The sequence below is a fragment of the Vulpes vulpes genome, chromosome 8, assembly GCF_048418805.1.
Source record: "Vulpes vulpes isolate BD-2025 chromosome 8, VulVul3, whole genome shotgun sequence".
In the NCBI taxonomy this organism is placed as follows: domain Eukaryota; kingdom Metazoa; phylum Chordata; class Mammalia; order Carnivora; family Canidae; genus Vulpes; species Vulpes vulpes.
In genome coordinates, this window is record NC_132787.1 from 92829002 (window position 1) to 93405717 (window position 576716).

At 38.5% G+C, this 576716-nt stretch overlaps 8 protein-coding genes across 63 annotated transcripts in view; 4 read left to right on the forward strand and 4 right to left on the reverse strand.

Annotated features, from left to right (window-relative positions):
* Nucleotides 1-3348: 3348 nt before the first annotated feature.
* On the reverse strand, nucleotides 3349-245286 carry NCOA1 (nuclear receptor coactivator 1). 22 transcript variants are annotated; one of them, XM_072767535.1, is made up of 25 exons: nucleotides 245151-245255; nucleotides 188542-188676; nucleotides 162018-162123; nucleotides 160645-160697; nucleotides 109451-109607; nucleotides 97047-97152; nucleotides 90277-90443; nucleotides 85009-85106; nucleotides 75902-76079; nucleotides 73454-73633; nucleotides 72061-72156; nucleotides 67495-67635; nucleotides 60021-60168; nucleotides 57369-58689; nucleotides 53921-54101; nucleotides 43099-43216; nucleotides 41118-41286; nucleotides 39757-40071; nucleotides 31810-31911; nucleotides 29242-29644; nucleotides 20043-20214; nucleotides 13902-14085; nucleotides 9535-9624; nucleotides 5776-5832; nucleotides 3349-5690 (listed from the first exon to the last, which is right to left on the reverse strand). In XM_072767535.1, the coding sequence occupies exons 6-24, from the start codon at nucleotides 97133-97135 to the stop codon at nucleotides 5788-5790; spliced, it is 4197 nt and encodes a 1398-aa protein (XP_072623636.1). In that variant the 5' UTR covers nucleotides 97136-97152; nucleotides 109451-109607; nucleotides 160645-160697; nucleotides 162018-162123; nucleotides 188542-188676; nucleotides 245151-245255; the 3' UTR covers nucleotides 3349-5690; nucleotides 5776-5787. The 22 variants fall into 22 exon arrangements, with proteins under 22 accessions (XP_072623636.1, XP_072623640.1, XP_072623633.1 ...); XM_072767539.1 differs by lacking the exon at nucleotides 245151-245255 and adding an exon at nucleotides 244568-244868 and having other exon boundaries at nucleotides 3349-5687; XM_072767532.1 differs by lacking the exon at nucleotides 162018-162123 and having other exon boundaries at nucleotides 245151-245283.
* A 122865-nt stretch (nucleotides 245287-368151) lies between these two features.
* On the forward strand, nucleotides 368152-497074 carry ITSN2 (intersectin 2). 27 transcript variants are annotated; one of them, XR_012003205.1, is made up of 42 exons: nucleotides 368803-369025; nucleotides 395843-395906; nucleotides 398075-398176; nucleotides 403827-403919; nucleotides 405597-405660; nucleotides 406844-407007; nucleotides 408315-408521; nucleotides 408644-408740; nucleotides 409768-409907; nucleotides 413893-413956; nucleotides 414499-414636; nucleotides 415088-415173; nucleotides 415848-416110; nucleotides 416977-417126; nucleotides 419609-419749; nucleotides 420726-420813; nucleotides 424552-424691; nucleotides 425660-425740; nucleotides 435151-435287; nucleotides 438278-438414; nucleotides 439431-439528; nucleotides 442532-442704; nucleotides 443005-443149; nucleotides 446027-446232; nucleotides 448372-448436; nucleotides 450342-450508; nucleotides 453750-453795; nucleotides 453880-454001; nucleotides 455853-455949; nucleotides 456388-456579; nucleotides 480748-480869; nucleotides 484135-484241; nucleotides 485077-485260; nucleotides 488072-488170; nucleotides 490003-490170; nucleotides 490598-490813; nucleotides 491311-491432; nucleotides 492237-492319; nucleotides 493556-493587; nucleotides 495013-495096; nucleotides 495521-495694; nucleotides 496198-497074. XR_012003205.1 is itself a non-coding variant. In XM_072767547.1 (41 exons), the coding sequence occupies exons 2-41, from the start codon at nucleotides 395876-395878 to the stop codon at nucleotides 496353-496355; spliced, it is 5151 nt and encodes a 1716-aa protein (XP_072623648.1). In that variant the 5' UTR covers nucleotides 368326-368562; nucleotides 395843-395875; the 3' UTR covers nucleotides 496356-497074. The 27 variants fall into 27 exon arrangements, 25 of the variants coding, with proteins under 25 accessions (XP_072623654.1, XP_072623657.1, XP_072623665.1 ...); XM_072767547.1 differs by lacking the exons at nucleotides 368803-369025; nucleotides 493556-493587 and adding an exon at nucleotides 368326-368562; XM_072767544.1 differs by lacking the exon at nucleotides 493556-493587.
* A 3546-nt stretch (nucleotides 497075-500620) lies between these two features.
* FAM228A (family with sequence similarity 228 member A) lies at nucleotides 500621-516029 on the reverse strand. The gene is given in 7 exon segments (XM_072718833.1): nucleotides 500621-500756; nucleotides 500893-500988; nucleotides 508432-508583; nucleotides 508963-509034; nucleotides 513966-514034; nucleotides 515730-515851; nucleotides 515996-516029. Coding segments are annotated over 7 exon segments (681 nt in total).
* A 722-nt stretch (nucleotides 516030-516751) lies between these two features.
* Nucleotides 516752-544028, reverse strand: FAM228B (family with sequence similarity 228 member B). Of its 8 annotated transcripts, XM_072767569.1 has the most exons (10): nucleotides 543692-543978; nucleotides 542942-543072; nucleotides 540835-540903; nucleotides 537800-537991; nucleotides 536859-536939; nucleotides 532844-532931; nucleotides 532592-532748; nucleotides 523555-523662; nucleotides 520358-520487; nucleotides 516752-517032 (listed from the first exon to the last, which is right to left on the reverse strand). In XM_072767569.1, exons 2-10 carry the CDS (start codon nucleotides 543038-543040, stop codon nucleotides 517000-517002), a joined length of 957 nt encoding a protein of 318 aa, XP_072623670.1. In that variant the 5' UTR covers nucleotides 543041-543072; nucleotides 543692-543978; the 3' UTR covers nucleotides 516752-516999. The 8 variants fall into 8 exon arrangements, with proteins under 8 accessions (XP_072623670.1, XP_025839726.2, XP_072623672.1 ...); XM_025983941.2 differs by lacking the exon at nucleotides 543692-543978 and having other exon boundaries at nucleotides 542942-543434; XM_025983939.2 differs by lacking the exon at nucleotides 516752-517032 and having other exon boundaries at nucleotides 519925-520487.
* A 118-nt stretch (nucleotides 544029-544146) lies between these two features.
* On the forward strand, nucleotides 544147-551964 carry PFN4 (profilin family member 4). The gene is made up of 4 exons (XM_072767572.1): nucleotides 544147-545006; nucleotides 545591-545728; nucleotides 546474-546579; nucleotides 549864-551964. Exons 1-4 carry the CDS (start codon nucleotides 544890-544892, stop codon nucleotides 549890-549892), a joined length of 390 nt encoding a protein of 129 aa, XP_072623673.1. The 5' UTR covers nucleotides 544147-544889; the 3' UTR covers nucleotides 549893-551964.
* A 4878-nt stretch (nucleotides 551965-556842) lies between these two features.
* TP53I3 (tumor protein p53 inducible protein 3) lies at nucleotides 556843-562791 on the forward strand. Its single transcript, XM_025983934.2, has 6 exons — nucleotides 556843-557026; nucleotides 557353-557506; nucleotides 558782-559049; nucleotides 560270-560482; nucleotides 561545-561741; nucleotides 562492-562791. Exons 2-6 carry the CDS (start codon nucleotides 557369-557371, stop codon nucleotides 562672-562674), a joined length of 999 nt encoding a protein of 332 aa, XP_025839719.1. The 5' UTR covers nucleotides 556843-557026; nucleotides 557353-557368; the 3' UTR covers nucleotides 562675-562791.
* A 343-nt stretch (nucleotides 562792-563134) lies between these two features.
* SF3B6 (splicing factor 3b subunit 6) overlaps nucleotides 563135-576716 on the forward strand; it is a 13826-nt gene continuing 244 nt past the window's right edge. Inside the window, exons 1-4 of the mRNA XM_025983935.2 lie at nucleotides 563135-563458; nucleotides 566612-566730; nucleotides 574215-574353; nucleotides 574516-576716. The exon at nucleotides 574516-576716 is cut by the window's right edge and continues 244 nt beyond it. Coding sequence (XP_025839720.1) covers nucleotides 563429-563458; nucleotides 566612-566730; nucleotides 574215-574353; nucleotides 574516-574605 — 378 coding nt within the window. The 5' untranslated portion in view covers nucleotides 563135-563428 and the 3' untranslated portion in view covers nucleotides 574606-576716. The remainder of the gene's footprint in view (nucleotides 563459-566611; nucleotides 566731-574214; nucleotides 574354-574515) is intronic.
* Nucleotides 575240-576716, reverse strand: part of FKBP1B (FKBP prolyl isomerase 1B) — a 13160-nt gene continuing 11683 nt past the window's right edge. For both annotated transcript variants that reach the window (XM_072767573.1, XM_072767574.1), the window contains one exon: nucleotides 575240-576716. This exon is cut by the window's right edge and continues 2455 nt beyond it. The gene's annotated coding sequence lies outside the window, so the exon portion shown is untranslated.

Sequence of the window (576716 nt, forward strand, 5' to 3'; positions counted from 1 at the left end):
AAATGGAAACCCTTACAGGCTTCTAAGAACACCTGTTAATGCATCAGGATTCCCACAGTTTTTATGTGGCTGTCTAGGTGTCTGTTGTCTAGATGCTGTTGTCTCTAACAGTTGTATGTGTGGTGGAAGCAATGGCAGGTCTCATCACAAAACCCAAGGGTTGACTTTTGTGTCCAGAACTTCCCAGCCACCTCAATTGATCTTCAAAATACTATGAAGCAATTAGAATCTGAAGCTCAGATCAAAGTATACATTGTATGTGAAAGTGCTGTACAAACTAAGAAATTATTAGCATAAGAATATCAGCCTAGCATATTGCCTAGCAGAGTAGAAACGAAAGCTATTTCTTAACAGATGCAGAATCTCCATTATTAGGAAGGAAGCAGCTTCAGGCAACTGCCTCTGTACTTCCCACACTGGCTATCACAGTTGTCTGTACAGCAACAGATCATCAGAAATGGAATATATAAACTTTAGTGTCAGGTTTTGTTTTATTCTGCACCTTAGTCTGGGCATTGGAGTGGGAAGAAAACCTGATGGAATATACATTATTCTTTTGAGGGGTGCCTGGCTGGCTCAGTAGATACAGCCTGTGACTCTTGATTTCGAGGTCATGAGTTCAAGTCCCATGTTGGGTAGAGATTACTTAAAAAAAAAAAAACTCACTTTACAAAAGAAAAAAAAAGAAATTATTACTGTAAACATTTTTGTTCTTCTGTTCTCAAGCCAATGTCTCAGGTCTGCTAGATATCTGTGGGCATTGGTTGGTTCTGCTGGTTGCATAAACTACCAAAGTTCTGAGACAAGCACAAATGATTAGACCAGAGCTAAAATCCAGCACAGGAAAAAGACTCTTTGCAGAAGGCTCCAGAGCAAGAAAAAAGTGAATGCTTGCCTCTGTGATCTGATCCAAGAAACCAAATTTCCTAGGAGCAACCGTAGGGCTCTGCCTCACAAAAGTGATCCTTAGTTACTCATTGCAAAGGGAAGGACGTTGAAGTTTCATGGAACCCCTTGTTTCCAGGTTATGCAGAATAGGATGCCTCTCCCCACACCATGGCGGAACATCTTCCTGACCTGATGCCAAAGCTCATCCCCAGTTAGGTCCCCGAAGGGCAGGCTTTGGATGGCCTCCAGAGAAGGGCCAGTTCCTCTCTTCTCAGCACTTGGGCTCCCACCCCACCCTATCCAGTTTTAAAGGCCTGTTTTTAAAAAGTTATTTCCTAGAAGAAAGCCTTGTGCCTAAGGTCATACAGGCTCTGAAGCAGCCTCCATCATGTAGTCCAGGATGGGGAATCCAGAATTTGGAAACGGACCTGGCTTCAGGTCCTAGTGCCCCTGATGAATGGTTTGTGTTATAATCTTTCAATTTGTTTTCTCTTGACAACTCTCTCAAAGGACCGCAGGGATTGAATGAGACAATGAACCTAAAAGCACCTTAGAAATTGTTATAGCGCAAATGTGGTCTCCCTGAATGCTCCGAGTGCTATGACAGATTACTGTGGCCCATCTGGCAGAGAAAGATAGAAAAGCCTGTGCTTCTGGCTGGATAGGGCTAGTTATGGAAGAGATTTTTGCTACTGGCTGGCACAATTTCCAAGTGGGTCCTGAAGCCTGGTTCATGTTTCTCCTGGAGCCAAAGGCTAATTTGAATTACATTCCAGTTCACCAGCTGACATGATTCTAGTAAGAGGTTTCAGAACTCAGAAACTGGTTAATGATTAAAAAGAAAAAAAAAAAAAAACAGCTCTCTGAAGTCCCTCTTCCTGTCTCCACACCTTGGGATGTGCAGTTCCTCAGAATTTTCACCCTGCCCTGTGAGTTCCCTCCTCTTCATCCGACAAACCACACCTCAAATTCCATTTCTTCTCAAGGAAACCTTCCTTGACTCTCCAGACAAGGTTTCACTCATAAAGCACCTTCTAGCTCTCCTACATACCACTCAGTCCCATTGTGATTATAACTATGGAAGTCCTCCCCATTGGGAATAGAAGTCCCAGGAGGGCAGGGTTCATGTCTCTGGATTCTTCTACATCTTAGCGCCGTGGATACAGACAGTAAAACATGTTGAATGAGGCCACAGCTTTGGGTTTCTTTAATCTTGTTAAGAGCTTTGTGGCAATGAAAATAAAATATATAAAGAAAACTAATTTAGTCCTGGCAGAAAAGGTTCTGGATGGAGGAATGCTTCTTTTGGCAGTTTCCTCCAATAAAAAGAATTTATGGGCTTAATTAAATCATCAAGATCTTTTTCAGAGGTACAGGAATGGCCAAGGATCAAGCTTGCTCTGAATTATTCACTTTTTTCAAGTGGAGCTGCTCTCCTGGGAAGAGTAGTACATGTCAAGGAGGAAATCAGCACTGCTACTTTCGCAAATAGACAACCGTCCTTTCTTTTTCTTTGATTCTCAGGGCCCAGGAGAGTTTCTAGGTGTGAAACTATCTTGGAAAAACCATAAAGAAGATGAAGTTCTTCTATATCAACCTCACTTTTCCCTCAATTGTTTCTATTTGTTTTTCTAATGGCCTTCCCATCCTTGCCTTAAATAAATTTAAATCAATGTTCAGACTCATCTCATAGAAGTATCATTTTTACCTTATCCCAACATTGAGAAAAAAAGGTTTTCTTCTCCCGTATGTAAGCAGGACTTGAGAGAGCAGCCACCAAATCTGTGTGTATTTACACATAGGAATGTGTGTGGAATGCCTTTTACAATCACATTTGCTTATTATCCTCCTTACCATGGCCTACTTAGCCAAGTGTCGGTGGATTTAGGCTGTTTTAAAAACATACAAACAAGAAACAGAGCCTGTGTTTTACAAAATGCAAGGACAAGATGAAGAAGCCTCAAGTAAGAGTCAACGTCTCTGAAATCTGCATACTACTAATAAATGTTAGTATAGAAAAACCAGTGATGGGGGGAAGGGAGAGAGAGAGAGAGAGAGAGAGAGAGAGAGAGAGAGAGAGAGAGAGAGAGATGGTATCTTATAGCTAGCTATGAAGGGCTGCCCCAACTCTAACTCCTGGGTCCAGAAACAGCAGGCCCAGCATATTGAATCATCAGGGAAATGGCCAAAACTACTATTTCCTCATGGCCCATTCTCACAACTTAACTTTGACCCTTTCCAATTTTCACCAGTTCCTATCAGGGTGCCTTCGAAGATCTTTGACTCCAGGGATACTTTCTTTTACGATCTTTTAATGACTCATTAGTCACTGGGGCTTTGGCAGTTTCTGCAGGAAGCAGGTTTCATTTCTTCCCTGAAAATGAAGAGGCAACCCAGGAGGTTGTTAAACAAATTCTATTCAGTAGGTGGAAAAGTGAATTTCCTGTGGAATGACAGGAATTACATAGAAGCAAGCAATTTTATTTTCCTCAAATGTAGCAATAATTTTAATCTGTACATACATAAAACAAACAGTGCAATTATAAAACCTTGAAGGTGACATGCATATTTTAAGGTGCAGCTGGGATGGGGAGGTTGTTATTAGCATCTCCAATTTTCCTTACCGCTTTTTAAAACTAGTTCCTTATGCAAAAGCATTGAGTCAGGAAACTTCATCTGGAATGCTGAAGTTAAAGGTGAACTTCCTGAAGTCTGCACATCTAAGTATCACAAACAAAACAGAAATGACCTCCTAGAGCAGTTTGGTAAGGACTAGAGTAATATGGCTGGGCGTTCAAGCTGGGAATGAATGAAATCAGGGATGCATTTTTCTGAAAAACTAAAAGAGATAATGTTTGTAACTGAGTGTCCTATTTCTGTTTCATAGTTGCTACCCATGTGAGCCCTTCCAGCAATCTTTTTATTCGGTATAGTTTCTGAGTAGATGCTGTTCAATGGAGTTATTGGTAACTAGGGGTGGTGAGATGCACAAAGGAGGACCTGGGAGAATGGCTTCTTCCTTGGTGTCCAAGTCCACGCTCCTCTTCGCTGTTAGTTCTTATGGCCTTTGCTCTGCCGTGGAAGCAGAGGTAGCTGGTGCACGATGTCAGATGCTGTGTCATCATTCACAGGCCCGGGGGGAGGGGGCAGGTAAAGGCGAGTGATGGGGGTCTACCTTTGCTTCTTCCACAAGACCCTTCTCAAGCTTTCCTGGCCTTGCAGTGGAACTTCTAGAACTAGAGGCAGTTCACTGGGTCCTTGACTTAGAGGCCAGGATGAGACAAGACGTGGCAGAGTGACAAGACACAAAGGGAAAATACGTATCAATTAGCCTCAGAGTAGGATAGAGAAATTTCTATTTGCACGGATGAAAATTCAAATCCCCAAAGTCAATCTAAAACAAATGAAAATTTTCTTTGAGTACTAATTTTTTTCTGTACAAGTAGCCTGTGCACTTCTGGTGTTAACTCCTTGCACTGTCTCAAGGTAGGTGATCCCAGGGACACTCTAGGGCAGTATGCTCTAGCTCATCTCGAACAGCTTTTTCTGGCAGTGGCATTTTGATTTGAATCGCAAAGTAAATCCATACATGGCATCACAGTTAGTAAAATAATGAAATATCACTAGTCAAATGTAATTGCAATTCAATCAATGATATATTCACACACAAGTTTAGAAAAATCAAGAGTATGATAATAAAACCATAAAATTAAACAGAAGGAAATCAATTTCTACAAGAAATCAAATATATTTACAGTGAGATTTAAAGGGAAAAATAAGCTACTTGGATCATAAATTTAATTTTATTTTAAATAACTTTAGCTACCTTAGCTGTTAATACAATAAAAGCAGAAAGAACAGGCTGCCTTTTTTTTTCCAGATTTAATCAGAAAATTGTATCTACAATAATTGACAGAACTTGCTTCTTGTCCTTTACCCATCTCATCAAAAATTATTGCATTTTCCCCCAAACTGTATTTTTTGGATTCCTCTGTGAATATACTCATTTCGTCCTCGTTCCTGGAGGCATCTTGGTTTAAATCCATCTTTAAAAAAAGGAGAAGGGGTACATATGGGAGGCAAAATATTCTCTTGAAGCCAACAGATATAGAGTTGCTAGAAGAAGCTGATTGTACACACAAGCTGCCTGGGGTCGGGAAGGGGAGGGCTGTTGATTTAGACACACGTGACAGCCTTTGGTGGACGGGCACAGGCAAAGCCCCACTGGGCCCTTCTTCCTTGTCAGGGTCAGGAGTGAGCCAGCAGAGGCGGAGCTTCATCTTCCCCTTGGAACTTGTCGTTTTGGTTCTCCTCCAAAAGCCTTCATCCAGATAAGAAGCCAATGACTGATTACAAAAATAAGAATAATTAAATTTGGCTCAAGAAATAGATTGTCCAACTGTTCTGCCTTGTTATTTTTTTCCAATATCCAAGGCCTTTACAAAGAAAGAAACAAAAACACCTCTCAATCTTCCAACAAAAGTGAATTCCTTTTTTTTTTTTTTTGCTCCAAATGCTACGACCTGAAGAATGGCTGCAGATTGAGATATCAAAAATCTCAGAAAAATATATAATATATTTGTATATCTCTGTATGTCTATTATTTAAATTTCACATTCCTTTAAAAGTGGTTATTCAGTCAGTAGCTGCTGAAGGAGGCTCTTCTGCTGGGCCTGGGGGGTCTGTGGTCCTGCCGTGGGTTTTTGAGTTCCCAGTGGACCAGGCTGGTTCAGGTAAGGGTCCCCGCCTACCAGATTCACTGTACACTGGACGTCAGCAAACACCTGAACCTGCTGCACCTGCTGGAACACAAATAAAAGATGTGTTTAGACAGAAGGGTCTGCCCCCCCGGCTTATGAGTGGGTACTACTTGAAGTGGAAACTCACTAGAGCATTCCTCTAGTCTGTAGTCACCACAGAGAAGAACTCTTCTGTCTTCTTGTCCTACAAAAAGAAAATCGCTGCACTCATTTTGCTCAGGGTTCTGGAAAGTTCACACTTTAAAAATAAAATCAAAATTGGAATGGTCAAGCCTCCTACAGGGTTGCCATCAATAATGAAAATGAGCGTCACTGCTAATATTGCCAAGATTGGGAAAAGCCCAGTTTCAGAGTCTGGGTGTCTGGTGGTGGGTTTAAAAATATATATATATATGTGTATATATTCTATATAGTATTTGGAAACTGGTTACAAAAGCATTCTATGGATGACTTTAGTAGGATAAAAAAAAAAAAACAACTTTATGATGTTAGAAAATTAAGGGCTTTAACCCAGTATTAGCAAAACAAAAACCACCACAATTCAGTAACAGGACATTAGCATTACTAAAGTCAATGTCCAGAAGATTTGCGTAATATCTAAATATACTATTACATAGCTCTTACATATTGCCTTTAGAATTACAGCAAAATATTAGTAGAACAATTTTATATTTAACTTCTTTTTCCTGATAGACAATTCATTTAAACACATGAGCTAAAAATAACAGTAAATTACTAGCTGAGAACAGTGTGAATTTTCCCTTTAGCTACTTCCAGTAATAATACACGTATTCCTTAAAAATATCTAACGTTGTATAATTCTAGCATTTTCTACTGGGAAAACAAAGCCAGAAGTTAGTTTTTACAACCATCCTTATTAAAAAGTCATTTGTAGAACTGATTCAAGCCAGTATCACACTTGTGAATGTTCCAGACCAAGAATGGAGATGCCTCTCTAAGGCATCCAAGTGCATCTATTAGTGTCTCAATTGTTTGGCAAACTTGTGCTTAGTGTTTCACAGGTTCATGAAGTATTTTAGATTAGTGATGCATTTTTTGGTCATTCATCACTAATTTATGTCAATTACACTCAGCCTTCCTGAAAACCTTTCTATCCTAATTGAATAAAAGTTGTTTTCATCGACCTTTGTTGACCTCATGTCAAAATCTCAACCTCCAGCTGCTGTATCAGTCCAGCCCCCAATGTCTTCCCCTCTTGATCCATCTATACCTCCACTCTAGGCTCACTCAGAGAAGACAGCCTCTGAGCTGAGTCTTCTTAGCCTGCTGGATTAACCTCTAGTTAGATGAGCATCATTTTTCTCCTTATCCTCTTCTTTGCCTGATTTCCCAAGTTTTGCTTCTGGATCCCACAAGATACCATTTGTTTTCTTCTTTCTTTGGGCTTTTTCTTGTGCATCTAATATGCACCAACTCTGAGTCTATCCACTAGCTAGCCCTGTGTCCTCCCCTCTCCTTTGTTTCTAACTTCTTCCTACTCTTTTCCTTCTGGAGCTCCACCCCTGACCTTTCTCTCTCTCCAGGTCAATCATCCCCCTACTAAGCCTTCTTCCTGCTTCTCTAGATTCTCTTCTTTTCTGGTTCTCTTGGTCTTGCCTCTTCCCTGCCTCTGCTCTCCGAATACAGGGAGTCCTAAGTCCTCCTCAAGCCATCCTCTCTTGGTTCTTTTCCTTCTCCTTTTCTGTACACCTGTCTCTGTATTTCTATTAAACTCACTCCCCAGCTTCCGTCTGGCAAATACAAAAGCACTGGAGCAGAGATGGCATGATGGACTAAGATTTTGCCATTGAAACTTGGCATAAGCACAAGCAATAGTGCTTTCAGGCAATGACTGATTAAAAAAAACTGCATGTAAAATTCCACGTTTATGTGTTTCAACATAGGAAGTACTGGGTCAGAGCACAAGGTATTTCTGTCCCCAAACACTTAAAAACATTCGTAATAAAGGCATGACCAAGCGAACTAGAGAGAAAATTTTGCTCCTTTAAAAAGAACGTTTTTAAGATAGTCTATTTTGAAAATTAAAAAAAAAAATGGAAAAGAACCAAACTTCAGTCATTTTGAACTGCTTCCTAAAAACAGGGTGCCTCATGCTAGACCTCACAGGACTTCAGATACGGCCACACTTTCACAGACAGGCAAAGCAAGATGCATATACATCCTACGATTTGCCAGGTGAAAAGAGCGGAGTCTTCAACCTCGCAAAATTTTCTGGCAGAGTTTTTACATCAATTCAAATGCTCTCTCAGAGATCAAGAACTTTAAAACTTGGTTGTTTAGTTTTAATTAATTTGCCGAGCTGCCAGTTATATGTCTCCCTGCAGGAGTAAGACTTTGAAAACCTTCTAATGAAGACTTCATTTCCCCAATCACAAAATCCCCTCTTCACCCTCCTGGGAATCAGATTTGACTATGGAAACAGCTCCTAACTGGTCTTTCTCAGCCTGAGGTGGCTGCCCACTGCATGTCCTGTCCTTTTTCTCCCTCAAGATGAAGCCTGAGCTGGTGCTTATATCACTGCTCCCCCTGAGGGTGACTCAATCTTGTAGAACTCAATCCAAACCCCTGAGTTTAGCATTCAAGGCTCCCAGAAATCTGTCCCAATCTATCTTACCAATTTTAATTCCTATAAAATCTTCTTATAAACCCTTTACCTTCAGTGGATTTGGTTTCCCAGGACCATGCTAAGATATTACTGTTTCCTTGTCTCTGGAGCATCTACTTCTAGTCCCCTACACTTCTAAGCTTGCTCCCTCCTCCAGCCTCTGACACTTTTTCCTTTACCTTGCCTTGCTAACTATTCCCAAGGCCCAGTTCAGCACTTGTGTAAATGTTCTTTCTGACCCTCACAGCATTTTCTCCTTTCTTCTAACACTGATGGTTCTTGTTACCTGTAACATAAATTTGGGTTTGCCTTCTTTTGGTTATGTGACAATTCACATGTGTATGTCTACACGTTTTATCTTTTAATGGGCCCTAAGTGGTATGGCAGAAAGAGCATGAACTTCGGTGTTACAAATACCTGGCTTGAACCTCAGCTCTGCCCCTTTCTAGCTTTGTGAATCGTGTGTGTAGTTAAATCTCTTCAGGTTCTGTTTCTTCATCTGTGAACAAAAGGAATACTATTTCCTTACGAGGGTCATCATGAGGCTTATGTGAGATAAAGTGGACAGTGCTTAGCGCAGTGCCAGACAAATCATAAGCATTTCACAAATGAAACTTCCTTTCCTCACCTCTACCCACAGTTCACCTAAAGGGCAAACATGTCTTGTGTTTCTTTGTATCTCCACCTTACCAAAATGCCTGTACAGTATCTTAAAAATACATATTTACTAAGAGACTAAAGACTAAATCAGTTACTGAACTAAAACATCCAAAATCTCTAACCTTTGGTTAATATAGGAAAGTGGCCATCTTTGCTATTTGTATTGCTTTGAAATGAACTTCGAAAATGAGGCAGACTACACAACAGGCACTCTATTTTGTCTGAATTTACTGAGATCTTTTGAGGTACTTTGACTACATGTGAGTTTTAGAATCGTGCTTATTTACAATGTAACAATCAGTGGCCCACCGTTTGTGATCTTTTTATCCTGTTTAACCACTGGATTAAATCTTCTGAAAACTTATCTCATTTAACCCTCTCAACAATCCTATTAGCAGGTATCTTGTTAGTTCTGTTGGTTAAATAGCAGCTCAGGAAAGTTCCCTAACATGCCCAGGAGGATACCACTAAGAAGAGTAGAGCCAGGACTCATACCCAGGTCTGACTCCCAAGGTCAGGCTCCTATCCATAATGCTAAACAAAGTTTCCTGGTATCTAGAGTAAATTTGGCAGCTCTGGGTTTAGAATTTTCTTACTGACCTGGGTTCCATCTGTTTCTGTTTTGAGAAGGTCAGTGGATGAGAGCTGGTTGCAGTAGAGGCCTGTGTGTCTCAGTGCTGGATCATTTATCTATTAAAGATAAGTATAAGACCAAATTACATCCTAGTTGTTTAAAAGTTGAAGATCAAATTTTTCGATGAAAATAATCTCACTGACAGAAAATAGGGATGCAGCAGAAATAAAAAGCTTAGCAATCTACTATGTTGTTATAAGTCAGGACAGTGGTTCCCTTCAGAGGGGATGAAAAGGGATGATGTGGAAGGGAGCATGAGGAGAACCTTTAGGGTACTGCTGATAATGTTTCTTGATCTGAATGGTAGCTTTAAAGATGTGTTGAGTTTATGAAAATTCATGGAGTTGTATATTTTTCTGTATATTCTTATATGATACCTGAATAAAAAATTAAATTCACAGATATAAAACTTAATCAGCAAATGACTTTTACTTCTTATCCAGGTATAGTAATAGAAATTAGATTTATCCTCTGCCTGAATTGACAAAAAAAACTGGATAAAATGAAGGCACTCAAGACATTGGACAAACCCAGTGAAGAAAAGCCATCCCTAAGGAGCTGGGAAACAACTGAGGTAAGTCCTACACTTGCCTCAGCTACTGTCTACAGAGAATTTCCAGGCTGCAGCCACTGTGTGGACTAGGAACTCAGGCAGAGAGCCCTGTAGGCTCCCTGAGTTGAGATGATGCAGCTGTAAGTCTGAGATGGTCACTGCAGCTGGAATTCACAGGAGAATTCCAGAATATCAGAGAAGAGGGGCAGCTACTCAGAAAGCAAGCTCTGAAGATCTGCAGAGGATCCCCTTGAGTCTGCAGCTTAGTACTGACCTGCTCATGGATTTTAGGGAACAACCCAAAGCAGAGCAAAGAGTCACCAAAAAGATGTTGATGGAATAATTTCCAAAGATTACACAAAGCTGGGAGTAAGTCCTGGTCCCACTGGCCAGAATGGGAAACATCGTAATTCATATAGTATCAGGTAGCATCTTAGAAAGGCTTTGCCTCAGTAGAAAAGTGAAATGAACCTGATACTAAAAGGATCAAACTATTTCAAGTAACCAAACCATTTCCCAGAATAAAGCTCAAGAATGTACGAATATCAACAAGGTAAAATTCACATGTTTGGCACCCAATAAAAGATTACCACTCCATGCACATTAGCAGAAAAATATGATCCATAATGAAAAGTCAATCAATTGAAACCAACCCCAAAATGATGCAGATATTAAGACAGTTATTATAATAACCATATTCCGAATGCTCAAGAAGATAAGGGAAGATTAAATGTGTTAGAGGTATGGAAGATATAAGAGGTCCAAATTGAAATTGTAGAGAGGAAAACAGAATACCTGAGAAGAAAAATACACCGGATGAAATGAACAGATCAGACATTGCAAAAAAAAAAAAAAAAAAAAAAAAAAAAAAAGAAAGAAAGAAAGAAAAAAGGAAGTTAGTGAACCTAAGGCTATAGCAACAGAAACTATCCAAAAAGAAACACACAGAGAAAAAAAGATTGATCTTGTGCCCCTCCCCCAACACCCCCAAACCCAGAGAATCATGGAGCTGGTGGACAAGTTCAAGTGGCCAACTATGTACATGTAATAAAATATGTGGGTGCATGCGCGTGTGTGTACATGCATAATTAGGAGCTTCTGAAGGAAAGGTGGGTGGTAACAGAAAAAAATATCTGAAGAAACAATGGCCAAATATTTTTCAAAATTCGATAAAAATTATACATCCATAAATCAAAAAGCTCACTGAACTCCAAGCACAAGAACCATGAAAACAATCACTAAGGTATGTCATAATCAAATTGCCTAAAACCAGTGACAAAGAGAATAGTCTTTTTTAAAGGCAGCCAGAGGAAGAAAAATCAATCATGTACAGAGGAACGAAGAGAAAATGCCAGCAGATAACTCATCAGAAATACTGCAGCGGAGCAACATCTCTAAAGTACTGAAAGGTAAACTAAAGCTAACTTAGAATTCAGGGGAAAAAAAAATTCCAAAGATGAAGGTGAAACAAAAACTCTTTCAGACATACAAAAGCTGAAATAATTCAGCAGCAGCAGACTACAAGAAATGCTAAATGAAGACCTTCAGGCAGAAGGAAAGTGATACCAAGCTAGAAATTGGGATCTACACAAAGGAATGAAGACCACTGGAAATCACTATATGGGTAAATATAAAAGTTCTTCTTTAAATTAAAAAAAATATATATATATATACACACACATATATAAAATTGTTTAAAGTAAAAGTATGTAGGGTATATGACAAATGTAGACATGATATATATGGTAACAACAGCACAGGAGGGAGAAATGGAAGTGAATAGCTGTGAGGTTCTTCTACACAAGGTGGTATCATCAGAGCACTTCAGGGCACATGAAGATGAGTTAAAGATGTATGCTATAAACTCTGAAGCAACCACTAAAATAACACAATGGAGTTATATATAGTTAATAAGTTAACAAAGGAGATAAATTAAAATGTTCAATTAAATCAAAGGAAGGCAAGAGATGGCACAAGGATAAAACAGAAAAGATGAGACATTTAAATTCAACCATATCAATAATCACATTAAATGGGTGTGGACTGTCAAATTGAATAAGAAAGTAAAACCCAACTATATAAGAAATATGCTTTAAGTGTAATATTCCTTAATTCACTATAATTTTGATTATTTTAACCTACTGGAGATAGTGAAAAATTCTGATAACGGAATAATAAGAACAAGGACAAGAAATAACACTATTTAGTCTTCTATTTTGCTATAAGAAACGAATCACTAGGTTGTTGATTTTTTTCCCTGCTAAACTCCTAAAGGACTTATTATATAATATCTGGGGAATTGAAAGTTTTCCAAAAAAAATTCACACCAAAAAGGCATTCTATAGAAAAGGTAATCAGGGTTTACATTGATTTTTAAGACTTGCTATATGGGATGCCTGGTTGGCTCCGCAGTTGAGCGTCTGCCTATGGTTCAGGTTGTGATCCTGGGGTCCTGGGATCGAGTCCCACATCGGGCTCCCTGCATGGGGCCTGCTTCTCCCTCTGCCTGTCTCTGACTCTCTCTCTCTGTGTCTTATGAATAAATAAATGAAATCTTTCTAAAAAATAAAAGACTTGCTAGAAATTAAGGCTACATAGTCATAGTCTGGTCATCACAGTCCATGTTGTGGTTGCTAAAAATGAGAACAGTAACTATAGGAAGGTACCTCAATGATCTACTTAAGTATCATTTTGAATTTAGTCATTCTATCCTTAAAAATCTTCAGGAGGCTCCAGGATAAACTCTAAAACATTTAGATGGCTTGCAACATTCCCAAAAAGCTTACCACATAAAATTCTGCTTTAAATATAATATAAATGTCCCCTTAACATTCATTAGACTTTTCCACCTCTATCCCTGCCTACGTTATGTTGTAGCAACCAGTCTTGAATGTTCTTTTCTATTCTCTTTTTTTAGACACATCTTCCAAGAACCTTTCCTAATCAGATGATTTTTCCTCTTAACCCTGCAGTAGTTAGTTGGGGGTATCCCCAAACTGATATAAATATGTAAGGTCCTAGGGCAGTCCATCTCTTATATGGCAGTTTTGTCCTATTATTCAACTGATTCTTTGTTTATGCTGGGTCTCCCCAACTTGTTAATATTATCTCCCACAGAGCTATCTTTGTATATAATAAGTACCGAATAAATGTTTGTTGAAATGAAAGGGAAAAGTGAAGAAAACATATTCAGGATATAAAGGAGTAAATTCCAAGCCAATGTATTATCTGTATCATTTTATTTTATTTATTTATTTTTAAGTAGGCTCCATGTCCAGCATGGAGTCCAATGAAAGGCCTGAATTCATGACCCCAAGATCAAGACCTGAGTCGAGATCAAGATCAGATGCTTAACTGAGCTACCCAGGTGCCCCTGTATCATTTTATAATAAATCTAAATAATAAAATCTCTTTTAAAAATATTTTATTTATTTATCTGAGAGAGAGAGAGAGTGTGCACAACCAGTGTGCAGCATAAAAAGAGGGAGAAGCAAGCCACTCAGGTTCCCCAAACAATAAAACTTGAGACTAAAATCTTGCAAGGTCTATCAAAATTTCCATTGTATAGCTTAAGAGGTAGTAATTATCAAAAGATAGTGTGAAATCATAAAGAAGTGCTTCTTTTCCCCCTAATTTTATTGAGAAATATTTGACACACATCACTGTATGGTGTGGTTATTTTTGATAAATAACTGTGAACATACCTGATTTTCCTTGGAATAATGACTTGTGGTGTGGTATGGATGTATGTGTAGCAAGTGTGCCAGCTGTGCCACTTACCTGCTCAGGGCACAGAGTGTTCATTCCTGGCATCTGCAAAGAGCTCATCTGCATCTGGCCCATCATTGGGTTCATGTTCTGAACATTTGTGTTTCCACCTGCCATGGACACGGTGATGCTCATATTGTTGTACACTCCTGGCTGCGCAGGTGTGGGCTGGTTCTGGACAGCTTGACTGAACACACTGTTAACTCAAAAACAATCCCAATTACATCCACGGTTCACAAAGATGGGGATAATGTGACTGGACTCTGCTGCTTAATTATCAGATAAAAATCGAAAGGAAAGATTTTACAGTCTTAAATTATGTGTTAAGACTTTATCTTACTACAACATATAGAAATTGAGTGTAATTGAGATGAATTTTGAACTCTGCCCAAAGGAGTTAATAACTACAAAGAGCTCTTTTTAAGTTACAATTATCTGGCCTAGTATCAGAGTTGTCAATCTCCAATTAGCTGGATAATTAAGAAAGAAAGTTTTCCACATAAGCACACCTTCCAGATAACTGAAATTTACTCATTTAACTATTAAAATCATTCTAAAATTTATTACACCATTTTATCTTCCTAAACAGAGACTATTCTATTTAAGCAAAATGCCTGGGATATATATCAATCCTCAATATATGTTCACTGAATTAATTAACAAAGGAATCAGTAATTCAAAGACGGCATTCTTATATTGTGGTTGCTTATACATCTTAGACTTACACTTAAGGTGAATAGTACTATCTTGTTCTACTCATTCCTCATCTCTAGTAATAAGTGACACATGGCAAACACTCAGTAAATATCTGGCGAATGAGTGACTTATGACATGGGTTATTATTACTCAGTGTTGTCAACTGATGAGGTTTGGACTGCTTCCTATTTATAGATTTTCTGGTATTGACACTAATGTTAGTTTCTAAGTGTAGCTGAGAGACTATCTGAAGAGAATTCCCTGGGACTTGTTGAGAACTGGGACTCTCAGGCCTTACTCCAGCCCCAGTGAATCAGTTTCTGAGGGTGGACACAGAAAGTCTCATTTTTAACCATGCACTTTAAGACTCAAGGGCCTTTATTCAATGTTCTGGAGCTTGCTGTCTCTTCTCAAGGATTCAGCTTCTGGCTGCTTTCACTATGCTATAAACTAAGAGGAATATAACCAGATATTTTTATTTGGCAAACATAATGTTTTTAAAGACTCCAAAGGTCTTCTCAGGCCAGAAGATGGCTTTATGTCTTTTCTACAAGCAAAATGCAAGGGCAATTATGTTTTTCAGAGGGCTTCTTTTACTGATGTCCTTCTTTACAGCCTTGTTCTGAACTGCTGTTATACCAAAATCTTAAATGTTAAACCAATGTCTCTTAGTAGGTAGAATAGTATGGAATAAACTAGAAGTGAATACAACTTGAAACTTTATATTTGAACCCCCAAATTCTAAATGATACAGACTGACATATCTAAAGGAAAATGATGTGAATTATGTCTTTTCCAAGTTCTACAAAACATCAAATGTTTTATGATTATCAGTTGTTAAACATTAAACTGCTGGTAAAATTCCACCTATTTTAATGTTAATTTTGGAGAATTTGATTTCTAAAAATTATTTACCCCATCAATGGCTTATCTATTCCTTGCTAGCTCTTGGGAGGTAAGCAGGATGTACTGACATTTATAGTTTCCAGTAGATTAAGGTAATCATACTAAAATTAACAGGCTGAGAAACAGCCTATTCATCATGTCTGAAGAAAAGTAGCAAATTTTCTCCAAGTAATTATAAAACACAAATGCTCAAAGAAAATTATATTCCTAGGAAATGGTCAATAATACATCTTTGAACCATTAATGTCTGTACAGTGTGTATGCTTGTGAGGCAGTGCCCCACAACTAAAGGTGAGGAAAAGCCTATTAGTTTGCTGCCTATTTTCTAATGAGAACATTTCTGCCCCAGACAATGCTCATTTGTCAATTGATCCATAAATCACCACTGTGGAGGCTCAGCTAAGGGCTATGTAAGTTAATGCATGCAAAAGCTTCAAGGACTGCAATGATGTCATCCTGGTGAAAAAAAGTTCAGGGTTTAATTTCTTTTCACATTTATACTTGAGACTTTTATTAGCTTAAGTTCATTCAAACTGCTCTTGCCAAGAGTTCCATTTCAGTTCCTTCCATTATGGGAAGAAGACAAGCCCTGCTGCAGCATCCATCACTATTCTAGGTCTCTGAAGGGACTGTGGGGTTCACCTGTGCCTTAGACCCAATGTACAAAGAAACCCTCCCTCTCTCTGCTTTCTTAGGCAGCCCCATGGCAGTCACTACAGTTTCTTAGGCTAGCACCAGGTATTTGGAAGCCCCTAAATCATGGGGTGGGGACCGTGGAGGAAGGTAAAAATGAAGAATTTGGCCTGAAGTGGCTTCCATACGTATTACAGATATTATTAACAAGCAAGGAGGTGCTCCAGGTCAAATAAGTCTAAAACCAAAGGGTTAAACAACAGGCCTTCCTAGGCTTTAAAATGCTAATAAGTGCTAGGACTCTCCCTAGTGCCTAGTTTTACACACAAACCTGCACTGTTCCAGGACAAAGAGGCTTAGTTTAACCCTTTATTTTTCTTGCCACCAGAAAGATCATGAAAAAGAATCACATTACAGTCTGAACTCTATTACATCATTCTACTAAATGATTCTTTGTTTCATGTTTTATTTCTCTCCATTTACTCCTGTCACCACCTAGACTCTTGGTAACTTGACAGCAAGGGCAGTTTTCCCCTGTTCCTTGTGGTACCTTGCACTGTGCAAGACAAACAGTGAGTGGTCACAAAATACATGCTGCCTGTGTTGACTAATAAGCTTTTACACATGAAGCAAATAAGCAAGTGTGAATGCTTAAAGACTTGGTGACAACTATTTTCTTTTTTCAATGATTTGGCAAAGTCAAAGTTCACAAAAACTGTGAAAGTACAACAAAAATTCAAGCCCACATTTGACCCTGAATCCAAGAAGTGACTGAGGTAGGACAGGGAATCTTTGTACTCGTTCACAATAGGTGTACATTAAATGCTCACCTGTTCTAAAGGATGGACATACCCAAGTAAACAAAAACAAAGTCTTGCTCTTAGGATGATATTATTCCAGTTGGAGGAGACAGACCATAAACAAACGAACTAACACACAATATGTCAGGTGTTAAGTACTATGAAGAGAAATAGAGAAGGGGAAAAAAGGGACAAGCAGGTGGGAAATGCTGTTGTTTTAGAAATGATGATCTGGTAAGTTTAATATGGTGACATTTAATATCTATGTCTAATAAGGTGACATTTAAGGAGCAACTTGAAGTGTGAGAGAGCAGACCATGTGGCTACTGTGAGAAGAACATTCCAACGGAGGGATTTAAAAATGCAAAGGCTCTGAGTTTGCAATGTACTTGGCACATGTGAAGAACAGAAGAATAAACAGATATCAGTGTGGCAGACTGAGTGATGGGAATAGCAGCTGAGGTCAAAAAGGGACCCAGGAACAAGATTATGTGGGCTTCACAGGCCCTATACTGCATTTTGAGTAAGTTGGTGAGCACTGAGTAAAGAACTGCCATACTGCTCATGTTTGAAATGTATCACTCTGGAGTGCCTGGGTGGCTCAGTCGGTTAAGCATCTGTATTCAGCTCAGATCATGATCCCAGGGTCCTGGGATTGAGCCCAGTATCAGGCTCCTAACTAAGCAGGGAGTCTGCTTCTCCTTCTCTCTGCCCCTCCTTTCCACTTGTGCACGTGCTTGCTCTCTCTCACTCTCTCTCAAATAAATAAATAAATAAATACTTAAAAAAATAAAAATAAAAAGCATCACTCTGTCTACCATCACTATTCTAGGTCTGCCTACCATCACTAGTATCACTATTCTAGGTTTCTTTCTTTTCTTTTTTTTTTAAGATTTTATTTATTTATTCACTCATGAGAGAGAGAGAGAGAGAAAGAGAGGCAGAGACACAGGCAGAGGGAGAAGCAGGCTCCATGCAGTGAGCCTGATGTGGTACTTGACCCCAGGTCTCCAGGATCATATCCTGGGCTGAAGGTGGCGTTAAACCGCTGAGCCACCCGGGCTGCCCTATTCTAGGTTTCTGAAGGAACTGTGGGGTTTACCAGTGCCTTAGACCCAATATACAAAGAAACCCTCCCTCTCTCTGCTTTCTTAGGCAGCCCCATGGCAGTCACTACAGTTTCTTAGGCTAGCACCAGGTATTTGGAAGCCCCTAAATCATGGGGTGGGGGCCATGGAGGAAGGTAAGGATAAAGAATTTGGCCTGAAGTGGCTTCCATAGCATATTCCATATGCTAGCCTAAGAAACTGTAGTGACAGTGGGGTGCTGATTGGGCAGCTGTATGTACAGTATGGCATTCAGGGAAGAAGTTTGGACTGGAGATTTAAATTGATAAGTCATGTACCTAGAGATAGGCATTTACAGCCCTAAGAGTGGACAGCATAACCAAGGGAGAAAGTAGACAGAATGAGCCCAGAGGCCCTCAAATGGAGCTCTGGGAGATGAGGAAGATCCAGCAGAGGACACTGAGAGTTACCTTTCTCAAGAGAGAATGCTGTTCCAGAAACTCAATGAAGAAGGAGCTTTAAGAAGGAATAAATGTCTAAGTATGTCAAATGCTACCAATAATCACTACATCTGGTATTGCAGAGGACACTGATGACCACTGTAGAGGACAAGGATACTTCTGGTAAGTGGTAGGGGTGAAAGCGTACAGGTCAACAAGGCAAGGAGAAGCAGTGTTAGAGTCTTTTAGGGAATTTAACTGTAAAAGGGAGCAGAGCTGTCAGGGGAATTGTGTTTTTTCCAAGATACATTTAAATGCTTAGGTGTAGGTATGAGGCCAGAGTTTAGCTGGATTTCTTTAGGGAGTGTTTTGTTAGCAGGGCCAAGTGCAACAGAGGGAGAGCTGGGCAAGGGATTTGAGAGTGTCTGTAGAGGAATAGCTATAATCACGGAACACAGAATCTAAAGTGAATTTAGGAAGCTGGGATCAGAACATATTAGGAGACTAAATTCTTTTTGCATCTTATATAGACAGTTCCATTTCTAGCTAATTTACACACAGTCCTCACAGAGAGCAACACAATTCTCTAACGGGAAGACTTCCTCTCACCTTTCAGTGAACTTTAGGAAAATGTGGTCTTAAGTTTTTAACTTTAACTGCCTTACTTATTATGTTGTCAGATCAAACAGCTTCCCTGTCATTAGAACCAAGACACAACCTAATTAAAAGCCTTATAAAACTCAAGTGAAGTGTGAAAAGTTCAGCAGCCAGGATCTGGGGGGAAAATGACGTTAGTGAGATAATTCTAAGCAGAATGGGCAAGATGAGGCCACTGAAAATCTAGAAATTCAAAGAGCTGGCTGAGGCAGAATGGCCTGAGAAGCCTCAAAACCTTTGCTGTTGCTATGAAATCTTTCAAACATGCTGAGAGGGGTGAAGCCTGTGTGCCCACTGTTCAGGCTCTAATGAATCCTGATAGCCATTCTTACTTTAGAGTTTTAGGAGTTTTTATCTGTTTTTATAAAGGACCTATTTTTTTTTTTTTTAAGTATCCATTTCTATATCTGTCCCAGGAAAGCTCTGTTACACACAGGAGTTAATCACATTCTTCAGGTATGCTGGTGATGGGATGGAAAGGTTGGGGGGCCACTAGATATATTTTCTGTACTGTAAATGTGTAAATTTGCCTTTAAAATGACTTGAAACTTAAAGGATTTAAAAGTCATTATTTCTCTTTGCGATCACATAAAATTCATTCAGTTCCATGAACTTGCAAATGGCAGCAGCCTTTATTTATTTATTTATTTATTTATTTATTTATTTATTTATTTATCAATCAATCAATCATTCAATCAAGATTTTATTTATTTATTCATGAGAGACACACAGAGAGAGGCAGAGACACAAGCAGAGGGAGAAGCAGGCTCCATGCAGGGATCCTGAAGCAGGACTTGATCCCGGGACTGCATGCTCATGCCCTGAGCCTTAGGCAAACACTCAACTGCTGAGCCACCCAGGTGTCACAATACCCTTCTATTTAGATTGTGAAGGCATGACTGTTCTTATGTACTACAGAGGACCCGGCCTGCTCATATATAAAAACTTACTTACTTGTTTCCCATTGCTCCTGGCTGCCAGGCCTTCATGTCTGGTGACTGGTACCCAGAAGAGGGTGGAGTTGGCTGGAGCAGAGAGCTCTGAGGAGGAGGGATTGGCATCGGCACCATGGAGCTACCAGGGCTTAGAGATGGAGCAAAGTTGGCCTCACCTTGGGGAACCATTCCTGCAAATTGACACAAATTAATTTATGTGAATATACTATAAATTTATTAGCTTCATAAAAGAGAATACCTCCCCCTCCACAAGGATCTGTAACAATATAGTTAGAAATAGCCTATTCAACCAAGTAGGGAAAGCATTTCAATCTCTTCAAAATAAGGCAGGAGGAGATTTCAGTATAAACAGACAAACACATCAAGTTTGGAAGAATGCCTTCTATTCATTAACATATTGATCTTGGTACCGGGATTATGTATAATGTTTTTTTTTTTTCTGTTCTTTTTTGCTTACATGGATTTTTAAGTGTAAAAAACATACATGAACATACATGACAGATTACTTGAATAATCAAAATAAGTTAGAAAGGGGGAAAGGTATGACAAACACATGTGTGAAATGAAAAATGAGCCAAGTTTTGTCCATGCCTCAGTCATCTCTGTGGACTCTTCTTTCTTTCCCTGTCCTTTTTTATTTTTAATTTTTTAAAAGCTTTACTGAGGTGTAATCTAGGCTGCCTTGAATTCACCCACAACTCCATGATTTTTAATCAATTTACAGAGCCCTGCAACCATCACCACAGTGCGGTCTGGACACTGTCATCACCCTCACCATCCCTCTGGACTTGTCTGCAGTCAATTCTGTCTCTTACCTCCAGCCTTAGGCAACCACTGATCTGCTGTCTCTACAGATGTGCCCTTTGGGGGCAATGTCACGTAAATGTAATCATATGAGGTCTTATGGGTCGAGCTTCTTTCAATTTGATAATGTTTCTGAGGTCCAACCATTCTGTAGCATTTATTGGTAGTTTGTCCCTTTCTATGCAGGATTGATGATTAGCAGCTATTGATATAATCATGTTAAAAATTAACTGACTGTAACATTAACAGTTTACTTCTGGATTTTTAGGCTGTTGCAGTGATCTGCATGTCCACACTTGTACTAATACTATATTGTCTTGGCTGATGTGACTTTATGGTAATATTTGAAACTTGACAGTCATCCAACTTGGCTTTTCTTTTTCAAAACTGTCTTGGCTATTCTGGGTACTCTGCATTTCCATATAAATTATAGGAGAAGCTTGTCAATTTCTTCAAAAAGCATACTGACATTTTGATTGCTCTGAATTATAAGATCAATTTGGAGTGAATTTGCCGTCTTTTCAGTCTTTATCTGATTTCACTTTGTACAGCTTCCACTATTATACCTTCAAGTTCACTAATATTTTCTTTTGTAATATCTAATCACCTTCTCATTCCATCTAGTACATTTTTCATCTCAGACATTGTACTTTTTGTCTCCAAAAGTTTGGTTTGGTTTTATTTATATTGTCCTTTACTTAATATGTTCAAGCTTTTCTAGCTTTTTGAACATATGAAATAAATGTATAATTTATAATTGTCTCAATGGCCTGTCTACTCATGTTGTCACTTGTATGATTTCTGGGTTGGTTTTTTTTTTTTTTTTTTTAAAGATTTTATTCATGAGAGACAGAGAGAGAGGCAGAGACACGGGAAGAGGGAGAAGCAGGCTCCCTGTAGGGAGCCTGACATGGGACTCAATCCCGGATCTTCAGGATCAGCTCTGGGCCAAAGGCGGCACTAAACCGCTAAGCCACCGGGCTGCCCTTTGGGTTGGTTTTGATGACAGATTTTTCTCCTCATTATCGGTTTTATTATCCTGCATCTTTGCATTCCTGGTAATTAAAAAGACCGATCCCAGACCTTGTGAATTCTATCTTGTTAGGTGCTGGAATATTACAGAACTTAAAAAATATATATATATATATATACACACACACACACACACACACACATATGTATATGTATATGTATACGTATATGTATATGTATATGTATACACTTCCCCCTTCCCGCCCCAAGAGAGGAAGAGAGAGCAAGTGCACATGACTGGGGGTGGTGGGATTTAAAGAGTCTTAAGCAGGCCCCATGTCCAGCATGGAGCCAGACATGGGGCTCAATGCAGGGCGCCATTTCACGATCCTGAGATCATGACCTGAGCCAAAATTAAGAGTTGAATGCTTAACTGACTGAGCTACCTAGGTGCCCCTAAAAGTCCTTCAAATATTTTCAACCTTTGTCTGGGTTGTAGTTAGGTGACATGGAGACAGTTTAATTCTTTGGGGTCTTGCAATCAAGAGATAAGAGCAGAGTTTATGGTTTATTTTGCCTGCTACTGAGACAAAATCCTTCTGAGTATTTTACTTGACACCCCATGAGTCATGAAGTTTTCTATTCTGACTAGTGGGAAGAGAAGTTGGCCCTGTGTGAACTTTGCAAACCGTTCCCTGTAATTTTTCCAGGTGGTTTTCCCTGGCCTTGGCTTGCACACACATACACACATGCACACAAACATACAAACACACACAAAACCTGAGTGGGACCCTGTGCACATCCCTGCAGTTCTCTCCCTTTATGACTCTCTTTTCTCTGGTCCTATTCCCTGAGACCTCTAGTTGCCTTGGCTTCCCTGGACTCCCAGCTCCATGGGCTCAACTCAGGGAAACCATTAGTTCCTTTTGGACTCCCTCTCCATGCAGCATGGTCTGAATGATTTCTAAAACTGTAGTTCAACATGCTTTTATTTTTTTGTTTGTTTCAGATGAGAATAAATCTGGTTCCTGTTACTCCAACTTAGCCAAAAGTGCAAGTCCATAACATTTTAGAAGTAAAAATGGATTTCTTTTTTATGATTTCTGTTATGCTAACACTTCGTATTTTTTTTTCCTGACAAAATACATTTCATAGTTTAATACTCTTGAAGTACAGAGAGTTATAAAGGTGAGGAGAAAAAGAATACCATAATTTGATTACCCATAATTTAGTATAATTCCTTCAAATCTTACTTTATAAAACCTTGCACAATTTTGTGACCTGCTTCTTTCCCTGATGATTGTATCATAAGCATGTTTCTATGTCCTTAACGTCTCTTTATAAATATAATTGCATATTCTGTGTTCTGCCATTGTTATTACAACTTTTTTTGTGTGTGGTTAATCTGGTAAGAGATGTAGCTAAATTCATTCACTTTCGCTTTTTGGGTAGACAACAATTTTTAAAATATTTTAAATTTTCAATGAAAGTTGACTTTCTATAGTTTTTTCTTTTATTAAATATTTAACTACTTCTTTTCTTGCTAAAGATTATATAAATAGCATCACAAGCCAGATTTCAGGTTGTACTACAAAGCTGTGGTCATCAAGACAGTGTGGTACTGGCACAAAAACAGACACATAGATCAATGGAACAGAATAGAGAATCCAGAAGTGGACCCTCAACTTTATGGTTAACTAATATTCGATAAAGGAGGAAAGACTATCCACTGGAAGAAAGACAGTCTCTTCAATAAATGGTGCTGGGACAATTGGACATGCAGAAGAATGAAACTAGACCTCTCTCTTTCACCATACACAAAGATAAACTCAAAATGGATGAAAGATCTAAATGTGAGACAAGAGTCCATCAAAATCCTAGAGGAGAACACAGGCAACACCCTTTATGAACTTGGCCACAGTAACTTCTTGCAAGATACACCCACAAAGGCAAAAGAAACAAAAGCAAAAATGAACTATTGGGATTTCATCAAGAAGCTTTTGCACAGCAAAGGATACAGTCAACAAAACTAAAAGACAACCTACAGAATGGGAGAGGATATTTGCAAATGATGTATCAGATAAAGGGCTAGTTTCCAAGATCTATAAAGAACTTATTAAACTCAACACCAAAGAAACAATCCAATCATGAAATGGGCAAAAGACATGAAGAGAAATCTCACAGAGGAAGACATGGACATGGCCAACACACACATGAGAAAATGCTTTGCATCACTTGCCATCAGGGAAATACAAATCAAAACCACAATGAGATACCACCTCACACCAGTGAGAATGGGGAAAATTAACAAGGCAGGAAACAACAAATGTTGGAGAGGATGTGGAGAAAAGGGAACCCTCTTACACTGTTGGTGGGAATGTGAGCCACTCTGGAAAACTGTGTGGAGGTTCCTCAAAGAGTTAAAAATAGATCTGCCCTATGAGCCAGCAATTGCACTGTTGCGGATTTACCCCAAAGACACAGATGCAATGAAACGCCGGGACACCTGCACCCCGATGTTTCTAGCAGCAATGTCCACAGTAGCCAAACTGTGGAAGGAGCCTCGGTGTCCATCGAAAGATGAATGGATAAAGAAGATGTGGTTTATGTATACAATTACTCAGCCATTAGAAATGACAAATACCCACCATATGCTTCAACTGGATGGAACTGGAGGGTATTATGCTGAGTGAAATAAGTCAACTGGAGAAGGACAAACATTATATGTTCTCATTTATTTGGGGAATATAAATAATAGTGAAAGGGAATAGAAGGGAAGGGAGAAGAAATGGGTAGGAAATATCAGAAAGGGAGACAGAACATGAGAGACTCCTAACTCTGGGAAATGAACTAGGGGTGGTGGAAGGGGAGGAGGGCGGGGGGTGGGGGTGAATGGGTGACGGGCACTGAGGGGGGCACTTGACGGGATGAGCACTGGGTGTTATTCTGTATGTTGGCAAATTGAACACCAATAAAAATAAATTTATTATAAAAAAAGATAATAAAAATAAAGCTACATATTTTCTTTTTTGCTTCCTCCATCTGTAATTTAATCTCTAATAATTTTGACTTAGAACATATGGAGAAACTAATTTTTTTCATTTAGGACTCTAGAAGATGGGTTTTTTTTCCTCCATCATCTTCATTTATATGTTGACCATCTTTGCATGCACTCTAAATTATAACTGTTTTGGTTGTGATCTTTGAAAAAGTACTTGTCTGTTCCTAATGCATTTTTAGCCTTATTAATGAAGTAATTTCTTTCAGAAAAATATGTGAGGGTAGAAAAGAAAATATATTCTGGACATTATTCTGTGGATTTGAAGTTAAACAATAAATAAGAGATTGCACGTATATCAGCATACTTTTTGACATTTCTTTTTGGATTCATCTCACATTCTAATTGTTTTCCTTATCAGATGACCTACTTTTAGTAGAAAGAACCACCTTGTGAATAATGAATTGCAAGAATCAGAGTTTTGGTCTGGGTTCTGCCACCACATTGGACCTTGGATTTCTTGGACCAATCTAGTCCCTTCCGGTTTAAAATTTCTATAATTCTATCTTTGCCTAGACTATGCTAAGTCTCCCTAATGGGCCATAAATAGCATCACAGCCATTTGGCAGCAGCAACTAGAACCGAGATTCATCCTTCCATTCATTTACTTCTTTGGAGATTCATTGAACATCTACTCTCCCTGCCAGACCACTGTGCTAAGCAATAGAGAAACTAAAAAAGTCACAGTTGGCTCAGTCAAGGAACTTGCTATTTAAAAAGTAAGGCAGCTAGGTAAGCAAGTGTCTGTAAGACAGGGTGGTAAGTGCTTATGATTGGGAGTGGTCAAGGAAGGCTTCCCAGAGGAGACACTTCAGAGAGAAGGAACAGGAATGAGGCAGTTGAACAAAAGATATTGGTTGAGACAGAGGATACAGGATTACAAGGCCTAGTAAGAAAAGAGAGCAAGGTATGTACTCTTTCTTGGAACTTAAGAAGTTTTTACAGCTGGGACAATGAGAACTGGAGAGAAGGGGAAGTGGAATGAGGAGTCTAACTTTGGACAAGTTGCATTGGGGATGCTAGTGGAAAGAAAATTCAAGTATGTCTGTCATGAGGCAGCTGCAAACAAGAACTATATGATCTGGTTAGAGCTACATAAGAGAATCATCAGCATGAAGAGGTCACTGAAGACACAGTAGAAGAGATTACTTAAGAAGAATGGGTAGAGTAGCATGTTTACTGTAGTTCACAGAAGAGGGAGCTACGGATTGGCTTTAAGAAATTCATGAGGGATCCCTGGGTGGCGCAGCGGTTTAGCTCCTGCCTTTGGCCCAGGGCGCGATCCTAGAGACCCGGGATCGAATCCCCTGTCGGGCTCCCAGTGCATGGAGCCTGCTTCTCCCTCTGCCTATGTCTCTGCCTCTCTCTCTCTCTCTCTCTGTGTGTGACTATCATAAATAAATAAAAATTAAAAAAAAAAAAAGAAATTCATGAAATGGGTACAAAATTTTGTAAAAATTTCCATCATATATACTTTAAATATCACCTTGGTATAAAATAAATTTTATTATTATTTTTTTAAAGATTTCATTTATTTCATGAGACATACAGAAAGAGAGGCAGAGACATAGGCAGAGGGAGATGCAGGCCCCATGCAGGGAGCTCAATGCTGGACTCAACCCCGGGACTCCAGGATCACGCCCTGAGCCAAAGGCAGACGTGCTTAACTGCTGAGCCACTCAGGCATCTCTAAAACAAGTTTAAACGTCTAATTCTGTTCATGTGCACTCATCATTATGGCCTGATAATCTAGAAAAAGTTTTGGTCTTCAGAAATAAAAGAAAGCAAACTGCCATTACTATTACCTACATGTTTCATTTACTTTGGGCCTCTACTAAGCTAAAAGATGCCAAAGCAAAGGACTAAAGCTAAGTTAATAAATTCAACCTTTGGTTTTACTATGATCAATTAACACAACAAATTTTTTGTGGAAAGGGCCAGATAGCAATTATTTCTGATTCTGCAGACCATAAGGTTTCTAGTACAACCGAACTCCATGTATGAAGCCAACCTCACATGACAATACATCAACTAATGAGGATGACTGTGTTACAGTAAAACTTCATTTACAAAAGTTGAAACTTCTCCAGAACTTGAATTTGTACTGACAGAAACCTGGTCTTGAGGTTTTCTACCAGGTTGTTGATAATGTTGGAATGAGTTTATAACTTAGATTAATGGAAGAACTTAAAAACACTGCCTCTTTATTTTTATTTTTTAATTTTTTAAAAGACTTTATTTATTTATTCATGAGAGAGACAGAGAGAGAGAGGCAAAGACAGAAGCAGGATCCATGCAGGGAGCCCGACGTGGGACTCGATCCCGGGACCCCAAGATCACACCCTGAGTAGAAGGCAGGTGCCAAACCGCTGAGCCACCCAGGGATCCCCAACACTGCCTCTTTAAATGTTCTTTTGCTCTCCAGAAAAACTGACAACTTCTCCCCCTATTATTTTGATGTAGTTCATGGAAGAACTACAAGCTCTGTCATTTTATTTCAATTTGCAACTGGATGAAACAATTACTCTTTTCATTGCACCCAGCTTCTAGGTTTTGTTTGTAATAGGAATGCTGACTTCATCAATGATGAATTCTTATTTTGTGAAAAGTATTTTCTGTTAATCTAAATTTGGACTAGAAGAAAAATCCAGGTACCAGATCGAGTGCATACTATGGGTAGCAACACATCCAGTTATGCTGCCTAGAGAAGAAGTAAGCTCCACCCACTCATGATCTCAATCATTGTGTACACTGACATGGCAACAGATCAAAGACTAGACCCACAACTCTGAAAGAAATCTTGTCAACTCCACTGGAAATCGGGTTCTGAAGTACTACTTTTCTAGGTGGCTTTGTCAAGAAACAAGCGCAGGACAGGAAATTCTTGGCTCTCCAGAGAAGAGGTGTTGAAGAACATGACTGAAAATGGACAGAAGTATTGTTTTTATTTTTATTTTTTTAAGAGAAAAGAATCCTTGGGCAATTTACTAATGTTTGGCTTACTCACAGCTACTTCTTTTTTGCCAATGAATGAGATAAACCTTTTGATTTAAGCCTCTGTAATCAATATTCTGAATGCTACTAAGATTATATCTGCTGTCTGGGCTAAGTTGCCATTTTGGAAGAGGAACAGAGAACCAGGTAACTAAATAAGTATTCTAATTTTGGAGGAAGTACTTCTGCAGGCTAGAATAAAGTGAAAAAGCCTTGTCAAGTTCTCTGCATACAGAAAATCGTAAGACACATGAAAGTGGCCTTCAAAAGGTTCAGACAATATTATAATTACAATATGGATTTATAACCCTTTTCTTGCCATACAGATAGAGTCAGTGATATAAACCAGCCAAAGATGACTTCATTGTCTTGAGGACAAAGGAACTGATTGACATAATTTTGTGTAAAAGGTCTTAGAGAATTCTGGTGCTGTCTGACACAAGTCTCCCTAGATAACTTAATTTAATAGTCAAAGATTTTAGCACTTGTTGCCACCAGAATGAAAGTCTAAATTGATTTGGCTGTCAAAGTTGATAAGTGTATTGCTATGTAAAAAATCTCTATATAACCTCAACATTTTATTTAAGTCAAATAGCAGGCTTCTCATGGAAATTCGTTTTTAGGCAGTCTTGTAATTTGCTTTTTCTTTGACTTATAAAATGAAGGGATTTATTTCAATTTTCCCCCCAGGAATCAGCCATTAATTTTGCAACAAAATTTGATTAAACATCATGGATTAATCAAATGTACTTTATTATCACTACCCATTAAAATCTGAAAGTGATAGAAGCAAAATTTAAAAGGATATCATCACCTAGGACAAAGAAAATGGAAGAGAGACAACGCAAACAAAAGATTAAAAAGAAAAACAACCTCTGGAAGCCAGAAGTTCCTGATATTGCAGAGGAATAGCTTACAACTTAAGCAGGTAGGAGTGCTGAGACTCTGTAAAGCTGGTTTATCCCTATATTAACTATCGAAAACAAAGTGTCCAACATAATGAAAAAACTGTATGCACATTTTGAGTTAATGTACTTCAACCCATTGTCTGAAGTGGACTTTCATGAGATTCTTATAGGGATCTATGACAGAAAGTAAGAAAGTAAGAGAATATACTCTGTAGATAAAATGCTCAAAACTTTAGAATCAGACAAGTCCTTATAGATTTTCTAATTAATCATCTCAGCTATCAGTGAGTGGTAAGCCTCAGACCACTTACCCATTAACTGGCAAGAGAGGAGTCTGGAGCCCTATCTCCTGACTCCCATGACAGCATCTTTTCTCTTCGGTATATTGCCTCACTGTTAGTGCACTAAGACACACACAAACCTGTATACTTATGATGGAGGACAGAGTGCAATCCTCATACCTGATCCTGGATACTGGAAGACATTTTGCTGCATCTGAGGATTGATTCCAGTGCCAAATTGTCCTCCCATGTTTCCTGCCATGCCTCTGTTCACCATGCTGTTGCGGTTGGCCAAGGTTGACTCAGGATTTGCCGCCAGTTGTGAAAATGGGCTGGTTGAAGCAGGTGGGGTTCCTGGGTTTGTACCATAGCTTGGTGGGTAGGGAAATTGCTGTGGAGCACCCTGAGGAAGACGGGGGTTCCCCATTTGAACTGGCAGTCCAGATGAGGGAGGGAGGTTGTTCCCAAAGCTTTGCTGCCTCATCAGCATGGCTCTTTGCTGCTGAATTAGCTGTCTCTGTCGGTGCTGCTGGCTGTACAACTCCCGCTGGCGTTGTGCCAACATTTGGGCATTCAGGGGTGGCTGCAAAGGAGAAAATAAATCCTCACTTATTAATATTGTTATCATTGCCACCTATTTTGGAAAGCTTACAGGATAAAGCCTAGTAGCTTGGGGCAACAAAATACGTAGCAATTATCACTATGACTTCAATCTTATTGGACATTAGGTTGTTAGGAGACTTTTTTTTCATTTCCCCAAAATTTACTGTTTCTTAGTTTCCCCCTTTTCTCATTGATATCATTGATTCCACTTTACTTAAATGAATAAAATGTGATTATAGTTGATCTTAATTTTCTTCAATATACTTTCCTGCATTTTCCAAATCATTGATAATGAACACGCATTATCTTCACAATTAGAAAACCTACAAATACCATTTAAAAAGGAAGAATCAGAAATCCAGGATCCAATGCCAAACAAATTGTTACTTGAAAAAATAATTATAAACAAAATAATAAACAGAAATAAATGGAACCAGCTATTTTTTTTAAAAAAGATTTATTTTAGAGAGAGAGAGAGCATGAGCAAGGGGACGGGCAGAGGGAGAGGGAAAGAGAGGGAGAGAAGCAGACTCCCTGCTAAGTGCACGGCTAGATACAGGGCTTGATCCCATAACCCTGAGATCATGACCTGAGTCAGATGCTTAAATGACTGAGCTACCCAGGGGCCCCGGAACCATCTATTTTTATATCATTGTTGCAGTAAAGACTACTCCAGGCATTAGAGTATGTGTTTTAATAGCTAAAATACTAGGAATGACAAAAGCGGCAGTAAAATTAGATTACAATCACTTTTTGGTGTAACTTGTAAAGCAACATGGCGTATCAATAAAGCCTTTCTCAGAAAATTTCAATTCAGATTGAGGAACTGATCAAAGTATATAGCTCCTTTAAAATTATACTTGCCAAGTAGATATAGTCCAATCTAAACGAAAATGTGACATATAACTTTTTAATAGAAATCATCTTTATATGAATGACAAAAGTGAGGTCTTGTTTCCTTATGACCTAATTTCCCTTGCATGAGCCAATCACAGAGATTTTTAAGACAGGGAAACCCAAGTATGGATCCATGAAGATGCCAATATCTGCTGCTTAACAGTAGTTTCATTTCGCTTTTTTCTTTTCTTTAGAAAGAGAGAGAGCAAGCGGGAGTGGGGCTAGGAAAGGGAGAGAGAAGCCTAACATGGGGCTCAATCCCAGGACTCCAAGATCATGACCTGAGCTGAAACCAAGAGCTGTATGCTTAACCGATGAGCCACGGAGGTGTCCCATTAACAGTAGTTTCTGTCAATATTTATCCTTTTGGTTACAGTTGGCTTCCTGTATTTGCCTCGAATCCATCTAGGTACATTTTATGGAGAAAAGAAAAGTTTTTTGTGAGTCCTGTCTAAAATTCCTCATCTCTCAAATTTCTGTGTCACCTTAGTTAAGAAAACATGAAAAAGTGGTTGAAGCAAAAATACTGAGCTATGTGTAGAAATTAAGCAGGGAGTGAGTATTAGACAAGTCTTAGAAGGCTACCCAGTTTTTTATGTTTAAAGTTCAAGGGGGGTGGCGCCTGGGTGGCTCAGTGGTTGAACGTCTGCCCTTGGCTCAGGTTGTGGTTCCGGGGCCCTGGAATTGAGTTCCATATTAGGCTCCCCACAGGGAGCCTGCTTCTCCCTCTGCTTATGTCTCTGCCTTTCTCTGTGTGTCTCTCATGAATAAATAAATAAAATCTTAAAAAAAAAAAGTTCCAATGGCCCTGGGTTCATGTACAAGGTTTGTTAAAATATATAAAAAACAGACAATACTGTTGCTCAGACTGAGGAGAGAACACAAGGTAGTTAAGATAACTCAGCAATGTGACTGGGTTTTGATCAGGTTTCAGGTACCATTCACATAGTTTCTTACCTAGGCATCTTATTACTGGTCCTTTTCAGGATAGCAGTAAGAGTATTATACTGATTCACCTGGTATCTAATAGCAATGACAACAATACCAATAAAATGAAAAGGACCCTTGGCTTTAGATCAAATATCAGGAAGGGGTATCACAAGTTGATTATAAATTCATTCTAAAAAAGAGCTGTGTTACTACCTTAGAAGATCAATTCACAGACCATTTTGGAAACTCAAGTCAACACTTTAAGAAACACAACTTGGGTTAGAGAAGTACTAACAATGTCTGGTTTTCTCATATTACCTGAGGTGTAATTTGCTGCTGCATGCCTGATCTCATATTGATGCCAACAGGAGCGTTTGCTGCAAACTGGTTCAAGATAGCTTGGCGATTTTGGTGGATCAACTAAAGAAAAAAGGAAAAATGGGATATCATATTTCTACATATAAACATATACTTTGGCTCTTATAGAGTAACACAAACTTTTTACTAATTATTAACAAGTTTTAGTATTACAGGTTTATTATTTCCCATGTTTATTTGCCAAAAGGTTAGCAGTTCCTAACACTTCTCAAATATTTCCTGCCTACAGAATACGAAATAGGACAGAGCATTTAAAAGCAGAATCCATACACATGTGCATATATATATGTGTGTGTGTGTGTGTGCATATGCATACAGGTATATACACATGTACATACATATATTGTACTTTTATTTTTTATTTTTTTAGGTAGGTTCCACACCAAGCATCAACCCCAACATGGAGCTTGAACCCATGACCCTAAGAATAAGACCTGGGCTGAGATCAAGAATCGGACACTTAACCGACTGAGCCACTCTGGCACCCCCACATATCATACTCTTAAAATCATGTTAATACTCAGTTATTTCAGATAAATACAATAATGGCGAGAAAAGAAACATCAGCCCCACATCTTAAACTATTGTGAATATAAAAGTAAGTACACAATAGGGCACATTCTACAAAGGTCTGGAAGATGAATGGAAAAGTTGAGGTACTTCTCACTTGGAAGCTGTCAGATGAGTACATATTTGGGGAAATCCAACATGATTTTATTCGCTGGAGAGAATTATGTAAGTAACAAATGGTTTGAGAAAATAGGCTATTTATTTAACTAGAAGAAGTAATTACTTCAGACCAGCACTTCCCAAATTGGTGTTCTAAAGAACACTGTTCTGCAGGATATTAATAGATGTGCCAGGAAAATAGCATGCTGTGCTGTATTAAGTATTGGAAATGATGGGTTACACAAGGTGAAACAGATTTCTTTACTGCAGTAATTCTGAGCCTTTAATTGGCCAAAGCACACTGTGGATCTTCAAGAAGGGGATATGCTATGCAACTTGTTTTCATGAGCCCTTTTTTCCTGACATCTAGCCATTAATATTTATCTCCTAGATAAATACAATCTTGTATGGAACACTAGTTTGGAAGATGGTGTCTGTATCAAGCTTAGGGTTCCAGATCATAGGCATGCCTTAACTTCATCAGGTAATAAAACAAACAACGTGAGAAGTGATATTTCCTGATAAACACTCTATAGCTTACAGAATTTCTTGCTCAATAAATTGATGTGAATAAACTGTTCAGAGAGATAATAAAAACAATATCAACACTATTTTGTGTTTATATGGTACTTTATAAGATAAAATGTTAAATACTATCCATATATTTTAACATATTTTATATTTTAGTATATTTAATATATTTTAATATGAGATATAAACTAGAAAGACTGAAAGTTTTATAAGAGAATCCAAACTGCTGTGAACAGTGATTAAATCTTCCATCTCTAAACAGCTCAATTCTTAATTCTGGTTTCATTAATTTTCTGACTCCCGTTAGATCAGAAAGCAAGCAATTTTGGCAGGAAAAGCTCACTGTAATATAAACATAAAAATGAAAAGTTTCAGGCATTTGTGGCATAGGATAAAAACATTTGGAATCACCTTAAAAATGGAGATACAAACATTATAGTTTTAATTTTTATTTTATTTACTTTTTAAAGATTTTACTTATTTATTCATGAGAGAGAGAGAGAGAGAGACAGAGAGAGAGAGAGGCAGGCAGAGACAGGCAGAGGGAGAAGCAGGCTCCATGCAGAGAGCCCGATGTGGACTTGATCCTGGGTCTCCAGGATCACGCCCTGGGCCGAAGGCAGGCGCTAAACCACTGAGCCACCCAGGGATCCCGAACATTATAGTTTTAAAAGTCAAAGGGATTCTTAAGTAAAAAAAATCTACGTACTTCTTAAATTCTACAGACCACAGACAGTAGTTTAAAAAAGCCATTAATTTTACAAAGATTTATCAAAAAATTAAGGGTATGCAAGATACTACATAAAGTTTGAAGGCTACAGAGGTGAGCAAATCTCTGTCCTCTGGGAATTTCTGTTCAGTGTCAGAGGCCAATACAGAAGGGCGCCACCAAGAAGTGTTATACTTGCATTTCCAGAGACATTCACAACCAAGAACACGAGTGTGCTCAATGGGACTTGAAAGGTGAGACTGCCGGGTGGCAAGAAGGATGATAGAGCTAACTTGAGGCAGAAAGTACAGCAAGTCTATAAACAGAAGACAAGGCAATGCAGACAGGGGAAAATACATTAAACATAGCGATAAAGAGAAGTTAACATTGCCAGGGGAGCGGGAGTTGGGTTTCCAAACTTACAACTTTATATATTCTTTAAATTGTGAGATGATGTGTTAATGAAATGGGTGAGGACAGAGGAAAGATGCTTGAGAAGTAGTAAAAATGAGAAAATAACCTTAGGAAATAAATCACAACCTCAGAAAACAAACAAGCTATTTTTAGAAGAAGAAATTATTCTAAATACCAGTAATCTACAAGCACTTTCCATTAAAAAAAATGGATCTATTTATGCTCTTAAAATAATTCTTTTCCTTTTCCTCTCCTCTCACTCTGTGTACAACCTAACACTGTGTACAGTTATCTCATTCTGACCTGCCTCTTTGATTACTAAAATGCTACCCATTATCTAGCAAGCAGATCAAGCTCTATTCTTCCAAGGAAGTCTTCCCAAAAGGATCACTGTATCCTTTAACTCCTTGGAAATCTTGACTTTTGGTCAGTGGGAGAAGAGAGGTCAGGAATCCTCAGAGCTGGGGACAGAAATTCAAAAGTCTATAAGGTCTAGGTCAAAAGGCTTGCATTATAAGAGGAAATGTGGGGCTTGTGTCCAGTGGAACACTAGAAACTCAGCCTACACATATAAAACACACACACTGTGTTTAAGATGGCTGACATTTTGTCTGCTAAATGGATTTTTTTTCAGTGCCAGAAGTGCTTCCACAGGAAACCCAAAAGATAATTATCTAGCCTAGAGGTTCTGAACCAGGGATGATTCTGCCCCACAAGAGAAATTTAGCAATGTCTGAAGCCACTTTTGGCTGTCACAACTTGGAGAAAAGTTGCTACTGGTATCTTATGGGTAAAGGTCAGGGATGTTGTTAAACATTCTTAAATGAATGGGAAAGCCCCCATAACTAGAATTAGTTTCCTAGGGTGTTTTCCTTACCCCGTTCCCCAACTGGGGATTATTCATAACTGTATAATCAAATTTAAAATCTTAGAATCTTGGGCACCTGGGTGGCTCAATGGTTGAGCATCTGCCTTTGGCTCAGGTTGTGATCCTGGGGTCTTGGGATTGAGTCCCACATTGGGCTCCCCGCAGGAAGTCTGCTTCTCCCTCTGCCTATGTCTCTGCCTCTCTCTGGGTGTCTCTCAAGAATAAATAAATAAAATCTTTAAAAGATATCTTAGGATCTTTTTATTTTTTGTGTACCACATTCCAGTCAATGAGATATACCTAAGGTGAAGAAATGTTTTTAAACTGAACTTCTTAAAATCCATTAAAAAGAAAGACTATGATGTAGTTGGTGCCTTTTTTTCAAGTCATCAGCACTGTCCTAAATTCCTGCCTATGAGATGCTTTAGATCTGTGTTTGGCAAGAGGGAAGGAGGAATGAAAGGATATGACCAACAACTAAACAGCTGATACCAATCTAGCAAGGAAAGTTATTACGAACACCATGTTATGAATCTGATGTATTCTGGATAGTTATCCTTTGTCAGTTTTACAGAGTTGCAAATATCTTCCCTGAGTCTATCTATGGTTTGTCTTTTAATCTTGTTTATGGTATCTTTTATCTACTAAGTTTTAAATTTTAAGGCAAACATCAACCTCTTCCCTTATGCCCCTTTTTAAAGGGCCACAGTAATCTTCTCATATTCACATTTAGATCATCAAAATATCTAGAATTTATTTTTGTGTATGGTATGAGATAAGGAATCTAATTTTTTCCTCTGATGGACAGCCAAATGTACTAGTATTTATTATACATGCCATTCTTTCTCCACTGATTGTCACCTCTGTACCTTATTAAGTCTTTATATATGTCTGGGTGTGTCTCTGGGTTCTCTATTATGTTTCAAATGGTCGAATTGTCTAGCCTATGCCAATTCCACATTGTTTTAATTTCTAAGGCTTGGTTTTAAATTTGGGTATCTGATAAGGCAAGTTCATCCTCATTATTCTTTAATATTGTATTCATGCTTTAAAAATAAAGTTAGCATTTATTTGTTAAATTTCATGTTGAGATTCTGATTGGAATTCTACTGAATTTAATTATTTTCAGAACAATTGACATCTTTATGAAAAATCTTTCCATTCACTGGTATCTTTACTTGGATCTTTTTTTGACTTTCAATTATGATTTATAATTTTCTAAGTCTTATAAATTGAGATAACATATTTTGAAATTATATTTCCTAATTGGTTGTTGTTCGTGAAAAGGATTGTTATTAAATTTTATTTCTTATTTTTTCCCCTAGAAACACTGCTGAACTTCTCTATTGATTCTAAGTTCCCTATAGATATTCTTGGATTTTCTACATAAGCATTTGTATTGTCTATATACAATTATTTTGTCATGTTTGCTTACTGTATTTCAAAATCACTTAATTTTTAGTGTGCCAATGATATATTTAAACTTTAATTCCTTTATCAGGTATTGTTATTGCCAGCCTACAGACATTTACCCTCTTCTTTTTCCTCAATGACAGAATAGGATTTTGTTCAGCTGATTGTCCCAAAGCACACATCTCAAGGGGTAACGTATGTACTCTAAGCCAATCCTTGTTAGCAGTTGGTTAAAGGTGTATGTATGATTCTGTTCTGACTAGCCAGATGTGTGAAATTAAAAAAAATTTTTTTGGTCCATTTTCTTTTTTTGGAGCAGTAGGAAGTAGAGAAGGACAAGACCATGGAAATAGTTTCTTAGCTTTTGAGAAAAGATGCGTAGGAAAGACTTTCCCCCTTTCCTGTTAGTTTTGTTTCCATGTGATATTTGTAATCATGAGACCCATTTTTCTAGCTGCCAAGGATTACAGAGTAAAAAGATAGAAAGAACCTAGGTCCCTGATAACATTCCGGAGCCTCTGAGGTAACCATACCTTGACCTCTTTGATTTCTATCTTCTCATTATCTGAGTCAAAATACTTTTTAAAAATGGTTTTACTGGGGCACCTGGGTGGCTTAGTGGTTGAGCATCTGCTTTTGGCTCAGGGTGTGATGCTGGGGTCCTGGGATTAAGTCCCGCATCAGGCTTCCCACAGGGGAGCCTATGCCTATGCCTATGCCTCTGACTCTCTCTTTCTGTGTCTCTCATGAATAAAATCCTTAAAAAACAAAAATAAAAATAAAAATAACATAACATAAAATGGCTTTACTACTTTGAATGGATCTTTTTTCTTTCCTTGTGACTGAAAGCATCTTAACTGAAATACTGACTGACATAAGCTTTGGCCAGACCTTCTCACAGAGTGCCTTTAAGTGAACACACACAGAAGACTCCAAGCATCTGCAAAGCAAGAGCAACTGTGGACTGAGGGCCCCACTGTTAGAAGAACTTACAGTCTAGCACCCAAAAAGTAGGTCCGGACAATGAGACTCTGTCTTACATGGCAGTGTAAGTTGTTTTGTGTACTGACATATTTGGAGGCTTAAACTTTTGTGTTAGTGTGCCTCAAATTTTGTATTTCTCTGACTTGATGGATATTTCAATGTTGGGCTACTAAGGCCACCAAGCTTGGACATGCCTCCATAATATTTACAGGTAGCAACAGGGAACCACACTTACCTATTTGCATCCTTATTACATGTGTATCCTTTGCATTGCTCCTCTGCTTATCAGCTACTTTAGGAAGAAATCAAAGTAAAAGCAATTTTTTCCCAAAATATGTGTGAATGATTATTTCACCCATTCACAAATCTGACCTAGACTGTTGATCTGGCCTTGCTCAATAAATATTTACTGACTCTATCCTGTAAAATGAGAAAATCAACACATCCAGGTTTTCTTTTACTTTTTAGGTTAGCCCTTAATCACTTAGGACTCGCACTGTTATTGAATTTCTCAGGTGTGTATGTTTGAAATACCACAAGCTGACTGTAAATTCTAAGAGTTGCCTGTATGTTTTATTCTTTGTATGGTTCTTAGTATAGTCTCCCTCAATATGTTTTGTAAACACTATGTTTTGTGAACTAGAAGAATTTCTTATTCTCTCTACTGAGAATAATGAATCCCAAGTTATAACGAGTAGTTTACCTTCAACTAATACTCATATTACTATTTCCTTTCTTTGTTTCTCTTTTCTTCCTTCTCTTCCCTTTATTCCTTTCTGAGTTTTTTATTCCACCCCAGCATTTTAGAAATTATTCCTTTCTCTGTTATTCTACCATTAACAATTTTTTCCTATCTTATCTCTCCTTTTCATCTTCTTTTTAAGTGGAATAGAAACTCATTTTATATTATTTATTGAATATAATTTCATAATAATAGGTAGTATTTATTAAGTGTTACTGCATGCCTGGAAGTGCACCAGGATCTTTATATGTCCTATCTTATTCCACACATCACCTGGGAGGTAGAGGAATTATTTATTGAGCTTCTTTTATGGATATGATCAGAAATTAGAGGCTTTAAAAGGGTAAATAATCTGACTGTGAAACCACATAAGGTAAGGTTAGAACTAGGACTTGAAATCAGAGCTCTTATAATGTTATATATATTGCCTTTCTAATATAATTTTGTTCTTTCTCTTCTTTCCTGAATTTGTAACTCTCTATGAAATTGCTTTAAATACTTTATTTTTTTTTAAAGATTTTTTATTTACTTGTTCATGAGAGACACAGAGAGAGTCAGCAACATAGGCAGAGGGAGGAGCAGATTTCCTGCCAGGAGTCTGATGCAGGACTCCATCCCAGGATCCTGGGATCTCAACCTGAGCCAAAGGCAGATGCTCAACCACTGAGCCACCCAGGTGCCCCCCTGCAGAGATAATACTTTTAATCATTCGTTTTTTGGTTCTTGATGCTTATTTCTGTATTTGCTGCATATAAATCTTAAATATTTGTGCCATCATACCCACTCATTACCTGTCATGAGAGAGATTTAAGTCACTCAACTCCCTAGGACCCCCAAACTATCCTTTCCTCCATTCTCCTAATATAATATCACTAAGCATCAATCACTCCAACTTCAAACAACACGAATTTCATTTTCTGTTACAAAAATTATAACAGTATCTCCTGATGCTCTACTTTATAAATTAAGCTATATATTTCTCTTTGTTAATTTAATAATAATATGATGTTCATCCTAAATATTTTTTATCTCAAAAAACAAAATTAAAATGCTTTTAAATTTTGAGTCTCAAGGTACTTTGTTATGAGCTAGCTGTCTTTAACTGAATGAAAGTCTCCTTTAGGGACACCTGGGTGGCTCAGCAGTTGAGCGTGTGCCTTCGGCTTAGGTTGTGATCCTGGGAACCAGGATCGAGCCCCATATTGGGCTCCCTATGAGGATCCTGCTTCTCCCTCTGCCTGTGTCTCTGCCTCTCTCTCAGTCTGTGCCCCTCATGAATGAATAAATAAATCTTTTTAAGAAAGAAAAGAAAGAAAAGAAAAAGAAAGAAAGAAGAAAGAAAGAAAGAAAGAAAGAAAGAAAGAAAGAAAGAAAGAAAGAAAGAAAGAAAGAACTTCTTTATCTTATTCTAGCAGACCAAGGATGATTTGAGTCTTTCATAAAGGTTGTGGGACTTGTTCCTCTTGACACCTTTATTCTAGCCAATGGGCTGTGGTTAGCCCTGTGAGAGTTAGCACAGGTCTTTACAAGTGCCACCTGCTAACCTGGAGGACTCACCTGCTGTTGCCCCTGCAAGCGCTGCTGAAGCTGAAGCCGCAGCTGGTTGGGTGCGGCTGGAGGTCTGTTCAGAGTCTGCCGGGGCTGCATGCCCATGCCAGGTGAAAAAGCGCCTCGGGGAGGTGTCACTTGGACAGGCATAGTCCCCAGTGAAGGTTTTTGCCTGACCATGCCTTGGAAAGGGCTAGAGAGATTGGCAGTAGGTGAAGGAGAAGAATAAGGCTGGGAATAAAGGTTGGGTCTTTCTTCCATCATTAAAGGTGGTGTTGCTTGTTGTGGTGGAAATCTCTCTGATAAGACATCTAATCCACCTCCCTGTTGGGAAATAAGCCAGAATATTTTACAAATAAATTATTGCCAATAAATAACATGCTTCTTATAATCTTGGATCTGAGAACATGTTATCTCTAGAACATTTTATATAAAATACTATGCTGAATTAATGAAGTTCTCTAGGAGTTTGCTACCTAAAGGAATCACTTATGAAAGTTACTTTTGAAATGGAGCAACAGATGAATGGAGATGTCTAAAAAAATCTCAAAATAGAGATTAAAAACATGGTTAAAATACCGGCTAAAAGGTTTGAAAAGAACCACATTGCAAAGCCTAAGAGTCAACAAACTTTATATTTAGTTGTTTACCATGAGAAGTAGATTATTAAAGGGGCGATTAGTTAGGCATTTTTCTATCTCAAATACAGAATTCATGCTGTCCTCTTATTTGAAAAAAATTCATAGCTGGCCTAATAGAATGCCATAGCTATGGCTTTCAAAATTGTTAACTATCATTCATTGTAAAAAAAAAAAAAATCTAATTTAAATTGTGACCTAGTATGTTTGTGTGTGTTTGTGTGTACACATATGTATGTAACAGAAAGGAGAGTTTTATGAAACATAACTTCCCCTTTCTGTGGGCTATGCATTCTGATACCTTTTAGTCTGCTACTTAAAAAAACGGTCATGAGGCACTAAATTGATTTTTCAACCTCACAGCGTGAAAAATACCTGGAAGTTGGGGTATTATGGAATATACAGGTTGAAGTCTAGCATGTATGAAGGATAAATTAAGTCCTAGAATAAGAAGTGATGATATAAATCTGGATTCTATTCTAGGGGGAGCCTCTAAGATTCTGGTCCATAGGAAAGGCTAAGACTTTCTAATTTTAACTATTTCTAATTATAATGACCTTTTTTGTTGTTGTTTAAAAAACTAATTATTTGCTATATTTTGATAACTTTCACAAGAATAAATTATAAAATTACTTAAACACACATAGAACAATATTTAAAAATCTTGTTTAAAAATAATTTTCTAGCCTCTCAGGATTGAATCATTTAAACAATGCCAATTTTAATAAATACCTGGACGAGTTTGTCAATTCCCAGAGCTCTATCTAGTTCAGCTAGTTCAGTTTCATCTTTGCCGCTGAGAAAGGACACTAGCTGTTCAAGAAGAGCCTTCTCATCATTTCTTCCTTCTACCGTTGTTGGTGGACAGAGGAGCTCATCTAATTGTGAACTAATACACTGGCTATAGAATCAAAAGATAACAGAGTTTAAGACTGATATAGCAAATAAATATTCAATCTCAATAATACAAAATTTACATATATGTATATATATGATACACACATATATGCAAATTTTGTTCTAAAAAATTCTCTGATGAGATGTTTTTTTAATCAGTTCTTACACAATGAAATGTTCCATATTATGTGCAGAAATTTATAAATGTTCTGCATGTAACTAGAATATATTCTCACTACTTTGTCAATCACTGAAATTTGCTTCTATATTCTTCCTGTTTGCTTACAGAAATAGCTTGAAAAATTAAACATAGTTAAGAAAGGGAAAAGAATTCTTGATGAAAGTCAAAAATAGGGCAGCCCGGGTGGCTCAGCGGTTTAGCGCCGTGTTCAGCCGAGGGCCTGATCCTGGAGTCCCGGGATCGAGTCCCACGTCGGGCTCCCTGCATGGAGCCTGCTTCTCCCTCTGCCTGTGTCTCTGTCTCCCTCTCTCTCTCTGTCTCATGAGTAAATAAAATCTTTTTTTAAATTTTTATTTATTTATGATTGTCACAGAGAGAGAGAGAGGCAGAGACATAGGCAGAGGGAGAAGCAGGCTCCATGCACCGGGAGCCCGACATGGGATTCAATCCCGGGTCTCCAGGATTGCGCCCTGAGCCAAAGGCAGGCGCTAAACCGCTGCGCCACCCAGGGATCCCGAATAAATAAAATCTTAAAAAAAAAAAAAAGCAAAAAATAAAGCTCAGTCAAAATCTCAAGGAAAAAAACCACCTAGTCTATAGTAAGATTTATTCTATTTATACTTCACTTTCAAAGATGATCAAATTGTACTGATAACATACATCTGATTGCCATTTACAAAAGAAATCAAACTAGGAAAATGAAACATGCTCAGCATTAAGCAACAAAAAAATTGTTGATTACATAGAGGAAATACATAGTTAATCCAAACTGATACCAACTGATGCATATAACTTAGAAATATATAGAAAATAATAATAATACAAATTTAATTATATAATTATAAGGCTTCTTCTTTGGGGAAAGTAAGTGGGAATAGTGTGCATAGTTAAAGCTCCTCGAAACGACACTCGATACTATCTAGTTTGGTTGCTATACATGCGATGTCTCTAATGTTTTGGAATGGGGCTACTTATGTCCTTTAAGAAATTAAATTCTAATCAAGATGAGACACTGAGTAGATGTAAAAAGTACCTTCCCGGGGATCCCTGGGTGGCTCAGCGGTTTAGTGCCTGCCTTTGGCCCAGGGCGCAATCCTGGAGTCCCGGGATCGAGTCCCACATCGGGCTCCCGGCATGGGAGCCTGCTTCTCCCTCCTGTGTCTCTGCCTCTCTCTCTCTCTCTATGTCTATCATAAATAAATAAATCTTAAAAAAAAAAAAAGTACCTTCCCTTCTTATACCATTTTGCTCCAAAGAGAAAATACTGAACACAAAATTATAGAACTAAAAGCTCAAGAGCTTTTATAATAATTGTTATACTGAGCTCAATTCATCTACAGGTCTCAGAAATTTTATAGTAATCAATCACAGTAAAACAAGAGATGAAAAATAAAACCGCCAAACACTATATCAATCTTTTGGTAATTACAATACATATTAGCCTTGCAGTCACACAGTAAATAAATCTGTTTAACTTGGGTGTCTTCCTCCATTCCACCTTTTTTTCATTTAACATTTGCTTCCACTCCTATATCACAAAATACCAATGTAGGTTGGAATTCAGTTTATGAAAATAGTTCTTTGTTGTAGAAGTTAGTATCTGATATTTTATAAAATATGAAATGTATTACTCACTCTTCTGGTTTATTCTGATTTACAGCAGTCACTGTATTATTTGCCCATGGAATCTGATCACCTGTTCCTGGCTGTCCAAACTGATTGTCAATTGCTTCTAATTCCAGCTCTGGTAACCCTGATTACAGAAGAAAAGGTAAGGAGTCAGTATCACAATGGAAGATAAAATGACAGTATTTTACAGAAGTAATATACTGTATGGGAGAATGAAATTTCCCCTATAAAATGTTACAAAGGTCCCTTATCCAGAAACTTAAACTGCCTAGAACGTGGCCACATAATAACCAGTGAGAAAGTAAAGAAACGGTCTCTGAATCAAAGACAATCTGATGTAAAAAAAAGTTTGCACATAAGTTGATGTTACCATAGGGAGAATCATTTGGAACTTTGTCAGAAATTATTTCTTTTAAAGATAATTATAACAATTTTGGTTAGCTGCTTTTTCAATCTATAGGACATTAGAATCTGCTATAGTTAGGAACAATGTTATCATGACACAAGAGTGGCAAACAGAAGATAAAATATGTTCTATAATAGACAGTAACAGAAACTAAAGGGCACAGCAGTCTGGGGTCATTCTGAAAATGGACAAAGTTCTGCAGCTGTCAAAGTGAGAACACAGCTGTATAACAATCAATGCTTCTGATGATGACCCATAAAGAGAGAGGTTGTTATGCTTTATAATGAAAGAAAACAGTATATGCATTTTAGAAGGTTTTTGCTTAGGTATTTTTTTTGGAAAATCTGATTATTTCTGTACTGTTTAGGAAAAATTGTAAATAATCTAAATTCCAGAAATTTAGGCACTGATTAATGAACCATGGTATAGATATTTATAATGTACCATTAAATGAAGAAGAAAAAAACCCATAAACCAAGACATTATGTTCAGAATGATTCTAGTTTTATAAATTATTCTGTGTATATTAGCAGTAATTCTGAAAGAGTGTATATATCTTTGGTTGATTTTAGGTTGTAAGATTAAGGACTTTTCTTTTTTTGACTTTTCTTTTCTTTTAATGCCTCTAATGGTTATCTGTAATTTCTGAAAAGGATATAAATAAGTTAATTGTTGTTAGGGCTGCATTGTATTTCCCCAAAATTCATTGTTGAAGCTCTAACTCCTAGTAGCTAAGAATGTTACTGTATTTGGAGACAGGGTCTTTAGAGATGTGATTAAGTTAAAATAGGGCCATTACGGTGGGTTCTAATTCAACAAGACTGGTATTCTTATAAGAACAGGAGATTAGGATATGACAACATATATAGAGGGATGAACATGAGGCCACGGCAAAGAGGCAGACTCCACAAGCCCATAAAAGGCCTTAGAAGAAACCAAACCCCTTCACCTTGGACTTCTAGCTTCCAGAACTATGAGAAAATTAATTTCAGTTGTTTAAGCCACCTGGTCTGTGGTATTTTATTATGGCAGTCCTAGCAAATTAATACTTTTTAAAAAACAACTAAAAATGCCTTGGGGTTTTCTCTTTTCTTTTCTTTTCTTTCTTTCTCTTTCTCTCTTTCTTTTTTCTGAAAGAGAGAGAGAGCGCGCACAAGCAAGTGCAGGGGTCAGAGGAGAGGGAGAGAGAGAATCTCCACACCCAAGAGCGCGCACAAGCAAGTGCAGGGGTCAGAGGAGAGGGAGAGAGAGAATCTCCACACCCACCACAGAGCCTGACATGGAGCTCAATCTCATGACCCTGACATTATGACCTGTATGACCTGAGCTAAAACAGAGTAGGATACTTAACCAACTTAGCCACCCAGGCACCCTGCCTTGAAATTTTAATAGAAAACATAATTAAGTAGAATTTCTCATTCCAATGAATAGAGAATAAGTAGATTTAAGAATGCCTAAAAAAATGTGTTTAATGGTAGATACTGATCATTATTAACTACAAAAAGTATGTTAGGCTTACTTTTATGTGAAATATACTCAACATTTACTATGAATTAAGTATAGGAGTCCAAGTAAATACATTCATTTCTAAATGCAAAAAATTATAGCTCTCAAACTTATCTTCTCTGTCATGAAAAATGATAGAAAACAAAATTCTGTAGAATTCTGAAAAACAAAGCAAATTAAACCCACCAAACACCAACCACAAATGATAATGGGAAGTAACCACTTAATTCCTATCACCATTTAAATCAAGAAGTTAGTCAAAGATTATCTACAGTTGACCCATTGCTCTATTCCATACATTAATTCCTCAATCCTATTGTTTCAGAAATCTAACCTAGACAAAATTAATTCTATTTAAGAGTCAAAGAAAATTTACAAGGCTGTCTACCATAAGTACTGAATATTATAAGATAATCTATTTGACTCAGTAATAGGATATAGTATCTTTCATTTTACTAGTCTTGATGGGGAAGATGTTAAGAAAATAAGTTGGATGAAATTTCTCAAAATGAGATAAGATTTTTTAAATTTTTTTATTATTATTTATTTATGATAGTCCTCAACAGAGAGAGAGAGAAAGAGGCAAAGACACAGGCAGAGGGAGAGGCAGGCTCCATGCATCGGGAGCCCGACGTGGGACTCGATCCCGGGTCTCCAGGATCGCGTCCTGGGCCAAAGGCAGGCGCCAAACCGCTGTGCCATCCAGGGATCCCCTCAAAATGAGATAAGATTTGTCTGCTAAGTTTGATGACTAGGAAAGAAACAAACCCAAACAAATCAAACTCTGATTCAAGTAAAACTTTTGTTTGCACAGGCTTTATAATAAAAAGAAGTTAGTTTTTATTCTAAAAGTCACCTCAACCTTTTAGGATTTCCTTTAGAAATTTCTGTAAAAATTTGAAGCACTTACTGGAATGTTTTAAGAAATATATGTTCTCTTCTCCTAGTCTGGGAATAAACCTACTATTTTTGGTCATGTTTGTGCCCTATCAAACATGAGTAAGTGTGTATGTAACACAAAACAAGTACAACAATTTGTAAATGGAAACATGGACACATCTCCTAGTCCCTGGGTTGGGTAGGTGCAGATGAAGTGGAGGTAGTAATCTTCCTTATCATTTTTGCAAAGGTTTCAACATAATATTTTCTCCATTTAAAATAGGGGTTCTTGAGTGGTACAGTCTGGTTGAGCACCTGACTCTTGATTTCACCTCAGGTATGATCTCAGGGTTGTGAGAGTTCAAGCCCCCTATGAGGCTCCACATTCAGCACAGAGTCTGCTTGAGTTTTTCTCTCCCTTTCCTCTGCCCCTCCTGCTGCTCACACTCTCCCTTTCTCTCTAAAATAAATAAATAAATCTTTTAAATCTAGTAAAAAGGAAAACTATCCCCATTAGCCACAAAAAAGTTACATTACTAAAAAATTTAAACTCTTATAAATCATATGATAAAAATAGAAAAACCCAATAGATAAATGGTTAGAGAATATGAACAGGTAGGTCACATGCAATCACTGAAAAATGATCTACCTAATTTACAATAAAAATAAACAGATTAAAACTACACTAGGATACTTAAATCAAACCATTGAGTTGGCAAAGATAAGGAAGTGTATAATTCAATGTCTTAGAAAGGATGTATAGAAAGAAGAACATTATCAGTTAGAGTGTAAACTGGCATTGTATCTAAGAAGGGTGATTTGGCAAAATCTATCTTTTGATCAAGCAATTCTATTTATAACATCTATTTCATATATACTCTCATATGTGGTAAATTATCTCTATGTAAGATTATTCATTACAGCTCTGTAATAGCAAAAGATACCTACCAAGAAGCACAACACACTAAAAAGAGGGAAATTAAAATGGATTTTTTAAGTACTGAAAATGCTTTATCTGAAACTCATTATCTTTAGTGTTATGCAATTATTTCAATATACTACAAATTAATGAGATTTAAAAAATAATCATCTCAGAATGTTTACCAAACATAAAATCATCCATGTCACAAGATCACTCACTTACTCTAATGAAACTGTCAATGTTCAAATATTTTTGGAATTCTTCTGGATCTATCTAAAATAGTATAAAGCTCCTTAAAGAAAATATATCTCCTTAAAGTTAGATCCAATTTTGGTTTGGGCTTAAAAAAAATATTATTCTTTTTGGATCAACAAATTTGGCTCCAAATAACTCCAGAAAATTTCAGAAGTCAAATTCACCCTCAGAGGCTAGGGATCTAAAGACAGTCAAAAGGACATAGGAGAAGTTTTGAAGGTACTGCCAAAGAGGCTCATTGTACATATTTTGATCAACAATAGTGTCTTAAGCTGTCTCTTGATGTGTTCTGGTAGCACATTTCTAACAAAATTATTTAAATCACTTGGTCACACTGCATGGGTATGTGGTGTACATATCAACAGGATGTTTTGAAACCAGGCGGGTGGGATCCCTGGGTGGCGCAGCGGTTTGGCGCCGGCCTTTGGCCCAGGGCGCGATCCTGGAGACCCGGGATCGAGTCCCATGTCGGGCTCCCTGCGTGAAGCCTGCTTCTTCCTCTGCCTGTGTCTCTGCCTCTCTCTCTCTCTGTGTCTATCATGAATAAATAAATAAAATCTTAAAAAAAAAAAAAAAAAGGAAACAAACTGAGTTGATGGAGGGGATGTGATAATTCGGTGATGGGCATTAAGGAGGGCATGTGATGTGATGAGCACTGGGCGTTATATGCAACTGATAAATCATTAACACTACATCTGAAACTAAGTATATACTTTATGTTGCCTAATTGAATTTAAATAAAAAATAAATAAATCCTGAATCTGCATGTACTAAATAGAAAACCAGGCAAGTTTTTGTATTTTTTTTTCTTTTCATTCTCTGGACCTTTATTTTCTTGTATGTAAATAGACCTAAGGAAATTTTCTGGTTCAATGTGGCAGATTTATATCCCTTCTATTTTATTTTCCCTCCAAAATTATCTCTGAAATAAAAGAAATAAAAAAGGAAAATAAGTCTCTAGCTGGAGGAAAGGCAAGAGAAATATTATGGCAGCTGAACTCAACTGATGAAGAGTTTCTGAAAGCTAAAACAGAGGAAACAAATGGTAAAACTTCAATGAAAGTAAAAAATCTACAAGACAAAGAGAAGATTCTCCAGAAGCCCAGAACAACTCCAAGCTTAGGGGTCACTGGAACAGGTACAAGAACAGGCCATGGGCATCTGGGCCACTGAACAGCTGCGGCAGGCCCCACCCCCCATGCAGAGGACTCTGGCGTCTGACCCTGGGATTAAAGGGGTAAGAGCATGACTCGAAGTGGGAGTTCTGCCCAGGGAATCTCCCAGAGTGGGTGCTTAGGCTGCCATGAGGATTTCCCCATTACCAAGCCCCACTCTCTCACAACAGCAACATAGAAACAGGGCTTCTATAATCAGAACCTACCTTTGCTGCCAGAGTAAAAAGGGTTTCTCACTTTACTAAATAGATTGTTCATTTCAGGCCTTGGTCAGTATATAGGCAGACAGTGTAAATGCACCAAACATTCCAGAAAAGTCAATGGCAGGAAAGAGAGAGAAGCAAATTTAACAAAGTAAGTAACTTTGGAGGAAAAAAAAGATTCTTACAGAAAAAGGAAGAGGCCTAGAGTAAGTAGAATAAATGTATTGTCACACAGATTACAAAGTTTATCATCATACCCACAGAAACTAATGGGCTTCCATGAGAAGGAAAATTAAAAACCTGATAGCTGCAATTAAAAGAGCTCAATAGATAGAACTGAAAAGCAGAATGGATACAGTTGAAGATTGAGTTTTGATCTGGAAAATGTGGCCCAGAGATTCTCTCAAAATACACTACAAAATCGTAAGGAAAAGGTAAGAGAAAAGATGAGTGCCATGGTAGAAAAACCCAGAAGTTCTAACTGGTGTACCCCAGGTGGTGAAATATGATGGTAACTAAATATGATGTGTCCTATGCCAGGCATTTACACTTGACACTGCTTAGGTTAAGGCTGAAGACTAAAGTGAAGAAAGATGCTTGATTTTCCCAGGTGGGCACAAGGTTAAGATGTGAAATCAGCTATTCAATGACGGATTCTGGTTCCAGTAAAAGGTAGTGATGGCCATCACAGAGGCTAGAGGAGGCAGAGAATTAGAGGCTATTCTCTTCTTTCCTAGGATATGCTAATATATTTTTGTCCTCATCTTCTTTTTCCTTTTCCAATCCTTTACTCTCTTTTCCTTTATCCTTTTTTTTTTTCCTAAAGATTTTATTTATTCATGAGAAACACACAGAGAGAGAGGCAGAGACACGGGCAGAGGGAGAAGCAGGCTCCATGTAGGGAGCCCAACATGGGACTGGATCCCGGGACCCCAGGATCACGCCCTGGGCCGAAGGCAGGCCCAAACCGCTGAGCCACCCAGGGATCTCCTCTTTTCCTTTATTCTGCCCAATTTGTTTCCTTAGCCTTATGCCTCCTAAAATCTTATTTTCTTTCTCCTCTACATTGCAGACTGTCTGCACCATCATCCTCACCCTCCTTTACCATGAGATCTTCCCTTTTATGCTTTTGGCCTTTGCCAACACTATAGCACAAGGTTTAACAGATTCTGGCCTATTTTATATACTTTTATATATGGAGCTATATTTGGGGGAAGAAATCTCAAGAGAGAAGCAAAATTTATTTGCCTCAGGACAGACTATAAAGGAAAAATATTCCAGTTTCACAGGCCTGAAGAGTAGGAAAATACTTTCTATTTTTATTACCTTTACTTTTTATCAAATATATATACATAATTTTTAAAGTCAGGACCAAAAGGTCCATTACAAATAAAAGCAGCTTTAAATCTTACCCCTTCTAATCCCTTGGTTACTTCCCTTCTAATGGAGGCAGCCATTCTCAACTTGTGTAACTGTTTTCTTTGGCATTTGCTTATTTCTATCTTCTTTTTTTAAATTATTTATTTATTTACTCATTCATTTGCTTATTTATTTCTAAATGTGCATATGCTGCTATTCCTTATGTCTCAATTTGAGATTACTGACTTGCCATTTTGATAGATGAGGTCTTAATTTTCTCAGACCTACCTATCTTACTACTTCCCATGTCCCCAATTCCCTAACAGAGTTCACAGTTTTTTTATAATAAAAAGTTAATACTTAGATTCTTATGATTATGCAAATATTACTCATTGCAAAATTACATTGTGCACTATGTTCAAACCTTTCTTGTACCATGCTTCCCTTTTTCTGGAGTTAAAATGCCTTATATTTTTCATTTGCCTGCTTTTCTAGAGAAATCTTTCAGATCTTCAACATTGTTGACATAAACCTATCTGTAATCTTTTCTATAAACTCAAAGAAATCAATTTCATTTCTCTCCCAGAAGCCTCCTTTCCAGAAGATTCAGGCCACCTGTTTCAATATGTATTGGCTATTCCCTAATCTTATTAATCAGCTATGCTTTCAGATCCTCTGTTTTCCCTGGATCTTATATCTTTTTCTCTTCTGGTTTTCTCCCTGTTTTGTTGAAGTACTTCTCTAAGGATCTTTACTAGAAAGGGTGACTATATCATGCAAATATTTGAGCCCTTTTATACCTAAAAATGTCTTTTTACCTATTTTCACAACTACTAGAAATTTGCATGGTTAATTGTAGTTAGAAATTACTCTAATCTAAAAAAAAAAAGAAAAAAAAGAAAAAGAAATTACTCTAATCTCAGATATTCCTGAAGCAAATTTGATTAAAGTCTAATCTACATATAATATACACCCATTTTAAGTGTACAGTTGTAATAAACTCTGAAAAAGATATAAACTCATAACCCTCCTGTCTTAATAAAGAAAACAGAATATTTCTGTCATGTCTAAAAGTTTCCTCAAGCTTCTTGGCTGTCGATCTTCCCTACTTCAACCCCACACTAGCAACCAATGATCCAGACTTTTTTCACTCAGCATGTTTTTGAGAATAAATAATTCATGCCATGAACCACTAGTTTCTTATTTTCCACTGCTGAGCAGTATTTCAGTTTATAAATGTGCCATTTCTTTGTTAATGGACATTTAGATGGTTTCCAGTTTGGGGCTATCATGAATAATGTTGTAGGACCATTTGTAGTCAAGTCTTTTGGATAAGCATGTGCTTTCATTTTCTCTTTGTTAAATACCTATGAGTTGGACTGCTGGGTCATATGGTAATATGTCTCATTTGATGAGATTTTACCATATTATATATCCAATAGCAATGCCAAAGTTCAAGGTGCTCATCTTTGACATCATTGTTTGGTACCATCAGTTTTTAAAATCTGGGGTATTTCAATGGAATAGTAGTAGTATATATAGCAGTACTGCATTATAGTTTTAATGTGCATTTTCTTGATGATTAAAGATATTGACTATCTTTTAATCTTTATTTATGTAGTGTCTTTTAAAATCCTTTGCCTATTTTTTAGATTGGGCTGTTTCTCCTATTATTAACATTTTGCATTTATGTACTACATATGTTAGACTGATGAACTAATATTGATACATTTTCATTAACTAAAGCTCATAGTTCACAGAGTTTACTCTTTGTGTTGTACATTCTATAGGTTCTGACATGTTTATAACAACATGTATGCACCATTACAGTATCATACAGAACAATTTCACTGGTCTAAAAATCCTCCATGCTCTACCCAGTCATCCCTCCCTCTGACAAATACTAACAACGAATCCCTATCAACCACTGATCTTTTTATTGTCCCCATCGTGTTGCCTTTTCCAGAACGCTATATGGTTGGAATCATACAATATGTAAATATGTAGCCTCTTCAGATTGGCTTCTTCCACTCAGCAATATGCATTTAAAGTATCTCCATGTCTTTTCATGGCTTGATAGCTTCCAAGTTTGGGGAAATTATGACTCACTGCATGCAATTCACATCTTTTCTCTGAAAGCTTTTAGAATCTTTCTCTCTGGTGTGTTCCAGAATTACAAATGCTAAGTTTTGGTATAGGTCTTTTTTGTATGTACGTGTTAGCTATGTGTTCAGCCAGTGAAATCTGAAAAATTATACCTTTTGTTTCTTTCTAGAAACATTCTTGATTTTTTGTTGTTGTTTGAAAATATCTTCTCTTCCCCTTTTTCGCCCCCCTTCTCATTGCTTCTTTGACCGATTCTTATCAATCATTACTGGCCCTCCTAGGTCAATCTTAACTTTTTTTCTTCCCAACTTTCTACTTGTCTTTTTGTTCTTTCTTATAGTTTTTCTCAGCCTTGTCTTCTACCATTTCTCTTAAAATTTTAAAATGTTGGATGTTTAACTTCCAAAAATTCTTTCTTCTTCTTTGCCTTTTTTCTTCCCATATGGATAAAATATCTTCTCAAAAATTTTAGGTTTTTTAGTTTAGTTCAGTTTTAGTCCATGTGCTTGTTGTATAGCTCTATTGAACTCTCTTTTTGTTTCTTTTACTCTCTTTCTTTGTTTCTTTTACTCACACTTCCCTCAAAGTCCTGGTGATCTCTGGTTGTGTCTGTTCAGTGTTCTAAAACATGGACTGTGAGAGCGGAGTGTGAAGCTTGTGTCCTCTGGGAGCCTTCTGTTGGACAATTAAATGGCAGGGTGACCTCTGGCTTTAGGGAGCTCCCCTTACACACCCATATCCAGACATCTTTCTGGCCATTCAGTTCTCCTGAGATAAATCCCCCAGGCTCCCATATTGGATGGGGATCCAGAATCAAAACACTCTATAGTCGGACTTCATTTTATTGCCTTTTAGCCTTGTACCTTCTTGTTTCTACAACTGTGCCTACTATCCCAGAGTCTGGAGCCTCTCAGTTTCAATTAGAACAAACTTTTGGAGTCATTTCATTTAATTCTCCTTTTGCAGGTAAAGAGAATAAAGCTCAGGAAATTCATGTGTCTAGAGTAACACTGTTAATAAAAGGAAAATGTGAGACTTGAACCTGGGCTCCAGCTTACACCTAGTGCTCTGGTCAGCTGAAAAACTGCTTCCAAAACTGTCAGAAATGACTCAAAAACCTTTTTTTCCAGCTTCCTGGAAATCTTGGCAAACTTGCAGGAATTGTGTCATGACAGCTAAAAGCTGCAGTAAGACTGAAATAAATGAGTCCCACATTTGATCCTGTCAAAAGAGGGACAAGACTGGGGGGAACACAGGCAGATTTTGAAAGTAAGCTGTTCAGTTTCCTTTGGTTTCAAGGTTACACAATGGAATTATCAATACCGTTTATTTTCAACTTCAAAATTTTACAGATGAATAACACTTGACAGGCCTATCTTTATGAAGTATTATACTACCAAAGTGTCTCTTTAGGCTAGAGTACCAGTGACTCATTTCAACACAGTTGTCTCCTAAATGGTGCTCTATGGGATAACATGTATGACTTGTGAAAAGAATTCCATAATCAAGAAAGTATGGTAAATGCTGGGTTACAGAAATGTAAACTGGTATCTTTAACATAGGGCTTTTAAAAACTAATATACAATGTGGAATTTTAAGAGGAGAATGGTATATGTGCCATGTAGCATTTGCCCAGTGGATTTTAGCACAAAATCCTTTTTTTCCAACTTGTAGGACTAGTGTTCAAGGAAGACACTTTGGGTAATATAATCTGACCAGTACCATATTTTTGAGTCTTGCTATGGAATGTTTGGGTAAGAACACAAAATTGCTCTCCTTAATATCAACTGTTCACTTTAACATTAATTACAGAAAGACAGAAGTTATAATAACTTAAGATACACATGATGAGTGAAATTCATATGTATAAGAATAACTATACATTATTTACAGTGGCATTAATGTAAAAATAGTTCACTCTCAACAAAAAAATGGTCTGTGCAGTAATGATGAGAGATAAAGCACTAATCCACATTATGGTTACATATTTAAAACAAGGTTTTCTCCCAACACATACTATTTAGCCTGGAAGTGGGTCTGGCAGTGGTGGACTGAAGTGAAGCTGGCAGGGTCTCCGATTTGATGGTTACATTGGTGACTGCACCATCCATCCTCTCTGGCTCACATAAGCCTGGCAACTGGGCTGCCTTCTCCAGCGTGGGTAGTAACTGATCAAACTGGTCAAGGTCAGCTGTAAACTAAGAACGGAAACCAAAGTTAGAGGAAACATATTCTATACTTTACCTGAATCAATGTAGAAAAAAAGTTGTTCCTTTATACTCTATGAATTAAGTGTGACTATGAGAGAATGAAGAAGAAATAATTGGAAAGACTGAGGCCTCATTAAAATTATGTGAGCTTCTGGAAAACAGTTTGGATGCTTATGATATTAATATAGTGGAGGGTATGAGATAATGTACACATAATATTTGTCTACTATATTTTGGCATAAAATTTATGCGTTGGAAAGAGATTAGACTGGAAAGAATTCAAGAATATTGTGTTCCACTGATTATGGATGATTTTTTTTTCTTTTTTTTTGGATGATTTTTTTCTATCTTGTAAAATGATTTACTTTATGATGTTAATGAAAAATAAATTTACACTGATGTAACTTTATAATTTAAAAAAGTTTGGGAAACTTCCATATAAATAGTATAACAGCTTCAAAGATCCCAGGAAGGTCACTTCCCACTTGAGGATTTAATTTTTTTTTTAATTTTTATTTATTTATGATAGTCACACAGAGAGAGAGAGAGAGAGAGAGAGGCAGAGACATAGGCAGAGGGAGAAGCAGGCTCCATGCACCGGGAGCCCGACGTGGGATTCGATCCCGGGTCTCCAGGATCGTGCCCTGGGTCAAAGGCAGGCGCCAAACCGCTGCGCCACCCAGGGGTCCCCCCACTTGAGGATTTAATAAAATAAGAAACCTATTTTCTAGATGAGATAGGGTATCCCTACAGTTGTCTGAGGTTATGCATAGGAGAAAACTGGCCTTATTTCACAGTATTATGCTATTACTATTTGAGACAGTTCATCAGTATAAAATGTCTACCTGTTTGGGTTTCACTATTTAATTCAACTAAAATTTATGTTTCTAGACTGTATAAATAGAATTATATAGATGTATTTTTAAAATGTCTGACTCCTTTCACTTAGCTTTATATTTCTGGGGATGCCTGGGTGGCTCAGCAGTTTGGCGCCTGCCTTCAGCCCAGGACATGACCCTGGAGTCCCGGGATTGAGTCCCACATCGGGCTCCCTGCATGGATCCTGCTTCTCCCTCTGCTTGAGTCTCTGCCTCTGTCTCTCATGAATAAATAAATAAAATCTTAAAAAAAAAACATTATATGTCTGAAGTTCAGAGATCTTGTCACATGTAGTAGTAATTTGTTTTCACTATAGAATAGTAACACACTGTATGAACATGCCACAATATATTTATCCATTCTATTGTGATGGATTTGGGACTAATACAAATAAAGCTACTATGAACATTTTTGAACACATCTTTTGTTATACATGTGCAAAAAGTACTAATCATAAAGGAAAATACTGATATATTGGACTAAATGAAGACATTTCATCAAAAGTACCATTAAAAGAAAGAAAAGGCAAGGCAAAGCATAGAGAAGATGTCTGCAAATATACTACTTTATAGGACTCATCCAAAATATGTAAAGAACTCTTATGGGTCCGTAAGAAAAAGACAACATATTGGGAAAATAGGCAAGATACCTGAATAGGCAGTTCACAAAAGAAGATATACAAATGGCTAATAAATATTAGGGAAATGCAAATTAAAACTATGAAGTACCACTACAAAGACCCCAGAATGGCTAAAATTTAAAAGATTGACCTTACTAAGTATTAGCAACAACATGGAACACTAGAGGGAATTCTTTGTACACACTAGGAAAACTCCATTATCTACTAAAGATGAACATACATATATCTTATGATTCTGCAATTCCACTCGTAGGTATAAACTCAGCAGAAATGCATGAATATGCAAACCAAAACATATATCACGACTGTACACAATAGCATTACCTTATAAAGTTGTGACTTTTTAAAGAGAGTTTTAATAAAGTTATTATTTAAAGCTTTTTTTCAGCTTAAAAGCACAGTATTAGTTTACTTGTACCAAGAAACATGAGAGATAGCTTTATATTCAAAAAGCACACACACATAAAAGTAATCAAAATAGTGTTATTACAAATAGTAAATAGAGACAATATGGAGCACTATGAATGCAGAGAGGAAAGAAATGTCTAATGAGGGCTAGTGGGGAAGGCTTTACAGAGGTGATGTCTGAACTGGTTTGTGAAGGATGAGGAGAAGTTCAGCAGACAGAAAGGAGAGCAAGGCAGAAGATGCTTAGAAGAGACATGGCTTATTCCAGGAATGGCAAGGACTTCCATGTGCCTAGAATGCAGTATGCCTGAGGGAAGAGAGAGATTTCTGTGAGATGAGGGTAGAACATAAAGCTGGCTTAAAAAATGAAGGACCTATGTACACTAAGTGTGAATCCTGTTTCAAAATGAAATGTCTCATTGATTAGCTGCTTTGTAAATATATTTTCAGCTATTTCATATTTGTCTATATTCTTTCTAAATAATTTGTAAGCTCCTAGGGGGGAGAGACTACATTTTCTGTTTTTCTTAAATTCCTTCAGGGTCCACAGCAATTACTCCATAAGTGAAGGTGCCTGTTAATTTCACTCCATCCCCACCTCAGCTTAATCGCAGAAGTTCCTAACCTATAACAATTTATGCAAAGGTTTATTTCTGTTTATTTCTGTTTCAGAGTATGTTATGTACCTGCTTCCTAGAATACTCCAAGTCCCTATTCTGATAAGGGCTGAAGGTGATTAGAATCAGATAAGAAGAAAAACAGCCTTAAAAAACGTTTCAAGGGAAACTAAATAGCAAAGCAAGCCAGACCAAGCAGTTTTGCCCACCTCCTCATACTTCTTTCCCATTTCATTTACATCAGAGGTTCCCAAACTTAGCTACACATCATAGTTCTCTGGGGAGCTTCTTAAAAATACAGATTTCTGTGTTCTATATCCAAAGAGTTGGATTCAACAGGTGGAATTGGAAGGAGGGGGCAGGAAAGGTATGTTTAAAAATTTCCAAAGCTGTGAACTGATTTTATGGAAAGAAGCAAATATCCATTTGCTTAGAATGCTGCATTAAAACTATAGCCCTAAAAAAACAACAACAACAACAAAAAGCTATAGCCCTCCAAAGTTCCAAGGAGGGCATCCTGTGATTTTTCAACCATTTCCTCTGAGGGCATCCCGTGATGTTTCAACCATTGATACTAACCTTTTAATATATGCCCAATGGGTAGGACAAAACATAGCCTGAATCCAAATCTGGTTTATGGTTTGGAGTAAAATACATGAAAAGGAAAAAATAACTATGACTATTTATTCTATGACGCGAGGGATTACCTACCTGGCTCTGGGACTCCAGTTTAATTTCCTCAGGAGCAGGTTTGGTCATCGGGGTTGGATTTGTGGTACAAGGATCCATCTGTTCTTTCTTTTCTACTTTCACCTTTACATCATCCAGGCTCAGGTTCGGAGTTGATCTTAAATCTTTCTCATCTTTATCTAAAAGATACCGTAGGAGCTGATGGTCTTTTGATTCTTTTTTCTTTGAAGCATCCAGTTCTAGTTTTACACTCGAGTTCCCTTGTACCTGTCCAGTCACTGATACAGAAGTAGATGCACCGTCCTTTTTATCAGGCTCAACAGACAAAGTGGTGATATCCGAGGGGCTACCCTCCTGTAGGAGCCGGTGCAAAATTTTGTGCCGCTCCGTCAGCGAGCTATGAGAGGAGGGGCAAGAACCGCTTGAAGAGTTAGCAGAGGCAGAGTTGGAAGTGCCTGAGCAAGACAGTACTTCTTTGCAACTTGTGTCTATATCAGCATGCCGTAACTGCTGCTCTGCAGTTGTTGTCAAAAGCTGCACTAGTTTGTGACTGGTTTGAGAGTACTTATTGTCTCCTTCTGAGAGTCTGTCATTGTTATGCAGAAGCCCAGAATCCAGAGGTTTGCCATCAGTAGAGCTGTTGTCAGACTGAATCATTTCATTTAAAATGGATGCAATCTCTTTGTTATCTTTGGACTCAGCTTTTGCTGGTTGTATATTTAATCTGCTAGGTGAATTCTGTGAGCTCATCTGCCTGAGGACTGGAGAACTGGCAGAGAAGCCAACAGAGTTATTGGGTCCTTCATTCATGCTCTGTAAAGATGTTACTGGGATGTTTGAATAGGATCGGTTACTATTATTACAGGCAGTACCTGTCATGCTAACGGGGGAGCTTAATGTTGGAATATTAGGAGGGAACGAATTGTTTGGCATCCTGGGCCTTGGTGCTAATCCAGAACTAACTTGTCTCCTTGGAGACATGAACTGTGCGAGAGATATTCCTGTACCTTCCATAGGAGAATTATTGAGGTTTAAAGAGGGGTTAGTGCTCTGGGAACTGGCCTGTCCCTGGTTTAAGGCAACACTGGCTACAATCTGATTTCCAGGTGAGCATCCAAAACTCCCTTGGCTGTTGCTAGAATTACTATGACTGCTGCTATGGAGGTCTGAGCTCTGTTGGCGGTTTACTCTGGGGGACACCATGTTGTTGCTGGATGGTGGCAATGTGGATGAACGGGCCACACCATGAGCTGGCGAGATACTAGAATTGACGGAGGGGTTTACTCGGGGAATTGACATTCCAGAATTAGTGTCATCTTGAGGAGAAAGACCACTGTGTTCCCTGGGGGGAGGGGGGAAAAAGACATTATTATTCAAACATCTTCACTGCTTTCCATTAAAATATCTTTATGATGCATATTATAAACCAAGACCATTAACCCCATTAATATTGCAAGCCATCAAGTAAAAAGCTTCTGTATCACTTTAAATTAAGGAAAAACAGTGGACTGTTAGTGCTACTGTGAAATATTAGCACCACTTAATAGGCAATAGTGCTCATGGTCCCATAAATTTGATAACGGTTTCAGTTATATGGGAAAGAAATCTTTCTTGGCCTTGGAAAAAATCCAATATATGTACTTTTAAGCTTTTTGAAATTTAATACAAATACTTAACATTACAATAATATTTTTGATTGAAAGAGAAACTTCCCACACCTCTGTTTACAAAGTCTTTATTCATGACTCCCTTTTACAGCTTTTAAGTATTTCAACTCCAAAGAGGAAGACTGGGTAAGGAAAATACTGTGTCACTGATGTAAAAATTAAAAAGGGTGATATGCAGACATAGCAGATGTTTTGAAAGAGAAATCACAATATGAAAAAAAGAACTGTGCTAATTCCACTCACAAGCATAAATTAAACTAAAATTAGAAAAAACAGAATACTGAATTCAGATTTTCATCGAGCTCTTTACTCAAATCCATAATTATGACAACAGATTTGTGACTGGTATTACCATGTTCCAATAAGCAAATATATCAGATGAGGAAAAGATGAAGTGAGGGGAAATGTCTTTGTTTTTGTTTAATGCTACATTTTAAATAGTTGCAAATGTAGGGTTTTGAATAATTCATAGGATAAAAGAATGGTTCCATGAATTTACCATATATACCAATGTAAAATGTACTTAGAGAGGAGAACAAATTAGAGGCAATGACATTCAAAACTCTCAAGTTGATAGTTTAATGACCTGTAGTTTGAGAAACTGTCAACTTGAACTCAGGAGCCATCAAGTTTGCTCTAATAAGAATACAGCACTTTTAAAAATAAAAATAACAATATTAACAAGTTCTGAAATCTTTTTTAAGACCAAAGTTCACATATGGAAAGTAGGCTATTTTTAGCCACCTTCTTGGTTTCTACCTCTCAAACACATATTTTCAACCTAACCCTTCCTGTGTGTTTGTGTTTTTTTGAACAATAAGGTTATTGTTAGGCAAAAAAACCTATAAAACCCAATATGGATATATTGAATATATACTCATCACACTAGCTTAATGCCTAATTTAGAATTTTTGTTTTCTAGCCATCAAGAGAATAAAAAAATTTTCTCTAAGAAGAGATATGTGAACTGATTTATTTCATATGAAGCTCTCCAAATAAGTAGTACCTGTCGATGATATGAATTCCCATGATGAAAGGTTGCATGTCTGGACTTTGAGGGTAGCAAAGTTTACACTTGGTGTGGGCGCTAAGCATTGTCCCATCATTCAATATGAATCTATAGGATGGGCTGGAGGCAGTGCCACGAGTCATCACTGTTTCAAACAAAAGAAAAACCTAGTTAAAATTCTGACACTTGCACTTTGGGCAGAGGAGAGTTACCAAGCCTTATTTCTACCTTGAGCCTCATTTTAAATGACCTCTCAACAGCTGCCTGCTCAAACTCAAAATAAAGAATAGTTTAGACAAAGCAGATATCTGAAGGGGGAGAAGGACTCTGGCTGAAATAGACACTTGATGACAAGTTTTAACTTAGTACTACTTGAATGAGTGCCTCCTCACATAAGTTAAAATAATGAAGAAACTTCAAACCAGGAAAAAAAAAATCAACTTTAATTTCTCCATAATGGGACAGTTCTTCAAATTTATTAAGTGTCCATTAAAAATACCAGCAAGTAATCGTCTCCCTTTCGGAATTATCTCTAACAAGATTGTTTTTTTCCTTTTGCTGGCTGATTTTTTAAAAAATATTTTATTTATTTATTCATGAGAGACAGAGAGAGAGAGGCAGAGACACAGGCAGAGGGAGAAGCAGGCTCCATGCAGGGAGCCTGATGTGGGGACTTGATCCCGAGTCTCCAGGATCATGCCCTGGGCTGAAGGCGGCACTAAACCGCTGTGCCACCGGGGCTGCCCTGCTGGCTGATTTTTTAATAACAGCTTTACTGAGATCATTCATACACCATAATATTCATCCTTTATGTTTTTATTAGTTTGCAGAGTCACTGAACTGAAATTCAAACTTAATTTTTCACTCAGGAATGTGAATCACTAAGGTCTCATCTGTCAAATTTGTGTATTTACATATATATATTATTTTTGATGTTAGTGTAGTAAAAAATTAAGATAAAGGCAACTGTTACTAATATAAAAAACAAAAACTAGATTAAGGCATTCATATCACTATATAAACAACATAGTTTACTTCTGTCTTAAAGGTTTATTAATAGCAGGCAAAATTCTAACCATATTGTTAAGTATTTATTAAATATGTAAGGGCTATACCAAACTACTAAGTAAGAAAATGTCACTGATGTTTTAGCAATATGATACAATTCTATTTTAAGAAAGATTTAATAGGTAGATTCAGCTATAGGTTAAAAATCATAGTCATGGAAACACAAGAATTACTACCACAAATGACTATTACAATTTAGCCTGTAATAAATGTTAGTACTATTTTTCATAGACATTTCAGAAAGCCCTTCTATTACATTTTAAAGACACATTAAAGAGATTTAAAATGACCAATTAATAATAAATATCTTTTGAAACTACATATTACTTAAGAGAAGACACTCTCTTTTACTGCTTTGGGTATACCTCATATGCTAAAGAGGGTATAAACTGTTGTAAACCTATACCATACAAAAATAAGCCTAAATACTAAAATTAAGACACAGACTTAATTGAAAGGATTAAGACTGATGTCCAATCAACCACATTCCTTACCCATCTGGCAATTTCAGCCAGAAATCACTGGTACATTTACCAAATATAACATAGGGAGAAACTTAGTACCTAATGAAATAATAAATGATGAAAGAGTCTTAAATGAAATGGATAATTTTTCTATTTAAGGATATAAATAAATGTTTTGCTATAACAAAACCCTAAAAATGTAATGATTCCAAATTGTCAAAATCTTTTTAACAGTATATTTTAGAAAACACATCTATAACAAAAAAGTAGCATTTCAAGATAAATTATTAATTTGGGAGAAAAATAAAGCTTTATTATATAAAGGGCCAGGCAATATATTTCATGTTATTTTGTTTATACCATTTTATCTCTCTCTTCATCAGTTTATTGTATTTTAGGATCTCCCCATTCTCCTGAAAAACACCGGCTCTTCACTACTGAACTGTACTGTCACCAGCCACATGTGGCTATTTAAACTTAAAATTAAATAAAATTTTAAGTTCAGTTCCTCAGCCACACTAGCCACATTTCAACTACTCGGTAGTGACATGTAACTACTGTCTCCCATACTCAACAGTGTGTGTATGTGTATGTATATATATGTATATACATACACATACACACAATCCGACTTTACTTTCATTCCAATCTTATTTTTCATTACTTCCTAAATATTTCCTCTGTCACTTTAAATAAGAGGTAGATAACTTTACACACACTTATCTTTCTTCAGAAACTAAAATAAACATAAGGGCTAGTACTGTGTCCCATTCTTATTTTCCACTCTCCTTGAATCTCATGTAAACAGATTAATACTGACTTGTGATCAACTACCATAACACTTCTTTAAAGGAGAGATTTTAGATTTTAGCTGTGTTCTCTAATGCTTTTCTCAATTTATGTTCTTGCTCTAGTAGGAATCTGGACTTAACTTTTGTAATGAAAATTAACAGAAGTTTCTTGATTTGTTTATTAGCCCTATAAAGTGAGAAAGAACTAGAAACCAGACTAGCATAGAAACCTTTAAATGCTTAATGTGGATTACAGAACCATCACTGGTCCTTTTGGTAACTATGCTGTCTTAATTTGGGACTCTATCTATCCAAAACAGTAAAAATTCCAAAATTGGGGAACTCCTATTAACTTTATATAAGGAAATTACCACACTTTAATTTTTAAAGTTAGATTATTTATTTTGGATGATAATGTGTGGAAAAAGACTTAATACACATCATTATTCACAGTCATTTTTTGAAAAGGAAAAAAGATAATATAAGCTATAGTAAAACTTTAGTTATTAGAATTAAGGCTATCCAATTAACTAAAATTCTTTTGATGCTCAGTTTTTCAGATGGAAAGGTAAACAGGAAGGTAGCATGGATCAATGAAAAGAACAAGACCCTAGAAGTCAGATTCAGGCTTGAACTCTGACTTTGTCATTTACAACTTTAGGACTTCATAATGCAAATTAACCTTCTCCCATCATCACTAAAATGGAGCCAGTAATGCTGTAAGATAATATCTAGTATGGAGCTTAGTATATAGTAGGTACTAAATGAATATTTCCTGAATAAACATCAAAGACGGAAGAAGCAAACACAAAGTACCTATGTCCTGAGTACAGACACATTCAGCCAATCCCTAGATACCATTCACACCAATAGCTTTGATCATATGTAACAATCATGAATATTTTGAATTAAGACATGAGTAAGGGAGCCATAGTTCTTTATAGAGCTGGCTGGATAAATGTTTGCTCTGCACATGAAATTTTCCCTATAAAGGGTTTCAAGGTTACAACAAGTCAAAACTATCTGGAATGTCATTTTGATCACAGGTCCTGGCCTTGTTTTCCAATCTAGTATTGCCAGGTATATAGCTAGCTGGTATTGTGATTCTTGACTCGTGTCCATTTCTAAAATTTTTAGAACACTTAGTGGGGAGGAACACCACTGATGAGGTAGTTCTGACACCCCCAGAAACTCTTCTAGGAACCTTTTAAAATAACAACTGTTTTGTTTTGTTTTCCCCTCCAGAATAGGCCTCAACAGAGCTATGAAGTAAAGGAAACCATTTCCTCTGGTCATAGCAGCTGTAAAAGTAGAGCTATTTGGGTTTTTGATTCCACCCAATTTGGTGCCAAGATAACCTTAACAAGCATGCTTTACTGATATTAACTAAATGGATAGGTATAAAATGTATGGTAGGGTACTACAGGTCAATGCTGGTAGAGGCTTCTTTTTCCTTTTGGTATTTCCCTAGATATATGCAGAAAATGCAATTTTAAAAACAGTTATCAACAGTTATTAAAAACAGTTTGCAATATCAAACAGTTATTTAATGGAAAAATAATTACCCCATATGCTCGGAGATTTTCAATTATCAATGGGTTAATCCTATTCAGTATATGAAATTTCTTAAAAATGGAAATAAATTCATATTTTAAGTTTTTTCAACAAGCCTGACAAAAAAAGATTTTCAGCTAACTCTGTTATATGGACCATGGAATTAATCACAGTACACCAGTCTCAAAGAACATTCTAGTTAATCATTCATAGGGGAACTTAGGTTTTATAGCAATGCTTCCAAACTTCTTGGTACTATAAATTCCTTATAATTGCCTTGTGATTTTTTAAATTAAAATAATTTTATTTTGTGATTATAAAATTAAGATAACTGAGAAGTGACCAAAGAATAAGATAAAGTCATTTGTAATCCCATCACTCAGAGTCACCACTGTCCACATTTTGTAAACCCTCTAGAATTGGATAAACATCCAAGCATGAAATCATACTACATACGCTGTGTTTTCACAGCCTATTTTTCAATATAACAATATATCATGGACATCTTTCAAAGAAAAGAAATGATGATCCATTACATCACTGATAATAGGTAAGCAGAACTTTTATAAAACTTTCCTAGGCTATGTTAACATTCCCATGACTGCTACTCTCCCCAAGTGCTGATAGATGTGCTATAGGAATAAGTATTCTGAGGAAAAAGAAGTCTGGATAACAAAGTCAAACAGGTACTTTTACCTCCCAGAAACTTACTTTATATGTCTTATGAATTCCCAAGAGTGAGAAACTGAAACATTCCCCAAACTTAATTCAGCATGAAACATCATTCTTTAGTTACAGCTATTAATATCTTGTGGAATGTAGGTTTATGTTTTCCAAATTTCTCTGTTAGAAAACATCTTAGACTATAGACTGATTCTGTAGTGTGGGTGGAGTCCAGAAATCTGGTTTAACAACTGCCCTGGATAAATGTTATCAAGGACCCTTGGGAAGCATTTAACCTAAAACTTTCTTAAAGGAATGGTTCTCAATCCAACTGAACCTGGAAAACTTTTCCAAACCATACACACCTAACACAGACCTCCTCATAGTTTAAAAAGTTCCTCAGGTGATCCTGATATCCCTTCTCCCCTAAACTCAGTGAAGAACCACTGCTATAACCTAGTTCATGATGAATGCCCACATATTCTTAGGCTGAAATGTGGGGCTTCTTTCCAAATTTGATTCTGGAAAATAAAATAGTAAACTCCCTTTAAAAGCAGTCCATGAGCATCTCTGACAAAAACAGCTAAAAAACTAAGCTAAGAACTAACTTAAAGTTTAATACATATTAGGATTTTCTACCAGTCACTGCCTTCAAAGAGTAAGTTAATGGGCAGGAAAATTAAAAAAAAAAAGACTCAAAAACTATAGTTTTACAAACTTTTAACATTTTTAAAGTTTCACACAAAATCAAGTTTTACACAGTGACATAATTTCACTCTTTTCATCCAGACCCTTATGTGAAGAGGGAGTAATGAAACTGCAAATACAAACTTATACCTCCCCAACTCTTGACAGACCAATGGATCTCACACTTGATGTACTTAAGCACTGCCTTTGGAGCTTCTGATACCTGGGCCCTCACAGGAAGCTGTAATTCAGCAAGCCAATATCTTCAACAGATGATCCCCATGTAAGAGTTTCATGGGGCACAGTTTTCTTACCAGGTTAGATACTGCTGAATATGAAATACCAGAAAAAGATCTGTTCAATCCATGCACACTTTTAGGCAAATTGACCAGATTCTCCAAAACTATATAATAAGAGTCATGTGAACTCTGGACAACAGTGCTGAGAAAAACACAAGTTCTCTCTGTTGAGGAATGTTTTCTTCTCAAAGAAGTGGAAGAAAAGGACATGAAGAAATGACTAATGGGGAAGAGGTGTTGAATTATATTATCTTACATTTTACTCTAAATTGTTTTACTTCATATATTAATGAGGTACTTGTTATACTTTAATCAGTATTTTTATAGAGAATTCTAATGATTTAGAAACATATCAACTGTGGTTCAGTCACATCCATAGGGAATCTAATCATTTAGAGAATAAGACAGTAATTTAGATCTGTTTTGCCTAGGTGGAAGTATATGTAAATTATAGGAAAATAAAATTAATTAAAAGTCTTCCAAATAAAGTCTTGGGAGGCCCAACTTAAAAAGTTAAGGTGAAAACCAAACAGTGTAATATACTTCAGCATTTTGGCAGTGAATGAAGATAGTGCTCTGAGTCTCAAACTTATGCAAAAGTCAAGTGCCATTCTTGGTAGAGGGAATCATGAAGTTTGTAACCAATAAATGGCATTAGTGGCTTATTGCAATGGTTTCCAAACCTGACTGCACCAGGATGGCCGGGGAACTTGAAAAAAAATGTAGGTTCTTGGTCCTATCCACTGAAATACCATCTTTGGGGAAGGTATCAGTCTAGTAAGAGGCCCAATGGAGAACTATGAGTCTGTAGGAAGTTGTTCCAGAAGCAATCAGACTAATGAGATTCAGAATAGATGGCTTCCAGGAAAAAACAAAACAAAACAAAACAAGCTGCTTCCTCTCCACATACCACCTGAAAGCAGTTGACCTAAAATGTAATAAATGGAAAAATCATCTATAAAGTTAGGAAACGTAATATTACAGGAAATATTAAAATTAAGAAGGCTGATGGAACACTGAAAAATATTTTTTTAAACTATTTTTCAGGAAGAGCCATACAAAGAGACTCTTCAAAGAAACTATTAGAGAATAGAGAATAAATTATACAGGGAATGGAGTACTAGGCTAACATAATTATGTAACAATATTTTTAAAGTATATCAAAACCCTCACTTCTGAAACTCTATGAACTTTCTCAAATAATTTTCCCTGTGTTTCCTGTAATATGATTAAATTCCTTAAGGGCAGGGAATAGACTTACTTTATCTCTTAGAGTACTATGACATAGCATATACACAGTTCTTAATTTAATATGACATATTTTTAACTCCAAACTTCATCTTGAGTCTGGTGATACAGGTACCATAACAGTAATCAAGTAAACCTGTGAGATACAGATTTCTGTATTATCTAGAAGTCCTTTCACATGCCTGTTCTGCTGGGAATGATCTTCAAAAGTCAGACGACATTATTACTTCATTTCTGAAGCCATCCCTGATTCTCCAAGCCAGAATCAGTTTTTTTTTCTTCTTTGGTTATACCTCTGGGTATAAGCTCATATGACACTGATATTTAAAGTCATTTATTGTCCAAATATATTTTGAGCTCCTTGAGGGCAAAACCCTGCTTCTTAGCCATCGCTGTATCTCTGCCACCTGACATAGTGGTCTATGTATGTGAGGAACTTGATACATGTCTGCTGAATGAATGAATGAATGAATGAGTGAGTGAGTGACCACCACATGATACCCTGTTCTTTAAAATGTGCATCCCAAATTCAGGATCCACTCATGAATTACTTTGCTTACCCATTTCTTCCTTTCCTAAAACTGATTATTGCAAAAACTGTAATTTGGAGAAAATACTTATCAAGCCATAAGTTCTATACAATTTACTTCATATTAATAAAAAGGTCAATGAAAATAATCAAGAGAAAAAACTTTACCTTCTTGAAATAGTTGTCTGGCATAAGACGGTTCTCTGCCCTGAGGTTGGAAAAAAGCATAAATGCACTTCCTCACTAAATCTTCCCAGCCAGTTCTGCCAGCAGCTCTCAGGGAGCTAGTATCAATAGAGATGATTTTACCTACATGAAAAACAGAAGTTTACATTTGTGATAGCCTCTTGATGTAAGTCACCTATATATCAAAATCAACAACTATATCTAAGAAATTTGCTGCTGCCCCTAAATGCTTAATGGACAAAACCATTAATAAACACCATTAATTTTTATTACATATGGTAACAGTGTATATAACACTTACATGATAAAATCTGCTTTGGTCTTGGAGTGTGTAATATATTTATCATATTCTAAAATTCGATTCCAGTCAAGTATTACAGTTGTACTATTAAGACCTGAAGCTGCACTGACTAATGAAAATCCAACTCCTCTGGTTTGCTCTTTGGATTCTACTCTCTATATACTAAATGACTAGATTACTTATTGGGAAAGGAGAGACAGAGATGAAATATATTTTGGTTTAAATTCATTTCCAATAACAAAGTGAAGAGAATATGAGAAAGTAAGCAAGACTTTCCTTTTCTACTTCCTCTTGGGCCATAGGCAATATTGCATTTAAGAGTAAACAAAGACTGAAGACAATAAAAGTTAAATCAGAAAAAGATAACAAGTGAGAGCACTGAGACTGGCTAGACATTCTGCACAAAGAACATATGCTTTATAAAATGTAGTGGTGATTTGCTACTGTTAGCATATTTGAACAAATTTCCTAAATGGCTATGGAAGAATTCAGGAAAATTATTCCTTAGTTAGCCAGGGCCAATTCATTTAGTTTGGGATTACCTAGATTTGTTTTATTTCTTTATGCAATCTTTTATTAACATAACATATGTAAGATATATATATGAATTAGATTAATAAAATGAAAATCTGCAAACCTACCATCCAATTTCAGAACTTGAACATAACCTATACCATTCCATTATGTGTGTATCCTCACCTGTCATATCCCTCTGTTTTTATACTTTCCTATCAAGGGACACCTAAATCGTATTGCTTTTTGTTATTACAATCAATGCTGCTGCAAACACTGTCTACATTTTCATGGTAGCATGTGTTTGAGAGTTTCTCTAGGGCACATATGTAGGAACAGAACAGCTGAATCATAGGTTATGTGAATGTCCAACTTTATAACATTAAACTGTTTCCCAGAAACTTATATAAGAGTTACTATTAATCCAACATCATCTCCATCACTTGAGGTACTGTCAGGCTTCTTTACTTTTTACAATTAGTAGGTCAAAAATGTTTATGATCTAAATTTGTACTTCCTAACTCATGAGGTTAAGTATTTTTCATGTTTCCTCTTCTGTGAATCACTGACTTATCTTCTTATCTTCCTTCTTCTTACAATCAACTCAAACCTATTGTACTTTTTGTGCATCCTCATTTTAACTAACCCCTTCTTTATATATTTCACTTGGTTTGTTTGGAAATAAATTTATTAGGCCTCTTTAACTCAGAGTCTTGAATCTGATATATCTGAGTCTGTCTGATAAGGCTGTCACCCAAGTTTTGGTAAGAATGTAAATGGTAGAAAGGAAAGAAATTCACACTTAATTAAAGGAATTTTGTTATTTAAGAATAGTTTGTGGAAGGCCTGGTGAACACTTAATTGCAACTATAGACAATTACAGATTTTCTAAGAATTACAATTTTTTATTCTTTGCCTCTTATTACATCAGAGGTCAAGAGTTGGTTATAGCAGAGAATTAACTGTCACATGGATCTTCACATGCAACAATGCTTCTCAGGGCCAATGACTAAGGGTGGGGTGTGTGTGTGTTCATGTTTATGTATTCATGTCAGTACTAATCGGAGGGGAGAAAGTGATCAAACTATTAGTAATGGTAACAAATAATTAGGTAATGCAGTGACTATCTTAGAAAATCATGAACAGGCTGATTTGAAAGTTTAACCAACCAACCAAACCAACCGGTAAGCCACTGTACAACATTTCTTGGTAGACTTTCTTTTAAAAGGACATGAACCACCCCATATAGAATTAAAACTACTACTAAAATTTAAGGAATTAAATATCTAATACTGCAACTAGTTTATTAATTTTTATCTATATCAGTTTGATGATACTATAATAAAATGTTCTTTACATTTTAAGAACACTGTATTTCTTTGGCACCTTTCTATTTTCCTTATATTTTACATTTCCTCTGGTATCTTTTATGTAATAAGTGTGTACAGTACAGTCATGTCCTTGTAATAGTGCTCTGGCAATGCAATATAAAGCAAAAGGGCTTAAGGATATCTGTTCTCAGCAATTAGCTGTATGGTTTTGGAAAAGTCACCATTCTATCATTTGTTAAATGAGTGGGCTAGAATCTGTGATCTCTGAGGTTCCTTCTAGATTTATAATTATTTTATGATTCAGAGCTTAATTTTAAAATTTGTATACATTTACCTCAAAATCAGGTATATCTAAGATTTTAATCCTGGTTCTTTGGTCAGGAATAAAACTATCAGTTATAACATTGTTCCTGTGGAAAAATACAGTCTTCTTTAATCCAGAATAAGGGGTGCCTGGATGGCTCAGTCAGTTAAGCATCTAGCTCTTGATTTTGGCTCAGGTCATGATCTTACAGTCTTGAGATCAAGCCCTATGGCAGGATCTGTGCTCAGCAGGGAGTCTGCTTCTCTCCCTCTGCCCCTCCCCCCACTTGTGCACACTCTCCCTCTCTCAAATTTTTAAAAATTTATAAAAATAATCCAATTTAAGATTCAATGTATAGAAATGCAATACAAGAAAAAGCTGTAATATACTGTACCTAAATTATCCTCATAATTTTTAGGCCTCCTTTGTCTCCATTTATTCTGTAGCCTGACTACCACCCTTTCTACCAAGCTTTTATTCTGCTCATAAGCCCTTACTTGGTTTTAGTGACCCAAAAGACCAATTACATTTTCAGTGGACCCTATTTTTTCTCCATGCATTAGTATTTTTGGTTTTCAATAAAGGTTATTAAATTTTTCCAGAGCTGTTCATTGGTGGAAAATGGAAAAGGACATGTAGATGGAAGACTCAAAGAAGGAATGAAGAAAGTTATGGTGAGGGATAATTATTATGTACGGATGCCGTATCTCTAAGTCCTAGACATTTTCTTTACTATACTCTGTTATTAGTGCTAATTTATCCCCACCTACTCTTCAGTAAGAGCAGCTGGGAGCTTATCTTTAAAAACACAAGAATAAAGCACACAACAGGAATATTAGATTTCTGGGACTAAAAAATTATTAAATATTGTAACAAATACTAATAAATGTTATAAATAATGGCAAAAGTCAAAAAGTACATTAAAACTAAACTTTCACAAAGAATAAATATAGTAGAAATAATTTTTTAAATGTTGGTCTGCTAAAAAAGATCTCGCAGTATCTATCCCTATTTTAAAATGAGAGGTGATATATAAGTAACTCTGATGTAAAAATATGAAACTTGATGTGTTAAAGTGAAGATAAGATTACATAACATATAAAAAATACTATAGAAAATTGTTAAGAATGGTAACAATTTGTGTGGCTGAAAATTAAACCTAAAGTAGGCCCTTACAAAGAAGGCCTGACTTCCTGGCACTCTTACCATGACTTACTTTGGGCTCTATTGCCCTTCTTTTGGTTTCTCTAAAGCACTAGACTGTTTTCTCATGGGCCTTTGCAGCTGGCTCTCCTTCCTCAATCAGGAGTGTTCATGCTGCATCATGACCCTTCCTTGCCACCCCTTCCACACTTTGCAGAGTTGGCACGACCTCATTCTTTGGAGCTTAGCTCAATATCAGCTCCTCAGTAGGCATTAGTTAACCAGTGAATTTAAAAATAGGTTCTCCCTATTAGTCTCACTTTTATTATCTCATACCTTTTCCATCATAAAACATACCACAATTTGTAATTACATTGTTGATTTCTGCTCAGTCATGTACACCCTGAGCAGTCACACACAGTGACAGGCACTTCTAGGCATTTAATCAATATGTCTTGAATATATATTTTTTTAAAGGGGGGAAGGGAAAAGAAATAGTCAGATACATTGAAGCATAATTTTAAAAACATCATTTATAAATAAATATACTTACATCTACATTGCCAAATTTCTTTAAAAATTTTATTCCATGATTACGAAAAATAATTTATAACCAAAACAATATGTGAATAGCTATAATGTTCTCCCCACAACCCTGCCAATGGCAATGATTACAGCATCTAAAATGCACAAGATGAATGGAGCACCTGGCTGGCTTGGTCAGTAGGGTGTGTAATTCTTGATCTCGGGGTTGTGAGTTCAAGCCCCATGTTGGGTGTGGAGATTGCTTAAAAGAAAAATCTTTAAAAGTTAATAAAATAAAAAAAAATAAAATACACAATATCAAGACCATCATTTAAAATACTTTTTGTATAAGATCAGTGAACAGAAGCTAAATAGCAGACAACAAAAGGACACGAAATTTTGGATGTAAATCTAAACTTTGCAGTTAATACCTGTAGTATCTTGCTTGGTCATAAAGGATTCTACACCTGTAATGGCTGGAGGCCGAGGTAATCGCCGTGCAATACAAATCAAACATGACTGGAAATCTGCCCAAGACAAGATAAGGGGAAGTTGAAGAAAAGAAGGCAGAAAACAGTTCACATCTATCATTTACCATTAATGGTTTTCATAAAAACAACACATGTTATAGGATCTGACATAATACTGGAGTTACTCTGATCTAATAATATAATATTGGAGATAAAATTGCTGGTAACCAAAAACTGGCAGCTCCGGGTAGAGATCTAGTTAGCATAAATTATCCCTTCCCATTGAATGTTCTGACAGAGACCAGAGGAGACAGATGTATCTCATGTACTTGGATGATAGCAACCTGAAGAAGTGGTTGTCACTAGATTAAAGGGACACAGTGATTTTTTAAATACAGTTTTTAGTCAATTTCCTATGCTTATCAATACTTAATGGCTACAAAGACTATTCTTACAACCGCTATGCAGATAATAATTACCATATGAGAAAAACACTTAACTCTTTCTGAAGAAGCATTATTTTGGCCTTGATGGAGGATTTTATGTTTTAGGATCTATAATTTTTTTGAAGTCCCATTTCCATTTTTGAGTGCTACACAGAATGTCACACAGCTAAACATGAACTTCAACCATAGAAGACAGACTGGCACTGGCATGTGTATCTTGTAAAAAGTCCTCACTTGACTGTGGCACCCATTTGCAGATGAAAGCTGCTACATGCATGGCCTTTTTTTGTATCCGATTAATTTCTCACCTATTACCTCCCCTAGTCCTTCCTTCAGTTTCTAATCTGTGGTGTCTTGACCTTAGTTCAGGCTAGCTCACATGGAAAACTCATCCACTGGCACATATTTGACTAATGCCCTGTTGGTACCATGTTCCTATTAGAGCGTCAGCTGTGTTTTCATCTGTTCATAAGTTTTCTCCTTATAAATTACCTTGTATGGCCTCAAAAATGCTAACTCCATTCTCCAACGTTCCCCACACTCTAAACTTGAAACTTTCTAAAAATCAGAGCTGTTCAACAGCCTGCTGCATCTGGTACATTTCCAACTGGCAGCAGTTAGCTACGTCTCTTATTTCTAGGCAGCAAGTTGGTTTGAATTTGACATTTTAGTGGGAATGCCAGCTTAAAACTGAGAGTGTGGGGGCATATGAAAGGGGTGATTCTAGGTGCTGGCAATTTTTTTCTTAAGTATTAAGAAATAACGTAGTAAGTTGAATAGCCACTATGATACATAATATAGTGACAAAAAATACTCTCTGAAAAATACTGTTTATAATCAGTTACTCTCATGATCTTTAAAGCCATGGAAAAAGCGATCAAACACCTTAAAATCACCCTTTGTTTTACCTTCTCCATCCTCTTGAATTGATTTTGGCTGTGACACGGTGAAACACTGCATGACTTCGTACCGCTGGCAAGCTTCTTGGTTCTCAGTGCCTGGCTCATCTGGAGGGTGAATTAGCATCCTGCAGTTAAAGGTATGGCTATTTCGTCGTGTTGCCTCCTGAGGCCAAGGAACTCCATTTACTGTGGGAGAAAAATTGATTATATGTCCGCCAATAGGGTGAAAAACTCTGAAGATACAAAAGACATACATTTAGCCATCTGCTTTATTAGATATTCAGATGAAAAGACAGATCTCTTCACACCTAACATTATCCTGAGGCAACAGGATACTTGTATTTCTTACCAAATGTCTAACAATTACAAAACTAAAATTTTTAAGAGATTGTGCAGGATTTCTCCCCTCAAAAATAAGGCCTTACAAATTCATAACAGTCTTCATAAACAGTTAAGGGCAGAAATTAAAAAGTAACAGCTTACTACTCTTTTGCTCAGATTTTTATAGCAGTTAATTAATACACTTTTCCATTTGTAACTGGAAATGAAAAAATGATTGGAAGCCACAAATCCAATGTAAAGCAGGAGTTTTAACCTGGCAGGCATGTATTCTTAAGGATGAGCTTGTAAAAATGTGCACTTTTTTGGGGAGAGGATTCAAAGTTTCTCAGAGGAGACTGTGAGTCAAAAAATATTTATAATATACAGAGACCAACCTTGGCTTCTTATAACCATTTTTTCTCATACTTTATATGCAACAATGCCTCAAATATAGTGGATAATCAATAAGTTATTACATAAAAATTGGGGTACCTGGTTGGCTCAGTCGGTTAAGCATCTATCTGACTTTTGATTTTGGCTGAGGTCATGATCTCAGGGTTGTGAGACTGCGCCTTGAGTTGGGCTCTATGCTGGTTGTGGAGCCTGCTTAAGATGATTTCTCTCTCTCTGTCCCTCCCCTCACTACCTCCCTCTCTAAAAAGTTTAAAAATAAAAAATGTAAAGCTTTATTTTATGTAATACATAAAAATGACTGTTAAAACATAAATGTTGCCTGATTTGATATAAGAAAATGGAATTCAGTTATAGAAAAGATGTCTGTATATTTCTTTTTTTTTTTTTAAGATTTCATTTATTTACTCATGAGAGACAGAAAGAGAGAGAGAGAGGCAGAGACACAGGCAGAGGGAGAAGCAGGCTCCATGCAGGGAGCCCAACGTGGGACTCCATCCCGAGTCTCCAGGATCACACCCTGGGCTGAAGGCAGATGCTCAACCAATGAGCCACCCGGACTGCCCCAGATGTCTGTATATTTCAAGTGATCATCACTGTGTGATGGGTCACTATATCCCAGTTACAATGTTATGTTCAAACCATGGTGACAGAGGGTTTTTAAAAAGGCTCTCCTCTCACCATTCCCAATAGTTTTCTTACTTTATCCTCCTCACTGACCCTCCTTCCTTTTAACCATTTCATCAGCCTGTAACTGTTAGAGAAAATCATGGAAACAAACCTATACTGGAGGAAGGAGTCTTGGTTTTGCTATGAGCTAGCTATGAGGTTTGGGTTAATTACTTTATCTCTGCACCATCTTTAAAATAAAGGAATGCGCTATGTTATCTCTAAAGTAATTTATACTCTAAAATTCTATAACAAAACACCAAAGACCCCTTGATAATTCAAATATCAAACTAGTGATTTTAATAGAAATAACCATTTCAGGCCCCTAGGTACTATAAACACACAGTACTCTTTTCAAAGAAGAAATAAAGCTTCTATCCTATTGAGTGAATAACATAGAAAATAAAGAGGTACAGATTAACATTTTATTTGCATGTGTGGTTTAGTTATATAGAATTTCTAGCCAACACCCTCCCCTTACTTTTAGAGCACACATAGGCTAAGGAATAGGCACAGGGTTTAGCAAATGAACAGAGGCTAGAAATCAGACTCCATCCATCCTCTCAGCTAGACTCTTTTGTCAGCAATCTGTCCAACCATATTTGGAACTTCTGAGTTGAAACTACTGATCTCCAAAAATGTTCATTTTAATACATATATAACATGATAGTATTTTTTCACTCCCTTTTTTTTTCCTTTTGAGCAGGGTGGTGGGAAGGATATACATTTGTCACTTTCTTGGACATAATCACAATTAAAAACAGGTAATTTCAAGCAGAAGCTTCTGGTGGCAAGGCAGATGACTGCTCTGCTTCTCATTACTGTCGCATGATTAGGGCATAACAAGAGGAACAGGATAAAAGGAATGCTATCACTTGTTTGATGATACCCTCCCTTCATATTTACATATTGGGCTGAAATTAAATTTAAAAATATTTTTAACATAACATATTTCAGAATAATACTATGTATTATAAATATAATTACTGTATAATGGAAGAATAATAGCTATACAGAGTTCATATTTTTTTAAAAAAACACATTGCTTTGTACCTAGTGATTTTGGTAGCAGATTTTTCACAAATTCTGCATGATCCCCTACATGCAGTATGCTGTAGACACTGGTATTCATTAATTCCTCCTGATTGTAACCCAAGTAGCTGGTCACATTCTCTGACACAAATACAATTCTCCCTTCACAGTTCACAACAAAGAAAAATCCATCCAAAGCCTGCAAAGTCAAAAAAAAAAAAAAAATTAAGAGATTGAAAGGTTAAAAATATAAAAGAAAAATAAACATAACACATTTCTCTATTGAAAAAGAGATAAAAAATATGGCAAGTTAAAAAAAAGATTTAATAGAAGATTTAATACTTAATAGATTTAATACTGCATGTTCTCTGTAGAAGGGATATGATTTTGAAACAGACTATACAGTAATATACAGCAGACATGAATGAGTGTATCAACCCTCTGAGAGAGACACACTATGGTAGCAGATGTGAAGCAAATAATTGATATGCATACAGTCATAAGTATCTCTCAACTATAGGTTAAGACCTGGTTTCTACCCTCAAAGAACCTATGGTACAGTACTACAGAGATATAAATATAATAAAATACCAGTAATGCAGTGTCGGAAACATACACCAAATATTCTATGAGCACAAAGATAAACACCTAACTTGAGGTTGGGGTGGGAAACAAAGAAAGGCTGTTTGCAGACCCCTACCTGAGTTCTACAGGACATAGGAGGAGAGGAAGAGGAATGAGGGAAAAACAGTCTAGGCAAAGGGGAGAGTGTGGCACATTAAGAAACAAAAAAGCCGTTTAGAGTTGCTGGAGTACATGGTATAAGATAGGCTCATGGCAGGAAATAAATCTGGAGAGGCGGATAAGAGCCAAATCACAGAGGGCCCTTCTATGCTCTTGATACAGAGCTAGGGGTCTCCTAAAGGATATATATACCCTAAGGGGAGCATTAAATCCAGAGGTGCAGGGAAAAAGTTAGAATCTCTATTTATAGTATAATCTAAAATACAAAGAAGAAATTAAGATTAATAAATCATGCTGACACCCTGATACCTCAACTCAGTCCAGACAGACATATCGCAAACCATGGATTCCTGACAGAAGATCCAGAATGTAGAGGTTGATGACTGCACCCTACTTATATATAACCTTTCCATTTATTGTTATATACTACAGTTTACTTGCTATAGAATATGCATAAGCAGTAGAAACAAGACCTTTGGAAAACAGTACATTTCTAGGATTTTGTAACAAGATGTAAAATGACCATGAAAATCCTTCATGTCTCACATAAGTGTGCTAGTTATCTGTGGTAAAAATTCTTAAAAGAGCTAATAATGTCATGGCTTATTCATTTTTCTTTTTTAAAAAGGCAAGTGTTCCAAATTTGCTGACCTTTTCTATGATGACAAGTGGTTATGATAATAAGTTACCTAGCAGATGTTTTCCAAATAACAAACACACTTAATTTTGTCTATCCAGGGTAAAGATGAAATTTAAACAATGAAAAAGTAAACTGCCTTTCAAAAAGACACTTACGCTAGAGACAGAACATGAAAATGCATGTTTTGAAATGTTACCTTAGTTGTGACTTTGTCGCCAAAATGATGAGAATTACCTGTAAGAATTTTCTTCTCTGTGTAAAATGTTAAAAACAGGACTTTTTACCTGCTCAAAAATCTTCCAGTTTCAGTAGGCTTTAAACTAATTTTCTTTTTTTAAATGTGGAAATGCAACACCTTTTGATTACTTTGGAAGAATCACCAAGATAAAAAAACATGGAATTTCAATAAAAACCTAGGGATATAATTAATGATCTAAAAAACTCACCATCAGATAAACCCTTTGCTAACCTATTTCATGATTACAAGAACACAGATAGGAAAGCACCCTCATTTCTAACTAATCATTTTGTTTGGGTTTTTAAAAATTAAATTGGCTATCAATTTCATAGCAGATGATCAATACATATTATTTGCCTTATGGCTTTTGTGAAAATAGAAACAATGGAAATACAGCTGTATCAATTATTTAAAAGTAGATCCAAAATTATTTAAATTGTTTTTAGCTATTAATTGAATCTGTATAAATATAATTTCACTTATATTATTTTTAGTCTCTTAAAGTTTAATAAAGAACAGTGTGGGTATAACTGTGTCATAGTTTAGAGCAAGAAACAGTATTTTTTAAAAAGATTTATTCATTCATTCATTCATTCATTCATTCATGAGAGACACACACACACACACACACAGAGAGAGAGAGAGAGAGAAAGAGAGAGAGAGGCAGAGACACAGGCAGAGGGAGAAGCAGGCTCCATGCAGGGAGCCCAACGTGGGACTCGATCCCAGGTCTCCAGGATCACACACCCTGGGCTGAAGGTGGCGCTAAACCGCTGAGCCACCAGGGCTGCCCCAAGAAACAGTATTGACATCAAAAGATAGGCAAGCAAAGTCTGGTTGTTCCATGGTGAGCCAACTGCAAGGGCCACACTACCCAGCCTCTATAATCAGCTAGTTTTCAGTGCCTCCTTCTTGGTTCCTCCCTCTCTACCTCCCTGGTGACCCTGTCTATCCTCAAAGCCACAGTCTCTCCTTTGCTTTCTTCACTTTCTATGTCTGTCTCTGGAAGTCGCTTATTATCTGCAGAGGGAATGGGAGAGAACAAGACCCACTTCTGGGATCATCTCTGCCCAGTCTGAAGACCAGCCAACAGTGGGCTCAGTATCCAGCACCTATGGATTCACCCGGACTATTTGGTGTAATTATTTTTAAAGTATCTGCAAAATCAAAGGACTCCAAAGTTCTCCTTTATTATAGTAGGCCTGGAGTACCTGTAGTATCCTTTCCACAGACCCACTGGGGCTTCTCCAAGTTCTCCTCCTATTGACTGTACCTCACTTTACTGCCAGGCTGGGCGGTTATTCTAGTAACTGGCTTTTGGAAAAATGCAGCTGATCCGCCTTACAGGGAGTGAAGAACTTTCACCAGGTCTCTCTCTGCTTGGCCTCAGTTACATGGACTTGTTGTTTCCTCTGGGAAGTCTGGGGCATCATATTTCTTTTGAGCTTCCCCAGAAAAGGCTGGCTTGGAAAACAGGTCTACAAAGGTTCCCTCGTGGTTGCAGAGTTGTCCTGCTAACCCTACTTCTGGGATGCAGACAGCCTGTCTCTTGCTGGAAATGCCTTTTTTTTTCTAATTACAGTTGATATATATATATACTTATAAAAACTGCTTAAGTAGAAAAATGAAATAGTAGAAAATCGGCCAAAATCTCACCCCCAAAAGACTGGTAACATTTCAGGGAATATTCTTTGAGACTATTCCTATGAATATACAAACATCTCTAATTTCTTGAAGTATGACTAATATAATCTGCTGATAATCTCTTATTCTACAAGTTTCCCTTGTATGTTGTGCATATAATTAACTTCCAAGGTGCTTCTGGGAAGGAATCTTTCTGTTTCTCCATGCCCTGGCAGTCAGTCTTCCACCAAGCTGCACACAGATGGTAACAAACATCCATTCATTCAGCACATTAGCAAACAGAGGGGTTTCTCTCCTGACCCCCCAGTGTTTCATGGCAGGGTCCACACTGGCCAAGGCTTTTCACAGGGCTTTGGCTTTATATCACTCCATAAGTTTCACTATCACCTACGTGCTAGTTAACATACAAAAATTCTGAGATAAAACACACAATTCTCAACAATTTTATGGTCTCTGAAGGGAAAAAGACAAGTACGCATAGCTATAATATAGTACAAAGAGGAATTCAAAAAGGTTAAGCACAGAGTGAAGCACTCAAAATGGGTAAAGGAGCTACTGTTGTTGGTATGGACTACTGGGAGGAGGCCACACTACACCCAAGAGAAGTCTTAAAGGACACGGAATAGTAACTCAGGTGGATAAGGGATGGAAAGGACATTCGTAACAGAGGAAACAGACCAGAATTCAAAAAACAAAATCACCTTGTATGCACTTGTTATTATCTGTGTTATATATAACAGCAAAATGCGTTTTTTTTTTAAATCTTGCACAAAAACAAAAAAATAAGAAACTTATTTTAAAGGCAATGGGCATTTTTTTGAAGGCAACGGTTTTAAGCACAAGAGTGACATGATCTGCTTTTGTAAAGATCGTTCTGGCAGTAGGTTTGGCGTGTAGACTGGAAGCAAGAACAGTTGCAATGCTATTGTGATACTCCAGTTCAAATGAGAGCCTGCATTAAGGCAACAGCAGTGGAAGTGATAGAAGAGAATTTGACACACGCAGAACAAATAGCGTTTGGTGACCTCTTGCAGCTGTGGAAATGAGCATTTAGGGAGATCCTTCACTAATGATGTAAGAGTCCTGGTAGATAAGTGCCTTTTTCCGAATCTACTCTTTTTTATTTTATTTTATTTTATTTTATTTTATTTTATTTTATTTTATTTTATTTTATTTTATTATTTTATTTTATTTATTTATTTTTACTTTTTTCCCCTCATATTTTTAAGCCAGAGGTAAAGGGACACATTGTAAATTTAGTTTTAGAAATGTTATATTTAAAAAAAAAAAAAAAAAAAAAAAGAAATGTTATATTTGAGGGGCACCTGGGTGGACTGCATCTGACTCTTGATTTTGGCTCAGGTCACGATCTCAGAATTGTGAGACTGAGCCCCGAGTCAGGCTCATTCTGGACAGGGAGTCTGCTGCTTAAGATTTTCTTTCTCTCTTTCTCTCTGCCCCTCCTGTGCCTGCTCTTTCTCTCTCTCTCTCTCTCAAAAAAAAAAATATATATATATATATAATATATGAAATGACTAAGGAACATTCAAATGGGGATGTTCAAAAGGTAGCAAGATAGAGTAAAATTCTGAAAAGAGATCTGAGCTAAAGATAGACATTTGCAATTTACAGGTACATATGGAATCATCTGGTTTTCTGTTTATTTGTTCTTAACTATAATCATCTTTTTTCCTTCCACAGAATATCTGATTTCCTTTGGAGACTTACTTTCTACTTATTTCCCATTAAATAAAGTCTCAGGAGATTCTTAATCAGGCCAATGGGAGACTTCCAATCTGAATGGGGACCTTGAGGAAAATTACAGAAAGAACAAACATGGCAGGAATGCATTCATCCTAGCAGCAGGGTACTCCTGATGGGTCTTTCTAGGAGACTGTTCATATCCTATCTGCTCTATAGCTTCCTTAAGAGTAAGAGGCTGGTTTTATCTTATTTCCAATTATGGTTCAGTGATATCCAAATAGCACTCCAATAAATTCACATTTGCTTAATTTAGTCAGAATTGGTGTCTGCTGCTTGAAAACCAAGAACCCTAAATGATAATTTATACATACCTACATGCACACACATGTACACAAATATATCACAGGACACAGACACAGACGTAGACAAAAGTACCCAGTACCCAAAATGTGCATGGGATAACAAAAAGGAAAAGAGCAAAGGCCAGAACCCTGAAGGATGCGGACATTTAACAAGGCAGGTGAAGAAAGGGAAATTTGAGGGAGGGGCTGAGAAGTAGCTGGAGAGGAGATAGTTTTGTCAAGGATACAACACAAAGAGTCTTAATAAAGAGGGACTGGGTGGTGAACGGTGGTCAAGAGGCAGGCACACTGTAATGCAGGGAATGGCACAAAGTGAGGTTAGGAGGCCTGAATGCTGAGGAAGGTACTGGGAAACCTCCATGATTAAAACAGAATTTTTCTTGGGAAGCAGTGGGAGATAAGAAGCTAGAGTCAGACAACGCAGAGTTTTGAATAAGAGGTAGGGAAATTCAGACAGTAGAAACAATGGACAATGAGGACGATAAAAAATGCAGGAGTACTTACTATGTGTCAAGCAACAAATATTTGTTGAATAAAGTCTAACTCCACTCTCCTTTTAAATATGAGGAAATCACCTCCAGTATCTTCATTCTTAACTCATACTACTTTATGTTTAAAAGGGGGAGGGGCACCTTGGGGCTCAGTCAGTTAAGCCTCTGCCTTCAGCTCTGGTCATGATCCCAGGAATCTGGGATCGACCCCCCTGTTGTCAGGTTTCCTCCTCAGAGGGGAATATGCTTCTCTCTCTCCCTTTGCCCCTCCCCCTCCACTTGTGCTCTCTCTGATAAATAAATAAAAAATTTTAAACAACAAATAAAAGGGGGGAATAACTGGAAAACTATATGGTGAGAATTCCTCATAGGATGGTTGATAATTGGTTACTTTTGAGATGTGCACATCTTCTATCTAAGCAAGTCCCTCTAGATCAATGCTGCCAAAGAGAACTTGCTGTCATTGCAAAAAGTTCTGTAACTGTGTGTCCAATACAGTAGTCATTAACCACATGTGGGCATTGAGCATGTTACATGTGCCTGGTGAGGATGAAGTACTGAATTTTAAATTTTATTTAACTTTGAATAGACATGTGTAGCTAGTGGCTATCTTCCTGATCTTCCTGAGTAGTGAAGCTCTAGACTGCCTGAATGAATCCAAGGGCACTGTCATGATGGCTTTTCACCACTTCTCCTAGCTGCCCTGGATTAGATTATATAAAGTTTAAGGCAATGAGGACAAGATTGGGGGATGCAGAAGAAGGCAGAGAAAAAGCTGCTGATGGAGGCAGCGTTCAAGTCTGTAAAAGTTAGTGATTCTATTCTGAAGTCTGTTTCACATATCTATAGCTAATGAAAATACTGTTAGCTCCTTGAAGTCAAGAACCTAAATATATTTCTATTCTGAGGTTTCAGAATTTCTAACTTGATGTACTTTTTCATATTTGAATTTGCTTGCCTGATGGCCTCTAAATCATGTGTGATACTATGTTACAGCTTTTCCTTGATTCACAGTGGTTTTCAGGTAATAATTTCATCAGCTAAAAGTAATAATTCCTACTTTGTTTTCTTTTTATAGTAGCTTTGAATGGACATTTTCCTGTCATTTCCTCTTCATGTTAAAGTGTTGTGGACTTGTCTCACACAGCAATAATGAATGTTTACATAAATTAAAGCAGCAGTAATATTCTCTATCTCCAGGTGTGATGTGTTCGGTTTGTTGGTAATCTACTTGCTTTCCATGTTGATCTCTGAAGTTTCTGAAGAATGTATGATGAAGCTAGGATTTAAGTGATCACCATTTTCCTACAGGAACCCCCCAAATCTCAACAACTTATAATATAAGTATACTTATACTATACTTCTTAGTATCTTATACTTCTTAGTATCTCTTTTTTTTTTTACTTCTTAGTATCTCAAAAGACATTATATGCAGAAAATAAACTCAATAAAATATTTAATGAATCCAAAGGAGTCCTGAGCCTAGCTTTAAACTTGGCACTGAGAAGGCAGACAGAACCAACACACGAAAACTGGGCAATATGCAAGAATTAGTCTACTAACATCCTGTGGGGTAGAAGAGATAGGCAGTAAATGCTGGGGAAGAGCAGGTCTCCAGGAAGCGCCAAGGGTACTCAAGGAGGGGGCCGGTGACAGGTGCCAGACCAGGCAAGGAGATGTGGTAGAAGTTGGAAATAAACCAAAAGTTACTTTTCTTTCTTTAACGTATTTTCCTCTAATAGCTTCCATTTTAAAATTTCAAAATATAGCAAATTTGAAAGAATTCTGTAGTGAACATCCGTACATTCACCACATAGATTCTACCATAAACATTTTTACCTTACTTGTTACAACACTGTTTCCAAAATATGGTCATGTGTCACACACTCAATTCAGTAGGTTATGAAGAGGATATAATAAAAATCGTCGGACTCGATCAGGTATGATTAGCATCCCCTCTCGATCCTGTATGCATACACACTCTCAGATAGCAGTCATTTCTATTCAGTTTCAATGACCTATGTCTTTATATATTTTTTACTATCTACAAAATATGTGCATTTCCTTAGTAAAAATCATTAAAACTGACAGTGTAAGTAATACAGTGGTTGTGTCACATGAAGGGAAAATGAAGAATTTAGATTCTGAGGGCAAACTGCTACTAGGAGAGTAAAAAATATTTAGCAGCCTGTTAAAAATAAAGGAACAGAGTATGTGAAGGGTTAGAACAAGAAGTACATATTTAGGTGTCATCTCCTAAAGCACACAAGGAATTTCTGGGGCTAGAAAAGCCAAAAACTGAATTTTCAGAATATTCTCACATTAGCAGTATTGGCGGAGAGAATTATGGATAATAAAAAAAAGAGCAATTAGTTGGGGTAATAGAGGAAAAGGTATACGGGAGCTAGAACATAAAGAGACCCATACAAGTCTGAGTTGTCAGAAAGACTTCACCAAAAAGGAGGGCCTTCAAGCAGGACAAGAAAAGGAGAATTTATTATTTATACAAAATATATTAAAAATATATAAAATATGTGTATATGTGTGTATATATATATATGTATGTATATGTATACATGTAAGTGTACAAATGAAACTAGGCCTAGAGACAGAAAGGCATACTCTGCAGGGAATGAGTGTGTCCACACACATGTTCGTAAACATTCATGTATGAGAGGGGGCACTTGAGGTGATGAGCTTGCTCGGAAATAAAACATCTGCATTGAGAACAGAGGGAGTGAGGATTAGACAGGAAAAGCTGGGGAGAAAATGACAATAATTACAAGATTATTCGAGTTTCAAGGTTCTTCACTTTAAAAAGTTTAGGAGAGGGTTGTTAAAATATTAAGTTCCCTTATAGTATTTACATAAACAATTAAAAATTTTAATCAGGAAACTTTTTAGGAAAACATCTACTCTGATAAAGTGTGGCATCCCTTACTCAAAAGTGAAATTCTACCATAGATATACATAGATAGCACTAGCAAACTAAATTATAATGTTTTATGCTCCCAAAGAGTCCCAACCACTCCAGGAATAAACGGCAGAGCCGTGCAGCAGGCTTCAGTTTTCCATCTGACTACATAGAATGCCTTTATGAAAAGTTCTCATATTCATTATTCACATTTAATTCTGAAATAGCCATAACTGTCAAAATAGATTATAAAATAATTATTAAAGGTTTTTGAAAACTTACTGTGTTTTAAAATTTATTAATTAGAAGTAAAACATAAAAGATAAAGAAAAAACCAAATTGGCTTAGATCAAAGATTTTGATAATTTTGTGACTAAGTGAGAACAGCTACCTCCAACAGGAGAGGTCCCAGGGACTCCTTTTCTATCACTCCCTGACTGCTCGATGAGATGTCTGATTTCTGTACTTCATCATCAGTTGTGGATTTCTCTATAATAAAGAAACAAAAAGTCACACATCCAAAAAGGGTACATTTCTCTATAATAGCAAGTTTGTGAAGACAAGATTCACCTAATTTAAGATTCAAATAACATCTATAATCTAGGTGATATTTATTAATAGTATTATTTCATCTTAATATACTCATTTTATGGATGACAAAATTGAGGGTGACAAAGATTGAGTAACGTGTTGCACATCATATAACTAATAAATGGCAACAGGAAAATTTGAATTCTAACCTATTAAGTCCAGTGTTCCAACAGTGGGAAAAACAGTATAGATAGCCTTTTGAAAAAGTCTACACCAAAAGTTTTTAAGAAATGACTAAATTGTAGAAGAATGATGATTTCCTCCATTTTTATACTTTTCTGATTTCATCAATTGCCACTGAATAAAGAGTGAACAAATGCTCTTTCCTTTAAAGCCTGCATGAATTAGCTAAACTTTCACATTCATGTCATGGCAATCTGATTGATAAACCCGTAACCGCTAAATGATCCTGAAATTCTTTTGTGCAGTGATGCTATGCTGGAAAAGTCATCCATCATCTTAAAGCAGCACTATACTTAAATAAGTTTCCAATCTGTCAAACTAGTTAGTTAGCCAAAAACCAAATGTGGTATTATTGAATACAGATATCATTTTTTCACTTTAAAATATGAACTATTTCATATATTACAAAAAAAAAAACAGAAAATGACATAGCATAAGTTCACATAGCCACTGTTCATTTTTCACAGATGTTAACATTTGCTTCAGGTCCTTCCTTTTTAAAAAATAAATGTTGCACACAGAACTAATGCTCTGCCACCATTTCTCCTCTGTCCCTTTTCAGAAATAACCAGCATTCTGAGGTCAGTGTAATAATTTCTAAGCTGTTTTTATTATTTAAGTACACACATGTATGATTTCATGAATAACAGATTGTTGTTTTGTGTCTTAAAGTTTACATAAATATAAAGAATTTTTCCAACTTACTTTCATCAATCAATATTATGTTTGAAATTTAAGCACACTGATATAGATTTGATTCATTCATTTGAACTGGTATACAGTATTATATTATATGAATAACCCACAGATTTCCTAGTTCACTATTAACAAACCTTTGACTATCACAGTGCTATAATAAACTATTTTCAGTATTTCCTTTTTTGTACATGTGTGACAGGTTTCTTTAGGGTAAATACTAAAAGTGAAGTTGCTAGATCATATAGGGTCTGTGTATTTTCTATTACTAAGTTTGGGGAGCTAGGGGGTTCAGTTGGTTAAGCATCTGCCTTCAGCTCTGGTCATGATTCTGGAGCTGCAGAATCGAGCCCAGTTTCAGGTTCCCTGCTCAGCAGGAAGCCTGCTTCTCCCTCTCCCTCTGCGACACCCCCCACCCTCTGCTTGTGCGCGCTCTCAAATAAATAGGTAAAATCTTAAAAAAAAAAAAAAGTGCTAAGTTTGATAGATTGTTCTCTAAAGAAAATGTACCACTGGTCATGTTCATGGGTTTTTATTTTTCTTTATCTGCATGGACAGCTGATGTCACAATTGTGTGTGTGTGTGTGTGTGTGTGTGTGTGTGTGTGTGTGTGAATCTAATGGGTGTAAAATGTCATCTCATATAGTATTCAGAGTAACAGCTTTACTGAGCTACAATTCACATAGCATGCCATTCATGCATTTAAAGCATACAATTCAATGGTTTTTTGTATATTCACAATTGTGCAACCACCTTCACAATGCATTTTAGAACATATTCATCATCTCAAAAAGAAACCTTGTGTTCTTCAGCAGAGTTACTCCCCATTTTCCCAAAACTACCAAGTCCTGTGCCAACCACCAATCTACTTTCTATCTCTAAGTATTTGCCTATTCTGGACATTTTATATAAATGGAAACATACTTGTGTGGTCCTATGTGATGGGTTCTTTTGTTTGGCCTATTTTCAAGGTTAATCCATATTGAGGCATTTGTCAATACTTAATTCCTTTTTGTTGCCAAATAATATTCCACTGTATAAGTATACCTCATTTTACTTATCCATTAATCAACTGATAGATATATGGGTTGTTTCCAGTTTTAAGCTATTTATGAATAGTGATATTATAGATATTTGTGTGCAAGTTTTCATGTGGACATATGTTTTCATTTGTCTCAGATATATACCTACAAATGGAATTGCTGGACAATATGGTGGAACTACTGGACTATTTTCCAAAGCGGCTGCACAATTTTATTTTTCATTCTTACCAGCAGCATATAGGGGTTCCAATTTCTCCCATCCTTACCAACGGTTGTTATCTGTCTTTTTGATGATAGCTATCTTATCTCATTGTGGTTTTGATTTGCATTTCCCTGATGGCTAATGATATCGAGCATATTTTTCCTGTGCTAATTTATTAGTCACTTATAGGTCTTTGGAGAATGTCTATTCAGAGCCTTTGCCTATTTTTTAATTGGGCTATCTTTTTATTATTATTATGGTATAGAAGTTTCTCATTTATTTCTAAGATCTACTTCCTTCATCAATTCATGCTTTTATAGTATTAAAACACAGGTTTTTGTGTTTTAAACAAGTTTGCAAAAAAACATAAACCATCAAGTCCAAGTAAATTAAATAACTGTGTGAAAAGCAAAACATCTAAAATTTTAGGCAAATCCTAAGGCAGGAGTAGCTAAGTGACCTACTTTCTGGCTTAAGGAATGTGAACAGAAATGACATGCAATTTCTGGGTCTTATCCTTAAAAGGAAAGAAGCATGCCTTCCCATTTTCTTCTTCCCCCTTCTTGTCAGCTGGGATATGGACAGGTGAGCCATGTCTAACCATGTGAGTAATGGTAATATACTAGGAATGACACAGCAAAAAAGATGGAAGGAATCACAACCTCTGACACATACATAGATTATCTTGTTAAAGCTACTGTGTTTGGGGTCTCTTGTTACAGTAGCCTAGCCTATAATTGTAGCTAATATATTCTGTATTTCCCAATAACATGTTTATTTGCTATATCTTGATTATGTTCATGACAGACATTACTGACATTCAATCATAAAAAGACTTGAACTTACATCAACCTTCTACACATATATTTCTCCCTCACTCTCCCTCCCTCCCTCCATTCTCCCAATATAGTTACAAGAATTTTTAGAGCAATCAGTATTTAATGTCTATGTTACTGTAGCTACATAAATACATGGTTCACAAATGAGCCAAGGTATGTGCTACAATTTACATTTCTTATATTTTGTGTTTTAGTTTTTTTTTTTTAACTCATCTCTAAACTGTCCCCAAGAGCTGAAAAATTCCTCTCAATTTGGTCAGTCATCAGATATTCTTCCTTTTTTTTTTTTTTTTTAAATGGAACTATTCCTCCTGGAGACCCATATCTACCTGCTTCAACTGGGACTGGCTACATTTTTAGGAAGATGAACAACTGTAGTTCTAAGTCTCTATTCTATCTTTCTTCTGTTAAGATTCTATGGTTTCCTTGGATTAAGATCTTATGCCTTTCTTTCTTGGTTTTGGTAGCTACTTCTGAAAAAAGTACACAAAAAAACTTTTCAACTGAGGCTTTGAACATCTGAAAATGTCTTTATTTTGCACTCATACTTCATTTGGGTGCACACAGAATTCCAGGTTTAGAACTCTCATTTTTCAGTGCTGCTATTCAGAAATCTGGATACATTCTGAAAATCTAGTATGCACCTATTTTTTCTTTCTCTTGTTTTTTTCTCTGTAGTTTCTAAAAATTGTGCATTGGTATGGGTTTTTTCTTTTTTCCTTTCTTTTTTATTCACTGTGTTGAGCACTATATGAGTGCTTTCAATCTGGAAATCCACACTGCTCTAATTCTGAGAAGTGTTTTGTTTTTATATCATTACTCTTATAATTTCTTCCCTTCTATTTGGTCTGTTCTCTTTTTCTGGAATTAATCATATGTTATACCTCCTGAACTAATCCCATAATTCCCATCTTTCCTTTGCTTTCCACTGCTTATCTTTTTACTTTAGTTTATTTTCTAAGGGATTTCTTCACACTATCTTTCAACCCTTCATCTATTTATTCAACAAATATTCATGAAAGTCTACTACATAGCCAGGAATTGTTTTAGAGATGGAGAACACAATGATGAGCAAACAAAAATCCTCACCCTTAGGGGGCTCTAGTGGGAGTAGGGAGAAAATGTGGATAGAGGGGGCAAGACAGGGAACTGATTTTGTCATGTTGACCCATTCCCAATGGTCAGTGTCTGTGTGTCTTTTCCTTTGGACTGCTCAGGATCCCCAGGGGAGTCCTCTCACCTCTGACTTAGGGAGCATGAGTCAGGCTGTTAGGGTTTAAGATCAAGCTGCAAGGAGACATACAGCCTCTTACTGGCTTTCCCCTGCAGACTTAAAATACCAGTTTCTCCTGTCTGCTCAATCGGCTGTCACTAGACAATTGACTTTCCAGCTTATAAAATCTTAAAATCCTGTCACTTTAATCATTACAAATATATTTGTTTATAATCTTTTCACATTGCTGCTCTTAATCTGAAGTTCTTTTGGGACTATTCCTTATGTTTGTTATTTGGGGTCCTACTTACTGTAGATTGTTTCCTCATATGTCATTTAAAGTTTTAGCATAAAATCACCTTGGGAGCAATTTTTCTTTGGGAATGTCTTGGGGCCAAGAGACACTCTGCCTTTGGTCTCTTTTAACTCTTTGCTGGGGATTTTGTGGTGTGGGGTCCTCAGTAAATATGGCTAGTATAAATATGAATCATAAAAAAAAATGAGTCTTCTCAGAGGAGACTGTTTCCCACACCCAGAGCCAAGGCAGAGACCAACTTATTTTTCAGATGGAGGGAGTTACCTACAACTGAGCTACTGTCTTTCAACACTGTGCCAAAGCTTCAGGTCTGACACCACAACTTATGTTTCTTGACTCTATCCCTTATGGTACCAGGTTCTATAACCTCCCAAGGCAACAAGTGTTCAAGTTAAATTAATAAGCCTTGTTGTTATAACAAGAAGGCTCTCAGATTCATGTTATAAAGACCATCTAAACAAAAATGTTTAATAAAATTATGAAATTCAAAGCAATTTCTTAATAATAAAAAAATAAAATCACATATTATAAAGGTCCTTATAAAAAAGCACACAGCCATGGTTTTGTTTTGTTTACCTTGTTCCATTCTCTTCATTAACTGTATCTGATCGACTGTCTTCTTCAAAATCTTGCATTTGTCTGGTTTTACACTCAAACTGTCAATGTCACTGATGTTGGCAGATAGTAACTCAGCTAGCTCTTCTAAATATTTATTTTCTTGCTCCCTGCGTCTCTTTTCAGTGCTGTTCCACAAAGAAAAACCAGTTAGTGTACATTTCTATCACCATACTTCCTTCTCTGTTCAAGTACTTAATATTAACAACCTTATAGAGATCTGTAATTTTATCTGAAATATAAAGTCAGATTTTGAAAACAATCTAAATTCACATCTGAAAAACAGATACTCCAAAATACCAAAGTGCAGAAGACAATTCTGGCCAAAATACATAAAAAGAAAAACTGCCATCACAGATGTATTTCCTCCTTAATGATGTAAATGTATCAAATATTTCAAATAGCCAATGAATGTTAAACATTAAAAGGAAGCAGACAGTACATATACAAGTTGCACTTGGAATTTATTTTATATTCTAAATAATAACTCCTTGAAATAGAAAATGTGAATTTTCAAATAACTTTGATATATATCAATTAAGCAGTGAGATTATACTAGTTCAAATAAGTTATACTCGGAAATCTGAAAAACTCATCTCTAATAAACTCTTAATTTGTATAATGATTAGACCATTAGTTGGTCCTCATCAAAAAGAAAGGAGTATCCATCCAAAAAGTAAAATAAAAAGAATAATAGATCAATAATTAGAGATAAGGTACAGAGAATGTCTTTTGTATACAACTTTGTTCTAAAAAAATAGAAAAGACATCTATTTATAGGTTCTCATAAATGTAATACAATCAATTTTGATTTATCTGGAAGCAAAATAATGAGAACAAAGGATAATAGTGCAAACAGCTAGCATTTTATATTCATTCAAATGAAGTGAATGAATATCGTTCACTTTTGTTTTCCAGTCTTTACTCCTGGTTTAATTAGCCAAATCATCAGGCAACTTGCTTTATGTAATACATGCAAAGACAGTGAAGTATTACTTTGAAATGAATTTTTCCATTATCAAATTAACATAATAAGAAAGACTGGTCACAAATAGCTCTTTGTTTTAATAAGCAGCAATCAAAATCATCTGGTATAATGGTAGAAAAAAAGAGGTGAAAAGAGGGAAAGATCAGTTGCTTTTTAAAAAGTTCATAATTGACAATTAAAAAACCACTTTTCGTAATAAAAAAAACACGATAAAAGCAATAGCATTTCCATAACAATGTAGTAGTGTTGAAAAGAACCAAGTCAACCAATAAAATGTATTTAACTACATAAAACAAAATACTACAAAATGGTACACATCCCAAAACATAACCAAATTTTAAAACCATAATAATCATTGTCTTTATCTTTAAAGCCTTTCATTATTGAGTTATTAGTCTCATCTTACTTAGTAAAACTTTATCTGAGAATTTCCAGATGGTATATGCAGCAAGGTATTTTGACAAATTTCACACCAAGGTGTTGAAAACATGAAGAAAATGAGTAACACACATTTTCATATATGCAAGGTTTCAGAGAACCCCATGTCTGCAAATTGACAAGTTTTTGCCTTAGAGAAACTAATTCATACTACACTTATTTTGTAGATTCAGTTTAAAGTATGATCTGTTTAAATCCAGGAGTCTAAATTCCAATATGAGTAAATTGGATTCATGTGGTGGAACTCTCAAATCTGTTTTTGACATTAAGTTTTATGTAAAACTGAAATGCCTGACACCACTGTAGAGTAAAAGAAAGTGATAGAATGGCAGGATAGTCAGACAGAGAGGTGACAGAGGAAGGAAGAAGCTAAGAGTAACGAAATGCTGAGGCGTCTATAAAATGACTTAAGAATGAAACTAGGAAAATCACCACAAAATGAAGTAACTAATAAGCAAGGACAGAAAATGAGAGCAGATATATTCAAATAAAGTTAAAACTGAAGAAGGGGCAGGTGTGACAAAAAATTTCTACCTTAATGGAAAAGAAGGTTTCCTTTATTACTCTGGGCCACCTACATTTCACCAGCCCAACAGACTTCCATTGATCTGGCACACATGCTAGTTAACAAAGCTATGAATTAACTCCTCATGTATCTTTTGTTTTCAACTACTAGCTTTTTCATAAATGTTCCTCTGCTTATTATGTGCCAGATAACCTTGTAGTATGTACCAGGGACCCACGGTTAAATTAGAGGTAGCCCCAATTAGTGTGAGAATAAAGAAAAGGAGCTATTACACTGACAAGACTGTAATACTACAGAAGCTCACAGAGGTAGCACCTAGACTTAGAGAATGAATTGTCCCAACCCAGCCAGTAGAGAGGGATTGGTTTCAGGGTGGGGGAGGCAAACAAACCCAGCTTTTTCAAAGGTATAAAATGAGAATGAAAATGTCAAGTTAAAGAACCTGTAAGTATTGTATGTAAAGAACCTGTAAGTATGTAAGCATGGCTGATGTATAAATAAGAAACAAAAGGGCAAGAGATGAGGACCAGGCCCGATCATGAGGGCTCTTGCATACACCATGATAAAGAGCATGGTATATTGCTTAAAAGCACAAGTTGAAACTTCCTCAGTCATTTATTAGCTATGTAACCCTGGGCAAGTTACCTGGGCAGCAATTTACCTTCTCTAAGCTTCAATTTCTTTAACTGCAAAACAAGGATGATGACATTAATTATCTCCCAGAATTTTGTGAGGATTAAAGATGATACATGTAAAACGCTTGGCAGAATTCCTGGCTATTAGTCCAATAAATGTTATCTATTATCAACATTTTGGCTATGATTATTTATTTTCAGGGTAAGAGGAAGCCCAGAAGGGTTTTAGAAGAATGTGTGGCATGACCAGATTTGCAAGCTCCCTGAAGATAGAAAACATGCCTCATTTCACTTATATCCTTATAACATCATGCACACCATGCTGGTTGAATAGCAGGCACTTAATAAAGCACTTGTTGAGCTGAATTAGAAATGTTATACAGGCACAAGGCACAGCTATCCACTATTTTGAGACCAGCATTTTAATCCCCATTCTCCAGTAGAGTTAAGGAATGGAGAAAAGAGAATAGGAGGAGATATGAGACATCTCATCCCATCAAACAATTACTAAGAAACTCTATCAGGGCTCATGGGCACAAGGGCTCTCAATACCCTAAAATATAACGTACACTTTTATGATTAATGAGTTCAAAATCTGTTTAAAGTGACAGCAGATAACAAACCAAAAGAAACATGACAAGGTGGTATTCATGTGCAAACTCCAGTTTCAAAATCACAAAGTTTTGGTTTACCATATCAAAAATATCAATTGAAAACTAAAGCCCACACTTATAAACCTGAAGGAGAGAATGTTCTCAAACATTCTGAAAGCAAACATTCGATTATCCTTACAAACATATAAGGATTATCTTTAAAACATCTGAGAATAATATATTAGTTTTTTGATATTTATAATAACATGATTATGTAGGTACAAAAATATCAAAGTTTTATAAATAAACCATAAAACAAATAAGAAAGTTCAGAACATTAGACCAATAATCCCAAATCATTAGTATTCCTGTATATTAAAAATTGCCAATTAGAAGGTGCAATAGACAAAATGATATCACTTCTAAAAGCAATAAAAATTCTGTGGTACCCTGGAATTATCTAACTAAAGACGGGCTAGTTGTTCAAAGAGGAAAATTATAAACTATTGCTGAAGAACAGTGAAGACTTGAATAAGTGAACAGCCTTTATATTTACAAATAAGAACGCTCTAGAATCTGGAGTCTAGAAAATAAAAATGTCATTTCTCTCCCAATTTAATGCATAAAAGTAAATGAAATTCTAATCTAGATCCCAGGAGTATTTTTCCCCCCAGGGGAAACTTATAAAACTGATTTTAAAATCTGAATGGAATGGTAAAGGGACAAGAACAGGGAAAACAATTTTGAAAAATGACAAAAAAGAATGTCCTGCCCCTTCAGATATCAAGGTGACTGTCATAAGAAGGTTCGAAACTAGATCTCTATCTATTCAGGAACTCAGTTTATGATAAAGTTAACAGCACAAAAGCAGGGAAAGGATAGGGTCATTCATAACCACTTCTATTCTTCGTAGGAAAAAATAAAACTATATCATACACAAAAATAAATTCCAGATTGATTACAACTTTAAATATTTATTAGAAGAAAATATGTAAAAATGCAGTGAAGGTCTTGAAGTAGAGGGGAAAATATTCTTTAATAAGACACCCCCCCCCCATGAGCTTGACACATGAAAACTGAAGGTTTTAAAATAAGTCAAAAGATTTCAAAAACAGAGTTAGACTGGGAGATAGCATATGAATCAAGTTTAAGCAACAAATAGTAGTACCTAGAAAATTAAACATAACTCTTACAAATAAAAAGGACAAACACCTTAGCAGGAATATGGGCAAAAGATATAACCAGGAAATTCACAGAAGAGGAAAACAAAAACCATGATCAATGTATCTAGTCATCAGTGAAATATACTTGAAACTGTAACCCCACACACATCAATCAGATTGGCAAAGAGTTAAAGTGAGGAGAGAGAGTAGTGTGGGTAAGGATGTGAAAAAAAAAAAAAGCTCTGGATGCTTATTATTTGAAGAGCAATGTGGTAGTTACCTAGTTAACAAAAAAATGTACACAGATCCCCCGCAAAAAATATGTACACAGATCCTAAAGGAACTCTTACGTATAAAGTAGGAGGTATATATGAGGATGTTCGCTGCAGTGCTAGCAGTAAGAGAGAAAATTTCTAACAAAAAGCTTGTTTATCTATAGGGAAGCTCTCTTCTGTAGAGAAATGGATTTTTCAAATGGTGTACGTTGCTGTAATATAGTATTTAATCAAAAGGTGACAGGACTGAATCTATGCGCTTATATCTCAAGATGCATGCTGCAAAGAGTGTATCATAGGAAAATATATATGCTATACAGTATTGTACAATATATATTTACTCACCAATCCTTTTATATACATAATCATTAAAAATGGAGAAATTAATTGCAGACAGATCAATTTAATCATTATTTTACTACCTTTTTTCAAACAAGACTATACAAATATGATAAAATATTAACAAAATACTAACAATACCATAAAATATATGTGATGAGTAGAGATACTTTCTTAGTGTCTATACTTTTATAGATTTAAATAATTCCCCCAAATAAAAAAATGAAATCCAAAAAACATAGTTTTAATTATTTATTCTTAAGTTTTCCTTTGTAAACAACTGACTTTGTTATATACAGATAGAAATAAGAACATTAACTCTGACAACATAAATCTGGATTGTATCTTGATATCCTCTGAGCATCTGGAGACTTACCTGTGGTTATGAGTACTTAGGTTATGATCTCTCTATGATAGTTCTCATTAACTCAGTTCTAGTTAACTCATTACCTGTGGTTATGAGTACTTAGGTTATGATCTCTCTATGATAGTTCTCATTAACTCTGACAACATAAATCTGGATTGTATCTTGATATCCTCTGAGCATCTGGATACATACCTGTGGTTATGAGTACTTAGGTTATGATCTATGATAGTTCTCTGAACTGATTAACTTTTCTCTCTCCAGCCTAGAGCCCTAGCACTCTCGTTAAAATCCTTTACTTTCCTTGTCATGAGAAAAAAAGCATGTAATCCAGTGACAAAAGAGTCTTTTGTCACTTCAACTCTCTAGATCAGCTATTATCAACTGGGGCCATATTGCTTTCCCCATCCTTGGGAAATACTGACAGACATTTGATAATGTTTGAAGACATTTCTGGCAATCACAACTGATATGACATTTTGGTTATCACAAATGATATAAAGATGCTACTGGCCTTTAGTGTGAAAGCCCAGGATATTGCTAAACATCCTACAATACAGGATAGTGCCCTACAACAAAGAATTATCTGGCTGACAATGACAATAGTGTGAAAGGCTGAGAAAGCTTGCTTTAGATCCTAGAAGGTGATTGGATCCCCACTCTTCTCCTCAAAGGGTAGAAAGCTGCTCTTTTGATGTGATTGTGGTTCCTTTTCTATCGGAATTTGTTAGAGTCTCCTTAGCAGTAATTCTCTTTTAGCCAATTGAAGGTGATCATATTCCTTACAATATACAAATATTTAATTTCATAAATAGAGATCCTTTAAAATCCTAACATTATAACAATATATTTCTTTGTTCTACTAAGACCATAATGTTCTAAGATAGCAATTAAAGATGTACAATGAATTTATCTATTCACTTGACAAATACTTACTGTGTCCTTATTCTACATAATCCAAATACTATGCTACAAACTAGGGATAAAACGGTAAGAACAGACAAGGTCCTTAACAAATGGTAGTCTAAGTGTGTAGTGGAGAAGCCAGGGATTTGTGAAATAATCACATAATTAGTAAAAACTTGAAATTATGGATCAGAGCTATAGACATAATGTGAGACAGACACACGAATGAGGGAGATTTAATATAATAGTTATGGAAATAAAGCTTCTTTTAAGGTGGTAATATATCTAAGCTGGCATCTGGATAACATACAGGTGTTCTATAGGTTCCAGGAAATCTAGAGGGAGCAAGCATGTGGAAAGGCCCTGGGGAAGCAAGACAGCATGGTAAGTCTAAGGGACTCAAAGAAGACCAGTAAACTTGGAGTAGATGGAACAGGAGCTCTAAAATGTCGAAATTGATAAAGAAGTTCTCTCAGATATAGACTAAGAAAAGAGTGTTCCTACCTTGATGCCAGTGTGTCACATGGCGATCCTTTCCTCTTATGTGAATCTGGGTTAGCAGGGTCGGATGAACTGTCTCCGAGGCCACTCATGTTGAAAAACTTCACACCTAAAAAGGAAGGACAACAATAAGAAATCTAGCCTGGTGAGCTTTCTAACCACAGGGGAGGAGGAGGCTCCCTTAGGTTAGAAGATATCTAAACTTTGTAGTCTCTCAATGAATAGCTAATTACAGCTGTCATAAAAACCACTACATCTATACAAAAGCAGAGAGTTAATGTTTCTATACTTTTTTTTCTGTATCTATAAAACAAAATTAATAAGCTCTTATGAAATCATAAAGGTCAATTAGGATGAAAATATTATTAGAATCATGAAGTAGATACTGAAATTTTTTTCAGAGAAAAAACATCATTTTTAGATGTAAATGTAAAAACAATGTATAATCTGGAGTCAGATATTTTTTATGTTCATTTTAGGTTATACTTTTAAAAGAATTTTAAACAACTTTTATTCATAAGGTTTGGGATGTTATACAATAGGAAAAATAAATAATACATATACAAATGAAGTTAAAGCAATGAACTAGATTTGGTACTTACCAACTTTGAATTCTATACTCCTAACCTTGTGTCTATGTAGTCAGGCGACAAAGATCAAATGTTTAGTCTATGTTAGGATCTTGGTATAGATGCCAGAGAACACAAAGTCATTTCCCTGAGCATGCTAGCCAGGTCTCTCTCTCACATGTTGTGCCAGTTAGTGATTGCACTTACAGATCCCTTCTGACCTGTCCCTATCAACCACTATTCTTCATAGAATCCCTAACGACACTCAGAATTATATTCCTGGCCTTATATTTATCACTACCTTTTGTATTTTATTAGTGCCAAACAACACACCTCCTCCATTATTTTTCACTCCACCTATTCTTGTAAAAGGAAAGAAAATTCTTGTTAAATGGGAAAAACCTTTAACTTTTCCTTAAATTATAAAATTATTAAGCCATGGCAGCTGTGCTTCTAAAGTTTCTTACAAAAAAGACCAAGATCCTTAAGAATCTCTCACATGGTTTTAGTTAATACATCTAGTAAATCCTTTTCCTCCTGTCCTAAAACTTACTCTTACTCTGTCTCTAGCCCTTTCTCAATACCAAAGATTGTCAATCCTCCCTTTCAGTTATAAATAGCATCTAAAATTCTAATCACAATTTTATTATTTCATGCAACCAAAAGGGCACATTTTGAATTTCTCCCATATTAGAAGCACCGTTCATAAAAATCTCCAATGCCTAGGATTGTAGTCTTATAATTACTTTTTACTTTTCCCTTTTACTCCTGATTTCTAACTGGTATCTATGTTCTGTCAATTCTTCCTTAATAAGAGATCTTAGATCATCCTCTCCTTTATTTTCAAATATAGTTATGATTCCAGTTGGAACCAAATGTCTCATTCTGGATTAATGCAAGAACCGTGTATCTGGTTTCTCAATTCCAGTCACTCTCACTTCTAATCTGTCCTATAAACAGCACCTAAACCATTCCTGCTCAAATGTCATTTTCAAGGTATCAGTTCCCTGATGAATCAACTGGATCCCCCTACTGGAGCACAGTGGTTAAAAGCATGGACCTTGGGGTCAGAAGGCCTTAAGTTTAAATCTCAACCTAACCACTATCTGGGCAAAGTGTGTAATCTCCTTAACCTAATTCCTCATCCGTAACATAAGGGTAATAATTACCTTCACATACCTTCAGATTTGCTGTGAGGACTAAATGGTGCATATAAAGAGCATACTGTAGCTCCTGGAGAAGCTGGCTATTGTTATCACCCCCTCTATAGACAGAGAGCTCCCTGAGGGGCAGTGTTCACTCAGTGGATAATTCATCCCAAACCTCTTCATCAATAAATACAGCGGACATTTTTCATTCCTTCATTTTACTAGGGCTCAATACTGCTAGCTATCATTATTATTATTATTACTTTACTGGACTTAGAGCAACATGTGAAATAGTTACCTTCTGAAACTTTGTCATCGATTGGCTTCTGTGATCCCAAACTTTCTTCACTTACTTAACAAATAAATCTATCCATCTATCATGCATCAGGCACTGTGCTAAAAGTTGAGCAAGTAATGGACAGCAAAAGAGAGGTTTCTGCCCTCATGCAGTAGGAGACATAAATAAGACACAAAAATAACACAGAATTTTAAATTGTGATAAAAGTTACCAAGAAAAAGAATAGGGTTAATAGAAGCAATAGAGGAGACCTAATTTTAACTGGGGGATCACCTGAGCCTTCTCTGAAGAGGTGATGTTTAAGTTATGAACTGACAGATGAGAATTTAGTGTGGTTTTTCTTTTTACCTTATTCTGAGTACTTTTCGCCCAATTCTTCGGAGTCAGAATTCCTCATGGTCCTAACATCCTAAGGTCTCTTTTTCCCTCAGAGTATATACATTATCCTGCCGTGATACCACTCACTCAACATGATTTCAAAACATATCTCTGTACTGACTATCCCTGAAACTCCATCTCTAGCTCACACCTCCTGGGTCTCAGACCCCTGATCCAATTCCTCACCATATATCTCTATCCAGATGTCACACAGGCACTTCAAATTCAACTTTCCAAAATGAACTTAACATTACCGCATATATTTCTATTTCTCCTCTCAGTTGGTATGTTGGAGTCATTCTAGCCTCTTCTCTCATACCCCACATTCAAGCAGACACCAAGATTTGTCAATTTTTATTTCCTAAATATTTCCAAAATCCATTCCTTCTTCATATTCTCTCATCCCCTCCTGCTGGACTATTAAAGTAGCTTTCCAGATGGTCTCCCTGAGACACAGAGTGGGCTATCAAAAATTTAAGTCTGCTCATCTCAATTTCTTGCTTAAAATCCTTCACTAAATCCTCACTGTCTGCAGGACATTTAACTTTGACATAATATACAAAGTTTCCATCAGCTCTCATCTATTGTGTATCTATTATAGGACCCTGGTGAATTAAGTGACTAAACATCCATTTAATGAAGTATTTATAGATTTTTTTTTAAAAAATCTATTTATTTCAGAGAGAGAAAGAGAAAAATCATGAGCAAGGGGAGAAGCAGAGGAAGAAGCAGATTCCCCGCTGAGCAGGGAGCCTGATGCAGGGTTTGATCCCAGGATCATAACCTGAGCTGAAGGTAGATGCTTAGCCGCCTGAGCCACCCAGTAAATTACAGATGTTATATACTATACTTTATGACTATATATAAAATCTATAAGTTAATAGTTATACACAAATGTAGATTACATACGTTAATTTTAGTTTTGAGCCTAAGACTTTTTTTTTTTTTTTTTTAAGGAAAGACTTTAAAAATAAAATCTTTGGTATACTTCATGCTCCCAGGAAAGGTAAATATTAGTCAGAAAACTTTAAATTGATCTCAGTGGGTAGCCCTAACTTAACTTAGCAACAAATATTTATGGAGTTCCTGGTATATGCCAGCCTCTGTTTGAGGTACTGGGGACACAGCTGTGAATAAAATTTATAAAAATCACTGTCTTCAGAGAGGTTCATTTTATTGTAAGGGAGAGAGACAATAAATAAAAGGTAAGTTATAGAGTATATTAGAAGGTGGTTAAGTGTTACAGAGAAAAATTAGGCGAAAATAGAGATATGTGTGAAAGTTCTGGAAGGGTCAGCAACTTTAAGCAGCATAGTTAGAAAAGGCCTCATTGAGAAGTTGAGATAGGAGCAAAGCCTTGAAGGAGGTGAGGGAAGGGAGAAAGGTATCTGGAGAAAGAGTGCTCCTGGCAGGGGCAGAGAGGGAAGAGCTGTAACCCTTAAGGCCAGAGCATAACTATGCTTTTTGAGAAACATAAAAGAGATCAATGTAACTAGAACCAGAGAGTAAGGAACAGATGATCTCAGAAAGATGAGAAAGATCATGGGAGGCTATATCATGTAAGGCCATAAAAACCATTTTAAAGACTAGCTTTACTCTGACTGAATTAGGCAATCAGTGGAGGGTAAAGAACAGAGGAATGACAAGGTCTGGTTTCCATTCTAAAAATTCTGCTACAAAGGGTAAGTACAATCTTTCTCATCTCAGTAATTTGGTATTTAAGTTTCCAACTGCTAAATGGGACTTTTTCATTTGGATATCTGTCACCTCAAACTCAACATTTATAAAATATGCTGGACTTTTAAATTCCAGGCTTCTATTAATGATGAATAAATAAGGTGAGCTGCATTGTCATTTAATGTTGTCATTAAAAAAAAAAAAAACTTGTTAAATCTCTTATGGTGGGAGAGAGGAAGGACCTATGATAAGGAAAATAATTACAATTTAAGCCTCAGCGCAAAGGCAAATATGCCAGACTTGTAATATCAACCACCACAACAAAAAAGATGTCAAACGATTCTGAAACCCAAACACAAAATAATAATCATTTGAGTAAAATATTACTATAATTAATATAATTGCTACCTTCTTTTCCTATGAAAATTCAAAGAAGCCACTTCATTTTATATTCACATAGAAAAAATGTAATATTTTTAATGTATTAATATAAAAAAATGGAACTATGCAACAAATTTTGTAATAATGAAGGAACACTAACTAAAAGTAGAAATAGAAGAGAGAAGAAACAAAGAGGAAAATAAAGAGAAGAGTTTAGAGTTTACTAAACCAAAAGAAAAATAGCTAAGTCCCTACTTCCTGCTTAGGGACTACTTATTACTTCCTTATCTGTCCGTCTTTTCTGCCTCCAAAGACATTAAGTTATACTCATTTGAGAATTTACCCACTTGGAATTCTACTGGCTCTCAAAATAGAAAGGGCCATATACTTCTTACTATACTATGCTATAAAATGTAATTCTCCTGCTTGCCTCCCCTTCTATATTATGAACTCAAAGCCAGTTACTAGATCTTTTTTTTACTGTATATCCATTGTCTAACAAAATGCCCAAGAGATACAGAAGCTAAAACAGGTGATGAGTTTGAAGTGACAAAACTACTTAACTAATACAACATTTAAAAGTTTAAAGGATATTTAAGATATTTTATGGTTAAATATTTTCTGGAATCCTTCATAAAACTCTGGAATTCTTTCTTATAATTGAGAAACTGAGCTCACTTGAAGTCCTTGTTACTCTGTTTTCAATGGAAAAAAAAAACCTGTTTTCTTGATCTAGAAATTGGAGAACATCTCTTCTAATTTTGTACCATTTGGGGGAAATTTCTTACAATTTTTCATAGTATTGTAGAGACATGAGGTCATGTTACAGTCATACAACTGTAAACATAAATAATACAATCTCACAGACTGTATCATTTTGAGCAACAAATGTTTTTAGATTTAAAATCAGATTCCCCATACTGTGCTCTCCCCTCAGACTACAGGTTGGAGCCTGACATCTTCTAAATTTATCTGAGATTCTGGAACTGAGAAGATATTAGACAATAATTCAACAGCAGCCAGACAGGCAGCCTACCAAAATAAGAGCCAACACTAAGAAGCTATGAGAGTCACCAACAATGTGCTGATGATATGATTCTGGTATTAACTGCTTTCTATTTACAAAACACAATATACAGATAGTGGAATGCAAAACCTTTGATGAGTGAAAACTATTACAGCTGTTCTATTTGTGGAATGGCTTTACATTTGGCAGTAAGGGTACTTAAATAAGGTTCATTAAGAAAAGAAATGCTGGTTTCAGGAAACCAATTTGCATATCACCTTTTAAAAAAGAGCTAAGGTTTCTAAATAAAAGTACTCTGTTGATTTGAAAAGAGTCACTAACTTATACCCAAACAACTTCAGGCCATCTGTAGAGAACAGTTTTAGGAATTAGAAACCACATCTATCTCAAATAAACCAGACAAAACCAACAGGTGGGGCTGAAGAAATAGATTAGTGTTTTGTATTTCATTTGAATTATAAATTTCTAGAACATAAGACATTTGTCACTCATTCCCCAGACGTAGCTGAGAACCACATAATTTGAAAAGTAAGTAACAAGATGTTAGTAAATAACTCTAATAATATACTTTAAAATTGCTTAGCAGGCAATTAGCACAAAACAGCATTGATATGATGAGAGAGGCATTCTGTGAACTAAATCTCTCCAAGTTGACAGCTGTATGAAAAGAATCACACAGGAAAATCATGATAAGCAAAGAGCTTCTGCACTGGGCAACTGCCATGTGGAAACATTTCTCAGACTAACATCCTCAGACACCTACGGTCCTCTAAAAGATGTTTTCAATTTTTTTGTCTTTTCATTGCCTTGTCAATTGAAATCTTTCTCATGTGGTAAGTAAGTATGGGAACTTTGGGATTTTCACCACCCTTTTTATGGCTGAATAATTTTCCACTGTTTAGATATTCCACATTTTGTTTATCCATCAGCTGATGGACATTAGGTTCTTTCATTTCAGGAGCTATTTATCAATAAATATCCTGTAAAAATTTGTATGTATAAATGTGAGCATGTCTTCAATTCTCTTGGTATTCTTGGAATGGAACTACTAAGTCATATTGTAACTCTCTCCAGCTTTTAGAGGAACTGCCAAGCTGTCTCCCATAGTGCCTATACCATCTTAAATTTTTATCAGCAATGTACAATTGTTCTAATTTTTCCACATCCTCACCAAATTTGTTATTTTCTGCTTTGTAATTTTAATTCAGGCCATCCTAGGAGGTGTGAAATGGTATCACATTAGTTTTGATTTGCATTTATTTCCCTAATCATTAATGAAACTGAGCATCTTTTTCATGTGCTTATTGGCCATTTGTATATTTTCTTTGGAGAAATGTCTATTCAGGTCCTTTGCCCATTTTTAAATTGGGTTGTCTTTTTATTGCTGAGTCATAAGAATTCTTTATATTAGAGTACTAAGCCTCCACCAGATATATGACTTGCAAACATTTTGTTTTATGAACAAAGTCTTTATAATTTTGATGAAATCCAATTTATTTACTTTTTCTTATTAAGTGCAATGTCTTGACTTCCTTAGAGACAGTTTCTATTGATTGCTATTTTTCCTGTGTATATGCCTTACTTTCTTGTTTCTCTGAATGTTTCCTATTTTTTTTTTTTTGTTAAAAACTAGATATTTTGAAGCTAATGCCTAAACAAAGATTTCGTTCAATATCGGGAAACAAAAAGTCACTCTGAATCCACAAAACCAGAGACCAGAACTCAGGTGGTGGCTATCCTTGGCCCAGAGAGGAATCCTTGCCCCAATAAGACTCTGCCATAAGTGGTTTGCCAGTATCTGAACTCTATGGCCAGGAATAAAAAATAAAGGCAAAAATGGATTCAAAGCAACAAAGACATCATTTTATCTTATTTCACTGATTCTATAAAACATCAGATTTTTTAAAAAGAAAATCCTGTGCAAAATCTTACATATATTATGTTAATAATAAATGCAGTATCAAGGACTTGGTAACTTAAATTCTAAAAATATGTAGTTTTTGAAAAACGATTTAGTAAATTCATATTTACCACTAAAAGCTTATTTTAGAGATTAAGAAAAATGCTTTCTTTGCATTATAGTTTCTAAATGGAAAGAGGAAAGAGTAAGTTTTGAAGAGCCATAAAAGTTTACTTTTTGTTTTCTATTAACATAAATACAGGAAAAAGAAAAATCAAATTACTTTTAAAACCCAATATTTTAAATTCCTCACATTGACTTTATTTAAAATTTAATTTTTTGAAATAAAAAATAAACACACATTCACCTTGTTAAAATACTCCTGTTGTATTTGTGCCTGAGGAAAGATAGTCAGCATATGAAATACATATTTGTGGCAACTATCTTATTAAGACAACTGGGCAGAAACACCCTCAACATTTCCTTAGAAATCCATTAAACTAGATGATTCCAGTTATTCTACAACATTGGGTAATTGTATATACAATGTACCATGTCTTCCAAAACTCAGTTCCCTATCTTTCTAACTGTGGAAAATATGTTGGTATTTCTTTAAAAAAATAAATAAATAAAAGAGATTAAAATTAGTCTTCCTGACCACAGCTCTTTTTAGCTGTGTAAACAAAAAAATAAGTTTATTTACTTGCAGAGTAAAGTTTTTAATAGTTTAGTAAAGAAGTAACAGCCTTAAAAAAAGAAAATGGTGATCAGAAAGACAAAACTAAGCAATACAAATTTCATTGTCTCTCTCTTCCCATCAATTTCACCCTCTTTCAGATTCAAATATTAATGAGCAGAAAATCAGCTAAAAGTTGCGGCCAGAAGAGAATAACGATCAGCATTAGACACAGATATCCTCTCTCTCCCTCCCGCTCTTGTCCCTGCTCACACATGTGCTCTCTCTCTAAAATAAATAAATATTTTAAAAAATTATTCCAAAATCTAAAATAAGAGTTAAGCCTCTGATCAGAAGCTGTTCAATTTCCCTCAAATATTTTAGAAACTCATTTTGGAATACAGTATGTTTAAATGTACATATATAGACCAATAAAAGAAAAATAAATATACTAAAATTTGATCCTTAAAGTTATAAGGTAGCAGAAGTACCAAAGTAATAGAGCTACATACTAATTATTTGCCAAAACAATGGAATTATATTTTGAGGGCACTAGAAAATGATCAAGTCAGGTAAACCTCCAGTTAATTTCAGGGTCATCCCCCCAACTGCAGAAGGGGCATGAATAAAATCATAATATAAATGTACATAAAATCTTCATTGCTTAAATTTATAGAAGAATATATATTTTTTGAGCCTAGCTTGAAATTTAAGTCATCTGACTTGATTCATTTATATTTCGCAAAACCTTATTAATACCCATTGGGAAATGAAAAATAAATCCCCAAGCATTTCAGGGGAATAGCTGGTTAAATAGCATTAATATTTCCTCAATGATCATACTAATTGAGCTAGTCATACCCCTTCCAGTGCAATGCCCAAAGAAAGACTAACTATAAACAAGTGAAATTCAAATTTCACTTTCCAGTGTTCTTGACAGAACAACAACTTTGGAAATAATGCTTATATTTCAGGATCAATGGAAAATAATGCAAACGTTCAGAATCAGAGAGACTCTATCAATTGTCGTCTAGTGCACTGCTTCTCAAATCTTTTTATTATAGGCACTTAAGAATATACAAAATGGAGACGCCTATGTGGCTCAGTGGTTGAATGTCTGCCTTCGGCTCAGGGCATGATCCCGGGATCCTGGGATTGAGTCCCGCATTGGGCTTCCCACAAGGAGTCTGCTTCTCCCTCTGCCTGTCTCTGCTTCTATCTCTCTCTCTCTGTGTCTCTCATGAATAAATAAATAAAATCTTTAAAAAAAAAAACAAATAAGAAAGAACATACAAAATGCCTATCTTATCTGTTTCCATTTGCATAGTATAAAGTCAGCAACAAAGTATTTGAGAGGAACAAAATAATAAAAAGGTTCACAAAAAAGGAGGCCTACTAATATCCATTTAGAGGATATGACAATGTAATAATACAGTGTTTATGCATTTTATATGTATAACTCATTTTTTCCTCACAAATGCTCTATGAAGTATGTATTATTATTTCTACTTACAGAATCACTGAGTTCAACAGCTTTATCTTACTGATAAACTACTGTCTGACGATGATGATGATGAAGATGATGATGATGATGATGACCAACACTTACAGAGCATTTACTATATGCCAATCATTGTTCTAAGCATCTAATTTACTCATAAAACCTTACTAATTCATTCACTCATAAAATACGATAGATAATACTATAATCCATTTTAGAAATGAGGAAACCAAGGCACAGAAACATTTTTTAATCAGCTCAACATTGTCAAGTGGCAGAGATAAAAATCATTCTTAGGCAGTTTGATTCCAGATTCTGGCTATGCTTTATTTTATTTCAACTTATATAACTAAGCTACAGGCACATAACTGATAAGTAGAAAAGCCAAAGATATATTCCCAACTTTTGCTTCCACACTAAAATGCTTCTTCATTAGTTTTCCCAGAAGAGCTGACATTAAATTATGCCACCTCTAGAAATCCTGGGTGGTATTTACAAGAATCTCAAACATAAGAAGAGAGAGTCTTCTCAATTCTTAGTCCAAACATCATACAGAAATAAATAAAATTGATCCTATGTCTAATCCTGACTTCTCTCACCATTATAAAACAATTATTTCCTATAAGATGTGATTCACTTTAAAATGAAATGTGCTATTTCTCTAAGATTAAAAAAAAATTTGCCATTACAAATCCTATTTTTTGTCCAAAAGCTAATAAATCTTGCTGGATTTTAAGATTATATGTATACATACACACACATATAAAATTCTTTTCAATACTGTCCAAATCATCTTTAGGAATCTATCTTTTGGAATTTGGGGCCCCTACCATGTTTTAACAGACTTTCTCCTGAAAAAAATCTTTATAGGTTTTGTTCTACCAGATAAGGTTCTCAGTTAAGAAATCTATGAATCTCCAAAGTCTCACACATCATATAGTCTCTTCAGAAAGAAACACAGATAGAAACAGATATTGAGCTCAAAATGAGTGCTACTATACAAAACAGCTGGTCTGTTCTCTTCCAAAATGTCAATTTTATGGAAGACAAAGAAAAGCTGATAAATAATTCTAGGTTAAGAAACCAAAGAGCAGTCACAACTGCACAATGTGTGATTCTGGATCAGACGACTGATAAAATTCTAATATGAACTATAAATGAAGTAATAACAATAATGAAAATGCTTCCTGAATTTCATTATTATATTGTGGTTAAGTAGGAGAACATACTGAATATTTAGGAGTAGAAGATCATAAATGTCTATAGGTCTCAAATGATTCATCATCATCATCATCATAATGGTGGTGGTGGAAGAGGAGGAGCAGAAATAATAGTAAATATACAGAGAGATAAAGAAAATGTAACAAAATGTTTATAACTGGTGAAAGTGGTAGGAGGCATAGAGAGCATACCAATCTTGCAACTATATGGCAAGTTTAAAATTGTTTTTGATAAATGTTAAAGGGAAATAGAAAAGATAGAAGTTTTCATTGTGATACGAAGAAAAGAGACTTTCTCAGAGTCACTCAATGAACAATGAGTATGGAAAAAGACACCGATACCAGAGATCAATCATTAGATCATTCTGTTTTCTCTCCCTTTCTCTTTCATGAAGTCAAGGTACTAACATTCCCTTCCTGAAAACTATTAAAGAGAGGGGTCTCCTATATGATTAAAATTTATCTTACTTATATAATACACCCTACTTTGCAAAACGGCTTAATATTCAAAATGCTTTATTATTTCTCTCTCTTTATTGAGAATCAACAATCTGATTTCAAATAACAGAAAACATAAATTAATAAATACAAGGTACCATCAGTTCATAAAAGCCAGAAATCTGGAGTGTGTTCTAGAAACCAATGAGATTTTAGAGTGAGAAGTAGCAGGATCAAATGAGTATTTTCTCAAATCATTTTGCATATCCAGTCCCTGCTTTAAAGCTCTCTGCCAACAAATAGTCTTGCCTTTATCTCCCAAGTTCATTGTTTATTCCAAACATTGGTATTGCTTGTCAGCCAACTAAATTTAACTGTCTCTGACTTCTATGATTTTTACACCCCACTATTCAAGTTGGTGGCTATCACTCTCCATGGTGACAACTTTCTCCTTTAAAGTGAGTAGGTGGTATAGAGCTGAGGCAGGGATGAGGGGAGTTTCTGGGGGTGCTGATATTGTTTTACTTCTTAACCTGTTTAGCAAATTTGCACGTGATAATTCAAGAGTTCTATATTTAAAACTTGTAACTTTTATCTGTATAATGTCATAATTCAATTAAAAATATTTTAATTTAAAAAACCTCCCACTGGAAGTCTTCCACTTACTGATTAATCAGTTTCTGATTAACCTTCAGCTTTTTACCCACTGTCTTGGCTTGATGCATGTTTATCTTTCTAACTATAGGCTGCTATGATCATTGTCATGTTCATGGATACACAAGTATTCTTCCCTCAACTCACAAACTCTTAGAAAACAACTATGTAAAAATGCCCAAATGTAAAAAATGGGCACCAAATATAGATTTAATGACTGCATACAAGTTAGAAATAGATAGACCAAATCTAAGGATGACTTACCCGCTTGCCATTTTTAATTCAATAATGGTCACATTGTAAAATATAGATATGAATCCTATATTCATTTAAATGTGCATTAAAGTGATTCATAAAATGTAATCTAGAACTTCTCTAATATTTTCCTTTAGGAATATCAGCACATGTTTTATAATAACCTTGAAGCTCTCAAATCAAATACATATTTCCATTAACAAAAAGAGTCAACAGGTAATCATTTTTCCCTCCATACTTTTTGTAGAGACAAAGCTCTTTTAAAAGAAGAAGTATAATTCCCACCTGGGAGACTTCTTTGTTCATAATGAGTCCTGAAAACAGATATGGTCAAGTCTAATATTCCAGAAGGTAGCTTCCAGGGTAGTGGGGTAGCGAGGTTTCCAGAGATGGCTCTAGTTTTCTTCACTCTCACCTCATTTAAGGCCAATTACGCAAACAACTAAAAGGAGAAGAAAAAAAATAAAAGCAGAAAGGAAGTTAGATTGACATATTATTTTCTAAGAAATAGAATTTTTATTTCTAATCTTTATTTCTATTTATTTTATTGTCATTTCTAAGAAATGACAAAGGTCAGAAATGCTGCATAAAGAAAGAAAATCCAACTTGTAAGGTGATCCAGAAAAATACTTCCAAAAGACAATGGATGAAGATATGATTTTACAGCAGACATCCTTTCTGGTGATTAGATACATATGGATATGTATTAGATACATATAGATGGCCTCTTACCTTCACCAGAAGTTGTATTAGTGTTACAGAGAGATCCAGGTACATACTACTCACCTACCCCCAAAGTGACATCCTATATAACTGTAGTATATTATCATAAACTGAGAAACTGACCGGCACAATACAATTATCTAGACTACAGATCTTACTTGGATTTTGCCAGTTTTTTTCATTCACTCATTTTACATATAGATACTAGATATATATCTTTGTTTATAACTCTATGGCATTTTAGTACATGTAAAGATCCATATACTATACCCCCACTTAGATTCCCTTAGCTGTTTATAATCACACCCTCCTGTCCTTTCCTTAATTCCTGACAACCACTTATCTGTCCTTTATTTCTATAATTTTGTCACTTTGAGAATCTTAAAAAAAATGAATTAGACAGTATGGGAACAAAGCTGCTATAAATAATTATGTACAGGTTTCTATGTGAACGTAAGTTTTCATTTCTCTAGAATAAATACCCAGAAATGCAATTGCTGGATGGTATGGGTGTGTATTTACTACCCAGTAATTTAGAACAAAAACCAGGGATCCCTGGGTGGCACAGCGGTTTGGCGCCTGCCTTTGGCCCAGGGCGTGATCCTGGAGACCCGGGATCGAATCCCACGTCGGGCTCCCGGTGCATCGAGCCTGCTTCTCCCTCTGCCTGTGTCTCTGCCTCTCTCTCTCTCTCTCTCTCTGTGTGTGTGACTATCATAAATAAATAAAAATTAAAAAAAATTTAAAAACCAACACAATTTCTAAAAAAAACAATCTAAAATATCATCAACAAAATCTAGGACGCAATAAAAAAATTTCTAAATATGCTAAGAAGTTAAAATTTTTAACTGAAAATCAGGAGAAAAATCCTATTACAAGATGATCTAGATGTTTGAATTAACTGACAAGGATATTAAAACAGTTAATACAAACAAGCATGTTCAAGATATTTTGATGAGTGAGCAGATGAGAAATATTGGCAGTAAATGGGAAAAAAAGAAATAAATGAAAATTCAAGAGTTAGATAGTTCAGTATAAAAATTGTCAAATTCACTGAATAGGCTGAATCTACTATTATTAGCTAATAGGAGATGTAAGATGGCACAAAAAGAAGTTGGTGAAGTCAAAATAATAATCCAAACTCAAGACAATTCAAACAAATTAAAACCAACAGTTTAAAAGATTAAAACAATCATTAATACTCTGGCAAGACTGTACAAGAAAACCAAAAGGCAACACAAATTATCAATATAGGAGAAATATCACTTCTGATACTACAAATATAATGTTTTAAACTATATAATGCAAATCAATCCAGTAACTGAGATAAAATGAAAAATCCCTTAAAATTACCAAAATGACTACGGAAATAAATGGAATGCTATCTATTAAAGAAACTATTTCATAATTATAACAAAAACAAAATACAAAATACCACAAAAACAAAACTCTAGCCCCAGATGGCTTCACTGGTGGGCTATCTCAAACATTTAACGAAGTAATCATAAGAATCTTACATACTTTCTAGAAAACAGAAAAGAGATACTCTCCAACTTGTTTTATTAAATAAGCAAATCCCTAACTCCAAAACTTGACAAAGATATTACTAGAAAAGAAAATCAGCCTCATGAATACAGATGCAAAACAATAAATTGAACCCAGCAATATATAAGAAGGATAATATACCTTGATCATTGTGGTTTATCCAAGAAATAGAAGTTTGGTTTAAAATTCAAATATCAGTTAATGTAATTTACCATGTTAACAGAATAAAAAGATATAAACATTGCAACAGATACAGAAAAAAATCTGACAAAAATCAGTACCTATTCATGATAAAATTCTCAGCAAGCTAAGAATTAAAGAATTTATTATTTTTTAAGATTTTATTTGTTATTTCATGAGAGACACAGAGAGAAAGAGAGAGGCAGAGACACAGGCAGAGGGAGAAGCAGGCTCCATGCAGGGAGCCTGACGTGGGACTTGATCCTGGGTCTCCAAGATCAGGCCCTGGGCTGAAAGCGGTGCTAAACCGCTGAGCCACCAGGGCTGCCCAAGGTAACTCCCTTAATATGATAATCAAGAGGATGAATGAAAAATCTACATCTAGTTTTTATATAATGGTGAAATATTGGGAGTTTCTAATTTTAGGAATAAGGCTAGAATGTTCACTCTAGCTACTTCATTATTTTTTTTAATTTTATTTTTAAGTAATTTCAATCCCAATGTGGGGCCCAAACCCACAACCCCAAGATCAAGAGTTGCATGCTCAACTGAGAGAGCCAGTCAGGCACCCTATAGCCAGTTCATTATTATAATGGATGTACTGAAGGTCCTAGTCAGCGCTGTAAGAGAAATAAAAGGAAATTCAGAGAAGAAGAACTAAAATTGTCTTTGTTCACTTAAAATCATTTTTAGGTACATAATTCTAAGGAATCTGATTAATAGGATTAATATGTAACTTGGCAAAGTTATAGGATATAAGGTGAGTTTACAAATTCTATTCATTCTATACAATCATAAATGGAAAATAAAATGCAAAACAAATTTGTAATATATCAAAAACATAGAATACTTAGGAATTAATTTAACAAAAGATATACAAGACCTATACACTTAAATTTTCTAACATTGCTGGGGCACCTGGGTGGCTCAGGCAGTTAAGTGCCCGACCCTTGATTCTGACTCAGGTCTTGATTTGAGGGTCCTGAGATCAAGCCCTTACATGGGGCTCCCTGTACAGCCTCAGTGGGAGTCAGCCTCCTCCTTCTCCCTATGCCCCTCCCCCCACTTGCACCCTTCTCTTTCAAAATAAATAAACAAAATTTTAAAAATTTTCTTTATAATATTGCTGAAACTAAAAAAGACCCCCTCAAAAACAGAGGGATTGAATACTTTCATGAATTCACCAAGATTCAATTCTCCTCCTAAATTAAATCATATATTCAAAAATAAAATTAGTGGTTTATTTTACATATATCTAGTACATTACACTACCAATAAGTACAAATCTATTTTTCTTTTGTTTTACATTTGTAATAGTTTTTTTTTTTAATGCTTGTTTTGGGCTTTTTCTTTCCGCATAAAAACTGTTTTCCATAAATCATGATTTCCCCCAATGCTGAATTCCATATTAAAGTAAAATGTTTAATGTTACAAAATGGAGCGATCCAATCACCTGGATTCAAAAGTATTTACCTCTTCTAGTCTCTCTAAACTAACTGCTTTTTATAGTTTCAAGATTTTTTTTTTTATTTAAACCTACAATTCAAAAACTCAAAGAAACTTGAAACTAGTTTTTCTTTTTTCTGTTTTTTAAAGATTTTATTTATTTATTCATGAGAGACACAGAGAGGCAGAGGCATAGGCAGAGAGAGAAGCAGGCTCCATGCAGACAGCCCAATGTGGGACTCGATCCCAGAACTCCAGGATCACATCCTTGGCGGAAGGCAGGCACACTCAACGCTCACCCAGGTGTCCCTGAACTAGTTTTTCATATTGACTTATAGTTAAAACCATTAAAAAGGTTTCATAGTTAGATTAGCCCAATTTACATTATATTTGAATTTTTCTCACTTTATATGTCTAGTTTATTTGCATTTATAATACAGCGCCCTAGAACATTTTCTTGAATGAAACAATTCATTTCAAACCTCCTGATATTATTTTGTGTGTTCTTTCATTTTGAAGAACTTTATCATTAAATTTTCTCTAAGTAAATGTGTGTAGGAACTGGTAAATAGCAACTGACTATCAGCAAAGATGGCACTGTTCACAGTCATCCATAAACCTAGGTTCTGTCATTATTTGGCTTCCAAGGAAGAGCAACACCCCAAATCACTTGCATACTTAATCCTGTGGGTATAGTCTTTGCCACATGATGCCACTCTCTTCTGTAAAACCTGAGATTTTTTTATGGGTACTTCTTCAAAACCAGGCAGTAACTGAAGCCAGATGATTTAGGGTCCTGATGAATTCATGGTGAACCATGTGAGGGAGGGTGAGAGAAACGCTAAGAGGGAGGCTAAGCACAGTCGTTTACAGACTGTAAGAAGATGGAAAAGCACAAGATAAATCCATTTTCAAAAAATATATGTACAAAAAAAAGATATGTACGCAATGAGAAGTAAAAAATATGGAACCAGGAGATAGGTGACACAGAGAACCTAAGAAGACAGGAGGAATATGAAGAAATACCGAGAAAACAGACAGTTTTGATAATCTGATGTTTGGTTATTACTGTGAAATCAGTGAGCTCTCTTAAATTTTATCTCTCCTTGGGGTGCCTGGGTGGCTCAGTTGTTTAAGGGCCTGCCTTCAGCTCAGATTATGATCTTGGGGCCCTGGGATCAGCCTGCTTCTCCACCCCCTCCCCACCACTCGTGGTTACTCTCTCTCTTTCAAATATAATGTTTGAAAAAATAAAAAATAAAATGTACTTCTCTAGTGATTTTTTTCATTTAATTTTAATTCCAGTATAGTTGACATACAGTGTCATATTAGTTTCAGGTGTACAATACAGTGATTCAAATATTCTATACATCAGTGATTACTATGTAATTATCTATGCCATCTAAAGCTCAGCATTTTAAGCCTTTCCTCACCACCCCTACCCTAATCCAGAGGAATCCAGAGTAGGAGATCTAATATGACAGTACAGACTCCTACTAGACCCCCATGATTAGATTACTGGGCATGCTTGAAGGCTTTCAATTTACTGGTTCCAATTTTCCTCTCCTGTAAGGCCTTTCTGTCTTCATTACCTGATTCTGATGTTGGATTCTGGCACAAGTTCTGGCTAATGCAACCACCTCAATTTTAAGTATAAGAATTTTTTTTAATTGTATCTATTTATTCATGATAGACACACAGAGAGAGGCAGAGACAGAAGCAGAGGGAGAAGCAGGTTCCCCACAAGGAGCCCAATGTGGGACTCAATCCCGGATCCCGGGATCATGCCCTGAGCCAAAGGCAGATGCTCAACCACTGAGCCACTCAGGCATCCGAGTGTAAGAATTTCTAATGGCAATACTCAGAAGTGGAATTTCTGAGTTACAGTAGCTACATATCTTCCACTTTACTCACCATTTGTCAAATTGCTTGCCAAAATGGTTGTTTCATACTCACTCCCACTAGTAATGTATACAAACCATCTCCCCCATATTCTTTCCAACACCTGATATCATCAGACTTTATTTTTTAACCAGTCTAATGGATAAAAATGGGATTTCATTTCAATTTGAATTTCCCTGAATATTACAGAGACCGAGTCTTAGTTGACTATGTGGATATCCTATTTCTTGAACTGGTATTGATCTCTTTTCTTCCTTTATGCTGGGCACCCAACAAACACTTTTGTTCTGGGAAATTTTCTTGGATTATACTATTTATTTTTTTCTTTCCCTTCATTTATTCTGTTCTCTCTTTTTAGAACTCTTAACACTAGTAAGCTGACTCTTCTAGATTCATCTTTTTATTTTCTTCAATCTTCTGCTTATCATTTCTTTCCCTTTTTACTCTACTTTCTAAACAATTATCCTCAATTCATTATCCAATACTTTTTTTAATAAATTAATTTTTATTGGTGTTCAATTTACCAACATACAGAATAACACCCAGTGCTCATCCCGTCAAGTGTCCCCCTCAGTGCCCGTCACCCATTCCCCCCCACCCCCCGCCCTCCTCCCCTTCCACCACCCCTAGTTCGTTTCCCAGAGTTAGGAGTCTTTATGTTCTGTCTCCCTTCCTGATATTTCCCACACATTTCTTCTCCCTTCCTTTATATTCCCTTTCACTATTATTTATATTCCCCAAATGAATGAGAACATACACTGTTTGTCCTTCTCCAATTGACTTACTGCACTCAGCATAATACCCTCCAGTTCCATCCACGTTGAAGCAAATGGTGGGTATTTGTCGTTTCTAATGGCTGAGTAATATTCCATTGTATACATAAACCACATCTTCTTTATCCATTCATCTTTCGATGGACACCGAGGCTCCTTCCACAGTTTGGCTATTGTGGACATTGTTGCTAGAAACATTGGGGTGCAGGTGTCCCGGTGTTTCATTGCATCTGAATCTTTGTTATCCAATACTTCTATTGAATTTTTTTCTGCTTCATATTCTTAATTTATAGGAATTGTTTTCTGAATGCTCTTTTTAAAGTATCTTATTCTTGCTTTATGGATGTAGCATCCCATCTCGCTGAAGATATGTTATACACACATATGGTATATGTATGTGTGTGTATATTCATATATATCTATATATAACTGGATGTGTATGTGTGTGAATGTATACATAACATTTCCTTGGCTGTATAGTCTGTTTTCAGCAAGTTCTTTTGTATTCTTGATTTGTTTACTTTGGTTTCTGTTATTCATAGTAGGTGCTTTTCTTAGATGCTTCATGATATTTGGATCTTTGGAAACAAAAAAGCTTATCTAAAGCTCTAATTAAGTACATGGGGCTATTGATTGTGACCTTCACTACAGGACAACCTGGGCAAACTCTTTGTTAGGATGCAAATACTGATGTGAGAAACCTGGTTCCCACCAGAATTTTCCCTTGAAAATTTTACCCTATTTTTCTTCAATTCTTCTACATCTCTGGATTTATGACTAAAAATAATCCAACTACAACTCTTATTGACTTTATTTTTGTTTGTTTGTTTTTTAAGATTTTATTTATTTGTTTATTCATGAGAAACAGAGAGAGAGAGAGGCAGAGACAGGCAGAGGGAGAGGCAGGCTCTGTGCAGGGAGCCCGACGTGGGACTCGATTTCGGGTCCCCAGGATCATGCCCTGGGCCGAAGTCAGCGGTAAACCACTGAGCCACCCAGGCTGCTCAGACTTTATTTTTGTTGTTGTTTAACTAAACTCTGGTTTGAGGAAGGAACAATATTAATTTGTGCTCAACCTACCACTTTTACCTGGGATCAAATACTATATTATTATTGGTAATATTTTGTTTATTTTCAATAATCCTGTTTTTCATAATCTTTTTAAAGTTTTCCTTCATGTATGTTATTAACATCTTAATCTTTCTGCCAATTTTAAAATCCACCATCCTGACATTCTCAAGAACCAATTAGCCACTGAAATTACTCAATAACATAATGAATGATATGACAGAAAAAGAACTAAACAACAGGCAGTAAGGCCTATACAATAGTTATTTGGAAATTTCTAAAAAGGACCAGCTTTAGATAAAGGGAACGTCTCTTCATACACATTAGCTGATACCATGGATTCTGACTGGGAAAACAGAAAAAAATCCACCTTCTGTTAGCAACTGCTGCCTTATGATGAGAAGAGTATCAAAAGAAGCTGTGGTCTGTTCTTTTCTCTGTGAAAAAGTACAGGAAACTTTCAAATCTCTAAAAGCAGTAGACCATAACTGTTTAGTGTAATGAAAATAATGTGTTACTAATAACACTTAAAATTAAAATGTTTGTACATTCATTACTTCCATAAAATTAGTGCAGATTCAAGGTTATTACTATTACAACATGACTTTAACTCTTCTTCTTTATGATGTACTTTTTGATGAGGAGAGAAAGGGATAATGTTAACCAAAATCTGGGTGTGGTGGGACTAGCTTAGGTTAGCTATGCTGCCATTCTGTAGTGAGTCATTATAAATAAACAATTAACACTAGTGGCAATTAGAAATTACTTTGGTTTACACAGAGTTAAGATTCCATAGTAACTTCTCTGCTCTTATTAGTTGTACCCCAAATAAAATTTAAGACGGAAGGTGGCACCTAAAATTTTGTGTGAAATCTTTTTTTTTCCTTAAGAGACACTGTAAGGTTTTCACAGAAGAACGAAAGAATGATGCTACCAACCCTCCTCCTCCTGACCATGTTTTTTTTTTTTTTTTTAAGATTTTATTTATTTATTAGAGACACAAAGAGAGAGGGGGGGTGCACAGACACAGGCAGAGGGAGAAGCAGGCTCCACACAGGGAGCCTGACATGGGACTCGATCCAGGGTCTCCAGGATCACGTCCTGGGAAGGCGGCAGCGCTAAACTGCTAAGCCACAGGGCTGTCCATCCTGACCATGTTAATAAGGGTCATGCTCTCCAAATCAAAGGCAAAAAAAATCTGAATAAAATTTGAAATTAAACCAGCCATATTGTTAAAAAATAATTTTAAAATATTTAAAGTTTATTTAACTCCTTCAATAGTTATCTGTCTTTTTCTTAATACTATCTTAGTATTAAGGAGGCCTAAGAAAAGACTTTAAAGATAAAACTATTTTTTAATATAATGGCAATATTTAATTATTTTTCCTTATTAATCTTTGATTTTTAGAAGGCTGATTTCATTGTTCTTATGATTACAAAATGCTTTTATGAAAACCTTATAATCTCTCTCCAGAAAAAAACCACCTCTTCATACAATTTTTGGATGTGTTAAAAAATGTGGGTAAATTCATGGTGTTTTTAGAAGACAATGTATTATGTTGGAAAGATATGGAAACCGTTGTTCTGTGGTAAAAGCACGAGCTCCAGGGAACTCCAGCCAGGAAAATAAATCTTGTAAGATTTATAAGAATAAGATTTGTAAGTAGCAAGAATTCTGAGGGGACCAATATTTAAGAGAACTGTGACCCCGAGGAAATTCTTTGTACACATGGACAAGAGGTATGATGAAAGATGTTCATGCCAGCATTGTTTATGAGAGCAAAAAATGGTAAGAACCCAAATGCTCAACAATAATAGAATGGATTAGTAAATTGAGTATACTGATAGAATAAAACCTCACACCACTGAAATAAATTCTAATTATTTTTATTTATTTTTTTCTTCTTTTTGTTGCACTGAAATAAATTAACTGAGCTTTAGCTATCCACATCTGCCTATAGGCAACCACATTCCCTTCTTATAACTGATGTATATTTCATTATGGTTACAAGTATGGATTCTGGAACTCAACTCTACCATCACTAACTTTCTGATCTTCACCTCTCTGTGCCTCTTAGTTTCCTGCTCTACAAAAAAGCAGAACTTTGTGCCTATCCCAAAGTTGTCAGGAGAGTAAACATGGAGTACTTTTAAGTAGTTTAAAACAATGGCTGGCACGTGGTAAACACTGCGAAGTGATTAACAAACCATAGCCAGGTAAGTTTAATATCTCTTCTGCTTGGCAGCCACTTCTCTCATAAATGATGGCAGCCATCACATTTTCCTTTGGTTTTTTCCAGACTTGGATATCTTGCATTTCTTTATTTATTTCAGTAATACATATTCAGGAAATTTTATGTATCTTCATATGGCTTTTTGTTTTTAATTTTCATTTGGCTTCCAGGGAAATACTGATGCTTAAATTCAAAGTTGTAGAGATAAAATAAATGTAAACAGTACAGTAAAACATCAATTCAAAGTATTTTGTTGAATCACTACTTCTATTTCTTGTCCCCCCTCTTTTTAAGAAAGCCAGATTATAACCTTAAAACCAAAATTGTGTGTTTAAGTGCCTGTATATCAACTACTAAATCTAAAATATTAACGGTTCCTACAGCCTCCATTACATGTACATTAAAGAGATAAACACTGAAAAGTCCAGACTACTGGATTTCAAAACTACTAATTCTGAATGTTGTATAAACATATCTATTTTGGATACAAGTTATTCTCAAAAGAATGCTCCTACTATATTTATGCTGTATGTTAAGCTCCACATCTGCAAGCATCTGCCTATTTATTAAGAAGTTCCAAACTAAACTCCTCTATATTCCTTTTCTTTGGCTATTCCTTATTTTTTTTTTTAAAGATACCTTCACACTCACCCAAATGCTGCCATCCTATATTGTACTCTATCTTGCCTATTTCAAAAATAAGTCATCAACCACATATATACAAATCTGATATCCTATTCCTGCTTATGTCCCTTCCATGAGGTTTTATTTCACTTATAATAAAATACCAAACCATGCCATAGCCATTCTTCCCATATGTAGCATGCTATGCTTTAGCAGTATTGGTCCTTTCTCAGCTCCTGCCTATTTCCCAGTCTTCTTTCTCACTCCAAGGCCTTTGCTAGAATATATTCTTTGTTGCAAATAATCTCCTATTTTCTTCACCTGCCCAATTCCTAGTCCCTGTCCAAACTTCAGCTAAAACTCTACTTCTCTGACCATAGTAATCTAAATCAGCCCTTCCTTATACTTTCATAGCACTTTCTACTTTTCCTTCATAGCATTTTTCAAAATATATTAACATATTTGTGTGATTCTCTGCTTATTGTTACTCCCTCCCAAGACTGGATGTTTTTTAACTTGCACAGAGTAGGTACACAACATTTTAAAAGGTTAATTTATGTTATTAATGAATCTATTCCAATTCAACAATGGTAATGCAGTTAAAAGCTTAAGGACAATGAGGATCATTAAACTGGTCAAAGGACATTATTTATACCCTTCTAAACAAATCCAAGAACAGTATCACTAGCATGGCGGCGGGGTGGGGGTGGGAGGTGGGCACTAGATTGTTAGTATACGAGATAAGGCACAGGTTTGAAGGTGAGAACACATGGAGAAAAGAAAGCTGAAAGTAGTAAACCTGCTGGATTAGTCTCTACTAATCGGAGAAAGCCCATTTCTGTGGCATCATTCTGCAATATAATTTATCTCTCTGTTTTTGCTACAAGGCGAGAGAAAACACCAGGATGTTGGAGAGAGTCCACATTTAAAGAGCTAAAAATGAAATGTAACACCTAAGCTACAAGTGTTTAGTTCTTTCTTAAAGAGCAACTTTACTGAATCGGAAGACAGCTGTTGAGGACTATCAAAACTAAGCAGTTCTAAATCTCCAAAACACTATGGTGGGATGCTCAGATAGGATTTTAAACCCAGTACAGGTTTTATATGTGTTCGAAGATGGCACTGTACTAAGATGGCATTTTACAAAACACAGGTTGGATCACTTTAGGTAACAGTTCAAATTGACATATACTTTATGAGTGTTTGCATTACACATTTTTCTATGTGTGGGCTCAGTTTACTCCACACACTATCAACTGACAAAGACAAATTACCTCTTTGTACCTCTCTAGGGTAGCAAAAAGAATAGATACCCACTGAAGTTAACTGATAAAAATACTTGTATCTAGGGACGTCTGTCTGGGTGGCTCAGCAGTTGAGTGTCTGCCTTCAGCTCAGGGCTTGATCCTGGGATCTGGGATCGAGTCCCACATTGGGCTCCCTGCAAGGAGCCTGCTTCTCCCTCTGCCTGTCTCTCTCTCTCTCTCTCTCCTTGTAATAAATAAATAAATAAATAAATAAATAAATAAATAAATCTTTAAAAAAATGCTTGTATCTAGATATTTGTTTCTTTTTTGTGATATTTCTAAATTACATAATACCTTTTTAAATAGAAAAGTGGCCTGTTTATGTGCCTAGAGGTTTCAACTAGTAATTCCATTTTTTGGAAAGCAAAGTTATAATCACATAATGAGGTGTGCTAATCTACAGTTACATTTAACTATCACTTTCCACATAGTAGCATGCATAGTAGCTTCAGGTGGGAGAGCAGACAATAATCAAACATCTAGCTTCATGACTTCAAAAGACAGGTAATACACATTATAAGTTATTTTAAAATCAGATTATAAAATATTTTTTTATTATTTCTTTTACTCAGTACACATCATTTCTTTTGGAACAGGCAGACTGATTCAATCTTCACATATTTAAGAGCCTGATACATGGTAAGCACTATAGCACATGCTTGGGTGTGGCAATGAACAACAGAGATGAAGTTCCCACTCTTCAAAGCTCACATTCCATCCAGTGAGAGGAAAAGATCAGTAAATAAAACTGAATATTTTGAGGCAGAGTTACTAGGGGAGCTACTTTTATATGTTCAATGGAGTGGTTAAGGCCAGTTAATATGTGAGGGTAACGTCTGAGCCAAGATCACATATAAAAACTTTATCCCAAAATGATTTCAGAAATGAATGATTTCATAGTATGTGTAATATAAAAACTCAGCACAAAGAATCTCTGCTCCAGGTGCCTGGGTGGCTCAGCTGGTTAATCATTCAGCTCTTGATTTTGGCTCAGATCATGATCTCAGGATCCTGAGATTGAGCCCTGAGTTGGGCTCTGTGCTCAGGAGGGAGTATGCTTGCCCCCTTCCCTCTATTGATCCAACTATCTCTATAGACACAGAGAGATATAAAATAAAAATAAATAAAACCTTTTAAAAAAGAACCTCTGCTCCTCTTTCACTAATCCTGACTTCTCTGTATTCCTACATAATGCCTACATTTATATATCCAGGCACCACCACAATCTAAGGAGCATTTAATGAGAGAACACTCATCACTATCACTCAAAGTCGCAATTAAATACACCGCTATCACCAGCAATCACACTTCCATTTGCCCAGTTTCCTAGTTCTCTGAACTGCTGAAAGCAGCTCTCCCAGCACTTCGTATCTTCCACTCCATTAAACACTGTTAATTATTTCTCTTCCATGTCTATCAGACCAATATCTTGTTCAGGTTTTTAGAATCATCGTCACATTCCACATTGTACTTGTTAGCAACCCAAATCTGAGGCACCTCCACAGCAGGCCTAACCTCTACCCCTGCTCTGCCTCCTCAATGCCCCTTCTACCCCATTCCCATATCCTCATGTTCACAGTGTCACACCCCGAGTCATCACTCAGCAGCGCCCTCCATAGCTGGCACAAAGAATTCTCACTCGTGTGACATGGCATTTAGGATTTCCTATTATCCTAGCCTATTATCCTGGCAGAGCTTAAAAATATAAGAGGCAAAAACTGAATGAATTAAATAGAGAAAAACAAATACCCATTACAGTTGGAGATTTTTAGCATCCCTCTCCCTCAGCAACTGACAGAAGCAAGCATCTCTTTAAAAAAAAAAAATCAATAAAGACTTAGAAAATTCCAACAGTACTATCAACCACCTTGACCTAACTGATATTTTTAGAAACTACACCCAACAACTGCAGAATACATATTCTTTTCAAGTGCTTGTGGTACTTTGCCTAAGAGAGACTGCTAATAAATCAAAATAAATTTTAAAGGATTGAACACATCAGAATATGTTGCCTGAACACACCGAAATTATATTAAAAATCAGTAACAATAAGACATTTCGGGGGGAAAAAAACCCCAAGCTCCAAATGTTTAAAATTACAATTATCTACAAAGCAAAAAAAAAAAAAAAAATTTTTTTTTAAAGGAAAGAAAAAAGATTTTTGAAAATACATCAAATGGAATGATGATTTAAAAAAATATACTATACAAAAACTTGCTATATTATAGCAAAAGCAGTGTTTAGAAGAGAGGGATTTTATAGCTTTAAATGCTTATATTAGGGGGAGTAAAAGTTCCTTTAAGGGACTATCTTAAGAAGCTAGGGGAAAAAAGAGCAAAAGTAAATGTAAAGGAAGTAAAAGAAAAAATAATAAAAGTGCAGAAATCAATGAAAAGGTAAAAAGAGGAAATCAACAAACCAAAAGTTAGTTTCCTAAAAAGATCCCCCAAAATGTATAAGTCCCCAGTCAGAATGCCCATTAACATAGTCCTACTTTTTCTTCACCTTTGCCTGAAATCATGACAGCCATCTTCCAGCCTTCAGCCCAAGACCAGCCTCCTGATCTTCCATACCAGGGGTCAGGCAAACTCTGGTTCCTGGTTAAACAAGGCCCACCACCTATTATTTTATGGCCTGTGAGCCAAGAATGTTTTCATTTTTTAAATGGTTGAAAAAAAACCAAAAGAGAATATTTCATAGCACAAAAAAACTGTATGATAATGTCCATAAATAAGATTTTGTTGAAATATAGTCATGTTTGTTTACTTACTGTCTAGGGCTGCTTTTGTACTACACTAGTTGAGTTGAGCAGTTGCTACATGGCCAACAATGCCTAAGATATCTGGTCCTTGACAGAAGAAGTTTGCCAATTCCTGCTTTATACATCTCCTCTCCTTCATCCACCTTTCCTCTCTGTCAATTCATGATCTGTCCTAAGAATCAGCTCAAAATCCACTTATGAGAAATGTCACTTTAACTTCCTTGAAAAATATTCTGTTCAAAATTCTCTATATTGAGTACTAAATACTTTATATATGTGTATATTGGTTTCTTCATTCATTTCCTAAGGACCATACCTACCATCCATCAACAAAACCCCTAGCAAATGGGCCAGAGATACAGAAACTAGCCCTGCATCCTCTCCCCTGAAGTCAAGACCAAAAGAGGAAGTAGAGAGAGGCGTGAATCATCTGGGAATTTAAAAAGCATATTCTTGTTTTTATTTTTTTATTAAAGAGAAATATAGAAATTCAACCTTTCTTTTTTTTTTTTTTTTAATTTTTTTTAATTTATTTATGATAGTCACACAGAGAGAGAGAGAGAAGCAGAGACACAGGCAGAGGGAGAAGCAGGCTCCATGCACCGGGAGCCCGATGTGGGATTCGATCCCGGGTCTCCAGGATCGCGCCCTGGACCAAAGGCAGGCGCCAAACCGCTGCGCCACCCAGGGATCCCAAATTCAACCTTTCTTAAATAAACATTTATTTTCTCTGATTATAGAAGATCTACTTACTTTATGAACCAAGGTTAGAAAATGAAAATTTGGGATCCCTGGGTGGCTCAGTGGTTTAACGCCTGCCTTTGGCCCAGGGCCTGGTCCTGGAGTCCCGGGATCGAGTCCCACATCAGGCTCCCTGAATGGGGCCTGCTTCTCCCTCTGCCTGTGTCTCTGCCTCTCTCTCTCTCTCTCTCTCTGTGTCTCTCATGAATAAATAAATAAAATCTTTAAAAGAAAAAAGAAAATGAAAATTTACTTAAATAACAAATTTTTTTTCTTAATTAGTAATACATAATGGCCTCCTTTTCCTCCTGACATCAGCAGTTTTCAAATTTTTTAGTTTAAGGATTCCTTCACACTTTTAAAAACTATTGAGGACTCCACGCCAAATTCAACAACACATTAAAAAAAGGTTCACCATGATACATCATACTAACAAGAGAAAGGATAAAAACCATATGATCGTCTCGACAGATTCAGAAAAAGCATTTGACAAAGTACAACATTCATTCATGATAAAAACTCTAAACAAAGTAGGTTTAGAGGAAACATACCTCAATACAATATAGGCCATATATGAAAAACCCATAGCTAACATCTTACTTGATGGTGAAAACCTGAGAGCTTTTCCCCTAAGATCAAGAACAAAACAAGGATGTCCTCTCTCACCACTTTTATTCACTATAGTACTGAAAGTCCTAGCCATAGCAATCAGTAAAGACAAAGAAATTTAAAAACTTATAGAGGACTGATAAGAGATTTAATTTATATAGGTTACCAATATTTATTATATTATAAATTAAAACTGAGCAAATTTAAGAGTACTTAATAGCCCTTTAATAACCTATTTTTTTCTTTACTGAAAATATGTATCACTGAAGAAGATAATGATCACAAATATAGTCGAATACCACCGCCTTGATTTGTGGTAAGCTACCAGATTATTTGTGGTAAGCTACCTCCCATTATTTTTGTACCCTCAGTGAAAACATCTATACATTACAAATGGCAAATAACATCTTAGTATTAGTAACAAAACCATTTGGATGTCATAGATCCCATGAAAAGATCTTGGGACCGTGGTATGGGTTGAATTCTATGTCCCCAAAATTTGTATGTTGACACCCTAACCCCAATGTGAGTGTATTTGAAGATAGGGCCTTTAAAGAGATAGGGTTAACTGACATCATAAGTTTGGGGCCTTAATCCAACAGGATTAATGTCCTTATCAGAAAATGAAGGAACAGGGGATCCCTAGGTGGCTCAGCGGTTTAGCACCTGCCTTCGGCCCAGGGCGTGATCCTGGAGACACGGGATCGAGTCCCATGTCAGGCTCCCTGCATGGAGCCTGCTTCTCCCTCTGCCTGTGTCTCTGCCTCTCTCTCTCTCTCTCTCTCTCTATGTCTATCATGAATAAATAATAAATAAAATCCTTAAAAAAAAAAAAGAAAATGAAGAAACACCAGGAATATACTCACAGAGGAAAGGCCATGAGAAGACACAGTGGTCTTCTGCACACCAGGAAGAAAAGGCTTCACCAGAAACCAACACTGCCAGCACCTTAATATTGAACTTCCGGTGCTCAGAATATTAAACAACAAAATTTATTTTCTCAAGCCACAAAGTCTGTGGTATTCTGTTATGGCAGCCTAAGTAGACTAATGCAAACCCCCAGGAATCTGCAGACCTTATTTTGAGAATTTTTGTTCTAGATAGATACTATGATCTCTTTCTCTGTTCTTAAGGAAGAGGGCAAAGGTATGTTCAAAGAAAAAGATGGCCATCTGAAGCCTGGAAAAGGAAAATAAAATGACATTCAGGAATACTAAAGAACAAAAGTTTCCAAATAAAAATGGTAAAAAATTATAAAGTCCAATAGATAATCCATATAAGCCGGGCTTTCCCACCCCCTTACACCTAGATTTCCCAAATCCTATGTTACAAAGACTCTGAAGTTTAAGCCTCCTATATCCTTACTACATCACTTCTCTAAATTGTTACCTCCAACTCCTTAACTCTTTGATCCCTTATCACTTATTTGACCTTACAGAATTTGGTTAGGGAGATTTGAGATGAACCTTCTGTCCATTCTAAAGTCAATACTCTTTTTGAGCTTTCAGGTGCATCAAAAGAAACTACACTCTCCTGGTTGTCCTCAGCTTCTCAAGTAATGTACAAGTCAGGCCCCACAACAAAGAATTATCTGACCCAAAATGTCAATCATGCTGAGGCTTAGAAATGCTGGTTTCAGGAGCTTTTACCATTGCAGCTATCCTTCCTCTTCCCCAGAAGAGAAGAAAATGAATTCTTATTTACATCAAAATCTAGTATACTAACCAGCTATGTAATTGGCAGTTGTAAACAATGTGCACTAAGAGGTCCAACTGCTATATGGCTCTCCCTCTCCAACATTCATCATCCATTTTGTTAGACACATAAATTGATTCAGCCTGACCAAGAGGCTGAGTATCTTTCTCTCACATAGTTAATGGGTCAAAATATATGGGGACTAGAGGTGTCACAAGTACTACCATGTACCTACTATGCTACAAACACAACATGATAGTTAACAGAGTAAATATTAGGTTTGGGGAAATGAGACAAAGGTGTGTACTAATTCCTAACATAGCCTCCTAGGATACAGGACTACAGAGATCTGTAACAAATTGGACCCATGGGGCATGCAAATTCATGGGCTCTGCTTAGAAACTTGCCTGAACATATACCAAAAAATAAAATCTGAATCTACAGACAGGACCTATATTTAGGGGTGTGGTGGTTAAAGTATTCAAAGGGAAAACAGAAAAATAAAGAGATTTTAAATATACCAGATATATGTGAAGAGGATAAAGGAAACCTCAAGAAAGATGAGAACTGAGGTACCATTGTTGTGCTTTTCTAGATGTTCCAAATGTCATATTCTAGGCAAGGTGTCAATGGATAACTAAAGCCTCCAGGGCCCCATGATTATGGAAGTTACAGTCACATCACCCTCTTTTGCCTCATGAAGAAAGGGCAGTGGATAAAAGAGATTAGGGGCTGGGATACTGCAGAGAAGAGGTAAGGAAAATTTCTAGCTTAGTTAACCAGATAAAAGATGGTCTTAGGAATTCTAAATAGGATTGCTTTTCAAATATCCTGTCATCTCTTCCCACTAATCCAGAGATATTATCCCTAATTGGCCTAAATGTCATCATGTACATTTAACTCATATAGATATGCCTGGAAAAGTCTTGCACATACTGTATTTGTAAATCAATTCTCATTGTTTATAATAAAACTAAAATATTTCATTCAATGAAATCCTAGTGTGAATCATTCTTTTAATTTTTTAAAGATTTATTTATTTGAAAGAGAGAGAGAAAGAAATGCAAGAGTAGGGGAGGGGGGACAGCAGGGGGGGGGAGAATCCATAAGCAGACTCCCCACTGAGCAGAGAGCCCAAGGCAGGGCTCAATCCCAGGAGCATGAGATTATGACCTGAGCTGAAATCAAGAGTCTGACACTCAACTGACTGAGCAACCCAGGTGCCCCTGAATCATTCTTTTAAAAATTAATGCCACCTAAACATCTCTTTTGCAGAAAATCTAATTTTTACATATGGGACAGTGCATATATAAAATACTTTCAAAACACATACAGGGCGTCTCAATTAAGCATCTGATTCTTGGTTTTGGCTCAGGTCATGATCTCATGGGTTGTGTGAGACAGATCCCCACATACATTCCCCACTCAGCAGGGAGTCTGCTTGAAGATTCTCTCCCTCTTCCCCTTCCCCCATGTGCGTGCACACATGCTCCTTCTCTCTCTCAAATAAATAAGTCTTTAACACACACACACAAGAATTAAATTTGCCCATACTGTTTTCTATATTCCCAGACTCACAAAATTAAACAGTTTAAAATACTTTATCATGACAGTTGTACATGCTAAGCACACCAAACTATATAAAACTTGGCAATAGCCATGAAAATAGAAATCCCAATTTAATGCCAATTTATTATAGCAAGATGTACAGAATCCCCCCCAAAGACATGCTTTTCTTTGAGTCTGTTGAGGCTACCTTTGATCTTGCTGGGAAGGAATTTAAATAACTTTATAGAAAGGATAAAAATTTACCTGAAAAAACTATACAGAATGTATACAGCAGGTATGAGGAAGACTGAGGAGTCTGCAGAGACTGAGAAGGCAGACTGTTTGGGAGAGAGAAGGTCAAGAGGCAGAAAGGTATAGGAAAGTCTGAGAATGAACAAAGGTATTTAAAGGCAAATTATAGGAAGTAATAAGTCTTGCTGGATGATACAGAATGTAAACTACTCCCTTCATTCCAACAAAATCTTTTAGGAATAGTCTACAGTATTCATCACTAAAAACAAAACTGGCATTATATATTTTATGTTTTTTTTTTCCTTTTATCATGTGCAAGAAATCCTGAAGAGAACTTCAAGGACACAGAACAGTAGTCTAAGGGTCAAGACCAATTTGTCCCCCATCCACACAAAAGGTACATTACAAAATTATACAGGTACTTAAACTCAAATACAGAGTAGTCTATTTCTCACTGAAAAACAACATATTTAATAGGGGTTCCATACTCCTTACTCTGAAAAACAATATTATTTTTCAAGTCAGCTAACCAGTTAGCAAATTGGTTAATAGAAGGTCACAACAAAGCCAAAGTTTAAAGGTCTGGATCCCTATGATCCACAAACTATTCTATTCTGCATTCACATGCTATCTGCCTAATCTTTGTAAACTTCCTTTTAAATGAAAAGTAGCTGGATGGTAAGTGAAAGGTAGACAAGAGAATATAAAAAGATGAGTGAAAAGTCATCACTACTACTGGCAAATTTAAAGTGTATGTCCCACTAATGTTGAATCGAACAGCAGTTTGTGGAAAAAAGGTCAAAGAACCACCAATAGTTTGGAAAAATTATTCTATTTCTGTCTTATGTAAGTTTTTTCAAGAAGGTTCACCATGTAATTTTAAGTCTAAAACAAACTCAAGTAAATACTTTCCAAGAATAAATTAAGGATGACATTCATAAAAGAATTACTGCTTAAGATGCAATTATCTCATTTTAATGATGCTTAAATTAAAGCAATTAAACGACTTAACAAGGGAAAAGTATCTATGAAAGGTACTGCTTATTGTTGACCACGATTAAGAATTTTTTAAAAAAAGAAATAAAAAACCCCAATGCATTTTTTAAAAATTCCTCTGTTTAAATCTAACAAAAGCAATAATGATAACATAAATAATATGTAACACATCAAATTCTTAATCATAATTGAAAAGACAGTACAAAATGTCTACTCTTTCCTATTTAACCATCTGGAACATGTTACAAACTCCCTGAAAGCAAGAAAAATCTGCAAGTATAATTACACTCTGGGACTATTAGCATGACATGCTTCAATAAATACTCCTAATAGGATCTGCTGATATAACAATTGGCACTAAAACTGATGGATTTTCATTATTTGGCTATTTGTTCTTACTAACTAAATACTCAAGAAAACCAATAAATTGTCCCTTGAATAGAAACAAATACCCAGCAAGGGCAAAATGTAATGGGTTACACAAAGGGACAAAGAGCAAAGATTTGGAAATGCCTGAGTTCAATTTATATTTTCTCTCTCTGTTTCGTCCTCTCTTTCCCCCACCCCTAAACCTGGCATAGCTATTCGGCCAAAAGTGACTTTGTTAGGGTTAGGAGAAAATGTTATATTAAGTCTTAAGTTGGCCAAATTCTAGTTGGCTGGAGGTCTTCAGACGAAAGTGTAACAAGGGAAAATATCCAAAAAGTATTCTACTCTTGATGGTTTTGGAGATTTAACATTTAACTACTTAAACTGGAAGGGCTGAGCAAGGAAAGAACCCAACTAGCTAAGATTTTTTAGGAAGACAGCTCTGGTAGCTGAGCAATAGAGGGAAGAGAGTTGCTGAGGCAGTCTAATTCCAACATTATGAGCAGGTGGACTAATGCAGCAATTGAATGTGGTGAATGAGACACTGGACTAAGCAACAAGAGTTGCGGGTGAGAAAGAGAGATCAAACTGTCTATATGTGTGAATTACAAACATAGTTCAAGTCTACTATTCGAATCCAGAAAATATAGGCAAATAAAAAGAATAAAATATAAAATATTATAAAAATATAAAAACCAGCCATAACTGTACCATCTAGAATTAATGCAAACATCTTCTACAAATGTAGATACATACATAGTTTTGTTTTAATGATTATGGATTTATCGTGCACATATTGTTTAAGGACATCTTTTTTCACTAAATTTATGTATATAACTTCACATGTCATTAAATATTCTTCCACATAATTTGTATTGTGTGCAAAATATTTCTCTGTGTGTGTGTGGCACAGTTTTTATCAATGCAGTGGTGCAGACTGGTTCTAATTTTTTGCTATTAAAAACAATACTACAGGGCACCTGGCTGGCTTAGTCGGTAGAGTATGCAACTCCTGATCTCAGGGTGATGAGTTCAAACCCCATGTTGGGCCTGGAACCTACTTAAAAAAATAAATCAATATATCAATAAAATCTTAAAAAGAAAAAAACAATGCTATGAAAAGGCATCTTCCTGGCTAAAATTTTGTTTACATTCAGGATTATATTCTCTGAATAAGCTCCTACAAATACCACATTTCCTGGCATAGGACACTGAGAGAGAGAGAGAGAGAGAGAGAGAGAGAGAGAGAGAGAGAGATTGATTTGATAGATACCATTTAGCCAAGAATGAGTTTATAGGAGATAACAGATGTCTGAGGGAGAGGCTAATGAATTCAGTTATGTCCACATTAATTATGAATATGACATATAATCAGATAAATCCAGATGACTTCCAAATAAGCCGTATATAAAGGTTCTGGAATCTCTGACATATTGATGAAAGTGGAGTGCATGAGATAACCAAGGAAAACTACAGAGAGAATAGAATGAATTACTATGGAAAAATTATAATATTTGAGGGCAAGGCAGCATTTAAAGCTGAAAGATCAATTGGGGAAAAAAAAGAGAGAAAATGAATAAAGGTAAGAGGAGGGTAAGAGGAAAACCAGAAGTTGAAGGTAGAGAGATCACAATGTCCAGCTTTAAGAATTATTTTCAACCTACTAAAAAAAGAAAAAAAATCACAATCCCTTAAAACACAACGAACTCTTAGAAACTAAGTGCCCAAAGGTAGTCAAGAGTCCTTGCTAAAATAAACCCCAATGAGACACAAATGCCTCAAAGATGCCAGGAATTCAATATATCCCAATACTACCATATTGAATATTACCCTTAGCATATTGTTATTAGCACTGAGCCTATATGCTTTTATGCTCAAGGTGTTTACCTCCTTCTCCCAACTTCAAGCCATAAAGGTCCAAATAATGAAGATTTCTACATAAATTTGTGGCATTATTTTTTTTAAAGATTTTATTTATTTATTCATGAGAGACACGCACAGAAAGAGAGAGAGGCAGCGAGGCAGAGACACAGGCAGAGGGAGAAGCAGGCTCCACGCAGGGAGCCCGACATGGGACTCGATCCTGGGTCTCCAGGATCACGCCCTGGGCCGAAGGCGGCGCTAAACTGCTGAGCCACCCAGGCTGCCCCCAATTTGTGGCATTATAAAGGGGTTTTGTGAGGGGTGGGAGCAAGGGTTTTTGGGGGAAAATTGTTTTTCTCCCTTCAAGATTTGGGGTACTCCTAGTATACTAAGATTCAATATCACAGAAAGCATGTTTACAATTTCAACCTCATTTTATAAACTTTCTAAAATATCTTTTCCAGAATTAATTTTTACAAACTTGATTTCATTTTTCTCTTCCTCTGCTTAACCCTGAGGAATTAAAGAGCTTTAGTCTTCCAACAACCGGTTTCTAATATTTCCAAATGCCTATACCAATAGCTCCACTTTCCCCAGCTATAGTTAGGGACTGCTCTTGCAAAATACCATAGTCATTGGTGGGCCTCATATGGATACAAGTTGAGTTGTAGATCAAAATATACTTTTACATCAAGTCACATTCAACTGGCTGCCAGAACATAGAGATACTGCTTGCCCTGGGGTTATTTTTAAAGACCAACCTCATTCATTATTCCTATAATCACTGATTGCGTTTTATCCATTACAACTGCCTATTTCTTCTTTTTTATGATTTTATTTATTCACTCATGAGAGTCACAGAGAGAAGGAGAAGCAGGCTCCATGCAGGGAGCCAGATGTGGGACTCAGTCCCAGGACCCCGAGATCATGCCCTGAGCAAAAGGCAGATGCTCAACCACTAAGCCACCCAGGTGTCCCAACAACTGCCCATTTCAATGTCCTCTTTTTTTCTTCTAGTCCCACATTCCATCCCTTCTAAGAAATTCTTTATTCATTCTCTTTTTCATATCCCAGTTCTGCCAAAGGAGTGGTCTTTCCCTTGTATAGTTTTAGTACGTTACTTTATTGGAAAGGGGCGCTAAAAAAAGATGGAAAGAAATCTCAACTCCTATACATACAATTTTATTGATCAATATCAAATCCATACCAGAGCAATGTACTATACCAAATTAAAACTATGAACTATAAATGAGCCACGCAAACAAATATTTTTTCATTGCATGTGTATTAGAATGAGAGAAAAGGAAATGTGTAAACAGCCGATGGTGATATTCACCCCAACTCAAAAACTTCATTCCAAACAAACAAACAAACAAACAAACAAAAAAACAAAAAAAAATCTTCATTCCACCCTTTGGAGATCATTGTTTCTCCCCCACACTCAGAAGCATAATTTAATGTGACCATAATACTGAATAATAAGCATGTAGGCCATGTATATACAATACCTCAGAAAGTGCTCTTTAATAGAAATGTCAATATTTTACTTTATTTTTTAATAGAAATGTCAATATTATATTTTACTTTATTTTTTTTAAGATTTTATTTATTTATGAGAGACACACAGAGAGAGACAGAGACATAGGCAGAGAGAGAAGCAGGCTCCATGCAGGGAGCCTGATGTGGGACTCGATCCCAGATCTCCAGGATCATGCCCTGGGCCAAAGGCAGGCGCTCAACCACTGAGCCACCCAGGCGTCCCCATATTTTACTTTAAAAAATTAAACTACTTTAGTAAAGCCTAGACCTAAAAGTAGGCTCTTAATATTTCAACATTGACCTGATAAAAGCATACTTTCTTAGCATCTCTGATATTTTCATTAATGTTGAGGATACCTATTTCATTAGTGAATGGGACACTTTTTGTGCAATGACTACCAGTCTTTACTTTGCCTTGTATCTGGATTTATGATTCTACTCCCCCACATCATCATCCTCCCTCTGTGAAACCATTCTTCATCTCCTATGGTTTGGCTGAGTAATCCTCCTATGTGTCCCCACAGCACCCTATGTTGGCCATACTGCAGCATCTAGTAAAGTATCTGTCTGGATCCCTGCAAGTAGATTGTCAACTCTGTGAGAGCAGGAAGGCTATGTCTTACTCACTGTTGTATCTCCAGAGCCTAGGGCAGTGCTTGGCAGCAACTATTTTCCATAGAGAGAGAGTCAGCGTGGCCCCCACCAGCACCATCAACCAGTACCATCATCTGCTCTGCTAGCATCATCCTAGACTATTAATATAATCTCCTGTATGGGAGTCAATATCATTTTCTTAGTGGATACCATAAATCCTAATACTGACCTTCTACTTTGCATGTGGTTAGGCAACACATTACAAGTTCTATTTATTTCTTCAAAATCTCTATGAAGTAAAAATAATTATCCTCCTTTACCAATAAGAAAAGTAAAAGCTCGGAAAAGATAAATTGCTTTCTCATAGCTATACAGTAAGCAGTTGAGGATTCATGCCTGTCTCCCTGTAAGTCAAAGATGTTTCTACTATATTATTCTGATTCCCCTATACCACTGAAGTGACATGAATATATAATAATTCAAATATACTTTTCTTGCTATATTCTGCAATGTTAGATTCCCACTGGGAATCAATAAAATGTTAAGTATCTGGAAGACTGTAAGGATTATAGGTTAAGCTTAAATGCTCTAGAAATAATATTAACTACCTGGATTCAAATATCAATTGTGCTACCTACTAGTTTATGTAATTTTGGGTAAGTTATTTAATTTCCTGTGCTTCTATTTCTCATTTATAAAATGAAGATAGTATTAGCAACTATAGCACCGTTGTGAGGAATAGATTACAATATAGGTTTTAGAATAGAGCCCAACATGTAAATAATACTAATAGCCAGAATTATTGCATGCCTACTATGTATGTTAACTTACCTTCAGTAAACATTAGCTATGAATGTTTAATTACTTAAGTTTACACAAAAAGTTAACTTTTTCTGTCAGTGGTTCTCAAACCTTATATGAATTAAAATTATCTAAGAAGTTTTAAAAAATACCCACAGGACCTGCATTCTGCAGATTCTAGTCTGTGGGTCTGGACTGGTTTCTAGAAACTATTCTTTTGAAAAATTTCCAACAAGATTTCCACTCTCTGAAATATGCTAGAGGTTTTAAAACATTTCTGCTATATAGCATCTGAAACTGCTCAATAAAATATAAAAATTACCCTTTTCAATGCTGGATACCCCATAAAGAATACAAGGGAAAACCACTGACATCAAGAATGGAAACAAATCAAGAAAAAAGAAAAAAGCAAGCAGCAAAGCTGCCAGATAATCCAAGGGGCATAAACTAGGAGTGGGAAAGACCAAGGAAAAAGGCTCAGGCCTCCTGAAGTCTCAGACAGCATCAGACCAAGTCTGGGTCCAACAGTATAATAACCCAGGAAAAGAATGAACTCAAACATCAAATACACCTCAAAGGCAAACATCAAGGAAAATGTACCTTTTTACTTTAGCAAACACATCATGAGAATTTGATGCCTAGAATCATCTACATGATGTGGATATTCCTAAAAACCAATAGTAAGAATTTTAGGTTAAAATCCAGGTTCATAGACTAAGCCCCCCAACTCCAAGCACATAGTAGAAGGAATAAAAATCCTTCCTAGAAGAATGTATCCTGAACCCAAACCAAAAAGTTTCCTAACTGCACAGGATTCCAAAACAAAGGAGTTCAGAATTCAAAAAGAAAATCACAAAACACACAGGTAAACAAGGCACTATTACAAAATGTCAGTAAAATTTTTTTAATTGTAAAAATTTCCTACAATTTCAGATGTTAAAATCATCAAATATACAAATATGTTTAATACATAAAAGAAAGAGAAAAGCAGATAGAGGGGTGCCTGGGTGGCTCATCAGTTAAGCATCTGCCTTCCACTCAGGTCATGATCTCGGGTTCCTGGGACTGAGTCTGGTATCAGGCTCCCTGCTCTGCTTCTCTCTCTCCCTCTGTGCTTTCTTTCTTTCTCCCACTCCATCTCAAATAAAATAAAAATCTTTAAAAAAAAAAAGAAAAAAGAAAAAAGAGAAAGAAAAGCAAATAGAAAACACTAGTAAGGCTCCAGAGGGTATAAAAAATGAACAGGCAAATCTGAAAGAGAGCCAAACAGAAGTGCTAGAACTGAAAAACAAGTAAAATCACAATGAAAGAGTTAACTATAAACTAAAACAAAGTGAACAGTGAGACAGCTATGACAAATTTACAGCAGCCTACACAAGTGATTAGGAAGGAAAGTGTGAAAGAGAGGTTAAGAAACATAGAGAAGAGAATGGAATAATCATCACCACCAGAAAGACTATATTCTCTAATTGTAATACAATGAAAGAAAAGTCAGAAAGAAACTAACATAAAACTGCCAAGCATTTGGAAATTTAAAACTCCATCTCTAAATACCTCACATTTCAAGAAATAATGAAGAAAAAAATTTAATCTTTTAACAGAAAAAAATTGGAAAACGACTAATGAAACTAATGAAAAAACTGCATTTCAAAACTATAAAAAGCAGAAAAAAGCAATACTGAGAGGAGAATGTATTCCCATTAATATTTTTATTAGGAAAGAAGAATGCTGAAAATTAATGAGCTAAATGCCTAAATAAAAAGTTATTTCAACAAATAACCTCATCTTTAAAAAGATAGAAATATAAAAGCATAAATCAATGAAATGGAAAACACACAATAAAGAGAATGATAAAACCAAAAGTTGGTTCTTTGAAATCTGTAACAAAATATCTTTGATGAGGTTAAGAAAAAAAGATACAAGTTAATTATTAAAAATGAAAAGGAGAACCTAACTATAAATAAAACAAAGATTAAACAAATAGAATATTATGAAAACCATTCCACAAGTAGATCTGAAAACTTAAATGAAATAGGTAAATTCTTAAAACCCACTAAAACGAACCTAGGATATACTGATATAAACATATGACTGAACAAATAAGTAAACAGAAGAATTCCAAAAAATATATGGAGCTACTCCTCCTCTAGAAGGTGGAGCTTAATTTCTAGACTTAGTGGTTTAGGAACTCGTTACCAAAGAATTAAGTAGGGAAAGAGAGGAGTAATGACTTCACAGTGGAAAAACCTGGCACCACTATCTTAGCCAAGTCAGGAAGGTTAATTTACCATCATCAGTGATGCAGTGGATATCATATATTCCCTGAAATGATGTGATGAGAATGGCACTTCCTCTCTGTGGTATTCTTCTCATAACCTCAGTTTGATCATGAGAAAAACATGGGACAAACATAGATAGGGAGATATTCTTATAGCACAGCTGGTCAGCACACCTCAAGAGTCAAGGTTATAAAAACAAGGAAAAACTAAGAAAGTGTCAAAGGCTAGAGGAGACTGGAGAGACATGACCACCAAATACAATGTCACACTCTGAGCTGGACCCCAGACAGAAAGAGGGTATCAATGAAAAAACTACTCAAATCCAAATAAAGTCTAAAGTTTAATTAGGCAGTGTCACTGTCTTAGTTTTGACATATGTATCATATGTATGGAAGATGTTAAGAAAAGGTTGGGGTGGTTGAAGGGCAAACCAGAACTCAATATTCTATTTTTGTAACTTTTCTATAAATCTAAAATTATTCAAAAAAGTTTTTATTGCTGCCTTAAAAAAAGGACTAACCCAGGAAGATATGGAAAGACTAAGTTACTAAATCCCACTTGTCTCCAGGTGACTAAATCAAATAGTTTAAAATCTTCTCCCAAACCAAGAGTCAATTAGATTTGTTTAAAAGTACAAGTTTTGAAGACAGGTCATTATTCCTGGGATCCAGCCCTGCATCAGGCTCCCTGCTCAGTGGGGGCACTTCCTTTCCCTCTGCACCTCCCACCACTCATGTGCTTGCTCTCTCTCAGTGCTCTCTTTCAGACTTTCTCAAATAAATAAAATCCTAAAAAAAAAAGATTGCTTGTTCTTAAAAGTATATGGCAAAAAAAAAGTATATGGCATTATAGAAAATAAGAAAATAAAGACAAGCATAGAAAAAAAAAACCTCAATCATAACAATTAAAAAATAAATCTTCTCACAAGGTAGTTGAGTTTTACCAAAAAAAGTTTTTCAGAAAAAGGAAATAATATTCCCCAACTCATCCTATGAGGCCAGTATAACCTTAGTACTAAACCAAACACTATTAGTAAAGGAAGTAAAGGAAGTAAGTCAATCTTACTCTTGAACACAGGTGTGAAAGTCTAAATATAATACAGATAACCCTTACAATCAAAACTTCAACACAGAAAATGAATTTATACAGCACATTTTATTTAAGGTGGGGCTGATACCTTTTGTTATTCCAATTCACCTCAATACTTTATAAGATATATCAAATGGGGAAAAAATGCAATATCCTTCAATGTCCACATTGTCATTATCCTTTGTCCAAAAGTCAGGACCTAACTAGTTCTGTGGCTCCCAAACTACATTCCAAGTCATCCTGAGGTGCCACAGGGAACTCATCAGGGGTGTTAAGGGATGTTTTCAATTTGAAGGAAACAGCAATATACAACATCTGTCAGACATCACGTGCATTCTTTCATGGTTTCAACATTAAATCACACTGTATTCCTTTTGATGACCTTTGTGAATCTGAGTTTATGGTAGTTACCGTGATAAAAAGCAATCACCATGTGAAAATCAACATGGAATAGGAAATGAGCATGGCAGTGCCCAATCTGATTTTAAGATTTGAGAAGTTTTGCAATACTTTCAGAAGCACACATCCCATTAGTAAGTACAGCTGACTCTTTAACAATATGGGTTTGACCTGTGCTGGATCACTTATATCGGATTTTTTTTTTAATAAATACTCTACAATACTGTATTTTCTTTTCTCCAGCTTATTGTAAAAAACAATACAAAATATGTGTTAATTGACTGTTTATATTATCCGTAAGGTTTCCAGTCAACAGTAGGCTACTGGTAGTGAAGTTTATGGGGAGTGAAAGGTTATACAGGATTTTTGACTGTGTGGAGCGTCAGTGCTCCTTATCCCTGCATTGTTCACAGTTCAACTGTAATTGTGGTTCTTTAAAAATAAAATGAAAATATATAACTTTTTCTTTAAATTCATGTATGTATTTTTTCAAACAGCGACTAAGCTGTTAGGACACAAATATGACGTTTTTTTAACCTAACTGCTTAATAAATGTAGCTGTTAAGTATATCTTTGGTGTAAGGGCACCCTGAACTAGGGAAGTTTGGGAAAGAGCATCCTCTTACTATCCAAACTAAGAACAGAAAAAAATGGTATTACTGAAAGATACTTGTATTAGTAAACTGAATGCACTGATGAGCAAAAGATTTATCCGCATGAATTTATGTCAAGAATACAAGTGTGATTTAACATTATAAAGATATAAATATTACTCACAAAATTAACAGATCAAAGGAGAAAACTCAAATGATCATTTCCATAGTTACTGGTGAAACGTGATGAAATTCAACATTCCTGATAACATTTTTAGAAAAATCTTAAAGAGAATATCCCTACTTTATAAAGGGTATCCAGAGAACATAGAAAATACTGTAGATAACTGTGAAATATCTGAAGCATTAACTTTGAAATTAGAGACAAAAGAGGGGAGGTCATTGAGCACCACCTCTATTCTACACCTATACAGGTATGCCTGGTACAGTATACAGGAAGAGGGAAAGATGAAAGAATTGGTATGGGAGATACAAAACTTGGCCAAATGATGAGAAAAGAGAACTAGATGATCACACATGGCAGATTTCTGTGGGTCAAGCATAAAAGAGGCATACATTACTTCCAGTCACATTCTACAGACTAGAACTCATTTAAATGGACACTCTGGGGCAGTCCAGGTGGCTCAGCAGTTTAGCGCCTGCCTTCGGCCCAGGGCCTGGATCCTGGAGACCCGGGAACGAGTTCCATGTCAGGCTCCCTGCATGGAGCCTGCTTCTCCCTCTGCCTGTGTCTCTGCCTCTCTCTCTCTGTCTCTCTCATGAATAAATAAAATCTTTTAAAAAAATAAATAAAAATAAATGGACACTCTTAATACAAAAAAAGGTAGAAAATATAACCTAGGGATCCCTGGGTGGCGCAGCGGTTTGGCGCCTGCCTTTGGCCCAGGGCGCGATCCTGGAGACCCAGGATCGAATCCCACGTCGGGCTCTCGGTGCATGGAGCCTGCTTCTCCCTCTGCCTGTGTCTCTGCCTCTCTCTCTCTCTCTGTATGACTATCATAAATAAATAAATAAATAAATAAATAAATAAATAAATAAATAAATAAATAAATAAATAAATAAAAAGAAAATATAACCTATTCTATATCCAGGAAGAACATCAAATGTTTAGTGTACATCTAATAATCAAATCAAATTGGAAAATAATTTAGCATTTTCTGAAATTGAAAATACATATACCATATGGCCCAGCAACTCTATTCCTAGGTAGAGTTGCTTTTACACATGTATACCACAAAACATGTGTAAGAATACTTATCATGGTATTGTTCATAATAGAAAAAAAGTGTCAATCAACAATAAAACAGTATCATCACATATTCACAATTAGCCATGAAAATAAATGTACAGAGCAATGTAAATGAATCTTAGAAACTTAAAAGACCTTAAGATTAAACATACAATATACCATTTTTTTAAAAGTTCAAAAATAAATAAATCAATAGATTATTCTGTTTAGGCACAGATATATATGCAGTAAGAAAAATTAAAAATTAAAAGAGGGGCGCCTGGGTGGCTCAGTTGGTTCAGCACTGTTGAGCTCAGTGAGGTTGAGCCCTGCCTCAAGCTACACACTCAGCAGGGAGTCAGCTTGAAGATTCCCTCCCTCTGCCCCTATCCCACTCATGCACATGCTCACATGGTCACTCTCTCAAATAAATAAAATATTTTTCAAAATTTATATAATACCAGTCACAAAATTCAAAATAGTGTTTACATTGTGGAGACACAGGAAGAGGGATGAGTTGAGACAGACTGACAAAGGGAGTTTCCATTGTATTGGTAAAATTCCATCTCTTAGACTGGGTATACATACTACTGCTTGGTTCATATTAACATACTTTTTAATGGAGGATGGTAATTTTTATTAAATGGATTAAGGAGATTATAGAATAGTATTTTATGGAGAATAATTATATAAGCATTTCAAATAGCCTTACTTATGTTCTTTTTTATTTTTTTAAAGATCTTATTTATTTATTCATGAGAGAGACAGAAAAAAAGGCAGAGAAGCAGGCTCCCTGTGGGAAGTCCGATGTGGGACCCTATCCCAGGACCCTAGGATCACTCCCTGAGCTGAATGCAAATGCTCAACCTGAGCCACACAAGTGCCCCCCCACACTATATGTTCCTATTTATTAACTAAAATATATTGTCTTGATTACCTAGAAAACTACTCCTGAAGAAAATACTATTATACAAATATTTAAAAGAATTTAGTATTTATTAAAAACGAATTTATCAGTCGACCATCCAACTACTTGTTCCTATTCTTCCCCAATCACATGACCATTTAGGAAATTACATTTCCAAATGGAAATTACATTTGACCACTTAGGAAATACTTAATATACTTAATAATAATTGTACTTAATAATTGTACTTAATAACAACTGAAAGTTCCACTGAAGTCTGGGTGCTCTTCCTTAATTTTAGTTAGAGCTAAGTATTTTTTGAAACTACAGAAGTATTAACAAGGAACGATTAAGGTGGAGGGGGAGACAATAATTCTTTTTTTTTTATAAATTTATTTTTTATTGGTGTTTAACTTGTCAACATATAGAATAACACCCAGTGCTCATCCCATCAAGTGCCCATCCTCAGTGCCTGTCACCCAATCACCCCCACCCCCCGCCCACCTCCCCTTTCCCCACCCCTAGTTCGTTTCCCAGAGTTAGGAGTCTTTCAGGAGACAATAATTCTAACCAAGTTTAAAGTACATGCAAAGAAAAGAATACTTATACTCTCATCTCTTGGGTAAAGGTGGGAAGAAGGTGGGTTTTTTTTCCAAAGACCAATCTCCAGAGGGATCCCAATTAATAGAATTATCAGGGAAAGGAGTCAGGTCAAGATGTTCAGGAGCTCTTAAATCTTTTTTTCCCAGCACTGTTAAAAATGTAGCTTCACTGATTATAAACGTATGGTATTATTTTTAAAATAATATTGAAGCTATAGAATTATGGAAAATTATCCATGTAAACTGCATGAATACTTTAAATATTCCACTCTCCAGTAACTATAAGTGACAAGTCTCAACAATCAGCTATTTTTTATTGCAAGATAATAATATTTACTGAAATCTTGAAAAAATTGACTACCTCGAAAGAAAATCAGTTGACCTGATGAAAACTGAGGCAAAGAACAGTAACCGAAGTACGGAAATTAAATGTAGTTTTATTTCAGTAATTCAAGTTCTGTGCATTTCATAAAAAATACTATAAATGCAATCCAGGGCAGCCTGGGTAGCTCAGCGGTTTAGCGCCGCCTTCAGCCCAGGGCATGATCCTGGAGACCCAGGATTGAGTCCCACATCGGGCTCTCTGCATGGAGCCTGCCTCTCCCTCTGCCTGTGTCTCTACCTCTCTGTCTCTCTGTTTCTCATGAATAAATAAATAAAATATAAATAAATAAATAAATAAATAAATAAATAAATAAATAAATAAATAAAATCTAAATGAATGAATGAATGCATGCAATCTAAAGAAGAGATTTACCATGAGAGTAAAACAGTAAGAGGCAATAAGGTTTGGAAAACAGAAATCAGAATGGAGCCTAAGAAGCATGCAGAGGAAGAAATACTATCACTGAAAAAAAGCTCCTATCTGGAAAGAAGGGAAGAGGAGGTAGGCCAAAGCACCATGACAATGGTAGGAATATGTGGCTCTGGACCAAGGAACATCCTCACCTATGGTTAAAGCAAAGTAATGAAAACAAAAGCATATACACTGCATGATAACAAAATAAAGAACAGATGGGAAATAACAGATAATTTCAGTGTTACTTTCAAGAAGTAACCGATACTTTCATAGGTTTTTTTTTTTTTAATTTGTTCTGTTTTGTTTTTGAGACTGCCAGACTAAAGAAGAGAAGGGGAATGAGTGAAAAAAGGGAAATACAACTAACTGAAGCTACAATTGGGTCAATGTAAACAGGACTCAGGCGGAGGAAGATAGAAATGACTAATCATACACAATAAGCAGATAAAAGAGCTATGTATAAATTCTAAGATAATCCAAATTAACAAAGCTTTCTTTTAAAACACGTAATACGTGTTTGGTCATAGAGCCTCCAACTTTCAGGGCTTTCCCTTCCCCCATTAGTCCCACTATGTAAGAGGTTCCAAATCCTATTTATGAGAGCTTAAGTTGACATCCTTCACAAATTCTTCCCAAAATACAGTTGTAAATACCCTGTCACTTTGAACTTCTACAGTTTTTCTTTGTCTTTGTCACAATAGATGACAACTGAAACTTAAAAGTCTATCAACTACACAGTTGATAGAAATGATTTACCCGTAGTTGGATATCTTCAAATATTAAACTATAAATTTTATAACCAAAGTATGCTGGCCATATCAAGTTAGATAAAATTCTGTAAGGGGTGCTTGAGTGGCACAGTAGATTAAGTGTCTGACTCTTGGATTCAGGAGGCCACACGAGCTCCGGGCTCCAGGCCCTGGGCTGGCCGCTTGGCACAGAGTCTGCTTGAGATGCTCTCTCCCTCTTCCCCTTCACATTGTGTTTTCATGCATACTCTCTCTCACAAATAAATAAATAAATAAATAGATATTTTTTTAATTCCTTAAAAGAGGGTATTCTATTTTATGCCTCGGTAATATACTGGGAATAATAGAATACAAGAATATAAATTTTACCTCATGGAATATCTTCTGAGTCATGTGTGTACATCATTCATCATATTCTATCCACCCACTTTCTATATTTCCACATCACTATTGAAATTAACAACATCATTTTTATAGCTCCAGACCCCCAGTTTAGGCATATCCTCTCTCATCTTTGTCTACAACATGAAATCACAAAGTTCTACTGCAACCTCTAAGAGACTTGGATTTTCTTTCTATTTATAAATCTTTGTACAGGTTCTCATCTCCTGTGGTTGAGGGCTTAGAAATCACTCTAGCCCATTATACATACCAAACAGTATCTTCAAGAAATGTTTTTATTTAATCACGTCTCTCCTAATTAACTCTCAAAAGTTTGCTGTCATTTTCATTGTCTAGCTTAACAGATGTAAAATGTATACTACTCAAGGCCCTCCTTCAGTATTCCCTGCCTTTCCCTACCCAAGCCTCTCAAAAAACCTTTGGTATTCTACTTATTGGGATCATCCCCCAACTTCATGTATGTATACATTGCATGCACACACTCTTGAAAATTTGATCAAAATGTATATTCTTTTAAAATATTTTCCTTAATTTACCCCATTCTGATCACTGTTCCCTGAAAATGTCCTAATTTGTATAGCATGTAATACCTGTTCATTATGTTTCAATTTTTTTCCTATGTTGCACTTAAATAAGATTCAAATATATAAATAGAGTCCTGGCCATAGCCATCCATGCATGCTTCTTTTTTTAACTTAATATTCCTTATACTAATTTCAATTTTTCCATAGTTAATTTCTTTATGAAAATGTTGAGGAATCCTTTTTTCCCCACTGAAATTAATCACTTTCTTGGTACCTGTGATGGTTAATTTTACATGTCAACTTGGCTAAGCCACAGTACCCAGATACATGGTCAAAACCAATCTAGATGCTGCTATGCAGGTTTTTTAGATGAATTAACTTTTTTTACTATGTGACAAGCCCGGTTTTTATTATACCTTCACTCATTAAAAAAAACGACAACTTTTTTCTTATGGAAACTTTTATACATAGAAGTAAAATAATACAATGAATCCCTATATACCCATTATCCAGCCTTAGCAATTATAAATGTTCTGCTGATCTTGTTTCACCTATTCTTTTTTTAAGATTTTATTTATTCGTTTATAAGAGACACACAGAGGGAGAGGCAGAGACACAGGCAGAGGGAAAAGCAGGCTCCCTGTGGGGAGCCCAATGAGGGACTCTATCCCAGGACCCCGGGATCACGCCCTGAGCCAAAGGCAGATGCTCAACTGCTGAGTCACCCAGGCGCCCCCTGTTCCACCTATTTTAGGCATAAGGATAAAGATGAAGTATTTTAAAGCAATCACAGTTATTCTATTTGTCTGACCCATGAAGACTTTAGTCCATATGGAGAGAACAATTTTAAAAATGGAACAATCCCAACTACCATAACCAATAAAATTACAATTTCTTCCTATCATCTAATACTCCATTTAAAATTTTTTGTTTGTCTAACAAAGTCCATCTTTTTATAACTGGTTTAATCTAATCAGGATCCAAATGAAGTGCACAGCATTGAGGTATACATCTCTTAAACTTCTTTCACTCTTTGCAATTGTTCTTCCTTTTTTTCTAATAGACATTCTGACTCCAGATTTGGTTGAAGATACACACTAATATTTAAATGGGTAGATTTTGAGTAAAGTAGATTATCCTCCATAATGTAGGTATGCCTCATCCAATCAGTTGAAGGCCTTAAGGAAAAAAAGACTGCAGTCCCCCAAGGAAGAGGAATTCTGCCTGTAGACCATCTTCAGACTTGAGCTGCAACATCAATAATTTCCTGGGTGTACAGCCTGCCAGCCCACTCAGCAGATTTCAGATTTCCCAGCCCCCAAAATTATGTACACGAACTAAAATCCATCCATCAGTCAATCTCTCTGGAGACATATAGGTTCTGGGAAACCATTATACAGTATGCCAGAGTTTAAAGTCTTGTTTGGTGAGTATAAAGGACCCAAAGATAGGTTCCTCATGCCCTCAATCAATTCGTTTATTTAAGAAATATATGAGCATCCTTTGTGTGCTACATTCTGAAGATTCAAAGTTGATCTAGATCCCTCTCCTCAAGGACTTGGGAATAGGGGAAGTTTAGTTGAGGAAAGAAACAATAAAATAAACATACAATAAATGATGATGCAATAAATATAAGGTTATGAGCTCAGGATACTAATCATGGGAGCACAGGAAGGGGTAGGGGCAGAACACAACTGAGGTTCCTGCATCGATTGAATTTTACTGCCTATATCTAAAATATTTAATCATATATTCACCCTTGAAAATCAATTACACACTTTATATGTTTAAATAAAAATAAAGTAAATATATTTTAAAAGACATAGAATGTGAAAATGAACACAATAGAAATTCTATTTTTAGTATTCCTTTGGAGTGATTTTTTTTTTTTTTTTAATGAGCTGAACTGGCTAAGGAATCTTAAAATAGGACTCAGAATGTTGAAGAATCTTGTTCCAGTTTTAAAATTCAAACTAACTGGGATTTGAAAGATATGCACAAAATCTCACAGTTCATAAATCTCTAGCATACCATGTAAAATGAATATTGTAAAATGGGATTAGTCTTTAATTCTTTGAAATGTAATAAGACATTAAATCATAAAACTCTTATTTTGAAAGCATCTTAAGTATATATGGAAAGTGATTACAATTTAAGTTCATTTAAGAATACTTCAAATTAATTTACTATAGCTTTAACACTTGTAACTAAGCTACCTTAAATTACCAAATAATATAAAAATTCAGAATCTATGTTCAGAATGAGAAATCTGACCACAAATTTAAACATTAAAAAATCATTAACTTAAGAACAATAGTTAAATCTCAATCGGATAGTTAAGAGTGATAATAAAAATCTTTTTTTAGCTTTGGTCCTTATTTATATAAGGTAATTTCATTAATTCCCAGTAGTCTGAGATTCTGTAATATTCCATAACTCTGTCAACTGGTATACTAAGAACTATCATACAAAAACTGCTATCAGTATTATTATACATTTTCTTCTCTGGATTAGTGACTAGAAAGAAAAACATTTTCCAAGGTGCCTGGGTGGCACAGTTAAGAGTCCAACTCTTGGTTTACAGCTCAGGCCGTGATCTCAGGGTCCTGGGATTCAGCTCCACACAGGGCTCTGTGGTAAGTGTAGACTCTGCTTGAGATTCTCTCTCCTTCTGCCCCTCCCCCTAGTGCTCTCTCTAAAATGAATTTTTTTTCTAAGATTTACTCATTTATTTATTCAAAACAGACACTGAAATAGAGAGGCAGAGACATAGGCAGAGGGAAAAGCAGGCTCCCTGCAGGGAGCCTGATGCAGGACTTGATCCCAGGAACCCAGGATCATGACCTGAGCTGAAGGTAGAAGCTCAACTGCTGAGCCACCGAAGTGCCCTAAAATGAATCTTTAAAGAAGAAACAAATGGCATGACTGGGTGGCTCAGTGGTTGAGCATCTGCCTTCGGCTCATGCGATCCAGGATTGAGTCCCGTATCAGGCTCCCTGCGGAAAGCCTGCTTCTCCTTCTGCCTATGTCTCTGCCTCTCTCTGTCTCTCTCATGAATAAATAAATAAATCTTTAAAAATTAATTAATTAATTAATTTAAAAAAGAAACCATGAAGAACATTTTCCAACATTAAACTGCTGATATTACTAGATTAACACAATCTCTTAATTTTCCACAATTATACTTTATCAACTAGTGAAACCTACATCCCCATAGTAGGCACACAATAAATATTTGCTAATCGAATGAATGAAATGTCTCTAAGCTCTTCTTCAACACTGACACTGCCAGAAGAATAATTTTTTGTGAAGATTAAGAGATGTTCCCGTGGGACTACAGGGAACTCCATATATCCTCCTCCCTCCAAGAAACTACATAAACTAGCATCAGATTAGTACTTTAGGTATCCACTGGGGCAAATTATTCAAGATTTCTATTGTGCCCACAAAAGCTTTGTATTCAAATACAAATACTTTGCTATCAAGTTGAAAGCTCAACAATCTCTGTGTTGAGACTGGAAGGCTAAAAACACCCTAAGAAATCAATCAGGGGGAAAAAAAAAAGGAAATCAATCAGGATACCACAAGAGCCCTACTGGGTTCTTGGATAATCCTTGGGTAAGCAGTCATTAACTTCTGGGGTCTTCAATTCACTCACCTATAAAAAAATGGAGGTTGGTCACTCCACGATTCTATGATTAAGTGATTCTAGAAAACAAAGCAAATTTACCTTCAATATTCCTTTGGAAGGTACAATGCTTTAGAAGCCCTATAAGAGTGGTTTTTAACCTTGTTTAGCTGATGGACAGCTTTGAGACTCTAATAAATGCTACAGACACTTCATCTTAAAAGAATTCCCACATGGAAAAAAAATTTTAATATAATATCAGGAGAGTTTAATAACCCTCTAAAGTGGTCTAGGGAACTCAGAAACTTATATTCCATAAATGTAAATAAAATTCAATAATTGGAGATATATTAATAAGTTTGAAAACAAAGCAGCACTTTGCATCTGATTCTTTTTAACAAATTAAATTTCAAATAACTGTAAAGAGGAATCAGTTATAATTATCAAAGAGAAACACGGTTTTAAAGAACTCAAACTACTAGCTTAGAACATTAGTCTATGTTAGTAAATCAGTTCCAGATAAGTGATATCCCCAAACCATGATGATTATATGTCAATCTCAATTATCATGAAGCAGGTATAATTTATTAAAACATTTAGTTAGGATTCCAAACTTAAACTTATATTTGATCGTGTATATAATCCATTTGGAGATAGGCCTTCAATAAAAACATAAAACTCAATATAAAATACTGACCTACTAAAATGGCTTCAATTTCTGAAAGATTACATAGCAATCATGCACTTTAAAAGTTGAACATGACTAATTTATAATTAAGATTGGTTAAGTTTGTTGAGCTACTTGAATTTACTCATTATATTACAAAAGAAAGAAAAGTTAAGGAAAAAATTTAGAACACTTCTCCAATGTAAAAGGAAAAAAAGTAGAGGGGCCTCACTTATATATAGGAAGAGAAGGAGCAATTATACAACTCTGTAGAGATTAATTAAATATAAGCAAATAACACTGGTGTTAAGGTTTTATGGATCATATTCAGAATAAGCCAAACGGATGCTAATATCTCCTCTTTTAGTACGGTTTCCAATGTAGATCTTTTTGCAAGTTTTTCTTAGGCTTTCTCTTGTCTAAAATGGGTCCCCAGGGAACCAGCAAGAAGACATTCTACGATTATTTTCTGATGCAATAAAGGGAGAGGCCTTTTAAGGAAAATAATGACTCTGCCCCAATTGTAATGGCAATATTCCTATCAGGAATATGAAAGTAAGATGGCTATAATTTCTGATGTATTTCTTTTGCCTTCTTAGTTATAGCTTATCTTCTTAAGGAATTTTTTCAAAAAGTTATGAAATCATAAATCTCAAATTATAGTTTGTTCAGTTCACAAGTGAAAAACATTTAAACACATTTATGTAACCTACTTAGAACAACACAGATTCTGGATTCTTCAATGTTCCACTTAAAATTAAATTACTCAGGGACTGTGAGTATCCACTGTGAAGAGGGGCTGTGTCTATTTGAATAATTGCATTTACCAGGAAATGAAGCAAATATCTAGAACTTGGTCTATAATCATCCTTGCAAACTTAATCTGTATTCTAGATTCTTACTTCTATCAAAGAATGGTATATTTACTAAAAATTACAAAGATATCAGTAGCAGAATTAACTAAGAATCTGGAATTAATGTTTCTCTCCTCTTCAGCTTTAGTTTTCTGAATCCTATGTAAAGATACACTGGACAAGGCCTTACAGAGCAGACTTCATGTGTGAATGCATGACAGCAAGAAATCAGTCAAAACACCAGGGTTTTACTCCCCAAATTTGCCACTAATCTGCATTTGTGACATTTGGTATATACGACAACTTCTCTGAAACTCCATTTCAGCCATGTGTAATATAAGGATGTTGGAGTAGATGATCTCCAAGGTCATTTCCAATTAAAATACTGATGTAAATCTACATTTATGTGAGTATACAAGTAATAAAATTAGGTAAGTCCATATAAGACTGTGGTCACAACTGTGTAGGAATAAATGGCAAAGAAATATGCCAAAAAAAACCCAGTCTACAATGTTTACACTTAAGGTTTTCTTTCCAGTTTGGTTTGAGGCTCATGATTAAAAAGGGCTCAGAAAACCATGTTCATCCAAATCCCCAGAACCCTCTTTTCACATTGTTACTATTCTAATGTCCACAAGGAGTATAACCTAAGACTGTGTTTTCCTCCCATTAACCATTCTCACATCTGGTCCAAGATGAACTGATCCAGTCCATCTAGAGCAGGGTTGGTAAACTCTTCTGTAAAGAGCCAGACAGTAAATATTTTAATATTAGGTTTTGTAGGCTATAGGGTCTCTGTAGCAACTACTCAACTCTGCCTTCATAGTTCAAATGCAGTCAATCACTATATACAAACTAATGAGTGTGGTGGCTGTGTTCTAAGAAAACTTTATTTACATAAAAGGCCTATTGGCTTTAGTTTGCTAACATCTGGTCTAGATCACACCAAGAAACCAGATGGTATAAACCAGCTGTAAGCTAAGGTGGCATAGTTTCAGAATAGAAAGTCACTACAAAGAAAACAATGAGTCATTTTAAAATTTAAAAGAATCCTTTCAGCCTAGTATAAGAGAGCATGATAGAGTAGAAAGTACATATGCAGGTATTCACAATAAATACTAGGTGTTTAATATATATAGATTTCCTTTCCCTTCTCAACAGCGTCATTCCTCAAGACAGTATTTGCTGCCTAGCCTTCCTCCTAGAAATCACTTACTCTGGCCCTCTGACAAAAGCTGGCCCTTGATTTTTCTTTATCCTGGCAAACACATTCCTGGTACCACTGAATCTAGGTTTTATTTTTTTATTTTTTAAAGATTTTATTTATTTATCCATGAGAGACAGAGAGAGAGAGAGGCAGAGGGAGAAGCAGGCTCCAGGAAGGGAGCCCAATGTGGGACTCGATCCCAGGTCTCCAGGATCAGGCCCTGGGCTGAAGGCTGCAGAGGTAAACCGCTGAGCCACCCTGGCTGCCCCTGAATCTAGGTTTTAGTGTTCCCTCATTTCCTTTTTACCCCATTAATCTAAACCTGCAACTTCACAACCTTTTCCATCTGAGCCTAAATCCCAGTATTACTATCACTCACTTTTGGTCCAGGGAAGGTGATAACGAAAAAAAGAGAAAGAAGAGGTTAGAGAGAGGGTAAGTTCTGGAGGAAGACAGGGGAGTGGTAGTATTACCTCTCTTTCCTGACTTTAAAAAGGAGCCAGGTGCTAACTTACTGTTAATTTAAATGAAAATGTTGTCTACTCTAGTGAGAACAAAGAACATTTCACTTTATGCAAAGTGCTCTCTAATGAAAGAACTTAGTTCTAACAGAAGGAAAAAAAAACCACAGTAAGCTTTATTCTTATGCTTTTATCTAGATCATTCTGCCTCCAGCTGTGAAACTGTCTGAGGTTTTTAAAGCTCTAAGGAGCCTCTACTAGTAACCATGGTTACTGCTTCAAAACAGTACAAAAAAAAGTAGGAGGGGACAGCAATTTGAAGAGAAAAACAGTTTTCTTGATTTTCATCAAATGAAGCTATAATAACAAGAGATAGATAGGCTGATGGCTGAGCAAAGGCCTCTAAGACTATCACTTCTCCACAGAGCTTCGGAGGTACTTGATTCCTTACCCTTACAGGTCTAGAACTTTAATGCGTTATTTTACCTTATCCAAGAGTGATTCCCCCAAAAGCTAATTTCATCATTTACAATGAACAATATCCTATAAACTCAACTGATAGTCTTGCCAGGAATCAGTGAATTTGCTTTCCAGCAGAAGCTTACGTGGAAAAAAAACAGAGAACAAGGTTGCTTGTCCTTCTGTATATGCATCCGAGCCTAAGAAGCTACCTATGGTTTTCATATAAAGCTGCCCAAATCATGCTTCTCAATCTTCATTAGTCAAAAGGTTTACATCAAATGTTCCTTTTTTCAAATCCCTTAGCAACTTTCTCAGTTATTTAACAATTCATTCATGTACAGTGCCTGCCATATTTCAAGCACTCTAAAAGACACTGGGTACATCACAATAAAGAAAATAAACACAACTCCTGCCTTTATGGGAGTTACAGTCTAATAGAAGAGAAACATATACACAATGACAAATTGTGTTAATGTACTATGAAGGGAAAAAAAACATGATTTTTACTGGGATAGAAGATCAGCTTCTTTGATATATAAACAAACTTAATGTTGATGCTATTGATGCTGGGTAATAGATACACAGCAATTCCTCATACTCTCTACTTCACTATATGCTTAGAAATTCTCAAAATAAAAGTTTAAAAATCCAAGATACAAGAAGAAACCTGAAAAATAAGTAGGTGCTAAACTGGCAAAGGCTGCCAGAGAAGAGTGTTCTCTGGGTCAAAGGAAGAAGATATGCCTCAATCCAAAGACCCTGGGAGCTTGGCAAGCTACAGCTATTAAAGTCCCAAAAACAGCTAAAGATCTTTCATAGTCACAAGCTAAGGATGAAAAATATTCCAAATAGTAATAATGAAAGCTACTTTCTTGAGCTTCCACTAAGTGCTAAGAGTTAATATGCTTTGCCTCATATATATCTCAGAACAATCTGTAAGAAATGTACAATCATTCCTGGTCTGCAGAGGAGGACACTGATGCACAGAAAATCAGATAACGTGCCACCTCTGATTCCAGAACCTTGTACTTCTTCTTACCTACAATCACATATATTCTGCCTACTACATATCCAGATGCCACTATTTTTACTCAAGAGTTCTAAATTCTTGTTCCATTTCAACAATTAACTGGCTATGTGCTTAAGTCAAGTCACTTCACCTTTGGTTACTTCACAAAATGAGACAGAATTCAATGATATTAAGGTGTTCCTAGCTTTTAAACTCTATACCTTTATGACTATATTATTAATTTTTTCCATACCAGAAATTCATACCTACCATATTTTGTAGGTCATATGGAATAATTTAGACAATTATCTAAATTTGAACTCATTAATTAATCATTCCACAATCAATCACTGGTCAGCTTTGTGCCAGCTACTCTTCCAGATATTAGAAATACAGTAAGTAAACAAAAAAGTTAAAAATCTCTACCTTCACAGTGCTTAGAATTTAGTGGGGGGAGAGAGACTATACATAAAACAAGTAAGTAAACAATATAGTACATCAGAATATGATATGGGATGCCAGGGTGGCACAGTAGGGTAGGCACCCTACCCTTGGTTTTGGCTCTAGTTGTGATCTCAGGGTCATAGGATTAAGCCCTACATCAGGCTTCTGCGCTCAGCTCTGCGCTCAGAGTGGAGTCTCCCTGGAACTCTCCCTCCCTCTATCCCTCCCTCCTTTCTAAAATAAAATAAATAAATCTTTAAAAAAAAATACATGGTAGGAACTATGGAAAAAAGTCAATCAGAGGAGTTTGCTGATTCCCCCACACCTATTATGAGCAGGGATATGTTAGTCATTAAGGCAAATAAAGACAAACAGTACCCGAGTTCCTGTCCTTGAGCTGATGACACTCTAGTAAACACAAATATGAGGAATTCGAGAAAAGACCAATAAACAAAGTACGATGGGAACACATAGGATACAACCATAAAGCAGAAGGAACTGAACTGCAAGCTGGATGCTGCTTTCTTAAACACACACAACAACAAAATTTAAAAAAAGAGAATCATGTAAAAAAGAATGAGACCTGTATTTTAAAACCACATTTCAAAATTTTACAAACCTTACTGATGCATAAGGCTTTGTATCTTAAAGAAGATACAAAAAAATAGAGACAAATACTATTTTCCTGTTTGGGAAAAATATTATTAAGGCATAAAATGATACCCAAATTATAGGCTTAATACAAATCAAATAACGAAAATACGTTTCAGAAACATAATCATAAGAATCTCTACTATAATTAAAAGGGTAAGAGGATAAATATGTAAGAAAAAACAAATTTTTAAAAAGAAGAGTAAGGAGGGTAGATATACCCTAATGATTATGAAAACAGTTATTAAAATACTTTTCCCATTTGCATTTCCTTCTACTTACTTCTCTACTATTCTATAATTGCAGCCATGTGGTTGGAGAAGTTCAGGAATACGAAGAGAAAGAAATATTTAATATTTACCTTCTGAATTAAAAACGAGGTTTTGCAGTGAGATAAAAACATTTAAAGTTTAGTTTTCCCAAAGGAAAAAAAAAAATCTTTTGACACTAATATTTTCTAACCAAACCTGAAAGACCCAGATTATAGTTTTTTTTTTCCATATTCTAGAGCAGACATTCCTTCTGCATATGATGGCTCCAATGTAAGGCTTGTTACTTAGGATAGGAGGATAAAACCTAGAGAGAGTGTGAATTAAAGCCTCCAATTCCTAATTCTGGCTAGAGGAGTAGGATAAAAAAGTGAGACAGACACAGCAGAAGTGAGTGGACCAACATTCCCAGTACTCTCTCCAGGTAGAGGCTGCAAAAGGAAAAAATGTTTGATGGAATAAGGAAATCTTAAGAGTTAGAATGGCTTCTGCTCTCTTTCCTGCTGAGAATGTGCCAAGTGTCTGCCTTCCAGGAGCATCCCCCTACCTCACACACCATCAAACTCTCACCTGTCCTCTATACACCAGCCCAAGCTGGAGATAACCATCAAAAAATATGCATAGAAGCATGATCAGATTGAGGAAGGGTGTGAGATCAGCTCTGGAGTCTCCCTAATCTATGTACCATGGAAGACACTGGGAAATTCCTGAGGGCTCTAAAGTAGTACAGGAAAGGTGATTAAAGATGCTGGATGGGGAGTTTGCCAGAAGAGGTCACTGTGATTAGGAGCAAAATAACTCCATAGTAGAGGCCTGGAAAAGAGACCACCTGCCCAGAGGGCCAATGCAATGCCCTAGCCAGACCTCAGATTATCTGTGATACCTGGGAAGGTGGCCAATGAATCCTGGGAACCAAGAGAACAGATCTCAAGTAACACCAATTGTGAATTTCAGCCACAGACATCTGAAGAACACCTAAGGACAGTTCTGGTAGTAGTAGTCACAATTGCAGGTACTAGTACAACCACTTATCAAAGGAGACACGAGAGAGAAACCAGAGGAGACAGCACATGGACCATAGGTCCTGACACCCTTCTACCACTACAAGGACACACAAGCCACAGACATGCAACTCTTAAGTCTGGATTTCACTTGGAAAGATGTGAGAGAACAGATATGTGAATGACAATATTCAAACACAGACTGAAATATCCAAAGAGTTTAGTTTAAATTACTATTTAAGAGACTTAGTTTACCAGACTGAACACTCTTCCTCTTGTTATTCAGTGACAAGAGTCCATCAAAACAAAAAGATGAGTTATGGAAAAATAAAGAAGCTACATTTTTCTTTGCACTCCTGAGTATAAGTAAGTTGTAATCCTGCTACAGATTTTATGGTGTTTTTTGTATGTGAGAATTCAAAATACCTCTTGGCACATTACAAACGAACATCACTTTAAAAGTAACAGTAGCTTCCTGGTTCAAGATGGCAGCCTTGACCCATTCATCTACCTCTTCCCTGTCTTAAATACCTCATTGTCAGGAGAGCCTGCGAGTGTAAGCAGACCACAGAACAACTGAGTAAAAAAACAACAAAGATGACCAGTACAACTCTGATGGTAAAGAGTAATTGCTGGTCAACATTTACTATGAGTGTAAAGTCTTTGTCAGAGGACTTATAGTATGAACTCTGAGACAGGGATAATACCAAGCTAGGGACAATATCTTTGGAGGGGGGGAAAAAAAAGACAACTCAGAACTAATCCGAACTCTCCCTGCATACAAATTCCTTCCCTGTAGCTGAAATTGAGGGAGGGGCAGGTCCCAGCTTGTTAGCCTTGTCTCCGCAAGTGCCTGATAAAGAAAAGGGAACTCCACCTCCCATTTGCCAAAGTAGAAAGCCAACCAGCAGAGTCCTGTGGTCAGTGATGATATTCAGTAAAGAAGACAATGCTTTGTTAAAGAATATTGACCTTTCTAGAATTATACCAGTTACCAAATGTTAATAGCATCAGAATCCCCTAAATGTTTAGGCCCCACCCCAGACTTACTGAATCAGGTTTTTGTGAGGTCAGGAATCTGCATTTAAAATGGATCCCCAAGGGATTGTTATATATATTCTAGCTGATAACCACTGATTCAGACCTTCATTTGAAAATACTGTAAAGGTGAAGAGACACAATTTATCAGCTACTTAATAAAAACCAAGAGAGGCACTACGGTGAAAAATCAAGGGCACAATGACCCAAAGAAAAAAGAGTATGGCAACAAAAAGAAATAAAAGGTCCTTAATTTTAATTGGTATCTTCAGGGAGATTCAAGAAGTCAATATATTCATAAAACAAGAAAAATCTATTCATAAAATACAGTAATCAAGGAACAATAAAGCATTTTAAGAAAATAAAGACAAAAATTATTTTCAAAATGAAATAATCTGACTTCAGTGAATGCCAAGAAGTAGTAAGCCCATTCACTACAGCCATCTCTCCCCCTGAATACAGCTAAAAGCTCTAGAGAGAATACTAAAACCAACTACCTGAAGACTCTAACAAGGAAACAATGGCAGGAGCATTGAGGAGCAAAGGCGAAATCTGAAGGAACAATCAATATGGTAGTGAGTTTACTCTTTTTTAAAAAACCTTTCAGCAACCCTGGTGGCTCAGCAGTTTAGCGCCTTCAGCCCAAGGTGTGATCCTGGAGACCCGGGATGGAGTCCCACGTTGGGCTCCCTGCATGGAGCCTGCTTCTCCCTCTGCCTGTGTCTCTGCCTCCCCCCCCCCCCCCCCGCACCATGTCTGTCATGAATAAATAAATAAAATCTTTTAAAAATAAATAAAAATTAAAAACCTTTCATTTACCACTTGGACATGAGGGTGGGCAGAGTCCCAGAATGAGGCTGCAGGTATACACAGCAAAAACTCCAAGAGAAACCCCCTTTTTCTAGCTAGAGTAAAAGGGGCATCTTCGAGCTGGGAAGTTTATGTGTGTTGGGGTTGGAGGGGGGGTAGTTCCCAGTTCCCTAATTTTTTTCCTTTCTCTGCCCTGAAGCAAGCTGAAGTCACAAAGCTATATACCTCAGAGGCAGGACACTTAAAAGCCTAAGAGAAAACCTGTCCATCTGTCCCAAAGAACTAGAAAAAGGAGCCAGGATGCTATGTATAGGGGAAATCCTCCCGATGTATTTTTCTTTTTCCCTTACTACTTCAACCCAGGAGGGCCCAATGGGATACAGCAGGGTAACAGTAGAGAGGGGTAAGGCTAAGAAAGCAAACCACAGCTTTCTAGTGAGAAGGCCAGAAAAAAACTTCTGGGAGCCAGAGGATATAAGGAAAGTCCCCAAGAGTACAGGGACAGAGAAGATTTCCTGACTCCACTAAGGTACATACATACAGAAGCAGCATAAAGAAGCACAGCAAAGGCTGGAGGAATGAACAATGATATAACATGACTGACCATAAAGATAAAATAATGCGATACCAATTTTTCTCCAAATGTATCCTTAATTTGATGCAATTCCGATCAAAATCCTTCAAATCCTTATTTAACTTGATGAATATATTTTAAGTTATTCTGTAAGAATTAAAAGCAAAAGTGAGACACATTATTTTTGAAAGACCAGTAAGAGAAAACTGTAATGTTATAATAACATTAAAACAGGATGATAATTAGGCAGTGATACAGAATTAGATCAAAGGAATATTAATACAAATATGTGTGTATATGGGAATCTTATATATGATAAAAGTAGACTGCCAAAAGTAGGTAAGAAAAGAATCATTCAATAAATACTATCAGAACTTATCAGCTATCTTAAGAGAAGGAAGACAGACTTCTATACAATGCCATTTATTTTAAAAATCCCAAAGGATTAGTTACACAAAAAAATATTCAAAGATAAAATTCTAAAAGATAAAAGATCAAAACCCATGAAAGTATGACCTGATTGCAATTTTTCTCATGATTTTTTTTAAATTAAAAAAGCCTATGAATTTAGGTATGTGTCTGCATTTACTTGATTGAGCGGGACAAATCTTTGGGTATTTCTACCCTAACAGAAGAAATTAGAAGAAATGGTAATGAGAGGAAATCTGAAGGCTTATTTGAAAACTTCTACACATAAAAGGAAATCACAAAGTTAGAGGCAAATAAAAAAAGGTAAAAGTATTTGCAAAAAACATGACAAAGTTAATACTTTTAACATACTAAAAATTTATACACAATGATCTAAAAATCCATAATATTCTGATAGACAAGTGGATAGAGGACCCTAAATATAAAGAAATAACCATCATTGTGCACATTATCAATTCAGCAAACACTGGAGATGAAGAACATCCAATGTGATAACATGGCTAAACAGACATCCTCATTTGTGTTCACTGAGGAAAAAAATGACAGGATCTTATTGGGCAGCAATTTTACATTAAGTAGCAAGAACCTAGAAAATGTTGAAGATCTCTCAAATTATTACAAGTTAGGAGTGTCTTCAATTCTAGACTCACATTTGACAGCCATGTGATATGAGGCAAGTCACACACCATGTTGAGCAACAGTTTCTTCAATGTAAAATATGAATACAAGCCACTAATTCTCAAAGTTGTTGTAATATTTTAAAAAGTATCAAAGCATGTAAAAATGTCTTAAAAACTACAGGGCAGAGCGTTGACCCAAAATCTGTGAACTCTGGGGATTTTGGAAGATCCTTGAAATACCCTGATTGGACATGTGTCAATGCCTGTGAAAAGGGACTGCATACAACTTTAGGTAGACCCTCCAATGGGTTCCTGATCCAAAAGAAAACTGAAAATCGCTACAAGCAGAGAGTAAAATCAAAGTGAAGATATTCTTCCCAATGTCCAGTTTGATACCTCATACATTTTAAGCCCAAATCAAGAATTCATTATAAAAATTCAGGTAGTATTTAAGATGATATTAAACTTACCCTTATTTATTTCAAAACCCCTCAGATTAGTATTTAGTGATTTCCTAGCATGTATTTTTTAAAGGTTTATTTATTTATTTATGGGGGGGGGGCACAAAGGAAGAGGGAGAGACTCTCAAGCGGACTCCACATTCAGTACAGAGACCAACATAAGGGCTAGTTCTTATGACCCTGAGATTATGACCTGAGTCAAAACCAAGTGTCAAACACTTAACTGACTGAGCCACTCAGGTGCCCTGATTTCTCAGTGTATTAATCCATTCTGATGTAGTTGTAAAACGAACCTGAAATTAGGAAAACAATATGACAGTTGTATTTACCTGAATCAATCACACGAAAGTAATGCAATCTACTTTAGAAAATGGAGCAGTAAATAAATTTAATATATTTAAAATATTGTAAAATAATTATACATATCTTAATTCACTAATTCATTAAGATATGTGTAATTAATACATAAACCACACAGGGACATTTCTACTGAAGCAAACAAAAACTAGAGATTTTATGTATATATTTTTAATAAAAATTTGTCATTTTCTCCAAAATAATTAAGACTAAGAGATTAATTCTAAAATTTCCATTGCTAGATGATGAACCACTTTTATTTAAAAAAAAAAATTTAAGCCCTAAATGTAAGCCACAGTGATAAAAGTCTACCCACTCAAGCATATGGCAAACAGACTAAAAGGGAATTTTAACTATAATGAAAACTAAACAATTAAAAGTACTTGAAGACTTCCACTTCTGGGAAAGAGGAGTAGATATATTTTTTTTCCTATTCCTCTCACAAAAATAAGACTAAAAGTCCTGTACATCATATGTAACAAATATAAGAACACCCTGAAGGTAAGAGAAGGCAGACCAGGCAGGGACCTCAGGGTTCAAAGAAAATGATACGGTAGTGAGTTCTATGGGTTTTCTTTTGTGACTTAAATTTATCTCAGTCTAAGAGCTGAAGAAGGTGGCAACCTGGAAATACCAACATATCCAGACCCCTCAAAAAAACCAACCAATCAAACCAAACAAAACCTTATTCTCCTTAGCCAAAAAATCAGAAAGGGGACAGTCTAGATAAAAGTTGTAATACCTAGACAAACACCTAGACTTCCACCCTTGCCAAGCTATAACAGGGAACCCCACACTATCAATGACAGTAGTGTCACAGAAAGACAGCTGGGAGGCATGGTGTTAGCCAAGACCACATGGAGAACTGGACATTCACCTGGAATAACAAGGCTCCCCCTCTTCCTCCCTATGATAGGCTGGTATTAGGAGAGGCCCAGTGAAGTCAGGCCTTTCATCACGGCCCTAAAGAAACTGGTCCTCCCCTATGGAGGCCATGTGGAAGGTAGTACTGAGGGCTCTCCTGACCCTCCTAGCCAAGGAAAAGTCAGTGGAAGCCAGAACTCCCATCCCTGACCAATAGTAATGAAGAATTTCCTTCCAACCTGAGAGTTAATGGACTTCTATCTAACCCTGAACTCCATGCAGTAATGCAGCAAGAAAGCATCCCCCTCTTCATGTTGGAGCAGTGCCAGAGGAAGCCAGTTATAAATCAGAATGTTTAGATAATATCCGGAGTTTCAGAATATAATACTCAAAATGTCCAGGTATCAAATGAACATCATTCATTATGCCAAGAACCAGGAATATCTCAAAATGAGTGAAAAAAGATGACCCACAAATGCCAATACCATGATAAGGGAGATGTTAAGATTACCTGAAAAGGGTTTTGAGCAGCCATCATAACAATGTCTCAAGTTACATACATGTCTAAAACAAACAAGAAAAAAAATAGTCTTAGCAAAGAAAGAAAAGTATAAGTGGAAATTTCCAAACTGAAAAACACAGTAACTGATATGAAAGATTCAAAGAGGAATATGACAGGGGTGCTGGAGTGGTTCAGTGGTTGAGTGATCTTTGGCTCAGGTCGTGATCCCGGGATCCTAGGATCCAGTATGGCATCAGGCTCCCCACAGGGAGCCTGCTTCTCCCTCTGTCCATGTCTCTGCCTCTCTCTCTCTCTCTCTCTCTCTCTCTCTCTGTCTCTCATGAATAAATAAATAAAATCTTAAAAAAAAAAAAAAAAAGATTAGTATGACAGAATGGAATGGGCAGAGGAAGAAAAACCGAACTGGAAGACAGAACAAAAAAACTACCCAATCTGAACAATAGATAGAAAATACTGTAAACAAATTAACAGAACCTTGGGAACCTGTGGAATATAACATAAGATTTATCTTTCATGTCATCAGACTCCCAAATAGAAGAAAGAGGGCAGGGCTGAAAAGGACTCTTAAACAAATGTAAAAGCTGATAACTTTTAAGTCTGGCCAAACACATAAACTTAGGAATTCAAGAAGCTAAGTGAATTCTAAATAGAATAAGCCCAAAGCAATTCACAAACAAGACACATCAGTTACACTTCTGAAAACTAAAGACAAAAAAAAATGTAATGAAAACAGCCAAGAGAAAAAAATGATGCCTTGCCTAAAAATGATGTTTTATAGGGAAAAGACAATTCAAATGATAGATGTCTCATCTGAAAAAAAGGGATAATGGAAGCAGCACATTTTTCACTGAAGTGCACACCTGATCATCTGTTTCTATATCCGTTTTTCTCTTGTTCATGACTCTTGGCATGTGTGGAATCTAGGGACTGAATGTCAGATATTGTGTAATAAAAACTTTAGAGGCTGTGAATGCTCCTCTTTCTCTATAGAAGATTTTCTTCAGTTTCTGGTTGGCAATGGGAGCTAATCCAATCAGCTAACCTGAAGCCAGTTTTCAAACACATTAAGACCTGGTCTATTTCTCTAGTTGCTATGACATAGTTATTCACAGATCTCATCGGAAAGCTGAGGGCATTTACCAGGACTCCTCTCTCTCTCTAGTTACCATTAGACTGCTGAAAACTCTGCTTAGCTTCTCAGCTTCTCAACAACTGCTTTCTGCTCAATTTTTCTGCCTATTAGTTTGTGCTTACTAATCTGCAACAATTTCTAGGGGCAACAGGGTTCAGACTTTTGGGCTCACTTTATGCTTATATTCTCTTCACGGTCTTAGTCACTCAAGTTATAGATCTCTTAGTACCTGAACTCCAAGGCTCTTCACCCCTGTAAGACTGCCAAAGCTCTCCGCAATTTCTATTTCTTAGCAACCACTGTATGTTCAGCTTCCCATCTCTTGGTGAGGTTATCTACAAAACAGTGAAAATTCTCCTAGAGATGTATCATGTTCCTTTTCCCATTGATAAAATTCAAAATCCTAAAATAAAAATCTTTAGCAAATTAGGAACAAAAAAAATTCCCTACTTTGTTAAAATTAGGAACGACAAAAAACTCCCCTACTTTGTTAAAACCTATTAGAAACCAATGGTAAGGGATCCCCGGGTGGCGCAGCGGTTTAGCGCCTGCCTTTGGCCCAGGGCACGATCCTGGAGACCTGGGATCGAATCCCACTCGGGCTCCCGGTGCATGGAGCCTGCTTCTCCCTCTACCTATGTCTCTGCCTCTCTCTCTCTCTGTGTGACTATCATAAATTAAAAAAAAAGAAAAGAAAGAAACCAATGGTAAACATTATACTTAGGAATAAAATAACAGACGCATTTGCATGCAGGTTAAGAACAAGATAATAATGAGGGAAATCACATGTACTATTCAGCACAGTATTAGAAGACTTAACTAATGCAATAAATAAAAGAAAACAAAACATATTCATTCTGGAAAGGAAAACACTCCCAAAACATTATTTCTGTAAGATGTGAATACTTATTCCTATAAAATTAATAGACAACAGAGTGAATCACTACTGCAATTCATGGGAGTACTCAGCATGAGGTCAAGATATAAAAGACAGATGTCTTTAGAGGTATTACATTCTAGGTTTGGGGAAAAGGTAAGGAAGACAGGTAATAACAACACACAAAATAAATAATCAGCTCTGTTACAAGGTGATAAATGCTATGAAAATGTAATGTAAAATAGGGTAAGGGAAAATCAAAACCCCAGCAGGAAGACTACAATTTAAAAACAATCAAACAAACAAACAAACAAAAAAAAACGAATCACTTCATTCTAGAAGAAACAAAAATAAAAATCACCTAGGAATAAAAAATTGTGAAATAAGGTGTTCAAGTAGAAAACTAACTTTCCAAAAGGACAAAACCTTCAAAGCATAAATGGAGAAAGTCAATATACATATTAAAAATATTAATTCTCCCCAAATTGATATATAAATCCAAATAATATGCTAGCAAAATTTTTCATGCCTCTTATGAAGTAGATTCAAAATACAGAGAAAAGACACACATATATGCATAGATATAAATAACAAAGACCATTATGAAAAAAAGCTTTTTTGTCTTACTAGATATCAAAAACTATTTTAACAAGTCATTGAAAGTAGATGGTAATGGCATATAAGCACAAAAAAGGATCAACAAAACACAATACAAATTGTAGAAACAGCACCTGTAAATATGAGCTATTAGTATATACAAATGTGGTATTAGTAGGAAGGCAGACTATGTAATAAATGTTGCCATGACAAATGGCAAACTATACTTAAATAAAAGTAGGATTTATACTCCATATCATCAAAAGGCTTTTAAAAAGAAAGAAATAAAATAGCTAAAAATGAAAATTAAGTCTAAAGTTATTTTTAAAAAGCTGGGGGGAGATCTGGGGGAGTTGTTCAATGGATATAAAGGTTCAGTTTCATGTACATCTGACTAATATTACATTGAACATTAACTAACTGGAATTTAAATAAAACCTTTAAAAAAGTTTCAGTTTGAAAAAAAAAAAGAAAAAAAAAGTTTCAGTTTGGCAAAATAAAAAAGTTCTGGAGATCAGCTGTACAACAATGAAAATATACTTAACACCTCTAAACTGTACACTTAAATCAGTTAAGATGTTTTATGTTATGTGTTTTTTACAATTAAAAAAAATGTTAAGTGAATATTTCTATGCCTGTGAGGAAAGAAACATTTCTTAAACTAAAAAGTATACATACATCATAAAAAGATGGAGAAATGTGCTAATTTTTTGTACAATTTTTGTATATTGGAGGACAATATAATCAAAGTCAAAGCCTAGCAATAACCTAAGAAAAAATATTTGGCATTATATAAGAGAAAAAGAGGATGAGTAATCAAAAGATCCAAAGAAATTAAAACCAGTAAGAAAAATGTTCAAATCCAACAGGAAGAGACAAAACATACATTGAATATGCAATTCCCATTAGAGAAAATACAAATGATCCTAAAAATAAAGAAAACAAGGAACCTCACTAGTAATTAGGGAAATATTAAAAGACCAAGAAAACATTTTCCACTAGTCAATTCAAAAAATGTTGAAAGCTTGATGATAACCGTTCACAAGTGTGAAACAAAGCTTCAAATACTGGGGATCCCTGGGTGGCGCAGTGGTTTGGCGCCTGCCTTTGGCCCAGGGCGCGATCCTGGAGACCCGGGATCGAATCCCACATCGGGCTCCCGGTGCATGGAGCCTGCTTCTCCCTCTGCCTGTGTCTCTGCCTCTCTCTCTCTCTCTGTGTGTGTGACTATCATAAATAAATAAAAATTAAAAAAAAAAAAAACAAAGCTTCAAATACTAATGATGGAGGTATAGATTGAAACAATTGTTCTGAAAGATAATCTTGCAATATCTTCCAAATTAAAAATGCACATATCATTACTATGTGCCTCCTTATACTAGATGACAACATTGTCTAGAAGATAGTCTTGACAAAAAGAAAAGAAATCAAACCTGAATCTCATTAAGCATCCATGCCCAACTAAAAGTTGATTGGAAATACAGAGGACAAGAAAAAAGTTAAACAATGTCACAAAATGCAATAAGCAAGAGCCACAGTGTGGAAAAATCTTTAAGATAAATAGCCCAGTCTCTCCAATCAATATACTGCAAGAATTTTAAAAACAGAGAAAAAAATGGGGAAATGGGGGCAGGAGAAGAAAAGGGGGTTGAGGAGAAGATAAACAGAGAATGGGAGAGAGGGGGAAAAAAAGGAGAAAAACAGATTAAAAGAAACCTTAAGAAAAATAATCACGTACCAAACTAATCATTGTGATCCTTACTTGGATCCCAAATCAAACAAGTAAAATAATAAAAATACAGAACAAAATGTTATTGACATTAAAACAATTGAAAATTTGAACACTGGGGACCCCTGGTTGGCTGAGCAGTTTAGCACCTGCCTTCGGCCCAGGGCATGATCCCGGAGTACCGGGATCAAGTCCCACATTGGGCTCACCTCAGAGAGCCCTCCCTCTACCTATGTCTCTGCCTCTCTCTCTCTGTCTCTCATGAATAAATAAAATAAAATTTTAAAAAAAGAAAGAAAATTTGAACACTGAATATTTAATGATGTCAAAGAATTATTATTCTGAAGTATAATGGTGCTATTATTGGTTTAAAAAAAAAAAAGAAAACACTTATCTTTTCCAGAAATATGTGAAATACTTCAGATCAAATGACATGGTATCAAGGTTTGTTTCAAAATACGAGAGGGGAGAAAGTGAGTGAGAGTACAGATAAACAAGATAGGTCAAGGATTGATAGTTGTTGAAAGTGAGTAGGAATTCATTATTCTATTTGCCTACTTTGGCATATGTTTGAAATTTTCCAAATAATACATTTTAAAAATGTATATACCATATGACTCAGCAATTCCACTCTCTTTATCTTGAAGGAACTCTCATGTAGGCGCATGAGAAAGCACATACAAGGCTAGTTCTGTCTTCATTGTTAGTAGTTTTAAAAAATTATAAACAATCTGCAGTAAAAACCTTGAGGGTTCAAATAAAATTATGATATAGCCATAACAAAAAAAAATGTAGAAACTGAAAAAAATGACAAAACACAGATCTAAACATATTGTAGAGTGCAAAAATCATAATGCCCAACTAGTAAGTATACTATTTATGAAAAATAATCCACACAATACTATATATTTCCTACAACTATGTGTGCATTTAAATCAGTATATTAGGTTTACCAGGTGAAATTGCCAATATTCTACAATTTCATGCCTTCAAAAATGACAATTTCATGAGACCTGACATAAAAGAGTTTTTCTAATTAGCAATACTACCATTGCAGGAAACTCTTTATATTTATATATAATAGATTCCCGAAAACTTGTATGAAAGACAAAAATGTGTGAACAAATGATTTGCTGTTAGAAGGTTAAAACACATGTATGTCCCTAACTTCACCAGACTAGTTATCAATAATATAATTAAAACATTTCTAAATTTTCTTCAAATTCTGTCCTCTTACTTCAACACACAATATGGATTAATATACTTTCATCTGATAAGCATCTGACTAAAGCCAAAGATTTGTACTTTTAATCTTGGTCTTACCTAATATTCGATTTATAAGCATACTTACAATTACCACGATTAATTGAATTTCTTTAATTTTCCACTCATTTTTACAAAATAAGAGCAAGCATTAAAATAGCCCAAGGACTGAGATGCCTGGGGGGCTCAGTGGTTGAGTGTCTGCCTCCGACTCAGGGGGTGATCCCGCGGTTCCGAGATCGAGTCCCACACCGGGCTCCCTGCATGGGGCCTGCTTCTCCCTCTATGTCTCTGCCTCTCTCTCTCTCCGTGTCTCTCATGAATAAATAAATAAAATCATTAAAAAAAATATCCCAAGGACTGCATAAATAATTTTCTTAAAGATGGCTACATTTTTGAAACCAAAATATTGTCCAGACACAATTAGGCAATTATCATGTTAGTTGGTTACAAAGTCTTGTTTTTTCATAAGAAAAGCAGGGTATAATGTGCAAAAATTGTATAAAAAAGTCAAAAGCATAGAAACAAAGGACTGTAAAAAAAAAAAAAAAAGGACTGTTTGTAATTATAATTATTTTTTATCATCACAACAATCCTAACACCATAAACAGACTTCAGGAAGTGGGACTTTACAAATATTTGCAGGAAATATGCAAGAACTGCCTTATTTTCTGTTCTTCCTCTTAGATCTTCAGTCTATCCCCCATCAATTCATTCTCCACATTGAATATTAAAAACATTTCACACATTTCTCTTTAAAAATGATCTGATCAGATCAGGTCATGCTTAAAATCCATTAAGTCCTATGAGAACCAAATGATGTGGTTCCTCTCAACTTCTTCATACCTCTTACCAATTTTGCTACTACTCTGTGTTCTAGTTCTGTAGTCTTTTTTTCTTTTAACTGTAGCTTCACTTTTTAAAAATTACAGTTTATAAACTATCATACAGTAATTTTACTTTTTCATGTGTCTGTGAATTTCAACATACATATAGAATACTGTAACCACCAACATAAGTAAAGGACAGAGAGCCCCATTCCCTGCAAAAAATTTCTCTCATGTTACAGTCACACCCTCCAACTATACCTAAACCCTCACTGGTCTAATCAGAATGACTATCTTTTTATCATATACAAGACTGTCATAAAAATGAAACCATATAATATATGTAACCTTTTTTTTTTTTAAGATTTTATTTTTATTTATTCATGAGAGACACAGAGAGAGAGAGGCAGAGACACAGGCAGAGGGAGAAGCAAGCTCCATGCAGGGGCCCTAACGCGGGACTCGATCCCGGGTCCCCATGATCAGGCCCTGGGCAGAAGGCGGCACTAAACCGCTGAGCCACCCGGGCCGCCCTATGTGTAACCTTTTGAGACTAGCTTTTTTCACCTAGCACAATATCTCTGAGATTCATCCACGTTGTTACATGTATCATTAATTTTTTTCTTTTTATTACTGAGTAGTAATCCACTGTATGGATATACCCCATTTTTAATCTACTCACCCAACAGGAAAACACTGAAGCTGTTTCCAGTTTTTGGTGACTATGAATAAGCTGCTATAAACATGTGTATACAGATTTTTTATGTCATATTAAGTTTTTCTTCTCTAAGGTAAATACCCAGAGGGTGACAGTTGGGTCATATGGTAATATATGTTTAACTATATAAAAAAACAAATTAGTTTTAAGAGCATTTAAAAAAAAAAAATCAGTCATGTTAACCTCAACAGTGAAAGTCACATTATGTTGTACTCTGTGATACAATGTAAAGAAAAGGGCACCCCCTCACTTCTTGTGGTGTTCTTCCCAAAACACTAAGGCCTAAGTCTAATCATTAGAAAAACATCAGACAAATCCAATAGAGGGACATTCTACAAAATATCTGACCAATACTATTTAAAAATGCCAATGCTATCAAAAAGAAGAAAAATCTACCAAATTTTCACAAACCAGAGTAGATTAAGAAAACATGACAGTTAAACAAAATGTGGGATTCCAGAGTAGATTAAGAAAACATGATAGTTAAATAAAATGTGGGATTCTGATTTGAATTCCAGAACAGAAAAAGGACATTAGAAACAAAAAAATTTGGTAAAATATGAATAAAATCTGGAGTTTATCTAAAATTAATGTACCAATGTATGTTTCTTCATTTTAAAATATATATCATGGTTTTTTTTATAAGGTGTTAATATAGGAAATTGAGGTACATGGGCATCCGGTATCGTCTTGGTAATTTTTCTATAAATCTCTATAAATTCATTCCAAAATTTCTTTTAAGAAAAATATGTGCCATTTTATACTGCCCCCAGAAATGTATGGTAGTTCCAGTTTCTCTGCATCCTTGATAGCACCTGGTATTCTCATGAAATTATTTCCTACTTTACTCATTCTAACAGGCATGTACTGATATCTCACTGTGGTTTTAATTTGCATTTCCCTAATAGCTAATGATTTTGAACATCTTTTCATGTGTTTATTTACCAACCTTATATCCTCTTTAATGAAACGTCTGTCTTTTACTCATTTTTAAATTGAGTTGTTTGTTTCTTTACTGTTGAGCTTTGACAGTTCTTTATCATATTCTTTTTTTTTAGATTTATTTATTTATTTTTTATGTATGTATGTATGTATGACAGACAGAGAGAGAGAGAGAGAGAGAGAGGCAGAGACACAGGAGGAGGAAGAAGCAGGCTCCATGCCGGGAGCCCGACGTGGGACTCGATCCCGGGACTCCAGGATCGCACCCTGGGCCAAAGGCAAGCGCTAAACTGCTGAGCCACCAGGGATCCCCTCTTTATCATTTTCTTGGGAGAAATCCTTTGCTGCATGTGATATGCAAATACTTATTACTCTATGTCTGTAGCTTGTATTGTCTTTTAACAGTGGCTTTTACAGAGAAAGAGCTTTTAATTTCTATTAAACCAATCTATCCATTTTTTTCTTCAATGGATTGTGCTTTTGGTACCACATCTGAGAATTCTTTGCTTAATCTCAAGTCACAAAGATTTTCCTTCATGCCTTCTTCCAAAAGCTTTATAGTTTTTCATTTTACATTTAGATCTATGATGCATTTTGGGTTAATCGTCATATAAGGTATAAAGTATAAATCAAGGTTTATTTTTTTGTATATGAATGCAAAGCCATTTACTAAAAACCAGTTACTCTTTCTCTCCTGAATCGTTTTTGAACCTTTATCAAAAATCAACTGGTCATATTTGTGTGCGTCTTATACCTGGATTGTCTGCTCTGTTCCAATGATCTATGTGTCTAGATATTGCCCCTTGCTTATATCACACCATCTTTATTTCCACACTGACATCTCTTAGTACCTTCAATATGCTATACGCTCCTTCCTTACTTAAAGACCTTTAGATATTCTGGTTCTGTCTGCCTGCGCATTCTTCTTCCCCCACCTAGTTACTTCTAACTCATCTTTCAGAATTCAGCTTAAATGTCACATTCTCAGGAAAAACTTTCCATCATCACGGTCAAAGGGGTTTCATGACAAATTAAAAAAAATCAAGATATATCAGTTCAAAGGGGCTTCCAATTATCAACTCAGCAAGAATAAGGACCTACCAAAGCCCTTAAAAAGCTATTCAGATTTTCTAAGGTTTGTCATATCCCTGTGTTTATCTGTCATGACCACCATCCCTTCTCTACCTCTTCCTCCAACCTTTCCCCTATGCTTAAGTGTAAAATCCTAAGAGCAAAAAAAAAGGGGGGGGGCGTATTTGCCATCCTGGTGGCAAGAAAGGGGGAGCTGCCAATAATACATCATTCCACTTGAGCCCTGGATAGGTCCTGGAGAGAGAAGATTCCCTAAGGAACAAAAGAAAATGATGGAACTGGATGAACTTCCTGGGGCCTAGAACAAGGAGGAAATTCATCCAGTTTAACAACAAAAAGGTCTATCCCCAACAAAAAAAAAAGCTAAGGCAGTATTGAGAAACAGGATGATCTTTGTATTAAGAAATCACAATTTAAAGAACTGGTGGGTGGGGGAGGAGTTAAGACTTCTTTTAAAGAGCTTCTTCCCTTAAAATGTGATGTAGTTGACAGTAATGATTTCAACACACTATAATCAAAAAGAAGAAGAAAAAGAAGATGCAGCAGCAGCTCCAAATTAACTAATATTTTCTCCCTTTTTGTATTTAAAGTTTAGTTCGTTAATATACAGTGCAACATTGGTTTCAAGTGTAGAATTCAATGATTCATTACTTACATACAACATCCAGTGGTCATCACAAGTGCCCTCTTTAAAACCCATTATTGGAGAGGATGTGGAGAAAAGGGAACCCTCTTGCACTGTTGGCAAGAATGTGAAACTGGTACAGCCACTCTGGAAAACTGTGTGGAGATTCCTCAAAGAGTTAAAAATAGAGCTACTCTAAGACCCAGCAATTGCACTACTGGGGATTTACCCCAAAGATACAGATGCAGTGAAACACCGGGACACCTGCACCCCAATCTTTATGGCAGTCATGTCCACAACAGCCAAACTGGGGAGGAGCCTCGATGTCCATCGACAGATGAATGGATAAAGAAGATGTGGTATATATATATATATATATATATATATATATATATACACAATGGAATATTACTCAGCCATCAGAAAGAACGAATACCCATCATTTGCTTCAACATGGATGGAAATGGAGGGTATTATGCTGAGTGAAGTAAGTCAATAGGAGAAGGACAATCATTATATGGTTTCACTCATATGGGGAATATAATGAATAGTGAAAGGGATTATAGGGCAAAGGAGGGAAAATTATTAGGAAAAATTAGAGAGGGGGACAAAACATGAGAGACTCCTAACTCTGGGAAACGAACAAGGGGTAGTGGAAGGGGAGGTGGGAGGGGATGAGGTGACTGGCACCGAGGAGGACACTTGATGGGATGAACACTAGGTGTTGTACTATATTTGGCAAATTGAACTTCAATGAAAAAAACATATTAAAAAAATAAAAAATAAAACACCAAAAAAATAAAATAAAATAAATAAAACCCATCCCATCTAGCCCATCCCCCTCCTACGTCCCTCCATCAACCCTCAGTTTGTTCTCTATCAAAGTTAACTAATATTCTCTAAGCATTTATTATATGCCAGGGACTGGGTTGGATACTTTACATATTCTCATGCAGTCTTTCCCAAAAGTCTACAAAGTAGACATCCTTATTTCTTCTTTATAGAAAAAGAAATTGAGCTTATATAGCTAAGACTGGTTCTATTTCCTCTTTATTCTTATTCTAATGTTTTTATAATAATTATACTCATTCTGAAAAAAAAAATAAAGCAATATATGAAAAACTTCAACTTAAATGAGAAAAAACAACTAAGACACCAGAACTGAGGTGACAAAGACGTTTGAATTATCTAACAAGGATTTTTAAAGGAGCTTTCAGTAAAATGAACCAATAAGCAATTACTGAAATAAATGGAAAAACAGAAAGTTTTAGCAAGAAATAAAAGACAAAAAGGAGAACAAAATGGAAATTTTAGAACTGAAAAATACAACAGCCAATATTAAACTCACTGGATGGACTAACAAAAGAATCAGTGGACTTAAAGATCAATCAACAGAAATTATCCAATCTGAACAACAGAAAGTTAATAGGTTAAAAAAATAAATAAATGAAGCATCAGGGGCCTGTGGAACAGCTACAGAAGATCTCACATTCATGTCATTGAAATCCTAGGAGAGGAGTAATAGTGTGCACTGCAAAATTATTTGAAAATATATGACCAACAATTTTTCAAATGTGGTAAAAATCATGAACTAACAAATCCAAGAAGTGAGCAAACTGCAAACCGTGTTAAACCTAAAGCCATCCAAACAGACACATTTCTGAAAACTAAACACAAAGAAAAAAATCTTGGAAGCAGCCAGAGAAAAACAGCATTTGCATGAGACTTAGAATGACATCAGAAAACACAGAGGCCAGAAAGATTCCTTTACCTTAAGAAAAAAAGATTATCAAGGGCCAATACTGTGCTTCTCCCTCACATTTGAATTTTAGATAGCATTTACTGAATTTCTGCTACAAAAATTGAGAAACCTATACTCAACTCCCACAGCTCAATTTATTTTATTGTGTTCAAGTTTCAACATTTACACTCTACATTTTAATTGTATAATCAATTACGTATTATAATTACATATGCAATTTCCACAGGTTTTCAGTCTTAGTTCCAATCTTAAGAGAGTTCAGTGTTCGTCATATTTAAAGAACACAACCAAAAAGCTGATTTCTAATTCTGGTTTTATTTGGTTCCTCTTCCTAAAAATGAAAACTCTTTCCTACCACTCTCCTATTTAACTTTTGTCATAGCACTTAATCACCTGAAATAATTATATGCTTTGTTTTCTTTATTATCTGTCTCGTTTTCTTTATTATCTGTCTCCTTCTTCCATTAAAATATAAGTTCCACGAAAGCACAGGCTTTTACTCTGCTCAATGCTATATGATTCACATGCTTGTTTCTTGGGTTGAACATTTAGTTTGACAATGGAGAGCTGAAAATCTCTTCTTCAAAAATGCAGTTTTTAAATAATAGGTACAAATTTGGAAAAAAATGTGATTTCACAGGCAATTTTTAAATCAACATTATTGAAATAAAATCTATATGCAATAAAACATGTCTAATTTAGATGGACAGGGGAATGAATTTTAACAAAAGAACTACCACAATCAAGATTTAGAACACTTCCATTCTTCCAAAATGTAGCTTTATAACTTTGCAGTTCAGACAATTTTTACTTTAATAAAGGTAACCCAGATGAATTCAATGAGAAATGGTTTGACACATTAACAGAGCTTTTTTCTACAACCACCAATTAAAAGATCAAAATACTTATTTATATTTAGTGAGAATAAAGAAAGAAAACTCTTATACATCCCTTCATGCTGCACATCCTATCTAAGAACATACCTCTTCCTTTGCTCCAGGGTGTGTGGGTCTACCCATCATTCAAGTACCAGCTCATGCCATCTTCTCTGCAAAGCTCTAACTCCCCTCTCCTCCTGTCCCTTCTCCAAATTAATCTCTCTGTTCCCATGGCACATCATTACTACCCTTATCTCAATATGTGTTAGTTTATAAAAAACTATTAGTCCACTGAAGAACGAACCATATATTATGCATATGTAAAAAGCCCAATATCTGACATGTAGAGCAGACCATACATACTCAATAAATAATCTTAAGATTCAGGTAAAACATCACCTATGGGCAGACCCGTGGCACAGCGGATTAGCGCCGCCTGCAGCCCGGGGTGTGGTCCTGGAGACCCGGGATCAAGTCCCACATCGGGCTTCCTGAAAGGAGCCTGCTCCTCCCTCTGCCTGTGTGTCTCTGCCTCTCTCTGAATAAATAAATCTTAAAAAAAAAAAAAAAAATCACCTACTCAGCAAAGCCCTTTTCCAACTCAACCTCTAACCCTGAAAATATAAAATGATTTAGTTAGGCACCTGGATATATTCTTCTAGCCCACTCCTCAATCAATTCAACTGAAGTGTCAATTCAATTAAAAACTCACCATTTGCTCATCTAAAAGCTTTTATTTAAATTTTTAATTCTGAGTGTTAAACATTAATGCTCAAAAATACTGGTCAAGTGCTAGTTAAAATGCTTGCTACTTTTTAAAAAGAATCTGCACATTTATCTAAGATAATGTAATTTATGACATTTTGCTATTTTGAAAACAATGCAGATTTTAGTCTTGGACAACAATTGGCAACACATTGGTTTTTCTTTAAAGATCTCTTTTTAATTTATTCCAAACAAGTTGCATGATTCTAATTCAGCACAATGAACTGCTTCATAAATGTCAACTTTCACTACCCCAGTGTCACTAATATAAAAACTGCAGGGGTGGTGGGGTAGTCTACTTTTTCCATAAAGTCCCAGATAGCAAACTAGGCCTTCAATTCATAATTTTTAAAAGTCTGATCCTTCACTAGAAGATTATAATTTTAAGGAAATTCTAGCAATATTTTTGACAGAACAATGATAGCTGACATAGTTTTCTTCCACAGTATAAAAGGAAAGATTTACAAAAATGAAAGTAAAGCTGAAAGAATTACATATCTGTGTGGCATGGTTCAATGGAGGCTTCCTAAGATAGTTTTATTTTACCCTGAACATTTCTAGAATCATTTTAAACTTTAAGAATTCAGTAAAATCTTTCCTGTATATTTAAATTTTTATTTATTCTTCTAATGACACTGTCCTTTTACATAACCAAGTTTAACTCTTAAAATTAATAAAAATAACATTAGCACAAAGGAACAATTATTCCTAGCCATAGTTCAAGATGAAAAACAAAACAGCTTTACAATTACTGTAACTGGACTTCTCACATGAAGTTCCACTCCCTTTCCAACAGAGTTCAAACTGATCTCCCTGCCTAAACTTGTTCGGGACACTAATGCCAGATTAAACTTCTTGAATTAAATAACTCTTCCAATGTCAACTTCTGTTGAAAAATCATCAGTGACTTCCCATACTCAGATTAAAGTCTCACCTAGTGAGCTTGATTTCCTTACAAAGTCCACTTATAACACGGCCTCCACCTATGCCTCATCTCCTACCTTATCCTGCAGTCAATTGCTACTGGCAGGCCTTTCCTCACACTGACCCTTTTCCTGGAGTGCCTTTCCCAACTCCTGGCTCTCAAGAAAAATTCGTATCTCACTGAACTTTCACAATCCAGTGCAAACTTCTAAAAATTCCTTATCAGCCAACTTGTTCCCAATATCCCTTCCTCACAAGGTACTTACCAACAGGTTCCATATGTGTATATTTCATTTTAACATTATTCCACTGATTTGTTCATTTCAATAATAATAATTGTTCAGGACTCATTATAAGCGAAGCTATTCTAGGTGATGGTGTTACAGTAGAGAACAAAAATAATACAGTCCCTGCTGTCATGGTACTTACGCTTATACATAGGGGATATGAAATATTTGGATATTAACTGATAATACATCAAATTTCCCACTGTTAACCAATTAGATTGTCCTCAGTTTTTACCATAATAAGTAATATTTTCTGAATATAGCTCTAATTACAGGTCTTTTATTCCATGAATTATTTACTCAGGGTTAATTCCCAAGAGGAGAATTACCTTATCAACCAATGATCACAGATAGGTTATGGTTTTTACAATATATACTACCATACTTTCCTCTTTATGAACTGTACCAACTTCAAAAGCAATGCATAAGCACTGGATTGCCTGTGGATTACTTTCTTATACTTACTCAGTAAGTATGAAAGGTTATTCACTACTGTCTGAATTCCCAGTTCTCCTTATGTTTGTTTACTCAATGTCCCATTAGGATCTAATGGGCATTACTTTACTAACAAACTCACTCAATCTTAGCATTGTAAATATTTTTCAAATATTCACAGTAATGTCGGATAATCTTTAAGGGCATATTTGTAAATATTTTCCATTTTGTTATTTTTATTAATTTTGTATTACTTTTCTTCATATTTGTTATTTTTATTTTTAATTTTGTATTACTTTTCTTCATATAGATGTGCTTAACTTTTTATGGTCAATTTTTTAGCCTTTTTATTCTTTGAACAGTTTTACTAGCTTTTCAGTTTTAAAAAGTTAACCATATATTTGCATACAGATAGGTTCAGTACTAATTTTTACAGCTGCTATTTGATCATCTCAAAACTTATTAAATAATTATATCACATGACAGACTTTAAGCTTCCTCACTGTATATTAAATTCCTAAATCATATTTCTTCCATTCTAAAGATATTTATTTTTCTTAAAAAATATTTTAAAGTTTCTGAAATAGAAATATCAGAATTAATGTCCAAAAACCTACCATTAGCCAAGCAAAAGAGTAAGTTGTACCCATGTGTAAATCTATACCTTTTCTGAGAAGATCGCTGTTTATCCAACTATGACCATAGCTGAATTAACTGCATAGTTTAACTCATATGCAGTTGAACTTCAAGTTAAATCTGAAAGCCTGACTGTTGCCTGAAAATATTTTCAGAAAGAGGCACCTCGATGGCTCAGTGGTTGAACGTCTGTCCTTTGGCTCAGGGCGTGATCCCAGGGCTCCTGCAGGGAGCCTGCTTCTCCCTCTGCTTATGTCTCTGACTCTTTATCTCTCTCATGAATAAATAAAATCTTAAAAAAAAAAAAAGAAAGAAAGAAAGAAAAGATTTTAAGATGAAAATATTCATACGAATTATGATGAAGCTCTGTAATAAACAGCTATTGTGGTATAAAAGTTGTCCACTGCAAGACAAGCAAGGGCAATTAAAGCCAGTAGAAATTGCCCAATCTCTCAAAATAGACCACAGAGTTATCAGAGTTGGAAGAGAGACACTGGTGTGACCAATTTACATTTTACAAGGTACTAACACCCAACTGCTAGCTATCAATCTGTCAAAAGTTTCCAGGTGTCTCAAAAAAAAGGGAATTATTTAATTCACAGTTTATCTGTAGAAAATTTGAAACTATGAGTTCAGCCAAAAAAAGGAAAAGCAGTTAAATTCAAACATTTCTCATATGACTCAAAACTATACCATCATAATGTGTAAAGAAAAAAAAGCAAGCACAGGTGAGGAAAATCAGCATGTCACACTTTGTTGGTTTTTTTTAAAGATTTTATTTATTTATTCATGATTGACACACAGAGAGGCAGAGACATAGGCAAAGGGAGAAGCAGGCTCCTCACAGGGAGCCCAATGTGGGACTCGATCCCGGGACCACAGGATCATGACCTGAGCTGAAGGCAGACGCCCAACGGCTGACTGAGCTACCCAGGTGTCCCAGCATGTCAGACTTTGAAAAAGGATTAGATTTTATGATTCCAAAGAAGATGGTATAAAAATTGTATGTATGAATATATGACTGTGTCAGCTAATGTCTAAGAACTTTAAAATAAATTTAATGTTTCTTTTTTCTTGAAAATATATTAAATCAATAGTATATGTCACAGTTAATAGAATGGGAAATATGCACTTTGTATATATATGCATACATAGATTTGTCTACATCTATTCGGTTATTTATTTGTTCATTCATTTCTGAGTAAAGAATGGTAAGAACAGAGAAGCAGGAACAAAACTAAAGATATAATGCATAAAAGATCAAACCCTGTCAAGCTCCTAAAGGTTACTGTGATGTGGGAAAATACATGATGAATGAAGTAAATACAATCCAAATGAAAAAATGACAACCAGCTATATAACTAGCTATTAGCAACCAAAAAATCTAATCTGATAAAATTAAAGGTGAGCAATAGCAAATAGCTGAGAAAAAATAAATAGAAATGGGTCTTAATTCAGCTTAAAGAAAGAGTATTAAGAACTTATTAAAACTATGTGGTATCTGAACAAGATTCAGAATACCATAATTTTTAAATTTTTTAATTTAAATTCAATTAGCCAACTACAGAGCATACTGAACATCATTATAGAATACCATAATTCTTGATCAGCCACCCTACCACCGCAAAAGGTTCCAGAGTGAAATAAGAAAGGATGTACCAGGCAAAATTGCCTGTTTATTAAAGGGTTTGGACAAGCATCTAGGGACTCCTCCACCTCAGTTACAGGTTAGCCTAACATTTGAGACACTGAGAATAAGCCAACTGGTATCTTGGCTTCTTTTATACTTAGACCCACATCTTAACCCACAGAAAAGAAGGAGAAAAAAACCAATCCATCAAGTATTTCCACAAATAGCCATGATGGAGTAACAGAAATCCAATTAATCCTCCTGCCTTATACAACCAAGAAACTGGATAAAATAGACTAATAAAACAATAATCTTCAGATATTGTACAACAAAGCAGGAGAGGGATTCCTGAGAAAGTGGGAGAGGAAAATGAGGTGAGTCCTATCATTGGCCCATCTCACACACCCTTGAAGCAGTTTCTGGGATGCAGCATAGAGAGTGAGGACTTCAATGTGCCTGGAAATCTCAGAGAGTTGAGGAGACAGAGACAGAGACTGAGGTTCAGGGAGGCCGACAAGCCAGAATTTTGGAAAAGCAAATCAAAGAAAAGGGAACTACACAGACAGAGCTCTAGAGATCTGCAGAGGTGTTCCCTTCAGGCTTTGGCAGGAAGTGATCTGTCATGTATGAGAGGAAACTACCTAAGGTTGGAGAAAGAACCACTGAAAAATAAACAGGCCAAAGAAGTCCTAAAACTCATACAAGATTAGGAATAGTTTGTCTTCTCATTAAGTAGGGTGAAAACACTTCATAATACATGAAATATTAAGTAAAATCCTCAGAAGATATCAACTCTAAATCAGCTCTAAGAAAACAGACTGCTCTAGACCTACCCTAACAAAGCTTCCTCAAAACAAAGCAAGTCTCAAAAAAGCATCAGAGATTTCAAAAAATTCAACTGCATGCCAAAAATTAGACTAACATCATTGAAAGGAATACAACAAAATCCAGCACCCAACAACAAAAAATTCACAATGTCTGACATCCAAAGAAAATTTAGCAGGCATATAAATTAAAAGGGAAATATGACCTATAACCAGGAGAATGACAAATCAATAGAAACAGATGCAGAACTGACAGAGACACAGAACTTGGCAGACAAAGATGTTAAAAGAGCTACTATAAATACGCTCAATATGCTCAAGAAGGTAGAGAAACACATGGAAGTGTTGAGGGATAAGTGCAAGATTTTTTTAAGGTCGAAATGGAAATTCTAGAAATGAAAAATAGAGTATCTGAAATGAAAAATACACTGGATGGGATTACAGTAGATTCGACACTTAACTTGAAAACACAGCAAGAGAAAAAGATCCAGATGAAGCACAAAGAAAAAAAGTACTGAAGAAAGGAAAAACAAAACACCAATGATATATAGCAACATACAATTTAATATACATGTAATTGGGGTCCAAAAACTAGAGGGAAGAAGGTGACAGAAAAAATATTTGGAAATATAATGGACAATATTTTTTTCAAACCATAAGCCATGAGGCTCAACAAAATCCAAGAAGGAAAAACAAAGCAAACCACACTTAGAAATATCATAATCAAACTGCTGAAAACCAGTGATTAAGAAAAAATGGAGGGAGGGATGTCTGGGTGGCTCTGTCAGTTAAGCATCTGCCTTCAGCTCAGGGCATGATCCCAAGGTCCTGGAACTGAGCCCCACATTGAGCTCCCTGCTCAGCCGGGAGTCTGCTTCTCCTTCTCACTCTCTCTCTATGCTCTCTCCCTAATAAATGAATAAAATATTTTTTAAAAAAGAAAAAAATGGAAAAACCTGCTAGATGCGGAGAATAAGACCCATTACGTACAGAAAAACAGACTTCACATCACAACCTATGAAACTGAGAAGTCAATGGAGTGACTACTAAATAATGAAAGAAAGATACTGTCAACCTAAAATCCTATATCTGGTTAAAATATATTTCAAAATGAATGTGGGAATGTTTTTAGACAAAGGTTGAGAAAAATCCATTGTAAGATGCAATGCACTTAAAGAAATGCTCTCTAGGCAAAAGGGAAAGAATATTATGTCAAAACTTGGATCCTCACAAAGGAATAAAGAGCATCAGTAATAGTAAATATAATAACAGATACAAAAGTCATCTTTGTCTATGTTTTTAATTTCTAGGGTTTTTTTCACAATTATCTTAATTTCAATAAAAATCTTTGCATGCAATAGAAACTAAAACAGTAACTCCCCAAAAGAATCTCACTCTCATAAGTAACCATTGTTAAGATATTCATACAGATTTCATAACATTAGTTGGGCATATTTCCATCTTTTTATAATCTCTAGAACAGCTTCTCACCATAGGAATTATATGTTCCTTGAAAGTTAGAAAAAACTCACTGGCAAAACGATCTGGCTCCAGAACCAATTTTTGGAGAAAATTCCTTAAACTTTCTTCCGTAGTTCTTGGTTTACCCAGATTTTCTCCTTAAAGCAGTTTGAGTGTTTAACAATTCATTTCAAAGAAATTTCAAATCAACTGCCTTATAGTTAAATAAAGCTGTTTCTTTTCTATATATACTTAAAAATCTCTTATCTATACACATTCCCTTTATTCTTTCATACTTTGGTTTTCTATCTTTTCCTTGATAAGATTAGGTTTATTTGTTTTTTAATCCTAATTAACGGCTCTTAGATTTTTTCAATTCTTTAGTTTCTTTTTTAATGTATCTGTTTCTTCTTTTATCTTATTTACATCTTTCCTTTCTCCTAGGCATTTATTTTATTGGTTTTGTTATATTAAATTCTACAGTTGAGTTCATTTATTTTTTTAATCAATTTATTTCTAAGCATGGTATTAGTCTTAGCCTAAGTCTCATTTCTGTTAGCTTAATAATCAGTTACTGTATATTTGATCTTCTCTTTGACTCAATATTATTTAAGAACAGTTTCTGTTTGATTTTTCCAAGTGGTTGGAGTAGTGCATTTTAAACTTCTATTGTAGGGAGAAAATGGACGCAAAAAGTTTCAGCTTTTCTGGAATTTACTGAGGTTTGCCTTTGTGGCATAACCTAAAATTCATGTGTTTGTTAGTTTTACTGTTGTGTGGTCAACTGGAAAAGTATACTTAATCCCAAATTTAAATGAAAGCTTTAAAAGTGACTAAATAAGCCCTATTATAAAAGCAATGCAGGGGCGCCTGGGTGGCTGAGTGGTTGAGCATCCATCCTTGGCTCAGGTCATCATCCAGGGGTCTTGGGATTGAGTCTCGCATCAGGCTCTCAATAGGGAGCCTGATTCTCCCTCCGCCTATGTCTCTGCCTCTCTCTGTGTTTCTCATGAATAAACAGATAAAATCTAAAAAATTTTTTAAAAAGGCAATGCAAGTTTTGCACTACAGTCAGGATAAACAGGTCTAGCAATGTAAACATAAAATTAGGTTAGGTGCAAAACTGAGAATCTCTGTCCTTACTCTTAATATCGTAAGGACGCATTTAATACTAGTTAATTTAATTAATTTTGAAAATAGTGTTTGATATAGAGTGACTTATCAGTATTTTATCAGTTTAACTCAATTAAAAATGAACATGAAAATGAATTTAAAAAGCTACTGAAATTTTCAAGAACTTTTGGAAATTCCTTGAAATTAGAAATTTCATAGGCAAAGAGAGTTTAATAATATAAGGAATTTTCAAAAACAAATAATGCATCCCTCCTTCTTCTCTAACATAGTAAAATGTGATTTGACTAGTGAGTAACATGTTAGTACTACAACCTTTCTTGGGTGAGACACTATACTCCAACTAATACATCTATAATTACAACAACTTTTCAGGAGCCCTATCATATCAGAAATTTATACTGAACTAGCTAAATCACTGGTTTTCCCAAATCTATCCTTTTGCAGTTTGGTTGAACTAGAATAATACACTTGCTTTTCTAATTCTGATTAGAAATTAGATTTCTGAATTTTTTTTTTAATTTTTATTTATGATAGTCACAGAGAGAGAGAGAGAGAGAGAGAGAGGCAGAGACACAGGCAGAGGGAGAAGCAGGCTCCATGCACCGGAAGCCCGATGTGGGATTCGATCCCGGGTCTCCAGGATCGTGCCCTGGGCCAAAGGCAGGCACCAAACTGCTGCGCCACCCAGGGATCCCCAGATTTCTGAATTTAAACTTTTGGTTTCACCCCAAGAGAAAGAGATGGATGAATCCTGGGTCTACTGTGAATTAACCTCAAAAAGTAAGCCTTGAGACACGTGGATGGCTCCGTGGTTGAGTGACTGGCTTTGGCTCAGGTCATGATCCCAGGGTCCTGGGATTGAGTCCTGCATCAGGCTCCCCACAAAGAGTCTGCTTCTCCTTTTGCCTATGTCTCTGCCTCTCTCTGTGTGTCTCTCACAAATAAATAAATAAAATCTTTAAAAAAAAAAAAAAAAAAAGTAAGCCTTATTGGGACACCTGGATGGCTCTGTTGGTAGAACACATGATTCCTGATCTCAGGGTTGTGAGCTCAAGCCCTGCCATTAGGCTTGGAACCCACTTTAAAAAAAAAAAAATACTAAGCCTTATTAAGATTCAGTTTCTTATACATAAAATAGATGTAATAGTTTACATCTCACAGGAATATTGGGATAGAATCTGAAAATATATATAAAGTGTCTGTCACAGTGCCTGGCATACAGTGAACATTAAATATTAACTATTATTATTATATTTTTGTTTTCCTTATGTCAGCTTTCTTTTCCCTTAAAGTCACTAATCCCAAACTCTGTAAATGCCCACATTAGCTATGCCTCCTCATTTATGATCATGAACAGAACAATAAAGATCTCAATGCCTTTACCAACTCACAACAGACATTAAATTGAGTACCTCTCAATTATGCTTAATTCTGCCTATCACCTTTTTGTTTCCAAAGTATCCAGGTGTAGTTTGTAAAGTATTTCATCTTTCTACTCAAAGCTTTCATGATCAGATAAAAGTATGAGTTTCTATCATACACATTTATCCTATTTTTCAAAAAGTATCTTTTATCTCTAACCAATAAACTCATAACAACAAAACCTCTTCTTTAATAGTCAAGTGACTGGGATCCCTGGGTGGCGCAGCGGTTTGGCGCCTGCCTTTGGCCCAGGGCGCGATCCTGGAGACCCGGGATCGGGTCCCACGTCAGGCTCCCGGTGCATGGAGCCTGCTTCTCCCTCTGCCTGTGTCTCTGCCTCTCTCTCTCTCTCTCTCTCTCTCTCTCTCTCTCTGTGACTATCATAAATAAATAAAAAAATTTTAAAAAAAAATAGTCAAGTGACTGATTATTCAATTTTAATAGCTATGCCACTCAATAATTATAGCTGTCATTTGAAAACTGGAATTCTTATACCACTACCATCTTTAGTTTCCAAATATTTTAATATCATTTTCAAAAATACCAGTAAAGATATGTTAGGTTGCTACAGTTTATGGCTATACAAAATCACAGGTGCACCTGAGATAAAGGAAGTAGCATGGTGAAATACAAAAAAAATAATATAGCTTTTAATTAGCTATACCAGGTCTTTGGATGGCTACCTTCTATAACCTTTAGGAAAAGGCTATAATTGTGATTCATCTCTTTTTCCTGAGGGTGACACTCAAAATTTTCCTTCTTACTAGAGCCTATATGCCTCCTTTCACGAAGTTTAGCTATCCTAAAATCCATGGAGTTGGAACAAGTCACATTTCCCCCTAAATTGTCCCATACCACCCCCAATAAGCAAGTATTCTTTTGAAGACCAACTCTCTCAGTAATCTTTCTTAAACTCAAAGATAATTATAAAAAAGTTCCTTGCAGAGAACACAGAGATTACTCATTAAACCACCGTAATATTACCAACAGTTTTTGCCACCTGTCCCAGGCCTAGCTGTCCCAGGCCTAGGACTTCTATTAAAATAACTAAGCCATATTCACCCCTTCCCATTTTAAAAATTAATTAACGCAACGGAACAATTTTTAAACAAAATCATGAAGAAGTTACCTCTTAAATCAGAAGGCATATATTTACTACGTACCTATTATGTGCTAAATCATATACTAAGGGCTTTGCCTAATTTTACCTTATATAACCTACGTAAAGTCAGGTGGGAAGTAATAATGTAATAAGTGTGAGAGCTGGGGGAAGGAAGTAGTAGTTTTATCTAAGATTCATAAAGAAATTCAGCAAACAGGACCAATGAAATCAACAAGTGATTGAAAGTAAAGTGAGCCATGAATAGGCTGCTTACAGATCAGGAGGTAAATTAAAAACAAAACTGGTCCTTGATAAAGTCCAATCATTGCCATTAATCTCAAGTTTCCTTCTCATTTCTCTTTTTTTGTTCCTTACAATTAATTTGTTGAAAAAAACAAGTTGTGTATCTCAAGGACTTCCCCAAAGCCTAGATTTTACTGACTATATCTCCATGGTATCATTTCGTTTGTTGCCTTATTTCTGTGTTTCCTGTAAACTGGTAGGTAGAGCGAGAAGCTTGATGAGATTCAGGTTCAAGTTCAATTTTTTGGCAGGAATACTTACTAGGTTGAATTGTGAATTTTCATTGAGAGAACTCTAACATCTGGCTGTCTCTCTCTGTGATGTTAGCAGCCACTGATAATCTTTACTTATGTCCAGGAATTCACTACAAAATGCTGATGTTCTAGCGCATCTAGGTGGCTCAGTCCCGTTGAAGTGTCTGTCTTCGGCTCAGGTCACGATCTCAGAAGTCCCCCATCAGTCTCCCTGCTCAGTGGAGAACCTGCTCCTCCCTCTACCACTCCTCCTACTTGTACTCATGCACACACACCCTCTCTCTCTGTCAAATAAATAAATAAAATCTTAAAAACAAAAACAAAATGGTGATGTTCTATTTATCACTCCTTTTTCATTTATCAACCAAAATACTCCTCACAAAAGAAACTTCCTCTCTTCAATTATTTGGTTACATTCAGGTACAGCTGGCTCCTTAGCATACTCCAAAGAAAACTAGTGAGTTGTTTTGTGAACTATCATTATGAACTCATACCTTCTCAACACTAAAATTCATGATAACTGTGAATATGAACTTACAAGTTCAGTAAGTCCTTACTATTTGAAATATTAAATATATTTACTATGCTGTGCCCCCTTGAAATCATAGAAATGGCATTATCAATATTAAAAATATATTTACCTTATTTACTAAAAAACTAATTAAACATTTAAAGCCCTGTCATACTACCTAGCTAGCATGCACCATTGTGAAAAAGGAGGATCCTATTCTTACTGACCATTCCTTCACAAAATGCTGAAAGGACATGTCTTTGGTGGTCAAAAATTGCTTACATCCACAATTTTTACTACTTTGATATTAAATCACAATCAGAAGATGCTGATTACATTACTGAAGGGGCACCTGGATGGCTCAGTCAGTTAGGAGTCAACTTTTGATTTCAGCTGAGGTCATGATCTCAGGGTCCTAAGATCTAGTCCCACAGCAGGCTCTGGCTCTGCACCTAAGAGTGAAGTCAGCTTGGGATTTTCTCGCTCCCTTATGCCCCTCCCCCCTGCTTGCACACTCTCTCAATAAATAAGTAAATAAATAAATAAAATCTAAAAAGACTCAAATCACATTACTGAATGTCAATTCTCCCTGAAAAAGCAGATAGGAATTGATACCCTGGTATAATTTATTTTCCTCACAGATTAGGTGCAGCCTTTCCTGCAGCTAACTTCATGAGGCTTTGATCACAGGAACAAATGCAACTTTTCCAGGCAATACGGGCTTTAAACAAAGGCCACCAACCACCACGAACAACAACAAAACAAAACAACAACAAAAAACTCCTCTGCTGCAGTATGGATTTCTCAGTGATAAACAGTAACACATCTCTATGAAGTGCTGGTATGTTCTCTAAACATCAGTGCTTTCATCCAACTGAAAAACAAAAATTCTGCTAGCGTGCACACATGACAGTAATTGCTTTTCCAGATGGTATGCCTTTGATAAGGGATTTTTGCCAAAAGCTCATTTTACTTTCTCTCCAAGCATAATATTTGCCATTAACTTTGAAACTGGTTTTACAAGCTTCTCACTAGTAGCGCGAGTTGACCTGTTTTCTGCTATGAGAAGGGTAACTGTGAATGATACTTCAGTACTGTGGTCTTCTCTTTCTTTAGCAACAACATTCATTACCTCACACTGAGTAGCATTATTTTATATAATTTACACACATTTCACTTTTCATCACAAGTCTAAAAAGCAATATTTCTAAGACAAAAATATTAATTCAATTCCTCAGGGTGGCATGAAAGTAGGAGAGCCAAAGCCTGTGCTCTTTCCATCATGCCGCAGAGAAAACTGTAGTAAGGGAATACCTATTCTTCTCTTGTTGACATTTGTTTTCAAATGTTTTCATGCGTCCAAATAAAATATTTTTTAAAGGTACCATTTTAACTTAATGTAAACTGTTATCTAAGACATAACCTTATAAACATTCTAGGGCCATAATTCAGGTATTGATTTTGTCTTGATCCTCCTTGAAAAAACCAACACCCCACAATCTCAAAATCTAAAGTCCCCTCAAAAAAAATTTTTTTTAAATATTGTCAAAATGTATCCTATAAAATTTCTGAGCACAACTTTGTGAAATTTTCACTATTTTTCATTTCCAAAGGGGAAAATGAAAAATACTAATGAAGGATATCACGTGCAAATGATTGTAAATGAGTGGGGAGATATGAGAAATTGAGGAATTATAGACACTTTCATTTAAGGATTAAGCAAATAAATTTAGCTATAGGGCACTTTCACAAATAGAACCATAAACAGTTAACAGCTACAACTAAGTAGTCAGCAAATTGATTAGAACTTCCTATTCCCTAATGTTAACTTTTGTTAGGAATCTGAACACAGTACTATATTACTTAGAAAGGGCTCCCAAATTTTGACTTTATGTGCTTGTTTTATGATTTTTTTTAAAAAGATTTTACTTATTTATTCATGAGAGACATAGAGAGAGGCAGAGACAGGCAGAGGGAGAAGCAGGCTCCATGCAGGGAACCCGATGTGGGACTCGATCCAGGGCCCCAGGATCACGCCCTGAGCTGAAGGCAGCACTAAACTGCTGAGCCACTGGGGCTGCCCATTATGATTGTTTTTAAACAGGTTTTCAGATGAGTGTATTTAGCTTCCTTAGCCCCAAGAGTAAACATTTGAAGTAAAAGATTTCTTCAACTTCATTTATAATGAAGTTATAGAATAATTTATATTCTTCCCTATATCTAAACTATTCTTTGCAAAGCTTGGACTTTCAACTAATGTTGTTAAGTGTTAGTTGAAAGAAGATATCTTTAAAAAACAAGGGAAATGGTTCTGATAAGACACATTATATATTTAATTATCATTACCATTTGATTCAAAATGATACCAAAAAATTTTGAGGAGTATAATATATCTACTAGCTGCCAAGAACAGTTTTAAAACTTCTTATCGAAGCAATCTAATTCTTCTTCATCTGCTACATGATTTAAGGTAACTTTACTTTCACAAACATTGCTCAGTTATACCACCTCCTTTAAAAGGTTACATATAACTATAGCAGTCTTGGGATTTTCCAATATCATGGATTCTTACTATTTTACAACTTACTGCATTACATATTCTTCTTCCAAAACAACAAAATGAAATTAATAATCCTAGTAATAAGTGATAGATTTTTCTCACATTTTCTTCTTTGTAGTCCTCAAGATTAATTTACAAACCTCTATAATGTATACAGAGAATCAACCAACTTTGACCAGATCCCTAAAATAATTATTTTCCATACTTCTTTCCTATTTGGAAAACATAATTAGAAGAAAAAAATTTTGTTTTTAAATAAACACTAACCTAACTATATCTAGTTTGGCATATATGTGATTTTAGAAAAATAGAGTATGGTGTTTGTTTTCTGTTGACACTGTATTTCCTTTGATTGTTTTCAACAGTCTTATGTAGTCTTTAAAGTTGGGATCCACCCCATGACTTGGAAGTGTCACTTGGTTCTTTAATTATATATCTCCCTTTCTGGTCTAAGGGAAACTACCCCATCAGATCCCAAAGGTCCTACATGGACAGTCTATGAGGAGTAAAAGTGATACTTCTTAGTGAATAGAAAACTCTTAATAATAAATTTAGGAGTACAGGAACAAAAAAGTTTCCAAATCAAACTAAAGGACAATCACTAAGATTTCATGTATCACGTGAGCTGACTCTGAGTGCTAAATTCAGCTACTAATCTCAGACGGTCATGACATAAAATAATTACTAAATTGACATTTATTTATTCCAGATCTTCTAACATACTCAGTCTTAATCTGCACTCAGTATATTTATCATTGACATGCTTAATTAAATATAAAGATTACCTCCCTTTAAAATCTCGATTTTTTTCTCAACTAGTTTTAAGGGGAAGTGAGTAGGGAAGGGTGAATTATTCTATTTCCCGCGGCACCTGGGTGGCTCAGTTAGTTAAACATCTGACTCTTGGTTTCAGCTCAGGTCCTAATCTCAGGGTCATGAGACTGAGCCCTGCATCGGGTTCCACGCACAGTGTGGAATCTGCTTAAGACTCTCTCTCCCTTTCCCTCTGCTCCTCCCCACTGTGCTCTCACACATGCTTGCTCTCTCTAAAATAAATAAATAAACCTTTAAAAAAAAATAAAAGCTAACCACTAACATAAAAACTTCTAAACTTATGAAATCTATATATATAGAAACCAACATTATAAAATGACTTCCAATGAGTCAGATTTAAGTAAATTTGTGCCTCAAATACCTTAGAAAAAGTAGAAATCCTAAATCTTGGTGTCTTCATTTGGAACCAAAATTTCCTACTGCATGCTCTTGCTGATGGTCCTTGATTTTATCATCAGAGTAAATTCCAGTTACATTTCCACTAATATGGACAGATCTAAAGTAAGAGAAAGAAGATACATTTAGTCTACTGAAAACATGACAGACTTTAGATTCTGCTACGTATCACTGTTTCCCTGTAAGCATGCAGATTCTTATACAAATGCTTTAGTTGTTCAAGAAACGCCAATTCTTTCTTGTCCCCACTACATATTTTAAAAATTGAGATTAAAGATTAAAGGCTAAATAAATAAAGTTAATAAGAGATCATTAGTTACTAGCTTTCAAAAGTTCAGATCCCTAATGAAAGTACGCAGAACAAATTGCGCTTTGCACTGGAATTCCAAGGAGACCAGGACCCTCAACTATCAGCTTACTCATCAGAGGTGCTGACATCACCCAGCAGCAGTGGCCTCAGTAATCTGTTTCAGGTAAAGTGGAACAATAGGAGAGAATGGGATTCCTAGCAGAAGATACCTCAATGTAATGGCTAGCATTCATTACTGGATACTGGCAGTGGGATAGAACAAATTAGATTTTTCTAAACTAATGGTAGTACTATGTTTCCCACATTTATCTCAAAGCTAATTCCTAGAGGCACCTGGGTGGCTCAGTTGGTTGTCTGCTCTCAGCTCACTCAGGTCATGATCCCAGGGTTGTATGATTGAGCCTCCGCACCCCCCGCCCCCATCCGGTCAGGCTCCCTGCTCAACACAGAGTCTGCTTCTCCCTCTTCCCCTGCCCCTCCCCCAGCTCATACATGCTTGTGAACACTCTCCAATAAATAAAATAAAAAATAAAAATAAATAAAAAGCTAACTCCTAACACTGGAGGGACTTGGCAGACATAAGAAATGTGAAACCTACCAGCTTTCATTACTTAAAGCATAACTGGTTTAGGCTTTACCACCAAGGGCTAAGCTTTCTACTAAATTAATATTCCCTTAGATTACAAAGACAGAGTGGACAGAGTGGATTAGGACCACAGAAATCATTATATCTCAGGTCAATTCAGGAATCTTGCTAGTTAATTCTACCTATGGCTTCCACCCATCACCCGTGGGCTTTACTCAAAACACAAACCATTCTGGCCAACTCACCTCTCCCCTATTTTCATGCCCACAGTGTCTGTCCTCTGTGCCTTCTCACTCACCTCATGGGTTCCCCTACCATTGCCCTTCCTTCCAAACTTTTCCCTGGGGAATTTCTGGAAACCTCTTTTATATAGTGAAACAAATCACCTCTACATCCTCAACCTATCAACGAACGCTTCTTTCAACCACTGGGCTAAATCTGACGCTTAAGAACCCTCTAGAATGAAGGCTAAGGCAGTAGGCACCCTAACTCACAAGCAATCCCATCCCTTCCCTCAGGCTCAGGCCATGTGGTTGTTCTATACTCTTCTCTTCATCATTCAATACCCCAATCTATCTTTTGTAACCTAGGTCCAGATTTAATCCCTTAGATGCACTCCACCTACTCTCATCTCTCCAGTTAGTAACTGTGTTATTACAGTCTCAAAATCTTGTTTGCCACCCAAGCTATCAATCTACCTAATATGTTACTTTCTTCTTTCCACTTCACTACCCTCAAATTCCTAATCCTGGTTCAATTTAATCACCTGCTAGGAAGAAAATACCCAACCATGTGGACTGATCCTGCTATAACATTAAAGTCTTCAATTTTTGACATTGAATGTTATCCAGTGAGCCTTTTATATGTCATTAATCAGGTCCTTCCTCCATTACTCACACTGCCTTTCTTTCCAAACTTTTGCCACACTTCATCTTCCAATTGAGCTCCTTATCCTCAGCTAGAATCTTCTTGAGCTCCTTATCCTCAGCTAGAATCTTCTGAGCTTGTTTCCCCACTGGGTGGGACAGAGTACAAAGGAGAAGGGAGGATCTAGAAGAGGCAGCCCTTCTTTGTCCTCTGGGGTAAATGAGCTTGACCTGGTGCAAATGGAGAGACCAAAAGCCTCTGATTTTTAATTTCCACAAAAATGTTAGAGAGAGAAGTATATATATATATATATTTCTTTAAATTTTTGAGTCTTTGATATGTCTATATAAACAATCCATTGTTTGTAGGGGGGTGGGGTAGGAGAGGAATTTCTTCATGTTTTCCTTAATTGTTTGTGTAGGTTGTTTACGTTGTGAAAACACTGTTTCTTTCATTCACTGAACATTTTCTCAATTACTGGCTTTTAACATAAAAGTTTTTTTCTTTTTAGGTGGCCAGATTTGTCCACTACTGCCTTCTCCATTTCTTTTACATTTCTCTGCTTAGAAATTTCTCCCCTTTCAATGATAGCAGATACATACTCTTGATTTTTACCTTTTTATGGGCTAATTGTTCCAATACTTCATTCCAAAAGATGTATGGAATGAGATTTTACTCTAAACTGTTTTCTGAATTGCCAGCCAGTTTTCCTAAAAACATTCAGTAATTCTTACCATCCTTTGATCTATAAGGTTGCCTACACACACACTGTTCCTTTCTGTTTTAAGGGACCATCCATTCCACTACCGAGTCTAGAACTGAAATCTTTCTAATAGTGCTAGAAAGCCACCTTTCTTTCTTTCTTTCTTTCTTTCTTTCTTTCTTTCTTTCTTTCCTTTTCTTTCTTTTCTTTTCTTTTCTCTTTTCTTTTTCTTTCTTTCTTTCTCTTTCTTCTTTCTTTCTTTCTTTCTTTCTTTCTTTCTTTTTGATATGTTATTTATTTATTCATAAGAGAGGCAAAGACATAGGCAGAGGGAGAAGCAGGCTCCCTGCAGGGAGCCCAATATGGGACTCAATCCCAGGATCATAACATGAGCCAAAGGCAAAGATGGTCAACCACTTAGCCACCCAGAAGCTCTGAAAGCTACCCTTCTTACATATTTATTCACCTAGAGTCAGATTCATAAAACCTTGTTCTTCATAATTTTCTGTGTTCTGCATTTATTTTTTAATTCATAAAATCTGATTTCCATAAAATAAAGGTATCTCACATACAATTTTTATTTCATAGGCCAACATTTTTTGTCAGCTCTGAAGTATTTTTCAGATGTTCCTATTGTCTTTCAAGATTAACACAGTTATGTTTATTACTTTTAGTTTACTTTTTTTTTTTCTAAGATTTTACTTATTTGAGAGAGAGTGCAAGCATAGGATGGGGTAAGCAGACAGAGAGGGAGAAGCAGACTACCTGCTGAGCAGTAAGGCTGATGCAAGGCTCAATTCCAGGACCCTAGGATCATGACCTGAGCTGAAAGTAAACGCTTAGTCTCCTGAGCCACCCAGGTGCCCCAAAAAAATCAACTAAAATTTTAACAAATTCTTAAAGACCAAAAGTAGACTCATGTGTCAGTTTGGAATGGCTGGGGATCCAGACACAAGGGGAGTTTATACTCAACTGTAAGTTCTTCTACATGCCTCAACCAGGTGCTCACAAGAAAAATTAAAGGTAAATTAGAGAGAGCCCTGCATCAATGAGGAAAGTGAGCAGGAGGTGACAAGTACAGGCCAGAATCCCAGCCTGATGCCCCAACCTTTCCTTAAACACAGAGCAAAAGCCCAGAGCCCTTAGGGGAAGCACAGAAAGACCCTCTCACACTAGGGTCCATGCAAAAATCCGCTGCCTCAGAGGAGGACAGAAGCAAAATGCCTTTGCCTCTGGAGGAGGGGGAGAAAATAGTGTCAAGCCCCCAGACACAGGCAAAGATACACTGATGCAGGAAAAGTTAGAGGCAAAAAAGAATTCTGCCACTATTGGGGAGGGGGAACAGGAAAAAGTCTTGGACAAAGGATCCTACACCAGTACCAAAAGAGATCAACTACCACGGTGGGGGGATAGGGGGGTGGATATTCTTCCCCATGACCAGCTACAAATGGCAGAGCTTGATTGCCACGTGGGAGAAAGAGGAGAAAAGCCAAGAAAGACCCACCACCAACACCCAGGAACATAGGGCCTGACCAGGATTAAGTCTGGACTACAAACAGAGAATCCCATCCTGCCCCACAAGCAACAATAATCACTCGAAGAGGACAATAACATAAAGAGAAATTTCTCTGGTGCACAGATACGCAAATATTGTTGAAAGATGAGGATGGTATAGGAACACAGAAAAATCCTGTAGGATCACGTGCCACACTCTAAACACAAGGGAACAGCAGCCAACTGTTGGAGAAATTTGAAGCCTGAGGTACAATGAAGGTAATGAGGGTAAAATAATCCAAACCAAGTTCAATTCATGATTAGATTGACTCAACCTCCAACACAAACAGCCTGACAGAAGATCATTGCAATCTCTCCTATTCTTCTGTACACAACGATGAGCTTTAAATAAAAAATTACACAAAAGCAAGAAAAGAAAAAAGCCCTTTGTCAAGAGATAAAGCAATCAACAGAACCAGAAATGATTTTGCTATTGAAACTAACATTTTTTTTTGAAACTAACATTTAAAAATAACTATAAATATGTTAAATGATCTAGTAGGAAAGATGGACAACATGCACAAACAGATGGACATTTTCAGCAGTGAGATGGAAACTGTAAAAGAAAGGAAAAATGTAAAAGATAGAAATAAAAAAAAAATTTTATTAGAGAAAAAAAATTCCTGAGACAGGCTCAACAGCAGTCTGGACACAGAGGAGGAAAGAATCAGTGAACTTAAAGACAAGCAAACATAAATATTTCAAAATGAAACCACAGTTTAAAAAAAGTGAAGGAAAAATACATCTTAGGGCATTCAGGAGTTGTGGAACTATATCAAAATAACTTCAAACAAATTCCATTCAATTGAAGCTGCAAGAAAAGGAAACAAACAAACAAAAAACAAGATAGAAGAAATATGTAAGTAAAGGCCAAGAATTTTTCCAAATCAATCCAAGACAACAAACCAGAGAGCAAAAAATCCTAGAGAATCCCAATCATAATAAGAAAATGTATACACACACAAATATACATGGATATATCACAGCCAAAATACAGAAAAACAAAGATAAAAATTTCAAAGGCAGAGAAAAAAAATTACATACAAAGAACAAAGATTAGTATTTCCTTTTCTTCAGGAAGTTACACAAGCAAAAAGACATTAAAGTAGAAAGATAAAAAAAACTGAACATAGAATTCTATAGCCAGAAAATTATTTTTTCAAAAATGAAGAAAGAATTTTTTGACAAATAAAATCTGACAGAATTCACTGCCTGTAGACACCAAAAACATTAAAGGTAGTTCTTTCGGCAGGAATGAAAATTACCAGGTAAAAATGTGAATCTACAAAAAGGAATTATGAGGATTATAAAGAAAAGGTAAATATAAAAGCCTTTTTTAATTTTTATTCATTTTAGAAGGTTATATAAGAACACAAAAAGTAATAATGTATTGTGGGATTATTAACATATATAGAAGTAAAATTTGTGACAACATAAAGAGGGAAGGTAGAAAATTATATATATGCTCATAAGATGATAATGTGACACATAAAGCAGTAATAATGTTACATAAATAAAGATTGCCAAAGAGCCAGAGTGGCTCAGGCCCTTAATCTTTTGCCTTCAGCTCAGGTCATGATACCTGGGTCTCAGGATGAGCACCATTTCAGGCTCCCTGGTTCAGCGGGGTGTCTAATTCTCCCTCCTCCTCTGCCCATCTCCCTGCTCCTGTACTCATGCACTCTATGTCTCTTCTTCCCTCCTTGCTCAAATAAGTAAATAAAATATTTTTAAAAATAAATAAGTAAATAAATACTGTCATAAGTGAAAGTTCTATCTTTTAAACCTTAAACTAGTGGTTCTCAAACAGGGGGGGATTTTACTCCCTCAGGGACATGAAGCAAACTCTGGAAACTTTTTTTTTTTTTAGAGAGAGGGAGGGCACATGTATACAAGTTAGGGAGAGGGAAGGGGGGCAGAGGTAGAAGGAGAGAATTATTTTTTAATTAAGTATTTATTCATGAGAGACACACAGAGAGAGGCAGGGACATAGGCAGAAGAGAAGCAGGCTCCCCGATCAGGGAGCCCGATGCAGGTCTCATCCCAGGACCCTGGGATCATGACAAAAACAAAAGGTAGATGCTCAACCACTGAGCCACACAGGTGCCCCAGAAGGAGAGAATCTTAATCAGGCTTCATGCCCAGTATGGAGCCCTACACAGGGCTCAATTTCACAACCCTGAATGATCATGACCTGAGCTGAAATCAAGAGTTCACCACGTAACCAACTGAGCTACCCAGGTACCTTGGAAACATTTTTTGTCGTCACACCTAGGGGGGAAGTGGTTGCTCCTGTCATTTAGTCAACAGAGGCTAGAGATGCTGCTGAAAATCCTATACTGCATACAGGATATCCCCTCTGGTCCCCAACAGCAAAGAATTATCCAACTGAAAATACCAACAGTGCCAAGGTTGAGAAACCATGACTTAGAGCAACTGCTACAATATATATGTATGTATACAGATATATGTATATGTATATGTAAAAACATTCATGTATACATGTATATATGTGTGTATACATAGACATATAACCATATATACAGAATAAGCCAAGTTATTACATAAAATTACTTTATAATTATAAAATAATTATAAATGTATAATTTATAATTATAATTTATAATCACAATTATTTTATTTACATACATAAATTATGAAAAAGGACTAATTTAAAAGAAGGCAGAAATAAAGGAAAAAGTAAATTTAAAATAGTCAGAAATAGAAAACTAACCGGGATGCCTGAGTGGCTCAGTTAAGCATCCGACTCCTGATTTCAGCTCAGGTCACAATCTCAGGGTAAGATCAGGCCAAACATCAAGCTCTGCACTGGGTGTGAAGCCTGCTTAAGATTCTCTCTCTCCCCCTCTCCCCCTTCTTGCCCCTCCCCACTTCTACTCCATTTCTCTCTTAAAAAAAATTTTTTTTTTTAAATAGAAAACTAGCAAGATAGATTTAAATTGGGGATCCCTGGGTGGCTCCGCGGTTTGGCGCCTGCCTTTGGCCCGGGGCGCGATCCTGGAGACCCAGGATCGAGTCCCGCATCAGGCTCCCGGCATGAAGCCTGCTTCTCCCTCTGCCTGTGTCTTTGACTCTCTCTGTGTCTATCATAAATAAATAGATAAATCTTAAAAAAAAAGATTTAAATCCATATTTATCAATGATTATATAAATAAAATTATCTAAACATCCAATTAAAGGGTAGAGATTATCAGATCAAAAATGAAACCCAATTGTATGCTAGCCACAAGACATTTACACTACATAAAGGAACAATTCACCCAAAGACATAGCAATCCTAAATGTATTTTCACTTAAACACAGCTTGAAAATAAATGAAACAAAATTTAATAAAACAGGAGATTAGACAAATCCACAATTAAAGCTATAGACCTTACTACTCCTGTGTTATTAATCAACATAACAAGAAAATAGAAAACCACTAACATACAGAAAAGTTGCAAATGCTATCAACTGACTTGACCTAATTGGACATTTACAGAACATTCTACACAATGAGAGCAGAATATATATATATTTTTTTAATTTTTATTTATTTATGATAGTCACACAGAGAGAGAGAGAGAGAAAGAGAGAGAGAAGGAGGCAGAGGGAGAAGCAGGCTCCAAGCACCAGGAGCCCGATGTGGGATTCGATCCCGGGTCTCCAGGATCGCGCCCTGGGCCAGAGGCAGGCACTAAACCGCTGCGCCACCCAGGGATCCCGGATATATATTATTTTCAAGGGCACATGAAACATTCACCAAGAAAGACCATATTCTAGGCTAGATAATGAACCTCAAGATATTTAAAAGACTTTAAGTCAAATAATGTATTTTCTCTAGCCAAAACAGAATTAAATTAGAATCAAAAACTGACAGATAAAGAATTATCAAGGGTTAGTAATTAAACAACACAGTTCTAAATATCCCAAGGGTCAAAGAGTAAGAGAAATCTTTGAATATTTTTTAACTGAATGAAACTTAGAACATATCAAAATTTGTGGGATACCTCTAAAGCAGTTGTTAGCAAACTCGGAGCATTAAATGCTAATATTAGAAAACAAGCAAAGTCGAATCAATAATGTAAGTCCTTCTTAGAGTAGTAGAAAAAGAGTAAATTAAACACAAAGCAATTAGAAGGAAGAAATGAAACTGAAAACAAAAAACAATAAAGAAAACCTATGAAACTGAAATCTAGTTCTTTAAAATATTCGACAAAATTGGGCAGCCCGGGTGGCTCAACGGTTTGGCACCGCCTTTGGTCCAGGCCCTGATCCTGGAGTCCTGGGATCGAGCCCCACGTCAAGCTCCCTGAATGGAGCCTGCTTCTCCCTCTGCCTGTGTCTCTGCCTCTCTCTCTGGGTGTCTCTCATGAATATATAAACATATCTTTGAAAAAAAAAAATAAAACATTCTACAAAATTGAATAAACTTCCGACCAGAATGATCAAGAAAAAAAGAGAGAAGGTACAAATTACTTATATCAGGAATGAAAAGGGAACATCGTTAGAGAGCTTATAGGTATTAAAAGGATAAGAGAATATTATGAATAACTTATGGCAATAAATTTTATTACTTCCATAAATGTACCAATTTCTTGAAAATTTGAAGACAAACTACCAAGTTCATTAAAAGAAGAAATCAGATTATAAGAATAGCTCTTAAAAAAAAAAAAAAAGAATAGCTCTTGATATACTAAGGACAATTTAATTCATAATTTAAAACCTTTCCATGAAGAAAGCTGTATGACAAGTGGCTTCCTTGGTAAGAAAGCCAAGTATCTAAGAAAGTTGTATCGTATTACATAAACTCTTGCAGAAATACATAAGAAGAAAACAATTCATTTTAACAGCACTATTCAGAAATTTTAGCACTACTCTGACACAAAAATCAGACAAAAAAAAATTTTAAGAAAAGTAAACTATAGGCTAATATCCTTTCATGAACACAGACATAAAATATCTTAACCAAATATTAGAAAAATAAATCCAGCAACACATAAAAAGAAATATGTATCATGACCAAATGGACTTTATCCCAGGAATGCACTATTAATATTAGATCAATATATGAAAAAGAATCACCAATGTAATTTACCCTAACAATGGATTAAAACATAAATGATCATCTTAATATATGAAAAAATATATTAGAAAAAGCCCAGTCATTCATGATTCAAAACTCTCAGAAAACTAGGAACAGAATGGAACGTCCTCAGCCTAGGACATGAATCTACAACAAATCACAGCTAATATACATAATCATGAAAAACTAAATGCTTTCCCTCTAGGATCAGGAATAAGGCAAGAACATCTGCTCTCACCACTCCTACTCACTGTACTGTACTTTCAGTACAATAATACAAGAAAAATAAATAAAAGCCCAGAAATGAAAAAAAAATCAAAACTGTCTTTTTTCACAAAAGACTGTCTATATAGAGAATCTCAAAGAATCTATTACTGAAAGTAAAAAAAGAATTTAGCAAAATTGCAGAACACAAAGTCAACACATAAAATTCAACTGTATTTCTATACAATAGCAATGAATAATTACAGATAAATGAACAAAACAGCAATTATATTAACATCAAAAAATTTAAGATAAATATAACAAAATAAATGGAAGATTTGTGTGCTCAAACATATGAAAGTCTGAGTGAAATATCAAGGACCTCAATAAATGGAGAAATACTGTTTTCAAATATCAGATCCATCAATATTGTTAAAAATAGCAATTCTTCAATATTTATAGATTTAACCTAAGTCCCAATTAAAATCCCAGAAGATTTTTTTGGTTAAAAACTCACAAGCTGATTCTAAAATTTATATGGAAATGCCAAGAATCTAGAATATTCAAAACAATTTTGAAAAAAAAAGAAAGAAGAACAAAGTTGGAAAACTTACACTACCTGATTTCAAGACTTTCTATTAAAGCTATAGTTATCAAGACACTGTAGTTTTGGCATAGGATAAACATACAAATCCAGGGAACAGATCTACAAATTTACAGTCAAATGACTATCAACAAAAGTACCAGGGGTAATTCAATGGGAAAAAAAATGTCTTTGTAACAAATGCTGCTAGAACAATTGATAATTTATATGGCGAGAACAAAGAACCTTAACTCATACCTCACATCTTATACAAAAAAGTAATAGACCTAAATATTTAAAAACGCAAATCTATAAAACTGCCAGAGGAGAACATAGGAGAAAATTTGAGAACCCTAGGTTAGCCTAGGAGTTGTCAAACTTTTTTGCAAAAAGTATTTTCAGCTTTATAGGCTATTCAGTCTCTATTGTATTCAACTGTCATTATAGCATGAAAGCAGCCATAGGCAATATGTAAACAAATGGGCATGGCCATTTTCCAACAAAACTTTATTTAGAAAAATAAGCAGTGGGTTAAATCAGCTGTAGTCTGCCAACCCAAGTGAGGCAGAGTTCTCAGGTGTGACAGAAAAAGCACAAACCATGAAAGAAAAAAACTGATATATCAGAGTAAAACAAAATTTTTAAATTCTGCTCTTCAAAAGACAGTGTTAGGAAAGTCAGGTCACAAACTTGCAGAAAGTACCTGCAAAACATTTCCTAAAGAACTTGTTTTGGGAACATAAAGAACTTTTCAATATAGTAAGACAATAAGCAATCCAGTAAAAATAATGGCCAGAGATTTTGAACAATGCTAAAATGACAACTCTAACAAGCAGTCTCATTACTTGCTACGTTTGTTTAATCTTTCCTACTGGCTTTTAGGCTCCCTGAATCTAGACTACTCCTGTCTGAATGGAACATCTAACATTCCAGCTTACACATACACACACACACACACACACACAAAAAAAAAAAAAAAAAAGAAAGAAAAGAAAAAGAAAAAAGAAACAAAGCTATCAGAGCATTTCTGAAGTTAATGTTTAGAGTAGTTAGTATATGTACCTGACACAAAAAGTGAACTGTCCTAAAGAATTACGGTAAATAGAAATTTTCCCCCAATCATCCTATTCTTTCTTTATTAAGTATTCATAGGTATTCTTATACATATAAAACATTTACATACTTTTTTAATGAAAGTGGTGGCTTACTTACAGAGCTTCTTATTATGATTTTTTAATTTAATGTAACTTAAGATTTTTTGTTTTTAAAGATTTGGAGGTTTTTAAAAAGATTTTATTTATTTATTTATTTGAGAAAAACCGTAAGTGCAGAGAGGGGCAAAGGGAGGGAAAGAGGGAGAAGCAGGCTCCTCACTGAGCAGGCAGCCAGCCCTACACTGGCTCAATCCCAGGACCCTGAGATTAGAATGCCTGAGCCACCCAGGCATCCCTAATACACCTTAGAGTTTACTTCACATCACCCCTTTTAGAATTCCCTCATACCCTTAACAATTTCATAATATATGAATATATCATTATTTATTTAACCAGTCTCTCATTGATGGGAAACAATTCTTATTGTTTCAGTATTGACAATGCTGTAAATAATATCTGTATACTCATGAAGTGGAATTACTAAATCAAAGGGTATCTTGATTTTAAATTACAATAGCCTTTGCTAGACTAGACTCCACAAGTTTATCAGAACTTAAAAATAATATATATGGAAATATGTCAGTAAATCTTCTAAATCAGGAAAAATAAAAATAAAGCCGAGAATTCTCATAATAACAGCTCTGAAGAAAGAAGTTTTGAAGACTTTTAACTCTAAATAATCCAAGATACTCATTAATCCAAGATAAATGTATACAGATTGATGAGAATTGTAAGCCCTAGCATGACCCCTGTCCATTATCCTGAAATCTTTCCTTTTAAATTAAGGTAATAATTTTTATTTAATATTTATAGCCTTGAAAAAAAAATATTTATAGCCTTGCTAATTTCTAAGAGAACTTGGATTGGTTACAAGTTAAAATGTAAGGTAAAGAGGATTCATGACAATAAAACTATATTAATAAAATTAAAAATTAGACACTGCAGCAGTTGGTATGGGTACATACTACCCTCTAGAGATGGCTGCCATTGATTCCTTCTCTCCCTTGTGCACATGTCGCTCAATTCATCAAGAGACAGAGCTAAGGTGGGGGAGGGGGGTGCCTAGCTGGCTCAGCTGAAAGAGCATGTGACTTGGTCTTGGGTCATGAGTTCAAGCCCATGTCGGGTGTAGAGATTACTTAAATTTAAAAAAAATACTTCAAAAAAAAAAAAAAAAAGGAGAGAGAGAGATGGGACTTATTTCCCAGCTCCTTAAATCTTGGTTGGCCTTGTGACTTGCTCTGACCAACAGGATGTGGTGAAAGTGATGTTCTTAAGCTCTAGAAACCAGAAATTTGGCAGCTTCCCTTTTTTTCTCGTTTAGAAGCTAGAAGCCATCTACCTTGTGTCAAAAAGAAATCCAACTACCCTGAAACTATGCTGTGGAAAGGCCATATGCTGTGGAAAGGCCATATGGAGATAGGTCAAAGTGCCAAGCACGTGACAAAACCTTCTCAGACTGTCCAACCCTGTTCAGCTAACAGCTGATTGAGAGATCCCAGCTAAAGTCACATAGAACAGAAGAATCCCCTCGCCAAGCACTAGCCAATTCCTGATCCAGAGAACCGTAAAAAGAACAAATCAAGGTTATTTTAAGATATTAAGTTTGGGGGTAATTTGTTATATGACAGTTGGCAACTGAAACAGACACTATAAAGATCATGACATCAGCAAATTATAAACACTGAGTGTCAAATTTGGGTCTATTGTTTTCTAGGTTGTAAGTTTTTAATTTTGGATTAAGAAGAAAACATAAATTTTTTATCTGAACCATAAGCATTTGTATAAAGAACAAACCTAGGAGACTACAGTTTCAAATACAATTTTAGAAAATACACATTATTCAAATGATGTTTCTTACAGGTAGATTCTATACAGACAGATAGTATATCATTAAATCAGAACTCAGTAACAGGCATTTTCATGTCAAGGGAGACTGAGATGGTTTGGTCCTGATACTTTTGTTCTATAAAAACTTAACACAAAAAGGACGCCTTGTGCTCGCTTCGGCAGCACATATACTAAAAAGGATACCTGGGTGGCTCAGTGGTTGGGCTCTGCCTTTGGCTCAGGGCGTGATCCCGTGTCCAGGGATGGAGTCCCGTATCAGGCTCCCTACGAGAAGCTTCTCCCTCTGCCTATATCTTTGCCTCTCTTAATACAAGAACCTAGATGATGGGGCGCCTAGGTGGTTCAGTCGGTTAAGCGTCTGCCTTCGGCTCAGGTCATGGTCCCAGGGTCCTGGGATGAAGCCCCACATGGGGCTCCCTGCTCAGCTGGGAGCCTGCTTCTTCCTCTTCCTCTGCCCCTTCTGCTTGCTCATTCTCATTCTCTCTCTCTCTCAAATAAACAAACAAAATCTCCAAAAAAGTTTTCTTAAGAAACTAGATGAATACAACATTAAGATTGTCATTATACTATCTTACATTTTTTATATTGTGAGCTTTTGATAGACACTAAGTAGCTATCAGTTTGTGGTTAAATCTTCTAATAAGAACACACAGAATAATACTCTGTAAGGTTGGTTAAAGTCAGAGACATATAAATTAATAGCCAAACAATCTACCTTCCCCCTAGAACTGGTCCCACTGAGATCACCAATTTCTTTAACGCTGCAGCCCATGAGAATTCCTTGGTCCCTGCCTTATTTAATTTTAAACAGCATCCAAACAAACAAGCATTCCTTTTTAGTCCTAAGTGCAGCCACATTCAAGAACGGGGAATTAGGTTCTACCTCCTTGAGGAAGGGAAGTGTGTATCAATTACTTTGAATTCTTCTGTACTGGGTAAATAAATAAGTAGGGGCACTTATTTATTCAGTCACTTCTTGTAATCAGTATGGACTTAGGGATATTTATTTTATACTCTGGGTTACAATCCAGTAGTATGTTATTTATTTTGTTGTTCAAATTGTTCCTGCTAAGGCCTCTGGAAGTTCTTTCCAGCTGGCTCCTCTATCATTTTGCAAGCCCCTACATTTTGGGATTTTGAATATATTCTTACTTTCAGCACTATAAAATGTTTAGGGTATATGTTGCATATTCCTGCCCCACTCCCAGAATGAGCTATTTTCCAAGGAGCCTAGTTCTTTTTATTGTAGAACAGTATTAAAAACTAAGATCTGAATCCTAAGTGTGCTTGTGCTACCAGGGTACCATTGCTTCTAGGTCTTCTCAGTAGATAGAGCAAAGAAATATATGTATATGTACTACACCATTTATACATACGTATCTATAATCATTTATGTATTTTAAGCTAAACATGAGTTTCTACTGATGTCTCGAAGTCTAATACAATACTACATGGTTCGTTCTAGCCTTTCTCTTGCCCAGGGCTATCTGTAACTTCACTCTCCAAAAGTGAGAAACTTGGCTCCCACTGTTTACCACCCATTCATTTGTTTGTTTAATACCAACATACACATACAATGGTTTCAGAATTGTTAGTCCACACACTCTTGGATTTTTGTCTTACTTTTTTTTGTCAATCTTCTAAAAGTCTTACTAGAAGAATCCTCATTGGGGATCCCTGGGTGGCTCAGCGGCTTAGCACCTGCTTTTGGCCCAGGGCACGGTCCTGGAGTCCTGGGATCGAGTCCCGTGTCGGGCCCCCAGGGTAGAGCCTGCTTCTCCCTCTGCCTGTGTCTCTGCCTCTCTCTCTGTCTATCATGAATAAATAAATAAAAATCTTAAAAAAAAAAAAAGACAAAGAATCCTCATTTTCAATATATGTGTTCCTAAGGTCTCTCGCCTAAATCATGTCTTCCCTCCTTGCACATTCTACATGGGTGACCTTTCACATATGTGACTTTAGTTACCTTCCAAATCTCTAGCCCAGAGCCCTCTCCTAAACTTTAAATCCACTTATCTATCTTTTGGATTGGGACCTCAAACTGAACTCATCATCCTTCCCTAATCATCATCTCTGCGGTTTCCCTACTGAATAGCATCATCATCACGTACCTCTTGCACAAGCCAAAAATTTAAGATCAGGTCTGTTCTCTTCCCTCTACATCTTCCTAATATCCAACCAAAGCCTAAATCTTTCTCAAATTCCTCCACTACTCATCATCCCATGATCCTATCATAGCCAACCCAGTATTGCCTCTGACCCAGAAATATTTGTTAGAACAAATAAATAAGACAACTCTCTAAGTGATCTTACCAACTTCAATTTTACCAGGCTCTAATCTAATATTCTCCATACTATAGCCTGAGTGATCTTCCTAAAAAACAACCGGATCACATCACTTTTTCATGATTAAAATATTTTAATAATTCCCCATTCCTCCCAAGATAATACCCAACTGCTTTGACTTTGTTTCCAAGGTTCTATGTGATACTGTCCCTAGGTACCCCTCTGGTCTCATCTGTTCCTTTTTCCCACTTTGTACGCTCGATGCAATCAACTAATCTGAAATCTTTTCAATTTCTCTCTCCTGTATTCTTGTATATATACTACACATATATACATTTGTCTCAACACAGATGTTCCCTCTTCAAGAAACCAGCTCCTGATCTATGCTTATGTTCCACTCTGCAGTTTTTCCACTGTAGGAGCATCCATTGCACTACACTGTACCTACCTGGTTATTTCTTGTATCACTTGCTAGACTCTGAGCTCATGGTCCCGCATCCTCATGCGGGAGGGATGGGGGTCCGGCAAAGGGCAAAATTCACATGACTTTGTTGTTTTACTGTATCCTGAGAGCCAAGCTCTCTATCTAGTACACAGTACCTAGTACACAGTAGGAACACAATAAATGCTTAAAATACTTTTGAGTTTGTTTTTGCTATTTCTGTGGCTTAGTTTTAATGACTTTTTCACAAATAATCAGAACTAAATATCTTATATGGTACAGTTTCATATTAATCTGTTAAATTTACTGATTATATTATTGACACTTTGTTTTGAAAAAGATACAAAAGACAGTATTATTTCTAAAATAGTATCTGTCTGGAAATCTCTATTTTGCCTTTATATGTAAATGACAGTATGGTAAAGTATAAAACTCTGAGTTTATATCCTTTTCTCTTACACTGTAGATATTGCTGTAGTTACCAAACTCCAAACCAAGAACCAATACAAATTGGTGATGAAATTTTCACTACTCTCCACCCAGTAAAATCAATAAAAGTGACTGTTGTTCACCCTAAAACAAAAATTATTCATTGTTTGCTTTATATTTCATGCCCTTAGTCAAAAAATCTTTGATAATTTATGTTAATCACTCAAGTTTTCTATCAGCATTTTATTGGCCCGTAAATCCAAAGGTCTGGAATTCTCTGTTTTAGCAATATCTTAACTAAAAGACTAGATTCCAATCTGATTATCTTTTCTTTGAAAATCATTTTTTTTTCTCCTCCTTGAATACTTTTGGAATTTTCTCTTATCCTTGAATGTCAGAAACATGACTAGTATAATCACTCATTTCTGCCATTTGGAGAGTTCTTTTTAAAATGTAAGTCATCAGTTTAGCAATATTTTCAACACACACTTTTGAGTATTTCTTGATTATTTATACATCATCTGTTTTTTTTTTTCCTTCTAGAACACTCAATTTATGTATACCATGTCTTTTGGATCTATCTACTGTGCCTATTACCTTTTTTGTCATGCTCCATTCTTTACATAACTCTGAAATATCATTTGAACTCATGTTCTAATTGACTAATATGATTTCCTAAATATACAGTTACTTTTCACTATTATTACTTATTTTAGTTCAAAATTAACGATTTTGTTTTCCAAAAACCTTTTCCTGTTTTCTGGATGCCCACTGTTTGTGACAATCTCCTCTTAAATTTCACTAAGTCTAAGAATTTCACTTTTTTTTTTTTTTTTTAGAATTTCACTTTTTTATATCTGGCACAGAGTCCTAACTACTTTGCAGAGAGCTACCTGCTATAAAAATTCAAATTATTCCTTCATTCCTTCTTTTGAACTGTTGAGTCTTATCTCCTATAATTTTTGTTTGCTCATACCTACAGAAAGGATGGTCATGTATTTTCAGAATCAAGCTGAGAAAAGCTTTCTTAAAAATTACTTATGAGGGACACCTGGGTGGCTAAGCGGTTGAGTGTCTGCCTTTGATTCAGGGCATGATCCGGGGGTCCGGGATCAAGTCCCACATTGGGCTCCTGCAGAGAGCCTGCCTATCCCCCTGCCTGTGTCTCTGCCACACACTCTCTCTCTCTGTCTCTCATGAATCAATAAATAAAATCTTTTTTTAAAAATCACTTAGATGAGTGTTAAAATCTTTTTTTAGAAAATCTTCCCTTAAGGTCAAATCTGAAAACCAAAACCAGCTGAGGCCACAATATCTCCGACTGCTAAGGTTGGCCTCAGTAACAGCCTTAATCCAGTCTGGGGACTAGCCCTCTCTGTTAGTTTAAAGTAGGCACACAAATACCTGTGGCTGACAGAAAAGAAACGTTTATTTTTCTGTCATATAAGACATCTATCTGGAGGTAGGAATATCAGGATGGACTGACAGCTTGCTAGTCACCATCGACTCCTCCCTGCTCTATCTTTTCTCTCTGCCAGCCTTACCCCATGGCATCTACTCTCAAAGTCATCTCGCGGTCAAAAAATGATCATGGTACCTCCAGAAATCATATCCATGTCCCAGGCAGAAAAAAGGAAGAGACAAGAGTTCCTTCTGAGGCTTCCTGGATGATTCTCTCTCTTTAAAGAGCTTTCCTAGAAGCCATACCCTTAGACTTCTCTTTACAACTGCTAGGAAATGTTTTATAGTTGGCCTTAAAGATGTGTCCACACAACAGCAATAATGTTACTATGAATGAAAGGGAGAACAGATACTGGGTTGACAACCAGCACTCTCAACCCTATCATTTTTCTCTCTCTCTTTTTTTTTTTAAGATTTTATTTATTTATTCATAAAGACACAGCTAGAGAGAGAGAGGCAGAGACACAGGCAGAGGGAGAAGCAGGCACCATGCAGGGAGCCTGATGTGGGACTCGATCCCAGGTCTCCAGGATCACGCCCTGGGCTGCAGGCAGCGCTAAACCACTGCACCACGGGGGCTGCCCTTTTCTCTTTCTTGAACAAGATTCTAGTTTGCCAACATCCCTCTTAATATGAAGTCAAACAATAGATGTTATAGGTATTGCACCAGGGCAGGATAATTTATTCTTCCTGTAATATAACTTCAATTAATGTATTTTAAGGTTACTCAAACTTTCCCAAAGTCATATTAAATTTCTAATTACCTAAAATGTGCTTTTGGGGGGCACCTGTGTGGCTCAGTCAGTGAAGCATTCAATTCATGATCCCAGCTCAGGTCTTGATCTCAGGGTCATGAGTTCAAGCCCCACACTGGGCTCTGCACTGGGCATAGAGTCTATTTAAAATAATAATTTTTTAAATGCACTTTTTTTTGCGACAATTATTCCAAATGGGATTTTTGGAACTAGATGTATTTGTGCAATTAATTTTCAATGACTCTTAATTTAATATCTTCAGTGTGACACTGTGGTCAAGTTTAAGGCACAAAAAGACCTTGAAAGACTTGTGGTATCAAGTAGCTGAGGAGACAGAGCATACAAATAAATGAACAAAAAAGGTAAGATATCACATAAATCCTTCCAAACAAAGAAAAGAGAAAATAAGTGTCAACAAAAATGTAGAGTTGGGAATGAAATAGGAGGGATGCCTGCATGGCTCAGCGGTTGAGGGCCTGCCTTCAGCCCAGGACATGATCCTGGAGTTCCTTCCGGAATCGAGTCCCACACTGGGCTCCTTGCATGCAGCCTGCTTCTCCTTCTGCCTGTGTCTCTGCCTCTCTCTGTGTGTCTCTCGTGAATAAATTTTTAAAAATCTTATTTAAAAAAAAAGACTGAAATAGGAGAAGGTAAAAGGAGAAAATGAGAGAAACCCCCTGACAATGTTTGTAAGAAGCTACAAAGAAGAAGAGAAGTTAGGGAAGAGAAAGTTAGACTAAGAGAAGAACACTGGTCCTCCAACCCTGCATCCATTCCATATCCCAGCTCCCACAGACCTCCCTTCTCTATATAACCTGTATCTGCAAAATCTATTTTCACAGCCTTTCATCCCACCTTCCATGCATTCTTTTTTTAAAAAAGATTTTATTTATTTGAGAGAGAGGCAGAGAGAACATGAGCAGGGGAGGAGTAGATAGGGAGGACAAGCAGGATTCCCTCTGATTGCTAGATGGACCAGGACCCACGTGGAGTCAATTCCCGATCCTGAAATCATGACCTGAGCTGAAGGCAGATGCTTAACCCACTAAGCCACCCAAGTGCCCTCACCATGCATTCTTTAACTAACTACAATACGGTTTTAGCCCCACCACTCCACTGAAGCTGCTTTCCACCTCCACTGAACTGCCAAATTACCACTCAGCCCTCATTCACCCCCTGGTAATCTGACCTTGTTGACCACATCCTTACTTCTCTAGTTTCCAGGATATTATTCTTGGTGTACATCTTACTATTCCAACCCTCCCTTGCCTGTACTAGCTCTCAAATGAAAGTGGTCATTCAGTCTCAAAGTCTGCATTCCTCCTGAGTAAACTTACCTATATAGGACTCCCAAAACTCATTCAAGCCCAAATATTTGAATCCATACATCCACTAGTCTAACAGACAACAATTTACCTGGTTGTCTCACAGGCATCTCAATTTCAACATGTTCAAGTGAGGAGAACAGTTATCTCCCCTACCCCTCTCAAAAATTACCTTTACTCTTGAATTTGCTATTGTGGTTTCTGGCAATATTACTTCTCCACTTAACCAATCAAGAAGCCTAGGAATATTTCAGATTCCTTCTTCTCTTTCATTCTCACACCTGAGTGGTCCTATTAATTCTCTATTTTTAACACCTCTTGTATTTGTTTCCTCAGCTCTATCTCTACTGCTACTATCTTAGTTCAGGACCCCATAACACTGGATCACCAGAAAGAGCCAGTTCTCTCTGCTACCAATTGTGTACTGTTCTAATTCATCCTCCACTGGCACCAAATATTGTTCTATTTCAACAACAGTATTTCTCATTCCTCAGATCCCTAACTAACTCTTCCTAATAAACACCTACTCTTGTTTTATAATCACTCACTTTTGTTAAAAATATAATAAACTCCTTATCTAAAATTATTGGCTAAACTTATTTTAGAACTCTGTTCTAATAACTTTTACTTGACTCCAAGCTCTTCTGTTTGTTGATTCTCTTGCATGCTGTTGGCTTTCCTGAAACATTTGGAAATTCTTATCCTTGTATTTGGATTCTGTTACATTCTGCTGGCTTCTGTTGGTACCGCTTATTCAGGAAGCAATACTCATTTCACATTTTTTCAGGCAGAGTGGAGGAAGAGCATTCAGGGTGCCTCAGTGCCTGGTCTTCCACGTGTGAGTATAGCCAGTTACCCATAGTGCTGCACTATCCCATAGACCCAGGCTCCTGCATACAATTCTTGCATGGTAACAGACCTTTTGCTCCATCCAAATTCGTGTCAGAATTTACACAGGTAGGAGTTGCTTATGTTATAGTAATCACCTTACTGATTACTCTGGGACCCTTCATGTTCCCAATTTCCCCCACCTCTGGATATGAGTGTTACCCACTGGACCTCCTATTTTCAGAAATTCTTCAGTTTCTGATTTACAGAGATTTCCCCTTATTTCTGTAGACGACTGCATGTATATTTTTCTATTATGTCTATAGATTTGGTAAAGGAAAGCAAACAGGTAGCAAGTGTTTAATCTGCCTTCTTGAAACTGCCAAAATAAGTTTTCTAAAATGCAAATCACATCATAAATTTGTCCTTTTCCTATCTTAAACCCCTTTATGGGCTCTCAACTTCTACAGACAGACTCTAATGACTCACATTCAAAGTCCTCCAAGGTATGGCTGATGACTCCAAACATCTTCCAATTCCCCATGCAATACCCCTTATGGTCCAGCCATACCTAACTTCTTAGAGTTGGCATACATGACATGCTTTTTCAGGCCTTCATACATTTGTATTCCTTATTTCTTTTGCCTTTAATGCTTCCTCCACCAGCCTCTTTTTAGTTGTCTAGGCATCCTTTAAAATCCAGTTTCAAAAGGATAGGAAGAAATGAATATCGAGGTTTTAAGACTGGTTGTTTCCCTGAGTTTTGCTAATCTATATTACCTGATTTTTGTTTACATTAAGGATCTACTACTTTTGGGGTGTAGTAGTAGCTGGGTGGTTCAGTTGGTTAAGTGTCCCACCTTTGGTTTCGGGTCAGATCATGACCTTGGGTTGTGGGATCAAGCCCCACCTGGGGCTGGGCACTCAACCTGCTTTAGATTCTCTCGCCCCTTCCCTCCTACTCACACGCTCTCAATCTCTCTCAAGTTAAATAAATAAAATCTTTAGAGAAGAGAAAAGAAAAAAAGAAGCTACTACTTTTACTAAGGCTTTTTTCATTTTAAAATTCTGGTCAGGGATGCCCTGCTCTATAAGCCCTCACGTGGTTTACCAAAAAGCTTCACTTCCACTTTGTGCCACCACATTGCCACATTACATCTCTTGTTTTATCCTACTGTATAGATGTTTGCTGGATAAATGAATAAACAACAACACTGGAAGAATTAGGAATGGGCAGTTTCACAATCATACGAACTGATCCTGGAAAGTCATTTAACTTTTCCTCCAAGAAAAATAAAGGGGGGAAAGTATATACAGACACTCAGAGGTAGTGAGGAAAATGTAGTAATTATGCAATCGTTTTAAATCGGAAAAGAGGGTAACCCGGGTGGCTCAGCGGTTTAGTGCTGCCTTCAGCCCAGGGCCTGATCCTGGAGACCCAAGATGGAGTCCCATGTCAGGCTCCCTGCATGGAGCCTGCTTCTCCCTCTCCCTGTGTCTCTGCCTCTCTCTCTCTCTCTCTCATCTCGTGAATAAATAAATAAAATATTTTAAAATAAATAAATCAATCAATAAATCAGAAAAGACTGTGAGAGATCAGCACATGCAAGCCCTCAGGTTACAGATTAAAGAATCAAATCCCAGAGAGGGAGATAAAGTGATCTGCTCAAGCTCAGAACTTCCACAGAACATGGATTTGAACCCCGGTCTTCTAATTCTCATTACAAAGCTCATTCAACTTTACTGACTTCTACTACTCTTCATGTCATGTGAGGCTTGGGAAGAATAATGGCATCTTAACAGCTGAGCACTGCTTAAAAATGAAAGTTCTCCCAACCTGTACCATCACCTAAATTTTAGTCTATCAATATTTGGCCATGGTCTCTCTTAGAATAAAGCTTCTTTTGTTCTACCTTAGAATAAATAAGTCTTGCTTCTAGTGCTCAAACTGGGGAAGGAAAGTTTGAAAAGCATTCATTTACGCCATAGATCTGATTTTACCAGATGACCAAATACGAAACACAGATAAAAGATTTGCTCTTTTTGTGGATTTATTCTGTAATTTTATCAGATACCCTAAAAAGTGAATATGCAAACAAACATAAAAGGTTATCTCTTAAATATTGAAAGAAAGATAAATTTTTCAAACCTGCATAGTTATGGGCTTACAAGGGAATAAAGGGAGTTTTGTTTGTTTGCTTGTGGTAACAGGCTATTCCCTTCCCCCATCCTAGAAACAAAAACTTAGCATAGTTTTCAGCTGAGCAGTCCATCATGGTTTTTTTTTTTAATTTTCTTAAATTTATTTATTTATGATAGTCACACAGAGAGAGAGAGAGGCAGAGACACAGGCAGAGGGAGAAGCAGGCTCCATGCACCGAGAGCCCGACATGGGATTCGATCCTGGGTCTCCAGGATCGCGCCCTGGGCCAAAGGCAGGCGCCAAACCACTGCGCCACCCAGGGATCCCTATCATGGTTATTCTACAACACTAAAGAAGCTGTAAGACCATTTTTTATTGGGAGGCTTTACTACTGCTGAGACGAGACTGTAAAGAAATCTGATATTATAAGAAATCCCCACAAGACCTTGTCTCCATAGCAATCAACCTCTTTTAGGAGATATCTCCTATCTAAAATAGTCATAAGTACCTTGTCTTCACCTTGTATCCACCTCAAGATATGCCTCAGTCCCTCTTCTCCCTATCAGCACAGAAGTGATTTGCAGAGGTCCTATATATCCAAGTCTAAACAGATATGGACTCTGGACTTCGCCATTTTAAAGGAAGTACTGAACAAGGTAAAAGAAAAATGCAAACTAACTTAGATTGAGACAGACTGCCCTGCCCTCCCTGTTATTATGTTTAATCTACATAGAGATGATAAACTCATGGGAAATAATTATATGAAAGCAAAAGCTAGCTTAAAAATATTGGCCCTCCATTGGAACAAAGAATCAACAATCCACCGGAGAGAATAAAAGCCAAAATCTGAAGCACAGGCCCAGGGTCATACTATTACAAAAGTGAAGTATAAGAAACAGATGTCTTTATTTCCCAAAATACATAGCCCTAATTAACTAGAAATTCCATAGTGTTAGTCACAATAAAAATTCACTCACTAAAATTTCATGACATAAATGGCAAAGTCATGGTAATTATTCAAACAATGATCCATCTCTAATTTTTAATGATAAACTGATTTTTTGTTTAAATTAAAACTGTAGTGACTCTCATAAATAAATAAATAAATAAATAAATAAATAAATAAATAAATAAATAAATTTAAAAAAAATAAATTAATTAAAACTGTACTGAATATCTTCTGTCTATCACTTCTTTGAATGTTCTGCTTGACCATTAGAAATGGCACAAAAAAGGACACCTGGGTGGCTCACTGGCTGAGCATCTGCCTTTGGCTCAGGTCTTGATCCCAGGGTCCTGGGGTCAAGTCCCACATCAGGCTCCCAGTAGGGAGCCTGCTTCTCCCTCTGTCTATGTCTCTGCCTCTCTCTGTGTGTCTCTCATGAATGAATGAATAAAATCTTTAAAAAATAATATATGGCACAAAAAATCTGGCACCAGAAAAATAAACTATTGTTAATTCTAAACGTAGAAATTTTTAGTTGCAATGTACTTTGCAATTTTTAGTGAAAAACTAATAAAATGCTGTTTCTGTTAAGTAGTAAAGAAGTTCTTAGGAACTTCATGGGAAGTTACACTAAGAACTTAATAATCTGAGAGGTTTTTTTTTTTTTTTAATTTCTACTCAAGAGAGAGCAGGGAGCCACTAAGCAGGCAGCCTGATGAAGGGCTTGACCTCAGGACCCTCGAATCGTGACCTGACCTTAGGCAGATGCTTAACCCACTCAGCCACCCACGAGCCCTAATCTGAGAAATGTAAAACTAATTTTTAAAAATCTGCAGTACACTAGAACTAAAAAATGTGTATATTTTATCAATAACTTATCTAAAAGCTTAAGCTATATCCTTATGCTAAATATGGCTAATTTTGTCATAAAATTATCAGTTTTCAAAGAATAACCATCAAAAAAACTTACTCATCAAAAAAATGAGAATACTAAAGAGAATACATAATGTTACGATGATTTCTCAAATATCCTCCCAGAGAAAAAAATGGTAGAAAGGAAGTGGTTAGGACACTTCCAGGCAGAGAAGCTATCCATAAACCTCAGCCCTACAAAATGCTAACTAACCACTCAATACCCACCACGGGACAACCCTGTGGTGGCCAGCTTCAGTGCTCAGCCTCAGGCTGCTCTGTTAAATTTTTTTTCAATGACTTGCTCCAGTAATTCAAAAACCTGTTCATCAGATCTGCTAACAACATAAACGCTGGTAGGCTAGACAATGCAATAAATGAAAATTAAAAATGGTAAATTATCTAAAGGATACAACACGGGGTTAAAAACAAACTAGAGGGGATCCCTGGGTGGCTCAGCAGTTTAGCACCTGCCTTCGGCCCAGGGCGTGATCCTGGAGACCAGGAATCGAGTCACACATCGGGCTCCCTGCATGGAGCCTGCTTCTCCCTCTGCCTGTGTCTCTACCTCTCTCTCTCTGTGTCTCTCATGAATAAATAAAATCTTTAAAAAAAAAAAATTAGAACTAAATTAAGGGTGACATACTTACTATTCATTTTTTAAATGTTTTATGTAAACATTTAATAGATGCAAAATATATTAAAAATATGTAGTCAATAAAGAACTCTATATAGCAAATATTTACATAGTAAAGCACTAGAATAAAGCATATTAAAGTCCTTTCCCTAGATTATTTCATGTGCTTCTCATAACAATCCTAATAATGAGGTATTATTGTCCTCATTTTATTTAAAAACAAAAACAGGGACATTTAGGTGGCTCAGCAGTTCAGTGTCTGCCTTGGGCTCAGGTCATTATCCCAGGATCTAATAAGATGGAGTCCACATTGGGCTCCCTACAGGGAGTCTGTTTCTCCCTCTGCCTATGTCTCTGCCCCTCTCTCTGTGACTCTCATGAATAATAAAATCCTTTTTTTTTTTTTAAGATTTACTCATTTATTTATGATAGACATAGAGAGAGAGACAGGCAGAGACACAAGAGGAGGGAGAAGCAGGCTCCATGCCGGGAGCCCGTCGCAGGACTCGATCCCGGGACTCCGGGATCGCACCCTGGGCCAAAGGCAGGCGCTAAACCGCTGAGCCACCCAGGGATCCCCAAAATCTTTTTGAAAAATAAAAACAAGAGAGACCTGGCTTACACAGTCAGTATAACATGTGACTCTTGATCTCTGGGTTTTTAAGTTCAGGCTCCACTTTGAATGTAGAGGTCACTTAAAAATAAATTCTTTTTAAAAATTAAAAATGAAAACAAAAAGAAAAAAAGCTAAGTCAATAATCCAAGGCACTTTACTAATAAATGGCAAAACCCAAATCTTTTTGCCCCTAACATCCATGACTTGATTTCATACACCATTTTATTCTCTAAAGTTAAAATGAAGAACTGGCTTAATAGCCAATTACGAAAATCAACAGATAGGTAGATAAATAAATAGGTAAATGCATAAATAAAATCATCTATTGGCTTACATGACCGAAGTCGTTAATGGGAACAAAATGTAGGATATGGTCATTTTAAAAAGAAAAAAATAACTGCAAACTTGGACTATATTGATCACACCAATAAAACAGACCCTTTCTAATCTCAGCTGATCATGATCACACTTAAACCGTTAGATGAGGTCTTTGAATACCATGATTTAAAGAACTTAGAGACTATCTAGAAGGATTTCCAAGTCTGAAAACAATGGCATAAAAGAAATAATTAGCTGTGGAAATTAGCCTGAAGAAAAGAAGCATATGGGAAGACAGAACAGCTATCATCATATAGCAACATCATAACAGTCATCAAATATCTGACCCCCTGACATATCAAAATGGACAGAGATATGTTCTATATGACTTCAGAGAGTACAACTAGGTCTCATAGCAGATAATGTGAAGAAGTCAACTTCACAATCATTATTACAAGTTAAACAGGAGAGATGCACTAAAAAAAAAAAAAAAGGTCCCAGGGGGTCAAACTTTATGAAAGTTTATATCTTTATACCTTTCATAAAAGATAAAAGATAAATATTATAAAAAAAATAAGTCATAAGGATGTAATACACAGCATGGTGACTACAGTTCATATTATTATAGTGCATATCTGAAAGTTGCCAAGAGAGTAAATTCTAAAAGTTCTCATCACAGAAAAAAAATTGCAACTCTATATGGTGACAGATGGTAACTAGATCATTTCACAGTATATACAAACATCAAATCATTACACTGTACTCCTGAAACTAATATAACATCAAAAATATGTCAATTATACCTCAATTTAAAGAAAAAGGTCCCTTACAAATCTTTTTCCCTAATCCTTATCCTTAAAATGAAATCTCTGTTCTAATTTTAACTGTATGTTAGCCATTTGACATTTTATATGCATATTCCTATGAAAGAAATGTCACAAATGATGGTCCAATTGACAGGCTAGTCCACATATGCTTATTTTACAAAGCTGTACTACAACATTAACTACAGTGGAGTCACATTTTACTTGCTTTTATCTTTCCCAAATTCAACATAATCTTCACCCCCATACTAGTCTCCTAAACATGGAAAATGAGACTACATTGAAGAACCAACCTAAATTCTGACCATGTGAGCAGGAGGTCATCAGAACAAGACAGCCTTGAAAAAAGTGGGTTTTTCCCCCTTAAAGGAGTCGCACCCTAAAGTGTCATCTCCAGTAATTTTTTTACTAAAGCAATTTGTCTTTTGTGAATTCCACATTTCCACACAGCACTCTCCACACCCCCTTCCCTAATTTCAGTACCATCAAATTCTGCTACAGTATAGAACCCAACTCTAACCCTACTCTGGCTGCCCCAATTTACCATAATATCCTGATCTCCAATATTACATTTCTCTCTTCACAACTGAGGATGGAGAGCCAATCTGATTAGAACAGATTATAAATTCTTAACCTAACCAGAGGTATCTTAAAAGCAGTATTTGTTATCCAAATCAATGCTTAATAGAATTTCAGGCAACATAACAAAGTAAAATTTTAAAAAATCATCATGTTGTTGAAGGTATTTTTGTATAAAGTTCATCATAAGCCTTGTCTGAAATCAGCTCCTATAGGTGGATTCTGTTTCATAACTCTTCTCCTTCAATTCTGAGCCTTCAAATTGTTTAAAAGTCTATGGTTTCTAAGAATTATATCCCTAATTTATGGGCAGAGAGAGTCTGATAAAAAATAGGACTGGGAAAAATGGTTTCCATTGATACTTATGTCAATGAATAAATTGTAATTAGAGAAAAACCTTGAATAGATAAGTAAAATATTAAGAATATCAACTCTTAATATTAATTATTAATCTTATAATATTAACATTAAGAATGAGGAAAATGAGTCTATATACTTTTCTTAGGCTTACACGACATCTGCTTTCCCATCAAGTATCAACAAATGTGGAAGACAAAAACAATCTATTTTAACAGCTATAAAATACAGATATAAATGATGGTGTGGGGGGAGCCGGTCAGGTGGAATAAAAACAATTGGGATAATATTGAGGGAAAGGTAAAAGGACACTGTCAACAAAGATGTCTTTTGAAATGAATGGATAACCCAAATACAAATAATCTACCTACAGATAACCATGACTCAAGCATACATATATCTGACGGTAAAATATATTAGTCTCTTTTTTAAGATTTATTTATTTGTTTGTTTGTTTGAAAGAGAGAGTCTGTAAGTCAGAGGAGGGGCTGAGAGAGAGGGAGAGAATCTCAAGCAGACTCCCTGCTGAGCACAGATCCAGATGTGCTAGATCCCAGAACCCTGAGATAATGACCTGAACCAAAACCAAAAGTCCAATCCTTAATTACCCAGACACCCCTGTAAAATATATTATTCTAAATTAACACATGTAAAATACTTAGAACAGTAACTGGTTTGTAAAAGCATTCACTTCTACAACTATTAGTTTATAACACCCATTGTTTATAGTTTAAAGGAATTCTAAGTACTCAATCCTACCCTCTCCTAAGACTAATAAGTATTTTAAGATAAATACAAACTAAATGTATTACTTCCTTAAGGCTTTTAGAAGAATCTTCTTCAGATTACAATGATGTGTTATACTACAAATTAATAGAAAACACGGTATTTCTAATGATTAAAGTTGTACTTCACCTTTTTCATCCTTGACAATCTTCAGTCCTCTTCCCATCTATTTTAATGTCTGGCCAAAACTTCCCTCAATGCACATTTTATTTACTATATCCTTTTGTTCAGCTGTCCATCCTCCTCCCATTTCTACCCCACCTCAAATCAAGACCCAACCTCCAGCTCATATATAGAGTTGGGCACCATATCTGGTGTACTCTCTTTGTAGCTTCAGAATGCCTCTAATATTGCCTTTATCAGGTACCATTATAATAACTGCTGCTATATCTATGCCACTATAGTCTGACAGTTCCTTGAAAACAAGGTCCATATTTTCTTCAATCTTTATGAGGCTGGTACACAAAATCTGATTCTAAAGCCTTCTAAATATTTGCTGAATGGATGGCTCTAGCTTTCAGAAATAAACTACATGATAAGGACTGGTTTAATAAATTATATCAAAACTAGATGAAGTACTAATTACTGAATCATTATAAAAATTAAGTCATTATGAAAACTCAATAATAGTAATTGTTAGAAAGGATATATATCACAGTGATTGTGAGCATGAGATTTGGAGTCAGTCCCAGCTTTCACTCATTCATTCAACAAACATTTAATGAGAGGCCACTGTAAGTCAGGCACTATTCTACCCTGGCTTCATAGAATTTACATTCCAATGGGAAGAGGCAAACAATAAACACAATTAAATAAGGAAAGTATACAGTACTTTAAAAGGTGATATGTAAAAAAAAAAAAATTAAAAACATATATGTGATTATATGCATTAGGGCATAAAAAAAGAACAAAAAGGGATTATGAGTGAAAAGGAAGAGAAAAGAGGGACACCTGGGTGGCTCAGTTGGTTAAGCATCTGCCTTCGGAACAGGAAAAGGTCATGATCCCAGGATCCTGGGACCTAGCCCCATGTTAGGTTCCCTGCTCAGCAGGGGTCTGCTTCTCCCACTTCCGCTGCCCCTCCCCCTGCCTGTACTCACTGGCTCCCTTTCTCTCTCTCTCAAATAAATAAATCTTTAAAAAAAATAAAAAATACATATTTTTAAAAAAAGAAAATTAAAGGGAAGAGAAAAACTGTGGCACTACACAGGATGCTATAGGTACACCTCTTTCACGCAAGGTGAGATGTGAACAAAGACTTGAAGGAGTTCGACAGGATATCCAAGAAACTGCCAGAATGTTTTCCAAAGTGACTGCACCATTTCATAGTCCCACCAACGCTGGAAGATTCTGATTTCTCCACATTCTTATAAACACTTGTTATTATCTGATTTTTGCGGATGTGAAGTGGCATCTCTTTGTATTTTGGCTTACATTTCCCTGATGGTTATTTTTTTCACACTCTTAATATTGTCTTTTAAAGGTCAGAGGTTCTTAATTTTGATGACATCCAATTTAGCAGGGTTTTTTTGTTTTTTGTTTTGTTTTGTTTCTTTTTATTCATGAGAGACACAGAGAGAGAGAAGCACAGACACAGGTAGAAGGAGAAGCAGGCTTTATGCAGGAAGCCCCATGTGGGACTCGATCCCGGGACTCCAGGATCACGCCCTGAGCCAAAGGCAGACGCTCAACCGCTGAGCCATCCAGGCATCCCTAGCAGTTTCTTTCACAGATCATACCTTTGGTGTTGAATCCAAGAAATCTTTGCCTATCAGTGATCATAAAGGATTTATACTATCCCTTTTTCTAAAACTGTCCAAGTTTTAGGCTTTATATTTTGTTCTATGATCCATTTGGAGTTAATTTTTTCTTTTACTGTGGTATAAAATATGGATCAAAGTCCAGTTTTTTGCATGTGGATACCCAATTGTTGAAGAGTGCCCTAATGCCTCTGAACTGCTTTGGTACCTTGGCCAAAAATCAACTTAACATATGTGTATGGGTCTATTCCTGACTTTTGCAGAGAATATAGTAAACAGTATAAAAAAAAAATATAAATTCAAATCCCTACAATCACCAAAGTAATGAAAGTTGTAAATGGGGCAAGTTTAAGCCACTAGGAAGAAGTGGGGGCTATATCTTACTGAACAGAACACATGCCATCCTTAAGGCACTCAAATTCAATGGATATTAAATTGCTCTGCGTAGACCAAACAAAATGGTGTGTATAAGTGGTTACATGATATGTGAGGGATAAAAACACTGGTATATTAACATTATATTCAAGATATATTAAAAATGAAAAAAAGCTGGAGAGGAGAGTACATTGGGGAAAAAGTTAAAGAGGCAGTTTTACAGCAACAGGTAAAACAGGCAGTAACAGAGAGGGAGAAAGAGGATACCAACAGATGGGAGAAGACTAGAAGGTCAGATACCAGACTGAGAATCAAAAGCAGTTAGGTCAAGTTTTTTTTTTTTTTTTTAAATGTAAACTCTACTAATTATTACTAACATTTCATAAAGGTGGCCATTAATTTGGCTCAGTTAACAACAATAACATAGTTATCTGCTTTTATTTTTTTTTATTTTTTTTATCTGCTTTTATAGCTTGGTGAACTTTTGTCTTTGCTCCTCCTCAGTTAAGAAAGAGGAAAACCTATTCATATTCATAAACAGAAAAAACAGATTTGGTAGGTCAGGGTCCATGTCACTTGTGCCTTTAGAGCCTGTGGAGCAAGGTTCAGCCTGCTGACCGCCAGGCAGCCGCACGAAGGAGGTCATATTCAGCAGCTCAGGGTTGACATTACAGCTGGCTGAGCCGCAATGGCTGGTCCACGGTGACAGCCTAAGAATACCTTCTTTCTTGAAGAAAATTCACTGAACGTTCCCGTTTGTTTGTTTTACTCCTGATCCAAAAAATTAAAGAACGGTTATTTGCTTTGGAAAAAAACACTAAAAAATTCTGAATAAAATTATAAATCCATACTGTAACTTTCATAAATCGACTAAAATATTAATAGTTTTTGTCTAGGGATGGGCCTATGTATGGCTAGTTACTTGCTCTAAGTTTTTCTCCCTTTTACTTTTAAATATTTTTCCTTATCTCCCACAATATTGCATTTTCCTTTCCTGCCAACAGGGACAAAAACAAGACAGCAAGACAGCTTTCAACCAAGTAATAGAACAGGAGTGACCTTTACTCTCTCAAAATACCAAAGGAGAAAGAAATTTAACACGGGTGCCAAAGGAAATGTCCCCAAAACAAATTATTCCTAAATGCACATTTAATAATTTAGGAACTTCAGAAGAAATATGTTTTTAATATTATTTTTTAAAAATTAAAGATAAGCTCTTTCTTAATGCTAAACTAGATTTTAACAGTTGTAACTTACTCTGATGCCTGGAGTTTAAGCAAGAGTTAAGATGTGATAAGCACCTTTATTTCTGGCTCACGTTTGCTTCTTAATCCACTAAACGCACACTATCTTTGCCTTTGAACTACCAGTATATCAGAAAACTAACAGTACTACAGATTCACCTAACATTATACTGTACTTAATCATATTTACTTTGCACAAATGATCACAAATGTCTTTCAATATCAAAATCTTAAATCATAAAAATTTAACTTTCTATTTATGTTTCTATTTTATTACTCTAATATATCCTATACCAGTTTTATTAATTGGTTAATATAAATTTATTAATTGGTTAAATATAATATTAATTGGTTATTTAAGTTGCAATTGCTGGAGACTAGCTAGAATCTTACTTTGCTAGCTCTACATAGAATGTAATCAAATAAAATACAGGCAATGAAGATGTTACCAATGCTAAAGCATTGTGTTATTGCCAAGAAATTAAAAGTTGCTATTTTTCAACTAAACTTGTCAAATGAATTATGGGCTATATCAGAAGAAGTTAGACACAAACCTGGAGCCACATAGTTCCAGGAGCCTGTTCATTTGATAGTATGTTTCCTTATACATGCCATGCACTTCTAAAGTTGGCCAGAGAAACTGCTAAACCTAATAACTGCTCACCCTCTAGAACCTGATGAATTCATTATTTTAGATAATGCTAAGACTTGCTGGAGGAAAGGCAGGGAAAGCAACACTCTAGCAGTAAGGTCTAAACTGGTGTACTTTATTAAGTAATGTAAGATTAGTCTCCAAAACTGATGAGGCATATATTCCTCAACCAGTGATTCTAATCTTAACGTACATACATACCACACATACACACAATCTATAGAAATTCACACATGTTCAGAAGAAGCATATCCAGGAATGGTCACTGCAACATTGTCTAATAATAAAAAACTGGAAACTACCTAATAACTATCCAAAGGCAAATAGGTAGATAATTTATGGTATAGCCACCCAACAGAAAAATGTTGAGGAAAGGGACGCCTGGGTGGCTCAGCAGTTGAGTGTCTGACTTTGACGTGATCCCAGAGTCCCGGATCAAGTCCCACACCGGGCTTCCTGCATGGAGCCTGCTTCTCCCTCTGCCTATGTCTCTCCCTCTCTTTCTCTCTCTTTCTCGTGAATAAATAAAATCTTTTAAAAAAAAAATGTAAGAGAAGAAAAAGCACATTTCAAGAGCATATTGCAGTACAGTATGTATCTATAGTCTAAAAACATGCAAAACAGTAATTTTAGTTAAGGAAACAAATATATTCAGATAGTGTTTACCTCTAGGGAATGGGTAGGAAGGAAAAGTGAGAGAGAATGGCACACAGAGGATTCAACTCCATAGCATTATACATCTTTTTAAAAAATCTGAAGCAAATACAGCAAAATGTGAAGATCTAATCAAGTTAGGTGGATAGTACATGGAATGATTTTTCTACTATTCTTTATTCTTTTCTCCATGTTTGAAATATTTCCCATCAAGTCAAGATACAAAAAAGATCTGAACTGGGTGGATGTATTTAACAAATAGTCAATATCTGACCAAGAGTAAGTAAAGCCAGAAAAGAAGCAACTGTGACAGAAGAGTGTTTTCACAAGCACTATTTCCATTTGGAGTGCTAGAGCCATATGTACACATGAGCACAAATATTCTAATTAAATCCCGACAACAGTGTGAAAATATCTCCATGTGACAAATAAATGAGGTCAAAGAAATGTGCTATCTTGGCTAAGGTCATACAGTCAACAGGTCCAGAGAAGAGCCCAGACAATTTGTAGGGGTAAAGCAACTTTCACAGCAACTCTAAGCAGTTTCAAAGGAATGGAACATGAAGTTTATTAGTAAATTGTTAAAAAAGGGTTTCATCTGATCATAAGTTCAATATGAGCCCCAAAGATATGGCTACCAAAAAGAGCTTAATTCTGGGTTATATAAAAGAAACAAAACAAAAACTATCAGCCAACCATACTTTGTACTGCTATGTGCATACATGAAGTACTAACTTTAATTTTAGATGCCAAGTTTTAAGAGGACATTGATAAAATGGAGAGTTGCTACCAGAGGCGACAATCCAGCTGAATAAAAGAATAAATGTTCTGAATAAAAGAATAAATATTCTAACCATTAGCTTTTCAAAACTAAGCGGAATTGCTCGAGGAATAAAAGCATTTCTCTTACTGTGCTGGTGGATCTAATGCTCTCAATTAATTATAAAACACTGTGGGTTATGATATGTCTTCGTCAGTTCTGATTGCTATAACAAAATATGGGAGACTGGAGGGCTTAGACAACAAACATTTATTTCTCACAGTTCTGAAGCCCAGGAAGTCGAAGATCAAGGTGCCAGGAGACTCCGTGCTTCATAAGGGTCCTCCTCCTGGTGTATAGATAACTGCCTTCTTGCAGTATCCTCACAGGCTGGGGAGCGGTGGGGAGGGGGCCAAGCTCTCTCTTCTTATAAGAACATTAATCCCATTGCTAGGACTCTGCCCGCATGACCTCATCTAAACCTAATTATCACGAAAAGGCCCCACCTTCTGATACCAGCACACTGGGGGTTAGGACTTCAACATATGAATTTTGGGGTGATACAAACACTCCATCTATAACATGATATAATCACCAACTCCTTTTAACCTAAATTGCTACAGGAAAAATAAAATTAAAATTGTGAGAAACTATCAATAAGCTCAATAACTACCATTTTCCTCTGAAACATTTTTTATTTATAAAATGATTTTTGATTAGGTAAGATTTCTTAATGTAACTATTGCATTATAGTGTAATATAATTCAGTAAACTAACCATCTCTGAAAGTATCCAAAAAGAAGTTGAAAGCCTTTCTGTCACAGATGCTAAAGTCTACTGTGGTAAGAGGCTATACTGTGTGATCAATAAACTTCCTCCTAATTCTCACATTTTTGTTAAGTGCAAAGGTTAACGCGGCTTTGGTAAAGAAACTCCACTTAAGACCAACAAAATACTCATTAGCAGGGAGTCAGAGGTGAAACTAATGAAATGGCAGGAAATCATATACTGATTAAAATATGATCAAGTGGGGTGACTCAGAGGGTCTTGCTGACATGCAAATATGAAAAATAATGAGCTTTATCTCTACTGCAAAAAGAACTGAAATCTACCTCAGACCACAAAAAAATTAACTCAAAATGTACCAAAGACTTAAATGTAAGTGCTAACACTATAAAACTCTTAGGAAAAAACATAGGCATAAATTTTCATCTTGGATTAGGCAAGAGTTTCTTAGTTATGACACCAAAGGCACAAGAAAAAAAAAAAAAGAAATTAGACTTCATCAAAACTGAAAACTTTTGTGCCTCATAGGACAGCATCAAGAAAGTGAAAATACTATCCACATGACTATAGGGTGTATTTGCAAATCATATATCTGATATGGGGCTCATATCTAAAATATATAAAGAACTCTTTTTTTTTTTTTTTTATAAAATCTTTTTTTTTTTATTTATGATAGTCACAGAGAGAGAGAGAGAGGGGCAGAGACACAGGCAGAGGGAGAAGCAGGCTCCATGCACCGGGAGCCCGACGTGGGATTCGATCCCGGGTCTCCAGGATCGTGCCCTGGGCCAAAGGCAGGCGCTAAACCGCTGCGCCACCCAGGGATCCCTAAAGAACTCTTAATATCCAATAATAAAAAGGCAAATAACCAAACTTTAAAACAGGCAAAACATCTGAGTAGACATTTCTATCAAAAAGATGTAAGAATGGCCAATAAGCACATGAAATATGCTCAACATCTTAGTCATTAGGGAAATACAAATAAAATTACCATGCCCTTTCATACCTGCTAGGATGGCTGGAATCAGAGTCATATAACAAGTGTTGGAGAGGAGTTAGAAAAATCAGAACCCTCATACACTGCTGGTGGGAACGTAAAATGGTGCAGCCACTTGGGAAAACAGTCTGTATTCCTCAAAATGTTAAACACAGTTACCATATGACCAAGCAATTCCCCTCCTATGTGTATTAATAAAAGAAAGGAAAATACATGTCCATGTAAAAGTTGATAGGAGCATTACTCATAAGAGTCAAAAAGTGGAAATAACTCAAATATCCATCAAAAGTTAAACAGATAAAATGTAGTCTACCCATACAAAGGAATACTATCTTTTGGCCATAAAATGGAATGAAATGCTGATACATGCTACAATCTGAATGAACCTTAAAACATTAGGTAAGGTAAAAGAAGCAAGATATAAAAGGTCAAATATGTATGGTTCCATGGGATTTCCCTTGGGGGGATGAAATAGTCTGATATTACTAATAATATTGCATAACTCTGTGAGTATAATAAAGGCTACTAAAGGGTAATTTTATAATATGTGAATTACATCTCAAAAAAATAATAAAATAATAAATAGGAAGGGGCATCTGGGTGGCTCAATCAGTTAAGTGTAGGACTCTGGATTTTAGGCCAGGTCTTGACCTCAGGGTTGAGTTCGAGTCCCACATTGGGCTCTACAATAGGTATGAAGCCTACAGACAGACAGACAGACAGACACATAGGAAATCTTTCTTGGGAATATCACAATGAAATCCTAAATATTTCACCGTAGTAGATACAGTATGACAGTATGATTCCCAGAGGAAAACAAGAACTGCAATAAGCACAGTACAAGAAAACGTGTCCAGGTCAAGCCCTAGGGCATTCTGATAAACACACCACCAACATTTAGCAAAAACAAAGCACATATTTCTACACTCTGTGTGTGTCTGCCTCAGGCTGACATCGGACATCAATCACAATACCCTCTGCCTTCCAGCTGGAAATGGCAACAGATCTCAACACAGTTGTCCATGTACTTATTACCAATTGATCATAATGAATAACAAATTACTGAAGGTCAGGCCTGAAGGTACTAAATTCATACCCATTTCTCTTGTCTGTTACACATGCAAAGTTGTGGTTAGCACTTTAAGTAATGAATGGTTTATTAAATATAAAATACTTCAGACATGAAAAGAAAGATATCGAAAATAATTTTAACAGACCCACTATCCGGCTAAAGAAATACTATATTACAAATTCAGTTAACACCTCCGCTACTTTTAATAAATATTTATTCTTTTAGAAAAAGAATTGTGACTACACTCTTGCTCTCTCAGTTAAAAATATCTGTAGTGAGCCTACATATGTGGCCCATGGAGTTAAACCAAGACATCACTACTCAACTAGAGACTTTTAAGTGACCTCTGACATATGACATTTACCACACATAAAATCTCTATCACTGTCAATTTTAACAAGAGAAGGAAACTCCCACATGTCAACAGCAGTAGTAATGGAAACAGAAGTTAGAAAGTGACCAGAGGGTTCTTTCCATCCACACTTTTCACTATCACTTAGCCAAAGGCCTCCATTTCCACCTTTCCTGTGTATTACCAGCCCGACACACTTCTCATTTTAACATCTATAATATTTTTCAAGGCACTTTCACACACAGTATCTCATTAACCCCACAAGATAGATAAAGCAGCTCTATTTATACCCCTTTTTACAGACATGGAAGAACAGAGCTATTAAGAGCATGAGATTGGAGTGAAGCAGGAGCCCTACTTCACTACTCAGCAATGTGAACTGCAAAATAAAGATGATAATACCTGCCTCACAGCATAGTTATGAGGATTAGATTGCACAACATATAGAAAGTGCTTAGTACAGAACCTGGTGTAAAATAAACACTAAAGGAATGGTAGCCGCTACTATTGTTGCTGTTAATTAGGCAAGATCAAGCAGCTCCTAAACATGGGAGCCAAGATTGAAACTTAGGTCTTCTTTGATTCCACACAACACAGCTTCATTTTCAAGTGGTCACCAAGAGTCCTACTGGATAGCATAGACTCTGCCATTTGCAGGCAATACCTAGCCATTATCATCTAGACACCATGGTGATTCCATTAGGATTTTAAGAATCAAAAACCAACAGCAATACCAACAGCTGCTAACATCACCAAAAGACAACCAGACATTACATATGTTTCATAATACTATCTATAATGTCGTCTTGCCCCCCCTCCCCCCAAAACTAAATCTTAATCAAGCTTCTACATCAAACTACCAATTTATAGGATATATAGAATGGGTACAGAAATACCTTAAACAGAAATTCAGACTATAATAAAATGTATAGGACGAACCACCCAGGTTCTTCAATATATAATTTCAAAAGAAAAAAAAAAAGGAATCTACAAATTTAAAAAGGACTTAAAAGACATTTCAATCAATATTGATATCGAAAAAAAATTTTTTTTGATTCTCCCCCCAAAAAGGCATAGCATCAGCCCCATATTATCTGCTTGGGAGAGAGAATACACCAGGGATAAAACCAGAAATAGGAATATTTTAGGCTTTAGGACATTTCTTTTTATTCCCTGTAAATAATAAATCCACATTCAGGTTTTTAAAAGAAAAGCAAACAATACATATAGCTTTTACTCTTGCTACAGCCTTGCTACATCTATGATAAAAGTCTTATTCTGAAGAGCATTTACTAAAGACTACAAGTTCATAGGTCCTTATAATGATCCTCCCCAAACCCCTCCCCCAGTCTACAAGAGATGGCTGGAGCAAAGGTCAAGGGAAAAAACAAACAAGAAAAGTCAGGAAGAAACACTTTTGTAACTGAAGCTTAAAAGAAAACCCACAGCAAGAACAGGATTAGCTGTCAACAGGAACCTTCCCAGAAGTAACCCATCCTATGATGAGATTTGAGATATCTTAATGAAAATTACAGTACCTCCCCTGTCACCAGGAAGCAGTCAGTTAAGGTAAATTGAACGAAAATTAATCTGAAATTTTAACATGGGCACACATCGTAATGCAGATTACTTGTTTATTTCTACAGTATTTTAAAAAAAAAGCAAGGAGGATTTGAGCGCTTTCACATTCATTTTTTTTTTTAAAGATTTTATTTGAGAGAGAGATAGAGAGGACATGAGCAGGGGGAGGGGCAGAAGGAGAGGTAGAAGCAGAGTCCTCGCTGAGCCTGATGTAGGGCTCGATCCCAGGACGCTAGGATAGCGACATGAGCCTAAGGCAAATGCCTAACCGACTGAGCCACCCAAGTACCCCACTTCCATAGTATTCTAAAAAAGATGTGAGACAGCTTACAGAGAGCATTAAGAATTTTTTTAAAAGGAAGTAATGAGATTGGGGCAAAGAGAAAGAAAAATAAGATGAAGTCAGAGGTAAATTCACCAAACAAACTATATGGCCACAAGATCCTAAAAAGTTGACTGCCCATTTGACACAGAGAAAATACCACTGGCTACAGGAGTTATGATGATTATGTAATATAAGCAGATCAACTGGACAGGGGAAACAGCTTTTCCTGCTACCAAGACCTAGAAGAAAAATTACTACATGGGTTCAAATAATAATGGTGATGATAGGCAGCTTGAACTATACACTTAAAAATGGTGAAGATGGGGATCCCTGGGTGGCGCAGCGGTTTGGCGCCTGCCTTTGGCCCAGGGCGCGATCCTGGAGACCGAGGATCGAATCCCACGTCGGGCTCCCGGTGCACGGAGCCTGCTTCTCCCTCTGCCTGTGTCTCTGCCTCTCTCTCTCTCTCTCTCTCTCTCTATCATAAATTAAAAAAAAAAAAAAAATGGTGAAGATGGTAAATTTTGTTATGTGTATCTTACTAAAATTAAAAAAATGGGGGGGGGGGAATAGCAGCAGCTCTTTTTTATTACATGTGTCCTGTACTGGGCATGTTTCAAGCATTTTACATGTTTAAACTCACAGAATTCTTTTTTTTTTTTTTTTTGTATATGTATTTTAGTAGTATTTTTCCCCAGTTTTATTGAAATATAACTGACATACAGGGCAGCCCTGGTGGCCCAGCAGTTTAGCGCTGCCTTCGGCCCAGAGTGTAATCCTGGGGACCCAGGATCGAGTCCCACATCGGGCTCCCTGCATGGAGCCTGCTTCTCCCTCTGCCTGTGTCTCTGCCTCTCTCTGTCTCTGTGTCTGTCATGAATAAATAAAATCTTTAAAAAAAAAAAAAAAGAGGGGGATCCCTGGGTGGCTCACAGTTTAGCGCCTGCCTTTGGCCCAGGGCGTGGTCCTGGAGTCCCTGGATCAAGTCCCGCGTCGGGCTCCCGGCATGGAGCCTGCTTCTCCCTTCTCCTGTGTCTCTGCCTCTCTCTCTCTCTCTCTATCATAAATAAATAAATAAATCTTTAAAAAAAAAATAACTGACATACAGAACCGTGTAAATTTAAGGTGTACAATATAATGATTTAACTTATACATACTGTGAAGCAATGACCACAGTAGTAAGTTCAATTAACATCCATCATGTCATATAGACACAGAAAAAAGAAAAAAACATGTTTTCTTTCATTTGTAATGAGAACTCTTAGGATCTACTCTCTTACTGACTTCCAAATATATCTCACAGCAGTATTAACTGTAGCCAACATATTGTATATTACATTACACCCCCAGTACCTATCTCATAACTGGAAGTTTGTACCTTGGGCCACCTTCATCCAATTCCCCACCTCCCCATCTTCAACCCTTATAAAGTCAGAGAATTCTCACAACAACCTTGTACAAGTAGGTACAATTATTACCCTATTTCAAAGATAAGAAAACTAGGGCACCAAGAGGTTAGCACACAAGCAGCATACAAAACTAGGAAGCAGCAGAGCCAGGCTTCTAGCCCAGGGAATCTGGATCCAGAGTCCACACTCCAAACCATTATATAACCCCTCAACCAGAATGGTATCTTCTTTTGGGCAAGAGTATTCTCCATCAGCTATTAATTAGCTCATTTTGTGTTCAGTCTTCATCTTCTGACAACTGCTGATAGTAACAGTAGTAGCAGTAGTTACACCATCAATAAGGGCACTAAGATAAAGGAGATAATTGGCTCACAAGACTTCTATAATAAGAGAAGTACTCAATTTTATAAAGCTGTTTATGTTAATGGCCCTCAATAAAGGTTGATTGCATTAGACCAAATAACAATTCTATAAAGTAATTCTACCCCAGTCAAAAACAATGCAATCTATATACTTAGTTTTCTGGGATTCTGGTTTGATCCAAGTGATCTAGAGCAGTGGACTCAATGTTTAAGCAATCCTCAGAGTGTTGTTTCTGACTGGTAGGTTTTTTTTAAGAATTGGGTAGAAAGTAAGTGCATACAATACTTGCTAGAGCAAAGCTATTCTATACTGCTAATTACAGGTAGACTAAATATTTTCATACCCAAATACAGAGTCAGGTTAATATTCTGTTACGAAAATTAGCCACTAAAGATACCTGGCAGCCAACCCTCCTCTTGATGGAGGTAAGCCAAGAAAGTATTTTCTTATGGGGCCAAAATTCCCCTCTGAAAGTGGTTCCGATTCTACACCAATGGGCAAACCAGTCAGTCAAGTCTGAAAGTTCTATTCCATTCAAGGTACTCTCAATGATTTTGAACTGGAAAGTTCTCATAACAAGAGTCTCCCAACATTCATCTCAACCATAAAATTAACCTCAATTTAGCACTCACGGAACATCCGATTAAGACATGTATTCTTGAGCTAACTAAATGAGTTGGGCAGTTATAAAAGCTATTAGATATAAACCAGTTAAATGTCCAGCAACATCTGTAAAATATACATATGATGTAGGTTTTGATCTCAAATCTTTCTGAAGTAACTAGGTAGCAGGGTAGGCTGCCTAACAAGGCCATTCCGAGTTAATGTAAATACAACTACATCATAAGCACATTATGGCTAGGAAGCAATTAAAAAAAAAAAAAAAAGACAAACATCCCAAAAGGAAAGCGAACAATATGGATAAAAGAACCTTAAGGGGGAATAAACCCAATACAGAATAAACATCTGATAAGATAAACAGTTTTATCAAATAGAAAACTAAAATTACAACAATGCTATTATACCATCTTCATCCATCAAATAGGGCCCGAATAAAAAATGACTGATAATATCCAGAGTTGATGAAGTAGGGGAAAGCAGCAACTATCATATACTGTTGGTGGAAGTATAAACTGATACAGCTTTTGGGGTAACATTTTGAAAGGACATCAATTTTTTAAATGTGCATTACCTCAATTCCATAAGTATATTCTCATACATGTACAAAAACGAGTACGAACTAGGATGCCTACCAAAACATAGCTTGCAACAGCAAAATACTTGATATCTAAATGCCCATCAAAAGGGAGAAAGATAGCTAAATTATAGAATATACATCTAATGTAATGCTATGCAGCATTTCATGCAAAGATCAAAAGCTCCTTCATATTCTGATGTAAAAAAATCCCCACAATATGAAGTTTAGAAAGTCTATAACAATTCAAAAAGTATGATCCTATGGCAGGGTAGGGAGGATAGGGAAGAAAGGAGGGGTAAGATGCCAAAAGGGGTCTGAATTGTCAGAACTTTCAGTTCCAAGAGACAAAAACCTGATTCAAACTAGCACAAGCAGGTCAGGACACTAATTAGCTCATTTAACTGGAAAATATAGGGTGGATCTAATTTAAGGTTCAAGTGGATCCAGAGGCTCCAATGACTCCCCATGCATGCAAGCATGTGAGAATGTGTATGACTGTGCATCTCTGAGTGTAAGAAAGACACAATGTCTCAGTCAGCTCCCCTTCACCCTATATGTTGGCCTCATTCTTTTCTATAACAGATAGGCTTCCTTCATGTGGCCAGGCATACTCTATCTCAGTTTAGCAACTCCATGGAATGAGCCTGTCTCTTGTCCAGCATCTGTTTTTCAATCTCAAGGGAAGGCTCTGAACCTGTATGGGTCATATAGCTACTCTGCAGCAATCACTGTGTCCAAAGAAACTATGATGGGGCATCTGGCTGGCTCAGTCAGTAGAGCATGTGATCTCAGGGTTGTTGAGTTCAAGCCCCACATTAGGTGTGGACCCCATTTTTTAAAAAATAAAGTAAATATAAATAAATGAATAAATACAGATCCAGGTTAGGTCACATGTCCACGCCTTGGCCACCAGGAAAGATACTGTGACCTGAAATGGGGGGGGGAGGGGGGGAGCCTAAATTAACATCTGCCATATAATCACTAGAGACTTTCTTTCACCTTTTAATTCTATATATTCGTCCATTTCTTCAAGTTTTTTGTTAAAATATGGTCATGATTTATATATATGGTTTATTTTTTATTTAAAAGAGAATACTAATTGGAATGCAGTCATAAAGAAAGCCTCAGGTTTAAAAAGTTCAGGGCTGATGACTTTAAGAATAAAACTAGGAGGAAAATAAGCCTCACATATAAATAAGAAATTGGGCTTCCTAGTTCTGCATATTTGACCAACATTTTAACCACCACCCAATAGTCCTTACTGAACCAAGCATTAAAAGATGAACAAAAAACAGAGAAAACAGATTTTAATTACTTAGCATTATGTTGATAAGAGGGAGGGAAAAGACCTCATGGGACTCTAAGGAGAAATTTTATCAAATTCTCAGACAGCAAAAGGTCTCCAATAGTGTCAGAAAGCCCTTTATGCCCTCTCTCACTTTTCCCACTCTACAATGTCACCAGCCAAATAGTATATGTAGAAAAGCTCAGGATCAGTTTTACTGAAACCAATCACTTTCTACCTGTTTCAAATATATACTCTGAAGATGGTAGCAAACCATCTTCAAACAAACCAAAACAATGTATACAGAACCTACCCTTAGAGACATTATTAAAATTTCTCCTTTAATTGTCTCAAGGTCACCATTCAATATTACAAGTTCTTTTTTTTTTTTTTTTTTAAGATTTATTTATTTATTCATGAGAGAGAGAGAGGCAGAGACACAGGCATAGGGAGAAGCAGGTTCCATGCAGAGAAGCCGATGAGGGATTTGATCCCAGGACTCCAGGAGCACGCCCTGGGCGGAAGGCAGGCGTCAAACCGCTGAGCCGCCCAGGGATCCCCTACAAATTCTTTTTACAAATAAAAATAAAAATTCTATTTAGACTGACACACAAAACAATTCCTTTTTACTTCAACTGACTCCAAGCAAGGCCTACCAATTCTGGTATTCATTCACCTCTCTAAAGAAAGCCAATTCCACTATAGTAAGCCATTTATTGCTCACCAAGTATTTCTTGCACACATTTCCTAGCCCCGAAAGTAGGTGCACTGTGACTACCCTGACCAATGGATTACATAAGAGGAAGTGATGAAGGGTCACTTCAGGGCCAAAGGCACCGTAACCAAAGAGATTCCACGTTCTAGAGTGGGCACCAAAAACACAGTTTATTATTTTAACGACAGACCCCTTTTTTCACATTCCAGGAGACTACGCTGTAAGTTAATATTCCAGATCTTACAAATCTAATTCAAATTTCACTTCCTCCAGGAAGCCTACCCAAACCATGCCAGCCTCCTAGCATCATCATTAACACACTATGTATGTAAACTGTGGGTAAATCACTATGAAAGCACTCTGGTACTGACATATAACTACTACAATAAATGCTCTATCCTCCATAATTTGCAATGTGGTTGCTGCAACAGGCACATGTAAATACAGAAATAAGTATACATGATAATAAATTCCAAGTAAGTCCTAAAAATAGTAAGCACTACAGAGTTTCCACATATCTCAGTTAGCAACTAACTAGTTATATATATCCATATGACATCTTTTCTAATATTTTTTAATTCACATATGATTTAAAGCAAATGAGACTCCCTTATAAAGATTACAATCTCCTTGAAGGGCAAGAATCTTAAGATACAGTAACTTCGTGGCTCCCCATAGCACCATCCAAACAATAAGTATTCAATAAAAATATAGCTTTTATTGAGAAGAATGGGCTGAGTCATTAAAACAGAAGTATAGGAATCCCCAAGACATTAGGAATGTGTGTCTCCAGCACGGCAAAATAGAAGAAGGAACACAAGTTTTTCTGTTATCCATGGCAGGTAGAACTCTACACTGGAGACAAATGACTCACCAGGCTCCCCCAGACTTTTAGAACACAGCCCATGAGAGCCAACTTCTTACACTGTAGGACAATATGCTCTCTGGGCACCAACTGATTTCCAATTCAATTTCCCAAATACCCTGAAATCAGTAAAGAAAATCCCTAGATAATATGCACGAGTAATCCAGGCACAATAATAATTTGTAAAAAAGGTCTGTTACTCTTAGTACATTAATGAGTAGCATTATGATTTAATCGATGTGATTTGTCAAGTATTTTATTATCTACGTGTTTAAGACATTGCAGAGGACAAAATATAAAACATAATCCCCTTCTGCCATTCTCATACACTAATTCAGGCGACCAGACACATGAAAACAAAAAATTGCACAAGTAGAAGGCAGTAAAGTGTCAAATGAATAATAAGGAAAATAAATATTAAGAGTTCATAGAAGGAAGAGGTTACGTTTAAATTTATATTCTGAACAATTCACAAGCAAGGTGGAATTTCAGCTGAGCTTTAAAGAATAGGTAGGATTTCAAGACACACAGAGTAGGATAAGGAGAACATATTCAGGAAAGGACTATGCAAAGCAGGAGAAACAGAGAAGCCGAAGGGATGTTTAAGGGACAATAAATTGACAATTTATTTGGAACAGTTTACTAGAGGAGAATAGTGGGAAATGAGACCAGAAATGCAGGTTGGTGCCAGACACTGGAAAGCTTTAAATGCCAGGCTAAGTTAACAATTTTATCTTGACAGTAATGAAGAGTCTTTGAAGGTTTTTAAGCAAATAACACAATGAAAATAAAAATTAGGATAATCAATCCAAAACAAACTTTAGGACAGACTTAACAAGGAACTCACTGAAGACCACCTGGACACTACTGCAATAATCAGGTCTAAATCAGAACGATGACAGTGAGGAGAAAAAGGAACAGATCTAAGCATCTGAACAAACTTGGAAAGTGTTTTTAGCATGTGTCAAATCAGACCCTGAGGACTCTAGAAAGTTGAGATTCAAATGCTAGAAAAAAAGAGTTTAAAATTTAAAAGCACAGCAACTGTGAATTCCAGCCTACCCAGCAGGGTCTCCCTACACTTGAACTGATACTAGGCTCTGCCATACATATATGCATTCCCATCACACTCCTAGGTCCAGTCTTTTTTATTGGTGTTTAGAGGGACAGAAGTGGGAAATGATATATAAGAGCAGCCAAGTGATGAAGGCCAGGTAGTTGTGCAACAAACAAAACTCAAACATCTGTAAAGGCCAAAGGCAGTATAATCACATCTATTGCAAAATGGAAAAATAGACTGCAAATCCAGTCATACTGCGGGCTTGAGTAATGACATCAGATATATCCATTAAACTTGGCAAGAGAGTAAGACTGGATGAATGGAGTTATTGAGGTCCCAATCCTTAACAACGGAGATTCTTAACCTTTGGGGAGGTCATGAACCCCTTTGGGAATTTGGTAAAAGCTATAGACCCTCTCCTCAGAGAAATGCACACACAATATTTTGCGTATAATTTCACAGTATTGATAGACCCTCTGAAGCCTACCTAGAGACTCTTAGTTCCATGAATTCCAAGAGTTCTTAGTTAAGAACCCTTGCTAGAAAACAGATAATCATTTTTTATCATATACTCACAGTTTAAAAGTTTTTGAATAGGAAGCTATATATGTACATTTATAATTTGTATACAGTTCACACCAGACCAATAAATTATGTACCTTGTAAAGCACACACAAAAATGGATACTTAACATTTCTTTTTTTTCCAGAACATTTCTTATAATAAACAATTCTAAAGCATTTATCTTCCTTATCGATGACAGTTTCATTCTATTCCTAATAAACACTATTATTAATACCACTATTTTTGGGCAGCCCCAGTGGCTCAGCGTTTTAGTGCCGCCTTCGGCAGGGGGCATGATCCTGGAGATCAGGGATCAGGTCCCGCATCAGGCACCCAGCATGGAGCCTAGCGCTTCTCCCTCTGCCTGTGTCTCTGCCTCTCTCTGTATGTCTCTCATGAATAAATAAATAAAATCTTTAAAAAAAAAAAAAAACACTACTTTTGGTGAAAGTAATGTGACTGAATATGATTTGCTATTTTCTAATTTTGCTTTCATATTTTGTAATATTGTAACTTGAGGTCTCATTCTAAATTTCAGTTTTTATAATAAATAACTACTTTATTTAGTTTTAATGGCTATCATAGCAAAAATATATATATATTTCACAAAGATGAGTAAAACCAAATGAAGGAATCACTTGCTGCACTGTATAAAACATGATATATTCAATTTTAAATCCCATTCACCACTTACACAAAGGTTTTTGCTAAAGTTCAGCTAGTATATTTCCGTATTTTCTGGTGACAACCAGTTGTTCTTCCTAATAAATCAAATGGCGTATTTTTTTTTATATTTTCAGCAGATAGGCACAAAATCACTTAAAATGCCTAAGTTTACAAGGTTTTTATACAAGTTAGAAAATTTTGTTTCCAAATTGAAATATATATATATAAACAATTTTTTAAGGTTGTATTATTTATTTATGAAAGACAGAGAGAGAGGCAGAGGCATAGGCATAAGGAGAAGCAGGCTCCTCAAGGGGAGCCGGATGTGGGACTTGATCCCAGGACCCCGGGGGGAACCACGCCCTAATCTAAAGGCAGACACCCAACCACTAAGCCACCCAGGTATCCCTAAAAACATTCTTAAAGTTACACACATCATATTCAGCACATAAATCCAATAATGATGGAAGTTGTTCCAAATATTCATTTTCAATAATCTCTATCCATAACATTGAATTTTATTTTATTCTAAAGGTAGTTACTTTTTTTTTTTTAATATTTTATTTATTTATTCATGAGAGACACACACAGAGGGAGGCAGAGACACCGGCAGAGAGAGAAGCAGGCTCCATGCAGGAAGCCCGACACGGGACTCGATTCCGAGTCCCCAGGACTACGCCCTGGGCCAAAGGCAGATGCTCAACCACGGAGCCATCCAGGGATCCCCGGTAGTTACTTTTTGAGTCACTGTTAAGAACTTACCATCAGGGCTCAGCGGTTTAGCACCGCCTTCAGGCCAGGGCGTGATCCTGGAGACCCGGGTCAAGTCCCACATTGGGCCCTCTGCAAGGAGCCTGCTTCTGCCTCTGACTGTGTCTCTGCCTCTCTCTGTCTCTCATGAATAAATAAATAAAAAAATCTTAAAAAAAAAAAAAAACATCATCCCAAAGGGGCAGATAAAGTGTTTATTTTTCATAAATATCTGCTAGGCAGCATACTACTCACAGCCACTTGTCACAGAAAATGTCAGCAAATTTGGAACATCTGTGTTTTTGTTAAAGAAAAATAAGTCATCTTTAAGTTAGGTAATTCTTGAGACCTCTGCCTTAAGATGGCCAGTTACCCTCTATGAAATATTATACAAAATATCTGCCTGGTGACTCCTTATAAAGGATGTTAGGAGTCTACTATTTAAAATAACAAATTTGAAAATCCAGTTACCCAGACTCCTATAAACTGAAAACATCACAACAGACTGAAAGAAACTTCCTTAGAGACCTCTAATATTTCTCCAATTTTCCAAATAATTTTATGTAAACTCTACTGTGGACACCATGGTTTTTAATGTGCCTGGACTCTCAAGGGGCAAAGTGTTCTAGCAGTACCCTTTAACCAATTTCCCTAGCATTCTAACAAAGTTTAAAAGGAGTTATCTTTAAAGGTACTCTAATTATATTGTCTCCATCTCTGAATTACTACCAGTTTGGCAAAAGACACAACTGCAGCACATTCTGTGACACCAGTTGTCTTCAACACTGTTCCCTCAGTGTAATGTTGGCTAGCAGTTCAGTCAAATAATAGACAGGGCTAGAACAAGGTCCAAGACTCTTCATGACATATCCTGCCTTAAATCCTTTTTGGAACATGGCAGGGCATAAATAAATCAGTAAAATAAATCATGAACTATATTGAGAGCCAGGGACTTTCAACTTACATGACCATCCTCACTTATACAGAGAAATATATTTATACAAGGAGATGACATTTTTACACTTAAAAAACAAGTCCGCTGCATAAATGCCAAATGATAATACGCTGTTTAAAAAAACAGCTACTGCTTTAAAAAAAAAAAAAAAAAGTATAAGCCAGTGAAAAAGATTTTGTACTAACTCCTATCAAAAAAAAAAAAAAAACACATAATCTGTTCTCAAATATACATAAAAATGAGTGAATAAGTTCCTAGTGTGGTAAGCCTTACATATGGAATCATTTCAAAAACTATGAAAATATAAAATTTGGGGTGTAAAACCTGCCAAAAAAAATCTATGTAAATTTGGAAAACTGACATTTCTCCTAGATCTCATCCAGATCTGCATACTTCACTGTTCCCCACCACCTCCCTCCATTAAAATCCTGCAATGTCTTGCTACTGCACCTACAGCATCTGGTCCCCTCCTACTTTGGCTGGTGCCACCCTCCTCCTTGCACTTTCCCCTTTCACTACTCCTAAATAATCCCAAGCTTTTCTGTCCTTTCATCTTTGCTATTTAATCTTCCTTAATATACTTCTCTCCTCACCCTTACTCACATACAAATCATCCCCTGCCTTCAATGTTCTGGTCCACCCCAAGCCCTGCATGCAATCTACCCTGATCACTCTCAAATGAGAATAACTGCTCCCTCTCCTGAATCCCCAAAGTACTATTTCATACTTCTCTCATAGCACTCATCACATTCAATCAGTATTATAGGTATTTGTGTGTTCGTCTTATCACCTCTCTTAGGTCATAATCTCCTTAAGAACAGGATCCGTATCTTATCTTTTAACTTCCCTATCTTTTAACAACACATCACCTTGAACAAAGTAGGTACTTATATAACTATGTCTTGAATGAATGATTGAGTAGCTACTTAGAAGTTCAATTACAGACTTCCTGTACCACCTGGAATGGAGAGGGAGGTATGAGGCTTTGCACAACAAGCAACTTTTCCCCCAATTTCCTCCAAACAAATTCACCAAAGTAAAGCCAGTATTACACATACAAGTGCTTTCAAAAAGCAAGGACATTTCATCCTTTAACTATCTGGTCAAATATGGTGTGATATCTTTATATAAACACATATACACTCATAGAATATCTTCCATTAAACAAATCTATGCTTGATAATAAAAGCATGTAAATACTTTAATCATACAGGCAAACTAAAAATTTAAGATGTAATATATTATAGCTATAAGAATGAGATCAACCATTCAAAGTACAAGTGGAGGGACACCTGGGTGGCACTCAGTTAAGTGTCCCAACTCTTGATCTCAGGGTCGTGAGTTCAAGCCCCACACTTGGCTTCCACGCCCAGCATGGAGCCTACATTAAAAAAATAAAAATAAATTTAAAAAAGCACAAGTGGAAACACAGAATGACCAAGCAATTTATTCCAAATGGAAAAAAAAAAAAAAAAAAAGCACCTGAGCTTTAGCTATTTAAATGCTAACGAAACTTGAGAGGCAGAATTTTATTGCTAAGAATCCAAAACCAACCATTCAAAGATAAGCTTACCTAGACAGAAGCACCAAAGAATCAACATTACTAAAGTACAAAGGTGAGATCAGAAACAACATGAAAATCTTAAAGTGACACTATCATTAAGTAACTCGTATATATGGGCTCCTGAGTCATCAGAAAGCAAGGAATTTGCAGGAGTCTCCACAGCTCACTAAGGAACAGAGAAAGGCCAAAAAGGAAAAAATAAGGTTACAATGTGGTCAACTGTGGCAAAAACCCTTGGAGAGAAGCCAGTTTAAAGGTATGCCTGTGACAGGATACCTAGCTGGAGTTAAGTCCCCGACTCGATTTCGGTTCAAGTCGTGGTCTGGGATCATTAGATGGAACCCTCTCGGAATCTGCTTCAGATTCGCTCTCTCCCTCTCTTTCCCTCTGCCCCACCCCACCCCCAACACGTACGTGCAAGCTAAGTAAATAAATAAAATGTTTTTTAAAAAATAAAATAAAACAAAGGTATGCCTGTGATTTTAGGTCAGAAGACCCTGGACTCAAATGTCTTCCCTAATACCTATAAGCTGTGCATTCTTACACCAACCACTCAACCACCCTGAACCTCATTTATAAAATGTAACATGTAGAACAAGCACAGTACCTGAGGACAGTATGTCTCTGAAACAGCACTCAATAAATATTTGCTGACTCTGAATGAGGGCCATATAAGAAAAGCAGACGTTTCCCTTGAGGCGCTTTTATAGTTTTCAAGAGAGTAGCCTTAAGTAATTCCTTTTTTTTTTTTTAAGATTTTATTTATTTATTCATAGACACAGAGAGAGAGAGAGGCAGAGACACAGGGAGAGGGGGAAGCAGGCTCCATGCAGGGAGCCCGATGTGGGACTCGATCCCGAGTCTCCAGGATCATACCCAAGGCTGCAGGCGGCGCCAAACCCCTGCGCCACCAGGGCTGCCCGCCTTAAGTAATTCCTGATTAATACCTGACTGCAATATTTGACAGTCAATTTTTGACCGAAAAATAAAAATACTCATTTCCTCCTCACTTACACATTACTTAAAAGCTTACTAAAATTCTTGAAATTTAAGATCTCTTTGTAATAACTTTTAAATACTAAAACAAAACAAAAGCCTCTCACGAAAAAGCCAAATACTTGGGTTCTTGCCTAAGTGATGCCACTAAGTACGTGACCCATGAAAATTACCATATTTGCCTGGCCTTAGTCTTATCATCTGTAATATTAAGGAGGTTGTGCTAAATTGCCATTAAGGCCCCTTTACTCTAAAGGGTGTGGTTCTAATTGGGTGATGGGCATTAAGGAGAGCGCTTGATGTAATGAGTACTGGGTGTTATATGCAACTGATGAATCACTAAATTCTACCCCTGAAACTAATAATACAGTATATGCTAACTCAATTGAATTTAAATTCAAAAAATTTTAAAATTAAAAAAGAAATTTTAATGGTGTAGTTCATGTCATCTCAAGGACTATTCTAACCTAGTTAGGAAAAACAATTTAATGTACAATTTAAAAAAAAAAAAAGGATTTCTTTCTAAAAGAAAGGAAAAGAAATAAATGTATTATATTGGAAAAAACTGAGCAACTGATGGTAAAGGGGTGATAAAAATCATGTTTTCTAGAGAACACACCAACTTTGACCCTGTTTTTGAAGGTCAAGAGATAAAAGGAGACAATTTAAAGAAAATGAAACATAAGATCAGAGCAAGATATCTACAGGTGATTGTAACTTTCTTCACTTGTGTAGCACTTTACAGTTTACAAAGCATTTCTGCACATGCCATCTGCAGCAAATTTTCCAGAATGAAAAGTAGAAGAACAGTTTAAATTATTTACGTTTGATAAATTTGTCCACAGAAAGTCTCTGCTACAAACAATAACATGAAAAACCATTTTGGAAAGGAATTTTTTAAGCATTTCTGTGTAGGATGAATTAGGCAAATGCATGCAGGCAAACAGCTATAAACCTACAAATCATAGAATTTAGCACAAGGAAAAAATGTGAAATCAGGCCAATATGCTGATTTAATGATAAAGAAACTCAGGCCCACAGAGTCTATGTGACTCTCTTCTCTCCATGTGCAAAACAACAGGAGGACCACATTGTAGAACCAGAAATAAAGAGGGGGAAATCCAAATTGCAGAGAAAAGAATCAGAATTTGGGGACAGATTAGATAGTTATGTGATTAGGTTATGTTAGCGTAAGAAAACATTGTTAAAGTCTTACCTTGTGCCAATCATGCTAGGCCTATATTGTTATTTAATAATTGAAAGATCAGAACCATATGAGGGTAAGTACATTATTCCGATTTTACACATGAAAACCTGAGGTTAAGTGTGGTTACGTAACTAGCCCAAGGTGACATCTATTAAGTATCTGGTAGAGTCAGGACATCATCCCCTTTCTGAAGTCAAGCCTCCATTTCGAAAAGAAACCTAAACTTGCCTCAAAAGTATAAGCTAGAAGAGCAAAGTTAAGTATCACTCTGGAAATGGTGGACACCACAGTGTTATCAGAATTCTGGTCCTGCTAATATGTGTATTTTACCTCCACACCTGCACCTACTGTTACCAGTCTCATCTGTCTGTTCCCAATGGTCGGGGTCCAGGATGTCTCAGTAAAGTTAAACTTTGGCTCTCCACACTAAAACATCCATGGGGAGCGATTATATCAAAATATATATAAGACAGGGTGACTGGAGGGTGATTAATCTCAAGTCTTACAAAACTCAAGTGCCTATAGTTTGCTTCTGTTTTGGCATAAGGTATTTATCTTCAAAATATGATAACTCTACTAAGCTTTTCTAAAAGCCTGTCACTTCAAGGAGCCTCAAAAATACTGTGCTGCAGATGGGGGTATGGGGGAGGAAGCATGGATTCACCAACCCACTCTATTTGCACCTCCAAATTGGATTTATATGTTGATGTCAGTGTTTTGTAATAATTTCTCTTCTTCAACCACAATCCTGTGGAAATATAAAATAACCATTTCTCTATAGTCCAAATACCTATAATCCAAATACTGTAATGCTGTATGACCATAAAGCCCTGTCCAGAATTACAAAGAAAAAAAAAAATCCTTGCACTTCTTTAAGCAACCAAGAACAGTACCCAGTTGCCACCACTAGGCCATTTTATGACCTCTAACCCTGTGTGTTGAGAGAAAGGTACAAAGTCTAACTATAAAGAAGGGAGAAGAAGGAAAGGCTTGAAATGACTAGATCTCATCTCAAATGGTAAGAAAAGACGTCAGAGGCCACAGGACCCATTCTCAGACCAATGACCAAAGGCTAAACTAGTGGTTAACCAGGAAAAGAAGCAACAAAGAAGTCCTTTCCTACAGTCTAGTTTGTCCCAGTGGGTAGGAAAGTTGTACACCATGGGAAGAAATGTGTACGGTTCTGCAGCTCAAACTCAATTCAACTCCTGGATGGCATGAATTTTCACCCAGTCCCACACTCCTATCTGTGCCTGATATATGCAGGTAACGTAAAAGGAGCCCACCACATGGTTTTGGACCTCTGCCAGGAAAGCGGTTGATGGCCCTCTGAGAATTCTTGTGATTATCCTCTCTCTATAAGGCAAAAACTACTACCAAGATAATAATGAGCATCCTGGGGATCTCCTCCCATACCCTAAGGCTTATGGGTAGTATGTGCTTATACTGACCTCCCATACTTGCCCTAAAATAAAAGCTATATTAAGCCATAGGGTTTAAGGCCAACTAACTCCAAAAGATATGCCACATAACATTCAAACAATGTGGAGCGCTTGGAGTATAAGGCAAAAAAAGAGAAACTAAAATAGAAAGAGAGGTAGTATCTCTCCACCAGAAGGTATATAAAATTGACGAAAACAAAGAAGGGAAAGCTAAATCTTTGAAAAACAATTAGAAATAGCATAGTGATGTATAATCCAACAGAGAAAAGATTTTCAAGGAATGTCCAATATCCTCTCTCCCACACTCTACCTTTCAGCACTTCTACACTACCCTCATCACTTACTCAACCTTTTAGTCCTGGTGAAGACCAGTCATTGGATTAGCAAGATGAAGAATACATGCAGAAAACATTCCATCCTGAGAACATCTTTAAATTATTTAGGCTTGTTTACCACCCTTCTCTATAGAGTAAAAGCATGAAATGTTGCCAACGCTTTCACAATATATACCAGTCAGCACCATAGCAACCCAATCCTCTGCCCACCAAAAGATTAACACATACACACAAAACAGGAAATTCAACAAAAATTAAATTTGACCCTAGACTCCCTCAACAGTTAAATGTCTTAAGTAGTAGCAGTATCTTTATATCACACCCACTTCATGCTACCCTTACAGCTTCCTGGCATAAGCAAATTCTTGGGATTATACAAACTGCTGCTTCTGTTTCCAGCCCAGATTTCTAGAAATGAAACCCTAGAATTGAGGGAGAAAGAAAAACAAATGTTGGCAGAAAGAGGGAGGAAAATGCATTGTCTATATAATCCCAGTTTAAGTGGAACAATCACCATTAGTTCCATCAAGCACTTTTTTTCAATAAAACCACTTACCCAAAAATGCAGATCTAAAATACTCCCTTAGCTTAAACCACACAGAAAGCAATTTAATAGACACAATCCTACAGATTGTCTCAAAAAGAAACGAGGAAGAGATTAACTACAAACTATGTCAAATTCAAGTTTTGCACCTTAAAACTCAAACTTCCTTGCGAGTCAAATAAATGTAACAAATAAGCAGGGCAAAATGTCTACAAAAATCAAACCAAACACCTGTTCTGACAAGCGACACTCCTCCATTTTCTCTCCAAACCATGTATTTCCCTATTCAGGCCCCCCTTTTTGACCCACTGTTCCCGGAGCATGAAGTCTGAATAAGAAATGGAGGGAAAACATTTCAGATGCTAGTTCACAAAACCAAATTAGACCTTTCCACAAAGTACAGGGGATAAAATAGAAAGACTTCCAAACTGTATCTAGTTTATGACAAACAGTTCAAGGAATAACCATTTATTAAGCTGAATCAAACCCCACTGCTACCTTTCACCCAAAACTATTTCTAGTTCATGAGCCAAAAGACCCAAGCAAATACTTTCTTTTCACATTATTCTCAACATGAAGAAATCTGACCCCCTTCCTACTACATCATAGCTTCTGTGAAACAAGCTGAGAGGCCCCTTTGGCCAACTTTTTTTTTTTTTTTTTTTTTTTTTGAGTCTAACCTCCAACCAATTCCAGCAGAAGAGACAAACCTCAAACAAATTTAACCCTTGATATCCATCCCTTCAGCAGCACAGTACGCTCCACCACAGCAATGTTTTTACACAGACACTCAAAGATTTCTTAATCACTGAAGTGTAAGCCTCAGCCCTCACAAATCATCGCCACAGAGATTACTCTTGGCATCCACAGAGGGTGCTGGGACTGCAATTCAGTCAAGAACCCTTCATTCACCATCATCAGACTCGACATTAAAAATTCGCCCTCTCAGAAGAAAAAAAAAAAAAAAAGTCACCTTCTCCACAAGGACACCTGCCTCTTCAACGCCTCTACAGTGAACATGGAGAGCCCAGCACGAAAGGCTGAAAGATCCTCCAGCCTAAAGTTTTCCTGCCCACCAAACTCTGCACCACAGCACCGTGGACTGTCCTTGTCACACACACAGGCTTCACTGTCAAACCTTCCGCCTCCCTCTGACATCGGCAGAGCCTAGACCACGGGGGTGACCGCTTTAAAAAGAAGCAAAACGAACAAAACAAAACAAACCCCACAGCTGGCTGGTAAGGACAAGGGACCCTGGTGTCCGGTTTCTCCGTGTCTCTTCCGAAGAGACGGGAGGGCGGCTCGAGCTCTGCCGCTGACCATTAAGCAGTCCCACCTCCCGGTCGTCCAGTCAACACGTCGGCTCCCCCTCGCAGGTCCCTTCAGCCGACTCCTGGGAAGGGGACCAAACCCTGGCCCTACAGCAAAATCTCACGTATCCATCCCCTTTCTACCTCCGAAATCCCTCTCCGGCAGAAGGGAGGGAAAAAAAAAAAAAAAAAAAAAAAAGCAAGTGCGCGGGGGCACACAGAAGCGCCGTCGAAGGCTGCGCTTACGGAAAGGCACGCCATGGTCATCCCCATTTCGCAGTCCGGGCAAGCGAGACTCGGCGAGGTGGCCCGGCTCGCCAAGGTCACCGCGCGCGCCGGGGCCGAGGGGCGCCCGCGCCGACTTCCGGCTCCCCCTCTCGGCGGCGGCGGCGGCGGCGGGGAGCGCCGGCGGGCTGGGGGCACCGCTCCCCACGCCGGGCCGGCGGCCGCGAGCCTCGCGCACCCTCCGCGGATGCTCGCCCAGTCGGCGCTAACTAGGGCAACTGGGAAAAGGGGCCGCCAAGTCGCTGCTGCAGCAATTTCCTCCGCGGGCGCAGCCCCCAGCTGGCGCCCGTGACAGCTGCGACCTCCGCCCCCTCCAGCCGCGCGAGGCCGAGGGAGAACTCGGGGAAAGTGGGAGGGGGACGGAACGGAGAGAAAGGAGGGAGGGGGGCGGAGGGGCGCCAGCTGCTCCCCGCCCCCTAAGGCCTCGGCGGCCGCGCGGCTCGTGACAGCTGCACCCACCGGGAGGCTCGGCGCCCGCCGCCCGCCGCCCGCCACTCACCTGCCGCCGCCGCCGCCGCCGCCGCCGCCGCCTCTGGGCCGCGCTGACGGGCGCCGCGCTCGCCGGGACCGAGGCGGCGCCGCCGCGGCCTCCGCCGGTGCCCGGGCCGAGCGCCCGCCGCCGCCGCGGCTCTCCGGCCCCCTCCTCCGGAGCAGGGGTCCCCCCGCAGGGGGATGCAGAAAGAACCCGGCGCGGGCTCCGCTCGAGGGAGCAGCAGGGAACGGGGCAGCCGAGGCGCTCGAGGCCGCGGTCCAGCCGTCTGAGGGGAGGGAGGGCTCGGCGGATCGCGTCAGACTCCCGCTCGCCTGGCCCGAAGAACAGGCATTTCAGCCGCTCTCCGCGGCCGCCATGTTCTCCTCCTCCTCGGCCGCCGCCGCCGCCGCCGCTGCCGCCGCCGCCGCCGCCACCGCCCCCCGCTCGCGGCCCCGCCCCCTCCGCGCCCCGCCCCGCCCCGCCCCGCCCCGCCCCGCTCGCGCCCCGCCGCCCCGCCCGCCGCGCTGCCCCTGAGCGCTCGGGTCCCGCCCGGCCGCCGCGACCCTGCGCCCGCGAGCTCCGACGGCGCGCCCGGGCAGCGCGCTCCCCGCCCGCCGGGCCGCGGAGACGGAGGCGCCCCGCGCCCTCTGCCGGCCGCCCGCCCGAGGGACGGCCGCCGCGGTCCCGCCCCGGCCCGCGTCCTAACGAAGTGTGGGAAAGGAGGCCCCAACTCTTCCCCTCCCCTCGGGGCGTTCCTCCGCCTGCTGCCGGGAAGCCGCCTGGAGCCCCGGGGCGCTCTCGGCTAGGCCGCCCGGCCTGCAGCCTCCCGCCGCGCTCATCTTCCGGAGAAGGTGGGGATGCGGCGGCCAGAGGCCCTGCACACCCGGGAGGAGTCGCTCCTGGGCCTGGCCCTCCACCGACCCGTTGTATTACTTTGAGAAACAGACACATCCCGCGGGCTGTCTCTCTCTTTTTTTTTTTTTTTTTTTTTTTTTTTTTTTTTTTTCCTATTCTGTAAAATTGGAACGTGGTTGCTTAGATGATTTCACAGGCTGTTAGACGAGGGAAAAGAAAGATCATATGCCCCCTTCGTTTTACAGATGAACAGATCTGACTGACACGTCTGGCTCTGCGATTCTATGAATTCCCCAAAATGTCTGTCATTGACAGAGCTTTCCCCTCAAGGGGGGCCCACACCTTTCTTCTTTCCTACCCGCTTTTTAAATTCTGTAATGGAAGTACTACTTCCAAAAGTGGAGTGTTCCTTGTCACTGGAGGAATCAAACAGCTGCTGAACAGGCTTTGGGAGCCGTGATGGCCCCATCTGGAAAGCATCCCTCATTCCAAAGGCTGGCAATATAGTACCCCCCCCCCCTCTCTCTCTCTCTTCCCCCCCACCCCCCGGGATGTCCCAAGGATGAATGAGTCACTGGCTGCGGAGGAGCTTTGTAAAGCATACATCTATCCTTTCCCGCACTCTTTTCCCCCAGTTAGCTACTTTCACCTGCCTCAATCCTATTCTGCCTCTGCTGTCTCGCAATATTATCTGCTGTTTCTCTTCCAGTGTTTTCTATCCTAGAGCAAACCCCCTGTCAATCCTGAAACCCTTCTCACTCGTCCTAACCGAAACCTGACTGCCTTGAAAACGCCATCCTCCCTTGGCATCTCTCTGAGGCAGTGAGCAGCTTCCTCCAGAATCAGGTACTCCATCCTGCCACACCCACGATCCTCCACCTTCTCCCTGTCCTGCTCATAAGGCAACCTTTCGCCCACATCCCACATTCACTCATATTCATTCATTTATGTCCATTCAGTCGATTCTTGTCAAAGATCTGTTACTGGCGCCCAAGGTGCACTTCCTTAGATCTTGCCCTCACCTGGTTTATCAGGACCTCTAGGTACCAGCGGAGTCCCCATCCCCAACAACAGCACTATGCATCTCCACATCCACCCTGTTGTCCCCTTTTGCAGGACATACTCCCAGTATAGTCCAGTCCAGACTGCATGAAGGTGCCCACAAATGAGTCACTTGGATAGTGATGCTGTCTCCTGTTGGGGCTACACTCTAGTTCCTGCTGATTGATAAATCCAGTGGACACTTTAGTCCTCCCACTATGGACCTTTCTACAGTGCTGGATGGATACTGCAAACTCTTCCTTTTTGAAACTCTCCTCTCTCTTCTGCATCAGTCTCTTTTCCTCTACCTGTCTTCTGACCTTCCCTTTACTAGCACTTTTCTTGGTTGCTCGTTTCTTACAAAGCCATAATATGTTTGTATCCTCAAGATTTTATTTTTCCCTTCTTTCCCCTCACTTAGTTTGGCTTCATCTATTTCCACTGCTTCGATTGTTAATATCTCCTGCATCTCCTTCTTCTAGCTGCCCCCTACACACACACACACACACACACACACACACACACACACACACACTGCAGCTCAGTGGTTTAATTAACTTTAAAACATCCTCAGGACATGCAGATCTAAGATGTTGTTGAATGATGAATGAAACTTAAGGCATTATTTATATTGCCATAACCATCCATAGATGCTAAGGAAAGAATTCTTTTTTTCTAGGGTTACACTCTTTCTAAAGACCCTTTGACTTTTTCTTCTTCCTTTGCAAATCATAATCACTTGCCATAACAGTTAAACCCACTTTTTTTCTTTTTTATTGTGCTAAAATACACACTATATAAAATTTACCATCTTAGCCATTTTTAAGTATACAGTTCAGTGGTACTAAGTACATTCACATTGTTGTGTAGCCATTACCATCATCCATCCCCAGAACTCTTTTCATCTTGTAAAATTGGAGCTCTGTATACCTATTAAACAATAACTCTCCGTTCTCTCCTCCCCCAGCCTCTGACAAACACTATTCTACTTTCTGTCTCTATGATTTTGTTTACCTTAAGTACCTCATGTAAGGGAATCATACAACATTTGTCTTTTTATGTCTGACTTATTTCACTTATAATGTCCCTAAGGTTTATCCCTTTTGTGGGATTTTGCAGAATTTCCTCCCTTTTTAAGGCTAACTAATATTCTGCATTTTGCTTATTCATTCATCCATTGATGGACACACTTTATTTAGCTATTGTGAATAATGCTGCAATGGACATGGGTATACAAATATCTCTGAAACCCTGCTTTCAATTCTTTTGTATGTATATATATCCAGAAGTGGAACTGCTAGATCAGGTGGTATTTGTACTTTTAATTTTTTTAGGAACCTCCATACTGATTTCCACAGTGTCTATACCATCTTATATTCCCAGCAACAATGTACAAGTATTCCAGTTTCTCCACATTCTTGCTAACACTTGCTTTTTATGGTTTTTTTTCTTATTGATATCGTTTTCAGTAGCCATCCTAATGGGTGTGAGGTGGTATTTCATTGGAGTTTTGATTTGCATTTCCCTAATGATTAGTAATAGGGAGCATCTTTTCATAAACTAATTACCCACTTTTATTTCTCTCAATTGGTCATCTCTTTTCTGGTCATTTTCAACACGTCTCTGATTCCATCTACTTTTCTATTCACACCACCTTTCTATTCAAGGCCCAATTCCTTAATTCCAACTAACCCCAAGGGGTGAAAGATTTATAGTTAAATTTACTTCCTGAACCCCAAGGCAGCCTTTTGGAAATCCATTTGCTTTAGCTACTTAAGTGAAAGCTCCTTTACTTCCAAGTAACAATGCCAATCGACAAGTAGGACGGACTCCAATTAAATTAAAGTGGTTTGAAGAAATTTTTTTTCAATGAAAATGTAAGACATTTAACTTTTATAGCCCAGATAGATCTGATTTTAGACCAGGTCCTATTGACCCAGGTCCAGGATTTAGAACATATTCAAGGATCTGTAACATACCTGTTGAATTTTCTCCAAAGAAAATAGATTCTCAGTTCTATAAAACATCTGGCTAGTGTACATGAAATCACTCCAGTTTGTGAAGCAAGAATTGATTTAGCTTTGACACTCTTTTTTTCAAATAGTTTTTTGTTTTGTAATAATGAAGCAAATTCATAAAATATTCAACAAAGAGAAGTACGAAGAAGTAAAAAAAAAAAAAACTATTGAGCCAGAGAAAAACATAGTGAACACCTTTCCATATATTGACTGCATATTTGCACATACAACTATACTAAGGTATTCAATTTTACATAATAGAATCATACTATAAATGCTTACCAATAATCTGGTATCTATTACTATAAAACACATCTTTTTTAAAGATTTTATTTATTTATTCATGAGAGACACACACACAGAAAGAGAGAGACAGAGGCAGAGACACAGGCAGAGGGAGAAGCAGGCTCCATACATGGAGCTCGATGTGGGACTCGATCCCTCGATCCCTGTCTCCAGGATCAGGCCCTGGGCCGAAGGCGGCACTAAACCGCTGAGCCACCCGGGCTACCCTAAAACACATCTTTATCATTAAAATGGCTGAATACTCATTCATTGTATGTCTCTTTAGCCATTTAATTAACCAATCCCTTGCTGGAAAATGTTTACATTGTTTCTTGATTTTTTTGTTTATTTTTAAAATGATGCTATAATTCTAACGCATGCCTCTGTGCCCAGTTTGAAAACTATTTTGTTAGGTTAAATTCCTAGATTAATTGCTAGCTTGAATTGCTGGCTTCATTTTTTTCTACTACACATTTGCCAAACTGACCTCCAGGAAAATTGTTCCCATCTACAATCCTACCTAGGGTGCATGAGTCTGCCACTGCACCACAAAATAAATAAATTTTGTCAGTGTTTCTTTGAATAGTCTTTAATTTCCACATTTGCTTGAAGTATAGACATTAAGAATATATTTTGAGTTAGGCAGCCCTGAGTTTCAAATGGTTCTTCCACTTCCTAACTGTGTGACCTTGAACAAACCACTTTAAACACTACCAGACCTCAGTGTCCTCATCTATAAAATAGGACACTAGCCAACAATTATTGTCAAGATTAAATGAAATAATGTATGCAAAGAACTTAGTATAGTGTTCAGCATTTAGGATTGCCCATGAGAAAGTAAAAATGAGCACAAACTAAGAAGGTAAAAATCTTCCCTGCCATTCATCAGGCTGGAAGAACAGGCACAGATAAAACCAGCTGCACAGTTAACAGGATGCAGTGTCCCCTGAGGACATACTGCAGCTGTAAAGTGTCATAATAGCTGCCTTCTTCAAGTGACTACTGCTTTCCTACTCACTGGGAAACTTTGTTCTCTACAATCACAGATATCAGAAACTATGGTGTTTGTAATTATATCAATAAGAATGAAGCATCCATCTCTTGCCCAGAGAGTCTAAATCCTTTGACAGAGACGTAGTTCTGATTTACAACCCAGACATAGAGTTTTAGATAAGGGAATTTCTGGACAAACACTCTACACCTATCTTAACTTTTATTGTTTCCAAAGCAACAGGACTCTGGATTTACTCTGCAGTTCAACCTAGATGTTGACCCCTTCATACACCATCATGTTTTCATCTGAGACTATGAAAATGCTGCTTTGTTCAAACTGCATCTAAACTCTGCTCAAGGTTAGTGTCTTCTAGCAAATAGAAATAGGTATTACATAAATGTAGGGTTTCATCTAGAAAATCTTATAAATTTCTGTTTAACAATTTGAAAATATTATTTCTTAAGTTAGCTATCATTAGGCAAATTGAATGGTTATGCCTCCAAATGATAGTGATTTTTAAAATTTTAATTCCAGTACAGTTAACATACAGTGTTATATTAGTTTCAGCTGTACAATATAGTGATTCAACAATTCTATACCTTACTCAGTGCTTATCACAATAAGTGTACTCTTAATCCCCTTCACCTAGTTCACCCATCTTCCCTCCCCTCTGATAACCATTTATTTGTTCTCTATATTTAAGAGTCTGGTTTTTTGTTTGTCTCTTTTCTTTGTTCATTTGTTTTATTTCTTAAATTCCACAGATGAGTAAAATCACATGGTATTTGTCTTTCTCTGACATATTTGCTTACCATTGTACCCTCTAGATCCACCGGGTTGTTGCAAATGACAAAATTTCACTCTTTTTTTTAAGATTTATTTTATTTTTAAAAAAATATTTTATTTATTTATTCATGAGAGACACAGAGAGAGAGAGAGCCAGAGACACAAGCAGAGGGAAAAACAGGCTCCATGCAGGGAGCCTGATGTGGGATTCAATCCCAGAACTCCAGGACCACGCCCTGGGCCAAAGACAGATGCTCAACCACCGAGCCACCCAGTCACCCCAAGATTTATTTATTTATTTATTTGAGAGAGAGTGAGCATGTGTGGGAGGAGGGACAATGGGAGAGGAAGAGGGAGAATCTCAGGCAGACTCCTCACTGAGCACAGAGCCCTATCCAGGGCTCGATCTCACAACCCTGAGATCATGACCAGATCCAAATCAAGAGTGAGATGCTTAACCAACTGAGCCACCCAAGCACCCCAAGATGTCACTCTTTTTATGGCTGAGTAACATTCCATCATATATATAATATTCCATCATATGTATATAATATATTTATATCCCGTGCAATATTTATGTATATATATCCCATGCAAATGATAGTGATTTTTAGTTTCTTTCAGTCCAAGCTATTTATTTGGGTAGTAAAAACTTTTGCCCAGGAAGTAGATATTTTTTAAGTCAAATAAATATCTAATCATGTCCTAATGGTCTCGTGGATTCATTGCTGTGGCTTTATTTCTATACATCATGCAGCAGCTCTATCTAAAAGATATTTAGGTTCTGCATTAGTTAGTTCCCTTTTCAGAGCTACATACTTAGCAACGTAGCAAATTCCTTTGGTTTTTACATCTGAATTCTAAGGGCTATAGTCTCTATTATGGACATTTTAGTTATTTAAAATTTATACTACTAAAAACATACTGCAACAAATGCTTTCTTTGCACCCTTCTGAGATGACAATATCATCTATTTTCCCAAGCAATAATGATATAAAACACAGGCATGCTTCCCTAACATGTGTAGGCTTCAATCAGACTCTCAGTAGCAGCTGCTTCTCACTTTTGAAGTCTGAGTGCCAAAGTCAATTGTACATGTAGGAGGACTGGATTGGCGGTGGCCTGTGCTGTGTGCTTCCAGATGCCAGGCATACCCCACCCCCAAGCTTACCATAATGCCTGCAGTTTCAATGACAGAGATTCATTCCTTTGCGTTTGTAATTTGCTGTCTCAGGATGATCCTTTAAACAAATCATTTCTCCTTGATTATGGTTATTGTAGAAAATTGAGAACATACAGAGAGGTTGATGAATCAAAATAGAAATTACCTGTAGCTCAAGACTCAGACACCACTACTGTTAACATTTGGTATTTCCTTCCTCTCTCATCATGAACGTGAAATTGAAAAGATGACCTTATTTATAACTCTTTTGTTATGCATTTAAGCAGCTTTAAGCAATAAAGGAAATTGATGAATATAAGCTGCAAGCATTTCTCTAAATTTACTTCTGATTCTCTTCTTCATGCAATAAACATTACTAAATACCTACTACATGCTAGGCACTGAGCTAGACACAGATTAGTAATACAGAACACATTATCAGTGTATAAAAATTCACATATTTTTACAAATCAGTAATCAGACATATAATCAAGTGCACCAAGTATTTTATGTTCTAGTTTTCTTTTTCAATATTATTTCTTATACATTTATATGTATGCCTCAAACTTCTTGATTTTTAAGGATTGTATGGTATTCAGTTGTATTGATTTTACCATTCTCTAATATTGCAAATTTGGGCTCTTTTCTCTTCCCTCTTGCTTTTAGATTCTTTCCTTAGACTTTATTCCTCAAAGGAGGTTATCAAATCAAAGGGCATTATTGTTACCTATCTTCTTTCAGAATTCAAAGACAGGAAGAGAAACAAATTGCATGTGACTTAGATTTCTCATGAATTCAGTCAAGCAGATGGTTCTTTTCCCATTTGGGGGAAGTAGAGGTAATTAGCACAGAGAGAAAGCATAAGCCATTGAAGATGAACTTTACCCTCTTCACAGCTCAGCCAGTTTCTCCAAGAGCAACAGAAATGGTTACTAGGAGTGACACCCTTTCCACCATTGTTAGGTTGTGGATTCCACCACCATGCAAGCTCACTGAGGGCAGGGGTTTCTGCATCCATCATAAAGCCCACAGCTTTGTTTTTCATTAGGTTTGACTTTCAGAAGAACCCACAATTCTGCACTTTATACACTGATGCAACTAATAGCTATTGCTACACCAATTCATTCTTTCATGTCTCTGTGGACCAATGACAACTATAAATTTTCCCTTGAAGATGGAGCCTACCAGTTGCTGATACATGGGTGAGAGTTCATGGTGGCACCCACTGGGGCTCTGCTAAAGAATCCCCAGGCAGGACCTGCTGAAGGGATCCTCCATCTGGGCTGTGCTAAGCCTTCCTGTACGCCCACTCACCACTGGGCTGCAGAGAGATTTAAGTCCCACTCTCTTGGCTTGATGGATACATTCCTCTTTCCCTCCCACCTTCCAGGACAGCCCAAACTCTGTCACTTGGGTAGAGGAAAAGCATAAGAGAGCAGAAAAGGGGAAATTGCTAGCTCTACCTCCTTGGTCCCAAGGCAAGCTGTCAGGCCCTAAGTTTTCAACCATAAGAATTTTAAGTAGAGATCGTATCCAGGGATTCATTCATACAATCACCCAATAAATATTTATTAAGAGCCCACTATGTGCCAAGCATAATTGTAAGTGTTGGGGGTACACAGGGGCACAATTTTTGTCTTCCAAAGCTTACATGGTGGAAGAAACAGATAACAAATGAATCAACAATAAATGAGGAAAGGCTTCATATAACTAGAACATATAAAGTGCAACTGTCAGTGCTAAAATAATCTAACATGTCAATCATTCTGAATCACTCTCAGAATTTCCCTTCAGTAGGAAGCTGAATAAAATCTAAGAATGTTCTCCAGTTCAATGTAACAAGCTGTACTTCCTACAGTCACTGGGAAACTGTAAAGACTGAAAAGAGAGGCTCCCTGCCCTCAAAACACTCATCTTCTAGTAGGGAAGTTTCATGTATCCAACTAACCACCATAATTGGTGCTTCTACTGTGCATCTTCATTACAGGAAGGGAAATGTATGTACTTCCATTCTTTGAGCTAGTGTGTGTCAAGGACATACTTCAAATTCTGCGTATTGTGGATGCACAAACTCAGAGCCTACACACGCTTCTTGTTCCATGAGCATCTAGAGCTACGATTCCAGGAAAGGATTTATTCAGCCCCTCTGCCCCTCCCCCATTTTCCAGCCTCATCACTGCCCTCCAGTATCTCCTCGACTCCCCTCCCCAACTACCCCCCTCCATGAACTATCAGAGAGCTAACTGTCTCCTCACTCCCTTATTGTCCCTAGGGTCAGGAAACATTGGGGACACTCTTTCCCATGGCTCTTTCCTCATCTAATTCCCTACACCCACAAAATTCTAAGACAGGAAGAGATCTTAGCACGATGTACCCATATTACCGATAAGGAAACTGAGGTCTGGAGAACTTAATTGGTCGGAGGCCAAACAGCTAGTTAGGTACTTCCTATAGGGAGTGTTTTTTCCTGGAGTGAGTCAGGGGAAGCCTTTCAGGGACGAGGTTTAACAGATTTAAAGGGTCTTACTTGTCTGCTGCTGGCTGTTAGCGTGAAAAGGAAGACGAACCCTCAGTTGACCAAATAGAGTTGATACACAGAACAGTGAAATTACCTGGCCACCCAGAGAGGTTGGGGTGGAAGCAGGATTACAAGTGGCTAAGAAATGAGTGGGCAGGGGCACTTAGCTGGCTCAGTTGGTTAAGCATCTGCCTTCAGCTCATGATCTGAGCTCGTAGGATCAAGTCCCACTTAGGGCTCCTCACTCAGTGGGGTGCCTCATTTTCCCTCTCCCGCTGCCCCTCCCCCCAGCTGCTGCATTTTCTCTCTCTCTCTCTCTCTCTCTCTCTCTCACTGTGCTCTCTTTCAAATAAATAAAATATTTTTTTAAAAAAGAAATGAGTGGGCAGTGGAAGGTCAAGGCTAACTCACTTGTCAAGTCTGTTGATGGGGAGAGAAGTTGGTAATTAAGAACTTAAAGGAAGACAAGAGGATTGTCATTTCAGTAGAAGGGAGATATGACATGTTGATGGGCAGAGGGGAAGATCATTTATTAGAAAAGATTGAAGTTGCAAAAAAGGAAAACTAACTGAACAAGGTTTGAGGGAAGTGGGCAGGGATGAGATTAAAGACATAAGTAGGGACATGACCTCTTGGCTTATTGTGCCACTAGCTATTTGACTCTAAATTCCACAAGGACAAGGACTATGTCAGGTTTTGCTCTCCATTGTATCCAGCACATGGTAAGAACTCTAAAATACCTCTTAGAGGAATGAATGAATGAATGAATGAATGAATGCTAAGGGAACCTCCCAATTCTGCACTTACATATTCAATAGCAAAAAGTTTAGATCCAAATAAAAGAAGAAAAAAAAAGGAGGCAAGAAGGAGGTTAAAATACAACACAGATGCCTACTCTGTCCTCTTTGGCCAATGTACTGGATGACATCCAGGAAACCAAGATGAATTGTCAGTAGTCACTGTCATGTAGAGAAACTGACAGTTCTGGTGACTTTAGTGCTGATGTTAATTGGAACTGTACACTACAGCATAAAGTTATTTATCATCCTGAGTTCTGAATGCCAAGTGAAATTTATCATTTAAATCTTTATATGAGAACCCGGAATAGCAGAGTAGCTGGTGCCCTTGATAGAAATTTTACCCAAAAAGATAAAGAAATCATACACATGCACAGGGGTGATATTCAAAATATTTAACAACTAATATGGCACAGAAGCCAACAGACCAGGCCTAAGCAACCCATGAGGCTGCACCTGTGCATACTGGTGATTAGGACTGCACATAACTATTGCTTTTACTGATGCTCAGAGAACATCAGAGCTATTTTCAAAAGGCCATTTGCCAGGTAGAAGAAAGAGCATCCAAAGCAATGTTGCATGCTTCCAGAGCAATGTCTTCACCACCAATTCTTAGCCGGATACTTCTCCATCTAGTAGAGTAGAACTGTACTCACTGGTTTTTCAACTTTGTTCCCTAGACTTCAGCAAACCCTGATGTTGGCCACTTTCATTATTCTCTGCCTTCCTTGATTCATCAAACTCCTGAACCAGCCACACCTGTACAAGGCCTGCCCTTAGTTAATCCATATGCCAATTACCTTCATTAGCCTATAACTATTCCTGATACCTACCACCCTTCCTGGTCATATCCAGATGCTAACAGACCAGCAAAAAAGACTCAAAGAAAATCTTACGACATGGAGGACCAACAGTAGAAAACCAAGTTCCAAGAAGTGGCAAGCTGAGAATACTACTAGGGGATAGGATTATGATTCCCTAAGTTTCCTGTGGGTCAAATGGCTCTCCACCTCTAATTTTATTTTATTTTATTATATTTTTTAAATATTTTTTATTTATTTATGACAGAGAGAGGCAGAGACACTGGCAGAGGGAGAAGCAGGCTTCATGCACGGAGCCTGACATGGGACTCGATCCCGGGTCTCCAGGATCACGCCCTGGGCTGAAGGTGGCGCTGAACCACTGAGCCACCCGGGCTGCCCTCCACCTCTAATTTTAAAATACAGATATTATATACTTCTATTGGTTACTTAAGGAAATAAGGTCTTCTCTGTGTCTTACATTGTATTGTGTACTGTGAGACCAACAGAAGGAAGTATACCTGACGGAATGCCTCCAAAAATCCAGGAAATGTGTTAGTTGACAACTCACAGGTAATTGCCACAGTCAGACCTTAATTCCACAGTGTTACCAGTAACCAATCATTCAACAGGGTTGTATGCTAAATCATGTCCCACTCAAAATGTATATGTTGAAATCCCTAACCCCCAGTACCTCAGAATGTGACTGAATTTGGAGAAAGGGCCTTTAAAGGGATGAGTAAGTTAAAATGAAGCTGTAAGAGTGGGTCTTAATCCAATCTGACCGGTCCTTACAAGAGGAAACTCACACACACACACACACACACATACACACACACACACAGGAAAAACCATGTGAGGACACAGCAAGAATGCAGCCATTGGCAAGCAAAGGAGAGGGGCCTCAGAAGAAACCGGTCCTGCTGACATGGTCTTGGACTTCCAGCCTCCAGAACTCCAAGAAAATAAATCTCTGTTGTTCAAGCCCCCCTAATCTGTGATATCTTGTGATGGCAGCTCTAGCAGACTAATATGAACAGGTCATTGTGATCTATAGTGACAAAGTGTCTTCAACTGAGCTGTAACTATTTGAAGGCAGGACCTAAGTCTTATATTTCTTTGTATGCCCCAAATGCCCAGTAAAGTCCCCTTCACAGAGTAGGACCTCAGCACACATCTTTAAATCAATACTTAATAGAACAGTCTAAGATACAGTAACTGCCTTTGAAAGGCTTGAAAACTGGTAGTAGAGACAAGACAGGCATGGCCAAGTCACCACCGAAGCAGGAGGTACCAGGTGGTGAAAAGCACTGAGGGATCTGTCAGGAGCATTTATGGAGTGCTTCATGGCTAGGATCCAGACAGGAAGGGAAGAAATGGGGGGCACAGGGACATTCCTGGGACAGAGAACAATATAAGCAAAAGCAGACAATTGGAAATACTTTATTTTCTATTAACAAAAAAGTAAACAATTGTTCCAGCTAGAGTGGCATGTTCATGTAAAGAAAATACATGACACTTCTGAGAGTTTGAATGCCAGTCTTAGGCCTCAGGACTTGCTCCTTGTCCTAACAACCTTCTGGAACGAAGAGAGCTCAGATCCCATGCCCACCTGGTCCAGGAGTTGAGGGAGGGTAAGATGTAAAGAAAGATTGACACGTGGAATTACAAACTGTGGCGTGTCCAGGATCAAGATAAACTAATCAGAGAGGCAGAATTCATTATGAGGTAACCAGACTGACCTGAAGGTGTGGAGACAGAGCTGGCTCTGGGAGGAGGTGGGAAGGAGTGGAAGAAAAACCAGGTCCTTTTATGGAAGCCTTGTCTTGGGATGGGGGCTGACAGGAGGATGGAAGCATTCTGGACAGTAGGTAAATGATGAGGGGCCACTGAAGATTGTTGACCAGAGGCCAAATAAACGGTATAGAAAAATCAAATATGCAGCACTCTAGAAGTAGAATGAGAAACGATAGTGATTCAGAGGTTGGGAAAATCTTATTGAAAATCTCTGGTTTTTCACTTTCGTTGCACCAGTGCCTAACAGGCAGTGCATACTCAATAAATGTTAAAAATGAAATGAATGCTCTCTGTACAATGATTGTTTTTGTCCTTAGACTAAGAATAGCTTGCAGAATAAAGCAATAAATTAATACTGTGGTTTACAGATTAAATTCCTGTGAATTTGGCCAATGTGAATTCTTTCTGTGCAGCTTAATAATTCCTGGATGAACTAAAAGTAGTTAGTTTTTAAACCTTGCAGCTTGGGGATCTGACATTCTATCAATTCTTTGGTAGAAAGTAATGAAAATAAACTATTATTACCTGGGCAAAAAATGAATTGATTGTAAGGACATAAGGCAGGTCAGAGAATAAAAGGATCTGTTGGATCATTTGGCCTGAGGAGGGCAGAAGCAAAGAGCTCCAGGCACCTTGGTAGCAGGATCTTGTGAACTGTATTTCTATGGCTCTGCTTTCAGATAATGCAGCCTCACCACCTTCTGTGTCTGGATGTCTCAGCTCAAAATGGAAGTTCCCAGGATTAAAAAATGTTATCGGCCAAGCGAAGATCAAATATCAACCTCCCTGTTGGCGGTAGATGGGCAGAATGCTATTACTGAACCCATCAACACAACATACTGGACATATCAAGCAGGGGCAGGCCTCCCAGGAAGGGATTCAGGCCCACAAAAAATAACTGATATCCACTCTGGGCACCTCCACTTCAATATTCACCTTTAAAGGAGTGTGGGGGTGCCTGGGCAGAGGTTAAGGATCCAACATTTGATTTCGGCTCAGGACATGATCTGGTGCCCCCATTGGGCTCCAGGCTGGATATGGAGCCAGCTTAAGATTCTCTGTCTCCCTCTGCCCCTCATCTCTCCCCTGTCTCCCTGTCTCCCATTCCCACGTATGCAAATGCATGCACATGCTCTCGAAATGAAATGAAATGAAATGAAATGAAATGAAATGAAATGAAATGAAATGAAATAAATAATGGAGTGTGGCAAGGTCATTGGACAAGATGCTACTTGAGTGCCCTTCCACCTCTGACAAGGCTACATGCTGGAATTTACATTTGTCATGCAAAAAACCAAATCCTACAGAAAATGATGAATTCATGCACTATGAAGCTTTTCTACACAGAAGTATCTCATCTCCTAGAATTTTCAGTATCTGTTCAACATGTCTGCATGATCTGGTGGGTTTAATATTTTTTCATTACAGTATAACACGCATGCAGAAAAGTGCACATATTTTGTAAGTGCTCAGTTCCAAGGATTTTGATAAGGTGAACAATGTGTAGTCAATGCAGATTGTGAAATAGAATATAACCAGCAATCTGAAAGGTTTCCCTCAAGCCCCCTTCCTCCTAACAAAGGTAACCACTGAATTAACTTCTATTTCCATCAGTGAGTTTGGCCTGATTTGTTTTTTGTTTGTTTGTTTGTTTGTTTGTTTGTTTTTAATGTAAGGTCTATGCCCAACACAGGGCTTGAACTTGCAACACCAAAATCAAGAGCTGCATGCTCTACTGACCAAGCCAGCCAGGCACCCAAGTTTTGCCCAGTTTTGAGCTTTATGTAAATTGAATCACGTATTATGTGCTCTTTTATATCAGTTTTCTTTCATTCAGTGTTGCATTTTATGAGATTCATTCATAATGCTGCAAATAGAAATAGTTTGCTCATTCTCATTGCTGTATAGTATTTTATGAGTACAACACTGCTTATCCATTCTACTGTTGGTGGACAGTTGTTTCCAGTTTTTAACTATTGCAAATGGTTCCACTATGACCATTCTTGTACACATCTTTTGTGAATATATATATTCTTTTCTGTTGGGTATAAGGAGTGGAGTTGCCTGTTCACAGAATAAGTTCAGCTGTAATAGGTAGAACAACAGTTACCCAAAAAGGTTTTTTCAAATTTACATTTCCAACAACAGTGAGGAAGAGTTCCAGTTGCTCCACGTACTAGACATCACATAAATTGCCTATCTTCTTAATTTTAACCATTCTGGTAGATGTGTAAAACTTCACTGTGGTGTTAATTTATATTTCCCTAATAACTAATGAAGTTGATCACCTTTTCATATGTTTATGGTTATTTGAAATCCTGTTTTCTAAGGTGCTATTGAGATCTTTTGCCCATTTTTTTATTGTGCTTTTATTGATCCATTGGGATCCTTGTACCATGCTGGACACAAGTACTTTTTTGGGATATTTATATTACAAATATCTCCTCCCATTCTATGCTTTTCCTTTCTATTTTAACCATGCCATTTGACAAGCATACATTCTTACTTTCAATGTTTCCCAATTTATCAACTCTTCTTCTATAGATAGCACTTCTATTGTACTGTTTCAAAACCTTTGACAGATAAATCCTAACAGCTGGAAAAAATCCTGATAGCTTCATAGTAAACTAAAAATATTCAAAACAAAAAAAAAATAAGGCATATATTTACTTCAGGAAAAAATTGTACTAGAAACAAAGCATAGACATAATATACCACTTGCTCCTATTGTGAGGATTATTTATACAATCATCATAATACAATCAATCCCTGACTTCTAATGTGTAAAAAAGATTATGATAACTTTCAAGGTCTCTGAGGGGGTCCAACGGGCAGCAGCCATCTTCCCAACTTGACTTTTGAACAAATTGAAAGTAAAACAAAAGAGTGGCAGAGGAAGGTTATGACATTGCCTGTGTTATAACTGATGGAAGAAGCCAGAGTGGAGGATGTAGCATCAAGTCTTTTTGCAAAGTGGAATGATTAATACAGAGTCAGACTTAGAAGAATTGTCCTGTCGTTGTGGCAACACTGGACCAAGGCAGGCTTTCTCATATAAGTCCCCAGCGTTGCCCATTCCAGCCAGCAAGTGATTGTTTTCCATGCACCACCACCAGATTTTCAGAGTCGTGTCTAGAAAGCAGTTAGTTGAAAAAGGAGGAAAGTTTATCTGTAGTTCTTTTGGTAAAAAGAAAACCATTCTAGGCAGTATTCATGTGGGAGTATGTTTCAATTAAGATATAGCTAGTGCTATAAAAAAAACCCTAAATGTATAATGTTTCAAGCACAATATAAATTGATTTCTTGTTCATGTAGCAGGCCAAATCATATGTTCCTCATCAGTGGAGGCAGCTCTGCCATTTTCCACACATGGCTTCCAAGGTTGGTAGGGACACATGGGAGGGAGGTTTTTATGGGCAAGGCCTGGAAGTGTCACTCACCTTTTCTACTCATATTCAGCAGGCTGGAGACCAAACTGCAAAGCAAGCTGGGGAATGTAGCCCAACTATGAGTCTAGGAAGAAGAGAAGCCCATGAATCTTGGCAAACACCTATCAATCTCTGCCACTACCAACTGTGAGGTTCATCTGGGCAGAATCTTATTATTTCCCACTGCCTCTTGTACCTGATGTGTGGTAAGCACATGATACATGCTTCTCGAATAAATAAGGCAGTGGGAAGAGCATGGGCTTCAAAATGAAGAAGGCCTAAATTCAAATCGAAGCACTGCCTCTTGCTAATTGTGTTAATTTAGGCAAGTTACTCAAATTCCCCAAGCCTCGGTTTTTCATCCATATAATGGAGATGAAGATATGTTCATGGTCTACTTCCCAGGCCATCTCAGCCAGGTGTGGGAATGCATAGTGACTAAAATGTGCCAACAAAAATAGCATTTGGGAAACAAGGCTCTTTGACTTCCTCCCAAATAGCTCTGGGAGTGGGGAAAGGGCATGTAAAGTGGAGCCAGTGGTGGTCTCCTAAGTATTCTTAAAAAAACTATAGTCATCCAAGCAGCCTGTGGAGTCGACCACATCTCTGTATTCCAGCTGTGGAATCAGGGGTGAAGCCTGCTGCCTTGGGGACCCCATGCCTTCATGCTCAAGGGGACTGCATGCCCTCTGCTTCTAGTCCCTCCGGAGCCGTGTGGGCTGCCCTCTGCCACATGAGCTGTCCAGCAAAGGTGTCTCAGCTCATAACAAGTGAAATGGCTTTGTTTGCTGTTTCTGACTATTTATTCAATCTCACTAGAATTAAGGCAAGAAGCCCCATAGCAGAGTAAGCAGATAATAAGAGCGTCAGGCTGCTTACAATACTCATGACCACCTTTCCCATTTTTTAGCCAAAATATGTCCCCACTCTCCTTAGAATGACTCATTTCTCAGGCCCTCCTTAATTCTTCAAGCAAATAGGTCCCTTCCCAACAGGTTTTCAGATACTATCCCTCAAATGAATTCAGGTTGGGTGGCCAAGCGTGGGCCCTCCCCAACCTCCTCCCCTCCCCCCCAGGCTTATCTGCTTTGCAGGGTTGATGTAGGTATTCAATGAGATAAAGTAAATAAAATATCAGAGTTGGTGGTGGTGGTGGCATCAAGAAGGTACCGAATAAGTGTTATTTCTCTTCCTTTTCCTTGGGAAATTTTTAGCAGCACTGAAATTGATGATTCCATCATCTGCCCCCTGAAGGGAGGCCCTGGCTGCATGCATCTTTGAATCTTGGCACAGATAGTTTAAGTGCTGCATTGCTTTGGTACCTAGGGCAAGGTTAGCAAATTCACAGCTAACAGGCAGGCTTCCATACAGGGCCTATTTTGAATTTTCAAAAATAGGAAATAGGAGGCTGATGTAGGCCACAAGGGAGTGATTTCATGAGAACGGCATATTGACGCATATGATTTTTCCAATCAGCCACAGATATTTACTATTCAAACAGGTGTGGGAATTATGAATGTGGTGCCACTGTCCTAACAGCTGCTGTACGTGAGACCCGCATTTCAGTCCTGCTGGGAAGCCAGAATTAGTCCTCAGAATGACATGGCAAAAAAAAGGGGGGGGGGAAGACGCTGTGAAAGAGAAAAAATATTTCAAATAAACCTTATGTCCCAACACATGTCTTCGGGATGAATTAGAGCAGAAGGGAAGAATGGAAAAGGAGAGGTGTTCACATTGTCTGAGAAGACAGCAGATGAGGGCCTACACGGGAAGGCAGTGGTTGAACTGGTTTAAGAGTGGCAAGAACGGGACACGGCAAAAGAGAAATCAGGAGAACCCTGTGGGGTGTTAGATATGTGGCTCTAAAGGAACCCTGACAAAAGGAACGGAAACAACCGTGAGGCTAGCGTGCAAGTGCCAGGCGGTGCTCCTGAGCCCAAAGCACAGAACCAAGATCAGAAGAGCTGCTTCTGTCACTGTGAATGAGTTACTTAGCCCCTCTTGGGCTATCTCCTCATCTGTCAAGTGCCACTATCAACCTCATGGCAATTTTGTGAGGCACAAATAAGATGATCTGTGTTAAAGGGCAACACAAGTGACAATGTCCTGGACAAGTGGAGGCAGTACAGTTCACCATCACTGTTCTCACTGTTGTCATAGGGAAGCTGGAAAAGGATACAGCTTGAGAAAGAATACAATAAATTCCATTTTCAATGTGCTAAGGGGTGCCTGGCTGGTTCAGTCAGTTAGGCAGCCAGCTCTTGTTTTTGGCTCAGGTCATGATCTCAGGGTCCTGGAATTGAGAGCCCCGTATTGGGCTCCTTGCTCAGCAGGGGAGTCTGCTTCAGGATTCTCTCTCTTCCTCTGCCCCCTTCCCTCACTTGCTGTCTCTCTGTTTCTCTCTCTCAATCTGTCTCTCTCTAAAATAAATAAATAAATAAATATTTTTAAAAAAATAAAGATTAAAAAAATAAAAATAAACGTGCTAAGGTATTGGGAAAATATCCAAATGGAGAGAGCCAGATAACGATCAATGTAGGGGGGATGAACTAAGGAGGTCATGACTCAGGGCCATTATAGATAGCAATAACATGTTTCTGAAGGAGTCAGGTCTTCCAGCTTACTAATAACAATTTTAATGTGCGGATTCAACTGTAGAACTGAGGTTTATAATCACTTGCATGGTATAGAAGCCTATACGGGGCAGCCAAGGAACAGTGTACTGGTATTTCTGTGCTCCAGAAGCCCGGATATGGCTGCTGCAGCACCAGAGACCTTTGGCTGGAGGCTCATTCATCAACATCCTTGAGTGTCCAGCAGTGTGAGGTACACAGAACAAACAAAAACAAACAAGACTGAAATGAGGAGGAAAATATTCTATGAGCAAGTAGAAAAGAAAGAAAGAATAAAGTGGTAAAGTAGAAAGAGATGCTGAGTAAAGGATATTTGCCAGCTGGATGCAATAATAAATAAACCAGTGGAAAAAAGATCCATATATATCTAAGAATGTAAATCAATGCACTAGGCTGAGTATCATGTAAGAAGTGGTGGTGACAAAAGGAAACTTACTTTTCCCGAGAGAAAGCTACAGGCAATCATAAGAAGTGTGAAAAGCAACTGCTATTTGAATGACTCGTATGATGGGTCCTAATGGAAAGCAGAGTTCTCTCACAAAGCAAATGACTCCCATTTATTAAGTGTGTGAATTGGTGAATTGCACCATTCATCATCTTGGTCGAACTTTATTGTCTCTGCTAGGACACTTTAGATCAAAAGAGGATATACCCTGAACCCGAAGTTTAACTAGAGATAAGATATTTTCTACTTTCTCTCCCAAGTAACATCTTCTCAAGTAAGTCCCCGAGAGACATCACACTCTTCATTCTTCCAAAAGTAACCTCTTCAGTGTGACTGAAGAGATGGGTCCTGGACTCAGGCCCATCCTACCCCTATGGTCTGGTGCAAAAAAGGTGAACTAGATAAGCCCAGTTCCCTCTCCTGATTCTTTGGACTGAAAAACACAGCAGGGGTGGCTGAAATTGCCAACCCAAGTTGAAGAGGCAAGAAACAATGAGAAGGCAAGAGGGAGCTGTCAGCAGATAGAGGAAAATAGATGTGCAGAGAGAATCAGAGAAGCCACAAGCCAACAAGATGTACCTCATGCAAGGAAGAAGGCCTTCCCATTTCCATCTGAGTGCATGGACATCCTTATCATAATGTACATTTCCCAGAGATAATAGCTGGGAATAGCTTCCCCTTACTGAGTATGCACTAGGCTCCAGGTCCTGTGTTAACCTGCATTTTTTCTTTCTATTCTCACTTATGTCTCAATGAAGTAAGCAATATGATTACCACCAAAGGGGCGCCTGGGTGGTTCAGTCAGTTAGGCAACTGCCTTCAGTTCAGGTCATGATCTCAGGGTCCTAGGATCCAGCCATGTGTCAGGCTCCTTGCTCAGCAGGGAGTCTGCTTCTCTTGCTCCCTCTGTCCTTCTGCTCCTCCTACCTGCTTGTGCTCTCTCTCCCTAATAAATAAATAAAATCTTAAAAAAAAAAAAAAAAAAAGGATTACCACCAAAGGCCAAAAGAGGCAGAAAGGTCACAAGCCACTAGGGAGTGGCAAAGTATCAACCCGAGTTTGCCCAACTCTGAAATCTATGCTCTTAACATTGCATTGTGCCCTTGCCCTGGCCCCCGGTAATTAGAATAGACAGACAGGGCCTATTCAGAGGCCATAAGGTAGTCCCCTCCTCCTCCCACCAGTTTGAAATGTTGAAATGAATCTTATTGGTTTAGATCAGGAAAAAATACAACATCAGATTGGATTTCAGAAACTGTGCAAAACTGTGTTCACACAACTGTTTGATGGATGACGTAAGTGATCTACCTGCTCTGGGCTCTTGCCTTCTGGGGAAGGGGAAGGGAAAGATGGAAGGAATACTGGAGCTGGAAGATTAGGAAATAGGAGAAAAGATCAGAAAGTCACTCTTAGAAAAAGGTTAATTTAAACAGTAGATTAAGAGGAAGCCCAGCAAGAGAAGCAGCTACAGAAGATGTGGATGAGTGGAAGGGATCAGCAGAGTATCACTGTTTTGGATTTCGAGAGGCTGAGTGAAATGTGACACATCCTGTGCAGGAAGGTGAGGCCTTGAGCATGTAGGGGAAAATGGGGCTTTGCTTCCTTATAAACCAGGTAAGCTAAGAACTGGACTTCTGTTGAGAATTGGGGGTAAATATTCCCGGATAGAACTAAAAATCACAAGACAAAGTTAATGCATTATATCTTTATTAATAATCAATTTATTCATCAAACTCTTAGTAAGTTGTCAGATAAGTTTAGGTTTAAATCATGAAATCACGTGCCTACAACTTACTGGCTTCCTGTGATATGTAATCTAGGATTTCCACATTCTGTAGCACACTGATTCTGCACTGTCACACACTGCCTGAGCAAAGTTGGGATGAAAAGAAGTAATTGTAACAGGGACTCTGGGAAGAAGAGAAGAGACGTAAGTGCAGTCTGAAGGGCCAGGTCAACTTCAAAAAAAAAAATGCCTTTAAAAAAAAAAGATTTTACTTACTTATTCATAAGAGACACACAGAGAAAGGTAGAGACATAGGCAGAGGGGGCAGCAGGCTCCCCAGTGCAGGATTCAATCCCAGGTCCCTGAGCCAAAGACAGATGTTCAACCACTGAGCCACCCAGGTGCCCCCCAAAATGCCTTTTCTTAATTAAAAGAAATAGCTTAAAAATTTTGCCCTCCCAAGATCCTAACATTGTCACCTGAAGGAAATGTTTTCAAACCATGGATCATGTAATCAGTGTAGGTGGCCATAACCCATACTTTTTTTAAAAAAAAAAAAGAATAAAAACTAAAAAAAAAAAAAAAAAAAAAAAAACTGTCTAAAAAAATTGTTTTGTTTTTATTACATGCACACACAAATGTGTACTCAGTTAAGATGTAAAATGTATTTCTTGTATTATTACAGTCACAGCAACAACAACCAACAATTAGAAAAGCAGGGCCCTCTCCCTGGCCTCCCTACTGAGATAATTTCACTTTCTGCACACGTGCATCTTTACTTTCTTCAGTTCACATAATGAAAATACAAAACTTCATTTATTTTTTTTAAATAAAGGTATGTGCTAATGCTGAATGTGTTTTCAAGTAATCCTCCCCCCTGCACCTGTAGATTCTGCTATTGCCCCAAGGGTCAAAGGTGCCCTGGTTGAGAAGCCCTGGACAAAAGCAAGGGAAAGCCAGTGTCTTGAGGAGTCCTAACAGCAGCAATCCCCAGCAAGGAAGCCCTATAAACCTTCTGTTTGGGATGCTGATGTGTTTATTTCATCACATTATTTCCAGAAAGAACACAGAGGTCAGTGGCCCACCAACAGTCTTGTAAACTGACATTTAGAAGCAATAAGTTCTCATTCTCAGCATGCCTCTATTCTAGAAATATTAATAAAATCTTTAGAAATATTAATATATTTTAGCCAGGGTGATCTTGAAAATATTAAATGGCTGGCCAGCATGGCTCCCTGACAATCTGAATGAAGGCTGACCACAAATAACCAATAGGTGAATTCCACTTAAAGGATACCCTGCACTGAGCAGTGAAGGAAATGCATGTTTGGAGACCTGGCCCTCCCCCAAACAATATTTCTGGGTTGTAAGAAGACATCTCAGAGCAAGAGATGGTCAACATCAAAAGATAACAGTTGAGGTTTAAACTATTTTTTTTAAATTTTTTATTTATTTATGATAGTCACAGAGAGAGAGAGAGAGAGAGGCAGAGACACAGGCAGAGGGAGAAGCAGGCTCCACGCACCGGGAGCCCGATGTGGGATTCGATCCCGGGTCTCCAGGATCGCGCCCTGGACCAAAGGCAGGCGCCAAACCGCTGCGCCACCCAGGGATCCCCGGTTTAAACTATTTTTTAAAAAAATATTGAAGCTAGCAACAATCAGACGCAGTATGGGAGAGAGCAAGACACAGGAGTGAAATGCTAAAAGGTCTTCAAGAAAAACAAAGACGTTTGGAAACAAGAAAAAGAAGGTAAAATAGGTTGTTGCTTTTCTAAAGGTATAGGGGCACCTGGGTGGCTCAGTCAGTTAAGCATCTGACTCCTGATTTCAGCTCAGGTCATGATCTCAGGGTTGTGAGATGAAACCCCAGGTAGGGCTCCCTGCTCAGTGGGTAGTCTGCTTGTCCCTCTCCCTCTGCTCCTCCCCCACTTGCTCTCTTTCTCAAATAAATAAATATCTTTAAAAATAATAATTAAAAAAATTTTAAAGGTATAAAAGTCTATAAGGGGCAGATGGAAGAGAAGAGCAAAAAAAGAAGGCTCAGAGGATCCAAGATAATGAAATGAAGATCTATCCTATCTTACTTGATTAGCCTAAGTCTGGAAAAGTAAGACAGGAATAAAAAGAATATGTCCAGGATGGCTTTAATGGAAAGAATATATGTTAAGGGACAGAGACAGGAAATTGTCTCACATATCCTCTTGGATGTTCAGCACCCAGGGAACCCTACTCGCTTTCAGGATCTGGGATCCAGGACTACGCTCAGAGATGAGGAAAGACTGGCCCGTGGGCCATAACTGATGGAGCCAAGGGAAAGATAGCATGCATGGGCAAAGCTGGGAGCATGCCAATCAGAGAGTCCCACTGAAGTGCCAGGCCAAAGGATCTGGGCTAAGAGACAGAAATAACCAGGTGCTGGGCAAAGGAACAGGAACTGAAATCCCAGGACAAGGCAAGTGGTTTGTAATGACAGGTGGAGGCAGAGCCTGGGGGTTTCCTGGGGCACTGGACTACCAGAGCAGAGGATTTTTATGGGACTATTTAGGGTACTAAGCTGGTTTATATAAATGTAATAGAGCCAAACCCTTAACCTCAACAAGAAATAATAGCCACAAAAATAGCAACAAAAATGACAATAACTATTCTTTAGACCCATTATGGACCTTGGTTTGAATCTTGGTTCCACCACTTGCTTGTGGCAGAATGGGTCTATCTGATACGTTGCTCAATGTTCCTCAATCCTGAGTTATCTCATAAAATGCAGATGGTAATACTTTTATACTCTCTCCCTGGGTGATTACATCAGAATACGTAGCATTACGTATCTATGTGTTGACAACTCAGACTCATGTTCCAACCCAAGTCTCTCCTCCGTCTCAGGCTCCTGCATCCAAACACAATGCAGACTTAACAAAGGTAAAATGAAATGAGTCAGAGTCAAGGATCCTGGTTCTTGTCTAAAATTCTTCACCTCCATAAATGGTACCATCACTTGACTCCTTGATTCCTCCTGCACAATCACGCCTACACCCAATCCAATAACGCCTAGAATAAAATACAAAATCCTTTCCAAGGCCATGGCCCATATCCTTAAGTCTTTCTATCCTTGCCTTAAAACAAATCTGCCATAGTCATGAAAATGCATGAGATCTCCCTAATGACTTCTGTCTCTTGAACCACCCCACCCCCGCCCCCAGGCCCCTTCCACTTCTGTGCTCCCAGCTGCTGGTCCTCATTGCTGCCTTCCCAATTTTGCCAAGCCCTGTTCAGTTACAGGTTCTCCCAATTTTCTCTAACTCTCCTGGCATTTATAACCCGTCCAGGAGGTACTTCCCAGGCTGCACGTCAGCTCTCTTCCTCAGAAAAGGTTCTGTTATTTTCCTACTGGTCCTACGCCCAAAGACCTTGAGTAAGAAACACTTCTAAATGTGCTTTAAGCTTCAGTAAAATTTGTGCACAGAACTGCATCAAGTGGATCAGAATGGGGCGGCAGAAAAAATAAGGTACTTTGAGAGAGAATGTGTTAGAGACAACCAAACCAAAATGTATAGCTTTTTCTGGAAAAATATTAGCAAGTAGGAAGGACTCAAGATCATCCTGGAGCTAAGGAGCCAGCATGTCCCCAAGCTGGACTTTTGTGTAATCCTTCTTCCTTCCAAGCTATACTAAGGCTGCCTCACCCTCCTGCCTTTCTCAGCTCACAGCAAAACCACAATGTGCAGCCAGACAGTTGGGTTATCAACCTCTAGTACACTTCCATGAAGTAGTGTCCATAAAAGGCAGAATGATAAAGCCTACAAATTCAAGAAATTTTTGCCCCAATCCATCTAATGAGTGGTTCATATCAAAACCTCAGAAATATTCAGAAAGCTGAGGAAGTACTGTATGAGGTAAGAATGCAGAGGGAGAGGGGACACGTGCTCCACTGTTACAGCAGGTTCAAAGTGATGTAACTCTCCTTCCCTCCTCAAAGGAGGTATAAGATACAAATTTAGGAAGTCATCTTTCATGGAGGGTAATGGCTCATTTTAAGTGCAGCTTCCAGGTGGAAATTCTTGCATGACTGCTCTTTCTCTCTGCCCCTAGGGTAGCCAGACTCTGTTTTGTTCATTGTAGTGCAATGTAGCCCCATCAACGAGCCCTGTACCTGACATGTAGTAGACACTCATTAAATATATGTTGTATAAATGTGATCACTACAGGCACCCTAATGCCCTAAATTCTTTCTGCCTTTTACTTTTTTTTTTTTTTTTTTTTTTTTTTGGTTTTTAAATAAGAATTTCAATCTTCAGAACACAATGGGCCCCTCAAAATTACCCTGGGTGGTCTGGCAAGACAGTTGACTCAGAGATCTCAAATGATGAGCACAGGCTATCAGAAAATGTACATAGTGTTTATCATTCTTCAGATTCACATTCCACTGCTTTCTCATGATTCTAAAGAAGAATGCTGGAGGGAGGCATAGCTTTTCCTCCTGTCGTTCAGAGGAAACCGAGGCCCAGAGAGGACGAATAACTTGCCCGGTTTTTCTCAGTTCTATAGTGGCAATACCAGAACTCTTCTGGAACTTTGGAAAATGTCTGAGCTAACCAGACTCCAGTCTAATATTTGTAATCTCTGTGGGCCTCGTCTTCCTTTATAGGAATAACAAAGCTTACCTCATAGGATTGTTTGATTCCGAAGACTGAGTTAAAATAGGTAATTAACATAGGGTGATATAGAAAAATGTGTACAAATCAGATACACAGAAATAATAGTTTCCTTCTAGCCCCCCAAGTGGAAACAGCAGGCACACTTTTGTAAAGATAGCAAAATTATCTGTTGATTATTTTTTGAAATTTTTTTTTTCTGAAAATAAAGGTCACATGAATAATAAATCAGTATTTATAGTAACCTAATTTAAAAAGCATTTCGACAATGTTAATTCTTGTGTCTGGTATCTATGTTATCTCATATGTTCACACATGTGCACACACAGGCACACGGGTGCACACACACACACACACACTCGTGCGCGTGCACCTCTCCTTCCTCGTTATCCAGCTTGAACTGTTAGCCTGCAGAGAGGCAGCAGACAGGGACCCAGGAAGCAAGGGTGAAGAAGCTCCCACTTCAGATGGGTTCTGAGACAATTTTCCCCTTCCCTCAGGCTGAGATACTCTGCCATCTGTTTTGATTAAACCTTTCAAAATTCAACTTGTGTTTTTCCTTCCATTCCTTTGAAATCTCCTCTAATTCAACAGTCTTTAGGCTTTCTTCTTTCCCTTAACCACCATCTGGTGCTTCTATTAAAAAAAAAAAAAGGAAAAGAAAGAAAGAAAAGAAAAGAAAACACATACAACAAACACTTTGAGTTCCTTGGAAGAAAGGTATAATGATGAGGATAATTTATTCCCATAGTGAGGCCCATTACTATTTCCATGGCAACAGACTGTGATGTTCTGAACATGGGACTTTGTGATCATCACAAGAACAGGATGGCAAAAGGCCCTGCTCAGACTCTTTGTCCTTGTGGATTCTTTGGGTAGTTACCCTTGGTGGCTCCCACTCGTCTACAGAATTAAGTCCAAAGGTCTTAGCATGGCATTCAAGGCCTTCTCAGTCTGGTCCAATCATTCTAGGCTCATCATCTATTAATCCCAGAGCCCCTTGTACTCTGGCTATTCTCTACAGCTCACAGTCCTGGATGCCTCTGTCATTTCTCCTTATAATACCCTCCCTCTACTTCCTTTTTTTTTTTTTTTTAACCTAATGAAATCCTTATCCTGAAAGTTTAGCTCAAATGTCACCTTCAAGATGGACTCTTCCCTGGTTCACACAAACAACAGAAATAACTCTTTTCTGTGCTCCCAATATTTTGCTCAAACAGGTGTGATGACACCTAACTTTTTCTTTTTTAAATTTTTTTAAAATTTATTTATGATAGTCACACAGAGAGAGAGAGAGAGAGGCAGAGACATAGGCAGAGGGAGAAGCAGGCTCCATGCACCGGGAGCCCGACGTGGGATTCGATCCCGGGTCTCCAGGATCACGCCCTGGGCCAAAGGCAGGGGCCAAACCGCTGCGCCACCCAGGGATCCCCTTTTTCTTTTTTAGATTTTATTTTTAAGTAATCTCTACACCCACCATGGGGCTCAAACTCACAATCCCAAGATCAAGAGTCACATGCTCTACTAACCGAGCCAGCCAGGTGCATTGACACCTAACTAAAACGAAACAACAAACACAACACAACACAACACCCCACAACATAGTTATATCTCTTTTATCGGAATTTGAATAATTTGCTGTTGGGATCTGTGCCTATTTCATTTTCAGACCACCCCAAGTATTTCACATGATTTCTCAAAACGCCCTAAGGGCTAGAAGGGCAGGCATTTTATCCCTCTTTTACCATTAAGGTTTGGAAAATGAAAGTGACTTTAATAAGTAGTAAGTGGCAGAGCCAGTGATAGAATGGAAAAGACATGGACTTTGGAGTCAGGCATATCTGGGCTCAACCTAACCTTCCCTTCCTCTCCCACCTTCTGTCTCTTCACCTTGAAATGAAGATTATATGACATCACATATGTAAAGGTGCAGACCCACAATTGCCACTCAGATCATGGTAATTTTCTTCTTTCTCCTTTCTAGAAGCACCTAGAACCAAAATAAAATTTTTTCTTCTATTTTTATTTCCCAAATTTTTTTTAATTTTTTTTTTTTTATTTTATTTATGGTAGTCACAGAGAGAGGGTGGGGGGGCAGAGACACAGGCAGACGGAGAAGCAGGCTCCAAGCACCGGGAGCCGGATGTGGGATTCGATCCCGGTTCTCCAGGATCACGCCCTGGGCCAAAGGCAGGCGCCAAACCGCTGCGCCACCCAGGGATCCCTTCCCAAATTTTTATATGGTTCTGAAATCCAGATGAGGAAGCAAATGAATGTCACTAGCATCTCCCAGAATAAAGAAAAAAAGGATCTTTGCCTTAATTCCCTTATCTGAATCTGGTTGAATGAGGAAGCTACCTAACAGTTGTTGTAAAAATTAAAGGAAGCCATGTATGGATGTCTGAAGCTCTGAGCACAATGTTTGGTATGCAGTAAGTAGTCAGGATGTTCGCAATTACATTATTACTATTATCTCATTAGCATTATTATTATCATTATTTTTGTCATGGCAGAACAATAGGCCCTGTAAGAATGACTGAAATTAGCAAGAAGGTCTCATGACTCCGTCTTCATCCACCGTGGCCTGCCTCCATACACCCATGTCTGCACAGTCATTTCCTCCCATTAGATTGTAGGTTTTAGATAGGGCTTCTGTGCCTTATCTGCAGTTCTTTCTGTTGGGTGGACCCAAAACAAAGCCTTTCAGAGGAGAAGCCTTCAGTAAGACACTGAAGGGCTTCTCGAAAATGAGCTCCAAGACTGAAATAAGGCTCAAAAGCCTCTGGCTTTCTCACCATCATTAAGATGTTAATTTTCAATTGTGACATGTTGGCAGGAGGAGCCACTTTGTGGAAGGTTGTACACATCAACAGGCTACTGAATGGAACTTTTTGATACCTTAGGTAGTTAAAACTTGTAATGTTTCCTCATAGGACATAGATGATTCCCAGAATAGAAGACAGATAGCTCCCAATCTCTGGGGGATGGGGGAGGGTCTAAAGAAATTGTCCTGGAAAACACATCCCTTGAGTATCAAGCAAGCACAGCCCCACTCGGATGATCCAGTGCCAGGATAATCATTCAGCATGTACTTTATTGAGTACCTCCTTCATTTTAGCCTCAGTGTTGAGTCAAGCAATACCATGAAATCCTGTTGGGCAACCTGCAATCTCCTCCCCGCACCCCACCAAATCAACCACCTAATGAGAAGGAATATTACTACCTTCAGAAAAAAGAACCATGGCTCAGAGTGTTTAAGTATCACATGCATAAGCGACAGAAGAAGGAGTTCAACTTAACCCAAGTCTCTAAGATCCAGGGCTCTTCCTCTTTCCTTGATGCATCTCGCTGGCTCCTGGGACCTCTTGTGAGTTCCCCAAGATTCATTGCTAGTGATCACACCACAGTGGCAGGTGCTGGCCGGTCTGCCCCTTTCTTATTGTCTGTCATGCTATAGTTAGAATCAGAGTTAGTTTTGTTGGCTCTCCTTCTGGCCATTACTTAGATCACAGTCTCTGGTCTGTGCTCTTTTAGGAATGGGTAGAAATGCAACACTCAGTGTGCAAAGGATCACAGGAAGGAGATTTGTGGTGTGTCCTTTAACAGCTTCCCTTTTAGGATCCCCCCAACTTTTTTTTTTTTTTTTTTTTTTTTTTGGTTACAGCTGGGGTAGGGTGGGGGGCATTGATTCTGACTCACCACACACTTTGAGAGGCTCTGACTCATCTCAGCTCTGGTGTTCTTCCAACTCTGTTCAGAACACTGTGGGTGCCCTTCCCCAGCTGCCCAGGAGCCAGACCCGTTCAGATGTGCCTGCTTCAGCCCTAAATGACACCAAGTTCATTAGTAAATTAGACACACACACAAGAATCAAAGACTCCCCAGCAACCAACAGGGCTTAGGCAAGTTTTAGACTGCGGTGAAGCCAAGATTAATGTGCAATACCATTAGAATGAATTAGCTGCTTTGCATTCAAGCACGCAGTTTTACATTTACATTGGTGGTATTATTGATAGTGAAAGGTTTATCTTAAAGTTTAAAGACTTATAGAAGTGACCCATAAATACTAAATATTAGTAGTTGAAAGTTAACTATAACTTTTTAAAGTTAACTATAAATTCAAAGAAATAAACTTCGCTGTATTCATTATTTTTAGAGCTGTATAATAAAATATCCGTCTTGACTTCGGGAATTTGTAAGAGATCACATTTATCAAAAGAAGCAAGCTTTAACTGCCTAACTGCTTAAAGAATTACCCTGTGGCTGTTCCCATATAGTAAATAGCAGGTGTTTCTTCAAGCACATAAAGGGCTCCAAGTTCATTTTAATCGTTCCTGATTGCTATTTTAATCACTATGCAGTGACTCCATTTCAAAAAAGAATTCTGCATTTGGGAGAATTTGGGCGTTCCACTGCCTTTCCTTTCCATGAGCCTGTCCTGGTTCACTCTCCAGCAGATGCTTTTCCCTGTTCATTTATTGTCAAGAGTGCTTTGCTGCTTACTATAACTTGTAAACCTTCAATTTCCAGCCTGTATCATCCTTTGTTGAGGTGGTTCTTGTATTATGCCAGAAATGGTCCCATCCTGTCGTGGTACCCTGCATAAGAGCAACGAACAACTTCCTTTCGTGGAAAGTTGGCTTTATCTCCACTTCTAAGAACAGATGTTTTTATGTTTTGATGAACCCCCATCCAGAATCTCCTCTGACTTGCTTCCTTTGACATGAAGCTTCTTGTTTTCTGACACCTTCCACTTTTACTGTACCTTTGCAACGCTGATTTGCAAAGATATGGTTATAGGCGGATAGTAGGATTTTTGTTACTTCCCTTGGCCACATTTTTTAAATGTTTCCTGGTAATTTGTGTTCTGCAAGAAATGAAAACTGAGCCATGGTTCTGCAGAAATTTGATAATGTCCTCCCTGGAGGACTCTCCATTGCTCAGCCTCCCGGGACCAGCTCTCCGATCTTCCCTCCTGGTGAGGGACCTCAGCTCGTGTATTTTAGATGTATTTGGAACCAGGGAGTTTGGTAGGACAAAGGATGTTTTAAGGATTTAAAGAGAAAAGAAGCCGCCTACATTGAACTCATTCCCGTGCCGATGTTATTACAGTCCCTGCCTCTGACACCGCATGTGTTCAGGCTTTTAGCAGGATTGTTCTCCCAGCTTTGCTCTGAAATGTAAAGCCCCATTGCCCACTGCAAGTCTTAATGAAAAGCAGCTCATAAGCAAGTTACGTAACCTAATTGTAATCCAGGGATCAGCTTGGTTATATTATTTAAAGAAATAGCATCCATTTTCTGTGACCTGATTTAGAAAAGAAACGAGGGAAGAAAAAAAAAATAACCACTTCAGCACTCAGCTCCCTGCGCTCATTCTAATGAGAACACTTGTAAATAATTCAGAAACAATGACTTTTAAGAACATTAAACCCAACTTAGCTCAGGGTTATATCTCAAAGCAGCTTTAGCTGCTTAAAGCAAATGATAAATGATCATGAAACATGGAGCTTATTTTCGCAGACAATTTAGCCACTTAGTGAGTTTAATTTCCTCATCAGTTCCACAAACGCGGAGCCAACTAGAGGCATGATGCTAGGGAATGCTGAGATGCACGAGCCCTGCTCTCAGGAAGCTTACAATCTGGGTAGGGTTAATAACAATGTACCATCACCGGCCCAATAATTGGAACAAATGGACCATAGTAATGTAAAATGTTAACAGTAGGGAAAACGGGATTGGTGGTTGTTGGGGGGTTTGCAGTAACTCTGTGCCATTTCTGCAACTTTTTTTTTTTAATCTAAAACTATTCTAAAATTAAAAGTTTATTTTTAACAACCTGGATAGGGAAACAGTTGGGTACACAAATAGAAATGCATCCATGCTTGTTGCCTGGTTTATAGAAATAAAACCAGGCCTGACTAATAGGCAGCTTCATAAGTACTACAATTGCTTTATGAACTTCAGAAGCACAAAACTGGATTAATCATAATCCTGCTTCATGTTAATAGTTGTGCCATGAACCAAGGCCTATGATTGGTTCTTTGGTCCTTACATAAACCTCATTTTAATTGATTGATACTGTATGTAATATAATAATATGATAAACCAGTCAGACTCACCTCTCAACCCAAGACCTAAAAGGCCTCTGTGACTTAAGTTAATTTACATATTCTTCCTCAATCCCATTTCCCAACTGTCCCTTCAGTAGTAACCATTCTCTTAAATTTTGCTTTTATTATATGCTTGCTTTTCTATACATTTTATTACATGTATGTTTAGGCCTAAACTCTATGCTAGCTTTATTTGCTTTTGAATTTACATATTGTTTTCTGGGACTTATTCTTTTGGCTCAGTGTTATGTTCCTAAGATTTATTAATAATGTTATGATTAGGGACGCTTGGGTGGCTCAACAGTTGGGCGCCTGCCTTCAGCTCAGGTCGTGATCCCAGGATCCGGGATCAAGTCCCACATTGGGCTCCCTGCGAGGAGCCTGCTTCCCCTTCTGCCTGTGTCTCTGCCTCTCTCTCTCTCAGTCTGTGTCTTTCAAGAATAAATAAATAAATCTTTAAAAAAAATACAAATAATGTTGTGATTATAGTTCATTCATTTTCATTGTCACATAATATTTAATAGCAGGAATGTACCATAATTTGTTTAACCATATTCATCGGTGGTTTCTAAATTTTTGTTATTACAAATGGGTTCTGCCCCAAACATTCATATGTGTCTCCTGGGAAATGTGTGCTGACTTGGCCGTTGAATTGGAGCTATACGAGATTGAACAATCTTAGAACAGTATAAGAATCAAAGCTTAACAGTTCACTTACAGAAATTATGTGATGTGTGTCTAGGGAAGAGCATATAATATAAATCCTTCACCTCTGAGGAAAAGCATAATAGGAATGATATACTAATTCCATGTCAGTTGAGGTTTGATTTGGCTATAACACGAAATTGAAGTTAATATTGGCTTAAGTATCTACGCTGCTCTCATGTAAAACATCCAGAGATGAGAAGTCTAAAACTGGCATGGTAAGGTCCACAAAGTTGTCATGGATCCTGCCTTCATCCAGCTTTCCAGTTTGCTATACCTAGAGTGTGACCTTTGTCTTCATGATCCAAAAGGACTGCTCAACGTCTAGGCATTTATCTCCTTCTAAGTCAGTAAGAAGGAGAAAGAAAGGGGGGGAAATGCACATCTTCCATTCAAGGACTCTTTCCCCAAATTGCACATGACATTTCTAATGACATCCTATCAACCAGAAGGTAGACACACGGCTCAAACCTAGTTTCAAGAGAGGCTGTAAAATGTAGTGTTTATTCTGGGCATCCCTGTACTCAGCTAAAAATTCTATTACTAGAGAAGAATGGAAAAAGGGACTTTGAAGACAATTAGCAGTCTCTAAGAAAATTATCACAGCTAAAGTGAGAGCAGAAAGGAAACCAACCCAACAAAGATTTATGTTGAAAGTATAAAGAAAATGTAAACACTGATAATATCACCACCCAGGGATTACCACCATTAACTGTTTGAGACATATTATTCCACATTTTTTCATCCAGATATACAACCAGTACATCCATAACTATACCTTTATTTCTTTTTTTTATACCTTTATTTCTATAAATATATTCACACATTATTTTTAAAGGGACTATTTTAATTACTGCAGTAAGTCGAAGGGAAAGATGGCTAGGTTGTTTTTCCCTCTTTAAACTCTTAAACTGTGAGGCACCTGGGTGGCCCAGTTGGTTGGGCATCTGCCTTCAGTTCAGGTTGTGATCCCAGAGTCCTGGAATGGAGCCCTGCACCAGGCTCTTTGCTCAGCCGGGAGCCTGGTTCTCCCTATGCCCCTTCTTCTCCCCCTCCCCCTGCTTGTGCACCCTCTCTCTCTCTCTCTCCCTCTCTCTTTCTCTATCTCAAATAAATAAATAAAATCATTTTTAAAGAAGGCAATATGTTAAAAAAAAAACTAAAAATAAACTCTTAAACTTCGTGGGAAAAGCAACAGTAGAGTAACTACAGGGAAGAGGAGAGTGTGTCCAGTAATTGTGTGTTTATATTTTCCAGAGTTGCTAGATGCAAAACAACTTTAGTTGCATATATTGTACTCTGGAATAAGGTCTTAAAGGTGAATTTAAAAGAAAAATGGTTAGCCATCCCAGAAAAAGTACAGGCAAGTCTTCGATAGGAAAAGTGACAAGAAAAATTCACAGACATAAGAAATCTGGGGAAATCCATCAATAGAGTGTCCTAGACCACAGGCAGGGAAAACAAGTATCAATAACTAGATTATTTACTTCTAAGCATGCCCGACCATATGAGCACAAGACAGACTCCTTGAGGATCTTTTCTCTGTCAAAGAGTCTCTTAGATAGTAAACCAACACAGCCTATGACCTTGATAAAGAAAAAGGACAATTATAGGGGATGCCTGGATGGCTCAGCGGTTAAGCATCTGCCTTCAGCCCAGGATGTGACCCCAGAGTCCTGGGATAGAGTCCTGCATCAGGCTCCCTTCATGGAGCCTGCTTCTCTCTCTGCCTCTCTCTCTGTCTCTCATGAAAAAATAAATAAAATATTTAAAAGAAAGAAAAGAAAAGAAAAGAAAAGAAAAGAAAAGAAAAGAAAGAAAAGAAAAGAAAAGGGACAATTATATAGAGCTGCAAATTCACTCAACAAACTTACTAGGACTATGTTCCTGTCTTCATGGAGAGCATAATACAGTAGAGGAGACAGAGAGGTGACTGTAAAGATAAGTGGACATCTACTGTATGCCAGACATTATACTAAGCACTTTACATGCATTATCAAGTTTAACATTTATAATGATCCATTCTTATTCTTATCCCCTTATGACACATGAAGAAAATAAAGCTATAGGCTAGGTAACTTGGTTGAGGTCACAAAGTTAGTAAATGATGGAGCTGAGATTCAACCCCAGATCTATCAGATTTTAGAGCCCCTGCTCTGGGTCACTGACAACCCAAGTAGTTAATGTTACAACAAAAGTTTGTACAAAATTCTGAGGGAACACATAAAAAGCATCAAATATCTGCCAGGGGAAAACTTGTAGAGCAGCATAAAAATGAAAAAATTCAAGTATAAATATAATGTCAGCAAGTGTTGAAATAAAGATGAATGTAAGCATTGATAAATGAATGGAAAAGACAAGATCTCTGCATGGGAGCCTATTAAGCCTGGATTTTAGAAGCAGCCTTCTTAGTTTTGCAATTCACTACATAATTCCATCCTGTATCATCTAATATCTTTACCCCTGTTTTAGTAATTAATCATATATTGACACCCTTGCTTCTTATCAAGCTATTTTTTCTGTGAGTTGCCTCCATACATAATTGGCCATAAAAAGCAAAATGCAACATGTTTGATTTTTGTTTTGTTTTGTTTTCTAGATCCCTAACAGAGGTACACACTAGAATACTAGGCACAGAGGATATGTATGAGTTGAAGTGATATCCATTTATTTAAAGTTGATTCAAACTGGTAGAGAAGATATGCAAAGAAGATCCAACATATGGATAATAGGGAGTCCCTGAAGAATAAAAACAAAACTTTAAAACAGAGGACATATTTAAAATTAGAATCTAAGAAAAATGCCTAGAGATAAGAGAAGATTTAAATCTATATAATGAAAGGAACATACAGCAATGATACCAGAGACTAAGCAGGGAGCAGGGCACATTGTTCCTTGTAGACCACTACAGGAAATTTAATTTTTTCTAAGTGCAGTAGGAATACTTTGGAGGGCTTTAATCAGAAACAACATTGATTACACAACATGGAGAAGTAAAAATGTGTGTGGACCAGAAAAAAAAATGAAATATGAGAATTAAGACATGGTTTTACTTTATAACACAAGACCTTTCTGCTTCCACTTTAGCTGTGGCAATTCTCTTACATTCTTCATGCATGGGACCCCCCTTTTCTTTCCATTTATCAGAATTCTACCCATGATGAGACTAACTTTATGTCAACCCTTTTGGGATAAAGCATTGGAAAACTAAGAATAGCAAGCAATTTAGGGATTAAGGATGTGAAATGAACACTAGAATTGTTGAGATAAGCCTAGGAAGCATTGCCAGGTGATAGGCATGGGAAATGACTGGGTAATCAGAAACCTGTTGCTAAGGTAGAACAAGTGAAAATTACAGTGCAGAGTTGGGGAAGAGAGGGTATGAGGAGGAATATTCAGGAAGCAAATCTTGTGACATGGCCTAGAACTCTTCATGTTCAGCATACCCTGGAATATCAAATGTCTATTCAAGAGAAGTTGGTAGAAATGGAATCAGAGAAAGAAACAATTAGAAAGATTTTAAAAGGAAAAAAATATGCTTTGCATACAAACCACTTTGCTGTGTGGAGAAATATTAGGAGCTTCTCTGTCAAACTTTTGTTATTTTAATATCACTGTTATTTTTTTCTTATATTCTCTGTATTCTTAAATTTTCATTCTCTACCTCTCAGATTATATGTGATTTTATGTAAGATTAAAATTCTCCTGTGGAGTGTTTTGGTCCTGACAGCATGGAGTATTAAACTATTGTGGACCAACTTCCACTATAAGCATATTAAAATGCCATATAGGGCAGCCCCGGTGGCGCAGCGGTTTAGCGCCACCTGCAGCCCAGGGTGTGACCCTGGAGACCTGGGGTCGAGTCCAATGTCAGGCTCCCTGCATGGAGCCTGCTTCTCCCTCTGCCTATGTCTCTGCCTCTCTCTCTCTCTCTCTCTCTCTCTCTCTCTGTGTGTCTCTATGAATAAATAAATAAAATCTTTTTTTAAATGCCATATAAAGTAATACAAAAAATTTAATTAGTCAAGATTGAGTGAGGAAGAAAGAAAAAAAAGAAAGGGAAACTCTTTGTCAAGAACAAAAAGTGGATTCAAAATCAGAGCAGTAGATTTCAATTATCCTGTAGTAACATGGCAAAATGAGATACTGGACTTGGATATAAGGGCTTAGGGCTGGAGGGTGGGGATTGGACATCTACACAGGGAAAAATATACAACCTTCAACTTGAAAAAGGCAGGATGTTGGAACTAGGACTTTGCCAAGATGATCTATTAGATTTATGACAAGGGAACTAAAAAAAGGGGCATCCCAAGGAGCACAGAAGTAGCAAAGAGCTCTGTGCCTAATACTAGATGGATTATATGTCCAGTGGGGGATTAAAAACTCTAGACTATTCAAATGAGGGTGTGGGATTCATATTTTTAGTGCCTATATGGTATAGAAATCCCTAAATTGGTCTAGGACTCACAAAATTTTTCAGTCCCTAACAAGAGAAAATATAAGACATTAAAGCAGAGTGACTCCCATAGTTCTAGAGACTAAGATGAGAAAAAGTAATATTCCATATCCTCCAAATGAGTTCATAATATGCAAGAGAGATGAAGAAAAGAACCAGCATGAGGTAGAGCTCATACACACATTGGAAAGAATCTGTGTGCTACAAACTAGATATAATAGCAAATCAGAAAGATAATTCTAGATATTTAGGTTAAAATGAAGGAGTTGACACCAAAAACATGATTCTTAAAAGGAAAAATTTATAAATTGCACCTCATCAAAATTTAAAACTTCTATTCTCCAGCAGACCCTGTGAAATGATGAAGATAAGCTGCAGACTGGGGAAAAGCATTTGCAAACCACATATCCAATAAAGTACTTCTATCCAGACAATACACAAACTCTTAAAACTGTACAGTTAAAAAAATCATTTAGAAAATGGGCAAAAGAGGGGTGCCTCAGTGGCTCAGTCGGTTAAGTGTCTGCCTTTGGCTTGGGTTGTGACTCTGGGGTCCTGGGATCAAGCCCTGCACAGCTCCCTAGTCATCAGAGAGTCTGCTTCTCCCTCTGCCTCTCCTTCTGTGTGTTTCTCTCTCATTCTCTCTCTCAAATAAATAAATACATAAATAAATAAATCTATCTTTAAAAAAAAGAAAATGGGCAAAAGACATGAACAGACATTTCACCCAAGAAAATATACAGCTGACAAGCACATGAAAAGATGCTAAACATCATTAGCTGCTGGGGAAATGCAAAGCCTTACAAGATTACCTATTAGAATGTTGGTGAAGTTATGGAGAAACTGGATCATTCATACGGTGCTAGGACATAGCCACTCTGGAATACAATTGGCTATTTCCTTTGAAACTAAACATGCAATTATCATGTAACCCAGCAACTGAATTCTTGAACATCTATTCCAAAGGAATAAAAACTTATGTTCACACAAAAGCTGTACATGAATAGCCATAACAGTTTTATTCATATTGGCAAAAAACTAGAAACAACCCAGGTGTCCTTAACTGGTGAAAGTTTAGACAACTATGGTATATTCAAACCATGGAATACTACTGAATAATAAAAAGGAGTGAACTATTTAAAAAAAATTTTTTTCGTATTTATTTATGATAGTCACACACAGAGAGAGAGATAGAGGCAGAGACACAGGCAGAGGCAGAAGCAGGCTCCATGCACCGGGAGCCCGAAGTGGGATTTAATCCCGAGTCTCCAGGATCACGCCCTGGGCCAAAGGCAGGCGCTAAACCACTGCGACACCCAGGGATCCCCAAGGAGTGAACTATTAATTACAAACACCAGTTGGTGGATCTAAAGGGGATTACACTGAGTGATCTCAAAGGTTACATACTGTGTTATCCAATGTATACAACATCTTGATATAATAAAATGATAAAAATGGAGAACAGATCTGTGGTTCCCAAGGTCAAGAACAGGGTGGCAAAGTGAGAGAAGTGGGTGTAGCTCTAAGAGCAGCCTGAGCCTTACAGTGACAGAGCACTTCTGTGTCTTCATTGTGGTGGTGGTTACACAAAACTACACATTCTTAAGATTGCATAAAACTATACACACACGCACACACACTTTTAAAACACATGAAATCCAAATTAAACAAATGAATATAGATATATAGGAAAGAAAAGAAGCTGTGATAAAGAAAACCTAGGCAGATTTTTTAAATACAAACAAAACTTTTAGAGATGAAAAATACTGTCACCAAAATAAAAAGCTTAAAAGGCAAATTAAACAGCATATTAGACATAGCTGAAGAGAGAAACTGTTACCTGAAAAATAAGATTTGAAGAAATCACACAGAATGCCATTCTCAGGGATTAGGAGATGGAAAATGCATAAAAGAATAAAGAGAGAGGGATGCCTGGGTGGCATAGTGGTTAAGTGTCTGCCTTAGGCTCAGGTTGTGATCCTGGAATCCCAGGATCAAATCCCACATCCAGCTCCCTGCCTCTACCTCTGCTTATGCCTCTGCCTCTCTCTCAGTCTCTTATGAACAAATAAATAAAATCTTTTAAGAAAGAGAGAGAATAAAGAGAGAGAACACAATGAGAAGATACCACATCCCACTAATAAGAACTCCTTGAAGGAGAAAATAGGGCAAGAGGCAATATTCAGGGAAAATAGATGAAAATCTTCCATACTTAGAGAAAGTGGTAAATGCTCACATTGAAGGACCAGACATGAAAACAAACAAACCCAGACAGGCAAAACTACAGAATACAAGAGATACTGAGAAAGTGTCAAAGCAACCAAAGGGGAAGGCCATATTACCACAAAAGTGTAGCTGTTAGACCAACAGCAGACTTCTCATCAATAACAATAGAGTTTGAAAGTTTAGATTTATATCTTCAAAGAGAAAATAACTAAAAATTATATGCACTAAAGTATCTTCTAAAATAAGGCTAAAATAAAGTATTTTCAGACAAACAGAGAAGTTTATTACTCACAGGCTATACTAGAAGATCTATGATAGTTATTTCTTCCTGGAGATCCAAAAAAAAGAAATCAAAACAAATGTGAAGAAATGAGATGCAAAAAATAGTTGAGAGATAAACTGGCAAACAGGTAAGTAAAATCTACACAAATACTATTTCTAAAAACAACATCAATAATATCAAAGACTGATTGGAGAACAGAAACCAAGTGTAAATAAAATATGAGTGAAGAAGAATACATCGAGTGGGAGATGGGGAGATTAAATTTAAAGAATTTAAGGCCTTTGTACTACTTGGGAAGAGAATAGAACTCTTGGTTAACTGGAAAAATTGTTAACAGCAACTGTGTGTGTTAAATATTAACAATTTAAAAAGCCTCTAAAAATATAGATATATAATATACAACTTTCCAACCAACAGATGGAAAAAGAGGACTTAAAAAATCAAGACAAGGGGTGCTTGGGTGGCTCAGTCAGGCAAGCATCTACCTTCAGCTCAAGTCATGATCCCAGAGTCCTGGGATCAAGTCCTATGTAGGGCTCCCTGTTCAGTGGGGAGTCTGCTTCTCCCTCTCTGCCTGCTGCTCCCTCTGCTTGTACCTACTCTCTGTCAAATAAGTAAATTGTAAAAATCTTTAAAAATAAAAATTCAAGACAATAGTGGGGCACCTGTGTGGCTCAATGGGTTAAGCCTCCAACTCTTGGTTTTGGCTTAGGTTACGATCTCAGGTCATGGAATCAGTCCCCACATTGGGCTCCGTGTTTGCTGCGGAGTCTGCCCAAGATTCTCTCTCCCACTCCCTCTGCCCCTCCCTGACCCCACAGGAAAAATAAATAAATTTTTTTTAAATAAAATATTTTTAAATAAACCTCTAGACAATACGTGACAGGAAAAGAGAAACAAAGAAAGAACAGGGTAAACAGAAAATATGAAATAACTTGTTACCATTAAAACCAAATATATCCATGATCAAAATAAAAGAAAAAGGATGATTTTCTGACTACATTAAAAGTTAGCTATTCTCAGGTTGGATTTAAAAAAACAACAAAGTCCTTCCATATGTTGATGAAAACATAAAGATTTTTTAAAATATCATGAATATATACGTTTTTAAAAAGCTGGTACACTAACATTTTTATTATACAGAGTAAGTGTTAAGGCAAAAAGTATTATTTGTGATAAAGCATCATTGCTTAATAATGAAAAAAATACTAATTCTGTTTTGTGTGATGCTGTTTTTTCACTGTCTTGTACAATGCCTGGCACACAAGTAGGTGGTCAGTAAATGAATGGCTGAATAAATTAAATCATGAGGAAATTACAGACCTAATAGTGTAGTCATAAAATATATAGAGAACAGGAGGGCCTCAGTGGCCCAATCAGTTAAGTATATGATTCTGGATTTTGGCTCAGGTGGTGACCTCAGAGTCCTGAGATGGAGCCCCTCAAAGAGCCCCACACTCAGCAGGGAGTCTGCTTCTCACCCTATCCCTCTGCCCCTTCTCCCAGCTTGCATGCATTGTATCTCTTTAAAATAAATAAGTAAATCTTAAAAAACAAAAAATAGAGTAGAATATGACAAGATTATGAGGAAAATTGATAGATCTATAATAACATTGGTAGATTTTTAACATTTCTCACACATGACATAATGAGATCAAACAGACAAATTTAGTTAAAGATACAGATGATTTGTGTAGCTGACTTAACAAATTCAATCCAATAGACGTATAGGGAACTCTATACCCAACAATTATGGAATACATAACTTTTCAAGGTCACTTATAAAATTATATAGAAAACATTTACAAATACTAACTTTGCTAAGAAGTCTTAGCAAATACTACAGAATTTATATATAGATAATGCTTTCTGAGTACAATCTAATAAAGTTAGATATAAATAATAAAAGTATTTTTAATGTTTAGAAATTTTAAAACACATTTTTATTAAATCTTCAAAGAAGAAATAATTATGCATATGAAATACATAGAAAATGAACAGCAATGAAAACATTGTATATCAAACTCATAGCACAAATAGAATGAAAGGAAAATGTATTGTCTTACATGCATATATTTTAGAAATAAGAACGAAAATTAATGAGTTACATTTCTAAATCCAGATGTTAGAAAATGAATAATGGAGTACGAAGGAAAGTAGGAGGAAGGAAATAATAAAATCACAGCAGACATTCGTAAAATGAAAAACAAACACTGAAGAAGCTAAGAAGGTAACTATTTACTTTGAGACACTTTTTCCCACATTTTAACATTTCTGAAATATTTTACAGTTGGTGATATCTAAGATTCTTTTTTTTATTTGTTTTTATTTTTTTAAAATTTTTTATTTATTTATGATAGTCACACAGACAGAGAGAGAGAGAGAGAGACACAGGCAAAGGGAGAAGCAGGCTCCATGCACTGGGAGCCCAAACGTGGGATTCGATCCCGGGTGTCCAGGATCGCGCCCTGGGCCAAAGGCAGGCACCAAACTGCTGCGCCACCCAGGGATCCCGATATCTAAGATTCAGTGAAATATGATAGACAAAGTTCTGGTAAGGTTGTCCAATGAAAAAAAGAGAAGGCACAAATAAACAGTATTAGAAATGATATGAAGATATAACTATGATTATAATAAAAACTTCTTTGACAAAATTAGTGCCAATAAATTTGAAAATAAATGACATGGGTTTTTAAGATAGATGATTGAATTTAACTTGAGAAGAAACAGAAAATATTACTGGACCTATGATCATAAAAGAAATGGAATAATAAATAAATCTACCACAAAAATGGGGCTCATAATATTTTATAGGCAAGTTCATTTCCAGAAAGTGAACTCAAAAATGGAAATTTCATTTTTAAGATTCTAATATATATCCTTGATACCAAAACCAGACAATGACTATAAAAGAAAGAAAAATATAGGTCAGTCTTGATTATGAACATAAACATAAAAACATCCTATCAAAATAAAAACGAGCCAAATCCAGAAATATAGTTTTTTTTTAATGATGACCAACTGGGTATATTACACAAATATAATGATGAATAACCCTAAGAAAAAAATCTATTGTTTCATTTCAACACATTAATAAATTAAAGAAGGAAAACCACATAACCACCTGAGAGGATCCTGGAAAAGCATTCAGTAAAATTCAAAAACCGCTTATGATTTAAAAAGAAAAACCTACAAAACTCTTAACTAGAAATAAAAGGACACCTCCTAGCCTAAAAAGGAATATCAAGCAAAAGCTACAGAAAATACAGTCAATAGTGAAATGTTAGAAGCATTTTTACATTCATGGGAAAAAAGATACAAATGGCTGTCTTCACCACCTCTATTTGTCTTTGTCCCAGAGATCCCTGTGCAAGAAACAAAATGTGTAAGAATTAGAATCATAGAAAAAAAAATTCACAGCATATTAATCACAGTTGTTCCAAATTCTCATTCTGATATTTCCAACATCTCTGCCATATTTGAGTCTGGTTGTGATGCTTAATCTGTCTCCTCAATCTGTATTCTTTGTCTTTCAGTATGCCTTGTAATTTTCTGTTGAAAGCCAGATATGACATGTGGATAAAAGGAACTGAGGTAAATAGGCCTTTTGTGTGTGGTTTTATATTTAGCAGACTAGGGTTACACTGCGTTTTAATGTTTGCTATTGCCTTAGGTGTCAGAGGTTAAAATTTCCTCTGGAGTCCTTGTCTCTGTCTGCCCTCCTGTCTTTAGGTGTCTCCGAAGACTTCTTGAATAATATCTGAGACATGCAATCCTTTCACTTGTATTCCCTTATTATTATTCAGAGGCCTTCTTGTGGTGGTGGATATGTGTAGGGGGAGGAGAAGTGTCCTAGAGTCCCATGATTAGGTCACAGACTTCTAGTGAGCCTTTGCCACTAGGCTGGGACTTTACAAAGGCTTCTCAGTTTTGTTTAGTTTTTACCCCCTTTAGTGAGGCAAGAAGTTTAGAGGTAGCTGACATTGGGTATTTCCCCTCCTTCAGGTTGGTTAGTGTCTGGTAAAAACCCAGTTAGCTGCTGGGCTCTGGTAAAACAGTTTCTCTCAAGGCCTTGATAAGAACAGAATATTAAGAGACTGGGTATATTTCAAAACAGAATTTAAAATGTCAATATCAAGTCAAGTCACTAAAACCATAGTTAAAAGACAAGTTCCAGGCACCTGGGTGAATTTGTAGGTTAAGCATCTGACTCTTGATTTCGGCTCAGGTCATGGTCTCAGGGTCGTGAGATCAAGCTCCACACTCAGCAGGGAGTCTGCTTGGGATTCTCTCCCTCTGCCCCCCCCCCCAACTGGAATCTTTTCCTCCCTCTCTCTCTGTCTCTCAAATAAATAAGTAAATCTTTAGAGAGAGAGAGAGAGAGAGAGACATTCCATGTTGGCCAGGTTGGAGAGAAATAAGAAATCTCATACACGGCTGATAGATATCTGAAAGAGTACAACCTCTTTGAAGTACAATTTAGTATTAGCTCATAGAACTGAACCTACGTATCCTAGACCTCAACAATTCCATTTTTAGATCTATACTCTGAACTATTTGCCTTTTTTGATGTGCTCTTCTTTGCATGGATGATGCAGAAGCAATTGTAGGTAGAACTGCTAGGGATTTAGCACAATCAAGGCTGTGGCAGTTGGGCTTGTCAGTGTCAGGCACTTGAAACAAAATCATCCACATCATCATCATCGTTATCATCATCATCATTATCATCATCATCATCATCATCATCATCCTGTTACACTTAGTAATTTTATTGATGAAGCAGTAAAAATTATTAATAAATCTTATTAAATCTCATCTCTTCAGTACATGTCTTTTTAATATTAATATTCTGCATAGGGGCATGTGGGTGGCTCAGTGGTTAAAAGTCTGCCTTCGACTCAGGTCATGATCCTGGGTTCCTGGGATCGAGTCCTGCATCTGGCTCCCCATGGGGAGCCTGCTTCCCCCTCTGCCTCTGTCTCTGCTTCTCTCTCCATGTCTCTCATGAATAAATAAAATCTTAAAAAAGAAAAAAAGACCTGTTAGGTCCTCATTTAAAACTAATAATAATAATATTCTGTGTAATGGAAAATACACATAAAGAACTTCTTGCACATCGAAGTATGATGGTTCTCTCAAGGAAAAACACATGCATTTTTTTTGAGCTATGAGCCGAACTAGCTGCTTTTTTTCATAGAACACCCTTTCTACTTGAAAGAAAAACTAAAAAACTATGGTTATTCAGACTTGGGATTTTGGCAGGCATTTTCTCATAAATGAACAAAGTGAGCCTGTCACTTCAAGGAAAGCAACTGACTGCATCTGTTGCCAATGATAAATGTTGAGCTTTCAAGCAAAGTTAGGATTTTGGAAAATGTGTGTCCACTACCATGACCTTGACAGTTTCCCCATTTTAAAAAACCTTTATGATTAAATTGGTGGTGATATATGTAAATGTGTTTTTTTATATTGTATAATAAAATCTGTCAACATTTGTAAGATCCATATTGTGAACCAATGTCTCCTTAATGACCAAGAAAGATCAATGGGTTTTAGTGTAACAAAGCATGAGAAATGCATCAATACGATTTCAGATTCCACATTTGCAACTAATCTTTAAGAAGCCAATACCTGTAGACTTCTGACTTGGTATCTTCGGTGAGGAATATCCAAATTATCTAAGATAAATCTATTATTTATCTATCTATATCTATCTATTAAAATTCTCCTCCTTTTTCCAAATACATATCTGTATGAGGCCTGTTTGTCTGCATATACTTTAACCAAGACAATATATTGCAACAGATTGAATGCAGCAACAGATATAAAGATCCAGCTGACTTCTATTGAGCCAAATATGAAAGAGATTTGCAAAAGTGCAAACCAATGACCTTATTATTGTTATGTTTATATGAACTAGTAAATAAATATTTTTTAAATTTCTCAGTTTTAATTTTAAACACCATAAGTATTGGGGCAGCCCGGGTGGCTCAGCGGTTTAACACCACCTTCAGCCCAGGGCCTGATCCTGGAGACCTGGGATTGAGTCCCATATCGGACTCCCTGCATGGAGCCTACTTTTCCCTCTGCCTGTGTCTCTGCCTCTCTCTCTTTCTCTCTCTCTCTGTCATGAATAAATAAAATCTTTAAAAAATAAAAAATAATTTAAAAAAAAAACCCATAAGTATCAATAGATATAATCTGTATAGACAAAAGCTATTTGAGGTCCTCAATGATTTTAACAGTTTAAAGGATCCCGAGAGCAAAACTACCACTCTAAAGAAAAAAAGCTCCCTTATGTTACCCATGAGACACATATAAGTCTATTCATTATAGCAGTGTTTGGATTCAAAAGAATTAAATTCCTTAATGTTTATCAATAAGGGAATGAGTAAATACATTCTGATATAATCATGTAATAAAAAAACACCTCTCTAAAGTTAAAATAAATGAGCTAGATTTTACGTATTAATGTGGATGATTGTGGAACATGTTGAGGGAAGTAACATGTTGCTAAAAAAGGGGCACTGAATGATGCCACTTACATACATTTCAAAAACAGGGATATTGTGACTTATGGATACACCCATATTTAGTAAGAATATACAACCCTGTGGAAAAACAGAAAGATACATACCAACTTCGGGATGCTAATGGGGTCTGGGGCCAGGGAAAGCAGGCGAAGGTTCAAAAGGACATACGAAAATTATTTAGGGGGGGGAGTAAATATGGCACAAAGTTAAGTTGACCATCTGGGGCCATAGGTATTGTTCTGTATATTCCTATCCATTGAAATATCACAATATTAAAATATACTTGTTTTTAAATGCCTCTGTGCATTTGTTCTCAGTTAAGAAAAATCCAACTGGCTGGTTCCCAGTGGAATACATTTTCTCCATCCAAGGCTGGACAACCAGCTGTCCTGCTTTTTGCAGGCTGCTTCTTGACCCTAATAGATGACTTGGGATATTTGAAGGGTAATGTCTTTTCTGTCTGCACAGCTCTTGATCCTGGGCTCTCAGTCATGGCCGCAAAGGAAATTCTCCCTCAGATTTCTTACAGAACTCCTGCAGCTGTCAGGCAGGGCAGGAAGCCAGCATACCCAGAGACAACTTGAGCAGGCATCAGCATAGTTCCCACTTGGGGCAGGAGTCCCAACACAAAGTATCCTGTTCCTTTTCCTTTTCCCTCTGAAGCCAAAGAGCAAGCCTTTGATTCATGGGGCGATGATATCATGTAGCCTGCTGGGTGTAGCTGGGCTCTGGGCGAGCATCTGGGAGACACCTAATTCCCCCAGCGCTCCCCAGAGCCTTGTGAGCCCCGCTGGGGAATTTCATGGTAGAGCTGAGATGATATTTTTACCTTTAAATTCATACATTCAGCTCAGAAAGCCACTTGGCTTCCCGGAATTTTTATTAAGAACACCCTCAGCAATAATTTTCAGACTCCACAGCCTCCGATAAGGAGGAAAGAGCTTGATATTCTGGTTTTGTTTCTGTTTGAAGAGCGTATCCCCAAAGGAATTGCGTGTGTCCCAGATTCAACACAGCTGTTAATTAGAGCTGAGAACACTTGGTTGACCCCTGTGTGGCTAATTGCTAGAATTGAGAAGCGTCTCCAAGGGCCTCATATGATAACAACGGAAAATTGTACTGAGCATCACCTAACGCTTCTGGAACCAGTTCAGGACGGGAAGCAATAGGCTCCCTGCGGTTCCTGGCGCGAGAGAGGCAACTCTGTGCCGAAGGAGCAGTATTAAGGATTCTCTTCAGTGATTAAAACACCCACATTTCACTTTGGATGTGTGACTTGAGGCAGTGTGCGCGGAAGGGCTTCTCAGAGAGCTCGGGATTGTGCAGCACAGCATATGTGGCCTACTTCGCAGGGCTTTGACTACTCCCCTGACATCTCACCCCTGTGCCAGCGCCACTGTCACCTCCGAGCCGGGTGCTACGGGTCAGCAGGTGGGCAGCTTCTGAGGTGCTGCCTGAAGCAATTGTTCTGTTTCCCCATCTTAAAGGGACAACCAAGTGCTATTCTTCCAATGAGAAAAACGTATGGAAATCACCTAGTGCCCGGCCTGGCACTGAGGGGTGGCCATCAGCTCCCCTCCCGTCAGGAAAGCCTATTGACAAGAGAGCTGGCCAGAGGCACAGCAGTTAGGGAGACCAGGAAGGGGAGGCCACCAGGGGATGAGAGGAGGTGTCAGGGAGGGCAGAAGGGCAGCCTTAGGAGAGGCAAGGAAGAGAACTGGCTCTTCCTCCTTCCTCCCCAGGTCCTGGGAGAGAGTAAAAGTCAGCAGAACCAACCGTGACTGTTTTGGCCTTCTCAGCCAAGAGGCCTAGAGCATACCCCAGATAGTTTAATGGCCTGGCCGACCCTACTCCCTTGGCCTGGCCTAAGGAAGATTGCCTGGAGCCAGCAGTGTAAGGAGAGACCCATGATTCCTTTTCCAGAAGAGATCTAAACCATGGGTCCAATTCCAGGAAGTGACAGCAACAGAAGGCAACCCAGAGTCTGCCATCTAGGCCTAGGAAGGGCAAAGAACCAAAGGGAGCTGGAGAAAAACGAATTGATTGCATTTTCTTCTAGACCCAGACTGGTGGTTTCAGGCACCCTATGCCAAGGACAGCTAGGAACCCCACAGATCTTGAGCCTCTAAATGGATCTTTCAGACCTTCCTCCTCCTAATGAACACTTCTCGCTAACAAAGTATATGGAGGCTGCCCCGTGTGCTCAGCCTCTGTTGGACAATAGTTAAGGAAATGGAGACAGCAAGCATGGCTGCTGTCTGTAGGCAGAGGACTGGAGAAGAAAATCTAATAGACAAGAAATCACAATGTGCAACAAAAAGCATCAGCTGTTTAGCAAAATGGGGCATGGGACACCTGAGTGGCTCAGTAGTTGAGCATCTGCCTTTGGCTCAGGGCGTGAATCCAGGGTCCTGGGATGGAGTCCTGCACTGGGCTCCCCACAGGGAGGTTGCTTCTCCCTCTGCCTGTGTCTCTGCCTCTCTCTCTGTGTTTCTCATGAACAAATACATCTTTAAAAAAAAAAAAAAGGCAGTGCCAGGCTGAGTCTGTAGATCCTGGAAGGAGCAGCAGGGAGGGCTGGGGTGGTCTGAAAGGCTTCACGGAGAAGTTTGGATAAGGAAGGGCAAGTGGGGACCTTAACGGTAAACACAGAGTCAGCATGCCTTGCTTAGATGAATCTACAGGCTGATCTCACTTAATTGGAAGGTCCATGTTAGAGAACAAGGAAAAATCATCATTACTGCCACATATTTACATGGAGCTTTGTATTTTGAAGCTTTTCATCTAAATTTTCACAATCGCTCCTCACACGGCTTTTCAGAAATATTTTTTGCTTTTAGGGTTGGAAAATGTCTTGGATTTTTATACAGCCCAGGCTCCACACACTGCATTTGAGTCTTTGATCCTCAAGAGGTCAAGTGACTAGCTCAAGGTTGCACAGTTAAGTAGCTCCAGGACTATAATTCAGGTCTCATTCTTCTACTTAAGTGGACTTACCAGAAAGTGTATAAATGCAATTTTGATTTTATTTATATGCAGTCATTTTCTATAATAGAGACCTACAGTTAAAAAGAATAATTATATATGTTTTGTTTCCTTACAGTAAAAGAAATATATGATCATCACAGAAAATTTAGAAAATATAGGTTAGCCAAAAGATAAAAATCATCCATAAACACAGCATCCATTTCATAGGCTTTGAAAAATCATTAAAAGTATGTATTATTTTCATCTGATCCTTACACATAGGTAGCTTTATTTTAGGTATAAATGTCTCTGGTCCCCTTTAAGGAGAATCACACTAGGTAGGAGAGTGGGCCGAATCTTAAAGGCATGATACTTGGAGGCCAAAGGTCTAGGTTCAAGACCTGGTCATTACTAGCTGTGTGGTCGTCCATAAATCAGTCAACTTTCCTGCACTTTGGGTTCTCATTTACAAAATGATGGGGTTTCAGTGATCCCTCTCTTAGCTTGCTAAAATGTCTTTTCTAGGACTTCAAAATCAGGCATTGTAAGCTTAGAACAGTTCATTAAAACAAAACAGTTTCTGATGTTTTTAAAGGAATGTAACAGCAGGTTAAAATAGGCCTCTTCCTTTCTCAGGGTTTTGGCTGGGGCTCCAAAGCTAAGAACAATGGGTTTATGTCTCCCCCACACTCACACACATTGCAAGCAAGATACAAGACTGTCAAGGCAGGACTTGCATAGAGAGTGACCTCCAGCTTGTTCTGCTTCAGTTAGACCTTCATGCCCACCCCCGCCCCCTCCCAGGCTTCTCAGAGAAGGCTAAGAGAAGTGACCTAGAGGCTGCCTTCTCATTCCACTGGAGGAAACAAACAAACAAAAAAAGACTTTAATGAAAGGCTGGCTGGTGGCCCCTTAGGCAGCAGAGCAAAGCCAATGGGTCCCACAGCGACTAAAGCTGCACTTAAAGAAACGATAGAAAAGTTTATGCCACTAGAACATGAAGAAGAGAGTTGGCCTCAGTATCTTATATACTCGAAGAGGCCCTTCTAGATGTTTCCAACATAGGACACACTGTGTGGGGTGGTCTGCTGGAATTCAGGTGATAAGGAGGAAATTTCAAGAATCTAACTAAAGTGGGTATCAAGCAAGCAATGCTATAGTAGGCTCTCCCAGGGAGGTAGGGTCCTCAACAAATCTTCCAAAGCATCACTAGAGAAATACCCATTAGATCTGCCACTCACAGAGGACTCTGTGATTACAACTGCAAGAGCCACGGAACACCTTGCCTCTTTGTCTCTAATCCCCTCTCTCTCCTGGGCCCAGCTAGTGCAAGGGGAGGTGAAAGGAAGAGAGAAGACATGTGTGTGAACTGTGTTTGCAAGTCTGGCTGTGGCCCATACCTGTGGGAGGGAGAACTCTAATTTGGATAAGAAACTGAAGTTTTGAAATGACACTGGACTGAACTTTTCAATATTTGAAAGGAAACAGAAAATCATGGGTAGGGAAGAATGATTGGAGAGAACATTTTTAAAGGGTCAGTCATAAGGTTGGAAAAAGTTGCTTTCTGCTTGAATCCTCCCGACTCCTACCTGTTTCACATGCCAGTTACAGAGGATAATTTTGGTGAGTTGAGGGAGGATTGCAAAGGCAAGTGATACTGGTGGCCCGATCCCAATCAAGAGGCTGCTGTCTAGAAATTGGGCAATAAGGTGTGCCTGGGTGGCTCAGTCAGTTAAGCAACTGCCTTCAGCTCAGGTCATGGTCTCAGTATCCTAGGATCGAGCCCTGCACTGGGCTCCCTGCTCAGTAGGGAGTCTGCTTCTCCCTCTTCCCACACCTCTCCCTCCCCACTTGTGCTCTGTCTCTCCCAAATAAATAAATAAAACCTTAAAAAAAAAGAAATTAGGCAATAAGGCCATGGGAACTGAGGGTATTTCTGAGGTAAATCTGGCAGGAATTAATGACTGCTTAGGCGTGTTAGACAAGTAAAGTGGGTGACTCATAGAAGCTTCTAAAGTTTCTAGTCTGAGAGACTGGAAGATGGTGACTTGATGGATAGCAATGCCACTTCTACGGCTAAATATGTGTTCTAGAGAGATCTCACACTTAGGTCAATGATGCCACATTTTTGGAACTCTTTCCCTTGAGTCTCCTGAGCCAGTGGCTTCTGAGCCAATTTATGAGTCATATAAAAAGTCATTACTTTTCACTTATCCATTTTTCATTTAATCCACCATTTAACAAACTTTCATTAAGTGTTTCCTATGTGTTATGCTAGTCATTGCAGAGAAAAATTAGTGGGGCCCAGGGTCAGTCCTCAAGCTGCCCCTAGTCTATCTGCTCCACCTACAGCAGTTACCCTGTTATCTCTGGCTTTTGTGGCCTCATCCTTTAATTACCTTATGCCATTGCCTTTATGTAGAAAGGAGCTCAGTATGGCTTAAATTGGACATTACCATCTTAAGTACATGAATTTATCTCCATTTGTCCGTTTTCCATTTTGTTTTATGTCCTACAGAATTCAGGCCGTTATGACAACATGGCCCAGAAATTTGATCTCTGTCCAAATTTGCACTTTCTAAATGTAAGTAGACACTCAAAATGATTCTAAAAATCACTGGCACAAAATGTACCCAAATAGGCCCACACAATTGTTCTCTTTCTCTTTCTCTCTCTCTGTAACACACACAATCACACACACACACACACACACACACACACACACATTCATACTATCCAGATGCAGTTCAATGTGATAAAATATGTATCTAGTACTTGGAATATCAAAGTTTGGTGTTAAGTCCTCCAAGAGATATAAAAATTAGAAACAGTGTTCATTCTTTTCAGAAGCCCACAACTTAGTAAGAGAAATAGATGCATTTATAGGTAGACATATGTAATAAGTGGTAAAGTGTCGAGGCACCTGGGTGGCTCAGTGGTTGAGCATCTGCCTTTGGCTCAGGTGGTGACCCCGGGGTCCTGGGATTGATTCCCACATTGGGCTCCCCCAGAGAGCCTATTTCTCCCTCTGCCTATGTCTCTGCCTCTCTCTGTGTCTCTCATGAATAAATAAATAAAATCTTTTTAAAAAGTGGTAAAGTGTGAAGAGATATAGTAAAAGAATAAATGATAAATTATAACAAAAGAACAAGGGAGAAAGAATCTACAGTAATGCTCGAATTCAGATTGCTTGACTTTTGGACCTCAGGTACAAAGATCTGAGGTAATCACACTCTTCGATTTATTCAACAAACATTCCTGAGCACCTGCTGTGTGGCAGGCACCTTTCTAGGTATGGAGGACATGCAACTCTTATTCAAAGTGGGGATACATACAGTCAATGAATGAGTAAGCAAATATCTGATAGTAGTAGCCATGGGAAGAATTAAAGCAAGGGGGTGGGAAAGCAAGTTATTAGGTGACTCTTATTTGGTAATCAGAAACAGCCTCTCTGAGGACCTAACATCTAAGAAGGAGCCAGCCTGAGAAGGAAGATCGGAAGGACAAGCATCTCAGACAAAACAAATAGCTATTGCAAAGTCCCCCAAACAAGAATGAATTTCATGTGCTGAAGAGAGGAAAAGAAGGCAGGTTGTGCCTAGAACTCTGTGGGCAAGACAGGGAGACCCAAATATGATGAGCCTGAAGGGGTGGGCACCGATCAGGTAAGTAAGGCTAGGTTTTCAAATAATATAAGTTCTAACTGATTCTTAAATGTGCACATGCTCATGTGTGTGCACACGCACATGTGCATTTGCACACACACACATACATGCACACGGAGTTCCAATACTGTTTCAAGCATTGGCAGAACTTCTGGAATCTATGACGACTTTGCAGGAAATAACACTTATTTGGATCAAGTTTAAAAACTCATTATTTTCTATTCACATCTAATGCTTAATTTGACTACACAAGTTTAAGGAAGAGAAGAAATTTGCAAACTCTACATGAACTCTAAGCATTAGCAATAGTATCACTGAACAGAGTATAGGAAAAGCCATGAGCCCCTAAAGAACAATTTGAAAGCAGAAATCCCATGACAGCAGGCTGGGTGAGTGGAACACTTCCAATTATGGGGATGAAAAATGAAAAATGGTTTTTGCTATGTTTCTCATTAGGCTGGAGATGATTATGCCATATTCTCAGCACTGGTTTTGGATAAGGCTCCCCCTCTCACATTGTTGTTTTTCCAATCCCCGCTCCATAGGTATCCTTCCAGGATGTTTGGATATGTCCTCAGACGGATATGCCTCTTTGATAAATGCATGGGTTGTTTTCCACGAATGTGATTTTAATCAACCAACATGAAATGGTTCTATGATATTGTTCTGTCTTATTTATTTACTCAAGACTATTTTTAAACATCTATCCATATTGCTCTATGTATCTCTAATTCATCACTTCCGATTGCTGTAGAGTATCTTATGACAAAGATCCTTCATATTTTATTTCCCCACTCCCCTAGAGATGGAAACTAGGTTGCTACACACTCTCTATATGTAATGAACATCCTCATAAAGATGCCCTTATGGGCTGAGGTGAGCTGCTCTGGGGGATTACAAGGCCATAACAATTACTCTCACTCAAATTCTCTTGATAAAGCTAGATTGCTCTCCTGAAGGAACGCAGTGGTCCACATGCCTATGTTCATAAATGATTTATACAGAATATACTAAGTTTCAGAGACATATGGGGATGCATACAAGATCCAAGTCTTCCAGTTCAGTTCTAAGTCTTTTTCCATTGGGAAAATGCCTTTCTGAGAAAGATTACATTACCCACATGGATGTGTACAAGCACAGTTGCAAAGTTTAGCTGAATTACTCCTTAAGGGGTATAATTATCCTTCACTGCCCTCATTCAACAATTATTTGTTGAAGACATTGCTTTTTTTTTCTTTATGAGGTCAAGATTTGACTCCCTTTCATCATCAAATCACCTATACCAAGCAGATATGCACTAGGGATGAGATCCTCCCTTTCCTTAAAGGAACTTACAATCTAATTTCCTATCATAAGCAAAATCAACATTACTATTGGTAGCAGATTTTTCAGAAACTTTCTATGGTTTTGTTTTCTTCCATCTGCATTTCATGCCCTCAAAATCCCTCAAACTGATCATTTTACCTGGTCCCCTGTTCTCCGTTTCTGGACATTACAAACTCCTTCAAACTTCAGGCCCCAGATATCTGAATCATACCAGAAGACACTTACAAACCTATTGACCAGTGCCCAATATATAGCACAGTGATTCTCTTGGGAGTTCAGTGCTTTCTGAGCAAATATGGCAGAACCATAAACTAGATCCATTTTAGCTGTGCTTGGTTATGCCCTTGGGTTGGAAATAATTAATTTCCTAGACATGTGTTTCCCAGATGAAATTCACGCTGTGATTTGATTTTTTAAATGCAAAAAAATTCGCCAGCAGAAATTCATCACCAACATGTTATGGAATCTGATGACTAAAAATAATCTCCCCATAGAGTATATGGATGTGGTCTGCAAACTTGGAAAAGAAGAACACACCTGTGAGTCTGTGTAAGAGGGAACAACAGAGTCTCTGAACTGGGGCCCACATTTTGACTTGACTGGTATCAAAGACTATCTCACATGTCAAAAAAAATTTTTTAATCAATTAAATAAGAAATGATTTTAAATGCTTACCATGGACACCAGCCTTCAAATCATGTTCATTCCCTAAAAGGCAAATTATAGGTTGGGAAGAGTGTAGCACGAGGTACACTTAACATCTCCCTGTTGATTCTGAGATGGAATCTGTACTTGACACATGTTTATTCTGTACACAGTTATGTGGAGCCCACTCTTCCCCCTCAGAAAATGGTTCTGGATCCTGGGAAAATAAATCACTCAATTGCTTCAAAAGGAGAATGTTGAAACAGGGATTTACCTTGGGGCAGGCAGGTGGTAATGACTGAAAGTTGAGAATACTGACAGATTTACACTGAGCTTCTAAGCCTGAGGCCATTATTTATATTCTAGGGGTCTAGGACCAAAAGTAGTTTGCAAACTTGAGCCGGAGAAGTGGATGCCAGCTGGGGGGCTAGCCCAAGGAGGGAGCCATGCAGCTATCTGGGGGAAGAGCATCCTGTGTGGGGAAGATCTTCCTACAGGGCAGAGGCAGCAGCTCCTGGTTTTGAGGAAGTGCCTTCCTTGATGCTGGCAGTGGCAGCAGCTATCTTGCCAGGCTGGTTCTGCAGTATGGTTCTAGAGTTGTTCTAGAAGTTCAGCCTATAGCCTGCTCTTCCAGCCTTTCCAATGCTTATATGAGCGACCTAATAACTAACTCTCTTTCTGCCTAAAGTAGTTACTATGGATTTTATAGTTGACACCAAGAACTTGACCCAATTTTAGTTGATTATAGTATCAGTCTTAGGGTTTTCCTTTGTACTAATTAGTGTGTTATGTATGGCTTTATCTGATTTATCAGCTTTAAATGAAATCTTTTCACCCCTTAGCTATTAAAGATTAAGAAATAAGTATATTTACCCTCCTCAATTCTTATTATACAACTTCGCACTGGTGCCAAAGATCCCAAGTTTTGGGCAGCTGACTTTCCTATGTAATTCCTGTAAATAGCCATAGTCCTAAATACTTGGTGCCCAGTGTCTGATTACCTCCCACCCCAGATATACTGTTTTTATAATTGCCCTAAGGAGAAAGAGTAATGCAAGAGGATAGGGCATCCTTCCATTGGAACTCAAACCTACTCTGTGTTCAGTCAATTACCTAGGTCCTGGTGTGTCTCTCCATGGGATGATGAAGATAAAGGACTAGTCACCCTTTCTCTTCTTGCTGACCCCTGGTTTACAGTTTTCTCCAACAAAATCTAATTCTTAAGCCATATTACATGATGTTGAGGAATTCATTCTGAGCCCTGTTTCATCATGAGTGGTAACCACAAAGAGTCTCACCTTGTATTACAGTGAAGATCATTTCTCAGGATATCAAAAAAAAAAAAAAAAAAAAAACAGAAGCCATCAAAGAAGAGTTCATAACTGCTACATCATGTATTTTAAAAATCAATAAAGCAATAATTGCTATAAGCAAAATCAAAAGACAAATGACAAACTGGAAAAAATACTTACACCGCATATCACAAAGTGTTTATTTCCTTAATATAAAGAGGTCCTATAAATCAATAAGACCAACACCCAATGGGAAAATGGGCCAATGATATGAATACACAGTTTATAGAAAAGGATGTATAAGGGAAACACTAAGATAAATGACTTTTAAACATACAAATGGGGCAGCCCGGTGGCTCAGCAGTTTAGTGCTGCCTTCAGCCCAGGACCTGATCCTGGAGCCCTGGTATCCAGTCCCATGTTGGGCTCCCTGCATGGAGCCTGCTTCTCCCTCTGCCTGTGTCTCTCTGCCTCTCTCTCTCTCTCTATCTCTCTCTCTCAGTGTGTGTCTCTCATGAATAAATGAATAAAATCTTTAAAAAAAACATAGAAATGAAAAAAATTAATTTCAAAATTTACTGAGACACCATTTTTCACCTCTTAGAATGGCACAGACCAAAAGGTACAACAGTCCACGGTGTTGACAAGGGTCTGGAGAAACGGGCATTCTTACTGATGGGAATATAAATTGGTACAACTTCTAGGGAGGACAATTTGGTGGTATCTGTTCAAATGATAGATGAACGCACATAACTTTTAGCCAGTATTCCAATCTTAGAGATTCATTCTACTGATTCACTTGCATAGATACAAACTGAGTTACATGCAACTGCAGCACTGTTTGTGAAAGCAAGGTATTTCTAATCACCTGAAGATAACAAGGAAAAAAGAAACGTAATAGTCCACAAAATGGCCAAATCGCTTTTACCCTGAACCTTGACCATACATGAAGGAAGGCTATTCTCCATGGCAAAATGTCCAACCCCAGTAAGGAAGATGATCTGGGCAGAGAGGCTGCATACTGCAGCGCTGGCAGAGTTCAGAATGCTCAGGCACGAGTGGATTCGCCAGGTGCAAACCCAACAGTACCTTGCTCAGAAACGGACGTGCGGGATGCCTGGAGGGCTCAGCTGCTAAGCATCTGCCTTTGGCTCAGGGTGTGAGTGGGGGTCCTGGGATCACGTCCCATGTCGGGCTCCCTGCATGGAGCCTGCTTCTTCCTCTGCCTGTGTCTCTGCCTCTGTGTGTGTGTGTGTGTGTGTGTGTGTGTGTGTGTCTCATGAATAAATGAATAAAATCCTTTAAACAAAGAAGAAAGAAAGAAAGAACCAGACTTGATGCAGGCCAGCTGCTGAAGTTTTCTTGGACTCCATTTGATACTACAGAGGGGTAGGAGAGCAGGTGAAGAAAGTAGGTTCTAAGTGCACCATCTTGCACAGCCTGGGTGGCACAGTGGTTTGGCACCTGGCTTCAGCCAGGGTGTAATCCTGGAGTCCCGGAATCAAGTCCCATGGCAGGCTTCCTGCAGGGAGCCTGCTTCTTGTTCTCTGCCTCTCTGTATCTCTCATGAATAAATAAACAAAATCTTTAAAAATAAAAAAATAAAAATAAAAAAATATATTAAAAAATATTTAAAAAAATAAACCCACCATCTTGTCATGGTGAGGCCAGGTATTGCAACAGCTATTGGTAATAAGCTGCCCTGCCATTGCTAAACTTTTCCTCTGAAGAGGACGAAAGGCTAGACCAGCTCATATAAGCACACATGCAAACCCTACTTAGATTAGGGAGGCTCAGGGAGAGGTTTGGCACTCTGTTTCTGACCCTTCCCCATAAGTATTTCAGCACATAGGTAGTCTAAGCAGCAGGGTCTCCAAGAGACACCATTCATATTGTATTTTGTGTGAACAGTACCCCTAGGAGAGAATGCAATTTGGAGATGTCCTTTGGAGATAAACATTATGTCAGCCCTGCTGGAAAAAGTGCCCTTACTGAAAGGTGAGAAATAATCGAAAGGGAGACAGCACAACTCTTTACAAAAAAATACGACAAAAAAGGAGGAAATCAATAGGGAAAATTATTGGCAGAGAAAGAACAACAGCAGAAAGATCTTGCCACAAAGACAATGAAAATTATGACCCCCCAAATTTCCATTATCTCTAGGAAGTAAAGAAAAACCAATCTTTAGGGAAAAAATAAGCTGTATATAACAAGTACTTAAAGCAGAGATACAAGGGGGTCAAGCAGGAAATGACAAGATAACTGAACTTTAAACATGAGTTAGTGGGCTGCCTGACTCGCTCAGTCAGTAGAGCATGCTACTCTTGATCTCAGGATCATAAGTTCAAGTCCCACACTGGACATGGAACCTACAAGAAAAAGACAGACAATCCAATAGAAAATAGGTGAAGACTTGACTGGCTACTTCACAAAAAATAAGCACATGAAAAGGTTCTAAACATGAGTCCTGGGGTGTGGGCGTGGGAATGAAAATTAAAATTACAATAAGATGCAGCTATCAGAATTCAAAAGAACTAACAATACCAAATAGAGGCTAGGATGTGGAGGATGCATTCCTGGTTTAAATGAGTACAGCTCTTTTTGAAAATCTTTTAATGATTCCAAAGATAAAAGCAACAACCATGAGTTAACATTAAAATTTGTTTTCTTTGAGGTAGAATTTATATACAACAAAGTCTTAAATGTATAGCTTGGTGAATTTTTAAAAGGTAACTACTACATTGGGCAGCCTGGGTAGATCGGCGGTTTAGCACCGCCTTCAGCCCAGGGCCTGATCCTGGAGACCTGGGATCAAGTCCCACAGTGGGCTCCCTGCACAGAGCCTGCTTTTCCCTCTGCCTGTGTCTCTGCCTCTCTCTCTCTGTCTCTCTCTCTGTCTCTCATGAATAAGTAAATAAAATCTTTTAAAAAAATAAATAAAATAAAATAAAAGGTAACTACATCCATGTAACCACATTCTGATATAGACATGGGACATTACTAATACCCATGAAGTTTCCTTCTTGTCCCCTCCCAGTCCAAGAAAATTGCTGTTTCAACTACCCTCGTCTACCACCAATTAATTTTGTCTAGTGTTGAATGTACCACAAATGAAAACATACAGTAGGCACTCTCTTTTATGTCTAGGTCTTTCTACTGTACATTATATTGGTGATAGTCACCCACGTTGTTGTGAATAGCAGTTCATTCTTTTGCAATATTACATAGTATTCTATTATGTGAATGTGCTGCTATTTTACCCATTAACATTTGAATTGTTTTTAGTTTTTAACTATTATGAGAAAAGCTGCTATGAATATTCTTGTACATGTCTTTGGAAGATATAAACATTCATTTCTGTTGAGAATTTACAAAGGAATAGAATTACTAGGTCATAAAGTACCTGTATTTTTAGCTTTGAAACCATTAAAAAGTTTTCCAAAGGTGCTGTACTCATTTAGACCAGGGAAGCATCCTCCACATCCTAGCCTTTATTTGGTATTGTTAGTTTAATTTTAGGCATTCTGATGGCTGCATCTCATTGTAATTTTAATTTACATTTCTCCAAGGACTCATGTTTAGAGCCTTTTCATTTGGTTATTTTTTGTGAAGTAGCCATTCAAGTCTTGCCTATTTTCTTTGGATTGTCTGTCTTTTTCTTGTTAATATGAAGGATTTCTTATGAACAGACATTTCTCCAAAGAAGATATACAAATGGGCAGACATTTGATGGCCAACAGACATATGAAAAAATGCTCAACGTAACTCATCATCAGGGAAATACAAATCAAAATCACAATGAGATACTACCTCACACAAGTCAGAATGGTTAAAATTAATAAGCTGAGGAAACAACAAATGTTGGTGAGGCTGTGGAGAAAGGGGAACCCTCTAACACTACTGGTAGGAATGCAAGCTGGTGCAGCCACTTTGGAAAACAGTATGGAGGTTATTCAAAACGTTAAAAATAGAGCTACCCTACGAACCAGCAATTGCACTACTGGATATTTACCCCAAAGATACAAATGCAGTGACCTGAAGAGGCACCTGCACTCCAATGTTTCTAGCAACAATGTTCACAATAGCCAAACTATGGAAAGAGTCCAGATGCCCATCAACAGATAAATGGATAAAAAAGATGTGGTATATATCTCTACAATGGAATATTACTCAGCCATCAAAAAATGAAATCTTATCATTTGTAATGATGTGGATGGAACTAGAGGGTATTATGCTAAGCAAAATTAGTCAATCAGAGAAAGATTTCATATCATACGATTTATCATACGATTTATTCATACGATTTCATTCATATGTGGAATTTGAGAAAAACAGAGAGCATAGTGAAAGGGAGGGAAAAATAAAACAAGATGAAATCAGAGAGGGAGACAAATCATAAGAGACTCTTAACCAAAGGAAACAAACTGAGGATTGCTGGAGGTGGGATATGGAGTAACTGGGTGATGAGCACTAAAGAAGGCACCTGATATAATGAGCACTAGATGTTATATACAACTGATGAATCACTGAACTCTACCTGTGAAACTAATAATATGTTAATTAGGAAAGAATAGGAAAGAGGAGAGAAAAAGTACTTACCATCATAGAACTGAGGACTACAATAGGAGTGACAAAGAAATAGTGAACACTTGAAAACCTGTAAAGAACACAGAAGAGGGCAGCCCTGATGGCCCAGCAGTTTGGCGCTGCCTTCAGCCCGGGGTATGATCCTGGAGACCCAGGATCGAGTCCCATGCCGGGCTCCCTATATGGATCCTGCTTGTGTCTCTGCCTCCCTCTCTCTCTCTGTGTCTGTCATAAATAAATAAATAAAATCTTAAAAAAAAAAAAAAAGAACACAGAAGAAAAGTTTGAGGAAAAAAGCAAGATGAAAACAAACATTTTGAACTGTCAACAAGATTGTCTCAGTAAATCACTGGACTTCAGTGACATAGAAAAGAATATTTTGAACATTTATGCAAAATCATCAACTCATCTATAAAGGGAAAAGTTTCAGATGAGCTTAAGACTTCTCCATAGTAACATTCAACAACAAAAAACAGTGAGGTAATCCTTAGAAAGAAAAGAATATGATTCAAGAATTTCATACACAGCCTAACTATCATCATTTAAATACAAATGCAACAGAAATATTGTCCAACTAGCCAAAGTCAGGGAATATAGTTCCTTTCTGGAAGAAAGTCTTACAGGACAACCTTTAGCCAATCAAGAAAAGATGGAGAATTTGGAGATGTGCATTCATTAGATAGGAGCAAATACAAAGGACAAAGAAGGCTGCTGCCCCAGCAACTTGTTTCAAACTCTAGACAACAGCTGAAAATGAAGCTTGTCAGAGGGATTATCACTGTAGGAAGACCATGGCATGTAAGATGGAGCCAACTTCCTGGACCAGACTACACAGGAGAAGTAGCCAGTAGCAACTACAGAGAAGGTGAATGGCCCAGGAAGTGCCATCAGGTCACACCTTGCTGAGACAACCAAATCACTAGTCATGGGCCCCAGACTTAGCTGGGAAAACCACAAGACAAAGAGGCACATGGGAGATCAGCAGATACCAGACAGCATATCCGAAACACAAAGACAGGGAGTCCCTCCCCCAAGGGGGAAAAGGGGGGAGACCCAACAGCTCCCCTCTACCCATAAATCCAGATCCAGCTTAGGAAGAGCAAAAGGCCACGGAGCACTTTCATCCAGGAAGAATAAACATTAATGTATACTAAGTGTTTAATGTGTGCTAACTACAGTTATAAGCTCTTTACTTTTGTTTTAATTTGTTTGATCTTCACAACTCTAAAGGGTAAATATTACTGCTCCCATTTTAGAGATACAGAAACTGAGACATAGGTTAAATTGCATGCTTCAGGCCACTCAGCAAGTAAGTGGTCTAGCTGAAACATAAATAGAGACAGTCTGGTTCCATAGCCCACGCTCAAACAATTATGCAAATGGTTACTATTTTTAAAATATCTTTATTTATTTTTTTAAAGTAAGCCCTATACCCAATGTGGGGCTTGAACTCACAACCCTAAGAGTACGAGTTGCATGTTCTACCAATTGAGCCAGCCAGGCACCCCCATAAATGGATTATTTAAATTAGTCAACAAGGGTAAACCTGAATCTTCATAAATAGAGAACAGGTAAAGTAGATTATGTTACATTCACTCAGGAAAATTTAGTGTAATCATTACAAAGAAAGAGGCAGCTTTCTGTGTGATGATATGGAATGATCTCCAAGATGCATTAAGTGAAGAAAAGCAGGGTACAGAAAGGTGTGTCATATGCTATGTTTATAAACAAAAATTTTCATAAACATATGCTGATATCTATATAAATGCTTCTGGAAATACCCTTCAAAACTCACAATAGTTGTTACCTTTGCAGAGAGGGACCAGGAATCCAAGGGTGAAGACAAAACCTGCTTTTCACGCTATTCCCTTTTGTGCCTCTTGAATTTTGTACTCCGTGCATATGTTACCTACTCAAAGACATGACTTAAATAAATAGGTATAAAGAAAGCTCAGGGGCCTTCCAAGGATGTCGGATGATAGAGGCCATCTCACCCATCTGCATGAGGCTCTTGGGTAGGGGGAGAGTTTTACTGGAGATAATGCTCTAAATAAAAGCAATATCCTTCAAAGGAAAAAGAGGAAACAAACATAACAGGATGTCTATTGGGGAGTTTTGATGGATCCACCAAGTTCCATAGATTACAGATTCCCAAGTATGGTGCGAGGCCAAATGGAAATTTCAAAGTAGATGCCAAATACAGGTTAGATGACTGACCCACATAAAGGCCTAACATGTCGGGAGAGGAGAGAGGGAGGATTTTGTGAGGAGGATTTCTCTAAAAGGAGCTGTGAAACCTGCTCAAAGGTGGAGGAGCTTCAGCCAGAACCCCTGGAAACTGGCTTTGTGCTCCTTGCAGGGTTAATTCTGGGGGCCGTGACTGAGAATGTTAAAGGGGCTAGGTCGCAGAGAAGAGAGAAACAGGGCCTGTCACACCAGTAGTACCAGCAGATACCGTTCTGAGGTCATTTTAAATAGATCCTGATGCGGATGAGCACTCTATGTTGGCAAATTGAATTTAAATTAATAATAATAGTAATAAAAATAGATCCTGCCAGGAGCACCTGGGGGCCTCAGACAGTTAAGCCGCTGCCATCCATGGCTCAGGTCATGATCTCAGGATCCTGGGATGGAGCCTGTATTGCTGAGCAGGGAGTCTGCTTGTCCCTCTCCCTCTGCAGCTCTCCCTGCTTGTGCTCTCTTCCTCCCTCTCTTTCTCAGATAAATTAAAAATCCAGCAATCAAGCATTCAATCCTGCCTGAGAGGGCATCTTGGTGGTGTGAGGGACACAGGTAGAAAGACCCCTAGGAGGGCTGGAAGCAGACACCAAGAGAACAGGCACAGCCAGCCAATAGGAAGGGCACTGCTCAGATCAAAGGGTTTGTCAGCCAAGGCCTAGGAGCAGAATGGATAAAGGGCCTAGGAGCTTGCCCAGGGGAGTGTTTCAAACATTGCTAGGCCCAGAGAGGGGAAGCCAGACAGTACTACCAAGAAAGGACCATCATTCCAGTTACCGCTCTCCTTCCTATCACATCCACTCCCAGCTCCGGCTCCTGGTGGAGCTCCTCACAGACAACAGACAACATCTAGCTGCTGCAGGAAAGCAGTGAACAAAGAGAAGCAGTTTCCCCCTCCCACCTTCCCTGGATCACAGACTCCAGTCTGCGACAGGCCCCAACCAGAGGAAGGGAGAAGCTGTAATTATGAGGTTGAGGCTGTGTGTGTGACTTAAAGCCACCAAAAGGATGCTTATTACCTGAGAGTGCTGAGAAATGTATCAAGTGCTTGAGTCTTCACCCAGAGGGGGAGAACAGGAGGACACACAAAGAAAGTTGCTTCCACTGTTTGATGAGCCAGTTGTACAAAAAGATTAGTTAACAAGGGCAAAAGGGCATGAATTTTCTTTATCGTTTTTCATTCTAATTAGTGATTTTTTTAAAAAAAGATTTTATTTATTTGAGAGAGAGATAGACTGAGCATGAGCAGGGGGGGAGGAAGAAGAGGGAGAGGGAGAAGCCAGTGTGGGGCTTGATCCCAGGGTCCTGGGATCATGAACGAGCCCAAGGCAGATGCTTAACCAACTGAACCACCCCATGGTGCCAACAAGGCGCCTCCATCATGAATGATTAGGAAGGTCTATTAATACACATCAAATGTAAACTGTCAATCAAGATATGTGCAGACATCAAGAGAAGGAATAAAAAGGCTCCACATGTTGTTTTATTGTTATATTGGGATGCATTCCATGAAAAGTAAAGAAAAAGATAGATACATTGCAATGTAAAAGGGTTGTATACTCTCCCATCCACCCCATTCTGTGTTTAGGGGCTCCTACTATGCTAGTTCCAGCTGATCTGTAGCTACTCTGAGTCATGGTTTGCAGTCCAGCTTCATCATTTGCTCCTAAGCTTGACCTGACACATGACTTGAAAATTCTTGTGCGTGGTCCTTTAAAGGCTAAGGGAGGGGTGCCTGGGTGGCTCAGTGGTTGAGTGTCTGCCTTTGGCTCAGGTCGTGATCCCAAGGTTCCTAGGATTGAGTCCTGCATCGAGTCCTTCTCCCTCTGCCTATGTCTCTGCCTCTCTCTCTCTGTCTCTCATGTATAAATAAAATCCTTTTTAGGGGATCCCCGGGTGGCTCAGAGGTTTAGCGCCTGCCTTTGGCCCAGGGTGCGATCCTGGAGTCCCGGGATCGAGTCCCACATCAGGTTCCTGGCATGCGGCCTGCTTCTCCCTCTGCCTGTGTCTCTGCCTCTCTCTCTCTCTCTCTCTTTCTCTCTCTCTCTCTCTCTCTCTCGGTCTATCATAAATAAATAAATAAATAATAAATCTTTTAAAAAAAATCTTTTTTAAAAGTTAAAAATAAAAATAAAATAAAAAGGCTAAGGAAAGCACAGTGACAGAGTTCCACTGAACCATCTCGCCTGGTGTGATGTTTATAACTTACCTTAGAATGTTCTAGTGTAGTAGTGTAGTAGTGTAGTTCCACTGAACCATCTCGCCTTGTGTAGATGTTTATAACTTACCTTAGAATGTTCTAGTGTAGTTTATCTTGTGTATAAAGCATCCACTTTGTGGTGGATCTCCTTCATAACTAGTAACTTTTTTTAAAGATCTTTATTTATTTGACAGAGAGAGAGAGACATTGAGAGAGAGCACGAGTGGGGGGAGGGGTAGAGAGAGAAACAGGCTCCCCACTGAGCAGGAAGCCCAATGCAGGGATCAATACCAGGACTCTGGGATCATGACCCGAGCCAAAGGCAGATGCACAACCGACTGAGCCACCTAGGTGGCCCCTTCATAACTAGTAACTTTTTAAAAGATGAAGGAATAAATTTCTATCTCCTAAAAAGAAAAAAAAGAATTAAAAGGTTCCAAATATGTATGACTTGTTTCAATTATTCACCCTTGAAGAAAGTCATATATAATGACAGAGTATGCATAAAGTTTCATCCCAATACACAAATTAAAATCAAAGCCAGTGACTGTGGCTCACCTGGCTCAAGCTCATAATAGATGATTTAATTATACCCTTATGGCCATTATTCCACATGTAAAAAGGGGTACTGAGTCATTCCTGTCTATTGCCACCACTCTCCTGGAATTTCTTTTTTAAACATTCTACACATTTGTTTATCCAAATAATTGAAGTAAAGTGTTTCTGCCTCCACCATTTGTAGTTCACAAGCTGTCTTCTGCTGTATTTAGGGGCCAAGAAACATTCTATTTCTCCCTGTCATGTGAAAACTAGATAGTTTCTAATTTTCTTACATCTCAACTCTTCTCCACCGCACTCTGAGACATAAATATCTTTACTGCACATCATTTGTGCACTTTGGAGATAGAGCCCCACAACTCTGAACTTATTCTTCATTTCAGCATGATGTAATCATCTCAGAACTCTATGGCAGGAAGCATGCAGAAGAGACTTTTCATCTTTGCCTGTGCCTGAAATGAACTGGTGGATATTCACATGCAGGAACCAGAGCAACCCAGGTCAGCTATATTACAGATGATAAAACATTAACTTTTAATCCTCGTAGGTTATTGAAAGATACTACAGTCAATTCCACAGACATATGCAATTTTAATTTTTTACTTTAAAAAATTTTTTTAGATTTATTTATTTCAAAGAGAGAGAGAAAGCACATGATGGGGGAAAGGTGCAGGAGAGGAAGAGGGAAAGCAGACTCCCCACTGAGCAGGGAGCCTGACTCAGGATTCCATCAGACCCTGAGATCATGACCTGAGCCAAAACCAAGAGACACTCAACTCACTGAGCTACCCAGGCCCCTCTTTGTTTCAGAATAATATACATCTGATTCTTTTGCAAAGCATGACAATCTTCTCAGCCAAACCTCATTTTGGAAGTTTAGTTCTCCTGAAATGGAACTTTGTACATGCAATAATCTCCCAACGGTTGAAAGAGATTTAAGTATTTATTGTGTAGGAAATGCAGTCTTTATTTCATGGACATCAAGCTCCCCAATTTTTGGAATTTATATATCAGACAAGGCCTAATTTCCTAATATGTCAAGAGTCTCTACTTGATATGAAGATGGCCAACCCACAAGAGAAAAAGGGGCCAAAAAATAAAGTATGGATAGTTCCCAGGAAAGGACATTTAAATAAATCTTATACAAATGAAAAGATGTTGGGGCAGCTGGCTGGCTTATTTGGTAAAGTATGCAATTCTTGACTTCAGGGTTGTGAGTTCAAGCCCCATATTGAGTGTAGAGATTACTTAAAAAAAATAAAATCTTCCCAAAAAGTAGGGATCCCTGGGTGGCGCAGCGGTTTGGCGCCTGCCTTTAGCCCAGGGCGCGATCCTGGAGACCCGGGATCGAATCCCACGTCGGGCTCCCGGTGTATGGAGCCTGCTTCTCCCTCTGCCTGTGTCTCTGCCCCTCTCTCTCTCTCTCTCTGTGTGACTATCATAAATAAATAAAAAAATTTTTTAAAAATCTTCCCAAAAAGTAAATAAAATGAAAAGAAAAGATGCTTAGCTTCATCATAATGAGGAAAATACAATTTTAAGTAATGCAATATCATTTTCATCTTTTACCATTAGGTAAAGATCAAAAAGTTTGATGACACATCTGATTTGGTGAGGTTGTAGAAAAGCGGGTACACTTATCTGCACAACTTTCTCAGGAGGGCTATATAGCAATACCTATTAAAATTACAAAGGACAGTATGTGTTAGTCAAACCTGCAGAATTGTATACACAAAATGGCAAAAAAAAAACCCTAAATAAATATTATACCTGAATTTTTTGAAGATTTTATTTATTTATTTGAAAGAGAGAGAGAGAGAGAAAGCATAAACAGGGGGAGCGGCAAAGAGAGGGAGAAGCAGGGAGCCTGATAATGGCCGCAATTATAGTACCCTGGGATCATGACCTGATCTAAAGGCAGATACCTAGCCACTTGAGCTACCCAGATGCCCCATACCATAATTTTTTTAATGAACAAAGTTAATGTCAATCTCCTCACAAGAAATCCTGTGTTGCCTTTTAAGAGTATGAGATTGATCTATATCAGCAATAAATTATAAAATATATTATGTGAAAAAAGTAAGGTGCAGAATTGTGTGTGTTCCTAAATATATTCTTTTCAAGCCAAGACAAATGACACATACTGATTCACATATATACGTTTGTGTATGCCTATAATCTCTAGAAGTGTACGCACAGTGGCGTACAACAAATACTTCCTCTGGGATGGGAGTGAGGGGAGGCAGGGAGACTCATTTTTCACTATATATACTTTCATACTGCTTGGTTTTGTGTTGTTTGTTTACCATGTGTATGTACTACTTTTCCAGGTATAATAAAACCTCTAAAGATGAGAAAAACACAAACATACTTGCCCTGAACCAAAAAACTTCACTTCTAGAAATTTGTTTCCAAGATCCACTCATTCATAGGCAGACTGATGTATGTGCAAGGTTTTTCACTATAGCACTGTCTGTAGCAGCCAAACATTGGGGGTGGGGGGTGGGGATGTGTCACCAGTAAGACATTGGTGAAATCATAGTATTCTGAAATTACGAAATACTAAGAGGCTATGAAAAAGAACAAGGAAGCTCCTTGTATACCAAAACAGAAGTAGATCCAAGCATTTATTTATTTATTCATGAGAGACACAGAGATAGGCAGAGACATAGGCAGAGGGAGAAGCAGGCCCCATCCAGGGAGCCTAATGTGGGACTCGATCCCAGGACTCCAGGATCACGCCCTGAGCCGAAGGCAGGCCCTTAACTGCTGAGCCACCCAGGTGTCCCAGATCCAAGATATCTTAAGTGAAAAAAGAACTCTAGCAGAGCAGGGCATGTACCATTGTTGAGGTAAAAGGGGAAAGATAATATTTATATGCATTTGCTTAAAAGTGCATAGTACCACCCTGAGAAGACTTGGCAAAAACATCAGATAGATGGCCTCTGGGGAGGATAACCGGGCATCGGGGGAAAAGGAGTGGGAAAGAAACTGTTCACAAATCTTTGCATCTTAGAATTTTGAGCCATATGAAAAGAATTATCAATTAACACTAACTGTAGGCTTTCCTGGTGTAGTATCACCAACATAGCTGCGTGGTATATGACAGAGGGGCTCACTATGAAGATAATCTTCTTTTAGTACAATCAATGTGTCCTTTACCACCATAAAAACAACAACAAAAAAAAAAAAAAACAAAAAACGTAATCTGCCTTACTGTTCGTACAGGAGAATGAACTGGGTCTGTTTCCAGGGAATGCTCCAGGTAGACAAACTGGCTGGCGCCTTGTTTTGGAATCATCTCACCAATGACAAAAGATTTCTCACCTTTTGACAAGGGTGTGGACACCTGGAGGTGAGAGCATACAGGTCACCGAGGGGAAGGCTAGAAGCTTTTCTGAAAAGAACAGTTTCCTCACAGTGATCTCCCTCTCCAGACACAAATGTCTCTCAGCCAAGAGATGCCTGTTTCTCAGGACAGTGCTATTGGAGCAAAACGAATAGCCAGAGAAATTCAAGCCTCGCAGCCTGAGACCACCATTTTTATAATTATAGCCTTATGTCCACCAATAATGTATCAATATTTCTAAATATCTCCAAGATTATTTTATTCCGTGATAATGGGAAATAATTTAGATTCAAAAAGAAAACAAGTGTACATGCTCAGACTTGAGGAAGCTGTCCCCAGAGCACATTACCATAATAATGATTAGAGCTCATTAAGTATATAATATCAAGAATACTAATTTAAACTCTTTAAATTACATGACAGGTGAACATTACTGTTTGAAGAAAAGACAGTAAAAATATTGGACATAATAAGTTATAAGTGTACTTATTCCCTATTAAGTATTTCCCATATTTTTTAAGATCTTTTTTTTTAAAAGAAGATTTTATTTATTTATTCATGAGAGACACAGAGAGAGAGGCAGAGACACAGGCAGAGGGAGAAGCAGGCTCTGTGCAGGGAGCCTGATGTGGGACTCGATCCCGGAACTCCAGGATCATGCCCTGGGCCAAAGGCAGGTGCTAAACCACTGAGCCACCCAGGGATCCCTTTAAGATCTGTTTTATTTATTTTAGAGAGAGAGAGCACCGGGGAGGGGCAGAGGAAGAGAGAGGAGAGAAACAGACACCCCACTGAGCACAGAGACCCGTAGTGGGGAGTGGGGCTCTATCTCACAATCCCAAGATCACAACCTAAGCTGAAGTCAAGAATCTGATGCTTAACTGACTGAGCCACCCAGGTACCCCCTCCTTCTCATATTAATTTTTATGACACATTTGGTATCTGAGACTATTTCTTGATCATAAGAGTTTCTGAACCTATGTATCAGTTAGAACTCCTTGAGTTAACAAGTGAGAGAAAACTCTGATCCAAACACTGGCTTTAACAAAATAGGAACTTACTAGATTATGTAACTGAAGAGTCCAGGAATAGGGCTTGGTGCTATGCGTCTATCTTGGTTTGAAGGCTGAAACATAACACCAGGGAGACTTGCTGTCTGTCTGTTTGTCTGTCTGTCTCTCAGCTCCATTCTGAGACTGGTTTCCACTCAAAACATCAAGATGGCTACAGTAACTCTGGTCCTTACTTTAAAAGCAAAAATCTGGCAGGGCAGAGGAAAAATCTCTCTCCCAGAAGTCCCAGCGAAAGTACTCTCACAGGTTCTGAGCAAGGTTTCTATGAATCGAACAGTCAGTGTGGCCAGGGGAATGCAGTATTTGGACTGACTGAGGTTGCAAGTTCTGTGTCTGAGCCAGGGTGAAGCCCCAGCAGAAGCAGCCACACTGGGGAGGCCGGGGTTTCCACAGATGGGAGCTAGAGTGTGGTTACCAGCAGAAGGGTGGCCACATGGTGGGCAGTGAAGAGAACAGCTGTCAGTAAGCAGCTGTGGCCTGAGGTAATTAGTGTGCAATGGAAATCCAATAGGAATGAGGCTCCCCCCAAGAGCAAGAAAGGCACGCTCAAAGAAGAAAGCGGATGGAAAATAGATGTTTACATCCATCATTTGACATTAATATTTTAAATTAAAGAGTCAATGTTTCTGGACTTGATATGCAATTTCAAAAGGAAAGAATAATGAATGTTTCTGGACTCGATGTGGCAATTTCAGAAAGAAAGAATAATTGCTTTAGTCTTCAAAACTTAAAAAAACCTTCATAAAATAAGCTTTGAGAAGAAAATTTTATCCTGAGAATTACTGCAAATATAAGATGACTCTCATCTAAGAGCATGTCAGAAATAAAAGACAGTGCTGGGAATCGGCTGCTGTCAGTTTTAGACGGAATGTCTAATTTGAAAATGATTTATTCTTTACCATGTAAGGCTCGTCTCTAATATGTAAATCGGAGGTGATTCGTACAACTCATGTAGTGGTAAGATAAGCTCTAGAGTAAGGAGTTCGGGTTAGAAGCAGAGTGACTTTTAAAAACAGTTTTACAGTCGGTTTCTATACTCATCAAGCATTTAATAGCAAGAAATTTAGTCCAAGTATTTTTCTAAGTCACTGCAGAGAATTAATAATTATCAGAGGAAGAAAAACATTTTACTAGTTTCTGTAGAGGCATTGTCCTGCCCTTGGCACAGGGCCCGGTGGATTTAGCGTGTATAATTTCTCCTGAACTCCTCTGGCAGGGGCTATTGGTAGCCTACCCAACAGCTATTCCCCACTTCTTTTTGGCTTAAAAAAAAAAAAAAAAAAGTACATAAGTAAAATGAAAGCTCCATTTCGATTGGGCAATGATGTGCCAGCTTCAAGGTCTAAGTAAATCAAGCCAGTATCATTTCCCTTTTGTCAGTCTAGTGATGGACATGTGGTCAAGTTCTGGCCAGAAATGTCTGCTGGGAGCCTCTCAATGTTTCTTCCTGCTCATGGAGACTTAAAAGAAGAGAAAGAGAAAGCCCTTTGCTCCAGTCTCCTCCCTATCTGCTTAGGACTCGGCAAGCTGAGGACCTGGTGTTTAGAGCAGCTGTGCCATCTGCTGGCCCAAAGGGGAAGGCCAAGAGACCAGCCTGCTTGTGCCCAGTCGTCCAGCTGCTGAACACCCCAGTCATCACCTGCTTGCACACGTTTTGTTAAGTAGCACATTATGGGTCACGTGCTTTGAGCCCTTTTAGTTGGGTATTCTGTTGCTTTCAGCCAACCTCATCCGTAAATGATATAGATCCCTGCAAATTTCTGACTTGTAGTTGCCATACTAGATACCACAGGGCTAAATTAGGAGGTTACATATTTGCCTAACAAAGCCTGAAACAAAGGACTGACTTTCAAACAGTCATTCTTGCAGAACAACTATTTCTTAAACTGTCCTATTTTTTAAATTTGATCTGGTGTTTTCCCCTCCTCGCAAAATAATTCAAGCCAGGATTTTTTTTTTTTTCCATTTCCTTTGGAAAGCCATTAAAGAAATGTATTGGTAAGATGACATTCCCTCACAGCTGACACCTGTCCTCCTCTTTCAAATACAGCAATCAGTACAATTTGAAGAGAGAAGTTCTGAGCTCATGGTAAGGAAGAGCCTTCACTCAAAGCCAAAGCAAAGACACAACAGGCCAATCCTGCGGGTGGTGGCAGATGGCAGACCTCACCCACGGAGGAGCTGAAGTATAAACAGGATGACAGGACTTTGTCAGGGAAATTTTGGTGTCAGATGGAATTAGACAAAATAATCTTCGAGGTTCCTCTCAACTCTGAGATTCAAGGAGTGTCTGTTCTTCAATCTCAAATCTTAAAACTGAAATACATCTTTTTTGACTCTGCAAAACTGCTTTTTTATTATATTATTAAGATTTTTTATTTATTAATGAGAGACAGAGAGGGAGAGAGGCAGAGACACAGGCAGGCTCCATGCAGGGAGCCCAACATGGGACTCGACCCCAGGTCTCCAGGGTCACACCCTGGGCTGAAGGCAGCACTAAATCGCTGAGCCACCCGGGCTGCCCCTACAAAACTGCTTTTATTACCACCTTCTCTCCATAAACATCTGACACCCATGTTTTTTTTCTTCCTGACTGACTACTCCTCATCCTTAGCAGTATGCAGCCCATACTCTATACGCCACCTCTGGACTAAAGTGTTGGTTCTTTTAGTAATGACCAAAGATTTAAGCCAAATCCAACATTTTTCATAACCTTTAAAAAACTAGATAATTAGTTTTTTCCTGCAAATGCTACAAAGAATCAATATGTATTTTTAGAATTCTCAATCTTGTATATATGCCTCTGATACCAGCATCTGGTGGAGTTGCTTGCTATCGTTGGTATCCTTGTTGCCCATATCTTTCTTGGTTTTCACATATGCCTGGCATGATATTTTTCCCAGCTTTACTGAGATTTTATTGACACATAACATAGATGTTTAAGGTACGATGTGATGACTCGATACATGTAAATAATGCAAAATCATGGCCACGGTAAGGTTAGTTAATTCTCCAACCCCTCACATAATTACTTTTTTGTGTGTGTAGTGAGCATATTTAAGATCTACTCTCTTCACCTGCAGGTATAGTGCAGAACTATTAATTATAGTCCCCACGCAACCCATTAGATCTGCAGAACTTATCTTAGAGCTGGAAGTCTGTCCCTTTCTTAATCTTTATACTGTCTGGATCACCTGCCGCATCTAAGACTGTTTCCCAAGCCCTGCTTGAAATTCTCTCCTTCCTTCCATGACATTCCAGACACTTGAAGGCTGTTTTTGCCCTTTGTAGTCTTTATCAAGATATAATTGAATCATTTGGGGGAGCTTTTAAAAATTACACACATCCAAGCTCTAGTCCAAGATTCAAATAGGAGTCAAATAGGGGGTGCCTTTGTCTGAACATCCTGTTTTTAGAGTATATATTTCCCCCAATCCCTTCTTCCATCTATTCTGGTTTATAAACAGGGAAGAGATGGAGGATGGCTGTTAGAGTACCAAGTCCTGGTCAATATTACACGATTAAATTTAGATTTTAAACAACTGAGGGAAAAAGGCTTGGCATGTGCTTTTAAAAAGTGACCAAGGGGAACTTCTCAAAAAGGAAAGAAAAAAAACCCCTAACCATAGGAACAGAATCATAAATTAAGCTATGTTAGAATTAATAGCTTCTATTTATCAAAAGACACCATTAATAGCATGGAAAGGTAAGCCACAGGATGGGGAATTATATTGGTATCACATATTATTGAAAAGAGACAATAAATAAACTGGCATCTAAAATGTATAAAGAATCTTTCAAATCAATAAGAAAAATACAGACAACCCAATGGGGATTCATGAAGAATTCTGGAAATTGCCCATGAGCAAGCCAGCCTCAGACATTGACTAGCTCACCAGTCTGCAAAGCCATTGTGCAAACGTGTCAGCGAAGAAAACTTTCTTACTCCTTGTCTTGCCTTTGCCCCAGCCCTACACTCACCTCTACCCTGGCTCCTTGCATAGTTACTACCAAAAGCACATAGTTTAGAGGTTGCAGAGGAAGGAGAGTGAGAGAGAGAAAAGCTATACCCACAGACCTGTACTGCAGCAAGTGCCAGTGGGGAAAAGATTTAATTGCTGAGTTGAGGTTATCTTCACACAGTATTTTAGTGCTGTTTTCACCTGATGTATAATTCTAGGTTGGCAGCTGTTCAGCACATTAAAGATATCAGTCCTTAATCTTTTGGCTTCTCCAACCGCTGCTGAGAATCCAGCAGCCAATCTAAACCATTGCTTCTTTGAAGGTAAACTGTCCTTTCCCTCTGGCTGCTCTTAATAGTTGCTCATTGCTTTGGTTTTCTCTGCTTTCCCGTGCTGCATCTGTGGTGGCTTCCTTTCTGTGATGTTCCTTGCGATTTACTGGGCTTCTGTGGGTCGATGTCTAGTACTGAAAAATTTTGGTTATTATCTCCTGAAATATCACTTCTGTCCCTTTCTTTTTTACTTCTTAAGTTCTCCAACTGAACGTTCATTGTATTCTTTTTTTTTCTATTCTTTTTTCTCTTTGTGCTTCATTCTGAAAGGTTTTGTCTCATCTGTCTTTTTCAGAATTCTTTCTTAACTGTGTCTAATTTGTTCTTAAATACATCCACTGATTTAATTTAGGTTACTCTTTTTTTTTTTTTTTTTTACTATTTGAATTTCTATTTGGTTCTTTTTCAATTCTATGTCATTTTCGTATACGTTATAGTTTTCTGCTAAAATATTCATACTTGACTTGTATCTACTTGAACTTGATATGCATAATTGCTTTACAGTCTGTATTTGGAATCCCTGAGGGACTATTTCTGCAGTCTGATATATTTTATTTTTCTTGTTCACAGTGTTTTATCATCTTGTATACCTGGTTGGTTTTCTTCCTATGTCCTGATAATTGTATGTTTAATTATTTTTAAAAATAATTTGAGGCCTACTATGATGTTCCTTTCTTCAAAGAGAATTTTTTAAAAGATTTATTCTATTTGAGAGAGAGAGAGAGAGAGAGCACGAGGGGGGTCAGAGGGAGAGGGAGTGAGAATCTCAAGAAGACTCTGCTGAGCATGGGATAGGGAGACCAAGGGGGCATGCAGGATTTAATCTCATGACCCTGAGATCATGCCCTAAGCTGAAACAAAGAGTCAGACACTCACCCAACTGTGCCACCCAGCTGTCCCATCCAAAGAAATTTTTTATTGCTTCTACCAGGCACTTGAAGTCACCAACATTCCAATATTACCCTAATCCAGTTTTAGGCTTGAGATTTTCCAGGCCACCCAGATGACTCAAAGACAGACTGCAGAAGATGCAAGGGCTGGTTGATTTCCAATTCACTGTTATTTCTAGGGTTTGTCAACCTCCACTCAGGATGCAAGGCACTCACCTGTGGCGGGCCCTAGGCACCAACTTTTGTCATCCTAGCCCGAGAGGAACTATTAAACTTCTCAACCGTCTGCTCTGGACTACTGCACCCCCTCAGGACAAAATGGCACCAGTACCACGCTCATCTTTATGGATTTTTATCTTCTCCAGGAACTTAGCCTGGTAATTCCTCATTATTTGTTAATTGGCTATTTCTGAAAAGGTGATTTTATATTTTGTTCAGCATTTTAGTTGTCTTCAATGGGAGGATTTTTTAAAATGACTTTATTTATCATTCCTGGAAGTGAAAGACTAGCCTTAACTTTCCATCTCCTACTTAACCATCCTGTGACTTCTTGAGGAAGCACAGCCATAGTGGAAACAATGGATGTTGAGGTTTTGGTATGGTCCTCTCCATTAATTTTGTATGATTTAGAGCAAATTACCTAACATTTGACTCTCAATTTTGTAGAAACAAATTAAAATTAACACACACACACAAATTCTTTAAGGAAATTTAAGGAAAATATTCAAGGGAATTAAAAGAAACATGTATCACTTAGGCCTGAAAGACTTATTGCATTATTCTCCAAAATGGCTTAGTCTGTGCTGATAAACATAGGAAACTGACAACCTTAAAAACTAAACCAAAGAAATTTTTTGGTTACCTAATTATTCAGATTTAATCCAGATCTTAAATAAGATTATGTTTGATCCTGTTTTGTCTTAGTCACAGCTGACATATTTTTTTCTACTGGGCTCTCTCTCAACATGAAAAAGTAAGAATCCCCTTTCTGTCAAATATTTCTGATAAAAAATGTTTTACTCATGCAAATATGGAGCTTTCACATCTGTATGAGTGTCAAAGATTATAAATTGTGTTTTGGATAATTGTGGCAAGTTTAAAGCGTGGCTAATGTTAGGTGGTATTGTTATGTGTTATCTGCATAACTAGGTTATGTTGCAGGAATAGCTAATCCCAATCTTCCACTGGTGTAACCCATGAAAGTTTACATTTCACTTGCACAAAGTTGGCTGCAGGTACTGGGGCTCTTCCCAACAACTCCCTTCCAAGCACGCCTGACACCCAGGCTGTTCCATCTTGTGGTTACACCCATCTCCATGTTTAGCCTCTGCTGTTGGGGCGGCGGGAAAAGAGAAAAGCATCAAGACCTAAAAAGTGCTCTTCTCTTTATTCTTTGTCCCAGAAGTGACACATGTCACTTCCACTCACAACTCACTTGTCATAACTCATCACATAGAACCATCTAACTGCAAAGGAGCTGGGAAATGTATGGGAGCACATGGATATTCAGTGACTAATAAATTATAATAAATTACATCACTTTAAATATGATTGAACTTAAAATGAACTCCTTGAAATATTTCCAAGTTAGAGTATTCCTGAAACAATAGGAAATCCATGGTGTGATTTCCAGTATTTGAAGAAGCAGATCCTCTGCTCTGTCTCCCCCACAATGGTTAATTTTTAAAGAGGTTCTGACAACTTCAAACATAAAACACAGCATGGAACTTTGTTTATTCTTGGATAGTTGCCTTACATTTAAAAGGAAGGAATTGGACTGATTGCTCTCTCATGTCACTTAAGAGCCCTTGAAAACATTGTTTAACATCCCCAAACGGCTATTTTTTATTTTAAGTTAGAATAATTTTTTCAGAATTCTCTTTTTTTTAATCTAAAACTCTATGTACCAGCCCCTTGGGGAAAATTTTTTTTTATAAGCTAACTAGAGCTTCAGGTAAATCTTATGCATCTGGTTTTTGTCACACGGGATTTCTATCCAAGGACCTTCATTTTTCTTATGAAGGCATTTCGTGAGGCAGCATAAGTTAAAAAATGGAAACACCATTCCTCAGGTACAATGGCAAGGAGTGAGATCAGTTTCTTCAAAAAAATTAACATGACTTTATGTCATTGAAACTTTGCCCTCCATACATAACTTAGCACATCTGAGTTTAAGTAAGAGACTTCTTTAGTAAGAGAATTTTGCTAACTTTGTTAGTAATGTTTCCTGTGTTCTATTTATTGGTGAGAGATTGAGAGACTATTGGTCTCTGGACTTGTGGTTGCAAAATCAGATCCTAAAGGGTCTAAACAGGTAGACAAGCAGATTCATGGTGGTCGTGGGAACAGTCGAGAATAGGAGAGAGCTTGTTTAAAGTGGGGATCCAGTATCAGCTTGTTCTTGTTTGGCAAGAATTTAGGACCAGTGTTGCCAGACCTTCCAAATTAGAAATAAAGGAAAGAGAGAAGTTAAGAAGGTAAACAGGTTACTGGCAAAGGATTATTGCTGGGAGGAAGAGAAGCTATGTCTTTCTTCTGACTCTTGGCTTCCCTCTCAGTTAAGCAATTGAGAGAGAAGCTAGGGAAGCAAAGGCTGTGGGACACATGCAAGTAAGATTTAAAACAGCAACACGGCTCTTAGAAGTCAAGGACTGAGAACACAGGGGCAAAGAATAAAAACAATTGGAATAGGAAAAGCAGTAACAGTTATAGAGCACTTGCCATGTGTCAGGCAATATTCTAAGAGTTTTAGGTGTGTTGACTCATTAAATCCTTAGAACCACTATGCAGTAAAGAATTTAGCCTAAAAGAGAGGTCTGGGCTTTGTCTAGCTCTAGGAGGTAACCTCTATATTCTTGGACTTTTCCAAGTGACAGGGGTGTCTTTGTTGTTCCATGGTGAGCCCCTGGGACCACACCTGCGACTTACACTAACAAGGTGATCCATAGTGGGCCCCTAGGTCGTCTACTCGAAAAAGATGATTCAAGGTGGGGGCTGGCCACAGCACAGACCAGCAATGTGATTAGAAGACTGGGACTTTGGGCCACATGATACCAGTCTAACTTCCAGGGAGGGGAGAGAGATTGAATTCTACCATATGGGCAATAATTCAATCAATCATACCTGTGTAATGAAGCTCCAATAAAAATTCTGGACACCGAAACTCAGAGGAGCTTCTCTGGTTGACAATACTCTTTGGGTATTGTCACACTTGAGTGTTGGGAGGGTAACACATCCTGAACATGATAGAAGCTTTGCATTTGGAACTCACCCACACTTAGCTCCATCTGTATCTTCCTTTAGCTGGTTCTAATTTGTATCCCTTGCCAAAAATAAATGCGACTCTGAGTTTAATAGCTTTCAGAGAGTTCTGTGAGTCTTTCTAGCAAATTATCAAACCTCAGACTAGTCATGAGTAGCTCTGAATCTATAGCCAGCTGATCTGAAGTGAAGGTGGCCCTGGGATCTTCAAACTTCCTACTGGTGTCTAAATGAAGGGAGGCTTCTAGGGACTATGCCTTCTGACTGTGTGGTTTACAAAACTCCTTTGTATGTACTGGTTATAATGACAGGATAACACAAAGAGGGTAAGTAATTTGCCTGAGGTCACACAGGGAATAAGAGGAAAAACTTGGATTCAAGTAAGGGCATTGCAACCATCACATTATATCACTGCTCTGTTACCTCAAACCCAATGGAAAGAATGTCTTTTTTTTTTTTTTTAAGATTTTATTTATTTATTCATGAGAGACAGAGAGAGAGAGGCAGAGACACAAGCAGAGGGAGAAGCAGGCTCCATGCAGGGAGCTGGATATGGGACTTAATCCCGAGACCCCAGGATCACACCTTGGGCCAAAGGGAGGCGCTCAACCACTGAGCCACCCGAGCGTCCCCCAATGGAAAGAATATCTAATAGCACCTTGGAAAAGGTTTGCTTAGAAATGCTTTCAAATGCACTGTGATATACAGTAAGAATCTATATTTTATATGACTGCTCATTAAACACACATACACACACCTGAAACAAAATGTGACATGCTCTGCCATTTTCCAATCTTGATTATTTGTGTTTTCTAAATGCTATAAACCTACCAAATTGATTTCCCATCCAGTGAAGAATTTTGCACCAGCAGTGTAAGAAACGCAGGTTTAGAAAGTTGTTTTAAAATAGTACTTTCCAATTCTGGTTTTAAATTGGAATAACCTGGGGGATTTTTCAAGAAAAATGTAAAGCCCAGGCTCCGCCTCTATAGATTTTAATTCAATTAGTGTAGGATGGAAGTAGGGCATCAAGATTTTGTGTTTTTAAAGTCTCTGGGTACTTCTGATGTACAGCCAGGAGTTGAGAATCACTGTTCAAAAATATTATCTACTGTGTGATTTCAAGCAAATGTTTTAAGGAATAAATATGCTCTTTTATTTTAAAATGAAAATGCATGGCTAAATATGGTGACCTGGATCCCTTGCAGCTCACTTTCATGGCTATGGTATCTATGGTAGTTTTATACCTAAACTGCAAAGCAACTGTTTGAACAACTGAAAAATAAATATGAGAACAGATTCTGTAACTCTAAAGACATGTAGTGACACACTGGTGACTTTTCACTTAAAAGTGATTTTGTTAATTATTAAGAAGAAAAAATATTCTTTTATATTATATTGTTATGAATAATCTTTATTTATGTATAATTATGTATAATCTTATATATTACATAATGTATAAATAACATATAACATATATTTTAAAATATGTATTAACATAACCAATATTAATAATATATAAATAGATAACAGATATATTACTATATAGTGCCAAATTATTTCCCAAGTAACTGTCTCAATTTATACTAGCAAGGTATTAGAGTTTGCTTTGTTCTTTTCCTGCCAACACTCAATATCAGACATTAATTTTTGCCAGCCTGATGGATATAAATTTGAACCTGAATATATCATTTCCTTGAAAATAATGAGGTTTATCATTTTTACATGTACTTATTGTCTATTTGGGTTTTCTCTTCTGTAAAGTTCCTGTTCTAGTCTTTTGCCCATTTGCCCATTTTGGTAACTTCTTACATGACAGCCTATTAAAGCAAAATATGCCACAGTGAGATGATCTTCAACCAGAAATCCCTCCAAAGTATGTTTGTATAGAATTCCTTAAGTTTTTTGGTGATCATTTTAAATATACTGAATTTGTAAATTTAAGTCAGGCTATTAAAAGTTATCCAAGGGGCATGCCTGGCTGGTTGTTGGTAGAGTGTGTGACTCTTGATCTCAGGATTGTGAATTTGAGCCCCACATTGGGTATAGTGATTACTTAAAAATAAGATCTTTAAAATAAAAAGAGAGAAAAGAAAATGATCCAAACCACCCATATATTGCAGGGGCTTCCTGCTTTTTTCCATTTCAAATCTCTCTGATCACTGGGATGCATTGTTCTAGGATGATCTCATAGTGGGAATCACATGCAAGGCCTTGCGTTTACTGCAAGATAGAAACCTAGATAGAAAAGAAAAACTGACAAAACCAAATATTGTGGAGAAAAATAAATGAGGGTATGACTGAAAAGTAGCTTGTCAAATGGAGTTTTCTTTATGCATCTGGCATAAATGACAGAGGATAAAGGTAAAGATATGCAAATGAGCAGCACAAATGAAAAACCAAAGTATGCAAATACAAATAACAATGACTTCAGGAATATAGCTAAAACATGAAGAAAAGAAGACTCACCCTACTGGCTCACACCCATAATAAATTACCCAATAATCACATCTGTAATGAATGACTGGGATCCTTCCCCCGCTTAGATTCCACCCCATTCTTACAACCATCACCTTGCATAAAGCTCAGATCCATCCTGCTAACCCTCCAGTTCTCTCACCCAGCAAACCCCAACCCTGTGGGATCCCTGGGTGGCTCAGCGGTTTGGTGCCTGCCTTTGGCCCAGGGCACGATCCTGGAGACCCGGGATCAAATCCCATGTCGGGCTCCCGGTGCATGGAGCCTGCTTCTCCCTCTACCTATGTCTCTGCCTCTCTCTCTCTGACTATCATAAATAAATAAAAATTAAAAAAAAAAAACCCAACCCTGTTAGAATTCTTTTTTGTGTGTCTTTAATATTTTATTTATTTATTCATGAGAGACAGAGAGAGAGAGGCAGAGACACAGGCAAAGGGAGAAGCAGACTCCTTGCAGGGAACCCAATACGGGACTTGATTCTGGGACTCCAGGACCATGCCCTGAGCCAAAGGCAGATGCTCAACCACTGAGCCACCCAGGCATCCCCTTATTGGTATTCTTTAAATAAAATATTATGTCTTTTCCCAAAAATGTTATAATTCAGTGTATTCTAAGGAGCTTTCATAATTTGACCATTTCCCCCATTTCTTCAAGTCTTTAAGCTTAAAAGTTTTAAATTAGTCTGTTTATACAGATGTGTGTGTGTGTTAATCTTTTTCAGTGACAAAGTATGCTGCAGGAAAATACTTTGAAACATATTAATGTTTCCACATTGCTGTGGTTTTCATTCAAAGCCCTCTGTCACGTTAGTTTTGAAAGGCTCATCAACATAAAAGGAGGTGATTTCTTTGATTATTTCTGAGCTGACCTTATTGTTTGTCGATTCTATTTCACTCTAAAAAGACGAATATTTCCATTTTCATTGTTTTAGGGAAAAGCAGCTCTCTATCTAAGCCTGATATTCTTTCTGCTCTAGGAAGAATTGTCCAGAGAAGGCAATTGTGCAGTGTCAGATAAGGGGAGACTGGAGCCAGATGAGCTAGTTCAGGTGGAGAGAGCTCCAACTGGCCTCCCACAATGAGCTGACTGCCAATGGCAATGACCCTGGAAATCTGGGGGGAAATCTAATTCTGCTAAATCAGAGAACCTCCCAAGACAGGAGAATGTGAGGTTCCCAGCCACACACACACACACACACACACACAAACCCTGCTCTACCTGGTTTTCCAATGTCCTGGGAAACAGTCTCCCTCCTCTCTCTCACTTTGTCCAGGGAAACTTCTAAACACAATGGGTACCTTGGGTTTATCCAGACTAGACTGATATAATTAGACTGCTTTTTGAAATAAAGATAAAAAGTCAACAGTTCAGTTAAGTTCAAAAGGTAGTAAGCCTCAAGCCCTAAAGAACGCAAGGAAAAAAAATCTTAAGGATGCTAGGTTAGAGAAAAATCCAGGAATCTCTAAAATATAAGGAAAATCTGCCTTAGATCTCATGACAAATGATGAGCCAGAGCTCCCTTCTACCTGTGCCATTCTGATACTATATCAGAGTCACAAACTCATTGATATCAGGAATTCATTTTAGTGGACATAGTTTATTTTCCCAATCTGTTATTTTGGGAAAATTCCAAGCTATAGAAAATGACAAGAATAGAACAACAAATACTCCATATACAATTCATCTAGATTCACTAATAGTTGACATTTTGTCATGTTTGCTTTATCTTACCTTCTTCATATACTCTTTCTTTCTCTCCTTTTTTCCTGTTCTCTTCCTTCCTTCTCTCTACTGGATCATTTTTTTTTATTATTATTTATTTTATGATAGTCACAGAGAGAGAGAGAGAGGCAGAGACATAGGCAGAGGGAGAAGCAGGCTCCATGCACCGGGAGCCCGATGTGGGATTCGATCCCGGGTCTCCAGGATCGCGCCCTGGGCCAAAGGCAGGCGCCAAACCGCTGCGCCACCCAGGGATCCCCTGGATCATTTATTTTAAAGTTAGTTACAAATTGTTATGACATTTCACCCCTAAATCTCATAGATGTTTCTTGTTTTTTTAATTTTTTTAAAAAAATTTATTTAAGTAATCTTTATACCCAACATTGGGCTCAAACTCATGACCCCAAGATCAAGAGTCATATACTCTTCTGACTGAGCAAGCCAGATGACCCTCATAGATGTTTCTTCTAAGAACAAGGACAAACTCCTATAATCACTATACAATTATCACATTGAGGAAATTTAGCACCAATGCAATACTATTATCTAATATACAGCACATATCAAATTTCCCTAATTATTCAAATAATGTGTATCATAGCTGTTGGTTTTTTCAATTCAGGATCCGGTAAAGCAAGATGAATTCAGGATTTTTTGTAAAGCAAATAATGACAAAGAAAGAAAAAAACTTAACTCTAAAGGTCATCCTGAGAGCAGTGAAACTTTTCCTACTTGCAAACAAAATTAACACTGATGACTATGAAATATACCCAGTCAAAAATACATCTATAAGATGTAATGACCACACTCATCTGGAATATAGTCCTGAAAAATTTACTACTGGATAGCACTAAAATAGGAAATGTTTAATTTTAATAAGCATGTACCATTTCCCTTTTCTTTTTATGTATATGGATTGAATAGAATATCTTATATACCATCTTTACCATTTTTTAAAGTCAATGAGATAAAGTGAAGCAACATAAAAGTCCTGTTTGATGAAGGAAATGGTATTGTAAAAATATACAAAACAACAACAACAAAAAGCAAACTCATTTTTAGAAGTGACACTAGGAGCAGATCTTTAACAAATTCCATGTCATTCTCCTTGGCTGTGATACTGTATAAATGAGCTCTTTCTATTTATGTGTAGTGATCACAAGTAGTGAATCATAGTCTATAAATCCCAAAAGAAATCAACAATTTTGGAGATGAAAGGATGAGGGAAAAAATAACAATCAGCATGACCCATAAAATTCTGTTTATCAAAGAAAGAGACCAAAAATAAAATTGGAGTTATGTATCAAGTTAAATTTACAAAATAGATGATGTAACATTCAATATTCTCTGTGAAAACGAACTATCTGTAATTTTTTAAAGATTTTATTTATTTATTTGTTTGTTTGTTTGTTTGTTTTAAAGAGAGAGAGAACACACATGTGAGCAGGGGACAGGCAAAGAGAGAGGATCCCAAGCAGACTCCAAGCTGAGCCCCATTCAGGGCTCTATACCCTGACCCTGAGATCATGACTTGAGCCAAAATCAAAGGTTGGATGCTGGGGTGGCTCAGTCAGTTAAATGCCTGACTCTTGGTTCCAGCTCAGGTCATGATCTCAGGATCTTGAGATCAAGCCCTGTGTAAGACTCTGCATTCAGTGGAGAGTCTGCCTCTCTCTCTTTCCCTCTCCCTCTCTCCTCACTCGCACACTTTCTCTCTCTAAAATAAAATAACTAAATGCAGTCTTTTTTAAAAGAAGAAAAATTCCTTAAAAAAAGAAAAAAGAGATGTTTCACTAATGAACCACCTAGGTGCTCCAACAATGAACCATCTTTAAAGATAGATTGCATATTAATGAATTTAATAGGAATAAATAAATATGAAAATGCTAATCCCCTAAAAACTGGATCAGATACAATTATTATTAGACAAAAATAGATTTTAAGGCAAAACCATTATTAGGGATAAAGAGGGTAACTTCATAATGATAAAAGATATTAGCCAAGGAGACATAACAAGTTTAAGTTTATATGCACTTTATAACATAACCTGAAAGTATATAAAATGAAACAAAATAAAAAGAACTGAAAGAAGAAGGAGACAAAACAAAAATCATTGTGATGGATTTTAAGGTACCTCTTTTATTAATTCCAGATTGATTATAGATCTGTGAGGGTAAAACAATAAAGCTTTTAGAAGGTAATTTAGGATAATATTTTAGTGAGCTTGAGATAGAAATAAGTTTCTTTAAAACAAAGCAAATATTTTTTTAAAAGATGCAAGTATTTCCTGCCAAGACATAGAAACAGGGCACTGACCATACAGGGGGGAAAAAATGATAAATTTGACCAAATTAAAATGAAGAACTTTTATTTATCAAAATACACCATAAAAAGTGAGGAAAAACAAGCTACAAAATAGGAAAAGATATTTGCAATACATAAAACTAACAAAGGGTTTATACTGATAACGTATAAAGAACTCCTATGAAGTCAAAAGGAAAAAACTGAGGGCTTAATAGCAAACACTTGACAAGTCTCTTCACAAACAGGAAACATAAATGGTTAAATAAACATATGAAAAGATGTTAAACTTGATTGGTAAATAAGGAAAAGTCAGTTAAAACCACCATTAGATACTATTGCCAAAGCTTTAGAATATGACAATGTCAAATGCTGGTGAAAGATGCTTAGAACATGGTATTTATATTACCAAATTTTAAGACACATCCCCCTAGGGATCCAGAAATTCTACTCCATGTTATATATCCTGGAGAAAGTGATATGCATGTGCACCAAGACATATGATCAAAAATGTGCATGGTAGGGGATCCCCGGGTGGCTCAGCGGTTTAACGCCTGCCTTTGGCCCAGGGCGTGATCCTGGAGTCCCATGTGGGTCTCCCTGCATGGAGCCCGCTTCTCCCTCTGCCTGTGTCTCTACCTCTCTCTAACTCTCTGTGTCTCTCATGAATAAATAAATAAAATCTTTTAAAAAAAGAAAACAGGGGCAGCCCCGGTGGCGCAGCGGTTTAGTGCCGCCTGCAGCCTAGGGCGTGATCCTGGAGACCCGGGATCGAGTCCCACATCGAGCTCTCTGCATGGTGACTGTTTCTCCGTCTGCCTGTGTCTCTGCCTCTCTCTCTAGCTGTGTCTCTATGAATAAATAAATTTTTAAAAACCTTTAAAAAAAAAGAAACCATAAAAAAAGAAAGAAAAGAAAGAAAGGAAAGAAAGAAAGAAAGAAAGAAAGAAAGAAAGAAAGAAAGAAAGAAAGAAAGAAACGCGAAAGAAGGAGACGCGGCCCAAAGGCTCGCCGTCCACGGCGATGTCAAAGAACACGATGTCAAAGAAAGAAAGAAAGAAAGAAAGAAAGAAAGAAAGAGAGAAAACAGGGCAGCCCTGGTGGCTCAGCGGTTTAGTACCACCTTCAGTCCAGGGTGTGATCCTGGAGACCTGGGATAGAGTCCCACATCAGGCTTCCTGCATGGAGCCTGCTCCTCCCTCTGCCTGTGTCTGTGCTTCTCTCTCTCTCTCTCTCTCTCTGTCTCTCATGAATAAATAAATAAAATCTTAAATTAATTAATTAATTAAAATAAAAAAACAACTGAATGGATAAACTGTGGTACAAGTATACAATAGAAGATTACTCAGAAAGAAAAAAGAAGTAATAAAATAAGCAATATATGATATATTTATATAATATATATTACATATATAAGTATATATAACAAATTTTATTTATATTAAATATAACTTTTATATAAATACATATTCATATACATGTGATACATTTATAAATATATAAAATTAAATAGAAAATAGAGGAGCATTAAAGCTAAAAGTCTAGTCATTGAAAAGACAAACCTCTTTAAAGACCAATTAAGGCAAAAAAGGGAAGTTACAAATAATATTGGAAATAAAAATACAAATAGATGCTGAAGATAGGAAAGATTTTTTAATATATTTTTAAAAGATTTTATTTATTTATTCATGAGAGACAGAGAGAGAGAGAGGCAGAGACACAGACAGAGGGAGAAGCAGGCTCCATGCAGGGAGCCAGAGTGGGACCCGATTCTGGGTCTCCAGGAGCACGCCCTGGGCCGAAGGTGGCGCTAAACCACTGAGCCACCAGGCTGCCCAAGAAAGATATTTTTGAACTTTAAAAAGAAATCGTTTGAGTAACTTTTTGCCAATGAATTTGAAAATAGAAAAATATAGCTTACTAAAACTGACTCAGGAAAAAATAGAAAAACTGCAGGATTTTATAATAATTAAAGAAACTGAATCAGCTTAAATTATTCCCACAAAAGAAAACAAGAGACCCAGACAATTTTAATAGTGAGTTCCCTCAATAATCCAAGAAACAAATATTTTCAGCCTTATACAAACTATTCCAGAAACCAAAAAGGAGAAACACACCCAACTCACTTTATGAGGCTAATTTTACTTCAACTTCAAAAACTTAATGAGATTACATGATAGGAAAATTATAAACTAGACTCATTCAAACACTGAAGCAAATATCCTAAACAAAATGTTAGGAAAAGAAATCTAGCAATATGTGAAATGATAATGCACCACATCCAAGTTAGGTTTAACTCAAGAATGCAAGATGAGTGTATCAGTTACCTATGCTGCATTAAAAACAAAACACCAAAACCATAATGACAACACTCAGAAACAGTGGCTTGCAAAAGTTTATTATTTCTCACAATGCTATGAGTTGGCTGGGCTGGTCTTGCCCTGGTTACTTTTGTAGCTGCAGTCAGCTGGGAGTTCAGCTAGGCGTGGATGGCCTTAGATGATCTTACTCACATATCTGGGACCTTGTTTGCAACATCTGAAATGGCTGGGATTCTGGGCCTCATTCTCCATGAGGGCTATCCTGGGCTTTTCCATGTTGAGAGAAGCATTTTAAGAGGGAGCGAGCAAAGGAACAAAATCCCTTGAGGCCAGCACTAAGAAATCACGGTGTTTCTTCTGCCACATTCTAATAAAACGAAACACAGGTCAAAGCAGATTCAAGGGGAAGGGGACTTCACCTCTTGAGGAGATGAATGGTAAAGTCACATGGCAAAGGAATACAAAAGATGGGGGGAATGTTGTAGCAATCTTTGCAAACAATCTAAACATTGGTTTAACATTAGAAAATCAATTCTAATATATCATGTTAAGAGCCAGAAAGCAATATACATATATAACTTTCTTTTCAATATATACAGAAAAGGCACTTAGTAAAATCCAATACCCATTGAGGATTTAAACAAAAACACCACCATAAGAAAACTAGGAAGAGAATTTTCTTAACCTGATAACAAAACCAAAAACCTACTCTGAATGTTACATGTAATCATGAAATACTGAAAATATTCTCTGTAAGACCAGGAAGAAAACAAGTGTATCATTACCATTTCTAATTTATCTTATTCTGGAGTCCTTAGCTCATACAATCATGTAAAATCAATAAGCAAATAAGAATAGGAAAGGTAGAAACAAAACCTTCATTGTCTGCAAATGATAAAACATTAAAATTAATAAGAGAGTTGAGCAAGTTTGCAGGAAATCAAATCAAGATTTTTTTAAAAGATTTTATTTATTTATTCATGAGACAGAGAGAGAGAGAGAGAGGCAGAGACACAAGCAGAGGGAGAGGCAGGCTCCATGCAGGAAGCCCAGTGGGACTCTGGGATCACAACCTGAGACAAAGGCAGATGCTCAACTGCTGAGCCACCTGGGTGTCCCTCAAATCAAGATTTAAAAATCAATTGCATTTATATTCACCAACAATAATACCTAGAAAATGTAAAGATACTATTTTTATAAGTATCAAAAACTAGCAAGTTTCTGTTTCCAGGTAAAAGAGAGTAAGAGCTATTCCACTCTCTCTGTCTCTCCCGCTGAATGCAGCTATGAAACCTAGACAGAATGCATGGAGCAGCTCTTTGATGACTCTACACATATTCTCAACATCATTAGCCATTAAGGAAATGCAAGCCAAAACCACAATAAAATACCACTTCACACCCTCTAGAATGGCAATAATCAAAAAGAGGCACTAACAAGTGTTGGCAAGGATGTGGGGAAATTGGAACCCACATATAATGCTGGTAGAAATGTAAAATAGTACATATTGAAGAAAAACCCAGAAGAATTGAAACTTATCCACACAAAAACTTGTACAAAAATGTTTGTAGCAGCAGTATTCATCATAGACAGAAATGGGAACCCAAATGTCCATCAACTAATGAATGGATAAAGCAAATGTGGTATATATTCATATAATAGAATATTATTTGGCCATAAAAAGGAATGAATGGATTCATGCTAGAAGATGGATGAACCTTGAAAACGTTATACTAAGGAAAAACAAAAACAAACAAACAAAAAAAAAAACAGACAGAAAAGGCATATATTAAAAAAAAAAAAAAAGAAAAGTCATATATTGTATGATTTCAAAATCTGTATTAGGATTCTCCAGAGAGGAAATTGGCTCACATGACTGTGTGGACTGGCAAGTTCAAAATCAAACAGCTGGCTGGACATTCAGGGAAGACTTGGTGTTACAAGCTTGAGTCCTTCTTTTTCAGGGACCTCAGGCTTTTTTTCTTAAGGTATTTGACTGATTATAGATTGTTGACTTCAAATGGGTATGGGCTTTTTTTCTGGGTTGATAAAAATATTCTGGACTTAATGATATATACAAAAAGCCACAGAATCATACACTTTTTTTAAAAAAAAAGATTTATTTATTAGAGAGAGAGAGAGTGAGAGAGTGAATGAGTGCACTTGAGTAGAGGGGAGGGGCAGAGGGAGAGAATCATCAAGCAGACTGCCTGCTAAGCACTGAACCCTATACAGGGCTGGATCTGACAACCCATTAAGTCATGACCTGAGCTGAAACCAAGAGTCAGATGCTTGACCGACTAAACCATCCAAGTGTCCTGGAAGCATACTCTCTTTAAAGGGGTGAATTTTATATAGTGAGTCACATCTCAATAAAGGTACTACTAAAAATTCTAGCAGTTTCTATGAATATAGACAAGCTGATTCTAAAATTAGAAAGGAAAAAGAACGGGGGGGAGGGCAGGGGGGGAAAAAGAAAGGAAAAGAACCAAAATAGCTAAAAAATTTAAAAGAGAAGAATAAAGTTGAAGGAATCACACTATCCAATCTTAAGATTTTCCATAAACCTGCAGTAATCAATATGGCTACCACAAATGCAGTCCTAAGTCCTAAGAGATTTTTTAATAAAGTGGAAAATTTTCTTAAAGCTAAAAATTTTCAGTATTTGTTTATTCAATTTTTAATATAATCCCCCATTCCAAAAAAGAAAAAAAGAAAAGAATTTTAATCACCTCAAATAAATGCAGTATTGAGCAAATGAATAAAAGGCAAGTGAAGAAATGCCTGGGTAGCTTAGTCAGATGAGTGTCTGCCTTTGGCTCAGGTCATGATCTGGGGTCCTGGAATCAAGCCCTGTATCGGGCTCCCTGCTCACTGGAGATCCTGCTTCTCCCTCTCCTCCCTGCTTGTGCTCTCTCTCACTATCTCTGTCTCTTTCTCAAATAAATAAAATCCTAAAAAAAAAAAAAAAAAAAAAGACAAAGTAAAAAAAGCATAAGGGTACAACAAAAGTCCAAAAAGCACTTAACAGTAATTCACAAACATACAAACCATTGGATACTCCCTCCCCTCTAGAATTACAAGCAAATTTAGCTAAGCACTTTCTAGTAGCCAGCCCCCCAAAAAGAAGAAAAGTCAGTTTCTGGTCCACAGTGCTCATGAAAGACAAAAGCAGATGCTCAAAAGAGAATTATCATTTCCTGATTGTGTGAATTGAGAGAAATTTCTCCCATTTAGGAGAAAACACAACTGTGTGGGGGCCAGTGAGGTGTGAAATGTCATCAGCCTTGAAGCCAGCAGCTCCCGCAGTGACAAGAAGTAGCATCACTGGCACAAGCATCAACAATTTGACACCAGGTATTGGCAGCCTGGGAACAGAGATCAGTGAGCATTTGTAGCAGGCAGGGGTGTGGCCTTCAGTTGGCCTCTGCAGAGAGAAGAGCAGAAACAGAAACTCAAGGCAGCCAAGAGAACAAATTCACAGAACGCTTGTGAGATACCACATAGAGATTCCAAGAACTCTTCACAAGGAAACAGAGGAGTTCTTAGAATAGGTGGGGGAAGAGAGAGAAATACTGCTACGTGACTACTATTTGGGTCCACACATGGGATATGTGTTTCTTTTCATTTTTTTGTTTTTTTTATGAAACCAACAAATGTATCTCTTATATTTATTTTTTTAAGATTGTATTTATTTATTTAAAAGAGAGCAAGAAAGCACAAGCAGAAGGAGGGGCAGAGGGAGAGGGAGACACAGGCTCTCCACTGAGCAGGGAGATCAAAGTAGGGTCCCATCTCAGGAACCCAGGATCATGACCTGAGCCAAAGGTAGATGCTCAACTGACTGAGCCACCCCGGCGCCCCTGAGTGTATCTCTTTAAAAAAAAATTTTAAGTGGAACAGTTAGCTTACAGTGAAAAATAGAGGAATTCTGCCCCTTTGATTCTCATTCCCAAATTCCCCTTCCTCTTAAGCAACTTCTCTGAACTTTTTTGGGCTATTTATTCTGGTTTTATCTCCATGTATCTACAGTATGTGCTTATGGGCACCTGAGTGGCTCAGTCAGTTAAGCATCTGCCTTCAGCTTGGGTCATGATCCCAGGGTCCTGGGATTGAGTCCCAAATGGGGCATCCTGCTCAGTGGGGAGTCTGCTTGTCCCTCTCCCTTTGCTGCCCCATCCCTGTTTGTGCTCTCTCACTCCCTCTCAAATATATAAAATCTTTTTTTCCCAAATATATAAAATCTTTAAAAATAAAATAAACTATGTGCTTACATCACCATTTTTTCATTTTTTACTTTATCTATTATCTGTTGACTTGCTATTATGGTAAATGGAGATTTACCTCTCTTAAGTCATCTCCCTCAGGGCATATCTCATTTTATTGTGCTTCACATTATGGCACTTCGAAGATTTTTTTTTTTTTTATGATAGTCACACACAGAGAGAGAGAGAAAGAGAGAGAGAGGCAGAGACCCAGGCAGAGGGAGAAGCAGGCTCCATGCACCAGGAGCCCAGCGTGGGATTCCATCCCGGGTCTCCAGGATGGTGCCCTGGGCCAAAGGCAGGCGCTAAACCGCTGCACCACCCAGGGATGCCCGAAGATTTTTTTTTAAAGGAACTTTGAGTTTCTTTTTTTTTTTTTTTTTAATTTTATTTATTTATTCATGAGAGACACAGAGAGAGAGGGAGGTGCAGAGACACAGGCAGAGAGAGAAGCAGGCTCCATGCAGGGAGCCCGATGGGGAATCGATCCCACATCTCCAAGATCACCCCCTGGGTCAAAGGTGGCGCTAAACCGCTGAGCCACCTGGGCTGCCCCGGACGTCAAAGATTATACATTTTTTAGGAATTGAAGGTTTGTGGCAACCCTGTGTCGATCAAGTCTGCTGGAACCATTTGTCCAACAGCATTTGCTCACCTCATGTACCTAGTGTCACATTTTGGTGATTTTGCAATATTTCAAACTTTCTCATTATTATATTCATTATGGTTGGTGATTCATGATTACGATTCACTGAAATCTCAGCTGATGGTTAGCATTTTTTGGCAATAAAAATATTTTTAAAATAAAGTACTTAAAAATAAGGTATGTACTTTTTTATAGATATAATGCTATTGCACACTTAACAAACTACAGTATAGTATAAACATAACTTTTAGAGGCACTGGAAGGCCAAAAAATTCATTTGACTCACCCTATTGCAATATTTGCTTTATTGCCATGGTCTGGAACTGAATATCTCTAAGATGTGTCTGTATATTCATTTAAATATTCTTCCTCAAAAAAAAAAAAAATATTCTTCCTCATTCTCATTTTCCTAGATCTGCTACATTGCATTTTTGTTTAAATAAATATTTAATATTTATATTAGTATAGTTTCTATTCTTGTATTATGTGTGTATTATAACATTTCCTTTTTGAACAATTTTCCAGTATAAATAATTGCTTTGGTTTTGTTTGTTAAGATTTTATTATTTATTTATTTATTTGACAGAGAGAGAGAGAGTGTACACAAGAAGGGGGAGCTGCAGAGGGAGAGGGAGAAACAGACTCCCCACTGAGCAGGGAGCCAGATGTGGGGCTCGATCCCAGGACCCTAGGATCATGACCTAAGCAGAAGGCAGGCACTTAGCCAACTGAGCTACCCAGGCCCCCCTGCTTTGGTTTTTGTTTCTTGTTTGCTTAATTGTCCATGTCAATATCACTACTTCAATTCCAAACTATCCATTAAAGCTAAAAATAATTTCTGAATATATTAAAATACATTGGCTATTCTATAAATTTAGTTTCTCTCTTGGAGCCCTCTGTCTTCATTCTTTTATTGGTACTGGTTGCTCATGAAGCCCACTGCCCAGCTATTATCTTGACACTTCCCATCACTGAAATCCAAGGAATTTTTTTCACCTCACTTATGTGTTAAATCTATGTTCCCTGGATCTGGTGTGTTTCTCTTTCTTGGCTTCTTCCTTTTTTATATCATTTAGTGCTTCTGAATAAAAGAGTCATGATTTTACTTACTTATCTGCATGATAATTTGCCTGGGTATAGAATTTTAGATTGGATATAATTTGTCCTCAGAATTTTAAGCCACCACTCCATTTTTCCCCCAGACTGATCTAGCATTCTTGTTTTGTTGGTCTTTGTTTTTTTTTTCCGAGTCCTGAATTGCTTTTCCTTCCTTTGGACACTTCTATGGCTTATTTGTATATTTAGCATTGCTTGTCTTTGTCTTTCTTGTTTAAGTCTTTTTCAAATATCTAGTGATTTTTTTGCCATCCATTCAATTTTGATACACATACTCAGATTTTTTAGGGCTATTCCAGGGAAGAAAGCTGAACTTTCTGATTGGTGGGTACATAGGAATAGAGCTATCAACATTCTGGCTTTCAGCTTTCTTGGCACTAGGAGACTCAAGAGAGTACATAGAGAATTATCCTTTATTATATGGACTTTGTCTTAATCTCACCCTTCATAGTTTGATGTTTCTGCTTTGCCTACCACTGTACTTGTCCCTGAATTGGGGCCTCTCTTTTCAATTTATCCACAGATTAAATCTCCAATCTTCTGCTTTGGGTATAGGAGAAAATATTATATCAAAGAAAATAGATACTTCTGCATAGGAAAAGATACTGGAAAAAGGATATCTAACAGTTAAACATAGCAGATTGAACATATGGCACTTATTTCTGTTGCCTCCAGAAACTCTGCTAAAATGAGAATAAAATTTTGAAATGAATAAACAGTAGAGAGAGAACATGAACAGCGATGTAGCAGTCAGAGTTCTGGCAGAAAACAGATTGGCACATTCAAATGAGAATTTAATAGAATTTAATAAGAAAACTATTTACAGAAGTGGGGGCAGGATTAAGAGAACCAGCAAGGGATGGAGATGATGACAGTTTCGAATAACATTCAGTGGACCTCTAGGGGGCAAGTGGAGAGAATGATTACTGCAACCTGGTAAGAGCTCTAGGCATAGAAGAAAAGAACCCTCTAGGAGCCATAGAGTTAAATAAAAAGTATTGTGCCATCACCAAAACTATGGCATCCCAGGGAGGAAGTATGTGGGGAGAAGATAGCAATGGGAATAAATACTCTTACATCTACAATTCTATCTCCTCCCACTCTCCAGTCTTCTGACAGTACCTCCAATTAGCTGAATCCAACTGTTAGCCAAAAGTCAAGGGAGCCTAAGTCCATAGAAGTATCTTCTCTCACACAGTGCAGGGCAAAAAAAGGAGAATGAATTTGGAAGAGCAAAACAAATAAATAATACAGACACAGACAAGGGATGTCAACAAATTTTTAGAAGATAAAAATTGGATAAAGGAGTTGCTAGAATTGTGAAAGCTTAGTACCACAGGGATATGCTAATGAGAAGAAAGCTGAAATCACTACAGTATTTTGTAAATGCCCAGAATCTGGAGGCACCAGTTATCTCCAAAGGCAGAAATTAATGCAGTGCTGAAGAGAAGAACTGGTTGAAAAACTTTAAGTGGCTTGGTCATATCCATAAAACTACATTCTGCAGAGACAAGTGGATCCTCTTTCCCACTCTAGCAGAAGACAAGGTGTCAGGAAACTTGCAGCACCTAGACACAGTAATATCAGACACAGCTGAAAGCAAGAATAATTATTTGTATGGGATTCAGAGGGGGCATCACAATTCTATTGGAGAGTTTATGGTTGAACTAGTAATTATTACATAGAAAATTACTAAAACAACCTACAGGCAATTATTAATTCCAGTATAGCTAAAAAGTTATATAATCAGTAGTATAACAATACAAACATATTATAAATATTGATTTTTAAAAATGTGAAGCAAATATATTGGGAGGATGAAGGGAAGGAAGGGGATGTTAAGTGTGCTAAATCCTGTTATTCTGTAATATGAAGTCAATAGATAGCATATAAAGAGCAATATAAGAATAGTTTTAGAAAAATAGAATTAAAAACCAGAAGAAACAGCCTGGAGAAAAAAAAAAAAAGCTGAGGAAATGCCTAAAGGAGGGCCATGTGGTGGAGGACATACTGGATCTCACCAAACTCCTCAGAATTCAATATACTAGTAGAGGTTGCTATTGGGGACACCTGGGTGACTCAGTGGTTGAGTATCTGCCTTCAGTTCAGGGGGTGATCCCGGGGTCCTGGGATTGAGTCCTGCATGGGGCTCCTGGTGGGGAGCCCGCTTCTCCCTCTGCCTATGTCTCTGCCTCTCTCTCTCTCTCTCTCTCTGTGTGTCTCATGAATAAATAAATAAAATCTTAAAAAAAAAGAAGTTGCCATTGACTTGTAAACACAACAAAAATATGTTTCAGATATATAAGAGCCTATCCTAAACCACTTCAGAGAACTCCAACTAAATGAGAAATTAACCATTATTAATTATTTATAATTGTATAAATATAAGGTAATGATGGAGTAATTCCTATCAAATCAACTTTCTAGTAGATAATAAGTATAAATTCTGAGAAAAAAATGTGAAAAAAACAACTTGGAAGCACTGGAGAAAGACAAAACTCAGGGGAAAAGTAGGCAATAGGGACATTTACATTTGAAAAAAGGTAATGGTTCTGAATAAGTTTCTCCTTGTTACACTTTTAACTTGAGGGAAGGTGCCAGTTGGCCCTGTGTGGGATAGTAAAACTTTTTTTTAAAAGATTTTATTTATTTATTCATGAGAGACAGAGAGAGAGAGGCAGAGACGTAGACAGAGGGAGAAGCCAGCTCCTCGCAGGGAGCCTGATGTGGGACTCAATCCTTAGTCCCAGGATCATGCCCTGAGCCAAAGGCAGACGCTCAACCACTGAGCCACCCAGGCATCCCAAATAAAACCTGAATAAGAAACAGAAGAGAGGCACCTGAGTGGCTCAGCGGTTGAGCCCTTGGCTCAGGTCTGATCCCAGGGTCCTGGGACAGAGTCCAGCATCAAGTTCCACATCGGTCTCCACATGGAACCTGCTTCTCCCTCTGCCTAGGTCTCTGCCTCTCTCTCTCTCTCTCTCTGTCTCCCATGAATAAATAAATTAAAGAGAGAGAGAGAGAGAAGGAAAGAGAAAAGAAAGAAAGAAAGAAAGAAAGAAAGAGAAAGAAAGAAAGAAAGAAAGAAAGAAAGAAAGAAAGAAAGAAGAGAAAGAGAAGAGTGATGGAGTACCTGGGTGGCTCAGTCAGTTAAGCCTCAGGCTCAGGCCATGATCTCAGGTCATGATCTCAGGGTGCTAAGATTGGGCCCGCAGCAGGCTCACACCAATGAGGAGTTTACTGGAGATTCTCTCCCTCTGTCCCTCCCCTTTCTCTCTCTCCTTTAAAAATAAATAAATAAATAAATCTGAAAGAAAGAAAGAAAAGAAAGAAAGGAAGGAAGGAAGGAAGGAAGGAAGGAAGGAAGGAAGGAAGGAAGAAAGAAAGAAACAGAAGAGAGGCGACAATAGCTCTCAAATAGAAAAAGGGAAAATCACAAAAAAGAGAGAGCTGAAAAGCAGGGTTCTGTATAAAAATTCTGCCCCTATCTCTGTCTGACCTTGAACCACATTTGTGTAGGGCAGATTCTATGCAGCCCAGCTAACACTGAAAGAGCTGCTGAACTGAGATTTCAGCGGCTGCCCACAACAGAAGAAACAAAGTTTCTTCTTTCAAAGGCAGAAGCTTGAGTCTACCTAAATTAACTGCCTAGTTAAACCAGGAGCAAAGCAAACAAAACAAAGCAGGGGCACCTGGTTGGCTCAATCAGTAGAACATGTGACTCTTGATCTTGGGGTCATGAGTTTGAGCCCCACTTGGGCATAGTTTACTTAAAAAAAACTTTTTGGAGAAATAAAAGAGAATCCAGAGTCTCTACAACATATTGTCTACAATATGCAGGATACAATCCAAAATTACTAGGGAAAAACAAGGAGGAAATGTGGGAGAGGATTATGGTAATATGGCAAAAGAAAAAGTACCAGTAATTTGTCTCCCCAGCAGGACAGCAGTTGATGACAGAATCTGTCTGATGTAATAACTTTGGAACTCTGGATTCTACTAAAGGCTTGAAAATTCCAGGGGAAGTCTTGGATGGTAAGTTTGGTTAATTTCAGTTCTTTGCACAAGAGCAACTACTCATTCCCGACCCTCAGCCCCACAGTAAGCAGCTATACATGCCTCGTAAAGTAGCTACACACAGCTTGTAGAAGCCAGCATAGGCATAAATTTCCCTCCAAGTATCAAGGATCTGTGTTTTGATTATAGATTGCTGCTTCTGATCTCAGAGGTACAAAGAGGTGGGTGGTCATTGTTGTTGCACCTACCCCCATTGTTGCAAACCCCTACCTCTCCTGGTTAGGGGATTTAAGGGGCTTTTTCCCTTTATTTTTTCTCTGTTTCCCCTTTTAGGGGCCACACATTAAAGACTAGGACATTCAAAAACAATTGCATAAATGGGGAAATTAGAAAGTGGCCATGCGTGCCCAGGGAAAATTGTAGGCTCAGGAAAGACCAGCGAAGATCTTTAGTGTATACCTCACATAGGTCCCTGACACAGAGTCAGACTCCAATAATTTTTTTAAAGCAATAAACAAACAATAACAACAAAAAAAGCAAACCCTTGGGAAAGGGGAGAAATCTGATTTCAAGTCTTATCACATTATTAGATTCAAATGTCCCAGTTTTTGGGTGCCTATGTGATTCAGTCAGTTAAGTGTCTGGCTCTTGGTTTTGGCTCAGGTCAAGATCTCATGGGATGTCCCATAAAGCCCTACATTGGGCCCCCCACTCAGCAGGAAGTCTGCTTCAAGATTCTCTCCCTCCGCCTAAGTCCCCACACCCTGCTCACTCAGTCTCTCTCTCTCTCTCTCTCTCTCTCTCAAATAAATAAATATTTAAAAAATATATATCTAGTTTCAAGAAAAAAAATCACAAGGCATACAACAAAATAGGAAAATGTGACCCATTCAAAGGAGAAATTTAAATCAACAGGGACTGTCCCTGAAAAAATCTGATGGCAGATATACTAGACAAACACTTTAAAACAACTGTCTTAAAGATGCTCAAAAATCTAAAAAGTCAAAAAATGATGTATGAATAAAATAGAAATATCAATAAAGAAATAGGAAACCTAAGAAGAAAACTAAAAGACATTCTAGAACTGAAAAGTACAATAAGTAAAATTTTAAAATTCACTGTTGGAATTCAAAGGCAGATTTGAGCAAGCAAGAGAGAATCAGCAAACAGGAAAATGACAATGGAAAGTATTGATTCTAAGGAACAAAAAGAAAAAAGACTGGAAAGGATGAATAGAACCTAAGAGAGCTGTGGGACACCACTAAACAGAGTGGGAGTCTCAGAAAAAGAAGAAAGGGAGAGAGAGAATATCTGAGCAAATATTGGCTGAAAACTTTGCAAATTTGATGAAATATATGAATATAAACATCCAAGGTCATTGAACTCTCAATAAGATGAACCAAAATAGATTCACACCAAAACATGTTATAATAAAATTTTCAAAAGACAAAAAGAGAATCTTGACAGCAGCAAGAGAGAAGCAATTCACTGCACATAAGGAGGAAGACTATCAGCAGATTTCTCAGAAAATTTGGAGGCAAATATATTCAAAGTGCTAAAAGAAAAAAGTGTCAACCAAGAATTCTATATCCGGCAAAACTGTCCTTCAAAAGTGAAGAAATTGATACATTACTGATAAACAAAAGCTGAGTGAATTTGCAACCACTAGATCTGCCCTTCAAGAAATGCTCAAGGGAATCCTGCAGAGTGAAATGAAAGGACACTAGATAGTAACTTGGAGCCATATGAAGAAATAGAAATCTCCCCCAATAAAAATAAATACATAGGCAATTATAAAAGCTAGTATTATTGTAACAATAGTTTATAACTCTACTTTTTATTTTCTACATGATTCATGTAGTTATTACACTATAAAATATATTTGTATATAAGCTAGTTTTATTATAACTTTGGTTTATAACTCCACATTTCATTTCCTACATAATTTAAGGGACTACTGTATTTAAAATAATATTTACTTTATGTTTTGGGGCAAACAATGTATAAAGACACAATTTTGTGACATCAACAATTGAAAGGGGTGAGTATGAAACTGTAAAGGTTCAAAGTTGTATAGGTTATTAAAGTTAATTTGGTATAAATTCAAATTGGAGTGTTATAAATTTAGGATATTATATGCAATCCCATGGTAACCACCAAAATATACAAAAAAGTAAATGAGAAAGGAATTTAAACATTTCACTACCAAAAAAAATCAACTAAATGTAAAAGAAGACAGTACAGTAAATGAGGGACAAAAAAGCTATAGGGCTTATAGAAAACAAATAGTAAAATGACAGAAGTCTCTCCTTATCAGTAATTACTTTAAATGTAAATAGATTAAAGACAGAGATTGGGGGATCCCTGGGTGGCGCAGCGGTTTGGCGCCTGCCTTTGGCCCAGGGTGCGATCCTGGAGACCCGGGATCGAATCCCACGTCGGGCTCCCGGTGCATGGAGCCTGCTTCTCCCTCTGCCTGTGTCTCTGCCTCTCTCTCTCTCTCTCTGTATGACTATCATAAATAATAATAAAAAAAAATTTTTTAAAAAGACAGAGATTGGCAGAATGGATAAAAACACATGATGTGAATATATATTATGTACAAAAGACTCACTTTAGATCTAAAGGCACAAACCGATTGAAAATGGAAGGATAGAAAAAGATATTCTGAAAAAAAAAAAAAGATATTCTGTGCAAATAGTAACCAAAGAGAGTAAGGGTGGCCATACTAATATGAGACAAAATAGACTTTAAGTCACAAAGTTTGCAAAAGACAAAGAAGGACATTATATATTAATAACAAAAGTTCAATGCATCAAGAAGACAAAGCAATTATAAGCATTTATGTACGTAATTACAGACCATCAAAATATATGAAGTAAAAACTGGCAGAATTAGGGACGCCTGGGTGGTTCAGTGGTTGAGCGTCTGTCTTTCGCTCAGGGCATGATCCCAGAGTTCTGGGATGGAGTTCCGCATCGGGCTCCCCGCATGGAGCCTGCTTCTCCCTCTGCCTGTGTCTCTGCCTCTCTCTCTATCTCTCATGAATAAATAAATAAAATCTTTTTTAAAAAATGACAGAATTAAAGGGAGAAAATAGACAGTTTTACAATAATAGTTGGAAACCAATATTTCGTTTCATGAAATCTGGAGAAAATTCAACAACTTTTCATAATAAAAACACTCAACAATCTAGAGATAGAAGAAACTACCTCTATATAATAAGAGCTACATACAAAAAACTCATAGTGAAAATCATACTCAATGGTGAAAGACTGAAAGGTTTTCCTCTAAGATTAAGAACAAGACAAGGATGCCTGCTTTCACTTCTTCTGTTCAACATAGAATTGAAATTTCTAGCCAGAAGAATTAGGCAAGAAAAGAAATAAAAGACATTCATATTAGAAAGGAAGAGCAAAATTATCTCTGTTTGCAAATGATACGATCATATATGTAGAAACCCTGGGCTACACACATATCAAAAAACCCAGTTATAACTAATAAATGAATTCAGTGAAGTAGCAGGATACAAAATCAATGCACAAAAATCAGTTGCATTTCTCTATACTAACAATGAACAATCTGAAAAAAATTACAAAAACAATTCTATTTACAATAAAATCAAAAAGAATACTAAGAAACTAATTTAACCAAGGAGGGGAATGATTTGTACAATGAAAACAATAAAACATTGCTGAAAGAAATTAAAGAAGATATAAATAAAGGGAAATGACCCATGTTCATGGATTACCAGATTAAGTATTAGTAAAATGTCAATAATACCCAAAGCAATCTACAGATTCAATGCAATCTCTATCAAAATGCCATATTTTTTGCAGAAATAGAAAAACCCATCCTAAAATTCATATAGAATCTCAAAGGATCCTAAAGATCCAAAACAATCTTGAAAAAGAAGAATAAGGCTAAAACACAGTTCTTGATTTCAAGACATACTACAAAAGTACAGTGACCAAAACAAGGTGGTACTGGCATAAAGATAAACATAGAGACAAATGAAATTAAACAAAAAGCCCAGAAATAAACCTTCAATATATGGTCAATGATTTTTTTTTAAGATTTTCTTTATTTGAGAGAGAAAGAGCACCAGCAGGGAGAGGGAAAAGCAAACTCTCGCTGAGTGCAGAGCCTGACACAGGGCTCGATCCCAGGACCCTGAGATCATGACCTGAGCTGAAGGCAGACACATAACTGACTGAGCCAACCAGCCTCCCCATTTGGCTAAATGATTCCTGATAAGGGTGCCCAGACCATTCAATGGACAAAAGACAGTCTTTTCTACAAATGGTGCTGGGAAAACTGGATACCCGAATGCAAAAGAATCAAGTTGGACCCTTACCTAACACCATATACAAAAATTAACTCAAAACTGGAGAAAGACCTAAATATAAGACTTAAAACTATAAAGCTGTTAGAAGAAGACACACAGCAAAAGCTTCACAGTGTGGGATTTGGCAGTGATTCCTTGGCTGTGACACCAAAGGCACAGCAACAGAATAAAAAGTAGACAAGTTGGACTTCATGCAACTTTAAAAATTCTGTGCATCAAAAGACAATATGAACAGAATTAAAAGGCAACCCACAGAATGAGGGATAATATTTGCAGAACTACATCGGATAAGGGATTAACATCCAAAATATAGAGAGAACTCCTATAACTCAACGACAAAACAAATAACCCAATTCAAAAATGGGCAAAGGACTTAAATAAGCATTTGTCCAGAGAAGACATACAAATGGCCAGTAAGCATACAAAAAGATGCTCCACATCACTAATCATGAGGATAAAGCAAATCAAAACTACAATGAGATACCACTGCACATCCATCAGGTTGGCAACTATCAAAGGAAAGAGAAAATAACAAGTGTTGGAAAGGACAAGCTGGAAGAAGAAGCTGGAGCGCCCAACCATTGCTGATGGGAATGTAAAATGGCACAGTTGTGAGGGGTGCCTGGGTGACTCAGTCAATTAAGCAGCTGCCTTCAGCTCAGGTCATGATCTCAGGGTCCTGGGATTCAGCCCCATGTAGGGCTCCCTGGTCAACTGGAGGTCTGCTTCTCCCTCTCCCTCTGTTCCTCCCCTGCTCATGCTTGTTTTCCCCTCTCCCCCTCTCTCTTTCTCTCATAAATAAAATAAAATAAAATATTTTATTTTATTTTAAGATTTTATTTATTTATTCATGAGAGACACATAGAGAGAGGCAGAGACATAGACAGAAGGAGAAGCAGGCTCCCCCAGTGGAACCCAATGTGGGACTCTATCCTTGGTCTCTGGGACCACGCCCTGAACTGAAGCCAGATGTCCAACCACTGAGCCACTCAGGCATCCCATAAATAAAATCTTTTAAAAAAATGGAACAGTTGTGGGAAACAGTTTGGTGGTCTTCAAGAAGTTAAACATAGATTTACCATACAACCCTGCAATTGCACTCTTAGATACACACTCAAAAGAACAAAAAACAGGGACAGATAGTTGTACTCCAGCATCCACTGCAGCATTATTCACAATAGCCAACAGGTGGAAACAAGCTAAATATCCCTCACTAGATGAAAGGATTAACAAATTGTGGCATACACACACACAATATAATATTATTTAGCCAAAAAAAGAATGAAGTTATTTTTTTAAAAAGGTTATATTTATTTATTTGAGAGAGAGATAGAGCACAAGCAGGAGAAAGGAGGCAGAGGGAAAAGCAGACTCCCCAATGAGCAGGGAGCCTGATGCAGGGCTCCGTCCCAGGAGCCTGAGATCATGACCTGAATGGAAGGCAGACACTTAACCAACTGAGACACCCAGGTGCTCCAAGAATGAAGTTCTGATGCATGCTGCAATGTGGAAAAACTTTGAAACATACTAAGTGAAACAAGCCAGACTAAAGAGGAAACATGCTGAATGATTCCACCTATGTGAAATATCTAGAATAAACAAATTCACAGAGGCAAAAAGTAGGTTAGAAATTACCAGGGGCTGGGGGAATGAGGACAACAGGCAATTGCTAAATGCATACAGAGTTTTTGTTGGAGGTAATAAAAAGTTTTGAAAATAGATAGTGGTGGTGATTATATAGCATTGTGAATATAATTAATGCCACTGAATTTTATACTTAAAATGATTAAAGTAGCAAATTTTATGTTATGTATATTTTACCACAATAAAGGTTAGAGCTATGGGAAATAAGAGGGGAAAGGTGAAATTATGGCCTCTATGCCACTATTTATTATCCCAAGTCTACTTCCTTTCTGCAGATTAACATTAAATATTTGCTTAGAACTCTAGTTTGTAAGATTTATAAGGGACTTGGTTATAAAATACTCGAGCAATACTGTATTTGTTTAGGAAACTCTGACATACAAGGCAATGTTTCTTAAAATGTAGTCTGAGGATCACTTGCATCAGTGTCACTTTAAGATAAAACACAGATTCCTGGGCAGCCTGGGTGGCTCAGCGGTTTAGCACCGCCTTCAGACCAGGGCCTGATCCTGGAGACCTGGGATTGAGTCCCACATCGGGCTCCCTGCATGGAGTCTGCCTCTCCTTCTGCCTCTTTCTCTCTCTCTCTCTTTCTCTGTCTCTCTGTGTCTCTCACGAATAAATAAATAAAATCTTTTAAAAAAAAGAAAAAAGAAAAACCACAGATTCCTCGCTCAACCAAGATCAACCAAACCAGAAAATTTGGGAGTGAAGCCTATGAATGTGCATTTTAAACATGTGTCCAAAGAGAAATTATGCATCGATCACAGGCAGTTATATTTATGCATGGTTGATTATGCTTTCTAAATTTGGTGGGAAGGGCCTATTTCTGATGGTTCCCTGAACTTCAGTAAGGTGTGGACATTTCAGAGATTTGAGCTAAGTTAACCCAACTTTGGAGTATCTGAAGGAGTAAATAAGACCCCTGTATTCAGGGACACCTGGGTGGCTCGGTGGTTGAGTGTCTGCCTTTGGCTCAGGTTGTGATCCCAGGGTCCTGGGATCGAGTTCTGCATTGCTCCCTGCAGGGAGGCTGCTTCTCCCTCTCCCTATGTCTCTGCCTCTCTTTCTGGTTCTCTCATGAATAAATAAATAAAATCTTAAGAAAAAAAAAGACCCCTCTATTTAGACTGAACAGAATAATATTTCTAAAAAGAGAGGAAGAGGGGCACCTGGGTGGCTCAGTCAGTTAAGTATCTGACGCTTGATCTCAGCTCAGGTCTCCATCTCAGAATCATGAGTTCAAGTCCCACGGTGGGTTCCATGCTGGACCTGGAGCCTGCTTTAAGTAAATAAACAAATAAATATTTTAAAAGGAGAAGGAAAATATTTTCTACATAATTGAGGATGTAAATTCAAGGGATTAAATAAAGGAAGGGTAGATACTGTGTTCTGTTTTTAGCGTGAAAGCCTGGTATGTTACATTATTATAGTGTGCTCACTGCGAATATAACCCTGTCTGAGGAGTTTGATTATAGCATCATGCACCATGACTGTTAATGAGACATCAAACAGAGAAATGCCTTCTCAAGGAGTGTACAGCACTGGTTTTCAAACTTAATGTGCCTAATAATTGCCTCCTCATCACTGCCTCCTCCCCATTCCACCCCTGAAATTCTTTCTTTTTCTTTTTGTTTCTTTTTCTCTTTCTCTTTCTTTTTCTTTCTTTCCTTCCTTCCTACCTTCCTTCCTTCCTTCATTAGTTTCAGAGGTAGAATTTAGTGATTCATCAGTTGCATATGACACCCAGTGCTCATTACATCACATGCCGTCCTTAATGCCCATCACCCAGTTATCCCATCCCCTCATCCATCTCCCCTCCAGCAACCTTCAGTTTGTTTCCTAGCGTTCAACGTCTTTTATGCTTTGCCTCCCTCTCTATTTTCATCCTATTTTATTTTTCCTTCCCTTCCCTGATGTTCATCTGTTTTGTTTCTTAAATTCCACATAGGAGTGAGATCATATGATGACAGTCTTTCTCTAACTGACTTATTTCGCTTAGCAAAGTGTCCTCTAGTTCCATCCACATCCCTGAAATTCTGGTTCAGAGGTTTGGGGCAGGGCTCAAAAAAAAAAAAAAAAAACCCACTTCATTTTAAAGAAATACTCTAGGAGAGTCCCATGCACTGGGCCACAGCACATCTGGAAAAACACTTGGGCTGCATTTGATAGAACATCTTGACATAACTGTGGCTCCCTGGGTAGAACATCAAAGGAGCGAACATTTGTGATAGGGCTGAACTACCTCTCCATTGCATAAGCCTCAACTGGAAAACTAGCAAGGGTTAAAGAATCAGCTGCAGAAAGGTACAGACACGACATTTCCGATACTCTGCTAAGCTTCCTGGAGAGGGAAAGCGACACCCTAAGTTTCCTGACATTAACACTAGAACAACAGCAACAACAACCCAACACACGCGCGGAATTTGTCATCAGTGCTGGATGCGCACTTTAACCGCTAGAGGGAGCGCAAGGATTTCCACACGCAAACCCCATTCCCTAGCAGGGAGAAATTTAGTACCGGTCAAGGGATTTGGGGGCCTTACCGATAAGGGTGGAGCAAAGTGCGGTGGGAGCTAAAGGCTAAAAGCATTTTATTTAAAAATTAATATAAATAAATAAATAAATAAATAAATAAAAGCATTTTATTTGGCAATCATACCTGACAACCTATTCAGAGCTTCCCTGAAAGAATTTCAAGACCCAGAAGGAAAGGAGGGAGAAGGGAGGGAGGGAGGGGGAGATGCTAGAGCTCAAGTGTCAGAGGGACAATAGTTGGAATTGGAGGAGCATGGTGGGGCTAATCAGAAAACCTGTATATCTGTGAGTAAGAAAGAAAAGAAAGAAAAAAGAAAAGAAAAGAAAAGAAAAAGAAAGGAAAGGAAAAAAGAGAGAAAAGAAAAGAAAAGAAAGAAAAGGAAAGGAAAGGAAAGAAAAGAAAGAAAAGAAAAGAAAAGAAAAGAAAAGAAAAGAAAAGAAAAGAAAAGAAAAGAAAAAGAAAACCTGCATCTGGGGTACCAATTAGTTGCTAAGGATCCTGTGGGTTATAAGTTGCCCTAAGTTCCTGGGATCTCAAGTAATGTTAAGGTGCAGAAAGCTTAAAGGGGTAAAATGGGACACTCCAAAACACTGCTAGGAGATTAATAAATTAATGGGAGTTTTTCTAGAGGATGATTTTGCTATATATCAAAAGATTTAAAACATGCATATACTTTAACCTAGCAATATCTCCACTAGAAATTCATTCTAAAGAAATGATAAATATGTTCTTTAAAGTGTTGGTTATAGGGCCTCTGGGTGGCTTAGTTGGTTAAGCATCTGCCTTGGGCTTAGGTCATGATTGAGGGGTCCTGGGATTCAGACCCGCATCAGGCTCCTTGTTCAGAGGGGAGTCTCCTTGTCCCTCTGCTCCTCCCCTCAACTCGCGTGCTCACTCTCTCTCAAATAAATAAATAGAAATAGAATATTTGAAAAAAATAAAGTGTTAGTTGTAATAACAAAGAAATGAATACATGTTAAATGATGAACAGTAGAATGTTTAAATCATGGTACATCCATATGCTAAGGAATATTATTCAGTCACTAAAATTATGCCATAGATTACATATTGATATGAAATCAGTTTTCAGCATATAGTTTTTTTTAAAGGCAAGCTACAAATCTGCTTAATGGTAAGATTCCATTTTGTAAGAAAAAAATTATATATATAGATATTTTTTAATGTGTAAAAAAAGTCTCAAAGGATATATACCAAAAAGTTAACAATAGTTTTCTCTAAGTAACTATAATATGGATAGCGACATTTTACTAATGTTTTGTTTTTTTTTAAATGTGTAACCAAAAAAAAGTGTAACCTTTTAAAAAATCTTTTTAAAAAATGTGTAACCTTTTAAAAAATGTAACTTTTTTAAAGTATTGTTCAGATCTCTCATTGACGAACATATGCTTTTAAGTAACTCTAAAATGAGATTATAGTTGTAACATGGGCTTTACTATTAAGGAATGTCTAATCAAGGTAAAATGAGCACTGAGGTCCTACTGGGTCCCAGGCCCTGTGTTTCAAGCTGGGGATAGAGATGAACTAGACACAGTCTCAGCCCTTCAGAAATCTAAAGGCCACATTCCTTGGTAAAGTTCCTTGGCTCTCGGTCTTGCTGGCTCTGAAACCCCATAAAAGCCCATCTGTGATCATCTCTCATGATTCAAATTCACTGATGAACAAACTAGGACGTTGTATCAATTTGTACTGAGAATGATCAAATCACATGGGCCAGAAGAGCACTCTAAATGTAACCAACACGTTTCTTCCCTGTGGGGTAACACAAGGAACCAGATTGTGATGAGAATGTTGCTTGCTAAGCCTGGAATCATACTAGGGGCGGGTAGCAACTTGAAAAATTTTTTTTTAATTTTTATTTATTTATGATAGTCACACACACACAGAGAGAGAGAGAGGCAGAGACACAGGCAGAGGGAGAAGCAGGCTCCATGCACTGGGAGCCCGACATGGGATTCGATCCCGGGTCTCCAGGATCGGGCCCTGGGCCAAAGGCAGGCGCCAAACTGCTGCGCCACCCAGGGATCCCCGCAACTTGAAAATTTAATGTGACCTGACTAAACTAGGCAGGAAGTACCCTTCTCAATAAACATGGCCTTGCCAATAAAACTATAAATACAAGTCTGAGATTTCCTCTTCCTAGGACAGTAGTAGGTGGATGGGAACTGCCAAGATTTATCTCAGAGATTCTCCTTTTATGAAAATCTCCCCAGGGGCACCTGGGTGGCTCAGTTGGTTAAGCATCTGCCTTTGGTTCAGGTCATGATCCCAGGGTCCTGAGATGGAGGCCACTCATTGGGCTGTCCACTCAGTGGGGAGCCTGCCTTTCCCTCTTCCCCTCTCCCCTACTCATGCTCCATCTCTCTCTCTCTCTCTCTCTCTCTCTCTGTCTCTCTGTCTCTCTCTCTACCAAATAAATAAAATCTTAAGAAAACAAAAACAAAAACAAATCCCAGACTAACAAACCCCCATTGCTTTCAGATTGCACCCTTAACATCTACAGTTACAATTTGCTCAGATCTGGAGCCATTCCATTTCCTTAATTTTTAACTATTTTTTTCCTACAATGTTGTATTCTGATAGTTTAACTCTGAAGATTATCTCCTCAATTTATTTTCTTAAAGGGCATTTTAATATGCATTTATATACAACAAACCTTCAAATTTTGAATGCATTTTTAAAAAATATTCCAAATCTGGGGGGAGAATAACGAAAAGCGTTTTTGGTGAAGTTAGAGACCAATACATAAAGAGGCCCTTCGAGAACTGCTCTCTTGCTCCTCAATCAGGATCATATTGGAGCAAAATTTTTATGCTCCAATATGAAACTGAGCCCCTACTACACTGATAGAAGACAGATACCAGGCACAGCTCTGTCTCTTGAGGAGTCATAAAAGAGTTGCCCCTTGGTGTAGCCTTCTTGGTTGCCAACTTATCTATTCAAACTTTCTGTAATTGGAACCAAAGTCCACACGAATCTACTTCACATTCTGAGTTCTAAAGAACATGGTGTACCCACTGTGGATTATCCAAAAAGCAAACCAAGCACATTATTAGGGTACTGGCAGCAATGGCATGCCCTTTAGCACGCGTATCTATCTGCATGTGTGTGAGCATGCATATGAGGCATTCACACATGCACACACACACACACATACACACACACACACATACACACACACAATTATTTAGAAATACTTCAATACTTGAGAGGTCAAAAGAAAAAGGCAAAATTACAAGACAAATAAATCATAGAACTTAGTGAACTTTCTGATTTTAAGGTTAGTGAGTGTATTTTGGTGTTTTGTCTTAGTTTTAATTTCACACATGTGTGATTTAATTTTGGGGCATCTAAATTCTTAATCCAATCCTCCTGACATTAATTTTAGTATAAATGTTTTTACAACTCTTAACATGGAAATCACCTGACTTTCACATTCATCAGGTAACTACACATATGTATTGCAAATTTCAACATGTCTCAACCACTGGATACATTCCCAACTCCTTCTAAGAAGCCATGAAAAATGTTTCACATCTCACTTTCATCATGCACCAAAATAGCTCTTAAAGTTAATTATACTTAGAGTTTTGTGCCAAGTACCCAATACCTAACCATTAATTATTATTTCCTAAGTATTGAGAATGCAGTGTAAGCTTCCAGTACATGTCAAAACCTGCTCCCTATGCTGAGGCTTACCATATAAATTACAAACCAAATCAATTCAGACTGTGTACTACATCAAATTAAAAGCAAAACTAAACTTGAAGGACACAAAGTTCAGGGACATTTTTGTAAATCCCCAAGAAGTTACCACAATTCTAGCTAAACTTTGTTGGTTGGAGGGTAGAATTCTATATGCTTATTTTAACTTCTAACAATGCACTGCCACTGCTTTGGAAAAGAACACTGAACTTAAGAGAATGCTACAAAAAAGAGAGAGAGAGAGAGAATGCTACAGTTATAACACAATTTCAGTTATTCTCTCTTATCCCAAATGATAAAATCAAACAACAACAGGAAACTCTGATATCACCCAGATTCTCCTTAGGCATCTGAATAATTAAATATAACACGCCATCATAACAAAAGTCTCAAAGACTCTTAGCATGCTGCAAGACATTTTAGTATTTATTTTTTTCTTTCCCTTAAAAAAATCACCATCAGGGGCACCTGGGTTGCTCAGTGGTTGAGCATCTGCCTTCGGCTCAGGTTATGATCCCAAGATCCTGGGATTGAGTCCCACATCAGGCTTCTTGTGCGGAGCCTGCTTCTCCCTCTGCCTATGTCTCTACCTATGTCCCTGCCTCTCTCTGCGTGTCTATCATGAATAAATAAATAAAATCTTTTAAAAAATAAGATACACTAAAAATAAGATAAAAAAAATCACCGTCAGTACTAATATGTCTGCCTGACAAAAATATCACAAGAGAAGTCTTTTGTGGCATCTGTCCAATTCATGTTGTTCCTCCTTTCCCCTTGTCCTCCAGACATTAAAATTCCAAAATCACTAGATCAAGTCAGACATGTTTATACAGCTTGATTCCACCTCCCAGACTGTAGTTGATTGGACCAGGAATGGGCCTCTGACCCAAGTTGGACTGGGACTGTTCAGAATCTCATCTCAAGAAATTTGGAATTGGAATCGAGAGATTCAATCTTCTTTTATGTGGCTAAACCTATAACATTTTCACCTCAAAGAACTAGAAAAAGAAGAATACTTGAAGCCCAAAGTTAGTAGAAGGTGGGAAATAACAAAGAACAGAGCAGAGATAAGTGAAATAGAGATGTAAAAAGCAATAGAAAAAGGAAATGAAACTAAGAACTGGTTCTTTGAAAAGATAACCAAAATGGAAAAGTCTTCAGCTAGACTCACCAAGAAAAGAAGTCTGAAATAAATAAATTCAGAAATGAAATAAAATCAGAAATGAAAGAAGAGACATTGCATCTGATATCACAGAAATAAAAAGGATCATGAGACTACTATCAACAATGATATGCCAACAAATTTAGCAATATAGAAGAAATGGATAAATCCTAGAAAATTACAACCTACCAAGATTGAGTCATGAAGGAATAGAAAATCTGAACAGACTGATTACTAGTAAGGAGCTTGAATCAGTAGATAAAAACCTCCCAAAACACCAAAGTCCAGGATCAGATGGCTTCACTGGTGAATTCTACCATACGTTTTAAAGAAGAATTAATGCCAATCCTTCTCAAACTCCTCCCAAAAATAAAAGAGGAGGAACACTTCCAAATTCATTTTACAAGGCTGGCAAACCACACAAAGACACCACAAGAAAAGAAAATTACAGGCCATTATTTTGAACAGAGATACAAAAATCCTCATCAAAATACTAGCAAATCAAATTCAATAATACATTAAAAGGATCATATACCATGATCAAGTGGGATTTATTCCAGAGATGCAAGGATGGCTCAACATCACATATCAAATGATATGATACACCAAATTAACAAAATGAAAGATAAAAATCATATGATCATCTCAATAGATGAAGAAAAATAATTTGACAAAATTCAATATCTATTTATGATAAAAGCTCTCAACAAAGTGGGTATAGAGGGAGTGTACCCCAACATAATAAAGGCTATATATGACAAATCCACAGCAACATTGTCTCAGAAACAAGACAAGGATGCTCATTCTCACCATTTTTATTCAGCATAATATTGGAAGTCCTATCCAGAGCAATTAGAAGTGAAAGGCATCCAAACTGGAAAGGAAGAGGTAAACCTGTCACTATTTGGGGCATCTGGCTGGCTTACTTAGAGGAACATGCAACTCTTGATCTCAGGGTCATGAGTTTGAGTCCCACATTGGGTATAGAGATTACCAAAGTAAATAAATAAATAAACTTAAAAAAATTAAAATAAAATAAAACTGTCACTATTTGCAGGGGACGTGATCTTAAAATACAAAACCATAGAGACTCCATCAAAAAAACTTTTAGAAAAAAAACTTAGGATACATGAATTCAATAAGGTTTCAGGATAATAAATCAATATACAAAAATCTGCTATTCTATATACTAATAATGGACTATCAGAAAGAGAAATTAAGAAAATGATCCCATTTACAATTGCATCAAAAATGAATAAAATACCTAGGAATAAACTCTAAGAAGGAGGTGAAAGACCTGTACACTGAAAGCTATAAAACACTGATGAAAGAAATTGAAGAAGACACAAATAAATGGAAAGATACTCTATCCTCATGGACTGAAAGAATTAATATTATTAGAATGTCCATACTACTCAAACCAATCTACAAATTCAGTGCAATCCTTATCAAAATTCCAATTCCAATTCTATTTTTCGCAGAAATAGAACAAACAATCCTCAAATTTGTATGGAACCACAAAACATAGAAACCCCAAATAGCCAAACAATCTTGAGAAAGAACAAAGCTGGAGGGGTAAAATTGCCTGATTTCAAACTATACTGATTTCAAAGTATACAAACTATACTATACTATATACTAATATATATATATATTATAGCTTTTACAAAGCTATAATAATCAAAACTATACGGTACTTGCATAAAAATAGACACATAGATAGGGATGCCTGGGTGGCTCAGTGGTTGAGAGTCTGCCTTCTGCTCAGGGTGTGATCTCCGGAGTACTGGGATCAGGTCCCGCATCGGGCTCCCCATGGGAGCCTGCTTCTCCCTCTGCCAATGTCTCTGTCTCTTATGGTTAAGTAAATAAAATCTTTAAAAAAAATAGACACATAGATCAATGGAACATAACAGAGAGACCTGAAATAAACCCACACATATATGGTCAATTCATTTAATGACAAAGGAGCCAAAAATATACAATGGAGAAAGAACAATCTCTTCAATCAATAGTTCTGGGAAAACTGGAAAGCCCCTGCAAAACAATAGAACTGGACCACTCTTTTACACCATACATAAAATTAACTTAAAATTGATTAAAGAGTTGTATGTAAGACCTAAACTCTAAGAAGAAAACATAGGCAGTAAACTCCTTGACATTGCTCTTGGTGATGATTTTTTGGATTTGACACTGAAAGCAAAGGGAACAAAAGCAAAAATAAGCTTTAAACTAAAAAACTTCTACACAGTAAGGAAACCATCAACAAAATGAAAAGTCAATCTACTGAATGAGAGGGAAAATTTACAAAATATGTATCTAATTAGGAGCTAATACCCAAAATATATGAAGAATTCATATAACTCAATACCAAAAAAATCCAATTAAAAAATGAGCAGAGAATCTGAATGAACATTTTTCCAAAGAAGACATATAGACAGCAAAAGGTACATGAAAATATGTTCAACATCACCAATCACCAGGGAAATGAAAACCGATGAGATATCACCTCACATATTTTAGAATGGGAATTATTTAAAAAGACAAGAAATGACCAGTATTGGTGAGAAAGTGAAGAAAAGGGAATCCTTGTGCATTTCTGGTGGAATGCAAATTGGTGCAGCCACTATGAAAATAGAAAGGAAGTTCCTTCAAAAAATTAAAAATAGAATTGCCATGTGATCCAGCAATTCTACTCCTCGATATTTATCTATAAAAAATGAAAATATTAACTCAAAAAGATCTATCACCCCCATGTTCATTGCAGCATAATTTATAATTGCCAAGATAAAGAAACATTCAATGTGTCCATTGACAGATGACAGGATTAAAAAATGTGATACACAAACAAACACATATAATGGAATATTATTCAGCTATAGAAAGAATGAGACCTTGCCACTTGTGACAACACGAATGGACCTTGAGGTCATTATGTTAAGTGAAATGAATCAGACAGAGAAAGATAAATACCATATGATCTCATTCATATATGGAATCTATAAAACAAAACAAAACCCCCAAAACAAAAAACAAGTTCATAAATAGAGAGATTATTTATGGTTGCCACAAGTGTGGGGTGGGGGAGTGGGCGAAATGGATGAAGGAGGTACAAACTACCAGTTATGAAATAAGTAAGTCATAGGAATGTAACGTACAGAATGATGACCATAGTTAATAACACTGTATTATACATTTGAAAGTTGCTAAGAGAGAAATCTCATCACAGGAAAAAAATATGTAACTATGCATGATGACAGATGTTAACTAGACTTATTGTGGTGATCATTTGGCAACATATAAAATATCAAATCATTATATTATACTACTGAAACTAATATAATATTATCTGCCCATTATATCTCAATTTTTAAAAAGAGTTTATATGGGGGCACCTGGGTGGCTCAGTTGGTTAAGCATCTGCTTTTGGCTCAGGTTGTGATCTCAGGGTCTTGGGATCCAGCCCTGCATCAAGATCCCTGCTCAGCAGGGAGTTTGCCTCTCACTCTCTCCATTTTTGCTCTCTCTCTCTCCATCTCTCCCAAATAAATAAATAAAACCTCAAAAAAATTAATTTATATGAATTGGTAAAATTGAAATATCATAATATGTAAATGAACAGAGAATGTGAATAATTCACAGAAGAAAAATTTATTTTATTAATAAAAAGGAATTCTATTGCTTTTATTAATTAATGGAAGTATTAAAATGTTCACCATTATCTTAGATTGTAATGATCTAAGAAAATCAAGTTAAATTGAAAAATTATTTTGCTTAGTATTAAAATTTTTAAATGTAGATGAAATACATTTTTTAAGATTTTATTTATTTATTTATGAAAGACCAGAAAGGGAGGCAGAGACATAGGCAGAGGGAGAAGCAGGCTCCCTGTGGGAGCCTGATGCAGGACTCAATCCCGGGATCATGACCTGAGCCAAAGGCAGATGCCCAACCACTGAGACACCCAGGTGTCCCTGTAGATGAAATATTTTGAGGAGGATGTAGTAGAACTGGTATACTCCCATGCTGCCATGACAGAGTAAATTCATATATTTTTATAGAAATTATCAAAATTATTTTTATGCAGTAATTACAGTTCTGAGAATTAATTATAAGGATGAAAGCCAAAAGAGAGAAAATGGTATCTATGAAAGCATTTATTGTGAAATGTTTTTTATATATGTTTTGGTGTTTAGAAAGGAAATGTACTTTATAATAATGAAAAATTAAAATCAGCCAATAACAGGGAAATAGTTATTATTTTTTTAAATTAATTTTTATTGGTGTTCAATTTACCAACATACAGAGAAATACCCAGTGCTCATCCCGTCAAGTGTCCACCTCAGTGACCAGGGAAATAGTTAATTATGATCCTTCATTCAATAAATAGCATGCAGTTTTTAAAAATAAATATGGAAAATATAGAAAACATGCTATTTTGGAAAAGTATTTATAACTTCACGTTAAGTGAGAAAAAGCTGAAAATTATATTACACGATGAATACAGTCAAATAATGAATATATATCTATACCGTACCCCACACCCACGCCACCCCCCAGGTTGTAGTGCCTCTCAGGGCACAGCCTCAAGGGGCCAGGGCAGCCAGGTCTCTAGAACCGTGGCTGCTCCCCACCCCAGCTCCCTGATAGATTTATTGCACTTAAGAAAAAGAAAGCTCTGATGCTCTGCTCCCAGCTCCCACCCCCGTCCCCCAGCCCTGGCCCTCACCCCAGCCTGGGGCTGCTCTACCTGGGGCTGCACAAATCCTAAGAGGAAAATGAAAGAGGTTTGATTTGTTGTTATGATGCAGCTGCATTATTTAGGATCTATGTGTAATTCTGATTTTTTTTGTATTTTTTTGTAATTCTGAATTTAATATTTAAAGTTATTGAAATAATGTTATTTGGAAAAGAAAAAGGAATAAAACAGCCCTTTTTTTTTTTGAAGAAAAAAGTTCATTTTAGAAAATAAAAGCATTGCTGGATATGGGGAGGTTGGTCAACAACTTTCTTATATACCAAAGCAATGCTGGCATTTTCCAGAACAGAGAATTTTAAATTCTTAGTTTTATTTTTATTTATTTATTTTTTTTAAAAATATATTTTTTAAAGATTTATTTATTTATGAGAGAGAGAGAGGCAGAGACACAGGCAGAGGGAGAAGCAGGCTCCATGCAGGGAGCCTGACGTGGGACTCCATCCCGGGACTCCAGGATCGCGTCCTGGGCCAAAGGCAGGCGCCAAACCGCTGAGCCACCCAGGGATCGCCCAAATTCTTAGTTTTATAACAGAAAGAACTAAAAATTATTTTTTAGAACAAAATGAGATGGACAGTTATATGGATGTATAACATTTACACAAAGATTTTTCATTAATTCTTGATGAAAATAAGATAATAGGCAACCTCTTAAAGATGAAATCTTTCAAATTTCTCATCCTACAAATGAGTAAATTGTAGGAAGAGGGGCGCCTGAGTAGCTCAGTTGACTGAGTGTCTGCCTTTGGCTCAGGTCGTGATCCCGGGGTCCTGGGATGGAGCCCCATGTCTGGCTCCCTGCTCAGCGGAGAGTCTGCTTCTCCCTCTCCCTCCACCTCTCCCCATGCTTGTGCTCTCTCTCTCAATAAATAAATAAAATATTTTTTAAAAAATTGTAGGAAGAATTTCAAAATGGGGTTAAAAAAATCTGTTGCTTCAAAATGGACTGTCTACAACATTGGGCAAAAGAAGCCAGACACAGATACATACATACTGTATTTCACTTTCACAATATCTAAGAGCTGGCAAACTTATGATGTATGTACTTTACCATCTGCAAATTCAATAAAGATGAAAAAAATGTTCTGTAGTCAGATAAAATCATTTCACAGAATTGAAAATCAGACATATACATTAAGATTTTATTTTCCTTCAATTGCCTATTTGGAATGTAATGAAGCTTTTCTAAGTATTTTGAATAATCTGACCTTTCTAAATTACTTTGGGTCAATGTGGGTGGTCATGAATGGCAAGATGTTCATTTAATTAGTTATTATGGCTCACACTGGCCAGACTGACTGTACATCTTCAAGGCTACTGCTGCTATGCCTCTTCAAGGGATTGGGTGGATTCTCTTTAAAGAGTTACGTTATTTACATGACAGAGTCTTAAAGGAAAATAAGGAATAAGATCATATAAGTCACACCCTGGAAATCCATGAACAATACAGAGAACAGGAGGGCACTAGTCTTGACTGCAGTGGGAAGAATCACAAGCTCCAGGAGCATCACATGGTGTGTCTGACTACAGAGTGGAACCTGACCTACTATTTGCATCTTCGTATTTTGGGGAACTGTTCTTCCAAGATAAATTATTTTAGAAGTTCTTACTCATGCATATTTAATACAAAGAGAAATTTCTGATTCTGTAATATAATGAGAAGTATTGTAGAGTAAAAAGAGCATGGTCTTAATAGTCATAAAAATAAGGATTCAAATTCTACTTCTCCCACTTCCTAAATATGATTATGGAAAAATGATCCAATTTCTCTATAGTTTCTTCACCTGTGAAGTGAGGTTTATAATACCTGCTATCACTTTATCTTTCATTAGAGACTATACGTATAGGTATATGTGCCTGGCACACTCAGCATGCAATGGTGGTAGTGATTGTTAAAAATTCTCAGCATTTATGGTTGAATAGCTTTGTTCAAATGCTGTTCTTTTTTTGACACTCAAACTTATTCATTCATCTAAAAAGACAAAAACATCCACCTTTGAGGAATGGCTTTTAAAATTCAATTAATTTCTAAAAGAACACTATTTTTGTTCTTTCTTGCCCTTCTATGTGATTCTACTGAATTAAACACTTTTAAGCTACTGGTACTTGAAAAAAGAAAAAGGCCTATTTTTTTTATCTATGTAACACAAAAAAGAAAAAAAAAAAAAAAGAAAAAAGAAATGGCAATAGCACCAAGCACCTAAACCTCATCTCCTTCTGAGTCTCAAGGCAGAGAATTCTCCTGGTCTGGTCATTCTTCCCTGGGGTGAATGAGAATGGCAACCAACCTGAGGTTGCTGACCCCATCTTGAGCAGTGATTTCATTGCTCTAATTTTTAGATGTTCATCTTGTTCTTGAGGGAAGTCAAGATATGGCAAGTTTTAAGCATATCATCTAAACAGGCAAAATGTAGCCTCCCATTTACCTGAGGTCTACCTTCCTATAATGCTCTAGCATCACAGTAAATACAATTCCATCTCTCTCTCCTGAGAGTTGGAGGTGGGGGACAGGGTAGGGAGGGGGCTAGTTATCTTTCTTATACTTCATTGGCTTAAAATATTATCTTAGGAAAAAGAAAATGGTCATTCTAGGTATAAAAATGTTTGTCCAGCTAGACTGGGCCAAGCAGTACAAAATGATGTGATCCATTGTGTATTTTAAACTAACATTGTTGCTATCTGAACCCAGAATAGCATAGCCTGTGTTTCTCTATTTAAAAGGGGAAAAGAAAATTACAACAACCAGACATGAGAAAACTACCCGCACAAGACTGAGGCCTGATTTTACCTCTTTCCTTTCATACTAAACAAGGTTCGATGATCACAAATAGATCTTTACCCTGCTTCCCAGGATTGGTGTGAGGTTTATAAATGAAATAACAAGACTACTCTGTCAAGTGCAAGGTGCCACGTAAATATTAGTTATTACAAAAAGGGAACTGGAATCGCTCCAAATTTGTGCTGGAGACAGCAGCAATGAACTGAACAGACAGCTGGGCAAATATGCCAGACAGGAAGCATGTCTGACTCCTGAACACAGGCTGGATTCCCTTTTGCTGAGCTGCACCTGCCAGACTGGAAGCCCATGGTTCTTTGGTCATGAATGGGCACGTCCTGTCCAGAACTCTAGGGCCTTGCCCCGGTCTGGCCTTTGGCTCCACCCTGCCGTGCTGGACCAGAGCCAAGTCTGTGCTAACTTCCCCTCTAAGATGCCTGATACCGTCTCATCTAGTACCAACAGGCCTTAAGCCAGAGACTCATTTTGCATGACACAAATGGCCCAATGAGAACACTCCTTCTGTGTGCTCAGGAATTACCCTTCTCTCCTCTGTCTCCTTAAATAACTGTTATTTCCTTTTTTTTTTTTTTTTTCTGTTTCTCATCTGTACCAGGGCTCCAGAATAGGATGCATGAGGCTACCAAGCTGATAACAGGGCAAAGGAACTAATGAAGCCCATTAACCATGCCTCCTAACTGGGTCTCAGCTGCTTCCACTAGTGCTAGTTCCTTGCTAACTCCTTATTTTCAGTAGCTAGAACATAATAGGTTCTTAATAACTATTTGCTGAATGAAAGCAAATCTCAAATTAATGAATCAGCAAATATATACCAGATGGAGCCCTAAGTGTTTTCCTGGACCCTGACTTCTCCTACCACTGACCTGCTTTTCATCTGCTCTTATGGTCAAATACTAGGGCAGCCTCAGCTTGGTTTCCCAGATGGACTTTGACTTTAGTTCTTTATGAGCAAAGAATGACTCTCAGCACATCTATTCTTTTGTGTGAGTTTTGAAAGAAAAAAGAAACTAAAAAAAGAGACAAACCTCACTTTCCATCTATTTCTCAGAAGGAATAGAATAATTCTGACATTGTGTGTGTGTGTGTGTGTGTGTGTGTGTGTGTGTGTGTGTGTTTAGGAGTTATATAGAGATATTGTGAGGTTTTCTTCCCACAGAATAAAAGAGATCCCTGGCTAAAAAGCACAGTTGCTAACAATAGAGGCATATTAACTCCTACCAAAGATAGAAGATAAAAGGAGCACAGCTTCAGATTCCCACTGCTCAATACTCCTATCTTCAGATGCCCTGTGGATCAGAAGAATAGAGCCAGGTTTTTCTGGTGTTTAATGGTGGTTCAACACTGCTACAACTATATGAACCCCAGATGATATTGAACAATCAAATATATGTGCAACTGGAATGCCAGAAGGAGATAAGAAAGAGAATGGGGCAGAGAAAAGTATTTGAAGAAATACTGCCTAAGATTTTTCTTGATGAAAGACAGAAATTTGCAGATACAAGATTGTAAATAAATGACACACAGAATAAACACAAAAAAAGTACACAATGGAGGCAGCCCGGGTGGCTCAGTGGTTTAGCACTGCCTTCAGCCCAGGGCATGATTCTGGAATTCCGGGATCGAGTCCTACTTCAGGCTCCCTGCATGGAGCCTGCTTTTCCTTCTGCCTGTGTCTCTGCCTCTCTCTCTCTCTCTCTCTATCTCTCATGAATAAATAAATAGATAAAATCTTTTTAAAAAGTACACAATGGTGCACATTGAAGTCAAATTATTGAAAGCCAAAGATAAAAAGCAAATTTTGAAAGCAGCAAGAGAAAATGGCATATTACATGGAGGACAAAACGATTTTATCAAGAGCTGACTTTCAGTGAAAACCATAAAGGCCAGAAGAGAATGGGAAAACATCTTTAAAATGCCCAAAGAAGGGATGCCTGGGTGGCTCATCGGTTGAGCATCTGCCTTTGGCTCAGGGTATGATCCCAGGATCTGGAACCAAGTCTCCCTGCGAGGAGCCTGCTTCTCCCTCTGCCTGTGTCTCTGCCTCTCTCTCTGCGTCTCTCATGAATAAATAAATAAAACCTTTAAAAAAAAATAAAATGCCAAAAGAAAAAAAACCCTCTCAATCCAGAATTCTATATTTGGGGATATATAATTCAAGTCTGAAAATAACATTTTCAGATAAAACTAAAAGGACTTGTAGCCAACAGACCTGCATGACAAGAAACAACAAAGGAAGTTTTAAATTATGTTTATCATTTGTCTTGGAAAAATATTACTAGTAGAGGCATTACATATGAGCTCCATTTTTTTATAGCCTTTATTCTCTGTAGAATAGATAATATATTTACCTGATGGGATGCTTAGAGTCTGGAATTACTTCTCTTCCCACAACTGTGAGTTTGTTTTGAGGGCAGACTGAGTAGGAATGGGGTTAAGGATTGAATCCTTGAAAACTAACAGAAAGATAAATTGATGTAACAAAACATATATATGCTTGGGACGAGGAGAATCAGTGTAGGTAAGGAAAACAGACTGAGATTAAAAGCTAGGTTGTTAGGAATAGGCCTAAGAAACTATTCTAAATTGTGGAAGAATTCGGGGAAGAAAAATGTAACATACCTAGTCCCCTCCCTGACCTCTCTGCCTTCTCACCCTACAATAACTCCTAATCTACTTTAGACTTGACAGGTATGTCTCTAGGTCTTGGGTAGTACTTAGTTCCTTCAAGTATCTGATCACCAGTTGGTCTTGGAGATAAACAAGAGGTGGTGGGATTTGGGAAATACCAAGGAGAAAATTTACATATATAGTTCCAAGGTATGCTCTGTGAATAGAAAAGGATATCAAAGACGTACGATCACCTATATAAATCATAGATACTGAATGATCTATGACATTCCATACTGAATGACAAACTGGCCTCAAAGTACCTTTTGGAACTCTGAGATAATGTTTCAGCAGTTGCGATCCTAAAGGCTCCCAGTTGTATACAGGACACCAATTTCCACGAGAATTGCTAAATTTTTGGCTTATTTAGGGAGATGTTCAAAGAGTTTTTTCTTTTATTTATAAATAAGCTTTTAAACAAACTTAATTTTTGTTCTGCAGAGGATTTGGCACCTCCCTTGAAAAGAAAAGGGATTGAGAGTGAATTTCACCAGGTCCAGAACCCAGAGACACAAATGACATTGACCAAATGGTGGGAAGGAAATGGAGACCAGCTATTTGCCTATCAGGAATAAAAAAAAAAAACAGGTTTTGCCCCTTGACCAAGTCTCTGGAGCATTATGCTAAGAAAGATTCAGAGGCTGAGACTCTTGAATATGGGCTCAGAAAGGAATTACCACAATTAATCAGTGACGTGCGCCATGGGAATGAGACCATGTGGTCAAGAGTGTTGTTCCTAGCTTGGGTGATTTGTTTGCAGATTGGTCTCCAGGAGATAAGGGTCAGATTAACTGGTCCCCAGTAGGTAAGGGACTTCCTAGACTAACACAAAGGAGTCAGGCATCGCTGTGTCACCAAAGTGCAGGACCTGTCTGTCAGGTCTTGGTCAGGCCTTAATCGAAGAGTTAGGAAAAACACTGAGTGTGAGAGCGGGAAAAGCCTGTTTATCATCACAGACGTTTGCTAAATTCCTCACAAGTTGGTTGGCCAGTTCAGATAGGCCTAAGCCTTGACCTATCCCTCTAGAGCTAGCCTTGCTACCTTCTCCTGCCCTCACAGGTAAGTAATGAAGCCGTGGGACCACCTGACCTGCACAGATTTCTCCTTTACCAACGTTCAGTCACGGGGATATGAATTTTGTGCATGGGGTGAGCCCCCACTCTGCCTCTGATAGCCAATAGAAATACTGGGTCTTGGTAACCCCATTGTTATACCCACAGGAACCATGCCTCTAACGGAAAGCCCTTCTCTAGGAGTGTCGTGTCAAGGGCAAGGGTATAGTCTGGTGTTTTGTGAGGAGATGAGGGGCTGGAAGTGTTGAGAAAAAAGAGATACTCTGATCTCAAGGCCGTAGCGTGGGGAAGAAATGTTCAGCTTCTGCAGACCAGGTGGTGGGGTTGGGGGCCGGATGGACGTTTTAGTGCTCATGACAGTCTAGGGGGTAGCTGCTCTCCCAAAAAGGCGGGTGTGGAGGTCCCATCATGTTGGCCTTCTTCATGTGGCACTGAGGAGGGTGAGGCATGCTGGACCGACGGCCTTGGGTGCGGCCAGTCCATCCGGGGCTCTACCAGACCCAGAAGCAAGGGCCAGGACGACCTCCCGCTCCGGCCTCAGATCCCTCTGCAGAGTGCCAGCTCCCACAGCAGCGGGCTAACCTGAGAGTCGGCTCGGGGAGAGGCCCACGTGGGGTGCAACAGGCATGCGTCCCAGGCGGCCAGGCCTTCCACCGAAACCCTGGGGTTCCGCAGCGGCAGGAAGCGCACCACCCGACCTCAGCATGGCACCTCGGGGGGGAGGAGCCAGGTGGGCCGCCGCCGCTCCGGGGAAGGGCAGCGGGGCCCGGGGCTTCGGGGCGTCCCCGAGGGGACAGCGGGGCCCTGGCACCAGGCCCGCGGGGTCCGGCGCCCCGGGACTCTGGGGGGGGAGGAGCCGCGCCCCCGCCGACTGCGGGCTCCCGAGGGGTGCTGGCCGCCGGCGGGCGGGCGGGCGGGCCGTCAGCTGCCCGGCCCGTCGCCTCGCTCCCCGCCCCCCGGCTTCCTGCGGAGGCCGCGGCCGCCATGTTGTTGTGGGGCTGAGGCGGCGCCGCGGAGCCCGAGCGGCCGTGACAGGCTGCGCAACAGGTTCGCTGTCGGCGGCCTGGAGGCGAACCGGGCGGCGGCGGCGGCGGCCGAGCAGCGTCTCCCGGCGTCCGCCCGCGGCCGCGCTGCCGGTGCCGAGGGGCGCGGGGTCGCGCTGTGACGAGCGGCAGGCGCGGCGGGGGCGCCAGGTGGGTGAGGCGGCCGGCCCGGGCGGCGGGAGGGCGCGGGGCAGGTGCTGGCGCCGCCGCCGCCGCGCTCGCCGCGGGGAGGCTCGGCGGGCCGGGCCGGGAGGCGGCTGCGCGCCCCGGCCGCCGCGGACCGGCCCTCGGGAGCCGGAGCTAGGCCCCCGGCGGGCTCGGCGGCGCCGGGCGGAAACCTCCGCTCCCGGTTCCTGCCCCCGCGGCGGGGCCCCGGGCGGACGCGGAGGGGCCGGGGCCGGGTCTCGAGGCCCCCGGCCTCCCCGGCAGGTGCGGGCGGCGCGGAGGGCCGGGGGCGGCGCGGCCCCTTGTGCTCGGGGCGCCGCCAGAAGAGGGCCCGTGGGGGCCCCCGCACGCTTCCTCGGGTCCCCCCCGCCCTTTTTTTTCCCTCACAGAGTTGGCTTTCCTTGGTAATGGCTGGTGCGGAATGTCAGGTGAGCCGCATCCCGGTGCGTCAAAGTAGCCCGAGTCACGAGCAGCCAGTGGGCGGATGCTGGGCGTCCGCCGCTCGCCTTAACCCAAAGTTGGGAAATGTTAACGATTTGACTTTCGCGTTATTGACGTCCAGGGTATACAGGAAGCCCGGAGAGATGTGATCTCTCAGACCACAGTAAAGTTTATTGCTTATTATTATTATTATTTTGTAAAAGATGCCTGCATGTGCGTAGTGAATGGGTAAACAGAGACTGAAACTACAGTTGGCTTTGCATTCTGTGGAAACATGCAGTATTGGGGTGATCGATCGATCGTGTGCTTTGGCGTTGAATGATTGCCGATGGCAAGTATGCTTGCATTTGAGACTCGCATTAAAATTATGAATTGGGAATATGTTTGGTAGAGCTAGCCGGTTTAGGAATTAAGGTTAACCCAAAAATGATCGCTTTCTTAAATGCTGTACTTCGTTTTCACTAGTGTTTACTTTGCTTACCCCTGAGATGGGCGAGGTGTGACTTGGAATTTTGTGTTGTGTTAGCTTAATTTAGGTTAAGCTTCTTAAGCCTCTTAAAATTAATTGCCTCTTTCCCTGTACCGGGTTGCTATATTGTTAGTGCTGAAACCTAAAGGCAATCTGGAAACATCACGTAAAATCTTTACATCAATTAATAACGTCCCTCAAATTTTAAAGACAGTAGCAACTCTGATGTGCATACCTTTAGGTCTCTTTGGCTGTGCCTAGTAATTTCTGCCTCCCACCCACCCCCAGCTTTATTGAGGTGTGATTGACATTTATCTCTTGTCATTTCAAAAGTATAGAAGAAGGTGGAAGTTGTTTTTAAAATCTTAACTTAAAAACAATTTTATATTTTTCAAGGGCATGGAAAAATGTGCATTGCTGCTGTTTTAATGCAATATTAATGAGCAGCAAAACACCTTGTGTTTTTTAATGTTCTAGTGTATTTATTCCCTCCGCTCACCTTTATAAGGAAAAGTAGAATGGTCTGAAAAAACCTGACCTATACTGAATTATTGAGCAGAAAGTTACTGTTGTTCAGGTCTCAAGGCTAAAACCTCAATCTCTTCTGAATACGAGGAAATGTGTTAGGCATATTCTGGGATTGCAATTATAGTTATAAAAAATGGGATTTTGGGGATCCCTGGGTGGCGCAGCGGTTTGGCACCTGCCTTTGGCCCAGGGCGCGATCCTGGAGACCCGGGATCGAATCCCACATCGGGCTCCCGGTGCATGGAGCCTGCTTCTCCCTCTGCCTGTGTCTCTGCCTCTCTCTCTCACTCTGTGTGACTATCATAAATAAATAAATAAATAAATAAATAAATAAATAAATAAATAAATAAATAAATAAATAAATAAATAAATAAATAAATAAATTTTTGCAAAATAAATATATAAGGAACCTCTCTGCACCTAAGACCACATCTGGAGCTTTTGGGTTTTTTTTAAATCCATCTCTTTTTCTTCTTTATTTTTTAGTCATTTCACCGTACACTTCCTTTTTTTTTAAAGTGGAATATTCCCTCATAACCTTAAGGTTTTTATTTTTAATGTATCTTTAATAGAGTTTCACAAATTTTCATCTTACTTGTAAGACAAAAAGAACATTTTATTGGCCATCTCCTTCAACTGCCTTCTTCAGTAGCAAAATATATTTACCATTGTTATTTTTTGAGCACTTAGTACATGTTAGGCCTTGTGCTGTTTTGCATAATCAGTGAAAGCTCACAAAGATCATAAGGGTAGTTCTTTTTTTCCTATCAACTTAATGAGTGAAATGCTATCTGGAAGTTAACTGCTCTCTGAGCTACTAAATACAGGAGCCAGGTTTCAAACCAAGATCCTTCTAACTTTAGCACCTGTGCGTTTATCACCCCTCTAGATTCAGAAATTTTTTTAAAAAAGTTATTTGGGCATTCAATAAATATTTGTCGTATAAGTCAATGAATGAAAATACGTGTTAGCCTACTGGTAAGTAGCATTCTTATATACTATATTTACTTGTAAAGCATTTTATGAACAGGTTCCAGAAATGATTCAGAATAAACTAATTATATTACTAAATTATATCACTAAAACTTACATTACTAAAAATGTGGTGTATTTATTCCTGTCGGTGCATTTGCTTCCTTCTTTTTTTCTCTTCTTTTTGGATTCTGATCTTTTCAATACCTTACTTAGGGAAAAATGTGTGAAATAACTACTTTTGAAGAAAGACTAAGAAAAGGCAGACTTTTTTGGTGAACTAATTGTTAAAGGCAGGATTCCAAGTGTGAAGTAGAGAAAAAAGAATGTTTAGAATTAATTCTGTAGGAACGCCTGGGTGGCTCAGCAGTTGAGCGTCTGCCTTTGCCCCAGGGTGTGATCCTGGAATCCCGAGATCTAGTCCCGCATCGGGCTCTCTCTGCTTCTCCCTCTGCCTGTGTCTCTGCCTCTTTCTCTTTGTGTCTCTCATGAATAAATATATAAAATCTGAAAGAATTAATTCTGTAGGTGAATAGATCTGAAGATGAAGGTGCATCAGAGATGCTGGCTTTTTTTCTTGAGTTTAGATTTTACTTGTACCCTCCTGTAACTATAGAGCACAGCAACTGATGACAGAAGACAGCTGCTGGTGTTAGAGTCCTTTTGGGTAGACTGCATTTTTGTAGGTATTCTTTGAGAAGGAGGAACTGAACTGATCTTAAAGGATCTTAAGGCAGAGAGGAAGTGGGGGAGGAAGAGAGGAAACGGCAGAAATAGGGCAGTGACTACATCAAAAAATAAGGTATTTATACAACTCTAAGAGGGCAGCATATTTCATTTGCAAATGTATAGTATTATTTTTGAGAGATCCACTTAAAAAATCATTTCACGGCTATATCAGGACGCTGATTTAGTTACTTGTGAAGCTATTCAGCAGTGGTTATAGGAGACATTTAGGGATCTATTACCAGGTGATAGACATTTAACTTGTCTCATTTAAGTAAGTGTTTTATGTTTCCTAGATTATTTTCTTCACTAATGCATATTCACTTTAGAAAAAGTGTTGTGGTTAATAAAAATTTCACTTATTTGCATTGTAACCATAGTAGATAAGATACTGGCTTGCAAGTTAATCCTCCTGCTCCTAACTCCCAACACCAAAAAGCTGTATGACCTTGAGCAACTGATTTTAATTCTCAGCTTCTGTTTCTCATCTATAAAATGTATCTATCTCATAGTTTTATTGTATGTAATATAAAGTGCTTAGCACAGTGACTATTGCCTAGTATAAGTGCCCAATAAATGTTACCACTATTCCAGTTAGCTTCAGTGAGAAAGTTCAAACTAGTTTAATGCTTTTTTTGGTGGGGGGAGGGAAGGGTCTTTTTACCTAATGACTGGAAAAAATTAACTTTTTTTGCCTCCTTTTTAAATCTTATCATCAAACAATCCATATAAGACGTCTGGAAAATAAAAGAACTGATCCAGAATCCCATATCCGCCCTAAAGAATCTGTCTTTTTAGTCCCCTTAATTTGGGGGAGGGGAGAAACATAGCCTAAAAGAAGAAAACATCTATATCTGCAAAAGAAACTACTGCTTTAGATTATCACTTCCAAGTCTTCAAATCTAGGTGCTTAAATAATGTACTTTTTTTTTTTTTTTTTTTTAAAATAATGAACTTTTCAGTGTGAAGAATGCTTGCCTGGTATGAGGCTGACAATGGGAAAGAATGGTCAAGAATGGTGGGCCGCATCAAACTTGGAGAGTCCATGCAGATAAACCCCAGGAAGGTTTATTTTTTCTGATAGGAGGGCACTGATAACTACTGCTTTATCATATTCTTTTTCCTTAAACACATTGGTATATGTATTTGGACACTTTTCACCACCCTACTGCTCCTCTTTCACACTTAAGAATGAGTGCTTAAATATAAGAAGTAGGGCAGGTTAATAAATTTCACAGCATATATAGCATTTGGTAATTTTACTTTTTAGTGAGCATGGAATACATTTTGGTGAATATAAGTGAGAACTTCAAGATTAATGAAATTTGCAGAGAATGATGTGGACTAAGATGCATGTATGTGTAGCACTTTGTAACTTTGTGGTAAGTCCTGGAAACCTGAATGGTAGAACAGAAGCTAAAGTTTAATTTCTGTTTACTTTCTCCTCATCAAGACCATTTTAGGCTTTCCCTCTTCCAAAGTTCCAGTGAAGTTCCAGCTTATAAATTGATTTTGTCTTACTGAAGAGACAGCCTATATTGGAAGGGTTTCGCTGTCCACCTCTCCTTCCTTCTGGTGTCTGGTTCTCATTCTGTGATTCTGTTTTGAAGTTTTGGGCTCCAAGGATCCAGCGTTCCACTGGGTCCAGAGAGATGAGTCACTTGTATGCTTGAGATGTTCAGAGCCATTTAGACTAGATACAGATAAACTAAAACTTTTTTTGAACATTACTCCAATATCTCGTTGTTTTTTAAAGGTTTTATTTATTCATGAGAGACACAGGCAGAGACATAGGCAGAGGAAGAAGCAGGCTCCCCACAAGGAGCCTAGAGCAGGACTCGATCCCAGGCCCTGGGATCAGGTGCTGAGCCACCCAGGTGTCCCTCCAGTATCTAGGTTTTATAGTCTTTGTAGCATGATGGTGACCTCATCTCAAAAAAGTACTTGTTGCAACTCCTTCTTAAATACATCTTTGTTACTGCTTTCCTCATTAGATTGACTTTACCTCACATTTGTATTTCTAGGGGCTTCAATGGGGAGGGAGGGAGCCTCTCCCCTCCCCATTTTCTGTCATCTGCTTAACTTTTTCTTTATTATCAACGGCCATTTTTCATCTTTAAAGAATTAAACCCAACAGAAGTTACTCATAAATCTGGTACCAAATTAATTTTTTTTTTTAAATAAATACTGAATTCCTTCATGCCAGGAACTGGTCCAGGCAATGAGCATATGAGCTCATTCCTGCCATTGTGCTCCTTACAGTCAAGAAGGAGGAGAGATAATAAAATGTCTAGAAGTTAGAATTTGCTAGGGCTATGGAGAAAAGTAAGGTAGGAAATGAGGGTACAGGGAATGTGTGAGCAGTTGGGTGGGGGGTAATTGGGAGAAGTAAATTTGCCTTATTTGAAGTTACTATTAAGGAATTCAAGATCTGGGAAAAGATTATTGTGTGTGTTTTATGAGTAAACTTAGTATTTTACATCATTGTAACATAAATGTCTATAATCACGATATTTCTGTTGGGTTTGCACCCAGAAAATTGGAAAATTGTAAAGCAACAAGCAGATTAAAAAGGAAAATAATAGTCTCTAATAGTCATATTACCCAGAGAAATAGTCAGTATTAATATTTTGGTGGATCTCCTTCTAGAAATTTTTCTTTGCAAAAAATGGAATTATACACTCTGCTATGTAATCTGCTTTTTTAGCTTACTAGCATTTATCAAAAACATTCTATTTTATTGCATATTTATCTTTCCATATTTTTACTCATTTAATCTTCAGCTTCTCCCTAAGAGCTAGTCTATTATTTATTTATTTATTTATTGTTAAGATTGAACAAGGACAGGTTTAATAATTTTCCCAAGATCCCATAGCTAATAAGTGGTAGAGAATATGAACTTAGTCTGACTCTGCATCTTGGGCTCATATTGGTTTTATAGCATTAAAGTATTTTGTAATTTTTTAAAAAAATTTTAAATTATGTACAGTTAACATCTTTGTAACTGTATCTGTGTGCACATCTATATTTCCTTAGAGTAAATTAACAAGTAGTTGTAGTAGTCATATATCAAAAGGTATGGGCACTTCCTGTGGCCTTTATAAATGTATTGCCAAGTTGTCTTCCAGAAAAACTTGTCAGTACCAAAGTGTGCTGCCAGTGAAACCAGTCCTGTTTCCCACATCCTCAGAAACATTGTTTTTTTTTTTAAATCTACTAATTTGTTAAAGACTATCTTGTTTTTCTTCATTATTGAAGTTATACTTTGAAAGATTTTTCTTCTTTGAGATCTCTGCCCTTTCTCACTTCTTAGGCATTTTCATCTCTCGTTTATTTCTAAGGATTCTTTATGTTTAAGAATAGTAACTCTTTACCATGTAGATAAATTTTTTCCCGTTTGTTTCTTAATTTTGTTTTTAGATATTTATCAATGATCATAGCTATCATTTATATAGTACCTCCCATATACAGCACTATTTTAATTCACTACATTGATTCCCTCATTTAATTTTTACAACATTCCTATAGGATAGGTGCTGTTATTAGCCTTGTTTACAGAGTCCTCTGACATTTTCTTTTAATTCTCAAACATCTTTTTCCTCTGTGTCTTTGCCTATTTCTGTTCCCAAGTCCTAAAAATCTCTTTTTCTAGCCTACTAGATGATACTTATTAATTGATTAGTTCTTCATTACTCAGTTGAGGCATTTCTTCTGGGATTGCTCTTCTATATTCCCTGCTCTTACACATCTTATCCAGGTCTTATACAACTCATAACTTGGTAAATATTTGTTGATTTGAATTAAAGGTGCTCATGATGATGATGGTGATATCAAAAAGGGAATCCACCTTCCAAGTATATAAAGAAACTTATACCAAGGACGTAACATTGGAACTGGGCTTAGAAGGCCAGGGAGGAAAGTGGGGAAAGGAGAGACCTAGAAACAAATTGAATGAAAACAGACTAGGAAATTTCCCATTCTGGGAACAGCAAGTTACCTAGAATGGCCTTGGGGATTATCAGCCTTGCCTCTGGAAAAGCCTGAGAAAATATCCCTTTCACCCCAGTACACCTGTTCTAGTGTTCAGAATATTTGAATTTTCCTTCCAAATCTTTTCCTTTTAGCTCAGTTTCTCTTCTGACTTTCCTCTTTTTTCCAGGCTAAGAGGGGCAGTTGGAGGGTCCTGATGTAATTCTGGTAGGATCTTGAAGTGCCGTAGGGGCATTAGGGGAGAGAACTGTGAAGCTGTTGTCTTTGGGGTCTTGGGGTTCTAGTCACACTCCTCTCTGGCCATTGGGGTATTTGATTAGATCTCAGTTCCTTTTCTTTCCAGCATTTATTACGTTTCTGTTCTGATTTTGTTAAGAGACATTTTCCTCTAAATTTACTAGTTTAATTTTGATACTGCCTGCTGGTCTCTGAATTGTATTAACTTTTTTTTTTTTTTTTAGATTTTATTTATTCATGAGAGACACAGATCTCTCTGTGTCTCTGTGAGGCAGAGAGACACAGGCAGAGGGAGAAGCAGGCTCCATGCAGGGAGCCTGATGTGGGACTCAGTCCTCAAACCCGGGATCATACCCTGAGCTGAAGGCAGATACTCAACTGCTGAGCCCCCCAGGTGTCCCCCTTTTCCTCTTTCAATTTAACTTTATTTCTCATTATGTAACTTAAACTTATATTTATTGGTAAAATAATACATGCTGATTAAAGAAACTTTGTAAAATAGGAGAAAAAAGTAGGAGAAAAAGTTAATGTCATTCGAAGACCACCAGCCAATAAAAACCACATTTTGGTGTCTCCTACCCACTCTGACTTTCTTTTTTTGTTGTTTTTAACATATACATTGTTGTGCATGTTTTATAATACCACATGGTAGTTAAGAATAACATGGCTTTTGCTGAGTGGAGTTTTAGTTCCAGCTTAGCTTTTTATTAGCTTTGTAAGTGTAACAGTCTCACTAAGCCTCGGTTTTCCCTTCCTTTAAAAGTGGAGATTTCATAATAATACTTGGAGTTGTCAGGAAGATGAAGAGATAATGTATGTTTGGTGTGGCCATCTCATAAATTCTTTATAAATGTAACAATAATAATCAGGCCTGTCTTTTGGTTGGGTTAGCTGGGGCTGCTGCCCTGGGCTATGGGAGGAAAGGGGGCAGCATATCAGGGACACATTACGTTTTCTGAAATAGTCAAAGTTCATTTTCAAAAATTTAACATTCTCAAGGGACCTATGAAATTGTTTACGATGAGACCTTTTTTAGACTGTAATTTACCTTGGGCCAACCTCGCAGTTGGTGACTGGCCCTGAGCCTCAGACCCTTCCAGGATGGCCCTGATATAATGATGATGTCAGTGATATCATGTAAAGACCTATGTGTCAGGCTTGAAATTTGGTAAGTATTCGGTAATTATTGGCTGCTGTTATTATTTTCATAATGATACACATTTATATCATAAACTTTTAATTGAAAGAACATAACCAGTTTCCATGTTATTGCATGGTTTAGCCAAACTTATGTTTTTAAAAGTAGGTTTATTGAGATATAATTTAGATACCATTGTGAATTTGATACTTGATTTAAGTAGCAGCATGATACTTGGAGTTCAGTGTATTCCCAATTGTTAGGCACTCATGTCACTACCCGTTTTTTTTCTATAATAACTAATAATTGCGGTAAATATCTTCACATTTCCCCCATTTATCATTCTTTTTTTTTAAGATTTTTATTTATTTATTTATTCATCAGAGAGAGAGAGAGAGAGGCAGAGACAAAGGCAGAGGGAGAAGCAGGCTCCATGCAGTGAGCCCGACGTGGGACTCGATCCCAGGTCTCCAGGATCACGCCCTGGGCTGGAGGTGGCGCTAAACCACTGAGCCACCTGGCTGCCCTATCATTATTTTCTTATGACAGATTCCCAGAATGAAATTATTGGATTATTGGATATGAACAGTGGTAGGGTTCTTGCTGTATGTTCTCAAACTGCTTTCTGAGGAACTATACCAATTTGCATTCCCATATGTCAGCCCTTACTCCCCTCAACTCTTCTAGCCCTGAGTATTAGCCAAGGCAGTGTTGTTGTTTTTTAAATTTTAGTTAACATATAGTCAATATTGGTTTCAGGAATAGAATTCAGTGCTTCATCACTTACATGAAACATCCAGTGCTCATCATAAGTGCCCTCCTTAAGGCTCAAGATAACCATCCCCCATCTAGCCCATCTTCCACCCTCTTCCCTCCATCAACCCTCAGTTTGTTCTCTGTCATTAAGAGTCACTTATGGCTTTCCCTCTCTCCTTTTTAACCCCCCTTCCCATATGTTCATCTGTTTGGTTTTTTTCCCCTTAAATTCTACATATGAATGATATCATATGGTATTTGTCTTTCTCTGGCTGAGTTATTTCACTTAGCATAACACACTCCAGCTCTGTTACATCTTTATAGATTAGCCAATGCTAATTTTTTTTTTTTTGAATAGGTTTTTGGGGAGAAACAAAACTTCATTTGCATTTTCTTGATTAATTTATGTTAACGTTTATTACCCAATTTCATTTTCCCTTTGGAAAACTATTTAAGGTCTTAGTGTTTTCATTATCTATTTCAGTAGTTCTCTGAACATTAAAAATATAGACTATGATATTTGTTTTATTTTTTCCACATTTACCTTTTAATTTTGTTTTCAATGAATATCATATAAATGAATCTTAACTTTTTTCCTGTGTGTTTTCTTGAATGGCTTCAGAACTTAGAAAGTTATCTTTGTTTCAAAGGTGATTATTTTACTTGAAGGTGATGCATCTACCTGAATGTTTTCCCTCTGTACTTTTTTTTTTTTAAAGATTTTATTTGTTCATTCATGAGAGACCTAGAGAGAAGGCAGAAACATAGGCAGAGGGAGAAGCAGGCTCCTCTCAGGGAGCCCAGTGTGGGACTCGATCCTGGAACTCCAGGATCAGGCCCTGAGCCGAAGGCAGATACTCAACCGCTGAGCCACCCAGGCATCCCTATACTACTACTACTACTACTACTACTACTACTACTACTACTTCTTTTCTTCTTCTTCTTCTTCTTCTTCTTCTTCTTCTTTCTTCTTTCTTCTTTCTTCTCTCTTCTTCTTTCTTCTTCTTCTTTCTTCTTTCTTCTTCTTTTCCTCCTCCTCCTCCTCCTCCTTCTTCTTTTCTTTTCTTTCTTTCTTTCTTTCTTTCTTTCTTTCTTTCTTTCTTTCTTTCTTTCTTTCTTCTTCTGATTTTATTTATTTATTCATGAGTGACACAGAGGGAGAGAGGCAGAGACATAGGCAGAAGGAGAAGCAGGATCCATGCAGGGAGCACAATGTGGGACTCATCCGGAGACTCCTGGGATCACTCCCTGAGCCAAAGGCAGACGCTTAACCTCTGAGCCACCTAGTGTCCCTCCCTCTGTATTTCTTACTCAAGACAAGTAAATAGTTCTAATATTTAGTCCTTATCTGAGACTGAAGAGAACAGACCCAATAGCCGGTTCCCCCCACCTTCCCCTTACAGCGGTGCAGGCTGAGTCACAAGCTATTCTTAGGTGTTTTTTTCCCCTTTGTGTGGGTGAATTGTCTTGTTCAGTTGTTGACTAGTTCTTCTAAAATTGATTTAATTTAAATCTGCAGTATTATTTGAGTAGTAACGACTTCAGTATTAGTTTACCATTTCTGTTTATACTTGCTTAGTTTATTGGTTGATTCTTTGTAGACTAAACATTTATAAAAGTTCAAATTTATAATCTGTATTTAAACATCTTAGGCTGAAGATGGCTAAATTGCAGAACTAGAAGTAGTAACTAGGTTTGTATAGAAAAGTATCTTTGAAGCTTTTAAGTCTCAACATGCTTTACATATTGGGACCCTAAGCCTTTAGATAGAAATAATAGTAACCTTTTTCTCAGATATTGATTAAAGTAAGAAAAATATGCCCTTTTTATTAGTAATTGGTACAACAAACTAAAGTACCAATTACTATTGTGAAAATCAAGATAACTATTGTATTAAAAATAATGTTGAAATAATAATAATTGCCATCATTTATGAGCACCTTCTATATGTCAGATGTTTTACAGACATTCACTTAGAACAACCTGGCATTTAGATATGGCACTTATAGGTTAGGAAGTTGAAGCTATGTCATGTGGAGTCCACAAAACTAAGGAGTATCTCTGCTGGGATTTCAACACAAGTTGGTTGATGTATTTTCAGAGTTCAAGTTATCAGCCTTCTTGTCCTCATTGCAATTGAAAGAATCCTAACCTCTGACAGTTAAAGCATTTGTGTTTCTTAAAGGATATCTTAGTGCCAGTCACATGGCTGACTTCTGGACACTAGGTATATGAACATGAAGAGAAATTCATAGGACTTCACAGTGTCATAGAGGTGGTTGGCATGAAAATAAAGTTTAAAAATACTGGGTTGGAGATCCTTGGGTGGCTCAGCGGTTTGGTGCCTGCCTTTGACCCAGGGCGCGATCCTGGAGTCCCGGGATCAAGTCCCACATCGGGCTCCCGGCATGGAGCCTGCTTCTCTCTCTCCTCCTGTGTCTCTGCCTCTTTCTCTCTCTCTATATATATATATCTATCATGAATAAATAAATAAATAAATCTTTAAAAAAATAATAAATAAAAATACTAGGTAGATGTAGTTTAGTGGAGATGTATACAAGATGAAACAGGAATGTGGCAACAGAAGCTTTTGTAAATGGAAGTATCATTGAGGAGGTAGGTAGTTCCACAGGTTCAAAGAGGGGGGAATGAAATAAGATGGGGCAGAGATAAAGGTGAGAACATACTCCAACAGTACAGAAGTAGGCAGAGAATAAACCCTAAAACACCTTGTAAACCATGTGAAGGAGATTAGATTTTCAATGTAACAGTTTTGTTGAGATATAATTCATACCATAAAATTCAGCCTTTTAAATTTTACAATTCTGTGACTTTTATTATATTCACAAAATTGTGCAGCCATCACCAATATCTAATTTTAGAACATTTTTAAAAAATATATTTATTTGAAAGGGAGGAAGAGAGCAGGAGCAGTGGGGAGAGGCAGAGAGGGAGAAGCAGACTCCCCGTCAACCAGAGAGCCCTATGCAGGACCAGATCCCAGGACCCCAGGATCATGACCTGAGCCGAAGGCAGACATTTAACTGACTGAGCCACCCAGGCACCCTCTAATTTTAGAACATTTTCATCATCCCCCAAAGAACCCCCTTATCCATTAGCTGCCATTCCTATTTCCCCCCAACACCCCCAGCCCTTGGCAACTAATAATTTACTTTTTGTCAATTATGGATTTGCCTCTTCTGGACATTTTATGTAAATGGGAACATAAAATTTGTGTGGTCTTTTGTGCTTGGTTTCTTTTACAACTATAATGTTTTTCCATATTATAGCATACATGAATAATTCTTTGTTATAGCATATATGAATAATTATAATATGAATAATTCACTCCTTTTTATGGCTATTCTGTTGTATGGATATATCACATTTGGTTTATCCAGTCATCAGGAGATAGACATTTGGATTGTTTCCACCTTTTGGCTATTATGAATAATACTGCTGTGAGCATCTGTATACACATTTTTGTGTGGACATAGGTTTAGGTTTTCATTTCTCTTGGGTTCATACCTAGGGGTGAAATTGGTGATACATGGTAACCTATGCTTAGCATTTTGAGAAACTGCCAAATTGTTTTCCAAAGCACTAAATCATTTTACATTCCTACCAGCAATATATGAGGGATCCAATTTAGGAGATTAGATTTTATACTACTAATGAGCTATTACATAGAATCGCAGTGGAAAAATGGCTGAAATTTTTGGATTAGATTGCTGCTTCTCCAGTATGGTTCAAGGCACATGCTAGGTCAGAAGGCTTTTCCTGATGAGTGACACTAAAATGCAAGTTATTTTCTTATTTCTTAAGGGCTACTATTTCATGTTCATAGTCTTTGATTTTTGTGAGCCCATTTTGCTCTTTTGCAACTGTTGCATGTATAATTCTTTATCATGGAGTTATTTTTCTTTTGGAAAATGGAAGCAGGTACTTAGGTTGGGTCTCTTGTGCCACTTAGGTGGGCCATGGTTAGAATAGTTTGAAAATAATGGAAGGATTATTTCCCACTCTAAAATTGTAAATTTGTATACATTTTTAAAAGTGGGACTTAGTGTATTTATAATTAAGAGCCTTAGCTATGGTACACCTGGGTACCTCAGTTGGTTAAGCGTCTGCCTTCAGCTCTCCTCAGTTCAACCCCCCACATTGGGCTCTCTGCTTAGCTGGGAGTCTGCTTCTCTCTCTCCCTCTGTCTGCCACTCTGCCTTCTTGTGCTCATTTGTGCGCTCTCTCTCTCTCTCTCGCTCTCTGTCAAGTAAATAAATAAAATCCTAAAAAAAAATAAAAATAAAGCCTTAGCTGTGGAATACATGAATCCTCTGTATTGGCTTTAGAGGTCTAAAACCTTAGGAATTGTATGCCACATTTTGTGCATTTGTGTTTTTTCCAGAAAGAGCAACTATAAGTTTGCCAGATTGTTTTTTTAAGTCCATGGCTCCTCAAAATGAAAAAACTCAGATTGGTGAAGAGAATTTGTAAATTTATGTTTTCGAAGTATTTGGGGGAAGCAAGACCTTGTTTGGATTAGTATTAATGTTCAGAGATATTTTCTGGACCCACTGTTGGTTTTGATGGAAATAATTCCATAATAGGGTATCTCTGTCTTGCTTTGTGTTAGTTTTTCTCCCTCTCAGAGCTTGGAGTTTGCTTTTAAAATCCTCATTCCAGGGACACCCGGGTGGCTCAGCGGTTAAGCACCTGCCTTCCGCTTTGGGCATGATCCTGGAGTCCTGGGATCAGGTTCCACATCGGGCTCCTTGCAGAGCTTGCTTCTCCCTCTGCCTGTGTCTCTGTCTCTCTTTCTGTGTGTCTCATGAGTAAATAAATAAAATCTTTAAAAAATAAAATCCTCATTCCACATTTGTTATTTTATATTTGCTTCCTCAGTGGATTGGGATGTTCTATTTAAGAGCATTCTTTTTGCTGCAGTGATAGTATATTTTCCAGTAATTGAAACATACTGATATTTTTAAAAACCCACCTTAAATTGGACTGATAGAATAGGAAAATAGATGGATGCTTTTGTACCGATCGGCTACTGGTTTCATTTTCTTTACTCTCTTGTTCTGTTTGTATTGGGTTAAGGTTGGAAACTACCTGTTGCAGATGGACTTTCTGTGTGTGGTGTTGGTTTTGGATGCCAGTCTCTTTAGGCCTCTGTAGTAGGATGTGTGTGGAAGAGTGTACTTTTTTTTTCTCTGTAACGCTAGCACTAGATGTAGCATGGTAGGGTTTGAGAGGAGATTGATAATTTTAGTTAAATGTTTCTGTAAAACAGATTTGTTACTTAATATTGTTTATAATAGACTAAAATATAGACAAAGGCAAGGCTCTGGGTTATATTTGCTATTGTGTTAAAATTAAGAGTGTGTAGTAGAATACAAAAATATATATGGTCTTGGTCCCTAGTTCCTGTCCTCCTAAAATTTTTGGAATTTCCTGAGTGGTAGAAGTGTCTTTTATTCATAGTAAGCCCTTTCCCATTATACCTGAGGTATGCTAATGAGGTGGCTTAGAGTGTTACCCCTATATAGCCTGAGGATTAGGATACCTTTCACCCCATGTGCCAACCTTCAGGAAGAGGAGTTGGGCACTGGAGATTGAGCTCTATAAAAGCTCTAGAACATTGATATTCAGAGAGCATCCAGATTGGTGAATGCATTGAGGTGCTGGGAGGATGATATGCCTGGAGAGGGCATGGAAGCTCCATGCCCTGTCCCCCATACCTTGCCCAGTGTGTCTCTTCCATTTGGCTGTTCCTGAATTGTATCCTTTATATTAAAACAGTAAATGTAAATAATTTTTTTTCCTAAGTTCTGAGAGCTTTCCTAGCAAATTATCAACCCAAGGAGGGGATCATGGGAATCTCTGATTTGTAGCCGGCTGGTCAGAAGATGGCCCAGGACTAGTGACCAGTGCCTGAAACAGAGGCAGTCTCATGGGACTAAGGCCTAACCTGTGGGGACCACTTAACTCTAGATAGTGTCAGAATTGAATTGTTGGACATCCAATTGATGTCCAGAGAAAAACCCCCATAGAAGGCATTGCTCATTTTTTAAGACAAATAAATTTACCAATAGACTTCTCTTCTTTGAATTACTAAAGTCATAATATTTGTCTGTTTTTATTTTGATTTTTTTCTGTTTTATATATCTAGTAACTTTTTTTACATATTTTTAAATTTAAATTAAGTTAGTTAACATATAATGTATTATTAGCTTCAGAGGTAGAGGTCAGGAATTCATCAGTCTTATATAACACCCAGTGCTCATTGTATCATGTGCCCTCCTTAATGCCCATCACCTAGTTACCCCATCCCCCCACCCCCCACCCCTGCCCCTCGATTAACCCTCAGTTTGTTTCCTGTAATTAAGTCTTTTATGGTTTGTCTCACTCTCTGATTTCATCGTTTTATTTTTTCTTCTCTTCCCCAATGATCCTGTTTTGTTTCTTAAATTCCACATGGGTGAGACCAGATGATAATTGTCTTTCTCTGATTGACTTATTTCACTTAGCATAACACCCTCTAGTTCTATCCACGTCATTGCAAATGGCAAATTTTATTTTTTTAATAGCTGAGTAGTAGTCCAAATTTGTCTGTTTTTAGTTACTTCACATTTTGGTATATGTGTTTTATATGAGATTTTTAAAAAATAACAACAACAAAATTTGGAAAATAAAAAATTCTTCCAACTTAAGTCAACTACTTTTACATACTAATGCTTTTTTTAAAGAAAGTATTTATTTATTTTAGAGAACATGAGCATGAGCAGGAGGGGGAGAGGGAGAAGATCCTTTCCCTTAAGAGGTTTTCTTCTAATCCTTGACATGTGCATATATAATTTTTTTTTTTAAGATTTTATTTATTCATGAGAGAGAGAGAGACAGAGAGGCAGAGGCAGAGGGAGAAGCAGGCTCCATGCAGGGAGCCTGACGTGGGTCTCCAGGATCACGCCCTGGGCCAAAGTCAGCGCTAAACCACGGAGCCACCCGAGCTGCCCACATATATAATTTTGAATATTTGCATCCATATTCTAGAATTGTGTATTTTTTAAAAATTTACTTTATACCACAAACATTACCTATCTATTACAGTCTGGAAATTATGATTTGTAATACACATGTAATATTCTGAAATTTATTTTCTTGATTCTTTCTCTATTGAATGAATTAATCTAATTTGTGTACTCAGTAGTCAGAAAAAATTGACAAATTTTCGTATGAAAATAAGGTGATATAGTAAAAGATGCCTTCAAATTGAAAGGCAATAAGCTGGATGAAAAGCATTTATGACACATGTTGAGAGTTTGGGAGAGTGAGGGAAAGAAGTGTGAAATGGTCATGGAGGGGCCAGGAGAAGGGGAGCAGATGGGCTAGGGAAACATGGACTTGTCAGGCTGGCGGGAGTTAGTGTTCAGGAGTTTAAAATGATGTCTGTCAGTCAACACCTTCATTCATGTGCCCATGGAATAGCAGTAGGGTTTTACCAGATGCATAGTATACAAGAAGAGGGGAAAGTGAACTTGAGGGTGTATACAATGACTTATTTACGATCGTGGACAGCGATACTTAATTTGGGTAAGGAGGGATATTAGGACCTAAGGAAGAGGATGTTAGGACATAAGGAAAAATAAGGGACAGTGACAAATTGCAACGACCATTATTTTGTAGGTCCTGGCAGAGTTCGAGAATTGCTGGAGTCTGGGAACTAGAAAGAGTGGGCTGTTGAATGAGACTCTGGTGAAGGGAGGCTTGAAGTGGGTTACAGAGGAGTGCAGTCATCATGATAACAAGGCCTAGGGTGGGACCTGGAAGTGCTTGGCTAAGATAAGATGGAGGATAAGACATTTGGAATATATCAGGGTTCAGACTTGGAGGCCGGGATGTGAGCAGGTTCGTTTGTGTGGATATTGACTTCACCAGGAAGTATGGGAATAATGGTGGAAAGGGGATGGTGAGGTAGGTGTGAAAGCAGTTGAGGAACTGCCATGGTGATTCTAGGGAACAACTGAGGAAGAGCCAGTGGTTCAGTCAGATACAGTAGGTGTCTTTTTCAACTTTTATTTATGAAGAACGTCAAACATACGAAAAGTGAAAGCAATCACTTATTTTCTATTTACCTTCATTTACCCATCTACTTTTTAATTTAGTGTGTTTGTATTTTTGCAGGAGCTTTAATTCTTTTTGGAAGAAGGCAGGCTAAATAAGTCCATTTCCAGATTCCTTTCCAGAAGAGTTATGGTGCTGATTTACATTTTTATCAGCTAGGTATCAATATAATACTTATTTTTACACTATTGTTATAGTTCCTTGCATTGTTAAGCTCTTCGACATTTCATGTGAATAAACCCCCACCTATTTTCCCAGAACACACTCTTCACTCTGTTTTTGCACATATTACCTTGGCCTGGAATGTTTTTTTCCCCACAGTCATGTAACAAATGTATTTGTAAGGGATAGCTAGGTGAGCACAAGCTGAAATGTGCATACCTGGTTGATTCATGGGAACACAATTGAATGCTACCTTCTCTTGTTACTTGAGAAATTTGTGCTTAGGTACCTGGGGACCCAAGAGATTGAAGTTTGTTTTCAGCCCTGCCCTTTGGACTCTCTGGGCCCAAAGAAAAGAGAGAAAAAAAAGAGTTGCAAAGAAAAGATGTACTTACTTAACTCCTTTTCCCTCTGCTTCCAAACTTAAATATGTCTTTACTCATCCTTAACTATCTTTTTTGTCCTATATTCTCAGAGCCAGAAATATGTGCCCCATGTTCTAGCTTTATACTCTAGAGCTGTCTACTTTCTCTGGACTCTAGCTTTCATTATTAGGTAACCGTTTTTCCTTCTCCTTTTGGAAATTAAATCTCTTCCTCTTTCTCTAAAAATAGTTTTGTTCTCCCATCTAAAAGGAAAGTCTTATAACCTTGCCTCTTTCCTAAAGCCTCTTATCTCTCCTCCCACCCCTTTTCTGTCTTTTAATAACATACTTCTTGAGTCACCTACACTTCACCTCCCAATTACTGCTTGGTCTACTTTATTTTGACTTTTACAGCAAGTTCCTGTACAGATTGCCAAAACTAATGGCTTAGTCTTGACTTCTGTGATATTTGACAATTATGACCATCATCTCCTTGAAATGCTTTTCTTTAACCTGTATTCTGATTTTTCCTTTTTTTCAACCTCTGTTCTGAGTGTTCTTCTCCTGTTTCCTGTGCATGCTTTTTGTGGAATGTCATTCCCTGGTAACTACCAAATTTGGATCTCCAGCTTGGACAGAATCTTTACCATCTCGTAACGTTTCCACCTGGATGTCTTTATAGGTGCATCAGATTAGGTAACCTGAAAAGTGAACATTTTGTGTTTGTTTTTTTTTTTTTTTTGAAATTTTTTTAAATTAATTTTTATTGGTGTTCAATTTACCAACATACAGAAAAACACCCAGTGCTCATCCCGTCAAGTGTCCACCTCAGTGCCCGTCACCCATTCCCCTCCAACACCCGCCCTCCTCCCCTTCCACCACCCCTAGTTCGTTTCCCCGAGTTAGGAGTCTTTATGTTCTGTCTCCCTTCCTGATATTTCCCAACATTTCTTTTCCCTTTATATTCCATTTCACTATTATTTATATTCCCCAAATGAATGAGAACATACACTGTTTGTCCTTCTCCGATTGACTTATTTCACTCAGCATAATACCCTCCAGTTCCATCCACGTTGAAGCAAATGGTGGGTATTTGTCGTTTCTAATTGCTGAGTAATATTCCATTGTATACATAAACCACATCTTCTTTATCCATTCATCTTTCGATGGACACCGAGGCTCCTTCCACAGTTTGGCTATTGTGGCCATTGCTGATAGAAACATCGGGGTGCAGGTGTCCCAACGTTTCATTGCATCTGAATCTTTGGGGTAAATCCCCAACAGTGCAATTGCTGGGTCGTAGGGCAGGTCTATTTTTAACTCTTTGAGGAACCTCCACACAGTTTTCCAGAGTGGCTGCACCAGTTCACATTCCCACCAACAGTGTAAGAGGGTTCCCTTTTCTCCGCATCCTCTCCAACTTTTGTTGTTTCCTGCCTTGTTAATTTTCCCCATTCTCACTGGTGTGAGGTGGTATCTCATTGTGGTTTTGATTTGTATTTCCCTGATGGCAAGTGATGCAGAGCATTTTCTCATGTGCATGTTGGTCATGTCCATGTCTTCCTCTGTGAGATTTCTCTTCATGTCTTTTGCCCATTTCATGATTGGATTGTTTGTTTCTTTGGTGTTGAGTTTAATAAGTTCTTTATAGATTTTGGAAACTAGCCCTTTATCTGATATGTCATTTGCAAATATCTTCTCCCATTCTGTAGGTTGTCTTTTAGTTTTGTTGACTGTATCCTTTGCTGTGCAAAAGCTTCTTATCTTGATGAAGTCCCAATAGTTCATTTTTGCTTTTGTTTCTTTTGCCTTTGTGGATGTATCTTGCAAGAAGTTACTGTGGCCGAGTTCAAAAAGGGTGTTGCCTGTGTTCTCTTCTATGATTTTGATGGACTCAAAAGTGAACATTTTGTATCCTCCAAATCTGGTATCCAAATTTCTACTTTCTTAGAGCCTCTGTCTTGGTTAATGTTACAATTCTACAGTCACCCAAGATAGAAACTTATCTTAATGCTCTTCTTATATCAGCAGCATTTAGCTAATCAGAAAATGCTGTCCATTCTAGCTCAGAAATGTCTCTTCTCTATTGTCCAGTTCAGATCTTACCACCTGGATTATACCACTTACTCATAACTGGTGTCCCAGTCTCAAGATACTCAAATCCGGTTCAGTTCCTATATTGTTTGTCAGAATTCTCTTCCTCTGCCCTTAAAAGATGAGGTTCTTCTTTCTTATATATGCTTTCCCTAGATAAAGCCACTCACTGATATGATGACAGCTATTTCCAGTCCCTAGTGACTACCAAATCTGGGTGTCTATCTTGAATAAATACTGGCTCTCCATGTCATGCACAGGGAAATGCAAATCATTAGCATGACATACTTTGTTCCTTAAATTGTGTGATCTTGGCAAGTTAATCTCTTTGGCTTCTCTTTAGTTTCTAAAATGAAGGGGATGGAATTCAGTATGCTATTTAACTCTCTTTTAAAAAATCACATAAAATATTATAGAGAAGCCTCAGTATGTAAAATACAAAAGCAGAGCTACTTTCATTGAAATTGATATCTTCTCCCAACCCCTCCATTCCTCTTCCCTACCCAACCTCTCTTGTATCTCTTTGAGATTTCTAGAACAGCAGGGAGCAAAATTTAAAACTATTGGGTTTCTTAAGGTCTCTTTTCACACTTAAGATTAAGTGAGCTCTTTGAAATCACATGGCTCTCAAATCACACCATCTTTGAATAGGAAAGGCTCTACTATGATACTGGCTGTATACTTTCCTTTTAACCAGTCCTTCCCTCAGATTCAGGTACTTTTCCTTTCTCTGTATCGGTGCCCATCCACACACCTATACAATGTCTCTCACTCTGAGGATGCATGGAACCCATTTACTTTGCCACTGACCTCATGTTAGATCGTTCTCTTTTTTAAAGATTTCATTCATGAGAGAGAGACATGAGAGAGAGACGGGCAGAGGGAGAAGCAGGCCCCATGCAGGGAAACTGACTTGGGACCTGATCCCGGGTCTCCAGGATCAGGCCCTGGGCTGAAGGCAGTGCTAAACCACTGAGCCACCCAGGCTGCTCATAGGTCGTTCTTACACAAATGTTACCTCTTTTGTGATATGTGCCTTAGTTTAACTTACCTCCCATATAGTGGTAGTTCTGTCCTCTGGGTTCTCATAACATTCTCCAAAGTCTTTTATTATAGTGATTATTCATGTTTGATAAATAAGCAAATGGATGAATAAAAGAAGGGATAGATGGGTAGGGTATAGAGAATATATGTACTCTGTAAATTTCATCTTCTTGGAGAAACTGTAAAGAAGTAGGTAATTTTGCTTTGGTCATTTTCTCATGAGACTGACCTTGGTCTCCTTAGGAATCAGTTGAGGAAGGAACATTTTCTCCAACTAATCAGTAAGTTTGGAGAGTTGGCTCTGTGTACATAGCACGTGAAGTGGAGGAGGTACTGGAGAAAGTTTTATAAGATATGCCTTCAGGAACTTGGTTATCTTGCTTTTGAATGTCAGACTTTCAGTCAAATTTATTTAACAATGTTTAATGAACATGATGCAAAGTAAAATTGAAAAACCCAAGTCTTTCTATCCCAATATAAAAGCTTCAGAATTCAACAGGCAATAAAACTTTCTCTAAAAATATACTTAAAAAGTAACAAGTTATGGAAGGGCCACGTTGCAAAGGATAGTTGGTCTATAATCCGTAGCAGCTCCTGATGCCTGCAGGGTTTTGAGGAAGTCGTTTGGAGTTTCTTTTCTGTATATTCAGTTCCATAGTGCCTCGCTCCATGCTTCCCTTGCTTCATTTTTGTTTATCTTACCCAACTATTCATTTATTCATCTATCCAGCAAATGATACAGTATAATAAATGAAGTTACTATGGGATGAACAAGTGTCATGGACAACGTAGGACACCATGATTAACTGAGAGGAGAGGACACAATTCTTTCAAAATTTTTTTTTTTAATTTTTATTTATTTATGATAGTCACACACAGAGAGAGAGAGAGAGAGAGAGGCAGGCAGAGACACAGGCAGAGGGAGAAGCAGGCTCCATGCACCGGGAGCCCGACGTGGGATTCGATCCCGGGTCTCCAGGATCGCGCCCTGGGCCAAAGGCAGGCGCTAAACCGCTGTGCCACCCAGGGATCCCGACACAAGTCTTTCAGATAAGAGGTCCATTGAGTTGGGAGTTGAAGAATGAGAAGAAAGTGTGATAAACGTGACAAAGCAATTATAAGCATTTCTGCACGTAATTACAAACCATCAAAATATATGAAGTATATTGACAGAACTGACAGAATTAGGGACGCCTGGGTGGGCTCAGTGGTTGAGAGTCTGCCTTTTGCTCAGGGCATGATCCCGAAGTTCTGGGATCGAGTCCCACATCGGGCTCCCTGATGGAGCCTGCTTCTCCTTCTGCCAGTGTCTCTGCCTCTCTCTTTGTGTCTCTCATAAATAAATAAATACATACATACAGGTTTGGGATTTGCATCCTGGCTTCGTCACTCAGTATTGGCAAGTAATTTAGCCTTTCTGTTTCTTCATCTGTGAAGTGAGTACAGTATCCCTTGCAGGGATATTGTGAATGTAATTAGCACTATCTAGGTGTCTAGCAGTATCTGGCACCCGGACCTATTCTACAAGTTCCTCTGTTTCTTTGAAGCTCCTTTTATATAACCTGGAACATATTAGATTCTTAGTACTAAGCATGACACATAGTAGATGATTAATAGAAGTGAATTGCATTAATAGTAAGCGCATAATAAATTGTAGCTAATATGATTATATAGGTAAAACAGTTGATTTTTTTAAGTATAAAGTGTCTTGAATTTTTCAAAATTTCTATTTCTTTGTACAAGTACTGTTCTGCAAGTAGAATAGTAGAATTATTAAGCATGAGGTAATATTTGACAACAGGTTAGAGAGAATTAATATAAATGTAGCAGATATAAAATAGTATGCTTTAAAAGCTTACTGGTTTCAACAAATTTGGCTACCATAGTCAGATGTTACATGTTACATCTATGTAATAATATGGTACCCGCATGCATGGCTGGCTAAATCCCATGTATCAGGTGAAGAATGTAATTCTAGTACCTTCAGCTTCCCTGAAGGGATTTGCCCTCCCTTCTCATATTATTTGATTCATTCTTTGGTTTTATCACAGAATTATACCTGTGATTACTGAGCATCTATTATGTAGCATTCTGTTATATTATTCATAAAATATATAATGAGTAAGCAGAAATCCTAGATAGATAATCTTTAAGTTTTAGATCTAGATCTAACTGATTAAGGCTTTGAGACTCTGGGATCCATTCTTTGTCTTTTGGAAGTGCATGCTTTCTCTTCAAACTGTCTTTGGTAATTCACATGCTTCTGTGTACTTATGCAATGTGTTGCATGTAATGCTTTTGAAGGATTTTTCTCTTAACAGTTTGAAAGTCAGTCTTAGAGACCTAATAAAATAGGTCTGGCTACTGCATATCCCTAGGTGAACAGTTTCTCTGCAGGCACGTGAGTTATTTTGATTTAACATTACTGATGACAATTTAAAATTGGAGAAGTAAAAGTTACACTTTTTTGGAGAATTTCTGTATTGAGGAAGTATCAGTCATAATTTATGAGACTTCTTTGTTCATTTTTTCTTAAAACTGGTGACACTGCAGTTCGCCCAGTCTCACAAACAAATTCTGGGAGTCATTGCTTTGATTCCTTTTACTTCATAATCCTTCATATCTAAAGAGTTCATGAGTTCTACCTGTTTTAAACCCTTAGTTATTTTTCCAGCTCATCCCATCTGCCCTGTTCCAACTGCGTTATTTTAGTTCAGGTGCCAGTTACTGTTCTCATCTCTTCTCTAACTGATCTCCCTGGGGCAGCTGTGGCCCTTTCTTCACCGTTGATTGTCTTGAGTGAAATCTATGTCCCTCTCCTTAAAGTCTTTTAACACTCCTTGTGAACTACAAGTTCAAATCTAATGTTCTTAACATTACAATTCTTACCCTTTGTGCTCTTAACTACCCTACCATGGTTTAGATATTATTTTTCTGTGTAGTACACAGCTCCAATACCTGAACTTTATATTATCTTTTGAGAAAGGAGTGAAGAAAAAACCAACTCATACATAGGTGAAATTTACTCTTACCTAGGAGGAGTATTAGCAAGTAAAGTCTAAGTGTGGTAACAGGTTTAAAGCTCCATCGCAATAAAGCTTTTTTTTTTTTTTAATTCTATAGTTAACACAGTGTTATATTAGTTTCAGGTGTACCACAAAGTGATTCACCATAATAATTATACTCTTAATCCCTTTCACCTAGTTTACCCTTTCCCCACCACCATCTCCACTCTGGTAGCCATCAGTTCTCATAATTAAGTGTCTGTTTTTCTGGTTTGTCTTTTTTCTTTGTTTCGTTTCTTAAATTCCACAAATGAATAAAATCATATACTGTTTGTCTTTCTCTGACTTATTCACTTAACATTATACCCTCTAGATCCATCCATGTTGTTGCAAATGGCAAGATTTCATTCTTTTTTTTTTTTTTTATGGCTGAGTAATAGACCCTTCTATATGTATACCACATTTTCTTTATCCATTATCTGCCAGTGGACATTTGGGCTACTTTCATAACTTGGCTATGGTAAGTAATACAGCAATAAACATAAGGGTGCGTCTATCTTTTCAAATTAGTGTTTTCACATTCTTTGGGTAAATACCCAGTGGTGGAATTACTGGATCATATGGTAGTTCTATTTTTTTTTTTTTTTTTTTTGGTAATTCTGTTTTTAATTTTTTGAGGAACCTGCATACTGTTTTCCACAGTGGCTATACCAGTTCTCATTCTTACCAGTAGTGCATGAGAGTTCCTTTTTTTTTTTTTTTACACATCCTCTACAACACTTGTTTCTTGTGTTGATTTTAGACATTCTGGCAGGTGTGAGTGACATCTCATTGTGATTTTGATTTGCATTTCCCTGATGATTAGTGATTATTGAGCGTCTTTTCATGTGTCTGTTGACATCTGCATGTCTTTTTTAAAGAAATTTCTTTCTGTCTTTTTAAAATGAATTATTTGTTTTTGGGTTGTTGAGTTTTATATGTTCTTTATATATTTTGGATACTAACCCTTAATCAGACAGGTCATTCGTAAATATCTTCTCCCATTCAGTAGGTTGTCTTTTAGTTTGCTAATGGTTTTCTTTGCTGTGCATAAACTGCACTAAAGCTTATTAATAACATTTAAAGAAAGAGTATACACTTTAAGAGGAAGGATGGTATATAGTAGTAGCATACAGAAAAGTTGGGAGTCAGAAGAGTAAAGTTGGCAGTGTCACTCAAAGCATTATTGGAGGTTTAACAAACCATCCCTATTGTGCAGCCCTTGGCTTATTCTTGTTTGTAGATAAATGTATCTGACTGTCAATGCCTGATATCATTAAGCATTCTAATCACTGGTAACTCCCTACCCTCACTACACAATGATCTGGTTGAAATTTAGTAGATGTTATAGTTTGCCTTATAAAGAAGAAAAGCTACTATTCATTTTCTTGGCTGTTAAATTTCTCTTTGTAAATCAATAAATTGGATGTATATACCAGTCTTTTGTTGGTGTGACTAATTTTTGATGGTTTTACTGATACAGTCGTATTTCTCTTTGAGCACACTAAATTCACTAAGATCCAGTGCCTTATAGCACTTCTTGGCAACTGGTTAGCCAGCTCCTCTGGTGCCTCTTTCCACCATGATGTGGAACTCTTCTTTATGCCTTCTTTGTTCAAATGGCTTGTGCAAACGTTTTTCCTTGGGCTTCTAAAAATGTTAATATTTAAATGAATTGTGTAAATAGATGAACTACTGAATGGTCTTTTTCTCTGGTTTCTCTTGTGCAAGTGTTTCTCTTGCAGTGTTTTAATTCACAGCTTTAATTATTATACATTACTATAATATAGTACATTATATACAGTACATATATAGTACAGTATATATAATAATATAGTACATTATTATAAGTTTGCTACATCTTCACTCTCCCTACTGGTCTTATCCTCAAGATTTGTGGAATAAATTTTGAATTTATTCATAGTGAAACAATGAATTTAGGGTTCAAAATTCTATTGCACTCTAACAGCCATTTATCAAAAACTATGTGTCAGGCAGTGTACTGGAGTATGCTTAATACTTTAAAAAATGCTCCTGCAAAGTATTTTTTACAGATGAGGAATCTGAGACTCAAGAAGGTTAAATAACTCTCCCATTGTCATAGCTAGGAAAATAGCAGAGTTGGGATTTAAATCACAGCTGCTAGTTTCCAAAGTTGCTTTTCTTCCTAGTGCAGGGTACTTGCCCAGCATATTTATTTATGTTTAAATAAACATATATTTTAATAATTCTGGACAATTTTTATAAGCCTGTAGAACTCTGTGCCACATTTATTTTGGATATTTTTCTCATTTAGGGATTTTTTTTTTTTAAAGAAAAAAGTGCTATGGATTTCCATGTTATTATACACTTAATTTATACAGTTGATTTCTCTGAAATAACATCTTGCCTAGTTAGAACAACCTCCCTCTCTCCCAAGTTAATTTCTACAAAATTGGTTCATGCCAAGGGTTTCTTTATTCAGTATTTGCTATGAAATATGGGCCTGTTTTTCTTATAACTTTCTATTTTAAAGGCAGCACCATTACCCGACTAAGTCTCTTACCCTTCCCCAAATGTAAATCCTGCCTCTTCAGCAGCAGCAGAAGCTCTGCATTGTTTCTGTTGGAAGTGTGAGCTCAAGGGGACAGACATTCCCACTGCTTAGCTGGTGCACTAAAGCTGTGATCTGCCCTTGTTGTATTATTAATGGCACAATGTTTTTATGTTGCAGATGGCTGAGAGCTAGCCAGGAAAATTCAGTACCATGATGGCTCAGTTTCCCACAGCTATGAATGGTAAGCCGCTTTGTGCTTATGGCAAGTTAAAGAGGTTATGGGGGGGTTGTGGCTAGAGGTTATAAAATATTCATTTTGATATTTTTCCTTAAGCTTATAAATGCAAAACTTAAAGTATTCTTATTGAAAATGTTAGTTTACTTTAAAACTCTGAATATATCTTCTGTTAGAATATTATGCAGTAAATCTTGCAACTCAGTATAAGCATGTTCTGCACTATCTAGAATGTGTGCTTGCTTGCCTTTGAGCAGTTATGAATAACCTAAAGGATTTATTGTTTGATACATAAAATGGGAGGACAAAAAGCAGAGTGCTGTAAGTGAAGAACATTAAAGATATTTTCAATTGTTTGGAATGACTGTGAACTGATTAAGCCAATAAAGATTCATTTAGTAATATACATATAAAATTAAGTTTTCCTTTTATAAAGGATTATGTATGCCTATACACACAGTTGTTTAATAGGAAACATTTTTAAAGAAAGTGTTGAGGTAACTTCAGTAACAAAATTTTTAAAGTATCTTTTCTGATTCTAGTTGTAATTCTTTTCCCAAATACAAATTAAGTACCCTTAATAAGTATTAAGTTACCGTGTATGTCATTTAGAATTAATTGAGAAAATGCATTATATTTTTTAATTGCTAAAGAAATCTAAGATGTGAACTTAAATATGTGGTAAATTTCATTAGCCAATTATAAATAGAAAGGAATAGAGAGTCTAGTTGGTCATTCTTAACATTTAAATTGAAAGCAGTAATATTAAAGAACATTAGAGGGAAAAAGAAGCATCATGAATAATTCTACCACTTTCAAACCGCAATTCTGTTTCAATGTTACCATCTAGTATTTGATTAAGTACATCGTTTTTAAAAATATATTTTCAGTCATTGGGCCAAATTAAGCACATTGTTAATACAAAAATACATGTTGTATATCTAAAATGTTAAGACTCAAGATTGACCTTGTGAGATTTAAGGGAGTTTTGGGAAAATGAATTATTTGTGTAAAACTAAATTCTGTGTGCTAGAATTCTATGTCATATAGGGATGGACTTGAGATAAGAGTTTTGTTTTGCTTTTTGCCTTTTCAGAACTCTTATTTAAAGATTCAATGTGAGCATTGCTGGAAATGGTGTGGGATTATGAAGATTATTAGATGCTGCAGACTATTTTTAAAAATTAAAAATGGTTTTTTCCTCATAATGAGTGATAAAAGTTTAGAATCAGGGTAATAATTGTAGTAGTAATGTGCTCTACCCAAATTTGAGGATTTCTGCGCACCATGCAAAGGAATTTGCATTAAACACATAGTTTAGTTTCAAACTTCAACAAAATGTTAAGAAGGTTTACAAACAAAATGAACATAAATGCAAGCAGTATAGGCCTAGTCTTTCTTCATTCTGTTTCTTCCATTCCCTTAGCATTTGTGTATCTACTTTGTAGCTCACTGCATTACTTATGAAAGAATAATATTGGACAAAATGTTGGATAATTATTTTAGGAATGATATATAGGAACCTAGGTAGTAAAAAAAAAATAGAAGTAGTAATTTTTTAAAACCTCTGAAGAACTGATAGCAAATGTAGACTTTGGTACCCCCCTACTTAGTTTAAAATATAGCTGAAGATTAAAGATAATCTTGTATATATCTAATTCAGGTCCAGTTCAGAGTTTAACATCTTATTGGAAGAGGCATTCACATATAGCACAAAACCTTCAAAAATAGTGTTTACTCTTAGTAAATGCTCAATTATAGATGGTGTTTAAATCTTTTCAATGCCTAGTACTGTTGGAACTTGTCTATAAGTGCCCTAGACCAAGCTGTGTGTCTAAATGCTTCTAATGTATTTCTCACATTTTGCCATGTCTATTTCATCATCCCAAGCCTAACCATGGATTAGATTTCTTTGGTTCTCACAGAGCTGTGCTGCCTTATATAGTAGCCATTAGCTACATGTGACGATTTCAACTTAACTTTAAATTAATAAAAAATAAATTCAATCTCTGAGTCATACAGCCAGCCACATTTCAAACTCTCAAAGCCACATGTGGCCAGTGGCCATTGTATTGGACAATGCAGATACAGAACATTTACATCATCTCAGAAAGTTCTATTGAGCAGATATTCTTTTCTTAGTCTCTTTGCTTCACTTCCCATCTCCTCAACAGAGCAAAAAAGATCAGTGCGTCATATTTTTACCACTCGTGACTCTAATTCTGGTGTCTTCTGCACCAGCAGAATCATCCTTGCCAGAGTCTTCTTTGATCATGGTAGGTTTGCTTTCTGCTTTTCAAAAATGTAATGAAATTGTAAACACAGAGAACCTGATATTTCAGTCATCAGGTGATAAGCAAGAGGCTACTTCCGATTCATGCTGCTGCCTGTTTGTAGTGTACTGTGGCTTGTTCCAGCCTTAAAACTGGGGTGGGTACTGAAAACTGGTTAAAGGAGTAAGAAGTTCTAAAGCCCATGACGATGGCTATATCCAAACTATGGAAATGGGCAGAAGAAGGGGGAGGGAGAGAACAGTTAATGGCTTTAGGAGGGAAAAAAAATGCCATTTTAGAGTTTTATTACCTTTTCAGAATTTTAGAGTTCACTAGTTTTTTTCATCTGTGTAATTAGGAAATTGTTAAACATTGGATCTGCAGAATCAGATGTGGTATGAGACTGCATTTATAATAGCCCAAGCATTTATTATTCAAGTCCCAGTTAAGGCTTTAGTTCTATCTAGACCAGTATTCTTAGTTGTGTTTTAGAGATTTAAGTTTGTACTGGGTTGACATATATCATTTGGCTATTTTTTTGAACTGGACCCAGAAATAGTCTTCAGTTAATATCACAGCGTACAAACCGGGTATAACATGTTTGAATAGTGTACCTTCAGAACTGTGTGTTAGAATACTGCTGTGCTACTGTTCAGCTGTGTTGACTTAATCTTGTGGAACGTGTGTGTGTGTGTGTGTGTGGGTGTGTGTACACCTGTATGTACATATACACATGTGTATGTATGTCTATATATGTAAAACAGGGATGACACTATTTACTGCATGGGATTTAGCATATAGTAGACATTCTGTAAATGTCTCTTTTTCCTTCTACATAGACCATAAGTACGTTTTTGACAGAGCCAGTAGGTGACAAGATGAGAATAAGCAACAGAAATCTTTGTGAAAATACCACATTCTCAATTTAGTGATGAGTGGGGGAAATGGATAGAATTTTAATACATTTCTAAAGTGATTAGACAATGTAAAAGGTTGTTAATTTTTCAAGGAGATATTAAACATCAACCTCAAAACAGGTTTTCCTGACTTTCTGTAAGGCTTATGAATAAATACAGAGAAAGATTGGGAAATGTTTTATGGAAATTCAAAATAATAAACTGTTAACTCTTGGAAAGGTTCTGTTAGTATGTATTCTAAGAAAGCCAGAATTGGATCAACTTTTTTTTTTTTTTTTTAAAGATATTTATTGGGATCCCTGGGTGGCGCAGCGGTTTGGCGCCTGCCTTTGGCCCAGGGCGCGATCCTGGAGACCCGGGATCGAATCCCACATCAGGCTCCCGGTGCATGGAGCCTGCTTCTCCCTCTGCCTGTGTCTCTGCGTCTCTCTCTCTCTCTCTCTCTCTCTCTCTCTGTGACTATCATAAATAAATAAAAATTTAAAAAAAAAAAGACTAAAAAAAAAAAATAAAAAAAAATAAAGATATTTATTTATTTATTTATTTATTTATTTATTTATTTATTTATTTATTTATTTTCGTGGGAGAGGAGGAGACAGGAAGGGAGAAGACAGCATAGGAGGAAGGGCAGAGGGAGAGGGAGAATCTTAAGCAGACTCCTTGCCCAGCGGATCTCATAACCCTGAGATGATGGCCTGAGCCAAAATCAAGAGTCAGACTCCTAATTGACTGAGACACCCCAGGTGCCCTTGATCAACTATTTTTAAATGGTTTTGAAATACATGTATTCCTAGTTTTCTTATTTCTGTGTAACTTTTCCTTTCTGTAAAATTCTTAGTGCCCTAACTTCTCGTGTGTTAATGTCGTCATTCTTGTGAGGTGTCCAGATTTAAAGATTATTTAAATATTACTTAAAAATTATCCCTTGTCATTACGCTTCAGACATTTTTATTTTTTAAGTGACATTCATCATGATAATATTGAATCATGGCTAAAGGAGTATGTGAGTTCCTTAAAAGCACATTTTATTTATCTTTTTACCCCTCGTCTTTGTACGCAATGGTGCCCCATAAATGTTTTTTGACGTAATGTTTATGAAGGCGTCAAGGTTGCTGGAACTAAGCAAGAAACCTTATCAGATAGTTGGCCACTGTTAAGACAGATAACTAAGGATAGGTAAGGTGATAGTAGAACATAAGAAAGCACTGTCCTTCGGATGCACTGTCCTTTGGATGCCATGGAGCCCTCTGCAGTCTTAGGAAGCAGTTTGCCACTCCCTGGGGATGTACTCTTTCTGGGTTGTGTGAGAGCAGCTTAAGCCTTCCTAACAAGACTCTCCAGATTTAAAATAGTCTTATGGTTTCTGACTAAAAAAGCCTCACTCTCCGTATTTTCTGGCAAGGTACCTTTACCAGAAGGGGAAGAGCCTGAGAAAGATTTTAATGCTCTGACTTCTCCTTAATTATATTGTTTCCTGGGATTGGGTTGAGTAAAGAAACTAATTTATTGAATGGCCTCCATGTGGCAGGCATATATTAAATGGTATATTTTTATTTTGTTTTATTTTTAAGTTGGGTTTATTGGGGTATAATTTACCCTTCTTAAGTATATAGTTTGATGAGTTTTAACAAACGTATAAAGCCATATAAATTATGATATGGAACATTTCCATTATCCAAAAGGTTCCCTCATATCCCTATACCCCACCCTTAGCCATTGGCAACCATTGATCAGATTTCTATCCCTACAGTTTTTCCAAAATGTCATATGAGTGAAATACATATACCTATTTGTGTCTGGCTTCTTTCACCTAACAAAATATTTTTGCAACTCATCCGTGTCTTTGTATATATCTTTCTATTTCATTGCTGAGTAGAATTCCATTGGATAAATGTGTACCACAAGTTGTTTAACCATTCATCTGTAGAAAACATATGGGTTATATCCAGGTTTTGGTGTCTAAACCAAAATGTCTAAAGCTGCTGTAATCATCAAAGGACAGATTTTTATCTGGAAAAAAGTCTTCATTTCTCATGGTAAATACCTATGAGTTTATTGCTGGGTTGCATGAAAAATGCATATTTAACTTCAGAAGTTGCCAGACAGACTCTTTTTTCTAAATTGTCTCTGTTTTCTTCTCTACCAGTAGATGTGAGAGTTTGAGTTGCTCAGCATCCTTGCAGCAGTTTTCGAAAAACTTTAGACATTCTGTAGGCATGGAGTAATATGTTACCTGTAGTTTTATTTTTTTTTTTTAAGATTTTTTTTATTTATTCATGAGAGAGAGAGAGAGGCAGAGACGTAGGCAAAGGGAAAAGCAGGCTCCCTGCGTGGAGCCTAATGTGGGACTCGATCCCTGGACCCCAGGATCACAAGCTGAACCAAAGGCAGACGCTCAACCACTGAGCCACCCAGGGGCCCTGTTACTCTAGTTTTAATACTCATTTCCCTGATGATCAGTGACATTGAACATCTTGTCACATGCTTATTTGCCATCTGGATATCTTTAATATGTCTGTTCAAATCTTTTGCCCATTTTTTTGGGTGGGGGAGGAGCAGGGATTGTATTAATGAGTTGAATAGTTTTTATATATGTTGGATGCATGTCCTTTATTATGTTTTGCAAATATTTTCTCCCAGTCTGTAATTTGTCTTTTTCTTTTCCTTTTTTTTTTTTAAAGATTTATTTATTTATTTATTTTAGAGAGAGAAAGCGAGAAAGCCAGTGCACATACAAGCATGAATGGGGGCAGGGGTGGAGGGAGAGAATCTCAAGCAGACTCCCTGCTGAGCACAGAGCCAGATTTGGGGCTTGATTTCCTGACCCATGAGATCATGGCCTGAACTGAAATCACAAGTCTGATATTTAACCAGTTGAGCCACCCAGGTGCCCCAATGTCCTTTTCCTTTCTTAACAGTGTCTTTAAGAAAGAAGTCCAGCTTATCAAAAATTTTTAATAATTTGCATGTTTTGTGTCCTAAAATCATTTCCTAATCCAGTCACAAAGATTTTCTTCTTTGTTTCCTTCAAGAAGTTTTATAGATTGGCTCCTGTGTTTAATTTTGTAATCCACTTAGAGATAATTTTTTGTATGTGGTGCAGGATTGAGTGGTTTGGTTTTTGTTGTTGTTCATGTACATGTCTACTCTTTCAGCTTGTTTCAATGAAGAGTTATCCTTTCCCCGTTGAATTATCTTGACCTCTTTGTTGAAATCAACTGACAATGTATTTGTAGGTCTATTTCTTTTTAATTATCCTCAGGGCAGATAAGATCCTCAGTTAAGTCTGTGGATTCTGATCTTGTCTTCAACACTTACCAGCTCTGGTACCTTGTGCAAATTATTTAATCTCTCCATGCCTCTGTTTCCTCCTCTGTAAAACAATGATACCAGTAATAGTTACCTCATGGAATTCTTGCGACTGTTTAGAAACAGTACACATAAAGCTCTTAGAGAAATACCTAACACGTGGCACATTAAATGCTAGCTATTGTTATTTTACCAATCTAATAGATGAAGAATTATATTTAGTGTTATTTTTAGAGTAGATACACTATCTATTACATACAGTCTTCACAACAACCCTGTAAAGTTATATAATCTTCCTAATTTTTGGAGGTGACAGCTGAGGTATAGAGAACATAAGCATTTTATCCATAATTATTGAGAGACAATATAGCACAGAGTTCAGAGTACCTGGGTTCTAATCTCAGCGCTGCCACTAATTAGTTGGGTGACCACCATAAGTTTTGGTTTCCTTACTTGTGTCAGGGGTATAATAGTATCTAATGTACAGGGTAGTGGTGGGGAGTCAGTGAGTTACGGCATAAAAAGTCCCTGACATAGGGTCCAGGCTCAGTAAAAGTGAGCTGCTTCCTTCTTTGTCATCCTTTGTTGTTGTCGTTGTTTTCTGTTGTCATCATCAGTTTTCCAGATTCCGATGGTAGTAAAGCAGTCTACATCCACACTCCTAGTCACAGGAGTCATGACAGATTAATTTGTTCACTGATAAACCAAGTAGGTGTCTACTTTGTATGTGGTATTTATTTAGAAAGCGTATAGATGTAGGTGTTTTAGGAACTTACTTCTTCAGTATATCTGTTTCTGTATTTTTAACTTTAATCTTAAAACTTATCTTTAAAAGAGGATGTTTCAGTAATCCATTCATTTAAGGCTAAGAAATATTTATTAAATCAGAGCCATCTTAGTGTTTCAAAGTATAGTGGGAACCTACTTTTCAATGATAGTCACTCTTGGAAACAACTCTGTGGGCAGATTTTTATACCATAAACAGCAAACATGTATGAGTTTATGTATCTAAACATTTTTGGTTTCTTATTAGTGAAAGTTGGGTAAACTGAAAAGGTAGTCAGAAGTGAAGTATAGATGGTTATTAGCTATGTTGATTGTGTAAAGAGGATGGGAATAATATTTTATTAATCTTCTTATTTCTGGAATTTAGCCTATTGCCTGTATCTATTGAGTGGTATACAGTAATTGTTCTATAGATGTTAATTGGTTGAATGAGCAAAGAACTTCAGGGCTGTGCCATATATATGGTCATGAGAGCTCTACTCTGTGTCACGCAGGATAGAGTACTGTCACTAAATGGACACCTGTGATCATATTTACATTTTAGAAGTATTTTGAGCATTCTCGTGTGTGTGTGTGTGTGTGTGTGTGTGTGTGTGTGTGTGTGTATACTATAATTTCTTTGTCTTTTACTTATGGTTTAGGAGGGCCAAATATGTGGGCTATTACCTCTGAAGAACGGACTAAGCATGACAAGCAATTTGATAACCTCAAACCCTCAGGAGGTTATATAACAGGTTTGTATTTATATTTTATTTGTGAGTTATGTCCCTTTTCATTTAATGTCTTAGAATTAGTTTTAATTCGATTACCATCAAATTTGTATTACTAAGTGATAAAATTCCTGCCATTCAGAATTCATGAATTAAAAAAAAAAAAATAGTGGCTTTCTTATTTTATCTGGAACTGTCTAAATTTGTTTTGGATTTGGCTTATGGAAGATCTTTTCCTAATTCTAAATTATAACCAAGAATGCTGTCCAGTTTCCCACTGTAACATTCTTTCTAGAACATTTTCAATTTATTTCTTAAGGCCGTTGGGACTTTTTTCCAAATTTATTAATATTATCCTAATAGGTTGTGCCAGTTCCCTGTATAACAGTCAGTATTACTAAGTCTAGAAGAAGTGTGCATCAGGCCCATTTCCTTGAAAATAATCTAGAATTTCTTTCCTACAATCTGTTTTTATGATGCTAGTCCTCTGTTTTTGAGAGGTGATCCCAAGTGTTGATTGTTGGCACTAACCCTTGTTTTGCAAGATGACCTCCAGAGCCTAAGGAGGATTAATTTTGGTGTGTCTTTCAAATTTTTTTGTATCAGTTAAACTTTTTTTCTATGCCAAAGCACCTGAGTGCTTTATTTACAGTAATAGTAACTATAAGGACTAATATTTACCAAATCACTGTATTTCAGATGCTGTACTTAAGTACATTATCTCATTTAATCTTGCAACAACGTTGTAAAGTAGCTACTGTTGTCTGTATTTCAGAGTGTTGGTGTTGATCTGGGCTTTGAAACTTTTCAGTCTGATTTTAGAATCCATCCTCTTAGCCATTATAGTTTAATGTGATTTGTACTTCTATAATAATAGCCACCTTTCCTGGTATCAGGGCTGGGATTTGATTACCCTACTTGCAAGTTAATAACGTAGTCTGTTGCTGTCACCTGGATTTGGCACAAGACCCAGGGTTCCTGAGTCAGAGACCAAGGACTTTGTTACAAATGGCACAGCTAGCAGCATGAGCATCAGCATGTTCCTATAGGTTTCTGTGTCCCCTAAGTTCCACGGGGTGATGCAGAGAGCCCAAAAGGATGTTAAACATGCAGCGGGTGTTTTATAGGACAGGAACACTGAGCCTGAGGGAACCCACCATTTTTAGCAAGCAGGCTTGTTTTTTGGCCCAGGGAGAAACATTACCTAATCATGCCTCAAGAATGCTCACTGCAAACCCAACTCTGAGAAACCGCTCAGGTAGAGAGCAGTTAGGGTCTTTCATTCTTGGCACACACAGCAGGACATAGAGGATTGTGAGAGACCCATGGGGGACTAACCTTCCCAACATCTGGTATTTTTTATTTTAGAACTCTTCTAGGGAATAGTGTTTTTTATTATAAATTTTATTAAATGGAAATATTATCAAATAATACCGCAGTTATTATAGGAAACCTAAGATGAATAATGTAATCTTTCATCATTGATTAATGCATATAACTTAATTTGTGGCTTTTTTGTTTTAAAACTGCTCAATCTTATTAATGTAACATAAATAATTTTGTGTATTTCTGTTCTTTAGTGACTGAAATTAAAATGACAAATCAATAGCGTTATTATATTGCCCATTATTATTATTCACAGGCATTGGAGGAATTCTGTCTACTAATGTGCTACTTGACTTTTGCTTTTATTACCTTCAGGGGATCAAGCCCGTACCTTTTTCTTACAGTCAGGCCTGCCGGCTCCTGTTTTAGCTGAAATATGGTAAAGTATTCTCTTTTCTAGATGAACTTAAATTTCTGATAGTCTGGTTTTGTTTTGTTTTTCTTTAAAGGTTTTATTTATTTATTCATGAGAGGCAGAGAGACAGGCAGAGGGAGAAGCAGGCTTTCTTCAGGGAGCCTGATATGGGACTCGATCCTAGATCCTGGGATCACGCCCTGAGCTGAAGGCAGACACTCAAACGCTAAGCCATCCAGACATCCCTGTTTTTGTTTTTGATACAGTGTTAATATAAAGTTATTTTTACTCATAGTCTGCTCTTGCTAAGTATTTCTTCAGCTTTTAGGAAAATAAATTTTACTGAGTAAATGACTAAAAATAATTGAGATTTTGTTCTATTGGACAATTTTTTTTTTAGATTATACTTATTTGAGTGAGCAAACAGATCAGTAGCGAGGGGGTGGAGTGTGCAGAGAGGGAGGGGCAGAGGGAGAAAGCAGACTCTGGGCGCTCCATCCCAGCACCCTAGGCTCATGACCTGAGCTGAAGGCAGATGCTTACCAACTGAGCCACCCATATGCCCCTGTATTGGACAAATTTTTAATGTCCTTTGAATTTTTAAGGAAAAATGGAAGCATCACCGTTGAAAAATGTTTCTTTATAATTTGGCAGACTCTCAAAATCTTCTTTCTGTTACTTTGTAGTTATTTATCTCTTTCATCATCTATAAGCCAAAATTAGCTCTGCCTTTTCCTGCTTCTACCTTAATCAAAATTGTTCTTCATATTATCTAGGGTTTTGTTTTTTAATGCATTTATAATAGATATCAACCCCTACCCCATCTTTCTTTCCACTTGGAATATTCCCATACCTGGCAGAGTACTGGACACATAACAAACTTCCAGTAAATATTTGAGCAAATTAATAAATTAAATTTAGAATGATTATACTCTTGAATAGTTTCTTTCTGTCCACACTGGAGGTATTATCCCAAAGGTCTCATAGCTTCTCTACACATGGATTCCATGTAGACTGGCAATATTTCATTAGATGCTATCTTTGGTCAGTATTTCTAAATGTACAGGTTTTAACTTTGCTTATTTATATATATATGTGCTTATTAAGTATTGATCTGTGTGTGAATGCTGTGTCATTTTTTTCTATTTTATCATCCTCAAAAATACTAACCTTACATACCAATCTACCCACCTCATGGTCCTTCTAGGGCTTTATCAGACCTGAACAAGGATGGGAAGATGGATCAGCAGGAGTTCTCCATAGCAATGAAACTCATCAAACTAAAGCTGCAAGGCCAACAGTTGCCCGTAGTCCTCCCTCCTATTATGAAACAACCTCCTATGTTCTCTCCTTTAATTTCTGCTCGTTTTGGTAGGTATTTATTAAATGACAGTTAAACTTGATTCCTAGACATAATATTTAGGGATTAAAAAAGGGTTTGTTAGCCTAAAACAATAATTCTCAGACTCCAAGTTAGTTCTCATGTCTGAGATAAGATATGAAACTGACTGTCATAGCAGGGGTGTCCTTGTGTCCCAGTTTTCCAGGGACAGTTCTGATTTATGCCTGTTGTCCTGGCCTCAAGTCTGGTTAGTGTTCTCTTTCATAATTCCCAGTTGGATGATAAATTATATGATCCTCCCTAGTTAGAGCTGATCTTAAATACTATTCTTAGTTTCCTCTCTACTCTGTATGAATAACAGAAAAAAATGTGAACAATTTTAAACTCACTTGAAATGATTTAAGTTGGGAAGTAATTTAAAATTATTCCTAAGTAGAAATTTTTCTAATTTAAAGGTTAATTACCCAGCTAAATTTAGGGCTAAAAGTTGCAGACTTTGTGCTCCTTAATTTACCATATTCATCAGAGAAAATCCGTTTTCTGTTAATTTTGATTAGCCAATTTCTTATTAATTATATATGAGAAACACTCATCGGAATGGAACATTCAACTAGGTATCTCTGTGTATCTGAAGCTTGTTCTTTCATTCCAGATGTTAGATCTTAAAATACTGAATTCTTACAGTGAGCTCTAGAGATAAATACCAGATCATTGTGTGACAACCATACTTATTAGTGTACCTAGTAATCTGCAGTTAGTAAATGAATAAAAGTCATCATTTTATTCCTTTTAAAGAATTGTTCTTAAATCCATGGATGTGTTACTTATAAGAAAAGTGAAATATGTGGCATACTTCTTAAAAATAATGCATATGCATAAATGGGTCTACTAAAGTATCTAGTAACTGGAATATCTTTTGGGGGGAGGGGACATTGGGGGAATATGTGTATGTATATGTGTTGAGTAACTCAACAGGACTATATTTATTATCCTTACACAAAATCCTACATTTAATCAGGTGATGCAGTCTTTCTTTGAGAATACTAACATTTAAGTGGAAAAGCCTGCTTAGTTTTCATCATGGTGCTAGAAGAGAGTCTTTAACTCCTTAGTAGGCATTCCCGTAGTTCACATAGGTCAGAATATTGATATTAAAAGCAATGGTGTACCTCCCTCACTGCTAAGTCAAAGCTGCTTTAGTGAACTTTTTTAACTAAGACTGTCCGTAGTGTCTCTATAAACCTGGATGTGCTCACTTGTACTGTCAGTTTGTTTTCTGGCATGTGTTTTATAGTCAATTGCTAGCACTGGGAAATGTGTTCTGTTTTGTGTCTAGGAATGGGAAGCATGCCCAATCTGTCCATTCCTCACTCATTGCCTCCAGTTGCACCTATGACAACCCCCTTATCCTCTGCGACTTCAGGGACCACCCTTCCTCCCGTAATGATGCCGGCTCCCCTAGTGCCTTCTGTTAGCACATCATCACTACCAAATGGAACTCCTGGCCTCATTCAGCCTTTATCCATTCCTTACTCTTCTTCAAGTAAGTAGCTAATGAGTCAGAAACTGTTGGAGAAAGAACTGTTGTGTCCTGGTTGATACAGATTTTATACCTTGTGATATTATTTAGTGTTAACCTTTTTCTTCATTTCTTTCTTTTCTTAGCATTGCCTCATACGTCATCTTACAGTCTCATGATGGGAGGACTCGGCGGTGCTAGTTTACAGAAAGCCCAGTCTCTGATTGATTTAGGATCTAGTAGGTATGAAGGCTTAAAACCTACAACTTTTTATGCTTTCAATAAGGAGTATTTAACAAAAGATTTCTTTTTTTTTTTTTTTTTTTTGGAAGCTCTGAGCTTATCCAGGTTTTACTTTATAATGCCCAAATGTAAAAGTGCTTAAGGTAAATTTACTACTTATAACTAATAGAAAATAATTTTTTATTTTTAGAATCAGCAAATGTTTGAAAAAATGTTTCACATAAACTAAAAACGTTCTGCTGTCTTTTTTTTTTTTTTTAAGGTTTTTATTTATTTATTCATGAGAGACACACAGAGGCAAAGACATAGGAAGAGGGAGGAGAAGCAGGCTCCATGCAGAGAGCCCAATTCAGGACTCGATCCCAAAACTCTGGGATCACGCCCCAAGCCAAAGGCAGATGCTCAACCGCTGAGCCACCCAGGCGTCCCTTCTGCTATCTTTTTAATTAGTCAAGTTTTTGCCCCCAAATTATATACTCTATGTTTCTCAAAATCTCATAAACATGGTATATTATTACTTTTTTCTTGAGCAAAGATTTTATTTATTTATTCATGATAGACAGAGAGAGGCAGAGACACAGGCAGAGGGAGAAGCAGGCTCCACATAGGGAGCCCGATGGGGGACTCGATCCTGGGACTCCAGGATCGCGCCCTGGGCCAAAGGCAGGCGCTAAATCGCTGAGCCACCCAGGGATCCCCTGACCTTGTTTTTCATAACATCACTGAGCCATAGTTTGCCCATCGAGAAGGTGGGGACAATAATACCTTTTGAGATTGTCATGAGGATTAGAAATAGTATTTGTAAAGGCCCTAGCACAGTACTCAGCCTGGCATAATGTTCTGTACTTTGTATGGTACTTGTTTTCCTAAGAATGAGGTTAAATTATTTAAATTTTTAAAATATCAAGCACAAAAGCAATTACTGTTGTACTATAGAAGGTACAATTCTTAATGTCTCTGCCTTATAAGGTTTAACAAAATGTATTTTATTTAGTAACATAAAGATTTTAAATTAATTTTGTTACAGCTCAACGTCCTCAACTGCTTCACTATCTGGGAACTCGCCCAAGACTGGGACCTTAGAGTGGGCAGTTCCTCAGCCTTCAAGATTAAAATATCGGCAAAAATTTAATAGTCTTGACAAAAGCATGAGTGGGTACCTCTCAGGTAAGTGATATGCAGTGTTTAAGAATATGAGAGAGTTAAAGTTTTTTTATATGAATTTCTACTAAAGAACATTTAGTTGAGTTTGTACTCTGTAGTTCACCTAAAATTTTAACATCCAAAAAATTTAGCAGCCATTTGATAAATACAAATATTTTAAGTTGTGTGAGAGTTCAAAATGAGATACAACCTCATTGATTTCTTCAAAGTTCTTACAGTGAAGATGAGCACACAGGTAGACAGCCAACTTTTTGGAAAAAAAGACCTCTGTTTTGAGAAGATTAAGCCTCACTCTCCAGTGCGGTAAAAGGAGAACTTCCCATGACAAGGACCAGCATGTGGCTCTTAGCCCTCAGCTTTTTCCCTGCAGTACTCTTCCTCATTGAGTCTTTCTGTACTTGCCCTTACTAAAACCCCCATGAGCATTGCCTGCCCTTTAATGTTCCAACCCAGATGTGCCCATAAGACTCAACCTTAGGTCCTTACAGAACATTGGAGTCCATGCTAGAACATTATCCAAACTTTTCTAATTAAGGATAGTGAGGGGGATATAAACAGAGGATAATAGGCAAGTAGAATTCCTACCTTCTAACTTTCACCCTCTCTCGTCACTCAACAAGTAATTTGCAGTTTAGACAGAGTAATAAAATAAGTGTTTTAAAATAATAGAGCTTTAAAGTTCTAGAGAACATAAAATGGGAGATGCTAATAGTAAAAGGATCAGACAAAAATGTAGGAAGAGAGCATTTAAGCTCCATCATGGAAGGAAGAGTTAGAGTTTGGACAGATAGAGATTGAAGCTGAGAGCATTTGAGGGTGACAGAAGAACTCTGAAGAGCAAAAAGTACACAGCATGTTTGGAGAGTTTGAAAAGTAGTCTATGGAATTAGGAGTATGGGGTCTGTAGTTGTGCATTGGGGCAGGGGAGCAAGAAGGCTTTGGAATTGATTGGACAAGCAAAAATACACAGTGTTTTCTTTAAAGGTATATAACTGTGAAAAATAAAAAATAAAAAAGCAAAGTAGGGGGTGATTGGGCCTTGGGTTGGACTGCTCCTTTCTATACACTTAGCCCACCCTGTTTGCCTCTGAGGTCATATATATCAAAGTCACTAGAAATTGAAGGAAGAAAAAGAAAGACAAGAGAATTCTGCACACAAAATTCAGGATAGTAGTTCCCTCTCCTGGAGGAGGTGTGAAGATAAAGTCGTGGAACATAGTTTCAAAGCATTTGGTGATTTAATTTTCTTCCTCTTCCCTTCCCACTAAACTCTTGTGATTTATTTAGATTAATTCATTGACTCGTAGTTTCTGAGCCACATATCTTTTGGGCACTCTGTGATGCACTGGAGTTGGGAAGATATGGTCCATATCTTTGAGGAGTCCATAGTATTTAGATCACATAATCATAGTCTTTGATTAGTGGTTTAAAAGTGCTATGATTGGGACACCTGGGGGGCTAAGTCGGTTAAGCGTCTGACTCCTGATTTCAGCTCAGGTCATGATCTTAGGATTGTGAGATCAAGCCCTGCATTGGGCTCCACGCTCAGCAGCGAGTCTGTCCATCTCCTTTCCTCCCTGCTCACTTGCTCACTCATTCTTTTAATTTTAATAAATTAAAATCCTTAAAAGTAATAATAAAAATGCTGTGATTAATATAGATGAGAAAGTGACCAATGCTGAGGATATGAGAGAATTTCACAGAAGAGAAGACATCTGAGCTGGACCGTGTAGGATGAGTAGTCCACTAGGGAGAGAAGGAGAGACTAGCATTATAGGCATAGGAAATAAGATATCCAAAGGATTGGTGGTAGACCAACAGTGTAGAAGTTCATGTGAGCTTTTTGTAGTAGAGGACCCTGATGGCTCTCTGTAGCCCTTTGTATTATTTACACTTGCACATATTTTAGCCTTCCACCAGTAGGTTTTTAATCATTTACCTTCCTACCTTCCTTCCTCTTGTTTATTCTGTTGCCTAATGCTAAGGGATCTACTTTCAGTTGTTTTTGACCAAAAGCTGAGACATTAGTTATTAGACTTTTTTTTTCAGTTTGAAATAACCTTCCATTTCTTTTTATTAGAAGAGTCCTCCTTTTAACATAAAGATCTCAAATTTCACTTATGTGAGATCTAAGGAATAATTATTTGGGAGATGGTAGAAGCTATTTCCTGTGTTTTTTCCATATGTGATTTCTGTCAAATGACCAGGGTTTCTTTTTTTTAAAGACTGAAAAAGATTTTTAAGTTATATAATATAAACATCCAATTGCACGTTATAATTTCTGGTGTATCTGTGTTTGTTTCATATAGTATAAATAGTTTTGATTACCCAGACCTCAGGTTCAAAGCCCAGTGAAACGATGGGTTAGCAACGTTCAAGCTGGCTCTGTAGTGGGAGCTATTGCTGAGGAAGAGTGGGTGGATGTGCTCTTTTTCTGTGCAGGGTGGTCCTTGACTCAGGCAAAACCCTGAGTAGGGTCTGACTCTTCCAGTACCCATGGCTCAGTCATCACTGGGGAGTGGGAGGTGAGATACCTGCTTCACTGACTAGGACACCTTCCCTAGAGAAGTCATGTTATTTATCATGATCAGAAAGTCACATTCTTGCCCACCAGATGTGAATGCTCCTATGAATCAGACAGGACTTTCTGTTCTAAATGAATTCCTGGAATTTTCTGTGTGACCATTATCCTGACATGAAAATGCAGGTAAAGAAGCCTGTCAAACATACTTTTGATTACTGAGGGGGAGAAAAGAAGTTGGAACAGTTTATTACATATGGTAAGCATTCAGTGAATGCTGTTCTTATTCTCAGACCCTATCCCATAACTCCCCACTGCACCTTAGAGAATTTAGGATTACAACATTATTCGTCACTTTAGCAAATATTTATTAGGCATGTGTGTACCTGGGACTGGGTGTACAGTATGTTAGTAAATAAGGGAGTCAAGGCTTTTGTCTCCATAGAACTTAGTAGGATAGTGGAAACAGACAATAAACAGGTAAACAGGAAGCTAAATATTACATTACAGATTGTGATGAGAGCTGTGAAGGAAACAAGCAGAAGGTATGTTGGATCATAGGATGGACAGAAAAGGCATTTCTGAGAAGGTGGCATTAAATTGGGACTTACAGGGGGAGAAGGACCCAGACATGCAGTGATGTTGGATTATAGAACGTGATGTTGGATATGGGTGTACATGAGACAGAGGGATCAAGGGTGACTTTCTGCTTTCTGGCTTGAGCCACTGGAGAAGCAGTGATGCCACTCAGAGAGAGGGGAAGGCTGAAGGTAAATGGTTTGGGTGAAGATTAGGAAGAAGGGTGCAAATGGGGATTGAGAGAGTCATTTTGTACATACTCGGTTTGAGATGCCTGTAAAATACTTCAGAAGTTTTTTTAGTTGGATATAGATGTCTAAACCAGAGCAAAGGTTTGAGGTAGGGTGTACATTTGTGAATTATCTACGTGCTATTTAAAGTCACAGATAGAAATGTGAACACACAAAGAGAACAGAGTGCCCAGGACAGAGCCTTGGGGAATGCCAGCATTTACAGGTCATTTGGAAGAGGGAGAGTAGAGACAGAGGATAGATCATAGAGAGATCAGAAAGTCAGAAGATGCTAAGAAAGCGATGCTTCAAGGTACACAGGGAGAACGAGGAGGCCAGAGAGCTCAGCCTCCAGTACTTTCTGTGGCAGCACATGGTCCTCCGTGTTGGTCAGTGGTGTGTACTGTTATTTTCTGAAACGACATGGGGGAATGCTTGAGTTACCAATTCTTGATTTTAAATTTCTTTGGTCAAAGACTGTGTTTTGGTTACTGCTGAATGGTCAGCACCTCTTTGGTAAAACCTTTTTGATGTTAAAAGTTCCCAGGATAGCAGCAGTATTATTTTATAGAATACAGTTATTTGGGTTTGTATGACTTTAAAGAGGCTAAAGAATTTTGTTTCTTTCTTTCTTTTCTGGTTTTCCCCACTCAATCAGGTTTTCAAGCTAGAAATGCCCTTCTTCAGTCAAATCTTTCTCAAACTCAGCTAGCTACTATTTGGTGAGTTTGTCCACTAATTCATGATTTTTAACTATATATCCTTTGTTGTAAGAAAAATACTATTTCTGTAAAAGTTTGTGACTCAAAGATGTTCCATAAAAGCAGCCATTTGAAGGTTAATGCAACCTTGAAAGCCAGTAAAACTGTACAAATTGTTATTCTTGACAATGTGGCATTTAATTATTTTGCAAGTAAAACTAGTTTGCCTTTTCATAATGGCACCTATGGAAAGTTAGAGAATATCTCATTTGTTATTTAGAGCTAAATGTGATTTGAAAGGTGAATTATCCATGAAATGGAGACAAGCCACCTTTTCAGAAGGAATCTTTCCTTTTCTGTTTCAAAGTTTCTCCCCACCCTTGGGTGAGAGGACAATAAAGGGTAAAAATAAACTCTTTTCCCTATATACTTACATTTTACTAAAATATATTAACCCAACTGTTTTACTATCATTATTCTCATTTTAAAATTAAATATTAAACTTTTGAAAATACTTTAAGTAGACTTTGTTTATAAGCTGTGAGCGTTCACATTTGCTTTAGGACTCTGGCTGATATTGATGGGGACGGACAGCTGAAAGCTGAAGAATTCATCCTTGCAATGCACCTCACTGACATGGCCAAAGCTGGACAGCCATTGCCACTGACGTTACCTCCTGAGCTTGTCCCTCCGTCTTTCAGGTGGGCATTTCTTGAGATGAAGAGGCATGGTTTTGATTCCTGGGCAGCCATGATTACTACATTGTGATCTCCTAAGGCCTCTGCTCTAGTTGAGTGAGAAGTTAAATATTTACAATCCATTTGATTTTGGTATTTAGTGAGTTACACCAGGAAGGAATAAAAATAGGTGTGTTTCCACCACATTATAGATAAAGAAACTGACAACTACAGAGATTAAGAGCAGACATGCTCATGGCCAATAATCAGTAAATGGCAATGGAAATCTAAATCTCTCTAGCTAGATAGTCCATATCCTGCTGTACACTGTGACTTTAGACCTTCTTGCATTCTAAATGTCTTTAATACTGCATTCTAAATATTAAATGGCTCAAGCCATTGGTAGTCTAGCTGTATATACAGTCTAGAAATTCCCAGACTGCATGTTTTTAAATTTGTTGTCTGCTTTTCTTAGAGGAGGAAAGCAGATTGATTCTATTAATGGAACTCTGCCTTCATATCAGAAAATGCAAGAAGAAGAACCTCAGAAAAAATTACCAGGTAACATGGAGTGTCTAAGTTGTGTATCTGTAGTGGGTTCTCTTAAATTTTACTGTAAGATGTAAATGAGTATTTAGAATTTTCACATTCTTAATATTTTATATGCTATAAGAGAAAATTATTCAATAAGTTGGGTTGGATTTTGACATCAATAAAATTAAGATAGTTAAAAATGAGAAGTGTATTTAGGAAGAAGAGATAGTGTATGTATTTGGCAAGAATGTGTATATTAGACAACTTAATTAAAATGTTTATCCCACTTAAGAAAAATCACTATAGCAAGCTTTGTGATGAAATCTTCAGCTGTAAATGAAAGTTTAAATATTGATTGAAGAAGCACATGGGTAGATGTTTTAAAGTATTAAGATGTTAATGAAATATATCAAATAAAACAAGTACATAGCCATATAGCTTTGTTTGTCCTTGAAGAAAATGCTGAGAAAAAAGTGGCAGGAATAGTAAAATTATTTTTCTCTCTCAGATGGATTCAAACTTAGAAATTTGTTTTCCAAAAATGAAAGTAAATACTATTTACATTTGAGTTAAAATTGTCCTTAGAAGAACTATCCAGAGAGAAACAGCACTCAAATGATCACAAGGCATGAGTGTGTTGAAACTGGAATCCACGTTCTTGGGCTCTTCATGTGAGAGTGCTTACAATATACTTTATTTAGTTACTTTCGAGGACAAGCGGAAGGCCAACTACGAGCGAGGGAATGTGGAACTGGAGAAGCGGCGCCAAGCCTTGATGGAGCAGCAGCAGAGGGAGGCAGAACGTAAAGCCCAGAAAGAAAAGGAAGAGTGGGAGCGAAAACAGAGAGAATTACAGGAGCAAGAATGGAAGAAACAACTCGAATTAGAAAAACGCTTGGAGAAGCAAAGGGAATTGGAGAGACAGCGGGAGGAAGAAAGGAGAAAAGAGATAGAAAGACGAGAGGTTATTTTTAAGTTATTTTTGTTTCCTAAGAAAATGATTATATTTAATAAGTGGCTCCACTCCATTTGATTTAATAATGGGTATTTTTCTTGTGCCTCTTTCTCTGCATCATTCATTCTTACCCTCTCCAACTCTGAACCTTCCTTCCCTTGCTGAGAGGAGGAGGGCCCTTGCTTGTGAAAGGTTTTTAGGGTTGGTAACGGGTAGCAAAGGCATGCCTGCAAATTATATGTCACTCAGAGGAGTACTGATTGCAAAGCTGAGATGAGCAAAGAGCTGAGGTTAGTGAGCCAGAGGAAGGAGTCCCTCCAGGCAGATCATGAATGAAAGGAAGCTTTGGATCCAGAGTAAGTAGCCACAGAATTAGAGCAGCAGAAAGCTGAGACCGTGGGGCCGAAGGTCTGGAAGGGAAGCACAAGGGTGAGCTTGCACAGGTCCTTGGGATAAATGCTGTTGTGTGGTGTCCCCAGAAGAATTGGCTTTGTTTTAAGGGGCTTGGGATGGAGCACAGTAAATCATAATGACACTGAAGTAATGTCAGTAGAAGGTGTTTCTTCTCTGACACCAGAATAAAGGTACAGCAGTTCCTATTAACATTTTTATTTCTGGAATTGTCCTTTTGTTTAAGATAAAAGTTAACTACAAACAAGAAGATGGTCCCATGAAACAATCAAAAAGTCTGACGGGTAATGTTGCTTTTGTGGAAGTCTGTAGGTTAGGCCCACTGATAAAACTGGGTTTGCTCAGAGACCCTTATGCTAAAGCCCACTAAGTGCTAAAGGCTGCCTCACCTTTATCTTGGTCATCCTATCAGTTTTTGAATGATGCAAAATTATTAAGTTAAAAATATTATTCATTATTTTCAGGCAGCAAAACAGGAACTTGAAAGACAACGTCGTTTAGAATGGGAGAGGATTCGTCGACAGGAGCTTCTCAATCAAAGGAATAGAGAACAGGAAGAAATTGTCAGGTTAAACTCTAAAAAGAAGAGTCTTCATCTTGAGCTGGAAGCACTGGTATGGCTAAAGTTTAAGTGAAATTTCTCTGAATGATGCTGGAGTTACCTGTTGAAAATGTCTTTTTTTTTTTTTTTTTTAAGATTTATTTGTGAAAGAGAGCAAGCAAGCACAAGGTGGGGGGATGGGCAGAGGAGAGGGAGAGGTGGACTCACCAGGGACCCTGACTATGTGGGACTCTCAGGGTCCTGGGATCAAGACCTGAGCTGAAGGCAGATGCTTAATGGAGTGAGCCACCATGTATAGCCATGTTGTAGAGCCAAGCTTAGTTCTTCTTTAATTGGAGTCTAACATTTTATTTGGTTGATGACTTGAAATTAAAATTTTGAAAAATTACATTTACAGTCAGAAAGATACTATTTTATGCCTTCAAATGGATATAAAAGCATATCACAATTATTATTCATGCTATAGTACTAAAAATCGTTTACTTCTTTGTGTAGCTACTTAGATTTCTGTCTAAACCATTATTTTGACTATATTTGTCCTTAAAAGTATAGGAGGGAACCTTAAGATTTAGGTTTTTTTTCCCCCAAGAACCTGGATTACATACCAAGCAGTAGCATAGATTAATGTGCAGTCTGGAAGGTCTAGAGCCTATACATGCTGAAGATAGTCACATGAACTTGAGGGTGAACATAGCATATTCCTTTTAGCATGTATTTCTCAAATATAAAATATACTTTTCAGTAAAAACTTTAATTATCAGTGATTTTTAAGCTTCATTTCTCCTCCTTACCTTGCTGTATTAGTCTGCTAGAGCTGCCATAACAAAATACCACAGACTGGTATTTTGCTAGACTGCTGTATTCTGCCATAACAAAATACAACAGAAATTAATTTTCTCATAATTTTGGAGGCTGGAATCCAAGATCAAGATGTCAGCAGGCTTGGTTACTTCTGAGACCCCTCTCCTTCCCTCACAGATGGCTGCCTTCTTGCTGTGACCTCACATGGCCTCTCCTCTGCCTGTGCATCTCTGGTGTCTGTTTTGTGTCCACATTTTCTTTTTCTTTTTTTTTAATTTTTTTTTAATTTATTTATGATAGTCACAGAGAGAGAGAGAGAGAGAGAGGCATAGACACAGGCAGAGGGAGAAGCAGGCTCCATGCACTGGGAGCCCCACGTGGGATTCGATCCTGGGTCTCCAGGATCGCGCCCTGGGCCAAAGGCAGGCGCCAAACCGCTGCGCCACCCAGGGATCCCGTGTCCACATTTTCTTATGTCATAAATCAGATTATATTAGGGCCCATCCATATAACCATATTTAACCTATGATCTCTTTAAAGACCTGTCTCGAACATGAGAGACTCCTAACTCTGGGAAATGAACCAGGGGTGGTGGAAGGGGAGGTGGGTGGGGGGTGGGGGTGACTGGGTGACGGGCACTGAGGGGGGGCACTTGATGGGATGAGCACTGGGTGTTATTCTATATGTTGGCAAATTGAACACCAATAAAAAGTAAATTTATTAAAAAAAAAAAAAAAAAAAAAAAAAGACCTGTCTCCAAATACAGTCACATTCTGAAGTCCTGGGGATTAGGACTTCAACATAATAAATTTGGGGGGAATACACTTCAGCCCATAACACTTTACCCTTCTCCTTAGCCTCCATTAAGAATCTCTGCTGGGTTTGTTTTTTTTTTTTTTTCACCTACTTCTCAGAAGAAAAGAAAAGGAATATTTGATGTAGGAGAATAGAATTGTGGCCAAAGGGATCCCTGGGTGGTGCAGCGGTTTAGCGCCTGCCTTTGGCCCAGGGCGTGATCTTGGAGACCCAGGATCGAATCCCACATCAGGCTCCCGGTGCATGGAGCCTGCTTCTCCCTCTGCCTATGTCTCTGCCTCTCTCTCTCTCTCTCTCTCTCTCTCTCTGTGACTATCATAAATAAATAAAAATTTTAAAAAATTTAAAAAAAAATTGTGGCCAAAAAGGCCCTCCTGGACCCTGTTTAATTAGAGGAAATTAGATGAAAACATGGGTAGAAACAGAATTTTAGAGAAGGTAATGCTAAAAGTCACATGTAGATGTTTATTTCTCATTATTCTTTGAGGCTGTCTTTATTTTAGTACTATAAATTAATGCCTAATTGTTGAATTCAGAAAAAATTCAGTGTGCTATGTTTATGCTTGCTCATCTTAACATCTGGGCTTTTAGGCTGTGAGAATGGTACATTTCCTGCTAATAATAACTGGAGTTAACAGATACAACTCTCTAGAACACATTCTACCTAGTTTTATTTATTTATTTGTTTTTGGGTAGGCTCCATGCCCAATGTGGGGTTGAATGACCCCCAGATTAAGAGTCACATGCTCTACAGACTGAGGCAGCCAAGTACCCCGTACCTAGTTTTACATTTTTATCTAGACTGAGTATAAATGATAAATAACATTTAAAAGTTTAAATAAGAATATGATTCTCCTGATAAGAGCTCTTCTTATTAGCATTTTATGTTACTGTATATTTATATGCTCTTCCTATAGAATGGCAAACATCAGCAGATCTCAGGCAGACTTCAAGATGTCCGACTCCGAAAACAAACTCAAAAGACTGAGCTGGAAGTTCTGGATAAGCAGTGTGACCTGGAAATTATGGAAATCAAGCAACTCCAACAAGAACTTCAGGTTAGTCCTTTACTACTGAATTGTCCATAAACATGAGCAGTTGTTAATAATTTTTACTAATAGAATAGTTTTCGCTTTTGGGGTGATGAACCTCTTTGATAGGCTTCATTCCTAGAAGGATGTAAATATACACCATCTTGTATATAATACCAGGAAACTCATATGCTACTCTACATCTACATTAAATTCTGCTTAATATTTGTACATAATGGATGTTTATCACTTTGGTTTTCAAGTCTTTAATAAATGTATAGATATACATTGTTTATTGCTACTACTTTCAGGAAATTTTGACTTAATGTTATTCCTTCACAGTTATGGTGAGAGTGTTGAATGTGTATGTCCCTCGGGGACTTAGTAATCTTCTTTACTTATGCAGTAGGGTCTAGGTCAGTTACTGTGGTTTGCAGAATAGGGACTCTGAAAGCACTCTGCATCTTTAGAGTCCTCTCACCAAATCTCTGTTTCTGAATGGACTGGCAGTTAATTAACAGTCTTCTTACTGTGTTACAGCAGGTACAGATAGAGGCCAAATAACATTTCTTGTCTGATTTAAACCTGCTTCCCTAGTTACTCCTGCGTTTTAAGTTTCTGTTTGATATTCATCCTGCAGTGTCAAGACTTGCTTACAAATACTGTCTAGTGCAAATAGCAAAGGCACCTTTCACCTTGTGCCCGCTGACATCCAGCAGTACACTGAAAATTTTAAGACTTCTAGACACACCCCATTAACAAAGATTTTCTTCACCAAACCTTTTCTTTCCAGTCAATTGTTCATAAATGGATTTATGTTTAAATATTTGTATTTTAAATCATGCATAATTCCATTCTAATTTACTCATAAATTGTAAGCAGTTTACAGCTATGAATTATTCCTATACTTAAGTTTTTAGAATGATTAAATCATATTTTTAAGTTTTCAGAAAATTCTCAGCATGACAGATTTTTAATCAGAGACTACTTTTTTTTTAATAAGGATTATCAAAATAAGCTTATCTATTTGGTACCTGAGAAGCAATTATTAAATGAAAGAATTAAGAACATGCAACTTGGTAACACACCTGGTAAGTCTCTAAGGTTTGTTTTACCTCTTTTGTCCTTCTCTGAATGATCATATGAGTCATACTCTGTTACTTGTTAAAAGTAACTTGAAAAACTTGAAAAAAATCACAGATGTTAGAGCTTTTTTAGTGATAAAAAGTAAATAAAAATGAAATAAGTAGTCATTGTGATTTGCCTTCCCATCTTGATAATATTTTATTTATATGTTTCAAGTATCAATGTTAGACTACAATTAAATCTAAGTTTGACTCTAACACAAGACTGTAAGTGCATTTTGGCAAAACTCTACACTAATGGTAAAGAACTATTGAGATTTTACCAAGCCTGTGAGATTCTGGGTGATAGTGTACAGCAGTATTAGTCCTAAGCAGAACGGAATGTCTTTCCAGACATTTCATATTGCCTGATTCATATAAAGACTTTTATAACCTTGGCCCTCTGACACCTTTGGAACAAGATATTCCAAGTAATTTGTGTGAATGTAACATTTTTCTTGATCCAGGTCTCAACCAAGATCTTAAAAAAAAATCTCTAAATTGGATAGCATGCCAGTAATGACATAGCAGAAGAAAGGTTTATTTAAAAAAATTAAATCTGCAAATACCATGTTAGAAAGCCAAGTATCCTAAATGTCTTCCCTTGAGTATCAATCTTTCAATTCCAGGGTCTTTATTATACTTTTGGTTCTTTAGGAAGTCCAGTAAATAGCATCCCTCATATTTGCCCAATTCTGAACAAACAGAGAAGTAAAGGCAAAGGAATAAGACATACAAGAGATCAAAATATTGCCTCATTTTTGGTAAAGCTGATATTGGACAGATTGGCTTAGCTGTGAGAACGACAGCCACCCTGTAAAACTGAGTGTACAATGAGTAGAACAGGTTTCCCATGGGCAGTTCAGTCTCAAGAATGCAAGGAATAGGAAGGGTCTATGTATGCCCAAGTATGCCCAAGTCCTTACCTTGAGCTCACCAATTACTGAAGGAGTAGAAAGAAGCTGAGAATGTTGTCCCAGTGAAAGGCTGTTTACGGGGAAGAAACACCAAGAATAGAGAATTTTACTTTTGTCAACTATTTGTGCTGTGTTTCCTACCTTCCAGTGAAACAGTCTGTCTATGTTTCAGACCATCTTTCTTGCACATAATTGTTTTCTTGTCTGTTCAAAGTATATCCACCCCACCTCACCCCTCCACAGGCATTCCAGAGGCGAGATGAGCCAGCCCTCCTGATGTGTGCAGTCGCAGAAAGTACAGCATCACTCTCATTGTTTCAGTATTTGGATTGTGAATGGAATATAGATTATGTCTTATTGGGGACCTGGTAGAGCTAGTCTTTCTCTATAGAATGTGATCCAGGTCACCTGTTGTTATAGTTATCAGTCCAAAATAGGAAGCTCTTGTTTGCAATTTGCAAATTACCTTGTATCCCTTATATTCCTTTCTGATCTCTGTTGCCATTGCAGATTACCAGCTATGTGCCAAGCACCATACTAGGCAGTTTTCATGTGCTGTGTCTGTCACTTAATCTTCACAGCAGCCCAGTGAAGTGGGTATTGCTATTCCCATCGTGCAGCTCACCAAAACACGAGGCTCAGAAAGATTAATTAGTTGCCTAATATGGCGAAATAGTTATTCTCAAATTCTTGTCTGAGTCCAAAGCCCACTGTGCCACCATGTTGTCTCTCTTGATTTTTAGTTACCTAACATGGTACTCACAGATATGATCTATTCAAATTCAGTATTAAAACATCCATAATTAGGGATGCCTGGGTGGCTTAGTGGTTGAGGGTCTGCCTTTGGCTCAGGGTGTGATCCCAGAGTCCCGGGATCGAGTCCCACATCGGGCTCCCTGCATGGAGTCTGCTTCTCCCTCTGTCTGTGTCTGCCTCTCTCTGTGTCTCTCATGAATAAATAAATAAAATATTTTTAAAAAATTAAATCCATAATTAGTGATGTTCATTTTGAAGAGTACTACGAATATAAATTAACTTATTTTTTCTACATTGCATATCTCCCAGCTTAACTAGACTCTGAACTCCTTGAGGATAGGACCCATGCCTTATCCTTCCTTTTCACCTGCTATTGAGCATAGTACAGTGCCTTGCACATAGATGTGTAATTTAACGATAACATATTTGTTGAAATACTGGAAAGCCATTAGAGAATCATAAGATAATTTAGCAAGGTGTCTGGATAAAAAGTGAGCATGTAAAATTCAGTCACTTACTATATATCAAAAGTACTTAATTAGAAAAATATCATGAACAAAGGTTCCATTTACATTAGCATTCTCATTATTATGTATAAAGAAATGTATAGCTATAAAATTTTACTGATAGATATGAAAAATTCCTGGATAAGTAGGTACATGTTATATTCCTGAATGATGCAGCTCAGGATTGTAAAGATGTCGGTTCTCTACTACTTCATCCCATACATTCAGTTCCATTTAGGTTTCTTTAAGTGAAACCTGGCAAGAAAATTCACAGATTCACCCAGAAGAGAAAATGTGCAAGATTAGACAAGACTTGAAAAAGAATAACATTAGTGAGGGGAAGACACTTGCTTTACCAGGTATCAAAACATGTTAGGAAAGCTGTAGTCCCTAAAATAGTGTATTATTGATCAGAAAGAAAATATAGAACATTGGAGCTGAAAAGAAGATCTAGAAACAGGCCTGTGTATGTATGACAATTTATGATATGATAAAGTTGGCATTTAATACAAGTGGGGAAAGGATGGGCTTTCAGTAATCACTGTCACTTAAGTGATTTGGGAGACAGTTGATTCTCAGAAAGGGAGGTGGGGAAGCCCTTTACCTCACTGTACGTACAGAAATGAATTCTAGGTAAACTAAGAGGATAAACAAAAAATACTTTCAGAAAAAGTGTTAAACAATGGAAAACATTTTTGTAATCTCAGTGTCAGGAAAGTTTCTTCAAACAACCTAGAGCTATGAAGGAAAATATTTACAGATTTGATGTTATAAAAATGAACTTTTTCATGATGAAAGGCATCATAAACAGTAGAGCATTTAAAATACATACAGTACAACAGAATTTAGAGTTGCTGCAAATCAGAAATGAAGACAACCCAGCAGGAAGAAAAACAGCAGTGGATGGGGCAAGGCAATCCAAGAGAGTGGCCAGTGAGCCAGTAGGTGTTGATTTGATTTCAGTTGTTATCAAGGAAATACTTAAAGTAACAATAAGGTTACATTTTTTTTGCCAATTAGAGAAAATGAAAAAAGATTGATAATATCCAGTGTTGATGAGGATATGCAGAAACAGATACTTTGGTGTCATTTTATATTAGTGCACCTTTTTGGAAAGACAGTGTGGCAGTTCCTGTCAAAATTCAGAGTGCTTAAGTCCTGTTTTTACATGGCAATTCTTTCATCTCTTAGCCATGTAAAATACTTTCATGTGTGCTTTAAAAATACACGTACAAGAATATTTATTGCAGTATTTTTATATAAATAGTAGAAAATTAGAAACAACCTAATGCCAATCCAAAAGGGGATAGTTATGTAAATTATGAAATAGCCATAATGTAGATTACCATGGAGCAATTTTAAATTTATATCTTTTTTTCCAGTGTTACTGAGATGTTACTAGCATACACTGTGAGTTTAAGGTATATAGCATAGAGGTTTGACTTAGATATGACAGTAAAAGTCAACTACCAGTAGTGACATAAGAATTTCTACCAAATGTAAACTATCTGATGTTTGTATTTCAGATTTAGGGATTGGTTTGCTTCATAAAAAATCATTGGAAAAGGAAGAATTATGCCAAAGACTTAAAGAACAATTAGATGCTCTTGAAAAAGAAACTGCATCTAAGCTATCTGAAATGGATTCATTTAACAACCAACTAAAGGTATTTATCTTCTATTATATTCATTTTTAGGTAGCTGCCTTCTTATCCTCCTCATTTTGATTTAGTAGGATGAGTAACTAAAGCTATTATTGTTATATGGAGTATATTTGCATAATTTATCTTATAATTTGAGCTATACCAGGATTACAAGATTCCTTTTAAATGTTCTCTGTAGATATTATAAACATGGTGTTATGTAATGAAACCTACCATTTACCATAGTTCCCAGTTCTTGACTGCTTTTATTGGCATCTGTACATTTTAAGAATAAGTGCCTTTGTCAGTATAGAAAATTGGTCTCAGCCAACATGATCTTAGGCAAAATTCTAAGATGGTAAATATGGAAAACTATTTAAAATACTTGTAATGGTAGAGGCTTTTATAACCTACTAAATTCTTTTTTTCTGTTTCTTTGTTATAATGTAATTAACCTTTGTGAGGTAATGCAATAATCAGTGAAATCCAAAGCATAATCTGGCACTCAAACTTTGCATGAAAAGTAAGTTCATGATTCATTTTTTACTGCGGTGGCAGAGCAGATGTCCAAAATGTCTACTGTATGCTCACCATTCATATGCAGTATTAGTTATATACTGAAGCCATATCTATGATAGAAGTATTAAAAGGTAAAAACCAGACTGATGACACATCATTCCAGTTTGGGAATAGTAGCTCTCTATCTCTTCATGTGACTTTTGCTGACTTATTTGGAATAATATTACACCAACTATAGAGTGAACATTATGAAGAAAAGAGGCATGGTGGCTTCAGTTATAGAGGGGAAGTTTTAGGTTAATAATGTTAATAATACATTTTACATGAGCAAATATTCTATAGAAAACATTTTAAAGAAAACCAAATAATTTGTCATTGATGGACAGATAAGCCAGCCAAGTTATCTTCCCTACATAATTTTTTTTAAAATCTGTACATAGTTTAATTGGCTTTTTATCTGCCTTATCTTACAGTGTGGGAATATGGATGACTCTGTTCTGCAGTGCCTTTTGTCTCTGCTAAGCTGTCTCAACAACCTCTTCCTCTTACTTAAGGTTATTTTCTAATATCTAGCTTCTTTTCTTTGAGTTACTTTACTGTTTTCTTTTCTTAAAAACTAGACTATTCTTTGCATTTATCTGAGTATCTTTGTTTGAAATAACATACACAATGTGGACCTTTTTTCTTTCTGTTTGCTTGAGTAGCCTTCTGCTGTCTAACTGCCTGTTTGAGTCTAATGCCAGAAATTCATAGGGTTGCCTGGAGTAACCTGTCTTATGAGAAGCCCAAGACACTTAGAAATAACTACCTATTTCCCTTCTAATATCCCTGTGCATTGAGCTCCTGCTGGGATGATTTCTGATTCAATGAAAAAGAAAGCTAAAGGAATGTGAGATTTAATCATTTACCCATATTACTGAAAATCATTGTTTAAAATAAAATTTACACCTTCTGAAATGTGGGGCAAGGTTATGTCATGTATGTACCAGGCTGCTTCCTAATACTGCTATAAGGGAAAATCTTAGAGAACCAGTAATACAGGAGCAGCTTTAGTTACATCTAGTTACAGGCCTCATGTTTAGACATGCTTACTTCAGATAAAGATGTTTAAATCATATACATAAGTAGCTCACTTTGTCATTTGTAGCACACAGAGTATTTCAAATACTCAGTGAATATCTGTTTTAATACAAAGAAAGGTGCTTTGTATTTACCTCTTGCTGACCCTAGATTTTGATTGTGCATTCTACAGCAGTAGGGCAGTTGAATATATATGTATATGTCTTTACACATAGTGAAGACAAGAACTTGATAAGTACAACTTATTTGTTATTTAAGCAAAGGGTGCAAGTTGGAAAGATGATATCAGCCTTTACTTTATGGTTGTAGCATGAATGGCCAGATCATCTCGTCTTAGAACTTATGCTATAGGTTGCACAGAAATTTCACCCTACATTTCTTCCATCTACAAAATGAGGTTTGACAATGATTGTAGGCTGTACTCACACACAAGTGATTATTTCAGTTAGCATTTGATTCTCCACAGGCCAGCAGATTATTCTTGGCTCTTGTTTTACTTTCTTCCTTCTGCTTCCTGCCTTCCAGCCTTTCACTGCTTGTTGATACTTTCATCAGAGGCAAATTTAGGATTAGAACTAAGAGGGGTTCAAAGTAGTTAGGAGACTGTGTTGTTATGGAAAGCAAGAAGAAAAGAGCCTCATGTAGTCACTCTGCAAAGCACTGCAGAGCAGTCCTTTAACATAGTGCTGAAAATATCCATGGAATTGTCACTGAGACCTTGAAGACCATTCTGAAAGTGCCGTTTTAGTTAAGTGAGCAGAAGCTGAACTGCGGCAGATAAGGAATGAATGGGAGTTGAGGAAGGGCTGAGTGAGTGTGAACAGCTCGGGAAGGAGAGTGCAAAGAAGGCATGAAGTCAAAGGAAAAGTGTTTTTGTTTGTTTTTTTTTTAATTTAAGAAAGACTTGAAGGACAAAAGAAAGTTTCAGTTATGCAAAATGGATAAGTTTGGGGATGTGATGTACAGCATGGCTACTCTAGTTAGCAATATCATGTTGTATGCTTGAGATTTGCTAAGATAGGAGAGAAAAATGGTAACTATGTGAGGTAGATAATTGACTTAGTTCCCAGTGTGTACCTACCTATATGGAAATATCTCGGTGTACATCTTAAACATATATGATTTGTATTTGTCAATTTTATCTCAAGAAAACTGAGGAGAGAATAATTGAGACCACCCTTGAAGGTGGTATCAGCTTTCTGTGAGACATACGCTTATTGGGAGAGAGAGAGTTTCTGTCAGGACAGAGGAATGGAAATGTAGAGACTAGAGCTGGTGAGGTAACCACATCTGTACTGCCTGGCCAAGCCAAATATCTCATTGCTGTATTCCCAGCACCTGTAGGAGTACATGGAATGTTAGTGGGTGGCAATAAATACTTGAGTTAATGAGCGGTTTTGAATGTTCTCAGAAAATATCCAGCATTTTAGAGTTAACATATAGACTTTATGGGAAAAAAAAAGTAGAAAGGAATTAGAAAACAGCACAGAACCATGGATCCCACATTCTAGGAACACTTGTGACTCCGTGTATTTTTTCTGTAAAGGCTATTTCTTAAATGCAAAAAATGGGGGCACCTGGGTGGCTCAGTTGGTTAAGCAATCTGCCTTAGGCTCAAGTCATGATCCAGTGTCCTGGGATGGAGCCCTGAGTTGGGCTCCCTGCTCAGTGGGGAGCCTGCCTTACCCTCTCCCTCTGCTGCTTCCCCTGCTTGTGCTCTCTCAAGTGCACATGTGCACTCTCTTTTACTCAAATAAATACAATCTTAAAAAAAAATACACAAAAAAACTTGAAGGAGATGGAGAGGAAGGAGAGGGAGGAAGGAAGGGAGAGCTTAATGTTGAATATATATGGTGGCAGTGATTGATAAAACCGAGTCTGAGGGAACCAGATTGAGATATAATCCAGAGCATAGATTTAAGGATTAGATAAAGAGACCTTGAGTGTAACATATGGGGAAAAGATGAGCGTGAATGCAGCTAAATTTGCTTGTGGAGAGTAGGAAGCTGACAGCTTTAAGACTTAAAATCAGAAGCAAATTGGACAATTACAGGGAATCTTCCTGGGTAGTTGAGGACATGGAATAAGTCCAACCAGACTAGAAGTTGGGTACAGATATAGGAAGTTTTATTGACTTTCAAAATGGAAAGATAAAGGAATTCCAATCTGGTGGTTTAATGAGGCAAGATTATTAACTGGTAGCAAGAAGAATGGATGGAAGATTAAGGAGTTTTGGGAACTCCCAAATTCCCAGATTAGGAAAGATGAGATAGTTTTGTTTCCAGAGAGAGAACTAGGCATGAAATAGACATCTTAGTGGGGATAGGCAGTCCATGTTTGGTAAAGGAAAACAGTAGGTGTGCTGAGCAATGTTGAATGCCTGTGTGAAGTTGGAGGTCATGAATATAAATTGAAAGCAGCATGCCTAATTGTATGATTTTTTTTTCCCCACCAAATTTCATCTTCTTAGATAAAAGCACAATGAAGACTGATGAAGTAGGTTCATGGGTTCATACAAGTTTGAGGTTTTAATAGACATGACAACGAGGGAGGGACAAGGAGTTTCAGATCTTGACATGACAATTACAGTAAAGATAAACTCTGAAATGTGGAATGGACATGAAAGAGTGTGAGGAGAGGAAAGGGTGCTGATGAGAGTGATGGAGTCAGTGAGTGTACCAAGTATAAGACGAGTTCAGAGGATAAGAACTTATGTTTGAAGAATGGGGTATTTAACCAATGATAGTTCTGTTTCTAGGGATGACAAGATTCAAAGTATAAAAATGGAAATGGTGGATTAAGTGGAGTAAAAAGGAGAGTTGAAGTTTTGATCAAGTCCATATGGATGTCAAAACCTTGGAGAGTAGTGAAGATTAATGAATGAGGATCAGACCAGATGATCAAGAGGTGACAATAAAGAGGAAGAGGAGGGTGGTGTTGCAAGATGGTATAAGCCTCAGAAAAGCAAGACTTTGTGAGAGGGAAGAGAGATAATGGTCTGGAATGGCAATGAAGAGCAAGGAAAATAACTTTAGTTATCCCCTCACCCTGATGTAAATGGAATATGTGGTAAAAAAAAACAGAGAGAGAAATAGAGGAAAAACAGTATCCTGAAGGATTAGCCAAAAGGACTAAAAGGCTAAGGGAATTTTCTTTCAGAGAAGCTGTGTAGATATGCCAGGAGCTTCCTAGATCACAAACAGGGAGTTCCTAGGCAGTGGAAGGGTTTGAGGAGAGGAAGGGTGGGTAAGGATTGGGTCAGATCAAGAGATAAACAGCATTCTAGAGATGAGAATTTGGGTGATAAAGGATGACAAGGAAGGCCAGGTGGATTGACAGGTGAGAGAGAATTGTCCTTAGTGTTGGAGGAAGACAAGCAATGAGTTCTAATTTGTGGTCTTTGAGACAGAGCTAAAGGAGTGAGCACTCCTTTAGCCTACTGTGGTAGCTTGCTACTAGCATTGGCATGGTGGTTATGTAAAATATTTAAAATTATTTGAAGGAATTATGTTCTGGAACCTATAATATTCATATACAGGATTAGTGATAATTTTTACTTTTGATCAAGTCACACCAAGACACATAGCAAAGCCTGTGGGTTCAAAGATGAGACAAAGATGAGACATTTGACAGGCCCTTATTCCTTTAATAAGGACACAGTGTCCTATCTTTAGTAGTGAGTTAACAGTGAGAAAAGTACCGACTTCGGAATCTGAAGAAATGAGTTCTAGTCCTACCCATGCCACTTGCTAGCTGTGTAACTGTCATTTAACTTCCAAATTTTGCTTTCTTCATTTATAAGATGAAGCTGACAGTGTCTACTCTGCCTTCTTTATAGAGTCTTAGGGCAAGTTTTGAGATAGCATATATATATATATGTATATATATATATATATAAGGGCTTTCTGAACTATCATGTGCCATACAAATTTTTTTGTGGTTTTTATTAGGGTAGGAATCACCCTAAATCTCCGCAGTACTTTCAGTGCGTTGGAAGGTCACCCCTGCTGATTTGAGATAATGACTGAGGAGATACTATTCCTTAGAGAGAAAGTAGAATCTGTAAACACCAGAATTGGGGCTTATCATAGACGTCTATCCTAAACGTTTCCATTGGGACTTTGTCATTCTGGCTTTACTGACTAGTCCTTGGTTACTCTAGACAGTGCTTCTAAAATTGAATTTTACTGAAGGCCCATCTGCTTCAGGATAGAGGCAGGTGATCCCTCTTGTTGTTTAACAGGCTCTGGGCATACTAGGGTTGGTTTAGTGGTCATCATGGAGACTTGATGTTGCCTCCTCTTACTCAGAATGCTGCTTTTGTGTTCTTAACTCAGGTACCCCCCTTTAGAATGGACATGAAATACCGTTTGTCATATCCCTTTAAATCATTTAATCTTAAAAATATTTCCTACCTAATAAAGATACTTTAGAAATTTAGCTGAAAGTGAATTTAAGTGAAAGTAAATTTAGAATCTGTGGTATGATTTGGAGTTTGAGTGACATAGTGGAGACAGTTCAAAATTAGGCAAATCAATCTTCTCAGCCTCAGAAATGGTCATATCTATTTTATAAGAATGATTATCAGATTAAATGTAAGTATTATGTGTAAAAGCACTTTAAAGTGCTAGACAGATGTTCAGGGTTTTTTATTTTGTTTTGGAGGCTTTTTGGATGTTTGAGGAGCTAATTTGCATTCTGCTATGATTTTTTTTCGTGCCTAATCAAAATTCTTTATCTTGATTGTATCACATTATTCAGCTGAGCTGTATTTTATCAATTGAATATCTTTTAAGGCCTGGCCTTTGGAAAAAAAACATCACATGCTTTCTTTAAGCAAAATTAGAATATAAAGTTACTTCCTGTCACTATAGGAGGTATTCAGTATTGGCTAAAGTTCAGCGAGTTAAATCTTCCATTTCTACCAGGATGGTAGAATAAGTACTCTGAGCAATGAAAACAATAGAAATAGATGCTGGATTTAAAAATTTTTGTGAATGTTTTGTTGAGTCATGTTGAGGTACACCCAGGCCTAAAACTAAGTAAACCAGTCTTAACCAAGTGGTCAAATTTAAGATTACCAAGATGGTGTAAACCAACATTTTGTGTCTCCTGATACATTGCACTGAAAGAAATACATCACCTCTATACTATTTTTGCCAAAAATATTTCATCTAAGTGTAAGGAAATAATTAGACACACCCAAATTGTGATTTGGTCTATAAAACAGCTGACTAACCCACACTTTAAAATTGTGACTCTCATAAAAGATGGAGGAAATCTTCCAGATTTAAGAAGACCAAAGAACCACGACTAAAGGACACTCATGACAGTGAAATGCAGTGTATGACCCTTGATTGGATCATGGATCAGAAAATAAGCTATTACTGAGGATAATATTTATGCTGTAGGGACATTTTTGAATATGAACTCTGTATTAAGTAATACTTCATGGCTGTGTTAAATGTCTGTAGTTTGGAACTGGCATTGGGATGGTAGTTACGTAGAATAGTGATGAAGTATCTGGGGTGAAAGCATCAGTGTCTGCAACTTCTCCCTCTACCTGTGTCTCTTCCTCTCTCTCTCTCTCTCTCTCTGTCTCTCTCATGAATAAAGAAATAAAATCTTTAAAAACAAAAACAAACTACAACAGCTCTGTCCATAGTGCTGTTTAGTTTACTTATCCTCAGTTAACTCATCTATTGAACCAGGGCCTCCACGAAGCAATGACTTAATCCTGTGAGTCTAGTTGAAAACAATTGTTAAGGGTATTGCAGTCAGGCAGAGGAAGTTTCTGGCAAGCCTTATGGTGCTCTTCAATTCTTATTAATATGTATAGACTTTTTTATGCATTTTCATTCATATAATAAATACTAATTAAATATCCACACTATACTAAGCCTTCTTGGGTGGGCATACCTTGATGAAAGTCAGCCCTGTTGTCAAGAAACTCATTCCAGTGGAGGAGGTAATCATATAGTCAGAAGACACTGACTGTGGTAGAGGAAGGCACAGGATGCCTTGGGGAGCATGGGAAGCTCATGAACTCAGACATTAGAGGAATGGAGCTGATAAAGGAAGATTTAGAGCAGTATCTTACAGGACAAGTCAGAGTGCTAATCTTGCAGATAAGAAGATCAGGCATTAATTTGGCTCCTTTTAACTGTCCTTTTAAACTTCAATTCTTGGAGCACCTGGGTGGTTAAGCATCAGCTGGTTAATAAGCATCTGCCTTCAGCTCAGGTCATAATCTCACAGTCCTTGGATCGAGTTCTGCATTGGGCTCTCTGTTCAGTGAAGAATCTGCTTCTCCCTCTCTCTCAAATAAATAAATAAAATCTTTAAAAAAGGATAACTGCAACACTCCAAGTGTTGATCTCAGACATTTTGGACATAGTTTTCAGACTTACACCACATTGCACTCAGATCATATCTCTCATTTCAATCAAGTTAAAAGGGTTCACCTGTAAAATATTTCTGAAAAAAAATTGAGTTTTTGTTTTTTGTTTTGTTTTGGAGGATTTTTTGGTTTAGAGTTTTGTTGTGTACAGGTAGACACCCAAAAACATTTTTTACCATAACATTCTTCCAAATACATATTCTACCCTTGAACAATACGGGTTAGGGGAGCCAATGCCCAATATAGTTGAAAATCAGTGTACAACTTTTGACTTCCCAAAAATTTACTAATAGCCTACCAGACACCTAACCTATAACGTACATAGTGATAAACACAGATTTTATGTTATATGTATATTATACTGTATTCTTAAAATTAAGCTAGAGAAAAAATTAAAATCATAAGGAAGAGAAAACACATTTACAGTACTATGCTGTATTTATTTTTAAAAATCTGTGTTAGGTAGACACACACAGTTCAAACCCAGTTATTTGAGGGTCAGCTGTACTGTTGAAGGTTCCACCTCTGCCATGAAACCTCTTGATTACTTTAGGGTTTTTTTGGGGCGGGGGAGTAGGTTGGTTTTGGGGTTTTTTTTTTCTCTCTTCCTTACTCCAGCCTTTTTATATTTTCTTGTTTAGGATTCTGTCGATTTCATGTAAAAGAAACTCAGTTCAAAATAGTTAAGCTGGGCAGCCCAGGTGGCTCAGCAGTTTAGCACCGCCTTCAGCCTAGGGTGTGATCCTGGAGACCCAGGATTGAGTCCTGCTTCGGGCTCCCTGCATGGAGCCTGCTTCTCTCTCTCTTTGCGTCTCTCATGAATGAATAAATAAAATCTTTAAAAACAAACAAAAACAAAATAGTTAAGCTAACGAGAGTAGTTACTGGAGCTTACCAGGACTGCTGAGTCAGTAGAGATGCTACTGGGCGGGTGCAGTTCCTAGGCACAGGAATACAGTTGGAGATTCAGTTCCCTAGGCCTTCCGCTCTCTGCCTCTAGTCTTTGCTTCCCTCTTTCCTACATTGATTTAATTTTTTTTTAAATTTTTATTTATTTATGATAGTCACAGAGAGAGAGAGAGAGAGGCAGAGACATAGGCAGAGGGAGAAGCAGGCTCCATGCACTGGGAGCCCAACGTGGGATTCGATTCCGGGTCTCCAGGATCGCGCCCTGGGCCAAAGGCCGGCACCAAACCGCTGCGCCACCCAGGGATCCCTACATTGATTTAATTTTTACCCAGGTGGCCTCACTTAGTAGTGGGACAGCTCCAGGGTTACCTTATCCCAGTTTAATGAGTTTTAGAGGAAGAAAGACTTCTTTCTCCTGTCTTCAGTCTATCTGAATCCCAGGAAAGGATTCTGGCCCAGCTTGGAGGGAGGTGGGGGTGCCATGATTGATTGTTAGGCCTGGATTAAATGACTACACCTGAGGGGGTGTGGGTGGACTGACAGATCCTCACAACTGCACAGACTAGGGTTGGGGCAGATGCTGTGGGAAAGATGCTGTTAGAAGATGGAAGGAAAATGCTAAACAAATGACCACAGGTTTCTGCTAAGGTGCTTAGCAGATCTTAGCAAATCTCTATCCCACATTTTAGTACTTTTCTTTACTTTGATATTTTGAGCTCTTTGAAGGCAAAAACTGCAAACTTGAGAGGAAGAGGGCCCTGGATTTGATCCCCTGCATATCTCTATGGCACTGCATAGAACTAGATGCTCAGTAAGCAAATGTTTATTTCAATTCCTGTTTGCAATACTTTTCATTATTTTGACTTACTCTAGTCATGATTTTAGGTAGATATTATCTTTTCTGTTTTTAGTTCTAAGTAAATTACTCAATAATTGCTTCTGTGTTCAGCATCTTACTGAACAAGTTAGAGGTACTTGGTTAAACTACATATGTGAAAAATATCAAAATTCCTCTTCAAATAATCAGATTGTTTCCCCATATATTTTTTTTAAAGATTTATTCATTTATTCTAGAAAGAGAGCGTGTGCTAGTGACAGGGAGTGGCAGAGGGAGAAGGAAAGGATCTTAGGCAGACTCCACACTGAGAATGGAACCCAGCACAAGGCTTGATTGAACTACCTTGAGATCATGACCTGAGCTGAAACCAAGAGTCAGATGCTCAACTGACTGAGCCACCCAGGCACCCCTGTTTCCCCATATTTTTAGTAATTGGGGTTTTTTATTAAAAATAAAATATCAAATCAAAGATTTGGCTTATGAAATTGGCTTATCTTTGTTCCTTAGAAGTGAATTTGTCCTCAGTGGTTACAGGACTTAAATACTTCTATTCAGGATTTTTAAATCATCTACATATTTTAAAACTTACTCTTTTTACTTGAGTTTAACTTGCTTTCAGATTTTTGTCTCTTAATGAAAATGCCACATTAAAAAAAAAAAAGAAAATGCCACATTAGTATATAAGACAAGAATATTTAAATCAATGGTATATTGACTTATTCTCATTTTCTCCTTAGGAACTGAGAGAAAGCTACAATACACAGCAGTTAGCCCTTGAACAGCTTCATAAGATCAAACGTGACAAGTTGAAGGAAATTGAAAGAAAAAGGTCAGAGCTAATACAGAAAAAGAAACTTGAAGATGAGGCTATAAGGTAATACAGTTGATAAATTTATTATACTATATTACTATTAGAATTCTAATTTTGTTGCCCATATCTTTAGTTTGACTATGAGAATTTAATGGAAATGAAAGGATTATTTTTGATGCTAATTAGATTCTCAATTTTGGAAATTTAGTTCTTCTTTTAGGGACTGAGATTATAGTAATCAATTTTATGTTCCATTAGTGAAAAAAAGAGGCTTTGGCATCAGAACTGGATTGGATTTCTTTTTTTTATTTTATTTTATTTATTTATGATAGTCACACACAGAGAGAGAGAGAGAGAGAGAGAGAGAGAGAGAGAGGGGCAGAGACACAGGCAGAGGGAGAAGCAGGCTCCATGCCCCAGGAACCCAACGTGGGATTTGATCCCGGGTCTCCAGGATCGCACCCTGGGCCAAAGGCAGGCACCAAACCGCTGCGCCACCCAGGGATCTCTGGATTAGATTTCTTGATCTACCACTTACTATTTGGATGATCTTGGTCAAGTCATTTTACCTTTTGAACCCCAGTTTCTCCATCTGAAAAGTAGAAATATTGATGCATGCTTCATAGGTAACTGTGAATTAAATAAAAATAATGTAGCTAATGAGCCAAGCACAAATGTCTTACACTCATCCTTTCCATCTCTCCGTTATAAATCTATTTATTTACTGAAAGATCACAAAACCAAATACTTTACAGGTGGAATGTGTAATGCCATATTGATGCAGGTCTCTGTACCACTGAGCTTATCAATTGCCTCCATTTATAGCAAGAAGAAGTAAGACAGTCGCGGAAACTGAAGCAATCTGAAGCATAGAACCATTTATTTAGAGGCTCAGCATGTTTGTTTGTTTGTTTGTTTTCTGTTGTAAGGTCCTATATCTGATATGTTCCTCAATTCCCCCCCAAGTTCTCTAGTGTCAGAAATCAGTATACTTAATAAATACTAAGGAGCCAACATTCCTTTACCTTGGAGACAAGTAGACAAGTAATGCCCATGAAAGAGCTAAGAGTTCCTAGGGAGGCAAGATGTGTTGTACATTACCATATAGCAGACCTCTGTTACCACTCCCAGCAAACTTTGAGTGGTCTCTGTTTGACTGTGATGTAGGGAGACTCTGGCTTTACTTCTTGTTCCTTGAGCTCTTGTCATTCCAGTAGGAGATGGAGACAACTAAACAGATTGCTGTAGTACTCTTTACTCCAAGGCCCCTACTTTTGTGGGCTCTGACAGGAGACACTAGAATAATATAGAAGCAGAAACAGTGAAGACTTCAAATTAAGAAGACTTTTACCTGCCCCTTAACAGTGCCACTGAATATTGCACAGGGGAACTGTGAAGTGACTACGTAGGTAGTCACTGTGTTCAGAATTTTCTCATGACACATTGCAAGTATCTTGATATCTCTTCATCACTGCTCATAATTTTTTTAGCCCAGCAACCCAGATGAGTAATACATATTTTCATTTCATTCATCTTCCTCACATGTTATCCTGCTATAGAAGAGGGAAGAAATCTGAGCAGAAACACATGTAAGATAAGTCCAAAGCTGAGTCTTAGAAATATAACTTGATTTCCTAGCTATTTGCCTAGGAAGGTTCCCTCCTTGTCCCATGCTGTTGGGTTATAGTCAGATTTTTACCCTGGCGATATGGCCTCTTTGCCCTTTGTCCAGCTTCTGAGGTACATTCTGTTTCTGGCCCAGTTTCTCATCTACTAACTCCTACATAAGAAAGTTTACCAAAATTTAATTCTCTTAACTCTCTAGCCTTTCTTTATCCTAGTAAACACGTAAATACTTTGATAGTGGTGTTTATAATCTATAGGAATTCAAATAAAAGCTAGATTAGGTCATTTTAAGTGTGGAAGAATAACAGAAAAGGCTGCCGAGAAACTAACTGGGAAGTGGAGATTAAGAAAGATCTGCAGAGAAGTATGACCCTCAAAGGAGAGCCAGATGTCAGTTACAAAGTGCTAGGGGAAGCACTCTTTGGAGTGAGAAAGGGTATGGGAGGATTTGCAGAGTGTCAAGAGGAAGCTAGTCATAGGGTAATGAACCACGAGTATGAAGTCCAGGAATGAGGAAGAAAAGGTTGCTGAGTAAGTGGGTCTGCAGTTTTGGGAATTACAGAATTTCCAAATTTCTCCAGGAATTATAGGAATTGAGAAATGGATTTAAGCCAAGATGTCCTCCTTGGTGGGGCATAAATAATCACAACTCCCAGGCTGTATTCAGCCACAGGCTCTGCTGTCCCTGATAGTGTGAGCAGAGGCTTGGAGAAGGTGCTAAATTTAGTGATGACAGCTCCGCTTCCGAGTAAGACCATAAAAATACATGCCAGAAAGAAAACTATGGTGAACATTAGTTTTAATACTGTAAGAGCTAAATCTGACCAGAGACCATCTTGCCCAGCTAAAAACCAAGCTGCGGTTATATCACATCACAAACACATATGCAAGCATGGACCTAACAATGGAAAAGACTTCCAAGGGACAATGTAGAGAGTAGGTAATCTGCCCAGAAGCATTTCCTATTTCCACAGCAATGACCACATCTTGAAAACAGGGTTTAGCTACAAGAGTAGGAATAAGAGCTGGAATATAGTCCTTACGAAAAATCTGGGGAGAAAGGAAGAGCATTTAGACACACTTTTTAGATATGTTTTCTGAATAGTTTAGTTTCCCTTCTTGGAATTAGGAGGTTGGCTGACAGGGAATTTGAGGGTTTGGGAAATTGTTGGTCCTACTCCTCAGCTCATCTGTATGTCCAAGGGTGACCTCAAGTAGTTGGTTTTCCCCTTCATCCATGATCCCCACTGTTTTTCCACATCCCTTTCTAATATGTCTTTGCTATGTAATAAGTATGTAAATATATAAGATTATATATAAGTACATAAGAAATATGTAATGTTTCTATAGTTTGTGAGGAAGAAGATCTGATATTTTGCTTAACAAAAATTTTAGGACATTATGCAAACTCTTTTTTTTATGTAAAGGAAAGCAAAGCAAGGAAAAGAAAGCTTATGGAGGGAAAGTCTTAGAAAGGAAGAAGAAGAAAAACAAAAGCGACTCCAGGAAGAAAAAGCACAAGAGAAAGTTCAAGAAGAGGAGCGGAAAGTGGAGGAGAAACAATGTAAGGAAAAGGATAAAAATGATAGATTTTATTTTTCTGAGACAGAACAATGAAAGCAATAAGAAAAAAGATTATGATGAGAGGAAAAAAAATTTAAGCAGATGTTAACCTTTGAGTCAAAACTTTTTCTAAATTAAACTTGGAGAAATGCATAGGCTTTATTAAAACAGACTGAGGGTAGAAGTCTTAAAACAACATGTAGAAAAGAAGATCATAATCACTGACTAGCTATGAACAGACCCTGACATGGTTTTCATAATTGAAGTAAACATTTGTAAATAGTTTATTCAACCAGTGTTAACTAAACTGTTTGTTTTCATGAAAAAGCAGTAAAATTTTAAATCTTTGCATATTAAAATTTTCTCATATGCTTTATGATACACCTTAGAGTCCATTCCTAAGATACTTTACATATTGCTGTATCTGTTTTGGATACACAGATATTTGAATCCTTATTAATGATACATGTGTTGAAATTTCTATAAGCTAAAGCATTTATTCTGCATATAAAATAAAATATTTATAATCTTATTAAGGCTAGTGTATCTGTGAGCTCTTCTGTTTTTCTTTTAGAACCGTCCTGGTAAACCTACAGCTTGCTCTTCACTGAACCCTGTTCACTGCTAACCTCATTTGCAAACTTTCTCTCTGTCTCTTCCCTGGTACATTCTGAGCGCCACAGAACAAACCTTGCTGCTTGGCCGCCTTGCATGGCTTAGTCTGCCACCACTCCTCCACCTTCCCCGGCGTCCCTGAGCGTAGCACACCCTGCAAGTCATGTCTTTGTTTCATTGCCTCCTACTTTACTGAAATTGAACGTCCTTGTTTGCTTTTATATTGATTCTTTGGCTATACAAGATATTTAAATCCTAACAAGCCTATATCAAATGCATTTTCATTTTACTGTTTGATATTCAGTTTTTTCCTTTTGATTTTATGAGCTCTTTATATTGAGTCATCACAAAGATGTGTGTGTACATGAAAGTAGCAAATAATGACAATTATCTTCTCTTTAGGTGAGCCAGCTAGTGCTTTGGTGAATTATAAAGCACTGTATCGCTTTGAAGCCAGGAGCCATGATGAGATGAGTTTTAATTCCGGGGATATAATACAGGTAAGAAATAGTTTTTATTGTTCATGAATAAGCTTAGTACAATGTAATATATTACTTTCTTTAATAATAATGACTATCATTTTATATAGCGATTTACCATTTAAAAAGCATATCTTGGGGATCCCTGGATGGCTCAGTGGTTTAGCATCTGCATTTAGCCCAGGGTGTGATCCTGAAGTCCTTGGATCGAATTCCGCATCAGGCTCCCTGCATGGAGCCTGCTTCTCCCTCTGCCTGTGTCCCTCTCTCTCTGTGTCTCTCATGAATAAATAAATAAAATCTTTAAAAAATAAAAAATAAAAGCCTATCTTGAACTTTATCTGATTTGGCCCTGATGACATTCTGCAGAGTAGCATATTATTACTGCCATATTCTAGGTAAGGAAGCTTAGACTTACAGAAGAGAAAATGTAAGAAGAGAAAATTACAGAAAATGTAATAGCAGGACAGTGCCAGAGTGGGTTGCAAGTACATGCCTTTGATTTCCAAATCCCGTGTTCTTTACATCATGCTGTTGCATCACATCATAAGAGGTGATGCTGATTTTGTTATTTTAATAAATTACGGATGAAATTTGAGGAAGCTGATCATTTTCTGGCAACCATTAAAAAAATCAAAGGAGGTAGATTCTATAGCTCTAACTAGATGCAAGCCCTTGTTCTTTGCAACAGAAGGTCTTTATTATATAGTCACAAACCACATAAAATGGATGAATAAGAGAAGATGCAGAGAATAGCATTTGATATAACTATTGTGATATAATGGAAAGAGAATACAGGCTTTAGAAACATACTAACTTGAGTTTTAGTCTCTCCTTCGGTTTTCTTCTTAGTAAATTAAGATAATATTACCTAGAATACCTAGCCAGTGCCTGCTTTCTTTTTTCCCTGCACGGTTACCACTTTGATGTATTTTACCAGTTACAAAGCAGATATTTAGTGATACTTGGCATAGGATTTACCAGAAACATCTGTTCACTCAAGATGGTCCCCAGCTACACATTCCTTCTGTTACCATCGCTACCCCTGACAGTGCCACAGTCTGGTGGCCCTCCTGTTCCTCCTCCACCTGTTGGTGATGATGAAGTTGTGTTCAAGAATGAAGAGATGCAACCTATCTCTGGGCACATTTGATCAAAAGTCTACTTATATTTTTGGTTATCTCTTTTATTTATTCTGTCAACAAATACTTTTGAGGACTATGCTAGGCTAGAAATATAGTAAATAAGACACAGTCTCTGCACATAATGAGCTGATAGTCTGATGAGAAATACATTCTAATACAGTAGAGGAAGGATGGTAGTGGAAAGCTACCAGCAGACCACCCCCATGTCATCAAGCCAGTCTAGTGGCAGTGACAACAGGAACATTATGTTAGCTAGATATTTATTTCCTTATTCTTGGTAAGATAGGAGGCAAGATCTGATCAGTTTAATGGATGAAGGGAGCAGAAGAGATTTGATTGAAAGTGAAAAAGATTAGATATCCTACCGAGCCCTGGTAATATTTTCCATGACAACCTGTTTTTCTAGTGTTCATATGTGTTAATGGTATTTTTGAAGTAATAGTTTACATAAACCTGTGAGAACTTAGGTAAATTTTCTAGTTTAAGTCTATGTAGATTGACAAGTAAAATTTAATTAGGGCTATAAATAACAGATGTGCAGTTGGTTAAAATTGACTCCTCAAAAAGCAAACTTGGTCAAATTCTAAAGATTAAATGAATGGGCCTTTTCTTCTTAGAAAGGTAAAAAATATTAGGAAAAAGTGTTAAAGAAAGTAGGCTTTTAAAAGTTTGTAGGAGGGATCCCTGGGTGGCTCAGCGATTTGGCGCCTGCCTTTGGCCCAGAGTGTGATCCTGGAGATGCGGGATCGAGTCCCACATCGGGCTCCTTGCATGGAGCCTGCTCCTCCCTCTGCCTGTGTCTCTGCCTCTCTCTCTCTCTGTGTGTCTCTCATGAATAAATAAATAAAATCTTTAAAAAAAAAAAGTTTGTGGGAAAAGGAGGAATTTAGTGTTTGAATGCCAGTATTCATACCTGTCAATGATCCTTGCCTTGAGACCAACGTTTAAATCAGGTATATTTCTGTGCATGCTACTTTATGTTGCATAATTCCTTGGGGTCTTTTGTGTTCCTCTCTTCATTTTTAGTGCTCTAGCTTGTCTATTTTAAACTTGTCTTGGGCAGCCCCGGTGGCCCAGCAGTTTAGCGCCGCCTTCAGCCTGGGTGGCTCAGTCAGTTAAGCATCTGCCTTTAGCTTGGGTCGTGGTCCCAGGGTTCTGAGATCGAGCCCCGGCTTCTGAGATTGAGTTCAGGGTACTAAGCAGAGAGCCTGCTTCTCTCTTTCCCCTTACCACTTCCCCTGCTTTGTGCTCTCCTGCTCTCTCTCTGTCAAATAAATAAAATAATTTTTAAAATAGTAGCGTAAATACATTATTTAGAAATAGAGAAGATAATACAGAAAAACAACTAAGAATGGCAAGTTACTATGAGGAGTGGAAATCAGGGCAAAATGAGTGATGGGGTCTTCCATCATAAGCTATGTAGAATGCTGGGTTTTTTTGTAAACTATGTATTTAACTTGGATAACATTAAAAATTAAATTTTAGGGATCCCTGGGTGGCGCAGCGGTTTGGCACATGCCTTTGGCCCAGGGCGCGATCCTGGAGACCCGGGATCGAATCCCACGTCGGGCTCCTGGTGCATGGAGCCTGCTTCTCCCTCTGCCTGTGTCTCTGCCTCTCTCTCCCTCTCTCTCTGTGTGACTATCATAAATAAATAAAAATTTTAAAAAATTAAAAATTAAAAATTAAAATTAAATTTTAAAAAAGCACTTGTCAATCATTAGTGATAGTGATCTATTAATTTATAGAAAATGCATTAGTTTTTTAGTTACATGGGCTTAATTCTGAAAATGAGGCCACTATATTGTAGTCTACATCTCCTTCCTTTGTAAACTTGTGGCATTCTAACCAATATTAACCCTTCTTTTTGTTTTTGTAGGTTGATGAAAAAACCATAGGAGAACCTGGTTGGCTTTATGGTAGTTTTCAAGGAAATTTTGGCTGGTTTCCTTGCAACTATGTAGAGAAAATGCTGTCAGGTGAAAAATCTGTGTCTCCTAAGAAGGCCTTACTTCCCCCTACAGTATCTGTATCTGCTACCTCAACTTCTGAGTAAGTATTCAGCTAACAGTGTTTTACATAGCTTTGCAAATGTATAAATACCTAATAGATATTCGTATCAGCCTGCTACTTACTCATATTATAATCTATGCTGGGCTCTTAAAGAGTATCTTTTGTTCCAAATTTCATACTGAAATTTAATAAATAGAAATGTAGATCAGTACTTTGTTTATGAATTATTTCCACAGTTGTGTTTAAACAAAAAGTAAATTTATACAAATAGAAAATTTGTAGTACTTCATTAGATTTTAAATGATTAAGTATAATTATGCGAAAATGTTGTGTTTACAGATCACTTTCTTCAAATCAACCAGCATCAGTGACTGATTATCAAAATGTATCTTTTACAAACCTAACTGTTAATACATCATGGCAGAAAAAATCAGCTTTTACTCGTACTGTGTCCCCTGGATCTATATCACCAATTCATGGACAGGTGTGTATCTTTAATTTTTGCTTTATTCTTTTTTTTTTTTTAAGATTTATTTATTTATTTTAGAGAGAGAGCACAAGCAGGGGAAGGGGCAAAGGGGAAAAAAACTCAAGCAGACTCCATGCTAAGCACGGAGCTTGACTTGAGGCTCGATCTCACAACCCTGAAATCATGACTTGAGCCAAAATCAAGAGTTACACACTCAACTGACTGAGCTACCCAGGTGTCCTTGTGTGTTTTATACTTGGACATTGCTCGTGTTGACATAAAATAGAATAAAGATTTTTATACAAAGGCATCATTTTACTCATTTAACCAGAGTTTGTAGCATTTGGTTTCTGTTCTTATTTATGTGTGATGTTGTATAAATAATTATTAGAAATTTCTCAACAATTCATTTTCATAGCATCCAGTTGCTATAAGCTAAGGTTTCTAAGCTCAAAATATCATCTTTACAAATCTGGTTGTGTTATTATTAATTTATAGTTATTGTAAGAAGATATTTGGACTTGGGAGTTTTTTGTTTTTCCTAAAAGAGTCATTTGTGTGGGAACTCTGTTATATATATATATATTTAGCTTCTGATTTAGATGTAACCATTTTAGACATTGTTACATTAACATTATTGAAAAGAAATCACAGACTTTATTAGAAAAAAGTCCAGAGATTTCACCTTCACTCAAAAACATGTTAATTACCTGATTCTATGTTCCAGGAATTTCAATATGTGCTAGAAATTTATTGGAAAAAAAAATCCCTGCCATTAAGAAGTCGTAATCTAATGAGACAGACACAGAAATAAATAATTGTAGGGGTGCCTGGGTGGCTCAATTGTTTAAGCAAGTGCCTTTGGCTCAGGTCGTGATCTCAGGGGCCTGGGATCGAGCCCTTCATCTGGCTCCCTGGTCAGTGGGGAGCCTACTTCTCTCTCTCCTCCTGCTCCCCCCCCCCCCCAGCCGCTTGTACTCTCACTCTCAAATGAATAAATAAAATCATTTAAAAAAAAAAAAGAAACAGTGGTAAAGTGTAAGAAGTATTGTAACAAAGATTCTACAAAGTCTTGAGATATATAGAGCCGAGAGAGAGATCTCATTCAGTCTGTGGGAATTGGAGCAGAGTTCACAAAAGGCCAAGTATTTGAGCAGGACCTTTGAAGATAAGCAACATTGTAGCAGAGAAGGAAAGTGAAAAAATAATTTAGGGAGGATCAGTGGGACATGTTAACATAAGGAGTTTATAGGATGAGAATTGTTTATAGTATGGCTGGAGTACAGGATTCATGGAGAAAGGGTCAAGAAGTGAATTTAGAGGTTGAAGTTTATTTGTGAAGCGTTTCATATAGTGCCCAGCAACTTGGCAGTGGGCAACCCCTGAAAGTTTCTAAGAGGTGTATATTTTAGAAACCTAACTCCAGCAGTAGTAGAAGGGCCAGATTAGTGGAAGGAAGCAAAGGAGGGAGATCAAGTAAGGAAGGATGTGCCAGTACTAAATAACAAAAGAGGATGATGTGAAACAGTGCCACAATAAAGAAAATGTATAGAAGAGGAAATGGATTTTCCTTCCATACATTTCCAGGGTCTTTAGCTCAAGTAACGAGTAGCATTGTCTTGGGTGCGCATTGCAAGAAGAGGGGATTCGTGGATTCTAAAAATGATACATCTCACATGTGCAGCTTCACTGTTTTAAAGACAACCTGCTGAAAAGGCCCAGTGAGCAGCCTGACTTACAAGTCTGGGGCTCAGGAGATAAAGTTAAAATTAAGATATATATTTGAGGGGGATCCCTGGGTGGCTCAGTGGTTTAGTGCCTGCCTTCGGCCCAGGGGATGATCCTGGAGTCCTGGGATCGAGTCCCACATCAGGCTCCCTGCATGGGGCCCGCTTCTCCCTCTGCCTGTGTCTCTGCCTCTCTCTCTCTGTCTCTTATGAATAAATAAATAAAATATTTTTTAAAAAAGATACATATTTGAAAAGGCATAGATATAAATAAGATAATTTAGGGAAATCATGTGAAACAGGAGAGGAAAGGGCCTGGACCAAAGAGAAGACCTGTAAACCACCGGAGAAAGTGAGCTTTCGGAATGGCAGGGGTGCTAAGTGATGTCAGCACTGTTCAGAGATCAGAGAAAATAAGACTTTGGAAGAAGCTTTTTAGGCTTTGATGTTATCAGTGACCTTGTCAAGAAGAGGTTCAGTAGTGTGGTGAGTGCAGAACCTTGATTAAAATTGATTGAATTTAACACTATTGTATCTTTAAGGAATTTAGAAGTAGAAGAGAGGTGGAGAGATTGACTATTATAGAGAGGCACTTCACGATGTTACAAAATATTTTTAGAAAATAGAGGGCATAATAGAAGATTCAGAGCATGGGTAGAGAGATTACCCTTATCAACAAAACACTCCTTCCTCAGAGAGGAGGCAAAGAAAGAAAAATGAGTAAGAATAGGAGGAGGAAGGTCAGGGACACAAAGCAGAAAAGTGGTGGGAGACAACACAGCCGCATCTCTACTCCCGGTGGAGTAAGCTCAAGTGACCACAGCAAAGAGCCATTGGTAACTGGGGGAAAGGAAGGGTCTCTTTCCACTTGTTTATGATGTCTGCCTGATGGATTTATGAATACATTTCTTGAGTGACCAGTATATCTTCCATTCCAGTGATGCTTAATGCCAAGCTGTTGCTTTGAATGGTAGGTGTTCAGTCTTTAACTTTTAACAGAAAGCTACTCAAATGTTGTCTGTCATATATAATTTTAAATTCATTAGTAGGTAAAGGTTAAGTCACCACCACACCAAATTGGTCCCTGTTTAAACAGTAAGCTATGTATTAGGAAACAGAAATTACCTTTTTTTTTTTTTTTAATTTTGTGGTTTTGTATTCACAGGGACAAGTTGTAGAAAACCTAAAGGCACAGGCCCTTTGTTCTTGGACTGCAAAGAAAGATAACCACTTGAACTTTTCAAAACATGATATTATTACTGTCTTGGAGCAGCAAGAAAATTGGTGGTTTGGGGAGGTACATGGAGGAAGAGGATGGTTTCCAAAATCTTATGTCAAAATCATCCCTGGGAGTGAAGTCAAGCGGGAAGAGTAAGCATTTTGTGTTTACATGAGATGTGGATGTTGGTGTTTTCAGTAATGAGTCAGCAGCCATGGAACTACTGGCTGTACCGTAAAATAAAACAATTATGCTTGAGTTTGACTATCAGAAGGATAATTCCTAGAGTGAAAAAAGCATACTTCATATATTTATATCAGTTTTAGAGTATCTTTTATTCTAGTTATTTCAGATTGCTAAAGTTTTCAAAGTGCTTAAAATTTTACATCAGTTGTTTTCTTTGTGTCATCAAGTCAGTTAGAGGAGTTACATTTCATTCCTTTGGAGCATTTCTCCTTTGTTTACTGCGCATTGTCGGTATTTAAATGTTCACTGAGAACCTCTATCTTTGTCAAAGTGTAGGGTGTGCTGTTTCTGGGCCTCCAGAATACCTTGTCCTTGTATTGTTGCTCATAACAGACTGGATTGTAGTTATGCATTTTCTTACCTCTATCCCTTATGAGATCGTAAGCTCCAGAAGGGTGCGATCCATGTCGTCGTCTTGTTGCTTTTCAGTTTTTCCCTGCCCAGTGTAATTTCATTGCATAATAGCTTCTCCATCATGTTGGTTCAGTGAATACAGAGAGGAGTCATGAACTATCAGTTGAATCTGTTTTTAAGTGAACAAGTAAAAATAAGACAAGGTCTCTGGCATTTATTTCTCAGTCCATAGAGGAGTGAAATCATCAAACATTTTAAAGATGCCTGAGATCTTTAAGATGTTTAAGAAATAAGGAGTCTAGGGACGCCTCAGTGGCTCAGAGTGAGTGGCTCAGTTGGTTGCGTGTCTGCCTTCAGCTCAGGGCATGATTCCAGGATACTGGGATTGAGTCCCCTGTCGGACTCCCTCCAGGGAGCCTGCTTCTCCCTCTGCCTATGTCTCTGCCTCTCTCTCTGTCTCTCTCATAAATAAATAAATATTTTTTTTTTTAAAAAAGTAAGTACTCTAATGTAACAATGGGCAATTGTTTCTGGCACTTTATATGGAAATCTGTCTAAATAGAAAAGTTATCTGGGGATCCCTGGGTGGCGCAGCAGTTTGGCGCCTGCCTTTGGCCCAGGGCGCAATCCTGGAGACCCGGGATCGAATCCCACATCGGGCTCCCGGTGCATGGAGCCTGCTTCTCCCTCTGCCTGTGTCTCTGCCTCTCTCTCTCTCTCTTTCTCTGTGACTATCATAAATAAATAAAAATTTTAAATAAATTAAAAAAAAAAAAAAAGTTATCTGATTGAAAAAAGTCATTAGAAATCAAGAGGCTTGAGTTCTATTTTTTGTTTGGCTATATGGAATAACCTCCTTCATCTGCAGTTTTCTAATAAGATAAAAAGAGTAATCTTTAAAAACCCCTTCAACGCTAAGACTCTGAATTTTTAGTTGAAATGCAGAAATTTACTTTTCAGACTGACATGGAATTTTAGACTTAGAAGTAAGTGATCATAACAATTCAGAGCTGACATGTGCATATGGCACTGCGCCAGGCCCTTTCTAGGAATTACCTTACTTAAACACCATAGCACTTTATGGAGTAGAAAACTTAAGCACAAAGACAGTAAGTTTAAATGCTTTTTCCCCCTAACTTTTCGTTCAATTACTGATCTTTTCTAACAGATGAGCCATGTAACTTGAAAACCTGCAGTAATGGAGAGTTCGTGCCCTAAACAAGGCAGTCTGTTCAGCTGTGCCATGAGCTGTAGTAAGGTTCCACTCTGTTTCCCTGAGAACTGCCGTATTGTATCATTTCCTTAAGGGTCCTGGAGAATGCATCCTACAGATGTCTAGTTCTTAAATATGACAGTCTTCCAGATTTTTAAAAAATAGTTTCGGGTTAAATTGGAAATTAAAGCTTTACCAATTATGAAAAATAAAGTTTTTATTTTTGTATGTTTAAATGTGTAGTGTGCTCTAAACAGATAGTAAAACGTATACTGTCCTTGTTGCTCCCTATACCAAGCCACGCCCCCTATGAGAATATTTTAGCCTGTGTACTGAGACAATATTTGAATTAACTTTAGAAAGCCCTAGAAGAAAGTACTACAAACACCCACTATATCACCTTTCTTGGTTTTTGCTTGTTGATATCTTTTTGTTTCATTATTATTTTTTGAAATTTGTTTGTATATTTATTTGACAGACCAGAAACCTTGTATGCAGCTGTAAACAAGAAACCTACCTCTGCAGCCTATACAGTTGGAGAAGGTGAGTTTTTGGCAATTTGTAAATTAAATGGGTGTCAAATTAGCTATTGTCTAATTATCTGACTTCCCAGAGTTGTTACCCCTTGCCCCCGTTTCTGTGTCTTCATTGTTAAAGTGAGTAGGAGAACCTGCCTCTTATCTATTTCATATGAATACTGAGAATATAGGGGAAAAAAACACTTTTAGAAAATCAGTGCTATAAAAATTCAGCATGGACTTGATAAATAAGATCATAAATTTAAAAATGTAGCAAGATAGCATGAAGGCTTTGTTTCCCTGTTATTAGATATCTAGGTTATAGATGTTTAGGATAATAATCATTAAGTAGGGTTTGAAATCAAGGTACACTTTATCATAGTTATTACAAAGAAATTTGAGGGGGATTGTTTAATAACTTATTTTTTATTTTAATTTATTAAAAAATGAAAAATTATCTACCCTAAGTTTCAGACAGTTGTTTTTAACACTTACATAGCTTTATAAAGGAATTATATTTGTCCATTATAAAATTAGTTGAATAGTAGAAGTCTATTTTGTTTATATTCCTGCTCAAGAAAATCAGTTTAATGGTAAAATAAATGATTTATTCGGTATCTACTATATTAAGGATTCTGTGCTAGAACCTGAAAAACACAAGGATGAAATTTCCCAAGTCCTCACAATAGACTGGGGAATATAGGCATACCATTGTAAGAAATTCTATAATGAATAAGTAGAACTTAATTTTGAGTAGGACCTATGAATTTACATGGCAGTGCTAGGAGTAGAGTTTCACATAATGACAACGGAAGAGAAAGCTCTTGTGGGCAGAGGGAAAGTCATGAGCCAGAGCATGGCTATGAAATGTTAGGGAGCTCAGATCACCAGCAAGGCTGGAACCATAGGTTCACTATGGAATGAGTGCTGTGAAGTGAGCCTGGGAAGGTAGCAAGGAGTGTTTGGGAAGGACCTTGCTTATTGCAGCATACCTAAACCTTGTGGGCATTTTTGGTTTTGTTAAATCACCTAAATTGAGTAATACTGGGAACATGAACAGTAAATAAGTTGTAATAGATGGTGTTCCTGGTCACTTCTAGTTATGATGTACAGATGAAATTCCATGTTGACAAATAAAAATAATTAGAAAAGAATGAATTAGTTTACAACCAGATCATTGACTGTTTATTCTAAGTAGAATAACAGGGATGGAAACCAAAGCCAATACATTTTTTTAAAAGTCAGTATGTTTTGAGCATCTACTCTGTGCCAAGCACTGTGCTAAGAGCTGGATCACTGTGATAGAATTTGGCCACTAGTACTGATGTCAGCTGAATGCTGGGCATTTCCATAAATGTATATATTAAAGAATCAAAGAGAAAAGAACTTAGCATATTAAAATATATTTTGTATAAGGAAGTTGAAAAAATACTTTTATATCCTGACTATAGAGATGCTTCTATTTGTGTTTTTGAATTTTTTTTTTAAATCTTTATTTATTTATGATAGTCACAGAGAGAGAGAGAGAGAGGCAGAGACACAGGCAGAGGGAGAAGCAGGCTCCATGCACCGGGAGCCCAATGTGGGATTCGATCCCGGGTCTCCAGGATCGCGCCCTGGGCCAAAGGCAGGCGCCAAACCGCTGCGCCACCCAGGGATCCCTATTTGTGTTTTTGTATGTGATAAGACGATGGTGATGATGATGATACAATGAGGAAAAAGAAGAAACCCCATGATAAAGCTTTATGTTAAATCAGATCTTTTTAATTGCTTCATGCTTTTGTCTATTTTAGTATGTTTTTGCATTGGGTTTCCTTAAATTATAAGGTCTTCTACAGTTAATTTACACAAGATTTGGAGATTAACATTAATTTTTTCTTTGTATAATCTTATAACCAAAATTAGTTTCTTTTTGCTTTGTTTCCTACAGAGTATATTGCACTTTATTCATATTCAAGTGTAGAACCTGGAGATTTGACTTTCACTGAAGGTGAAGAAATACTGGTGACCCAGAAAGATGGAGAGTGGTGGACAGGAAGTATTGGAGATAGAACTGGAATTTTTCCATCAAATTATGTCAAACCAAAAGATCAAGAGGTAGAGTTATTTTGGTATAGAAACAAAATAATTCCATTCTTCTGTGTTGAGAAGCATACATAAAACAGAGATTCATGTATATATGGTGTTGGTCAGGCTTTGGTTTTAAGGAAACCATTTAAGTTAGCACCAGTAAAATAGACTTTATTATAGGGATCCTATTAGCTAAGAGGGATAGGATTTGATGAAATTTCTAATATAGGAGCCATAGGGGTAGGGCTGGGCCTCATGGTAACTGAAGCTGGGAAATAGTCTCAGATCCAGGAACGCTTACAAGGGATCACCTTGAAGGAGTCTGAAACTTTAAGGCTCTAACATTAATGTAACTCACTCTACCCTCTGAGGTCCTGCTTCTTTTCATCCTACCACTCGTATGGTACAGTGCAGTGGTTCTCAAACTTTGGCTTCAAGAACTTTTTTACATTCTTAAAAATTATTGGAGACTCCTGGGCACCTGAGTGACTCAGTCAGTTGAGCAGCCGACTCTTGATTTCAGCTCAGGTCATGATCTCATCAGGGTCATGAGATCGAACCCTGCGTCAGACTGAGTCCTGTGTCAGGTGCTCTCAGCAGAAAATCTGCTTGAGATTCTTTCCCCTCTGACCCCCTCTCTGCTCACACACACTCTCTCTCTCTCTTTCTCTAAAATAAATAAATATTTTTAAAAAATTATTGGGGACCCTAAAGAGTTTTTAAAAATATATGGATTTAAAATATATACATGTTATATATAGTTATATTTTCCATATTCAAAATTAAAACTGTGGAATTTTAGAAGTATTTACTCATTTTAAAGTAACAAAAGTAACCCATTACATGATAATGTAAATAACTTACTTCCTATGAAAAATATTTTCAAACAAAAAAAGTTTGGTTATAAGAATGGCATTATTGTATATTTTTGCAAATCTTTTTAATGTCTGCCTTAACTTGAAGACAGCTAGATTCTTCTCTGTTTCAGTATTCAGTCTGTTGTGATACATCATTTTGGATGACGTATATGATGAAATTCACCTCACATAGATGTGAGAGAAAACAGAGAAGTATTTTAATAAGATTTTCAGGTATCTGTGGATATTCTTTGATATTACTATACCAAAACATAGTAAGTGTTAAATTGTTATAGGTTAGTTACATATGGAATCTAAAGCCATGTCAGTGAACATTTCTTACTGTTATATTAAAATTCATCACTCTATTTTGACATTAAATGGAATTTTTACCTATATCTTGGTCATTTGGAAAATATGGAATCACTGAACTATGCAAATATTCCTTGTATTGCACATTTCATTATACAATATCAAAAAGTTATATTTGTTAATATCACCACTGATCTCATAGGAAAAGCTTCAAATACTTTGTCAAGTTCATGATGGTAGATACAGGTTTTCCAAAATTTCAGTTTTCTTTTGAAATCTTGAATTTGGTCCTGGGCAACAAATCCTGTCAGCTGTATTCCTTGATGTGACAGGCATACTTTATCTTTGAGAAAATACCTGCTAAATCCCAAGTCTGAATAGTTTGTGATTTAGTCATTCTTTCACGTAACCATGAAAAACTCAGTTTAGCTCACAGTTTAGTCATACAAATGCTTCTCCTTCTCCTTGAGATAGGCATCTTGCTATTTTCGTATGCAGCAGAAATGCTGTAGGCTTGCTTACATTTAGTCACTCAGAATTTTTTAAAGATGGTATTTCATTAAGATTTAATAACATATTTACTGCTTGATCAAGGACATTCTTTTTTTAATTTTTTCTTCAAAGATTTTATTTTCTTATTCACGAGAGACACAGAGAGAGAGGCAGAGACACAGGCAGAGGGAGAAGCAGGCTCCCTGTGAGGAACCTGATGCGGGGCTCAATCATTGGACCCTGGGATCATGAACTAAGCCAAAGGCAGATGCTCAACCATTGAGCCACCCAGGCACCCCGATCACCACCACTCTTAAGTGATATTGATTTTATTTATTCTACTGTTAACACTTGGCTAGGAAGAATATAATGACCGCTTAGTATAATTTGGCACCACTGTCATAATTAGTACTAAGGTATCAGTAGTTTTGCCTATCATTATAAATGTCAACACAGTGAAAGAGGCAAAATAATGTCTTTAACATTGTTGATGAAAAAGGTCTTTATCTTCCAGACCCCTGAAAGGGGCTCAAGACTGTCTCCAGGAATCCACAAACCACACGGTGATAACCATCTAGGTTGACGTCTGGCTCCAGCACTTAGAGGCCAGGGGACCTTGAACAATTATTATTTCACCTTTCTGTACCTCAGTTTCTTTCTCTGTAAAATGGGGATAATCATAATACTTAATAGTGTTTTGTCAGAATTAAATAAGTGACTGTATGTAAAATTCTTATACCAGTTACTGTTACGTTGTTAGTACTCAAAAAATGTTAGCCCTTGACTACCACCAGTTCATCTTCAGTACTTTCACTATAGCTGTGTTCACTGACAGAAAAAAACTTTCTGTTCCTTCCCTTTACTTGTTCAAATTCCTGAAAAAAAGAAAGATGGTTGGCCCAGCTATCCTGTAAAGTCAAACTGAGGTTATAGTTGCTACCCAGGGCATAGATTTTTTTTGTTCTTATGTGAGATTCAGGGGTAACATGCAAAAAATAATTTAAAATATTACCTCCTAGGCAGCAGGAGTAGAACTCACATATGCCTTAAGATATGTTGTATGTGGTGGGCATTGATCCTAACCCAATAAATGAGAGGTATCTGGCCTGGATGATCACGTTTGATACTCAGGAAAGATGCGTTAAACTCTTCTTGTTGAGTCAGTGGATGCCAACATCAGCCACTTGTATGTAATGTCTGTTAGTAGACCAGATCTCCCCATAATTATGTATTGGCTTCTTCACTTACTTGGTTAATATAAAGCTGCTAATTATTTTGATCTTCATTTAAAGAAACAAGAATCTTGGGAATTAGAGATTTCTAATTCCTAATAATCTTTGTACTCTTACATCTGGATTATTAGAAAATGATAAAACAGTATGTCTTGGGCAGCCTGGGTGGCTCAGTGGTTTAGTGCTGCCTTCAGCCCAGGGCCTGATCCTGGAGACCCAGGATTGAGTCCCACGTCAGGCTCCCTGCATGGAGCCTGCTTCTTCCTCTGCCTGTATCTCTGCCTCTCTCTTTCTCTTTCTCTCTCTGTATTTCTCATGAATAAATAAATAAAATCTTAAAAAAAAAAAAAACCACAGTATGTCTTTTCTTTACAGAATTTTGGGAGTGCTAGCAAATCTGGAACATCAAACAAGAAACCTGGTATGTATAATAATGAAGTTAAAAAATTACTACAGTGTTTAATAATCTTGAATTCATAGTTTCTTGTTTGTCTTCTTTTCCCAGAGATTGCTCAAGTAACTTCAGCATATGTAGCTTCTGGTTCTGAACAACTAAGCCTTGCACCAGGGCAGTTAATATTAATCCTAAAGAAAAATTCAAGTGGATGGTGGCAAGGGGAATTACAGGTAATAACCTTTAAATAACATTTATCATTTTTATTATAAAAGTATGCATGTTCATTAAAAAAATTAATAGAAATTTTAGATCACCTGTAATCATACCACTTAAGAGAGATAATCAATATTAACATTTTCATGTATTAAGTTTCCCTCTAGTCTTTTCCCTGTTCATTTTTAGTACATTATAAGTAACAATATGAAGAATAATTTTCCCTACAGACATACTGTTTTCCAATAATACCTGCTAAAGCAGGTAATAAACCACAGGTCACCTTCTTAAAGGAAAACATAGCATCATTTTTGTCTAGGGTCACCCAGGCTTGCAGTATAGCCTCTACCTAGGACAAGGAACATGATCCACACTGTGCACTGAGAAAATGCTACTCATTGGACTTTCCCCAACATAGCCTTTTGTTTTTGAAACATCAGTGCAAGGAAAGGAAATGTAGGTATAAATGAACCTAGTTTTTTTCCCAGGATGTTAACAGAGACCGTTATTGCGTATGTTTTAACACAGAGAATTCTTTTCTCCTAAAAGTTCCTTACTAGAAAAACTAAAAGGCATTTTAAGATTAAAAGATAAGGGATCCCTGGGTGGCACAGCGGTTTGGCGCCTGCCTTTGGCCCAGGGCGCGATCCTGGAGACCCAGGATCGAATCCCACGTCGGGCTCCCGGTGCATGGAGCCTGCTTCTCCCTCTGCCTGTGTCTCTGCCTCTCTCTCTCTCTCTCTGTGACTATCATAAATAAATAAAAATAAAAATAAAATCCTTAAAAAAAAAAAGATTAAAAGATAAGAGGATAAGAGGTATAATAGCTATATTTTTATGTAAGAGTGATATATGATTATAATGAGGGTAAATACAGCCTCATTCTTGCAATTTTTAAGGAACAGTGAAGGTTCTAAATTCAGTGTCTTGAATAACTCCATGAAATCCTACCTTCCTGATTTGCTTTAAAGATTGACCCAACTAAATGGCAAGCACAGCTCTCCACAAATTGTATTTGTGATCTCTGTATTATTAGCAAAGCCTCAAGAGGTGTTCATTGTGCACATTTTAAGTGTTGACTTGAACTTACTAGGAGAATTCTAGAAGAATTTTAAGTTTATAAATATTATTTGTGTGAAATATGCAGAGAACTTTGAACCCCAAACACCTCCAAGTAGTCTTCTACAATACCACTTTCAGCAACACTTTGAGATGCATAATGAGTCTTCCACTTGTTTGATACTCACCTGGAAGGCCAGTGCAGCATTCAGTGGTTCCCAGGACCACCCTCAAAGTCAGTAATTTACTAGAAAGACTCATAAGACAGAAAGCTATTCTTCTTATAGTTGCAGTTTATTACAGCAAAATAACTTAGATTAAAACTAGCCAAAAGAAGAGATATATGGGGCTGAGTTCAGGACGGTTCCAAAAACAGAGCTTTCACATTGTACTCTCCCAGTGGATTTGTGGATAGCACAAACTCCTAGCAACAACACATACTGAGTATTGTCAGGCAAAGAAGTTCATTTGAGCCTTGGTGTCCAGAGTTTTTATTGGAGCTCCATCATATAGACATGCTTCTGCCCATATGGCTAAACTCAGTCTCCAGTCCTTCTGAAAATTGAGTTTATATTCTGTGACCTAGAACACCCACTGTAAGCCACATTGTTAGACTATCTGGCATGGTGAAGGCCCCCAGAGAAAATCAGACACTTAACATATCAGAGGTTTAGAGATTTCCTCCCAGGTGCCAAAGGTAGAGTCCAGACCTCTTTTGGGCTAAATTCTTTACTACACAGCTATTTTTAGTTTATGTCTCAATAATTGTTTTTAATCTCTCTTTCATATTCCTTCTGCTAATTTTGCAGGCCAGAGGAAAAAAGCGACAAAAAGGATGGTTTCCTGCCAGCCATGTTAAACTTTTGGGTCCAAGTAGCGAAAGAACTACACCTGCCTTTCATCCTGGTATGGCAGGTTAACTTGTATTGCATTTTACAGAAGTTTTGTTGAGACTTAGCAACTTCTTAGATTAGCATATGCTTTGAAAATGTTTTTTTCATTAACATTTCAAAGCAATGTTATAATGAGAACTTCCTTTCTAAAAAATTCTATGTAGAAACGGCCAGCTGTGCAGTGATACCTGAACCGCTTCATTCCTTGAAATTTTTCAAAGTGGAATTGCTTTGCTCTCATACTTAAAAGTGAAGCAATTCATGTGGATTAACTGTAGCTAGGAGATTGTTTTGTAAAATAAGGAATGGAGGAAAGAGGGCGAGAGAGAGCAGCTCAAAGGAAATTTTAGCCTAACTTTAACATTTAATGTTAGAGTAATTTAAACCCAAAAGCAGTTTTAACATGTGATCTTTGTAGGAATAATTAATTATTTTGTTCTTTTTCTGGTAGTGTGTCAGGTGATTGCTATGTATGACTATGCGGCTAATAATGAGGATGAGCTGAATTTCTCCAAGGGACAACTTATCAATGTTTTGAACAAAGATGATCCTGACTGGTGGCAAGGAGAAATCAACGGGGTGACTGGTCTCTTTCCTTCAAACTATGTTAAGATGACAACAGACTCTGATCCAAGTCAACAGTGTGAGTAATATCAAACTGTCTCTAAAACTAGTGCAAAAGCTTTAATATGCAGCACTGCACTCATTCTGTCCCGGAGCATATCTTAAATTCAGCACTCTTAGCAAGTACATATTAGTGATGAAAGCAATAAGATAAAAAGGGAAATTTTTCACAAAATCAAAAATTATACTGCTTTAAATACTTTTTTCTTAGCTTTAGACCTTACTATTAGACTTTATCTGAAAAAATATATATAATTCTTATATATCTTCTTGGATATAAGCAGTCTGCACTTCAACTTCCCTTTACCACCATCCTTTTTTGTCTCTAACAGTCTTTTTCTGCTTAATAAAGAGCAGCCAGTGCAGCCAGTAATTACCATATTCACCTACTCAAATTACCCTATGCCATGCTATAAAGGTGGTATTTTTGCAACCTTTCATTTAATATGCACATATTTCTACGTCATCCAGGTTAGAAGAAAATTTACAGCTTTTTTTTTTTTTTTTTTTTTGGTTAGAAAATTTAAAACCTGTTTAAACTGCAAAACTCTGTTAGGTGATTTTTTTTTTCAAGAGATGAGATACATGAGTCAAGATCTATTTCACTATTTTTAGGAAATGATCTAGATCTCAGTGTGAAATATGGTATTATACAAAATTATCTCTTAGTTGCCTGGCTTGTCTTATAATTAACATACATTGATAATAGTTAATAAACAGCACTTGGAAATACTTCTTACCTTTATAAAATGTCACTTTACCCTTTTGATTTTGTGGTTTTGTTTTTTGCTTTTTTACGAAACATATCATGATTCATCATGATTTATATTTTTATCATTCTTGTGAAATTATCCAAAATATTTAGCCTTTCTTTTTAGTTTAGTTTCTGAGAACATATAAATGGTAACACAGTCACACTGAGATATGCTTATGATTCAGTGCAAGTATTACGAATTTATACTATAATTTAAAATATTAGTACATTATTTTCAATGGAGAACTTGTAGTTCTAAAGGTATTTCTGATCCTGGGTGAAGACTTTCCTTTAGATAAAGCAACTAAATATCCCAGTTTGAATTTGGGAGGAGTTCAGTTTCTTATGGTTTGAACATTCCCTAAAAATGTGGGCTACCTAAATGACTGTTTTTAAGCTTTGCTGATGGTTTGGCAACTTCCAGTAATTGCCAGTTTATCTAACTAATTAGACATACCTGAGGTGCCTTCTCTGACCCTGAAAGGGGAAGATACTTTTCAGACCTATGGGGTCTGGGAGCTCTTGGACTAGTAGGGGAACCTTGAAGGTACCCAATAGCGTGGCACATTTGGCTTTTATAGTGCCCAGGATGTGAAGAGATGGTTTCCAAGTACATGGTGGTGGTTTATCTTGTTTTCCAGTGGAGGAACACTTTTTTTCCAATTAAGTCTTACATAATAAGGATATAAAGAATAGATAAAAGCTGTCCTGAAGGAAGAACAGCCAGGAGTGTATGAGTCTGTGAACACTGGTTAAATTTTAGATTATCATTTGTGTTTCTTGGGCCCTTACAATTATTATTTTCATTTTATAATGTGATTAGGATGTTTTTTAAAGATTGAGAATTTTATTCAGATTTGTTTAGTTGATGTTGCATGTTACTAGTCAAATTTTTTCTCACCCACTTAATTTGCTTTATGTTCATTTTATTCCTCATTTTTCTTTTTATAGGACCCAATGTTGTCTTCCAGTGTGAAAGCACCCCAGAGACCCACTATCCAAGTTTGACTCTAGCGTGGAGGCAGGGCAGGCAGCCCTGATCAAATATCTCCTACACAATTCATTAACTTCGTTTGAATGTTAGAGCCACTTGTGATTATTTCTTTGTGTTTCTAATTTATAGTTAAAATTTATTTGTAACAAGTTAAAGGATAGTGGGTCTTTGTGTGGCTTTCCCTGCTGTTCACTCTGGCATCCTTTAGCATTTTTCTTCTTTTTTAATTTGGTAATTACAGGTCATTAGCATGCATATTGAGTTTGCCCTTACATGGTGGGAGTTCAAACACACAAAGACCCACTATTTGCACAAACTATTCTCACTGGTTTGGAATGGGCTGCCATGCTTTTCTAATGTTACTGCAACGTGTATATTCATTACAATTCAGATAAAACTTGCTTATGTTTTGCTCTTATGTTTGATCTAATCCTAATCACAATGATCTCTCAACTGGTTCAGTATGCGATTTGTTCCCAAATATGCAGTGTTTACTCTGTTACTTTCTTATATGCCACCTGAGTACCAATATTTAAGTTTGTTTAAAGGCTAAAGAACTGGAAATAACCTTTTCTCTATTCTCTGTGTATTTTGGGGTGGGAGCAACAACACTTCTGAGAAGCTTTTCTCAGAAAAGAGGAAAGCGACTTGCCCCAGCAGGATGTGCAGAGCGGGCTGTTTCCTCTGTCTCAGCTGCCCACGAAAGGGCACTGTGGGAGTTCGCTTAGGGTCTTTGAGCTCTGGGCTGATGAAGAGCCTGCACCATATACTGTAGCAGTTGGTTCTTCCTTCTTTATTGGTGACTTAAAAATGAGTTCTTTTTGAGGAATGAAAGGCTCCCGTCATTGACGGTGAGATATGAAACCTTCCCTAGCTTAGCTTTTATATTTGGAATACATTCTAAAGTCAAAATTCATGATACCTATTTTAATTAGATGACTACCTGTCCCAGATCATAAAAGGACATGCGTTGACATTCTTAATGTATTTAGTAAAAATCATAAGGAATCCTTGAAGAGTTTAAGTGCCCCTGAAGCAGGCATATAAGCTCTATCTAGTCAGGAATGAATTCGAGAGTGGACATTCTTCTGAAACTGCTCTGATGCTAGAAGATTGATTTTACCATCCAGAATTCTCTGGCTAATATTGTCTTCAGATACAAGGGCTACTGTGGCATAGGATTTTACTCCTTTTCCTTGAATGGAAAACACTTTAAAGATAATAAACATTATTATAAACAAGTAAATGATGTGAGAGTACCTAGCTGAAACAAAAAGGAGTTTTAGTAGGCAGTATTAAACTATATTTGAAAATCAATGAGAAGTTTATGCAATTTAAAATGTTTACAAACTGCAGTGCAATCTACTGTTTATGAATGTCAGAGTATTATCAGGAAAAGTGTACATACAATCACAGAGTCTTATTTCCTCACAGAGTTCTTTAAGAAGAGTGAAATATGTTCTTATATCTGGGTTTCAGTTAGAGGCATATTTTGTGCAATATTTATGTTAATGTGCCTATATATTGTGAATGAATAATTTCGGTCATTGCCTAAATCATAACTTTTTCCTTGAGAAAGAATCAACAGTTTAGATAGAACCTTACAAAGTTCAAAGTCGGTGTTTCAAAATGCTTAACATTATTGGAATGTATGATGATGTGTATGTGTGCTCCTTGGGGCAGGAATTTCTAGTTATTTAGACCACCTCAATTTTTAGCATTTGACATCATCATGATACTTGTATAAAATATGACATTAATAGGAAAGCAATAATAACACTTTACAGGTGGAATAACAGATTTGCCTGGAGTCACTAAAGTAGACAGTGCAAAGACTGAGTCCTTGTGAATTCACCTGATCTTCCACATTGTACGAATTACTTGGTCTTGCCTTTTATTTTCTGAACTTTTTGCTTTTGCACTCTTTGATTGGGTTCAGATTAAGGACAGTTACTCTAAATCCATTTTAAACCCCTGACGGTATAAATCAAACCACTATTAATTAGCTGCACAATTTGGTATAACATTTTCTCTTTATAATTTTGAATTTGGGCTTATCTAATACACTGATAAGTTATTTCGGGGGTAATTTTATAGCTCAAATTGCTTCACTGTAACACTGATAAATATAAGTTATTAAGAATAACATTCAGGTAGAGCTTAGCCTCTGTACTCAATCTGAAAAATAATATATTAATCAGGTGGACTAAATCAAATCACATAATGGCATATATAAGCTGAATGTTGGTCTGGAAAAAAATTTACTGTAGTTCCTGAAATACTACTCTTTGTGTAGGTATTTTGCCATATATTTGAGAGAAAGCTAAAAGTAAAGGAAGTTGAATGACATAGAAGAGTAACCTTAATCCTTCTTAAAAATGCATGCAATCCGTCCTTTGCAGTACCTCCTCTTCTGCCACAAATTTGCTCTCTTCCTCCTTCAGTATGAGAGGCAGCTTTCAGTTAGCTTAGAAAGCAACATTAGAAAGAAAGAGTTTATCAGGAACAGAATTTTAAAATGGGAGTAAATCTGAGTCTTGTAGGAAGGATCCAAATACCTGTTTATTTTTTAAAAAGAAAACCTGTTTGTTTAAAGATTGTAGTATGTGATAATCATTTTTAAAGTATGTGATTAAACCTGATAGGTTTTCCAGTGATGAAAAAAAAATCAGTTCTAAAACCAAAGCTGATTTTTTAGCAAATTTGAAAGTTGAAATCAGTCCCACCCATTGTACAGTTTCCTCTGAAACTTTGAAGAGTCATTTTAAAATAATATAACTATTAAAAATGTAACTGCTATTTTATTTTAAAATACAATATGAATACTGATAGTTTAAAAGAAAGTAGAGGAAAGAAAAGTAGAGAAAGAAATGCCAATTCCAGTCCAAAGCTTTATTTGCCAAGTTTTCTTAGAATAAATTTTACCAAGTTATAAATTCTTGTAAATAGACTCTATAATGGAAATACTGAGAGACTTTGCCTAAAGTGGCATTATTGGATGCTGCTGTGATGCTACTGTAATAAGTTATTAAATTGTTGCGAAGTGCTGTTTTGCCTTAAATTTTTATTTTGTGTGTGTCTTGAAACTATAGTATTAAAGATATTGAGATTGTGCAGATGCTGGGCACGCTTGGCATGAGGTCATCTGTTTTTATTTTTACAAAATTGTAATATAACTATGCAAGTGTGTTTATTAAAAGGACACAAACTACATTACTTGTATTGTGTATTTCTTTTGAAGCACCCTTTGAAACATATTTTTAATTGTATCCAGTTGTGATTGAATTTCTTTGAAATTTCTCTTCCTTAACATAGTCTCTGGGGACAAGCCAACAAATTGTTTTATATCACAGAAGGCAAAAGAAATTTTTAAATGGTCAAGATTGAGATAATTTGATCCAAATAATCATATGTATCTCAAAAACAAAAGAAATTTTGATTTTGATTTGAAAGTAAAAATTGGGATAATAGACTACTATGTTATTTACAGTTTTTACTCCAACTTTTTTCTAAAAAGATTAAGGGAACTTACAAGTTGATACTCATTGCAAATGCAGGATAAAACATTCTTAGTACAAAACAAGAGTCTATATGAAAGAAACTGCAGTGAATGCTTGTTTGGAGGCATCAGACCTACATAGTTTTATTTATTTTTTTTTTCAGACCTACATAGTTTTAAACTTAAGTAATCAAGTTACTTGGTTTTCACCTTGAATGAAAGAATATGGATCAAAATCTAACCCATCCATCAATGTCTGGCTAAACAATCTCTTTCCAGAAAACATCTCCTCATCTCTGGAATTGAGTATTTGCATAAGGCCAAACAAAGGACTAACTGCTGAGAATATGATAATGAGTGTCAGATAGTCCTGGGCTCAGGTAGTACATTGCTCTGAGGGGGTCAGGCACATAGGCAGATAATTCTAGAAGAACGTACTAATAAGCATGGTGATAGACACTGCGTACCAAGAAAGTTACAGAGGAGGAATACCTCATTCACCGTAGATTGGTGAATTAGAGAAGACCTGGAGGAGGCAACTGCAAGACCAATAAGATAAATAGGAGTAAGCAGATTGAGGTGCAGGAGGTGAAGAGTATGAAAAAGACAAGAAACAGCAGGTGGGAGTGATTTTAGAAGCAGTTCAGTATGGCTGGAGTGGAAGTGTAAAGCCAGGAAGATTGAAAGTTGGGGCTTGAGAAGCAGCCCAAAGGTTAAATCTGAGATTCTCTAGCTTGAATGAGAGATTCATTGGGATCATCTGGGAAGCTTTAAAACTATTGATGTCTGAGTCCTGATTTAAATGGGTCTAAAGAAGCATGGTCTATGTGGTCTTTTTCAGAATTCCCCAGATGATTCTGATATGAAACCCAGGTAGGGGAAAAGTGTGAAACAGCTAAAAACGGTTTCTGCGGGAACATTGGCAGTCGGGGATGAATGGGTTGTGTGGGCAAGTTTGTATCTCAGTGGCAGGTAGGACAGTAGGTTAGTGATGCAACAGCTACAGGAAGGAATTGGAGTTAGGGGAAGAATGTGAATTTGGTTTTGACTACAGAGCACCAGTGGGGGCACCTGGGTAGACTGGACCAGCAGATGGTCAGAGAGGATTGAGCTGCACAGCAGCAGGATGGCAGCTGGTGGGATGAAGTAGGTTGATGGTGTTGAGCCCATGAAAGGTGAGCTGACTGTCTGAGGGTGTCAGCAGTTGAGGGAGGGACAGTGAAGGTGCCCACAAAGAATGATGAAGCACTGGCTGTACCACCATTGCTCATACCAGTAAAAAGAAAAGAAGGAAGATGCTCTTCTTTGAGCACTTATTAATCTTAGGTACCTTCTGAAGTTCCCAAATCTTTTACCTCATGATTATTTTCTTTTTACAGATATGGAAATTAAAGCAAAAGCTAAAAAAAAAGAAAAAGGGAGAAAGGAAAGAAAGAAAGAGAAAGAAAGAAAAAGAAAAGCAAGCAAAAGCTAAATAAGTTGTTCAAAGTTACACAGCCAGTAAGTGGTAGAGCTGGGTTCAAACCCATATGGTTTGGCTGCAGAGCCCATGCCCTCACCCTCTACCCTAGTGTACAGACACCACCACCCTGTTTATAGCAGTGAAGCTCCTGCAGGACAGCCATCACTGGAACCAGGGAAAAGAAAAGAGGAACAATCAGAGGCTACACAGTGTTTTCTCTTTGTAGAAAGTATACAGAAGGAGGCAAAGACTGAGTATAATTAGGACAGGAATCTTTAAGAGTGGTGTCTGGAAGGGTAAAGCTGAACATAATCACTTCTTTGGGTAATAGCTTTATTGAGCTATAAATCACATGCCATACAGTTCACCCATTTAAAGCGTACAGTTGAATGGTTTTTAGTATATTCAGTGTTGTGCGACTGTCACCAAAGATGGCTAATTCCAGAACATTTTTATCACCCCTAAAAGAAGTCCTGTAACCTTTAACTGTTACCCGACTATCTTGCTGTACAACCCCCACCTCCAGCCTTAAGCAACTGCTCATCCCCTACTTTGTCTCCATATGTTTGCCTGTTGTGGACATAATCATATAAACAGAATCCTAAAATGTGTGGGTTTTGTGATTAGCTTATTTTATTCTGTATAATCTTTTTGAGGTACCTCCGTGCTGTAGCATGTGTCTGGGCTTTATTCCTTTTTATGACTAGGTTGTATTTTGCTTGTCCATTCTTTAGTTGATGGACATTTGGCTTATTTCTACTTTTTTACTATTATGAACAATGCTGCTACAAACATTTGTGTACAAATTTTTGTATGGATATATGTATTCATTTCTCTTGAGTATATACCTAGGTAGGATTGGAATTGCTATACCAAATGGAAATTTTGTGTTTAACTTTTTTTTAAGATTTATTTATTGCCCCAGGACAGTAGTAGTGTAATAACAGGGGTGCTATGTGAGTACTGAAGTATATGGAACAGTCAGTATGAAATTGGCTGTTGGACACAGCTACTCACTGCATGTGTGACAGAGGAGAAGGTATGTAGATACCAGTCGTCATTTAGACACAGAAATGAGTTAAAAGAGAGAACTCTGTTAGCATTTCCAGAAAAGTGCCCTCATTTCCTTTAGAATTCAGTCCAGCAAGCTTTAGACCAGGTCAAGCTTATACACACTATCATGCATGTTTTGCCTCAAGTAGGATGACTGTGTAAGTACCACTTAAAATGGCCTGGCATTTCAAAGTGTAAGACTTGAACTAAGAGGCCTAGATGTAGGGATTTAGTAGCTTTAAATTCTGCACTAAGTAGCTTAACCACCAAACTTCAGACTTTTCATACATTTACACAGCAGGGGTCAAAGTGGTATCCGTGGATCAGTGGTATCCGTGGATCAGTGGTATCCGTGGATCAGTGGTTGTAAATCATCATACGCATATTGGTAATGGTTATTCTTATGTTCAGATTAACGGCTATGTGTTGGGCGCACACAAGAACACTGTGTTACGTGACCCCTCTTCATAATGTTCTGTGTCTGAATAGCACATCACTTCCCTCAGTTGGGTCAGTGATAGAACTCTGGCAGTCTAGAAGGTAAAGCACGTATCAGTCTTAATGAACCACTTTCTGAGCCTGAGCCTCAGAGGCACCTCTGTCTACTTACAAGGCCTTTGCTTTCTTTTAGGCTTATGACCTTTCACTGTAGATTCAAAAGTAAAAATAAAACCCATAAAATTTTTCTTTGTCCACTTGCATTAATCAGCAGATTTACTTTGGGAAGTTCTGGAATACTTCCATTTTCTGATAACCAAATAGTTTACTTTCTGATGGTATGCAGTATTAGGATACAATACTAACTTTTCTTTTTTGTGCTTACAACAATCTAACTCCTGGTGACAAAGAATTGACAGGCATCAAGAAGACATAGAGTTTAAAAGTTTGTTCAGCAATTGCTTAAATTTCCAAAAACAAAATCATGAATCTGAGGCTTCATGGTGGGAGCATATTACCTGGTACCTAGTTTGTGTGCCATAATAGTTGCCAAGTGGATAAACTGCTACTCTCTTACAAAATAAGATCTCCAGTAATTTTCTCATGCCCTGACAAAACTTCTGTTCTATAGGCAGCTTTCAGGGGTGCCTGGGGGGCTCAGTCAGTTGAGTGTCTGACTCTTGATTTCGGCTCAGGTCACAATCTCAGGGTTGTGGGATGCCGTGTGGGGCCCTGTGCTCAGCACTGAGTCTGCTTGTCCCTCTCGCTCCCTCTGCTCCCCCCCCACACACACTCATGCATACACTCTCCCTCTCTCTCAAATAAATAAATCCCCTTTTTTTCTAAAGGCAGCCTTCAGAAAATGCACACAGTTTAGTCATCTAGATTTACTGTTGAAAATTGTCTTTTCACTGAGCTTCGAACAGTGAGACTGAAAACCATTATGTGATACCCTGGCTGCTAACTCGGGCACAGAGCATAGCGTTGTTCAGCGGCATTGCTCTTCTCACAGTGGGCAAGCACTTTCCTGGGACTTTATGACGTAATCCCAACAAGCTCTCTTTGTACTGGTCATCACAAACCATCTTTTGTCCTTCACCTTTTGGAGCCTTCCAGAGCTCCCCCCATCCTTTCTTAGGGGTCTCTCTTTTGCTTCTTGCTCTTGTGCACGCTGTAATGTGCAGCCGCCTCCCAGCTCTGGGGGACACAGTTTACATAGCTGCCATTCACTGTGTGTAACTTGGCCATCAGTTTCTGCATCCTCACGCCAGCTGGGGAGGGGGTAGTCTTGTGGTCCTGGGGACTTTGACCTGGTCGTAGTCATGATCTCTTGTTTGTCTTACATTCTGCTGAAAGAACTTACCAGGAAGTTTTCACCATTCTCTCTGGCCATCTGTAGTTCACATCCGAGGTACCATCTCCCTGCAGTTCAGAGCTTATCTTCATATCACATTCTGTAAATACTCATTGAAGACCTACTATGTGTCAGATACTAGGAATATGGCAGATTATAAAATAGGCAAAAATCCCTCCTCGCTTGGAGCTGACATTTAAGTAGGGCAAGACAGAAGACAAACAAAATGAATAAATATGTCATGCCCTGGAAAAGTAAAGCAGGTTAGGGAAAGGGAGTGATGGGTTGGTGGGGGAGGGTGGATCCAGGCAGATTTCAGTTTTATTTTCTTTTTTAAAGATTTTATGTATTTATTCATGAGAGAGAGAAGCAGGCTCCCCTCAAGGAGCCCAACTCAATCCCAGGCCCTGGGATCATGAACTGAGCCAAAGGCAGACACTCAACTACTGAACCACCCAGGTGCCCCCAAATTACAGTTTTAAATGCGGTTCTCAGATAAAGCCTCTCTGAAATGGTGACATGTGAGCAAAGACTTGAAGGATGTGAGGGATATCTGGAGGGAGCCATGTAAATATCTGGAAGATTATTCTAGGCAGAGGGAAGAGTACATGCCAGGGCCTCAATCAAGATCATGACTGTAATGCTTGAGGAACAGGATGGAGGCCAGGGTGGCTGGAACGGAGGGAGAAGCAAGAGGAAGAGGTGAGGACAGGGTTCACTGGAGAAATGGGGGAGATTGTTTAGATTCTTGGAGGCTGTTTGTAAGAACTTTGGCTTTTGCTGGGAGTGACAAGAACCCATCAAAAGGCTTTAATCAAAGGAAGGATATGATCTGATGTGCTTTAGCAGGATAGCTCTAACTTGCTAGATTAAAGCAGGGGTCGGTTTGGGGGAAGGGCTCAGAAGCAAGCAGACACATTAGGAGGGTGGTTCAATAATCCACGTGAACAATGACAATGGCATGATCAGCATGATCCAAGTGGACATAGTGAGAAGTGGTCAGACTATGGGTATATTCTGAAGATAGAGCCAGTAGGTAGATTAAATGTGGAGTGTGAAAAAAAATAAAAAATAAATGTGGAGTGTGAGAAGAAGAGAAGTATCAAGGATATCTCTAAAGATCTTGGCCTGAGCAACCAGAAAGATGGAATTGGCATTAAATGAAGGCACACAGGGGCAGCCCTGGTGGCTCAGTGGTTTAGCGCCACCTTCAGTCCAGGGCGTGGTCCTGGAGTCCCATGTCAGGCTCCCTGCATGGAGCCTGCTTCTCCCTCTGCCTGTGTCTCTACCTCTCTCTCTTTCTCTGTGTCTGTCATGAATAGATAAATAAAATCTTGAAAGAAAAGGAAGAAAGAAAGAAAGAAAGAAAGAAAGAAAGAAAGAAAGAAAGAAAGAAAGAAAGAAAGAAAGAAAGAAGAGAGGGAGAAAGAAAGAAAGAAGAAAGAAAGAAGAAAAGAAAAGCACACGGTGATGGAGGAAGGGCAGAGAAGATGATTAGGAGTTTGGTTTTGGGTATTACCGTCACTTACCTTTAAGATCGATAAGTGGAAATACTGGGTAGGCAGTAAAACATGGGGAGGTCCAGAGGATATATTCAGGCTGGATTATATGTTTGGGAGTGTGTCAGTGCATAGATGATACTTAAAGCCATGAGACTCAGGGGGACCACCAAGGCTGTATGTGGAGAAGAGTTCGAAGGGTGAGCCTTTGTGTTCCAACATTAAGTCTGTGTGTTGGGGAGGAGCTAGGAATGGAGAGGAGGGGACTGGCCAATGAGGTAGGAGGATATGAGGCGAGCTGGTGACCTAGAAGCCAAGTAAAGACAGATTTTAAAGATGAGGGAGTGATCCACTGTCACAAATGCTAGTGATAGGTCAAGCAAATTGAGGTACCTTGTGCTAAAGGAGGGAGCTACATGGAGCTTTTAAGAACCTCTCCTTTAAACTACAACATTTGAGGGGCATCTGGGTGGCTCAGACACTCAACAGTGTCTGCCTTTGGCTCGGGTTGTGATCCCTAGTTCTTGGGATCAAGTCCCACATCAGGCTCCAAGGAACCTGCCTCTCCCTCTGCCTATGTTTCTGCCTCTCTGTGTCTCTCATGAATAAATAAGTAAAAATCTTTAAAAAAATAGTAAACTACAACATTTGAAAATAATTGTAATGTTTAATTTTCCAGCTATAACATTCGGGAAATGTTTTTACACAAACTCTAGTATTTGTTGAAATTAATTCTGTGGATATTCCTTTGCATGTGTGTTCATTATAGTAAGCCTGTTAATAGTATTCAAATCTGTCATGTTTACTAATTTTCATTGAGAGAGATTACAATCCACTACTTTGATTATAGATTTTTCAGATCTTTTTTCTTTCTTTCTTTTATCCACCTTCCCTCCCTTGCTTGCTTTTTTTCTTTCTCTCTTCCATTGGTTATTTTATCAGTTAATTTTACATTTCAAGACTATCCTGTTAGTTGCAAATGAAATCAGAATCATTATATCATCCTAAATATTTATAATGTTTACCCAGAGCCATAAGAGCCTATTTTGTCTGTTGCTAATAAAACCTCCCTAGCTGCTTTTTAATATTTTATGAATGTATAGCTTTTCCCAAACCTTTTTCTAACATTTTTGTAACATGACATGTTAGATGTCATTGTAAACAGCATCTAGCTGACTTTTTTTAAATTTTGATTCCAGTATAATTAACATGCAGTGTTGTATGAGTTTCAGGTGTACAATATGGTGATTCAATACTTCATGCAACAGCTGGTGCTCATCACAATAAGGATACTCTTAATCCCCATCACCTATTTCTCTCATTCCCACCTACCTCCTCTCTGGTAACTTGCAGTTCTCTATATTTAAGAGTTTTATATTCATATTTAAGAGATTTTTTTTGTCTCTTTATTTCTTAATTCCATATAGGAGTGAATCATACAGTATTTATCTTTCTCTAACTGACTTATTTCATTTACCATTATACTCTCCAGTTCCATCCATGTTGTTGCAAATGGAAAGATTTCATTCATTTTTATGCCATTTTTATTTGAGATCTATATATATCATTTGATATATTATATATATATATATATATCACATCTTCTTTATCCATTGCATAATATGGTTATTGTAAATAGTGCTGCAATACACATAGGGGTGCTCTTGTCCTTTTGAATTAGTGTTTTCATATTCTTTGGGTAAATACCCAGTAGTGGAATTACTGAACTGTTTAGTAATGCTCTTTTTAATTTTGGGGGAAACTTCTATACTGTTTTCCACAGTGACTATACCAGTTTGCATTTCCACTAACAGTGTAGAAGTGTTCCTTTTTCTCCACTTCCTTGCCAACACTTGTTTTTTATGTTTTTTATTTCAGTCGTTCTGAATGTTGTGAGGTGATATGTCATTGTAGTTTTGATTTGCATTTCCCTGATGATGAGTGATATTGAGCATCTTTTTGTATGTCTGTTGGCCATCTGGATATCTTCTTTGGAGAAATGTCTATTCATGTCTCCTGCTCATTTTTAATTAGGTTACTTGGGGCTTTTTGGTGTTGAGTTGTATAAGTTCTTTATATATTTTGGATACCCTTTATCAGATATATCATTTGCAAATATCTTCTCCCATTCATTAGGTTTTCTTTTTGTTTTGTTGTTTGTTTCTGTTTCTACGCAGAAGCTTTTTATTTTGGTGTAGTCTCAGTAGTTTATTCTTGCTTTTGTTTTCCTTGCCTCAGGAGACATACCTAGAAACAACTTGTGTAGGGCACCTGGGTGGCTCAGTCAGTTAAGTGTCTGACTCTTGATTTTAGCTCAGGTCATGATCTCAGGAATCATGAGACCAAACCCTGCATCAGGCTTCATGCTCAGCATGGAGTCTACTTAAGATTCCTCTCTCCTTCTCCCTCTGCCCCTCACCCTGCTCACACTCAGGCTCTCTCTCTCTCTCTCTCTCTCTCTCTCAAATAAATAAAATCTTTAAAAAAAGAAGAAGGAGAAAAGAAAAAACTTGCTAGGACAATGTCGTCAGAGAAATTACTGCCTGTGCTCTCCTGTAGGATTTTTATGGACTCAAGTCTTATATTTAGGTCTCCAATCCATTTTGAGTTTATTTTTGTATATGATGTAAGAAAGTGGTCCAGTTTCATTCTTTCACGTGTAGCTATCCAGTTTTCCCAACATCATTTATTGAAGAGACTATCTTTTCACACTGCATACTCTTGCCTCCTTTGTCAAAGATTAATTGACCATTTAATTATGGGTTTATTTCCAGGCTCTCTATTCTGTTCCATTGATCAGTGTGTATGTTTCTGTGTCAGTACCATACTGTTTAGTTACTACAGATCTATAGTTTATCCTGAAATCTAGGATTGTGAAACCTCCAGTTTTGTTCTTTTTCAAGATTGCTTTGGCTGCTTGTGGTCTTTTGTGGTTCCATATAAATTTTAGGATTATTCTAGTTCTGTGGAAAAAAATGCTGTTTGCTTTTTGATAAGGATTGTATTAAATCTGTGGATTGCTTTGGGTAGTATAGACATTTTAACAATATTTGTTCTCCTAATCCATGAACATGGAATATATTTCCATTTGTTTGTGTCATCTTCTATTTCTTTCATCAGTGTTTTATAGTTTTAAGAGTACAGGTCTGAAGTGTACTTCTCATTGGTGAAGTTTATTCCTATGTGCTCTTGTGTTGCGTGCACAAATACTTATAAATGTTATATATTCTTGTTGGGTCATTCCCTTTAAGATTATGTTGTGTTCCTTTTTGTCTCTTGTTACAGTCTTTGTTTTAAAATCTATTTTGTCCAATATCAGTATTACTCCTGGGTTTCTTATCATTTCCATTTGCATGATACTTTTCCATCCCTTCACTTTTAATATGCATGGTCTTTAGATCTAGAGTCTGTTGTAAGCAACATATAGATGGGTTGCTTTACTATCCATTATGTCATCCTATGTCTTTTGATTGGAGCATTTAGTCCATTTACGTTCAAAGTAATTATTAATAAGTACGTATTGCCTTTTTTTTTTTTTTACCTTTTTTGTGGTTGTTTTATAACTTTCCTCTGTTTCTTTCTTCTCTTATTGTCTTCTCTCACAGTCTGCTGGCTTTCTATACTTGGATTCCTTTTTATTTATTTTCTGCATATCTATTACCAGTTTTGGGGTTTTGGTTACCAGAAGGTTTGTATATAACATCTTATACATATAGCAGTCTATATGAAGTTGACGGTCACTTAAGTTTTTGAACTCATTCTAAAAACACTAAATTTTTAACCCTTCTCCCCTCATGTTTTAGGTATTGGTGTCATACTTTACATCTTTTTTATTTTGTGAATCCCTTGACTGAGTTTTATTTTTATATATATATTTAGTTTTACTGCTTTTGTGCTTCCTACTTTTCTTAATCCTGCTTATGGTCTTTCCTTTCCATTCAGAGAGTCTCCTTTAACATTTCTTTTCAGGCCGGTTTAATGGTCACAAATTCCTTTAACACATTTTTCTGGGAAATTCTTTATTTCTCATTCTATTCTGAATGATAGCCTTGCTGGATAGAGTATTCTTGGCTGCAAATTTTTTCTTTCAGCCTTTTGAATATATCATACCACTCTTTTCTGGCCTGCAAAGTTTCTGCTGAAGAATCAGCTTATAGCCTTATGGGGTTTCCCTCATATGTAAGTGTTTTCTTTTCCCTTACTGCTTTTTAAATTCTCTCTTTAAAAAAAAATAAAGATTTTGTTTATTTGACAGAGAGAGCGTGTGCACAAGTAGGCAGAGCAGCAGGCAGAGGGAAAGTGAGAGGGAGAAGCAGGCTCCCTGGTGAGCAGAGAGCCCAACATGGGGCTCAATCCCAGGACCCTGGGATCATGACCTGAACTAAAGGCCGATAGTAACCAATCAAGCCACCCAGGTGCCTCTAAAATTCTCTCCTTATTACTGCTTTTTACCCCTGTAATTGCTATGTGCCTTGTGGACTTCCTTGGGTTGATTGTTGGAGGTTCTCTGTTCCTCTTGGATCTGGATATCTGTTTCCTTTTCCAAATTAAGGACGTTTTCAGCTATTATTTCTTCAAATGAATGTTCTGCCTCCTTTTCTCTCTTTTTTCCCTCCGGAATCCCTATAATGTGAGTGTTACCACACTTGATGGTGTTGCTGAGTTCCCTTAATCTATTCTCATTTTTTATTTTATTTTTTTCCATTCACCTAGAGTGCTTTGCATTACTCTGTCCTCCAGGTCACTGATCCATTCATCTGCTTTCTTTAGTCTATTCTTTATTCCCTGTAGTGTATTTTTAATTTCAGTTATTAAATTCTTCATCTCTCACTGGGTGTGTGGGTGTGTGTGTGTGTGTGTGTGTGTGTGTGTTTTCTATCTCTGTTGAGAGCCTTGTTAAGGTCCCTGACTCAAGTCCATTGGGTCTCTTTATGACCATTACTTTAAATTCTATCAGGCATATTACCTATCTCTGTTTCATTTAACTCTTGCTGTGATTTTGTCCTGTTCTTTCATTTGGGACATATTCCTCTGTCTCCTTGTTTTGTCTAACTCTCTGTGTCTGTTACTACATGTTAAGAAAGTTAACTGTGTCTCCTGCTCTTGAAAGTAGTGGCATTATGAAGAACAGATCCTGTAGTGCTCTGCAGTGTAATGTCCCAGGTTCACCAGAACCTACTGTTGTAGCTGAGCTGCATTTCCCTTCAGTCCTGGTGTCTATTGTGGCTCTCTCTGCCCGTTGTGGGCAGGGTTTAGTCCCTGTATTGTTAGTGGGCCAATCTGGGGCCACCTTGGGCTTAAGTCAGACCAGTCATTGACCAGAGTTGCTATAGCACTGAACTGTAGGGCACTGTCCCTGTGTTGTCCCCTGAGAAGCTTTCATTGGTGGGCAGAGCCATGTCAGACCAGATATCTGCCCCAGCTCACTGCTGTCCAGGCCAACTTGGAGGGCTGGGTCCACAGGAGAACACAGGGGCAGGGTACTGGTGTTAGCAAGCTAGATGGAGAATGTTTGCAATGCACTGATTTCCACTGTGTTCATGTATTTAGGCTGGGGGTCAGGGGAGAGAACTGGTCCCACCAACTCCCTTGCTCTAGGAGAAGTCTCCCAAATATCCCTGTCCTCCAACATATGTTCTGAGATTAGTAAATAAATCTCCTTCTTGTAGATCCCAGGCATTTTTCAAACTGCCACTTCTGTGCTGTTTCTCAGTTGGCCTGTTATGCTGTCCCTTTAAGGGCAGGGCCTCAGTTTCCTAGCACCCTCTGGCTCTGCCACAACTGTGCCCACTGAATTTTAAAGTTCCAGGTATTAGGCCCCACTGATTGTAAGAACTCTCAAAGTTAATCCCCTCTGGCTCTTAAAGCCAGATGTTATGGGAATTTGTTCTCCTGGTGAGAGGCCCCTGTGCCTTGGGTGCCTGGTATAGAGTTTGTTTCTCTCCCTTCTCTATGTCCAGGGTATCCCTACCTCCTAAGGACAGTCCTACAAGTCACTTTGGCTCCCAACTGAGTCTCTGCCCTTCCTACCCTTTCAGTATGGCCTCTTCTCTGCACTTAGCTATGCAGAGTCTGTCCTGCCAGTCTTCCTGTCATTTCCTGGGTTATTTACACTGATGTTGGTGTTATCTAGTTGTATCTATGGGATGAGGTGAGCCTAGGATCCTCCTACTCTTCCATCTTCCCCCAGCATCTAGCTGAATGTTAAAATACAATCCAGAGTCGTCTTATAACTGACAGATTTAAGTAATTTACATCTATTGGGACAATGGAATACTGCTGTTTCTATCCGTCTTATTATATATTTTCTATTTACCAGGCTTTTTTTTTTTTTTTTAAGATTTTATCTATTTATTCATGAGAGACACAGAGAGAGGCAGAGAGAGAAGCAGGCTCCATGCAGGGAGCCCAATGTGGGACTGGATCCCGGGACTCTAGGATCATACCCTGGGCTGAGGGCAGACGCTCAACTGCTGAGCCACCCAGGCGTCCCATACCATGCTTTTTTTTTTTCTTCTTCTTGTTCTGCTTATACAGTACTTCTGCTGCTTTGATCAAATTTACTTCCTTTATTTCCCTTTACTGGTTTGAAAGTTATGTTTTCTGTTTCTATTCTTTGAGTAGTTACCTTTTCATTTCTAACATATGTGTTTGCCTCCACAGTCTAAATTTGATGTTTATCTTACTTACTTCTTCTGATAGTGCAGGTGGATGCTTTATTTCTAATGAGTCTCCTCCTGCCTCTCATGTTACTGCTTCTTTGTATTAAAAAAAAAAAAAGTTTAGGTAAATTTAAAATCCCTCTTAAATTATACCCATCATCATTATTGTTATTTTATTCATCAGTAATTGATTTTTCACATATTTACTAGTATTTTTGTTTATCCTTCCTTCCCTCCTTCCCTCTTTCTCTCTCCTTCATTCCTCTTTCCTACCTTCCTTCTCTTTCTTCACCACTCCTTACATCTCATTTTTCCTTCTTACTCAATTTCCATCTTCCCAAAATACACCTCATAATAGTTCCTTTAGTCAGCCTATTAGTGGTAAATGTTCTCAAACTTTGCCTGAAAATGTTTCTATTTCTCCCTCATCCATTAATGGTATATAATTAGAATTCTGATTTGACAGTTATTTTTGCTCTATACCCATCATTGTGTTGAGATGTGTGCAGCCAGTGTGATTCCTGTTCCTGTGTTGTAGTTTTGCCTTTTCTTTCTTACTGTCTTAATCATTTTTTTTTCTCCTTGGTGTTTTGCAGTTTAGGTATGGATTCGTATTTATTTTTTCCCTAATCTGGAATCATTGTTCCTTTTGAATATATGGAGGCATATCTTTCATCAATTCCAGAAAATTCTCAACCATTATAATCTCAATATTACTTCTTACCATTTTTTTCTGTTCTCCCTTCCTGACCTCCCATTGAGATGTATGTTGGACCCTGTCATTCTGTCCTCTGTGTCCCTTAACTTCCATTTTATGTTTTCCATCTTTTTATCTTTCTGGGATGCATTCTTAATGTCTTTATATCTGTCTTCAGATATACTAATCCTTTCCTCATATGTGTTTGATGTGCTATTTAATTTATTAGTTCCCTGATAATATTTGCCATTTTTATTAGCTTCTTTTTCGAATCTGCCCATTCTTTTTTATAGACTCTATGGTTTCAAACCCCTCATGTATGTCTTGAGTTATTTTAAATATACATATTTTACTTTTTTTTTCTTTTTTTTTTTTTTTTAGATTTTGTTCTCTTTATGTTCTTGGGGTTCTTTTTTTTTTAAGATCTTAAGTAATGTCTACACCCAACATGGGGCTTGAAATCACAACCTCGAGATCAAGAGTTGCACACTGGGGCCACCTGGGTGACTCAGTCATTTAATTTAAGCCTTTGCCTTCTTTGGCTCAGGTCATGATCTCAGGGTCCTCAGATCCCCTGCTTCAGGCTCCCTTCTCAATGGGAGTCTGCTTCTCCCTCTCCTTCTTGCTGCTTCCCCTGCTTGTGTTCACACTTGCACTCTCTGTCTCTGTCTTTCTGTCAAATAACTAAAAACTCTTTTTTAAGATTTTATTTATTTATTAGAGACACACAGAGAGAGAGAGAGAGGCAAAGACACAGACAGAGGGAGAAGCAGGCTCCACGCAGGGAGCCCGACATGGGACTCGATACCGGGTCCCCAGGATCATGCCCTGGGCCAAACAAAGGTGGCACCAAAACGCTAAGCCACCGGGGCTGCCCAATAAATAAAATCTTTAAAAAATAGAAGAATTCCAATTTATACTGACTAAGCCAGCCAGGCACCCCTCTTAAGGTTCTTTCTAATCATTGTCTTTTTATTTATGGTGGAGCATTCCTTATTTTTTGTAATTTTTTACTTTGAGCTCATCTTTAGTGAGACTTGGTTTTCCTGGAAATCCTGTGGAACTGAGGTTGTGAAAGAGACCATCTGGAGAGTTGTACATTTTTTTTTGACCAAGCACCCTGAGAGTATCACCAGCCAAGGACCAGTTTTCTGTTAATTTATCAGTTTGGGAATTCTTGAACTCCAAATTTATATGCAATGCAAACCCAGAAAATTCTTTTCTTTACCCACCAGAGATGTAAAAGCTCTCCTATCTTCTCAATTTTCTGGCATAAGGATTGTTTTCCCAGTTTGCCCTGTAATCTCCTTCCAGGGCCTCCTGTCATTGGCCAAACCTGGGCAGAAGCCAACTAAAATGGGAGCTTATACAGGCAGCCTAAGGGATTGGCCTCCCTGCAGTACAGAGCAGAGGAAAGGTGAGAAACAGGTCTGGAGACCAACCCAATAGTCTGCCATTTGGCAAATATTTCCTGACCTCTGTGGTGAAAACACTGTGTTAAATTTGATATTCAAGAACTATAGGAGACACAATCCCTGACCTCCAGTGGGAGAGACAGACATACTGACTATATACAGATGAACTACAATGCAGGTTACATCGTGTGAAATGTTAAATACTGATGCAAACTACCCTGGAAGCACAAAAAAAGAGGCAGTCTGGGGTAAGTGGTACCAGGATGGGGAAGTTTCCCCAGAGTCAGGTCACATGAGCTGTACCTGGAAGGGTTAATAAGATGGCTCTATGTGGAGAAGAGGGCCCCAGGCAGTGCATACAGTGCGGATGGTGCACCATGAGGACTGAGCCTGGACCAGGGTGGCTAACAGGCAGGCTACATGGTCAATTGTAGGTCATGGGTGGATAATGGAGACTGGAGCCCTGTGCTACTGAGCTAGGACTTTATTCTGCAAATAGCAGAAACCACTAAAACATTCTGTTAGGGAAGAACATAATAAAAAATGTAGCAGCTGGCTTAAGCTGTTCAGTAGATATATAAGTCACAAATGCAGCCCATATGTAATTTAAAGTTTTCCAAAAGCCACATTTTAAAAAGTAAAACATGAAATTAATTTGAATAATTTTTTTTGCTCAGCTCAGTATTATCCAAAATATTACTATTTTAATAGGTAATCAACATAAGAATTATTAACACCTTATTTTACATTCGGGGTTTTTTTTTTGTACTAGTTTTTTTTTTTTAATTTTATTCATTTATTCATAGAGACACACACACACAGAGAGGCAGAGACACAGGCAGAGGGAGAAGCAGGCTCCATGCAGGGAGCCCGATGCGGGACCCGATCCCTGGGCTCCAGGATCACGCCCTGGGCTGGAGGCAGTGCTAAACCCGCTGAGCCACCAGGGCTCCCCTGTACTAGGTCTTTGAAATCTGGTGTGTATTTTACACTTAGAGCACTTTTCTGTTTGGACTGGCCACACTTCAAATGCTCAGTAGCAGGGACCCCTGGGTGGCTCAGCGGTTGAGCGCCGCCTTCAGCCCAGGGCCTGATCCTGGAGACCCGAGATCGAGTCCCATGTCGGGCTCCCTGCGAGGAGCCTGGTTCTCCCTCTGCCTGTGTCTCTGCTGCTCTCTCTCTCTCTCTCTCTCTCTCTCTCTCTCTCTCTCTGTGTCTCATGAATAAAAAATGCTCAGTAGCCACGTGTTGCTAATGGCCAGCATGTGAGACAGTGTGGGTGGAGAGGATGGCAGGGGGTCAAAAGGAGAAGGTCAGTTAAAGATGCTGGCTTCAGGAAGAAACAGGACCCCCTCATCCCCATACACAGGAAGGAAGTACAGGGCTGAGTGAGCAGGGAAATGAAGGGCTGCCACGCCTCTGTTTCTTTTCCCTGACATCAGAGGTAAGACCCTTGAAAGTGAGGGTTAGGGTCAAGTTAGGAACTTGAAGAGAATAAAAGCTTAAGAACCATTGTAGTGAAATGCAAAGGGATTATTAGAAGTGGAGTATAACAGTCCTCACATTCACTCTGATAAACCTAGTGTCCTGTATGTTGTAGCCTTAGAAATTATTAAGTAGGGGTGCCTGGGTGGCACAGTTGGTTGAGCATCTGACTTGGTTTCAGCTCAGGTCATGATCTCGGGATTGTGAAATCGAGCCTCATATCAGGCCCCACACTCAGCACAGAGTCTGCTTGGGTTTCTCTCTCCCTCTCCCTCTCCCTTTGCCCTTCCCGACCTTCTAAAATAAATAAAATATTTTTAAAAGAAATGATAAAATATCTAAGACTTTTCCTATTATTCTAAGATACAGAACAGATAGGCCAATGCTTGTGGGCTTTACTGTAAATAATTGTTTCCCAAAGTGTGATACACATATCCCCATGGTACACAACGTAATAGCACACAAAATAGTATGGAGGACTAGGAGGACTTTTGGGGTTTATTTGTTTAAAGATTTTATTTGAGAGAGAGAGAGCAAGCACAGAGGGAGAAGGAGAGACTCCCTGCTGAGCAGACAGCCCAATGGCAGACACTTAACCAACTGAGCCACCCAGGTGCCCCTTTTGTTTGTTTGTTTTAGTAGGCCCCATGCCCAATGTGAAGCCCAGTGCAGTGCTTGAATTCATGACCCTGAGATCTAGAGTCATATGCTTCCCCAACTGAGCCACCCAGGCGCCCCATAGGATAACTTGTTTTATTCTAATGGTTGTGTATTTATGTTAGTATTAGGAGAGATATAATCAGTACATAAAATCTGTGATTTCCTACATACTTAACTCACACCTGAGTAAATGTATAGAAGTATTATGTAAAAGTAGAGGTAGAATGTGACTGTGGCAGAATGTGAATGTCAAATTTGTAAAACATGAGTGTGAGAGGTGGGGTAACCTTAGAAACTGTTCTGATAGCTTCCATCAGACTCCACTGGTACCTCTGATCCGTGACCCTGGGTCACACCATGACCAACACCTCACCTCCAGCCCCCTTGTTTCACACAGCCTAGTCAGACAGGCATCTGTATCACCTTTACAGGGTCAGAACACCCTTGGTCTTCCTGCGGTTCTCCCCAGCAGAGCAGAAGACCATACGGTCCTCAGAGAAGTGTGATAATTTTGAACATGACAGTGGCACCATGGCGACTTCTTGAAAGCACCAAAACGAAACCTGCCTTATTCTATTTTTGTTTTACCGTGAGGATAATTTTTTTAAAGAACTGTTGGCAACATGTACAGAAAATAGACCAGTTGTCTTCCTTAGAACTGTTAGCCCAAATCTATACAAAACCTGTAAAAACTCAAAGGCAAGCAGAAAGAGAGACCCCCTTGAAAAGCCCAGTCTGATGCCTGCGTTTTCTGCCTCTGTGGCTTTATGTGTTTCCAGTGCCGGATGATCACCTCCCCGTGGGGTGCCTCTGCATCTGTCCCCACATGCCCCATCGATGAGGCTGGGGCAGGGTTACACCTTCCCCCTCTGCCTTTCACAGTTACCTCCACCTCCAGGGTCATCCACCCTCCCTCGACTTTCTCTCCCTCAACTTCTACCTTGCTGGCACCTTCCTGCTATTAATTTTTGTCTGAGGAAGGGCTGCCTGAGGTATTCCCCTATCACTGTGCATAAAGCAAGCCCTCGGCTACTTACCAAGCAATTCTGGAAATATGTCACTTCACAGTCTGATGTTCATTTCAGCTGCCACGTGCCTATAAATGGATCCAGAGTGAACGCAGTACCACTCACCCTGATATGAGGCTGCTAGGGACCTCCCTCAAGGTCTTCAGTGTCCCAGAACCAGTTCTTTGTTCTAGTGTGTTAAGGCAGAGGTCTTGGGAACTGCTGGATCCTGGGAATGTCAGGTTTCCTAACCTTAACACTTCACTTTGAGAAATCTAGAGAAATGTTTCTCAAACTGCTTTTTAACAGTAAGAACTATATTCTACATACCGAACTAAAAGTGTTCACAGAATAATACTTACCAGTACTGTGCATGATAGTTTGTATTTATTTGTTTTTTAATGCTAAGCCTGACCCACACTTCTAAAGATTTATTTATTTGGGAGAGAGCACAGAGGGGGAGACAGACTCTCAAGCCGACTCTGTGCTGAGCATGGAGCCCAATGCAGGGCTTGATCTCATGACCCTGAGATCATGACATGAGCTGAAACCAAGAGTCAGAAACTCAACCAACTGAGCCACCCAGGTGCTCCCTAACCCACATTTTTAAAAACAAAATTGATATAAGGATCCATGGATGGTCATGACCTGCAGTTTGGAAAACACTGGTCTCAAGCATTTGATTCATTTAATCATTTCAGTATCTTTGAAAATGTCCTGAGGTGGTGAGAACTGCATAGATTCTTCACAAGTGCAATAGAGTCATGATCTCTCTGAGGCCATTTCTAAAAGTCCTTCATTCTGGGGACGCCTGGGTGGCTCAGGGGTTGAACATCTGCCTTTGGCTCAGGTCGTGATCCCAGGGTCCCCGCTGGGAGCCTGCTTGTCCCTCTGCCTGTGTCTCTGCCTCTCTCTGTGTCTCTCATGAATAAATAAATAAAGTATTTTTAAAAATAAGTAAAAGTCCTTCATTTTGTCATTTATTTGGAAAAGAAGTTAGGACCCCAGGGAGATGGTACAGGCGCTGCTAATCTGCTGCTTGGAGTGAGTGGCAGGTGGGTGCCGCTTTGCAGAATAGGGCGCTCTTTGGAAAGCTGTGTGGCTTTTTCAAGGCATCATTTGTGGACGCAGCACATCTGCCGATAAATGTCTGTTTCCTACAAAGACTAAAATACTTTTTTGAAACTCTACCCTGTCCTACCCCATAGGGTGCGCGGATCTCCAGAGCCTGGACACCATGCAGCCAGTGGAGAGGAAGAGGCAGGGCTACATTCACGAGCTGATTCAGACTGAAGAGCGGTACGTGGACGATCTTCAGCTCGTCGTGGAGGTGAGGCCTGGGCCTGCAGGGCTGTGCGCGTGGTCTGGGCTGTGGGAGGGTGCCCGAGGAACTGCAGTCACCTGCTTCCCCCGGAGTGGGTCATGCAGGGTGGAGAGAACGAGATGCCACCGCTGGATGTGGCAGGGGAAGGCCAAGGGTAGAGAGTCAGCAGGAAGGCGCTAAAGGAAACTGTCCAGCTCACATTTCAGCCTCTGCTTACTGTGCTCTTCTGACACCTGAGATCTTCACAAACTTTGATATTTACCGAAGGATTGTGAGACAGTGAGACATTCATCTAACGTTTGTGTCAGTTTAGAAAACCGAATAGGACCACATTGTAAAACATTTCCCAGTTACAATATATTTACTGTTTTGTGCCAATTAATGTTGCCAGTCACCCCTAAGCCAATAACAGCTGTTAGAGTAGCACCTAGAAATGATTTGTGTTGGAGTAAACAAAATAAGACTCTGTACTTTGTTACACTCTTGTTTCCATGGCCTTTAGTTCCCACAAAATGTGTCAAGGCCCTCAGATGAGAAGCCCAGTTAAATAAACAAGCCACCTGAAGAGAACAGGTGTGCCCACACAGGCCCTGCAGATGCCACAGAGGCCTGGCTGTGACCTCACTACAGGCACGGAGTGGAGGCTGCATCCATGCAGCTGCCCCCCCAGCAAGACCTGTCCCAATTCATTGTCCCCCTTGTGCAGGCTGGGATCTCCAGACCCAGCACACTTGTTCTGCCCACAGGTACACTCTGCTGCCCTTCTCAGTTGATAAGGCTGTGAGCTCCTGACAGCAGGGACGTGTGTCCTTTATCCCGCATCCCCAGAACTTCGTCTGGTCCTTTGCAGGCCTTCCTATCAGTACTGAAGGAATTATATGTGTTCATGCCTGCACTTCTCTGACCGGGAAGGATGCCCTAGAAGAAAAGCCCCTCTTATTATTAACCCCTCTGAGCATCAGCCCTGCCTACAGTCCTCCGAGATTGTATATAGCCGTGGAAGTGCATCTCTGACCCTAGCACAGAGGGTGAACACAGGACGCATGCTTGCCCCACTCAGACCAGTCACTTAATCACGTGGGCCTTCGTTATTCCCACTCTGCCCACCTGCCCTCACCTGAAGAGGAGGGAGTCCTGTCAGGGCAGGGGTTTAGGGTGGAAGCACCATTCACAGGCAGGCGTTCTCATCATCGTTCCCTAGACATCATCGTTCTAGGGACAGAGGTCCCTAGAGGGCCCTGGGGACCCTGGGACTGGCTTCCTCCTCTGCCTACCTCACTGAGGCTGGTAAATGGAATGAATAGACAGAGTGATATAAATTCATCAATGGGTGAAAGAACAGACCACCAGAGGCTTTCCCTCGGCGAGCCCTCAGAGCAGATCCACCACCTTTCCGGGGCTCACACCTGTAGGAGGATCCCAATGTCTGGGGCCTGATTTTGGAACTGTGGAAACTTTAGAGATGTCCGCTTCACAGCACTGTTGCCTGAATTCTTTGAATCAGTGTTCAGCACAACTCAGTAAATAAACACTAATTGAAAATCTATCATGTACGGAAAGCACTGAGCTGGAGAACAGAGGTAGAAGACAAAGTTCCTGCCCACGAGGAGTTCGCGGTCCTGCAGAGACAGACAGACAGCTATAGTAGCAGGAGGCCGGGGCCGGGAGAGGGAGTCAGGAAGGAAGGACCCTCCCAGTTAGGCTTCAGCCAAGACCAGAAGGATGAGGATGAGTTTTCTGTGCCCGGAAGAGGAAAAGGAAGTGGAAGGGCAATGTGCCAGGGAGTTAGGGTCCTGCATGTGGTTCCATGTGGCTGGAGTGTCAGGTACTCGAGGGGCCCAGCTGGTGAAGTTGGCAGGGAACAGATCAGATCACACAGGCCTGGTGAACCTCAGCTAGGAGTCCGCGCCTTAGCGCAGGGCCAGTGAGCAATTTTAACAGGCCGACATGTCATGTGTATCTTGGAAAGATCCCACGTGAGAAGAGTTGTCTTCAATAACCTCTCAGTTTCCTTAAGGCTCTTAAAGTCATTCCCTATGAATCCCAGTTGTTCAGTGGAAACTGAACACTCACTGGAGTTTTGGTTCTGGCTCCTCGTTGTTCTAGGTTTGTGACCTTGAGCAGATCACTCTCTCAGCCTTTATTTCTTCATGAGTGCCCTGGGAATGATAACACATGATTCACTTTGACCTGCATGATCTGTGAAGTTTGTTCAGGACCCACCCACACCCGCGTGCACACCACACAGGCATGTGCAAATATATACACATCAGCTTTGCAAATCCTTCAGTGTTATGGAATACAGATGTAGGCATCATTTCCCCTCCAGTCAGCCAGCCTCTGAAATCCACATCTGCTTGGGGAGTGTGTAAGTCATCACTTTTTCTGTTGCCAAGCTTCTCAGAGATTGCCTCAGGACTCTAGGGTGCCCAGCCCTTCAATTCTGCAGCTTTTGTAGGGTGCATGTGCTTTATGTCCATGGTTTCATTTAACTTACCTCATCTCCTTAGAGATAAGTATGAGAATTTCGTCTTATTAAAGAGGTTACTAGACTTGATCTTTAAAATTAGCCCTAATAATATAAATAATAGTGAAAGGGAATATAAAGGAAGGGAAAAGAAATGTTGGGAAATATCAGGAAGGGAGACAGAACATAAAGACTCCTAACTCGGGGAAACGAACTAGGGGTGGTGGAAGGGGAGGAGGGTGGGTGTTGGAGGGGAATGGGTGACGGGCACTGAGGTGGACACTTGACGGGATGAGCACTGGGTGTTTTTCTGTATGTTGGTAAATTGAACACCAATAAAAATTAATTTAAAAAAATAAAATAAAATAAAAATAAAATTAGCCCTAATTGGGGGCACCTGGCTGGCTCAGTCATGTGACTCTTAATCTCAGGGTCATGAGTTCAAGCCCCATGTTGGGAATGAAGCCTACTTTAAAAAAAAAAAAAAAAAAAAAAAGCCCTAATAACACAAGTAGCAAACTGTAAGGAGGAAATTTGCAATTTAAAATTTAGCAATCAACTGGGTTTTATATGGAAGTGATGAATCATTAAATCCTACTCCTGAAACCAATATTACACTATATGTTAACTAACTAGAATTTAAATAAAAATTTAGGGGAAAAATTTAGCAATCATAAATAAGCTTATTCAAAAACATCATGATTGTATTAGTTTCAGGGTATGAAGATATACTGTTTACTTTAGACCACATAGGCTGTGTAGTCACATCTAAGCTAATTTATTTCTTTTGTGTCTTGAATTTAGGTTTTTCAGAAACGGATGGCAGAGTCAGGGTTTCTCAGTGAAGGAGAGATGGCCTTGATATTTGTAAACTGGAAAGAGCTCATCATGTCTAACACAAAGCTACTGAAGTGAGTTGTGAGCACCCCTTGCCACTGCAGTGGACACCCCCAGACCCTAGGAGAGAGACTTTCTCTCTCCCTGCAGGGCTGTTTTGCAAAGGAACTCACAACTCTTTTCTGTTCCTTCAAGCTTTTTATTTTATTGTCATTTAATGAAATGCCCTGTAACTGTAAAATACATAACTATGGAAGTCAAGAAATATATAGCAAAGAAAATACTTTGACGAAACAAAGAAAAAAAGTAAATCATAAAATAAACAAAATTTCGAAATATACTTGTCTGTTCTGGGTAGAGTAGGAGAGAAGCTGCAGCCCATGACCCAGACATACTGGCTGGTCTGGCAGGCTCCTCAGGCTCCGTGTGAAATTCCACTCCTTGGGGTGATCTCCTCGCCACTGCTATGTCTTTGCACCCCTTAGGGGACAGCAGCTCTCCTGGGGACAGTGCTCACCTCCACCTCCATACCTGACCTTTGTGGGCTCCTGCTCCCTTTCTCCCCCTACAGCATGTGGGAAATTCTTTTCTTGGTTCAGCTGGGAACAAGTTAGAATTTTCTAAAGGAACTTTGCTAAGAAACAAAGATGAACCCAAAACAATTCCAAAGACCTAGAAATACCCCAGAGTATGAATTTCATTTCTTACTCTTCTTTGCTAACATTTTACCTAGATTGGCTTGGCCAGTGGAGCATAGGCCCCAGCTGCCTCCTCCTCCTCCTCACTCTCCCCTCACAGTGCCAGGTTTTTAGGTGACTTGCTGGTTGTCCTTATTTTAGTTTCCCATGATATTCATCCTTTATATACCAACTACATCCATTGAAAACAGACACAGTGTGTCGGTTGCAGGGCCTTGCGGGTACGGAAGAAGACAGGAGGAGAGAAGATGCCTGTGCAGATGATTGGGGATATCCTGGCAGCTGAGCTGTCCCACATGCAGGCTTATATCCGGTTCTGTAGCTGTCAGCTCAATGGAGCAGCTCTGTTACAGCAGAAGACAGATGAAGATGCAGATTTCAAGGAATTTTTAAAGGTAACTCCATCCTGAGATCACAGGCAGGCCCACCCCGTTCCGAGCCTACAGGCGGAGATGTACAGCTGCATTGTCAGGAAGCTCAGGATGGGGAAGGGTACTCCACCAATTTCCAGAGGAAACACCAATATGGCAAAGAATTTTCTGAATATTTGTGTCACCTTCCATGTCAAATTGATATTTTTTGGCTCTAGGACCATAATTTTGCCCGTCTATTAGTAGAGTATTATTTAAGCCTATTTACTTAAATCAGCTGCTTTATGCTCCAAAATATCCAGAATGTCACTTTATTAAATTTGTAGATGGTGTTTATTTTGTATCCATCTTATTCCAGGAAGAGTATAAAATAGCTTACTCAAATATATGAAAAGCAACAAGATAAAATGTTGTCAATGGATGAATACAGTGAGACAAAAGGAAATGAGAGGTGATGTAGGACGCTACATAAAACGCATGTGTATGACCCTGTCCATGTGCTCCAGGGGCACCCCTATGTCCTCAAATCTTCCAGAAACCAGTGAGAAGAGGACACAATCGGTTCTGTGATGCTGTGGTCATAAATTAAGAACAAACATTTGGTAAAGAGAAGTATCGATAAAACAACACTCAGAGACCACTACGTGTAACAATGAATCAGCAACATCTTTCTAGAGATACAACAGTGAGCTTCGGATGGCTGCTGATTATAATAGAATATCATGTTGTGATAACGCATTTCACTGATGTTGTTCAGGAGTAGAAACTATTGCCACACATGTCAAAGTGGTGAGAGAAATGAAAGTCAAATCTGTTTTCTTGCTTTTTTACATGTCTTCTTGTCTTTTTGGTTTCTGAAACACTACATATTGAGATCTGTATACAGCCACAGTGCCTTAAGGGAGAATGCAGAATTTTAATGTCATTATCAAAAAAGAATGGAAAAAAATAATTAAGCATAAAATATAACATGTTTAGATGGAGGATAAAAATTCTAACAGAAAGGGGTTCCTGGGTAGCTTAGTAGATTGGGTCTCTGCCTTCAGCTCAGGTCATGATCTCAGGGTCCTGCAGTCAAGCCCCACATCAGGCTTCTTGCTCAGTGGGGAGTCTGTTTCTCCCTCTCCCTCTGCCCCTCCACCCAGTCTTGCTCTCTTTCTCTCACTCAAATAAATAAAATATTTTTTTAATTTGATGTTTACATTCTAAAGCATAAGACTTTTTAAATTTTCCAAATAGTAAAAACAATAGCAATGTAAATAGGTTATCAGTGTCATCACAACTGTAACAATAGTAAGAAATAAAAAATGTATAGTCTTATAATGAAAGGCATTGTGTCCATTACATTAAAAACAAAATCTGGCAATAAGCCTTGTTGTAAATGTTACTTTTTAAAGTTTTTGTTTGTTTGATTGTTTTTTTAATTTGAGATAGAAAAAGAGTATGAGCAGGGGAGGGCAGAGGAAGAGGGAGAAGCAAATTCCTCTCTGAGCAGGGAGTCCTACCCAGGACTCTGGGATCATGACCTGAGCTGACGGGCATAAGCTGAAGGGCAGACACTTAACTGACGGACCCACCCAGGTGCTCCCTAAATGTTACTTTTTTTAAAGTCTCAGAAAATACAGAAATAAAAGGCATAGAGATACTTGTTATAGCAACATATATAGATATATCCAAAAACAAAAAGAGGGGGCAGTTTTAATATCCCAAAGCAGGAAATGGTTAGGTAAATTACAGTAAATGTGCTTTTTGGTCATTACAAATGGTCATCCAAAAAAAAGGTCATCCAAGAGTACTAGCTACTGTGTTTGGGTACTATATGAATAATATATCATATTAGCTTATATATTATATATTATATATATTATATATATACTATATTAGCATATATATTATATGGAGCTAACAGTCTGCAAGGTCACCGAGACACCTCAAACGTGATACCTCTACCTACCTTACCCATTCCAGAGGTGGTGTTATAATAAGGTGGCCACAATTATTGTGGACACTCCAGAAGGATCACTGAAAAGGAGGGAAGGTGTCAAGAAAGGGGAGGGCCTGACCAAGAGGAAGCATAATCTCAGTCTTCTGAAAGGAGTATGAATTAGCCAAGTGAAGAAAGAGCAGAAGGAACAGTACCAAAGGCCAATGCATTCATTACCTGGCTCGTCGTAGGTGCTCTAAATGGTAGTGATGGTTTCTAATAAAGCAGAGACAACAGGCAGGCAGAGGCAGGGGAAATCAAGAGCTATTTAGAAGCTAGACTGGTGACAAAGGTGACTCCCAGGTGTGTGGAGGGAAGATGGGTGCAGGATGGTTCTGGCAGCTCAGGGATGGAAGTGGAAGAAAAGGCTTTCATGAAGGAAGATGAGGACTTTGGGGTCTGCTGAGGTGCCTGTAGGGGATCGGGGTAGGAGGGAAGGAGAGTGATGCGGCAAGTATGGAGCGCCTGAGAGGGTCTGGGTGACGCTCTGGGCCTCAGCTGTGCGGGGTCTCGGGCAGCACCCACAGTGGACAGCAGGTAGAGGAGAAGAAAGAAGTAAGGATCAGGAAGGGGGCACCTTGGGAAGACAGCTATCAGTGGTTCTGGAAGCAAAGGAGGAAGTGATGGCACAGACTGCCAGATCCAGGTAAGAAGGAAAGGGCTGAAAAGCATCTGCTGGCTTTACCAAATGAGGGGGGAAACTCCTGCTGCTAATCTGATACGTATCATTTTGAATCTTGAGTTTTTAAAAGAAATTAGAAATCTAAAAGGTGGTCAATGTCAGGAGTACAGTGTTTCCTTTGTCTTCACTGATGCTATGAGTTCCTCATGAGCCTCTCAATTATCTGCAGAAGCTGGCATCTGACCCTCGGTGTAAAGGAATGCCCCTCTCCAGCTTCCTGCTGAAGCCCATGCAGAGGATCACCCGCTACCCTCTCCTCATCAGAAGTGTGAGTGCCCCGGCTGGAACAGGGTCAGGACTCTCTGAGGTCCACAGAGGCCACGCTCAGGGAGCCCCTGCCAGGTGGCCTGATGAACCAGGTGCCACGTGTGTGCGTGCACGGGAACACACACATGCAATCCCCATTGCAAATCAGAGTCATCCAGTATCACTGGGGTAGTGACTCCCCTCCCCCAGGAGACTCTCCGGGCCTCTCAGAGTCATGAGTGTGTGTTTCTAAGCAAGGTAAGTGCCCTCCAGGTCTGCAGCCATGGAGCTTGTCTTGAACCCAGACAGAGGCCACTCTTAGTATGACCTTCGGCTCCAGTCTTTCTGCTGAGATCTGAATTCATCTACCAGCTAGCTAAGCACCATCACCTAGAGGTCTCAGGAGTCCCCGACTCAGCATGCCCCAGCCAGAGCTCACCACCGTCCCCTTGCCGTTCGCATCCCAGCAGTTCTAAAAGTCCATCCATCTCTGAACATAAGCTGTGTGGGCCTCTTCTAAGGAGAAGGTGTTCCTTATAAAGTGTTTTTTCCACAAGTTATCATTGATACAATTGTAATCATCTTACAAAGAAAAATAGCCTAAATAATATGACTGTTACTTTTATTGATTATCCCTTGACCACTGGTCTCTAAGCCATGTTACCTCATTAATGGACCTTATGTTACAGTTAACGATACCAAACTGACCCATTAATACACAGTAATCCACAGCCCCTTACCTGAAATATTTTGAGGCAGATGTATTTCAGAATTCAGAATGTAATTTAAATACTGTATATTATATGACATTACAACAAAGCCTGGACATCACCTTTAACCAAACACAGTAATATTCCTACAGTGAAATACATGAATAATCACTTTTAAGTAGAATAAATAAGTATATCTCTTCAGTTTAGGTCAGGTTTTGCCACCAAATGAATATTGAAAGAAACTTCAGGGGTGTCTGGGTTGCTCAGTCGGTTGAGTGGCTTTATTTCAGGTCATGACCCCAGAGTCCTGGGATTGAGCCCTAAGTCAGGCTCCCTGCTCAGCAGGAAGTCTGTTTCTCCTTGTCCCTCTGCTCCTCCCCCTAATCCTGCTCTCTTTCTCTCTCTCTCAAATAAATAAATAAAATATTTAAAAAGGAAAAGAAAGAAAGAAACTTTAGCCTTTCAGGGCTTTGTCCCATTTTGGAATTGTAAACAAAGAACTGTGACCCCAACATGACTAGAGTCCAGACAGGAGCCATCTGCTGATGGGACCACTAATTTCCAGAGGCGCCACAGAGTTGTACCCCAGCCTCTACTCTTTTGCATTTGTAACATTAGTTTGAAGTCACTTCAGAGTGAACTGAATGTGTTTTCCTATAAGCTGATGACATGATCTGATTGTATTTTCCCTGTAGCAAACAATTCATTGCTTTCTTCATATTTTTTAAAAAAATCAGTGACCCCCAACATACTTATATGTTGCTATCCAGCAAGTTCACGTACTTCTGAGAGCTGCAGCCAGGTTAAACTGTTGGGTTAAATGCACGTGGCTTAAATTACCGGGGGAAGGTAGGGAGACACCCTTTAACACGTGTACTATTACCAAGACCCCCCAGAGAGCCATCAGACGCCCACACGTTTCAGGACATTTGATCCATGTAGCACTTGGCACACCCTCTTGTAACTGAGTCACCTGTCTCCCCCAGAACTCTGGAGCTGTGAGCCTCTCGAGGGCAAACAATTATCTTACTGTTGTTTAGCCAGTGCCCAGCACCCAGCACATACAGCAGCCAATAGAACATCTGGGTGGGTGGGTGGAAGACACTCTACTTCCCAGATGATGCAGCCCACTCTTTTCCAGATTCTAGAGAACACCCTGGAGAATCATGTAGACCATTCCTCCCTAAAGCTGGCTCTTGAGCAAGCAGAGGAGCTTTGTTCCCAAGTTAATGAAGGAGTTCGGGAAAAAGAAAATTCAGACCGACTAGAGTGGATCCAGGCACACGTCCAGTGTGAAGGTCTTGCAGAGGTGAGGCCTGTGGTGCTGAGCTGGGTGCCACTAGGCAGGCTCTGGGTGGGGAACCAGCTGCAGGCCTTCCCCTACTGTGGCCAGGACGTGCCTCAGCCCAGGCCCCGTGGACTCACCATCCTGCCCCTTCTTGGGTTCTCATTTTCCTTTCTTATAGAGAGAAATTTGGTACTTTTGAGTTCTTTGAATTAATTTATAAAACCCCTATTCTGTGGATATAAGTAATCATTTTCACCATGCCAGTTGTTTGAACTCTGAAGGGAAAAAAAAAAAAAAAAGCAAGGCTCTTTTGTGTCAAGGTGAATGATTACAGCCACATTCTGAACCAGAAGATTGCACCACAGCACCTCAGGTCCAGGGCACCGGCCTCTCAAGGGGTCCGGGGAGGCTTGTGCTGGGACTTAGGATGCTACAATTTCTCTTTAAGCAACTTATTTTCAACTCACTCACCAACTGCCTGGGGCCCCGGAAGCTTCTGCACAGTGGGAAATTATACAAAACCAAGAGCAACAAGGAGCTACACGGATTCCTCTTCAACGACTTTCTGCTTCTGACCTACATGGTCAAGCAGTTCGCTGTTTCCTCAGGCTCTGAGAAGCTTTTCAGCTCTAAGTCCAATGCCCAGTTCAAAATGTATAAAACGGTAAGTGTCACGTTCCTGGCCGTTGCATCAGGAGCATAACGAGGTGTTTCCTTCACCTTGAGGACCTCCTTCCCCGTCTCCAGGTGGGTCACTCCTCCTCCATTTCCCAGGGAGGAAGCCCTAGGGTGGTTGGGCTGCATTGCTCCCCCCACCCCCGACAGCTGGATTCCAGCTGTGGCTGCTGGCCTCCTTCCTGGCAGACGTGATGTGTGATCCCACCTCTGTCCACATTCAGCATCAGGTCTCTTGGAACTGAAGCTGAAGCAGAGTGGTAAGTGTAGGTAGAAGAGGAGAGACCACGTCCTGTGAGCTCCTGTCCCCAGTCCAGTAACCTCTGATCTGCCCAAGATGTTTTCTTCCACAAAATGGACACAGTCTCTTTTTCCCTAAGTAAAAGCCTCAAGAAGTTAGACCCTTCTCTGCTTATTAACCAGGTTCTTCAGAACAGAAGGAGGGTTCTGGCCCGTCTCACTGCCTGTGTTTTGACCCTCTTTCAGCCCATTTTCCTGAATGAAGTCTTGGTGAAACTGCCCACAGACCCTTCCAGCGATGAGCCGGTCTTCCACATTTCTCACATTGACCGAGTCTACACCCTTCGAACAGACAACATTAACGAGAGGTCAGTCCTGACCACGTGTAACCTACCTGAAGCCTGGACATCTCCCTCTCATAAATCACCTCTGGTCCTGCTAATTCTGCATGTCCAAGCTCCCTAACCAGTCCCACCCCCCTAGTCTACTGGTCAGCCTTGGTGTAGACATGCTGGGGTGCTACGATCACCTCTCCATGTGTCCCTGCCTCCAGGCCCTCCTTAGGATCTTCCAAAATGGGAGATCCAGCATCTTGCTTCCTACTAAAATCCCCTGTGCAGCAGTCCAGGCACCTTCACCCAGTTTCTGAGGCCCCCTGTGTGCATCTCAGCCGCAGTCCCTTCCCCCACCCCACATGACCTGTGCTCCAGCCAGAATATCTGCCCTCCTCCTATGGAGCGCCATGCTCCTGCTCTCTGGCCAGCCATGCGTCCTCTGTAGTGGAGCTCAGCACCTCTGTGATGGCAAACGGGGATGGAGGGGTGCTCCTCCTTTTCTGTGCACTTGGTTCTTTGATTTCAGTAGAATGTCCCTCTGTCATGCTGAATTGCCACTGATGGGGCACACTGCATCTTCTATTTGGGGGGGCGGGGCAGGGCAGCACAGTGCAAGTGCCTGGTGTTTTATAAGCAGTAACTGTCTAGAAAGTCTCAGCTTGATCTTCAACTAGCAAATAAGTCTTTCAGTTCAACTAATATTAGGTCTATGATTGGAAATTTGTCAAAGCCAAGGTTAGCACAGGTGTGAAGAAGGAGCATAGAGCTTTGGAGCTCCTGGTTGAGCCTGTGAGGTGTGTGGGAAAGCCGCCCCAAGGCTGTGTTCTGCTTCTCCAGGACTGCCTGGGTCCAGAAGATCAAGGCGGCATCTGAGCAGTACATCGATACGGAAAAGAAGAAACGGGAAAAAGCTTATCAAGGTAGTTGGTGGTGCCTGGGGAGTTGGGAGCAGCTGCCAGGGGACCCCAGGGAGGGGCGAGGTCCCACCCTCAGGACACAAGCTGCTGCTGCCCCTGCAGTGAGAGGACTAAACAGAGACAGCCTGAAAGACCAGACTTGCTGGGGGACCAGACAGCAGAGCCCACTTAGCTGCTGCCGCCCGTGGGACCTCCCTGAGCCCTCTAGCCACTACACGGCGAGGGGCATCCAGTGCCAGCCCCAGGACCTCCCTTCTGTCTGAGGCAAAGGAAGAGGGTCCTCTGCAAAACCAAGCCCACTTCTGCTTGGTCCATTTCGCTTCACCCAACTTCACGTCTGTGGCCTGTTTGCCTTCAGCTCTGTGCCTTCTCTCTGACCGCAGCCTCTGCCCCAGCCCTCCTCCACATCCACCCATCCTCCCTCTCTGGACAACAGCGCCTGGATCTCAAGGCTCTCCTCCCCATCACCAGCCCTTCATCCCACTTGCTGTCCCTATCCTGTGCAGATGGCTCCCTCACTTGACACCAGTGACCTAACCCAGGGCTTGACTCATCTCCCCTTCTGAGGCCCCTGCACCCAGTGGCAGGAAGTCAAGGATCCTCCTCCCGTTGTACCTGGAGCTCCGCCCTTGCCTAAGCCTCTCTCTCAATTTCATGAAAGTCCTGCTGGGCTGCTTCCCTGACCCCACACTCTACATACACCTCACTTCTCCCGGCCACCTGCTGGGCTTCGCACCTTGGCACCTCCTCCTGAGCAGCTCTGTGGATGGCAGTGTTGTCCTGGCCACATGGACTAGAAGCATCTCTCAGCCCTCATGCTCCACTTCTCAGAGGCTGAGCTGCACACCTTCTATCATTCTCTTCCCATGTCCTGGTCCTTTCCTGGTGGCACAGCCCCATTAAGACCCTCCAGTCTCCACCCTGGCACGAGGGGCCCCATCACCCATCCTCTTCATTCCCAGAGTATTCTCATAGGGCTGAATCTCCCTGCTTAAGCATCTTCCTTGTTGCCTCCCAAATTAAGGACAAATTCTTAGCCCAGACTCAGGGTGCATCCCCAGTATTACCTGTTACGCAGCCCCTCTTCTCCTTTTCCCTCTGCCTCGCCCATACCACCACTGCCTGATGGAACAAACCGCCTCTGAACCCCTGCCCACACCGACCCTCAGGCCTTCCCTATCCAGTCCTCCCTCTCATGTTCCTGGCTGCTATAGCTGCAACTCTGTTTTTTTTATTCAGGTTTCCCTAATTTTGTTATATACTCTTGAAAGGTATGTGTAAATTGGCCTTTGCTGATTGAATCGTGTTTTAATGGTACTTAAAATGCTTGCTATTGAAAAAATCAACAACTGAATGATTTGTAAAGCATATAATAATCTCTTAATTGGTAAAAGATGTAAATCAGAGTTTTTCTGTTAGTTTTGCTTAACATCAATGTCTGTACATACTGTTATGCATTTTCTATGTGTTCAATTCTCTAGACATTTATTACTTACTCTGTGCCAAGCCCTGTGCTAGTCCTAACAGGCCTCTAAAGATGAATACGGCCCCGCCCTGCATTTAAGGGGAACTGGGGCCACTTCTCATAGAGAAAGTTTAGTTGCCCTAGTTTTGAAAAATCAGTAGCTCACCAACCACCCTTTTTGTTCATTTTTAAACCCTTGAGGGCAAAACCTGCTTAACTTCATATTTACAAGATAATCTGAGTTCACAGACTTCTTTCCCTCCATCTGGAAGGGTTTGGAGCACACCCTCAAGTAGAACAAAATCTTAAGTGAAACCGCTTTATAAGCTGACATGTTTACATGTAATTCATGTAATTGGAAAGATGGTGGGTGGCTAACAGACTTTAGTACCTAGTGGTGAATTTCTTACCTTGCCATGGATAGCCTCTGTGACACGGGCAGGTTATAGTCCTTTCTCAGCCTCTGTTCTCTGGTGTGTGGAGATGGCAGTTCTAAACAACTACCATATGGCATAAGGTACGGCTTAAATAAAACTTCTGTAGAGGTCTAGCACAGGTGCCTAACACAAAGTATCCAATAAATGTTAACTGCTTTTATTTTTTATTTATTTTTTAAAAGATTTTATTTATTCATGAGAGACCGAAGGGGGTGGGCAGAGGGAGAAGCAGGCTCCATGCAGTGAGCCCGATGTGGGACTCAATCCTGGGTCCCCAGGATCACACCCTGAAGGTGGCACTAAACCGCTGAGCCACCCCGGCTGCCCTTTAAATGCTGAATGGGTATAATGTATTATTTTATTAGTATTACAATTTGCCAGGCAACCGAGGGTTAATACAAGGCTGCATAAACAACACAAGCTCTGCAGCGGCCTCTCCTGGCAGAGGAGACTGTTAGGACTCAGAATTTCTGAACCCACAGGCTGCAGGACACTCAAGAGCTGGGGATAATGGATGTGTGGAGAGGGCGGGGTGGGGGGTGAGTTGGGCCTGCATCTTCAAGGCCAGGTAAGGATGCAGACAGGCAGAAACAGTGGACAAGATATCACAGCAGGTGACAGCCTGGGCCAAGGCACAGACCAGCCAGATGCTGGGCTACCAGGCCCAGTGCCACTGCAGGGGACACTGGGGCGTGTTAGGGTTGGTTAGACTGTACCTACAGTGCAGCGTCATCAGCGCACCACCTGCATGCTCAGAGAAGAAACTAACAAGACTTGTCCTTCCTCTTTTGTAGCTCGCTCTCAAAAGACCTCAGGCATTGGGCGTCTGATGGTGCAGGTCATCGAAGCTACAGAATTAAAAGCCTGTAAACCAAATGGTAAATGCTTCTTTCATTCAACAGATGTGGTAACTACCCTGTTCTTTGCTGAGGACTCTTCTGGATGTTGAATAATGGGATGCCTTTTTAAAAATCAGTGTTTCAAGTGATGGTTGTTGGACCACTGTGTTTTCCCAATAAGTACTAGTGCCTCCCTCCTCAGTGCTTCTGAGAAGTTGCACTGACACTTGCCCAAGCTCATGGGGAAACAGTTGGGGTGTCAGAGCCCACACAGTTGCTCCCAGGCTTATGAGGCTGTCAGCACTGGGGACACGGAGACCACGAGGCTCCAACAGTGGCTCCTGCTGTCATGGTTTACAGAGAAGCATCCGTTTGGATCCTGCCTCTGCTCAAGGAAGGTCCTGTTGTCATTTATTTTACCTACAACACATGCCACATGCGTCTTTGGTTTGTTTTTGTTCAGGAAAGAGCAATCCATACTGTGAAATCAGCATGGGCTCCCAGAGCTATACCACCAGAACCCTCCCGGACACACTCAATCCCAAATGGAATTTTAACTGCCAGTTCTTTATTAAGGATCTCTACCAAGATGTGCTGTGTCTCACCATGTTTGACAGAGATCAGTTTTCACCAGATGGTAAAGTATAAATTGACCAGGGAATCCAGAGTTTCCCCAGTACTCTAAAATTTTGGGTCTAGATCCAGGGTACTTGGCTTTATTTTTACCCCATGATACCTAAGGAAAATGACACAACCCCATGGGCATCCACTGCTCATGTGGGAAGCAGAGCTGGGGGAGGTCCTCTCACAGGTAAAGGTTGGCCTCCAGTGTGTTTCCGATATGGACCCCAGTCACAACCTACACTCCTAATAGCAGCCCTGCTCCCAGCACCTACTGAAAGGGTGACACATTTTCTGACTGAAGGGCCTTGGATCCCAAAGAGGCAGTTTCAGAAGCAGTTTCCCTCCCAAAGTCCTCTTGTTCTGCACGCATCTATTCGGTATCGAATAGCCACTAAGCCAAAGAAGTTAATTGTTCTGGATTTGAAAGTTTTAAGAATGTTTTTAGACACTCCTCCTGGGGTAGTTTAACAATTTTTATAAAGAAGAAACCTTGACTCTCACATGTCTATTCACCAGATTTCCTGGGTCGTACTGAAGTTCCAGTGGCAAAAATTCGCACAGAACAGGAAAGCAAAGGCCCCACAACCCGCCGACTGCTGCTGCATGAGGTCCCCACTGGGGAGGTCTGGGTCCGCTTTGACCTGCAGCTTTTTGAGCAAAAAACTCTCCTGTAGGGGCCTCAGGGATCTGCCCAAAAGGCTGGGGCTAGAGCCGGACGGACGGTGCTGCTCCTGGGCCGAAGGAGCACCACACAGCTTCATCCATCACAGGCCACACGCGCCGGGGCTATTTTATTGCACACTAAATTGCTAGCAATCTATGCAAACATGATCTTTCCTATAAATAAACCAAACCCATAGCACAGTGCCTTGTATTAGTGTTAACATCTTTGGCTGTGTTTAGATGCCAGGGTTTCCATTTTCAGGGCTATAAAAAGTATTAAGTGGAAATGAGGCATCAGAACACCAGACACTACCACTTGGTCGAATGTGCCCCGTCAGGTAGTAGCCATTCCACCTGTGCCGGGTCACAGGCGCTCAGGAGGTGGAGGATGGGGGAGAAACACTGCAGCCTGGGCGTGTGCACAGCCTGATAGTGAAGTAGGTCTGCTCGTGCACTGAATGAAGACACAGACTTGATCATTCTATTCCTGGTTAGACTTTGTCATCTCTGCTGAGACCATAGAGTTTGAAATATAAAGGGGAAAGCTTGATTTACTTTAAATACTGTGAACTCTAATGATATGGAAATATTTTTCAACTTTAATTTTCTGAAGTATAAATTATTTATGTAAATTCCTTGTTTTTGCATATTTCATAGGACATGCATCTTTAAGCTTTATCATTGCCAATATGTACAGAAAGAGAATAAAAATATAAGTTTATGAATGTAACTTCTTTGCAAATTTGATTTACTTTCCACCTAAAAGGCTCTTAAAAGGTAAGTTCAGGGGTTCCTTGTGATGAAACCTATTCCGTTCTGCTGACAGTGGTAAAATCCAAGGACTGGGTGGGGAGGGGGAGCGCCTAGGAGCCCGGAGCCTCTCTGACTTGCTCTGGACTCTGGGGCTTGGGTTCTTTGACCACTAGACTCCTGCGCTCTGTGGGTCCTTCTGCTCGCAAGGGTGAGCAGGAAACTCAGAGGTAACTTACGCATCTTCAGCCTCAGCCTCAGCTCCAGCAACACCTCTCCCTCCTATCACCTCTCCTCTCAGAGCTGCTTGCTGGGGCTCTGGATTTGGAGTATGAAATTTGTTTTGAATATTGATAAAAATAAGGTCTTACCCACTAAGTCCCTGGGTTAATGCATACAGCGGGACAAGGATCTGTCTTTTGGAAAGAACCATGCAGGCTGCGGGAGCCCTGATGCCCAGGGAGTGTGAGGAAAGATTCCGATGTCCCTCACCCCAGCTGCCGTTTCTGTCTCAACATAATCATTGGGCAAAAAAAAAAAAAAAAAGCTAGAAAACATAACTCAGAATATTCAAGTAAAAAAGAAAAATCCATCATTCCAGGTATTAATCCTGGGCACTGACTTGTTAAAATTTAGATGTAAAAGAAATATGGCCCCATTGTCAACAGAAGAGACGCTCATTCAACATCTGAAACCAAAACAACTGGACATATTAAGGTAAAAGTTTGGCCAGTCAGGCACAGCCTCACTGATCTCATACAGGGCCTCCCATAGGGTCTTGGGAAGCAAGTTATGTGTTGGTCTCGGAGGCAGGTATGGGGTGATGTCCATGTCTGCCTCTGACTGGCTGACCTCCAAAGCCTGAGGCCGTTACTGATGGGTCAGGCTGGCTTAAAACCAGCTCTGGGATTACTTGTGACTCGAGCTACAGAATAATCCTTTTCCCAAGACTTGAATTTTCACTGAGCTGAACCGTGGCTAGAGCCATTTCTCCGTGTCTACATATGTCAGGGTTCCGTTCAGATTCAGAACAGAGGAGCCTGCAGGATGTAAGTCAGACAACTTCTAGGAAACTTTAGAGCACATTCAGTGTCTGTACTCCTAGCAACTCCAGTCACCCACTTTGACCTGGGAATGAAGCTACTGTCCCTTAAGAAACCAAGTTCTCTCCTGAGACGTGAGCCCAATTTTCTGAAGGGTGAGGGAAGGAGGTGTGTCCTTAGCCTACCTGCACCCCCCAGGGAAGGACTGAGGAGACCTGAGGGGTGCCCAGCAAGTGCCAACCCCCTCCCTCAGTGCTCTTCAGGATCAGGACACTGTGGCAGACCAGCAAGATAACCACCCTCTGAAAGGGACCCAAATCCTGAGCAGTGTGACTGACATTACAGGGGCGAGGAGGGAGTGTGTTCTGGTGAGCAGCCCAGTGCTTTGGCACCAGAGGGCCTGAACCTGGAATCAAGACTATGCAGCTGACCTTGAACAAGCTGCTGAACCCCCTCTACGCTTCGTGTAATGAAATAATATTACCATCTTGCTGTGAAAACTTTTACATGGAATAAAACACCTCACACAGTTCCCAGTTCACAAGTGCTCACTAAATGGTAACTATTATTATTTGGTTATTTCTCACATGTCTGGAGAGAGGAAACCTGTTGGCAGCATTTTAGCCATTGCACAGACACTACAAACTAAAGCCCAGCGAAGACTTATTGCCAGTTGCCTCCTTACAGCTAGCACGATTCCTGGCAGCCTCACCTGAGCCCCAGCAGCCTCCCCAGGACCTCTGCTGTCATCACTCTTATTTCCACAGGCTGTGCCCCCTGCCTCTGCTGGCCTTCCCCAGCCACCCAGGATTGCGGTCTACACTGTCTGGTTCCTCAAACCTATGAACAGAGGGAAGGGCTAAGTGTAGGGTAGGGAAGAGGAGCTTACAGGGGCAGAGAGGAAGGCCTCGGAGGATCCTACCCAACACTCAACCCTGAGCTGAGACCTTCCAAGCAGCCTTCCCCTCCCTGCTCCCCTGCTCCTCTGATGTCTTCAACTCCCAGCCAAGGCTTTCCATATCTTTGGACTCCACAAGGTACTAACCTTTTACTGGTGGAGCAGAGATGACCAGCTATCCACAAAACACTTGCTTTCCCTGCCATTGTGCTGAGAGCAGTGAGGGGCCCTCTTACCTTCTCGGGTTGACAGGAATGATTTCCCCAGGGCAGCCTTGGAATCTGGGCACTGAAGATGACAAAGGTTCCATCAGAGTCCTGAAAGGCTGCATTAAAGAGGAACAGCCTGCCAATCTACCCCATTCTGGTACCTGAACGAGAAACTTCTCTTGTGTGTAAACCACAGTCCATTTTCTGACTCTCTTGGTAACAGCGGTTAGGTTACCTGCCAGAAGAGCTGAGCTGACTGCGGTCCCATTCAGAACTGACTGAGGGGCTTGGCTCTCAGAATTATTCACAGAGACAACTGCTGAGGAAAGTGTTATGGAAACTTACCATATACAGAGAATCTGTTTCTCTCTGAGAGACTGGGGAAAACAGTGGGATTGGGTAGGACTTAGGTCATAAACTATCTCACAAGATTTTCATGCTATGCAGAAGAACTAGTCCCTCGTCCTCTATGTGCTGGAGGCAAGAGGGGGGCAGCTGGTGAACGCAAAGATCCATTGCACCCCAGACAGTCATGAACCCTTACAGTTCCCAAGTACCTAAAGGCTTCTCTGGAAGTGTCCTCCCCCTGGGGTATTAGGATATAGGATGTGGGAGATAAGAGGGTGGAAGGGAAGAGAGAGCAAGAGCTATTCATGTGCCAATCAGATCGTGAGCTCTTAATAAACCTGTGTGTGGATGGGACCCTGGGTGGCTCAGCTGTTGAGCATCCGCCTTCAGCCCAGGGCGTGATCCCAGGGTCCCAGGATCGAGTCCTACATTGGGCTCTCTGCATGGAGCCTGCTTCTCCCTCTGCTTGTGTCTCTGCCTCTGTCTCTCTCTCTGTCTCTCATGAATAAACAAAATCTTTGAAAAAAAAAAAAGAAAAAAGAAACCTGTGTGTGGAAAATGCTTACATATGAAATAACTTTCATGGGGCCGCCTGGGTGGCTCAGTCAGTTAGATACCTACCTTTGGCTCAGATCATGATCCTGGGGTCCTGGGATGGAGCCCTGCATTGGGTTCCCTGCTCAGCAGGGCGCCGCTTCTCTTCTCTCTGCCCCTGCTCATGCTCACTTTCTGTATCTCCCTCTCTCAAAGAAGTAAAATCTTTAAAAAAACAAAAACCTTCATGTATTGAAACCATCATTTGGCCTAATTTTTAGTATAAATTTCATTTCAGAACATCCCCACCTATTATGACTACTAAGGAAAACAAATCTTTTGGTCTGGTTTGGATGTATGAATGCTAGAAAAATGGCAGAAGAGAAAAGAAATCTTAAAGGGCAGAACACTGTGGCCAGGGTTTCTCTCTTAAAAGGGCATAGTCTGTCCCCCCAGCATTCACCAAAATGCTCCTTTTCTGAGTTTCTCGAGCCTCAGGTTCCCTGCCTCGGGCTGCCCATATGCAGCAGCACAGAGCCCAGAAGCAAACCCATCATTACTTGTGCATAAAATAAAGCCTCTTCTGCATCCTCTTTTTCACTCCCTTCTTTGGCTCCTGCCTTCTCTGCCCTGCAGAACCCATGGGAGAAGGAGGGATTTGTCAATGATTCAGATTTCAATATCAGGGTCTGCTATCCTGTGCATGTTGCAAACTCTTGCCACCCACCTGATCTTCCCCGTTGCCCCCAAGATCTCTTCTGCTCACCACACAATTCTTCTCATCCCTTTTATTCGTAGGTCGGTAGTCTTGTTCTCTTTATCAGGCAGATATCTATTTTCTGTATAGGTAAGTTTTTCAGGACTGCAAAGAAAAACATAAAAAAAATAACTCCAGGGACGCCTGGGTGGCTAAGTGGTTGGCGCCTGCCTTCGGCTCAGGTCGTAATCCTGGGATCCGGGATCAAGTCCCACATCTGGCTCCCTGTGAGGAGTCTGCTTCTCCCTCTGCCTGTGTCTCTGCCTCTCTCTCTCTCTCTCTCTCTCCCTCTCTCTCTCTGTTTCTCATGAATAATTTTTTTAAAAAGTAACTCCATAAAAACAATTGTATTGTTCAATAATTGTCTGAACAGAACATTAATTTTGCAAACTCAGTACTCACTTCATGAAAAGGCAGGCCTGAGTAGATATCACTTGGTGGCTGTCCATCAGGCAGCCTGCCCCACCCACACCTGTTGGCACAACCACTAGATGGGCCATGAGTCATGTGACCCTTCTCTGCTCATGGCTGAGGTACCTGGTCCAGAGCCTTGGTCCCTACAGTTGTAAATGGGACCAGGTAGCTTCCAGGCAGTCTTGGAGTGCTCACACCAGAAACTCAGGCAGGCCTGGGGCACCCATCTTCCAGTACATGCATAAGAACACAGAGAAAGCCAGTGTGCGGAGAAAGGAAGCAACTTCACAAAGCAGCTCTGATGAAAGGCACAAAGTCCCAAAGAGGAGAGGACATGGCTCTTAGTCCCTTAAGCAGCCTGGCTGTCCTTCTGACTGCTATGGTCCCAACAAATTCATATGTTGAAACCTAACCCCCAGTGTGATGGCATTAGGATGTGGGGCCTTTGGGAGATGAGTAGGTCACAAGGACACGGCCTTCATGAATGAGATGAGTGCCCCTATGAAAGAGGCCCTAGAAAGCTCCCTCGCCCCCCCTACCATATGAGAACACAGCAAGAAGGTGCCACCTAAGGACTAGACACTGAATCTGCCAGCACCTTCTCCTGCACTTACAGCCTCCAGACCTATGAGAAAGTTCTTTTATTTATAAGGCCCCCTGTCTCTGGAGTTCTGTTATAGCAGTCAAATGGGCTGAGACAGTGACCATGGCTCCCATAATAGACCACTGCTTTCTAACCTACCAAGTCTCCAAAATTGCCACCCGCCCCCCACTGCCCTTTTTTGTTTTTTTAATATAAGAGGGATTCTGCTTTTGGGGCATCTGGGTGGCTCAGTTGGTTAAACACCTGCCTTCGGATCCCTGGGTGGCTCAGTGGTTTAGCGCCTGCCTTCGGCCCAGGGCGCAGTCCTGGAGTCCTGGGATCAAGTCCTGCATCAGGCTCCCTGCATGGAGCCTGCTTTTCCCTCTGCCTGTGTCTCTGCCTCTCTCTCTCTCTCTCTGTCTCTCATGAATTAATAAATAAAATCTTTTTTAAAAATAAAAATAAATAATAAATACCTGCCTTTGGCTCAGTTCCTGGGACTGAGTCCTGCATCTAGCAGGGAGCCTACTTTGCCCTCTCCCACTTCCACTATACATGCACACTCTCTGTCAAATAAACAAAAAATCTTTAAAAAAAAAAAAAGGATTCTGTTTTTCTGTAATTAATTGTAATTAAACTCTAATATAGCCACCTTGTCTTTAAGTCCTTACTTTACTGAGCAGCCATGTGGAGGCACCTCTAGGTGTATCCTCCCTGAGGGTCTCCCCAGGGCTGTCCCATCCCTGCCCTGGGAAGCCCAGGCCTATCACAGCATATAAGCCTCTCCTTCATTCCTCCATTCACTCCTCCATTCCTCCCTTCCTTCCTTCCTTCAACAAGCATTTTCTCATCCTCCACTGCATTCCAGCTAAGTGCTGGGAACACTAGGATAAAGACGACACAGTCCCTGCCCTCAGGGGCTTGCTGGGGTAGGAAAAGGCAAATGGAGAGTGTGGCAGTATATCCCCAGGTGATAATTTCCTCTTTTGCCAGGGTTGGGATGGCCAGCAATGCAAAGAACAGGCAGAGGCATGAACCAGTGTGGCAGTTCAGGCACTTATAACTGTGCTGATCTGACCCTGATTTTTTGTAGTTTCTTTCTTTTCTTTAAGAGAAAGGAATTTTTTTAGATAAAGATAGAAAGGATGGCAGGACCCAGACAGCACCTAATGTGCTATGTTAAAAGTCTGGACTTCATTGTAAGGGTTATGGGAAACTTCTGAAGGGTTTTCAGTTGGAGAGGGTTGATCACTTCAGAGAGACTCCTCCAGCTGCAAGGTGAAGAATTCCCCAGAGGATACCAGACTAAAGGGGAGGAGACCATTGAAAGAGCTGAGGAGCAAGAAGGGGGGGATGAGGAAATATAGCCTTTGCCTTCCTGGAGGATAGTGAGTTACATAATCATTGATGTTTCAATTAAAATGTTAAAATTTATAAAGAAGCCAAGATAGCAGAAACGAAACATAAAACTTTCAAGTCAGAATTGGAAACAGAAAGTAGCATTGTTCATGCCAGCAAAATCCAGGATTGGAGACAAAAAGGAAATATCAAAAGAGCACAACAGGACTTCTACTTTTTGTTTAGGACTTACAAGTTTGCACAGGCCAACACTCTTGCTGCAACAACTAGAAAAACAGAATATTGACTACCACCACCCGGGATCCCTGGGTGGCGCAGCGGTTTGGTGCCTGCCTTTGGCCCAGGGCGCAATCCTGGAGACCCGGGATCGAATCCCACATTGGGCTCCCGGTGCATGGAGCCTGCTTCTCCCTCTGCCTGTGTCTCTGCCTCTCTCTCTCTCTCTCTCTCAATCTCTCTCTCTGTGACTATCATAAATTTAAAAAAAATGACTACCACCACCCTTAAAAAATTCATAATCTTAAAGTCATTGGACAATTTCAGAGAGGAAAGAGCTATCTCAGAATGAGCTGGCAAACTCTGACTATCTTCTCTGCTGGGGGAACTTGCCAACCTTGGGTAGCAGGGTATAGACTGACTCCTCCATGGTCCCAGCATATCCTTGGTGGATTTTTTTTCTCCCAGGTATGGTTGCTATCTTAGCAGTTGGGTAGTTAACCTTGCTCTCAACACCTCCTTCTCAGTAGTAAGCAAGTCAAACAGTGCGTTGGGATAAGGTCCCTGGTAGGGGATGGAGACCTTCCAGACCCTGAATTCAGACAGCCTTCCCCAAACCTATCTGAAAAAGAATGAAATAAAATGCTAGAACTATAAAAATAACTCCTGAAAATAGCTTACTGATGAGCTTAACAAAAGATTATTAGACACAACTGAAGAGATAATTAGTAAAATATCTAAAATCAAGTATAAAGTAACAAAAAAAGATAAAAAATACACACAAAAAGGTGTATCCAAAAAGACAGGATACAGTGAGAAAATCTAAAATATATTTAAGTGGAGTACCATAGAGAGTAGGGAGAGAATATGGCAAAGGTAATAAACAAAAATAAAATGAGAATGTCCCAGAACTAATTAAAGATATCTATTTACAGGTACAAGAAAACCTACGAATCCCAAGTTGGATAAATAAAAGAAAATTCACATCTAGAAACATCATATGAAACTACAGAAAATTAGACAACAAGAAAAAATTTAAAGCATCTAGAGAAAGATAGTTTTCTTCAAAGGATCAACAGTGAGACTAGCAGCTGAGTTTTCAACTGAAAGAGTAAAAAGACAGTAGGATAGGAGGAAGGAGAACGTGGTGGCAGAGGAAGACCCTAGGCTCACTTTGTCCCACAAATACAACTAGATAACTATCAAATCATTCCAAGTACCCCAAAAGTCAACCTTAAGACTGGCAGAACAACCTCCACAAATAAAGGTAGAAAAGAGGCCGCATCAAAGAAAGTAGGAAGAGACTCGGTTGGGAAAGAAACAGATTGTGGCCAGTGGGAAGGGAGATGTGGTAGCGGAGAAGGATGAGAGGCAGACTAACAGAGGCCCATAGGGGGAAAACGAATCCCCACAGTAACTGGCTTGGAAAGCAGAAGTGGCCATATTTCATGATTTAAAGCCTGGAGTTCTAAAAGTCAGCATACTTGGAAAAAAGATAAATAAATAAAAGTCAGCATAATTGGCTCTGGGAGAGCTTAGAAGACATTGGGGGTGCTCTTAGAGAGAAGGCAGGGCAACCAGCCTGCAGATATAGGGCATGGAAACAGTGATCTGAAGAGCACCTGGGACACACAGTGGGGAAATTAGTTGTTTATCTCAGAATGTGTCCTAAAGGGGCAGCATTCACAGGCCCCTCCAGGAACAAAGGAACTGGCAAGCACCATTTCCCTCCCCTACCCCTCAGCATGAGCACAGGGCCTCCTGTGAGAACTGTGACACTTGCTACCTAACTTGCTTACACCAACCCCTGCCCCACCCTGTGCTCCAGTGGAACTGCCCTTTCTAAAGTCATGCTTCCCTTAGTCCCAGTGCATCAGGCTTCCTCCTCCACAAGATGGGTCCAAATTTCTGCCCATACCACATTTCCTGACCCAGGAGTTTTTGCAGAGCCTCAGTTCCAGGGGTGGTGGTGACAGGTCTCATTTAACAAGCGGACCAGAGCACACCTAAAACACACCACATTCAGGCCAGGGACCAAACACTGCCCACAACAGGCAGAGAGCCTCTGGAGATGACTGGCCTGAAGGATAAAGTAGTCATGACAAAAGAGTAGAGCACACACAGAACACACTGGAGACACTCTTGGAAGTGCCAGGCCCTGGGGAACAGGAAATACTGCACAGCAGGGCATTATAGACCTCTTCTTCATAAGACCATTACCCTCAAGAACAGGAGGTATAGCTGATTTTCATAACACACAGAAACAAGCATAGAATCTTCTCAAAATGAGAAGACAGAGAAATTTGTCCCAAATGAAAGAATAGGACAAGGCCATAGCCAGAGATCTAAGCAAAAGAGATAAATAATACGGCTAATAGAGAATTTAAAGGAATATTCAAAAGAATACACAATGAACTTGAGAAAACAATGGAGATATCTATGAGATAATTAACACTGAGATAAGGAATAACATAGAGATAACGTGCTCAATAAACAAAATGAAACACACACTTGATGGAATGAACAACAGGCTGGAACAAACAGAGGAATGAATTAATGAACTAGAATACAGAGTGATGGAAAGTAATTAAGCTGAACAAAACAGAGAAAAAAGAATTATGCAAAACAAGAACAGACTTAGAGAATTCAGTGACTATCAAACATAACAATTGTATTATAGGAGTCCTACTAGAAGAAAAGAGAAAGGGGGGCATAAAATTCATTTGAATAAATAATAGATGAAAACTTCCCTAATCTAGGGCAGGAAACAGATATCTGGATCCAGAAGGCACAGAGAACCCCCAACAAAATCAAAAAAGCAGATCATATTGTCATCAAAATGGCAAAATATAGTAATAAAGAAAAATATTAAAAGCAGCAATACCAAAGAAGAAAGTTACATACAAAGGAAACCACATCACTGGATTTTTCAGCAGAAAGCTTCCAAATCAGAAAGAGTGGCATGATATATTCAAAGTGAATGGGAAAAACCTGCAGCCAAGAATACTCTATCCAACAAGACTAGGAGGAGAGAAAGAGTTTCCCAGACAAGAGTGCCTGGGTGGCTCAGTTGGTTAAGAGTCTGACTCTTGATCTCAGTTCAAGTCTTGATCTCAGGATCATGAGTTCAAGTCCTGGGTTGGACTCCAAGCTGGGCATGGACCCTACTTAAAAATAATGAATAAACATAAGTTTCCCAGACAAACAAAAACCAAAGGAGTTCATGGCCACTAAGTCAGCCCACCAAGAAGTATTAAAGGAGACTGAATGGAAAAACAACAGGGATGCCTGGGTGACTCAGTGGTTGAGCATTTGCCTTTGGCTCAGGGCATGATCCCAGAATCCCGGGATCAAGTGCCACATCAGGCTCCCTGCATGGAGCCTACTTATTCCTCTGCCTATGCCTCTGTCTCTCTCTGAGTCTCTCATGAATAAATAAATAAAATCTTAAAAAAGAAAAGAAAAGAAAAACAACAAATGACAGTATGAAGGCAGGAAATACAAAAGCAGTAAAAATGAGTATTTCTGTAAAAAATCAGTCAAGGAACTCACAAAATGAAAGAGTGTAAAATATGACACCCTATACTTAAAACATGGGGAGGAGACAAACTATTCTAAAAATAGATAAGGAAAAAAACTTCTAAATTCATTCTATGAGGCCAGCATTACACTGATGCCAAAATCTGATAAAAATACCACCAAAAAAAAAAACTATAGTCCAATATCTCTGATGAACATAAATGCAAAAATCCTCAACAAAATATTAGCAAACCAAATCCAATGATACATTAAAAAAACATTTCACCACAACCAAGAGGGATTTATTCCTGACATACAGATGACCAAGACACATGAAAGATGTTCATCATCACAATGCAAATCAAAACTACAATGAGCTATCACCTTGGATCTGTCATAGTGGCTAAAATCAACAACAGAAGAAACAACAGGCATTGGCAGGGATGTGAGGGAAAAGGAATCCTCCTACCTTGTTAGTGGGAATGCAAACTTGTACACCACTGTGAAAAACAGCATGAGGTTCCTCAAATAGAACTACCCTACGATCTGGCAACTGCACTCCTGGGTATTTACCCAAAGATTACAAAAACACTAATTCAATGGGACACGTGTACCCCTATATTTACAGATTTATAGCAGCATTAATTACAACAGCCAAGATATGGAAGCAGCTCAAGTGTCCATTGATAAATGAATGGATAGAGAAGATGTGGTGTGTGTGTGTGTGTGTGTGTGTACATGTGTAATGGAATTATTATTCAGCCATAAAAAAAGAATTAAGTCTTGCCACTTGCAACAACATGGGTGAAGCCAGAGAGTATAATGCTAAGTAAAATAAGTCAGAGAAAGACAAATACCTTATGAATTCACTTATATATAGAACTTAAGAATCAAATGAGCAATGGGGAAAAAAGAAAGACAACCCAAGAAACAGACTCTTAACTATAGAGAGCAAACTGATGGTTACCAGAGGGGAGGCGGGTTAGAGGATGGACTAAATAGGTGATACAGATTAAGGAGTGCACTTGTCATGATGAGCGCTGGGTGATTAAAACACTTATAAAAGAATAAAATGTGTGGGAAAAAATCTTTGAAGTGTTATCATAGGAAGAAGACAAATAAATTTGCTATTAGTAACATTCACTGGGAAATTCAGTTAGTACCCTGGGACCAGCTTTTAAAAGTGGGGTGCTATCCTACAAGTGTGAATGGATTTTATCAAGCTCCTATATGTTGATTAAAATCATCTTCTGGGTAGAATTTTTTTTTAAATACAGCAGGATACATGTCAAAGGAAAATAATTGACAACCAAACATTCTTAATCCTTTGGAAACATCCTTTAAGGATGAAGGTAAAACCTAGAAAAGGCTCTATATATACTGATTCTACCCATATGACATTCTGTAAAAGGCAAAACTATGGAGAGTGTAAGATTTGTTAGTTAGTGCACCCTTACCTGCATTTTCTATGAGTTTTGCTTGTTTCAGACCTGGCAGAGGCTTAATGCTGCTCTTCTGGAATAACACTATATAGAGTAAAAGTGAATTGGGGCAGTTTGGCATAAAGCCTGGCCTTCTCTGTCTTTTAAACTCTTTTAATGCGTGATCCCTGGGTGATTCAGTGGTTTAGCGCCTGCCTTTGGCCCAGGGCGCGATCCTGGAGTCCCTGGAGTCCCGGGAGTCCCGGGATTGAGTCCCGCGTAAGAGTCCCGCGTCAGACTCCCGGCATGGAGCCTGCTTCTCTCTCTGCCTGTGTCTCTGCCTCTCTCTCTCTCTCTCTCTCTCTGTCTATCATGAATAAATCTTTAAAAAAACAAACTCTTTTAATATATATCGTTTTCCTACAGGAAAATTAAAAAAAAAAAATCTAAACACTCTTAAAGTCAACTCCAGTCACTCTTGGGGTAGGAAATCACTGGACAATTAGGAATCTCTAAAAAATAAAGCCCAATGATCACAAAAGTACCTGTTTTATATTAAAAAAAAAAAAAAAACCAGCTCTCTTCATCCATCTCTTGCTGTCTTCTAAACAGAGGATCGCAAACTGATGAGATCATAACCTACAAGAAAAATAACTTTGAGGATCCCAGTACAGTTTGTATTAAGCTAAATCTATCTTAAGCATTCAAGTATGAATACCGTACACCAAAGAATAAGGACCATATGTCAATCCGCAGAGCAGGGAAAGAAATGTCATCTGTCTTACTTCAGGATATTTCACTGAGCCATAAGTGACTGACCTCTATCATCCAGATAAAAGCAACAAACTCTGTCAAGAATCCTACTGCAAAAAAAAAAAAAGAATCCTACTGCATCACTGTACTAGTCAATACATATTTGCTTTGCTGACACCATCATGCGCCACATTCCATTGAGCTCCTGTCCTCAAGGACCTCTCAGTCTAGAATAAAAGTCACACACAGTGACAATCTAGTCATGAGAAATATCAGGATGCTTTAGGAACACAAGATGGGGATGCCTGGGTGGCTCAGTGGTTTGGCGTCTGCCTTCAGCCCAGGGCGTGATCCTGGAGACCCGGGATCGAGTCTCACATCGGGCTCCCTGCATGGAGCCTTGCTTCTCTCTCTGCCTATGTCTGCCTCTCTGTGTCTCTCATGAATAAAGAAATAAAATATTTAAAAAAAAAAAAAAAAAAAAAAGGAGCACAAGGCAGTGCTCCTAAGTGGCCTGGGAGTAAGAGTGCTACTGGGAGACCTGACGACCAGTCTTTAAGGGTCTGTGAGAACAGGAGGGCAGGTGAGCCTCAGTATGGATGAGTGTTGAGACACTGGAGTACAGAGATTGCAAAGAAAGGTAGCTGTATCCTCCTCATTCCTCATTATAGGCTTTAGACTAGGGGCCATTTTCCCATTCTTTACTTTCCCCCGTACACCTGACCCAATACTGGTCCCTAAATATGTATGAGGTAAACAGTTCCTGAATAAGTGAGGCAGCAAAATGACTGACCAACATCATATTAGTGAGTCTCTCAGGGCTAAAGAGCCTTCTTATCTTCGTAACAATGATCTGCCTTTGTTTTCTGGAACAAGCAAAACAAAGCACTTCCCTCTTCAGAGCCACACACACATTTTTTTTTAATGACTTATAATACCAGCTGGCTACTTTTGCTACACAGGAGTAAAAAACTGGAACCTTCAACTCAAAATTAACTCCTATATTGGCAAGTTTAAAATGTGTAAATGTATTACAAGCCCAACTACTGGTTCTCTGGGCAGCTTTTCCTGAATCTCTCCTTCTGCCTCCCACAGAAAGAAGCTTTGCCTCTTGGGCCATGGCTCCCTGCCCTGATTCTGTGACACCTGTCACCCCCACTCCACTCGCTGTCCATGTCTTCCTCTCCCTCCTGGGCTTCCAGTTTGCTGAATGTGAGTGGAGAAATGAAAGAACAGAAAGATTATCACACACTTGTAAATTCCTCAGTAGGTGAAATTACTGCGGGTTCCTATTCTAAAACTCAGAGGAAATGCTTTTGTAGATTTTTTAATGAATACAGAGTAATTACAAGACTTCTAAATTGACTAAGTTTCTCCCAACCCTAGAGCTTCTAAGAGTGAATGAATGAATGAATCTCACTTACCTTTCCATAATTTGGGTCCTTTTTTGTCATATAAAAAGGGTTGTATACTTCAGTATCATAAAGGTCTCCAAATACAATTTCCTTTAGAAAGAAAAAATCACACCTAAGAGCAAATCACTGCATACAGACATGTTTTGCAAGATTCAAAGAGCCAAATGCTTTATTCTGTTTTTATATAAAATCATCGATTCAAAGGGTTAGAAGAAACCTCAGAAGTAATTTAGACTCCAATGAGAGCCCATCACCTTTGGGAGAAGTAATCATCAAGCTTTAGTCTGAAGTCATCAACTAGCCATAATCTGAGAACTTTCTGCTCTTTTGGTCATTCTTACCACCAGTCTATCTATAGGCAGAGCTGAAATCTGCCTTGTCACTGCCAGGAAGAGATACTAGTTCTCTACCCCAAAGCAACGCAAAATTTATCTAATCCATCACCAATATGTCAGCCTTTTAAAGTTTTCATTCTCTCTCCTGTCATCTCTTCCTCAGGCTAAATATTCTATATTCCTTCCCACTCTTCCTCTCATGAAGTGTTGTCAAGCCTCCACCCTCTTCTAAATGGTTCTGCAACTGGTGAAGGTCCCTTCTACAGTGTGAATCAGGAGGGACAAGATAGCAATGGTGAGGGGAAGGGGAGGTTTTGATGCTTCCCACTATAAGTACCACCTTCCTTAATATAGCCTAAGAGCCCAGATGATTTCTTAGAAGTCAGTCGACTCTACACTGAATTTATTGTCATATAAAACCACTCACACTTAGGGGCACCTGGGTGGCTCAGTCAGTTGAGCATCTGCCTTTGGCTCAGGTCATTATCTCAGGGTCCTGGGATTGAGTCCCGCATCAGGCTCCCTGCTGAGCGGGGAGTCTGCTTCTCCCTCTCCTTCTGCCCCTCCCAACTCCCACTCATGCTCTCTCATGCACACTTTTTTTTTTTTTTTTAATTTTACCCAGCACTTGTGATGTGACTCAGTTATGGACAATGAGACCTAAGGGGAAATCTGCTAGGAGTTTCTGGGGACTCTTCTTGCTTCCAGATCAAGGGATCAGGTATAAGAAAAGGGTACCCTGGTACCATTCCTCACCCCTTCTTCCTGCCTTGAGCACAGACAGATCTAACACCTGAAGCTGTAAGTAATCAAATGTGCTTACAAATATAAGAGTGATGAGGAAAAACTGAAAATATTAAGATAGCAGAAAAGAATTATAGGAAAAAACATGGGTGATTAATGACATTGTTATGCTGCCAGAACCCACCAGAAGACCATCTACCTCTCAATTTCTTGTTAAGTAAATAATAAATGTCCTTACGGTTTAAGCTGCTCTTCTCTTTACATTTACCTAAAAGCATTCCTGATAAATCTAGTTCCAAATCAATACTTCTATTCCCTCCTTCTGAAACTCAAAGTTTAAAAATGTGTAGGGTGTATTACAATTCCAGGAATTTATCATAAACACAAAAATGTTAGGACTGTTTGAATAACCAGTGAAAATGTTGGCTTGATTCTATAAATTATGCTTTATTTAAAAAAAAAAAACTCACAGTACCCTTTTATTGGTGTGCTTTTAAAAACATTTAAAATTTTCATTTTTTCCAACCCTCTGTATTAAATTGTCTGTAATTCTCTGCTGAAGAGGCTCTGCAACATTTTCAATCCATTTTTTATGTAACATCTCTTCTTCTTTCCTTAAAAATATCCATATGTTGAGAATATGTATCCAATCTCTAATGAAATGATACAAACAAGGAAAATAAATTATTAAGAAGTTTTCCACTTACCCTCATTTGAGTAAGGGGAGGAAACACTTATTTCCACTCCTAAGCTGTCAACATATTCAGGTCACAAGGTCCTTGCATAAGATAACTGAAGAACATAGTAAAGTTCAGGAAGAGAACCTGAGAGCATAGAGGAAGAAGAACCCAGAAAAAGTTCTAAACCAGAGTGTGCCTTTAGGTTACACCACATCCAAACTATTTCTAATTCATGAACCTCTTGCTTCTTTTTAAAGATTTCAAAGAGTTCCTATTACCCATTGCATGTCTCCAGCCTCCATCATCAGTAAAGTCTGTGACAAAATTGGTATAACAGAAAGAGCATTAGACTTGCTCCAGCAGGGCCTCTCTCTGAATCTACAGGAGAGCAATCCCACCTACCTTTTTTGATGCTCAAATGAGAATATATGTGAACTTCCTTTATAAATTATAAATTACAATACAAATGTTAAAGTATCATTTTAACACTAAACTTCACTCTCTCATTAAAATTAAAATTCCTAAAAAAATTAAATTAAATTAAATTAAAATTCCTTTGGGGCACCTGGGCAGCTCAGTGGGTTAAGCATCTGACTCTTGGTTTCGGCTCAGGTCACAATCTCATAGGTCATGAGATGGAGTCCCTCATAGGGGTCCTCAGGGAGTCTGCTTGAAGTTTCTCTCTCTCTCTGCCCTTCCCCTGACTTACTCTTTCTCTAAAGTAAATGAATATATTATTTAAATTAAAACTCCTTTAAGTTTATTGGGGCACTGAGGTGTCTGAGTCGGTTAAGTGTTTGACTCTTGGGGATCCCTGGGTGGCTCAGCGGTTTGGCGCCTGCCTTTGGCCCAGGGCGCAATCCTGGAGTCCCGGGATCGAGTCCCACGTCAGGCTCCAGGCATGGAGCCCACTTCTCCCTCCTCCTGTGTCTCTGCCTCTCTCTCAATCTCTGCGTCTGTCATGAATAAATAAATAAGTAAATCTTAAAAAAAAAAAAAAAGTGTTTGACTCTTGTTTTCAGCTCAGGTCATGATCTCAGGGTCATGAAATCAAGCCCAGCATGAGGCTGCAGGCTCAGTGGGGAGTCTGCTTGAGATTCTCTCCCTCTGCCCTTCCCCCCACTCACACTCTCGTTCTCAAACATAAGTAAATCTTTAAAAAAAAAAAAATCTCTCCCCCCCACCTCATACTCGCTCTCTACCTCTCTCCAAAAAAAAAATAATACAAAGAAAAACCTCCTTTATTAATTTCATAGTAACTCTCAGTACTAATTAGTCATTACCCTTAAATACTATTTATGATGGTTTTACATATCTCCATGTGATGTGGGAACAAATGAAAAAGAGGTGAGTTTTAGTCAGAAAGAATTTCTATTCGGTACTAGAACAAATAGGGGAAGCAGTGAGAACAATCTCTTAGATCCCTTACAGCCAGATCTAGGAATCCTGACCTCTCAGTGATCCTGCAAGGAGGTGGCGCAATCTCAGATCTATGCTGTACAAATAAATGAATCAGAAGAGGCTCCTTCTCCCAGCAAAATGAAGCTCTGTGACACAGTAACATCCTCTTGGCCATGCTGCTCTGCAGCACTCTTGCTTACCTAGAACACACTTAGGGTCCACAGTCTGTAGCCAACTCTTACCTTCACAACATAATTTTCTCTAAATAATATCACATGTACAGCTTCATCAATGTCTTCTCTAGCTAATGCCTAAAATTACAGAATTGAATAATAAGACATAAATCCTGAAGAAACCAACCAGAATGACAAAATTCATTGTATTTGACCAGTCGTTTCACTGTGTAACTACCACCTGTACCTCAAAGAATATTTTGTAACTTTTTATTAAGGAAATTTTCAAACATGATTCTCTGTGAATCCATCACCCAGGTTCAATAATTACCAGTTCAGAGTAAATCTTAGTTCATCTAAATTCCTGTTCACTCTCCCCTGCCCCCCAACCCAGAGTATTCTGAAACAAATGCCTTACATATCAGACCACGAAATCATTTTTTTTAAGTACTAAGAAAGCTTACTAACTAAAGGGATCCTCTATCAAATGAATCCTCTTTTCAGGCATTCACTAGTTATGTTGTAAAGGGCCCTTGAAGTTCCTGACTTCTGCTAGGTCTCTTTATAAGTCAAAACCTCTTTTTTAGTCAAGAAAAGACAGTGGCAGTTCCTGGCCAAGGACTAAGATGGACTTACATCTAGTGACGTGCTGTTTCCACTATGGGTTTGGGTACAGCTGATGCACTTAAAATCTCACCTTAGGGCTTTTCACTTGCCACCATCTTCTAGCTTTTATGCTTATAAGGAACAAATGGGGAGGTAATAAAAATCTAGTATCTGGAAGAGAAATGCGATTACCTAAAATAACTAGTGTAAAAAGATACAGGTTCTTAAAACTATGGTATTCAATCTCTGGCTCTTGTGCAGTTCTGCCACAATGAATGCATCAAAACAAACTGAACCCCAAACTCAAAAAACAAATCTGGGAATAAGAGAGATCTCAAAAAGGAGAGTTGTAGTTTTATCCATACATTTAACACCTTCAAATGAAATCTAAAATAACATTCAGACAGCTATTTGCGTCTTCAAAATAACACTCTTGATAATATAAGCAGAATCTTGCTTTAAAGCCTTCTTAGACTTATTTTAGGACAGCAATTGAAAAAGTCAATTAAATGTTTTCCACTGATAACACAAACAGAATAAATCAATAGATTTGGAGAAGTAGAAACATCTACTTTAACAAACATCTTAGACAACTACATTTTTTTAGTCATCCTATTAACATTATTGGCAATAGTTATAAATACTATTAGTCAGGCATCTGACTTTTGACCCCCTTTTTTAAGGAAACAGTTTTTGCCTTCGATACCTCCTCCTTCATGATTTCACCAGAAAACAGTAAGGAAGGTGTTAAGGATTTCTGGCAGCACTTTTGAAACCTACAGCTTTCTGTGCACACACACACAAATATTAAAGGTCTCATCACTTTTTGTGCTAGCACAGCAAAAGGAAGGAAATATCCAAGAGCTTTTCTTTACAGTGAGACACATTATAGGATCACATAAAATAATGAAACTTTCTTTATGAGGATATCATTGTTTTACCCAGACCCTTAAGTATCAGAATTCACTGGCAAGCACAGCCTGGGCTCAGGGACACCTGCCTGAACCTCCTGCAGCCACAGTGGGGGACACTCAGACCACATTTTGAGCCATATTTGATCCTGGATCATTCATTCCCATTCAGTGCATTTTTTCCAGTGTCTAGTCTCCACCAGGCACTGTCCTGGTTCTGTAGTCACTACAACCATGACTGAGACAACATAGTTCTCAAGAGATTAATGTCCTATCGCCCAAATAACTGACATCCCAAGACCTCACTTTCCTTTACCTCCATGAAAGCAACTGACTGGGGCTCTGGCCATTCTTATTTCTCTGGCCTGAAATGTTCACCGTAGGTGGGCACTTTCTTGGAAGCCACAGGTAATAGAATTCCTGAAGGGAGAGAGTAAACTGAAGAGACTTAGGCAGAAAGGGTTTGAATCCTGGCTCTGCCACGTGGTAGAGTTGCTAAGTAAAATAAACAGAAAGAAATCCTTGGCACCTGGGTTTTGAAAAGGGTTATGATGCTTCCTCCACATGTTGCCACGGGGTCACCTGCCCGGCTTGGGCCACCCTCTACTCCTGCCATGCCACCATTGCACCATGGAGGGCCCCACCCCCACCCCTGACTGCCACCCCACACCCCTGGGGCCCCGCAGGTCTTGGTGGAGTGCCTGGCCACTGGGACCTCTAACCCACCACTAACCCACTGCCAGCCAGTGAACCAGTGAACGGAGGATTGTGAGAGAGGAAAAGGGAGTGTCCTTGTAAAACCAGACTAAAGTACTGGGCTGAAACCTGAGCCCCACTTCCCTGGATGCCCCTTAGATCAGGGATCTAAGGGATTAGGGATGTCAAGGGTGGGGGAGGTCATGGAGGAGGAGAGCCCAGGGAGAGGATGCACCCATGCACATGGAGCTTTAAGCTGCCCAATCCAACACCACCCTAGGTTGTTTCAAATAAATGGACATTTTGCAAACGAATACTAGAGACATATGGTTTACCTGTGTGATCTAGGTCTACATACGATTAGGAGAGGGGTGACTTTTAGTGTTCTCTTTGCCTAAGGAAAACAAAATTCTGCTCCCCTGTGTTCTAGGCCTTACTGTGTCAGACTCATCATGAGCCAGAGGATGATCTGCAGAATCAGAATCAGCAAGTGGGTAATCATACTCAAAACGAATTCTTAAATTTTCTAGACTGTTAGAAAAACCTGGGGAAAATATGCGGCAGTGGATTTTAAGGGTGCCTGACCAAAAGGGGCACTACCTTGATTTAGGAAAGATCAAGTAAATTGAGATAGGCACTCAGTAAGGTAGCTATCATTATTTTTATTGGATTTTTCAGACAATATTTAACTTCTGGGGAAAATACATTTGCAATAGCTGTCAATACATGGTAGTGTGATTTCTTAATTATCATACAAACACTGAACTCAACAATGAAGTGTTTACTGCAGGTGCTTGAGTCCCTTCCTTGGTCCTCACCCTGAATAGATCCTGCTGGCAGATGGCTTCCTCTGGAACAACCTTCTTTTGTGTCCTCTTACCAACCAAGGATCAGAGTGTGTGCTCTTTGGTTGCTAAAACCTTCTGAAGGTGACAGGAAAGAAGAGTTAACATGTGATAGAGGAATGGGGAGCTTATGAGAGCAGAAAGAGTTCCTCAGCCCAGCTGACCTGACCTCCCTGAAGCTTAGTCCTGCCAGAGGTGAGTGACTCATCTCACAAGCAAAGGCCCCACCTAAACCTGCCTCAGCCTCTGCTCACTCTATCTGGATTCAAAACATGCAGAGATTGAGATACAACCAACCCTATCATGGGGGAGGGGAGGGCGGTCACTGATGTGTGATATGAGTTGAAGGACTCCCTATGGGGTCCTCTTTCAGATTGTCAGGATGTCTGGAGTACTAATTTACACTACAATCATTGTGATTTAGAAAAGACTACCTTCCTTTATTCCCTTTTTTCAAACCTCTGAATCTTAATCTTCCACCTTCACTATCAGCTGAAAAATGACCTTCTCACTTCACTGAGAAAATGAGGTAAACAGAAGTAAACAATGTTCCTTCACAAAATTTACCAAGCCATATCCACATACTCTGCCTTCTTTCCTTTTACAATGCATGCATGGCTTGTCCTGTACTCCATTTGAGTCCTGAATCCCACCTCTTTACAAGTAAAGGGGGTAGGGAGCATAGGGGAACTATTTTAACAAGAAAAGTTAGAAAAGGCTTCTTCTCTGAGAAGGTATTTGTGCAGAGGTCGGGGTGAACTGAAGGAATGAGACATGGAGAGATCTGGGGAAAGACTGTTCCAGGCAGGACTGACAGAAGCAAAAGCCTGAGATGGGAGTGAAGTTGATATGCTCAGAAAACAGAAAAAGGCTGGTGAGGCTGGAGCATAGTGCATGTGGAGAGAAGGCAGGAAGTGAGATTGGAGGGGAGGCAGGTGCCTAATGGTACAGGGACTTAGAGACCATGGTAAGGAATTAGAATAAAATCCAAAGTGTGAAGGGAAGCCATTCAAAGGTTTTGAGGAGAGGAGAAATCAGGTCTAACAGTTTTAAAAGAATATAGCTTCTCCATGGAGAATGGATTATACAGGGGCAACCGCAGATGCAGGAAAACCAGTTAGGAGGCCAGTGCATTAGGCCAGTTAGGATCACAATGGCTTGAACTGGTGAGAGTAGTAAGAAACCAAAAAGTAAATAAGCAGACAGAGCTCAGTACCTGTTAAGACATGGGAAGGGAGGGAAAGTAAAAATCAAAGACAGCTCATAGATTTTTGTCTTGAAGGGTCCTGATTGTATTATAATCTGATTCCCTTGAATGAGGGGAAATCTGGAGGCAAAGCAGGTTTGGCAGTAAGAGGGACACAAATACAAAAGTAAACACTAATCCTTTGGGGGACTGGTTACATTCAAGATACTCATACCAATCAATATAACATATATTTATAAGGTATCAGTATAAATCAACTGTCTTTTTTTTCTTGCTGTCCATTTAAATCTGTTCTGTTGGGGTACCTGCATGGCTCAATCAGTTAAGTGGCTGCCTTCAGCTCGGGTCATGATCTTAGGGTCCTGGGATCTCCTGGGATAGAGCCCCATGTTGGGCTTCCTGTTCAGTGGGGAGTCTGCTTCTCCCTCTGCCCCTCCCCCTGCTTGTGCGCGAGCGCGCTCTCTCTCTCTCTCTCTCTCTCTCTCAAATAAATAAAACCTTTAATAAATAAAATAAACCTGTTCTGTTGATGTAGTTCTTCTGCCCCACTTCACCTGTTTTATTTTCTTCATTGCATTCATTGCTAGCTCACATATTACGTTTATTTGTCTGTTCCCCTTCCCCATCAAAATGTAAGCTCCTCAAGATTAGAGATTTACCTCTTTTGTTTACCAGTATGTCCCTCAAATACTGCCTGGCTCAGAGTAGGTGTTTATTAAAATTCTGAGGAAGAGGGAATCCTTGGTGGCTCAGTCAGCTAACCATCTGCCTTTGGCTCAGGTCATGATCTCAGGGTCCTAGGCTAGAGCCCAATTTGGGGCTCAGTGGGAATCTGCTTGCCCCTCTTCCTCCATCCCTCCCCCTGCTCATGCTCTCTCTTGCTCTCTCTCTCTCAAATAAAATCTTAGAAAGAGAGCAAAAAAAAGAGAGACAAAATGCATAGGGATGTGGGAGAGGGAGAGGGAGAAACAGACTACCCCCCTGAGCAGGGAGCCCAACATGGGTCTCAATCCCAGGACCTTGAGATCATGACCTGAGCCAAAGGCAGCTACTTAACTGAGCCACCCACGCACCCAAAATCTTTAAAAAAAAAATTTAAGGAAGAAAGTAACAAGCACATGGGAAGATGCTAAAACATGACAGTAAAAGGAGTTAAACTACAAAATAAAATTTTAATAAGACATCCATGTGTGAGTAAAAAAAAGTAGCTCCCTTATCCTTTGTGGGTAGGAATAGGGAAATGGAGAGACAGAAAGGACATAAGATAGAACTAACATGCCATTCCTATAATGATTTCTAACCAGGAGACGGGGAAGGTGGGCTGTGACTTCTCCAAATCCACTCCTAAAAGAAGCTCTACTCCAGGTCCTCAGGACACACAAGAGTGGAGAACTGAAGGGGAGAAGTGGCAGGTAGACCTGGAAGCAGTAGACCCAGTCACATGGCTACAAGGTTTAACTGTAGTTACCTTAGGATGAGAAACCTGTGCTGTGTGAACATCTGTATTTCTATACATTTTACATTTTTTAATTTGGGGGCTTTTACTTAAATTTTCCTACACTGGGGTATCCCTGGGTAGCTCAGTGGTTTAGCACCTGCCTTCAGCCCAAGGCGTGATCCTGGAGTCCCGGGATCGAGTCCCACATCAGGCTCCCTGCATGGAGCCTGCTTCTCACTCGGCCTGTGTCTCTGCCTCTCTCTCTCTCTCTCTCTCTCTCTCTCTCTCTCTGTGTCTCTCATGAATAAATAAATAAAATCCTTAAAAAAAAATTTCCTATACTGAATTTAGTACATGGTTCTTTTGAAAATTTTCTGCCTGTCTTGGTTGAATTAAGGGGAACAAAATTTGGGGCCTGGCTTGGGCATGGTAAGTGGTAAATGGTAAAGATGATGGTGAAACAAAAGAAGGGTTAACATTCATAAGAGGGAGGTGGGAAAATCTGATAGCTCACCCACCAGAGGGCATGTCCATTGTGTAATAACTCCCAGGGCAATTCTCCTCATTCCCTCTGAATAAAGGAAGCTGCTTCCCAGTTTCTTCTACCCAATCCCTTGCCTTGTTTGGGGTAAAGGGGTGCAGCCCACTGCCTCCTCTCTTCCTAAAAACCTGTCATACAGAGAAGCTCTCAGCTGCTCAGATTTTGGTATCAGCAATTGCTGCCCGTGTATGGCAAAAATGACCATCCCAGCTCTCACCGCATACTGGGCCCCATCCCTCTCTATCTTCTGCTGAGGGTCACAGAAGTGACCTTCAGAATTGGCCTCTTTCTTCTTTCTCTCATGAAAACATAGAGGTTCTTTTTCCAGAAGGGATGATCCTTTGTTTCTGTAGGAAGGAACCAGAAAGTATTCTCTTAAATACCCAATTCAATTGTAGCATTTATTTATTTATTTATTTTACTTTGAAGTTGCTGAGTTCAATATGAATCAATCTACACATTTTTATTTAAAAGAAACTCAAATAAAAAAAATAAAAAAAATAAAAGAAACTCAAATAAATAGCATTATCTTGTTCTAAAAATAGTTTCATTTGCAATCTCTTTGCTGCTTAATCAAACAGCTGAGGCTCTTTCAGAGTACATAACCCCCTCATAGATCTGTTTGTTGTGTCTTCCTGACGAAGGTCTAACTGCCAAAGACAAATATGCCTTCTCCACCCCCAACACCGTAACTGGGACGTTTCCCTAATTTATAGACAGAGGGTAGCTCATAGACTTAAGCCTCTAGTCTAAAATACAGGCCCTCTGGCCACTAATATGCAATATTCTCCTCATATCTGGGTCCTACTCTGCTAGAGGAGATATTTCAGGACTCCCTTTCTTTTATATCATATATAGAAATTAAATAGGAATCAAATGTTTACTATCCTAACACCTGACCCAAACAGATCCACGAGACTGTGACACTTGAGGGATTGTAGAGAAACTTACTCTTTTGAAACCTAGTATGAAAGAGTGATTTTAACTTATTCCATCTGTTAAAGGCCTTTGGCTACCAAGTGAATAGGGCTTAGTTCCAATACTTCCTATTATCCCTTAATTTCAACTCCCATTCAAAAAGCAGCCAATTGTTTGGGTTTTTTTTTTTTTTTTTAAGATTTTATTTATTTGTTCATGAGAGACAGAGAGAGACAGAGGCATGAGAGAGAAGTAGGCTCCATGCAGGGAGCCCGAAAAAAGCAGCCAATTGTTAAACCACACCTCTAGGACACTGAGAAGTCCACAATGTCCAGCTCCATCTCTAATAGTCCTCTGTTTCTAAAATTGTAATTAATCATTATCTCTGCTGCCCATGCCAGCATCAAGCATCTCTGAAACTCCTCTGGCTTCTGCCACACTGCATTTATTCATCAAATTCTGAGCCTATTCAGAAAAAGGAAAGGGTACTGCAGCTTACTTTGGGGCTTTTTTGGAACAGAGAATTGTATGCCAACCTCCTAAACAACATCACCAAAGCTCATTTTTCTTTTGCTTTAGTAGGTTCTTTTTTATTATTATCAACAGTTTTACTAGGTGTAATTTACACACCATAAAATTCACCCATTTTACATATAGAAGTCAATGATTTTTAGTATATTTAGAGTTGTACAACCATCACCATGACCTAATTTTAGAACATTTCTGTCAGTCTAAAAACCTCATTCTCATTTACAATTACTATCCATTCCCAACCCTAGCCCTAGTCCAACAACAATCCACTTCTTATCTCTATAGATCTGTCTTTCTGGATATTTCCTAGAGATAGAATCATATATGTGGTCTTTTGTGATTGTCCTCTTTCATAAAGTATAATAGTTTTAAGTTCATTCATTTAGTAACATCTATCTGTACTTCTCTTCCTTTTAATCATCAAATACTCCATGTATAGTTATAGCATATTTTTTATTTTATTTTCTTTATTTTAAGATTTATTTATTTATTTTTATTTATGATAGACACAGAGAGAAGAGAGAAAGAGGCAGAGACACAGGAGGAGGGAGAAGCAGGCTCCATGCCGGGAGCCGGACACAGGACTCGATCCCAGGACTCGGGGATCGTGCCCTGGGCCAAAGGCAGGCGCCAAACCGCTGAGCCACCCAGGGATCCCCTAGCACATTTTTTTAAAAGATTTTTTAAAAACGAGAGACAGCGCAAGAGGAGGAACGGCAGAGGGAGAGGGAGAAGCAGATTCCCTGCTGAGCAAGGAGACCAACATGGGGCTCAATCCTAGGACTCCAAGATCATGACCTGAGCTGAGCAGACACTTAACAAAGCACCCAGGCACCCTGGATATAGCATATTTAATTTATCCATTCACTAGCTGATGAATATTTGGGTTGTTTCCACTTTTTGGCTATTGTGAATAATCTTGCCAAGATCACTTACACGTAAGCCTTTATGCGAACCTATGTTGCCATTTCTCCTAGGTAGAAGTTGAATTGCTGGGTCACATGGTTATTTAACTTTTAACGTTTTGAGAAACTGCCAAAGTATTTTCCAAAGTTGCTGCACCATTTTACATTCCCTGCAGCAACTCTGAGGGATCTCATTAGTCACAATCAGATAGTTAAACATGTAATTATATAGAGAAATCTCTTATTTTAATTCTGTACCTAGGCAATTGAGATGATTCCCTCTGTCACATACTACCACCACTGTTCTCATAACATCTTTTCACTCTGGGTATACCTACTATCCACCAAAATTAGTCCAAAATTCCATTTTGTTTCGATTCCAATTAAAAATCTCCTAACCTGGGATCCCTGGGTGGCGCAGAGGTTTGGCGCCTGCCTTTGGCCCAGGGCGCGATCCTGGAGACCCAGGATCGAATCCCACATCAGGCTCCCGGTGCATGGAGCCTGCTTCTTCCTCCGCCTGTGTCTCTGCCTCTCTCACTCTCTCTGTGACTATCATAAATAAATAAAAATTTAAAAAAAAAATTATTAAAAATCTCCTAACCTTTAACTTTGAGTTAACAATTTATTTTCTGTGATTATTTCTGAATGTTTTAGCAATTTGTTCTTTAAAACCAGACAAAGTTGGGATCCCTGGGTGGCGCAGCGGTTTAGCGCCTGTCTTTGGCCCAGGGCGCGATCCTGGAGACCCGGGATCGAATCCCACATCGGGCTCCCGGTGCATGGAGCCTGCTTCTCCCTCTGCCTGTGTCTCTGCCCCCCTCTCTCTCTGTGTGACTATCATAAATAAATAAAATTAAAAAAAAAATAAAACCAGACAAAGTTAAGGAAAGTTGCCACTTCACCCAGACATGGAGGCAGGAGATGCCTGAGGTCACACCACAAGACTGTGGTATATGCCTCAGTCCTGCTCCAGCAACATGAAAGGATGGCAGGGGGTAGAAACACAGCCAAGCATTTTTAATGGAAAAAAAGCAAAGTTATGGAATAACAGACTTACTTGTAAATAACTGCTTTTTTTTCTTGCTGAGATTGCACAGGATGAGAAGCTCTTGTCAAAGGTTTCAAATCAAAACTACAATCATTAAAATTCATTTTCACTTTTAACCTTTAACAAGAAAACATTTGTGAGGACACTTTGAAAACAAAACTATCTTACATGTATACAGAAATTATTGTTACACATTGACTGCTATATATATTGTCCAAAAGACCAAAGACCATTATTTCAAACTAGTGTACATTCTTGAGTGTTTAAGAGTTACTGAAACCATGATAGAGATTGGTTACTGAGAACCTAGAACTAGGTAGACAAAGTTGAAAGCACTCCCTCTCTACTAGGAGCTTATACTGTAATGTAAAAAGAACCCATAGCAATTGTGTCATTTATGAGCATAAACATAAAGTGCTTTCCCAAGGGAGATCTGAAACACTCCAATTCTTATCCTATGTTACCATTCGATTCCTCCAGTCTTACCCCTTCTTGAGAGCTGATTGCAAGAGTGATACTGGCCCTGTGAGGAGCATCTGTTTTGCTGATACAGATTATGTCAGAACTGGTATGGTCCTGAGGCCAGTAGCAAGAAGAAATTTCCTGATCACAGCAGAAATAACATATACCCCTCGGCCAGGGAGTTCTGCATCGTGATTTTGGAACTTGTTTCTGAAACTCAGCCCTGTTTCTTAGGACTTCCCAATTTTTGTAAGCAGTAGAAAGCTTCAATCAATGACTCCTTTTCTAGGGTAGATTCAGTCATTTGAAAGTGAAAGTGTGGGCATTATCCTAACTTTCTCAGTTTATCCAGCATGCAAAGATTTGGCCACACAAAGAACTAATGGAAAGGATCAATCTGATACTGATTTAGTCTGAATGGATTTTCCTAGAGAATGTGAATTTTGAAATATGTTTTGAGAAAAGGAAATAAATGAGTATAGCAAACATCTGGATTACTGTATAAAATAAAAAGATAAGGGGCTCAGGTCATAATCTCAGGGTCATGGAATTGAGCCCCACGTTGGGCTCCACGCTCAGTGCTTAAGTCTGCTTAAGAGTCTCCCTCTGCCTCCCCACCGTACTCTCTCTCTCAAATAAATAAATATTAAAAAAATAAAAAGATGGAAAGATTTCCTGTATTGATATATCTGAGAAGGGCTAATGCATTGGGTCATTTCTCTGCAGGAGCTTTTTCTAAGCAAGCCTTTCCTTAGAACCTTAAGAATGATAATAAATAGTAAAGGAATCCAAGGATAATGAAAACTTTGGAATAGAAGGGTATTATCCAATTAGACCTTCTCAACTACCTTTCTTTTTCCTTATAGCAAACTCTTCCAACAGTCTATAATACATCTTTATCTGAAAGGACCACCAGTGTATAAAACTCAGTATGAACAAAATTGAACTTACCCACTACCTTTCTGAATCTGTTCCTCTGTGCTCCTCCCTTTTGCTAATGGCATCACCATTTTCCTAGTGACCTACAATTAAATATCAGGATCTTCTTTGCCACCCCTGGTCACTATATCTAATAATTACTTGTTCATGAAGCAAACATTGACTTTGTGCCACCCAATTACTATCCTTAAGGAATTTACACTACATGTAAAGATAGAATATATATGACATGTATATATGTGGAACAAAATATATATATTAATGGCTGACTAGGAGCTCTGAGGCAGTGAACTTAAACAGTTTTGTTTATATACTCTTAAGAATTTTGAAAAATCACATATCCTCTTCTACATTTTATTATTTTTTAAAATTTATTTGACACAGAGAAAGAGACAGAAAGAACACAAGCAGGGAAGAGAGTCAGAGGGAGAGAGAGAAGCAGGCTCTCTGCTGTGCAGAAAGCTTTATGTGGGTTTTGATTCCAGGATCCTGAAATCATGATGTGAGCCAAAGGCAGATGCTTAACCAACTAAGCCACTCAGGCACTGCCTTCCTTGTACATTTTTTTAAAAAGATGTATTTATTCATGACAGGGGGGCGGGGCAGAGACACAGGCAAAGAGAGAAGCAGGCTCCATGCAGGGAACCCTACATAGGACTTGATCCCGGGTCTCTAGGATCACACCCTGGGCCAAAGGTGGCGCTAAACCGCTGAGCCACCAGGGCTGCCCTACCTTGTACATTTTAAAGCTAACACCTTAAGTTTTCATTGTAAGTTTAAATAAGTTTGTTTCTTGTTAAGAGGAAATTTTTAAAATATCAAGTATTTATTGGGATAAAATGAGTGTTGGTCTTACTACGAAACTTTTAGAATATTTATTTGATACAATAGATTTTAACCATCATATTGATAAAGCACACCAAATCTGAAAGCAATCACATAACATGGTTAGATGAGGATTCCAGCCAATGTATTTTGAAAATTTTGGCAGTCACACAAAATATTCCAGTTATATTGAAAAAAAGTATCACTAAATTATCTAACTATTCCAAATTCAGAGCAACCCAACAAAGACTAAGTACTCTGGCTTGCTCTTTTTTTTTTTTTTTAGATTTATTTAAGAGAGAGCACAAATGTGCAAGCCAGGAGAGGGACAGAGCAAAAGAGACAGTATCTCAAGTAGACTCCCCACTGAGTGCAGAGCCTGACTTGGGGCTTGATCCCATGACCCTGAGATCATGACCTTAGCTGAAATAAAAAGTCTGATGTTCAATTCACTGAGCCATCCAAGCGCCCCTACTACCCTGATTCTAAGGCAAACCTTTAAATCAGTCAACTAATTAAAGTGAAATAAAATATATATGACAAGGAAATGCAGAAAGACCTGTGGGTTGAATTTCCTTGCTTCATCATTAAAAGAAGTCTCTCTAAAGCCAGTATTTTTATTTATCCCTTTATTTGGTACCCTAGAATTTTTTTTATACCCAGGTTGAAAGGTAGAACTTTCTTTTAAAAGTGGGTTAAGAGGGCAGCCCAGGTGGCTCAGCGGTTTAGCACCGCCTTCAGCCCAAGGTACGATCCTGGAAACCCGGGATTGAGTCCCACGTCGGGCTCCCTGCATGGAGCCTGCTTCTCCCTCTGCCTATGTCTCTGCCTCTCTCTCCCTGTGTCTGTCTGTCTCTCTCATGAATAAATAAATAAAATCTTTAACAACAACAAAAAAAAGGTGGGTTAAGAAATAATGTGAATGCAAGCCTGTCCCCAAGCAGATCAATATTTAGAAGGAGAACAAATAGACTTCAGAATCTGGAAATTGAGTCCCTTCAGACTATTAATGAATATCTACACTATTAGTGAATAGAAGCCCTCACTATATATACTAGTTTGAAATTCACTTCTTTGAGGGAACCCACTCACTCTTTGAGGCTTCACTAATCTCACAAGAAAGAAAAAAGCTCTTTAACACACACACACACACACACACACACACACACACACACACACACACAGTAGAGGCCAGGAGTGTGGGAAGCTGGGTCTGTAGTGGTGGATAGCAAGAATGAGTAGAATACACCTGAAGGCACATGCCAACAACAGAGTTAACAAGATACTGAGCCATGTGGGGATGCTAAACTTAAGACTGTCACACTGAGCTTATAAGCCTATGGACTTTTGAAGGGAGCTGATGCCGGCCCAGGTTAATGATATCCCAGCCACCAGCAGAGACAGAAACAGAAACAAATTCTCCCCCTGTTTGGGCCAATAAGCTACCCAAAGATAAAACTGTATAATTAAATCACAAATAAAATTCACTAAGCAAAGCACACAAGAAGGAAAACCATTATAATTGAGAGTTAGCAGGGAAAAACAATAGATTTAGCTTCCCCAAAAAATAATTTGAAATAATCAGATACAGAATATAGTACACCAATGTATTTTATATTTTAAAGAAAGAAATGATCCAGTCATCATGATAACAGTAAGAGCCTATCAGGAATGAACAAGCATATTGGAAGAAGGAAATTTAAGAAATTTAAATGTTAATATTGAACACAGTGAGAAAAGAATTAGTAAATTTGAAAATATATCCAAAGAAATTACCTAAAGAGATGGAAAATGTGAAAGATATTAAGATATAAGAAGATCTGGGGTGCTGGGGTGGCTCAGTTGGTTAAGCATTCGACTTTTGATTTGGGCTCAGGTCATGATCTCGGGGTCCTGAGATCCAGCCCCCGTAAGGCTCCCTGCTCAGTAGGGAGTCTGCTTCCCTTCTCTCTCCTTCTGCCCCTCTCCCTGCTTGTGCTTGCTCTCTAATAAATAAATCTTTAAAAAAAGATTCTCTCTCCCTCTGCCCCTCCTCCTCAAAAAAATAGATATTTAAAAATCCAATATATGTCTAATTTGAGAATTAGAATGGAAAGAATGAAGAAAAATCAATAAAGAGATCATTGCTGCAAATTTTCCTGACTGAAGAAAACAGAATATAGAGATACAGGAAGCACAATATATACCAGTAGGTTAAATAAAAAGAAACCCATACATAGACACCTGTAGCAAGAGTACAGAACACTAAAAACAACAACAACAAAAAATTATAAGCAGCCATAGAGAAAGGATGAAAATCGGAATGACAGCAGACATAAACAACAGAAACCAAAAACAAGAGAATTATATATTTAAAGCATTAAGAGAAAATAAATATCAACCTAGAATTTTGTATTCAGCAAATTATCTTTAAAGAAGGAGAGTAAAGATATTTCAGGGGATCCCTGGGTGGCTCAGTGGTTCAGCGCCTGCCTTCGGCCCAGGGCATGATCCTGGGGACCCGGGATTGAATCCCATATCGGGCTCCCTGCATGGAGCCTGCTTCTCCCTCTGCCTTTGTCTCTGTCTCTCTCTCTCTCTCTCATGAATAAATAAATAAAATCTTAAAAAAAAAAGATATTTCAGATACACCAGAATTGAACATTAAAGGCTGAACTTCAGAAAAACAAACTCTCTGAAACTATGGTATAAAATAGAAGCCAGATGACAACCACATGGGTTCCATCTTCTATGTAACTGTCTCTAATCTCTACACTCCTACAGATCTGTTAACTTTAGACAGTAAGTTTTCTCCTAGATTCACCCAAACTAGAGATCATTTAAATTAATAAAACTATAGAAACCACACACTGAATAATTTCAATGATAAGAAATTGATGCTTCTCTTCATTTTTAAAAAATTTTTAGAGAGGTAAGGGCAGAGGGAGAGAAGAATCTTAAGCAGGCTCCACACCAGCACAGAGCCTGATACAGGGCTCAATCTCATGACCCTGAGGTCTGACCTGAGCTAAAATCAAAAGTTGAAAGCTTAACTGACTGAGCCACCCAGGAGCTCTTTCATTTTTAAAAAACTTTTATCCAGGATCCTACTTTTATATTTTCTATTAGGCTGCATTAAATATTCCTCCTCTGCTACCATAATAACCTATGTGTATCAGTATTATCACATCTGCCACTTTGTAATGGAATTCTTTAAATAGCTATCTTCTCTATTGTGAATTCTTTATTTTTTTTCTTAAAGATTTTATTTATTTATTCATGAGAGACACACAGAGAGAGGCAGAGACACAGGGAGAGGGAGAAGCAGGCTCCATGCAGGAAGCCCAACATGGGACTTGATCCCTGGTCTCTAGGATCACACCCTGGGCCAAAGGTGGCGCTAAACCACTGAGCCACCTGGGATGCCCTATTGTGAATTCTTTAAAGGCAATTACAACTCAATACATGATTCTCTGATTGAATTAATTTGATATATGGGTTGAATTGTGTCCCCCAGAAAAAATATGTTCAAGTCCTAAACTCTGACACTTGTGAATGTGAGCTTATCTGGAAATAAGGCCTTTGCAGATGTAATCAAGTAAAAATGAAGTCATAATGGGGCAGCCCAGTGGCTTAGTGTTTAGCACCACCTTCAGCCCAGGGCATGATCCTGGAGACGGGGAATCGAGTCTCACATCGGGCTCCCTGCATGGAGCCTGCTTCTCCCTCTACCTGTATCTCTGCCTCTCTCTCTCTCTCTCTCTCTCTCTCTCTCTCTCATAAATAAATAAATAAATAAATAAATAAATAAATAAATAAATAAAATATTTTTTAAAATGAGATCATAATGGATTAGGATGGGCTCTAATCTAGTGACAGATATTTTAAGAGGGGAAATAAGAGGAGCACCTAGGTGGCTCAGTCAGTTGAGTGTCTGACTCTTGGTTTCAGCTCTGGTCATGATATCAGGGTCATGGGATGGGACCCTGCATGGATCCCCAAGCTCAGCATGGAGTCTGTTTGTCCCTCTCCCTATCCCCACTTGTACTTTCTCTCTCAAAGAAATAAATGAAACTTTTAAAGAAAAAAAATGGAGGGGGGTGGACGCCTGGGTAGCTCAGAGGTCGAGCATCTGCCTTTGGCTCAGGGCATGATCCTGGAGTGTCAGGATCGAGTCCCCCATCGGGCTCCCTGCATGGAGCCTGCTTCTCCCTCTGCCTGTGTCTCTGCCTCTCTCTCTGTGTCTTTCATGAATAAATAAAATCTTTAAAAAAAGAAAAAAAAAGGAGGGAAATTGGATACCGACACAGAGGGAAGACCACATGACAATGGAGGTAGACATTAGAGTGATTAGACTGCAGACCAACTAAAAAGATGGCCAGCAGCCACCAGCAGCTAGGAAAGAGGCAAGTAAGAAGCCTCCCCTAGAGCCTTAATAGAGGGAATGACAATGCTGACCTCTCAATTTTATACTTCAGCTCCCAGAACCAGGAGAGAATAAACTTCTATTGTTTTAAACTATCCAGTTTGTAGTACTTTGTTACAATTGCCTTAGGAAATTAATACATAAAATAACAATTCTCAAAACCAAATTCCTCTCTGACTCTTCCTTTTTCCTGGCCCTCCAAATCTGGCCACCAAAGTCTAAAATTCCTTTGTTTTATCACAATCCTTTGTTTATCATTCCTTTTGCCACTATATTGAGGCCTCTATCAACACAACATAGATCCTTATAAAAACTTCAAAGATCTCCAACTTCCAGGCCTATCTTATCTTTAATCATACACATCATATGCCAGATAAAATTTTCCAGCTTTTTATGCTTTCCTCAACTATCCTCAATGACTCTCTATATCCACATGATAAAATCTAAATTTTTAAGCTGGCATGGGAGGCTTTTCACAAAATGGCTCCAACCTAGTTTCACAGACACTGAAGAAGAACTAAACTGAGTCTATGAGGAGGCATCACACATGATGAGATAGCAAACATACCTGGCACACATATTTAAGCTGCATGGAGATCACATGTTCTTATCCTACCAATATGGAAACATCTTTCCTTCCTGGCCAATAGACATGTCTTGTCAAGAAATTATTTTCTGTTACTATGCTTCTATATCAGTAGGTTGGTCCAGTAATAAATGTGAGACCTTTCAGCTGAGCTGCTGTTGTGTTCTAATCTGTGAAGTACTGAATTCCCCCTCCTGTCAGATCTCATATAGCACTGTCTGATAGAACTTTCTCCAGAGATAAATATGGCCCTTGACAACCAAGTATTTAAAGTGTGGCTAGGGGGTGCCCATGTGGCTCTGTCTGCTAAGCATCTGCCTTTGGCTCAGGTCATGATTCTAAGGTCCTGGAAGGGAGTCTGCTTGTCTCCCCCTCTCTATCCCTCCCTACACCTGCTCATGTACTCTTTTTTTTTTAAGATCAAAAAAAAAGAGTGAAAGCAATCAATAAAATCACATTCAGAATACCCCTAGCATGGAAACTATCAGAGAATTTTTTTTTATTTTAAAGATTTTTATTTATTTATTCATAGAGACACAGCTAGAGAGAGAGAGGCAGAGACACAGGCAGAGGGAGAAGCAGGCACCATGCAGGGAGCCTGATGTGGGACTTGATCCTGGGTCTCCAGGATCACGCCCGGGGCTGCAGGCGGCACTAAACCGCTGCACCACGGGGGCTGCCCAACTATCAGAGAATTTAAAATAACTATGACTAATATGTTAAAGAATCTAGTGGAAAGGTGAACTTGTATAAACAAAATTTTAGGAGAAACAAGAACTATACAAAAAAATTAAATGGAAATGCTGGAAATAAAAGTCACATCAGAGGGTACCTGGGTGGCTCAGTTGGTTAAAGCATCTGCCTTCAGCTCAGGTCATGATCCCAGTGTCCTGGGATCAAGTCCTGCATGAAGCTCCCTGCTCAGCAGGGAGTCTGCTTTTCCCTCTGCCCCTCCTCCCTGCTCGTGCTCATCTTGCTCTCTCTCTCAAATGGTTACATAATTTTTTTTTAATCACATTGGAGACAAAGAATTCCTCTGGCAGGCTGATCAAGAGATGAGACTCAGATGAGGAAAGGCTCTGTGAACCTAAAGATAGGTAGTAAAAATTGTGCAACTGAAATACAAGTAGAAAAAAATTTTAACACAAAAGAACAAATTAAGACCTATGGAGCTATGAGACAATATCAAATGGTCTAATATACATATAATTGGAGTCTCAGAAGGAAAAGAAAAACAAAGAATGGGGCATGAGAAATATTTGAAGTGATAAAGGTTTCAAATTTTTCAAAAAAAAAAAAAGTAATGAAAGATGTTAAACCACAGATACAAGAACCTCAGAGAACCCTAAGCAGGATCAATAGAAAGGAAAATACGAAGAACAAAAACAACAAAAACCACCTAGACACATCATACTCTAATGAAAAGCAAAGAGAAAATCTTGAAAGTGCCCAAGAAAAAAGAAACATCAAAAATAGGAACAAAGACAAGAATTATAGATTTCTCATTGAAAAATGAAATGTTTGGGGGTGCCTGATGGCTCAGTTGGTTAAGCAACTACCTTTGACTCAGGTCATGATCTCAGGGTCCTTGGATTGAGCCCCATATTGGGCTCCCTGCTCAGCAGGAAGTCTGCTTCTCCCTCTCCCTCTGCCCCTCTCCCTCACCCCTTGTGTTCTTTCTCATTCTCTCTCAAATAAATAAAATCTTTAAAAAAAAAAAAAAAGAATGAAATTTAAAATAATCAGAACTATGACAAAAATTTATACTGTCTCAAGAAGAGTTTTCAAATTCTAAGAGGTTCCATAATTTCTATTATATTAACCATTACCTGCTCCTTTTACAAAATTCACTTTCTATGTAGGTTGTAGGCACCTTAAGCCACTCATCTGGAGTCATAAAATGCCTTGAGTTAGAAATACTTGGGAATCTGGAATGCAGTTTGGCCTTTTCAGTCTCTTTAAATTCTTTCATTGTATATATCTTGCCTGCAGAAAAGATTAGTAACCTAAATTAGCACCCTTAAATGCAACTCCCACTGCTCTTGAGTTATGAAATCACATAACAATTAGGCACTAAGTACCAGTTTCACACTGAAGAAGAGTTCTTTTTTCATCATCTTTGCTATATTGTGCCTTTTTCAAAGGGTCACGAAATGGTGGAATGGTAACCTGCAAGAAAAGTATGTCTTTGAGGACAGGATTGCAGGTCTTTTTCAGTCTATCCTAAGCATCTGTGTATGGCTATCATGCCAGAAGAATCAAGAATATGGTATCTACAAACTACTTAAGTAACCATTATACATAGTTAACACATTACAAAGGAATGAGGGCACTCCAATACATCTCTTAGTATGGTCCTCCAGCCATGGTTGGCTCTCTTTTAACAGCTTTTTCAGATCATTTATGGATATTCTTAGACACTATCCCCGAACTCAATAAGTGGCACTTTCTTAAAGGTTATGATGTGGTGGGCTGCCCTGGTGGCTCAGCGGTTTAGCACTCACCTTCAGCCCGGGATGGCATCCTGGAGATCCAGGATCAAGTCCCATGTTGGGCTCCCTGAATGGAGCCTGCTTCTCCCTCTACCTGTGTCTCTGCCTCTCTCTGTCTCTCATGAATGAATAATTAAAATCTTAAAAAAAAAGTTATGATGTGGAATCTGCAACTATATGAATAAATTATTCAAACTTGACTACATTAAAATCCATTGGTCTACCTTGAACTTTGAATGGATTTTTTTATCTATGTCATGGGTTGCTTATTTGGAAAAAAATTGTATCGCTGAGTTAGGTGAGATCTTCCAAATGTTAATACATTTCATTATGCTATAATCACATTCATTAAAATCATTACCAAGCTCATTAGAAGAGTCTAAGAGAATGGGGAAGCTGTCACACTCATGATATTTTTCCAAAATTCAAAATTTTTGCTTGAAAACTCACATTTTATCATTGGCAACAAATATTGCCAGTTGTTTTTCTTGAAATGACAGACTTATTTTATTAATTTTCCAGAAATTGTCTGCCAAATATCTAATACTTAATAACGAGTTTGTAAGACATTCTTTCAAGTAAAAATAATCTACCATGAAAAAGAAATTTAACCAGTATAGCTCACAATCCAATCAATCATCCTGCATTTCAAGTAGGCATCAGAAATGCTCTTGGCATGCTTCCCATTTCATCACACAGAATATTAAAAAGATGTGTATTCAGGAGTAAGATTTAATAAAATTAATAATTTCTAATGTTTGATCAAGAACATTTTTTTTAAGATTTTATTTATTTGACACAGAAAGAAAGAGAGAGCACAGCAAGGGGAGCAGCAGACTCTCTGCTGAGCAGGGAACCTGATATGGGGCTTGATCCCAGGACCCTGTGGTCATGACCCAAGCTGAAGGCATATACTTAACTGAGTCACCCAGCACCCCTGCTCAAGGATATTCTTTTTTTTTTTAAATGTATTCATGAGAGACACAGAAAGAGAGTCAGAGACATAGGCAGAGGGAGAAGCAGGCTCCATGCAGAGAGCCCGATGTGGGACTCGATCCCAGGACTCAGGATTGTGCCCTGAGCCAAAGGCAGACACTCAAAGACATGCATGCCTGATCAAAGATATTCTTAAGTGAAATTGAATTTTACTGTGAGTGCCTGACAATGAAGAATATAACAACAACCAATATGATTTGGTGATACTGACTTAAGCCATTCTAAGATACCAGCAGTTTTACCCACCACTGCTTTTGTACCATCAGAATAAATATCAACAATATGAAAAAGGTAAATGGTATTTGGCACTATTATGAAAATACTTGGCCTAATGGATCCCAAAAGGGTTTCAGGGCTCTCAGAGGTCTATATTCCTCACTTAGAGAACTGCTGTTATAATGTCAAAATGCTCAGCTTAACTTAAGAGGCCATCTATCAGCTTCATTTAGAAAGTCAGCATAGTAAAAGAACTGAAATTTTGATACAAAAAGATCTGGTTTCAGGGGCACCTGGGTGACTGTCAGTTAAGCCTTTAACTTGATTTCGGCTCAGGTCATGATCTCAGGGCATGAGATCAAGCCCTGAGCTGGGCTCCACACTCAGAGGGTAGTCTGCTTGAGATTCTCTCCCTCTCCCTTTGCCTCTGCCCTTCCTCCCCCACCCCCTAGGGGGTACCCGCTCTCTGTCTCTCTAAAATAAATAAAATAAATCTTTTAAAAAATCTAGTTTCAAATCCTAGTTCTGCCCCTTCCTAGTTATGTTACTAGCTAGCAGAACTAAAGCTCTGGCTGTTAAACTCTATTTAACTTCTACCTATTAAAATAGGGACAATAACATACACACAACCCAACTGGGGGGGGGGGCGAAGAACAAAAAAACCTTTGTCTGCAAATGCCAGCAGTTTAAAATGTCTATGACTCAAGCTAGGTCTATGACTCAAGGATTTTAATTTTGTTTACTAATATCCACTACTAGCAAAAGTGTGGGAAAATGGACTCTCCGGTGGAGGTATAAATTTATACAACCATTCTGGAGGACTATTCAGCAATATGAATCAAAATTATGCATAACCTTTAACTCAGCAATTCTACTTCTAGCAAGTTATCCTAAGGTAAACCTTAAGAAATAAATAGTTAAAGGGAAATTCACCATAATGTCACTTGTAACAGCAACAGGTCAAAAATAAGCTAGATGTTCAAAGTAGGAATATGTTTTAAAAAAAGATGATGATGCTCTGCTAGTTACAGCTGTGTGACTCTGGAAAACTAATAACCAATTTGTGTCTTATTTGCCTCATCTCTAAATAACCTCATGTGGTCGCAATGAAGATTAAAAAAAAAAAAGTCCTAACGTTTGGTTAAGCCCTCAGTGCAAGTTAGTGATTATTTCTTTTTCTTTTCTTTTTCTTTTCTTTCTTTTTTTTTTTTTTTTACAGATTATTTGAGAGGAAGAGAACAAGATGAAAGTGAGTGAAGGGAGGGGCAGAGAAAGAGAGAGAGAGAATCTCAAGCAGACTCTACACTGAGCACAGAGCCCAAAGTGGAGCTCAATCTCACAACCCTGAGATCATGACCTGAGCTGAAATCAAGAGATGGAGGCTTAACCAACTGAACCACCCAGATGCCCCAGCTGTTATTAACAGAATACTATGCAATTATTAAAATTACATACTTATATTTATGGATAAAGAAGTAAGCAAGCCATAGAACTACTGAGGAAAAAATGCAAATTATAAAACCTAATGTGTTATACCAATTTGTAAAATAAAAATGTAAAAATGTATATATACACTTACATATAGAAAGTAGTCTTGGCTATCCAAAAGGATATACAGAAAAATGTTAATGAGTTCATTCTGGGTAATGAAAATTGTAAGTGGTTTTTTAATTCTTTATTTAAAAACAGACTTTGAAGGACGCCTGGGTGGCTCAGAGGTTGAGCATCTGCCTTCGGCTCAGGGCGTGATCCACGAGTCCCTGGATTGAGTCCCACATCAGGTTCTTCACAGGGAGCCTGAATCACCCTCTGCCTATGTCTCTGCCTCTCTCTCTGTGTCTCTCATGAATAAATAAAATCTTAAAAAAAAAAAAAAAAACAGAACAAAAAATGATTTTGGGGGAGCATCTGGGTAGCTCAGTTGGTTAAGTGTCTAACTCTTGATTTCAGCTCAGGTCATGATCTCAGGGTTGTGAGACAGAGTCCTGCATAGGCCTCCATGCTGGATGTGGAACCTGCTTAAGATTCTCTCTCCCTCTCCCCATACCCTTCCCCACCCCCCACCCCCACCTGTTCTCTCTAAAAAAAAAAATCATGTATTGTAAAATTTGTAAATTTTTAAAGTCTATGAAATTTTTTAATATTACTTGTTATAATTATTACACAATATATTCAAATTTTATAAAAGTTTAATTTACTTTGGACTTTGGCTTCTTTATTCATCTCTAAGATATGGAGATGGGATACTATTCTTTTTTTTTTTTTTTTTTTTGGGGGGATACTATTCTTAAGATGTTACTGCATTCGTAGGAAATAACTAAAGGACTACCCATACATTAGGGCTACTCAAGAAAACAACCACATAATACCAAAAATAAGAAATCTATCCTACCTTAAAAAAATTCGGGTCCTCTTTGCTCATATAAAAAGGATCATACTCTTTTGGATCATAATGCTCTATAAATGCATTTCCCTACAAGAAGAAAGCAGAACTATACATGACAAGAGGTACATAATTAATTTTGAGCATAACAAGACTCTAGAGTCACACAGTTCCATTCTTCTGCTTTAAAACAGCACCAAAATAAATAAATAAATAAATAAATAATAAATAAATAAATAAAACACCACCAATGACAACTGCAAAAGGGAAAGCCAAATTTGAAATTAAACTTGATGTAGCCAAGTAATAAATATTATAGTGATAGAAGGAATCTACTTAAAATTTGCAATAATAATGAATGTTGGAACACTAACAGATTTGGGAATTTTGCTTATTAGTCAAATATCTCAGATATCTTAAAAATGTCAAAACAGAAATATTTTATAGCTTTGTAAATAACAAGTTCTAGGAAAAAAATTTATAGTATATATATACATATATCCATCCTAAATCTAGAGCCTAAATTTCATTAGTATATAAAATTAATAATTACATTTAAAAAGCAAAGAAATATGAATCTAATATGTGCATCTAAATCTAGACCTAACCCTCTTCCCTTCATCCTTTCCACATGCTCTGGACTTAAGAATAGTATATGCTGGGGATCCCTGGGTGGCTCAGCAGTTTCGCGCCTGCCTTTGGCCCAGGGCACGATCCTGGAGTCCCAGGATCGAGTCCTGCGTCGGGCTCCTGGCATGGAGCCTGCTTCTTCCTCTCCTCTGCCTCTCTCTCTCTCTATGTCTATCTATGTCTATAAAAAAAAAGAGAATAGTATATGCTATAACAGAGTAGAGATTATACATATATAGAGTCAGAGGAGCAGGCCGTTTCGATGATTATAATCATAGTTGTAAACCAACTGAAATAAGTATCAAATGAACTCTTTGTACCTTTTTATTTACATGTTTTAAAAAACCATCTAATTCTTCTTGTCTCCTTTTTCTAATCTTCTTGTGTGAACAAACTTTTTCTATAATTTTCTTCTGGAGAGGATGTGCCACATGGTCAGCCCATCTTTTATATAACACCTCTTTTCTTCTTTCATTTAAGAAGTCATGATGTAGTAAATACTTATCTAGTTCCTAATAAACAATGATAGAAAAGGCAATTATCTTAAAGCTATCTTGTTCTAAAATTTAAACTCATTTATATTCCTAATAAAAACTCAAAGTCATTCATTAATTCAATCATTTATTTGGCTTCTACTGAGTGACACACACTATACTGGAAATAATGAATAATACATAGATAAATTAGACAACATGCTTGCTCTGCCTGGAGAGACAGACCACAAAACAAATATACAAAACAATAGGAGGAGGGATAATATAGCAGGATACAGGGATCCCTGGGTGGCGCAGCGGTTTGGCGCCTGCCTTTGGCCCAGGGCGCGGTCCTGGAGACCCGGGATCGAATCCCATGTCGGGCCCCCGGTGCATGGAGCCTGCTTCTCCCTCTGCCTGTGTCTCTGCCTCTCTCTCTCTCTCTCTGTGTGACTATCATAAATAAATAAAAATTAAAAAATATATATATAGCAGGATACACACTAAAAAAAACAGAGACTCATACATCAACGTTCATAGTAACATTAGTCACAATAACCAAAAGGTGAAAGCACTCCAAGTGTCTGAACAAACGGATATATAAACAAAATGTGGTATATACACAAAATGGAATATTAGGCAGCCATAAAATGAAGTTCTGACACATGCTACAACATGAATGAGTCTTGAAAACAATATGCTAAGTGAAATAAGCCAGATACAAAAGGACAAATATTTTGTAGGATCCCACTTAATGGAATTATCTAGAATAAGCAAATTCATAGAAACAAAAAGTAAATTAGAGGTTATTAGAGGGACCTCTGGGGGCTGGGGGGATGAGAAGTCATTACTTCATGTGTGTAAAGTTTTGGCTGGGGTGATGAAAGTTTTAGAAATAGATAATGGTGATGGTTTCACAACATCCATCTATTTGGAAATAGTGATGATGGTTGTACAACATGTGAATGTAATTAATGTCACTGAATTGTACACTTAAAAATGGTTAAAAATAGCAAAGTTATGTTAGATATATTTTACCAAAATGGTAAAAAAAAAAATGACTCGTTTTTCTTTTTTAGGGGCACCTAGGGGGCTCAGTCTGTTGGGCATCTGCCTTTGGCTCTGATCATGACCTCAGGATCCTGGGATTGAGCCCTGTGTCAGGCTCCCTGCTGAGTCCCTCCGTCCCTCCTTCTCTCTCTCCCCCTTCCCCTGCTCATGCACTCTCTCTCTCTCAAATAAATAAATCTTCCAAAAATTTTTTTTTCTTTCTTTTTAATTCCTAGAGTGGGACACCTTTGGGAAGGGCCTTAAAGAATGAACAGTTATCTAGGAAGAGTAGGGATGAGCAAATGTGGAAGTATATTCTATGGAGGGAAAAAAAAATAGAGAGGCACACGCATAGCACAACCTGGATGAAATGGCAAGCAACCTGTAAAGAAAATGATTTAGACTATCAACTAAAACTTATCCACTTATCTATCTTTCATCTAGCAAATGAAATCATGTGATTCCTACAATCAACATAAAATTCAAAATGAAAAATAAATAAACTAAGAACCTTGAGAGCTTCTCTAGGTTATATCCCTCCCTAGCTTCAGGTCATAGCACTCTCCAACTATTCTCACTGAATAGCTTCTTTCATTTTTAAACAACTCTAAAGAAAATTTTTCCTTGGGATCCCTGGGTGGCGCAGCGGTTTAGCGCCTGCCTTTGGCCCAGGGCGCGATCCTGGAGATCCGGGATCAAATCCCATGTCGGGCTCCCGGTGCATGGAGCCTGCTTCTCCCTCTGCCTGTGTCTCTCTCTGCCTCTCTCTCTCTGTGTGACTATGATAAATAAATAAAAATTTAAAAAAAATTTTTTTTCCTTATAGGTTACCCACTCCAATGTTTATTCTACATGGACCTTTATCTTGTCTTATAAATAAGCCCATCCTATTAAAACCTTAAAAAAAAAAAAAAAAAGCCTTCTTCTTACCTATGCGTACCTGAGTAATAATTGGTCAGCGTCTTCCAAAAACAGCTCTTAAAACTCTTAAGAATACACAGTGACTCTACAGAATCTCCACTAGATGAAAGGAGTTGGGGAAAACTCTTCTATAAAAGTATCTGTGTGGGGTCCTGGGTGGCTCACTCAGTTAAGCATTTGCCTTTGGCTCAAGTCACGATCTCAGGGTCTGGGGATGGAGCCCCACATTGGGCTCCCTGTTCAGCGGGCAGTCTGCCTCCCCCTCTGCCCCTCCCCCTGCTTGTTGTTCTGTTGCTCTCTCTCCCTCAGATAAATCTTTTAAAAAATAAAAGTATCTGTATAAGAATCCCCACAACATATAAAAAGAGGAAGGAAGCGGGCACCTGGCAGTCAGTTAACTGTCTGCCTTCTGCTCAGGTCATGATCCTGAGGTCCTCAGATCAAGCCCTATATAGGGCTCCCTTCTTTTCCCTCTATCTCTGCCCCTCTCTCTCTCTCTCTCTCTCTCTCTCATGAGTAAAGAAATATTTTTAAGCAGAGAGAGAGAGAGAGAGAGAGAAGTCAATTAAAGTCTCAGAGATCTCTTAAGGTTAATCCTAAGAGCTGAGTGTTTTCAATTCTATTTTCTATATTTTCTAAAATTTGTATAATGAGGGGCACCTGGGTGGCTCCATGGGTCTACCTTTGGCTCAGATCATGATCTCAGGGTCCTGGGATCAGGTCCCACATCAGGCTCCCTGTAGGAAACCTGCTTCTCCCTCTGCCTGTGTCTCTAACTCTCTCTCTCTCTTTCTCATGAATAAATAAAAATTTAAAAATAAATAAATAAAATTTGTATAATGATGATGCACCACATCTAAAATGGATAAACAGAATTTTTAATTATGACACATTCTGTAGCCAATTCTTACCTTAATTACATAATTTTCTCTATATAATATTGATTGAATAGCTGTATCAATATCTTCTTTAGCTAATGCCTAAAATGACAAGAATTAAATTTTGAAAATCAAATCTTAAATCAAATTATTGGGGTCCCTGGGTGGCACAGTTGGTTCAGCATCCGACTCCTAGTTTTGGCTCAGGTCATGATCTCAGAGTCCGAGATCATGCCACATGTCAGGCTCCTCACCCAGATGAAGTCAGCTTCAGTTTCTCTCTCCATCTCCCTCTGCCCACCCCCCACTCACTATCTCTCCAAAACAAAAAAAATAAAATTTAAAACTCAAACTAGAGTTGCTATTCCTGGCAAACTTGTTGTTCTCAAAAACCAAGATGGGTACAGAATTAATATTCAGGACAAAAACATAAAAAACAACAATCTGAAAACACTGGAGTCTGACCAAAAGCAGAGAGAAACAAGAACGTAGTCAACCCTTGGAAAAAGAGAATAGCACTGGCATAAGCTTTCAGTTTTTATGGACTTTTGTCTAAAAGCAGGCCTCCATTAGAACTAAAGCAGATGGCTTAAATCAGAAACATGCTGTTTTACTGAATTCAACAATTAGAAGACAGGGGCGCCTGGCTGGTTAGTCAGAAGAGCATGTAACTCTTGATATCAGGGTTGTGAGTTTGAGCCCCATGTTGAGTGTACAATTACTTAAAAAAATAAACTTAAAAAAAAAAAAGAACTAGAAGACAGAGTTCAGGACAACCATAGGAGCTGGAAAGTCAAAGGAGAAATACCTGAAATGAGAGAGCCATAGAGGGAGTTGCCACAAATTTCACAACATTACTGGCCAAATCTCTGGTGGATCCTTGAACTATGTATGTAGAGGGCAAACTCTACAGTTTAACAGTTTTATAAAAAGTTATAATCACTTACTATATGACCCAGTCATTCCACAACTAGATACTTACCCAAGAGAAATGAAAGCATATGTCCATGTACATGAGTGTTGCTAACTTTATTTGTAATAGCCAAAAAAATGCAAATAAACCAAATTTCCATTAGTTGAATGGACAAACTAGCATATTCGGGGGGGAAAAAAAAAAGCAGGGGCTGGGGGTGAAGTACTGATACATGTCACAATATAGATGACCTGCAAAATAATTATGCTAAGTGAAAGAACCAGACAAAAAGAATTCATGCTGTAAGATTACATTTGTATAAATTTTTTAAAAGATTTATTTATTTATTTATTTATTTATTTATTTATGAATGATAGACATAGAGAGAGAGAGGGGCAGAGACACAGGCAGAGGGAGAAGCAGGCTCCACGCCGGGAGCCTGACATGGGACTCGATCCCGGGACTCCAGGATCATGCCCTGGGCCAAAGGCAGGCGCCAAACCGCTGAGCCACCCAGGGATCCCCTGTATAAATTTTTTTAAATGCTACAGTATAGTGACAAAAAGCAAATCAGGGATTGTCTGAGGGTATGCAACAAGGGAAGGATGTCAAAGGGACACAAGGAAACTTTGAGGGGCACCTGGATGGCTCAGTGGTTCAGCATCTGCCTTTGCCTCAGGTCATGATCCCAGGGTCCTGGGATGGAGTCCAAGTCCACATCTGGCTCCTTACAGGGAGCCTGCTTCTCCCTCTGCCTATGTCTCTACCTCTCTCTGTCTCTCATGAATAAATAAAATCTTTAAAAAAAAAAAAAAAAAAAAAGGAAACTGAGAACACTGAATATGTTCATTGTCTTGATTGTGGTGATGAATACATACATCAAAATTTATCAAACTGTACACTTTACACATATGCAGTTCATGGTCTATCAGTGAATACCTTAATAAAGATGTTTGGAAAAAAAGAAATTACAAAAACACATCTATAATTTCAGTGATGCAGTTAAAAGAGTGCTTCAGGCCAAAGTTTGTAACTTTGTTATATAGAAAAGACAATTAACAATGAACCCACCTTAAGAATCTAGAAAATGAATAGCAAACACAAAGTTAGTAGTGACTGAATAAAAAGCAGCAACGAAATAGAAAACACAGGAAAAATACTAAGCACAAGCCACTTTTCAGTGCAACTACTCAAATACAAAAATGCAAAATGCCATGTTACTATTACCTCCACAAAACAAAGTGGCTGTGGTTCCAACCAGTCTTTCGAGCTCTTGGGCCTGTGAAGTTTGTCAGTTATCAGATCATCACTGACGAAATTTCTCATCGCGGTCACAAATAACACAGCCCCTAGGAAAACTTTAAAAATGCAGCTTATTCAGTTAATGAGAATTCACAACCCTACTTTTCTGTTACTTCACCATCAATCTTTGCAACCACGAACGGGTGTGGAACGGATTCTGAATTAGTAGCCACCCCCACCTTCCTTCATGAGCGGCCTTCACCACAGTTTCTGGGGAGGCCTCCAGAACTAGCCACTTTGAAGCAGAGGAGGTTCTCCCTGGGCTGACCCCGGCGTCCCCCCCACCGAATTCCAGGCTTCCCACGTCCTCCAACAGCACGGCCCTCTCGAGCCGGCGCGGCAACTACCACCCAGACCTCTAGGGGTCGCGCTGCAGCAGTTTTCAGACTCAGGACGCGGACCCCCGAGAAGAGCTGCAACTTTCTGGCTACGGAACCCGCACGGGCAGGGCTGCTTGGAGAGGGGGAGGGGCTCTCACACAAAATTTGCATCCCCCCCCCCACCATCCCCTACACACAGAAGGACCGTCGTCTGAGGGGGGAAGCGGTCATCAGGGCTCGCACCCGTTGTAGACCTACAGCACCCACCGCCCCGTCCCTTCCCTCCCACCCCGTCAACAAGAGGCGTGCGTGCCCCGCCCTGCCTGACAGGAAAGCTGCAGACCGCCACAGGTACCTCAGCCCCCCGCCCCTCCCAAGACTGGCTGGGCCTTCGGCTCCCTGCAGCACGCGGGGCTCCGGGCCCACGGCCCACCGCCCCGCACTGGTCGGCAGCGACCGGAGAGCGCGCCAGCTGAGTCCCTCAGCCCCGTGAGCTCGGGCCTGTCGCCTCAGAATGACAGAATGTTCGTGTCCAGTGTCTCCTTGACGCAGCCCCGCGCCGCGACAGACGACAAGTCAGGATTCTGTCAAGCGGCCCGAGCCCCGCGGCTCCGTCCCTAAGCTTCGCGCAACTGCGCACGCGAGCCCAGCGCCGCGGGGGAGTCACCAGGGCGCCTGTGGGGGCCGACCCTGGTGGGCGGGGCGGGGCCAGCGAGCCAAACAGGAGCGCTCCTCGGTGACGGGCAGATGTCTTAGCCAATAGCTGGTCCCGTCGCCTTCCCGCCCCGCCCTCCCCCGCGTCCGTTGACCAGCCGCTGCCCGGCTACCCTGCGGTAGTCTGCGGAGCGCTGCCCTCCTTCGTCTCGTCGCTGCGTGGTCCTTTCTGGCTTCGGTCACCGCGCCCTCCCAGTCCTGTGCGTCTCCCCAGCCGGCACGACTGGACTTTAGCCCCACCCCCGCCTCTAGTCCCTCTTGGAACCCCCGTGGTGTAAACCACTGCGCGGGAGTGGCCGGAAAGGGGCGCCTGCCCTCCGCATCCCCTAGAAGGAAGAGTGTTTGTGGAGGTTGTCCCTGTGAGGACGGCCCAAGGAAACGTGGGGACCTGTACGGAAAATGCCGCTTTAAATGCCTTTTTAGTGTATTTAGTCCCCTGCATCCGTGCCCATAGTAGTCGCCGGTGCCGGTCAGGGGCGAGTGAACGTGAAGACTCATTACCCGCTGATGGCATCAGTGGCTGCACCTCGCAGGTGTCTGGGTTTATAATCTCAGGTGATTCTGATGCGAACCATTAGCGTAACTAGATAACGAAGAGCAGTGATTTTCCAAACTCACTGTGTGAACCGTGGTTTTTTCCGTTTTCCTCTTGGAGTATTGATGGCTATTTGATGACGGACCACCGTGTTCACTCTTCATTTTCACTACTTCCCGAGCGCACACGCTGAAAACTGTCCAAAGAAAGGGCCTTAGGGAGGTTTGTATTCAGGGGCCTTTTCAAAGCTGGCCGGAGCGAATCCTTTCAACTGTAGTTCCCTTTTTCAGAGCTGAGGGAACACATGAGTCATTTGCAGAACTTACTGTTAGATACCCTCCTGGGAACAAAGCATGTGGACAGTGCAGCACTCATCAAACTCCAGGAGCGAAGCTTGTGTGTGGCATCGCCAGGATTTAGTGTAAGAAAAAGCAAGTTTGGGTGTAAGCATTTTAACTTTTTTTTTTTTTTTTTTTTGGAAAAATCCATAGTAAACATTTTAGGTTTCTGGACTATGTGACCTGTGTCACAACTGCTATGCAGTTTTAATAGGAAAAAAGGGTATATACAATACATAAAAGAATGGGTGTGACTATGTTCCAACAAATCTTTATGAACACTGAAATTTGAATTTCCTGTAATTTTTACAAATCACACAATACTATTCTAGTGCTTTTTTATTTATTTTTTATTTTTTTAAAGATTTTATTTATTTATTCATGAGAGACAAAGAGAGAGAGAGAGAAACAGACACAGGCAGAGGGAGAAGCAGGCTCCACACGGGGAGCCCGATGTGGGACTCGATCCCCAGGACTCCAGCATCACGCCCCGAGCCAGAAGGCAGACGCCCAACCGCTGAGCCACCCAGGCGTCCCTATTCTAGTGCTTTTTAAAATCTACTGACTTAAAAATGTAAAAACCATTCTTAGCTTGCAGGCCTACAAAAATAAATTTGGGCCAAATTTGGCCAGCCTGCCACAGTTTGCTCACTCTTTACTTCTGCAGGTAATGCCTGGTGATGTCCGAACACTTGTGAATGGATTCGCCAAGAACCCTTTACAAACCAGAAGAGAAGGATTGTATTTCAAGGAAAAGGACTACAAATGTATCCGGGCAGATGACTATTCTCTTTACGCTAAGAATGTGAGTGTTCAGGATTTGAAGACAGCTCGGTAAAACCTTAAGAATTTGATTCCAATTTGCTGATCTCGTTTATAAAACATTAGGCCTTTTACTCCAGTGTCTGAGACAGAAATCTAATGCTAGAAAGGAATATGTAAAAGAAAGTACAAACAAAGAGCTTAGTTGAGAAACATTCATTCCAGAATCTATCAACTGAAGTATCTCTTGCCTGAAGTATCTCTTTTCAGTACTCTATACATCTACATCCTCCTTCATCTAAAAAAAAAAAAAGAAGAAAAGTTATAGCATTCTTGTACTTAAGACATCTTCAATAAGGAAATAAGGAGATGAAATTCACGTTTACTGGATGCCCTATCTTATGGGTTAAGCACACTTCATCAGCATTATAAACTAAGTAGCCTCACAAGGTTAAATAACTTCCTTAGTCATGCTGCAGAAAATGGAGGCACTGGGATTCAAGCCCAAAGCTGTCCAATTCCAAAATGTATTACCTTCTCATTATATCAGTTCTCACTGGGATAGGGGTATATTACAGTCAGTTGGGGAACTTTTTCTAAATACACATGCGATATTACAAGTTCGCAATTTTTTTAGAAAAAACAACTAAGTTAGTGGAAAATAGTGAAGAGTCCAAATACAGATATGAGTGTATGGAAGTAAAGAAATGGCACAAGTGTGACCATAGTATAACTGCTACTCCTGTGACTAGAATCAAAAGAAAACAATCTGTTTTACTTTTATTCAGGAAAAAACTGGTGTGGTGGTTGTGAAGACCCATCTATATCTTCTGGTGGCAACTTACACCGAAGGCATGTATCCTAGTGTTTGTGTGGAAGCCACAGAGAAGCTGGGTAAGTTTGTTCCTGCCCCCCCCCCCATGCCTCTTTCCCTATGGTAGTCAGATCTTCTCACTGTCAGTAACTAAGAGCCAATACAAACCACCTACGGTGGAAAGGAGGAATTTATTGGAAGGATACTAGGGTTACTTACAGATCCACTGAAACAATGGAGTGTAACAGCCATTGCAAAAAATGGACTCCAGGTGATGCTGTTTTGGAATATAGGTGAGGTTTGGTGGGGTGAGGTCTAGGGCCTATGGCCAAGAAAGAATTCTTGAGACATCTTTGGTGCAAAATGGTGGTTTTATCAAAGCATGGGGACAGGACAGGTAGGCAGAAAGAGCTGCCACCCTGGGGTCCTGAGGAGTGGCCCATTATACACTTTCAAATTGGGAGGGGGTTAGAGGTAGTAGTGTAAGCCTCCCAGGTATTTTGGGAACAAGGTTTCCAGGATTTTGAGGGGATTAGCTATTGTTAGGAAAGATCATTTATTACTATTGAGTAAAAACTCAGTCATGAGACCCTTCAGGTGTATATCAGTGGGCCATATGCTTGGGGAATGATTAACAACATGTATCTTGGGGGAAGGATAGAGATAAAGGAGGTTTCCAAAGGAAATTTTACATTTGGGCAGCCCAGGTGGCTCAGCAGTTTAGCGCTGCCTTCAGCCCAGGGTGTGATCCTGGAGTCCCAGGATTGAGTCCCAAGTCTGGCTCCCTGAATGGAGCTTGCTTCTGCCTGTGTCTGTGCCTCTCTCAATCTCTCTCTCTCTCTCTCTTTCTTTGTATCTCTCATGAATAAATAAATAAAATCTTAAAAAGAAAGAAAGAAATTTTATATTAAAGTAGACTTATGGGGTCGTGGGGTTTGGGCTAGGATTGCCTTTTGTCCTTGGCAAAGTATTAACATCGAGGCAGTTGAGTCCCTAGAAGAATGTCACTGCCTATTTCAAAGACTTGTCAAGGGATCCCTGGGTGGCTCAGTGGTTTAGCGCCTGCCTCTGGCCCAGGGTGTGATCCTGGAGTTCCCGGATGGAGTCCCACATCAGGTTCCCTGCATGGAGCCTGCTTCTCCCTCTGCCTGTGTCTCTGTCTCTCTGTGTCTCTCATGAATGAATGAATGAATGAATGAATGAATGAATGAATAAATTAAATAAAATTATCTTCAGGGCATGTGGGTGGTTCAGTGGCTGAGCATCTGCCTTTGGTTCAGGTCATGATCCCGGGGTCCTGGGATCGGGTCCCACTGTCTGCAGGGAGCCTGCTTCTCCCTCTGCCTATGTCTCTGCCTCTCTCTCTCTCTCTCTCTCTCTCTCTCTTTTGTCTCTCATGAATAAATAAATAAAAATATTTTTAAAAATAATAAAAAATAAAAAAATAAGCCACCTGGGTGGCTTAGTCAGTTGGGCGTCTGCCTTCAGCTCAGAGTGTGATCCCAGGGTCCAGGGATCAAGCCCCACACATGGGGCTCCCTGCTCAGCAGGAAATCTGCTTCTTCCTCATACTCTCCTTCTGCCACTCTCCCCACTCCCATCCCACTCGTGCTCTCTCTCTCTCAAATAAAGAAAATCTTTTTTTACAAAAAGTCTTCTGGACGCCTCAGTGGCTCAGCGGTTGAGTGTCTGCTTTTCCATCCAGGGCATGATCCTGGAGTCCTGGGATCGAGTACCACATCAGGCTCCCTGCATGGAGCCTGCTTCTCCCTCTGCCTATGTCTCTGCCTCTCACTCTCTCTCCATGTCTCTCATGAATAAATAAATAAAATCTTTAAAAAAAAAATCTTCAGGGGATCCCTGGGTGACTCAGCAGTTCAGCACCTGCCTTTGGCCAAGGGCCTGATCCTGGAGTCCCAGGATCGAGTCCCGCTTCAGGCTCCCGGCATAGAGTCTGCTTCTCCCCCTGCCTGTGTCTCTGACTCTCTCTCTCTCTCTATATATATATATGTCTATCATGAATAAATTTTAAAAAATCTTCAAACAAAACAATTGTATCTTAATCTCCTATCTTCAGTACCCAAGACAGTGTCTAGTGTTGAGTAAGCAATAATACATATTGGATGAGCAAATAAATGAGTGACTTTTGCCTAACAGAATCAGGGAAGACTTCAGAGAAATGAATCTTAAAAAATTGAGAAAATAAGTACCATCACAGAAAAAAATACACACAAATGTATGTATGCACAGACCTTCCCAGTCGTTATAAATATTTCCTGGCATGGAGTTTCATAAACCATGCTACATAGCTGGCAATGAGGTATTCTAACAGTAAACAGGACTGAGCCTGGACAGGACACAACTTTGGAAGCATCTAATAGAAGGAACTCTATCCAACCTGGAAGAAACAGGCTATTAACAACAACCTTTTCTGAACACATGTCAAAATTTGAGGGAGGTTCAATTTCAATAGACTAGGGTTGGAGCAAGAAGACAAAACAAACCTGTAGGGATGCCTGGTGGCTCAGCAGTTGAGTGTCTGCCTTCGGCTCGGGTAGTGATCCCACATTTCTGGGATCGAGTCCCACGTCAGGCTCCCTGCATGGAGTCTGCTTCTCCCTCTGCCTCTGCTTCTCTCTATGTGTCTCATGAATAAATAAATACAATCTTAAAAAAACAAACCTGTAGATTTGGGCTAATTATCTAATTAAAAGTATATAGAAAATGAGGCTAGGAAAATGGGCAATTAAGCTATCAAGAGGCCAGATTCTATCCTACCAGTTAGGGCCTAGGGCTAGTTCCCCAGGTCTCCTTTGGCGACCAGGGATGTTGCCTGACCATGTAAAGTATATTCTGTGGCTTGCAGTAAAGGTTTAGATTCTGGTTTAGGATCACAAAAGACTCCAAAGAGTATGTGCTAGTTAGAAGGAGATAGCTGGTATCATGCTACTAAAATCCCACTGCTCTAGGAAGGGATGGGCTGTCTCAGAAGGGGTTGGATTCTCATGAGGGATGGTTGAGGCTGATACCTACTAAGGAACCAGTTACTTGTCTCATTACTTCTGTTTCCTTTGCTTATGTTTTCTTATATTTTTCTCTATCAAAAAATTCTACATGATAATTATAGAAAATTTGGGAAATAAAGAGTTATGACTATTTAAAAATGTTTTATTATGAAAGATTCTAGGAGATATATATATATCTTTGAGAGCAGAGATTGGGTCTTAGCTATCCAGTCATCCTTGTATCTCTCATCTCTAGCACATGGTAGTCACTCCCAATGTCTGTGGAATAAGTATAATGAAGCATGTTGTACTGACAATTTGTTGCTCACAAATAATAACCAGATTCTGTTTCTTTTCAGGAGAATATCTAAGAAGAAAAGGAAATTAAGTCATCAGAGGACTATGAAAGACAGCTTTTATTATTTTAGGGAACAGATCCTGAAGAAAAAGTAATGCCTTATTTTGTGGTTGAAATACTAGGAAAAAGATACTGAAAGGGAAGAATGAGTTAAGGGAGCAATTTTTCTTATTTCAAGAGATCCTCTTCTTTAATTGGAATTCTTTAATAAGCTTTACATGTTTTTTGCTTTTTGTTTTTAAGTGTTGGTCATTGGCTTGAGTGTGAGAACCCTGATAGCTGCCTGGGGCATATATTTTGAGAGATTCCTCCATGAGTGTTTTGTACTCCCATATGTCTTGCTGGGTATGCCAAGAATGTAAGGGCCCAACCACTGTTCATCCAAGCCATTTCTCAGGGCAATGTTTCAGGAAGCAACCTTGAACAATGAAGTAATGTCTCACTTCAGAACAAAGAGCAGACTATCTTACTGCTTGCTATAAAAGAGTTAAGCTCCCTGAACTCAGTGGTCCCATCCTGCAATGCAGCTTACTACGAGTGTGACATCCATCTGGTCCACCCCTTTGGGACTTGTGGAGGAGGGCAACACAAAGGCCACACTTTGGGCCACTAGTCAGAGAATTTGGTGGACATTCCACACTCCCTACTCTCTGAGGGCATCTAATTTTTGTTGACCATTGGAAAGGCCTTTCAAAAGTCAACTCAAAAGAGTTTTTTAGGAATCAACTCAAAAATATTTTTAACTCTATCTCCCTGCTACTTTACATTACTTAGTGTGATTAATGAATGCACTCTTCTCCAGAAAGGGTTCATCTCCTTTCCTGGTCAGGACAATAAGGGTGGAGAATTATAGGACCTGTTTTGAAAATTCAGGATTCTACCCTCACCATTTCTGGGCATGATGGATCTTTCTTTCCCCTAATAGCAACTCCAGACCAATCTGGTTGGTACAGTTTCAGGTGTCCCTGAGAAGGTAACACCTTACACCACTGGCATCAGGTCCTAGACCTCTTGTAGTTCTTGGTCTTATCAAGCAGCAAGGTACAATTTTCTGAATTCCAAAAACATGCCACCTGGGGCTTTCCATGTAGATCTATGTATAGATTTTAACATCAGTCTTCCTGCCAATGACTTCTCTTTATAAATCAGTACACTGACATCTAGATTTTTTTTTTTTTTTTTTTTTTTTTACATCTAGATTTTATAACTTAGTCATGTTCATTATATACCTCCTCCACATGCTGTCAAGCTGGGGTTTTGAGCCTGCAAGGCAAAAGGTCTGACTCTGGACCACAGTGATCTCTAAAGTGGTAAAGGCCATCATGAAGCCTCTTGCCTGCTCACCAGCTGATCAGCCAGCCTTTCCTGGACACACACCCATGGCACTGCTGAGTGCCTAGTAGGGGCCCTTTCTGTAAACCTCCTCAAGGCAACTGCCTCACTGTCTGGAGCCCTCCTATGCAGATCTGTCCAGTTATTTCCTGTAATTCTCATTACAAAACTGTGTCCAGCTATTCAGAGAGACCCACAAAAGTGACTCTTTGATGGTAGGCACCTAGTAGCTACCGAGGAACCCAGGGACTAGGTAATCTTCTGAAACATCAGGGGTTTCCAAACTAGAGATTTGTGTCCTGGAGGTCCACAAAGACTTTAGAAGGTGGGGGGGACATGAATGGATTTAAGTGATTAACTTTTTCCCAGATCCTCAACTCTCATATGTACTTGCCTAAAACTGCTGTGACTGTCACATCAGCTCTAGCTTCCCACCTCCCCTCCCCAAGCTCCCTTTCCATATGAAAGAAAGGTCTACTCTCATCCAGCTCCAGTCTACTGTGATGCTTGGCTTGGAGTGCAAAAATTGCAGTGTGCCAGAGGAAAGGAAAATTCAAAATATTTGTAATATTTTGTATGTTTGAAAACCCATCCTCTGGAGGCACCTGGGTGGCTCAGTGAGTTAAGCATCTGCCTTAGGCTCAGGTCATGATCCCAGGGTCCTGGGATGGAGGGCTCCCTGCTCAGCAGGGAGTTTACTTCTCCCTCTTTCCCTCCCCCTGCTCTCTCTCTCTCCCTCAAGTAAATAAAATCTTTACAAAAAATAAAAATCCATCCTCTGTTGTCAAATTTTACATCATATATATGTGAAGTAGAGTTCCATGAGAATAAAGCAAAAAGAGCATTAATGAGAAATAGTGCAAATCTTTTTATCATTTGTCTAGGAGAGGAAGGCTCTATGTCTTATCTATTTCTTAAAACTCAGAAGCAAGATGATTGTCATAGGACATGTATTAACATGATTACTTAAAAAGAGAAACCTTCTCTGACAGAAAGTAATTTTATTTGGCTGATTATTTAACAACGAGGACTGACTTTGCCAATAAGAACGTCACAGATGTTTTTCATAATTAAGTCTACAGCTCCAAGATGTTAATGAAAATATATTTGAAGTATATGATAAGGTAGAAGGATTTGATTTTTTAAATTGTCTTGGCAAAAGTATATTAAAATTAACATTTTTGCTTTCTGGATCCTTTGTGAGCATATCAATTTAAACAAGGTGTCTCTAAGTGGAAAAAATAGCAGATATAATTAATAATCATTTGATAAATCTTCACAAAACTTTGTTGGTATAAACCCAGAAGCTAAGAACCTGAATGACACTTATGGCTGGGTAACAAATCCTTAACAGGTTGAGTGGTTCCCAAGTCTTTGCTTTCAAAAAAATTGAAGAAAGACCTAATTAAGTTGCCAGGTAATAGATCATTGAAAATAATTTTTCATGATAGATCATTATATAGTTTTTAATCATATAACTCAGAGCTATTCAGAGAATTGGCTGACATTCCTATAATGAAATTCTCTTTCCCCATCTAATTTATGCAAATTAAGTTCACCAGAGCTTGTCTATAAAAATGAAAAATAGGAAGAGAATTAATGTTGATCCCAGTCTTATTCCAGCAATGAGTAATATTCATCCACAGACGTAATAATTACTTGGAAAAATTCAACCCCTCCAATGGTCATTAAGAAATGTCTTTCCAATAAAATTTTACTTTTCATGTTCAATAATTATTAATATTTAAAATAATACTTAAAATAATATAAAAATTCAAAATAATGTTTTGATCAACTGTGGACTAAGAATATTGTCATATTGTAATGATAATAAAATCCAGAAGAGGGATGCCTGGGTAGCTCAGCGGTTGGGCGCCTGCCTTGGGCTCAGGTCATGATCCCGAGATCTGGGATCAAGTCCCACATCGGGCTCCCTGAAAGGAGCCTGCTTCTTCCTCTGCCTGTGTCTCTGCCTCTTACTCAGTCTGTGTCTCTCATGAATAAATAAATATTAAAATATATATAAAAAATAAAATCCAGAAGAAATTTAACACTTAGAGCCCTATGGTCACAGGAAATAACTTTTTAAATTAGGGTCAGTTTTCATATACATTTTTGTTCCAGGTAAAAATGATCAATAAAGCATAAAATACAGCAGTATAAAATCCTCTGAGAAAAGTAGAATCAAAATATGAGTACTAGAAGAAAAATGACATTTTAAAACTTCCAACTGTTAACTGTTTTGTGCATTTTTAGTGGATGATTATAAATATCAAATTATTCTGAAATCTGGATTCTACTTGATACATTTAAAAGCCTGATACAGGGACGGTTGGGTGGCTCAGCGGTTGAGCACCTACCTGCCTTTGGCTCAGGGCATGATCCCACAGTGCCAGGATTGAGTCCCACATCGGGCCCCCTGCATGGAGCCTGCTTCTCCCTCTGCCTGTGTCTCTGCCTCTCCCTCTCTCTTTTTTTTTTTTTTTTTTTAAACGCTTTGACTCGCTCTTCATCTTTTATTTATTTTTTTTAAATATTTTTTTATTTATTTATTTATGATAGTCACACAGAGAGAGATAGAGAGGCAGAGGGAGAAGCAGGCTCCATGCACTGGGAGCCCAACGTGGGATTCGATCCCGGGTCTCCAGGATCACGCCCTGGGCCAAAGGCAAGTGCCAAACCCCTGCACCACCCAGGGATGCCCTCTCCCTCTCTTTCTCTGTGTCTCTCATGAATAAATAAATAAAATCTCTAAAAATAAATAAAAGCCTGATACAAGAGTTTTTAAATGTTAATATTTATGACCAGAGATCATATCTTTTGCACTATTTAAATTTAGGATTAAATATTTTAGATATCAACTTTAAAATGTAAGAGGGGACAGACCATAGTTTTTCAAAAAGTTTTGTCTAGTTGAGAATAAAGCGTGAAGACCACTGCCCAGAGAAAGAAGTGCCTTGGACATTGAATCACATGGATGTGTGTCCAGGAAGATGACAGGGACAGGTAGCCAAAGAAGCAGGCCACAAAATATGGGGACAGAGGACCCTACTAGTCTGACTCCAAGCCGACTCTCTCCCAGAGCTTTCCCAAGTCCCTGCTCCTGGGATTTGCCCCACCAACCTCAGTGAGGAGTTCCCAAGGAGAGAGGGAAGAAATAGCCCAGAGGAAGTCACGCAGGCATGTAGCTGGCATGAACAACCAAGACATGAGCTACTCCAGCTCCTCCAGGGAAAATTGTCAGCCCTTACTCTGCTCCAGAACCACAAGTCATCACTGAGCTGCTGGGCTGCCAAAGCTTAGGCTTGGTCACCAGAGCAGCTGTTGCCTCAAGGTGACTCCGTGGCACTGTGCAAAAGCCTTTGAAGGAGCTGGGACCCCGCTGGACATCTGGAAGACATTATTCTGGGCCCCCAACACTGTTTAACTTAAAGCAGCAGCAACAGCAACTGAATGTCAGATCAGTGCCTCCATCTCATTCCTAATGCAGAAGATCTTATTTGTTCTACTAAAATATAAACCCTTGGGGAGACTCTTTAGAGGCCAGAGATGTGGAAGACCATGAAATACTGCCACTGCAAAAATCACCCAATTCCAAAATTTGGATCTTGACAGAAAGGGAATTGGAGTAGGACGTGCTTTAAGAAAAGCACCTGCTTCATGGGATGGCCATCTGCCTTCAGCAAACAAGAGGACTGACATTGGACCCTAGGCCCCTCTTATCAGACCCACTTACTCCCAACCTCTAGGAGCCAGCAGCATTTTGGGACTAGACATCTAGACACTGGGGAGCGCTAAAGCCCCCTGCCAGGGGCACTGGTAGATCAGGGACACAGCAGGTTTTGCTGCCTTGCAGGAGCCATGCTCAATATGTCACTGTCCCTGAAGGGCTCCTTATGCCCATGCCACCATGGTAAGACTGACCCTGCCCTAGGCTGCAGCCATCCTGGAGGCCTGGCTCATTGCTTTCCAGCTGCTACACTGGATGAGTGAGGAAGACCCTCAACACCTAGAGACTCCTCCTACCAGTCGTGCCCTGTCACCTAAAGCTAACTGCTGACACTAACTCAGGCCTCTAACTGCCCTAACCCTCATCTCTGAGTCCCTCACCGGTGCACTGACACACTCTGGCCTCTAACCCCAATGTCAATAGAACCTGTTCTCCATACAGACAATTGTGGACAGTTTTTATGACTGATGTGAGGCAAAACCAGGTTTCTCAGAGCAGTTCCAGCTGCTTGTCTTCATCCCTAGAAGGGAGGAAACTGTCCTTCAGTCCTTCTGGGTCCTTTGCAGGCAGTGGAGGATAGACTCTTGTTCCATTTATCTTATACAAAGAGGGTATCAGGGACACCTGGGTGACTCAGTGGTTGAGCGGCTGCCTTTGGCCCAGGGCGTGATCCCGGGAGTCCCACGTCAGGCTCCCTGCATGGAGCCTGCCTATGTCTCTGCCTCTCTCTCTGTGTCTCTCATGAATAAATAAATAAATAAATAAATAAATAAATAAATAAATAAATAAATAAATAAAAGAGGGTATCAAAGTGGCCCAGGCATCTGTCCTAGGGCTGGCTGTCCTAGGAGCCCTCTAGACTCTCGGCTCAGGAGGCCCCTTCAGAACTCTCTGATCCTCAACTCTGTTTGCCTGCTGGATTGATTTTGCACAAACCCAGCTCTGAAACTCTGGATGGCTTCTCCCACTCAGTGCCTTCTGTGACCCAGGCCCAACCTGACCCTTGACTTGTCTCTCAATACACCCTCAGTAAAATAGATAGTTTATCTTTCCAAAGCCAACCCTATACCTTCCCTCCCCTGTGCCTTTGCTGGCTCGATGTATTTTTTTTTTAAAGATTTTATTTATTAATGAGACAGAGAGAGAGAGAGAGAGAGAGAGAGAGGCAGAGACACAGGCAGGAGGAGAAGCAGGCTCCATGCAGGGAGCCTGATGCAGGACTGGATCCCAGGACTCCAGGATCATGCCCTTGGCTGAAGGCAGGCACTAAACGACTGAGCCACCCAGGTGTCCGGCTAAGTATATTCTAACTTAGATTGTTGCCATAAGAGGTATATAAGAGGGGGTGACAGTGCTCATTCCTCTTGACGCTGGAGATGTGGGCACAGCTGCCCCATTCAGTTGACCAAAATGTTTAGAGCCATTTCCCTGGTGACCACAAGCTCCAAGAAGGAAATTGAGGTGGTTCAGAAGCTGGGTGCCACAGTGGGTTTGATTATAAGAAGGACTTCTCTGTAGGTGCTGAACACCATGCAGGGTATGGATGTGTATGTTTCTACCGGGAAACATTTTAAGGGAAGGCCAAACTAATCTTATTCTCTGGCTCAACCCTTTGTGTCTTGGCCTACTTCCTCCTCTTCCAGAATCTTTTCCACTTTTCTCTCTTGTATTAGTTTATTATTAGTTTAGTGCCACCTTTGGTCCAGGGCCTGATCCTGGAGACCTAGGATCGAGCCCTGCATGGGGCTCCCTGCATGGAGCCTGCTTCTCCTTCCGCCTGTGTCTCTGCCTCCCTCCCTCTCTCTCTCTCTCTCTCTCTCAAAGACGGGTTTCCCAGGCCGAGAGAGAGAGAGAGAGAGAGAGAGAGAGAGAGAGAGAGAGAGAGAACCTGATTCGCTGTCACTAACTTTGCATCTTAAAAGGGGAAGGAGGAGCGACGGGAGGTCGGTTCGGGCCAGTCCCACCGCTGCCCCGAGCCCCGAGCCCCGCCGTCCTTGGCGCTCGCTGCAGAGGCAGCCCCGGGCGCAGGGCCCTCCTCCAGGCGCCCGAGGGCCGCGAGCGCAGGACCGCGCCGCCGGAAGCGGTGGAAGAGTGGGGCCCCAGTAAGTGTCCGGGAACCCACGCCCGGGCCGGTGGGGTGGGGTGGGGTGGGGTGGGGGTGGGGGTGGCTCCCAACTCCGAGGGAGCGCAGCTTGCCTCACGCTCTTCAGTGTCTCCCCGTCCGCTGCAGCCAAGCCGGGGGCTGTCCCCGTCCCATCGGCCCTAACTGGTGTCCTCGGCGGGGATCTGTCCTTAAGCTGCAGGGACCTCGCAGGACGAGGGCGGGGCGCGGCGAGGGCCAGACCCTCTGGAGACCCAAAGGGAAGCCGCGGCCGGCAGGGGGCGCTGCGCTCCGCAAAGCGCCTCGGGCTCCCTCCCTTGCTTCTAGGGTGTCCTCGGAGAACATGTTAGCTGTGCACTTCGACGAGCCGGGAGGACCCGAAAACCTTTACTTGAAGGAGGTGGCCAAGCCCAGCCCAGGAGAGGGCGAAGTCCTCCTGAAGGTGGCGGCCAGCGCCCTGAACCGAGCCGATTTACATCAGGTACCCAAGAGTCAGGCTGTGGCTGCGGCAGGGTGGGACTCCAGAGCCTTCTGTAAACATTCGCCAGACGGATGGAGGAATGACCTAGGGCACTGCCAGTAACACTCATCAAGACGTGTCTGCAGAATGTGTGCTGGGGCTTCTAAGACCACATACAGGGATAGTTACAAAGCAGCAGCCACCCTGTGCTAATCCATCATCCAGTCCGGCTTCCAGATAAGGAGATGGGAACTACCATTTGTTGAGGGGGTTGTGGCTCTAGGCCTTGCTCTATCACATTTACCCCTCAGGCAACCCTGCTTACCATTCCTATTATTCAGAAAAAGAAACTGAGGGGCGGAGGTTAAGCAATACACCCAAGGCCACACAGGGCTGTTGTAATTCAAATCCAGGGCTTTGTGGTTACAAAGTCTGCATTCTTTCCACTCTGAGGGCCCTGGAACTGGCAGGGGACTGTACTCTAGGAATCTTCTGTTTTTTTGCTATTTGAAGTGCTAAACTGAGCCACATGCATCAATTGGGGTAATTGAGAAATGTGTGCCAGAATCACCTGGGGCACTTTTCCAAAATAAGCATGACCAGAACCCAGGCATGAAAAAGCTGAAAAAGCTCCTCAAATGGTTCTAGTGCACACTCTTAGCTCACATTCTCTTCTTCACTTTACTCTGAAGCCTCTAGTCAGAGGCTTCTGAGGATTTCAGTGAGTGAATACAAAGCCTGGCACTTAAATATATAAGAACTATCATTAAGGAGTTCACGGTTTTGTTCCTAGTCCGGCTACTAATTTACTTTGTGACCTTGGAAGCATTTCCCTGGGCAGGTTTCAGTTCCTCCATTTGTAAAACAAGGCATTTAGATAAAGTCAATAGCTAAGGACCCTCCCAATTCTGACATCCACTGATTATGTGACCTTCAGCGTTTTTTTTAAGATTTTATTTATCCATTCATAAGAGAACAGAGAGAGAGAGAGAGGGCAGAGACACAGGCAGAGGGAGAAGCAGGCTCCATGCAGGGAGTCTAATGTGGGACTCAATCCCAGGTCTCCAGGATCACGCCCTGGGCTCTTTGGCGGCGCTAAACTGCTGAGCCACCCGGGCTGCCCCCGACCTTCAGCGTCTTATTTGAATTACTTCTCCTGTCTCCTTTCCTGACTTATAAAACCTGACTTTATCCTGATTTTTCTGAGAAAAAGGGGGGCTATTGGTAGAGGGTCAGGGATAGTGACATACACATTTCTGATCTTGCTCACCACTTAGTGCACCCTTTTTTGTGCAGAGACAAGGCCAATACGCCCCACCCCCAGGAGCCAGCAGCATTTTAGGACTGGAAGCATCTGGACACATAGCAGAGCTGGGGCCTGCCTGCCAGGGGCACTGGAAGATTGGGGACCCAGCCATGGTTCTGCTGCCCGGTGGGGGACAGGCTCAATATGTCACTGTCCCTGAAGAGCTCCTCATGCCCATCCCAGCGGGACTGACCCTATCCCAGGCTGCAGCCATCCCAGAGGCCTGGCTTACCGCCTTCCAGCTATTACATCTCTTGGGTGAGGAGGCCCCCGCAAACTTACTCTATACAGTGTGGTTCAGTTACTTCATGACTCCCCCACCTCAAAACCCAGCAGTCCTCTGGGGCACCTTTGGGCTGGCCACCAAGCCATACCCAACCTCAGCACCTCATTCTAATATACTACTAGTAGTATCAGGTCCTCATGCCATGTTAGCAATGGCCTGATGTTAAGGCTGAAAATCACAGTTAGCAGATAGAAAGCCTAGAAAGCACTGGATAGAAGGCATGTGCATATCTTCACATCATAGGCCCACCAGTCATCCCAGCCGCACAAAGTCCTGCTGGGCTTCTCTCTGCGAGCCCTAGTGCAGTAGAAGGGGCCAATCAACTTTTATTCCTCCCCAATCCCACTGAAGCCAGCCAGGGGCTAATAGGAGGGAACCTAAGATGATTTGTGCCTGCTGTCAGAGAGCTCAGTGAAACTGGGAAGACAAGGCATGCACAGGAATTAGACAACCACAGAGTTCAGAAGATGGCCTTGTTTCCAACTACAATAGAAAGTCAAGATGGGAACAGTTAGTGTGGCCACGGGTGGTCAGAGAGAGCTTTCTGGAAGAGGAGGATTGGAAGGATGGGTAAAATTGAGATGGACAGAAGACAGGCCAAGGTGGCTTAGGAGAGTGTCAAGGTGAAATCAGCTGCTCCACTCAGAAGGAAGGATGATGATTATTATCTGTGAAAGATGAGACTGGGACTGGCTTTTAGTGGCCTTGAATGGTACATTGTCTGGACTTGATGCAAAAGCCCACTGAGAACCACTTTATATCTTGAGGAGAAAGTGAGATAATGAAAGCTCCATTTTAGGAAGAGGAGCCTGGTGATTGTGCGTGGTGCCTGGATCAGTGAGACCAGCTGGAGGCCAGTTTCAGACATAAGAGGAACTGGCTTCAGATGGTGACAGTGAGAATGGCGGTTATTCTTATTAAGGTATATGTCAGAGATGCATGTCTCAGTGTTATTCCATAAATAAAACGTACATTATGGATGTGGCTGTTTCCTATGGAGGAAGTATTTCAAAAGGTTGTTTCCCACTTTGACAAGAGGCAGGAAAAAAATAAAGAGCTGTCATTATGCTCTCTTAAGAGAGCAAGAGATTTGGCATTTGGTGGGCCAGGGCAGATGCATGGGGTATAATATGCCTGCATGGGGAATGTGTAGCACTTGTAAAGACAATGGTTCCTGTACTTTGTGTCACAGGAAACGTTCAGGCCGGAGACTCTGTGCTAATCCATGCCGGAGCAAGTGGTGTGGGCACAGCTGCCATCCAACTGGCCCGGATGGCTGGAGCTATTCCTCTAGTCACAGCTGGCTCCCAGCACAAGCTTCAGATGGCAGAAAAGCTTGGAGCAGCTGCTGGATTCAATTACAAAGAAGAGGATTTTTCTGAAGCAACACTGAAATTCACCAAAGGTAAACAATAGCTTCTGCAGACCAATAGGAATTTCAGAGATGATTAAATCAAACCCTCACCAGCCTGAAGTTTGCCAGTGCTCTGGATCTGGCTTGCCTCTGCTAAATACACAGCAGCTGTCCTAGCCAAATTCTAGTACTCCGGTGTTTGATCTCTGGAGACAGGCAGGCACTGTTTAGGACTAAAATGTTGCTGTGCATTCTTGTAAGTGATCATTCATACACATTTTAGAGACCAAATGAATCACAAAGTGTTGGACTGAAATTATCCAAGACCTCTTCTTCCAAGTCACTCTGCAATGGGTTATCAGGAGTGTGGGGCAGAGACCAGTTTAGTGCTGGTCATAGTAGGGTTAGGATGGTAGCTCCCTAAATGGGTGAGCCTCTGCATTCCAAAGCCAAATCTGTATATTTTTGGCTCATCCCTTTCCATTTTTCCATGAGCCAAAAAGGAGAGATGAAACCAAAGCTAGCAAAACTATGTATCAGATAACCCAGTGCAGAAATTTCATAATTTTTTTTAAGATTTTATTTATTCATGAGAGACAGAGAGAGAGGCAGAGACAGGCAGAGGGAGAAGTAGGCTCCACGAAGGGAGCCCAACGTGGGACTCCTTCCCGGGACTCCAGGATCAGGCCCTGGGCCAAAGGCAGGCGCTAAACTGCTGAGCCACCCAGGGATCCCAGAAACTTCATAATTTAGATGTGAACCCACCTGCCCTGTAGACTCCTGTTCTATTCTCATTCATGACTGGGTGCCAGTGGGTTCTGTACTTACAGGGGGATCAAGAGAGATATCAGGTCATGGTATTGCCCCATTTCCCCCTTGCTGTGGCTAGGAATCATAAAAGATGAACTGTAGAGCACACATGTATGATAGAGTTCAGCTACCTAAACTCCATCAGCAACAACGTTTCTATGAGCAATGTTTCTATTTCCAACCTATAGATATACCATTTGCACCTGTCTGTATACCCATATATTCACAAATGTACCCTGGAATCTTATTTTGCACAAAGCATTGTGTCTGACGAGCATTACAAATCTGTGTTTCGTATGAAAGGTGCTGGAGTCAACCTTATTCTAGACTGCATAGGTGGATCCTACTGGGAGAAAAACGTCAACTGCCTGGCTCTTGATGGTCGCTGGATTCTCTATGGCCTGATGGGAGGAACGGACATCAGTGGACCTCTATTTTCAAAGCTACTTTTTAAACGAGGAAGTCTGATCACCACTCTGCTGAGATCTAGGGACAAAAAGGTAAATGAGTAAAAAGAAAACATGCAATTTAATTATTACCCACAAAAGTGTGATGTGTTTACATAGCTGCAAGAAAGGAAGATTTCACACATCTTAATGTTAGAGAGCCTATGTAGAACCCCCCCCCCCCTTTGGATAAATAAGTAACCATTTTTACAGAACTAATTAAAAGTGGTCCATAGAAGTCTCAACATCTCAGAAAGAAGGTAGCTAATACTTCATATGTTTTATAAACTTTCTAACAGAATGAAAAAAGCATTGACAATATTAGGAGATACTTCTAATAGTGCCAAGATGTTGCCTTCAAAGGCAGAACTCAGTGTGATTTTTAAAAAAGCCTCTTAGGTGAGTAAGGTTCAGGTTCTACCTTCAACAGGTTACATGTTATTGAAATCTGTGGCACTCTAGCAGGTGCTAGATTGGGGGATGTTTCCCAGCCTAGGGTTTCACACCCGTGGGACCTCAGAGCTTAAACATCCCTTTTGAACTCAGCTTGTATAAGTCCTGTCTGTGGCCACCCCCTGCTTTACATTTTAATATTTTAGTCCAGGATTCAGTCTGAGAAAAGTCCAGAAGTGAGGTTCTACATTTGGGGCATGCACCGCGTGCTGGTAGTGAAGGGGTTAGGTACCGCCTGTGCGCATTTTCAGCTGTGCACACGGTTCAGAGAGCGCACAAAGGCCGAGCAGGGCGGGGAGCGGCAAGGTTAGGGCCCCGCCTGGACTGATGGCCTCCTTTTCCTGATCTAAGTACAAGCAGACGCTGGTGGAGGCTTTCACAGAACACATCCTGCCCCACTTCTCCACGGAGAGCCCCCAACGTCTACTGCCGGTGCTGGACCGGGTGTACCCCGTGACTGCAATCCAGGAGGCCCACGCGTACATGGAGAGGAACCAGAACGTGGGCAAGATCGTCCTGCAGCTGCCTCGGTGAAGGAGGCCCTGGAGAAAGTCCACGGTCCCAGGAAGGACATCGGGCGCGACCGCAGGCCGCCCCGGAACCCACTGGCCCACCTAAAGCCCATCTAAGGAAATAAAGAGTAGATGCGAAGGGCGGCCGTCTCGCTGTGGCAGCCCCCGACCGCGAACTGAGGCCGCCGGGGGCGGGGCGGGGAGGCGGGAGGCGGGAGGCGGGGCCGCCGGCGCCGCTGGGACTACTGCAAAGCCCGGAGCAGTGGGGGCGCTACGGGGCCGACAGTTCCGGCTGCGCGAACGGCGCAGGCCACCACCCCGAGGCTCCGCCGGGCGCACCTGCCCGAGGCCTGGGCCGCGAGGGCCAGGCCCGCCCTCCCACCACCCACCTGGGCGCAGCCCCGCCCCGCCCCCTGCGGCCCGCTTCCTTCTCTCAGGCCCGCCCCGGCCGGACCACCGCCCCTCCTTAAAGCCCACGCCCCGCCCCTTCCGGTGCCGTGCTCGTCCAGGCGTCTCGAGTCCTCGCGTCTTCCGTCTCTCCGGCCTCTTTTTTTCCGCCTCGGGTTCGTTTTGCCCCGGAGTCTTTTCGACGGGGGCTATTGCGTCAGCACGTCTCGGCGTGGCGCGGCGATAATCCGACGCGATGTAAAGCTTCCGGCGGAGGTCGGAGGTGGATGCCCCGGGCTTGACGCGGTGTCGCGGTGCAGTGGGGCGCGCTCCGGGGCTGTCCGGAGGAATTCCGGTCTTTGTGGCAGTAACCTCATCAGCCCGCCAAGATGGCTATGCAAGCGGCCAAGAGGGCGAATGTGAGTATCGGGACCTTCTGCCGAAGAGGGGGAGGGTGTCGCTGCTGGGCTCTCTTCACGGCGTGGGGCTGTATTTTGCGCGTCCTGGGCTCTGCAGGCCGGAGTAGCCCAGAATTTGTTGTGTTCTCACTGGGGTTCCACCCTGGCCCCGTCCTCACGGACATGCTCCTAGAGCCACAACTCCGCCTCAGCCGCTTGTGAGCGTCTCCTCGGGCTCCTATTCTGGTGCCAGTGATAGTGTTAGCCCTACAGCCTTTGTTGCTTGATGGGCACCTAGGACCAGGCGACAGAATCTTCTCCGCCCAAGTCAGTGACACAGACGAGTCCCCTGTAAATAACCTTATAGCTCACAGGCAACCAGAGCCTGAGATTCTCAAGTCACGGAGCTTTTGGGGGCCCTTCATTAATGCCGTGGCAGTATTTTTGAGCACCTGCTATGTACCAGAATTGCGAGATAGGAAACAGTTCAGAAGTTAAATTTATCGAACTGCTGTGTGCCTGACAGTAGTCTATATATTGGGGATACGACAGTGAATAAAACAAAAAGCCCTGCTGTGTACATTCTAATGTTAGAGGATGGGGTATTACAGAAACCTAAGAAAAACTGTCTCAGGAAAAAGAGGGGTAGGTCAGCTGTAAGGCTGAGAGGTATAGGATGATGAAGACAGAAAATCGGACATGAGATGCAGAATTTTGGTGATCTGGGTAAAAAAACTTGGTTGCAGTGGGATGAAAGAATGGCAGTTAAGAAAATGGAGACCGCTCTTTCCACAAGTTTTCATGTAAATAGAGAGTAAAGAGATTGAGACGCCCGGGTGGCTCAGAAGTTTAGCGCCGCCTTCGGCCCACAGGGTGATCCTGGGGTCCCGGGGTCGAGTCCCACATCGGGCTCCCTGGATGGAGCCTGCTTCTCCCTCTGCCTGTGTCTCTGCGCCTCTCTCTCTCTCTCTCATGAAAAAACATAGAATCTTTAAAAAAAAAAAAAAAGAGTAGAGTGATTGGATGACAGGTGACTTTTTCCTTTTTTTTAAGATGTGTGATAAAAGGTGTATTTGTAGGTAAGTGAGAATGATCCAGTAGAGTGGGAGAAATTGATGATGTGGGAGAAAGAGGAGTTAAGTTCAGGAGTGAAGGTTCCAGGTAGGTGAAGGTGGGCATAATAATGGGAGGGAGAGGGGGTAGATATGGATGAATTTAGATTAGTAGTAGACTTAGTGACATGAATATAAGGTACTTACCATTTGGTTACATGTATCTTTTCAATAAGCAAGAGGCAAGATCAACTCCTGGGATAGGCAGGGAAGAGGTGACGGCTCAACTCGGGGTGGTGGTGGTAAGGTTTGAGGAAAGAAGAGAAAATACAATACAGTGTCTTGCAGAGTGAGAAAGCAGGCTTGGGGGGTAAGGGTATTATAATTGGAAGTGTTTGTGTATTTGAACTCAGTCTGAAATCTTAAATCTAAAACTTTTGGTACTTATTTGTTGACCATTTGTCACCACTACTAGTTTGAGGGCAGGGAATAAGTATCCTTTTTCCTTTTATACAACATTTTGCTTTTAATGCCTGAAATAGCTGCCAGTTTAAGAATTATTGAGCAAATTAATGCCCAGTATGTAATTGAATATGTTAAAAAGAACATAGGTGTGAACTCTGGATGGGAGATACGTATTTGAGAGTCGTCAACTTACTGTGGGAACCGTGTGTGTGATTAAGAGATCAAAGAGAGTGTAGAATTAAGGAGAGTATACAAAGGGTCAAAAAGGAGTCAAAAATAAAACTGTGAAAGGCCATATTGTAATGGCAAAGAAGAGGGAGAAGAACTACCCAGAGAGTTAGGAGGAAGCCAAGGAAAAAGTGTCAAGAAGAGTCAAAGAGGTAATAGTCAACAGTATCAGAATCCTCAGAAGGTAAATGTGATGATAATTGAACACTGTGACTGAAAGGTCTTAGTGCCGGGGCTCTGGGTGCTCAGTCAGTTATGTGTCCAACTCTTGGTTTTGGCTCCAAATTTGATCTCAGGGTTGTGGGATCCAGACTTGCTCAGCGTGGAGTCTGCTTGAGATTCTCTCCCTTTGCCCCTCCCCATGCCTGTCTCTCTCTAAAATGAATACATTTTTAAAGGCCTTAGCATAAAAATACTTTCTTCAGTGCTGGGGTGGAAGCTGGGTTGTGGTAGGTTGGTGTCAGTAAAGAATATGAGGTAAGTGAGTATAGACTTTAGCTTTCCAGACACTTGACTGAAAGAAGAAAAAAAGCAAAACTTCCCTGATAAGTTCAGGGAAGACAAAAACATTGCTTTTTTCCTTCACTGTGTAATCCTAATGCCTCGCCTGATAGATGAATAAAGAAGGTACTCAGTAAATATTTGTTGAATGAAGGAAAGGAGATCCAAATAACTATTTTGTTTTGTATAACAGTTGTCAGGATATAAGCAGCTACTCACCTAAGGAATAAAAGCCAATGATGAAGGAGAGACTATATTCAAGAGAAAGAAGATATCATTGATATAACAGTTTCTTGAGAAGACCTGATAAGAGTCATCAATGGGAGTTTTATGTCTAGGAAACAGGAACAGTTCCCTTTGTTCTTTCCCATATATGTCTAAAGCATTGAGGACTTTTAAATGAGGTTGGAGGGATCCCTGGGTGGCGCAGCGGTTTGGCGCCTGCCTTTGGCCCAGGGCGCGATCCTGAAGACCCAGGATCGAATCCCACATCGGGCTCCCGGTGCATGGAGCCTGCTTCTTCCTCTGCCTGTGTCTCTGCCTCTCTCTCTCTCTCTCTCTGTGGCTATCATAAATAAATAAAAAATTTAAAAATAAATAAATAAATAAATAAATAAATAAATAAATAAATAAATGAGGTTGGAAATCCTGTTTAACTGTAGAGGCTGGAAGCCTGGGTTTTATGTAGCCCCTTACTAGTTGCTACTAATAGTCTTCCCTAAAACTAGTGCCCAGTTGCTTTTCTGAAAACCATGCCATTTTCAGGAATATCAGATTATATAATTTTTAAAAATAATTCTTATTCTTGACTATTAGGTGGATTTTTTGTTGTTTTTACTGTGAGAATTTATTATGAGAATTTTTTTTTTTTTTAGGTCGTAGCACTCCTGGCCCTGATTACAATAATAGTATGTATTTCTCATTTTAGATTCGACTTCCACCCGAAGTAAATCGGATTTTATATATAAGAAATTTGCCATACAAAATCACAGCTGAAGAAATGTATGATATATTTGGGAAATATGGACCTATTCGTCAGATCCGAGTGTGAGTCTTACTGAGACTTTTGAAATGTTGTTTCAAAGAAATGATTGTATAATCTTAGAATTATAGCTGACATGCACCTATGACAAAAAAAAAGAAAGAAAGAAAGAAAGAAAGAAAGAATTATAGCTGAAAGCAAGGCCTAACCAAGCCCAGACACTAAATGGATTGAAATCTGGGAGATGAGATTATTTTTGTATGGAAACAAATGAGACCCTCCTGATCTTGCTCAATGAGAGCCAACAGTCGTACTTGTGAAATTAGAGAAGGCATGAAGTAGTAATGAAAGGTTTGAAGGGAATGGGTGAGCAAAGAAAGAACTAATATTTATTACATCACTATTATTTGTAAAGTCAGATATATAATACTGTGTTTTTTATACATATCAACTCTTAATTTGCTTTGCTATCGCCTGATTCCAGAATTTCTGAATAAACTAAGGAAGTATACAAGTAACTGAGAAAAGTGAATTTTTTTCCAACTGCAGCTTTCTATTGAAGATTTGTTTTTTATTCCTTTTTTTTCTATTGAAAATTTAAAGGTATATGGGAGAATAATTGCAACACAAGTTCAGGTTTTAATTTAATATAAAAATTGGGGTTTGTATCTTCAGGTGATATTTATTGAACATCTACAAAATGCCAGTTATAATAGGTGCTTTTATTGGTATCACCAACAAGACAGCCCTGTGTGGAGGTGATAATTGTCTGGGTTTTGCTTTCTTTTGTTTAAAGATTCATTATATGAGAGAGAGAGAGAAAGCAATCAAACATGGGAGCAGGGGAGGGGGACAAAAGGAGAGGAAGAGAGAATCCTCAAGCAGACTTCCTGCTGAGCACAGAGTCCAACACGGGGCTTGATCCTAAGACCCTGAGATCATGACCTGAGCTGAAACCAAAGGTTGGACATTTAACTGACCAAGCCACCCAGGCACCCCAATAATTTGTTTTACAGGTGAGACTACCAAGGCTCAGAGAGTACAAGTACCTTTCTAGGTTCACACAGCTATTTAATGATAAAATCTTCTGATTCTAAATTATTTACACTACACAAATTCATAGCCACTGACACTGTAGTTAGTATGATGGGCCACTTACATAAGAGTTCATCTGGAAGGATTTCTTTTTTTGTTTAAGTTTTTTTTTTTTTTTAAGTTTTATTAATCTCTACACCCAACATGGAGTCTTGAACCCAAGAGTTGAGAGATCAAGAGTTGCACACTTCCCCTACTGAGGCACCCCTAAGTATCTAAGTATCTTTTTTTTTTTTTTTAAGAGAGAGAGAGCGAGCGAGCGAGCGAGCGAGTGTGCGCGCACAAGTGGGAGGGGCAGAGGGAGAGAGAATCCTCAAGACTCTGCATTGAGTGCAGAGCCCAACACAGGGCTTTATCTCATGACTCTGAGATCATGACCTGAGCTAAAACAAAGAATTGGACACTTAGCCAATTGAGCCATCCAGGCGCTCCTGAATATCTCTTAATAAATTTTCTTTTATGACCTGAGAGCTTCTTGGCTTTTAGAACTCAGATCTTGAGGACTCTCCTTTTGAGTCATAATTTTCCCTCCAGAGAGTAAAACAAATGCTAGCAATACATCATCACTGGTACTTAAGTGGGAATGGAAATGAAGTGTTATAGACCAGCCATCCTCTTTAGGGAGTCTCAGTCTTTGATAAAAGCTTTGGACTCTTTCCACAGAACAGTACACAAAACATTTTGCAGATGATTTCATGGGTACATTAAACACAGGTTAAGAAACCTTGTTCTAGACATCGAAGAATGGTATACAGACTTGGAGATCAGGAGATAAGATTCTGCTTCAGGCCCTGCAACCCTAGACAACTTGTTGGTTTTTGGTTTTCTGTTCCCTCACATGTAAGATAATCTAGATAGACCATGCCTTTCAGCTTTTAACATGGATGCAGTATGATAAATTTACTGACTTGGTTGTAAGACCTAAGTTCAAACACTAGCTGGACATTTGCTAGTCCTATACAACTGGGCAAAATATTTAATCCCTCTGAGCTTCAAATTACTTATGAAACACAATCTTCCTAACCTGTCTTAAAAGAATTTTAGTAAGGATCAAATTAGATCATGCCTGTAAAAGCAATTTGTTATGGAATATTTTCTTGCTGGTGTGCATTAGCCACCACTATGCTCCCACAGCACCTTCTGTGAACATCTTTTAGCACACTTTTTTGCTGTTGTCTGTGTGCTTATCTCCTCCCAGCCTGTGAGCTCCTCCAGGACAGGTGCCTGTCTTTTCATTTGGGGTTGACAGCTGTGGTGCCTAATACATGGTAAGCACCTCATGTATATAAATAAATGAATAATACAGAAAATGGTTTTGATCGACTTATGAAAGTGTTATAAAACTTATTGCTAGTACACAATTAAGAGATGCTTATGTCAGTGAAGTTAGAGCGTGTTTCAGAAAGCCAAGGTAGAAGGATAGAAAATCAAGCAGTGGCATCTTTAGAAGGGTACAGAGTAGCTCAGGCCTTTGTACACTGGTTCTTCCATTTGGAACAGTTTTCACCTGGCTCATCTCCTATCTGGCTCCTCATTTGTCATGTCTCTACTTGTGTCACCTTTTCAGAGGTTTATCCTGACCGCCTGAGCTTTAGGTCATCCTTGGCCTCCCAGTAATCTCTGCCACAGCTGTCTACTTCCTTTATAATATTTCTCATCTGTATTTATCTTTCTCCCACTTGGATAAAGTTCCTTGAAGGGAGGGATGATGCTTGTCTTTTTCACTATCCTTTTCCAGTGCCTGTCGTACAGAAGGAACACAATATTATATTTGTTGAATAAATTCATAAAAGTTTGGTGTGCGGGAATTTAGGTCTAAGTTAGATAGAGAAACAGGTGTGTTTTTGCTCCCTAGCTGTGATCATGCTTTATCACATATTTAGCCCCTAGAACTAGGGTGACCAACCTTCCCAGTTTGTCCAGGACCAAGGGGTTTTCTGGGATATAGACTTTTCAGTGCTAAAACCTGGACAGTCTTAAACAAACTGTGATAAGTGATGACCCTTCCTGGTATATATATAGCAGACACTTGGTGCTTGGAACTTTTTAAAACCCTTTCATACCTTTTACCTCTTTTGATTATTCAAACATGTAAAATGTAGGGCAAGTGATAGATCCTGATATTGCTATTTGACACATTAAGCAGACGAAGCCCAGAGAAGTTAATGCACACGATTAGGCAAATCTTAAAAAAAAAAAAAAAAAAGATACTAGCCGCTGGGACACTTTTGAGATGAGAATCTTTAAAATGGGATCAGTCGGGTAGGCAGCCCAGGTGGCTCAGTGGTTTAGCACCGCCTTCAGCCCAGGGTGTGGTCCTGGAGTTCCAGGATCAAGTCCCACATTAGGCTCCCTACCTGGAGCTTGCTTCTCACTCTGCCTGTGTCTCTGCCTCTCTCTCTGTGTTTCTCATGAATAAATAAATTTTAAAAATCTTTTAAAAAATAATAAAATGGGCTAAGTGCCCATCCCTATTCTAGTTCCTAAGAAGATGTAAGAAAGAGATACTTTTGTTTTGTTTTGTTTTGTTTTAAGCTTCCAGGAGAAAGGATGTGTGAGAGAATTCGTGGGAGAAAGTATATCTCCACTGTTCTCTCTCTCTCTTTTTTTTAAGATTTATATTTATTTTATTCATGAGAGACAGACAGAGAGAGAGAGGCAGAGGGAGAAACAAGCTCCATGAAGGGAGCCCGATGTGGGACTCGATCCCGGCTCTCCAGGATTACGCCCTGGGCTGAAGGTGGCGCTAAACCGCTGAGCCACTGGAGCTGCCCAGATCTCCACTTTTCAAATGCTTATTAGCACTTGTGTGCATGGTGCTATGAGAGAAAAATGAAATATATAAGACCTTCCTTGCCCAGTTAATAAAAACTAAAATGGGCAGCCCGGGTGGCTCAGTGGTTTAGTGCTGCCTTCAGCCCAGGGTGTGATCCTGGAGACGCGGGATTGAGTCCCACATCGAGCTCCCTGCTTGGAGCCTGCTACTCCCTCTGCCTGTGTCTCTGCCTCTCTCTTTCTCTTTCTCTCTTTCTCTTTCTGTCTCATGAATACATAAAATCTTTAAAAATATATATATATTTTTAAAAATAAAAATAAAAACTAAAATATTGTTAAGTTAAACTTAAAATAAAATCTCATGTTTTTATTCCAAAGGAGAAATAGGTAGGCTTTTTTTTTTTTTTTTTTTTTTTTAAATATAGGTAGGCTTTTTGGCAAAGTCTTTGGGGCAGTGTTTTTTTATTTGGGTAATCTCCAAATTTCATAGCTAATGCACTCTTGAAAATTAAAAGTCAAAAGTCCAGAAGTTGGGGTGTCTGTCTGGCTCAGTAGGAAGAACACACAACTCTTGATCTTGGGGTTTGAGCTCCATGTTGGGTGTAGAGATTAAAGTCCAAAAGTTGCTAGACTATTCCCTGAAAGTAAGGAATATTATAAAATCCCTCATTGGGCCCATTCAGCCTGATAGCCTGTAAGCTTTCAAGGACATTGGCACCTCCTGACCACCCCACCACCCTGTAACTCTCCCATCCCCTTTTACAAGAAGCATAGCTCTGACCAGGGCCCAACACTAGTCCTGTCATGGATCAAATTTAACAGATACTTCCCCTTCCCATGGCCTACTGCCTTTGCTTGACCCTATGCAGGAACTATGGCAGATGGAGGGGCAGCCCACGGTCTTAAACCTTACTCCACAGTTGGCACTGAGTGACTAGAACACAGATGGAGGGGTCCATCTTTATCACACTGGGAGCATAAGCTGAGTGGGACCTGTGCCCACTGCCCCCACTGACAAGCACTTGGCCATCTGCTGCCTGCAGTTTGTTGCTCTTCACACTTCCCTACCTCCCTGTAGAAGGAAGCTGGTGAGGTGAAGAGAGGAGGTGGCAAGGAAAACCTACACAAGGAGCAGCTCAGTATCCACAAGCAAGGTCCAGTTTCCACTTCTAGCAACCTGCCCTGGCCTGCAGATAACCCCACCCCTTCCCTGCACAATCCCTTCCATGCATCTCTGTCAAAGCTCAGCCCTTCTCCCAAGCCAAACAGACCTGTGTAATGCATGGGAGTGCATATATTAAAAATGAATGTATGAAAAGTTGAGAGCTGACCATACCACATTTTAGAAAAGCAGTGAGTCTTCTGTGGGAGAAACTGCATTAACTCTTTATATCCTTTCCTGGCCATAAAGGATAATGGTTGGCTGCTTTCCTAGATATCACTTACTATTTTGCCATCATCTTGGTAGCGGCTTCCACCCCACCCCATCTAGAGACACAAAATAGGTTTTATTTTTATGGATTTGATAAGTCTTAGTAAAATACTGCTGAGAAATAATTATTTCCAGGGCACCTGGGTGGCTCAGGTCATGATCCTGGGGTCCTGGGACCAAGTCCCACATCAGGCTCCCCGCAGGGAGGCTGCTTCTCCCTCTGTCTATGTCTCTGCCTCTCTCTGTGTGTGTCTCCCATGAATAAATAAAATGTTTCTTTGGGATGCCTGGGTGGCTTACCGATTAAGCATCTGCCTTTGGCTCAGGGTGTGATCCTGGAGTCCTGGGATCGAGTCCCACATCGGGCTCACTGCATGGCGCCTGCTTCTCCTTCTGTCTATGTCTCTGCCTCTCTGTGTGTGTCTCTCGTGAATAAATAAAATATTTTTAAAAATATATTTTTTTAAAAAAAGAAACATTTCCTACATTGATGGAGACTGTCTTGTTTTTAACAATTAAAACTAAAATTAGAGGTAGGGAAGGGTGCCTGGCTGGCTCAGTTGGTGGAGCACGTGATTCTTGATCTTGGTCATGCATTCTAGCCTCACATTGAATGTAGAGATTGCTTAAAAATAAAATATTAAAATTTTAGGGGATCCCTGGGTGGCTCAGTGGTTTAGCACCTGCCTTTAGCCCAGGGCGCAATCCTGGAGTCCTGGGATCGAGTCCTACGTCAGGCTCCTGGCATGGAGCCTGCTTCTCCCTCCTCCTGTGTCTCTGCCTCTCTCTCTCTCTCTCTCTCTGTCTATCATTCATAGATAGATAGATAGATAGATAGATAGATAGATAGATAGATAGAGTAAATAAGTCTTTAAGAAAATAAAATAAAACATTAAAATTTTAGAGTGAGGGAGGGCAGCCCCAGTGGCTCAGTGGTTTAGCATCGCCTTTAGCCCAGGAACTGATCCTGGAGACCCGAGGTCAAGTCCCATGTCAGTCTCCCTGCTTCTCCCTCTGCCTGTGTCTCTCCCCCTCTCTCTCTCTCTCTTTCTCTCTCTCTCATGAATGGATGAATAAAATCTCTAAAAAAATTATAGTGAGAGAGAAAATTTAAATCTTTAGAAACAAGGGACTAGTTACCAGGTAATAGTATGGTAAATAATTTAAGTATTGGTTCTGTTGCATAAATGTGCAGTAAGAAAAACCTCATTCTAGACATTGCTGACTTTTACAAGCCATCTCTCCAAAATACTATCTTTCCAGCTTAAGATTGAGAATTGGAGGCACCTGGGTCTGTCTGCCTTTAGCTCAGTAATGATCTCTGGGTCCTAGGATTGAGGCCCATTCAGGCTCCTTGCTCAGTGGGGAGTCTGCTCCCTCTCCTTCTGCCCCCCCCACCCCACCTCTTCATTTGTACACTCAAATAAATAGGTAAAATCTTAAAAAAAAAAAAAAAAAAAAAAAGACTGAGAATTGGTTCTTAGCGTGAGAAGTAGGAAGGACTAGAACAGTAAATATGAAGACTCAGACAAAGTTTCAAGCTAGTTGTTGGCAGCTAGTGCTTTGGTAGCTGTAGTAGTCATCTTGACACAGAGCAAGTTTAATCTGTAGCTCTTTTACTTAAAAAAGACAACAAAAATTACCTCAATTCAAGAAATAGTAGGCTTATCCAGCATACGTATCCATAATGCTTACTTATTTCCTCTAACAGTGTTCAGGTTGATCTCAAAATATAAACTTCACTTACTGTCTTTTAAAGAAAATTCTGTTATTTAACTATCAGTGCTCTGGTAAATGTGTATTTTTTTCCACAGATTTGTTAGTTTATTTATAAAGAGAAACTATTCCATAGCTCAGCATTCATAGTTCAGGAACACAGGTCAGGGACAAATTTCCATGGAACTCAATCCAAAGAAATTCTTTACATTCCAAAATCACTTTGCACTCTGGAAGATACCAGCCTTTTCATCTCCTCAAACTCTTTCATGGAATCATTTCTGTAGAAATCTGCATATCCTCCTTTCTTGGTTTGACCACAGGAAACTTCTAGAAAACTGCAGCCCTCAGGGAATGCTCCAACAATATGAAATCGCAGATGCTTGGCCAGAAGGCCTCACATCTGAGGTTTCATCAAAGCACTGGAGGTCATGGTAGTTATTCTCCTCAACACTCAACCTCAAACCCAGCCAGCATCCTTCCTATCTTGAATAAATGTGTATTTTAATTAAGTCTGATTTCACTCCGCAGGGGGAACACACCTGAAACTAGAGGAACAGCTTATGTGGTCTATGAAGACATCTTTGATGCCAAGAATGCATGTGATCACCTTTCAGGATTCAATGTTTGTAACAGATACCTGGTGGTTTTGTACTATAATGCCAACAGGGTAAGTATTAGCCACAGTGCTCATTGCAGGGGGAGCATGTTAAGAATTAATATACTGGGAAAGGAAGAGTATACTAGGAATTCTTGTCTGGCTAGTGCTATTGGTGAAATTCATTTGATTTTAGATCAGTAACTGTTAACTTTGGTGCTTACCACATTTCAGGCATTTCAGAAGATGGACACAAAGAAGAAGGAAGAACAGTTGAAGCTTCTCAAGGAGAAATATGGCATCAACACAGATCCACCAAAATAAATATTTTCTGCATTTTCATTTTAGACTACATACCATAAATGACTACCATCACCCCTTTCTTGTTTTTAATTAATGCTGAATGTTGTGATTTCTTATTCAAGATTCAAAAGGACCTACTTAAAACTTTGATACATTTTAGAATATGTTATGTGAATAAACTTGTAGCTTTTTGTAAAACTTGTAGCTTTTTGTAAAACATGTCAGTGTTTTCTCTTAAGCTTCCTCTCATTTGATACCGGAAAACAAATTAGCAGTCGAACTGTATCAAGAATGGTTTGGTGGTAGTGACGCCTGGGTGGCTCAGTGGTTGAGCGTCTGCCTTCAGCTCAGGGTGTGATCCTGGAGTCCCAGGATTGAGTCCCGCATCAGGCTCCCTGCATGGAGCCTGCTTCTCCCTCTACCTATGTCTCAGCCTCTCTCTCTCTCTCTCTGTCTCTCATCAATAAACAAAAGTACAATCTTTAAAAAAAAAATTGGTGGTAGGTGGTCACAGAGACCATGCTTCTTAAGAGCAGGGAACTTTTTATATTCTTAATGCCTCTGATGTCCAGTCTAGTGCTTAGCCATCAAGGGAAATTTTTTAGAGTGCTATCATTTGTTGAATGTTAACAACTCAGTGAAGGTATTTTGCAGATAAGGAAACCAAAGCTCATTGTATTGGTTGGATGAATAAAATGTTTACATAAAAAGTTGCTGTAACATCAACCAGTATTAACCACATCAATATATTTAAATAATAATTGCCTTACAGTTAACAAAGTACCTTTGTCAATATGAATATCCCATCCTTAAAATAGAAGTCAGTTCTAGAAGTGGCCATTCAGATGACAGCACATTGTTAGAAATTTGAGAGCATGCTTCTTTGGTAGTGGTGGTAGTTGTTACAAGTCTAAGATTGGATTATGCAGTCTTTTCCTTTAGGTAATAAGTGTCTATGGATATCTTGGTCCTTAGCTCATAGTATATCTTTGCCCTAAATAGCATAATGCTAAAAAAATTTTTTAAAAAGAATATTTAATGCTTATTCTTATAATCATACGCCATATTTCAATGGCATTGAAATAGTATGGTTATTACCACATTCATCATAGCTTGGCAGCTTGGAGGAGATAGCTATAATTTTCTTTTTATAGTTTAGACATGGGCCAAATGGAAAAAACATGGACCAATTGTTTTGTATATAACTATAACCCAAAATCAATTTGAAGGGTACAACCACTGAATCATTTAAATGGACAAAAAACATCTGTTCTACTACTTAAATGCTAGCTTTGATATCTATGCTTGCTTTATTTTTTTTATGCTTACTTTAAAATAATATGCTATTTTATACTTTTTGTACTGTCTTCTCAAAGCCTGCTATTGAAAATGAAGAACTTCTTTATTATGTCCATGCTTTTTGAAAGCACTGTAAGACTAGAAAGAACCATTTCTAAGAAGGGCAAGGAGATAATAAAGGAGCCATAGCTTTTTCTGCTGAATGCTTTTATGAATTCCTTATTAATTTGTGTAATTCATGCTGTGCCTTTAGGTATTTACCAATGTAAAACTAATTTTCTAAAAGACTTTTTTTGTAAGAGGAAAACAGACTTCTAGTGTGTTTTGTCTAAGTGGCAGACTGGCTTGCTCTAGTGCAGTTGTTTTAAGTTAATAACAAGGGGAAATTGCTTCCACTGACAATTATGACCAGTCCCATCATTTGGATTAGTACATCTGTTAGCTGAATTTCATGACCTAAGGCTGAGTTTTAAAAATTTCAATTGTCTGGGGCGCCTGGGTGGCGCAATTGGCTGAGCGTCCAACTCTTGGTTTCCAACTAGGTCATGCATGATCTCAGGGTCGTGAGACTAAGACCCATGTTGGGCTTGGCTCTCAGCATGGAGTCTGCTTAAGTTTTTCTCTCCCTCTCCCTCTGCCCCTCCCTGGTGCACATGTGTGCACAAGCGCACTCTCTCAAATCTTTTAAAATATTTTAAACATTAAAAAATTCCAATTTGGGGGCACCTGGCTGGCTCAGTAGAGCATGCAACTCCATCTCAGGGTTGTAAATCTGAGCCCCACATTGGGTGTAGAAATTACTTAAAATCTTCAAAAATTCTAATTGGCAATTT

Bases quoted from the DNA above. Each gene is read 5' to 3' on its own strand.
- NCOA1 (XM_025983969.2), bottom strand. From the start codon at position 97,135: ATGAGTGGCCTCGGAGACAGTTCATCCGACCCTGCTAACCCAGATTCA. The intron at 40,072-41,117 runs GTATTTATTAAA...ATTTCCCAACAG, and splicing joins GAATTGACAAACTCGTCCAG to GGAGGTGGATTAGATGTCTT. The intron at 5,691-9,534 runs GTCAGTAAGAAA...TTTGTGTTCCAG, and splicing joins CAGAAACAGATGGAACCCAG to CAGGTGCAGCAGGTTCAGGT.
- ITSN2 (XM_072767547.1), top strand. From the start codon at position 395,876: ATGATGGCTCAGTTTCCCACAGCTATGAATG. The intron at 425,741-435,150 runs GTTATTTTCTAA...TTTTCTCCTTAG, and splicing joins ACCTCTTCCTCTTACTTAAG to GAACTGAGAGAAAGCTACAA. The intron at 455,950-456,387 runs GTATGGCAGGTT...TTTTTCTGGTAG, and splicing joins TACACCTGCCTTTCATCCTG to TGTGTCAGGTGATTGCTATG.
- FAM228B (XM_025983939.2), bottom strand. From the start codon at position 543,040: ATGAGAAATTTCGTCAGTGATGATCTGATAACTGACAAACTTCACAGG. The intron at 532,749-532,843 runs GTACTTAGTGCC...TCTTTTCTGCAG, and splicing joins TCTTCTTCAGTGTGAAACTG to GCAAGATATATACAATGAAA. The intron at 523,663-532,591 runs GTAATGGTTAAT...TTCTTGTTAAAG, and splicing joins GAATTTTGTAAAAGGAGCAG to GTTAAAAGTGAAAATGAATT.
- PFN4 (XM_072767572.1), top strand. From the start codon at position 544,890: ATGAGTCATTTGCAGAACTTACTGTTAGATACCCTCCTGGGAACAAAG. The intron at 545,007-545,590 runs GTAAGAAAAAGC...TTACTTCTGCAG, and splicing joins TGGCATCGCCAGGATTTAGT to GTAATGCCTGGTGATGTCCG. The intron at 545,729-546,473 runs GTGAGTGTTCAG...ACTTTTATTCAG, and splicing joins ATTCTCTTTACGCTAAGAAT to GAAAAAACTGGTGTGGTGGT.
- TP53I3 (XM_025983934.2), top strand. From the start codon at position 557,369: ATGTTAGCTGTGCACTTCGACGAGCCGGGAGGACCCGAAAACCTTTAC. The intron at 557,507-558,781 runs GTACCCAAGAGT...TTTTTTGTGCAG, and splicing joins ACCGAGCCGATTTACATCAG to AGACAAGGCCAATACGCCCC. The intron at 561,742-562,491 runs GTAAATGAGTAA...TCCTGATCTAAG, and splicing joins TGAGATCTAGGGACAAAAAG to TACAAGCAGACGCTGGTGGA.